At 41.0% G+C, this 430,296-nt stretch overlaps 1 protein-coding gene and 1 long non-coding RNA gene across 5 annotated transcripts; one reads left to right on the forward strand and one right to left on the reverse strand.

Moving 5' to 3' along the window:
• Positions 1-5,246: 5,246 nt before the first annotated feature.
• Positions 5,247-14,473, forward strand: LOC115652574. The gene is made up of 5 exons (XR_004000683.1): positions 5,247-5,359; positions 9,807-9,928; positions 10,756-11,882; positions 13,502-13,576; positions 14,312-14,473. It is a non-coding gene; the product is annotated as an uncharacterized LOC115652574 (long non-coding RNA).
• On the reverse strand, positions 5,371-378,075 carry BMPR1B (bone morphogenetic protein receptor type 1B). Of its 4 annotated transcripts, none has more exons than XM_030564804.1 (13): positions 377,788-378,075; positions 241,672-241,752; positions 111,370-111,552; positions 41,203-41,362; positions 23,628-23,730; positions 21,713-21,815; positions 14,388-14,484; positions 13,499-13,637; positions 8,455-8,647; positions 7,742-8,039; positions 7,302-7,477; positions 7,077-7,207; positions 5,371-6,855 (listed from the first exon to the last, which is right to left on the reverse strand). In XM_030564804.1, the coding sequence occupies exons 3-13, from the start codon at positions 111,440-111,442 to the stop codon at positions 6,730-6,732; spliced, it is 1,599 nt and encodes a 532-aa protein (XP_030420664.1). In that variant the 5' UTR covers positions 111,443-111,552; positions 241,672-241,752; positions 377,788-378,075; the 3' UTR covers positions 5,371-6,729. The 4 variants fall into 4 exon arrangements, with proteins under 4 accessions (XP_030420664.1, XP_030420667.1, XP_030420665.1 ...); XM_030564807.1 differs by lacking the exon at positions 377,788-378,075 and adding an exon at positions 377,212-377,240; XM_030564805.1 differs by lacking the exon at positions 377,788-378,075 and adding an exon at positions 290,798-290,932.
• Positions 378,076-430,296: the final 52,221 nt, after the last annotated feature.

Genomic DNA, 430,296 nt, shown 5'->3' on the forward strand with positions numbered 1-430,296 from the left:
CGGAGAGAAGTGTGGGGGCTTGACTGGGTCTCTCCAGGCAAATGGGTCCTCAGGGAGCCCAACTGGGACAGGCTCTGGCCTGACTGATAGTGCCACTCCCAAGGGGCTGGAGAGGTTCCCTGCCCTGGGACCAACCCTGGCTGTGCTGCCAGCTCAGCCTCCCAGCAGGGCTGGTGAGTGTGGCTGGGAGGCAAGACATGGGGGAGTGGGTCTCTTAGGAGTCTGGGGGGGGGGGTGTAGTGCTGTGAGGAGGCGGGGAAGATCTGTTTGTTGGGGCAGTAGGGTGAAGGGGTTCTGGTGAGGCTGCTGGGCAGTTGTGGTGGGGCTGTGGGCAGGGGTGGTGTTGGGCAGGGTGCTGTACATTTGTGGAAGAGTCGTGGGGGGGGGGGTGCTGGCCATAATGGGCCTGGGGGGGCTCTGGCCATAGGAGTCGGGGAGTGTTGGGCGGGGGGGGCGGGGGGACTGTGTGGTGCGGCATAGGCCCGCCGCCCGAGGGGAAGGAGCACACTGGCAGCACAGGGCCCGGCAGGCCACTATGTGGTTTGTAAATATTGCCCTCGCACTGGGCTGGGCAAAGCGGGACTGCACCTGCCATGCCATGCCCCATTGCCCCTGGCTGGCCCCTCACTCTGGTGACTGACCTCCCTGCTCCATTGCCTCCATGGGGTCCCACAAATACGTTTGGTGCCAGGCCCAAAAAAGGTTAATCCGGCCCTGGGTTTCAGAGCAAAGAAAGGGCCTGGGAGGTTTGATTCCCTCGGGGAACAGGATAGGGTGTGTCCTCAATGAATAACTCAGATTGTGCCAGATGGAAATAGCTCAGCACAGTCAAGTAACAGCACACGGGTCAAAGGGGCTACCATAATGCTGCTGCTATGTGTACTTCATACTCCCCCCCCCCCCCCACCCTCTGGTGCTACCATAATGCTGCTGACAATGTACACTATAAAAAGGGGAGGCTGTTACTGTAACGCTGCTGATAATGTCTATTTCATACTGGGAGCCCCCACCAGGCGCTATGGTAATGTGCACTTCATAACACCCCCCACCTCCAGGTGCTACTGTCATGTGATGCTGATAATGTGCATGTCATAGTGTCTCCTTCTTAATTTTGAGCCTCTATGTGCTACCGTAATACTGCTAATAATTTCCATGCCATAAGTGGGCCCTGATTTTGGGCTGCACTACTGTAGCCCACACAGCAATGATCCCAAGCGGGTCAGCTACGCTGCCTCCTGGCTGTGTCTGTCCTCCCCCACCCCCTTTTTAACTCTTTGTCTCTCTCTCATTGCTGCTCTCAGCTCAGCATCCTACAGTTCCAGGGGAGTAGGAGTCACATCACCAGAAGAGCACAGCCCGCCTGGATGGTATTACTGCTGGAGTCACTAGAGCAGAAAGGGTTAAAGGGATGCAATGATGTGTTGCTCTCTCAGAAAGCCCAGCAGCTGTTTGACTCTGGGCTGGATTCTGCTTTTGATTCTGTCTGTGTAACCCCGCTGACTCCACTTCAGACTGGATTTTGATCTTGATATCCCCCTACCCCGTCTCTCCCCATTGGGTCATTCTGGTTTCACCGGGGTCTAATCAGAGCACCATTGTCCACTGTATAGCCAAGTCTCTCTAATCAGGGACCAGGGGGTTTTGCTGAATTGTCACAATATGTTTGTAACCCTGTCAGTATTTCCATACTTTTGGGGACATTTTTTAATTCACAGAAATAATTCTGCATGAAGAGAGATGCTGAGACCAAGGCATATCTCCTCCCATTCAAAGCGGTATCAAATGCCAGAGGAGAGGGCTGCCCTTATGTAAGGGTAAGGGGATGGGGAGGAGCAAAGACTGGGTTTACTTCAGCAGTGCATGTACCCACCATTTAAGGCCAAAGTGCTAGAGTCTCTCTGGATTCTTTAAGAGGTGCCAGGGTCTAGTCTATCCAGGATGAGCTTTTTAAAGAAGGAACCTGCCTGTAATTAACCGCCTTTGTGGCTCGTGGGCACTGTTGATAAATTATAGCATTGCATACTTGGCTATGCTTTGGTTTGTTATGAAATACATAGGACAGCCATAATAACCAATATCAATCAGGTTTATTGCGGAAAGTCAATGATGGCATAGTAAAGGCTGAAAAGTTCAATAAGATACCGTGACAGAACGCACCCCTGTATTCACACCTGACACACAATTGTGAAAATCTTTGTACAAAAAATGCCTGCTTGAGGTAAAATGTGAAAAGTAAAACTTACTGGTCATTAATGTCACGGTAAAATGCATGTAGCAACATTACATGTAAAGTTATGAACATAAGCCAAAATCAATACTATGTGTTTACTGGACACATCTGGGTACACCTGTTCCTCAAACACAAAAGACAAGTTGACATCCTAGCCAGGTGTCATCACCTATCAAGCGGCGATTCTTTGGCAAGGAAGCAGGGCAGGAACGTGCAGATGTGATCTTAGCAAACGACAGCATGAATCCTCTCCCATGCAAGACTCTGTGTCTCCTTGCTCTCAGCTGGAAAGAGCTTTTAACTAGGGCTTCACGCTCAGGACAATGGTTTTCCAAGGGTGGCTAAACTATAAAAGGGGCAAAAACATCTCAAATGATCTCTTCTTGTCTATCTCTCTCTTTCACCTCAGAGGACAAAAGAAAACAGCTGTTGGACTTTGGGAGCAGATTGTGTCCTGGAACTTGGTCGGCAAAGCTACTGAAAACCTGCAGTAAGAATTTCACCTTGAACTATGCCTACTTTGAGTACTAGAAATTGTTATGTTTGTTTGTCTTGTAACCATTTCTGACTATAACTTGTACCTTCTTAAAATCTCTTTGTAATTAAATGAACTTGTTTTGTTCTTCAATCACAATTCATCTAGCATTGTGAATTGTGTGGTGAACTCCATGTAAGGTGTTGTAGCTCGATGCCCTCACAGAGGTGACGGACCAAATATATCTGGACAGAGCGAAACAGACTTTTCTGTGGGGAAATCCGGGACCGGGAGTGAGTCGGAGTCACCGTGCACATAGTAGTCAAAGCTGCCAGAAGCCAGAGCGGAGCCGCTGTTCACTAACAGGCCACCGGAGTCAGAATTGCTGGACCAGGGCCATGGCGATACAAAGATGCTCAGAGTGTGACTTGCAGGTCTTTTGGCTGTTTGTGAGTGGCCTTGTTCAGGAGCCACAGCAGCAAGGCATTGTGAGGCACCCCACGTCACAGAGGAGGTTGTGACATGGCCACTCACCGGTCTGGACTGCACCCAAAACGTGTCAGATAGCAGTTTCCGGGAAGCCATTTCATGAGGCATTGTTAAACTCACCATTTGCAGAGGGTTTGCTCCCAAAATGTCATGCTAGCAGCATTTGTAGGATGATTTTACAAGTTATAAAACTTTTTTCACATGTCACTAAAATCCAGTGCATCAGTTTGTCCCAGTCCTTCCACTTGTTCCAAACCTTTCATTCTCCTTCTTTTGGATACTAGCATTCCAGGTACTGGCCCCTGAAGGAACTTCTGTAACTTCTTCCAGGGCAAAATACAAATATATTTGGATTTTTGACAAATGACCTATCTGCTTATGTCAACGGTCAGCAGTACTATGGCAGAATGTAGCTTACCTCCTTTATGCAGCCTGGGCGCTCAGACTGGCCTGCCTTCTGCTTACAACCAGAGCCATCCCAGGGCCTCTGCAACCCACCTCCTGAGACCAGTGGGTTATTTGTTTGATGGGTTAACAAAGGGCTTATCACAAATCCCTGCGTTGACTCATTGCTGCCTCTTTATGAGGGGGAGGGATAGCTCAGTGATTTGAGCATTGGTCTGCTAAACCCAGGGTTGTGAGTTCAATCCTTGAGGGGGCCACTTGGGGATCTGGGGCAAAATCAGTACTTGGTCCTGCTAGTGAAGGCAGAGGGCTGGACTCAATGACCTTTCAGGGTCCCTTACAGCTCTATGAGATAGGTGTATCTCTATATATTAATATTTTAATGGCAACTGGCAAGGGGATGCAGCGTGGTTACAAAAATCTCCTGAATCTGCTATGAACATTCTGGATCTCCCAAAGAATCCCAGGTGAGGAATCATCTGAAAGCAGTGGACTTGCTAGTCATTAATAGTGTTGTCAAATGGTGTACAGATACTATGTGAGGAGTTAGGTGTGTATATATACAGAAAATGTGTTTAAACTCTGCAAAGTCTCTCTCTCTGTTGGGCTGTAAATGGAGCATTGTAAAATATCAGAATGCATGCTTGTTTAGTCAACTGTTAATAAAGAGATGTGATGTCAACAGAAAAGGAGCAAGCAGGTGAAAACAAGCTGTGGGGGATTATCTTGCCTTAGAGTAAAGACAATGAATTTCGGGAGTATACAGAAGACACCCCTTCATCCTGCAGTTTGACTTGTTTCTACTATTCTTACTACATTGCTCTTTGATAATAAATTGATTCCCATTGTCACTAATCTCAGTGCCTGTGGTCAAGTGATGGGCCTGAGTTGAATATGACAAACCCCTGTGTACAGTTTATTTGGGAAAGTGTTGAGTTGCACAGGCTGTGCACTGTGGGGGGGGGGGGTGGCGTGTACCTAGCTCTTCTGGTCCAGTAACTAGAGGGTGGTAGTGTCAGAGGGTGGCTCCATAGCAAAGACTGCCTTAAAGAGTGGACAGGGGGAAGTGAGATGCCACCTGACCAAGGGGCTCAATCAGTGTTTGTGCAGGCATTGGTCCCTAGTTAACTTAATAAGCTTTTCTCTCACACACAACCCCCTTCCATATTTGTCTCCGGTGCAATTCCCCAGAGCTAAGTGTACCCTTTTCTGCATTGTGGTGTCACATGAGAAGGGAGTTGTCATGGGTCTACTTTCAATATGGTCTGTATTATACAAGTGCATGGGTAAAGGTGGTAATAAATGTGACAGAGGGTTACTTGTTACTGGCCTAAGACCTGTGCCCCATGCATGCTTATTTCTCTGTCAGCTTTTTGGGGGATGGGTGTCTGTGCCCCTTCAGCACTTGGCTGGGCGGAGGGACGGGGTTAGTGGAGTAATAATGCACATTGAGCACGGGCAACAACAAGCTGCTCGCTGTTGTGCGGGGAGACGCCCGCTGCAGGGCCGCCCAACCCTAGTCCGCGTCCCGCACACCAATCAGGACTCGGCGCCACCTGGCGGGCTGCACAGCGCATTTGGGAACAGCGTTCCCATTGGCTGGGGACGCCACGGCGGGGCTATAAAGCCGGAAGCGGCTCACGCGCGAGAGAGCGGCGGCTGTTCCAGCATCCAGAGCAACCCAGAGGTCGGAGTAGCGTGTCCCGCCGCCTGCCCGGGCCCGGCTCCACCATCCTCCCCCGCCACGGGCAGTCGGAACGGTGAGTGTGAGGCGAAGGGGCAGGACTAGGGTGCGGCGTCCTGCCTACCTTGGGGGGGGCTTTCTGCCACCCGCTGTGCGAGCTGCAAGGGTGGACAAAAAAGCTAGAGCCTGGCGGGGCCGAGAACTTTAGGGGGACGTAGACGGAGCTATCTGACTCGGGGGCCCTCCAGCATGCATAGTGCAAGAATGAAATATATTGTAAATGATTGTTTAACGGGGGGTGGGAGGGATGCAGTCAGGGACTTGAAAGGGCGCACCTAAGAGAGAGAGCACCCCAACTGCCCCTCTCTGTGGCAGTACTTAGCAGTAGCTGGCATACTTCAGGGGCCATATTGGTTTAAGTAGCTAGCAGGGCTGGCTCAGTGATGCAACAGCTCTGGGCATCCCCCATTTAGTTCAGCTTGTGTGATTGTGTGCATAGTGTTCTCCATAAATGAGGAAAAGTGTTCTTTTGGTCCACTCTTTGCCAATACAATAAGCACTCTGAGGTGTTACTGTCGCTTTGCAGCCACACTATCCCACAGTGCACCAGAATGACTCCAATAAAGAAAAGATTCTGGACTATCATGGCAGGGGCAGAAGCTTATAGGGGCTCAAGCACTAGCAATAATGGGGGTGGCCCCTCTCCCCAGTGCTTGGTGCCAGGTTAGGGAGGGGGCAGAACCCTCACTTGACCAGGAAAATGGAGTCTCTCTCAAAATGCTGTCTGCACAGAAAATGGCCAAAACCCTGTCCCTGGGTAACTGATGGCCTGGCTGGTTCTCCTGCATGGAGAAAGGCATGGAAAATATGTCCTTCCACACTGTGGGCCTTTCTGCAGTGAGTCTGCCCAGGCCAGTCCTGGGGCAACCAGCGGTCCCCTGCACCCCCCAACTCTGCAGTCAAATGTATTGGAAACCCCCCCCCCGCCTCCCAGAGCCTAGACCCTTTGTTTTACAAAACAGGTTTATGTAAAAAAATTGGAATAATGTTTGAAGGGCGACAGAACCATTTTATTTTGGGAATGTTACAAAACCTGTAAATACAGAACAAACAGTTGTGTTAAGGCACTGGTTCCCAAAAAAGAACACAATTTCTTCAGACTCCCATCAAAACAGCATCTGTAACAATTTAAACTAAACTAATCTGAACAAGTGACTCTCTGAGAATTCTTAATATTTTTCAGTCAGCAAGGCTATTTGGGAGTGCAAATCTTTTTATTCATGAAAGAAGTTCCTTCCTTGCATAAAATTTAAAGCAGTAGGTTCTTTTAAACAATCAAAAAATAATGGGCTTTCACAGAAAGCAACATGCAGAATCTTGAAATGGTATGGTATTTTCCCCATTCAGACAGGGAGTGGATGAGCCTTCTCTCCTCTCCTCAAAGAATCAGAGTTTAATGTCCTGTGACTCTGACATTTTGGCAAGTGTTTTCTTCACTCTCAGGGCTGTCAGTCGAGAAGCAGGGTTGTGAGCCCAGCACTCTGTCATGAGTTTTCCCATTTGTCTTAGGCACTGTGGAAAGGAAATATAAGAGAGGCTCACAGCTGGGTTTATGGTTACATGGCATGCACTGCACTAAAATTCACTGGGTTTGCTACCTGCAGGTGGCTACCTGCAGGTGCAGTCCCTATCTTGGAACTGGTTATGCCAACTGCTGGGTGAAGAGTAGTGCCAAAAAAGACTGATTACACTACACCCTTCAACATGATTGATCACACCCATACTCTTCTTACCTCATCACTGCTCCATCTATTGGGGAATGAAGGGCGGAGCTTCTTGATGCACACAATCTCCCGCATGTCCTCATAGGAGGGGTCAGTGGGCACAAGATCATGGTATGGAAGCTGGTATTCTTCTACTATTCCTGAAAGAAATACATTCAGCTGTCATAAGCCTATTTCTGTGGCTCCTTTGTTGTTAAACTGAACTAAATTACCAACCATATGTTTGCCATTTACCTCCTGACACACATCTCCTTGTTACCTCCCAAAGGATGAGTCCAAAACTGTACATATCAGCCATGATGTATGACTGGAAGTGATTTCTATTCAAGCTTTCATCCAGCACTTCAGGAGGCATATAGCGCTTTGTTCCTACCCTGGTGTTTGGTGGTATGTCCACCTCATTTGTATCACTAAAAGGAAAAAAAGAGTGAAGCACTCAAATGCAGAACCAAGCTCTGTCAAGCTCAAGCCAGACAATGCATAAATAATAATTAAATATAGACACCAGTTCTAGATGTGACATAATATGTGGATTTACACATGGTAAAGCAGTGTTATTGAAGAGGGAGAGGGGAGAAGAAGGGGGGGGGGGACAAAACACAGCTATACAGAAGTCAGTATGCACACAAGCCTGGCATCAGGAAAGAATTCACACACAAAGAAATTTTACTCACCTAATAAATTTAACTGCCAAGCCCAGGTCTGCTATACAGCAGGTTCCATTCTTTTTCACTAGAATGTTCTTACTTTTCAGATCACGGTGGGCAATAGCTGGTTTGCCTTGAGTACTGAAGATCTCAGTGTGCAAGTGGCACAAACCACTAACAGAGGAATAGGTCAATTTTAGCATGGCTTTTGAATCTAAGGTAGTGGATTTCAGATAATCATACAGGGAGCCATTCTCATGATAGTCTGTGATAAGATACAGTTGGGTCCAAGACCCTGTACCTTTAATGTCCGCAGCAATGAACCCTGGGAGGAGGGAAAAATATTTTCAGATTAATATTATATTTTTGGGGGCTTTTGAACACCACACACAACTCTAAATGATCGTTCAGCTTCTTTATCCTGTCTATTGTATTCAGTTAATAAGGATATGAACCATATCTGTATCCAAGAGGGGAGGGCACTCACAACTGCTTGTGCAAGGGAAGGTTGCACTAGGAACATAATTGTCTGGGGAAAGAGCTCTGTACAAAGTGCATAACAAACAAATACCCTGAGAATGACTTCAGTGTCTTATTTTTCAGTTCTATGTGGTGTCATTTTAAAAATGTCAATGCAGTGACCTGGAGTTTTTTTTAACAAAAAAAAACAAGCAACCCAGATACCAGCCTCCCAAATCCAGTTACTTAAAGCAGTATCATCTCTATCTTTTATCACTCACCCAAAATGTTTTCATGCCTCATCAGGACAGTCTGATAGATTTCTGTCTCTCTGAACCAGCTGGCCTCCTCAGTGGTGAAGAACACTTTTACAGCTACCTTTTCTCCACGCCACTTTCCCATCCAAACTTCTCCATAGCGACCTTTGCCTATCTGTTTCACCATCTGAATCTGCTTTGCTATAGTCCTTTGGACCTGTTAAATCCCAAGAAATGCAGTTTAAGTATACTCCACAACAAAGTCAGAAGCCTAAATCCGTATTTAAATAACCAACAGAGCGGACCATTATTCTGTAGCTATCTGAGATGCTCCTGTTTTCCTCTAGGGGCCTGGCTCCCCAGGCAAGCTCCCTCTTCCACAATGCATCAGGGGGCTCCCATGATGAGTAGGCCAGTGGCGAGACCCCCGGTGCATCGTGGAAGATACAGTACAACCAGGGAGTCTAGCCCTCAGGAAAACTGAAAAATTTTGGCAAAATCAACATTTTCCAAAGGAAACTACATTTACTTTTGAAAAAACGGGGACAGAAAATTCCCAACCAGCTCTAGGAACCACCCTGATTTTCCAAAATGCTGTGTACCCAGCAGCTCTTAGACAACAGATGCTCAGCACCTTTAAGAATCAAGACAGGGGTTTTCAGAATGTCAGCCACAAGTTTTTAGTTAAAGTGCAAGAGTTTGTGCACTGACATCAAGTAGCTTCACTCTGAATAAAAGCTAGATTCAAAGCACCAGTTGACATATACCAGAAGTTTAGTGCAGCCAACAGCATTGCAGAGTAATCTCTGATGGGGATGACAGATCAGATGCAGAGTTAAGGAAGACTGACTGCTCATACACTAAACAAAAACCTGTTATGACTAAGAAGTCCACCTTGGGCAAATACAGACTAACTTACCCTTTCAGGAATGAGACATGTCTGGAGGCTATATAATCCTAAAAATTCACAGGGTAAAAGTTACAGCGTCCTGTGGCACCTTATAGACTAACAGACCATGTATAGAGCTAATCAACCTCTATTTCCCAGTCACAAGATAGTACAATAGAATATTGAAATAGCAGCTGCTTGTGCCTCAGTAAATTTTAATTGAGTCCAATGCAGCTGCATCTTCCTACATCAGGCATTAATAAGACCTTGGTCATTAGTTACAATTTTCTAGATAATTAAAAGTCTAGATTTTTGCCTTCACCCACATAAAACTCAAAACTCTCATCTGAATGCTTAATGAGTTACATTAATTCAATGTGCTCCCAAAACATTCTGATAAACAAGGCTGCTAAAAATAAATATTCAAAACTGGATAGCAAAACCATTAGGTACTCTTTTGTTTTCTTTGAAATTGATTGGAATTCAGTGGAAGCTGTCATATTCCTTATGGTTCCAGCAGCTGGCCCATTTGATAATGCAGAATAGGACTGAAACTGTTCAGCTCCAGTCTGAATGCATGTGAAAACAGGAGCATTCTAAACCTCTCAGGTAAGGTCTGTTTATGTTTAAACTATTTTAAAAAATGGAAAAAATAACCAAACCTATGTAACAACAACTCTGATTTGCATACAAATGTAAGCTGAATTTTTACAGTCTGAGTATTATCACACCATCAGATGGCGGCTTCAGTGCAGTTATTCTGACTTATACCAGTGGAAGCCAAGAACAGAAATTGAGCGTAAGTTGTTTTTAAACTGAATTATTCTCCTTTATACTTTGAAGTAATGACAGAAATAGTTCTATTACACTGGACTCTTTCTTTAACATTTTGTAATGTAATTTTAGCATTGTTGCTTTCCAATTTGCCTACTTGAAAGAATGCATCCTGAAAAATAATGGAATTACATCAAGTAACTTAATTTGTGTAAATATATGTAATGGCATCATAAAGCACATGCAATTATGATATTTAATGAGGAAAAGTTCCTTATTAAATTATATTAAGAAAATGAAAATCACATTTCTGTTACGAGTTTTCAAAAGGCAGAATACTACATGGAAGACCTTAATTGGTTTCTTCCTGCTAGAGCTGGTCAAACTATTTATTGCGTTCAATTTATTTTATTTCATGCATTTAGTTCTTTTGCTGTTCATAAATGGCTTGTGATGTTTAAAAAGATGCTTGTTATTCTAAATTGTTTGACAAACAGTGAACAGTCCATTAATTTTTCAATATTTGTATTTTTCTACACAAACAATGACATTGGTCAGCTAAGGAAATAGGGCATTTTGCTTCTCTTCTCTGACAGGATGAGCTAAACATTTACAAACCACTTCCACTGTTGCTTGAATAGAATTTTGTTTTTGTTTTGCAGCTGCTTGGAGGCCCACTGAGGTAAATAGAGCTCTGCCTGGATGCAGAGATTTGCCTGTGCAACCAAGCTTGCAGTGTAGGAACTGTTATTTACAAGTTTTTTAAATGCTTCCACAGGACTTAGAAGTTGAATGACAACCTGCAGCAAACTTTTATGCTAGAGATAACAATCTCCTAAAAAACCCACCCAACAGCTCACAGTGGTTTATACTCTATAATAGCAACATTTACACTACCTTAAATATATGGGCATGACCAAGAACCACCATATAATTATAATACAAATAAATCAGAGAGAGAAAATGAACAAGGTTGAATGTCAGAGTAACAACACTATCCTGCTAAAGGTTTCGCTTTGTTGTAACCTTTGTATCCAATATAATAAGCGAGCTACAAAAGAAAGACAATATTGTTTATCATAAGGTGGCATTTTACAAGTTCTAAAAAAAAGTATGGTTTGCATTCTCTGAAACAACTTTAAACGTTTTATATTGGAAATAAATAATAAAGAAGCTGGAAATAAACACTTTTAAAATGCAGGGTACTGTTTTTCACCACACATTGCTGTACATATTTGTTACAGGCATAGGCATCCCCTCTTGGACAGTAAGTATCAATCCATGCACGTCTAAGCTGCATATTGCTGAGGTAACTATCTGACAAACACAGCAAACGTATATTATGATGTTCATCATAGCAAAAGCTTTAAGAATGCATTGCAACTTCCATCATGGACCTGTTTTCACGGTCTTATAATTTTCTTAGAAAATCACTATTGGAGGAAAATCTGTTCATGACTTTTTAGTTAGGCAAAGGAGCAGGAGGGAGGGAGGAATATTTCCTGATTTATAAAAGAAAACACGACCTGGTCTAGGCACTACAAAGCCACCAGGTATGGCAGAACACAGTTGGGACAGAAAAGAGTACAAATGTCTCCTTTATTGAAGTACAGATAGGGCTACATGCAGGGCAAACGGAGCCCCAGCAGCTGAATTCTGTGCTCTCTCAGCAGGAGATCGTGCAGTCTGCTGGAGAGAGTGAGGCTCATGCTGCCAATGGGATCATGGTGATAGAGCTGTGGTTAACTCACCCAGCCTATGCCCAGTTTAAAAAAAAAATATTAGGGAGGTAGGTAAAAATACATTTGGAAAAACCATATTGCTCCAACCAGCTGTACTGGTTCTTTCCTTTTCTCCCTTTATTTCTGTCATGAAAAGCCTTACAAAACTAAGTGCAAAAATCTACATTAAGGCTGTGTTAAGACCATGGAGTATACAGTAATATTCTGTGTCCTGATTCGAAATGCAGCAGCCCATCTGCTTAACAATCTGGGTTGCTGTGAACACACTTACCCTGGTACTCTGCTCTCTGAATTGGATCCCCAATAAATACAGAATCCAGTTTGCAGTCTCTGTCCTGTTTCCCTGCTCCCTCCATGGAAATGCCTTTGGCTACCTGAGAGATTGCCCCTCTCATGCAATGGCCATGATCTGCCTTGAAGATCTGGATCTACACAATGGTGCTCACACCCATATCCAGTAAGAATAACTACAGACTTCACCACTTTTGGAATCAATTGCTAAGCTCATTCTTCTGCTTATCTGTCCCTCAATGGTCATGATGATATTTGGAAAACCAGCTGTTTCTCAAAACATATTTGGCTAACATTTTAATGAATATGATTTTAAACAGGACTTTGCAGCTACTAGATACAGGACCAATGTATAACTTCTCAGCTATGCATTTGAAAAATGACAAGGAAAAGGAAAAAAAAATTTAAAAGGTAGTATTTAAAATAAGTATCATGAATGGAAAAGGCATGAGCTTTACTCTAAAATACTGTATAAACCTTCTAGCCGAAACTGAGCCTTCTTTAGTACATTGGTTCTTGGGTCTCAGTCACCGTTATATTTGAGACAACTTATGAATGTTATACTCCATTCAACTATCATACCTTCAACCTACGAGACTGTTATAGCACAAAATACAGTGATTCTACGTGTAGCTTTTTAATGCTAAGTGAAGCCAAGGTGTAAAAGGATTCCATTTAAACATCCTGTCTCTAAAAATGATGTAACAGTGTTTGAAATGTAACTGTGTGTTTATAAAAAGCACCACATCTAAGATCATAGGCCGGATTCTGATCTCATCCAGATACATTCCATTGAAGTCTATGGGGTTAAGCTGAATTTACGTTGGTGTACCTGAGATCAGATTCAGATCCTGGTACATGAAATAAAGAGCTCTGATTCTGAAGTATTTTTTCTCCAACTGATATCTTTGTCATTTCTGCAGACACTGAGAACCTAATTCTTCCTTCACATACTAATGTAATTCCTATAAATCCCCTTGAATTTTTATGATGGTGTCTTTGCCTTATAGCAGGGGTAGGCAACCCTATGGCACTGTGCCGAAGGCGGCACTCAAGCTCATTTTCAGTGGCACTCACACTGCCTAGGTCCTGGCTACAGGTCCGGGGGGAATCTGCATTTTAATTTAATTTTAAATGAAGCTTCTTAAACATTTTAAAAACCTTATTTACTTTACATACAACAATAGTTTAGTTATATATTATAGACTTACTTATAGAAAGGGACCTTCTAAAAAGGTCAAAATGTACTACTGGGACCAAAACCTTAAATTAGAGTGAATAAATGAAGACTCAGCACACCACTTCTGAAAGGTTGCCAACCCCTGCCTTATAGAGTTATGTGTGAATCTAAAATATTACATTCCTTTCTTACCAGCAGAGGGAGCCCAGACCCACTTCCTGAGCTCTGAGACTGTTCAATCAAGTCTTTCAGGGATTCCCCTGGAGGAATGTAAGTCTCATCCTGTTCAAGTCCAATGCTGTAACGAGGTCTGGTTTCTTGCCTTTTATGCCTATGATTTTAGTGAAAATTAAATTAGTTGACAGTACAATGAGGAATGGATTCTATGTAGAAAACACTACTCACATTTAATTTTTAGTATGCATAAGTTCCCAGCAATTACGTGCTAGACTCATCAACGTCTGTTTTCTGATCTGTTCTCAACATTAGACTGCTTTAGGTCTACGAAAGGGACTGACTATCATCCTGCTTGGGGAATCCAGCATAATTTTGCATAGCCAAGTACCAACTTTAAACCCCTAATTGAGAGAATAGTCCTAAAAACAGTGATGCAGCAAATACCTCACCTTTTTGTTATGAATGTTGTGGGTCTTTTATGACCAAATAAAGGCATTTTTATGAATTTGTCCATGCCTTCTGATCTATCTCCCTCTTTTTGTGAATTTGTGTGCAACCTTGTGTGCACTGTGTTAATAGGCTTATGAGCTTTATTTACTTTTCTTTCATTTTCACTGTATACTACTTTGTGTTGTTTCCCACTGGAAAGCTTTTTAGGACATACTTTCTATGAAGGATGCTATACAAAAGACCAACTATATTATAGGCATTATATTGATGCCTTTGTGATTTTAACATTAGCAAAATACACAGTTTTTCCCTATAATATAAACAAAGTTTTTTTTAATTGTTCTTCAGTTCTCTCCTGTTAATTTTTTAATTTTACAGTTCATAAGCTGGGAGGGGGGGAGGAAAGTGATGTTGGGAAGAAATCTGAAGCAAAGTTTAAATACTTCCAACTTACCTGAAGTAACAGAATATGATTATAAGTACCAGGAGTATACTGCAAACTGTCACTGAGATCAGCAAGGCCTTATGGTGAATGTTTCCTTCAACAAAATCTGGTTAAAAAGAAAAAAAGCTTTATACAATGGCTGTATTTTTGTCTTAGAAGTCAACACTACTCTCTCACACCTGAGATGTCTTTCACATTAGGTTGGGTGTAAAATACATTCTGCCTTCCTGGGTTTAGTTCCACATGCAAAAAGACATACAAGAATGTATAAATATATTAAGCAACAGAATTGTTCCCTTTCTTTTCTACTGAAACATTGTGTAATGTATCACTTGATTTCAGAGCCATTTTATATGCTGCTTCTTTAGCTCTCATCGAACAGGGCAAACGCAGCACATGGAACAGCAATCGAGGGCTTGACTGATCCTGCAGCCTTTACTCAGACAAAGCACTCACTGGTAACACTAGCGCTTTTGACTGAGTTTGCAAGGGAGTATTTAGCCCTTCATGACCAATCCACTAACCCTCACCACCTCAAACCTGGAATTTATAGTCCTGTATCGTACATATCTTGTCAGCTAGGACACAGCTAGGTGCCTCTTTATCTTAATTAACTTTTATTAATTTCAGAAAACTATGAGAGTCTTAACAAAAGCAATTAATATACCCAACTGTATCTATCTTAGCAGAGAAGATATACAAGGGATGTCTAATCCCTGCTACAGCATAGTGCTAAAGTCCTTAAAGTTATATTTACATCAATTTAAGGATCTCTCTCACAGCACTCGAGCAGGGAAAATTATTTGTTTTTTATTCTTGCATTTGTGGAAAAATGTGTCATTGCAGATGAGCCATTCTTTAAAACCGCTTGAAAATGCAACATTGCCAAGCAATGTGTAAGAATTGTGATTATATAAAAATAACTGAAAAGTTCGGATTAATCCTTGCACGCTATACTCATTTTCTGCTCTAAAATTTAGCTGTCATCCCTAAATTTGTATCCTCATTCCGAACATGTGTTGGACCGTCGTGCATATTCTCATGCTGAAAACTGAAGAAATCCTGCACCATCTTCTTTTAAAACTACAGTCTCTCAAAACTATGATACATTAGCACACTCCCCACTCCCAGCCTGCAGATAAAGATGAGGTTTTCTGAAACCCTCACATCTGATTGTCTTGCATCTTCCGCACAAATGTTGAACACGCACTAAACTGTGAGAATGCTATCCTTATTGACTCATCCTGGAATAACACTATTATGTTTCAGATTTATTAGGGTAACGAGACAAGGAGGATCCCAGGGGAATCTTGGCTTACTGTCATGCACTTTTATATTAAAGATCCAGTTCCCTCTCCCATCTTTGCTTCCAACTATTTCCTTCTCTCCCCTTCCCATCATGAACAGAGATTACCTACCATTATCTGCCTTGTGAGCACATTGGTCATGTTTTAACCTGACATTACCTGCTCCTGGAGCATTAACAATGTAAACATTCAAGCCATGGCCATCGCCTTTGAAAGGAGACACTGACACAGGGCCTATCAGGAAAAAACTAGAGCGCATCATTCTCATCAGAGCGGCAAGTTTCTACCTGGACTGTCACTCTAAGTGTGCCGGGAGCTGAAACTGAGAACCCATTGGGGAGTCCAGTTCTCTCTGTGAAAGAGGTGACAGTTCAGGGGGCCAAGATTCTATTTCATGGTTTATTAGCAATCTATGTCTGCCAGTCATTTCCCTTCTAAAATGTGGTTTGTAACAGGTTAAGATGTCACTGCCTATTAGCCCAGGAGAGGCTAAACAGAGTATGCAGACTATAGGGGGACAATTCTTTATACTCTGGAGAATATGGAAATACGTTTGCAGCAAGAGGTTTCTGGTTTCATAGAACATGCTACAATAAAAACTGGGCTAGCCGTTTTGTGCTTCTTTAGCACAACGAGTGTTGAGTGCCACACATACAGGGCTCAGTTCTGATCTTGTGTACACCAGAGTAAACCAAGAAGTGACTCTATTCAGGTAAATGGAGTTACACCCATCAGAAACTGTAATGAGCTCACAGTTAAACTCCCTCTTCTTTAATATTATAAATGGATTATGTGTGTGTATAAAACTGTATACTAATAAAATGGAATAAAGAACTCTGAAGATGATTCGGCAAAGAAGAGTGGCTAGATTTCTATACACTGTGGCCAACATTTCCAAACTTGGGTACCCAAAGTCAGCCACCTAAAATCCCTATTTAGGCACTTGCATAAAAGTGCTGAGCATCCTCAACTTTTACAGAAGTTAAAAGTGCAAGTGCTCTGCAACTCTTAAGATAAGGCCCTTTATAATGGCCCCAACTTTAGAAAGTCACACTTGAAAATTCTGATTTACATTTTTCTGTGATCAAAGGCATTTGTGTGGGAGGAAAAAAAAATCCCAGAAAGCCCTTAAAGATAAAAGGGAATTTAGGTGTGAAAGACAAGTTCTGCATTTTAGCCTACAAAAGTGAGGGAGGCTGAACTAGTTACAGCGATGAAAGTTATTACCTTAGATCAGAAGGTTGTTTCTAAAACAATATTACACAAGGCTTTATTAAAGATGCACCAGGCACACAGTAGGCATGAAATTGGCCCTAAGACTAAAGGAAGGCAAAACATCTTTCTGGAGTCCTTCATGTTTACCAACATGTTATGCAAGGCAATAATGATGGCAAATGAGTGACTTATCTGCCCGGAATTCAAACATGTTTTTAAATTACTCTGCCGGGATTTTGCTTGTTTGCTCATTTGGGGGTTTTGGAAACCAGTTAATGTATGTTCATCAAAATGTAAAGAAAAAATGCTTAAAAAATCTTTATTTTTTAGCGATGTCCCACAGGGTCAATCCTGGGTCTGATACTATTCAATATTTTCATTAATGAGTTGGATAATGAAGTGGGGAGTACACTTATAACATTTGTGGAGGACACCAAGCTGGGATGGGATGTGAGCACTTTGGAGGGCACAATTAGAATTCAAAACAACCCTGACATAGTGAGGATTTAGTCTAAAAGAAATTCAATAAAGACAAGTGCAAAGTACTTCACTTAGAAAGGAAACATCTAATGCACAACTGCAAAATGGGGAATAACTGGCTATGTGGTAGTATTGCTAAAAAGAATCTGGGGTTACTGTGGATCAGAAATTAAATATGAGTCAATAATGTGATGCAGTTGTGAAAAAGCCTAATGTCATTTTGTGGTGTATATAAGACGTGGGAGGTAACTGTCCCGCTCTACTCGGCACTGGTGGGCTGCAGCTGGAGTACTGTGTCCAGTTCTGGGTGCCACACTTAAGATGCGGATGAATTGCAAAGAGTCCAGAGGAGAGCAACAAGAATGATAAATGGTTTAGAAAACCTGACCTAGGAGTGAAGGTTAAAAAAACTGGGCATATTTAACCTTGAAAAAAGAAGACTAATGGGAGATCTGATAACAGTCTTCAAATACGTTAAGGGCTCTTAAAAAGAGGATGGTGATCATTGTTCTCTGTGTCCACTGAAAGTAGGACAAGAAGTGATGAGCTTAATCTGCTGCAAGGGAGATTAAGGTTCGATATTAGGAAAACATTTATAACTATAAGGGTAGTGAAGCTCTGAAACTGCCTTTCAAAGCAAGATGTGGAATCCCCCTCACCGCAGGTTTTTAAGAACAGGTTGGACAAACACCTGCCAAGGATGATCTAGGTTTACTTGGTCCTGCCTGAGCACAGGAGGCATCTCACAAGGTCCCTTCCAGCCCTATCTTTCTACGATACAATTTAGGCTGGTGAAAGGTGCCAGACTGACTTCCCCTGGACACTGAAGTCCTCCTTTTGTCCACAGAACAGGTGCTGCATACAAAGCAGCCATGCAAACTTCTCTGTCTGCCTCAGTGCAAACCTGCTGGGGCTATTTCCTGGGAATGGCAGAGAGGCAGGTGGTTCAGTCTTCAAACTTGGCCTCTCATCTGCGATTGAAAAGGGTGCCAATTTGCACTATTTTTTGTGATCTGGGAACTGGACTTCCTAATGTTTTGTAAGTTATCAACTCAAGCCAAGCCAAGCTGTGAGGTTATGAAAATCAGCAGGATTTTATTATTTTTTTTAGAAGATTGCAGTGAGTTGTTATGTGAGGGATACCTAACAAACAAGCAATACATTACTGAAGCTCTTCTACATACTCTGGCTAAATGGGAGTTTTAGCCATTGCCCAGCATGCAAGGAGTGTACTTTATAAGAAAATACACAGTCATGTTATTTCTAGACACCACACAGGAGTGTGTTGTCTTCAGTACAGGGAGGGAGAGATGATAACAGAAGAAACAGTTTCTCTAGAAAATATCTTCAATAATACTCAAGAGCCTTCCAGACAGTTCTAGTGCTTCCCTCCAGCCCCATTTCACTTTGTCATCTACGGCACTCTGCTGAAACGTATATTTAAAACTCAGCAAAATGGGTTTCGGGTGGAGGCAGCATATCAAATGCACAGAAGATTCTCCTGCCTCCCCAGTTTCTTTCAGTTCACAGTATTCATATAATCTGGGTAAAACGGCAGTGAAATCTGAGGCTTGGAGACTTGTGTGCACACATCAGACCCCATCATCATTCCTCCAATCATTCCTGTGCCCATTCATCAGTAGCTCTACAGGCAGGGAGCCAGACATGGTGGCACCACCACTTCTGCTTATAAAGGCTTTAAATCAGTAAAGACATATTTGTTCTCATCTGCTTTCAGTCTGCACTTTCACTGGGATTTCCAGTAATATTTTTATTGTTTAAAAGAGAGGTGTCCTTTCAGACATGATTATTATTCTCATTTCCTTAATAAGGCGGCTGCATGACTAGCAAGGGGACTCCATGTTATCTCCAGGGTATTTTTATTCTGCTAGTACTGCAGGATGCATCAGAACACTGTCCAGAAATGGATTTAGCTGCTGTTGTGTTTTTCCTTCCTACTTGACACAAAGATAGTTCTCTGGCTTGATTAATTTTAATTCTTCTGTCTGATATTTTCATGTATCTGCGGCTTCATTCTGTTTGTGGTTAAAGAGCGAGTCTCTTCCAGGAAATGCTAGGTATGGAGAAACACTTTCAGAACACAAATTGCACGCATCTGTAGATGATAATTCTGTGCAACCTTTGACCTATGGCTGAAGGACCTCACCAGACCCCGGTTTCTCCTGAGATATGACCTTGGTCAAAAGTTCCTGATCAGGAGTTAACTTTTTTTGTATGTTTTAAAATACCAAACAACATACATTTTTGCATCAATTCCAGTGAAGTTTTTGTTTCAACAAATCCATTTTTAATTTTAGTTATTTATTTTAATATCACTGTTCATGTTAAATTCTGATAATAAATCTAAGAGTCACTGCACCACATTTAAAAACAATCCAAGACAGGAAGAATGGCTATTAACACAGAACTGGTCAACTGTTATATATTAATATGGCTAGTGGGAGAATTCAAAGTCTAAATTGCTGGTGAATGTTCAGATTGTGATAGAACAGTGGCAAGCTACCCTGGTTTCTGGCACCAAGAATCACAGCTGACCATACAGCTTTCAAAAAGGGGCTGACTTTGGTGCTGTTTCACAGCTACTGACCATAGAGCCACATTATCTGAAGCAGGCTCTAAAATTACAGCCACAATTTGCTATCTAGCTACTAGTGCCGGAGGAATTACGTTAAATGAACATACTGCCATTTGTCAAATAACAAATTAAACAACTAGTTTTGCAGTATTCAAGCAGCTTAAAAGCTATTCATCTAATAATGTATTCAAAAATACTCTGTCTGCTATTTGGTATTTATTCATCTAAGCTATCTGTCACCTTAGTACTTCAGTGTCCTCTGTCCCCGAAAAAAAAAGGAAAATTTGGCATTAGCAAAAGAACTTGCATTTTTGCATAAACAGTAGATAGACAGCTGACTATGCTAACTACCTGATTTTTACATTTCCATTCAGTTTAGGCTGGAATGGGAAATGTAATATAAAACCAAGGAAAGAGACAAGTTAGAACAAGGTTGCTCCATTTTGAATCTGCAGTGTTTAATTCAACCAGCGCGTGGGGGAAAAATCATGGACTTGATTTTCCTAAATAAAATTATATTATTCATATACTACACAAACATACAAACGTTCTTTCTTCTGGGATTTTCTCTGTTCAAGTCACTTTTTTTCTCTTAATAAAGACCAACAAAATGACACAGAGCTCTTATGTTGGTAGTCAGAATTTTATGAAGTTTCAGTGATCTAATGGCTCACCAGTCAATGCTGAATTATTTTACATATTAAATTTTATGGGCCCAATCCTGTAGCCCTGCTGTGCAGAATCCCAATGAAGGAAGCCCTTATTTAAGTAAGGACTGCAGGAATAGTACTTTCTATATGCATATGTGGGGGTGTGTGTGGGTAAGTAATTACATAAGTAATGTGTTTAGACTGAGATATGAAACAGGTCCTATTTACTGTTCAGTGCTATGGCCCACAGTTTGTTCTCAGCTTTAAATGGGCAACACCAAAAAAATTGGAAATTCTGTCTCCTACGACCAAATTTGATGCTGACCACACAAGTCAGACACAGCAGCTACGCCAATGACTATACATGTCGTGCTTACCCAGGAACTGCTGTATGTTAAAAATAAAAATATTTTATAACTTCCAACCAGACCTGGAAATGCATTTGTGCAGAGTGTTACTCTATTGTTTGTTCTATACCTCTGAAACACGGAGTTCACAATAACGCCCAGACCTTATTCTCTGAGGGCCAGATTACTGGCGGCTATAAATCGTCATTAGTTCCATTGGCTTCAATGGAACTATGCTGATTTATAGCATCTGAGGATCTGGTCCCAAGTGTCATTCTGAAACTGTTATGTAGTTACAAACTAAAATCTTTTGCAATGACAGAGGGCATTCATTATTGTTGTTTTATATTTGTATGGCATGAACAGCAAGAGGCCTCAGTAAGTCAACCCCACTCCCCTATCCCGTGCTAAGCACTGTACAAACAAAGTAAGAGATAATCCCTGCCCCAGCCTAACCTAGACTGTGAGCTCTTTGGAGCAGGAACTGTTATTTTACTACACACAGCACCTCGTGCAATGGGTCTCTGATCCTTGACTGATGCCTGTAGGCATGATGGGAATACAAATAGAGGTAAATACTAGCAACAACCAAGTAGATACTCTTTCCAAATATTACCAGAACAGCTACAGGACACAAAAAAATCTGGTTTTTCCATGAAGCTCATCTAATTCTCTTTTCTTTTCTAGGAAAAATACATGCATCTACTGATTTAAGGATAGATTTTCTTCCTCCTCTTACCTCTGTTTTTCAGTGGTGGCAGCGTAGGGTGAAGGTTTTCATTACAGAAATCTTCATCTGTGCAGCATGCAATAGTTCTTCTGTGATGTATTATGGGTGTATCCTGCAACAGAGAAATTCACAGAGAACTCTGTGAGCATCTTTGTTCTTTTAAACAGACACTGTTGTTTGGGTGCTGGAGAAGGAGACAGACCTGACATGGTAAACAGCATCACAACCAGTGAAGGATTTCAAATATTACTGCAATAAGGATTTGGGCCATCCTACTAAAGCCATTTAAACATCAAAGAACAAATTCATCCCTTGTGAAATTCCACTGAAGTCATTACAATTATACAAAGATGTATTTGGCCGTAACAGCGTACGGAAGAGCTGCGAGAGAACGTGTGCATTAGTGTTACATTATTCAAGCATTCCAATTGAATTCTGGGGCAGACAGATTTCATGTTTATGTACAGTGAGACTGAGGGCCTGATCCTCTGTCCCACTTTCCAGAGCAAAGCAGACAGAATTTTGCCCCAAGGCCAAGATTTCCAGAAACAGATGCCTAATGTCAGGCCTGCATTCAGCAGAGACTTTAGGATGCTTGGCATTTTGGAAAATGTGGCTGCTTATTTAGTAAGCACTTAGAAGCCTCATTTTAGACGCCTAGTTTTGAAAATCTTGGCTTTAGCGCATGATTCCTTTCATGTAGGGGAATACTCAGACAGCTTAAAGCCAGTGTAGTCAACCCCCAGCAAAATAGATTTATGAAGGGTATGAAGAGGCAGCAGGAGGGGACAGAACACAGTGCACTATACTTCGGAGATATTTACTGGAATAATGGCTCCTATGAGTTTATTACAAGCTGGTGAAAATAAGAGCAACCCTTAGCCTGCTCTAACTTGTACCAATAGCTGATTTGGCCCCTGGATAGGCCCAGATTTGGGTGTGGGAGCAGTAAGATTACTTAGGGTACATCTATACTGCAAACAAACAAAAAAATGCGGCAGCCAGTCTCAGAGCCCCGGTCAACTGACTTGGGCTCACACTACAGGACTAAAAATAGCAATGTAGATGTTCCTGCTTGGGCTGAAGCCTGGGCTCTGAAATCCAGCAAGGGGTACAGTATCAATGCCCGGACTCCAGCCCGAGCAGAAGTGTCTAACATTGCTATTCTTACCCTGTGCCCTTATTCAACACCCTGCAGCAAGAGCCCAAGTCTGTTGACCCAGGCTCTGAGAATCACTGCCATGGTTGTGGTCTTTTGTTGTTTTATTTTGCAGTGCAGATGTACTCAGAGTCATCTTCATTCCACCTGCTGTCCTTCCTCCACCGTCATGTTGAGGTTTGCACAGAACAGCTGGGGGTTTAACCCCGAGTGATTTCTCTGTGTTAAACATGCAAGCACAAAAGAGAATTGCTGTGTAGGGTGAGACATTGATTGCAGTACATGAAATGGAAACACATTTCTCTCCCTGGAACTATAATACCTTCCCCACATTTACTGACTGGATGACTGTCTACACATACAGGACTCACGTTACACATCAGTGATATGTAACAACTTCTGTGAAAACAGCAACTTTTTTACGGCACACTACTACGCAGCACACAGCAGTTTAGGAAAGGAAGTAAAGACCGTGTTACCTAATTCAAGCCGCAGGGGGAATTTAGAGAATCAGAATGTAATTACCCAAGTGGTAGTTTCACCAGGAAAGCACAGGCTAATATTAGTTAACTAACAATATTGTGTGCTTGACGAAGTAGCAAGAGTTTTGGGGAGCAGATGCCATTTCCTCAGCATACAGAGGGTACATCTCCCACATGACCAAAATCAAAGCAGCAGATGCATGCATTTATCCTGACTACACTGCAGCTGAATGAAAACTATCACAATACCTAGACCAAACCTTGATCATAACTGTTTTCTTACCCGGCATTGGAAGTCTGAGCCTTCTAAGCCTAGGCATCCTGAAGCAATTGTACGTCCTCCGGATTCATCTTCTTCTACCATGGTGAAACAGTAGCCATCAGTCCTGAAGATTGGAAAGAGCGAAGCAGAATTAGTTTTTTAAAATGAGAGATTTGCTATTAGATATGCTGTGCCCCACAAACATACAGTTGATAAATCAACACGCTTTGAACTGTAATGTAACAAAATGCGTATGACTAAACTATTACCACATATGTAAAATCTTATTTATTTACGCAGTATTATTTCAACATACAAAACAAACAAATGCTTATCCCAGGCTCTTGGCACCCACATATAGTTAAAATTAAATCCAACAAAGACAGATAGCAATCACAAACCGATAACTTTTCTTCAAACAAAAGAAGCCAGTCCACAAAGCTGACATTTTCACACAAACCTCTAACTCCCATAATTAAAAATCTTCACCCAAGGCCCATCTCCTCTGCACAAATGTTTATCCCAGTGGTTCTCAACCCAAGGCTTGCAGGCTGCTTGTGGCCCAATCAGCACACAGCTGCAGACCATGTGATGGGTTTCCAATGATGCAAAGCCTATCGTAGTAAAAGCATCAGTACTAAAGCAGGTCCACTTGTGCATGCACACACTATACAGAGATTTGCTCTGTGGTGCAGACCTGAAGAGGCCAGCGTCATTGAGATAATGACTGTGAAACACTATTAAGAGTGATTTGTGGTCCTTACTTTAACCATATTTCAAACTGCAACACTCTGTTGCGGATGAGTTCTTGAGTTATCATCAACATCCTTCATAACTGTTTACTTGGGTTATAACCCTAAAGTGATCCATAATACTTCAGTTTACAAGAACATGTACAACAGAGGACAAGTATACTAACAGATGGTTAGATGGTGCTGGTGATAAATGTCCTTCCCTAATGAAGGTCAAATGCATGAATGTTATTAGGGAAACAAAAAGAGCGCCTGCATTTGACTGAAAATCTTCTCTGCTAATTTCTCATTACTTTCTGGGGACTCACTACCAATCAAAATGAATGAAAAATGTCTTGATCGTAAGAAATAAAATGAATAATATTTATCCTCGAATGATCAAGTCATATAGCAATAAAATGTTTTATTAACCTCTTATTTTCTTTCTAATATTTATGTTTATTAGATATTTTCACAACAAAAGAACAAATGAAGAAGGACAATAAAAGGGAAACAGATAAAAGATAAAAGAAGTAACTAAATGGATTTACGAGGCTTAAATAAAGCAGAATTTCAGATAATTATTTTACTTTTACTTGAAGGACAGGAAAACATAACAAAACAAACAAATAAAAACACTAATGACAATAAATACGTTGTAGGACAAGGGGAACATTCCGTTACACACTGAATGCATAAATTCAATTTGGAAATATTAGCTGTGGCACAGAAGGACGCCAGATAGGAAAACACCAAACATTTGCTGTGGCACGTTTTTAAATTAACTGTGTGAAATCTAGTCAGCGCAAGCTTGTTTCACAGTTACTTTCAATAACAGGACAAGTTACTAACTTCTGGATCTGAAAAGTAATCAGTTGCACACTACAGATTACTTTCTCATAGAAGCGCACAATTTACTTTTATACTACTTAGATGCTGTGCATGAGAGTAAAGTAAGGAAGACAATAACCCTTTTGGGTAACAGAATGATAGGATTGCCAAGAAAAGAGACTGAAAAGAATCCATTAGAGTACAATATTATATTAGATTACATTTTATTTGTTTACATGGTGCCTTCAATTCAAAGCAATGAGTAAGAGTAACTGAGGGACACAGTAACAAAACAATAAATTGCAATCAATTGAAAAACAAAAGTCAACAACTGATGGTCTCTAATAAAGTCAATATACAAAAGGAGAAGAAAAGAATCATATTGTTAGAAGAGGTACTATTAAGAAGGGAAAGCAAAGACACGGGAGGTTTTGGCATTCTAGTCACTTTCAACAGGACACAGACCGGGGTCAGCAACCTATGGCACGCATGCCAAAGGTGACACGCGAGCTGATTTTTAATGCTGCCGGCTCCTGCCAGCTGGGGTCCTGCCACCAGTCCCACTCAGCGCCCACTGCTGGCCTGGGGAAAGGAGCCCCAGGCTGGCAGGGGGCTGAGATCCCCAGCTTGCAGGGGGCTGAGAACCCCAGCTGGCAGGAGTCAGGCTGAAACCCCAGAGCGGGACAGGCTGAGCCGCTCAGTCGCTGCTCTGGGGTTCCGGCTGCTGGCCCCTTGCCAGCCGGGGTCCCTGCCTACCGCAGCCCCACTCACTTTGCGCAGGCCCCCTTCCAGACAGGGTGCAGGCCTCCAGCTCTGCTCAGCCCTACCATCCGCCAGCTCCATTCACCTCAGCTGCCGATCTGGGGGTTCCAGTTGCTGACCCCCTGCCAGCTGGGGTCCGGATTTCCAGCCTTCCTCAGCCTGCTTTCTGGCCTGGAGTCCCTGCAGGCCACCCTGGGCTCTGCTCCTGGCCTTGGATCGCTGCTCTGCAGCCTCCCCGCTATGGCCCACTGTGCAGCATCCCCATCTTAAAATTGCTTATATCAGACCACACTGCGTTTGACCTTGTGCCTGCCTTCTATCGCCATTTTTTCCCCCATTGAGTTGAAGGGAACATTTGACAAAATGGCAGCTCCTAAGAAAGCGAAGCTAGATGTCCGATCATTTCAGCCTGCTTGGACAGACACATTTGGATTTATTGAAAAGAAGGACCGTGCTATTTGTGCTTTCTGTTATGAAAGTGTTGTTTGTCGCACATCAAGTGTTTTGACAACATTTTGAAACAAAGCACGAAAAAACCTTTCTTGATGAAGCAGACAAGACTGAATCAATCAAAAAGGCAGTCGCAGCCTATGAGAATCAAAGCAGTGTGTTTAAAAGCTTAAGTGTAAGTAAAAATCAAGCTACAGAAGAAAGTTACAAGACTGCACAGTGCATTGCAAAAAATGGAAAGCCGTTTACAGATAGGGAATATATAAAAGAAGTTTTTCTCAGCAGTTTGGAGATTTTGTTCAATGATTTGCCAAATAAAGACGCAATCATATCTAGAATAAAAGAACTGCCCATCTCTGCCAGAACAGTTGAGAGACGCATAAGTGAAATGGCAGAAAACATTAAGGAAAAGCAGATGACTGCGTTGAAAGACACAGCAGTGTTTAGTGTTGCAGTTGATGAAAGCGTGGATATAAACGACGTTCTGCATTTGGCAGTTGTTGCAAGATATTGTGCTTCCAATGAAATCCAAGAGGAACTTTGTTGCCTAAAACCCCTGCATGGCACAACAAAGGGGGAAGATATATTGGAAAGTTTTGTAGACCATTTTGAAGAACGAGGAGTTGACATCAGAATAATATTTTGTGTGACAACAGATGGTGCTCCTACCACGGTCAAAAAACAGAAGGGATTTGTAAAGTAACTTGAAGATCAAATTGGCCATCCGACAGTCAAATTTCACTGTATCATCCACCAAGAAAACCTGTGTGCTAAAATTTCTAATTCAGAGCTTAATAAGGTGATGAATACAGTGGTGCAAATTGTTAATTTCCTTGTTACTCAATTTGCTTTGACTCACAGATTCAAGCACTGCTAGAAGAGATGGACAGTGCTTATAATGACATCCCACTTCACAGCAACATTCGGAGGCTAAGTCGTGGCAAGGTTTTGGTGCGCTTTGTAAACTTTTTTGATGCAATCAAGGCCTTTTTGTCAGAAAAAGAACAAGACTACCCGAACTGGATGATGACAAATGGCTGTGTAAGCGCTCATGTTTCTAACTGACATCACTGCTCACCTAAACGAACTCAACCTCTGTCTCCAGAGTGCAGGACAAACAGTTCTGGATCTTTATGAAGCCTGGAAAGCATTTTTTGTGAAACTAGCAGTTTTTTCCAGGGATATTCAAACTTCTACTTTCTGCTACTTCCAACTCATAAAAGAGCTATCGACATCTTGCACTGTCAGTATCAATGAGAGCGGAAAGTACATGCAAGAACTGCAATCAGAATTTTCTGACAGATTTCAAGATTTCCAGTGATTTGGCCCAATGCTTTCTTTTCTAATTAAGCCTGAAAAGCTTCAAAGAAAACGACTTGGATTTGTCTGTATTTCAGTGACGGGTGTTGAAGATTTTGAAATGCAACTCATTCAGTTAAAAAGCTCAGAATTGTGGACATCAAAATTTGTGGATCTGTGGAGCGCACTTGAAGCTACCGAGAGACATCATGGGGCCTCTATTCTGACCTGCTGGACATCCCTGCCAGTGAAACTGTTTGAAGAAAATTGCATTTGCAATGCTTTCAGCATTTGGATCCACATACCTGTGTGAAGAGGTATTTTCACACACGAAATCTGTCCTCTGTCCCTTTTGGGGCTGATTAACAAGTGATCACATAGAAGCCTGTGTGCAGCTTAAAGTATCTAAATACATGCCAGACACTGGAAAACTCAGCAAGGAAAAGCAAGGGCAAGGATCACACCAAACTGATAAGATCTGCATTTTAATTTAATTTTAAATAAAGCTTCTGAAACATTTTGAAAACCTTGTTTACTTTACATATAACAGTAGTTTGGTTAAAGCAGCAAAGAATCCTGTGGCACCTTATAGACTAACAGATGTTTTGGAGCATGAGCTTTCGTGGGTGAATACCCACTTCTTCAGATGTAGTTTGGTTATATATTATAGACTTATAGAGAGACCTTCTAAAAAACGTTAAAATGTATTACCGGCACGCGAAGCCTTAAATTAGAGTGTATAAATGAAGACTCGTCACACCACTGCCGAAAGGTTGCCGACCCCTGACACAGACTCATAAATCACTTTTGAAAATGGGAGATAGGCTCCTAAGTCACTTAAGTGCTTGTGAAAATTTTACTCTGATGTAAAATGACAAAGCAAGTTAGATCATGGAAAGCAGAGAGGGAGAGAGCTCAAAAACTTTGAGGGATGGAGGAAATCATTCTTTTTGGAGACAGCAAGAGAAGAATGTTTCACAAGCTGCAGACCATGATACAATGAATGAAGAATGTGGAATGAAATTAAAAGGAGAATGTTTTATATAGGAAAAATGAGGTTTAAGAGGGAGAATTTTCAATGTAAAAGTTATTCACCCCTCGGAAAGCCTCCCAGAGATCTGGGCAAGAGAGTAGAAGAGAGAGTATCTTCTAGAACTCCTGGAAGAGCTCTACTGTGGTGGTGAGGAACAGATCCTCGCAGGTCGAATATAATGCACTCTACATAAAGAGGAGTGCCTAGCACAATTCAGCCATGTCAGAAATTAAAATCTTTCCATCATTAAAAACAATCTGAACAAGTACGTGCCACATCTATTATGCTGTAGTTCACTGCATATAAGTATGCATGTATAACACAGAATGATGAATACAGGGGGTCCCCTGTATACATTGGGGTTGTGTTCTTGAAAAGGGCGATGGATATCAAAATGACGTATACTAGGGAATTTTTCCCCATGAGAAATAATGGAATACGTGGGGGATGTGTTCACAACTTCACCACACTCGCCTATGGCAATGCCCTTTTCACGTAAACGGTGAACCTTTTCACACTGACAGGTTATACAGCACACATTTTACACACAAAAGATTGAATAAAATAATGAAGAACCCTACTAACACTGTTCAAACACATAGAACATTTTAATACAGTAAATACAGTACAGTAGTACAGTATAAAAATGTCAATTATGCTAAACTTAGGTAGAGGTGGTGGCTGGGTTTTCTTGGGCTGGCTTTTTGTTTGCAGAAGTCCTGCTTGACTCTTTGAATGATAGATCTCCCTGTAGCAAGCCACTGCATCACTGAGAGCCCTGGAGACTTTGGCAGACTGTTCATGAAAAGGATCACCATTCTATATGATTTTTGTCATCTCATCTAGCAACCCAAAGAAATCGGAGAGATTCTTTGTCCTCAGACTCCTGGCTTCCTGCCCTACGTCATCATCATCATCATCATCCTTGCTTTCTTCAGGTATCCATTGTTGGTCCAGCTGTCCAGCTCAATCAGTTCCTCACTTGTCAGTTGCTCAGCGTGAGACTCCAACAACTCCTGTACATCATCTTCCTCCACTTCCTCAAAGCCAATATCCTTCGCCAACTTGACAATTTCTTCCTCGAAAGCAGAAATGGCATCAAATCTCAAAGCTGTGGACAGCATGTGGCATTGCACAGCGCAAAACGCTGTTCATACATTGCGAAGTGACCTCTTCCCATGATGTGTCAATGTTTTCGATGCTGTTCAAGATGTTTTGGGACTTCCAAAACTCCTTTACACTGGGCTTTTCTTCATCTGCCATCTCCTTAATCAGCACGGAGAATGTCCTCTGTAGGTAATAAGCCTTGAACGTGGCCAATACACCCTGGTCCATAGGCTGCAGCAACGACGTGGGTGGCAAAAATAGGACATTGACGTTTGGGCAGAGGGCGTCATAGTCCAGTTCGTGGACACTTGCGTTATCCAGCAGAAGGCAAATTTAAAGGCCCAATTTTCCTTCTGACAGTAAGCCTTAAATTCAAGGACAGCATGGTCTACAAATGGAAAATATTGCATGTCATCCAGGCCTTTCTATTCAACTTCCAAATCACAGGGAGATGAGACTTGACGTAACCCCTCATTGTTCTTTGGTTTTCACTGTGGTAGACAAGCGAGGGCTTCAGCTTATAATCACTTTCTGCATTTCACCCCAAGCAGAAGGGTTAAGCTGTCTTTTAAGGTTTTGAATCCAGAAGCAGTCGTCTTGTCATGAGAAATGTAAGTCTTCGTCGGCATCTTCTTCCACTAAAGGCCCATCTCGTCGACATTAAAAACTTGTTTTGGAGAGCAGCTACTTTCCAAAACAATTGTGTTTAGCTGTGTAGGAAACATTTCAGCTGCTTCTTCATCCACACTAGCCACTTCTCCTGTGAGTTTTACATTATGTAGATTGGCACGCTTCTGAAATCCGTGGAATCACCTATGACTAGCATGGAAGGTCTCCTTTTCTGCTGTTGAGCTCTCTCCCTCTCTTTCCTTTAAATTATTATACAGGCTTTTGGCCTTCTCCTGAATCAAGCTTAAACTCACAGGTGTTTTCTTTTCATGGAGGTCATCCCTCCAATCAGCCAGCAAACATTCCATCTTCTCCATTGTACAGGGCGTCCTTGGACTTACGACACTCGACTTGTTGGATGCCACTTATGACGTTTTTCAATCGACTGCTCGTTTGCCCCTACGACTCTTGTTTTGCCCTTACGATGAAAGCCGGCAGGGAGAACAGCACACATCACGTGCTGAGCTTCAGCCAATCATTGATTTCAGTGTTCAAGCTTTCTGATTGGCTCCCGGCCCTGGGCTCAGTCAATCAAAAACAAACGGCAGTGCTACCCAGCAACAAGCTACCCTGGCCGTGGAAGCCAATCAGACAAGCAACTGCAAGGACTCCCCCCTCCTTCCAGCTCCATTCATTATAATGCAGCGCATCTGTGAATAGGGGCATATCCAACATGTACATCTGCTACAGAGAAATTTACAAAGAGAAGAGGAGAACATCTGTCCAAATTTCCTTGGACACTTTAAGACTGCAGACAAGACTCCAGAGAAGACTGCAGAGAAACCTGCAGCCCAGACTTCAGCGAAGCCCCCAGCCAAAGGCCCTTCAAAAAGTTCTGGAAAGTCAAAACATATGTGCTTTTATGTTTATTTTAATGCTGTTTACCAAATAAATGCACTGATGTTGCTACATTAGTCATCTATAATTCATTCAGTACAACATTCTGTATTATTGTGGTGAAAATAGTGTATCAAGTCTTGGTTCAGGAACCAATTCCCCCTCCCTTTATACCATTGATTCCTACAGGAAAAGGAGTTTTGACTTACAACGCAATTCTGAAGAACAAATTGTGTCGTAAATCTGAGGATCCCTGTACTGCTGCTCTGTTTCGTTATCTTCATTGATGACAACTTCGTAGCATTTCTAGCGCTTTCATGAATTCGATTAGCACTCTTTAAAAACTGAGTGTATCGTTGAAGCAGGCAAACTGAGAATATGAGCAACATCAGCTGCATGCTCACCTCTTACAATACACTTTATAACATCCAATTTCACTTCTAATGTTACACTCTTACATTGCCTCTTAGGCACAGGCCAACTTTTAACACTTCAAATGCGTTTTACACTCATGATGGGTACAGGACACTACTGTACTCAGGGCTGCCCCGCCTCTTCCCACCCCTGTCCATCCATGCCCTGCCTCTTCCCACCCAGTTCCGCCCTCTCCTCCAAGTGTCCCGTCCCTGCTCCATCTCCTCCCCCGCACGCCTCCTGAATGCCACCTAACAGCTGATTGCGGCAGGCAGGAGGCACTGGGAGGGATAGGGATGAGTTGATTGTCGGCCCTGTGCAAACAATGGATATGTGGATCAGGACCAATGTGAATTGGAACATGTTCCCCTATTGATAAGCGACGGATATCCCAAACAATGGATAAGGGGGAGATGTATACCGGTGACCCCTGTACATATAAAGCAGTATAAATTGAACTTCTTTTCATTCTCAATAACGTAACATTTATGGATTATTAAATAAAATTACATTCACTTAAAAATTAAAAACATTTATTGTGTAAATGTAGAATTGAATTGGATGTTGTAAAATGTAGGCTTGTAGCCATGCTTCCAGTGAGGCATCATGTTATGCTACAGTACAGAAAAGACACTAAACACATTTTGGACGTGATAATTCACAAGCAGAGATCTGGTATGTCATATTTTGGCTAGGGTGATTTTTTTACAATCAGGTCAAATATTGGTGGGGTAGGGGGGCAAAGAATAGCAGAAATGCTGACAGATCCTGAACTAGAAGGTATTGCTACAATTAATTACTATAATGACATAAGTGATCTTAACTGAGATCTTTACTAAATGTCAGAAGCGAGGCACGGGGGCCCAAGAGCTTTGCAGCTGTTCAAGTAGATGTCCTTACTGGAGAAGAGCCATTTCTCATGAAAGATGCAACACCTTAGCTACCACACTTTGATTGTTGAAAATTTCCTCCCCAGGCTTCTATGGAAGCATGACATCAATATCTGTCTTACTATTTCTCTTTCCCTCTCTTTTTTTAAAATAAACAAAAATGCTTTAAATACCCATCTACCACAGAAGGACTTTAAAAATAACAGGCATAATAAATCCTTAACCATCTTTCAATGAATATGCTAAGTAACTTGTGATGGCAAAAAAGATTTGGACAGATGAAATTATTTCCTCATTCATTTCCTACAACCTGCAGGTTGGTTAAACTCTCTAACTACTAAACCAGAAGCCTCCTACTTTTCAGTACATTACCACCACCTTACTCTGGTCTGCAATGCAGCCTGTAGGATTTTATTTTTTTAAACTTCATCTCTTGTGCACATTTCTGAATACACTGGCAGCATAAATTATATTGCCCATATGGTCTCAATCAAATCAGCAAAACAACTTCTGCATTGGTTCTTAGTAATGACGGGGAAACTTCAACTACAGTTTGTAAAGAAACCTGACCATTCAGATGCTTATGTGAAGCTCTACAGACTTTCTCTAGTTATGACACTACTTAAACTCTCAACATGCATCTACTTCCTACATTTGGTCATATCTATCATCCTAGGAATATGTTCATAAAAGCCAAGTTTAGCAGAACACTGTCGATAAACCAAAGAGCCACTGTACATTTTTTCAACACAAACTCATTTTCTGGCAAAAAATATTGTGGTATCAGTAACATGAAACGCAGTTAGAAGAACTGCATTATACTCCTGCTGAGCCAAATTCAGCCTTCAGATGTGTATGCAATGACTGAAGTCAGTGGGAACCATGCACTTACAACAAAGCACAGAATCTGGCTCATAATGGGACAAATCCTCAGCCTGTGAAAGGACCACACAAGCCTCCAGTCAGCAAAACTGATCCTGTTCTGCTGTGTGGGGCACATCCCAGATTCCAAGAAGTCACAGAGGGACATACTTCTTACGCCATCAGTGACGGCCCTCTCTACAACACTGCACAGAAAGATGTGAGGACACTCTGCAACATGGAATGGAGGATTCTCCCTACTCCCACAGAGAACCACTTTATAAAGCTCATTTACTGTGTTAAGAAAAGAGCCTATATCTACAGTTTCCAGCCTGATGGTGACTCTGACATGGCAATACTACCAACCATTGAGACATCCCTCTGTATTTTTGCTTCTGTCTCTGTCATCACACACAAAATTCACTTTAACAGGTACTTGGGTTATTTATAAAAATGAATGAACAAAATACATATAATTTATATTCTAATTTTTTGGTTGAAAAAACAAAGCAGATTAAAACAATTTTCTGTGCACATATGCAAGATCTTAGGCTGAGCCAGCTCCATTATTTTAACGTTGCAAAATGAAAAAACAAATGTAAAGTGAGTATTTTCTAATATGGAGTGTGTTCTTGGTTTAAATAAATTAAATTTATTGTGGAAATCCCTCATTTTCTAGGGCTTCCTCTCTGAAGCTCATTGTGCTAGCTGGGACAGTGAAAAGGGGTTCAACAGAGATTGGAGTATTATCAGTGATTATTTACCATAACATATATAGCAACATAAAGGTACATGGGCCTACATTTTCAAAAAGTGATTAGTGATTTTGAATGACCAACGTGAGACCTTAACAAGGCCTTAATTTCCAGAAAGTTTCAAGCACCTGCACTCTGAAAATCAGGCCCCATTAAGTGGATCGAGTTGGGCACCTGAAATCTGCTAGACACTTTGGAAAATTTAGGCCATGATGCTTTTACAAAACACAAAGTAAGTCAATTCCTATTCAAAACAGATTAAGGCAGCATGCAGAGAGAACGTGGGAGTCATGAATTGTATTAATTTTGAGAGTACAGAGGAAAACGAGGCTTACCTCAACACAATACTATATTTGGATTGGGTTCATGGATGGAGGAGAAAGATTCACGCCAAGGTCTTGTTGTAATTGAATCATTTAGCCCATGCTTCATATGGATTCCTGCTCTTCTCCCCCAAAGTATTTAAGGAGTTACACTTGACCTAGGCAGTGCTAGATTTTAAATAATGGCAGAATATTCTTTTTTTTGAATAATATGAATAAAAATAGCAGAGTGATACAGCTTCCTCCTTCAAATCATAACAAAAGTTTGCTTTTCAACCACCATTCCAGAGGATATTGGTCCATGCTGATGACAGATTCTGCTCAATAATGATCCAAAGCAGTGCAGATCGACGCATGTTCATTGTCATTGTCTGAGTCCGATGCCACCAGCAGAAGGTTGATTTTTTTTATTATTTTTTTTAGTGGTTCAGGTTCTGTAGTTTCCACACTGCAGTGTTGCTCTTTTTAGACTTCTGAAAGCATGCCCCACACCTTGTCCCTCTCAGATTTTGGAAGGCATGTATTGGAAGGCACGTTCTTAAATATTGGGTTGAGTGCTGTAGCTATCTTTAGAAATTTCACATTGGAACTCTCTTTGCTTTTTGTCAAATCTGCAGTGAAAGTGTTCTTAAAACAAACAACACGCTGGGTCATCATCCGAAATGGCTATAACATGAAATATATGGCAGAATGCGGGTAAAACAGAGCTGGGGACATACAATTCTCTCCCAAGGAGTTCAGTCACAAATTTAATTAACACATTATTTTTTTAACGAGCGTCATCAGCATGGAAGCACGTCCTCTGGAATGGTGGCCGAAGCATGAAGGGGCATACAAATGTTTGGCACATAAATGCCTTGCAATGCCAGCTACAAAAGTGCCATGAGAATGCCTGTTCTCACTTTCAGGAGACATTGTAAATAATAAGCAGGCAGCATTATATCCTGTAAATGTAAAGAAACTTGTTTGTCTTCATGACTGGATGAATAAGAAGTAGGACTGAATGGACTTGTAGGCTCTAAAGTTTTACACTGTTTTGTTTTTGAGTGCAGTTATGTAACAAAAAAATCTACATTTGTAATTTGCACTTTCTCGATAAAGCGTTTGCATTACAGTACTTGTATGAGGTGAACTGAAAAATACTATTTCTTTTATCAATTTTAGAGTGCAAATATTTGCAATAAAAATAATATAAAGTGAGCACTGTACACTTTGTATTCTGTGTTGTAATTGAAATAAATATATTTGAAAATGTAGAAAAATATCCAGAACATTTAATGAATTTCACTTGGTATTCTAGTACTTAACTGTGTGATTAAAACTGCTATTAATCATGATTTATTTCTTTGAGTTAATCGCGTGAGTTAACTGTGATTAATCGACAGCCTTACTTCTGACAAAAGGCAAAGGACCTTAATTTGGTATTTCAGCCTACTGCTGGAGTCCTCTCCCCATACATTCGAAATTAGAGATATTCACAGCTCCATAGTTTGATAACAAAATGAGAATAAAATTGCTCACATGTCCCATGCAAACATCCCCTAAGCTTGTTCTGGCAAAGCAATTCTATTCTCTATTACAGTTGATAAACCAAAGCTAAGTGTTTTATCTGCTTTAAAACACAGCTGTGTAGAAACACAATCAAAACAGACCATTAGGTAATAGCTGAGAAACCAGGCGGAACTTGCTTTGCATGGCAGTTGGATAAAAGCTATGGACACACTTTTTAAAACTGCAGGCACATGTTTGTGCACAGAAAATTGTGTATATGACCATGCACCTAATCAGTGAATGTGATTACTCTGATTGCATTGTGTACATGCCCAGTTAAGTCCAGTTTTTTTTGTGGTATGCAACTACCCCATGGGTCTGCATGACTGCAGTAACCGTGCATGCATTTTGCACATGCAAATGCATCGTTTCAATTTTTAAAATGAGGCTCAATTTGTCTTGAAACTAAGCAGCTTTGAAATTCTGTTTTGAAAACTTATTTCGAACCCCCACAGCAGAAAGAGGGTTAAAGTTTCAACAGGTTGTGAGTTAACAATCTTTACAAGTATAGACATATGAAGTTCTTACAAATACTTTCACCTCTTCCTGAGAAAGGTCCCCGTTAATCAATCAGTTTTCCAAACACCTGTGTGCTCAGCCACTGTCTCTCTCAGTTAGATTGACACTATTTGCATATCTTTTGTGATAATGTAAGGTAACAAGGATACACAATATCCATAGCCTTGAAAACCTATCAGACTCTAGAGAATTCATGCTGAAGCCCAAAGACAAACATGAAACTAAGCACCCTATTCTGTCTCTGAAATCTAGGTGCAAAACAATCATTTTCAAGACCAAATTACTAGTTAACTACATAATGTAAAGGTGACCTTTGAAAAGTTGCCAATTGCCTTATATAACTAAGTCAATATTTGCAGTTGGATAACCCCACAGTTTAGAGTAATAAAGGTATTACCTACAGTAAGTATAGGCAAGTAGGAGAGGAATACTGTAGACAATGAGCTAACCCTAGCCATTTATTTTAGTTGTCAAGTGTTTAAAAGGGCCATCATTGTTATAAATGACAGAAATCATTTTTTTAATGTTAAAATCATGCTAGCTTTAAGAGAAAATAATTAAACGTGTTCTTAACTTATCTGTAGGGCTAAAGTATTGGTCAACACATGCTGTATAAAATTGCCCATTGTTCACAGTACTATGGAATTGATAGACACTTGCTTTTGGGATGTTGACTTGAAAAGGAAGTAATGCCTATATCATGCAGTCCCTGCAAAAAGCATAAGAAATACAGTCCTGGAGGGGTTTCTAAGTGGCCACAAGATGTCCTCATTTTTATACAAACATCCAGATGGATAACAGTACAGCTGGTTGGCAGTCAGTTGTGTCCTACCACCCCAAGTAAATACCTGTCATAGTGGACCAAAATTTTCTGGCAGAGAAGCAGGTTGCTTTTTACAGAAGGAAATTCAATACTGTACCTCACTGCAGTTGCTACAGGGCTATACTCTATTATCCGAGTCTTAATTTGAATACACCTGGAAATGCTTTCTCACTGAACTTTCAGAAAAGCTGTTCCTTGACCCGTGAAAGGTCCCCTGCCTTTGGCAGTGTTTCAACAAGATGGGTCTCAAGCCTGAAATTTTACTGGGGTCTGGCCAGCTGGTCTAATGAAATTTCATTTGCATTGTTGGGTTAGGGGTGACCTAGAATACACTGCTCCAACTCTGTGCACAATGAAATCTCATAACTCGTGAGATCTAAAGGCAGCCAACAACCTAACAGACTGATAGGGTTGCTGAAAGACTGAGATGGATTTCATAAAAGATAGGAAGCCCTTTTGGTGATTAGGGGAGATAGAATGGAGATAATTAACTGAACTACTGTAAGAAGATTTTACCAGAATCAGTTCACCTATACATTGTGCAAATACAGTGGCAGGTCCTTCATTTGAACTCTGATAAAGAGAAACATCATTTATAGAGAAGTAGAATGAAAGTTCCTGATTGTTTTAAGGCATTGCAATGGGCAAACAGCAATTCAGATTACAGTGAAGGGTGAAAATTAAAGGTTCTATGGTGTGAGGGTCCCAAAGTAAAAGAGTCCCAGCTTAGCAGGGCAGGCTCGGCAAATCTCTTGAGAACTGGTTACCACACAGTCAGCTGATTGGTGACCTAGCAATCTCTCTCAGCTCTATCTCCTTCACCTGAGTATCCCTCCATCCAGATCTGAATAAGAGCTCAGTGTAGCTTGAAAGCATCTCTCTTTCACCAACAGAAGTTCGTCCAGTAGGAGATATTACCTCATCCACTTCGTCTCTCTAATATTGCTCACTCACTCCTTCCCAACTTCAGAGGCTGGGCACCCTTCTCAATACAGAGGTCCCTTTGTGTCTCTCTTCCTTAATTCTGAATTATGTACTGAAGACTTTAGAAAGAAAAAATATTAAAAAGTAACTGGACTCTACAAATATAAGGAAAATCAGTGTCACTTGGAACTCAGACATAGATTCTACAATGATGGGAGGTGTACAAATATTAAATCATCATCCTTGAAAAGAGTCCTTTTATATTATATTTGGAAAGAGGTCCCTTTGAATTATATGTTTACTTTATTGCTGATAAATCATAGGGTATCTTTAAAAAATATAGTATAAGAAATATGGTACAAAATTCCATTTTCCTGGTACTGGCTTAGCAATTCTTTCTTTTATGCCACTGCTCAGTGTGAAATTAACAAAGAGTACTGTGTTCAGATGACATATGAGAGGGCAACTGGTGGGGGAAAATGAAAGCGTTTTAGGGGTAGAAGGGTTGTGCTGGGCTGGAGGGAGAATAACGTTTTCTGAGGTAAATTCCAGTTTAAACTAAACACCTGACACCCTAATTAAAACTGGAAATAAAGCTCCAGAGAGGTGTGACTCCAATAAGGATGATTTTGCGACTGGATGTTTAACAATGTGAGAATCATGTTAACAGAACATAAATTTAACATTAATTTCCCCTCTCATTTAGGCTGAAATGACGACATATTCTGGTATTTTACTTTTTTTTAAACTGTTTATAAGTGGTTAGCTTTAGGTACACATAGCTGAAAACAGCTACAGGTTATGATTTAAAACTAAAGGGATATGTTTTAAAAGTGTGACCTGGAAGGACTCTGAATAAATCCTGGTGTTTGTGAGTGGGATTTGTGCTCATGGCTCCTGAGCACTATGTTAAAAATACATCCACGGGCTGGTCTACATTGACAACTTCCACCTGCATACCCGTGTCTCTCAGAGGTGTGAAAATATCAGACCCTGAGAGATGTAGCTATGACTACCTAACCCCTGGTGGAGGCAGTGCAAGATCAACAGAAGGAACGATTCTTCCATTGACTTAGCAACCGCCTCTCAGAGACGAGGTAGATTAACTACGGGGACAGGAGAACCCCTCCCTATTGTTGTAGTCAGGGTCTAGACTGCTGTGCTGCAACTGCAGCACTTTAAATGTAGATATTGCCATAGGCTGGTCTTCACTAGAAAATTAGGCCGGTTTAACTATGCTGCTTAGGGGTGTAATAAATTCACACCCCTGAGCAGCATTGTAAGCTGACCTAAGTCCCCACGTAGACAGCACTAGGTCAATGGAAGAATTCTTCTGTTGATCTACCTGCTGCCTCTTAGGGAAATGGGTTACCTATAGTGACAGGAGAACCCCTTCCATACACTAGGTAGTGGCTACTCTGAAATGCGACAGCGGCTTATCTGCTGCCAATGTAGTGTTTTAAGTGTAGACGAACCCTCAGAAACGTTACATTACACTGCTAACGAGTGTTAGCTTGGTGGCAGGTTCTGTTTCTAGCACATCGGGGATACTCACACCAGCCAACTGAATGTTTCCAAAGTGGACACCTTTGTATTTTCTAATCAGCTGCAACTTTTTAGCTACTGCTTTACAAGTCCTCTATTGTGAAAGCTGGCATGTGTATAAACAGTGGCTCTCCTTCGACGTGAATAGGAAATGGCTGATTCACACAGCAAAAAACCTGCAAACTGGTAGCCAAGTGTGGAGTTTTAAACCTTAAAACAAAATACCATGCAATAGCGGTTAAATGCTGCGTCATTTAGACAGAGCGCTAAGACTCGGAGGAGGAGCTGAAAAGGACAGACAAATACTACCCAAGGCTCTTATCAAAGCTTTGGCACTTTTAAATTTGACAAATCTTGAAACTGCAGGCTGTGCAGAATAGTGTTGAACTGAGAAGCAACTGTTTTTAAAACACCCCCTCCAAATCTCTATCAACATCTTGAACAACCTTGGAGATTCCTCCCATCCTGTTCTTTTATAACACTTTGCCTTGAAATGTAGTCCAGTAGTATTAAAATATCAGATTCCCTGTAACCTCCTCAGATTAAACTGCATACCCAACTGGAATGTCCAAGTCACAGTAATACACCTATGTTCCAGTTCTATAGTTATTGCATACCCAATACTCCACTGGACTTCGATGAGAGCATAAAAGCTGTAGGAACTTAACACTAAATAGCAAAATCTTCAGTATTCCACATTCCTTACAGAAGCAGAACTGAGTTCCACATATACAGGGAAAAGAGAATAACAGAGTTGAAATTCACCACACCAATCTGAGAGCAGCATTTTCCCCTCACATTGCTACAAGAAAGGCTAATCACATATACATCTCAGGCTAGATTGTGCCATTATTTAGCCACTAACCCTCCAAAGAGGCAATGCATTACACTACTCCAGGAGAAGCAGAATTTCTTTAATGCTGGTCCTTATGCACAGAGGAAGAGCAATTTGCTCCATCCATACTAAGCTATGGTTTGTACTTTTTGATAACTTTTTGTTCAACTATGTTTCATATGCAAATTATTAAGACAAGCATTGGCCTAAATTTTCAAACTTGAATGCATCAAGTTAAGCACCTAAAATCTATATTGAGGCACCTACATAAAAATGGTCTGATTTATAGAGCTCCCACCACTCCCATTTACACTGATTGTATTAAAGGTGCCTAAACAGATTGAGATGCCTAACTTGATGCACCCAAGTTTTAAAATGTTGATTATTGTACATAACCTTCCCCCCAAAATATCTGAAATACTAGTTGTCCCATCAACCTGCAGGTGCTGTCGACTGAGTCCTCTGGACAGTGGTGATTGCAGTGACACTGCAGTGGCTTCTGGGGAGGAGCAGGTGCTGTACTCTCACCATCTTCCTTTCTGTTCTCCAAGTTCAACTGTCCAGAACTCCGCAAATACGGTTTGTCTAGAACACTGGCTACAAAAGAAAGAAGAAATGTAAGTTTCCAGTTTTAAGATGACTCTAAAAATGTAATCGTGGGGTTTTATGTTTATTGTGCCTCAATGATTCCATATTAAATTTGCTAATTGTATATATTTTCTAACAGCCATCCATACAACCTCAAGTGGGGGCTGAGAATCAAACTGTTCCCCCCCGCCTCTTCTCCCCCGCTTTGGTGCATCATTGCCAATATCAGATTCTGTAAGACAAATTCCGTACTTGGTTACACCACTACCTTCAGTGGAATGGCACAGTTGTGACAGAGGGCAAGGTTTGGTCCTGTAATTTTAGTAATAGTTTATTGATGGTGAGTAGATGGAATAGAATCCAGCTCTCTCCCCCAAATTTATGTTGCCTCTTGAATTAAAAAAAAACTATTAAAAAAAACCTTATTTTTGTCACCAAAATCAAGGAAATATTACTTTAAATATACATAGTATGCTCTATTAAGTAAGGAAGTGCCAGTTTTTAATATAGTAACTATAGAGTACAAATGCACTTTAGGATGAACAATTCCAAGCCTTACAGAGGTTTTTAATCCCTTCTCAAACCAGCAAACATGAGGTGATTTAGGGCTTTGTCTTTCTGGAGGTGATGGGGGGGGCGGGTCAAAGGATTTTCTCTGTTTCAGTAATACTCACGTAGCACTTAAAACTAACAGACTTAGAATTTCAGTCTCGAGGACAAAAAAATTAGCCTGGCATTAAAACCAGCATTGGTAGTTTCTTACTTTTAATTTTCTCCCTCCTCCCCCACCTGTAATCTCTTTCAAGTGTCTTCTGGAGCCAACTCTCAACCTGTGGAGCTTAGACAGCATCTGGATAAACCCCCCACATTCTTCTCTTACTTTTTTATTTACAATCTTTAAAAACCATGTGCATACTCTTGATTCCTGGTCTGTTTCTCTTGATCCAACCAAACACTTTTTCTCATGCCTCCAGCAGGTCTGCAGGGAATGAGCATAGTTTCCTCAGCAGCGACCATTCCTTAGCACTGTGGGTAGCTGTGATGCAACTGAGGACAGGACAGGGAGACTAGCTTTTCTCCTCTGCTCCCTCCACTGCTGTGGAGTGGCTGGGCAGAAAAAACTGAGGAGGAAGCAGAGGTGGGTAGCAGAAAGCAGCTGCTCAGCACTTTAATGGCGAGAGGGGATAGGGATAGAAGAGGATGGCAGAGGCTGAAAGGGTAAAAGGCTAAAGGGATAGGAACCATAGGGCTATCCCCCTCAACCTTTTCCCCTCGTTAGGCCCAGTCTCCTCCTGGGACTGATGGGGCGCTTTCAGGTTTCAGGCTGGATCAATCTCTCTGCACCTGGATAAATTCTGCACACAGAGCTTATCTTTTCCATCTCAATGAAACCTGTCCAGATAACAGCTACGATGGCTGTACAAGCTTTAGTGTTCTCCTCATTCATTAATGGGTGATATAAATGAACAAAATCTTCAGCAAACCAGGAAAAAGGGTTCTGAACTCATAAGCTTTGATAAAAAAGTGTGACCTGATGGTGAAATGCCTGAGAACCACTGATCTAGAGAGAAAACTTAGATTTGAGGACACTATAGCCTGCCCATTCCAATTTCACCTCCATGGACTATGGCAGAAAATATTAAACTATCCTCATCGTGAAAAATATTTGAATACAACCACCAATGTAATGCATGTGAAATCTAAACAAAAGCCCACAAAATGTACATTAAAAGGCACATGAAATATACATTAATGGCCTGATCTTGGAAGGTGCTCAACAGCCTCACATCCCACTGAACCCCACGAAAGCTTTGAGTACTCGGCACTGCTGAAAGTCAAACCAAAAACTCACTGTGAAGTATCCATAACATAAAACATTTGCATTTGGTGCACAATACACCTGGCTTCCCCAGAGTCCCGTAGCTGCTTTTTAAAAAAAAAATCTTAGCAAAATCAGAAATTAAAACCAATTTACACAAGGAATTCACTGCATCTGATGTATTCTCTACTTTCCCATCACTATGATTAATATTAAGTATTTTCTTTTTAAAATAAATTATATTTGCTTTATGATCTGCCTCTATTTCTCTAAAAAGTGTTACATTTGTATTTATCATATTTAAATTCTAACCTATATGCAACAAATTAACATCAATAAATGTTCCTTTTGTGGGACACTGGAACACAGATTTTTAAAATTAGCCTGGCACTAAGTCCTCTTTCAACAAGTAGTCACAAAGCAGGTTTTCTGACTATATTATATTGTTATTTGTGGATAAAAACTCAACTTTTAAAATGTTCCAGTCAAATATTTTCAGACATCTGGCTCATGGGGCAGGGAATCTAAATAAAAATATTAAAAGTAATACTGAGTGAAAACACTAGGCTCTGATTTAATCATGACATTTTTCTGGATGTATCTACTAGCCAGCCAGAGCTTGTTATGGCAAAAATTACAAAATGGTAATATTCTAAGTCTAACACAAATAATGGATCTGGAACAATTAAATATCATAGCATGTCTCTGAAGCTATCAAATTTAGACAAGTAAATGCCTTCTTCATTATAAATGCAACCTGAGTTCTTTCCGTTTCTCACAAATATCAGAAGACAATCCACTGGGCAGAGACTGATGTGCAGACAGCAATACAGTGTGACATCAATCAATGTTGATCTAGAACAACTACTCTCAGTGAATCCAGCAACTACCGGCAACCTAATGAATTAATTTAGGTCTCAAAAAATATAACACAAGACTTCTAACTTTTCTAAATCCTGCACTTGCCCATTCACTTACTAAATTATTTTTCAATTTCATTGTCATAAAATGTCTATTTTTTTTAAAATATGAAAAATCACATAACACCTATACTGCATGCACTGCAGAATGATTACATCTGAACGACCAAAATTACAGCACTGAAATGATTGTTTTATGGGAAAGGGAAATTGTTAACTGTTAACTCACTGTACTTTACAGTCAGTCATCAGATAAAAGAATTTCCACACTTTTTTTTTTGGCAAATAATCAGCTATGACAATGTAGCTCTTAAAGGAAGCTGTAACAAAGGATACCTTAACACAGCCACAGTATTGCTGATGAGATGTTACTGGTGATGATCATATACTGAAGAAGAAAAACAGAATGACGAACAGGCTTCCATCATCCTATGCTCACTGTTGCCAAAAAACTGAAAAAAGGTACTGCACATTTTTATTAAAAAACTGAGTAAATTAAATTTGGCATGAAGAAAAATAATCTTCCCTTTAAATAATATGATGCAGTATTACGAAGACCAAAGTTGAGGTTGTAATGCATTTTACTTGATAATTTACTACATCTGATGGAATACTGATATTTTGGAATATCAGTGGAAATGTTTTATGTTTTATGACATTATCTTTTCTAGGCTTTTTTGGCTGTGCTGTTCACAAGTTCTTGCAGTCCTTACTCAGGCAAAATTCCTACTGAAGTCATCAATTTTGGATTTCTCTCTTTGCATAGATCAAATGTTATCAAAAAAAGTCATGATACAAATACTGTTTGTAGTGTTGTAGCTGTGTTGGTCCCAGGATATGAGACAGACAAGGGGGCTGAGGTAATATTTTTATTGGCCCAGCTTCTGTTGATGAAAGGGACAAGCTTTTGAGCTGCGCAGAGCTCTTCCTCAAATCTGGAGAAGGTAACCAGTGTCACAGCTAAATACAAGGTGGGACACATTGTTGGTCATAAGATATTTTTACACATGTTGTAAGAAATCACTTAAAATGAAGTGGCATTTAACACCTCTACAGTCATAGGACAAAGGAGGGTTAGTAGGCAGCAAGGTATTTTACAAATTGTCATGAGGCAGAAAACCAGCATCTCTGTGAAGTCCATGGCTTTTAAGGTACAGCAGAATTAAGAATTTTAATTCCCAGACTCAGCTTTTGAAGGTGCTCTGCAGGTTCCTCTGAGGATGAGAACTGAAAGGTCAGATATAGAATGGTTGCTTTATGAAGTGTTTGCCCATGGGTGATCAGGTGTTTTTGTCTTTTATCATTTGTCTGTGAGTTCATCTGAGAGCATAGTGATTTGTCTGGTTTCACCTATAGAGGAGTTGTTGGGGCATTTGATGCACTGGATGAGGTACACCACATGTTGTGATAGAGCTTGAAAGGCATGCTGGGTATACTGATCACTGTAGCTGTGGACATGCCTCTGTAGATTTTGCATTGTTATTCTGGAAGTGTATAGTGCTACTTTGTATTGGTATGTCCTGGGTGAGGAATTTCCATATAGGGTATCATAGAATATCAGGGTTGGACCAGACCTCAGGTGGTCATCTAGTCCAACCCCCTGCTCAAAGCAGGACCAATCCCCAGGCAGATTTTTGCCCCAGATCCCTAAATGGTCCCCCTCAAGGACTGAACTCACAGCCCTTGGTTTAGCAGGCCAATGCTCAAACCACTGAGCTATCCTCAAACAATTACAACCCATGCTTGATGGAAATCCCATCCTGAAAGAAATCTTACCAGAAGTTTGAATGCCCCTCTTCTGGCCTTCAAACAACCTCCCAACCTCATCAAGCTCATCACCAGAAGCAAGCTCCCTACAGACTAATACTTTGTGTTGTACAATGCATCAACCATAAGGACCCCCACTCCCCAGCAAGCAACATTCATAGATAAGTGGGTTAAAGAGCATGACAGGGTTTGAATGGAGGCCTTATTAATTCTGAGAGGACCAGATTGAGGTCCCATGATGAAGTAGGTAGGAAGGAAGCAGGAGGAATAGCTCAGTGGACTGAGCATTAGTCTGCTAAACCCAGGGTTGAGAGTTCAATCCTTGATCCAGGACAAAAATCTGTCTGGGAATTGGGCCTGCTTTAAGCCTAGAATTGGTCTAGATGATCTCCTGAGGTTCCTTCCAATCCTGATATTCTAAGGTTTTGATCAGACCTTCCAGAAAAACAATAGTCATAGGAAGATAGAGTGGCTGGCAGATGACATGCACTTATAGCCACTAAGTGTACCCATAGGGAACTAAAGGAAAAACCTGAAGTCCTTAAGGAAAGAAAATATTCCAAACTGGTGGGGAAGGTAGAGCCCTCTGGGTTTTCTGGAGATGCTGACACAAGACCAAGAACCTTTTGCACTTAGCTGTGTAGTCCTTTCTAGTAGGCTCCTACTATTGTTAAGAATGGCCTGAGCCAATTCTGAACATGTTCTTTCTGGATTTGATGCCTATCCAAATTCCAGGTTGTCAGGTGGGAGGGAAGCTGGATTGGGATGCATACCCTTGCCCCCGGCCTGGGTCCACAGATCCAGGAAGAACTGCATGCTGATGTATAGGCATGTTGATATCTGTAGGATGTTGGGAATCAGAATTATCTGGGTCACCTGTGAGCAATCAGGATGACCACTGCTCCATCTTGCTTGATCTTCCTCAGAATCCAAGGTAAGAGTGGAAGGGGTGGGAAGGTGTACCAACCAAGGTATTAGAAGTGTCTCGCCTCTGAAGCCCTGACCTTCAGCTTCCCTGGAATAGTAAATGAGGCATTTTTCTGTTCTCTTGAGAAACAAACAGATCCCAAGATGGTGACTCCCATTGATGAAACATGATCTGTACCATGGAATTGTGTAGTTCCCATTCATGGTCCTTGGAGATATGTCTGTGATGGGTTCAGTCACAGAGACCACCTTGGGACTGTCAGCTGACATGCTGAATTTACCTCTGAGCCCATTTTCCATGGAAGCCTGGGACTCCAGAACCCTGCCTTGTTGAACCAGACCATCACTTCTCCTAGGTCAGTCTTTGTTCCACAGATGAGTCCAGGTTTGTTGTTGTAGGGAGAATGAGGTACCATCATGATGTCATTTCTCCCTTTTATATCTTCTTCTCATTCACTGGAAAGTTCATTTGCTGTGACCTGGGTAGCACTGTGTAGTGCTATCTCTGAGAGGTTTCTATTATACACAGTTCCTGGGGTAATCCTTGTGCTTGTGTGCATTTCCTCAATAAGCCATTAACATTGTTTGGCCTTTTTACTGTTATACTTGAAAGGTTGCTTGTGGGTGTTTTCAACCTCACAATACGTTTCAGTAACACATACATGGCCAAACTTCATAACTTCACATACGATGACAGCGCATACAATCCAACGAGATATTAATGTCTAGCAGATCAAGATTTTTAGAATGATAGCTCAACAAGGCATACTTTGTGCAAAATATATCCTAATTATATGACAGTGGTGTGTATGGAGTGCCCAGGGAGGAGTAGTACCTCTGATGCGGGAGACTTGTCGTACCCCTTTGGCGGTAGTCCATCCAATTTTGTCCTCACCTGTCACTCAGCTCTCACCTGTGGCTCCAAGTAGCTGCACCATGTGCAGTGGCCACACCCTGGGCAACGGTTTCAACAGGTCAGCCAAACCAGGTGAGTGTAACTGATGGGACTCAAACCCTCAGTGAATCAGGGATATGCCTACCTGCATGCGATGTCAGCTCCGGTGGACTGGGCAAAAGAGATCAATATGATCCAACAGCCAAGAAGGTGGTTCTGCAACGCTTTGTGGAAAGCGAAGGGCTTGATGAGGCACAAAAGACGTCAAGGCCATCCACTGCAACCAAAGAAGTTACCAGTTGTGACGTTTTTTCGTACCATTGGTGTTTGGCTTCTAAGGTTGAGAGAGTGGGATTGCTCCCGTGCAACGGCTCTACCACTTAAAAAGCTTTCAAACACAGGTCCTGTGCAAAGCATCAAACATCATCATACCACCCAAGTCTTGCGGCGATGGGGGAGAGGCAAAGCGACAGGTGGAGGTTACCACTGGTAGTCGTAGTCCCAATCCTGCACACAGGCGGCCTGTGGATAGGTGGTCATCCAGCTCTGTACTTGAGGCAACAGAGTTGCCCGGCAGCATCCCAGGCGTCTGAGCAGCACTAGCAGCATTACACAGCGTGATCATCAGCATCTAGGAGAATGAAAACATACCACAGGACCTCCGCGACGCTACTATTGTCTCTCTTTTCAAGAACAAAGGCAGCAAAGCAGAATGTGGAAACTATAGAGGCATATCCCTCCTCTCCGTTGGAGGGAAGATCATCGCCCGCATCATCTTGAACCGCCTAATAGCCAGTATTTCCGAGGCAAATCTACCTGAAAGTCAATGTGGTTTCCGACCTGGCCGGAGCACAGTCAACATGGTGTTTGCTGTCAGATAAATACAAGAGAAGTGCATTGAACAGAACATGCACCTGTATGCTGTCTTCACAGATCTGACAAAGGCATTTGATACCGTCAACAGGGAAGCCCTTTGGACTATTCTAACACGACTTGGCTGTCCAAGAAAATTTGTCCAGATTATATGCCTTTTTCATGACAGCATGACAGGCGAAGTATTGTCTGATGGAGACATATCTGCCCCCTTCAACATCATCAACGGCGTGAAACAAGGATGTGTTCTCGCTTCTGTCTTATTTATCCTGTTCTTTGCATGTGTCCTCAACCATGCAATGAAAGATCTGGGTCGAGGTATATATTTGAAATACTGGCATGATGGTTCACTTTTTGACCTCTGTCACCTGAATGCAAAGACTAAGACAGTGCAGAAACTCCTTCTTGAGGCACTTTTTGCCAATGACTGTGCCCTCATGGCTCACACTGAAAATGATTTTCAGCACATTGTCAACAAGATTGCCGAGACCTCGCAACTGTTCGGACTATCAGCCTCAGAAAGACAGAAGTTCTCCATCAACCTGTACTTGGATCAAATGCTTCTGTCCCAAGTATCTCCATTGATGGCACTCAGCTTAAAGTAGTGGAGAACTTTAAATACCTGGGTAGTGTCATATCCAGTGATGGATCACTGGATAATGAGATCAATGCACGAATATCCAAAGCAAGCCAGGCACTTGGCTATCTGCATGTCAAAGTTTTAAACCACCACAACATTCGGATGTCAACAAAACTGTGTGCGTACAGAGCTGCTGTTCTTTCATCTCTTTTGTACGGGTGTGAAACATGGACACTATATAGGCGTCACATCAAGCACCTGAAGAAGTCCACATGCGTTGCCTCCGCAACATCATGAAGATCCGCTGGCAAGACAAAGTGCCCAATCTTGAGGTCCGAGCGAGAGCCTGGATGACAAGCATCGAAATGATGATCATGAAGTCACAGCTACATTGGACTGGTCAGGTCAGCCACATGGATACCAACAGAATCCCCTGCCAGCTTCTGTATGGTGAGCTCTGCCAGGGCATCCAGCATATAGGTTGTCCATGAAAACGTTACAAGGACACCATCAAAACCAATCTGCAGTATAGCAGTATCAAACCCAGGGACCTTGAGGACGCCACCAGCGACAGAACACAGTAGCGTGCAACAGTCAGAATTACCTGCATCACCTTTGAGGAAGACCACTGCCGGTGTCTACAAGAGGCACGAACGACGTCACAGGGCACCAGCAGTGCACAACCCACTGACTGCGAACCTCCCATGCACCATCTACAGCCAAATGTGCACCTCTAGAATTGGCTTGTATAGCCATCAGAGGGCACACCATGAGACCAACAATAGATGATTTGCTCAGATTTGTCATCATCGGATCAATAGGCTACCAAGAAGATATGACAATGGTGAATAAGGGGGTGCCAGGGTGTCACAGTATGCTTGTCTAGATGTCTTCTTGGGGATGGTGATGGGGAAATGAAGGGGACCATCATATACACTTGCACTCTGTGGAGGGAGCGAGATTAGCTTGTCCAGGCAACAAAGGCAGGGTCTGGTGAAAGGTGTCACATAGATACAAGATACATGCATGGCTACGTGACCTAAAAGGATGATACATGAATGGATTGATGTCTGCAGCCTCAGCTGGAGCTGAGTGACCAGATGCTTTATGGACTGGCATCTGTCTCGAGGAAGATATGATTTGGAACTGAGAGAGTCCAGCGTTGCCCCAATAATCTGTATAGTCTGCATGGGAACTAAAATGGACTTTTTTGTGTTCACACAGATTCCCAGCGAGCATGAGAGATTGAGAAGGGATGAGGTGGCTGTCAGTACCTGTTGCTGAGATTTCCCAGTCAGTAACCAGTGGTTGAGGTAGGGGAAAATTGAAGATCTGTGCAATGGAAGTGAGCTACCATGACGGACAGTACCCTTGGTGCTGTTGCAAGGCCAAAGGAGAGCACACTGTGCTGACAGTGATTCATACCTATAGTGAACCTCAGGCATCTTCTGTCTGAGGGAGGGATGTCTATGTGGAAATAGGCATCCTTCATATCAAGAGCTGTGAACTAGTAGTTTTTGTTCAGTTTTTGTTAAGTCATGGTGACCATCCTGAATCTCCATCTGTGGATAAAGACATTGAGCTGTCTGAGATCCAAGATGGGTCTCCATCTTACCTTCTTTTTGAGGATGAGGAAATATTTTGAGTGATAACCATTTCCCCAGCATTAAGGAGGCACTGGATCTGTGGCTCTCTGGTGAAGGAGGGATTCTATTTTGTGAATGTGCAATCTCTCAACACAGTGGTCCATGAAAAGGAATGGGGAATGGAGTTTTGGAAGGGGAAGGGAGAGGAACTCTATGGTCTAGCCAGTATGAACAATGTTGAGAACCCATTTGTCTATTTCAGAGTAGTAGCCATGTTAGTCTGTATCAGCAAAAGCAACGAAGAGTCCTCGTGGCTCAGTTATACTCCTAACTTAAACTGAATTGACTCATTAGTACTGACCCCCAACTTGGTAAGGCAACTCCCATCTTTTCATATGCTGTATATTTATACCTCCCTAATGTATGTTCCACTCCATGCATCTGATGAAGTGGGTTTTAGCCCACAAAAGCTTATGCCCAAATAAATTTGTTAGTCTCTCAGGTGCCACAAGGACTCCTCATTTGCCTATTACCATCTTCCAAGCTTGGGAGAAATGAGTTAGATGGGCACCAAATTGTGTATTAAAATTCTGAGTAAAGGGACATGATATCTGGAATGATTCGCAGATCTCTAAGGCCCAGTCAAAAGTGTTCGTTAGCAGGAGGCTGAGGTTGGAAAGAGGAAGATGGGGGGAATATTTACTTGCTCCACTGCACCCTCTGTCATTTCAGTGGTGGCTCATAGCCCCTCAGATGATTAAGAGTTGAAGTGCTGGTTATTGTTTATATCACTGGGGCCTGTGGAATTTCCTCCATGGTGCTTAGGTATAGATCTCCAGTGAGTGGAGGATTGTCCATGAGTCCTTCAATGAGTGTAACGAATCATTCGACTTCACACTGACTGGAGGATTTGCCCTTTGAAGAGAGCATGGTACATTGAACTTCCCTGGGGAATCCGGAGGAATGAAGCTATAACACTGTAGGCACTCCAATAGTCTTCACCATCTATCAGGTGTCTGTGTTATCTCCATCCATTGAAGGTTGGAGGGATGATCTGGCAATCAATTCACCTTCCTCAGTAAGTGCTTGGAACTGCACTCTATCCTCCTGCGGGAGATTGTCAGTGAATTCCATGAATATGAAATAATTAACAAAATCATATTTAGACATTAATACGCTGACAATTTGCTACGTGGCACTGCAGGCTGTTTGAAGTAAAAATATTCCAAACAGATCCAAATGTTTACCTTCCTTATCAGAAGGGGTGGATGTTGCTATCTTCTTTCAGTGACTGCTTGGACTATTAAGGAGTTTGGAACAAGGTGGATAAATAAATTCTGATCCTGTGGCTGGTACAAAGTCTTTATTTTCTATCCCTTTTGAAGTGGGAGTGCATGTGGCTGGAACATGTCAGACCACGTTGGAGGATGTTAAGATGGCTTCATTAATGGGGAGTGTCACCCTGACACTCCACAGAATGCTGAGGAATTTGGAGTGTCTCTTGCACTTTCTCCATGTGTCAGCGATCTTCATTAACAGGCCTTGGAATTACTTGCAAATACTTGCAGAGAAGGCAAGGCCATACAATCACTCATCAGGGGATGAGGATGACAGCCTCATCAGAACTATCTGTCTGTTCTCCTCATTCATTTGTTCCTGAGGGGGCTCAGGTTCCTCTACTCAATGGGACTGTACCAACTCAGGATAACACATCTACAGGTACCAAGGTCCCCCATAATGCTAGTCACAGAAGCTGATTAATGGCTGAGGCAGTCCCCATAGCATGGGGTACCACTGGTCCCAAGAGGGGTATGTTGTCTTATAAAAATGGGAGAGAACCCAACAGACTCTGGATGTCTATCTGGAAAACCTCCTGCCTTGGCAGAGGTAGTGATACTCTGTCACTAGTGTCAGATCCAGCCAAGGAGGAAAAAGTTGGTTCCAATTCCCTGGGCAGTGCCATTGGTACCATGAATCTTGTGATATCATGGCTAGTGGAAGATACTGGAAAGTAACTCTCTCTTTCACATGCTCCCTGGACTGGGGGTGTTATGATCTCTCTTGTGAGGGCTGGATCCAAGAGGATGGCAGACTCCAGATCTGGGAGGAGGAGGATATCCTCGGTGGCAATGTATTTCTACCCAGCCATGGCGAGGTGTGGAGGTTCTGTCCTTTCATAGCAGTGGAATTGGCTTGGTTCTAGTTCTCTATCTTGCAGTGCGCCAATCCTTATTGCCGTGCACCAATACCACTGATGTAGGAGGCACTTGCTGCTTTTCTTTTGTCGGTTCCATGGATGGTCCCACTTGTGCAGATGGTGTTGGTCTTGGAGCTCTTTTGCTTTTTGGAACTGGAAGATTGGTACCATGCCCCTTGTGTGCTCATGAGCCTTCTATTCTAGGATGCAGTGTCTCACCTGACTTTGATAGTGTCAGGGAAGAGGTCTTCTTGGAGGTGGACCAGGAGGGGGATTTCTCTCAGCTCTTATGAAAACGTTTTCTACTCTCTTAACGTTCCTATGTGGAGGACTCTTCAGATCTGCTCCTATCATCCCCTGAATCAAAAGTCACCATCTCAAAAGCATGCTTCTCAGTGCCTCTGTCCATTGCATAGAAGTGTCTGCCCAACCGACTCAGAATGGGGCACCATCCACAAGAAATCTTTGGAGCCTACAGTCATGGGCTTGGTGAGTTCTGCTAGTGAAGGATCAGTCCTTGTTGCACTGAGAGCAGATGTTAATTTCTCTGAGGGAACAGAGGCACTTTAGGTAGTTGCTGCTGACCGGGAAGGACAGGGTAGGAAAGAGAGTTCCTGAATCCCAAGATCTTGGGCACACTAATCACACTGTATTGGGTGAGAGGACAGACTTTTCAAGCCCCAAACTTATCCTGACTAGCTAAATACTAAGAAACTATCTAAAACTATCTACAAAGTAGCAAAAAAAGGGACTATTCACAATTATTTACAGTAACTCCTCGCTTAATGTTGTAGTTATGTTCTTGAAAAATGCGACTTTAAGCGAAACGATGTTAAGTGAATCCAATTTCCCCGTAAGAATTAATGTAAAATGGGGGGGCTAGGTTCCAGGGAAATTTTTTTCACCAGACAAAAAACTATATATTATATAGATATACCCACAGTATACATTTTAAACCATTTAATACTGTTCACAGCTATGATGATTGTGAAGTTTGGTTGACGTGGTGAAGTTAGAGGGTGGAAGAGGGAGGGATATTTCCCAGGGAATGCCTTGCTGCTAAATGATGAACTAGCACTCACTCGGCTGAGCCCTCAAGGGTTAACACATTGTTGTTAATGTAGCCTCTCACACAAGGCAGCACGAACATGAGGGAGGGGAGACAGCATAGCAGTCAGAGACAGACACACATTTTGTGTGTGGGAGGGAGAGAGAGAGATGCACCCTTAAGTAAGCTGACCCATTCTTAAGTGCATTGTCTTTTTAAGTGGATCAGGAAGTTGAGACAGCAGCTGCTGCCCCAAGCTCTCTCTGTCTCTCTTTGTCGGTGTCCCCTCCCTACTCTATATGGAGAAGGGGTAAGCGGGGTGCAGAAGCGGGGGGAAGGGGACACCCTGACATTAGCTTTCCCCCCTCCCCCATCGCACAGCAAGCAGGAATCTCTGGGAGCAGTTCCAACGCAGAGGGCAGGAGCAGCACATGGCAGTGGGGGGGAGGGACAGCTGAACTGCTGGCAATTGATAGCCTGCAATTGATAGCCTGCTGGGTGGCTGCATCACAACGAACTTAGGGGAGCTGATAGGAGGGCTGCCGATCCACCCTGGTTACAAGCCCCAACCAGCTAGCTGCAATGGGCTGCTCTTCCTGCAAGCAGTGGACAAAGCAGGCAGCTGCCAAACGTTATATGGGAGCATTGCGCAACTTTAAACAAGTGTGTTCCCTAATTGATCAGCAATATAACAATGAAACAACATTAACTGGGACGACTTTAAGTGAGGAATTACCATACATGTAAAATGTTGAAGAAGGTAGCAAATGCTGCAGACATGGAAAGCCACCATCTCAGACCATGGGCACTAAAAAGGAACTGGAGATACAGTTGGCCTGCAATGCCCCTTACGCCCTCAGTTTGGAGGAAGAGGGCACAGGCACAGACCTATGGACACTGCTAGCAAGACTCTTCTGATCTCAGTAGCATGGAGCGCATGTGTACCCACAATGGAATAGCTCTAGGGACCATCACTTGCAGAAGAAGCTGTAGTTATTTCTATTTTCAAGCTGCAAAACCTGATGCCTTTCCCTATGTGTTGGTAGGTCACATTGCAAATTCTGAATGCCACTATCTCCAGATTAAATAAATATCACTGCAAGCAGAGTCCTGAAAACTGTTCTGAACACCAGCAAGCGAAGAAAATATAGACAAGAAACAATGCAACCCGATGCTCTTGCTACTAAACTATGCTTTGATATTTGATCTTAAGGAAACATCAAAGATTGCAACGAGCACATCACAGCGTTTTACTGATTATCATTTCAGATGATGATATACCAATTGGCAAATGCGTTAAGACAATGACATTTGAGACTAAAAGTAATAAAGGACCTTGAACCTCCGCTCTTATTACATACAACTGATAAATCATCATAGTTCCTCTTCCCTATTCCAATTAAAAACTGATCCAGGACCATCTCACTAGTATCCAGGAGAAATACTAACTACAAAATCAAAATATCAACTGGAATTTCCCCCAAAAAAGCAGAGACTATATCTGCATATTAAAATATAATTATGACATGTACGTGCCAAACTTACAAAACACTGCGCCGATAAGTGCCACTGCCCTTTCAACTAATTTTGTTTTAGCTATTCGTGGCTAGAACTAAAACACAATATCAGTTCAGACTGCACTGCAGAGTAACAAGGCCTTTTTGAAGCAGATTTATATTTGATACATTTCTTTTTCAGTTCCATGACATGAGTTGTTTCATCTCTCCTCTCCTAAGGGCACATTTTCAAATGAATCCCAAGCCAGCTGCGAAATTCATGCATGCAGAATTTAAATACATGCTACCTAGTTGACACAAATTGTGTTCTCTGTGCAGGCAAGTGATTATACACATACACTTGACATTACAAATGTTCAGGACATTTTTGAAATTTGCCTTTCTGATTAATTTATCCTGAATTTTTCCACAACCCTCTATTCGCCAACACTCTCACTGCCCCTTCCCCTGGTGACTGAGGCTCCAGGTATGCTACAGAGCTTACGGGGACGAAGCTGCACCAATGCAGCTGTGCCTCTGTAGAGAGCTCTCCCATCAACTTAATTACTCCAGGCCGCACAAGCCGTGGTAGCTATGTTGGCAGGAGAAGCACTGTCCACACCGGCATTTAGCTCGGTTTAACTTACGTCACACTGGGGGTGGGGATGGGGGGGTATGGCTTACTCACACCCCTACCAACATAACATACTAACTTAAGCTGTAAATGTATGTAGTGTGAGTTGGGTGGTGGATCAGTTTATCTTGCCAGAAAACACCAACACAGTGTGATGAGTTATTTGATGGGAAAGTGATACCCAACGTCCAAAAATCTCATGGACTTCAGTGACGTGCTGAAATTTCCATATGTTGCTGAATTAGCTGCTCAACCATTTGCAAGAATTTTAACTTCTCTGAGGCAAATGCATCCTGCCAAGCCACCAGGCCAACTAGCAAGTTAGTATTTTAAGCAACTGAATAACTAACAGTGTAAATTAGTGTACTGTTTACCTGCCAAAATGGAGAGTGAATTGAACTGACTACAGCTCCTGTTGGGCTAACCACACACATGCTGAACAGAGATGCTGCTTTTTGACATGCAATGAAAGTCTCATTCTCTTACAATAACCATCCTCTGAACTGAATGCGTGGAAACAGCAAGCAAGGAAAAGAATCCTTAAGTAGTCAGTGAGTGCTGAGGTACAAAACATATCTCTGGCTGAAAAGATGGGTGAATTCAAGAGCAAGTGTCACTGACTTACTCCGTTTGACAGGAAGCTACTACACATCATGTTTCAACTCTGGGGAAAGCTGCTCTATTACATACCAAAATTAATTGCACACATGAAACAACTATCATCAATTTTGACCACAGACAGCAGGGGTATAATTTGCTAAAAGTATTCGAGCAGCCTAAAAGCATTTCTGTGTTTGAAAACCATAGTGCATCTGTTCAGTTTGGCTATGCTGGAGTAGAAGCATATTCACAGCCCTGCATCTTCTGACAATAACATCAAGCAATCAACTGGCCCTTCTGGCAGACTGCCATGGTTTGGGTTCTGGCTTTATTCAGTGGAAGACGCTGTATCAACTGTCTGCTTCCCAGATTTTTTTTTTAAACTAATGCAAGCAAGTCTCTTGAGGTACAGAGTATAGCAGCATTTTCACATCCTGATATGAAGAAAAAGAAAGCAAGTTATGCAGGGATTCAAAACTTCTAACCAAAAATCAGTCCAGACATGATGACACTCTATAAATCTTGATAGATGCCTACTTAACTTCGTGCAAAAGAGAATCCTAGGACTGCACAGTGAACGTCAGGTCTGAATGTTTTATGTTCATGCTGACTCTCCATTCTGCTGTATTTACATGAGCAGATCTTTCACGGACATCAATTCAATCTCTTACTTCTTTTAAAAAATTGAAACAGTCTGGTCTTTTCCACTTTGGTTTTAATCAATTTCTACTAAGAGACATACTTTGAAATGTTATGAAATAACACTCGTTATTAGTGTTCTATGCACATCTTGCGTCTTTACCCATATTGGAAGAGAGCAGAGTATCAGAGTCAAGGTGTGCATAGCACATTCAGATGAGCCTCACTATTTCATTGATTAAAACACTTAATCGAAAGCCACCAGATGTGTGTTCAACTCATCTCTGCCACTGACTCACTGGGTAACTAAGAGCACTCTGTCCCTCAGTTTCTATATCTGGAACATGGGAATAAAGAAGTCTTACTTAATCTTTGTAAAGATTTTAAGGCTTATGGATAAAAAGCAATTTGTAAATTTTGAGTAAGTTTCCTATAATTAGTACTACTACTTAAAAAAGATCATAAACACAAGTTATAAGACTGGTCTATTTTCATTATCCGGCCAAACAGAAATACAAAATAAAAACAGCTTACAGGGAGAAAAAATAAAAAAAATTGCAAAATTATCTAAAGTTTAAATAATGTATAGTATTATTATGAAACAGGTTAGGTAACTTTTAATATTTATTTTATTTTCCAGACATATCCCCTTCTCCTCACATACATTATAATGACAATGTTCCTTTAAAGCAGAAACCATTGTTCAATACACCTGTTATTATGGCTAAATATAACAATTCCAAACACTATAAAGCATCAACAAAATACCAACCACCACGGCACTGCAACAGCTAATAATTACTATTAATAAATCCTTCCATGTTAGAAAGGCTTTTAAATTTATGGAAACAGATGAATGAAAAAGCAAATTTTTGAGGAACCAAGACAAAAATATTTCATTTTTTTTGCCAACCTGAGTTCCAGTTATGTCATCTTTTAAAAATCTCTCTCACCTGGACTCTTCTGTACCACAATGTGGAAGGCATTACTTTCTGTGATTTTTACAATCCTCTTTCTTTAAACTGATCTCACTTCCTTTTCATAAATAGTGCTAATGAAAGTGTGGGTGGATAACCTTGTTACTGAATGCTTATGAATTCTTAGTGGTCTGACATATATCCTAAGATAACAGACTAAAATTCAAAATGAAAGTCATTTGAACTCTCAGAAATACTTCACCACAGAACTAACAGATTTGGATTCTGAAAAGAGTCTGCACTTAAAATATTTAAAATCTTATTGATATAATTCTCGTTAGGAAAGTTCACAGAGGAACTACAGAGAAAGTTGTAAGAATACATGTATAATAAGTACCAGTCCATCCTTTGCCCCATGGGATAGCTCTGCATCTGCATGCCACTTAAACAAAGCTGCATTCTCTAATCATGTGTTTCCATGTTTGACCTTTTGTCAAAAACCACTGAACTTTTTTCCTTCTTTCAAAAAGCAGCCAAACTCTGAAAACCTCTTTAGAATTCAGCTGAAACCATTCTTTTTTTTTTAAAGAGCTTTGTAAGAAAAAAAGCTGACCCTTTTACTTACATTCAATTTCCGTACACTTGTTATATCAATGCCAGATTCCCCCTGGATGAGAGTCATGTGAGGAGGCACAGAGCTGCTAGGGGGTTCCACTAACAAAACACAGCACCGTATGCTGGGCTAATCCTGCACCTGTGATGAGTTATTCAGCAGCTAAAAAATGAAGTCCAGAGGGTGATTGCCTAATACAGCTCAGCTGTTTTTCTCAGTACTCTCTTTGATTGTAAGCTAGCAAGCAATATTATTCCAGCCAGGCACAAAGCTATACTCAGAATACATAGCATATGACAGTAGAAAGGTGAAAGAAAAAGAAAATCCCGGAATTTAAAAAAAAAAAGGTTTCTGACCAATACAGTATTCATTACCATTTCCAGATGGTTCAAAGCTGCCTCTGATGTGTGTGTGTGAAAAGCTATACTGTAGTCCCATTCTATCTCTACAGCTGTTTGCAGTGTCTCTTTACACAGTGGTAAACTACATGTAATATAACATAATTCACTGTTCCCTCTCACACAGTATTTAACTCCACAGATTTTTCAATAAAAAGAACAACAATTGCAAGGCATCCAGATTTCTTCAACTTCTCTTTTATTTACTTTTTGATAATATTAAAAATGCAAGTTGAAAACTGAGTATGGTTTATTTAATGGTGTGGCATACAATCTGTGAAATTCCTAGAATGGGAACAGCCACAGAAAATGCCTTCAGGTTGTGAACTAAGACATACAATACATCACAATATAGTTAGCAAATGACAAAGCTACCTGCAGAAAAAAGATATAGTGAAGAGGAAAATATAGCTCCTTGCTGAAAAGTACAGACTAGTTAAAGCCAAGGAAGAAACACTAGCTTAGGAGAGGGGTTTCCCTGGCTCTGCACCTATAAATCACTGCATATAATCCTCCAACCTATAATGTACATTAATAAGTTTACAAAGTTTTATAAAAAAATTACAGCTTAATATTCTTCACAGTAAATCCTAGATATCATTTAGTTGGAAAAAAATAATTCTAATCCTAGAGCAACTATGCCTGGAAACAGATTTACACTGAAAGATCATTTATGTACTGCATCTCTTAAATCCAATAAATAGCTTGCATCACTGCAAACTCGTCTATAGCTGTATGGCTGCTTTGAGTAATCAACATTTTTCTTCATGATATTCATCTGAGAACATCTGACATTTCACCCACAGCCAATTACTTACAGCACTTTGCACGTGTTATACTCCACAAAATGACACTTTGATTTCTGCTCCTCAGTATCTAATCTAATCCCAACCTTGGAGCACAATAATTAAAACAATAAACATCTACACATCCAGAAAATGTACTGCTCCCATCAGTTACCCAGGGGAACCTTTCCATAGAAACATTTTAAGCTTATTTCCTTTATGTAATGAATGTTAGAGTTGCTAGTTTTCCCAAGAGTAAATGCATCACTCTCAACTAAAGCCCATAACTGGGAACCAAAATTTGAGGTTGAAAAACCGAGATACTTCCTCCCTCGTTGTCTTTGGCTGACCTGGATCAGGCTCTCTTTTGATGTACTTGGCAATAGCAATGCAGTATTATCAGCACTTCCATCCTCAGTCTGATTCTAATACTTGCGTAGGTTTAGCCAAAGTCACTGGTTCTGGCACAACTCTGTTCTTTCCACTGCATTTTGCAAAATGTTTCCTCATATGGTCTTGCCTTCCCATTCACTTTTTCTTTGCAATTTCTGCATCTAAGGCTCTCTTTACCATGTTCATGAACTTTCTCAACATAGCCATGAATTAGGTCAAGGGGTCTTCCACCTTTTTTCTCATGCTGAAATATTTTGCCTTGAGTTCACTGAGTTCAGTTGCAGACATTGCATTCTAGCCAGCCAGATCAAGAGAGAGAGTACTGAACTGGACAATTAATCTGGCAGCTTACCTCATACTGAAACTTAAACTTCTGAATCTGGAAATTACCCTTCTTTGTCTGCAACACAAAAATGTAATTTTCATTGATAAACAAAAGAAGGTGAATTCTCAGATTCAGAAGTTTCAGATGCATTTTGAGGTAGCCCAGTCAACAGCACACAGCTTTAGTTCAAGGCTCTTCTTTGTTTTATTTTACTTCCTTTAATTAAAATTAAACAGATAATATTGCTGCACAAATATTATGAAATTGCTAAATATTTTTCAGCAATTTTCATTAATATATTTTAATCATAACTTTATTTTTCCCCATTTCCTGGTTTACACCAGTATTTGCCAGTACCCTGTCCTAAACTAGTTTTTCCCAGGGAAATTGTCAATCTGGAAGAAAAGACAACATCCAGGTGTCTAACAAATCTAGTGTGGAGGGGCCAATCCTTCAACATGTTGAGCACCTCCTGTGAAGTTCATAGTGCTCTCAACTCCCATTTACTTGAATGAGAGCTGAGTTTACTCAGCACCTCACAGAAGCAGTCCTGCTCTAGTTAGTCATCTATTGATTTTATATAAGGCCCAAGCTTAATAATCCTTCTCAGGCCACATCCAAAACTACAGCAGTGTAATAAATAAAATCAACAGGTAAATACGGTGATATTTACTTAGCTCTCCTTAGGTTTCAGCGATCCTCCCTCTACCATCACTTTACTTATTTTGATTTCATAAAAATATGCCTGTCCAATGCTCAGGGCACATGTACACTAACAAAACCCCACAACATTTCAGAGTTATTCTCACCAGGGATGACACAATTCTCTTTTATAATAACTGTACTGAACATTAAACCTTTTTCTGAACTGAATCCAAACTTTTTAAAAAAAATCTGGGATTGAGTTAGCGAGACCCCCATAAACTTCAAAACTGGCATTAAACTACTGCACTGCAGTCTCTCATCTCAGATCTTCATGCTTAGTCACTTTCCATCCAAGTCCTTCCCCAGAGTTGCCTTTTTCTCCTTCCATCCAACTTCCTCCAAACTCCCAGCTTCAAGACTATCTACTCACCACGTAGTCCTACCTCCAGAGCTGGCCTTACCATGAGGTGCCAGACTGTCGGGGGGCACCACTAGGACCCAGAGTGTAGAAAATTGTGTCTGCTGCTGGTGCATATGTATTCTCTCTGCTCTAGATACACAGAGATGGTGGAGTGCTGTGCTGGAGGAAAGAGGGCACAAGGGACATAACTAGCAGGCAGGAGAAAAGGTGAGAGGGAATAACAGAAAGCAGCAGGAGCTTCAGGAAGAGAGAGGAAGAAGAGCCTCTTAGGTACCTCTGTAGCAGCCCCAGGAGCCTGGACTGATTGACACCAACTTCTCAGGGAGCTTCCTGTTTCCTGCTGCTTCCCTGAACCCGCTTGAGGAGAACAGGCAGTCAACTGAAGTAGTAGGAGCCAGTTAGGCCCTTAAGACACTGATATCTTCCCTCACTGAGGCCCTGCTACCAGCCTGCTTATTTGTCCCCTTCAACTGAGTGTTGAGAGCCACTATAGCTGGCACAGAACAGCAGTCATGAGTGAAAGAAGAAAAACACCCCTCTGGGGCAGCATTCAGAAAAAGAAAGCAAGCAAAGGAAGCTTTTCTATCTATGCAGGAAGGAGTTCTCCTGAAATACACAGACACAAATGTTCACAATGAGCCTTCTGGCCCCAGTGGGATGTGAGTGGTGAGAAGATGCCTGATCTTCCAGTTAGTCAACGTATAGGTGACCTGGCAGCTACTGCAGCATCCACATCTCCATCTCAAATGGATGTAACTATGCACATTCCTGAAGAAAAGTGTAGATCAGAGAAGAGTGTGGTGCAGGCACAAGAAACAGCTGCTGCTGAGTTTAGTTCCTTAAGTCTAGATGATCCAGGACTGTGGACCCACTTGAGCAGTAGCCTGAGGGACTTCCTTGTACTGCATGGGCCACAGCAAGTGAAAAACTTCATGTTCCCCAAAGACAATGAAAATAGAAGTTTTCATCCAACACATTACTGGCGTGAAATCCCCAATGGTGACAAAGTGGAGAGGCCATGGCTTATGTTCTCAAAAACCCAGAATGCTGCATACTGTTTTTGTTGCAAACTCTTCCAGTCTAATGTTCCAGCAAGATATTACTCTGTTATTCTGGACTGCACACCTGACATCAGCCATAAGGAACAAATGAATTTAATGATGCATTTTGTAACAACAACAGAACCTAGTGAAATGTCCCTGCAATGGTGACTGTCAGAGAGCATTTTCTAGAATTTATTGACATTGATGATACTATAGGAGCTGGTATAACAAATGTGCTTCTTAAAAGGCTAGAAGATACAGGAATTGCGATAGCTGGCATGAGAGGTCATGGCTACAATAATGGTGCCAACATGAGAGGAAAGAACAGAGGAGTGCAGACAGGGCTCCAAGAGTTAAACCCTCAAGCTTTTTTTGTCCTATGCAGTTCTCATTCACTGAACTTGGTCAGGAATGCAGCATCAGTTGTAGTGAGGCTGCTGAATTTTTTAATGTAATTCAAAGCATCCATGTATTTTTCTCTGCATCAACTCACTGATGGCAAATTTTGAAGCAACATCTGGGAACATCCTCTCTGACACTGAAACCACCGAGTGCCACACGATGGGAAAGTCGAGTGGGGGCGATAAAGCCCATCAAACACCAAATTGGGAAGACAGATGATGCCACAGTTGCCATTATGGAGGATAATACTATGACAGGAACTGTTCATGGGAGAACAACGGCAGAAGGAAACAGAATCACCAGAAACATACATAACTTCAAATTTCTGTGTGGCTTAGTGTTGTGGCATGCCATACTGTTTGAAATAAATGTTGTAAGCAAGAGACTCCAAGGTGTTGACCTTGATATATCTGGAGCAATGGAACAACTGGACAAAGCAAAGTCATACCTACAGTCTTACCGGTCAGATGAGGGATTTCAAAACATTCTGAAGAGTGCACAGAAGTTGGCAGAGAAACTTCACACTGAAGCTGTTTTCCCACCCATTCAAGAATACAAGTCACCGAAGAAGACGACATTTTGATTATGAGACACGGGATAATCCCATAAGAGACCCCAAACAACAATTCAGAGTTGAATTCTTTAACCAGGTGCTAGATTGTGCAATACAGTCAGTTGAAGAACATTTCATGCAGCTCAAGGAACTCAGCAGTATATTTGGGATGTTGTATGATATTCCAAAACTCCTCACGAGGGCTGGCTCTAGGTTTTTTGCTGCCTCTCCACCCTTTTTTTGGCTTTTACACATTTGCACTTTGTTTTTGTTTTGTTTTTTTGACTCTTTAATATTTTTTAAAAAATGAAAACAGAATTTGTAGTTTGAAATAAAACAATCTCCTACTAGTGTACTCATTTAATTGTAACAAAATCACAATTACGAACACTGATACTGGTAATGTTAAAAGAATGCATAATGCTATAGCAGTGTTTGGAGTTAAAAAAACATATCTTGCTATAAATTCTAATACTTTTAGAGGAGAAGTTTTAGGACTTATTATCTCAGATAAAGCGATGTCTGGTTTAGACACAAGCAGCTGCCAGCAACTCCGGACCCAGAGTAGCAGCAGCACACACAGATTCCCCCTGTCTCATCACCCCAGCTTAATGGAAATCGGGTATGCAGGTGGGGGGGAAGACACCCCACCATTAATCAGTGCCTGTCCCCTCCCCCACCTCCCCGCAGCTCAGGTCTCTCCCCCTCCCCCATACTGCTGCTCACTTGCCTGCCGTGCCGCCTCCATCAGCCAAGTGAGCCTCTCGGCAGCGGGTCAGGTGGGAATAGGGTGACCAAACATCCCAATTTTATTGGGACTGTCCTGATATTTACTTGTTTGTTCCGCATCCCAATCAATGTTCGGTCGGGACGCGAATTGTCTCGATATTTTGCCTTCCAGTGCAAGGTGGAGGGGGCTCGTGTCTCCCTGCCCCGACTCCGTCCCCTCTCTGCCCCATTGGATCCCTCCCCAAATCCCCGCCCTGACCCCACCTCTTCCCCAGGCACACTGCATTCCTCCTCCCCGCCCCCAAGGCTTGCGCGAATCAGCTGTATGGCGGCGCAAGCACTGGGAGGGAGTGGGGAGAAGCAGGATGTGGCAGCTCGCTCAAGGGAGGCGGAGGCGAGTTGTGTGGTGGGGCGGGGAGCTGCCGGTGGGAGCTCAGCCCCCACCAATTTTTCCTATGCTCCAGCGGCTTTTTTTTTGCCTCTGCTGGCACGCGGCACCCCCCACCCCCAACGTCCCAATATTACATGTATCTCATCTGGTCACCCTAGGTGGGAATGCAAACCCTCTGCACGGTTGAATGCCACCCCTGGAAATGTGCAGCCTCAAGCATGTGCTTGCTTTGCTGGTGCCTAGAGCTGGGTCCTGCTCCTTGCTATACCTGAAGAAAATCTACATCAGCAATGCAGGGCCCTAGAGACAGTGTTGACAGATGATGACATGCGCGATATTGATACAAGTGATTTAGGTGATGAACTGAAAGCTCTTTCAAGATACATTTCAGAGGATCAACTCCAAAGGCTGTTTTGGAATATCTGTGCACAAATAAGATGACCACCCTCTTTCCAAATGCTTCTGTTGCTCTGCGTATACTTCTAACACTTCCTGTAACAGTTGCCAGTGGAGAATGCAGCTTCTCCAAACTGAAGTTAATAAAAACAAATCTACGCTCCACAATGGTACAGGAGAGGCTGGTCGGCCTTGTAACCATTTCAATAGAGCATGAGCTGGTTCAGACTGTGGACCTTCAGGAAGCAGTTCAAATCTTTGCAACCAAGAAGGCACGGAAAGCACCACTTTGATTATTCAAACAGATAAAAATGCCAGTGTTTACTATGCAGACAAGAAAAGTTACATTTCCTATTCAGGCATTTGAAAGTTAAATGTTACTTACAATTTTTGAACAAGGCTTTTTAAGTTGTTAGTTCTCCTTTATTGGGGTAGGTGGCAGAGCAGTACCATGAGAGGAGAAGAACAGGAAGGCAGAATTGAGTTTCGGCCCAAGCGAGGGGACATGGGGGCATCATTTGAGCTCCCTGTCTCAGGTGCCAAAATGTTGTGGGCCAGCCTTGCCTACCTCCAACTTTTTGCCCCTTTCAGAGACAGAGCTCTCCACTTACTGTAAGCCTCTTTCCCTGGACTGGATTCCTGGTGTCTCCCCACTTTCAGTTCTCATCAACACTGGTGTACAGTGCAATTTGTGAGGTTATAAACACCAAAAGCACTCCATATGCTGAGAGAAATGAAAGTAGCAATCTTGTACGTCTGAGAAAGAAACAGACAGACACAAATATGGTGGATTCCTTGGGAACATGATGTGACAAAGACCTGAAGGTTGTTCCTGGAAGACAGTGAACCTTTGATCATGCACAGAGGAAGCTTAGGGCACAGCAGTGAATCTTACAAGAAAGAACAAAGGTGGTTATTGGGAACTGAATAGGAAAGCTTCAAAACTTAGGTTTGGATTAGCATTCAGACACTATGGGACTTATCCAAAGTGACCATTAAGGGTTTTTAGTCATTGCTAATACAGAAAAGTCCTTATAATTGCAAAGTAATGCATTGACACCAACACACTAAACTTTAAAGCTAAGGTTATCATTATTATACAAATTTCTAAGGTATTCATCATGATAATATATTTATGGTGAAAGTAATTCCATTGCATTGTAAATTTCCGGTTATATGATTTCTCACAATTTGTGACTTAAAGAATTGTATTTAGAGTTGTCTATATCACTTAAGCAACTGCAAAATAATGTACTGCAAATATATTGCTTTAAAGCATCGAACTCTGGTTTTCTCTTTAGTACAATGTATAGGACCAGTTTCTCAGCAACTTGGAACAAAAGCGTATGGGGTCAGATCCTTAAGTCCTGTCAATAGAGTTATGTTAAATTACATCAGCTGACACGACGACTCTGGATTTGAATTTGATACATTTGGGGCAGTGCAAGAAACAAAACTATTACATAGCAACATAGGCATCAAATTTGTAAGCAAACCACCCACAGGCACCGACTTTCTCATTTCCACAGAGGCGCTGGGAGGAGCTGACTGGTGGGGTCCACTGGTGGGTGCTGAGCACCCACTACTTTTTTTTCCATAGGTGCTCCAGCCCCAGAGCACCCACGGAGTCAGCGCCTATGTGTCCTTTCTCAAACTCAAATAATACATGTGTTTCCATACAAAATGCCAACACATAAATATTTTTATTCCCCATAGATGCATTTCAGTTTCCCTTTTCCGAAAAGCCTGCGTCACGCTTTATATTTTTAAGCTACTCTTTGCTCAAACCGAGTCTCCTTCTGGTACTGGTAGAGTAATCTGCCCTCCTCCATGCTGCTCATTCTTGTTCTTGGTCAGTCCATACTCCCTGAAAAGTCCTCAAAACCAATCTGGTAGGGTGCACAGTGTGCTGTCTAGATGTCCAGCATGTCCAGGAAGTGCAGAGTTACTATGGCATATCACCCTCTCCTAATATGACATTTTGACAAGACCTGAAGAAGAGCCAGGATACGGGGCACTTGAGTCCATGGTATTTTCCTCCTTCCTCTTTACTCGTCCCCAACCCATGCCATCTACTGCTCTCCTCATTTTGGGGGGCTATAACATTACTGTTTCAGTGGATGGAAATGGCGATGGCACTCCTCTCTCTCTCCTCCTCCCATCTCTCCCTGAATTCTAATTCTGGTTTTCCAACAGTAGGCAGGCAGCAATCACTAATCGGTCATGTAGTGTGCCATCTCCTGCTACTCTCCTGGCTCTGCTATGCCACTGTCAGCTGCTCAGTCTAGCTGAAGAAAGAACCAGCACCTGGAGCCATACACCAGAGAACCACTGTTAATCCACCACTGCCAATGCTGAGAGTTCAGAGGTGTAGCATCAGAAACATGGAAAAAGTTCAAAGGTGCAGGGCAATATCCATGTACGTGAACAATAATGTCACAAATAAAATTCCCCTAGGGAAAGAGGAACAAATGACACAGGACAGAAAAGCCAATAAACTAAGGGCTAGATTCACTCAGCATCTACAGAAGTGGAAACTGGAATACACCCTGCCACATAGTCACAGTGGCAGAAAATCCACCCAGAGACAAGTTGAAGAAATGTATCTTACTCAACTATCCATCCACTGGGGTCCTGCAGGTGGCCAAGCAAAGCCTTGAAAGTGATAGTGCAGGTTTGAGACTATTGAGCTAAGGAGCAGTAGTATTCATTACATCCATGTTGCCCCCACGTCGCTGACAAATCAGTAAGAATCAGCACGGACATCTGGTCTTTGACCATCACCAGGAGATTAAGATGACAATATCCAACCTAGAAAACAACAAGAAGTCCAGTGGCACCCTTAAAGACTAACAGATTTATTTGCCACCAGACTCCTCGTTGTTTTTGTGGATACAGACTAAAATGGCTACCCCGATACATATCCAACCAAGATGCAGAAAGATTTAGAACCGAAACAGTAAGTAGGAGTATCAATGGGTGAACCTGTAAATTTTTAAGGATTTAGTTTGATTAAGCATCCTAATATTTAGATGTTTTATCCAAACCTATTTAGTCAGTGAGACGGGGCTAGAAGACTCCTTAAAGATGAAATTTCCCATACTTTCTGTTTCTGGTCAGGCTCAAAAATGCCATAAAGCAAGCTCTCATTGCTATGCTTTCAAGCCTCTCTTACAGTATTTCACTCCTTCTACTTTCAGAATTAGGATGCATAGAAGTATGTAAAAGGGAAATTAAATGGCTAATGAAACTGTTTAAAACGTCATGAAAATTTGAAAGATTTGGATCAGTTCCTATTTTGTGTGTACAGCATTACAGTGCATACATCGTGTAAAGGACCTGAAATGATGCAGTACAACATGTAAATCATCCTTCTCGCTCTCATATTCATATATATGTATATGTGTATATATATATACACACACTCACTTAAAAAAAAGTATCTGTACCCATTTACTGTAGTGTCTGAGCACCTCACAATCTTTCATGTACTTAACATCACAGTACCCTTGTGAGGGAAAGCAGTACCTTTTATCTCCATTTTAAAAATGGGGAATTAAGGCAAAGAGATGCTAAGTGACTTGCCCTGTGGAGGAGCAGGGACTTGAGCCCAGGTCTCCCATGACATATGCACCAGTCATGATCTCTCCTCTACAGGTTAAAGAGGAACATCTCCTGAATTGTAAGTGGTCTCTCAATTATTTTTCTTTATACAGTGCGACATTTTGACATTTTAAAGCACTGCACTTAGTGTTATGTACACAGTGTGCTGTTCTGTATACTTGTTTTCAGTACTCCAGGCAGTATTATGTTCTGAATTGATTTGTTTTTGTTTTTTAAATACTAAGAAAAAAACATTCAAAACAGAAGTACAGGAGTCCAGGCATAAACAAACAAGGTTGATATAAATTCGATTAACATGAAAAACCTCTAATATACAGTTCACTTTGCAGGCCACCAACCAAATATCTATTTATTTCACTCTTCCAAAAAAGGGGAGTGGATGGCTGAGGAGTTTAGCAACTGAATATAGAGACTAATTTCCACTATCACTGGCTCAGAACCACCCGTGGTCAGCAACAACTGAAAGTTATCATCTGCTGGCTGTCTGATTTGCAGCCAGTGGGTAGATGCCCACCTAACGAAGTCCATCATTGCAACTGCCGATAACTGGCATCCTTGTAGACCGTGTCAGTGAGGAGCAAAGAACTGAATGGGCAAGGTGAGAGAACTACCAGGTTTCGGCTCATCAGTGAGGACTGTGTGGTTTTGCGGCAGCCTGTGTTATACATGTTCTGAGTAAGTAAACGCCTTGTTTCTAGACGTATCAATGTAACACTTCTCAGAATTACTAAATCAACTTTTTTTTTCCTCTCATGAAAGCTCCTTCACTTGGGATCCACTTCACCCTATTACACACAGAAGTTCCTTGACCACACTCTAAAATCAAGCAAAAGGTCTGGACAGGGAAAAATAAAACATCTTATGTTCATTAATATATTAAAATGTCATTAAAGAAAATCTAGCAAAAACACAGCCTCTGCCAGCATCCTAATTATTCTCTTCAAGTCCCAGTACTCAACCTAATGCATCCTTCAGGATCTTGGCCAGCGCTGTTCAGAACATTAAATATATCCCCAATTCCTGTAGAGCTTTTATGTTGCAACATGTGCAGTGACAAAAAAAACTGAATCAAGTTTAAAGGCAAATTGATGCCTTTAAGGAGAGGAATTCTGTGTGAATTCTGTTATATGGTTTGCTTCGGCTCAGCCTTGTATCCATATTCATAAGCAGAACAGTTCAATGATAGGAGGTTAGAGGTGACTGAGGACAATTTTCTGTTCCCAATTAACACCAAAGCAATGAAAGCCTTGACTACCAGGCGCCATCACATACAAACTATCCTCCCTTTGTACAGGGCCCTTGCTCTCTGTAGAGTTCAGTGTCTCCTGACTGCTCTACAGTGTAAGCAGAGGGATCATTAGTTATGACTAGGAGAGTCTAGCAGATAATGTTGACTCTTATTTCAGGAACTATTAAGCTATAAACACAGCTCTGAAAGCCATTTATCTGCATTTTAGAATAAACAGTAGAAGCTACTCAATTAAATAGATTGCAAGAAATAGGCTATGGATGCCAAAGCAAGGGACACTTAAATTTTGAAGAAGAAAATCTGTGCATTTAATAAATGCAATCTTATATCACAAAAATATTGACAAGGAAGTGCATATGCAATTAGATCTTATACCTCTTTGGGATATACGATAAAGAAATCAAAATCAAACTGGAATTATGAAATGGTTAATTCAAAGCTGCGCTCAACTGTAACATGTAGCATTCACAAGTGTTCTCCCTTTCGATCCCAGTTCCAAAATGGAAAATTCTAAAATGGAAATCCTCATAGAAAAGTACGTTTCTATATGCACATTACTACCATTTGAAAATCTGATGCTATTATAGCACTATGTGAAGGAGATAAATGTTAAAAAAGACATGCCTTCATTTGCATTTATTATTAAGAGAATTTCTGTCTACAAGCCACAGTGTATAAAATTAAGGAGCGGGAGTGACAAACAGAAATTTATCAGATGATGGTTCTTTTGCTGCATCTCTAAGAATACACATATGTTAATACTCTAAGCAGAAACATCAATGAATTATATTGACAAACAGAGTGATTTTCAGCAATGCAGCCCATATACACTCCCTCACAAAAAGCTGCGGTAAAACACCAGAATACCTAGGCACCTGATGGATGGGAAAAGCAACAACAACAAAAGATGGGTATTTTCTTCTTGTGTCACAAAAATAAAAATAAAAAACATGCTTTCTTCACACTTCCAAAAGTAAAGGGATTTTTCAAAACAGAAAAGAGAACACACAGGTGTGCGTTATGTCAATAACTGAAAGCAAGCAAGGTTAGGCTGGAATCTCATCCTGCCACTGACACATTCCTGAGGGCATTATAAACGCTCCCTGAAGGAATATTACATTAATGCTGACTAATTTTCACAAACATCACCAATCTCATTAAACTTCCTCTTTATCAGCATCATTCAAAGCTGTTTGGCTGGCAAAACTGAATTTGTACCTATGTACAAAAAATCCTTTCAAGTTCTCTCCAATGTCATTTTTTCTATTCAGTTCCACTAACAATGCACAATGGGTTTAATAAAATATATTCAGTTTCATCATACACTGTGACTAGTCTTTCAACCATGTCCCAACGACTATGCCACAGAGATTAAGAGAGATGTTATGTTCCCTTAAATAAATATGCTGTAAGAAGGCCATTCTCCAAACAGTGTTTGATATATTTTAATATGGGGAACTCATCACAGCTATCAGGCAGGCACACCTCCCAAGGGATTTAATAGAATGGTGCGCCTAAATATGGAGGGTGCTTACCTAGTACTGTAATTTTATTTGTGCTGATATTGATCCTGCTTTCTTTCCCCAAACAAATCTCCCATTTACTTTAGTGGAAAGTATATATGTACGTGTATACACACACACACAATTTTCATTTAAGCTACCTAAAAATTATGGTACATTTGCACATGGCTTGATTTGTGCACAAAATAATCTCATCTGTGCACCTTTGAAGTGGGAGAAGGTAGCATCCTGCATGCATACATGTGGAGGGCAGTGTTAATAAAATATAAGCGAATAATCAACAGTGGAGTAATTTTGGCCCCAAAGTTGGAAGGGCAAAGAGCTAGTTCCACAGATGACTGTTTCCCCCACTCTTTTCCACATGAGGCCCCCAACATCAATACAAGTCTCTCCCTGCTCCCCAGGACATTAAATACACACTCTCTCTCCCTGACACACACACACCCCTTATAAAAGAAGAAACATTTATCATGATTCTGTCTTTGTACAAAGTCCATTTTTTTAAACTTTTGACATTGATGTAGATGTAGCTCTTTCAAAATTAAATGCATATTTTCTCCCCCTTTCCATCATCGATCGTGATGCCTTCCTCCTCATTTTATAGGGTCCGACTCTAGGTATCCTCTTTGACTGCTCCCTCTCCCTTGCCCTAAACATCCAGGTATATCACGGTTTAAATTGTGCCATTTCTTTCCCCATAAATTTTCTAAGAACTGGTCTTTTTTTCCTGTCTCTGCACAACTAAACTATTGTCATCTCACATGTTTTCAACTACAACTTCCTCCTCTTTGCAATGCCCACATCACCTCACTCCATCCCATTCAAAACACGGCTGCTAAAATCATCTTTGCTTTGACCAAGCTACCCCCTCTTCAAATCCTTCCATTGTCTCCTCCTTTACCATTGCATCAAGTTCAACTTCTTGTCCTAACCATCAAGATCCTTCTTAAATCAGCCCCTCTCTCTTTATCTACTCGTCACCAACCATTTTATTCCTGCCTTCCTCTCAACGTGAACAGTGATCCAATGCCCCCCAGGGAGACCAATGAAAGAACAGGTATATCAATGTTCTTTCTTCGCCTTCCCTCATTTTCCTCCTAGCTGTGGTGATTGGTGAGAAGCAGAGCAGGAACAAGCAGAGAACCTCCAATTCTCTCCCCTGCTATACAAGGAGAAGAAGGAAGAGCTTAACAGCACTTATTCTCTCGCCCGTAGCCTAATGAGCTGTAGGTTGTGGCTACTAAAATGGGAAATGTGTATGCACATACTCATTATGTTTTCCCCAAATATACTACTGTTCTTCTTCACGCAGTGCACAGTCAACTTGTGGAACTCCTTACCTGAGGAGGTTGTGAAGGCTAGGACTATAACAGCTTTTAAAAGAGAACTGGATAAATTCATGATGGTTAAGTCCATAAACGGCTATTAGCCAGGATGGGTAAGGAATGGTGTCCCTAGCCTCTGTTTGTCAGAGGATGGAGATGGATGGCAGGAGAGAGATCACTTGATCATTGCCTGTTAGATTCACTCCCTCTGGGGCACCTGGCATTGGCCACCGTCGGTAGACAGATACTGGGCTAGATGGACCTTTGGTCTGACCCAGTATGGCCGTTCTTATGTTCTTAGGTGATGCCAAGTGAAACACACAACACAATCTTTCCTAATACATCAGTTAAAATTGCTACATATTGTATATGGAGGAAATCTTTGCTTATCATTGGCTGATAAATGTCGCGTGATAGATCAGTAAGTACTTCCTTAGGGGTAAAATATATTATGGCGATCAGAGCACTACAATGACCAGCAGAGGGGACCACCAAGGGAGTAAGGGACAGGAGGAAAAGCTCCATACCCATTGAGATCATCAGCAAACTCCACGTGGGAGCAGAATTGGGACAAATGGAGAGAATTGACTTAAAAGGTTTTCAAACTTTCTTTGCTTTTGAACATTCCCATTTTCTTTGCCACGTAGTATTTGTAACGTTGCTTTCATGAAGTCTTTTTTTTTTTAAGTTCCTTTGTTTCCTTTAAAAGGAGTAAGAAGCTGAGGTAATGGCTTTGAGCTGACAAATAGCTTGACAACTCGGATTACAGCAAACAAGCAGACCAGAGTGATTATAATAAGACAAGTGTAAGGTATACATATTCAAGGTATGGTTATTCAGAAGTAACAGCACAGTGATTCTACAAATCCTTGCACTTTGATTAGCCAATTATGACTGTTGGGAAGAATAGCAGGTTTTGTATACCGAACGGTTATTGGGAATCAACATGAGAATGATTATGCAGATGAGATACCTAGAACCAATCAGAGCATAGGGAACTGCATTATAGAGGGAGAACTATATAATTATACTTTAACAAATGCTCAGCATCCCTCCACTGTGACTGCCTGAGACAATTTATTTCAGCACAATTCAGCAGTAATGTAAAGAATCATACATTGTGATACAAATATGGGATTGTGTTTCTTAGTAAATAACTTTGTTTGCTTGTCCCTTAAATAAGATTTGTCATATATTTTTCACATTGTTCTCAGTTTTCTTGAAACACAGGGGCACTCCTTTTGGGTGGATGATCTCTGATATATTTTTAAAATTTGTTCTACTTGGAAGCATGTAGGCTACTTGTTATGTACTTCAATTGAAATTAAAAGTAATGCTGTAGTAAACTGGGCATAAAACAGTGTAACAAGCAAAGTTAATGTTGTGCACAAGTTATTGATTTTTCTCCAGCCCCTCAATGCCTGGCTTGAAAGTTTGACCCCATTGAAATCAATGCATGTTTTGCCACTGACTTCTCTTCAAGCCAGTATTTCAACCCGGGTGTAAAATTAATGACAAGTCAATCAAATATCAATTGACTTGAGGCCTTCCTTGAAGTTACAAGATAGTTACTTTCACTGATGCAAATGAAAAAAAAAATCAGCTGTATTTCCTGTATTTTCTGGCTGCTGCTTAAAAAAAACAGAAACAAAAAACCCCACACAGATGGATATTGTTCCCTGACAGCAATGTCATTTAAAATATCCAGACAACTCTAAAAATGCACTGAATAGCAAGAACCTAGGTGCTTAAACCAAATATGTGTTTCATGCTGTGATGGTGTATACTTTCTGAGAGAAAGAAAAATATTTTTGCAAGCTGTTAACTTTTCAAATTGTATAAAATAGCTTATTTTATAGCTAGGCAAAGCTGTTAAATTAGAGTAAACTTCTTCATTAGTGTAATGTAGTGTAGCTTATTATAAATACCTTAAGCATAAGTAAATGCACCAGTTGTGCAATATTTTCCATCGGAATATATAAGGAAATAGATGCCAAATATAGGGTAAAGAAATATAAGAAGTTATTTTTCTTCCTCAAAATATTAACATTGCTGAAGAACGTGTTGGTGGTCAAACCTCTGACGAACAAGAGGTTGTTTCTGTGCTGTATAGCCCTGTTATTGGTCTGATCAGCGTTTACCAGGGAGAAAAAAGAGGTGTTTGGATACACTGTAAATATGCACAGGGATTTTTTCTTAAAAAGTCTGTGCAATTCTTTTCTAATGCAATGCTTACATAGTCAAACCATGGCAGGCGCTATCCTGCCCAAGCACAGAGGGTACTGAACTTAGCAGAATCAGCATCACCATGCCCCTGGACATGGAGGGACTTTAAGGGCAAGCCCGGGTAAGCATGAAAGGCTGGGTCTGGGGAATCTGTGACTATGCAGACACACTATCTTCCTCACATATAGTTTACACTTCCATAGTGCATTCCTTCCCAAACTAGCTGCTCCATGGACTGGTGATGGCAGACGGGGATAAGTCACTCTATGGACTGGGCGAATGGGGCTGAATTCCCTTGCAAGCTTCAGAGAAACCCTGTAGAAGCCCATTTGCTTTGATACAGGATACAGTATTTAGCCCTAAATTACTAGTGGAAAAAAACAAATTCATTGTGTTTTGGAAATTACATATCAATTTAGAGTAAACTTATTTAAGGGGAAATTTTCAATGACTTAGCAGACATGGTGGGGTCCTGACCCTCAGTTTGAGAATCACTGAATTAGACAATGGCCATTTCACAAATAGTTCAAAGGCATCTGGGCAGAAACTCAAAGTAAAAGCCTTAAAATGTATTTAACATCAGAAAATATAAGAGTTGGATCTAACAATTCTCTTCTGTAAAACATAACGTTTGTCTACAGGTTACTAACTATTCCTGCTCAATGTTTATTTCTCTATAATACCCTGCTTACAGATCACTTGCACGTGATATGTAGTGTGTTTCGCAGCTAAGGTTGACACATAAAACAGATGGCAGAAGTAACAAGCATGCCAATACCATACTGAAGCAAGCGTTACTAACCTTGTCCAAATTTAAAGGGATTTGTGATTCTTTTGATCTTGTTTAAGAACAGAACTATGAGTCACTTCACACAGATGTTTCATTTTCTGATTTGTACCCAGAAAACTAAGATGGGGTATTATTTGGGGAAACTGACGGGTGCATTTACATTGATAGCTGTGTTTTGGCAGTCAGCTTGAAGACCTGATTTCTAAGGTAAAAACAATTTGATCTTCGTTGTCAATCTTATAAGCTATGGAGGCGTCAATATACTATACAGTGAGTTTACGGTACTGACCAGCAGTACAAGGCTGAACACGTAACCTCAAAAACAAAACAAAACAAAAAAACCTCACAACCAAAAGGCATCCTTTAATAATTACCTGGAAAAGTCTAAGAAACATATGTTTCAGACAAACCTATGACATTTCTTTAAGAGAAAAATACTTTATTGTAAAAGCTGCACATTTTTGTAAATTTGTATATGAAAATAAATATCAAATGAAGAAATCCTGGAAGATACATTAAAAGGAGAGTGTCAGAGATTAATCAGAATTCTAAGTACAAAGAAAGATATGTAAACATTGCCCTTTAATTACTTTCAAAAATTCATAAGCTAAATAGATGGAAAAGGAACTTTATACTAAAATAACTATTTCAGTTATGCTACATTCTGCTGTGTTAAATTCTTGCTGCAATTTTAATAGGATACAGTATTCAACTTCAGATTTGTCCTAAACTGTTGTGTTGCTGTGTGTTGTTAAATTCAGTGATTCATCCAAGAGGTGGCTGCATTTCAGGGAAGAGTAAAGTGATTACTGTTTATTTTGTAACAATCCGTCATAGGGCCTGATCCTGAAATCTTTACTTGGGTAAAAATACTGAACCTACAGGTTGCAATTCTGGCCCATTGAAGTCAATGGGAATTTTGCCACTGACTTTAACGAGGCCAGGCTTTTACAGCCCAAGTCTTTATTAAGGCAAAATTCCCAGTGACTTCAATACAACTGCACAGCTGATGTAAATCAAATGAGAAATGTACATATTGAGTTCAGTTCTCTCTTTAAGTACACGGGATGCCTGCAGGCACTCAAGGAAACTGGGATGGCACCACTGTAAACGAAGGCAGAACTGGGCTTAGTCGGTACAGTCTAAAGTCTGCTCGTTTCCCTCAGACTTTCACAGTTGTCTCTATGCAGTACATCACACCCACCTGGAATATCTTAACAGCAGCAGGGAATGGGGACAGAAGTCAAGATCTTGTGCTCTAAAACCCCAGGTTCCCACTTAAAAGAGAATCTCGGTGAGCAGGAGCAGGGCAATGGTGCTCTAGCCAGTTCATTACAGCATATTTTTCATTTGCTTTACTATTACACTACAGCGTCTTTTCACATTTGGCAGCAATAATAATAAACCAATGTTAAGGGTGCATTTTCCACCCAAGAATTAAAAGCACAATGTGGACTATTTTATTGGAATAGCTTGAGTGAGCTACCACAAACCAAAATATGGTCAAATTAAAAACAGGTTGTTCGGCCACGGTTAGAATTTTTTCCCCTCATAAATGGATAATTAAAATAAAGTTATCTGTTTAGTAAATCAGATTAGTACTCTGACTTGTCTAAATTCATCTGAAAAGAAATCTACCAACTCTTAAATAGGTGAAGTAGAGGAAAGAGCCCATTGTTTCTGCAAACATATCTTATGACTACTGTACCATGCATCACACATCTCACCTGTCACATGGAAGCAGCTGTCCACTTTTGACTTTACAAAAAAGTAGAAGGAAAGCATCTGCAGCAGGGCACAAACCAGAGGGCTTAGTTAACAAAATACAATATTTTAAAATCTATTTAGCTTGCATTCACAATCTTGATTTTGATGGACAGCAATTCATTTATCAGTCCCTCAACTTCCCTTCTCCAGCAGAGACAGAATGTCACATTAAACATTGTTTTCAGTCTCTTCACCCTTTTCCTGTGTCTCCTTCCAACTTAGCTGCTGTATAAGGGCACCAGCTTATAGGACAATCACAAGAGACTACCTGGCAGGCAGGGGACAGACCCTTTCCTGCTTCAAGTCAGCCAGATGATTTTAAAGAGGGTGACACTGGATGTCATCTCAATGAAAGGTTTCCAGAGGTCACTCAAGGAGAAGAAACGGAGGACAGTGCAGTCCAGCCATTAACCTTTGTTACTTGCTTCTCAAAACCTAGCAATTAGTGTAAGGACAGAGGATTTCATTCCACTGCACTCCCACTGTTTGCTTGTACAAAGTGCCTTATCCCATGAAAAAAAATGGTGACACAAGAAGCATTTCTTGTAAAATTCACTGGCAATCATGGGTGAACAGGTGCCCCTTATCCCCGGTATTTCTTGGGCCTTGGTTAGAGGAATCATCCATCTTCCAATCCTAGACCACGTGAAGCGGAGTTTATTAACTGATAGTATTCTAGGTAGTACTGTGGAGTCAGAGATCAACATTTCAGATTAAATCATCACAAGGAATCATTTACTTTTTTTTTTAAATGTCTATTTTCAATGGAGAGAAAAAAGTCTTACAGCCTATGCAAATCCATTATTCTTTATACCAATGTGTCACTTTGTGCCCTTGAGAATCTGAATCAGAAACAAAAGGATAATTTCCTGTTAACCTTTTTTTTAAAAGAAGCTAGTGCATTTTATCCTTGAAAATCCCTAATACCTTTCAAACACTGTTCTGACATTCATTGCCTAAAACAAATGTAATGACTGCCTCCTGGTCAGCTGCTAAACTCGATCTGCCTGTTGGTATGAGATTTACAAATGTCTTTGCTTTCAGAGCAAAAGATATTGTATAGAGCAAACTCCCTGTCTCTCCAGAAGCAACTGCCTTCCCATCGCCAAAGTTCAGAAATGTGTGTCTTGTGATGTGGCACATTTGTTTGTTTCAAGTAGCAGTGCCATGATGCAACCCAGAGTCCTAAGGAGATGTAAACTATTTACCATGTTTTAGTGTAAATTATTTTTTCAGGCAACCTTCCACAGACCCTTGTTTGTTTATAATTTAAGTATGCTTGTGCTCCTTTAGGGGCACTAATAGGAGAGGAAGTCTGAAAGTTTCTATTTGAGGAAAAGCTCTCATTTGTATTTCTAGTTTGGAAAATGTCTTGTTTAATTTAGAAATAACTTTGGAAGGTAGAAGTGCATCTAAGCAAACAGCAAGTATCTGTTTTTCTTGAAGAATTTAACATTACAAATGATAGAGTAATACTAATAAGAGGAAAGTTCAGAGCTATCATGCAACACACTAATAGTTTATATAGCAGCTTTCAGACACTATACAATACTTTTCTTTAAAATCTTCACAATTATGTACATTTTATGTGTTGTACCCATCATTCCTAAGGTGGTAGTGGCTAGTTTCCTTTTGAAATGCTTGAAACGTACCAGGTCAACCTAGTACATATCCTGATGAGTAGTATTTGTCCCAGGAAGCAAAATGAAACAATAATGTAGAAGTTAGGTATTTGCACGTATCTATGAATTTAAAAAGTTGCTCCTGTCAAATATTAGACCTTCCACAGAAACCTAAATTAAAATGTCTATCTTCAAAAAACACAAACAGTTTGGAATTAGCAGAGAGAAAATTTACAGCAATTTACTGCAGGGCCTTATCACAAAAAAAAAATCAGATTGTCATTTAAATCCCACAGATTTATGATAAAAATCCACAAAATCCACACAAATGATCAACCACCACATACTAAGTCCCCCTGGAAGTGTGTCTACTTTTTATTACACTGTCGGTATGTCAAGTATTTTAACAGTAGACACTGTAATGCTTCCAAGCATCACTGATTAGCAACCCATTTTACAGAGGTGAACTCATGAAGATGCCTATGACTTCTTTAGCGATAATATTGTATTTTAATAGAATTTACACCAAATGAATCGCTCTTCTACATAAATAAGGCTGCAATTCCACATAAATGGTTAACATGCAAGGGTGAAACAAGAATTTCAGCCACAGCTGGGTCAACCCTGTTGAACAAGAAACACTACAGAGAAAACTCAAAGTAATGCTTTTCCATGATTCCATGGAAAAATATTTGGTAAGAGAGGAGAGCTGTATTATTATAGCTTTGCTTCTGTGAGAAATGCTCTCCTTCTACCAATCAACTGAACTACTCAAAAATCTTAGTAGGGCAAGGCTGACTTTCCTTTTTTTGAATGTATTTATAAAAGGCAACAAAACTGTTTTTAAAGATAAATAGTCAATATCAAACGCAACAACCCACATTTCACCTAAGAGTCTCCTTTTTCAATCCATCTCTGCTGGCTGTTTGTGGTCTGCATCATTTCACTCAGCTTGCAAATTGACTAGTTAGCTACCCCTTTGTTTCTAAGGCAGTTTTACTTTCTGGTTCTCATTCATTACCACAATCATGGTTAGGATTGGAGTCATCACTGCTGGAGACTGTTCACAGCTGCCAAACTCTGTGCAGCTGTGTGTGACAATTAATGCGAATTATCTAATGAGCTAATATTCTTATTTAAAAATATTTCCAACAACAATAAACTTCAGTTTCAAATACAGTGTTGTGTGGATTTTGTGCTAGTGAAAGGGCAGCAATGGGGCTTGAAATCTTCTGCTAATCTACCAAGCAACAACAGGAAAAGCTTCCCATACATACTGTTCTGGCAGCATGTCTCATCCCTGATTAAGGGGGCCTTTTTCTTGGAGTAACAGGGACACAGGCAGAGTTGAGTCTCCATGGCCCATACAATACTTGCCCTCTCCGGTGAGTCTAGCAATTAGCATTGAGTGTGGTGATGTGCTAGTGATGTGCGAGCTGGAATTGAGATCCAATAAACAGACTGGGGAATGTGGGCTGCTTGTGGGACCCTCTCACATCCTGCCCCTGCTTCCATAAGCCTCCCCATTCAGACAGCCAAATTCTGCACCAGTCCCATCCTCTCTCTCTGTTAGAGGTTGTCCTCAACCTTTCCCTATTAGCATGCCGTGTCCCTCCTCCCATTAACTTTTGTGCCATCTACCCCCTCCAATCAGCTCCCCTTTCTTAACCTTTACCTAACCATATAATATTTAGCCCAATCTGGGGGGGATTTGTAAAGGGGAGCCTGTACAATTAAATGTGACATGAGATGCATGGCACTTATTAAGTCTGAATACTTAATTTAAAAACAACACTATTTTCAAAAAAAAACAACTCCATCCATAGAGTTCACACTCTTTAAAAGGTATAGACTATCAACATGCCTCCTTAGGCATCTTTTAGCCAAGCTGCTGTATATATAATTCACTCTTTTAATCTTGCTTCCTAACATTTTCATTGTTCAACAAGCTCCAGAAGGACAGACTCACCGCATCTAACTTCGTGCCCAGGCAAGAGTCTCATATATGTTGCAAGACTCAAAATGGATGTCTGTCCACACGGCTCACTTTGCAACATCTTGGCCCTTGTCTATTCCTCCAGCACTATGATTATTTTTATGCTCTTCTCTGAATTGCATGCAAAATCTCTCTCATAATGTGGTTTTCAGAGCTGAACAGAATAGTCCAATTGTGGTCATAGATGAAGTATTCTAAAAGGGACATCCTAGTTCCAGAACATGAAGCCTCCGTGTAAGCACCCTAAAATTGCACAGGCCTTTTTCACTACCCTAACATGTTTCAAATGCATATCCATATTAGGTGGTTCACTATTACTAGCAGATCTCTTTTACCACTTTCCAGGTTACTTCCTCCCTCTGAAAATTTATTTCAATTTATTTTTACTCATATTCATTAGCTTGCATTTTTCAAAACTGTATCTTTTTCTTTATTTTCTGATTTTTCTAGGTACTTTCATACTATTTTTGTCCTTGCTGATGCTCAGAATTCATTCTAATTAAGTGTCATTTCATTAACGTGATGTTTACTCCCTTTACTAGATTAGTAATGTGTTAAATGAGATTGGACTCAACATTAAATTTTGCAGTACCCTAATGCAGTGGTTCTCAACTTTTCCAGAATACTGACCCCTTTCAGGAGTCTGATTTGTCTTGCGTACGTACACCAAGTTTCACCTCACTTAAAAAACTACCTGCTTACAAAATCAGACATTAAAATATAAAAGTATCAAAGGTAATTGCTCAGTTTCTCATTTTTACCATAGAATTATAAAATAAATTGATTTGAATATATTGTATTTACATTTCAGTGTGATACTTGATCGTGTGTTTCATTGTGAGACTTATCTGAAGCCTGAGCCCAACCATCTGGGGCTGAAGCATGTAAGAGCTTCGCAGAGCCCCCTGTGGCATGGAGCACCAGGCAGTTGCACTGCCTACTACACCCTAACACCAGTTCTGTACGGGCAACTCCCCCTTAAGCCTGTTCTGCAACCCTCAGGTTGAGAAACACTGATCTAAATGAGTCGAGTACTCCCGAAAGACCTGTCTGTATCCCCAGAAGTACACACATCTCTGGTTGAGAACCACTGCCCAAATAGACACCTACCCTAATATAGTCTACTGCTGTTAATAAATACCCTTTATTTCTAGTCCCCAGCCAGCTTTCAGGCCACATGAGAGAGTTCATATTCAAGCCAATCTGAAACAATTTTTAAATCAGATTTTGTGATATAATATCAAATGCCTTATTAAGATTGACATATATTACATTACTGCATTCCTTTCATCCGCTCATTTTGGAATTCTATCAGACTTTGAAATGCCAGTAAGGTTATACCCTCTATGTCAAACATGGAATACACTAGTGTTAAATGAAGAATAAAATTCTGGAGCAAACGTGTAAACTTTAGGGCACAAACATGGAAATAATTGTTACTGGATATAGTTGCTTGCTACCATTCATATATTCCCAGATCAGAAAGGACTATTGTGATCATAGTCTGATCTTCTGTATAACAGGCAATAGAACTTCCCCAAAATAACTCGTGGAGCAGATATTTCAGAAAAACATCTAATCTTGATTTAAAAACGGTCAGTGATGGAGAATCCACCATGACTTGGTAAATTGTTCCAATGGTTATCTACCCTCAATATTAAAAATATATGCTTTATTTCCAGTCTGAATTTGTCTAGCCTTCACTTACAGATGCTGGATTGAGTTATACCTTTCTCTGTTAGACGGAAGATCCCATTATTAAATATTTGTTCCCCAACTAGGTACTTATTGACTCCTTAAGTCACTCCTTAACCTTCTTTCTGTTAAGCTAAGATTGAACTCCTTGAGTCTATTGCTATAGGGCAGGTTTTCTAATCCTTTAATCTTGAGTAACCCCAATGACGTCAATTGGGTTTCTTACAGTTGTGTGTTCTACTCACAGCAATAAGTGTTTGCTTCTAGGACTGAGCCCTTGTTGTGCAAGATTCTTGACTCATTTATATCAAATAGGTGCGGACACGGATTACACATTGGTTTATCCTGTTAGGATGAGATTTTAGGATGCAAATGGGAAGAGCAGACATACACCTCTCTGTCCAGTTAATGCCACAGTATATTATAAGTTGAGCTTGAGTGGTTAAATGGCTTAATAGAGCTCCTACAAACAATACATTTATCCATTCCAGTACAAACATTGGATCTGCTTCATATTAACTTTAATTTAACAAAAGTTGGTACCTTTAAGATTTGTATAAAATAACTGGGTTTGTGAGACATTTCTTGGCTGGTACTGCAATTTTCTACGTTTAAACTTGCTCAAACTGTAAACATTTTTGTTTTACAAACTAGTTAAGTCATCTCTCTCAATTTTATTTTTTGTAATATGGACATTGCAAAGAACAATAGCTAAGGGGCAAGAAGGATGGGCTCGGATTAAAGGATTTTATTTTATGGGAGAGAGATTAGTTGAAACTGCTTTGGTGGTAGGATTTTTTCCATGCTATAGAGGTCAGAGGTGAAATAGCTGTCAGGATTTTTTTTCTCTTTCATACCACCTTCTTTCTATGACTAGAAGCATTACCTTCATACATAAAAAGAAGAGAAGGATAACTACTTGGATTTTGGGAAGAATTCTGCTCTCAGTCACTTCCTCAAAACACAATTAGGGCATGTGCATTTGAGGGCACACAATACTGTCTTTTGTTGGGATTTTATACTATGATAAAGGCCTCAATTTTAAGACTTTAACAAGTTAAAATAAAGGATTACACTCTTTTAGGTGAAAAACCTTTGAACGGTTATGTATGTGGATAAGTTATATTTACATGAAGTGGAGTTCCAGTCTAAATATATCGATGGAAGTTGAGATCCCCAAATCAAATGCCCTTTCCTAATTTCTGGATGTTGAATGGACACTGGCAGATATGTTTGTGAACGTATAGATTTTTTCAATTGCAGAGCAACAGCAAGATCTACTATGAGAGGTGCTAAATATGCAATTTATGTCTCTGGAATTCCCTTCGGAATGGATAAAATAACACCATGGTCTTAGCAAGTATTATTGTGGTGGAAGAGCATATTAGAACCATGCTGTGTGGACAGCTTTAGACAAATAAGCTCTGTTCATTTAAAATTAGGTACAATGGGCCTGACTCTCTTCACACTAAGGCCTCTTTACATTTCTCTGGCAATAAGGCCACTTTGCAGTGCCAGAACAGCATAAAGGGCTCTTAGTATAAATGAAAACCAGGCCCAATATTGCTAAAGTCCTCACATAAACTATTTATTAGTTCTAAATTCAATATTAAGATCAGAACTTTCACTTGGGAGGGCTTTGTCTTGCTGTCCAAATAAACAAATATATTTAAATACATGTGCCTAAATCCAGACCTCCCTGAGGGACTGTGAATGGCTGTCTATGAGCAGTGTAAAGTAGTTAACTCCACAACTCCCTCTACTTTCCTCACAAATTTGGATGTTGCCGATTTAGCTGAAAGAAGAGTTTTTGCACTGCTAGAACAAGTGTTTGTGGTCATCCAACAGTCTGATACCAATGGCTAAACTTAACTGTGCATAGATTTGCTATAAGATGTTTTGTCTCATCTACCAGACAGTAAATACCCACCTTAATAATCCTCCCAACTGAATTGACAAAGAAAATAATCCTGATAAGGTCTAACATTATCTGAAGCACATTTATGTTCATGCTGGGAGGTCCAGAATCACACCAGTTAACCTATTCTTCTAAAAGCCTCAGGAAAATTAGCAGTCAAAACCCCAAAATCTACACATCCCACTCATATCAGGAAGAGGATCTTGGTAAAAGAACCTCATATTTAACTTGCCACAAAAACAAAAAAACTGCTCATTGAGATAGGCAGGCAAATAGAATGTTTAAGTCTGAATTTGAGTCTTATTAAAGTAGTATATATTTTACTCATAAAGGAACTAGAATAGGAGAATAGCCTTGAAGGAGATAACTGATTCCAGGTGGTTCTAGTTAATGCAGTGTACATCTGGCTGTTTTGTTCTTTGGAAGGGGAATGCACAAGCCCAATTAGGCAAAGCCTTCTGGGGGAAGGAGTCAACTTAGTATATAGACTAGAGGTTCCTTATACCAGAGAGAAGAGCAGGTTGTATACCTCTGCTAATTCAGCCAAGCTTGATACCTTATTTCTAATGAACTGGTGAGATGAGGGTATCAGATGCTGAAGTCTTGAGTGTCAGCAAGAGCAAGGTGTCTACCACATGTCAAAGCACCTTCCTTTCTTAGATAGTTCAGAAGCATTTCCACATTGGGGGCTGGTCCTCATGGCTGCCCTGGCCTCATTTTCTTGTTTAAGCGCAGCTCCTGTGCACACTTGAGTGAGCTACTACCTCCTATCTGACTGCAGACATTACTGAAAACACACAAAATGGCTGCTTTGTGCATCGTTTACAACTAACATGCTGTACCACCTTTTGCAGACCATCAGGAAGATCTGAGTTCTGTCCCCATTTTCCAGGAAGGAGCAACTGCCATCTTATAGCCATTCTGCTTGCAGGCTAAGACAGTCTGTCAGGTGAATTGTGCTGATAGAAAGCAGGAGCTTTTCCTCCCACTTCATGAGTCAGTTTCTTGTTCCTGATGCCCCATCCCCCCAAAAACTATTTGCTAATTTAGGAAACCATAGCGGTATTTTCCATGTAGATTAGGACTGGAACCCTTAACACTTTTCTTTCTTGGACACTAGCATGTTTAGATGCCCATATCTCCAGAAAGATTGTTCTGTCTCTTTTACCATTTTGCCAAAGCAAAACAGAGTATGAATGGAGCTGTAAGGTATGCTTCCGCAGAGGAGGAGACGACTATGGAAATTACAGAAACCCATAAAGTTGGATGCCTGTTAACTGACAGCTAGAAGCGGCGGCTCATACTCCTAACTGGTGGGCACCCTTGCTGAAACTGATATTCTCCAGGATGCTGTCTTTTTTAAATTAGGATCTTTAACAGATGAATATGGTCAAGAACAAGCACTCAAGCCAAACATAGTATTAATGTGTCACTCTGTATAATAAATACATGACTTACTGTACAAAGAAATATAGTTGAATGGCTTTGGCCTTGTCCAAGACTTATTTATTACAAGTCTAAATATAAGTCCCTGTGACAATGAATTGTGTAATGTCTACAAGACAAAAAAACGGCACACTTTGTTAGCTACAGAAAGACAGGTAGACAGACAGAAGCTTCCACTTAGTGCTTTATTGGCTGCCAGCCATTCTCTGAATGGGGGCAATTATGAAAAAAAAATGAGTACATAACTTTAATAAGGTTCACTACAGACTGCTGTCTGATAAACACAGATCTTGACAATAACCTACTCTAACCCCTTCTACTTGGAACACACGTGTTATTCCAAGAGATGTACATCATATACTTGTTGTACGTAGGAGAAGAGATTAGAGAGAATAGTGGCATGTGAAAATATGTATGATATGAACTATACACAGAATATATCATGTCTCCTAAAATATCAGAGATATCAGCCTAGGTCTTGATTCACTTGTCTGTACTGGGGATGGGATTCATAGATAAAGAAGAGCAGAGATTCCACCAAGGATGGGCAACTATAATTAGGGCCCTACCAAATTCAGTTCATTTTGGTCAATTTCACCGTCCAAATTGTAAATTTCATTATTTCAGCTATTTAAACCTGAAATTTCAGGGTGTTGCAATTGCAGGGGTCCTGACCCAAAAAGGAGTTGTGGGGGTCACAAAGGGGCTTGTGGTACTGCTACCCTTACTTCCGCGCTGCTGTTGGTGGCAGTGCTGCCTTCAGAGTTGGGCAGCTGGAGAGTTGTGGCTGTTGGCCGGGAGCCCAGTTCTGAAGGAAGAGCCTCCACCAGCAGCAGGGCAGAAGTCAGGATGGCATGGTATGGTATTGCCACCCTGACGTCTGCCCTGCTGCCTGCAGAGCTGGGCTCTCAGTCAGCAGCTGCCACTCTCTGGCTGCCCAGCTCTGAAGGCAGCAGTGAAGAAGTTAGGGTGGCATGGTATGGTATTGCCACTCTTACCTCTGCACTGTTGCTGGCAGGGTGCTGCCTTTAGAGCTGGGTACCTGGCCAACAACTGCCACTCTTCAGTCACTCAGCTCTGATGGAAGCGCAGAAGTAAGGTTGGAAATAATGCGAACCCCTCCCCCACTCTCCCGGCACCGATCTTTTGGGTCAGGACCCCCAATTCGAGAAATGTGAAATCTGGTCTCCCACCCTGTGAAATCTGTATAGTATAGGGTAAAAGCACAGAAAAGACCAGATTTAATGGTCCCGGATGCATTTTTCATGGCTGTGAATGTGGTAGGGCCCTAACTATAATTTATGGATAGGGCTTAATACGAGACCCCGAAGAAGAGACTTTTCAGGCATGTGTTTAACTAGATCAGTGTTTTTCCAAAAACTGAATGGCGAGACCCTTCAGGGTCAATGAAAACAATCCCACAGTATGTTGTCTAAGACCTATACATCTTAATGCGTGTATCTTCCACACTGATGTTGACATTTAAAGTATCACTGGCCTCTGAGTAGGAACCCACTGAAAAGAATGGAGGCAGGTCATCCCTCAGAGGTATTGTTTCAGGCTCTCCACAAACTCAGGAAAACATGCTGCTGCAGCTTACACTTGATTCACACTTTGAACATTCACAACAGCTGGAACCTTACGAAAACATGGAAGCTGATGCTCTGAAGAACTGTGATGTCTGCCCACCCCCAACTAAGCATTCATATCCCTTTCAGGAGGTATGACCCACTTTGGGAAATACTGAAATAGTGTGTCTTCTGAGCATCCTGGAAAGGTTCCTCCATGGCTCGCAAATCTAATCCTTTGATCTGTGCTTGCTGGAACTAGGCCTATAGGACAGAGCTGGGTGTGAGAGTGTCTTGTATTTCTATAACGTTAATTATATTGGCCTTTCCATATGGGTAAATATTTTCTCCACCAGCACCCTGCAGCCTGGTTTAGTTAAATTGCAGGGAGGGATGGAGATAAATAATTCTCAGGTCACTTTATTTTAGAAAGTTTCCACAATTTTGGCTGCTTTGTAAAATACTCTACTAATTCTAACATAATCATTTAAAAAGAAGGGGTTCTGCCATTTCCTATGACTGTGATACCGTTGTTGCTTGCCGTGTAAACAGATGGGTTGTTACTGCCCTTTTAACCTAGGGCTGCAGGTAACTTTCCCTAGACAATCACCAGTATCAGAAAAGATGAAAAATTGTCCCCCTTCTCTACCTTGCTTCACCCCACTTTAGTGTGGTTTGAACTTCAAACCCTACTGACAATTGGAACCATTTAAATGTTAACATATTAAGCACAGGTATTTCCTCTACTAACCTCCTTCTTTTTTAATATAAACAAAGCAATTAAATGCTGTAAACTGCATGAATACAATATTAAGGTTGCACATTTTAAAATAACAAAAAATTAACAAATCCAAAAGAAATTTCCCACAGCAACAGTTTCTGTTGCATATATTTGGTATTTCCTACCCCGGTTTCTGTGGTTAAATGTGAGCTTAATATGTTATTACTGTCTGGATCATAACACACCATACCACAAAACATAGGATATGTGGCCATGTTAATAGCGCTATCAAAACCTTTTACGTTTCCTGTCTTTGTAATTTTAAAACTATTTTGTGAGATTTTATATGAAAATCTTATGAACTCATTATATATACATATAAAATGAGTTCATAAGCACACAAAATTCCATCTATTTCACCTCCATTCCCCACTCCCCATCCCTTCAGATAGATTCACAGATTCCAAAGTTAGCAGGGACCACTGTGATCATCTAGTCTGACCTCCTGTACAACAAAGGCCATAGAACTTCTTAAAAATAATTCCGGGAGCAGATCTTGTAGAAAAACACCCCATCTTGATATGAAAATGGTCAGTGATAGAGAATCCACCAAAACCCTGGATAAATTGTTCCAACGGTTAATTACTCTCACTGTTAAAAACGTATGCTATATTTCCAGTCTTAATTTGTCTAGCTTCAGCTACTGGATCATGTTGTATCTTTCTCTGCTAGATTAAAGAGCCTAGTAATAAATATTTGTTCCCATATAGGTACTTAAGTAAAGACAGTAATCAAGTCAACTCTTAACCTTCTCTTTGTTAAGCCAAAGAGATTGAACTCCTTGAGTCTATCACTACAAGGCATGTTTTCTAATCCTTGAGTCATTCTTGTGGTTCTCCTCTGAACCCTCTCCAATTTATCAACATTCTTCTTGAATTGTAGACAACAGAAATGGACAAAGTATTCCACCAAAGGTTGCATCCAGCGTGAACACAGGTAGAATAACCTCCTTACTCTTACTAGAGATTCCCTTGCTTATGCAACCCAGGATTATTTTAGCTCTTTTGGCCACAGTGCCATACTGGGAGCTCATGTTCAGTTGACTATCCACCACAACCCCCAAATCTTTTTCAGAGGCCCTGCTTCGGAGGATGGCTATGTTCTTTTTTCCTAGATGTATACATTTACATTTAGCCATATTAAAACGCATACTATTTGCTTGTCCCAGTTTACCAAGTGATCTAGATTGCTCTGAATCAGTGACCACTCCTCTTCATTAGTGACCACTCCCACAACTGGTGTGTGAACCTCTATCAATGATTTTATGTTTTCTTCCAATTCATAGATAAAAATGTTAGATAGTGTTGGGTCAACAACCGATCCCTGTCTGACGCCACAGGAAATTCACTTGCTCTATGACTATTCCCTAGGTTGGATACAATTTTACAGCCTGTTTACATTTTGAGGCCTATTGATATGGCCCTACCAAATTCACAGTCCATTTTGGTTAATTTCACAATCATAGCATTTTAAAAATAATACATTTCATGATTTTTAGCAAGGACAAGTGCAGAGTCCTGCACTTAGGACGGAAGAATCCCATGCACTGCTACAGGCTGAGGACCAACTGGCTAAGCAGCAGTTCTGCAGAAAAGGACCTGAGGATTACAATGGATGAGAAGCTGGATATGAGTCAGCAGTGTGCTCTTGTTGCCAAGAAGGCTAACGGCATATTGGGCTGAATTAGTAGGAGCACTGGGATGTGATTATTCCCCTCTATTTGGCACTGGTGATGCCACATCTGGAGTACTTCATCCAGTGTTGGACCCCCCACTACAGAAAGGATGTGGACAAATTGGAGAAAGTCCAGCAGAGGGCAACGAAAATGATCAGGGGGCTGGGACGCATGACTAACGAGGAGAGATTGAGGGAAATGGGCTTGTTTAGTCTGCAGAAGAGAAGAGTGAGGGGGGATTTGATAGCAGCCTTCAACTATCTGAAGGAGGATTCCAAAGAGGATGGAGCTAGGCTGTTTTCAGTGGTGGCAGATGACAGAACAAGGAGCTGTGGTCTCAAGTTGCAGTGGAAGAGGTCTAGGTTGGATATTGTGAAACACTATTTCACTAGAAGGGTGGTGAAACACTGGAACGGCTTACCTAGGGAGGTGATGGAATCTCCATCCTTAGAGGTTTTTAAGGCCCGGCTTGACAGAGCCCTGGCTGGGATGATTTAATTGGTGTTGGTGCTGCTTTGAGTAAGGAGTTGGACTAGATGACCTCCTGAGGTTTCTTCCAACCCTAATCTTCTATGATTCCAGATATTTCAATCTGAAATTTCAGTGTTGTAACTCTAGGGGTCCTGACCCAAGATGAGCTTGAGAGACAGAGGTCACAAGGTTATTGTAGGGAGGTTGCAGTATTGTCACCCTTACTTCTGCGCTGTTACTGGTGGGGGCACTGCCTTCAGAGCTGGGCTCCCAGTAAGCAGCCACCATTTTCCTGCCACCCAGCTCTGAAGGCAGTGCCGCTGCCAGCAGCAGCGCAGAAGTACGGATGACATGGTATTGCCAGCCTTGCTTCTGCACTGCTGCTGGCAGAGCTGGGTCCTGAGTCAGTAACCACCACTCTCCGGCCACTCAGCTCTGAAGGCAGCAGCACATGAGTAAGGGTGGCATGGTAAGGCGCTGCTCCTGATGGGGTGTTGCCTTCAGAGTTGGGCACCTGGCCAGGAGCCACCGCTCCCTGGCCACCCAGCTCTGAAGGCAGCACAGAAGTAAGGGTGGCAGTACTGTGACCCTGGTAAAATAACCTTGTAACCACCCTGCAAACTCTTTTTGGATCAGGCCCCCCAGTTTGAGAAACACTGGTCTACCCCGTGAAATTTATATTGTATAGGATAAAATTACACAAAAGACCAGATTTCACAGTCTGTGATGTGTTTTTCACGGCTATGAATTTGGTAGGGCACTACCTATTGATGATGATATAGTATATACAGATAATGTTTATATAGGCTATGCAAAACATTGATGTACCAACTTACGTTAATGCAACGTGAAGGTTAAATTTGAGTTGCATTTTATATATAAACAGAAAAAGAGAGAAGACATGCCTTTATTTAAAGCTGCTCAAAACTTTCCATTATAATATCCTGGTATTCAGTTGCTTATAAGTTTGCCAATCTAGCCATGTAAGTAGTAGGACTAGGCTGAAATTTCCCTTGCTGAGATCTGTCTCGGGCTCTTACTCTTCTTTTTTTTCCCCTCCCCCATCTTTTTTCTTTCTTTCTTTTTTTTTTTCTTTTTTAAAATGTCAGCAAACACACATAAGGCATTTTAGAGAACAAGATTAAGGGAAAATATGCTCTTCCCATGTTCAAAAATTTTTTTAAAATTGGTGTAGATGGTGTCTTGTAAAAAGAACAGTTATGTGATCATGTAAAGATTGTATCATGAAGTATACATTCAAAGGCTGTACACAGGCAATTATAACTTTGGGATTTCCCAGCTTTTGAGTGCTTGACTTCGCAATCCTAATGTGCTTTAAATGTAATTTTCCATGTGTGTGTATATATGGCCACGCACACACAAACTCTCCCTCTATAAGATACATACAAAATTGATTTTTGGTGATAAAGACGTATTTGAATAGTTATATCTAGATCAGCTACTAGTAGTAAATATCAATATTCACAAAGAATATTTCCAAACCAGTGCAACATGGGGAACTACCAATGAAACTATGGGGACTGGTTATTATATTTTCCATTTAAAAAAAAAAGGAAAACATAAAATGATGTTCGATACAATGGGACCTCTTGAGACATCTAGATAGACTTATGTGCAGTGCTGGGGAGGAGCCGGTGGTCATGGTACATGTAGGTACCAGTGGCAAGGTAAGAGAAAAGCCCTGGAGGCCAAGTATAGGTTGTTTGGTAAGATATTAAAGTCCAGGACCTCCTGGTAGTATTCTTTGAAATGTTTCCAGTGCCACACAGAGGGCCAGTTAGACAGGCAGAACTACAAGGTCTCCATGTGTGGATGAGAAGATAAGATCAGAGGAGGGATATAGGCTGATTAGTAACTGGGAAAACGTTTGGGAAATGAGGAGCCTCTATGGGAAGGATGGGCTCCACCTAAACCAAAACAGAACCAGATTGCTGACATCTAAAATTTAAAAGGTTGTAGAGGAGTTTTTAAAGTAAGGTGACAAAGGAACGAAAGGAGCACCCTAAGACGACAGGGCTATTGCAGATAAGCCAAATGAATTCTTTGTATTGGTCACTGCAGAGGACCTGAGGGAGATTCCCACATCTGAGCCTTTCTTTTTAAGTGACAAATCCGAGAAATGGTCCCAGATTGAGGTGTCAACAGAGGAGATTTGGGGACAAAGTGATAAATAAACAGTAATATCTCACCAGGAGCAGATGGTATTCACCCAAGAAGTAAAACGAATAAAAGTAAAATGATGGCAAATAATGGAATTTACAACATTTTTTTTTACCTAATAAATGTACTTGTGAGTGCTAACTGAGTGCCTCATATTGGATTGCCACCCTTGGCTGTTATAGCTGTGTACTTTAATTCAGTGGCTCTCAATCTTTGCAGACTACTGAGTTGTCTTGCACATCCTCAAGTTTTAACTAACTTAAAAACGACTTGCTTATAAAATCTGGCAAAAAACAGAAAACTGAAAAATGGCTTACTTTCTCATTTTTACCATAAAATTATAAAATCAATTGGAATATAAACATTGTACTTACATTTCAGTGTATAGTACATAGAGCAGTATAAACAAGTCATTGTCAGTGTGAAATTTTAGTTTCTACTGACTTCACTGGTGCTTTTCATGTTGCCTGTTGTAAAACTAGGCAAATATCTAGATGAGTTGATGTACTCCCTGGAAGACCTCTATGTACTCCCAGGGGTACATGTACCTCTGGTTGAGAACCACTGCTCTAATTTTCATTGCTTCTTTTATATTTATACATTTTTGGCTGTCTTTATACTAGTAGAGTAACCTCCTATGCTATGTACTGAATTGAATTGTTGATTATTTGGGGGTGAAGGTGGAGGTTACTTTCTTTGAAGTACTATTTTATGCTGTCACACCCAACAGTGGTCAAGCTGTGTGCAGGAAAACATAAGTCTGCGCAAGATGAGTTGGGTGGGGTGGGGAGTAGGAATGGGAATAGAGTCAAGTCACATAGAGTTAAGTAACTGATATTCCTTCATTACCAGTTACAAAGATGTTACACTCAGGTGAAGTAAATCTAAATAAGCAAAAAAAAAATTTTTATTTTTTTTTATTTTTTTGCCTGAGAGAGTTCAAGGAATCAGAAGCCATGTGTTTTGAGCTTTGCAGAAATGTCTTGCATTTCTTTTTGGCATGTCTCTAAAGGGTTTTCAGTGACAATTCCAAACAGTAAGCTCCTGGTAATCTGTTGGAAGGTCTGACAGGAAGGACACTGCAATTCAACCTTACACTTTGGGAAAAACACACAGGTGTTTTGTCGGAACACTTAGCCTAAAACCTGCATTATGATTATGCTGTTTTTGGAATCTTTCTGGAGAAAGAGATCTGACAACAGTCCTGGGCTTTGTTTAGAGAGTCTAATCCACATTCCCCTGGCTGCTGACAGGAAGAGACCATGTTTTGCTTAACTCCAAATTCCTTTCACAGAATCAGAGACAAGAGGGTAGGGAACAGCAGACGGAGATTTTCCCTTATCTAGCACAGTTAAAAACATTGTACAGATAGGAGATGTGTTTAATCCTGATTTCCCATTCTCCCTGACACCAAAAAAATAGCTTTGTTTCTGTTCTACAACATACATCAAAGTCAGAAATCTCTAATAAAACAAATGAGAGTCATTACTGAGGTCTTATAGGCATAGAAAAAAACATTCAACTGACAGCCTGACCATATGAGATATTCAGCATCCTCAACTCTCACTGACATAAATAGGAGTTTGAAAGCACTCCGCACCTTGGAAGACTGGGCCCTTTACCACACACTGGAGTTTACACATCACAAATCATTTTCATGTAGTGTTCTGAGGTTTATTTTGAACCTCTGCAAAAACCTGGCATTATTCATTTAGGGCCAAACTCAAATCTTAGCTGTGCAGTACACACATTTCTATGTAGCTCAAATTACTACTACTGTACTGACACTCAGCAGATGCTAACAGATTTTTCAAGGTACATGACAAAGGGAGATTTCTTAATTAATTAATTTATTTAAGATAAGCCATCAGTTCTAAGTATACTGCTATTAAATACACTTTAAGTATTTTAGGCAGGGCTAGTATGTTGTTTTGTCCATGTTAAAATATTCTGGCAACCATTTCTTTAAAAAATTACCCATTCATCTATAATTTGGTCCATTTGTGTGTATGCATTATAATACAGTCTTCAATTACATGATCACAAATTATTTTTCCACAAGTCCCCTGCCTCATTCAGTGCACAGGATGGACCTGCTGTCAGGATGAATCAGGGTGTTGTAGTAAAGGAGGTTACCTGCCTCATTTGTTGCGAGAGAAGGAAAGCGTGTAGTGAATGAGGCAGGGGAATACAGGAAAAGAAGGGAGGGTCTCATGGTTAAGGCAGCTTTATACGACCCTGGAGAACTGGATTCTACCCTTACCTCTGCCTCAGAGTTCATGTGTGATTCTAGTAAAATTATATAAACTTTTCACAGGTGGTCACTAATTGCGTGTCGCTCAATTTCTTTATGCCCAGACAGCACACACTGATTTGTAGGAGTTTTGAGTGCTCACAGCTGCAACTGAAGTCTTGGGAGCTGTGCTCTGAATATTATTAAGAACTTTATAATACGAAGTACTCTAAAAAATCAGGTCCTAGGGTGCCTCAAAGTAGGCACCCAAAAATAGTCAATACTTTTTACTTTTATCTCTCTGTGCCTCTGAAAAATGGGTATAATACCACCTCCTCACCTCACAGGGATGTGGTGAAGATCAATTAATGTTTATGACGCACTCAGGTATTACAGTGCCATAGAAACACCCCTGAGGAAATTAACTATTCTGTCTTCAGAGCACGGTTTGAAAAGTGGGGAGAAAATAAGGTGAAGGGCCACATACTGAACAACAAGGGGGAAACAAAATATTGAACAACTGCTCACTAAGTGAATACCATCCATTTTGTGCACTGAATGAGGCAAGAGTAACATGAAAAAATAATCTGGGATCATGTAAGACTCCATCATAATGCATACACATAAGGGGGGCGAATTAAGGTTGCATACATATTTCCTAACTTTTGAGTGTTTGACTTTTTGTCCTGAATCGTGTTCTTTTAACATAGTTTGTGTGCATGTACTACTAAATAGTTACTTAGAATTCAGCTTACCTAGGGCTGTGGCAGATTCTCTATCACTCTAGTGTTTAAATTGTCTTTCTAAAAGATATGCTCTATTCCACTACAAGATATTGGGCTTGATACAGGAATCACTTGGTGAAATTCTATGGCCTATCTTACGAAGGAGGTTCAGCCTAGATTATTGTGATTATTCTCTCTGGCCTATAAATCTAGTCTGGATGATTTATGTTATTGTAGACACTTTTCTCTTCCGTATCTCTCTCACTGCTCTTCAGATGGCAACCAGAAGGCTGTTGTCCTCATCTTCCAAATGTGGGTCAGTTCATAGCTAGGCATGGGTGGGAGGGACTCATGGTGGCAGAATGGGGAACAACACCTCCCATAGTCCCTAGGGAGAGACTGATTTGATTTTAGAGTGAGCTGCCATATTGACCTTGCAAGAAGAGAGAAACGAGCATCTAATAGGAAACAAGCTGGTAGAAAGAGACTGAAGTCTGCCCTCAATGGGCTGCCACCGAGTTGCAAAATACCCTAACAAGCAGGTTGGTCCAATTAGCTTAATGAGAGATGTGGAAAAGAACAGCCCAGTAACTGGGCTATTTATTTAGATATAGCCCTTGTCACTATAGTATGTGAGTGCCACACAGTTAGTTAATCTCACAATAATCCTATGAGGTCAGGATGTCTTATCTCCATGTTCTAAATGGGAACCTGAAGCACAGAGAGACAGACTTTCATAAAGAAATGCAGGAAGTCGGTGGCAGAGCTGCGGATTGAACCTAGGGCCCCAACTCCCACTCTAATGACTTAACCACAAGAGCATCCTTCCAAGGTCACTAGAGGAGCTAGAGCAGAAATTCATGCATTCAGGAAGTGAGGCAGTACGAAGATTTATTTCCATGGATAAAGGCCGTTCTCTATTAATACAGAGAAGGGCAACAATAAACAGGCAAGTAAAATTTGAAAAGCGTTAGCATTGGCTGACTTACAACATTTGATTCTTGATTGAAAATGGCTGCACTTACAGGCATGACATTTCCTTTCCCCACTTTTTATCTCTTTTTTTAATGCTGTCTCATATACCAAAAGCAATAACACACTTAAAACTACAGGAGCATAAAAAATTTTAAGCCTGATATACAATAAGAAAAAAAAAACTTGTCACTTTAGCTAACAGCTTCATAATGACAAATTGCTATAAAGCATTCATACTACATCTTTAATTAGCTCCTAAAACCATGAAGTATCAAACACAAGACTTAAAGCTACACCACAGAATCAGAGAGAATGCACTCCCACAGCTGTTCAAATCCAAAGCTGGGACTTTCTCTCCTATTAGAAGTAATGTATAGTTTGGAGAGGCAGTGAAAACTGTACACCATCTACGGTAATCTACTCACTAAAGCCACTTGCCAAATGTTCATAAACATGCCTACAGCAAGTGCACGATGCTGCTCTGAAACCCACCTGTCTAAATCTGTGGGATCCAAATACAATTTACCAAAATAAATGGATAAAACATATGAAATATCTGTTGGCACTCTATAAAGAAAAGGTACAACTTAGAGTGTACTTTTAGCATTAAGAAATAAAATATAAAGGTGCCAGGGCTCCTTCTCAGCAAATTCTGCTGTTCAGGGTTTTAGAGCTGCAGATGACATTCCTTGCTTGCACTCTAAATAGTTGAGAGAATTTACAAATTAATCACTTTCATTCTTATAATATTTGTGGGAAAAAAGGTTACTTCTCAATTTAAACAAATTTGTTGTAGCAACAGTATTTTGTCTTTCCCATACCCACCAACAGTGCCTGTCGTCGTCCCTATAGTATCTAAAATAATAAGCAGAGTTATTTTTGGCACAAAAGGAACTACATGGTATTTTACTTCATTTTAACTGTGTTCTTGCTAGTAGAATAATGGTTCAGTATTTGTACAAGATTCAAGTAAAGTACTTTAACTAGCAACCTGTTTAGGGCTGTAAAGAGAATTAATTAAAACAGAATTATTCAAAGACATTGGCTGTGCACTTTATAAGTTACCACAACCCTGTGGCACTGTGTTTTATTATTGATGGGTTTTAGTTTGTTGATCTCTGGTGGTGATACTTGGTTATCTATACAGAACATTTAAGCAAATACAAATGCAGTACACAGCTACACAGCAAAGAACAGTCTAGCTTTTTTGTTTTCTAAGGGAGCTTTTTGAGTAATCCATGAAAAAGCCACAAAACCATATTTTAAAACCTAAAATGGCACCATCAAGTTAAAAATCAGGGGCCAGATCCTCAGCTGGTGGAATTTAATGCAGTTCTATTGAATTCAGAGAGGTATATCGATTTATATCAACAAGGTTATGGCCCTATATGTTTAAAAACTAATGATGGGATTTTCAAAAGCACACAGCATTGGCCTAACTTTATCCCCCTGAAGCAATGGGAGTATTACCATTGGATTCAATAGGATCAGTGATAGACAATCCTGAGTGCTTTTGAAAATCATGTACTAAGGGTTTGCCTACATGGAAAAACTGAATGGCAGAAACACATTGGTATAATTATGTTGTAGACAAGCCCATTCCTGACATAGGTCACAAACAAGACTTTACAATATTAACATAGAATCATAGAACATCAATTCTAGGAATCAATTCTGAAGCACTTAGAGAAGAGGAAAGTGATCAGGAACAGTCAGCATGGATTCACCAAGGGCAAGTCATGCCTGACTAACCTAATTGCCTTCTATGAGGAGATAACTGGGTCTGTGGATGAGAGGAAAGTAGTGGATGTGTTATTTCTTGACTTTGGCAAAGCTTTTGATACGGTCTCCCACAGTATTCTTGCCAGCAAGTTAAAGAAGTATGGGCTGGATGAATGGACTATAAGGTGGATAGAAATCTGGCTAGATTGTCGGGCTTAACGGGTAGTGATCAATGGCTCCATGTCTAGTTGGCAGCACGTTTCAAGTGGAGTGCCCCAAGGGTCAGTCCTGGGGCCGGTTTTGTTCAATATCTTCATTAATGATCTGGAGGATGGCGTGGACTGCACTCAGCAAGTTTGCAGATGACACTAAACTGGGAAGAGTGGTAGATACCCTGGAGGGTAGGGATAGGATACAGAGGGACCTAGACAAATTAGAGGACTGGGCCAAAAGAAACCTGAGGAGGTTCAACAAGGACAAGTGCAGAGTCCTGCATTTAGGACGGAAGAATCCCAATCTGTTACAGACTAGGGACCGAATGGCTAGGAAGCAGTTCTGCAGAAAAGGACCTAGGGGTTACAGTGGACGAGAAGCTGGATATGAGTCAACAGTGGGCCCTTGTTGCCAAGAAGGCTAACGGCATTTTGGGCTGTATAAGTAAGGGCATTTTCAGCAGATCGAGAGACGTGATCATTCTCTTCTATTCGACATTGGTGAGGCCTCAACTGGAGTACTGTGTCCAGTTTTGGGCCCTACACTACAAGAAGGATGTGGAAAAATTGGAAAGAGTCCAGCAAAGGGCAACAAAAATGATTAGGGGTCTAGAGCACATGACTAATGAGGAGAGGTTGAGGGAACTGGGATTGTTTAGTCTGCAGAAGAGAAGAATGAGGGGTGATTTGACAGCTGCTTTTAACTATCTGAAAGGGGGTTCCAAAGAGGATGGATCTAGACTGTTCTCAGTGGTACCTGATGACAGAACAAGGAGCCATGGTCTCAAGTTGCAGTGGGGGAGGTTTAGGTTGGATATTAGGAAAAACTTTTTCATTAGGAGGGTTGGTGAAGTACTGGAATTGGTTACCTAGGGAGGTGGTGGAATCTCCTTCCTTAGAGGTTTTTAAGGTCAGTCTTGACAAAGCCCTGGCTGGGATTATTTAGTTGGGAATTGGTCCTGCTTTGAGCAGGAGGTTGGACTGGATGACCTCCTGGGGTCTCTTCCAAACCTGATATTCTATGATTCTAACAAAAATATTTTCACTGTTATAATTTACTCTTCACTATTTATGTTGTTTGTTTATCTTTACATTTCTCAACTCTAGACCAATAAAAATAGACTACTCACTTTCAACTTTTGTTTATAGCCAGCTTCCAGTCAATTACACATGCCTGTATGCCTATGTTCATGAATTGGTAGGAAATGTATGGGGTGTTCTTTCACTTTTTTTTTTAAGAAACATGTTCCCATTGGAATTCTCGCCTCCCTCAAGTCATAAAATGTTTCAATGATTTGGGATTGTTTTAGGATTATTAAATTTACAAAATCTAGCATTTAGGCCCAATTGGATGTGATAGTATCTCTAATTTTCCCCAAATGTATTATAAATTAAAAGATATTATACCCTCTGACCAATCCAAATGCATCACTGACCTTCAAAACATATATAAAAATCACCTAGACAAAGAATGCAAAATCAGAAATAGAAAAGATCTACAGTGTAAGGTCATTAAGTCCACCCTCCTGGTGTTCAATTGCATAAAACTAAACTTTTATACTTTCATTCCATTTAACCCCCCCTCCCAACGAGGGATTTGTCTGTGAGGGGAGAGTTTTCAAAAGAGACAGAATGACTAGATGCAGAAGTCTCATTGTCACTCCATGCATTCACACTACTGAAGTCATTTGAAAATTCCACCCTAAAACGTTAAGCATTACCGAGGGATAGATACAGCTGAATGAAGTGTGAACCATTTTTATTCTTTAATTAACAGTAAAACATTATCAACATTGCTAAGCCCCAGTGTTCAAAAATCATGAATCCATTCTGTTCCCCATCCCCTCAGAGTGGACCAGAAAATCATGCAATTGTAGAAAATATATATTGCCAAGTAGGGGGAGGGATTGACTTCTAGTTTTGGGTCCTTCAAAGAACACTTGGTTCACATTTTCAAGCATTTCTCATCATTAGAGCAGAACACTTTTTTTTTTAAATGAAAGATGTGGTTCTCAGGTAACGATAGAACTCCAGGATTTATGAAAAACAAAATATTGTGAAAACTGGAAACACTATAAACTGGCTGGTTATAGATTCCCCTCTGTGCGATCTGCAGAAGATAATGATTTGTTACAGCCCCTCAGCTACAGAGCCTTGCCTTTTTAGATTAAGCTGCAATAGTTCATGCTTTTCACTCTGAAGGTCCCCAGTTCCACCCATGTTGTGCTGGGCAAGATGGTAGCTGCCACGACTGCATTATTCTCATTTGCGGGAGAAAACTGATATGAAGGTGATGGCTGCCTTTTTGTACTCCCTCCTACCTTTTGACCACAAGAAATGTTAACACCTTCTGATATATTAGAACAGCTAGAATAAGCAACAAAATGAAAAAGCCCTATAGGAACTACTGCAGACTGTTCCCTCCCTACCCCCTAATTTTTACAGCAAGTGCTGCTTCTCGGTGCATACATTTGGTAATATAAATATGAAACAATAAGCAACCAAGGACATAGAAATAATGCAAATACTATTTATGTGGCTATTTAGGATTGAATTCTCAAACAAACACGAAGAACATCCATTTAACAAATAGCAGAACTTGCAAATATACAGAGATTCCAGTCAACTGCTTTGAAAGTTGACTCTGGAGAAAACGCTGACCCACCTTGAAACAAAAACTCATTCAAAAATTAATGTCATTAATGAACATTTTAAAAGTAGGGCAATACTTTTGCTACATTTCTGAGTCCTTGAATATTTCAAATGGGTAATTTTCAATGGGTGGACTTAACCATTCAATGTACGTCAAAATCTGCTTTATTGACAATTTTTTTAAAAAGGGGAAGAAGGTAATTTGTTAAATAATACTGAGATTTCATCTCTCACCTAATCACACAGGAAACAGTAGTATAATATGATACTGATATAAACAATGTGCATTCTGACTTAAAACCAAAATGCAGAAGTATTTGGGTTCAGCGTCCAGCAGCTAACTTACACTATGGTGGACAAAACCAGGGGAAATGCTAAAAAAAAATCTCTGTATCCCGGGATATGGGGTTAATTCAGTCTAGCAAAATAGCAAACTCTGTGACCTTAGGAGCACCCTGTTGAGTCAATCTGATGCCAGATGGTGCTACTCTGTATGATGATGCTGTGTAACTACTGCTGGGTCATATTAGCAGGTAGTTGTTAACTTAAACCATGTTATAGGGAGGGTAGGAGTATCCACCTGAGCAGAGAGAACGATGAAGAAATCAAGCAGAAGCCAAAACTGGGGAGAAATTTAAGGTTATGTTTATTTTTCCTTTTTACTTTAATTTCCAATAAAGCCAAACCCAGAAAAGGGGTAATTTTGGACTATATATAGTTTGTGCATATTCTGCTCAGAGCACGGTGGGATCTACACCTGATTACACCCAGTATCTTTATTTCTTTAGATAATGTATTTAATTATAATACAGAAGTAGCTTCATTTTTTAATATTGCATAGAAAATAGAATCAGATTGTTAATGCATTTCGGAAAATGTAGGTTTTGTTAAATCATGGCCACTTCTGCACAAAGTTAGCTAACATGAAAGGTGAACGAGGCATTGCACACATCTCCCTTTCTGGTTACGGTCCAGGCGAAGGCTAGTCCAAATGAGTTACTAAAAATTCCTCACAGTTTAATTCACTATACACCATTTTCTTCTATGAGCCCCACAGACAGCCATTATGATATTGGACCAACATTACTGCTGCTTTTACTTGTCAGGAGGAGAGCCCAAAAAGCAGCTATGTACTGCCCATATTGCCCAGGCACAGTACAACATTCTCCATTACAAGCCTGAATTTCATCAACCCAGTAAGAGAGAGAGACTGAGATACTTGTTCCTGAACTTAAGCCTTTTATGCTGCACCTTCCAATACTACTGCAAAGCTACCAAACCAACCAACTACAATTCTGCTGTTGGCAAGAAATACAAATTTGCTAGAAATCCCTTGCAAATGAAACCCAGCTGAAGTCTGGGTTTAAGCAGAATACCAGATGTCCCCTACACTGTGTGGCTTTGATAGGTTAAATTGAGCATAAGAAAGAGATGAAATATTTATGAAAATTAAATTTGTAGGATGCATATCAGTAAGCCTGAGAAACACTTTTTCGAATGACAACAGGAAACCACATTTTTCACCCAAACAGGTTAGGTTATAGCACTAGTATTCACATGAGTCTCTGAAATGCTTATGTTTCATGCAAGCTGCTTAGCTTTTATTCAAACCATGCATTCCAGGAACAACTAATTCTAGTATATCAAGGATTTCTAAACTACATGCATAAAGGAAATTTTATCCATTACTCCTCCTCCCCACCCCTTTTTTTTGCACAAAAATTTAGCATTTTTGGAGACTGGCACACAGTCAAAATCACGTAAGGTATTACTCATGCTGTGATACTGTACATTTGATATCCAGTATCTATGAAATGAAAAAAATGAACTACTGTACATTTAAGGGAACATCATTAGTTAAGCAGCTAATCTGCTCAAAATTCATACACTTGACTTTCAGATGCTCTCTTCTTCAAATGTCATACAATTTTCATTAAGCGACTTCCTAAAAATACCCATGAAACTAAAAGAGAATTTTGGGAATGGGTACAATGACAAAAATATAACATTAATTTAAATAAAATCTGGGACTAAGTGGCTTAGAGGATTGATAATTGCATATAGACCTTTTTAACTTTAGAGCACCTTTTCAAGATCAGTAATTTACTACCCAATTGCTTAATGATGGCCTATTTGAGATGACCATGGTGGCATCAGTCAATTTCCCAATAGAATATGTTCACATCAAAGGCCAACAAAACAACTGGCAGTTCTACACGGTCTAAGTCCTGCCTATCTCAGCACACCCTCTCTACCTATGCTAAGTGTTGTCAGTAAAGATGAACAACAGCTCATCAATTAATGGCCCAGATTCGAACTCTTTCGGGCATTCTTGCTAGAAGGTCTTCAGCGATGCAATTCACTTCCCCTACTATTGGACTAACAGCTCAGAATTGTTGACCTTCGTTGTAGCTGGTTAGTTCTTCACTCAGATACACAGTATGTGCTTGAGTTCTGGCTTAACTGAATTAAATATCCACAAAGATTAACTCCCCAAGCATAATATCAGCTGATGTTATCTGTGTGGAGTTAATTTTTGTGGCTATTTAGCAATCTGTTATTCTAAGAAATTTGCTTGGTATAAATGTCCAGGTGCTTAGAGAATGGACAATGGGTGCAGTTTTATTAATAAAAGAAATAAGATATGAAATTAAGCAAAAACCAAGGATTGAAAGGGGGAATGTACACAGAACTCACTTCTAAGTGGTCCTTTATATTTAAAGGCACACTAAGCGGGCAGTGTGGGTAAATGTGCACTGACACTGCTAATATTATACCTATTTTGTGGATTAAAAGAGGGTCGCAGTTTCCAGAGTTGTCAATCCAGTACTTTTCACACAAAAATTAACAGGCCCCTGACCACAGTGAACTAGAAATACATAAAAATCAAACCTTTCCCACTGAAATTGTAACAACATGTGTACTGTGAAAACTCCTTCCATTGATTTTACTGTGTATCTGGTCATTAGGTCAACCTGGCCAATGGAACAAATACACAGTTCTCTCCCCAAAGACGTCAAATATTTATATCAAGAAACAGCAGGCAACATACTCTGTATTTTCCCAATCTGTTTCACAAGAAAGGTACAAATTGTTTAATTCTCTTTTGATGTAATGTTTATGTAGTAAGAACAGGATGCATTTATTCTGCAACACCAATAGGGTGTCAGGATCCAGTACAGGAAGACTAATATGCATTCATACTGCACATTTTCCATTCTATTTGCATTAACATTTTGTGGTTGAGGAAACAGTGCAATAAATTGCTGATACATCATCAGGGCTATTCTCATGATATCAAACTAGCTCCACAGTCCTACTAATATGCCACACAGCAATCAAAATGATGCTTTGTAGTATGCAACACTGAAGAAGCCAGCAAGCAAACTCATTTGGTTTCTTTCCCCAAAGACAGGATGCTCTTGATAAGCAGCTTCAAAATAAAAACACAATAAAAAAGGTCTTACAATAGAATATCCAAATACTGTGGTTAGAAATGAGCACCAAATAATAGGCATTACATTCATCAGCTTAATTAATGTATTTCATACTAGGTATATCAAATTATTTAGTCTTAATATCAAAATTTGCAAGTTCAAATAATGTGAATATTTTCATTGTAAAAATGAAAAAAAAAAATCCCACATGTATGCCTTTGTATCATCTGCAGTGAACTGTTTTCAGGATAACACCTATATTTAATATAATGAAGAAAGCAAAAAAGAAAGAGTTGAGATGCAAAAATTTTGCCCTTTCCCTCCTAGGTGAAGTGCAGTGGAGATCAGATTTCGAGCATCTGTGATGCTCACCACAAGTTGCTTTTACTGCCGATTAATAGCTGGAGATTAATAGCTGGGAATGCCACATAATAGCTGTAGTATAAAACTCTTAAACACACAACCATGCTTATGTATTTAACAGCTGTGTCAGCCTTAACTGTTGAAACTTCCAGTATATTTTGCCATATGGTAACCAGGATCATTTTACACTTTAAAATTATTACTTTAAATGCATGTCATATAAATATACTGCATATCTACTTCTAAAGCAATATATTCTAGGGACCAATTATCCTCATGTTCCTTGATTCATCCGTCAGCTTTCAGGTTACTGAACAAAGTTGACTTGTGTATCATGACTAAGAGTTTCTGGGTTTTCAGCTGGGGAGTTTTAAAATACACTGGCTATGAGCACTCATTACAGTTTAGGAGGAGGAGGTCTGGAACTTTGCCAGACAACAGCTAGGCTAGCAGGTGAACATGAGTTTTTTGGATCAGACTGAAGTATGGTACTCCCTGCTAAACCCCTCGGGCAGTGAACTGCATGACAAGTAATTATACCAAGGAATTTTGTTGCATCAGGTTTATATATTCACCAGATTGCTATTGTAATTAACAACTGATTCCTTACTCAAAATCTCTGTTGCATTAACAAACATGCAGTAGAGAACTTTCAGTCCTAAAGGTGGTCCCCTTCAGACCACAGGGATACGTCTACCAGCAGGGAGCAATGCAGGGGTAAAGCTTGGACTGCCAGTGCCTACAACATACTTGTCTCCTGGACTTTAATCCCACACTTTTCACAAACACGACATTCACTTTAATTTATTTTTAAAAGCAACCCCCGCCAATTTCTCCATGGCTTCCAGATAATGATTCAGGACCAGAGTGGTGTATATCCTGCATGCCCATGCAGTGAAGTAAGGCACTCCTTTATGACTACCACCATCACAGGTATCAGCATGGATGAAAACAGCCTTTGCTGAGCCACAATTCTCTCCACACTCCACCTAAGCGGGCATGGGAGCGGTTAGAACCTGGGCTCCACTCCCACAGAGTGCTGGGGGCGGGGAAGGTGTGGTACACTGTGCCAGGTACCAGAGTGATGCAAGGTACATCATCCTCTGGACCAGGGAGAAAACCACAAGGCGGCCTGCAACTTCTCAGTCACAATCAGCTTTTTGGTCTGTTCCTGGGTCACTTCAATTATGCATTGCCTCCCGTACGTGGGGTTTGTGACAAAGTGACTCTTTAGCCCATAACATATCTTTATAACTCAGTCTGCTCTGCAGTTATTTCTTACCACAGCATTTTTCTTTCTATAATAATGAGCGGGGCATTGTTGGAGTTATTGGGTGGCCTGCACTCTTCCTAAAAGACTAAGATGTTTCAAGGAGAAGACTTATCATCATTTTTCCTTTTACAGCACAACCCTTTACTTCCCTTCATACAGCTCAGTCAGCATTTTCTCTTCTTGGTGTCCAATTAGACCAGCTGTGCACTCATTTTACATTCTTGAATTTTCAACCACCAAATGCATTTTCTAAGCCTCTCTCTGAAAAGTGAAAAATTCTTGCCAAAGCAGACTCCTGAGGTTTGAACGTTATCTCAAATATTTCTATGAAAGATTTCTCTGACAAATTTAAATTGTAAGTAGCACACAGTACAAATTCCAGAAAATAAGTTTGGCAATTTGAGTTGATGAGCCGCTTTGCCCTCCAATCCAAGATGGCCTTTTGTCCCTCTATAGCAAACTAAGTAACTAACTAAGTAAGCAAGCAAGCAAGCCCAATGGGACAAAGTCTGCTATTAGATTCATGGCACAACTGACTCTGAAATTAGCAAAAGTGGGCAAAATTTGGCCCCAAATCAGAGTAGCTTCCTAATATTGACATCTATTAGAGTACCAAATAATCTTCCAAGGGAAGCAGTGTGAAAGTATCATCTCCTGAGATGTTTTGAATTAGATTGGACCAAACCTCGGGGAAATATCTGACAGGGAAGAACTCTGCACCATCTAGATGCAGAACTGTTTTTGACTTAGGCTACGTGTATGCTGCAAATGGAGGTGTGGCTGCAGCTCACACAAGCATACTCTCATGCTAGTGTTATTTAGCTAGCGCAGCTAAAAATGCCAGTGAAGAAATGGCAGCACAGGCTTCTGCACAGGCTCTGCAAGTCGAATCAGAACCCTGGGTACATACTCATGTTACCAGTCCATGCCAGGATCCATGCAGCCAGGTCTTTACTAATATTGTTAGCCCACCAGGTAAATTAAAGCTAGTGATGCCTATGAGAGCTGCAATCACCCATCCATCTGAAATGTAGAGCTACTTTTAGATTGTTCTGTGATTGTATAGTGCCAAGCACAACAGGTCCCTGATGCAAGACAGGAGCTACTGCAATATAAAATAAAAGAATAATTTTTATTGTAGATGCTCTACTTCTATACACTTCTTTAAAGTATATTTCCCCATAAACAATCCTGAGGTTGTATTTTTCACAACTTCAGTTGTCAACTAGCGTGTCATCTTTTCAATTTATTAAAGATCTGGGGACAGATCCCAGCCCACAGAACAGACCCTTTTCATTGCTGCAGTAGTCTCTGCTTCCATATTTAAAGGCAGAGGGCAAATTTTCACTCCTGGGAGCCTGAAATTAAACTCTTAAATCCATATTGAGACATCTAAATAGAAATCAGCTGATTTTCAAAGAGGAAAAACAGCACTCATTGACTATGTGGAATATGTGGATACTCAAGCATAGTTGAAAATAAGATCACTTGTCCAGGTGATTACATTTCTATTAAGGAGCCTAACTTACAGGCACCCAGGTACGAATATTTTGGGCACAGACAGTACAATATTTAAATAATAAAAAGATGCCGCAATACAGTCTAAACCTTGGTTGCACAACTGTACAAGTAATAAAGAGTAGAGGAAGGCATTGCAACACACAAGAAGAACAGGTCCCAGCCCATCACAATATGCAAGAATGTGCCAGCACCTATGCTATATGAAGGAGAGTATGCACCAAGGTCTAACTGAGGCATGGCTTGTTGGATCATTAAATAGGTTCATGGTTAAAAGTTGAGTAGGTGAGTGAACTTGCTGTAATGAGCATGAGCACTGACTGATAAAGATACCTGAGGGCATGCTGCTCTTGCTCAGAGGAAAGGTAACAGCCAACAGTCCTCCAAAAAACAACCTGGCCTGAGACAGCAAGATGTCCCAAGCTAAGCATGCTGCTGGTTACTAGTCACTACAAACATTGTGTAGGCATCACCAGTCGAGAAGGATTTGACTCTTATCTAGCAAGATGTGGAGACAATGTTCCAAATGTAACACATGAATTCCTAAATAGTTGTGTTTGTGATATGGTATGAGGCGGTCTTCTGCCAACACATCAAATCATAGGACTGCAAGGAACCTCGAGAGGTCTACTAGTCCAGTCCCCTGCACTCATGGCAGGATTAAATATTATCTAGACCATCCACAACAGGTGTTTGTATAACCTGCCTTAAAAATCTCCAATGATGGAGATTCCACAACATCCATAGGCAATTTAATCCAGTGCTTAACCACCCTGACAGTTAGGAAGATATTTTCTCATGTCCAAGCTAAACCACCCTTGCTGAAATTTAAGTCCATTGTAATGATGCTGTCGATAAAATGAAAAGTTCTAGCTTTTTATTTTCTTTTTGATTCATTTTTATCCATTTGAAATGCTCTAATAAGACAAGCAAACTCGGACTCTTATGGCTGAAAAATGGTGTGCATATCTTTCACCAATCCACTGCAAGTTTCCTCTATTAATCTGTCCATGCCCCTACAGGTGCCTGTATCTCAGAATATGCGTCTTCCTTGAGGGTCTACCAAACCATTAAGATTCTGTATGTCTTTTATAAAAAGGCCAAGGATCTGGCCCTGAAATATGGTCCATGTATCCAAAAACTATTAGAGGTTGCTTCAGCAAAGTCAAATGCTTTTTTTTTTTTGGACAAAACTCATACTTTTTGGGTAACCCAAGAACCCTTTCTTTTCCCAAGAGTTCATCAGAGATAAAGAATAAGGGCAGTATGCATTTGTATCCCCAACCTTTAAAAGTAATTGAGGAAAAATAAAATATCAGAAACAAGCTCACTCAGGTTCCATATCAGGCTGAACAGTTTTAACACAGTACTTTTAACCAAGATACATAACTGGATTTTGAAGATTCACCTTAACTTTGCAAGATTTACTCAATTACTACACACAGTTTGAAGAAGTAAGATGGCTTCTATGCTTCATAAATAGCTTCCCCAATATAAACTGGAGATAGGTCCAAATCACTAAGTTAAGATCCATATTTCAAGACAGTTGTCAATAGGGAAGGCGGGATCTTGAGCTGAACTTCACCATAGTTCTGGGTGTTGGGATCCAAAGTTTTATTTTGGCTCAGTGCACAGAGCAGACTCAGGAAGTTAATTTTCTCCTACCTATACTATCTTCCTACCACACATTAAATCTTTGAGAGCAAATTGACTATACAAAGGTACTACTGCTGTTTCTTCTGGCTATTAGATTTAACTGTATCATGTTCTATTAGGGAGTCAGAGTAAGATTCCCTAAAGCAGCAAAAAAAAAGAAATCCCCCAAAACAAACCACATGTCCAGTACTGAAGGATTGTAGGTGAGTCATAGAAAGTTTAAATGTTTAATAAACAGAAATGACTAATATATGGGGAGAGAGAAAAACCTTCCTTGTTGTGAATATTTATTTTTCTTTTTAGATGTGATAGTCCGCTTGCTAGCTAACTGCCACACGGTGAAAACAATCAACCAAAGGAAAAGGACCAAGACTATTTCATAAAATTATTTGCTATCTTTTCTGAAAGCATACTACTTCAAAAAAAAAGTCTTTGAAAGATGGCACAAAATTTATAAGGAACAACAGTATGCGTATAAAGCAAATTACTTTAAGCACATTTATCTGCTATTAAAAAACATGTTCTCAATTATTGCACTTGCTTTCATACAGTGGTATTGTAAACACGTGAATTTCATGTAGCTCCCTTATCACACTCTGGACAAGGTATAATGCTACTGTGTCTCTGCTGTCAGTCATTCACAATTCTTCCTTATTACAACCTCTGCTTATTGCTCTTTCTGACTGGTAAATACTGCACTATTATATTTAGCCATATTCTTCATTTTTGCCTTTTAAAAGTAAAGTATAAAATCTATCAGTCCATATTACTGAACAAGCAAAATATGTTTCCTAATTCTTGTTTATTGATAAATCCTTAAAATGAGTGAAGTTAAGGAACAACCTCTTAACATTATGAAATGTTCAAAGATAAAATGATATAACTATAATTAGTAATCTTTACCTATTTCAATTTAACGCATTTGTTACAAAAAATCTTTGTTTCTGCCTGGGCAACACAGTTCTCAAATATTGCATCAAAACTCTAATAGAAAACATCACTTGGAGCTGATATGTACTGCATCCCTAAACACGTTGGTTGATTCTACAAACTGTGTCTATTGAGAGCATCAATTGCAAATTCAGGTCTAAATCAGATTAGAAAGTAATTTAGACAATTGCAGTCTCAATAAAAAAACTTCTATTGTATCACTCTGTAACGACTGTATCTCTCTGTAACTACCCTTTGAAATTCTGTTTCCAATTCAGACATACTACTTACATATGCCATACAGGCAGTCAAAATACTGTGCTTTCACAGACTGCACTGTGGTTTGGAAATTCTTAAGCTGCGATTCTCCATGCTAAACTTTTCCCTTCATAATAAAATTGAACAGTTAGCTGTTATCTTTCAGCTCACCACTCTGTCATAATTACATTGCCGAACACTTTTTCTTCTTACCCTTGGTGTGCATGGAGAGTAGCATGATCAAGGAAATGTGAAGCTGCCAGTTTGATTCTTCCAGCCAACCCATTGCTGCAGGAGAGTAGTGATTATGATTTGCCTGTGTTCTTCTGTTTCTTTTGCTTCTTATTTTACTGTGCTTCGCCTCTGTCAGATCCTCCGACAAGTCTGCCAGCAAGCCTGAGAGGATAATGTGAAAGACAAGCCTGTTACAAACTGGTTCTGTCACCACATAGACCTCAACTGATCACCTCGTGGGGAGGACAACAAAAGGGCAGCAAGGATCCCAAGCTGGAGTGGATTCCTGAGACAGGAGCATGGATTGACTGCCCACACAGGGATTTGTGTAAACTTGGAAGCTGCTGCCGGAGTCTAACTCCCTCTTTACTTTACACATACAAAAAACAAAGCCCTGAAAATTCATATGAAGTTTGTATTGCATTTTTCAACGAGATGTAAGCAAACCCCTCTTGTCAACTACTTATAAATTGTTTGTTTTATAAACTGAGCACTGCCTTTGGCTTTTGTTTTTGAAGTCACACCAGTGTTTTCCTATGCATTTCCAATATTAAGGGAGAAATAAGGATTGCTCTGAAGCAATAACAGAAGACAGCTAAGAGAGATAAGAAATATAGAATATCTGTGTCTGCACACTGTGTCATTCAAAAAGAAGTTTTATTACCCCACCCCCATGAACAGTGATTTATTGGAAAATTGCAATAAACAGATTTTTTTAAAGGTCAGTGGATTTCTCATGTAACTGGACTCCTTTAAATTTATATAAATCACATGAAACTACTGTAAGTATATTAATGAATTAGAAATGAATACAGATTTCATTAAAACTCTCAACTGTGTGCCATTGGTCACAGTTGCAATACACTTTTTTTGTATTCTACTAGAGGCTACTCTATGTGTCAGAGTTCTAAATTACTGCTTTCTCCATTTTTATACAGATAAATATTTGTTTGTTTATTTATTTATACACAACTGAAGTCCTGGAGACAGATCCTTCACTAATAAATTGATATAGCTCCAACTGACAGATTACACCCGCTAACGATCTGCTGCCTGCTTTTGGTAAATGGAAACAGGAAGCAGATGTACAAACAATATTACGGTATCAATATTAAAAGTTTGCGATCTTCACTTCTGAATAAAATTCAATAAAAACACTAAGTCCTGAAAAGGGAATGTAACAGGACCTCACTAATCCACATAGAACAAAATTAATTGATGGTCTCTCACCATCTCTGAGCAAAGATTTAATAGCTGAATACTCTAGTGAGGGCTCACACTGGTCATATATATTTACAAATATACTACAGAATTGTACAATTACTAGCATATATTGATGTATTATCATTAATAATTAAAATACAGTATAATTGTCTAAATAAATGAGCAAAGTACATCTTATGATGCATTAGTCTTGCTTTTTTATAGTCTTTGTTCCCTTAGGACCTGATACTGCCCCATTGAAATCAATGGGAGGTTTCCGATTGATCTCGAAGGGCTAGATCCTGTCACTCATACTTGAATAGAACCTTAACTCCTCAAGTTATCCATTACAGCTCTTCAAATAAGGGACCATCTTTTGGTTATATTTTTGTACATCACCTCGCAAAATGGAACCCAGATCTGTGACTAAGTACTACCACTATACAAATAAAAAATCAACAAACAACAGTGCAATAAATGCTACTCAGCATGATTAAGACTAATCTGGCCCACTGCTAGCAGAAAAGACCTTTGCTGGCCAAGTGAAAAAATCGAGTAATAATACTGTCTGCCTCCCAGACTTCAGCGTGAATTAGTGAGATTCTACTGCATTGCATTTACTTTTTTTTTCTTTATTTTTTTTTTAATTCTTTAGTGACTAACTACATTGTACCAAATACACTAACAGGCCATTCTGGCCATTCTCATCATTTTCCTTCATATAGAATTGGAAAGTACAGAAATAAAGAAACATGTACGTTCCCAGCCTCATCACTGTCTGTTCTGAGATTTGCTGTACATTTTATATCGTTTTTCATGGGAAAAACATGATCCTATCTATCTCCTACTTTATTTTTAATGTGTGTGTTTTGCTTCAAAGGCATCTTTAAAGTTTCTCTCCAGAGTTCACATATAAAGCACCAGTGAAGCTTGGAATAATGGTTCATCAACTACTGACTTTTAATCTTGTGTCTTTTACAAACAAACAAACAAACTCACTCACTCATGAACATACCATAATCCTTTACCAAAAGTTACAGAACAGTCCAGTCAAAACAGTGAGCGCCCGGATGAAACGGGAGATCCAAGTTCAAGATTTCAACTGGTACACTACCTCATAAAGGGAGTGACTCGAGCTGTTCTGCATCAACCTCTTGGGCGAGAAGTGTTGAGGAGCTGCAGAGGGGTGTTGAACATGGGTATTGGGAGGGGAGGGGAGGGGAGGTTGGTTAATAGCACAGTCACCGTGATATAAGTTTTTGTGAGTGAAGAGGACGTCAAGAAGGGAGGAGGGAAATGGAGGATGGGAACTATGACTACACTGTCATTAGCAATAAATGCTCCAAATGCAGCCATGTCAGTCTTAGAAGTATAGCTGTGAATTTGAAAGACAGCTATCAAACGGGGACAAGCTAATCTGAATACTTTAGAAATCCAAGGAGGACACATTTTGCCCCCAACCCCACTAACATCAAAAGGAGTTCCACATGCAGACTAAAGGAAGCATGTCCCTAAGATCAACGTTTAAGTCATGCTGGCATCCAGGTATAGATATCAACTCCCAGGGCTGCACTAGGAGAGGATTCTTGGACTCCCAAGCTAGGGTTGAAGCAATCTTAGATGAAACAGCCAGGCTGAGCCACAGATGGGGTTGCAGTGGCCAGCTGAGTCCTACTGGAAACCTGTTGGGATGGGCTCGAGGTAGCTGGACTGCCTGACTGAGCAACAAGATCAAAGATGGAGAAATAAGAAAAATACAGAAGTTCAGAGAGGTGGAGGGCTATGATGAAAAGCCTGCCTGGGAGACCCCCCAAAATTCTGATGTCTCCAAGCACCATTAAGCACTAATCAACTCTTGGCAATCCCCTTTCGATATAATTAAAAATCATAGAGGTTTTAGTTTATCATCAGGGAAAGATGGATTCTTTTTGTGGCTAAAACACAGGGTGGGGAGCCAGTAGATCTCTCTGTCTAAATTAGGCATTGCTAGAGAATCCATCATGTGAGTTATATTCCTGACTCTGCTACTGACTTACCCTGTGGCCATAAGTATCTAGGTAAGTGGCTCCAATCTGTGAAATATGAATAATATCATACAGTACAGAGGGAAGTTATGATAGTTGAGCTGTGGAACACAGATGGGGGGAGGTCTCTGTTGGATGTTTGCTCTTTCAGAATATTGGCTATTAGCAGTAGTTCAGGAAGCTGTTTGTTTAATTGTATATTTTTAATGAGTGTCAAGGATGCTCTTTTGGTAGTAGAGTGCAAATCAAAATCAATACAGTAATAAATTACAATAATTACAGGATTTATAGACAGACTCTAGGGTTTATAGACTCATAGACTCAAAGACTCTAGGACTGGAAGGGACCTCGAGAGGTCATTGAGTCCAGTCCCCTGCCCTCATGGCAGGACCAAATACTGTCTAGACCATCCCTAATAGACATTTATCTAACCTACTCTTAAATATCTCCAGAGATGGAGATTCCACAGCTTCCCTAGGCAATCTATTCCAGTGTTTAACTACCCTGACAGTTAGGAACTTTTTCCTAATGTCCAACCTAAATCTCCCTTGCTGCAGTTTAAGCCCATTGCTTCTTGTTCTATCATTGGAGGTTAAGGTGAACAAGTTTTCTTCCTCCTCCTGATAACACCCTTTTAGATACCTGAAAACTGCTATCATGTCCCCTCTCAGTCTTCTCTTTTCCAAACTAAACAAACTCAATTCCTTCAGCCTTCCTTCATAGGTCCATGTTCTCAAGACCTTTAATCATTCTTTTTGCTCTTCTCTGGACCCTCTCCAATTTCTCCACATCTTTCTTGAAATGCGGTGCCCAGAACTGGACACAATACTCCAGTTGAGGCCTAACCAGCGCAGAGTAAAGCAGAAGAATGACTTCTCGTGTCTTGTTTATGGATCTTCCATTCAGTACCAGAGATTTAACTGGCATTACACACTTACCCATTGTACAACATACAAGCAAGAAAAAGCCCTGCAAAATGCTGTGTGGGTGGGGTCATTATATATCCAAGAATGGAAAGAAACTTTTTAAGAAACACAAATGTGGAAAAAATCTCAATTATTTCCACAGCTTGGAGAATGACATCATTGTTTCCATAGTTGTTAATGTTATCAATGGTCTAACTCTAGATTTTATTTCTTTACTGCTAATTATTCTATTATGTATACATTTTCTTATTTTTAAAAAGCTCTTTACCCATAAAGTAAAATTCCTTTCTAAGTGAAACCACCAACCAAATGTGTCACAGTTGCAACATTTCACTGAAAGAGACAGGAAAACAGTTTTTCCCCTTCCCAGCTTAAGAAAACAACCAAGGAACTAAACTAGAGTAACCAAGCAACATCCACATAACTAGACAGAAACCAATCCCTACATTAAACTTGGGTTCTTGTTGTTTTGTTTCTTTTAGACAAAGACTGGCAGTGAATTTTTGAAAATAATTTTATTTCATTATTTATATTGAGGTACCCCCTAGAAACTCCAGTCATGGACCAGGATCCCATTGTGCTAGGCTCTGTCCAAGCACAGAACAAGAAGATGATCCAAGCTCCAAAATAGCTTACAACCTAAGTAATGGGCCCCCGTCTGCTATGTTAAAATTCTACCAGAACAGCATAAACAGACTTGAAAAATACTTTAAGACGTCAACTATTTACAGTGTATTAGCAGTGGAGCTCAGAGGCCCTGGTGACAGGTGTCGTGTAGGTATCTAGCCAGTTAACTACACAGGTGCTAGCAGTGGACAGAATTTTCATCATAATTTGAAGAAAAAGAAAAAAAAGGGTAACTGAGCAGAATTTGTTTTGTCAGATGATGTGTTTAACTCCTGAGCAATCTTAACATTTTTATTTTATTTTATTTTTTAAAATTCAAATAACAAAAGTTATGAAGCATTAAACAATTTCTGAAGGGATCTGGAGAGTTTAAAAAAATCCCACAATAGAAGTGAGTTTGACATGTTTCTCCAAGTTTCTTTTCTTCCCACTCCATTCCCAACTTGCAGCATTCCACATCATTAGACATCAGCAACTCAAAGAAGAGAAGCTCATTTCAGCCACTCAGTGAAAAGACTATCACTTTGTTACAAATAAACAATCCCCATCCCCCTACTTATTTGAATGAGCGGTATAGTATTCTGAGCACGTATTCCTTTGGCTTTCAGAGCTCTGCCAAGGTTCCCCCTCCTTCCCCCACCCCTGCCCCCCTGTACAGAAAGAGGTAGAAGGGGAGAAGGGAGAAAATCCCATAACTTGTCCAAAGCATGCAGAGGATGATTTGTGTTCTCACTTACAGAGTATGACTGTCACTGATGATCTGCTTTCAGGCCTAGATTACATGTGATAAGGGCTGACCTTATTTGAGTATTCACACATTATGCACTCATGGAGAGCAAGCTGGACACAAAAGTCCCTCACATGTTCTGGGCATCAATCAAGCTCACAGCATGGAAGCTGCCAAACTTTTCTTCCATTTAACTCAGGAGAGGAAAGGCTAGTTCAAGACAGACTTAATAAAGTTTAAAGCTGTGCCACAGTATATTTGGGGTCCATTGTCTTCTAAAAGTGAGCTTTTCGACAAATTCTCAGCAGTCACCACTGACAACAACTTGTCTTTAACAATTTTTTTTTTGAGCGGGAGGGGAGAGAGAAGACGGGACAAACGCAGAGCCAGATTCTTAAAAAACCTCTTATTTCCAGCTGTTTACAAGCAACTAAATTATTGCTTAATATATGAATATATTTTTCATTACCTAGGATTTTCATCCCATATTTGTAACCTTTTCCTGAAAACTAGTGCATGCTTCAGGGAAAGACTGTACCATGATCATAGCCAATTTTAACACTAAAACCTTTTATTGCAGGAAGATTGACACCTAACTCAACAAATTCTCTATTTGCACTAGGACTACAAAAATGTTTTATCAACCCTCATTTTGAGTACTCACATTCAGCTTAAAACCAACGATACACAAACAGTAGGCAATAGGGTGCACATGGCAGAAGGAAATGTGCGTGTATTTATAGAATGCACACATCAGCAGGGCTCAAAGTGAGTCTAAATAGGCCAGAAAGCCATTCCAGTACTTCTATCATGGCCACAATCAGTTCTATAGAATTTAAGCTTTCACTTAAAAAAAACAACAACAACAACTAAGCCTCTTGGCCCCTATGCACGGTTCATTTCCAGAGTTCACAGGCAACCTGAAATAATAGCTTAATGAGAATATGTGAACTGCTCTGCCCATTACATACTGTTAACTGTGGAGTCTAATTATGATAATGGGTCAATATTGTTTTCTCTTCCTTTGCAAATCATTTTAACAATAACCTACATCTAATGGGCTTTTCTGGCATGGCTGGAAATAATGTAAATTAGAAATGAAGAAACTTATCCCCTAGAGTTACTGTTGGATTGTTCCATACAGTATATTTTCCCATGCTTTCTCCAGTCTATTTTAGATGTCCTGCATTATGCAGCCTCCACTACTTCCCTTGGGAGACTCGTCCACAGCCTGACAGATCTCATGAGGCGGTTTTTCTGCCTTTTCCAGGTTAATCTTTTCTTAATTAAATCCCATTACCTCCCAGTTATACAAAGTAAGAATGGTACGAGGAGGGAACCATGGGGGGTGGGGCGAGAGCAAGCCATCAAAAGAAGTCAATAGACCACTATGGTATACACTTCAAAAAGTGCACCGAGGGAAGTAGCTATCAGGTACAAGGATACACAGTAGCCTCCAAAGAAGACAGAGAATGAAAAAAAGAGGACAGCCTCCAACTAGAGGAGGAGCAGGAAGGTAAATGAGGAGCAAATAGATATCAAGATAGAGTTCCAACAGACTACTTCAAGGGACCAACACAGCCACAACTACACTGCAAACATATATTTTATATAAGATATAGGATAATAAAGTCATAAATATAAATGTCATAGCATCTAAGGGCTTTAGTGCTGTACATGGCATGATGCAGTTGAGTTACCGGAACTAATCATTCACAGTAAGATAACATCATAGTTTTACTTACACACACACACACACACACACACACACACACACACACACACACACTCTCTCTCTCTCTCTCTCTCTCTCTCTCTCTCTGTTTTGACCCCAAACTTGTGAGAATGGGACACTTTTTGTTCCGAAATCTTCACTTATGAACAATACAGAGAACTTCCTATCACATGCATGAGAACAATTTTGTAAGTAGGTATAATTTATTCAATTGTAGCAAGGCATGAAACAAAAGAAGGTTCAATTATAGGTCTGACATGGAGTTGTACATAGTCCTGTACTCTGTAAACTTGCAGTTAAACCATTTTCAGCATTAATTTAACTGCTGACATCCACTGTCAGCAACAGATACAGGTTTAAAGCAGGAGATGGTAGGGTAGCAATGCTAATGAAAGATTAAGAATTCAGTCCAAGTGTTCTGCCTTGATTAAAGTATTCTTTTGAAAGCATTAGCTGTATGACATTTGGATCACGAGAATCTAGAAAGGTTAGATCTAGAAAGGGTACATCTACACTGGACTAAAAGACCTGAGACATGGCTGCAGCTGGCCTGAGTCAACTGGCTCAGGCTTGGGCTGCAAGGCTAAAAACTGCTGCGGAGACCATTGGGCTCAGGGACCCTCCCCCTTCAGAAGGTCCCAGATCTCAGGCTCTAGCCCAAGCCTGAATGTCTACACTGCAATTTTAAAGCCCCATAGTCTGAGCCCCATGAGCCTGAGTCAGCTGACCTGGGCTAGAGGCAGGTGTTTAATTGCCCTGAAGCCCAAAGTTTCTGTTTCTTTTCCCCCCTGGTGCGGAACTAATATATCAAAGATCATTTGAAATATCAGTTTGCAATTATATTTGTAATGACAGTGCCACCCCCGTCTACCCAGCATTACAAATTCATTTGTCAGTTTCCAAGACATGACTGTTTTATAGAATGAAAACAAATTTTTTAGACAAGGCTGAACCACAATCTAAACTTGCACGGGAAGAATTTATCTTCAACTTTGTAAAGCTAAAGCTCTTCACTAGGCTCATTGTATTTCAACAAGAAACCAACATCGTAAAAAAGTGCCTGTTTAGAAAAGTTGAAGGAGCTCAGAAATGTGTATTCCCAGCATTTTGTACTAGTTCCCAAAACCATCTAGCACATGTTTAGTCACTGAGGCCTGGAACCTGCAATGGGATTTGCCTGCACAGAGCTCAGGGTGGGATTTGGACCTATGTTCATAATTGTTCTGACCAGAATTTATAAAAAAAATTATTAAATTTCCATATGAACTTTGACTCATGAAAGTTGCTAAACTGACTGAGTTATGCCAATGTGCTTCCACACACATCATAAGGAGTCGTTATTTAGGGGAAAATGGTTTTTTCAGTCTCCTTCCTCATTCGCTTCTTGGCTGAGAGTGGCTGAAACAGATTAAAACAGGAGGGATTGCTCTCATGCTCCAGCCAAGGAGGAGGAAGAGCTATTGTGGAGTGTTGTTTGCTCAAGCCAAGGAGAGGAGGAGTATACCCAGCTCTAGTTGTTCTTCCCCACCTACTGCGTAGTTTAGCCGCTGCTGTTGAGACTGCCAATAAGAGTACAAGTTGTGGTGATTTTTCCAATGAGATTCACTGGAATCTGAGCTGAGACCAAGAAAAGCCAAACTTCAGTCGTTTCCAACCTGATTTGGTCACCAGTTCAAATCCACCTCGGGTTGGTAGCCAATTTGGTTCCTGTTTCTTGACTGGATGAGCACAGCCAATATGGTCATAAGGATGTAGCCAAAGACTTTCTGACTCATATTCTCAGAGGATATTACTGCATTTTGGGTGCTATCTCTGAACTAACTGGAAAAAACGGTGGGTGGCAGAAGCAAGAAGTTTCTCTATTTCTCCGCAATGCAGCATCTCATGTTAACTTCTGAAAAAATCACTTAATGTGCTTTGCCTTGCACCTCATTTCCCTATCTGTAAAATGGGGCTAATGCCTTCCGACCTCATGGGGATGTTTTGGGGCAAAAATCCAATAAGAACTGTGAGGAACTCAGATACTACAATTATAAGGGCCATATAAGTATTTAGAAAGATTGGAATTTAGGAACAGACAGACATACTGGATCAGAGCAACTGCGCCTGGCTCCAACAAAAGATATTTCCTTTTATTAATCTTAAATGTGTTCCTTTTTCATTTTAGTCAGCTGTCTCTTGTTCCTGTACACCATGAAATGTTAAACAGGTGAATCCAGTTTACCTTCTTTCTATATGCATAAAATTGTTGTTTACCTTATCATGACTCTTCTTATTCATTTCATCTCTAAACAGTCACAGTATTTTAAATCCTCCGTCACAGAAAATCTCTCCATATCTCATTTCAGTCACATATCTCCTCTTTGTATTTCTTTTTTGGAATAGAGTGACCAGAAAAGAACACAGTGTTCCAAGAGAGGGTGACCATTGATCTATGCAATGGCATTTAGATATTTGCAATATCTATCTCATAGTTTATACAGACTAACATTTTGTTTGTCTTTTGATTATGCTGCGCATAGAACTTTCCATGATGACACCAAAGTATTTTCTTAATATGTTTACATTTAATGTAAAACTTAGGAACATGAATGAGTATTTAATATTATTCTTCCAACCTGGTATTTGTCAAGGAAGAGTTTCATTTCTCTGAAGTTCGGTATCTAAAGTTCTAAAATAACGTTAATAACTTTGGTCATCTGCAGATTTTTCCACCTCTCTTTTCCAACTCTCTTTTCACCCCATTTTCCAGACCGTTAATAAATATATCAGATACCACCAGTTCCAAAAGTTGCTTATGACCCCCCTTCCTGAATAAATATCCACAATTTGTAAGGGGCAGTATTCCTACAGTGTGCATACCCTCTCCTGAACACACCAAAGAGGAAGGTAGTATCTTAGAGTATTTTGTATCTTAGAACTTAGAGTATTTTGAGGACCTCCCTCCCCACGACTAAACTGTCATCTTGAGCATGACAGTTTAGTCATGCTCAAGATGGTTTTCTGCATACACGTATGTGTGGTTGGCATATATTAATGCTGAGGTTTGCACCCTAATCACCTGCATTGTTAGCTGTAGAACATCTGACTGGACATGAGCAAGAAGGACTGAGACTCATGCTGAGGAGCTATAATTCTTAGTTGTTCAGAGCCTGCTCATGCTGAGCGAAAGCAGCCCTAAAATGTGAGAACTTGGACCCCTCTTGCTTTCGTGCAGCAAGAAGATTTGGCAGCTGCTCTCTACACCTCCCTCCCTCCCTCCCTCTTGCATTTCTCACCACCTGGGTGCCTCAATTTAGTCCTCTGTCCTGGCCAGAAGAGAAGGTAGAAGCTCTAGGGCACAGAACCCAGTATAGTTCTCTGCCACATTTGGAGGTGTAACCAGAATGCACATGTCTCTGGGAACTTTCAACCCTGCCTGACTCTGTGCACATGGTACTCTAACCTACTGATAGCTGCTGTACAACTTTGGCTTGCAAGATCCATCTAAATGTTGACATTTGAAATATTGTGCCAATTCCGTATAAGTTTTGGTGCCCTTGAAACTTTTGGAGAAATGGCATTTAGTGGGTGTGAACAATATGCAGAGATACACTAGCACAAGGTTTTGGAAAATAATTTCACCACTTGTAGCAAGTCCTATTATTTGGTGGGAGGGAAGGGGAAAATTTACAATATTTGATATAGTATGTTCCCATATTTAATGAGATCCTTTCATCCCAATTTACATTTCAGTGTTCGATTTATTATTCCATGTAATACAGCAAGCTGAGCATATCCAGTCAGTCGTATATGACACCTTTACTCACAATACACTTATAATTAAATTTCAGTACCTGTATATTTACAATGCTAGGAAAGCTTTATTTTAAAGTACCTGAATAAGAGCTCTGTGAAGCTTGCAAGCTGTTGGTCCAAAAAAGATATTATCTCACCCACCTTGTGTCTATCGCTAAAGTAGTTCTGGAACACAATTTCCTTACATACCTCTGCTGCTTTCTGGTTAACATTTTCCCACTTTAAATAATTTTTCCAAGCGTGCACAATAGTTCAGTTACTCCATTTGCAACCAAAATTACTTTATGGCCTGAGTTATGCAAAAAATTAGACTAGTGGACCTAAATAAATATTTCTGCTATGTTTTCAGATATTATTCACATAGTTAGACAACTTTTTGTCCTCTGTTAAAAACACTTTTGTATTATAATTGGTGATGGGACAAACTCAAAACTTCAAATCAAACCTCAATCTGATCTGGACCGTAACACCAACTCTTTGGCCCAACTCTAATTAGTACATTCAACTTCAAAGCAAACAAACCTACGTACTATCTGCTGGTCTAGGGGATGTAGAAATAAGAACCTCAATTGCACATGGACAGAGAAAGTAATAGCTCAAATATCAGATAAAAATTATTTGAGTTCTATTGCATGACAATATTCACTACACTTAGTGTAGTTCTGGTAGATTAAAATGAATTTTAACAAAAAAATTTGACTGTCTCTTTAAAAAAATAGACAGTTTCTTTATTTCCTCAAATTCCTTCACCTGTCCCCAGTTACACACACAGCTGCTTGGGGGGTTTGAGACTTTTTGTGAAGTAACAGTTCATGATAATCTCATTAAATCCTTTCTAACACTTTCCAGTTCATACAGGATTTCCTCAGCCTGGGCAACTGCAGCATGGATTGGTTGTTTAAACAATCTCGCTGCAAAAGAAAGTAAAACAAAACCCGACTTGCAGAACAAACCATGGCAATGACTGACACAGTGCAGAGAAAACAGAGTTCAGTTGAATGTGTGAAACTAAAACAAACACTGAGATGCAGAAACTCTCTTCAGTGGCCCAGTTATAATACAGCATTAAAAACTTAATCCCTGATATCACCTGTGTGTGAAACAAACCAAGCAATAACCATAGATTCCTTTATCTGTGAATAGTTTTGTTTTAAAAGAGAAAAAACTTGACTTGTTAATTTATGAAGGACCCATCTCAAAGTAGCAATGGGGGACACTGTACAGGAAAAAAACCTACAACTGTACTCTTTGATCACAGAAACAGGCCATATATATTACACTGGGTAAGAGAGAAACATGTTTTGAAGAGAAAGAGATGGTGAAACCAGAGAGGTTACAACGGTCAGAGACATGACCTGAATAGATATGCCCTGCATCAACCTTGAAGACAGTCTCAAAGGAATTCCTGCAGATATTTTCAAGGAGCAAAGTCCACAGACAGGATCTCTGGGCCCCGGAAAGCCTTTTCTGTCACATAATCAAAATGAGACAGGGAGAACAAGAATGGCCAGGATGCTGTCAATTGCACCAAAGGGACAATTTGTCCAACAGACAATTTTCAGAATCCATTAGAAAATATTTTATAGGTACTACTACTACTGCCGTTGGACACAATGACCATCCCATTGTAGCACAATCTCACCCATCTAACAGTTTTATGAATGTGGCATGCTTCATTTAGATGTACTTTCATGTTAAACACACATTTCCTTCTTTAATTGCCAAGAAATATTATTTTCTGCTTGTCTATCTAGACTTATCCAAAAGAACTATGCAAATTGTATAATTTCAAGTTTAAAATATATAAAGATGAGGGAGGGCTGGAGCGCTCAGGGACCTAGTCACAAGATACAGAACTTCTGAATGGCTCAAATCCAGCACAGGTCAGAACTGAGCGACAGTTATTTCTCTCTAATAGCATTTTAACAGCTGTACAAAATCAGCGGGTGGTCTCAGTCTAGTTTTTAGCGGACACTTTCCACATCAACAGTAACTGGCACCATAGCTGGCTGCCTCAGTGAAGACAACAGGATTGATGGGGCATGTCACAGGACTGGATCACAATGATAAAGCCATGCGCAGGAGCTTTTCTGAGGCGTTCCGTTCATAAATGCAGGAGGTTCATGTTTAGGGATGTCAATCCAGCACCTTTCATCAGCTCTGTATGCAGTTTCTAAAAGTTACAAAGTTTGCCTTTTGGAGGAGTATTCAGTTAGAAAACACATCCGTGGAAGCTGTTCAAAATTGAGACTGGCAACTAACTTCCTCTTCCCTTACTTGATGATGTGGGTAAGTCATCCTTATAGCCCTACCTGCAAAGAAACACACACCTATGGCTTAATCTGTTTATTCACCATTCAAAAGAATCTTGCTGACTGAGACGTCACAGATGCTATGTGGCAAAGAAGAGCCCTTTCCTTGCCTCCTACATAGTTACGATACCTAATGTAAGATAGACTTGGAACCAAACCTCAGTCATTGAAATTCTGAAAATCTTCCTTCCCACTTCCTCTATCACAGGCCAGCAGTTTACCACAGTGATTTACAAGGATGAGGCTGGAGAAGAGGTTACTAGATTGAGTGTCAAAGCTAAAAACATTATAATGTCCTTATGAGGCTGCTGATATGAATGGTCTGTTGGCTAAACATTCCTCTCCAGCTTCAACTCAGACAAAACTAGTTGTACAAATCTCTAAGCATGGTGCAATAAAAATGTGTCTTCATCCAATGGGAGAGGTGCATTCTGCCCTCGAACAGAAGTAAACTGCAGTGAGTCCATGACATAGACCTCCAAACTCACCCCAACCCAAATACCTAACTATGCATCAAGAGCAGCCCCACCCATTTATCTCATAAAATCACATTGCCTAGAAACATTCTATTCATTGATATGCTGGAGGAGGCCCCCAGGAGCTCCTTGCTAAAATTCCACCACTAAATATACAGAATGGTGGAATTATTTCCCTACCTCCAGTAAATTCAACCCATCTCCAGCTACTGCAAAATCTTCCAAGATAGACAGGGTGTATGCTTGTGCTGCATAAAGCATACTTCTGAAGAATAATATACATAAATCCTGCTTGGCTTGGATGATTCATCAACATATCTTATGGCTAGATCTTTAGCTGATGTAAACCAAAGTAGCTCCATGGACTGTCTATGGGCCTTTCATCTCCATTGAATTGTGATAGTTGTCTTACTGTTTCCACCCCTCCAATGAGACTAGAAACTCACAATTCTAAAACAGCCAAACCACTCGGACAACAACAACATTACTTTTATTCTATCCTTTTGTCCCTTTGGTAATAAGGGACCTGATTCTACAAGAATCAAAGTACTGCATGTTCTCAACTCCTACTGGCTTTAGTTTAAGGTAATGAGCACCTCATGAGAGTAGATCCAACGTTTCTGTTTTCCACTTTCGTTTTGACTAGTGTGGGTGAGACAATGTATGTGTGTGAGAATGTATGTGTTTAAATGTTCCAACCCAGTACCTTGGATGCAAGTACAATGAAAAGAAATACACTAATCTAAGCATTTGCAAATATTTAGATGTAAAACAAGGAGTAAGCATAAGACACTAGAAGACACCAGATTACTTTAAACGTGCAGCTGGAGAGTGTCACTGTGACATAAGATTATCAGAGTAAAATTAAACCTGCAATTATATAATATGAAATAAATAGCACTGCAAATAAGAGGAAACATGTTTCCATAAGAATATGAGTGGTATCCAAGTAACAATTCCACAATAATATATTTTCAATTACAGAATTACAGTACACCATTCTTATTTTTCTCTCTAAGGCTATGTGAAATTAATTATTGTACAGGCAGCTGAATATTATTAACTTAAAGATTCTGTTCTTTGTCTTCATAGTAATTAAGAAACATTGGGAAGATCAAACCCTGATTGTATTACAAAAGTATCTACAAACCAAATTTCAAAAATTGAGTTTGTCTTGTTGCCCTTTTATTTGGCTGTGTAACCTGAAGTTGTTTCATGATACAGCAATATTGTTAACTACAATTGCCAGACTGGCCCAGGTGCAGTAGAGAGTATTACTAGCAGAGATGTAAAAATTCTTCCTAATTATCCTGTTCCATAACCATAACAGGCTACTTTGTTATAAAAATGATAAAATTAACAAGATTTAGAAGGTAAGCGAAGATATATCAGGCTTGGGTGCCTGCATTAGGCACCTATATCCATATTTTTGGAGCCCGAGTAAGAGGTTAGAGGTGAGATTATATGCTGCACCTCTAAGCCACATAGCCCACAATTCACAGTCCAAAGGGAGGAAGGGGGCCTACGTTGGTTTTAAGTCACTTTGCCTCCTGCCAACTGTAGTCCCTCATATAACAGACAGTCCTAAGCTAAGTTTCCTCTGAGCTACATAGCAGGCTATCAAGGGCTGCGCCTCTCCCCCAGCCCCACTGCTGGAATGCTGCTGAGGCAAGAGAGGGCTGGGGGGGAGTCCTCACTCCTCGCCGCAACCCCGGGGCAGCTTGCACTCCAAACCCCTCATCCCCGGCCCCACCCAGAGCCCCCCCAGCCAGAGCCCTCATCCCTTAGATCCAAACCCTCTGCTCTAGCCCTGAGCCCCCTCACGCACCCCAAACCCTTCATCCCCAACCTCACACCCCCAGCCAGAGCCCGCACTCCAACCCTCTGCCCCAGCCCTGCCACATCACCTCCATACTGGTGCACAGAACAAAATTCATTCCGCACATGGATGCAAAAATTAGAGGAAATATTAGTCCTAAGGTTTGTCTAAATTGTGCCTGTCTGCCCCCAGCAGCCCATGGGCTGCAGCACTTCAGCACTATACGCTGTGGCCCTGCTCTTTTTGCATCCTTCCCACATCAGCCCACCCTCAGGAAGAGCTGTGTTCTACCGTTCCTCTGATGGTAGAATCTTCCAGCCAGATTCTCGGGTTTTAAGAACTTCTTTAAGCCACTCTAGCGTTTTTACTCAGGGTTTTTAAAGATGGCATCAAACATGCTGAGAAATCATCATTTCCACAAACTTCAATGGTTGGTACAGGTGCTGAATTCCTCTGAAAATCAGGCCCTTTTTATGTAGGTGCTTAAATATGAATTTAGGTGCTTGAGTTAGGTGCAAAAGTGTGAAAATTTGGGCTCCCAGCTTTTTATGAAATTCTACAGAAGACCTACAACTACAGTCAGCAGTGACAATGCATGAAAACACAAAGAAATTAGAAAATAGGTTTTCTTATTTGCTAAATTTCCATCGCTATAACCATGTTTATGTAACATTTGATCAGTTCAAAGATGAACATTTAATACGAAACATGCCTTGATATGTAAACCTGCCCTGAAAGAGAGCCAGCAGCATTATATTGGTGAATTCCTCACGAACGCTCATGAATTGCTTAACCGTAAGGTAAAAACAAAATCCTCAATTTGAGATAAAGATTTATTTTCAAATTTAATAATAAATATATAAGTAAATAAAAATAAAGCAAGAACCAAAGAATTGTTCCTGTTCTATAGTACTGAAGAGTTATTTCTGAAATTAGAAAACTATCGATATATGCAAACGTATTACATGATGAACCGTAATTTTTGCTTTCCATGAAAGCTATCTGCTCTACGTATGTATATGGTTTAAAGGACATTCCCGGGATTGTGTCAAGTCAAAGGCATCCCTACTAGAGTTACAGAAATACAAGCGCTCATCACTCTGGCAGGAGACGGCTCTAAAATGTGACTCCGAAGACACGTACAGCACAAACCTAAGGACCACAGGAGTTCTGTTGACATGTAAAATGTTTATCAGTTGTTTTTCATCAAAGGGCAGGGACAGTCTTTTTGTTCTGTATTTGTACAGCACTGAGCACAATGGGGTTCTGTGCTTTGACTAGGGCTACTAGGAGCTACAGTAATACAAATAATAAACAAACAAAAGAGCTCCAGCAGGACTGTCATTGACAAAATTATCAATTAGAAATTCTTAGAGTAAACACAAGAGGGTTTCTGCTCCCCTTTGCTGCAAAGTGGCATCATCAGCAGCAGCATTCTCTTCCCCTTTCACAGCTGTGTGTGTGAATGTTACATGGCCAGAAAAATTTTATTCACAATGGGTTTCATCCTTTAATGCGAGTTCTGTCATTGACTACAATGGAAGCAGAATTGGGCCCAGTTTGACTTAAGTACTCTGTTCCATTTTCATTCTCTGATCAAACCCAACCAAAAATACTTGATGGAAAAAAGGAACCTAGGATTAGAATGATAATGCGTAATGCCTAATAAGAGAGAAGAATAAATTCGTAGCCTGTCTGCCAGCCCTTTATTTCAACAGTCCCTACTCTACTGTATGAGCAAATTCAGATTGCAATTATTTTTCCTAGGGTGCAATTAAATGTTGCAACCAATGTTAAGAATAAACACAATTCCAGTAACAGCCAACACTCAGATGATCAGTTCAGGTTCAATGGCTCAGTGCACATGAATATCCATCAATACCACCAACAGCCCTAGCAGTATAATGAACCTTGCAGCAACTCAGGCAGGCAAGCTATGCAATACATGGACATAATGTCTCTAACTTACAGCAAGTCACATCTAACAAGCAATTCAGAGCAACTCTTACAGCTCATATAGGCACATATTTAAGAACTATTTACAAAATTAGCCCCATTCTGTCTTTAAAATGTTTAGATTTGCTTCATTATAAGCATTTTGAAAACAATTCTGGACACATTGTAAAAATCAATATGTACCGTATGTGATATTCAGCTCAACTGAAATGCCATGATAATTAGCAACTTATTCTTACATCAGTTAATTCAAGTGTGAACAATACAAATGAAACACACTTCCCCTTTTAAACAAATGCTTAATATTTTATTATCTTTAGAGATGTTTACTTATTTTTTTAAACTTTCAACCACTGTTGATAGTGCTATAGATTCCTCCCTCAATAGCATCATTTTGGGCACTTCTTGAAGTGCACTCCCTGTTCCCAGCTCTAGAACCAGATATTTGTTAAAGGGACGCTCTCAATTTGAAATCTGGTGATTTTTTTAAAAATAGGTACAATAAGTTTTATATACTACCCTGGCCCTGATTCTCCATGCCAAAATTAATGGTTTTACAATTTCATATTCCTGTTTTTACAGGTGTTTTTCTTTTCCCCATGTCTCTGTGAAAGACACACAGACAACAGAAGAAACCAGCTATATGGCCTAGCAGATAAAGCATTACATTGGGGCTCAGGGGTTCTATTCCAGGCTCTGCTGAGGGCCTGGTGGATGATCTTGGGCAAATCACTTCCTCTGCTCTGTGCCTCAGCTTCCTCATATGTAAAACAGAGATAAACTATACCCCAAAGTGGGACAATTTTATCTCTCGTTTGAAAAAATTATATCATTTAAATTAGTTAATTGTACATATAAATAGGTGGAGCTGGTAGAGCCATCACTATTTAAGATTACCTGATACTTCCCATTATAAGGCTCTGTTTTCAGTTGCTTATAACTTTGCCAAATTGTAACCACTCAGGCTGAAATTTCTCATGCTGAGTGTCTGCCTCAGAATGAATCCTTCAGCACAGTTTCTGTTCAAATGGGTCAGTTGCTCCAGGGAACGAGATTAAGTGAAAAATAAGTTGTTTCCCCACTGCTAATACACTCCTAGAACTTTTCACTGAGAAGCGCATGCACAGCAAAGCTCTGCAGCAAGGGTTAGAAATTTGGCAGGGAGGTTACTGTGCTGTCAGGGATGTGCCTTTTGCCATCCCCACTGAAAATTTACCCAAATTATAAGCCTTCAAAATTTTTTTTCTCAGTTTGCACATGCTCACTAACAGCATGTTAGAGTTTGGTGGCTAAATTCTCCAGCAATTCCATCTACACAAAACATGCTCCTATCTGGAGCTATGGGATCTCAACAGGACTTACCCTGTAATTGTTCCTCCCTGCTGCCAGAGGCCATGAGATATTGGGTACTGGAACTGAGAGAGACACTCTCCTGTGCTCTGAAAATCTGAATGCCCCCTGTACTGGCACTCAGGCAACACAGAGAAGCAGGAGGCTGCTTGATTGGAATGCGGAAGGTAAGCAGCATGGAGGCAGTGGGGGACAGGTTTGCAGGAGCTGGATTGTGGAACAGAATGAAGTGGGGAAAGCAGGAGCAGATGGGGGCAGTACAGGAGGGAGGATGGATAGGAGCAGAGTGGGAGGAACAGGAGTAGGGTGAATTGATTAGAATAGGGGTGGGGACAGGAGCCAAAAAAGTTGGATAGGAGCAGAGCAGGTCATGTACAAGGGCTGGGCAAGATCAGAAAGGCCTGTAACCACTGAGCCCACACCACTCCAAAACCTGAAATTGAATCCAGGAGTCCTGCATCTCCATTGTCCTCTGCTGTCAGAAAATACCTATGAACACCTGCTGTCATAAAACACAAATTGAAAAAATGTCTCTCCTTCCCCTCTAGTGCCTGTTCCACACAGAGGACAACAGCCTACTATTTCTATCAGTTACCCTGTTAGCTCAAGTGGTTGATGTCTGTGCTATAGATCTAAACGTCTGAACCCTATTGATAACCCAAGTTAAGGGACACAATATGCTTCCCCACAATACAAATCCTGTTGTTTTAGGTTTAGGAAACTGCATAAAAAATAACCTTGGTTAAAAGAAAGTTAAGGTTGCAAAGTCAAGATTTCAAAAGTTAGGAAATGTCTGTCCATATATACAGGTACAGCCTGATGTGAATGAAAACAAATGCACTACTTAAAAAAAATCAATGAAAATACCAGCTGAGCTTTAACTCTGGCGTCAAAAACGTTCTGCTGTCATGATACAAAACCACAGCAATATACTTTGATGCAAGTATTTATGGCAACATGTAAACAAATAAGAAAAAAGTGAAAAGATAAAGCATTTCTTAAATTTAAAGAAACTACACAGGAATATTAAGGAATGATGGCTCTTTATGGCTACGTAGAAAGTCTGTGGACCGCCAGAGATATGTAGTCACAAAGTCTACTCCAGATTCACAGAGAGCTCTCTATTCCCAAGGAAGGAGATTCCAGGACAACTGGTCACCAGCTTCCCACAAGCAGAATTAGATTCCTACCAGCCCAACTACCATCCGTAACAGGACTATTGACAAGGAATTCAGTGAGCATCTCCCTTCCCTCTGCATCACATAAGATCCTGATGTGGAGACAGTGCTTCTATGCTTGACTGATTCAGAGGACGCTTTTTAAAATAAGGTTTTTCTTTTCACTCCTCACATTAACTCAACCATTCTTCTCAGTAGGTTTGGAAGGCTGCAGATGCATTTGGCTGTCTAAGGCTATAACAGAAAGTCATATAGACTCTTGGATAATTTTATAACTCCAGGAAATACTAATCAATGTAAACACCTCACATCTACATTCTGATTCAACACTGTACCATTATATTTACATCTTTAACAAGATTTGACTTTCTTTTCATAGATTCATAGACTTCAGGACTGGAAGGGACCTCGAGAGGTCATCGAGTCCAGTCCCTGCCCTCATGGCAGGACCAAATATTGTCTAGACCATCCCTAATAGACATTTATCTAACCTACTCTTAAATATCTCCAGAGATGGAGATTCCACAACTTCCCTAGGCAATCTATTCCAGTGTTTAACTACCCTGACAGTAAGGAACTTTTTCCTAATGTCCAACCTAAATCTCCCTTGCTGCAGTTTAAGCCCATTGCTTCTTGTTCTATCATTGGAGGCTAAGGTGAACAAGTTTTCTCCCTCCTCCTGATGACACCCTTTTAGATACCTGAAAACTGCTATCATGTCCCCTCTCAGTCTTCTCTTTTCCAAACTAAACAAACCCAATTCCTTCAGCTTTCCTTCATAGGTCAATTAATATAGGGTATTAATAATGGATTAATATAGGTCTCAAATGTCTAAGGCTGGTTTTGGCAGTCCATTAAACATACTCAACACATCACCTCTGACTTTCAGAACACTTACTGTTCAAAATGATTTATTGGCATCACTACTTCCTTCTTCAGAATCATATAAGATACAGCATATACAAACAAGATTCAGCGTTCTCATCTGTCTTTCTATACAAGCTAAATCTGGCATATCTTCCTGCATGTGTATCAAACCTTGAAATCATCTGGCTTTTCCAAAAAAAAGTTTACAAAACAAACAACAAGAAAACAGATGCACCGAACACATGGTCAAAACTATTATTTCCCTCACTGCCTTTTTTTTTTTGCTCCTGTTTTTTCTTCCTTTAGTAATCTTAATAATTAAAGAACAAATTCATTTGTTAGGCCATTTGTATTAATAATGGACCCGTTAGGTTCTCATGGCAAAAGCAATGAGTGCTGAACAAAGTAAAGAAAAGTTAGACATTTTTATGGCTGACCTTCCTCAGCTCTCGTCCACTCATGCCCCTTATCTACCTACGCTACATTGATCTTCACAGTATTAAGTTATGTTTTAAAACAGGCCAGGTATAAGAAAAATGAGAAGAAAAAGCTGATTAAATTTCTAAAACAGAGCAGAAGCACATGGCTCTTTAGAATGTTGGTCTCCAACAGTTGTCCTGCAAAGTCATGGGGATGACAAGTAGCAATGGCTTACAGAATACTAGAAACACCTTTAGAGACTCCTGAGATCAAGTAATTTAAATTCATGCAATTAGAAGATCCCTCTCTTAGGGAGATGCTTAGACACTCTGGGAAGCAGCGTGGCCTTGTGGATAGAAACTCAGAACTGGATTATATTCCCAGTGCTACCACTAGCCTAATGGGTGACCTTGGACAAATCACTTCAACTCTTTCCATCTCAGTTTCCCTATCCATAAAGTGGGGATAGCAATACTTTCTTTCTAAAGTGCTTGAGATCTACAACTGGGAAACACTAAATAAGAACTAGTTGCTATTGTTCTCAGTAAATGCAATCATCTGACAGCAATGGTGTGCAAAAGGCTTTCCCTTTCTTTCAACAGTGTGACTTGCTTTTCCATTTTAGTCAGTGCTCTTCTAGCTAATGAAACAAAGCAGCCTTTTATTAAGCCATATGGTCCTTAGTACCTGAAGAAGAATCATTTAGTGTTTATTTGTAGAAATTTGATTAGAAAATGTACTCTACCTACTAAGCTTGCCGAGATTGTGAATACCTTCTCACTGGAGAAGGTAAAGTTACCTTTCACTAGAGCAGTATAACACTGCTCTTCATCTGCCTCATTCATCGGTGCTTATTTTAACAAAGTTTATCTCCATTCAACATCTGACTGCTCCATTTTTGTTTCACTGAAATCAGCGAGCCGTCCTTTAAAATTCAATCATAGAGGCAGTTGTAAATACAGACTCACAACTTTAAGTACTCTCTTTTGTCTTCAACGACTCTCCATTAACTGCTAATTTGAAAACACACGCTTGGCATAAAGAATTCTCATATAACATCTTTTAAGAAGGTATCAAATAGGCCAATTTTCCTTTTAGTAAAAAGAATTTAAATTAAAAAAAAAAGGTAGCTGATCTTCAAGATCAGTGCTCTACTAACCAAAACATCGCTGTGGTATCTGAGCCCCTTCACTCCAGTAAAGAATCCCTACAACCAGAAAGTAAAGATTTCTAGGCACACAGTATTCTGAGTTTAAATTATAGCAAATTAGTCAAAGTCTCTTAAAGAGCCTCAACTGCATGTAATTACTCTAGAATATAATTAGCACTGATACAGTGCAAGCCTGCAAACATACCTAAGCTCTTGAAAAAAAATAGGACATTGTTCTACACATGAATACACATACATAACCTGGTCATACTGCATTAGTTTCATGAAAGGAAAATATGTTTTCTCATCTGACATACACTTTTTGGGAGTTACATGAACACAGTTAGTGTGTAGAGTTACTTGAATTAATAACTCTGACACATAACTCCTCAGTTCCTACTCTCTTCAACCCCCACCCGCCCATTATCCCAAATGAGTAGCTGGTCCCCTCTCGTTTATGTATAATTCCAGCGGGAGGATGGGGTGGAGTGATTTCAAAAAGGGGAATTATAAATACATCATTTATACATTAGATCTGAGTATTCATTAGAAGAATTAGCATAGACAGAAATAACTTGCACACTAACAAAAAACGTGCATGTTGTTTGCCTAGCTCTTCCACTAGACTATTTGAGCCAGTAGTATATACAGTGGTATAATCCCAAGACACAAAGCACCCTTGAATCACCTTACCATGATAATGAAACAATTTTTTATCATCTATGAAAAATTATAACTAAGTGCATGTGTGCTTATTATCTTTATTCTAAACATAATTTGCTTAAAATATTTGCTCAAGTGAACCTCCTGACTTTGTTACTAAACATGTTCCTATACAGTAAAACTGAAATAACTATAAAAATCAAATTTACTTGTCCATTATGCTGTTGATTTAGGCCTCCATTCTACAAAACTTTATGCACTGTGAATAGTCCCACCAACGTAAAGTTAAACATGTATAAATCTTTTAAGGATTGGGACAGAGGAATTATTTATTTAAAACACCTTTCACTCAGCTTTGTCATGGGACAATGAAATAAGACCAGTCAGTTTCACTTTCTGGTTCTTGTTCAATAACACAATTTGGTTTGCCATTTTACCAACTCGAAAAGTGTTCAGAAATTATGAGACAGGTCCCCAAAAATCATGAGATTGGCTTAAAGATTATGATTTAAACCCAATAATTTCTAGATACTTTTTTATTTGCTTTCTGGGTTTTGAGCCTGTTGGGTTCATGTTTTCAAGCATTTCCCCATGTCATTGGAAAAGAGCTAGGAACTTCCTTTTGTTGTTTATATGAAAGCACAGAGTTCCATGTGATCACCTTACTGCCGGAGCTGGGGCTTTTCAGAAAAACACCAATATCATGAGACATGATACAATTGCAAGAGGGAACAACTCTTTGTTTGGGCTCACACCAGCATGGGGGAATATTTAGATGCTGCCCGTTTACCCCCCCTGCCCTGCCACCCAAGAAAATATTTAATTTACATTTCGAAACATTTTAAGAAAACATTTCTGTTCCAAATAGGCTTTCAAAAACCCTTTTGTACGAAATATAAATTTGGACTTTATTTTCCTATCGTGACTACTACTGATATAGAGAGACTGGTGTGTTTTTTGTCCTCGGCCATCGTAGCCTGAGGCACCTGTACGTTATAGCCAGAGAACAGGAACACTCCCTTCCATCTGTACCACTGACAATCATGCCATAGGAAAATTAGTTGAATATGTGCATTCAGCCGACGGGAAAGGGTAAAATTTAACGGGGATGGGGAAGCCATGGGGTCCTAGAGAATCTATGAAAAGATGAAACCTAGGCCACTTGACATCTGTTGGAAGAGGCAGCAAGAGACATTACCTTTTCAAATTTTCATTGGGTGACCAGTGTCTGTGAAAGCAGCAAGAGAAAGTGTGCGTTACAGTACCATTGCACACTGGATCCATTAGTTTCTGAACAGAGCACAGATTCACAGTATCATTTATTTACTTTACTCTGGAAATACCACCCACTGCTTACTGACAATTAAGGCCTTACCAAAACAGGGGTTGTTTTTCACGCACAGCTCCAACATACCATTAGTACAAGCGTATGAAGATAAACTAGGGTAACGTACAACTGCATTCCATAGTGGCTAGTAATAGCAACCATCAAAGATGAAACGTCAGACCATTGCAGAAGTTTAGTTCCAATTCGAATTAGTGCAAGATATGAGAGACAGTGTATACAAGCCAAACTCTAACGTTTACTTTCATATCTTTGTAATATGTTTGTAAAACAAACTGTGCATTTTGTTCTAGCTTCAGCAACTTTGTGTTCTCTGGCCCGGAATGCCAAGTTTAGCTAGACAAAATACTAGCAAGAGTCCCCACAGAAGCAAGACACCTTTTGAACCCCTTACGGAAATTCTAAGGTAAAGACTGTGATCTTAAAAACACCAGTAAACATTTACATTTTACAAATGGGACTTTCATACATTAATAAACTTTTGGCAAGAAAAAGTTACCACAAAAATTTACTTTGCTGTGTGCTGTTATTGAAGGTATTCCTCTACTCTTAGCATCAAATCAGAACGCCTCCTGTTTTATCCTATAGTGAAGTCAAAACTAACGACTATGACACATCGTCTAATACTATGGAAATTACTGTGACCTCACAAATCCTGCATTAATGTTGAAATGCAGACCTTGTATTAGTAGTTACACTACTCTTGACACCACACAATTTTAAGCAGCAGCAGCATCACACATAAAAGAAGTACAGGGGAGCAATCTCTTATTTAAGTAAATACAGGTTTTGTAATTGTAACAGGCACTGGCATGCTTTAAGAAACCCATCTAGAAAAAAAATAGAAGTAACCAATGTAAGATGCATCTATTTCAGCATAGATTTAAAGTTTTAGCTGGCTATATTTGAAAGTCCCTTTTTATAGGGCAATTGGAAAGAAATTTAGTTGTTAAAAAATAATAATTGACCTATCTAAAACTGTCCCATACCAGCAGTGTTTTGCACATGAAAGGGGCTTGGAATTTTGTTTGTTTTTCAGTTTTAAGTAACTCTTTTCCTGTAGCATCAAAATTTGAACAACATGAAAGCAGTTTCATGGGCAAATAAAAGCAAACCCATGTGCACATTCTGAAACCCCCTCCCCCATGGCACATATGGACTGGATCTCTCAGTAATTATAGTCTTTTCAACTCCAAATTTCAAGTTTCAGTGAAGATTTTTGTTTTAGAAACTCAGAATCAAATTCAAACCTTAAAAGTCAGCACCATGCTAAAATAGAAGGATGGGAAGTTTATCTCTAACTATAAGTCTACTTTTATACAGGATAATTATGTCTAGTTTGTGCTTAAATGAAACCCGCAAATTCTTGAGTAAATTATCTCTGTTTATTTCTAACCCCCATCTAAAGCCTTCCTCTCAGAGAAAACATTACAGTACTTCTTTTCAACCGTTAAGTACTTTGCTTTTAAACGAAATCAAGTTAATTTTCAATGCCACTTGATTCTTTTTAAAAAGGGGACAAAAGTTGTAATTTACTCATTTAAGAATCTGCTGAAGAACTGTCTATTTAAAAAAAGAGACATTCCTCAGATAAATGGCATACATTTTTGGGGGTGTTTTAATGATGCAGGACATTTGCACAGAGGTGCTAAACTGGCAACAGTAATGAATCATGATGTGGTGACAGTACAATTGCGGAACTGTCCCTGACTAGGGAACTCCAACTGGAACAAAACAAAAACAAAACAAAAAACTGTCAAAAGTTCATGCAGCCCTATTACACATTCATTTTAATTAAACAAAGAGATTACACAGATGCTGCTGACAAGAATTATCAAGAGTGAATGGAGCCACCTGCCCCTGACAACCCCATTAATTAGTACAGAATCTGAGGTGCCAATTAACACAAAGAAACAAGGAGGGATCAGAAAATAGCATGCCAGGCTAACTTGTGAATTAACTCTTTCAGGTAGGCTCCACAACTTCATACACAGCCCTGATGCATTTGCTAGGGTATTTTAAAAGCCTTTCACATAAAACTCAGAAATTAAGTTTTGCATGCTTAGTGTGATTTTCTGAAGGATGATGACACTGCCCTACAGCCAAAATGCTTCTGAAATAAATGTAGTCCAACTTTACTAATTCTGGGTCACTGAGAACAAAAATGATGCTTAAAATTGTTGATTGGCTCTAGTTTTCAAGATATGCTATTGGGTCAGTATATACGACCCTTGACTTGGGAATGGCGGAGGATAAGTGAGTTATAAAGGGAAGGGATCTCAATTTAAACCAGAAATGACTAAAATACATCTTTGACCGGATCTATGAATAAATCTATGACTGGGTTTGGACAGTACTTGCTTTTTAGGCAAAACAACGAACGATGCAATCTGAAGCTGGTATTGCGTCATACATGATATGAGTTGCATCATGTTATTCCTAGACGTCATGGATGATGCAATCATAACGAAGCTTACATCACTCTGCTGAACAAATTGCCCTATATCAGCTCTAGAAATCATACAGTGTCGTGCTCTCTTATTTGTCAGTGTTTGATTTTGCAAAGGGACACATTTCTGTTTAGCCAAAGTGAGCAGAGATGCCTCGTACTTGTGTGAACAGTGCAGATAACTTCTGCTATGTTTGTGGGGAAGTGACTTTTGCATCACAAAAGCGCAGTATAACCACTATGGTTAAGAAAGCCTATCACCTTTATTTTGGCTGCAAAACTGGAGATCAGGACAAGAGGTGGGCCCCACACATATGCTGCAACACTTGTGCAACAAATCTTCGCCAGTGGTTGAAGAGGAAAAGGAAATCTATGCCTTTTGCAGTGCCAATGATTTGGAGAAAGCCAACAGATCATTCCAGCAATTGTTACTTCTGCATGGTGCCTCCAGTTGGGAAAGGTGTGTCAAAGAAGAAAAAGTGGACTGTGCATTATCCAAACATTCCATCAGCTATACGCCCAGTACCCCATGGAGAAGGACTGCCCGTTCCTGATGCACCATAATCATTCTCACTTTAGTCAGACGAGGAAGAGGAAGAGGATGAAACTTCTGGTCCTGAACCATCAATGTCACAGGACCCACATTTTCTCCCAACCTCCTCCTCTGAACCACACCTCATAACACAAGGTGAACTGAATGACCTTGTCAGGGATTTGGAACTACCCAAGAGTAAGGCAGCTGTTTGGTTCCAGACTACAGCAGTGGAATCTCCTGGCAGGCTATCAGGGCAAATGGAGCCCATCAATGCTTGCAGACTAGTGCTGGACAGTGACAAGAGATGCTCCATTTAATGAATACAAGAGATAAGCCAAGAAGCGCCGAGTAGACACTGAATAGGACTAAACTATGTACATAATTGTTTTTTGCCTTTTGTTTCATAATAAATTTTATTTATATAACCCTTTTGCTGATGTTTAAAGTGCTACATAAAAAGGATAGGTGAAATATTATCATGTAAAGCAACCATAAACACATGAAAAGATCTAGGTTTACAATTCATGATTAAAATTCTACTATCTATACAATATACATAGACATAAAATGTAAAAACTTAAATATCTTAGAAACAGTAGCCCATCAGTTGTTTTAATTGTCATATTTGAATTCAGCACATCAAAATACATAATAAATATCACATTTTATCTCTGAAGCAGACGACTTCTCAAAAATTGTAGACCAGTGTGACTGCTGCTGGCTTTTTAAAATGTCTCATGCAATGCTATGTGGTTTAAAAAAATGTATGACGCTCACAAGTTTAACACAATATTTCTAGTGCTTAGGTTTACATGAGATATTATAAAAAGTTAGTTAAGTGGAAGGATGAGGAATCAAGGGAATTCAGATTTATTCCTTGCTGTGCCATACACTATGTGTAATCTTCAGCAAATCACTGAGGGCTGATCCAATTCCCAACTGAAGTTAATAGGAAGACTTTCATTGAGTTCACTGGGAGCTGAATCAGGCCCCTAACCTCTCTCTGTTTTAGTATCCCCCAATGTAAGGTAAGGATAATGGGCTTGATTCAAGTCTTTTTGGTGGATCCTAGGTGGCAGGCCTCCAGCCGTGAAAACTCCACTTGAAGGGAGAAAAAGAAAAGGAGTGCAAGTTGCCTGAAAATCCACTCTGTCAGGGGGCCCAGTGTCTGGCAGAACATCCCAACGCGTTTACTCCTGAGGGCATTCTGCACCAAAAAATTAAAAATTCTGTGCACATTTTAAAATTCTGAAAAATTATCCAAATTTTATTGGAGGCTTCAGCATGGCAGTGGGGAGCACACGTCACTGGTTGCACAGAGGTGGGAGATCACTGTGAAGCTGCCCTCTCCCCCCTTCCCCAGGACATGAACTCAGCAGCGAGACTGCACCCAACCCTGATAAACGCAAGGACTAAGACGGCCACAGAAACACCCCGTGGCCCTGCCCTTCTGTGTGGACAGACTCAGCAAGGCAGGATCCAAGTGTAGAGGGGCCCAGTGTGGGGGATCCAGGTGTGGGTTTAGGGAGTTCTGAGTGGGGCAATCTGGGTCTGGGCAGCTCAGTGGGGAGTGCAGGGGGAATCTGGATGCACAGGGGTTTGTTGGGGTTCTGGGTGCAATGGTAATGGGACTCTGCAGGGGGGTGAAGGTGATTGGAGCTCAGCAGGGGGGTCTGGATATGGGTGGATAGAGCTTGGCAGAGGGGTCTAGGTGTGGGGTGCTTAGTGGGGGGGGGTCCAGATGCTAAGGGTGTGGGGCTCAGTAGGGTGGGGATCTGGGTGCAGGTGGCTCATTGGGGTGATTCAGATGCAGGGAGAGTGGGGCTCCCTGAGGGGGAGTTCTGAGTATGTGTAGGGGTGAGGCTCAGTGGGAGAGTTTGGTATGAGGGGGTCTGGATGCATGGGAGCTGGGCAGATGGGTGTGCAGCTCCCTGTACAGGGATCCCTCCCCATGCTGCTGAGGGGTGATCGGTACAGGAAGCGTGGGACAGGGATTTTGCAGAGCTTCTTGCAGCTAAGGGAGAAATCTGGGGGTGGGTTTGACCCATCCCTGGATGCCATGCAGGGGAAGAGGAAGTCCTGTCCTCCCCAGCCCAGCCAGCACTAGCAGCTGACCTGGTGCAGGGTAGGAGCCACCAGCCGGGTCTTCCTCTCCGCTGGCTGCCCTGGGCTCTGGAAACATACTGCTGGGAAGGGTTGCATGACTGCTCTTGTGGCTTCCCTTTGCTTCCCCCTCAGAAAGTCACTTTTCTGCAGAGAAGCAAAGAAATCTTCAGGGGACATATATTCTGTGCATGTGCAGTGGCGCAGAATTCCCCCAGAAGTAAGCATTGTCAAGCCTGACAAGGGAGGGGAAGGGCATTTGAGAGCCACAATGGTTCACTGCATTGCCTTAGCAGTTTGCTTCACGGCTCGCAGGGAGCTTTGGTGGTGCCACTGGGAAAAAGCAGCAGTACTGTTTCTTGACATTTTCTAGGGATGTATCCGTATCCTCCTATCCCTTCAGCAGAGCTGCCCTGCTGGTGCAGGAGAGTCAAAACTGCATCTCCTCTATGCCCCTGGGGAGAATCAAGCACACAGGGTGTTGCACAGCTTAATTCACTACCGTTTTAAAATGTGCTTTTTACCTTTTGGATGGAAGAGGCTACGTAATCACTACACATTTTTGTTACTATTACTATAGTGTTCGTTTATTGACTAAACAGTAAAACATTAACCTCTTTGGGGGAAATGATTAGTATGCTTTTCACAACCACCCAGTCAAAATAAAAGCTCACCACACAGTTTCCTGAAGGTCATTCAGCATATGTGAAACGAAAAAGTAACTGCTTGCTTACATTTGCCCAGTTAAGATCTGCATTAATGCTGCCTTTGCCAACGTCAGTAGTTATTGCCCTAAAGGGTGGTTTATTTCACAGAATGTTAATTCCCCATATGTACAGTCGCTCCACGATTACATTCATAGCAGTCAGAGGTGTGACATGGAACGAAAAAATTACCACTACTTATTTCTGTTAAAATATATAAAGAACTTGGGCCAATTCTAGACTGATATACATTCAATGTCACTGATTTGTCTTTACAAGAGTAACTCCAGATTTACATTGCTGTTACTGGAAGTAGAATTTGGTCCTTAATCTTGTCCAGTTCCTTTTCTGTAAATGTTGAAAAAAATGTGCTTTGCATGACAATACAGTAACATTTTAAATGAAATGGCAGTTAGGTAAAAGCTCCCTTGATTGAATAAGCATTATTTGCACTTTTGACATTTCCATTACCATTTTCAATAGCATACAACTGTGCAGATGTCAGAAGCAAGCACAGGAAAGCCTTCAAGCAGAAACCAAGAACTTCACTCTGGAACTGTAGGTTTAGATTCATAAGAACAATGCAATTACATGAGTCAATTACATTTCAATTTCTGTTTCAAGCACTGCTGTGAAAATACAGAACAAATCCTCAGAGGTTTCATTGAGTGCAAAGTCCAACAGGACAATTTTAAAAAGTGTATTTACCTGTAATTACAAAATGCTCTGTCTAGGAGGCAACATTCAGCTGTTTTTATTGTTTGACAATCAGAAAGGTAGAGAGAGGTTCATCTCTAGGCTAGAGGACTTCTCTCTTTTGTACAAATCTCAGAGAAAGGAAGTGAATGAGAGGGGAAAACATTTGCATTTAATTCACTACACCAAATAGCTGGCAACATGCTAGGAGCAGTACTTGAAAGTGCTGAAATAACTAGGTACAACAGTTAACTGGTCAGACCTCCTGTCATAAACAGATAATTAACGGTTAATGTCTCTTTTACCTGTAAAGGGTTAACAAACAGGGAACCAAACACCTGACCAGGGGACCAATCAGGAGACAAGATACTTTCAAATCTCGGTGGAAGGAAGCCTTTGTTTGTGTTTTTTGGGTTTGTCTTTGCTCTCTCTGGGATCTGAGAGTGACTGGACGTACTATAGGCTCTAATTTTCTATTCAAGTAGTAAGTGCAAGTAGAAAGGCGGTTTAGTCTTTTTAATTGGTTTTCTTTATTTGCAAATGTGTATCTGGCTGGTAGAGGTCTAATGTGTATGTATTTGGCTGGAAGTATTTTAAATTGTATTTCTGCTGGAGGAGGTTTTTTTCTCCATTTTCTAGAAGCTGACAGACCCTGTAATATTCCATCTTGAATTTACAGTGATTTTCTTTATTCTTTTTTTCTTTTATTAAAAGTTTTGCTTTTAAAACCTGTCTGATTTTTCCCCCCCTTGTTGAGGCTCAAGGGAATTGAGTCTGTGCTTAACAGGGAGGGAGAAGGGTCGATTCCCTTTGTTTTAGATTCACGGAGCTTGAATCTGTATATCTCTCCAAGAGCCCAGGGAGGGAACACCTGGAGGGGAGGAGAAGGGGAGGGAAATGGTTTATTCCCCTGTGTTGTAAGACTCAAGGAATTTGGGTCTTGGGGTCCCCAGGGAAGGTTTTGGGGGGACCAGAGTGTATCAGGCACTGGAATTCCTGATTGGTGGCAGCTTATCAGATCTAAGCAGGTAATTAAGCTTAGAGGAATTCATGCTAGTACCCCAACTTTTGGACTCTAAGGTTCAGATTGGGGAAAGATACTATGACACCTCCACATACCTGTGAGCTGTGAAAAGGCCAGCATAGCTCATTATTACACATCAGGATTGAGTTCATCTCATCAAATGGGTCTTTGAGTGTATTGTGAAGTAATTTACAAACTGAAAAAATTATTACTATTTTCCACATCATTTATTTCAACAGTAGCTATGTGATGTCAATAGTTTTAAACATTTAATTAGCCACACCACTTGTTTTATGCTCTACTAATTACATAAAATTGTGCCCAATAATTTTCTTCCCATTCAAACAAACTTTAAGCAGCTGTTAAAACTCTAATTGGGCAAATACTTCCACACGGTGCATTTGATTTGATGCCAAGTACGTTTTGCCCCCAATGGTGAGCAGAGTTTTCCAATATTCATAATGGAATTGTAAACACGTCAATCTGTACACTACAGTTGAGCCAAGGAATGAATTCAAAACATTTATTTTGGCTGTTGCCTTTAAAATCCAACATAATGTGTAAAATGCAACAGTTTAGAAAAATGTTTAATTATATTAGGCTTTTAATTTTTCCTGCTCCAATTTCTACTCCTCCCTGAAAGGACTTTAATGTGATATAGAGGTTGTGTGTGTTCAAGGCATTATTCTGAGCATTTAGACTCAAAGACTTTAAGGACATAAGGGACCATCACAATCATCTAGTCTCACCTCCTGCACATGGCAGCCTACACAATCCTGATCCTGCAATAGGCCCATAAACTCTTGCTGAGTTACTGAAGTACTCAAATCTTGATTTAAAGACTTCAAGTTATAGAGAATAAGACAGTTATCTTTCCATAACTCGTATTCTTCGAGATGTGTTGCTCATGTTCATTCCACATTAGGTGTGTGTGTTCACCACATGCACCACTGCAAGTTTTTCCCTCAGCAGTATCTGTGGGGGAGTGACTCTTGTGTTCTCTGGAGTGGGGACCATATGGTGCAGTATAAGAGGCGCCACCAGCTACCCTCACCCTCAGTTCCTTCTTGCCAAAAACTCCAACAGTGGGGAAGGAGGGCGGGTCGTGGAGTGGACATGAGCAACACATCTCGAAGAACACCAGTTATGGAACAGGTAACTGTCTTTTCTTCTTCGAATGCTTGCTCGTGTCCATTCCACGACCCGCCCCTCCTTCCCCACTGTTGGAGTTTCTTGTGGAGTTGGGTAGGACTGCACAGATGCACAGATTGTAATAGAACTCTGCCGAACTCAGCGTTGTCTCTGGCCTGCTGAGCGATGGCATAACGAGACCTAAACGTGTGGACTGAGGACCACGTCGCAGCTCTACATATGTCCTGAATCAGGGCGTGTGCCAGGAAGGCTGCTGAACACACCTGCACTCTGGTTGATGAAGAGCTGGGTCAATTTACGGAAAGGCTTAGTACGCTCCAAATAAAAAGCCACGGCCCTCTGGAGGTCCAGCGCGTGCAGACGCCTCTCCCTCAGCAGTCTTGTGTGGCTTGGGAAAGAACACAGGCAGGAATACATCCTGGGTCAAGGAAGGAAGATACCACCTTTGGTAGGAAGGCTTGGTCGGGCTGCAGCTGGACTCTGTCCTTATAAAACACTAACTTTACAAGAACTCTAGTTCATATGAATGAAGCCTAAGCAACGCAAGTAAGAGCAGCAAACATTCCATGCACCGCCATTGGCTGCAAGAAGGAACTGAGAGTGGAGGGCACCGGCAGCAACCCCTGTACCGTGCCATGCGGGCGCCACTCCAGAGGGCACCTGAGCAGCTCCCTTCTGAATACTGCTGAGGGAAAAACTTCCGACACCGGTGCATGTGGAGAGCGCATACACATAATGTGGAATGGACAGGAGCAAGCACTCAAAGAACTACCATTTACTCTAGTTCAAACCAGCAAGGGACCCAGGCCATGCTACAGAGGAAGGTGAACAGTTCCAAGGGTGTCTGCCGATCTAACCAGGGGGGAAATTCCTTCACAACCCCACGTATGGGTCAACACAATTTACATAATCAGATATTCACTACAATGGATAAAGGGAGATAGGTGTACACTACGAAATATTTCCCCAAGTTTACCTGTGTGACTCATCAGGTGTCTAGGACTACCAGTGATATTCTGTCTGTTTAATGTTTCAAATGCTCAGCTGTTTACAAATACATGTATTACAGTGTGGACTCTAAACTTAAGCAACAGTGGTATGTATGTGCAGATGGGAGGCAAGGGGAGAGAGGACTGTGGGACACCTTTTTCTACTCTCTGATCAAAATGCATTCCAGGGATTTCTATGTTTCACAGGTTATTTTAATCTCTCAATGACACAATTTTTTTTACCATATTCTTAGAAATCCACAAATAACCCCCACTGACTTGAGACAGAGTTGAACTGAGGTAAAAATTAGACTTCATGAATCAGTTTAATCTAGTATAACTTCACCGACTGCAGTGGAATTATACCAGAGATGCATTTGGTCCCCGAGTCACTATCCATAAGTGTACAACTGAGGGCCAAATGCTGCAGTCCAGGTGAGGAATGGATCCTGGTAATGCACAGGAAAGAAGGGTTGCACGCTAAATCCTGCTCATTTTTCTGATGTGAGAAGTCCCAGGATTTGGCCTCTATCTCAAAAAAAAAAAAAAAGAGAAAAAAATCTCCCCTGAACTATAATTTTTTATTGATTATATGAGCTTCAAATTGAGAATTTCTGTCAGGATTCTTAACAGAAAAAATGATTTTTTGTGATATTATTCTCTGTAATGACCCTACATAAATTATTCATCTTAAACTGAAAACGGAAGTGCCCTGATAGAATTGGCTTCTGAGACTGAGACTGTCAGTTTTCTAATCAAAATCAATTCCTCTATGGGATTATTATTAAGGCTATGATTTAGTCACGGGTATTTTTAGTAGAAGTCACAGACAGGTCATGGGCAAAAAACAAAAATTCACGGACCCTGACCCATCCATGATTTATACTAAAAATACCTGTGCTTAAATCTTGGGGATAATGATGCTGGGGGGCATGAGGGTGGCAACTGTTGGGAGGGGCTGGGGGGAGGATGTCATACCTATAAAAGGAAGGGTAACAACCCTCCTGTATACAATACTAGCCTCCTGGCCAGAGGCACCAAAATCCTTTTACCTGTAAAGGGTTAAGAAGCTCAGGTAACCTAGCTGACACCTGACCCAAAGGACTAATAAGGGGACAAGATAATTTCAAATCTTTGGGGGGGGGAAGGCTTTTGTTTGTGCTCTTTGTTTTGGTGGTGTTTGCTCTTGAGACTAAGAGGGACCGGACATCAATCCATGTTCTCCAAATCTTTCTGAATAAGTCTCTTATATTTCAAACTTGTAAGTAACAGCCAGGTAAGGCATGTTAGTTTGTATTTGTTTTCTCTCCCTTGTGAATTTTACCTTTGCTAGAGGGAAGTTTAACCCTGTTTTGTTGTAACTTTAAATTAAGGCTAGGGGGCGTTCCTCTGGGCTCTTTGAATCTGATTACCCTGTAAAGTTATTTTCCATCCTGATTTTACACAGATGATTTTTACATTTTCTTTTTAATAAAATCCTTCTTTTAAGAACCGGACTGAATTTTCCACTGTGCAAAGACCCAGGGGGTTGGGTCTTTGATCACTTTGTAACCAATTGGTTAGGATATTATTCTTAAGCCTCCCCAGGAAAGGGGGTGTAAGGGCTTGGGGGAGATATTTTGTGGGAAGAGGAACTCCAATGGTCCTTTCCCTGTTTCTTGCTTAATCACTTGGTGGTGGCAGCATACCAGGTTTTAACCTAAGCTGGCAGAAATAAGCTTAAGGGGCTTTCATGCAGGTCCCCACATCTGTACCCTAGAGTTCAGAGTGGGGAAAGAACCTTGACAGAGACACTATGGAGGGGGTGCCCGGTGCCAGTGGACCCCACCCCGCGACCACTGCTGGGGGCTGCCGGAGAAGCAGCTGGTGTGGCTGTCCTCAGGGCCACTCCAGCAGTGGTCCATGCAGCTGTCTTGGGGGACACCTGAGCAGCTGGCCCTGGAGCCAGCTGCTTGGGTGGCCCTGGGATCAGCTACATTGGCCCCTGCAGAAGTCATGGAGATCGCAGAAAGTCACGGAATCTGTGACTTCTGCAACCCCCGTGACAGACAGAGAGCCCTAGTTTTTATTTATCTAGCACCAACGGTATACTTGGTACTACACGAGCAGTGTTTTATCACATTTTTAATTTAATATCAAATCCACTGTATTTTTAGCACAATAAAACTTTTAGCAGTACAATAAAACTTTCAGCAGCATCAGTGGCGTAGTCAACGGTATAATGTGCCTTTAAACTGTAATACATTTGCTTATTCTCAAAACTATTTTCATTAATTAATTTGATCAATTATAGTAAAAAGAATAATTTCCTTTGATTATCCTAGGTCCATTTTTATATAACCACAAGCTTCTAATTAATCTGCACACTCTGACATGTGAATGTCAGCCAAAAAGAGCATGATTTCTCTCACATTTCTTGTAATATCAATGAGAAACCTACATGAAGGTCTTTACTTAAAAGCACAGACACTGCACTGAACATAATTACAGATTTGCTTCAGAGACCAGATATCCACTGACCATGGAGCGAAACTGAAACAGCAATAACAAGTTCACAAAGGCCTCTAAGTTACTACTTTCATTTGTGTGATGGATCATTTACAATACCTTGTTCGTGAAGGCAACCAATCAAGCAATTTTACACTACGATCTATCTGAAGGATGAATACTCCTGTGAGAAACTTTCCATAGAATCTCTACAGTGGACAGGATTTATGTCTGAGCTCCCTTATCAATGGACTGATTTTCACCCACAAACCCCTTTGAGGTCAGTGAGAATCACAGATACTCAGTACTTATAAAAAGTGACCGGATTTTCAAAGGCGCTGAATGCCTGCAGTTCCCATCAACTTCAGTGGTAGAGTTAGTGGATGGAAAGCAGGCCTAATGAAAAAGAAATGCACATGCAATATATGTACCAAGGACTTAGGTTCAAAGAAATTTGCCACAATATATAGGTTCAGGGCTTTTTTATTATTATTATTCTGTGTTTTGTTTTATCCTTCGGTTTGGGACAATATTAGTTTCTCACGTCCTGGGAAGTAAAGGGTTGAAATGTTTTTATTCGATGCCTGGGCAACCTTAATATTTCTGCATTTCTGAACTTCTAAGTATTTGGCTTGATGACATTAATGTTCTTTTAATATAGAGTGTTTAATAGTATATAGCAAAAATAGTATCTAGAAAATGTAATTAAATACAGAAAATAAAAGATAATAACCACATTTTTAAAACTGCAGTTTATACAAACATTGTATTATTTTTGATAAGCCTAAACTTACACACTGATTTGTGTATTTCATTTTATCTGCTCACACAATTAAAAGCAAAACATGATTCTATTAAACAAAAAAACAAAAACAAACCAAAAAACCAACACAAGACAAGAGCGTGGCTTAAATATGCAGTGTGAAGAGGTATTCAAACGTAAAAGAGCAAATGCAATTCAGTCTGCAAGGACTCAATTCAATAAAATTATGTCCTGCTTCTCTTTTGTGAAAAATCTTTGCAAGGCTACAGAGTCCATGGAAAAAATTAACTAATGGTGATCTTCCTTGACTTTGTACTGTGAATGCCTGGACTTTTTTTTTTTATGCATGAAATCCTGCTTTTTTGCATTCTGGTCTGTGCCATAATGCAGCTTGAGCAGAAATAACAGAACAATCTGTGGTCTGACTCGATTATTAAAAGAGAACATTAGTAAGCAATGATTAGCATACATTGCGGCCTTGACGCAGTGACAGCCAATCATAACTAATATGCAAGAGCGTCAGTCCCCCTATATAGTTACTTTTATTGTCCTCATCCTAATGGTGTAAGAAGGCCTGGTGTGTATGTCACAAATCTCACATCCATTCATCTAAAGGAAGGGGGAGATGGAGGAGAAATAATTGGAGAATTGACAGGAAGAATTTCACAAAGCATGTCAAACAAAGGGTAAAAGAAGTATGAAAAATGAACCCTGGAATATGCAGCATTTAGCAAAGGCACATCCAAACCAAATGCAAAAGCAAAACATACCACTCATAGTAGCACATCTATGTACTAGTGATTTCCTTTGCCTGTATAAAAAAGCTTTGAAATTTCAAATACGTTAAGGTGCTTCCTGTTAATAATGATAAGAACTACTACTGATATAAACTATAAAAGAGATTAGATTGTAGACATAGTGCTCATTGATGTAGACAGCCACACACATACAAACAGACCTCCCTTCACTTCTTATATACCAGTATGTTCTTTCAGCTTTCCCGTTGCATGGGTCCTTCACATTCACAGGAGCCAGGCACACATCCTCCACTGTGTGTTCCAGCTGCAGTTTGGCTATATATCTGTTTTCTGGGAATGTGAGTTGTCATAAACAGATAGCTAAGGGTTAATGTCTCTTTCACCTGAAGCACCTGACCAGAGGACCAATCAGGAAACCGGATTTTTTCAACTTTGAGTGGAGGGAATTTTGTGTCTGAGTCTTTGTCTGCTGTCTGCCTGCTTTCTCTGAGCTTTGGAGAAGTAGTTCTGTTTTCTAATCTTCTATTTCTAAGTGTATGGACAAAGAGATCAGATAGTAAGTTATATGGGTTCTTTTCTTTGGTATTTGCATGAATATAAGTGCTGGAGTGCTTTGATTTGTATTCTTTTTGAATAAGGCTGTTTATTCAATATTCTTTTAAGCAATTGACCCTGTATTGTGTCACCTTAATACAGAGAGACCATTTGTATGTATTTTCTTTCTTTTTATATAAAGCTTTCTTTTAAGACCTGTTGGAGTTTTTCTTTACTTCAGGGAAATTGAGTCTGTACTCACCAGGGAATTGGTGGGAGGAAGAAATCAGGGGGGAGATCTGTGTGTGTTGAATTTGCTAGCCTGATTTTGCATTCCCTCTGGGTGAAGAGGAAAATACTTTTTGTTTCCAGGACTGGGAACAGAGAGGGGGAGTCACTCTGTGTAGTTTCACAGAGCTTGTGTCTGTGTATCTCTCCAGGAACACCTGGAGGGGGGAAGGGAAAAAGGATTATTTCCCTTTGTTGTGAGACTCAAGGGATTTGGGTCTTGGGGTCCCCAGGGAAGGTTTTTCAGGGGGACTAGAGTGCCCCAAAACACTCTAATTTTTTGGGTGGTGGCAGCAAGTACCAGGTCCAAGCTGGTAGCTAAGCTTGGAGGTTTTCATGCTAACCCCCATATTTTGGACGCTAAGGTCCAAATCTGGGACTAAGGTTATGACATGAGTACAGTACACAGCCATTTACAATTTGTCTCTTGATGTCTGTATTCTAAAACTGACTTATTAATTCCTAGACAGATAATATCTTTTATTGGACCAACTAACTTCTCCGGGTGAGAGATAAGCTTTCCAGCTTACACAGAGCTCTTCTTCAGGGCTGGGAAACTTAATCAGAGTGTCACAGGTAAATACAAGATGGAACAGATTATTTAGCGTAAACAGTTGACATATTTCAAGGGACCATTCAAGGTGAACTGCCCTGTTAACCCCTACAGTCATAGAGAGGAAAGGAAATGTGTGGAAGAGAGCAGACAGAGGATGGTTGGGTTAGTGGATTATAGATCGTTGTAATAAACCATAAATTCAATGTCTCAATTCAGTCCATGACTTTTAGTGTTTACCAAAGTTATGAATTTAAGCTCCCAGGCTTGTCTTTTGAAAGTGTTGTACAGGTTTTCTTTGAGGATGAGGACTGATAGGTCAGATATAAACTGATTGCTTTGTGGAAAGTATTCACCCACAGATGATGTGGTGTTTTTGTCTTTTATCATTTCCATGTGTGACTTCATTCCAGAGCGTAGTGATTGTCTGATTTCACCCACACAGTTGCTGTTGAGGCATTAAACACACTGGCTGAGGTATGCCACATGTTGAGATAGGCATTTGTAGGACTCATGAATCTTGAAAGGTGTGTTGTGGAGGGTGTTAATCATTGTAGCAATGTGAAAGATATTACCTCACCCACCTTCTCTTTCTAATATCGTGGCACTGACATGGTTATAACAACACTGCATTCTTAATTCTTCTCATTTACTTCACACAACTTTTGTCTACAGCATTTCCCTCTCCTCAACCGAACACCTATCACTCTATGCAGGATGTTCAGTAGAAGCTAGAGGCCACATAGGCATTCTCCCTTTTTAGGTTTCTCTACTTCTTCCATATTTACTTTAGGAAAATTCCCCTATCAGCCACATTAATATTCTTATAAACGTGTTTTTAGGAAGTGCACAAGCCTCAGTAATTTCAATAGGATGACTCCCTACTTTTTTGGGAGTTATAAGGACAATGACCCAAATCCTATAAATTATTTAAAAATATTTTTCTCATAGAAATTTAACTGTGCTGCTTTTTTCCGCAGTAGCAGAGACAGCATCTTATTATAAACAGTTATATTTTTGCCCACATTAAAAATTCTGCATTTAAAATATACTAAATGAGGGACAGATGTTTAAAACAGAGGTCCTACAATGAAGTACTAAATATTGTTGGCATAGCAAACTCTTTGGTACAGTTTAGTCTGTTTTTGCAATAGGTATGTTTTCACAGCTGTAAGAGCACTAAAAATTACTCTCTCTGCTCCAATATTAATATAAAATCAATGAAAATATAAGCCAGACTGCTGAGTGGATTACACTATTGTTCACATACCATACTATTAAAATCATTCGCTTTTAAAAATTAATTCTAAGCAAGTCATTAAGCAGTTAAATGCTTTAAGGTTGTTCAAGAGGAACACTGTCACTAAAATAGCCTATATATTTCCATCATAAACATTACAATGCAACTCTTTGTTGAAACAAAATTGTGTCCCACTTCTAACAAACTAAACTAACTACAACTAGTTTTGAGCTGCTGCTAAATTTAGATACTCCTCCCTCCAAAGTTTGTATAAAAAAACTACGTGATGGGAAAAGTCAAGCTCTTTTCCACAAGTGCCACAAGCTCAGTAGTAGAGCCGGGAGAAAATTTTCAGTCAAAACTTTTCTTTCTGTGAAAAATGCAGATTCAGCAATGCTGAAAAGTTTTGTGAATTCATGCAAGTTTCACCTAATTGTTTCAGCCAGAAAAAAATTTAGAAATTCCCCAAAAATCAAAACTTTTCATGGACATTTTCTAAACAAAGTATTTTGATTCTTGGTTCAAAACAACTTTTTATTCTGGAGTTTCCTTCAATTTTATTAAACAACAATAAAAAACATGAACAATACTTGAAATTGAAACAACACTTGTTTTGTTTGATGTACAATTAGATCTTTTCAACTTTTCAATTAGCAAAAAATTTCATTTTCAGTTTGAACCAAAAGTGTTTTCCCCATTAATGTTTTAGAAACTACCAGCGAATTGAAAAATTCATTATTGTCCCAGCCCTACTCTGTAACTCCACTGGGTTGTTCTGCTATAGGTTCTGATATGACGTGAAAGTGCAGATTCTGTGGCAACTGGAAGAGTGCCCCACAGATGTCCCTCACCTCCCAGATCTGCTCCTGACAGAGAAGGGAGCACAGAGAGTGGATCATCATAATCCACTTCCTTTTCCGCTCTTCACTGTATTAAGAATTTTGTGACTGACCCGAATTCTGAGGTTCAGACCCACAGAACTAACAAGTCATATGAGCTATTGGCCAAATTCTGTCCCAGCTTACACTCCTTCCGCAAGTTGATTTATTTCAATGAGGTTGGAAAGGGCTAGCTGAGGGAAACATGGAGAGACCTCACAATTTTTCTCCAGAGTTTTAGCTTTCATTTTATTTTTATTTAAGTTTCCAGTGGCTATGGTTGTGAAAACAACTTAAAAACATGACCATGATGTACTCAAGACAGGAATGTTTACTTGAGTTTGCAAAGAGCCTGAAACAATATCTCTGAGATGTCAACTGTCCCATTTTGTTTCCAGGGGTGCTGCTAACTCATATGCTGATGACAGTTAACATTGACATTTAAAAGTATTTCACGGTAAGAAGAGAGAGGAAGTCTCACGTTATGAAAATCTATACCAGTGTACATACAATGTAGGGTGCAAGGGACTGGCCTGAGGTTGTAATGGAGGTGGAGAAGATATATAAATTAGTATATTTAGAGGTTCAAGGGGGCAGGGGTCATGATTTAAGGGTATCTAAGCCTTTGAAGGTGGGAAATGCTGTCATAAGGGCAGCAGAACTGAAACAGAGTGCAGGGAGCCTGTGCAAGAGAAAGTAGATGGAGGGAATCCAAGAAAGGGCTCTGAACCATGTGCGGGGATTCAGTTTGTCCTAAGGTGAGGGGAGAATCTGAACACAGGAATTTTCTAGTACGAGCTATAAGGGTTCTGGGGGGCCACTCACCACAGAAACTACTGCAACCCTGAGGCTGTGTTGCTGCTACTCCATGGCCTGACTGAAGCATTCCCCAAATCCTTACATAGATCATTTACTCAGACTGTGCATAGGGAAGATTACTTGTCTTTGAAAAGCATGCGCATGGCTAAATTTTTATATGCGCTCTCCTGAAATGTAGAATGCTGCAACCATTCAGTGGCATTTAACAAGAAAAGGAGAGAGACACTCTTTATGTATTTTTATTACTTTATGCATGTAATATAGGTATAACCCTGCAGATATAATTCCAAGTAAAATATTCATTTTCATTATCTACAAAGTATTTTCTTTTTCAGCCTCAAGTCAGACTTGTGGGTCAGTGAGTGAACCCAGGTTTTTTTAAGTTGAGATCTTATTAGTTGAACAGTCAGTTCTTCCTTTAAAGGAGGCATCACATTAAAAGGTTGACATTTGCTAAACACAGAGAATACCTGCAGTAGAATGGAAATACTGAAGACCCTGAACCTGTATTTGATTCTGCACAGATGCACCCCTGCCTTTACACAGATTCCCATGGAGGCAGGACTGCCACTCACAGAAACCCATTGACTTCAAGGAGCTCTGTAGAGGGATATGCACACATGCATTCAGTGGAGGTGAGTAAGAGGTGTCATCATTTTCATAGAAACTAGAAAAACACAATTCACTTAAATAACAAAGAACCCCTTTCTTCTTTTGACTATAGAAAAAAATAGGAACCACCATAAATGAAAAAATAAAAAATTGGAAATATTTTCTGAGTAGAAAATAGGCAAAATTCATTGAATTAATTATTCATTGAAATTATTCACTTGGCTTCAATTACAATCTAACCATCTCTATCCACCATCTACATTAAATTATAATAAATTTGTCTATTAGTTGCGCCAGTGAATACTGTAACTTGGCTTGGTGCCTGCTGATTCACTATAATATTTGTATTCCGAAAACAAAAGCCTGCTACCGTGTAATCTTTTACACCTGTAACTAGATGGTGCCCGATTTTAGAAAATTTCTCTCTCTCTCCTAGATTTGAGAGAGAGAAAGAATTTATTTATGGCGCTAGAAGAGATTTAGAACACCAGAGAAAAGGTTTCACATATCAAAATTTGCCTTAAACAAAAATATGATCTTGCAACTTTCCTGAGTAGTTTAGTATATGTTCTTTACTAAATATCCACATGCAATACTGCAAATGTATAAACATCTTCCTTTAAGTTCCAGATTTCTTTACTGAACATATACTTTATTATTGCTTTAAATGAAAAAGTTTATTGTACTTTAGCACAAGACGTCCTTGGCATACAAATGATACAGAGCTGTACCTTGGAAAATTAGATAACAAAAAGACTAAAAGGAAGGTTGGTTTTAATTTGGTAATGTATAAAAACAAGAGTGGTTCCTATAGCAACACAAGACTGATTACTTGATAGGAATCTCATAATTTACAGGTGTGATAATACACTGTAAAAGATGCTCTGATGGCATTGAAAGAAAAAAGCATGGGTGGAAAGGTAAGACAGCATTTCCAAAACTTTTGAAAGCCAAGCCTCTGCCTGCCTTTCATGTTCTGCTAAATTAACATAATTGTACACCACTACAACCTCATCATGTGGTGTTAAATGGCTACCTCTTAATTTATCTTCCACACCCCATGCCACCCCAGGAGGCGTCTGTCACACTTTGGGAAAAGCTACTTTACATCTTTATAATATGATATTTCCACTCCTTTCTTAAATGCTTTGAGTCTCCAAACAGTTAACAACACTGACATTTACAGTATCATCACTGCAATCTGAGTTAGCTAGCATCCACAAAAATGAATACGACAATTCATGTCTCAGAGTTACTATTTCAGGCTTTCTGCAAATGCAGGCAGATATTGCTGCATCTAGTATACTAGGGTCATGTTTTGACGTTTTCTTTACAAATATGATCGAAACTTTTTTTAAAAAAGCAAAGCTGATATTCTGGTAAAACAAGGAAGAGCTAGACAAGCAACAAAATAAGAACATTCCAGGGATAAATGTAAACAAGCCAAGACAACTGGGAAAGCAGAAGCAGTAAAAGCATTACGCAAAGCAGTGGAGAAATCACAAAGATTGGAAAAGCAAAATTTCTGGAAAGAAGATATGTCCTATTGTTATGGAGCCTCAAGAAAACGAAGTATGAAAATGATATACAAACATGTTCAATTGTACGGAAGCACAGTCAGGTCAATGATACAAGCAGTGAGAAAGGGTACTGTTAAACAGGAAACAAATCCTGACAATATACCAGATGAGCTGCTGAAAGCTGGCAAGACAAGTACTATCAAAACATTAGGAAAATATATATAAGAAGGCATGGGAGCCAGAGGTGGTACCAAATGACTAGCTAAAGGCAATAGTTGTACCAATCCTAAAGAACGGAGATAAAACAGTTACCCACCTTTTAGTAACTGTTGTTCTTCGAGATATGTTGTTCATGTCCATTCAAAGTAGGTGTGCGAGCGCCGCGTGCATGCCAGCCAGAAGATTTTCCCCTAGCAGCATCCCCAAGGGGCCCACCGACCCGCCACCCCCTCAGTTCCTTCTTGCCGGCACTCCGACAGAGGGGCAGGAGGGTGGGTGTTGGAATGGACATGAACAACACATCTCAAAGAACAACAGTTACTTAAAGGTGGGTGACCATTTTTCCTTCTTCGAGTGGTGGTTCATGTCCATTCAAAGCAGGTGACTCACAAGCCTAACCAGAGTCGGAGACCACTGCTGACGGGAGTACTGCACGACCGAAGGCTGCATCATCCCTAGCCTGGTGCGTGATGGCATACTGAGATGAAAACGTGTGGATGGAGGACCACGCAGCCGCTCTACAAATCTCCTGAGTTGGAACCTGAGCCAGGAATGCCATCGAGGAGGCCTGAGCCCTAGTGGAGTAGGCTGTGACTGGAGGAACAGGGGTCTTCGCCACATGGTAGCATTCTCGGATGCAGGTCGCGATCCACAAAGAGATTTGCTGAGAGGAGACCGGGAGCCCCTTCATCCTCTATGCCACTGCGACGAAGAGCTGGGTTGAGCGTCTGAACGGCTTAGTACACTCTATGTAAAAAGCCAAAGCCCTGCGGACATCCAGGGAGTGTAGCCTCCGCTCCTCGCTGGAGGCGTGTGATTTCGGGTAAAACACTGGGAAAAAGATATCTTGGCCCATGTGGAACTATGAAACAACCTTGGGTAGGAAAGCCGGATGAGGTCTAAGTTGGACCTTGTCCTTGTAGAAGACTGTGTACGGGTGCTCAGATGTTAACGCTTGAAGCTCCGACACCCGTCGGGCGGAGGTGATGGCCACCAGGAAGGCGGTCTTGTATGACAGATACAGCAGGGAGCACGAGGCCAGAGGCTCAAAGGGAGGCCCCGAGAGGACAGAGAGGACCAGATTCAGGTCCCAAGCAGGGGTTGGCTGACACACATACAGGAAGAGCCTGTCCATACCCTTGACGAAAGGCCCAACCAGTGGGTTCGCAAACACTGAGGTACCCCTCTCTCCCGGATGAAAGGCGGCTATGGCTGCCAAGTGTACGCGAATGGAGGAAAGGGAGAGGCCCAGTTGTCTTAGGTGAAGCAAATAGTCAAGGACAGCAGGAATTGGAACCTCCAGCAGGTCATGACCCTACTGACTCGACCAGATGGAGAAGCGCTTCCATTTAGCCAGGTAGTTGGCCCTAGCTGACGGTTTCCTGCTACCCAGCAGCACCTGCCTGACCTGCTGGGAACACTGCAACTCCACTGGGTTCAGCCTCGGAGCATCCAGGCTGTGAGGTGAAGTGACTCGAGGTTCGGATGGCAGAGGGAGCTCCGGTTCTGCGTGATCAGGACCAGAGTAGGGGCGGTGTCAGGGGCGCCTGAACGGACATGTGCAGGAGTGAAGAGTACCAATGCTGGCACGGCCACACCGGAGCTATCAGGATTACCCTGGCGCGATCCCTGCGAATCTTTAAAAGCAGCCTGTGTATCAGGGGGATCGGAGGAAAGGCATAGAGCAGGCCCTCCTCCCATGGCTGAAGGAAGGCGTCCGACAGAGCCCCCGACTGCAGCCCAGAAGGGAGCAAAACCGTCGGCACTTCCTATTTTCCCTTGAGGCAAACAGGTCTAACCAGGGAAAGCCCCAGAGCTGGAAAATTGAGCGCACCACGTCCCATCGGAGGGACCACTTGTGACCCTGGAATGAGTGGCTGAGGGTGTCCGCCAAACCGTTCTGCTCCCCCGAAAGATAGAACGCTGTCAGGTGAGTGGCATTGTGGACGCAGAAATCCCACAGCGTGAGGGCTTCCCTGCAGAGGGGAGAGAAGCGTGCATCCCCGTTTGTTGATATAAAAGACTGCTGCCGTGTTGTCTGAAAGGACTGAAACACACCTGCCGGCCAGGTGGGACCACAAGGTCAGACACGCCAGGCGGACCGCTCTCAGCTCCCTAACATTGATATGCAACTCGAGGTCCTCCAGCGACCACAAGTCCTGCATCCTGAGGCGTCCCGGGTGCGCTCCCCAACCTCGATCCAAGGCGTCTGTCACCAGGGAGAGGAAGGGCTTTGGAGCAAAGGGAACACCCATGCAGATTTTTCACAGGTCGAGCCATCACCATAGCGAGCTCAGTACCAAGCGGGTAACGGACACCACTGAGTCCAGGGGGTCCCTGACCGGGCGATAAACCGTCACCAACCAGGACTGGAGCGGGCGAAGCCGGAGTCTGGCGTGGACCACCACATAGGTGCATGCCGCCATGTGGCCCAACAGCCGGAGGCAAACCCGTGCCATGGTAACCGGGGTGCGGTGCAGTCTGAGGATGAGCTCGGAAATTGAACGGAACCTGGACTCCGGCAGATACGCTTTGGCGTGTGTGGAGTCCAGAACCACTCCTATGAACTCTATGCACTGCGTTGGAGACAGGGTGGATTTGTCATCGTTCAAGAGGAGGCCCAGATCGAGAAAGGTCCGCCTGATGAACAGCACCTGGGTCTCTACCTGCTCCTTGGAGCAGCCCTTTATGAGCCAGTCGACTAGGTAGGGGAATACCTGGATGTCACGCCTGCGCAGGAAGGCCGCCATGACTGCAATGCACTTTGTGAGGACCCTGGGAGCAGCTGACAGGCCAAACGGGAGCATCGTGAACTGCAGATGGACGCTGGCCACGACGAACCTGAGGTAACGGCGGTGCCGCGGAATTATGGCGATGTGGAAATAGATGTCCTTTAAGTCGAGGGCAGCATACCAATCTCCTGGATCCAGGGAGAGGATGATCGAGGACAGGGAGACCATGCGGAACTTGAGTTCTCTCACAAACTTGTTCAGCCGCCGCAAGTCTAGGATGGGTCTCGGGCCCCCTTTTGCCTTCAGTACGAGGAAATACCGGGAGTAGAAGCCTTTGCCCCTGAGCTCCCACGGGACTTCCTCCACCGCCCCTGCCTTTGTGAGGGACTTCACTTCCTGAACCAGAAGTTGCTCATGAGAAGTGTCCTTGAAAAGGGACGAGGAGGGAGGTTGGTGGGGCGAGAGGGAGGAAAACTGGATAGAATATCCCCTCTCTACCATGCGGAGCACCCATTTGTCCGACGTAATCTGGGACCTGGCCCGGTAGAAGTGGGATAGACGTGACCCAATGGTAGGGGTGGGAGGATCCAGAGTCTCGACTGGTAGGTCGCCCTCGACCATACCATCAAATAGGGGGCCTAGGCCCAGATGGTGGTCTCAATTGGTCAGATGCCTGGCTGGAGGAGTGACACTGATGACGCCTCCTGCCATTTCTATCCCACCTGTGCCCCAGCTCCTGGTGAGCCTCTGGCTGGTATGGGCGAGGGGCCGCCTGAGACCTAAATTATCTGCGCTGAGTCGCAGGGGTATGCGAGCCCATCGAGCGAAGCGTGGCCCTCGAGTCCTTTAAACTATGGAGACGTTTGTCCGTTTTCTCAGAAAACAACACCTGCCCTTCGAAGGGAAGGTCTTCAATCATCTGCTGGACCTCATAGGGCAGGACCGAGACCTGGAGCCAGGTGCCCCGCCGCATGACCAGGCCCGTGGCCAGGGTGCACGAGGCTGAGTCCGCCGCATCTAAGGCAGCCTGGAGGGAGGCTTGAGAGATTAGTTTGCCCTCCTCCACTAGTGCCAAAAACTCTGATCTCAAATCCTGGGGAAGAAGCTCCGCAAACTTCGACATGGCCGAACACATGTTATGGCCATATCGGCTTACTATTGCCTGTTGATTGGCAATGCAGAGTTGGACTCCCCCCGTGGAGTACACCTTTCTACCAAAGAGCTCAAGTCTTTTTGCGTCCCTGCTCTTTGGTGTTGACCCCTGAAACCTTTGACGCTCCCGCTAGTTAGCCGCATCTACTACCAGGGAGTCCGAGGGAGGGTGGGTGTACAGGTGTTCGTGCCCTTTAGAGGGGATGAAGTAGCACTGCTCCATCCTCTTGGCAGTAGGGGCCAATGAGGCTGGTGTTTGCCATAGGGTTGCGGGACATATCCGCTATCGTCTTTATCAGCGGGAGGGCCACTCTGGATGGCCCTGAGAGGGCCAGGAGGTCCACTACAGGGTCCGTATCCACCTCGATCTCCTCCGCTTGGATTGCGAGGCTTTGAGCTGCTCGCTGAAGCAACTGTTGGAGAATTTGAGTGTCCTCTAGGGCCAGGGTCGGAGCCGCAGCCGTGCCCGAGATCACCTCGTCTGGGCAGGACAACGAAGAGATTACATAGAGCGGCCCTTCCTCCGGGGCATGCGGCCCCTCGGGGTCCTGAGGCACATGGTATTGAGGCTGTGGTGCCAGTTCAGAGTTCAAACGCGGCACCGTGGCCAGTACCGGGGTTGCCAGTGAGCGACTTGGCGTATCATGCAGTGCCGGCGGAGCCCGAACTAAAGCCGCTGCCAGTGCCACTGCCCGGTTAGGGGGTGCTGAACTTGACAATGGCACACCCCTGCCCAGCGACGGTGCCGGTGGGGGAGGCAGCTGCGCCGGGGCCACCAACGTCGAGGACACCGAAGCCGATAGTGACTGACGGCCAAACGCCTGGCTTACAGACTGATGGTAGGCCCAGAGAGTCCAAAATGGCCACTGTGAGGGCGGCTGCCATTGTTGCTGCCACTGCAGGTAACGTTGATGGCTCACCCCCAACACCGATCTCCTGCTCCGCGACCTGCTGGAGCGATAGGAGTCCGCCTCTGAGTCTGAGGTCTCTGAGTATGAAGACCTGGGGGAAGCAGTGCCCGGTGCCGATGGTGAGCAGTGCTGAGGCGACGGGGAGCCTCTCCTCTGGTCCAGTGCCGCCTTCGCAGCTCATTGCAGGGAGGGAGGCGATAGCATGGCCGGCTTGCTTCTAGATTATATTGGTGGGCGGACCACAGTAGGCAACTCCCTACGATGTGGGGAGGCCGGTGCTGGGAGACCCATCAGGTCTCAGGCCGCCTCAAATGCCTCCGGCGTCAACGGGGGGCATATGTCTCCACTGAGGCCCGGAGAATTAGGCTGGTCCGGACTCGACAGCCTTCTCTGCAGTGCGGGACTCGACGGAACCACCAGGGGCTGTAGCCCAGCCTGTCTGCTTAGCCCTACGGGCGGAGTCGGCCTCAGGTCCTGGTGGGGAGACTGATCCCTCACCGGCTTCTTTCTCTTGGCGGGCATCGGCGAAGGTGAGCAGTGCTGCACTGAGGCCAACTTCCTATGACCCGACTCCACCTGGTGCCGGGTCTTGGAGGACCTGGGCTGGGCCCTAAGTCCTGATGCCGGTGCCAGGGCACTCCGCACCAAAGACGACGTGCTGGGGCCCGCCTCGGCCGGCTCTGGGTCCGAGGGTGGTCGCAGGGTTGCCTCCATCAGGAGGACTCTAAGTCTTTGAGCCCTGTCCTTAAGAGTTGGAGGGTGGAAGCCTCTACAGATAGAGCACCGGTCCTTTTTGTGGCTCTCTCCGAGGCACCTCAAGCATACAGAGTGCGGGTCACTCTTGGGCATGAATTTCCCACAGTCCTCGCAGAGTTTGAACCTGGGGGACCCGGGCATGCCCCAGCAGGTGACGAAGACTGTGGGGGGGAGGACCCCCCCCAACTACAAAAACTATATACAAAGATCTATCTAACTAACTATAATATAACTGAATACACGAACTAAACGGTATGGATAAGACACTACCAGATTGCTATGCAAGAGAAGTTCCAGCTAGCCGTCACTGGCGGTAAGAAGGAACTGAGGGAGTGGAAGGTCAGTGGGCCCCTTTATAGGGCGCCTTGGTGGTGCCACTCCAGGGGGCGCCCGGGCCAACCCTACGGATGCTGCTAGGGGAAAATCTTCCGGCTGGTGTGCACGCGGTACGCGCGCACCTACTTTGAATGGACATGAACAGCCACTCGAAGAAGAACCTGCTAATCCAAATAATTATAGCGGCATAAGCTTATTACCAGCACCAGGAAAAGTCATGATGAAAGTAACTTGTCACTAGATTAAGGCCAGCTTTAGAGGAAGTAGTAGGTGAGGAACAGTGTGGCTTCAGACCAGACCAACTTTGCACTAATCATGCTCCAACAGGGGACATAAAAAAAATGTGAGAATAGGGATTGAAGACATTTGCTGTTTTCATTGAGTTCACAAAGGCATTTGGTTCAGTTTGGAGGGATGAATTATGGAAGTAGTAAAATCATATAGAATTCCAGATAGTATAACCACAATTATAAAATTATGTATAAACTCTCCTGTAGCCCTGTAAGAACTGGTGGAAAATTAAGCAACTAGTTGAAATTAAGGTTTGGTGTAAGACAAAGGGCAATGGAACCACTGTCACTTTTCATCATGTTTTTAAATTGGACAGTAAGAAAAGACGATTACTCACCTTTGTAACTGTTGTTCTTCGAGATGTGTTGCTCATATCCATTCCAATTAGGTGTGCGCGCGCCGCGTGCACGTTCGGAGACTTTTTTACCCTAGCAACACTCAGTGGGCCGGCAGGTCGCCCCCTGGAGTGGCGCCGGTATGGCGCCTGATATATACCCCTGCCGGCCCATCCGCTCCTCAGTTCCTTCTTGCCGGCTACTCCGACAGTGGGGAAGGAGGGCGGGTGTGGAATGGATATGAGCAACACATCTCGAAGAACAACAGTTACAAAAGAGAGTAATCGTCTTTTCTTCTTCGAGTGCTTGCTCATATCCATTCCAATTAGGTGATTCCCAAGCCTTACCTAGGCGGTGGGGTCGGAGCGAGACGTTGCGGAATGTAAAACCCCTGCGCCGAAGGCAGCATCATCTCTAGCCTGTTGGACCAGTGCATAGTGTGATGCAAAGGTGTGGACAGAAGACCAGGTGGCCACGCGGCAGATTTCCTGTATGGGAACATGGGCCAAAAACGTGGCAGATGATGCTTGAGCCCAAGTAGAATGGGCGGTAAGAAGACCCGTCGGAACATGGGCCAAGTCGTAGCATGTCCGAATGCAGGATGTCACCCAAGATGCAATACGCTGGGAGGAGATTGCCATGCCCTTCATGCGTTCTGCCACTGCCACAAATAATTGAGGTGAGCAGCGGAAGGGCTTGGTCCTCTCAATGTAAAAGGTGAGAGCTCTTCGGACATCTAAAGAATGGAGCTGTTGCTCTCGTCTCGAGGAATGCAGCTTTGGGCAAAAGACTGGGAGGAAGATGTCCTGGTTAACATGAAAGGTGGAGACGACCTTAGGGAGGAATGTCGGGTGTGGTCGCAACTGTACCTTGTCCTTATGGAACACAGTATATGGAGGGTCCACAGTCAGTGCCCGAAGCTCCGAGACTTGTCTAGCCGAGGTGATAGCGACTAGGAAAGCCACTTTCCAAGACAGGTACAGCAGCAAGCATGTGGCTAAAGCTTCGAAAGGGGGCCCCATGAGCCTGGTTAAGACAAGGTTCAGGCCCCAGGTAGGAGTAGGCCGTTTGACCTGTGGGTATAGTCACTCCAAGCCCTTGAGGAATCCTGACATCATAGGGTGGGAAAAAACTGACTTGCCAGCCTCGCCCGGATGGAAGGTGGATATAGCTGCCAGATGTACTCGTAGAGAGGAGATCGCCAATCCCTGCTGTTTGAGAGACCACACGTAGTCCAGAATAGGGGGGACTAATACGGAAAGTGGAGAATGGCCGTGCTGGTTGCACCAGTGGCAGAAGCGCTTCCATTTTGCAAGGTAGGTCGAGCGCGTGGAAGGCTTCCTGCTACCCAGCAACACTTGCTGTACTGCAGCAGAACAGCGCAACTCCAACTGGCTTAACCAGCCAGGAGCCATGCAGTCAGATGGAGGGACTGCAGGTCCGGATGGTGCATCCTGCCGAAGTTTTGTGTGATCAGATCCGGCCATAGAGGCAGGGGAATTGGGTCTGCCAGCGACAGGTCGAGCAGCATGGTGTACCAGGGCTGCCTCGGCCAAGCCGGAGCGATCAGGATGAGGCAGGCTCTGTCTCTTCGGAGTTTGATCAGGACTCGGTGGACGAGAGGGAAGAGTGGAAAGGCGTAACAGAGACGTCCCGTCCACAGAATCAGGAACGCGTCCGACAGGGAGCCCGGGGAGCGACCCTGTAGAGAGCAGAACACCTGGCATTTCCTGTTCATTCTGGATGCAAACAGGTCTATGTGGGGAAATCCTCACCTCCGGAAAATCGAATAAAGGACGTCCGGACGGATGGACCATTCGTGGGATAGAAAGGATCTGCTCAGGTGATCCGCGAGGGCGTTCCATACTCCCAGGAGAAAGGAGGCCACTAGATGTATGGAGTGGGCTATACAAAAGTCCCACAGGCGTATTGCTTCCTGACACAGCGGGGAGGACCGGGTCCTGCCCTGCTTGTTGATGTAATACATGGCCGTTGTGTTGTCTGTGAACACCGCAACACAACGGCCATGTAAATGGCACTGAAACACTTAGCATGCCAATCAGACCACTCACAGCTCGCGCACATTGATGTGGAGCATCAGTTCCCGTGGTGACCAGAGGCCTTGTGTGCGCAGGAGCCCCAGGTGGGCACCCCAGCCCAGCGAGGACGCGTCCATTGTCAGGGACAAGGAGGGCTGGGGGGGTGAAACGGCAGGCCCGCACACACTTGGGATGACGTCGTCCACCAGCCGAGGGAGCCTAGAACATCCGGTGGGATCGTCAGGATTGTGTCTATGGCATCCTTGCCTGGCCGACAGACTGACGCGAGCCAGGTCTGCAGCGGGTGCATGCGCAGTCTTGCATGCCTCGTGACGAAGGTGCATGCCGCCATGTGCCCCAGGAGAGTGAGGCAAGTACGAGCAGAAGTGGTCGGAAAGGTTTGCAGACTTTTGACCAGACTATGGCTTGGAACCGGTGCAGGGGTAAACAGGCTGTCACAAGGTTGGAGTCCAGCATTGCCCCGATAAACTCTATCCTCTGTGTAGGCACCAGAGTGGACTTGTCTGAGTTGATGGTCAAGCCTAGACTCACAAACAGCTCCCTGATGATGGCGACGTGGCCGAGCACCTGCACCTCCGAAGTGCCTCGGATAAGCCAGTCGTCAAGGTAAGGGAAGACGTGTATTCGACGACGGCGCAGGGAAGCAGCGACGACCGCCATACATTTGGTGAAGACCCGAGGGGCCGAGGAGAGACCAAAGGGAAGGACAGTAAACTGGTAGTGATCCTGATGTACCACAAAGCGCAGATACCTCCTGTGCGGAGGATAAATTGCAATGTGGAAATATGCGTCCTTCATGTCGAGAGCAGCGTACCAATCTCCGGGATCCAGGGAAGGAATGATGGTTCCTAAGGATACCATGTGGAACTTGAACTTTTTGATGAATTTGTTCAGTCCTCGCAGGTCCAGGATGGGTCGGAGGCCCCCTTTTGACTTGGGGATTAAGAAATACTAGGAATAAAACCCTTTGCCCTGTAACTCCTCCAGCACCTCCTCTATAGCTCCGATGAATAGGAGCTTGCGAACCTCCTGGATGATAAGTTGCTCGTGAGAGGGGTCCCTGAAGAGGGACGAGGAGGGAGGGTGGGAGGAGGGTGGAGAAATAAACTGAAGATGGTATCCAAACTGCACCGTGCCTAGGACCCAACGGTCCGAGGTCAGCTGGGACCACGCTGGAAGGAATGGGTAGAGGCGGTTGAAAAAATGAAGAGGATCCAGGGAGGGGACTGGTATCAGGCGCATCCTCAAAAGTTTGCTTTAGGTCCCTGCAGTGGTTTGGCGGACCCAGAATTGTTACCCCCTTGAGGTCCTGACTGACGTCTGCGGTTCAGGCGGCCTCGTCGCCGGGCAAGATCCTGTCTTGCTCGAGGTGGGGGGTAAGGGCGCTGGGGTTGTGGACGGAAGGACCGTCTCTGAGTCTGGGGTGTGTGCATTCCCAGTGAACACATGATAACCCGGTTGTCCTTCAGACTCTGTAGTCTGGGATCTGTCTTTTGTGAGAAAAGACCCTGCCCATCGAATGGCAGGTCTTGGATTGTATACTGTAACTCGGGCGGTAGGCCGGAAGCTTGCAGCCACGATATGCGACGCATGGCTACACCAGATGCAAGCGTTCTGGCTGCCGAATCTGCGGCATCTAAGGATGCTTGCAGTGTGGTCCTGGCGACCCTCTTTCCCTCCTCTAGGAGAGCTGAAAACTCCTGGCGTGAGTCCTGGGGAACTAATTCAGTGAACTTGCCGACAGCCTCCCAGGTGTCGTAGCTGTATCGGCTCAAGAGGGCCTGCTGGTTCACCACACGGAGCTGAAGGCCTCCCGCAGAGTAAATTTTGCGGCCCAGCAAGTCCATGCATCTGGTTTCTCTGGATTTTGGTGTAGGAGCTTGCTGGCCGTGCCGCTCCCGTTCGTTGACTGATTGTACCACCAACGAGCAGGGGGCGGGGTGCACGTAGAGGTACACCTTGGATGGCACCATGTATTTTCGTTCCACTCCTCGGGCTGTGGGTGGGATGGAGGCCGGGGACTGCCATATGGTGTCTGCCTTGGTTTGGATGGATTTGATGAAGGGGAGGGCCACCCTGGTCGGTGCTTCTGCGGATAGTATGCTGACCACCGGGTCCTCCACTTCAGGAACTTCCTCTACAGGAAGATTTATATTCTGGGCAACGTGCCGCAGAAGGTCCTGATGTGCCCGAAGATCAATTGGCGGGGGCCCCGATGATGATGTGCCCACTACCGCCTCATCTGGGGAAGAGGAGGAAGACAACCCAGGGATGAGTGGTTCTTGTACGGAAGCCTCGTCCTGAGGGACCTCCGTCTCTGGGACATCCTGCTGTGCAAGGGGATGCGCAGGGTCTTCCTCCGTATCAGAGGGGGGAGGCCGGCTGACTGTGGCCTCTGGTGCACGGTGCTCCGAATGGCTGGAGCGTGCTGGCCCCATTGGCTTGCCCTGGGCTTGGTGGTAGGCCCAAGGCATCCAAAAAGACCATTGCGGTGGTCCATGGTCCGGGTGGGCATGTGCATCAGAACCCCCGTAGGAGGCGCTGTCCGTGTGTGGGGAGGCGGACGGGTGACGTGATGGCCACGGAGGAGCTGATGTTGACTGGGCCAGGCCTCTGCACCCACAGAGTTCGCCTCTACGCGGTGCCGGTGAGTGGTATCGGGAGCCGTGGCGGTATCTCGATCGGGACCGGGACCTGCTACCAGCTCGGTGCCGGGAGGTCGACCGGTGCCGTGTGTCGTCGTGCTGGGATCGGCTGCGGTAAGAACGTCGGTGCCGCGATCTGGACTGGTGCCAAGAGTAGCACGACAGCGACCGGGATCTCGAGCGGTGCCGCGAGTACGACCGGTGTCGTGGGGAATGGTACCGGGACTGTGAGCGGCCCCGGGATCTTGAGCGATGATGAGGTCGAGAGTGGTCTCTAGATCTGGAGCAGGACCAACGGTGCTCAGTGGTGCCCGGTGAAAGTGGCCGCACCATGGTGGGCTTGCCCAGCGACTGAATAACCCACACCGGCGGTGCCGGCGGTTGGGGCAATTCGGGCTCTGTAAGAGCGATGAGGTCGCGCGCCACAGAGAAGGTCTCCGGTGTGGAGGGCGCGACGAGCTCAACCACAGCGCATGCTGGGGAGCTGAGAGGCACCGGACTCAATGGCTCCTGAGAAGCTGGAATCGACTGTGTGGAGATACTCGGTGCCGCGGCAGATGACGGTGCCTGGCGGTCCGGCTTGGAAGTACACTCCGACTGCGGCGTAGTTGTAGGTGCCGCAGGAGCCTTGTGCTTCTTACTTCTCGGGGAGAGGGAGCGGTGCCGGCTGGAGTGTTGGGCCGGGGAAGGGTGGGGGAGCGAAGCCCTTGTAGGTGCCAGGCGGTCCGGAGCGGAAGAGACGCTTGGTCCCGGTGCCGGAGTCGGTGCCGAGGATGGAGGAGTCAAAGCTGCCTCCATCAAGAGCTGTTTTAAGCGACTGTCCTTTTCCTTCTTTGTCCGGGGTTTAAACGCCTTGCAGATCCGGCACTTGTCCGCAAGGTGGGACTCGCCTAGGCACCTCAGACAGGAAACCCGGAGAACTGGGCATTGGCCCCGGTACCGGGGGAGGAGAAGGGGCGAACCCCCGATCCTCTTTAACTATATACAGAACTATATACACGATACTATACAGGAGAATGAAACGCTAGGGAGGTGGAGAACAGCTAGCCGTGCTCCACTGTTCCAACGACCGACACGGGCGGTAAGAAGGAACTGAGGAGCAGATGGGCCGGCAGGGGTATATATCAGGCGCCATACCGGTGCCACTCCAGGGGGCGACCTGCCAGCCCACCGAGTGTTGCTAGAGTAAAAAAGTCTCCGACGAACATGCACGCGGCGCGCGCACACCTAATTGGAATGGATATGAGCAAGCACTTGAAGAAGAATAGTAGATGATCTGGAGGGTGTGACACTGGGTGATCTAGAGTTAAGCTCTTTCTCTTATGCAGATGACATCATACACCTGGCAGACGTGTTTAAATCAATGATGATATTCTTTGTTATGCTGGAAAATTGGTGCAGTCTATTTGGATTTACAATAAATGTCAAGACGACAAAATTGTTGCTTATTGGAAAAGGGACAATAAATCAAGTGTTGAAATGCAACAGCGGTGAAATGGTAGAAGAAGTAAAATTTGATATGTACCTAGGAAGCTTGATCAGAGCTCTACCAAGGATGAGATTAAAAGGAGATGTGCCTTAGCTACACGTGCTGCACAGAAGTTAATGAAATTATGGACAGATAAAACCATTATGTATGGTACCAAAGTGAAAGTGCATCAAACTAGTGTACTAATAATATTGCTGTATGGTATGGAAGCAGCTGCATTAAATGAAACAGACATCAGAAGGCTGGACGCAGTAGAGATTAAAGTTCTTTGGATAAGGGCAAGTATAAAGTGGAATAATTTTAAGACAAATGAAACTGGAAAAAGAGTAGGAGGTGTAGTCAGGGTATGGGATTAGCTGCAGTGGAGAAGATTATGATGGAGGGGACACTGACAAACAGATGACAGATGCCAACGAAAATAATGCAAACACAAACCGAATCCAATCAGACCTAGAGGCTGACCACTGACTAGATGGTGGGATATTATACACAGGGACATAATCAGGCTGGACTTTAGGGAGGAACAAGCCATGGATAGGAACAAATGGCAACCTGGTACTGTTCCCCATGTCTTTAAAGATGCTTTGGAATGAGAAGAAAAGGAGACCCCGGAGAACACCCGAAGAGTCCCTCTGAGCTTATCTGCACCTCCCAACTATTCCTTTGCATTACACCATGAGGAGTGGCATCTAGGCAAGTGGGATCTAGGCTTTGAAAATGCTGTGTAAGCAGAGAGAAGGGATTTGGCAGCAAGGCTCCTCATCCAAGGATTCTGAAGAGAGAGAAGCATGAATTTGTGGAGGAGGGAACAAGACCTTCTGGGTAGCTAATTACATAGATCCATATTATATACCATTTTAAAATACTCATTCTGCCCTCGGATGTGTACATGAACCTGCCCCACTTGCTTTGACTTCAACAGAAATTGCACATGAACATCTGATGGAAGAATCTGGTATGGAAATTCTTACAGGGCCTCAAACCCACTACCAGTATGCCACTAAAAATAAAGCTTTAAGAGCTTTGATAACAGCCCTGAGATTATTCCTGCTTCCAAGATTCAATACAGCACGGGCCCAAGTATCTCGAAGAGCTCCAAAAAGTATTTGTCTATCGGGGGCAACATCAAATAAAATATTAAGATAAAAATAATCACATCACATACTCAAATACAAAACACATTCATTTTACTCTTACATGTTTAAAGTAATGATCTAGGTCCTGGACCATGTCAGAGATGCGGTTTCAGAATGGGATAAACCAGTGCAATCAGAGGGGATGGATCAGGGCCAATATAAGGAACATAGGAGTAAAAACTTCAGTAAAAATCTGCACACACCTCAAGGATCTGAAAACACAACAGATTTCTTCAGTTTGGTTCTTGTAGTTACCCAGATATCATCAGAATCTCATGTCTCTCATGTATCTCAGATTAACAAGAGGAGACTAGCTAAGGTGCACTTTCTTATTTATATAGAAAACTAAACAGAAGTACACTGAGTTTGATTTTTCTTTTTCTGACATGGACAAGGTCTATCTAGTTAAAAGTGCTTCTATAATCCTGAGAAAGATTTACCATATCTTCCATGTACACTTCTACTGCTGACCTCTACCACTATTAAAGAGTGCTCAGATATTTCAAAAGTTATATGCTTAGCTAGTTACCAGACACAGTATTATGTAGATAAGGCTGAAATATTTCTGTTCCTAGCCTATCACAAACCAACTACAGAACCTAAAATTTAAAACAAATTATCTTTAGCAACCATGTATTTTACAATAAGTGTATGCTCCTTGATCACAACTGATTGCACTATGTTCTAATTAATTTTTGTAGAATAACTTTGTTATTGTGTCTAAATAGATTTTCTACACAAGATTAGTCACGCAAACTTTACCCTTTGTATTTTCATCTGATACCCAAGTTAAAAATTTACATCGTTCTAATATTTATGGAACAGCATTCTGTATATATGCCATTTAACCTGCTGGTAGCAAAGCCTTGCATTTCTTTGCTTTCTTTATCCCAATAGGCACATAATGAAAGAATGTGCATCAATATAGCTTTCAGTTAATGACTTGTCTCCTGACCAACAAGACAGGATACAGCTACCTCCTCCACCTAAACATTCCAAAACATGCAAGGGCAATTATGTCATATACATCAGAGGGCTGGTAGCTCTTTTATTGTAAAGTTGGTGTTGGAATGATCCATTATATAAAAAGGGACACCTCTCTTTTGCCCATTTAGCTACATCTCCCTTCCCTGGATAGCTCTCTCTGACCTCAAAATGTTTTCTATTTCATTCAACCACTGCCTGAGACATTACCTGCCTATAAACCTAAAACTTAGCCTTCTAGATAGATGTTCAAAGGTCCATGTTGCTTCCCCAGACATCTTGTATACTTGCACCATGGAGTCTGGGGTCTCTAATGCTTTGCATCAGACCTAAGAAAAGAAAATAACAGGAGACAAACAGTGGGATGGGCATAAGAATGGTCATACTGGGTCAGAACAATGGTCCATCTAGCCCAGTATCCTGTCTTCCGACAATGAACAGCGCCAGATGCTTCAGAGGGAATGAACAGAACAGGACAATTATAGAGTGATCCATCTCCTGTTGTCTAGTCCCAGCTTCTGGCAGTCAGAGACTTAAGAACACCCAGAGCATGGAGTTGCATTCCTGACCATCTTGGCTAATAGCCACTGATAGAGCTATCCTCCATGAACTTACTTAATTCTTTTTTGAACCCAGTTATAATTTTGGCCTTCACAATATTCCCTGGCAACGAGTTTTATAGGTTGACTATGAAGAAGTCCTTCCTTTTGTTTGTTTTAAACCTGCTGCTTATTAATTTCATTGGGTGCCCCCTGGTTCTTGTGTTATGTGAAGGGTTACATTACACTTCCCTGTTCACTTTCTCCACACCAGCCATGATTTTAGAGACCTTTATCATACCCGCTCCCTTTAGTTGTCTCTTTTCCAAGCTGAAAAGTAATAGTCTTCTTAAACTTCCTCATATGGAAGCTGTTCCATACCCCTAAACATTTTTGTTGCTTTTCTTTATGCTTTTTTCAACTGTAATATATCTTTTTTGAGGCAGCGTTACCAGAACTGCACACAATATTCAAGGTGTGGGCGTACCTGGATTTATATAGTGGCATTAGCATATTCTCTGTTATTATCTATCCATTTCCTAATGATTCCCAACATTCTGTTCATTTTTTTGACGCTGCACACTGAGAATATGTTTTCACAGAACTACCTGCATTAACTCCAAGATCTCTGTATTGAGTCATGAGAGCTAATTTAGACCCCATCATTTTGTATGTATAGTTGGAATCATGGTTTCCAAAACGCTTTGTTTTGCATTTTTCAACATTAAATTTCATCTGCCATTTTGTTGCTCTTTGTTTTGTGAGATCACTTTGTAACTTCACAGTTTGCTTTGGATTTCACTTTCTTGAGTAATTTTGTATCATCTGCAAACTTTGCCACCTGTTTACCCCTTTTTCCAGATCATTTATGAATATGTTGGCCAGCACTGGCCCCCCATTACAGATCCCTGGGGGACACCACTATTTACGTATCTCTATTATGAAAACTGATAATTTATTTCTACCTTTGTTTCCTATCCCTTAACTAGTTACGGATCCATGAGAGGACCTTCCCCTTTATCCCATGACTGCTAACTTTGCTTAAGAGCCTTTTGTGAGGGACCTTGTCAAAGGCTTTCTGAAAATCTAAGTACACTATATCCACCGGATCTCCCTTGTCCACATGCTTGTTGACCGTCTCCAAGAATTCTAGCAGATTGGTGAGGCATGATTTCCCTTTACAAAAACTATAATGACTCTTCCTCAACAAATCGTATTAATCAATCTGTCTGATAATTCTGTTCTTTACTATACTTTCAACCAACTTGGTTGATATTGCAAGTTAGACTTACTCGCCTGTAATTGCTAGGATCGCCTTTGGAGCTTTTTTTTTTTTTTAACAAAAAAAATGAGGTTACATTAGCTATCATCCAGCCATCTAGTACAGAGACTGATTTAAGTGATAGATTACACACCATAATGGTAGTTCTGTAATTTCATATTTGAGTTCCCTCAGAACTCATGGGTGAATACCATCTAGTCCTGATGACTTCTTGTTTAATTTACCAATTTATTCAGATATGTCACTTAAATAGAATGGCACAGGTGTGGGAATCTCCCTCACATCCTCTGCAGTGAAGCCCAATGCAAATAATTCATTTAGCTGCTCAACAATGCCCCTGTCTTCCATGAGTGCTCCTTTAGCTCCTTGGTTATCAAGTAGCCCCACTGATTGTTTGGTAGACTTCCTGCTTCTGATATATTAGCTTTTGTATCTTTTGTTAGCTGCTCTTCCAATTCTTTTTTTTTGGCCTTCCTAATTATACTTTTACACAGAAATAAAAAAAAGTGGGGAATAAATACTAAGGAATCTGGAGATCAAGAGGCAATTTCCCACTGGTCCATAAATATACTTCAATGGAAGGGTCTTTTGCACTCAGTTTTTTTCAAGTGAAGTCCTTTCTGACCACTTTTGGTGCTGTCCAGATGCCAGTTAATGAATCTAACTGAAGAGCATGCAGGATACTAGTAGTTTGCTGCTCAGAATTCCCTCCTTGATTACACAGCTTATATAGAAAACTATGGCCTGGTCTACACTACGTGTTTAAACCGATTTTAGCAGCGTTAAACCGATTTAATGGCGCACCCGTCCACACTACGAGGCCCTTTATAGCGATATAAAGGTCTCTTTAAATCGGTTTCTGTACTCCTCCCCAACGAGAGGAGTAGCTCTACAATCAGTATTACCATATCGGATTAGGGTTAGTGTGGCCGCAAATCGACGGTATTGGCCTCCGGGCGGTATCCCACAGTGCACCATTGTGACCGCTCTGGACAGCAATCTGAACTCAGATGCACTGGCCAGGTTGACAGGAAAAGCCCCGCGAACTTTTGAATTTCATTTCCTGTTTGCCCAGCGTGGAGCTCTCATCAGCATGGGTGGCGATGCAGTCCCAAATCCAAAAAGAGCTCCAGCATGGACCGTACGGGAGATACTGGATCTGACAAATCTGTTCTATCAGAGCTCCATTACAAAAGACGAAATGCCAAAGCGTTTGAAAAAAATCTCCAGGCTACACAATGCTACACAGAAAGCCAAAGAATCAAATGGACGCGCATGGAGGGAGGGAGGGCGTACTGGGGACTCCAGCTATCCCACTGTCCACAGCAGTCTCCGAAAACTATTTGCATTCTTGGTTGAGTTCCCAGTGCCTGTAGGTTCAAACCCATTGTCCGGCGTGGTTCAGGGTACAGCTCATCAATTTACTCCCTCCCCCCACCATGTGAAAGAAAAGGGAAAGAAATCCTTTCTTGACTTTTTTTCAATGTCACCCTATGTCTACTGAATGCTGCTGGTAGACGCGATGCTGCAGCGGTGAAGAGCAGTATCCGCTCCTCTCCTCTCCGTGGTGGCAGACGGTACAATATGACTGATATCCGTCATCACCATCAGCCCATGAGTGCTCCTGGCTTGCCTCAGGTGAGGTCGGCCGGGGTACCTGGGTAAAAATAGGAACGATTCCTGGTCATTCCCAGTAGATGGTACAGACCAGCTGGTAACTGTCCTCATCATAGCAACTAGGGGCTGAGCTCCATCAGCCCCCCTACTTTCCTGTGTAAAGAAAAGATTCTGTACTGCCTGGACGATCATAGCACCGGCATGCTGGGCTCCTCTCTTCCGCACCGCTTAAAGTCCTGCCTGGACTGGCATAGCACAGGGAGGCTGCCTCCCCCTCATTTTATCTCACTAACAAGTCACTGTTTCTTATTCCTGCATTCTTTATAACTTCATCACACAAATGATGTGACCCTGCCACGGTAGCCCAGGAGGGTTGGGGGAGGAGGGAAGCAACTGGTGGGGTTGTTGCAGGGGCACCCCCCGTGAATGGCATGTAGCTCATCATTTCTGCGGGATCAGACACGAATCAGCTGTGCTCTCTGATACACTGGTTCTCTAGCACACTGCCCCATATTCTAGGCAGGTCTGACTCTATTTTTAGAAACCATAAAGGAGGGATTGACTCGGGGAGTCATTCCCAGTTTTGCCTTTGTGCCCCCGGCCGACCTCAGCCAGGGGCACCCATGATAGCAGCAGACAGTACAGAAGGACAGATGACCGTCTCTGCTATCATGCAAAAGCAAACAAATGCTGCTGTGTAGTGCTGGAGTATCGCCTTTGTTAGCGGCATCCAGTACACATACGGTGACAGTAAAAAAAAAGCTGAACGGGCTCCATGGTTGCCAGGGCAATCCAGGGAAAAAGGGAGTGAAATGATTGTCTGCTGTTTTCCCGGAGGAAGGAATGAGTGACGACATTTACCTAGAACCACCCGTGACAATGATTTTTGCCCCATCAGGCACTGGGATCTCAACCCAGAATTCCAAGGGGTGGGGGAGACTGCGGGAACTATGGGATAGCTACAGAATAGCTACCCACAGTGCAATGCTCCGGAAATCGAAGCTAGCCTCGGACCATGGATGCACACTGCCGAATGAATGTGCTTAGTGTGGCCGCGTGCACTTGACTTTATACAATCTGATTTATAAAACCAGTTTATGTAAAATCGGAATAATCCCGTAGTGTAGACGTACCCTATGTCTAAGGCTGCTTGGAAACTACTAGCACATAATGGTTGCTGTATTTGCCTTCAACAAACGAACTACTCATGTCTACCTCATTACTCTGTAAAGTGCTTTAAGATACCAGTACTTAAAAGTATAAAAGCCATAGCACATTTTCTTAACAATTTTTGGTATATCTGCTTACAGAAATAATGAAACACACCTTAAACAAAATGAAATAAGCATAAAAGCTAAATTCTATTGTATTCTCAATAAGAGAGGAAACAGAACATTTAACTTTAATGCCAGGGAACACCATTTCACATGAGCAAATAGAAGTAATTACATAAATTCTTCTTGTACCTCGTGATCTAGAAAAGTCAGAAAAAGCACTTCATGTTTTTTGGGGGAGGCAAGGGAGTGTTGCATGCTGTGTGAAAGGACTCCATGGATTCTACAAGTCTGACACTTGGCTACTAAAGGCCAGTGACTCAAAGAGTAAGTGAGGATGCATGAAAAAATCAGCAATAAACTTTTTATTTTAGACTGAGGCCATAAGGGACCTTGTATGTTAAAATCTCAAATATTAAAATCAACTTTGTACTGCACACAGGAAACATTTGCAGTGGGAACCAAATGGAGGTAATGTGGCCCAGCTGGTTGGAACAGGTACAAAAAAGCTTAGACAGCTGTGTATCATACAAATTGAAGCCGCAAGAGGATTATACCTGGAACCCTCCAGAATAAAACAGGGCTGTAAGCTAGTATAAAAAGAGTAAATGGTATCAATGAAAATCTCTCAGCATCTGAAATGTTAAGAAAAAGGAAAATAATTTGACTTACTTATACATTCTGAAGTGTTCATGCTGTAAATACATCACAGTTGGGAATATCTAAGTATAACAGCACATATACTAATATTTTTAATCTTGATTTAGGCAAGACCTGAACAAAATAGACATGGTTCTCCTCTCACATCAGTTTTCCGTTGGCATAGCCCCATTGAGTACACTTTAATTTACTTTGGATTAACACAGGTGTGGAGAAAGCGTCAGGCTCAATTTCCCTCCTGCCCACCTGCATTATTCTGTAGCAGTAAAGTTGGTAAGAGATTTACAAATACATTTAGTGCCTCAAAAAATCACACGACAAATAGTCAATCTTCCTATAATTTAAGTGTGGATAAGTGCACCCAGATAAAAAGGTTTTGCTCTGCATAAGATACAAGGACAAATATGTTTAAGTGTCAGCATTTTAATATTGTTTGGGTCTCTGTAATCCAACTTTTTAAAATATAGTATCCATAAGCAAAAACAAAAAACAAATAAACCTACAAATGAAAGGTATATCTGTGATGCAAAAAACACTAAGTTCTCTTGACAGAAAATACATGCTTAATGTAGTGTGAGTGTGCATAAGTCATTGAAGTTTAGAGGTGGTAGCAATTAAGCTAATCTTAATAAATTCCAGAAAATACATTATTCCCTGGAAGTTCTAGCACTGGACATGTAAGGTTACTAACTTAAGCTGCGATTCTGCAAAGATTTATGTGCATGCTTACCTTTACACGCTGTGAGTAGCCCCGCCTACTTTAATGGGACAGCTCACAGTGGGTAAAGTAAAGAATATACACACACCTCTCTGCAGAATATGGACTTTAGGATGTTGTCCAGCAACACACATGACACCATGAGAGTGTATTAGTATCCTGGACCTTGCAAGTTATTTCAGGACCCTTCAACATTCTGCAAAAATATTGGGGAGTGGTTAATCATTTCAGATAAAGCTACTCCCCTTTTGGATTCTGTTTTCGTTTAGAAGGAGTCAAACTAGGAGAAAACTACTCTTGTATATCCTATCCTTGACAGTCATCATCAAAGATCAGAGTGGATCTCGAACATAAAAGCATAGACATCCCATGCATTTCACAAGCATGGGTTTCAGCCATCCAGCTTACTTTACAAGGGCTAATGGACCAGAAATTAATTAAATAATTATGAACACAAACAGACCCAAGTAATGGAAAATTCTTTAACCTCTTCAACTCTGACTTGTCATTAAAAAAATGTATGGTCAGACACATCATCCTAAATATAGCTGATACCAGAACACAACTTACAAAGACTGCAGTTATACTTTTCTCATTCTTTCCACTTTGGGTTTATTAGACATTTGTTTGGGTATATTGCCTTGTGTGTTAATTTTTAAAATTTTGTTAAGGTGACCTGAAGCTTTTGGGACATGTGGCATGCGCACACACACACACACATTATGAAAGAGTAAAATGCCATTTGCAAACCATATGGAAATTTCACAGAGCTAGCTGCAGATGTGAAAGGAAACAGACTAGGGAGCAAACAAAACATTCAAAGACTGGTTGCTGAAACAACACAGCTTTAAGACTATAATAGAAACAGACCAATAACACTTCTATGTCAAAAGTGGCAAAGAGTCCTGTGGCACCTTATAGACTAACAGACGTTTTGGTGATAAGCTTTTGTGGGTGAATACTCACTTCATCGGATGCTTATGCGCCAAAACGTCTATTAGTCTATAAGGTGCCACAGGACTCTCTGATGCTTTTTACAGAACCAGACTAATATGGCTACCCCTCTGACACCTTTATGCCAATATCACTGTATGAGCAAAGACAGAAGAAATACAGTGAAACTCAGGAAAAGCTGATTTTTGGGAATACTGGTGTCTTAAAAAATTCTCCCTATTAAACAACATCAATTTACAATCAAGAAGATCCCCACATAAGTAAAATATAGCAAATACAAGACAACAAAAAGTGTGACTTGCATCACCTCCTAAGTTGACACACTACCTAATACAGAGACTTATTAGACATGATAAGCTATTATTTGACCAACAAAAAAGGAAGATATACTACTTCTAAGCGGAATAGTTTCAGAAACTTGAGGTATCGTAATTAAAATGTATCTGCAAGTTGGGTGTATATTTTGTTAGGCATAATACTAGCTTGCCATCACACAGCAGGTAATTATCTGCACATCACAAAAAGAAAACCTGCTCATAAGAGAGATCTCTTCTGGAACTATGCTGCTGCTGCTCTGAGGATGAATTGACATTTTAACAATTTCCAGAGGTAGGATACAAACAGGCATTCAGGAGTGATGTCATAACACAGTTATTTAGGGTACTAACAAGTTTAGGCTGGAACTCTCTGTTTTTTTTAACAGCACCATGTGCATCAAGGTCACAACATAAAACAGCAATTGTAGTGTCTGATATTTATCAGGACATGAGAAACTAGATTATGGGCTGCAGTGGATATTTTGGATCAAATCTTCATCAAAGTAAAACAAAAACATTAGATGACATAAACGAGGGTCTGAATTTCCAGAAGGGATCAGCATTCACAAGTGGGCCAGATTTTCAAAAGAAACAATCTAGCTAATTCTTCCTTTAGGTACCTAAATGGGAGATGAGCTCTTTCAAAAATCTGGCTCCAAGGTGGGGAGGTGATAAATACTGAGCTGGTTGGGGTTTGGAAATCTTCAAAGAAACAGTCCAGGATCGGAGAAAGAGCGGAAAAAATAACCCTTCACCCCAAATAGCCTGGTCTTTAGGGCACTTACTTGGGATGTGGGACACCCAGATTAAAAACCCTGACCTGAACCAGGCAGAGTGGGATCTTAAATCTGGGCTTCCCACATCCTAGGTCAATGCTCTAACTGCCAGGCTATTGGATAAACTGGGTGAGGTCTCTCATTTTTCATCAAAAAACTGCGCAAGGTCTCTGTTTCCTCCCCGGTTTAGCAGAATGAAAAAAAACATTTCCTGCCTAGCTCTAGTGAGCATCTTTGAAAATCCAGATCCACTTGACTTATCAAGTCTTTTCTACCTCAGTTTTGGTTTCTATTATTCTGCTTTCCAGCACTCCTACATGGAGAGCTCTCTAGATCCTGTGTAAGTATTTGCCAAAGATCCATACACAGGATGAGGTGTTCAAATTTCTCTGAGTGCCACTGGGCAAACTTGTGAATCCTACCCTATTTTCTAAATCATGGGAAAACTATTTTCTCCCAAAATGTATGATGGGATAAAAGGTACATTGTGCATACTTACAAACATACTCTTTTTAAAAAAAATAAAAATTCAACACCTCAGCTGGCCCCATGGCATTGGAGGCAGTATGAGCAGGAATCCTATATTTCAAAAATATTCCTGATACACACTTTGCCTCAAGCAAGTGCCCAGAGTGGAAAGTGCTTGGCTTGATGTTCAGAAAGGAATGCACACACTGCACTCCTCTGCCAATTTTTGGATAATACTGATGGCAGCTTCTGAAGCTCAAACCATCCATCTGACCTCTCCAGAGAAAGGCAATGTGGGTAAGAGCAGCTTAAAAGAACTTGTATTGTACAGAGAGAAATGGTGGTTCTGAATTAGAAGGTAATAAACTATGCCTAGCTACCGTGAGGCAAATGAATGAGGAAATAGAAGGGTGTTAATAGGACACAACATAGAGCAATTATGTGTGTAAATAACATTTTACTGAAGTTCAGTGCCACAACCCAAGTCTGCACATTGTTTCTGATGTTAAACAGCCTGAAAGAGACGACTGACATCTACTTTAATGGGAGAATGGGTCTAAGTAAAACCCATGTGAAATGGAAATCAAAAACATCTGTTAAAGACAAAAATGGTTTGTTGGTTGATGTCAACCATGGGAAAGCCTCCAGAATATCAGTTCTGTGCTCACCAGTAGGTGTTGCTGCAATTATGTGGACCAATCAGAGGTGACATTTCCAAAAGCATGAAAAATGAAGGACCAATAAGCCAACTGAAACATAAGTATTTCTTATAAACTCTTTTTATTCTCTACAGCAAACAACCCCCTTGTCCAACAATATTTCTGAATCATGACGGATCAGATTCTACCAGTTTTACTTGCATTGAATATCATCTTTCTCCTTGAGCAGTGCCAGTAAAATCAGTGGGATCGTTCATGGAATAAAAGACTACTCAGTATGTGCAAAGGGGGAGAATCTCACTCTGACAGAGACAGATCAGTCAGCTACATTATAGTAGTATACCAGGTTTTCCAGTTATGGCCTCTAAGGCTGAACCAATATGATTACTTGAATTTATGCCCCTTATTGTTAATAAATACGATGTTTGTTAAATGCTGAAGTTCACATTTGGCGTATGACATCCGAACACATTTTTCACCCTCTCCTCCACTTTTCTGCTGAAAACACAATAATTCTTTGCATATCACCAAATCTAGCCTCTGGTCTAAAGGTTTATATAAAACTGGTGCGAGGTCCCCCACAGCTTATCTTTATAAGCTTTATTCTCCTTCTCTGAATACTTGACCATATTTACTGTACATACTTTACCTTCCACAGGCCAAGGTTATCACCTATGTCCAAAGCCACAAATACTGAGAGAGTTAGAAGCTTTTCTCAAAATCAGGTTTCTTTTATGATATGTTGTGCTTGCCCTGTAGGCTACCAGATGGTTTCAAAACAGACTTCTGATTCATTCTCTCCACCAGGTCAAAACAAATAATGATTTTTTTAAGCAATTCAGTTTTTTTAATTAGTTGGCACTTTAGACAAAAATAGGCCTATTTGTAAAAATCAGCCATTGTATTTTTATATTTTTAGTATAAAAAAATAAATAAAAATTGAGCCAGTAGGAAGTGCACAAGCTTCACTCCTTCATCCTAACAGAACTGTACTGATAAACAGCAGTCCCAATCTGCTATTTTAGTGCTTTGTCCTGTCCCACTGAAACTTTATCACTGACTTCAAAGGGCTCAAAATCAAGTCCTTAGTCCACTGCAGAGACTTCCAACAGTTAACATGTATGATAGATTATGTGGCAAATCAGGACTGGATTAAGGACACAAAACTTATTTTCTTTTGAGCTAAGGACCTCCAGAGGGAAAGTCTCTGCTTACTTGGACTTTCACACACATCTTCTCAAAGACATTTTTAATAAAAGCACAGTAAAGATGTGATCTAGAAGTCTGGGCAAAGGACTATGAGCCAACCACTCCTTACAGACACACTTCAAGAGTAATTCACTGTAGTTGCATCACAATGTCAGTGTAATTACACTGTGATAATGCTTTTTGATAACTAATTTCCACTAACTGATATGATTAGAACTTAAAGTTCATTACATGACTAAAGCACATATTCTGCTCTCAGTTGACACTACCTCCCCTTTGTGAACTTGGCCAACTCACTTAACCCTGGCTAACTGTATTTTCTAATGTCTAAAATGGAGATACTACTATTTCCCTATATCACAGGAGCATTAGCTAAAGTTTGCAAGGTGCTTTAAAGACAAGTGCTAGATATTAAATCACTTAAAACAATTATGGGGATGAGGAAAGTAAAGATATCGTGTCACACCAAATTTCCAGAAAGCACCACCAAAGAAACAAGACCTAAAAGTGCAATTTTACTCTGAAATGTGGGTTGGTATAAAAATGACATAATGAACTTCAACATCTGTCTTTCCATGAGTCTAGTGTAAATTTTCTCTGTTTACATGTGAAAAGGTTGTTGTTCTCTTGCCGCTCTAGAAACTCAACCTGAAATCAAACTGTGCTCTTTCTAGCTAACAATTACAGTTTAGTTAAGAATTGTGCTGATGATCTACAAACCAGAATAGAAGCCAGGCCACTTTCTTATAGCACTACAAGAGCCAACAGGAATAACAAGTCATCAACATTTATTTTTGAACTAAATAAGCAGATGTGTGTTGGAATGTAGAGTAGAGATCTGTGGAGGGGGGAAAAAGGTTACTTACCTGTAACTGAGGTTCTTTGGGACAGATTCTGTGTATTCACATTCTTGGGATGTGTGCCAATCGATGCTGTTGAGTGTTGCAGCCTTCTAGCATAATGGGATGCTAAACTGTATTCTACTGTTCAGCCAGGAGGTAGCACTATGAGTAACATACCTTATTTACATTAACCTCACCCATACCTGGCAGAACATTAGAGGATCTTATAGTGAACACATCTGGTGCATATCTCTGGAAGCTCTGTGGCCAGTCTATATCTGGCATAGAAGCCTGATCTGCCAACAGCAATCCAGCAACCTACCATATACAAGTAGCACATGACCAAGTAGTACAAGTGTTTATTCAAGGGCACACATACTTCTCCACGCCCCTCCCCTTAGTATTTGAGCATGTGCTGAGAATGGGACTATAAAAGGGGACACAGCAGCAGCTGCCACCTCAGTTCTTCTCTTACAAGGCTGTTGGACCCAAGGATTTGGCTGCTGATCTCATCTATTTAATGTTCTCTAACAACTCATTTTTAACTAAACAGTCCATCCCCCTCAAAGGAAAGGTCTTTGATCTTTGACCTTGTTTCTTAAGGAGGAGAAGAGAAGTGTAGCCATGCATGTCTTCAAATCTTTATTGCTGCAACTACTGATCTTGACAATGCACCCAACACATTGAAAGACAGTCTTAATGCATGTGTTGCACCATTTTGACCCTTTTGAAGAAGGGCATTCATCAGTCTGCAGTGTCCCTCAGGAAGATTCTTTGTAGAGAGAGAGATCTTGTCCCACAGGTGAAACTGGTACATAAACAAGACAGAAGGCTAGTTAGCTATCCTTATGTTTAGAGATGCTGAAGAGAGTACCTTTCTTCCCAATCTATTTTTTTACCCTCTCTGTCACCAGAAGTAGAATGTAAATATTCCATTCTTGATCACTGCACTGCTGCAGCTCTCATCACAGAGTTAGGGGGAGGATTCATATAGCAATAAGAAAACCCTTCATACGGGATCTGATACAACCTATCAGCTTTTTTATCAGTTGGTTGACTAGAAAATGGAATATTCCATACTGATTTTGCTGTCTGCCAGAGACTTTCCAAAAGGGGCAGACACCTTGTCTGTAGAAGTATTCCCCAGCATATCAAAAACACGATGAGGAGTTTCCTGAAGTGAATCAGAAGGTAATTTCATTGTAGACACCATTCTGCTTACTAATTCCTGGAATTGCATAGCTTCCTCGGATGGTGAGGGAAATGAGGCTACTTCAACATTATCCTCGGGGAGGATGTGTCTGTAGGTTCTAAGACTTGATGCACAATATTAACTTCTAAAGACACCTCAGCTTCTTCTTCCTCATCATACAAATTGTCATGGATTATAGTAGGGGACCTATCTCTTGGTCTCAGATCCCCTAAAGTCCTCAGTTCATATGCCTTGGATCCGCTGATGCATTTTTGCCATGATGTGGAACCAAGATCATAGCTGTTAAGGGAGGCTGAAATAGAAACTCTGGAGGTGGCCAATATGGCCGAGGCATCGAATAAGGTATTTGACACTCATGTCAATTTGTCCAGTCCTGTACCATCTCATAGTCAGGAAGAACAGCCTCTGCAGCATGAAAACAGACTTGAGGATGAGTCTCCGAGTAAACTGTTGTATCCAGTTCCTCTTCTGAATGGAGATCATAGTTCATATCTGACAAGAAACCAATTGGTAATACCACAGAAGTAGTAACAAGGGTGAGATAGTCTTCCTAGGTGAACATGAAGATGGTTCTGGGAGGTTGCAGTAACATCACAGAAGATCCACATGGTGAGGAATCAGCTTTGTGTTTTTTGTGAGAGTGAGAGCATTGTGTCAGATCCTTATCTAACCCTCTCTTTTTCTGCTGGTGAAGTGCAGACAGGATCAGAGCAGTGCAGTTTTGCAAGTATCTGTGCAGAAACCACTTCAGAAGATATCAGTGCTGATGCAATACAGGGGGAACTGTCAATTTCTCCAATACCTACTTAACAGAGCGACCTCGGTCTCTCATCTGTCTCAGAGCCTCATACTCATGAACTGAAGGATGTGATGAGACCCCAGACCAGAAGATAATGCCAGGCCCTGAAAGATACTTGGTCTTGGCCTTCTTATTCCTTGGAATTGAAGATCCTGGTTCCATACAGGCTTCAGCTGTAGAACTCCTATTGTCTAAGCCAGTTTCAGCCACCATCAATACCCATTTTGGATGTGGGTCTGAGGTTTTTGCGGCTGACTGGTCAGTCCTTTTGACATCGAGCTCAGTGCCAAAAACAATGACTTAGATGTAGAGGGTTTCTTGGAACCAGAAAGTCCTGGAGCTGATCCAGGCCTCTTATTTCCATGATCCGGAAACTCAGAGCCCTCGAATTCAGAGGTTTTAGCCAAGAAGGCTTCCTGGAGTCTGTTTTGCCTCTTCTTTCTGGCTCAGGATGTAAATATCTTACAGACAGTACACTGAGAAGGACAGTGACATTCTCCTAAGCACTTTAGGCATCGAACATGGGTGTTAGATGCTGGAAAAACTGCAGGATACGATCCACATCGCTTAAATTCATGTTTCTTGTTCTTCAGAACTGCCATAAACTAACTGTAACACGAAGGCTACCCCAATTGTGAAAACTGTAACTATTTACAGAAAAGCAAGACATTAATCTAATTTGCTAAGAATCCTGAATCCTGAAGAAGGCTTACTCTCTCCGTGGCAGCAGTTGGAAGGAACAGCGGCAGAAACCACTGCTGCACCTGTTATAGCTCTACTCTTAGAACATGCTTGAATGCAGAGGGGAGGGACACGGAAGGGGCACGTGACTGCTCCAATACGCACTGGTCCCCGCATATTGCAAGAGTGGAAATATGTAGAGGACATGCAACGATAGATAACACTTTTACATAGCCCCTTTTCTGAAAAAAATTACACCTTAACATGAGTTTCCATATTCCACAATAATGGAACTAGTTTAGTACCAGAACAACTACTGCAACTCCAAAAAAAGGTCCCTTTTCTTTCAGCACACAATATGATCTGAAATTTCCCTTCCTAAAAACTTCTAAGAGTGACTGCAGAAAACCTACGCCTGTCAAGAGACAAAAAGCACTCAGGTGGTATATCATCACTGGAAGTGGGCTAGGGAGAGCTAATAACTAACACCAGCTCACATTAGATATTTACAGTACCCCACCATGACATAAAAATTGTTTTTGCTTTAAGTATGTAGGAACAATAGCAAGGAACTTTCACACACCTCTCTGCCTCCTCACAATATATAACTCTAGGTGTTTAGAGACACAATAACATCCCTCCAACACTGCTGCTCAGGCCCATACGGCTACCCTGTCAATCCTCTTTATTTCCCCTCTTTTCCCTATACCACAACTGCATTATATTCAGCAAAAAGGACAGTGGAGCAAAAGCAGCATGGCAGAGTGGTCCCGAAGACATACACCAGGGAAGTACATGGACTCTATGAACAGTGCTGAAATTAACACTATGTTGGTGGCCAGTGTTAGAAAGTACTTTGGGGCACAATACCCCTGAAGCATTTACAATGGAGGTAATCCTGCCAGTTTAGTACAATATCAGAGCGCTGCCAGACAGGGATCTATGTTAGCTCCATCCCTGAACCAGCAGTGGCTCACTGCACAGGCAGTGGAGGGAGGGAGGAATAGAGTTGAACATTTTGCAACACTTGAGTGACCCTAGTGGTACAAGTCACTTGGAGGTGCTGTGACTAAATTAAATCAGAATTAAGTTTCTACTTAAATAGTAAGCAGAATTAGGGCACAATCATTTGAGGAAAAGGGGAGGAATTAAACAAGCACATCTCCATGCTTATTACTTTTGGATAAATGATGGAGTTAAGCAGGTGAAAGGGAAAATTAGAGTCAAAGAGGCAGCAGAACACACAGTCTGTCTCTATTAAGAGATCAGGATTCCTGAACAAAGGTGTTCTAGTTCCTTCTTAGTATAACAACATACAGGTGGTAATATTATTCTTTTGTTACACTCTAACCTATTAATTTGTCAAGTGAAGGGCACAGTTTAATATTTCGACCTCAACACACATCTGAAACACAAAAGGCCTAGCAACAGCCCTCTAATTGATTCTCAGCGCCGTGTCTCAAGCTGCAAAGATAAGCAACAGGAATGACAAGCAATGCTTCTGACAGCAATATAGTTTCTAACTTTTCACTGACCACTAGAGGGTGCATACAGAATTAGTTTACTCCTGAGCTGAAAGGCTGACTGGTACAATATGGTTATAACAGAGGGTCAAATCACTATCCATGACCCCAAGTTCTAGCTTTTAAATTGTAGATATTTTAGCTAACGATGAGGAGAAAAAATATTTCCAAAATAAAACTATGCCATTAATTAGCAAGAGAAAGGGTTACACACCCAAAAATTCCTGGTTCTACATTAATGATTAGCTAACAAAACTAACCTCTCAGTTTGTAATTTGATTCACTCCAAAAGAAAAAATATTCCAAGATCCTTGAAAGATTTTTAGTAGAACTGTGTGTCCTAGGTCACTCTGCTTTCCCCAGCTTTCCCTTCTGATTGTCAAGCTCAATTTGCTGGCAGAGTTCTGACAATAAACATAGAAATATATTTCAAGGCTAGTAGACAAAACTGCTACTGGATGTAAAAGACAGATCATTGTAGTGATGAAGTTAAGGAGATGTGATGATGGAAAATAAAAATCATTTTTGCACAGAGAATTGCATAGCTTTATTCAATTATTGCCAGTCATTTATTGTACTTTGGCAATTAATACTGAACGTGTATCTACAATTTTTAAATGTGATGAAACAAAATGTGGCTGGGAAACAGAGGGATATTATTTATAGCTGTCTGGGAGAAAAGAATGGTTTGCCAAACAGCACATGTACTGATATGTAATTTTCCAAGTCAAAGCTCTGGGACAATGTGCTTGTTAATTAAAAATCATACTTTACACTTGAGCTTTCTGAGGTGGGATGATATACAGTAAATAAACTATAATTCATTGATTTATTTCAAGTTCTACTAATGCAGTATGTCCTGCTCCAGTGCTCTGGCACACAGAGCAAAGTCCAAGCAAAGGCTATGCTGACCTTAAGAGAAAGATTTTAAACATATGGCCTGTGGGGCCAAGAAGCATATTCTAGACCACTAAGGATTAAGAAAAATCAGTATATTTTGTCCCCTGCTGAGAGGGAATGTTTCTAGAGTGCCAACTCAAGATGGTAGGCAGCAGGCCTTTCATCATCATATATATGGTTTAGAAAACAGGCTCACTCTTCCTCCAGGCAGTTCATTTCTAAAGTGCCATATGTGTTCAGGTTACAGAGTAACTCTTCACCTTCCTGTCTGCTCAAATCCAGAAATCAGCTGATAAGAGGTATACCATCTCCAACTCAAGAGCAGCTGAGAGGATCCAGTCACTTCCCCAAACATGTCCTTCTGTGAATTCAAGCAAGTTATTTGTATTCTTGCTCGTTCAGGAGACAGATCAGAACTTAAATCCACATCAGATTTCCACTGTTGCCTTGGGCTAGCAGTATTATTAGCACTGGTGTGGCACAGTCTCAGACTTTTGACAAATGTGATCTTCAACAGAGGGATGTTATTTTAGAAAAATTCAGGGTGGATTGCAGTAATCCTGCTGGACTCTGATTGGCTGCTTCCATGCAGCCTCTCTAGGCAGGCCTGAAAGACCCATTTTCATTACTACTTTCTTGGGAGGGGGTTTAGTTGGACCTCAAGGGCCTCCAGCAGGGGGCCATGAATGGCCTGGTACACACAGTCACTCCAAAAATAAACCAGAATCATCAACAAAATAAAACTTTGCATTGTTCTACAGTAGCATGAAAGTCTGAGATAATCATATTGATTGGACTACTTGATGTTAATGGTAAAGCCTGAATAAAATGCAATGGGATGTTTGACACTGCATACATGATTTCTAAACCAGTAAGCATTAATGATTGAGCACATGTAATTCTTTGCATCCTTGATCTGATCTAAATGAGCATTACTTCAATCACTGGATAAGCAAACAAGGCTTAGTCACATAAGACTGGACTTCCTACATGAAAGAAAAAAAGATTAAGATCAATGATCAAGGAAACTTGGTGCCCACAAATATTACTTTCTGCAAACACACAGTCTATTAAATGTGCACTTGATGCATGCTGAGTAGTCTTATTCAGACATTAAGGCCTTTTGTGGTATCTATATGTTAAGTTGCTGTTAAAAACCGAAGTTTCTATTTGTATGTATATTAGAAGGAAAGTACTCTGATTAGAGAGACTTTATAGTGACGTCTAAATGCAAGTCTGACTGCCAAATACCTTTATTTTTCCCATTTAAAAAAATTTCCATTGTTAATTGAGGTTGCAGTAATCCATAATGCCACGTTGCATGTATGTACCACAGCAGAGGATACTTGCAAAAGATGGCTAACAACCCAGAACAATTACACCCAGTCAAAGCAGGGCTCTGTGTTCCTGGAAGGAAGAGGAGCTCTGCAAGAGAAGACCACTTCTGGGCCATATGGCCAGCTGGGTGAAACAGAGGGAACACATGCAAAAGGAGGAGGAATGGCTGAACCACTGTCTTGGAGGCTGCCACATGCAGCTCATATGCCACATAGGAACAGAACACCAAGTCAGTCCACAAGGTAAATTCCTCTTCCCCTGATATGCAGTACCACGAGCTCATTTTTCTGTGCTTCACCCTGCTGGTCACACAGTCCTCTATTGTGACAATGCTCCCAAAGTCATAGGTAGGCAAATAGAGGAGACAGAAAGAGGCAGGTGGATAGACATTTCTCTGGAGCTAGGAAGCACTCAGATTTATGTGGCATTTTGGAAAAAGGGTAAATTACATGGCCATTTGTTCAGCTGCATTATGGATCACCTAGGGACCTGCCTAAGGCTAAATTTCAGGTCCAATGATGTAGACTGAACTGAAGATAGAGAAGATAGAACACATACTATGACTATTGAAATAAATCGCTCAGACCATTACAAAAGAAAAGAAATCTGAAGAGAGAACACCTGACAGTCCCTTTCTACAGATACTATTGAACTCACATAGTGTGAGCTTCCACTCAGCCTCTAGCAACTGATCTTATTTCAAAGTTCCTCGTTCTTCCAAGAATGGGGAATTAGCGAGGAAGGAAGGAAGGAAGAGCAGAATTTATACACAATGCACACACTATAATTAGACAAATCCTCATTTAGTTCATTGTCACAGCTTCAGGAAAGGACATCGAGGTTAGAGAAATAAAATCGATAACCAAAATATTCTTTGCCTTAATTACCTGCCTCAGCTCTATTCCACACCTACATCTTGAGGGTTTTCCCCAACTGAGTACTCACAGCAATAATAGAGAAGTCTTCCCTATACTGCCTTTGATCTTTACAGCAGTACTTCTCCTGTCTACAAAAGATGCACAAGAACTCACAATAAATAGCAAGTCCTTGTAAAACTGGAGATGCCAGAAATGGACATAAGCACTCAAAATAAAAAAATCTAAACATCCTACATTCTAGCCAGAAGGGCTCACATATATTATTTGCTCAGAACACCTCGTAGAGGCTCCAAACAGTTCCAATATAAAACAATAAAAATATAATGCATATATCTATAACTATATGCATGCACACGTACACACATTCTCTGACTGTATTCCCCTCTTCCTCCCTTCATACGTTACTTTTGTAAAACTAAGTTCTTCGATGTAGGGACCGCATCTTGTTTTGTGTTTCAACTCTGCCTAGCATACTGAGGGTGCTAATGGAATACAATACTACAACCTTGTGGACTGAATCCCAATCCCAGGATATGATTGGAAAAAGAGAGTCATGTTTTGCTTGTACAATTTTATGCTAATTAAAACAAAGCACAAAACTATGAGCAATCACAGTTAATTACTGTGAGGCTCTGCATTTAGCAGTAACTTGCAGTGAGGTAAATAACCAAAAGGATAACCTCTGACACCAAAAGCAGCCTTAGCAAAACAAGCACAAGAAACTTCTCAGCAGAAAATAGTAAAACTGTTGAAACATGTCACTTAACATTTCATGTCACAGCTGCAGACAGACCTAAATACACAGCCAGGAACCAAAGGTAAAGTTCTAGTGGGAATTCGTGAGAGGAAAGTATTTTTCTGCTAGGTACCCACGGCCTGCACATATAGAAGTTTCGATGGAGCTGCCATTCCTTCCTGATCAGCTAGTTATACGGAATGATAGTGGACTGCACAAATGGAACATGAAGGTAAGTGAAACAAATTTATAGAACAAAACACCTATATTTTACAAAATCCTGGCCTACACAAGTGATTTAAAGGTACATAGGTTGCTTGAGCTCCCACATGATCAAGCCAGAGACCAGGCTGGCCTGACATTCAAGAGGAAACAAAGATAATCCAGATCCACGCCCAAGCATTATAGATCTGTAAAGAAGCATGGCAACTCCCCGTGCTGCCAACTGCCAAGATGACAGCTCTAGCACTGAAGTATCTCATACACAGCACTAGCATGGGAGACAGGACAAGAACCTGGTGGTCTTTTTCCTTAAAGCTAACAAAGAAGTTCAGGATTTTGTTTTGGAGGTGTTTTACTCAGTCCCACGTCTCCCCTGATTCCTAGAGACTGGTGCAGGGCCCACCATTACAAAAAACAGATTCCTTTCCCTTCTCATTACTCCCATCAGTTTGGTGAAATCATGGGAGGAACGTTTTAATCCTGATTGGCCCCATCCCTTACATCTGTTTCAGGAAGCAGCCCCTTCAAGAGTCCTCCCAGGGTACAGGAATCAGGCAGGCAAGAATCAATCTGTTTTATTTCATCACGTCATCATTCCTACAGTTAGTCAGCATGAAGTTTGTGATTCTCCCTGCCCTAATCCCAGAAAGAAAGTCAGATTTAGGTGATTGCATACAGACAAAATGGGCTTTACTTGATTGGTCCTGCCTATCTGAAAGAGAGTCTCTCCCTCCATCTCATGACAGCAATATTCCAGTGAAACCATTGACCAGGAGGCTAACTTGTTCCTCCCCCTGAAGTTAAAGCATCTACACATAGGCTTATGAAACTTAGAAGGGGGGAATTACAATAAAAAAGCAACCTATAAAGGTTTACATCTCATACATAATTTGTATAGTTGGTTATACCGATATCGACATGAACACAAGATGTAAAATATATCAAACTTGAGAACAGTTCAACTTCTGGTGTGCTGATATCACTGCCCAACATACTGACCAATGTCGTCCCACAGTTTCCTGGTACTGCCCGATCTATCTGTACCCAACTGCTGTGTGGATTGTAAGATCTTTGAAGGCAGCAGCCTCCTTTTTGTTCCATGTTTCTACAACACTTACTACTATGGAGTCCTGGTCCATGCTGGGGCTCATAGGCACTCCAATGATACAAATAATAATTAATAATACAATTCAAATGAGAGTGTTTTAGGAATGCGATATTAGCAGTTTTTGACATAAGTCTGCTGTGTTTGATTGCCCAAAATACATCTTATAAGCCACTTAAGTGCACAAGGCAAGCAAAATCAGGCTTTGTGCAACATCACAAGAACAAATCTATTTTCAGATGTTGGTGTTACTAGGTCTATAGAAATATGGGAACCTACTCGTTCATGACTTGTGAAAGTCTGAGGCTGCCAAGCCTGGTCCACTGGCAGAGTTCAGACTCTCACAACAGCTACATGCTTTCTCACCCCCAAGTCAGCTGCCTCTCAGCTATGTTGCTGGAAACAGAGGGGACATCCACATCACCTTTAAGTGGTTAAATACATAAATATATTTTAAGAGGTGATATTGTGCTGGTTGTATTTTTATAAACCTCAAAAACTGATGCAGCACCACTGTGTTTTATTAAGTTCAGCAGCTACCCAGCAGACTATTACACATTTATTTGTAATGCCCATCTTCTGCTATAACTTTCATAATGAGAGGTGTTTATTTCTGCCCACCTACAGATCAGTTCTGTTATCGTTAATTGTCTTTGTACTCTAAGTATATTTCCTTCTTCTTTGCTGGATTTTCCAATACAACCTCCCAATATTTCTAGTATCTGTGATGTCAACAAGTGTTCCAACACATACAGAATGTTTGGGCAGGGGCACATCTTGTATACATAAATGCATGATTATTAACTATGCATCTTTTATCTGAAAGTCCCCATTCTCCATCTGGAGTTCTTGAAAATCACTGTGGTTCATAGCTAACTGAAAATGTCAGTGAGATTTTAATTATCTTTCCTTTCTAATTTCCCCTCCCCGTGACACCCTATACCTCAAAGTAGCCCTTTGTAGTCCCCATATCAATCATTCATAAATGGTTGTGATATTTCATACAAAGCATGCCATGTAAGATATATGAAAGGTGATGATCTGCTGAAACCCATTGTTCTGTCAAAATATGTATAGCGTTAGCATGTATGAAGTTATGAGATTTTGCTATATACAGGTAGTTGTTATTGAAATATGTTGTAAGGTTGGAAGTCATCCACTGTTAGTTCTCCAGGGACAACACAGGAGGTGACTGACACTGGGGCAGGCATTGAAAGGTCATCATGACCATTAACCAGCAGGGGAGTTGTAAACAAGGGATTTGTAATTCTGTAAAAGAGTTGCACAAGCATCACACAATGGGGCACTGCTCAATTCTGTGTCTCAGCAAAGCCCACCAGGACATGTCTGGGCTAATATTTTCCATTTTCCAGGCACATGGACTGAGGGTATAAAACAAGGGACAGTGGCATCATGCAGCTACCTGTCTCCTCCCTGACCTACGCTGGAAGCAACAAGAAAACTGGGAGAAAAAAGACTTGAACTGAGGAGACTGGTCCCAGGCTTAAAGGGGAAGCCTGTGTATTAATAACTGTAACCTACCTGCAACATCCAGTGGGATTAAAAAACTGCTTGATCTAAATAGTACCTAGTCAAATAAGGTTTAAGATTTAGACTGTGCGCTTACCTTTTATTTTCTTTGGTAACTATCTCTGACCTTTTGCGCCTCCCACTCATAATCACTTAAAATCTATCTTTCAGTAGTTAATAAACCTGTTTTATAGTTTACCGAAAACAGTGTGTTTTGGTTGAAGTGCTTGGGAAATATTTCAGCTCAGATGACAAAGGCTAGTGTGTGTCCTCTCCACATAGAGGGAGGAGTGGACTGGGTAATAAACGTACACTGGTCAGGCTTCTGACCAGGGCAAAATGGTTTATTCTGGGGGTGCAATGCTGGGGACTTGGGAGATTTGCTGGTGCCTTTCTCTGTGTGATTCAAGAGTGGCTCAGGGAGCACTGATGCAATTTAGCTGGGTGTGTGATTCCACATGCTGTTGTACTGAATGACAACAGCATCTGGAGGGGTTTGCTGGTTGTCACTAGCAAAGCACTGAGAGAGACAGCCCAGTCTGGAAAGTAAAGAGGGAACAATGGTACCCCAGTTCCAGGTTGTACCCTGGGAACCCATCACATCTCCTCAAACCAACTTAGTTTTACATCACAATAAAAAATATAAGGCAACATTAGAGGCTAAATATCCAAATGGTCCAAAGAAACCAAATTCAGCCTCATGGCTGCTACACTTCATCTTTAACTCACTTTGTTGTCCTTAGCAGTCTCAACACAGTGGATGGTAGATGGTGTTACATACCCTTTGTGTTGCAGAGTGTTAACAGGTCATGCTACAGCTATAGTGTGAGCCTTAACCCTGCAGTTCCTTGTATTTGTTAGTTTGTGTTTCAACCTTAACATTATTTTAATATATTTTTGTTTTTAACATATATTAACAGTGTATTGTCTAAAAGCCCTCTAGAGTTGCAAGTTACTCTCCCAAACAGTCCTCCAAAATCTTAAACCAGAGCTAATACCTATATTTTCTTAACTTAAAGAAATAATTTCAGGGCTGTCAACTGATAAATTTCGTTCAGGAAAATGCTGTGTTCTTTATGCAACAAATTAATCTTCACTGAACGATGAATGCTAAACATAAATGTCTAATGCACAGATTTTACCTGTGTCAGGAAAGAGGTTTAGAAGAATTATCCGCTTTTTAGGTAACCCGGATTTTCAAATTACACCCTGGAATATGCAAACAAAGAAGACTAATGAACTCAGCAGCCCATATGTTTGGTGGAGGTTGCTGAAAAGTTATGGCATGTAATGGAAACAGACTCATTTTTCAAATGTTGTATGTTACTTGGGGGGAGAGGGGGAGAATCTTTCTTCCACCTTGGTTATAACAGTTTGTTATGAAAACTCATTTCCTTTCTATTATCAGATAACATTCTATAAAGGGTGTCTTCTATATCACTTTGTAAGAATCATCCGAGCACCAGGGAGAGTTTCTCTCTCTCCTTCTAACCTAATATATTGCTTTACATGAAATGTTTGAACATTGCTATTACCTACTATGCTACTCCTCTTGCATAGCCATCACAGCAGTGACTCTTCAGCTTAGACAGCAGTTCACTCAGTAGAGTTTACCCAACATTTTTATTTAGCTTTCTGCTATTAAAAAGAACACAGCATACACAGAATGACATAAGAACAGCTTATGGTGCAAATGCAAGCATCCAGATACTACAAGCAATAGATGCTTTAAAAACAGCAATTAATAAATTACTAATAAATTGCGTTCTCACTCCCAAGTTATGACTTTCTGCTGCGAGGTGAGTGTTCCCACACCAACACTAATTACCCTTTTCAAGTACATTACTAAATAAGAATCAACATGACATTCCCTAGTAACTATACACAAAATAACCACACTCTCAAAAACATCCTTAAACATCAGGCACTACCACTTACTAGCTAGAACATGTATCCCAGGTCTTGCAAATTGATGCAGTGCCCTCAAAGGGCAGCACACAGGCAAGGACACAAAGTAAATGTGACACCGAACTAGCTAATTACTTACCTTCAAGCTTCTTGTTTTAATTCTGTTTCCTCCCAGTCAGAGCTTGGAGCAAGACTATTAGGACTTGCCAAGAGGAGATTAAACCTGACAGTGAAAAAAAAAGCCCAAACTTTGTTTAAAGGCAAAAATCTGAAATAAAATTGCCTTCAGTTCAGACAGTGATTTCTCTCTCTCACTCCCCCTCTCTCAAGGGCTGCTACGTAGTGGTCTATAAATATTGGCCCCAACACTTGCTCAATGCTTTACTTGCTCATGGCACAGGTCTGTGTTACTGTACACCGTGGTATTACTCGGATGAAGTTCTCAGCTGCTCAGACAAAGCCATGGATTGGCTCTCTATCCTGCAACACTCTGTCTGCCTGGAAATACCATTTTGCTGCCAGCTTTACAGATGCTGTGAGCCTTTCCTGGAGGCCCAAATCAGGCACAGAAGGGTACTTATGAACGTTGTCTGAAGAAATATAGCTTTCTGCAAGCAGGTGGAAAAAAGGGAGGGGAAAGAGGGAGGAACTACCTTTGTTTTGGCCAAACAGCTTAATCTCAAACCCCCTTAACAGTGCTTTATAACTAAATATTCTCAGCTAGGATCATAAAATTACTGCATAATGAGGATGTCAAAAATTTCTGGAAAAGTATTTTCTTTAAAACTAACTTCTTGAATAAAAATAATAATGTGTTTTTCATAGACTTAAATGTGTGCAGACATTTCATAATTGGCAGTAAAGCACCAAAAGAACACTGAGTATATTTTCAGTGTGACGGAAATATACATTTTATGAAAATATTTGCCAGCCCAGGTCAGATGCTTAGTATCCAAGACTCAGAGTGATGTTAATATACAGCATGAATGAATTAACAAAAAAGACCAACAAAGATACTGACCCTAGAGCTGGGTGAAGAATGGCACTTTCATTCCAAGGAGGATTTCAAAATCTGGTTTCATTCTGATTAGAAATGAAAACAAACACTACTAAATTCTCTGTGAAATGCATTCACCTCTCTCTATCCAGCTCTACTGGAAGCCTCAGACTTCCAGGCAGACTGCCCTAGAGTGAAGGACCCTGGAAGCCCCAACTTCGAAGCAACTCATCTGGCAGGCTGTTCCAGACTCAAGGAGACTGGACACCAGGGCAGCCAAGAAGCTGGGATCCTGGAAACCAGGACTCCCAGGGCTTCCAAGCTCCTGGTCCCCTGTCACTTGCTAGGTGGGCTGCCAAGGAACTGAGTGGATGATCTGGCAAGAAACCAGGTAGGTTCTGAAACCTAGTTTTTATTGAAATGTCATTGAAATCAAAAAAGTCCTGCAGAACTTTTTGATTTTGATGGTCTGGAAAACAATTCCAATGAAAAAATGTTTTGACTACAGGTTTCCAACCAGCTTTAGTATATACTTACGGGTATCATAAAAAAAAAAAGTCTAGTCAACATCAATCATGCACATTGGTTTACTTTACTGCCATATTCTTTATAACTTCATACAAGGCCACGATTCCTTTTGCAGTGCTGTGCAGGGAGTGTGGAAGATTCAAGGAGTCCCTTAAGGTTCAGCATGCACCATTTCCTGAGCACTGGAGATGAGCTATACTGCACACCCCAAAAGGTACAAGGACCTAGAAGGCAGGGGACAAGGCTAGGAAACTACCGCTGCACATCTGGGAGGATGTGAAGGTGCTATATCTTAAGGGCACAGCAGCCTACTCCAGTACCTCCAGAGGCATTATGCCTGCCTTTACCACATGCAGATACATTTCCAACCACTACAGGTTGCCTGCTACACGTCTGACCATGCACCCCAGTACACCTCCAGTGGTATGAAGCCATAACTTGGCGTTTCAAATGGGAAATACCACAGTAAGTCTGAGTAGCATTTGTGGTGGTGGATTGATTTGCATTATAAATATACTCCCCACAATGAATGGTCACCACTTTTCCATGACACACACATGGCTTTATTAAGACATTCCCCTCAACCTTTTTTATTAACCCAAAAGTTTCAGCTAAAGTCAATGGGAGTTTTAGGAAGTAAAACCTAACACAACAGACCCAATCAGATTGGGTCCTCTAGGTAGTAATAGACTATAAATAACAATAGTCCGCAGGATTTTGGTTCACCTTGCAATCATGATGTTTGACATAACTTATGAGCATGGAGTTTTCAGCAACCCACACCTTCATCCCACATTCACTTTCCTTTTTTTAAGATGCTGCTCATAAGGTTGATTTTTGTGTGTGCCTTCATTCTTTTATTACTACATAGGCATGAAAAATTAGGCTTCTCATTGGTCACTTGCTGATACGGTATAGATACTGCTTCTGTTCATTAGAAAACCTTATTTTAGAAAGCGCTTCACTGATACTACCACACCATTTTCCTTTTAAAAAAAAGTGAATTGTGCTTCTATGAGTAATCACTAACCCTTGGTGAGCTGCCAGATGGAAGCTCTTCAAACTAATTTGCTCGTTATAAGTTTCTAGAAGAACTGCACAGAGCACAAATGCATTTAACTGAATGTGCCAGTATGATTATGTCATAGCATCAACCTTTAAGAAGCCACAAACAACTCCCAGGCTAACCAGAAAAACAAACAATGGCTTAATAAAATCAAGCAAGCTGCTTAACTACTAAGCACAGCTTGCCATGCAGTGTAAGATGGAAAACATATTCTTGAACATCTATAGCTTTAGGATCTTCTTGACCATCTATAGTTTTAGAATGACATATTTTGTTAGTGACTGACACAAGAGAAGTCAGCATTCACACAACATAAAGCACCAAAGACATCCATCCTTCTCTACCATTGGAAACCAAAACGCAGAGCTATTAACCATTAACACGCCATTTAACAGATAAAACTGAGATATAGGAATAAAAATTAAGAGCAGGAAACCATAAAAGTAATGGAAATAAATTGTTAGAAAAAGCTTAATTTTCAATCAAACCTGTATTAGCACTTCCCATTCTGAAAGTTCCTAAAACAGTTCATGAACTGCACAGAAGTAGCACCACTGCTGTTCACCCACTGCTGAAGGCCAGCTGCAAAGTAGACAACAAGGGTATAGAAATCTGCACAACGACATAGAGAGTGTGGTGTGTCAGGGTGTGGTGTGGCCTTAGATGTCATTTTAGCCCAGGGTACTGGGGCAAACTCCTAATTCTTTTACTAAAATGCAGTGGGATCTTTGAAATCCATGCAAACATATAAAACCTCTGTAAGGTCCCATTAGTGCTTAGAAGGCACTGACTGATTAGTCTTTGCTTCCAAGCACGCTTCATTCAACTGCCAAGAATAAGGCCTTGCCCAAGCCATGGTCCATTCCCAACCAGTTCGTGGAGGAGTTAATCACTGAGCTTGAGAAGCAAGGTTTTATTTACTTAACCCACCCAATCCAGCACTCAAGCAGCTGGTTATTCTGATCCTTGTCAGAGAATTATGGCACAGAAAATTTGAGTACCATGCCCCCCAGAGGAATGAGGAGTTGTTCTTCTACCACTCTTGTAAGGCATCATTTTCTTATTTAACTAAAGCAGAAACAAATCCTCTACTGGCTTTTCAGTTAGACACAGTTGCTGCTGTGTTCAAGTCTCATATCTACATGTATACACACTCACTTGGGTACCACAGGAAGGCTTCTTAGAGCTACTGAATGCCTCCAACCAAATCTTTATAGACAGGAGAAGTTTGGGCCAGTTATAGGATAATAATGAGGGCAAGAAAACACACTGGAGGAAGCCTCAATAAACTGACAGAGCTATGATTTCGATTCCTTCATACATCAACTGCCACTTACGCCTGAAGTCATAACCACATTACCGCACAGTGTTGAGCATGTGCACAAGTCATTGCCCAATCAGGGCCCATAGTTTGTAAAAGTAGTGAACTGTAGTAATCAGGGATGTTGGAAAAGAAAAGTGAAGGTTGCATTATCACCTTTTACTTCAATTTCAGAAGCTCAAATAAGTCTTCGTGATTTAAAAATGTATTAATCTTTGGGATAATGCTACTTTAGTTGAAGATCTCTAAATGTAATCATGTGACCCAGCACCAAAATTCTACCACTCTTAACAGTTGGACTGACAAGATTGACTTAAAAGGTGATCAATAGTTTCAGCACTTGAAGAAAGAAATGAATGACAATGACATAAATTAATAACTTAAAATCATATAGGATTGCACATAATGAGGACAGCATGTGGATATAAGCACATATGCAAAATTCTCAGTTATCCATTCCTTTTTCTAGGTCTGGTAGCCTTTTATGGGCTTCTACAATGTGGAAACAAGATTCTTTCTAAAAATCTTTTTTTTTTAATATACATCATGGTCCTTGTTGCTAGTGTTAAGTAACATTTTAAAAGGAAAAACTAGTGGTATATAGACTTCAGCTTATTTGTGGGGGGGAGAGAGGAATGATTTGCATAATTAAGAAAAGCAATACAAGGAAAAATAGTTTCCAGAAATACTATAAAACTAGAACACTGTAACAGATAATAAGAACAGGATTTAGCCAACAAGCCTGGGTTTGGCAAATGAAAACTAGTTAACGTTGAAAAATTTCAAATATTCTATATATTTTTGAAACATCTTATTCCATTTTCATTTATTACCTTTGTTAGGATACTGTAAATCCATGCTAAAAATTCTAATATATTGAAAAAAAGTTCATAATTTGGCAACAACAAAAGCACCCATAATATCTCTTGGAAACTGTCTTTACAAACTCTACTTCCATACTGAAATTAAATCACCCCTAAGTTAAATACCCCTTTACATAGGTGCATCTTCCTTTCAGAGTGCAAACTGTTAGCTGGGTCTTCTCATTCTCTGTAATGAAGTAAGAAAGTTGAGACTATAGTTTTACCTGTGTTTCATGAAGAGTCCCACCCCCCAAAAAGATTCCTCTCAAACAGAAAGACTATTCTAACAGAGATTATGGGCCCGATCCTGCAAAATACTTGGATTCATTTGGAGATATCTAATTTATAGACAGCTACAGCCATGTGAAGAACTATCGTGCTACCTTTCAATATCTCATTGTAATATGACAATTTAACAAATACAAGGTGATCTTGTTTGTGTTACACCTTGAATTCACTTCTGTTCCCTGTTTTTTACATTTGTAGAAGCCAAAATGCCTGCAGTTACAAAAAATTTAGGGTACCCCACAGAAACCTCATAGGACTGGGGCTTACCTGTAACAGTCAGTAGCCACATTTTTTGGTTTTAAACCAGGAGCTAACCAAAGATGTTTGTGTACAATTTGGTCATTAAGCAGGATGTGTTGTACAAGAGATCTAATGTTCCCTTACAACTATAAATCCAAGATAGCAATCTTCCACGAGTCATTTTGCTGTTTTCTCTGATTAATACATGTTGTAGAACCTACACTGGAAATTCCAGGGAAGTTTCTTGAACAGGCGATTGGAGCAAAATGACCAGCCACTATGATATTCCATCTTGCTACCTTGCAATAGGCCAAGAAAAATAAGAAAATAAGTGCCCTTCAGTTTTTTTGCAATGTAGCAGAAAACTTAGGAGAACGTGTTTTAACCACACAAGCACATCTGTCATCTAGAATGGATGCATGTTCCAATGCAGAGGATGTGTAACTGTAGTTAGTCTTTGAGCTCTTATAGTCTTCATCACGGCCTATCCTTGTGCACATATTACATGGTCAGAAAGAAGTGAAACAACTACATAAGATATTCAGGGAACATAAGCACAGTTGTGTGTGTGAGGTTTAGGGAATTTAAGGACAAAACCCAAGAATTGGTTGCCAAAAGGATCTAAAACAACAACTACAAACAGTCAATGCTTTCATTGTTTCAGCAGCACAGTGCAAGTGATCATTCAGTATGATGAATCATGTACCATCTCCAGAAAGTAGTTCTGTCAATGATCCATTCTTGTCAAATTACTATTTTTTATTTTTCCAACTTGTTGACCCATGACCAAAGAAGTTTGATTCTGAAGATTAGGTTTAGTGTCAGTGGGTGCTAGTGTCTCTCAACAGTCACTGGGATGCTAAACACCTAGGAAGAAACAGACGTGAAAGAAGCTCATGAAAGTCACAGTCAGGTTGTCTGGTAATCATGGGCCTAATCCTGCAGGCCTTCCTTAAAGAAAATATGCACTGGACCCAGTGGCAGTTTGCCTTGAATGAGGCCTACAGAAGGAAGGATTCAGCTGCTACAACTAATAAACTGTCTTCCTAGGGTTGCCAATCCTCCTGGTTTCACCGGGAGTCTCCTGAAATCATGCTTTATCTCCTGGAGGCTACCGCAGCCAAACCAGGAGATTTTAGGCATTAAAGGCCCGGCACAGCAACAGGGCTAAGGAAGGCTCCCTGCCTGCTGGGGCTCCACACCGCTTCCAGAAGTGGCCAACACATCCCTGCAGCCCCCAGGGAGAGGGCAAGGGGGCTCTGTGTGCTGCCCCCTCCCCAAGTGCCGACTCTGCATCTCCCATTGACCAGGAACTGCAGCCAGTCTAGAAGCTATTGCCAGAGGGACGTGCCGATCACTTTCAGGAGCTGCCTGAAGTAAGCGCTGCCCCCTCACTCCCTTCGCACCTTAACCCCCTGCCCCAGCCCAGAGCCCACACCCTCCTCACACCCAAATTCCTTCCCAGAGCCAGCACCCCCTTCTGCACTCCAACTCCTGCCCAACGCTCAGCCCAGAGCCCTCTCCCACACCCAAAGTCCCTCCCAGAGCCTGAACCCCCTCCCGCACCCCAACTCCTCTTCCCCAGAATCAGCCCACAGCCCGCACCTCTCCCACACCCAAACTCCCTCCCATAGCCTGAACCACCTCCCCGCACTCCAACCCCGTACCCCAGACTCAGCCCAGAGTCACCTCCCACACTCCAAACCCTTTGGCCCCACACCTCCTCCCGCACCTCAACCCCCGTCCCAGACCGGTGAATGTGAGAGAGGGTAGGAGAGAGCAAGCGATGGAGGGAGGGGTGCTGGAGTGTGCGGGGCCGTGGCCTCGGAGAAGGGGCAGGGCCAAGGTGTTTGGATTTGTGCCATTAGACAGTTGGCAACCCTATGTCTTCCCCTCACAGAGGACTTTAATTTTAAAGTTTTAAATAATTTTAATAGTACAATATTTTTTTTCCTGAAAACAAACACACACACACACACACACACACACACACACACACACACACACACACACACACACACACGATGATTTTGTGTTATTTTCATGTCAGCAAGGAAGGGTGGAGAGAATTGTGACACAAAAGAACAGAAAGTCATAGAAAAAAACGTGGAGGATTAAATGGGGGGGAGGAATTAAAAATGGAAAAAAGAGGGATAAAGCAAAATAAGTTCAGTAAAATATAACTTTATTCATTTCTATATTTTATTCAATTTACTGATAAAAATGAAGGCACCTAAAGAAGATGGAGGGCCAACCTATCATAAACACTTGTCACAGTACAGAAGTAAAAAACCCCATAATTATCAACCAACATGTCCTGAAATCATAGACAGGGATAGAAATACTTTAGAAAATGCTTCTCAATCCAAAACAAGCACCAACCCCTACACTGCCCCAAAATACCAATCTCTAAACCTCTTGAAGAGCCTGCAAGAGCTTACACCAGATCATCAGAGACGGTATTAGTAAAGAAGTGGGGGGGGGGGTTTCAAACAACCAGGACTCAAGCCATTTAGGGCTTGATAGATTAAAGGGAAAGAGGGTCGCAGTATGCATTCTAATGCATTGTTTTACCAATATACACATGGCACATTTTGACTTTTGCATGTTCCCACGCACTCCTGTCTCTTGTATATGTACACTGGTGCAGGTATCCTTCCAGAATCTAGCCCCAAAATTTGTATGGGTCTACAAACAATTCCTAGCATACATATAAACCTAGAAATAATGAAAGCAAATGATATTACAGTTGTTTAAAGGAAAGTTTTGAAACTGGGTAAGCCAAAAGAAATCTCGGATGATGTCATTTCTTCACTTCAACAACCAGTAAAATTTATGGAAATTACAGCAAGGATTTTCTCATATAGTATATTAATTGTCCATAAATTAGGCAAATTAATTTCTACTTCATGGATGCTTTCCACTTTACGAAAAATTAAAAAAATAAAGCAATTTTGGTGACCTCACACTGAAAAAAACTACTTCGCTTCACCCCTTGCCTCCCATTTCTTTATGACCGGATAGATCAAGAATTAACATTTCTTCAATCAAAAAGGGAAGTGAATATGACAGTGGTGAACCAGTGAAGTATAATTTCTGACAACACTGCTAAACAGGATTTAGAAAGAGGAGCTGCTAAGGACAATTCCAAAAGTACTTTATGATTGTCGTTCTCATTATCACAGTTGAGTAACAGCAAATATATCACAAGATCAAGAAAATATAGTTTGCTTCCAGGGTCTCCAAAAGACAAAAGTACTTTTGCTACAATTTTTAGTAAGGCAATACTGATAAAAATTCCTTTGTTAAGACAGTTAACTATCAACAGCCTCAAATCTGATCAAAGTCAATGGGAGCTGCCTTTGACTTTTGAAGGAAGCACAAATGGGTTCCAAATATTTCTTTTGTGGAATTAATATTTCCTATATCTTTAATATTTATATATATTTGAAACAAAAAAAACTTAATCTACAGCTAAGTTTAAATGAATCTAACACTTTGGGGGTGGGGGAGAACATATAAACTTGTAATTCTAAAAAGCCTAGAAACTCCAAGTTTATGTTTAGCTTCAACTGGAAAAAAAATTCTCAAATATTCAAGAAGCATTCAAATGCACAATTTAGGTTACACAGCTAGCCTTAACTCTGCCCCTTAGTGCCAATCTGAGAATTACTATACACTCAGAATTGTCTGAGATTTTGAAATGAAGCCTTCTAGGAACGCAGCTCTGGGCACAGGAAAGTTACAGGTCAGAACATTCTTTAAGAACCTGTTCTGACTTCTACTGAAATAAATGGGAGCCGACACTTAGACACAAATATAATGAATCTTAGCAGATAATTAAGTAGGTTGAATTCTGCATTTTAAGTGGTTAACAGAGAGGAAGGCATGACACTAAATGTTCACCTGCATTGAAGTGGGAATGTTAGAAATGTTACTGGGTACCACAAGCAATGAAAGATTTTGGAGTAACTTTTATGGAGTTTGTAACTTTCCATAGACTCACAAATTTTAAGGCAAGATGGGACAATTATGAGCATCTCGGTTTGTGACCTCTTCTTTAGTAGAGGTCACAGAATTTAGCCAAGTGATTCCTGTAGATAGCTCCTTAACCTGAGTTTGAACTCAATCACATATTTTAGAAACTCCTCCAACTTCGCTTTAAAGATTCTGAGTGCACAGAACTCGCAGCCCTGCAGGGAGGTAGGATAAGGTGACTAAGATACTTTTGTACCCTTCCAATCCTGGCCTACTCCACAGCCCCCAGTATAATTCAGACAGACCTAAGAGCCTAAATTCTGACAGGCTCACAGGGCTGTCCTATGGGCCAACAGTAGTGCCTGAAATCTCCACAGTACTATGTGCTGCAGACCCAACCCCATCATGCCTTTTCTTCTCCAGGACTTGCAAAGAGGCTCTTGAAAGGCAGCTTCATGGCCATCTTCCAAAGCACCTGTACTGGAGAATTTCCCCTGGGCTGGAGACAGGTTTTTAGAGCCTATTTACATGACTCCAGACCTTTCATACAGCACAAAGGGGTTAGAGCAAATGTGAGGATCTTGCCCTCCAGGTAATGGCGAATGTACAATATCATCTGATAACCTGTTCCAAAGGTTAATGAACTTTTCCGTTTGAACTTTACTGACTTCAGATTCTATTCCCTGGCTTTTCTTATGACGGTCTTCTCTGGCTACAACCACTCTGATATGAGTTACCACTTGCAATATAAATGGCATCACTGCTATTGCATAAACCTTATCCGCTGAAGTAACTACTTACTTCATGTAAACACAGGAACAGTTCTAAGCAGGCATTCAGACAGAGCTAGATGGTGGGGGAAAAAACCCATGCAACGCATATACAAAAAAGGTTTTTAAATAAAAAGCAGATCTGGACAAATCTAATGGAAATGTCATTAGTATTACCTTCCTCCTTGGTTTTGTTGAATTGTTTTTTTTATTTATTAAAATAAGGTGCTAACCATGTGTTTCCCAAAACAAAGAAAAATCCAAACATAAGTTGTGCATATTTTCAGATGATCTCCAATTCTGAGAGTCATAACTGAACCCAATAAAGACAAGAATATCTTGGTTTATCCCTTACCTCAATCCTGCACCACTTCTTTACTTCACTGAGTTTTAGCACTCAACATTACATTTTTATCTGTCATTAAAGATGCAGATACTAAAATCTCATTTGTTTCATTATGATAGAGTCCCAAAAGCTTGTTAGCACCATTATTTTCTACTTAATTCAAAAAAAGATATTGCCCACAACTACTTGTTCGGTGTCTCTTTTTGTCAGAAGTTATTTTTCATTCTAAAATCACACCGCTGGTTACTCAGGATTTTCTTTTAAACAACAGGAGCATTATCAGCTTGATCCTGCATCAATGAAATCAATAGGGGTTTTGCCATTGTTTAGAATGGGAGCAGGACTAAGCCATATATTACTCACTTCAGTTACCAACCTTATTAAGCCCCATAATAATCATTCACGATAAGACCATTTTATAACACTAAATATGCTTGATTTTAATGGAGTAGGGTGCAAAAGGAACATCTCAATACGCAACTCTTTCCAGGAAATATGAAAGTCGAAAGGAGAAACATACTCAGTATATTCAAGGCATTTATTTGGCCTCCGGTGTAATAAGTTTTTGTGAACTGTGAGAAAAGAAGCCAGAACATACCTGAACTTTTATAGCCTGAGGTCAAGCATAAAGAATAGTTCTTAACACAGCTCATAATAACAGGGCCAGCTCTTTACACTTTTCAAAAACCATTTCCTTATCTCTTAAAACTGGTTACTAGCAGGTCAATGGCTTAATGATAGTTTAATGTAATAATGTTTTCTCATTTACTTACTCTGCTTAACACTCTTTGACAGATATACATAAAAATCAAGTTAGTCAAAACATACAGTACTGAACTTTCTTTTAATCCAAAATTAATTTAGTTGCTTAATAAAAGATGTGTTCTGAATAATTCAAAAATAATATCCCAACCACAACACTGTACTTCCTAACACAGAGGCTAAAAACAGCACCAGAAAGTAAGACTCAACTGTAGCAAAATAGACAGCACTTCGTTAGCTTGGAAGCAATCGTGAAAATGAACATCTTCTCACTTGCTGTAAAATGCAAAGTCTTTAAATAATTTCAATATCGTATGCACAGTAACCAGCTACCTTCTCTACTTTTCCTTTGGTGTTCCTCCAACTGCATCTTTTGGTCTCTGATACTGTCTGTCAATATTAGAAGCTACTTACATTTTGACAAGCAACATTAAGTTTCAAACCGTAATGTAGAAGGCAGCGAGCTCACACAGTGGAGAACAGATAAGGGTAGTTCTCCCCCCGTTAACAAATCAAACCCTCAGTGCCGGATTTTATAGGAATGACTTAGTTTCAGTTATTTATTTACTGAAAGCGCTGCAGAGTTAACATTATACACGCTACTATTTACTAATGAGCTCTTCTAATAAAAATGAGTTTCAGGATGCCATGGCACCAAGCACTGAAATGAAAGCCAACAGCTCCGCTAGATGATTTTAGGTTTTTAGAGTTGAATTTATCAGACACAAGTGTCACTGTCTCCTAACTTCCTGTACAAGTTTAAAAGTCATTACCATATAAACTGGGGAAAGGTGAGGAGAGAAATGGGCCTTGAAGAAATGTATATGCACAAGATATGTAATTGGCACAGCTAATAATTTACACACCATATGCATATACCATACACCCTCTGAGCACACTGTGTGTACTGTAGCTATACACTAGAAAAGCAGCAGGCAGAAGGAGAAGCTCGATTAGAGTACAGTGAAGTCTATATATTCATGTCTCAATACTGGTGACATCATAGCAGAATTTTCAGAAACCTTCTCCACCCATCACTAGCTTCACAGACTCAGCAGCTGACTTCCCAGTGAACTGCTGCACACTACGTATCCACCTCCTTGCTGTCTGCATCCTACTATGATGACCTGCCACCATTCCTTCCATGGTCATTTTTTCAAAGCTATCTCTAAGCCTGTGACCAAAGTACGTATGTTTGCATCTGTTGATTTCCGAGAACAGAGTCCATTTCTCTCCAAGAATATTTCTAACATAAGCATTCATCTTCTTTTATGTCCAGGAGATACACAAGAATCTTTCCCAGCACCACATCTAAAAAGCTTCTATTTTCTATTTGTCAGAAGTATTAGTTTCCTTGATTACGGCACCTCACAAAATCCAAGGAAAGGCTGCTATGCAACGACATTTCTGGTGCATCTGTACACATCCTCCCCAATCCACCAACGGAAAACAGCTGTCTCGTTCCCATATTAAGGATGATAAAATAATCTAGGCACACAAATAAACTTCTGACCTATGGACTCACCTATACCTCAAGACACCTGGTTACAATACAGATAAACTTTTTGTGTGTGGGCAGGATGAAACCCACGTCCAAGATTTCAGTCAATGTAGAAGAAATGGCTAGATTCAACCCACGCAACAAAATTTAACTCTGTTGTAACTAAGTGGGTTAAAATTCAGAATAAATTATTCCAGACAATACAGAGTATCTACTGTCTCCAATGCATAGTAAAGACATTTACTCTGATCAATCAAAACCTAAGAGATGGGTTTTAAGTGAGATTAACAGAACTGTATGATCCACTTTTGTTCAATACATGTTTTCTAACAGCATTAACCATTGTTAAGGGAATGCTATTATTTCCTTCAGTTGACTGGTCCATTTGAACACAACACCACTGCCATTTACGAGATACACATCTACCCCCATATAATGTGGTCCTCGGGAGCCAAAAAATCTCACCACCTTATAGGTGAGACCGCGTTATATCGGGTTTGGTCCGCCATGCCGGACTGGACCGGCTTCCCCGGCAGCGATTTAAAGGGCACAGTGCTCCAGCCGCTGCAGGGAGCCCCAGGCCCTTTAAATCACCACTGAAGCTCTGGCAGTGGGGCTCAGGCGGTGATTTAAAGGGCCTGTGGCTCCATACAAATTCAGATATAACGCGGTAAAGCAGTGGGACTCGGGTGGTGCTTTAAAGGGCCTGGGACTTCCCGCTGCTTTACTGCATTATTTTGAAAGGGTCAGCATGTTCTCCATTAAATCCTTGCTCTCCTGAGGCACCTTCTTACAACTATGCTGATTATAAATTTAATTAGGTGTTTTGTTTGTACTGTGTACCCAGCTCTACTTGGAAAAGAGGTTCTGAAAGGAAGATGGTCTCACACCATTGTCAGTACATTAGATTTTACACACCTCAAAGAATGTACATCTGTTCAAATGAAAAAGGAAAGAGCAAGAATATTTGTCTCCTTAACCTTTCAGGATGTCTATTTTTGACACTCTGAACTAGGTGTTACCTGCTGCAGGAAGGTTTACAGTGTTTCATGCATTCTTACATCAAGGCTCAATCTTAGAACTTTAACTCATACAAGTAATCTCATTGCATTTCAACAATAGTAGACACAACAACATCTTCAGATGGAAATGTAATATTCAGGGTCAAAGGATTCTTGCAAACTTTGCATATAATATTTGCAATCTTTTACTTGCAGAGTTAATGTCAATAGAAAGACACATTTCATTTATAAAATTGTTAAGATGTTCTCTCTCTCTGAATATTTTCCTGATTACGAAGCAGATAAGTATCCCCTTCTCCATAGCAAACTATTTTGAATTAAGATTTAAAATATGTAGTGTGACTTATGCATATTGCATTATCAGTCTCCAACAGAGATGAATTGTTCAACTTATCATTTACTGTTTGTACTGCAGTGGCACCTGCAGGTCCCAAACAGGACTGGGGTCCCATTGTGCTAGACACAAAGGAAGACAGTCCCTGCCCCCAAAGAGTTTATAATCTGAGACAAGATATGACAAGTGACTGCAATAAAGAATGAACAGTGGAAGAAAACTAGAGTAACAAAAAGAAGAGCACATGGTTACAAGAGTAAGCTATTGCACCACTTGAGAGCACCATAAAAGTAGCAATTGTTGATGGATATATGCCCAAACCTTCATTAGTTGGCTGGCTTTTGTAGGCTTTACAACAGAGTTTGGACAGGAGGAGGGATGTGAACATAGTGCCCTTATACTGTGGTTCAGGAAGTGTTCCATGCACAAAGTACAGCACTGAAGAAAGAGCTGAGAAAGTTGTGGAAGAAGCTAACAGAGAGACAAGGCTGACCTCTTCGATGTCAAATGAAAACTTTAAAAGTTTGTGTATAGTATGTATCTGCCTCAAAGGCTAAGGGCCCAATCCCACAAAGCAGTGGGTCAACTCCCAGTTAGAAACTCTAGAAGTTTGGCCAAAATGATCAAGATATGGGATGGTGACACATTCCTCACAGACTAATGAACATGTGTAAAATATGTATGTTGTACGAACTCACTCTATGAACATGACTGCAGAGAACTGTGACTTTTAGATAAAATAGTTTACATGGGAATGGGTGGAGAGAGAATACTGAATATACAGTGGGCCCTGCTAGAGGACCATTATTAAATGTTTTCTACCATGCTCCAGTTTATGGGCATGTGATTGCTCTTTCAGCAAACAGTGGCTTACCTTTGACTCTAAGGTTCTTTGTTTCCAAGTAATAAATACTTTGGGCTCCTGGGACTAGACAGGAAGATCATACATGACTCCAAAAAGCCTTGACTGTTGACAGATTATTGTAAGTGCTTATTCATTAATAGCTGAAGTAGTGTTGACTGAACACTTAATAAATAGGTCATTTGTTCTTTTCAACTGGAGCGATACTGTAACATAACTACTGAAGAAACAAAAACATTTTAAAAATAAATACACCAGAGGAAATAATCTCTGGAATGTATTTTCAGTTTTCCATTCATCCTAGCTGGATTAATAAATAGTCCACTAAGTGAAACTGGGTTATTATTAAATTAAGTGCCCGCAGGACATGCATAATCACAAGTGATCTGAATGTCTACATAAAATGAGGCTTGGATATATTATATGTATCTGGTACAGTGTTATGGGTAATGTGGCATATGGATTTATACTCCAATGGGATAAATATCAACAGTGTCCTCCTCCTAGGGAACACATCCAGCATGCAGACTGTGTCAGGATGATTGAATTTTATACTCCCAACTCCTGAACTTGATGAGGTTCAGTATTGCAGCACCTCGACTACCACCTTTCCTTTTATTATGCTGCTCATCTGATGGGGCCTATGTACAGTGGAGGTCTCCCTGGTCCAGATCAGAACAAGGCCTCAGCCTTCTCCACAAGATGTTTTATTAATCTAAGATCAAGAGCTTTACAAGTTCAAGGCAGAAAAGAGCAACAGGTGCTGCACTTTGCAGCAATATGCGTCTTTCCCAAACAGCAGAGACAGCTTTCATGATCATAGCTCACAGAGAAGGAGCAAGGTCAGGAGACAATGTTCTTGAACCCTGGGACTTTGGGCATTGTTCCAGGCTATAGTGAGGGAGTCCCTGGTATGGGAAAAACTAACTATACTTACTATACCCAAAACTCTAAAAATGCTAATATAAACTATTTACAAATGTATTTACTGAGTAGAAGGATAAAAGCTGGAGAAATCTAGGGACACAGATTCTGACTCAGGCCATGCAGCCATAAGAAGGAAGTGGAGAGGTGCTGGCCTGTGCTGCTTCTTATGCCCTTGGTCTGGAGCATGATGTGAACTACTGTACATGCGTGGGTCAATGGACCCAGCTTGTTTGAATTTTCAGACTCAAGTGCATGGCACATATGCACACCCACATGTGGAATACACGTAGGGATCAGTACTCCATGAAGAACAGATAGTTTTATTGTGTTTTCATTTGTTTGGGGGGCGGGCATGGAAGGGAAACCACAGAAAAGAGGAAGAAGTATGGTCCAGTGGTTAGGATTCTAGCCTGGAATTTGGGAGACTTGGGTTTCAATTTGTTTATTCCACCCTAGATTTCCTGTTTGACTTTGTGCAAGACACTTAGGATATGTCTGCACTGCAACGATGGGATGTGATTGCAATACGTAGAAATGCTGGAGCTAGCTTTAATCTAGCTCGCTCAGCTACCAGCAGCAGCATAGATTTCAGCGTAGAGGCTAGTCACCAGAGTCCCAGGCAGGCTTGCACCCATGCTGAGCTCCAATCACACCCTGTGATTGAAGTGCAGACATAACCTTGGTCTGTTGGTGTCTCAGTTCCCATCTGTACAATGAGGACAATACTCTAGTATTTCTCTACCTCACAGAGCTATTGCGAGGGTAAATACTTTGAAGATTGTGTGGTGCTGCACTACTATGGTAATGGGAGCCATATAAGTACATAAGAGAGATGCACAGGATGGAAGTTCCTCCAAAACAAATAACAGAAATAACACTAGTGATCCATACTACTATAGTATTTGCTAACATACAGTATACGTGTATCACCAGACACATAGGGCTTTTCTACAGGGTTTACGCTTGTTCAAGTCAAGTTAATCTGTTTCTGAAACACTCGTGTACACACAATGCACTGCATCACAGTGCATTAACTCTGCACTTACCGCAAACTCTGGAGTCCTCTTGCAAAGTGGACTAAGTTTGCTGTGAATTAAATTAGTTTGGTTTGTTTGTGTTCACTCAACAGCAGCACATGACTGTTTGCATGCTTCCAACTGCCATCCCATACTGCTTTGAGGTCAATCATTACTGACATGTCTACCTATTGTTCTCCCTTGCTTTGGTGTCAAGTTCCCAGTATGACCCTCTCCCCCATATAAAAGTGGTACAAGGCGAGATTTTGCCATGAGCTCCTCAAGAGCACCAGCATTCTTGTGAGTCTGCCATCATTCTCCACAAACCCCACAAGGTGCTTCCTGCTGCTGGCTGGAGCTGCACTGAGAGCCTGGATCCCCACTGCCATCTAAGAAGATAGAACGGTGCAGGGAGCTCTTGTGGTCAGCCATCGTAATAAAGACCTGCTTGTGGACACTGCAACACAGATGTCTGCAAGTGATCATGACTGGGACGCCGACCAGTGTCTGACAAAGAGCAAGCAGTTCAAGAGAGTCTACATTAAAATGAGGAATGCAAGGGAAACATCAGGCCATGTGACCTGTCCATTTTATGAAGAACTGGACAGTATTTTAAACAACCATATGGCCAACCAACCCAGTTTGTAAATCCTGCTGCCAACTCTCTTCCCTTCCCCCCTACACCCACTTAAGACCACCAGCAACACTCATTGGAGAATAAATGGGAAAAGGCTAGAGAAGAGCTGTTCCCTGAGAGCCAGGACCTGCTTGGGACTCCGGACTCTGACGCAAACCTAGCTGAAAGCCAACTGATTCCTGCCTTGCAACAACACAGCCTAACTCCTGTCCTGCACCGGCCAAGTCCAAATCTGAGCCAGCAACTCAGGCCAGGATCAAGGAGGAAGATTCTCTGGAGGGAACTTCAGCATATTAGTACCTATCTTTACAATTAATTATTATTATTGGATCAACTATGCTAGCTTCTGTTCTGAGTGCCCCATGGCCACAGCCATTTTAAGCAGATGTGAGCTAGGAGCCTTTCCAAGTCTCCAGCCTCCACCTCCCTTCCTCCTGCTGCTATTTTGAGCCCTCCAACACCCCTGACAAGTTTGAGTCATGCCACTCCACCCCAGAAGCCCCATGACAAGATGGGAAGAGCGAAGGCATATACTTGCCTCTAACTTTAATCACCTCTTAACTGTCCTGCCTTACACTGCACTCAGGGTTTTGACTATGCTGTTGGTTTTCAAAATGTTTTTTCCACAGCTGGTGGTTGGTAGCTTCAAACAGTTTAAAATTTATCTATTAGAACTCATCACGGCATTGAAGCTAGAAATTCCTTTATTTAAAGATGAAATAATGTTTTTTTAAAAGGTACACAGGCAAGGTCACACGTTCAAACATCCATAGACTATAGCACACAGTTCACAATGAACCCCTAAACCTCCAGCCACACATTTTCAGGAATGCAACTCAGAATAAGAATAGGCTTCCCTAACAATATTTCCCTGGGTATTTTGGTTTTCTATGGGACTCTTTATTGCGTGCTTGAGCCACCAAGCAAGGGTCAGTACTTCAGCCACCCCTCATTAAGGGTTTCTCCATTAGTCTCTCAAATATTGGGCACAATACAACATGCAGCTATAACAGTTGCATATTTTTTCTGCTGCTTCCAACCTACTCCACAAACAGCAGCATCTATCTCCATTTCAAATGGCCAAATGTACACTCCACTAGCATTGTGAGTTGGTAGTTAAAAAGTTTCTTCTTTCCATCCAACTAGCCTGCAAATGGCTTAGTAACTAGGGAAGCAGGGAATAAACTGGGTCTCCCACAAAAACTGGAGAAATCCCCCCACGATTAATGTACATACCAGGGGGCACACAGTCCTTTCTCCATTACTTCAAATATAGCTGCGCTCTGAACAATCCTAGCATTGTGGACCCTTCCTAACCATCCTGTACTGATGTTTATTAGTCTGCCACAGTGGTTAACCAGCCTTTGAAACATGGAGGAATACTCCTTTTTGTTTATAAATTCTGTACCCTAGTGTAGGGGGAAATGATAGACACATGGGTTTTATGAATTGCCCCAATACAGTTTGGGAAACCCATGCATGCAAAGCCATCAGTAATTTCCTGAAGATAACCCATCTTTATAACCCAGTGCAATAGTACCTTTCCCAAGGCATAACACATCTGCATGGCAATGACCCCAAAAGTTGATCTCCGCACACCAGACTGGTTGGCCACAGACTAGCAGCATTCTGCTAGCTTCTAGATGGCAGTGGCAACCCACTTCTCCATGGGGATGGGGAACCACATGTAGGCACGCTGCCGCTGCAGCTCAAGGGTCAGAGTAGTAGAGATCTCAAAAAAGATAGCTCTTCCCATCCTGAAATTCTAGGACTAGCCACTGCTAGTCAGCCCAGGTCCAAAGAATGATCCTTTCCCACTGATCCATAGTGGACTCCTGAGCCCAGAAATAGCACTGCATGATGCATAGCTGATCCAGGAATTGGTCCTCTAGTACCAACTGCTCATTGTCCTCTTCTTCATCATCCTTATCCCACTTCCACTGCCACATCACATGGTTGGTGGTTGACCAGTAATGTCAGGAACTCAGTTTGCTCCAAGCTTGGTCACTGTCATATGCAGAACTGCCTCCTCCCCACAATCTTTGACAGAATTCCTAAAGCCATCACATGGAAGACTGATTTGAATCCCTGAATCTAGCAACTAGAGTGATTCTGAGAGGTGTGGATTGCTTAGTAAACTGAGTGCAAGCAAACAATGAGTTTTTAATACAGCTAAATGTAAATGTATACATCTCTATCATTGGCAGTGGCCATTTTTCAGTCAAGACTGGATGTTTTTTCTAAAAGATCTGCATTGGGAACTATTTTGACGAAGTTCTATGGTCTGCATTATACAGGAGATCAGGCCAGATTATCACAATGGTACCTTCTGGTGTTGGAATGTATGAATCTAAAAGATTAGTACTGTATTAATTATCAGAGGGATAGCCATGTTTGCTGCTTTTACAGATCCAGACTAAGAGTCTTGTGGCACCTTACAGACTAACAGACGTTTTGGAGCATGAGCTTTCGTAGGTGAATACTCACTTCGTTGGATGTATTCATTCACAAAAGCTCATGCTCCAAAACGTTTGTTAGTCTATAAGGTGCCACAAGACTCTTTGCTGCTTTTACTGTATTAATGAAAACCTATCAATCTTACACTGACAAAGTGCTTTTCATTCTGAAAGGTCCTATATTTGCACACTACACACAGGAACCATTTCACTCACCTCTGAAATACAGGCACATGTAGGGTGAAGCATGGCAGCTATTTAACAGTGCACTGCAATGAGGTGCATAGCAATTTAGGAAAAGACAGCATCCATCTACAGAAGTAGTAGCTAGATATAAACTGGAGGATAAATTGTAGACATTCTTTGTAATTTTCTTCTTTCCTCCCTATGCTTAATTTCTCCAACACCTGCCTTCTTAGCGATTCTTCAACCTCTTTCACAAAAGCTTTAGTTTTCTCCCTGAATACCTTTTACAAGTAAAAAGCCCGATGGGTCTTCTTTCTTCCTTTCATTTTGCTATATAACTGTCCATCCCTGTTTGTCAGAACCACAGGAATTGAAATAACTAACATAGCTGCCACGCAACAATACCTATTTCCTTACTGCTTTGTATGAGAGTTTCACCACAGCCTAAGTGATGAGCACTAACATTGGCTAACTAAATGATAGAAACCAAGCATTTGAATACTTCCATTTATTTATATTTTGCTATTAAACACATCCTTCATCTCCTTATTGTATATTATACTATGGAAATATACTTCCAGTTATATTATACTGTAATCAAGCCAAAAAAGCAGTATAACTTTTAGTTATACTTATTTTAAAGAGATTATTTTTTTACAACTTTACTGTAAGGTAGCAAATTGGTTTAGAACCCAGATATTTTTTCAATAGTAAAAGAGCACTGCAAACTGTGTGTGTGACTGATGTCACATATCTAAAAGATACTCAGACCTCCCACAGGTAGCTCATTTTATTTCTGACATCTAACTTTCCCAAAGAGCTGCTTGCCTGCCCTCCCAGCTGGATGAATACTGCTGGATAGCTACAGGGCTCATGGCTGAGGGAAAAACAGAAGTAATGATATGCCGTTAATGGGGTACATTTGAAGCAGACTAAACATTTGGTTTAGAGTCAAATTCCTTCCAAAACACACATTGCCAGCATATGTCCCGCCAGTCAGAAGACAGGTTCATTGGAGGGGACGAATAAAATAAAGCCCTAATTAACAGTCCACTTTCTGGAAAAGGCAAATTCACTCCATAAGGTACAGCAGTTTCTTAAATACATTTAATTGATTGATTTCTTGGTGCAATGCTATAATAATTAGTTTTGAAATGGTTTTAGTTGTTCTAAGCCTCATATCACTCAAATGTACATGTATGGCCAGGCACAACCCAGAAAGAACAGTTACAGACCCAGAAAATACTCTGCCTTGTTTCTCTAGATATACTCTACCTGCTTGTCTTCCTATTTGCCATTCTTAGAATTCCACAAGCTAACAATAATAGTAATAAACTGAAGAGTGATTGAGCGACCTGAGTTTAGGACTAAGAGCCTTCGGGACAGATTCTATACTTGTTCATATCAGCAGAAATTCAGAACAACGCAGATGCTGAAGACACCTGTAAGGTTACTCTGTAAAGCAGAATCTGGCATACAAGCTCCCATGTTCTAGTCTTAACCCTCACACTGACTCCTCCTTGCAGCCGTGGGCAAGTCGCTCTGTATCTCAGTTTCCCCATGTGTAACATGTGGATAATGCTCACAGGGAGGATTCAATTAAAGATGAAAAAGCAGCATCCAAGAGGTTTCAAATCCAGTGTCATCCACCTCCATTACAATACTACTCTGTCAGCCTGACTCATATTTCTATATGGTTTGAGAGCAAGGTGCTCCCATACAGAACACTAGTTTCTAAATTAGAGATCACTATTATTTTACGAATCCAGTAAGCCAAAGCAATTAATGTATTCAGTCACACAGCCGGGCAAAATGTTGGCTCCGCTATACATCCTACTGGATGCTGATCACAATACAATAAACTTTAATATCATTTTTATTACTCTTCAAAGGTCATAACAAAAGATTTGTAAACAGGGACACATGCATAAGATACTGATTCATTAAAGTCTATGAGTATTGTTGATTTTTTTTTAAATAATATTTAGGGACAATTTGAACCCTCTACTTAGCGGGTTAGCAAATCTGAAGATGATTCGTATAAAGGAGCTCCTTACAATTCAGAAAGAGAACTCTGTAGATTAGTCCAGTGAATCGTTCAGCTAATCTCAGTAATAGATACAGTAGCAGTCTTTGTAGATGAAACACAATGAAACCAAGCTGTATTTGCTCATTGATTCCCTTTTTCAACTTTGCTACTTGCACAGAGAACTGTCTCCCACATTAACCACATATAACACATCTAAGCCCTGGTACAGAGTCATTTTCCAACAAACACATTTATTAATCAACTATAAATCTTATTCAAAAAAGAGACAGAAAGACCTAGTGGCTTTGGTGTTTTTCAGCCCTTTTCTGGCTATTGATTAGCTCTTTGGCAAATCTGTGTTGAAATCTAGGAGTAGGGAGAAGGGAACTAATGAATCGGCCAAAAATAAACATAAGAACTCAAGAATATATTTGATCAAATCCACATACCATAGAGGCCAGGCAGTGTACTAAAAAGGGAGAAGTAAGAAAAAAAATATTAGGAAATGCAGTAAAAAGATTTAAAGTGTGACCAGCAATTCATTGATCAAGGACCATAATTTGCTCCAAGGCAAGAAGGGTTGTTTCCACAATTATTCACAGCCTTGGAGTCCTTACGGATCTTTTTCTGTCGCTCTTCACAACAAGTCCTTTGGAAAGTGCTAATATTTAATGATAAAGAGCCCATGTACCACAGTGCAAAGTTATTTAAAATGAAACTTCAAAGGCTGAGAAACCACTGGTCATTTCCTTTAAAAAACAACCTTTTGTTGAAAACTTTCCTGCTCTACGCCTAAATTGCTACCAAATCTTTGATCCGATGACTAGTAGTTGAAAAGAAAACAAAAAAAGGAAAGTATGTTCAGAACTCTGTTCGACACAGTGGCAAACTGATTTTATGACTTCACAGTGAGGGCACACAATGTGTGGCCAGAAAGCCAATTATGGTCCACGGGGTTATAAAATGAAGTCTTCAGCCATCTCTCTCCTTTTAACTGTGTGACTAATTAAAAGCTGATTAACTGCACGTTATTGCTTGTTAACACAAGTCAGCAAATTCTATTCAGCTATCAAGGAAGCCAGCAGCTTAGGAAAGTACGCTTGTGTGGTTTTCTTATGATTTAAAAAAACCCTGTAAATGTAAAGGGAAATGAGGGGCTTGATCCAGCAAGTCCTTTATGTGTGGGATTCCCAGTGATATCAATGGAACTCCTGTGCTTTGAAGGTTTGCAGGTTCAGACCCTCGGAAATCTGACATTACAGTATTCGGTGTCACTAGGCTGAACACCGTGACCAGTAGGCTTCCTTTATGTTTTCCTAACTGAATGTTGTATGACTTGCTTCTCAGGAGTGGGTTAAAAAAAAGTCTCATCACTGTCCAGAGACCAGTGCTTGGTAAAATTTCCCTGACACTGAAAGCATTTGAACTGCCCTCTGAAAACATTTCTGGCAGGTCAAAATAAATTGGACATTAAAAAGAGTGGGTGCTATTAAAATAGCTCTTTCCAGTTTTTGTTCTACCACTGAATGTTAACTGCATAAGATCTCTCAGAAGTTACACTCTCTCTCTCTCTCTCTCTCTCTGCAGGAGGGTGCAATTTACAATTTGTGTCAGAGTATTTGTGTCCAAGCGTGAACCTCACGCTTGGAGAAGAAAAGTGGTGTTTCCCTACAATTAGTAAATACAAAAAAAAAAAAAAAAAACAGGAATTTTCCTTTTAGATACTCCTTTAATTACATTACTTTCCCCATCTTTTAGTTTCTTCTTCTAATGAAAAGACTACTAGAACTCTGCACGAATATTGTGCTTTGTATTTTCCAAGAAGTGTATAAACATTACCCTTTATACTTAAACAATCACTGATTTGGACCAATTTACTGCTAATACTGTCCAGCTTAAAAACCATAAAAAACAAATACAACTTCAGCCCCATTCAAAGTCTCCACCCCCAAAACTAACCATTCCCTGTAAACATGCTGAAAACTGGAAGGAGAAATTGGATTTTTTTTCTGTGGTAGTTTAATCTTCATTGAAAGAAACCACAATAAGGCCAATGCTAAAGAAGCAGAACTTGAGTAAACATGCTTTGAAAGGTAAGACTTAGCCCAGCTGCAGTATCTGGAGAAAAACAAATCCTGTTTTTCTTGCTGATGTGTAAGACATCAGCTTTTAAGAACAGAACAGGAGATTTTTAAATTGAGTCACACTTATTCTAAAGACCTTCTTAAGTTTATAGAAGAGTCTTCTGCAACTGAAAGCTGAGACAAAGCAAAAAATCACTTTAGTCATAGTACTTAGAAATAGAACAGATCTATTATGCCATCAAGCCTACCCCCTGTAAGGACAAAATACAGAAGCCAGATAGGGACATATCAGATATCAATTTTACCTGGGCCAGAAGACTTCAAAATGCAAAGAAAAGTTCATTGCATAAACATCATGGGACTACCTAAGACAACAGTAACATTTTATATGATAGTGAGAGTGACTACACAACTTTCAGTCATATTCTTGAAGTTAAGTCAACTAGATCTAAATTAGATCTTTGCCAGATGACACTATCACATCTAATACATACCATTCTCTCATCTGCAATGAACTAGTTTTTTATTTGTTTGAGAAAGCTACACACTCCCTCTTCCGTGAAAAAAATGATCTTTAGAACATGCTGATTGTGCTGGGGCGCTGTAACTGGGAGAATGAACCAACTAGATCTCTTAATTTCACTTAATCCTATCCCCCCCGTAAAGTCACAATTCAAATCATGGCACTGCTGCAGACTAGGTATTTTTCATTATTTTTATCTCTTCGCTTTTCTTTTTTTCAGTGTTGCAAAGACAGAGAGATTGAGTTTCTTGCATGCAAACTGTGGCTGTTTTATAGACCTGATCAAGCTGAAGGATCTCAGTACCTCAAGGATCAGACGCCATCACTGCTACATACCATTGCTCATTTTTTACCTAAGTGGATAGGCAAATTTCGGGGCTCTGGGGATGGTCCAGATGGAAGTAGAAATTGATGGAGTCTGGTATTTTCTTAGATGCAATCTTATTTCTTTGCAAGGAATGTATAAAGTTTACTCCTGCGGGAATTCTGTGCTACTGTGTGTGTGCATAATTAATGAGGCACACATTTTTTAATTTTTTTGCACAGAAAAAAGCTTCTGCCGAAATATTGCTGCAGTTCCACCTTCTTCCCCACCAGAGGGTGCTGTGGCGATAGAACACAGCAGCACTCCCAGCCAGCTAGGGAAGAGAAAGAGTCTGTCTTCTTTGCAGCATCTGTTAGGCCAGCTCATGAGACAGGGGCTATAGGGAAACAGACAGCATGGGGTGCTGGGGGGGTCAGACAGGAGCTCATAAGGGTTAGCAGGGGAGGACAGACTGCAGCAGGGGCTGAATGGGACTGGATGCACAGGGCCACCGGGGGTACGGAGGTGCAAGGCCATATGGTAATGGGGGGAGGAGGTGCAGAGCTACACAGGGACAGAGGGTGGCTGAGTGGGGGAACATAGACACATGGGGATGCGGGAGGGGTACAGAACCACATAGGGATGGGGGAGGGGTGCAAGTACAAGTGGGGGAGCAGGAACACATGGCGACAGCGGCAGATGTGCCTGACTGAATGGGAGAGGCTAGGGGTCAGCCAAGGTCTGCATGGGGGAAGCTCCCTACCAATCCATCCCTGCCCCTCAAAAATACGTGTTCCATACTTTTCCCACCCATACCAAACAACTCTTCAAGTTCACACCCAGGCTCCTTCCCACCAATTTACTTCCCTCTCCTTCAGCTCTTCTGAAGGGTCTGGGAAATACGGTTCTCTATTGTAGTGTTAATGAATTATTATTCAGAGTTCTATATTAATGTGCCTAGTAAGGAATATATTTGCCAAAAGACATTTCCCCAATCTTTTTTATTGTCTGTATTATTACAGACATACTTGCTGACAGGTATTTTGAAATAAACAACCAAAAATAATTGAAATTGATGTGATTTATTGTGTTATTTTGATAAATAACATAGGCAGAATTTTGCAGAATTTCAAAATACTATGCACAAAATTATTAACTTTTTCATGCAGAAAATTCCCACAGAAATATATGTCCTGCTTTTGTGAACACAGAAGAACCCAAGAACAAAAGGAGGAGTTTCTTAGCTTTAGCCCCAAATCTTGTTAGACAACACCAGACCCAAAATTTCGCTCTCTCACTCTTTCCAGGGTTACACTGTGCTCACAGGCTACTGCATGACTTTCTTTCTTTGTGTGTGCCTCTCTGTTTTTATCTGTACTCACTTGGTATGTGTTCTCTCTCTGTCCCTGGCCCCCATTCATAATACCCAGTGGAATCCCCTTGCCACATAGTGCTAGGTTCTGGGCAGACACTAATAGGCCTTGTTTTTTTAGGTGTAGCCCCTTACCTGCCTCTAATAACAATCTTAAGTGAAGGGTGCATTCACACATTAGTCTGAAGCAGTTTAAAAGTTAACCCATAACAAGGTTTCGCCCAGCTCATAACAATACCTCAACCTATGCAGGGAGACTCCAATTTAAAATTCACCCTGCTCTGGGGCATCAAATCTATTGAATGTGATAAAGAAGCAGACGTTATTCCAATTCCTTAATAAGAGAAATAAATATCTATATAAATATGAAAATATTGTTACCATACTCCACAATCCATTAGAGACTTCACTATTGATTTTACATGGAAGGCACGCAGATACTAAAGTGACAGGCAGAAGTATAAAACCCTAACACAATAACACAATACATCATATTTCCAAAAATAACATCACCATTAAATCTACCCAAGTCCAAAAGAAGTTTGTTTATAATCTCTGTGTAGACTGAAAAGCCTGGCAGTGACAAATATCTGCTATATTAGAGGAAAACTTAAAAGTGAACTGTGCTGTACATGAGGAAGGAAAAGAAGATTCCATCCTGAGCTCTGAAAGTTGTGATCTTATTGCCTGAAGTGTGAGATTTGATTAGCTGGATCCTACTATGCACGATGATGATTGGGCCCAGTCCTGCAGCCCATACTCAGGGAAAACTTGAAACTAAAGGAAGTTTTGCCTGAATATGGAATTAATGGATTCAGTGCATTATCCAGCTGTTTTGAAAATCCAGACACAATATTTTATTCAATTACTGGTTATCACAATGATTTCCACAGGTTGACTACCTGCTGTGTAGAAAGACGCCACAAAGATACAACATTCTAAATGCACATAGAAGCTAAGCTTGCAGCATTTTTTAACCCTTCTTTACTATCCAAGGTTATATATTACACCAATAATGCCCAAAGGAAACACATAGGAAAACTCCCAGTGTAAAACTCCACTTATTTATTTTTTTTCAAAATCAGACTGGGCCTGGGTTGGCCTGTCAAATACAGCAGAGTAAATCAGAAGTACCTCTGCAGAAGTTCATGCAACTACTCCGGGTTATGTGAGAAGAGAATTAGACCTGTTGGATCTTGAGTTGTCTAGATTGGGGGAATACACTCACAATCTGTCATTTTGTTCATCCTCTCCAAGCCAATCAGACAAAAAAATGAGGTTGATTAGCCTAGGAGAGCTCCCTTCTTCCCTCCAGCTAGAATATAAGGGACCTCCCCCAGCAGTTTCACTCAAGACTATTTTTCATAGGTAGCCATTAATGGGGAGATGGTCCTTCCCATCTATGTCCACAGCAATCAAGTTCATAGCACAGAAGTAAGGAAGAAAGGGGAACATTTAGCTGTTGATGAGCACATGAACAATTGCAGCAACACTGGTCCCTCCTTTAATCTGCACTGAGGATTGCCCCTCATCTATTACCTCAAAGGATCTGAGGCCAAGAGATGCGAAGCTGGGAAAGCAGGCATGTCCCTCTTTGCTGTGGAAACTGGCAGCAGGGTCCTGCGTCTCACCCTAGGATGACAACTACAGATGTGGAGAGTCGACTGGAGGAGATGAGTATGGTAGGCCTTCTGCATGCATGTCCATTTGCAGACATGTGCATGGTCTGAGAGAGGGGAAAGACGGGCTTTTTCATAAGTTTGGGGGGAAAAACAACCCAATGTTTACTCAAAGTCCAGACATTTTGAGGTCCTGGATTAAGGCATTCATGTTAAAAATAACTAAAACTCACCAAAAGATTCACCGATGGTGAGTTCCAGCAGACTCTAGATCACTAATTTATCTGCAGAAATTATCCCTGAAGGGGAATAAGTATAAATAGCATCAAGTTATAGAGAAAGGATTGTGCAGAGGATGCTCACTACAATGTAAGGTAGTACTGAATTTACAACAATGGATAGAAAAATTAAAAGCCATTTGGTGCTAAATCATCCATCTAGAAAAACCAACACATAATACTTCCATTGCATTTACTGAAGAGAACACACTCACAATGTTTAACTTCTGTTATAAGAACATTCAAGGAAGCCGATTTCTAATAAAAGGTGTCATTACACTGCAGATGGCAGGCTTACTTTGCCCTTCAAGTTAATGCCTTTTCCACTTCCCAAGTAGCATTTTATAGTTAGCACTAAAAACAAGAAACTCAAGAGTAAAAGTTATTTGCATTAATTAAAAGCACATTATAGTACTTACTATGACAAGACACTTAATCTTTAACTTATTATGTCTTCAAACTGGGAAGATCTTGAACATAGATGATCACTTAGCCAATCAAGTGGCAGAGCGGGCAACACAATCCAGATTTCTGAACTCCCAGATTTCAATGCCCCTGCACAGTGGTTCTTAAGATCTTTATGTCTAGGGTCCTCTGTACCATTATTCCCTCTCACAAAACCACCTCACCCCAATTTCTGCACCCACTTCTCCCAGAACATGGGCAGTGATGATCTCAGTGCAGCACTGGAATCCCATGAAAATGGACACTGCCATTTTTCTCACTGGAAGGACAACAGGAGGACTGAAACTGGAACAAGAGAGCCTTTTGCTCATTCCACAAGGAGTGGAAGGGACAGAGCTGCAGTTTATCCCTCTCAGCACAATGCCCATAGCCAAGTTTACAGGCTCTCTGGGCTATCCTGAGCTCAGGCCTAGAAGGACCCTCATAGGTGTGGTGTTGCAGAACCCTGAGTGCTTGGGATTACCTATGGGATTACTTTGATACTCCAGTTCTCATAGGGGCTAACCCAATGGTCTCTGTAAGGGAAGGAGTCCTCAGTACAGTTCAACAGCAATTCTTCTTCTCCAGGAAACTTATGAACTCTGAATGGAGTCTTATCCCATTCTCCTTAGCCAGAAGAATGGTTGCAGTAATACAGGATCTTGAAGCCAGCGGCATAATAGGAAAAATCTTCAAGGATCCATAAAGAAGTAACAGGATTTCCACTCCCCGCCCCCCAACCCTAATTAAACATTTATCTTCTGGTAAATAGTCAGTCTCACAAAATAAATATAGTGATTTTTCTAGCTTCACATGCATGAGGCTGTGATACTGCACCCCATATTCTTCCTAGTTGGATGATTATGATATAATTATACATACTTATGATGCATTTTCTACAAGATGGGTCATGTGAGGTACCACTGGGAAAGTTATGATTTGCTGAATATGATTATCTTATTTGTATGTATTTATAATTTCTTTCTATATCTGAAGTTATGAATATTGACTATGTATCTGTATTTCACGTGTAGGCATACCTGGGTAACACCCACTAGGCAAAATGGTTCCAGTCTAGATAGCCAGCTCTGAAGGGCCTACTGAAGGTAATGGGCCATTAGGAAAAACAATAGGCCTTAGGAGAAGCTTATCCCCACCTGGTGAGCCTTCCTGAGAATGCTCCAGACATCCTGTAAGTAACAGCTGCTATGACTCAGCAAGGTATGAAAGGGCATGTGACCAGGACACATGACTCTGGACTCTCCATTTTGGGACGTCTGTATTTTTCCACAGACTGGGAACCAATTTGAAAGAAAGGGTTCCTGCCATAGCTAAAGCTATATAAGGCAGGGAGTGACATCATCTGTTGTTCTTCATTCTCCACACAAGAGTACTCCTGAAAATACCTGAGGGACAAAGACTGAAGTGGTAGAAGTGCTGGACCCAGGCTAAAGACATTTCTAGCCTGTGTACGGAAACAGGGGGAACCCAAGCTGTAAAGCAAAGGCAGCTTGTGCCTTAAGATTCTGCAAGCCTGCTTGTACCAGGGGCTATTGCATTTCCTCTCCACAGTGAGGGGTTGGCGAACTGGATAATATATTCCTACCAGCCAAGGTTTTGACTAGGGTAGGAGGGTACAGCCCTGGGGTCCTAGACTGGAAAGCTGGTGGTTATTTCGGCTGTAGCCTCCTTTTGTTGGTTCATGCAGTGGCTAGTCAGCCTGCATGTAACTGCAGCTGGGTGTGTCTCTAACTGTGTGAATGCTGGTGGAAGTGCAGGACTGGGAGCAGGTCTGTGGCTTGTCACAGCAGCACAGTGAGAGGGAGCCCAGGCTGGTGAGTCAGAGGGCTCAGTGGTACCCCAATTCCAGGTGGCACCATCACAGAGGATACCACTCACTTCAATTTATGTAGGACCAGATTCTGCCACCCTTACTCCATGGGTAGAAACTTTGAAGCCAGCATTTGGACTCCTGAGATGTCGCATCTGTGGGCCATATTCAGTAACTTAACTCATCACCATTTGCTACTCATGGAGCCCGGTATTTCTCAGTGTGAGTAAAAATGGCAGAATCTGGCCCATAATTTTATGTGTCAGTCTTTGCTTAGAAGAAACTCGAGACTAGCCTTAGAAGAATGTTGGAGTGTTATAAGTCAGGATTGGGATGCATTATTTGGCAGAACTCTGTGACACTAAATTTGCACAGAATAGATCTACCTGGTTCTGGCCAGTGCTATCAGTCCTTGAATGCCACACTTAATATTTATTTTAATTAAAAATTGGGGTTAAGTTTTAAAAAGTTTCATCAGAGATCTTGTAAAGTCAAGACTCTCCTCATGATGCTTACTTGTTAAAACATTCCCTTTGTTTTAACTCTTAAAAGCCTATTTAATTAATGTAATTTCTCCATCAAAAGTATCTAAGCCCCAACCCTTTAAATTTTTTTCATCAGATAGTCTCTTTAATACAATTTTCTAAAACCAAGTCAAGAAGCAGGAGGCACATTCTGCCTTTATATGCATTCATGTGGCTCCCCCTGATGGCAATGGAAGCCACATGTGAGCATCAGAATCTGTCCTTATAAAACGCCAGAGAAAACCCGGGAAGGCAGTCAGGAGGAAAAGATGGTGGTAGACAGCTAATATGCTGGTGAACAGTAACTTAAATAAAGATTTCACTTTAATCCTGACTGATTGTTTCCTTCTGCCAATGTACTGCACATGAATTAAATTCAAGGGACCAGCTTCTGATTTCCATGCAAAACATCATCATGTGCAAAACATTATTTCATTATATTAATCAAAAGTCCGCAAGTCAATATGGCACATTCAGAAGTGAATTGGGGCAAATTCCTGTCTTTCAGCCCTCTCTAGATGTGACTTACAATAACTCAAAGTCCCTTACATGTCCACTCATTGATGTGTAACTCTCACGTCACCTTAAAGGTGGACCCTATATGCATTCACTTTTTTTTTTAAATCAGACATAACTGGATGACAGACCTTTTCCCCCAAGTGCACTTCTGGCTGAGTCTTGTTATTTCGTCCTGCATCTACACAGATCACACAATTTTTCTCCTCTTTGCCTATTTGCAACTCTAATGGGGTTCTATCCAATCCCAGCTGTTATTTTGCTCTTCAGTCTTGCTCCTTCATTTTCTTTATCTCTTGGCCTCACATGATGCTTCTTCATGGTACTCGTACAACCTCACTTGCACTGCCCTTGCTTCTTTCCACTTCAGCTCCCAAATGCTCTGCGCAACTCCTCTAAACTTCTGCCTCAGTGCCCCCGCTTTAACCAGAGCTTAGAAATTCATTCACTGACTCACTCATGGCAAGAAGGAAGCTTTCCAGAGCATGGGCCATAAACCTCTGCAGAATCTAAGCTTCCTTTTGGTTGCAAAAACAACTTTCCAAACATGACTAGAGAATAAACAGTACAGTGCAAGTTTCCCAAGTCTTCGGACAACTCCAGTGCCTCTTCAGCCATGCATAGTTGTGCCGAACTGCAGCAGGACACTGCTGCTATAAAGAATCTCGTGGGAAGCAGTGAACCCATAAGTATCAGGTCAATTTCACTCTGCTGCTGCTTGGCAAAACTATTCATTAAGCAGAAATCCTCAAAAATTGAAATTGTAGGAAGGTAGAATAATGAAGACACCATACCCATCCACCTTTGCAGCAGTCAAAATACTCAAGGTTGGGAAAATAGAGAGAGCCCACTTCTTCTTCGTTCTATTGCCCAAAGTGGTTTCAAATGTATTATTCACTTGCTAGCCAGAGGCTGATATGAAAGACTGAGCCCCTCTTGCTCCCAGCATGGCCCAGGGACAGCATGTCAATGGAAATCCTAGCATTTCCCTCGCAGGCTATGACAGTGGTAGGCTTTTTATCTGGGTGTTAGCCTGTGGATAGTTTCCCTCTCCCATCTTTTGTGTTGGTATTTACCAAGTAGACGTAGTCCTCTGGTCACTAGTTGTCAGGTAAAACTTCCAAACCCTATGTGGAGGAGTGGGATAGGCTAGAAAAGAGAAGTACAGTACTGAGAGAGAGAGAAGTTTGGGTGATAAGGAGAAGAAAGGAGAGACAGAAAATGCAGGAGAGGAGCTAAGAACCCAGTGTTGGGACAAGTATTCAAGGAGATTGAGAGTGAGAGAAGAAAAAGGAAACCAACCCTGACAATGCCACCGTAAAAGATTTATAGGAAAGAAAAAGTAGAGTAAAGCCTGGAAGTACGAGCAAGTATGTTTAAAATAAGGGAGTCAATATATTATACAAAAGTGTGCGAAACAGAATGCTGACAGACATTATGTCACAGATACAGTGGACAGCATGCCATTTTTTATTCTTACATTTCAAAGGGAGTGGGTTCTGGGCGGATGGCAGTGCACGTATTTTTTCAACCTGGCTATTTGGCATCGGGTATATTTTTTAAGCCATGGCTTGAACTTCACAGAGTTTCCCGGCTCCAGCTCCTCAGACATGAGAGCTCAATCTCACCTCATTCTGCAATATGCTGAGGGAACTGTTTGTTCTCTTGCTCCAACAGCATAAAAGGCTGAACTATTCAAGACTCTACCGTAGCCCTAACTGCACTCTACAGCTATAATCTAGTGCAATAGCCTGGCACTAACATACAGAACTAAAAACAGAGAGGAAATCAAAAGGAAAAGAATGAGACCCAGCAGCTGGCTCACTATTGGATTTCATTGCTTTAAAACTACTTGTTTCTCCACAAGGCCTAATGGATCCAAGTTTCAGCATACACCTGGTCTGGGCAGTGGCAGAAGGAAATAATCCTACTGCACATGGTAACTCACCACCACATTAAAACAAACAAGGGGCAAGTGCAGTTAAAGAATTTCAGATGGTTTGGTGGTGCTGCCATCTCCTCTCTGCCATCACCCTGTACAAAGCCGAATAGATTTTGCACTGCGGTGATAGAAAGGAAGCCATTGTACCACGGCTACTGCTATAGCATGCATAAGTGGCAATCTGAAAATGCATTAGGCCTATGGAGCCACAGTTCACTTCCCACATCCTTGCAAGAGTCCCTCAAACATACTGCTTGCATGTGGTACATCCAAGTTGTCCCTTGTGTGGCCTCTTCACAACTTGTCCACCCCTGCATCAGAACCACTGCCATTTCACTGAATTTAGGACCTTCAAGGCTCACAGTGGGAACTAAGAACAACATCTAGCTCTTAACAGGCAGTAAATGAAAGCTGTGTATTCCCTACATAAGTCCGTCGCTCCCTGTGGCAGAGGGACTTTTGTTTTGCTCATTGCTTGATAACCAACCTGCACAAAAAAAATCTTTTAATCTCTGAAAGTCAGTCAATAAACTGTTTTTCTTCAGTCTGTAGTAATAAAACTATACAATACTAAAACAATTTTCCACATTTGACTCCAAGATATTTGGCTCTCTGGCTAGAAACATTACTTCTTTTGTTTTTAAGTTACAGCAGACCCCTTCCAACCTAATTTACCTCAGGATGCCAAATATTTTTGTCTTCTGTTCTTCACTATTACAAATGTTTCTAAAAACTACATAAGAGAGCTGAACGAACACTGGAACAGGGCCTCCATTTGAGTTAGGCACATCACATATCGGATACATCAGAAAAATAAAGAGATGTCCAGAGAACAATTTTCCTTGACTAGTGCCTCTCAATACACAAAAATAAGATTAGCATTAAGAGGAGGTATGCTCCTAATTCTCTCAAGCAGTGAAAGGAGAACAGATCCCATGGAGAACAAAACTTATCTTCCATGAAAAGATAAATTTAAAACTAATTAAGGAGTTGAGAGAACTGTCAAAGACAGTCAGCATTTTAGGTAAGCTATACTGTAGGATCTCCCACTCAGTCATCCTGGCCTTGGAAGTAGCCCACCTCCACAGAACAAAGAAGCCAATTCAACTCTGCCTTCCTGCAACAGCCACCAACAAGATGTTGCAATAGTGATTTGCCCTATAGACTTCTCTTCATTAGCAACTGGACTAAAAGCCGTCCATTTGTTTGACATAGCAGAGGCTACTGGTATTAACGTCAGCAGCTCATAATAAATTGTACTCACTACTAACCAGAGCCATCTTGAAGTAGAGGTAAATAGCTTCCACTATAATTTATCTGAGCCATGAGTATCCCTTCCAAACCTCACATCATTAGGAAGCAGGACCCGCAAATAAATTAATTATATAAAATATTAAATATTTAAAGGTATCATGAGATTGAATTTGTGTTAAACGTATAATTCAGATGAGAGTTGATTTAGGAGGCTGTGGATGTGGTTAGAGTTTTTGTTACTATACCATGTGCTAGGTCGATATGTCAAAAGCTACCTACCCTTTTATACCATACTGGTCCCTGTGCTACAAATTCTAAAGAGTAGCATTAGCTTCTGATATGTACTGGCTCATGTTCTGCACCCACTCCCTTCCCACCCCCAATAACTTAAGGTTCCTCAGGTGTAAATCAGCACAGAACGTTGGCTTACAGTGTTTAATCAGATGTTACAATTCCATGCAGTAGAGGATGGAGGTGTGCCTTTTCAAATTTTGCCTATGGATCTGAAGTGCAACATAGAGGAGATCAGCCACTCATTCTTTTCCAATAGTAATTCCTTGTTAGTTGAACGTGAAGGATGAATACTTGATATGTCACAAAAGAGATCAATTATTTCTTTTAGGGAGGACCACATGTACATCAGCACACCCATAAATCATGCATAGGCATGGGAACATTCATATGGATGGTGGTACTTCACCGAGTTTGTCTTTGCAACACTAGCACCATTCACCATCTTTCACTTTACCTATTGTAATCTAAAAGGTAGCAATCTGCAATGCATACCAAATAGGATGGATAGTTGATGCAGAATTCGACCTTTTTCACATCAGGGGAGGGGGAGAGGGAGAGAAAGGGAAGAGGAAGAAAGAAGAGGAGAGGGACAGGGACTGGAGAATTGGAATCCAGTGTTAGCTATCAAGTATTCAACACTGAATATTATGGGCAATACTGTTGTTTTAAGCCACTACAACTGGCAGTGGGATGGGGTCCACGGAGGATGGTCTCCACAGAGCTGTCCAGCAAAATGAATTCAGGAATGTGGCCTTCAGTGGCCCCTATATTTTTCTCTCTCTTTCTAGAGGGCACTACCATGTTTTTTTTAAGCACAGCATGCCCTTTCTCCTTCACCTCTCTCAGTTAGTCAGCACAGCGGGGGGGATAAAGAGGGACCACAGGACCGTGACTGTATCCTTGCCCCCTATATCCATTCCTTTGCTCTTTCGGGGAGTCTAGTACCATTGTCAGCACCAGGCTACCCCACCACTCCTTGCACCCTAGAAGCAGAAGGACCTTATCTATGCCTGGATGATGCACAGCTGCACCAGTATGGGGAGAAAGTACTTTTGTATCCTCTCTCTCCTCCCTCACTCCCCACTTTTTTGGGAGGGGGGGAGGGCGGGGAGAACCTATACAGGACTGGAAACAATCTACTGCTAAACTGTAACTATATGGTTCCTCATCTTTTGAGCCCCAAATGGAAGTGACCTGTAGAAAGGGTGGGGGGACATGACAACAGACTGTCTGGCTTTGCCCATAGAATTAAAATCCATTTCTAGGGAGCAATTTGGTTTCAGGAATTTTTCTAATGATGTCTCGTTACCTCTCCCTCCCAAACCCCACACCCTATTAGAAAAAAGTTATATGCATGCCAGCCTAAATAATATTCCTGCATTTAGGGAAGAAATGTGTCAACACATTAGCTTAAGGAGATCCTTGTTAATTCCCATCATGAAACTTCTGAAAGAGAAACCTAACGTGTTGCAAAATGGTTCCAAGCAGCATGAGTTTGCAGTGTGATCGTTTCCCATTGGCATATTTAAGCTCAGACTGTCGGTTTGTCTTTTCAAAACAGTATTGGAAAATCATGTAATCAGAAAGCACAGTCATGGTTCATAGCACACACTGCCTCCTGGGGCACAGGGAAAGCTTCCACTTGCTCACAAAAAATGGCCAGTGAAAGGTACTTGTGGGGAGGCAAGTACCATCTAGTACAAGCCTAGAGCAGTACTTTCTTTGGTATTTATATGGCCCCTTGTATTGTGGTATCTGAGAACCTCAAAATCTTAAATGTATTTATTTGTACAACACCACTGTGAGATAGTATTTGCCTATTATCCCCATTTTACAGATGGGGAAGTGAGGCCTCAAGAGACTTAGTGACTTGCCAAAAGTCACACGGGAAGTCTTGCGGTGGAGCTGGGAATTGAACCTAAGTCATATTCCCTTCACATTTGCACTCTGGGGAGCAAAAAATGCCCACAAATGTCTGGGTGTTATAGCGAGGTGGTTACCCCATTCGTGCCCTGAAGGGCTTAAAACAGCCCTGGGAGAGGGCTGTGGCAGGGAAAGCCACTACTAGGCTGATTGGGGAAGCAGCCACAGCTGGGCCACGCCTCAATCAGACCTCAGCTGGCCCTATATAAGAGGCTGGGAGCCAGGAGCTCAACAGTCTCTCTCTGCGTTCAGAGAGAGAAGGGCCTGGCTGCAGGGAGGTTAACCAGGTATCTGGAGTGGAGTAGGGCTGGAAAAGGACAAGGGAGCCGGGGAGCTCCGGCCTAGGGAAGCCCCAGGCTGCAGGCCTGGTAAGGCCTATTAGGTACTGGCTTGCAGGGGCAGCCCACAGGTAGCCAGAAGCAGCAGATCCAAACCCCTTTGCCTGTGATGAGTGGCTTATGCTGCAGTCTGCCCCAGTGAACAGGGGCTAGATGGAGACTGGGCAGTAGCCAAGACTGAGGCGAAGTGGGGATAGTGGGTGGGGGTTCTCCTGGGAGGGGGAGACCCAGAACTGTGAGGGGTTACTGCCAGGGGGCAGCACCCCAGACAACAGGGCACCGGGTCTGGGAGGGACACGGGAGCCAAGCGGTAGCGGGACACCGGCCTGCAGAGGGCACTCCGTCATAAACAGATAGTTAAGGGTTAATGTCTCTTTTACCTGTAAAGGGTTAACAAACAGGGAACGAAACACATGACCAGGGGACCAATCAGGAGACAAGATACTTTCAAATCTCGGTGGAGGGAAGCCTTTGTTTGTGTTTTTTGGGTTTTGCTTTGTTCTCTCTGGGTCCTGGAAGGGACTAGACGGGCAACCAGTTTTTTTGCCAATCTCCCTGCTACAGTCTTTTATAGTGAGTAATTTAGTAAGAAAGGCGGTTATAGTCTTTTGATTGTTTCTGTATTTGCAAATGTGTGGTTTGCTGGAAGTATTTGCAATTGTATTTTGCTGGGGGGGAGGCTTCTTTCTAGTTTCTATAAGCTGACAGACCCTGTAACTTTGCTTTAAGACCTGTCTGATTTTCTTCTCCTAGTTAAAGCTCAAAGGAACTGAGTCTGTGTACACCAGGGAATTGGTGGGGAGAAGGGAAAGAGAGCACGGGGGAGAAAGGAAAATTGAATTTCCTCTTTGTTTTAGATTCACGGAGTTTGAATCTGGATTGCCTCTGGGTGAAGGGAAAAGAGGAGGGGGGAAGGTATCATTCCTCTCTGTGTGGTGATTCAAGGAGTTTGAATCACGGTGATCTCCTAGTGTACCCAGGGCGGAAAGGAGCTGGGAGGAAGAAAGGAGGGGGGAGGGAAATGGTTTATTCCCCTTTGTTGTGAGACTCAAGGAATTTGGATCTTGGGGTCCCCAGGGAAGGTTTTGGGGGAGACCAAAGTTTATCATGGCACTCTACTCTAAGTCCTGATTGGTGGCAGCACTACAGGATCTAAGCTGGTAATTAAGCTTAGGGGAATTCATATTTTGGACGCTAAGGTTCAGAATTGGGAATTATACTATGACACGCTCCAATGGCTGGAGAGCTAATTCACGGAGAGGACCAGCAGGAGGCGCCGCAGGGGTGAGTCCTGCATGTTTACAGTGTTCATTCATCGCCAGGCACAGATGGGCCCAGAATGCTTCTCCCCTAAATACTAAATCAGTTATTTGTAAACACACTTTAAAAAAAAGTTCTCATTAATTAATTTTCATTGTATTACATCAGCATCATGTTGCTGAAAGATTCTAAAATCTCAGTGACTAACCTAAGGATCAACTAGAGGATAAAATGGAAGAAATGAGGTTAAATTAATTCTGAACTACAGTTTAAAAAAACCTACTTATTTCCATTATTTCCATAGGTACATAGGTACTTTCTAGAGTTAGGAAACCACACAGCTTTGCAGAAACATTTGATCCTTAGCTATTCCAGACCCAAGCAGAGGTTCCCAATCATGTCAAGGTGCACAAGAGTTGTGAGGTGGACCACTGTCCACTAGGAAACAGCATGAGACTACCAGAACCATTTTCATTGGTAGTTTCTACCTTCTCAAAATTGCTTAACTCAACTTTATTTCAAACGCATAAGTTATTCCCCACCCTAGATAGAATAACTCACTTTTCATCACCTCCTTTGATCTGGAATCAACCAGGTGACTAGATAGTAACATACTGAATATCTGCTATGGTAAATGAACCAAGGGAAAACAACAGTACTCAAGAACATTAGAGTGACTTGGGAAAATACACAGATGATTTTGTTTGTTTGATTAAAGAAATATTTTGGAAGCTTCTGACAAATATATGAAAGTCATTTACCTGTAATGGGAGGGTCTTCAAGAGGTGCGATCCCTATCTATATTCCCCTGTTGGAGTCCATGGGATTTGTATGTATGGTGCCCTGAAATCATGTGAGAGTCTCACTGGCCTCTTCCGCAAGGCAACAACAACCGATTCCCCCAGTGTATACAAAGGAGGAAGACATCGAGCCAGATCCACTGTTACTGGCGGTACTGACAGGTGTATATCATCATCCTCATCTGATGGAGCAATCGCCCGATCCCTTCATGATGACCACAGGCAACACAAAGAACTTTTGCAGAGGGTGGTAACTGAACTTCAGATCCCACTTCAGGAAGTTTATGACACACAGTAAAAGCTCTTTGATAACCTACAGACAACTGAACCCATGGGTTAGCTCACCCAGTAAATGGAACCAGCCAGAGTGGTATGGCACACACCTGTATCATGCAGCTCCCTGAAGAGCTGAGAGACAATACTTTCTCCCTATAAAAGGGGCAGAATTTTCTATGAGCACTTGATTGGGCCCTCAGCTATCAGCACTTCCTCATCACTCCAACCTGAGCTCCAGGGAGAGCACTGAGCAAGGCATCACCTCTCAACCTGCTGGATACCATATTCTGATATAGGCTATTATAGGAATAAATTCTGTGTGTCTATAGTACGGCATATAAAAACTATAACTCTTTGCCAAGAGCTATGTGAAATTACATATATTCTTCGAAATATTAAAAAAATTGCATATTTCTTATGCCAGTATTAGAAGAGGTGAAACTCCCATGGAGCTAAACTGTGATAAAAATGGTGCAACAGAGTGATCAAGCAGTCCACGTTCTCCTATTACATGATTCCCCCAACTACATGGAGAGGCAGAATGGAGATTATTCTTTCCAACTGGGTTGCTGAATCTGCAATTCTGTTTTACAACCATGAGAGCCCCATCCCACACTTTTCTTGTGTGAACTCCAAAAGTCACATAGAAATAAAGGAAGTAAGTTTCCGTGGATTGGGCTAGACAGCTTTAAGGGACTGGCTATCTACAGAAGATCTGAACAACAACATTGCAAAAACCACAGTAAAATACTTCAAGTGACTTGCTATCTGTGACAAAAGTCTGACAACAATATTGTTTTCATCTTCTTAAATCATGCACAGTTTAGTTTAGGAGGGAGACAAGGGAACAGGACCAGCCTTTAGTCAAAATGCGACAACAGACTCTGCAGTTCTGTAAGTTATCCCCTACTGCATTATGAAATGCTTCAAACATAGGGACCTGTTTCATTACTGGCCTGTTAACAGCTCCACAGCTCTGAGTTTGGCTGCATTCACTTTGTTTTGCATCAAGCTGGCCTATCGCCGTCATTTGTGAAATGCTGCTATAGTTTGTAACTTAAAACACAGAAAAATAAAGTACACAGCAGCTGTTCATATTTTCAAGGAAGTCTGTGTTAATGATGTCATGGAAACAGGCTGGAATCTAGTAAAACGTGTCAGACAGGCAAGCCATTCAAGCCCTTTAAACAATATGTGTACACATGTTGCGCCATGTACATTACATTGCGGTATAAAAAGGCAAAGATTGGAGAGCATTATAATATTATTGAGGACAGGCAATTAGGGTCTTTTCATAAATTTACTTTAATAAACTCAGTTTACTACTGGAACTACCCAATAAAGCAACATACAAAAACTACAGTAATAGCTCCATATCGAGCAAGCCCAATTTGACCCATCAAACAGTTTAAAACTATTTTTAAGCCACTAGCTAGCTGGGACTATAAGGGAATTCAAAACATCTCCCCAAAAAGATTCTGTACATAGAAGTAAAAGTAAGAAATTAAACACAAAGCATCAACTTGTACATTCTTTAAGAGGGAAGAAGGGTGGTGGCTCAAATTCTGCCTTTACACATATCAGTGCAGCTCTCACTGCAGTTAATGGGAACCCAACATGTGCATCCAATTTGACCCATTCTTGGCAATCAGACTTTCTGCAACCACATGTGCTCGGCTAGTCTATCTCTTGCAGCAGCCTGTTTGTACAATACTTTCTGAGCTCAAGCAGTTACATGGACTCATACAGGGTCTGCTCACCCCCTACTCATCATCTAAGAGAGGAGCATTAAAGAGGGGAGGATCTGCAGTGGGATATGGAGTTGTCAGAGGCAAACAGGAGATACTGCCCATGTTCTACAGTCATTAGGAAGCCTACAGTAGTATTTATTTTGTTCTTATAATGGTCCTTACAGATTTTCTTCTGCTGGGAATCTGAAGATGTTTACATGACATTAATGTGGTGCTAGGCAGGATAACTGGGCTTTTCTGATAAGATGAAATCTTCTGTTTCTAAATTTGCTGAGAGAATTTAAACATTCAAGCTGACTCTTTGGCATATTCAGCAGCTAGATAAGTAAAACAAGGCTGGACCTGTTTAATGCTTGTAGCCACAATATAAATACATAGACCTAAAGGAACCACATTCTGCTATGTATGGGCTCAAGATACACAGGATACGTATCTTGGAATACACTCAGTAGCTGGAATATAAAATGAATTAAAATGTGATATAAATGAGGGATGAGCTCAAACATAAATCCTATACCCGACATCCTTAAATTTTTTGTTGTTGTTGGGGAAGGAAGGTCAAGAACCGAAACCTGGAACCAGATCTCAATTCCTGACTGACCCAAATTTCTATAATAGGCTGAGCCAAAACCTCAAATCCAAACTCCCTTTCAACTTTGGGGGATTCAAACGCAGATACAAATTCTGGAACACAGACTCCTCTCTCGTGGGGAAAAAAAACCCTCACGCAAACAAAGACACACAAAAACCAGGCAAATGTTCTAAATGGCTTGTTGGGATTCTTCCAATCCCAGTTATGATACTTGGAAAGTAAGTCTGAGCCAGCTGCTGTAAAGCTTCTCTTCACAGTGCTATGTTGTCTGCAATTGCAATCAGCAGCCACAGTTTACACAGACATCTACCGGACTAGTGAGGGGTTACTCATATGTCTGAGTGTCTGCAAAACTGAACCCCAAATGAGGGAAGTCTTCAAAGAATGCAAAATTTTTGATACTACTGGTTATGATTTACGCTTTTGTAATACAGACTAGTTTAGAAATGGCCAGATACAATTGTGTAAATATGGAATAACTTCATTGACTTCAAAGGAATTAACTAAATTTTACACCAGTATACATGAGATTGAAATTGGCCCTTTGATTTATAGACAAGCACATTTATATCTTATGTAATTTGTACAATACGATGGAAAAGATGTTCAAGAACAGTAACTCAACAAAAATGTCTCAATAATGCTACCTAGCTGAGTAACACAAGCCTGCTGAGTGACACTTTGCATTTATTTGGGTGGCAGTTTTCCTAACCTGTCTGTCAATGAATTGGCTTGTTACTACCATTCTACTTTTACGATTCTTGCTGAGTTCTTCCCTGTTCTCTTGTAGGACTTCATGTAGATCATGTAGGACTTCATGTAGATCATGCTATGTGCACTAAAACATTGCATAATCAAATACCCGATGAACCGCATTCAAAAGAACTGCATTACATCATGGCTCCTCCAAGCATTTGATATATAATCTGTGTGTTGCAAACATTGCAGAATACAGTTCAAGCTGTGAGTGGAAGGGATGAATGTGTAAATATGGTGGAGGAATGAGTGGGCAAGACCAAACAGCTATGGCTCTGCTCAGAGCTTCCTACTTATCCTTTAGCGACATCTTACATCTAGCTCACCATCACGGAGACTATAAATCTAATAAATATTAAGGGCCTGATTCTGCAAATCAAAGTGAACATAAACCCAGCAGAAACAGCCCTTGTAGGATGTCTCTTGCATAGGGGGAGCCCAGATTTGCTGAGCCAATATAAGAGCAGCTATACTGAAATCACATTTGCTACCAGTACAATGATTACAGCCGTTACATTTCTACGCTCCAGCAGGCCCTGGGTAGCCAGCATAACAGAACTACCAGAGGACTGGACCAGCGCCCATCAGCTCTCAGATAGGGCCTAAAGGCTGCTTAAAGACAACTTTGCACCCACTGAACTAAACCAGCTGCACACAAACTGGGTGCCAGGGTCTGGCCCCATATATCTATACCAGGCAATCTGCAAGGGAAATATAAAACTCTTTCCTAATTAATAAAATATATAATGACTTAGACCCTGATCATACAAATACTACTGATAGCTAAAAGTGGGAACTGGAGCTACTATCACTTTGCTTGAGAAAATTTAACCCTTTAATGGATCTCACTTTTACTTGACAGTCAGCTTGCTCCTTATGGTCTCAATCCTGCTCCCGTACTAATGTTGATGGCAAAACTCCCATTGATGTTGATGGCAAAACTCAGTGGTGCAGGATCAGACCCCATTTCCCTTAAGTTCACAGACCTAATAGGCTAGACTACATTGGTATGGGTATAACCCGGGGAGACTGGAGACTTATGTTGGTAGGGTGGCTCTTGCAATGCTTGTGGATGGAAAACGACCAAGGGAGAGGATATAAATAGACCTCAGAGAGCTCAAGCTACATAACGCCTGGCATATAATCATGAGTTTTGGAAGAAGACTATAAAAGTGGCAAGAAAGATGACAATACTTCGTAGCTCTGATCCTGCAATCAGCACCATGCCGGCAAACCCTTGTGCCCATCTAGCGTTTACTGTAGGACTGGGACCAGTAATACCACTTTGTAATATCCTAATAGAGTTGCTTTCCTTTATTAATATTTATACACTTCAAATACTTGTAGACTGTTAACATGGTTGTTCCTTGAGTAAACAAACTGTAAAAAAAAATTAACTAATACAAAAGCTACATAAAAATAAATGCTTCTTTAGATTAAAAACAGAGCTGTAAATCTGAGGAAGTTTCCTCCTAAGTATTTCATGGTAAGTCAAATTTCAAAAATATCTACTATTTGTGCTGTGTGAATTTCAGAGACACCACCATATTGCTTATTGTCCGGTGACCACTCCCTTTCTCTTCCTCATTTGTTACTCATTCTGTGCACATAGGTGTCAGATGGGTCCCTTCATACATTACATTTGGCAACAACAATGATACTAATACACTGACAGAGAGAAAGCTAGGAACGAGTAATATAGCCAAGTTGCCTGTCACTTTACCAGAACCCAGCAAAACACAGTGGGACTCATTCTCCAGTGTCTGCATCTTGTGTATTCATTTACACCTATGTAAAATGCTACCGAATCAGAACTCTCCACCCAAATTGGTAATAACATTTCACACTCACTTGGTGCAGATGTAAATGAATATATAAAGAGGAAAGCAGTAGAGAACCAGGCCCAACATTTGCTATCAGTTTTGTGGCATCCAGGACTGTCTATAAGTAGAAAACTTTTCAAATGAGTTTGGGTTCTTAAGCTGCAGATTCAAAATCAACAGCATTTTAATTTGTTTTATAGTTTATGTCAAAATGAAATATTTCAAAACTTTGCCTTTAGAGGGTGTGAAACTCGGGGGGGGCGGGGAGTTTTCCTAGCAGAGATGTAAAGATAATGAAATTTGGAAACAGAAGAGAAAATAAATTACTATTTTAATGATCTCAAAAATGTCTTTTACATTAGATTTCTATACGAACAGTGTGTAAAGCTGAAAAGCATCCTCTTAAAACAACGCTGTCTGTACATATTTTATTTACTCACAGTCTAAGATTCTCAACGCAGTAACTGCCCTACATCTTCAAACAGTTTCAAGCACTGCATCGACTTTTAAATAACAACATGCCTATTTTTATAAGAGAATGTTACAGTTTTTTTTTTAAACTTAATAGACATCCAATTTTTCCTTTTCAAAACCTGGGCCTAGGTAACAAAGCACCAGAGTCCTATAAACTTTCTAACACCAAACACAAATTAAGCAGTGAAATTGCTCTAGGAATAGTTCCAAGAATGTAAGAATCTCAACATAATTTCTATATCTTAGACTTTGACTTTTCATCACACTCAAATAACATAAAATATCATACTGTCAAGAATTATTACTTCACTATGGAAGATTTTCAGTTATTTCTCTAGTTTCAAGAAACTCATGGCCCTTTGCATATAGATCTCATATTAGATGACAGAGGTTCCATTGATAGAGTAGCTCAGAAACTGCTGATTTGCCTGAGATGCTAGACCCTAGGGTTCATATCTCATAAACTATCACAGCACATACTGTAAACTATTGTGAAATATGTCACTCCACATGCTGTTTGCTACGGAAGTGTACGCTAGTAATCGGTATTGTGCCTGTCTGCACAGAAAAACGTCAGTATTGCTGGTGAAAAAAAAATCAGACTCAGTTTTACTTTCTGTGCCAGCTGTCATTACAGGAGTTTATAACAGCACCAACACACCAAAAAGCTCAGAATCCTTCCTCCTTTGCACAACTCAGGTTTTTAACTGTTTAAACAAAGAACTGCTGTTTTTTCCAGTACAGAGCTACTGCCAGTTTATCTCATGGGAAAGATCAAAGAATGACAACCTAGTTCTGTACAAATGCTATTATTCAGCAATACTCCCAAAGGGAAGGAAGAATGTTTCCTGAACACAAATTGTAGATCCACCAATTCTTGTCTGAAAATCTAAAATGGGCAAAGATAGCCAGATTAAGTCAAGCCTGGTGCTACTGGTGCTCTCTGTGCTAACTGCAGAGCCACTGATAGTTACTGAGTACTGATATTTACACTTTGAAGATTTAAAAGTGTAATTTCTCAGTTGGTTCCTGTTATTATATCTGAACGCAACATCCTACCCTTCATGTTTTGGGTGGCAGCCCACATATACGAATAGAAACCACCTTTCCCCAATCAAAATACATTTTCATTCCATTACAAAGTGACATATTTTCAATTATTCTTCTTTACTTTTTCTTACTACAGCTCATGAATTCCCATTCTTCTTCTGTGTCTGCTTCATGCTGGTGCTTAATAATAATAGTTATGTCCCTAATATAAATGAAATGACTGATTCAATTAAATGGATATAGCCCTTACCTGCAGAATTCCCAATGTTCAAGAAATCTTCTTGCCACGTTTGTGCTTTAAACAAAACAAGCGCAATCCCCGCTGGGTGACCTACAATAGAGCAGAAAGATATATCAAGACAACATAATATGGTACATTTAACATCAGCATCAAATTACACTTTAATGAGAAAATTAACAGTTAAACTTTCAGCCATTATCTTGCCGTAGCATGCCTTTTATGGATACTTGGGCCAAACAGTAAATGTTTGGCAGGAATCACGCAACATGAAATGCACATATTAATAAGAGGTACCTTTCCCCTCCTTCAACATATACGCTCAGACACGGAGATGTTTTGATTGCCCTTCATTCTCTACTTGTATGGCTCATGTTGCAGTTATATAAATTAAACAATTAAACTCATGCTGACACTAAACCATAGCATTTTTACAACTAAACAACACAGTCAATAAAACTAGTCACTTGAGTAAGAACTGTGGAATTGAGAGCAAAAGCATTTTAAGCTGCTGTCAACTTTTGAGTCTTGCAGGAAAAATAAAAAATCCTTCTTGCTTTAAACTTTTATCTGATTTACATTTTACTGAACACTGAAACCTAAATATTGTGACTGAAGCCTAAATATTTCACAATCTGAAACACAGCAAAACAAAATAATATTAGTGTCAAATTTATTAATACACAAAAGCTAATAATAACACTGCAATCAACAGACTTTCAAATTCAAGTACCAGGTAGTGATTTAACTATGCAATCCCCTATTAAGATTGGAAGCTGTGAGTTTAATCCTTCACTTGTCATGCTGGACATATTCCTAGATGTTTCAGCCAGTTTCCTTGACTGCTATTTAAAATATATATTTAGTACTGCTCTTGTATAAAATAAATTTTGATAGATGTTCAATGATAATTTACCATTACTTAATGGACATTTTAGCTGACTTGATTACTATGGAGTCATGAGAGACTTGACTGAGACTCTTACATTGTGATGATGGTTTTGTTTTAGTACTGCTCTTACCAGACAAGCGGGATCACCAATTCTGCTCCATTTTTTCTTTAAACGTGCATGTTCCAAACACAAGAAAGTAGCACACACAATACTTAGGGCCTAATGATACCTTGTAGCAGGGTGGTTACCCCACTCCTGCCCTGAAGGGCTTAAAACAGCCCTGGGGGAAAGTTGTGGCTGGGAGCTGCTAAGCTGGGCCACAACTGGCCTGTATAAAGAGGCTGGGAGCCAGGAGCTCAGCAGTCTCCCTCTGCCTGTAGAGGGAGACGGGCTTGGCTGCAGGGAGCTAGAGACAGGGTACCTGAGTGGAGCAGGGCTGGGGAAAGGCAGAGGAGCTGGGGAGCTCCAGCCTGGAAAGCCCCAGGCTGTGGCCTAGCAGAAGACCAACAGGTACTGGGGGTTGCAGAGGGCAGTCCAGGGGTAGGCAAAAGCAGCAGGTCCAAACCCAGCCTTGCCAGTGATGAGTAGGCTGATACTGCAGTTTGCCCCTGGGTGTGGGGGCTAGACAATGATTGGCAATAGCCTTATACTGAGGTGAAATGGGGATAGTGGGTGGGGGGTTTCCCAGGGAGGGAAGACCTGAGAGAAAGGGGTTACTGCCAGGTGGCAGCACCCCAGACAACAGGGCACTGGGTCCAGAAGACAGGCAGATCACTGGCCTGCAGAGGGCGCTCTGGAGCTGGAACGAGCTAATTTCCAGAAGTCACCAGCAGGAGGCGCCACAGGAGTGAGTCCACACCTCTATATACCTGCTCTGGAGTGCTGGGAGAGAAACCCGAGAGCCCAGTTCCACACCTAATAAACTCACACTAGGTGCATCTACAATGAGGCCTCTTACACCATCAGAGAGCTCAGTTCTTCCACCTATTAGTGTTGAGTAGAAGCTTAGAGCTTGATCCTGTAAAAACTTCTTCATGTGCCCAACTTTAGCCATGTAAGTAGTCCCATTGAAGAAATCATGTGAGAGTGTTTGCAAAATAAAGGCCTTAGTCTGTAAGTAGTCCCCTGAAGATTCATTCGATAATTAAACAATAAGCTAGTAACAATTTTAATGATAGTGAGGCTAGTGGCCCACTGTAATACAGGTGAAATCAATAAGGTATTTATGGGAGTACACATCTACTCAAGGGAGAGAGTGGAACAACTGGGCCCAGAGTATGGGGGCTCGAAGAGGGCAGGAGCTGCTTGAAGCACAACATATTTACTTCCTACTTGGGAGAGGGGGTTGGAGGACAGATGGGGTAATCAAAGTGGCTTTGAACAATAAGATCCAAAACCAAATTAATTAAAAAATGTAGATGCAAAATTAAAAAAGTTTCAGTTATAACAAAATATGGCAGCAGACAACCTATATGGGGTTCAAAGTGAGTGATGATCTAACACTGCCCCATGAGTCAGGAAGAAGTATAGATGTAACTGCAATACAAATGTCAAAGAAAAGAGTCATCTGTCTAAGATGACACTTCTTTCCTGCAGTATGGTTGTATGTTAGGTGAAGCACAATTTTAATGGCTTATCTCAGTGCAGAGCAGCAATCACAATGGAAGGTCAAAGTTAATAGTCCACCATTTCTTTTCTCCAAGACCCACAATTTTTGTTGGCCTGTTGAGTCTAGCAGTGGTATGACTACAATCAGTGATGAAAGTGTCCTATTTGCAGATAGAGGGCTGCTAAACGCCTAAAACAAATTCAACTCTTATTCAAGAAAGTAATATTTACAATACAGTAACATAAGAACAAAGCAGTCAATATTGATTTCTGAAGATGAATCTTTACAACAGGGGTGGGCAAACTTTGTGGCCCAAGGGCCACATCTGGGTATGGAAATTGTATGATGGGTCATGAATGCTCATGAAACTGGGGGTTGGGCTCTGGGGAGGGGCCAGAAATGAGGAGTTCAGGATATGGGAGGAGGCTCTGGGCTGGGGCAGAGGGTTGGAGTGCAGGAGAGAGGATGAGGGCTCCAGCTGGGGGTGCAGGCTCTGGGATGCAGGAGGAGGCTGGGACCGAGGGCTTCGGAGGGCAGGATGAGGATTAGGGCTGGGGCAGAGGGTTGGGGAGCGGGAAGGGGTGAGGGGTGCAGGCTCTGGGTGGCGCTTATCTCAAGCAGCTACTGGACGCACCAGCATGTCCCTCCTCTGGCTCCTACATGGAGGTGTGGCTCCATCTGCAGGCGCGGCCCCTGCAGCTCCCATTGGCCATGGTTGGCAGTCAATGGGAGCTGTGGGAGCCACGCAGAGCCACAGCACGTGCAGAACAGGACAAGACCCCGACCCTACTCCTTGGCTAGAGCACTGGAGCGGGGTAAGCCCCAGAACCCGCTCCCTGGCAGGAGCTCGAGGGCCTGATTAAAACGTCTGAAGGGCTAGATGCTGCCCCCAGGCCATAGTTTGCCCACCTCTACTTTACAAAATAGTTGTCTAGTACCCTAGACACTTTTGCCACTATAGTATTGTCAGTTAGCAGGGTGATTTTTTTCAATTTCTATACAGGTAAAAGCCCTATTGTAGACACAGTTATACAGACCTAAAAAGTACTTTTGGCAGTACAGCTTATTTTGCTCAGGGAACTGAAATAAACTACACTGGCAATAGCACTTTTTGGCAAGATGAATCTATACTAGGAAGGTTTGCCAGGTTAGCTATACCAACAAATCTTTTCTAGCGTAGATCTGGCTTACGTCCACTAAACAATTAATGTATTTTCTCTTTTCCTTCCCATTTCCTTTATTTTCATAAGTCAATAGTACTGTACACCCTAAGTAATTCCCAGCCCTGCCGTTCATGAGACAAATTAATTAGGCTGTTAAAACATCAGTTATATCTTGGCATTACAATTCAGGTTAGCACCTTCAGCAACCAAGTTCTAACTATAATTATGCTGGCATTTTCTCCTGGAAATTATGGAAAATAATTACTACAAAGCTCCAGTCGAGCTGAAGGCAGAAATAACTTCTCAGATCAAAATCAAGCAGGATCCCACCTCCAGTCAGTTATCTTTACCCTCGTCACCAGATGACCTCAGAAGAAATAGGAATAAAAAGATAAAAAGACTTAAACAAGGCAACGAAAGGTAATTATTCACCCTTAACGTGCTTTAAGAAGAAATACGCACTCCTATAAATCTGGATTTATAGTTACACCTCTACCTCGATATAACGCTGTCCTCAGGAGCAAAAAATCTTACCGTGTTATAGGTGAAACCACATTATATTGAACTTGCTTCGATCTTCTGGAGCGCGCAGCCTTGCTCCCCCTCCCCCCAGGAGCACTGCTTTACTGTGTTATATACGAATTCATGTTATATTGGGTCACGTTATATCGGTGTAGAGGTGTATTTGCTGGGTAAGATGTGATAGATTTATACAAATATGTATAAATGTCCACTACAAAAAGTATACAACTTTGAGAAATCACATTACTATGTCCACATCAATTAGCTACTCTAGGGTGGACCGAAAGCACATTTTAAGAAAAAAAAATAGTGATCTCTATATTTAATAAAGCACAATCCTAGAATGTTAACTATTTTGTTATATACTATCTACATTTTCTTCAGAAAGATATTTGGCTTCATTTTCAGTGAGTGGCAGATTGTTATATTGTAATATTTTAAAAGTAGAAGGAGACTTCTCAAGACCATGAATAAGGCTGTTTTCCAACTAGCTTTTTGCTTTTGACTTAACTTATTGGGCTAAATTTTGGAAGGAGACATAAACCTCCCTGTACATTTGCATAAGCTATTTTGCATACACAATCATCCATACACACAAGAGATATGATATCGGCACACAAACACTATACTGAGAAGTCATGAATGACTATGCATACAAAATGGTGAGAAGAAATATGTGGGTGAAGAGCACTGATGCTGAAGATGTTAATTTCTAACATCTAAATTTAAACAGAGTAAAGGTCAATTTTTATATTTGTGGCTTTTTTAACCTTAAGAACAAAGAAAAATTAATGGTAAACACAGCATCATTTCTTTAAAAAAGGAGGCCCATCATGGGGCATACAGTGGTGAAGATAGGTTCATTCTATTTCATTCAGCATTGGGGAAAGATGTGGGATTGGCAGCCCCACAGACTACAGTCCTATATTTTTTCCAAGGACAAGTACAACAGAGGCAGTGTACCTCAACACTGCTCACATCTGGGGGTGAGGATCCCGTTCTTTCCCCATGCCTTTTTAATTCTCAGCATGACTGCAGAGCCTGCTAATAATGGTGAAAATCACAGTATGATGTATGTGCTTCTTGAAATGCGGACCCTATCTAAAATGAATTTAAACAAGGTACTCAAATTACATTACAATGTAACTTTTTCACACTTGCATTCAAGCATTCAAAATGGCAGCTAGAAGTATACCCACTACCATTTTTAAATGACATTCCTACAACTCTGAGGCATAAAATCCTAAACTGACCACAACAGAATAGGCTATTTTGCCAACTCAGTGGCTCAAGAGATTAGTAATGGGATTCAGAGGCGTTCTACTCTATGTCACCACTTGAAATCCAAGCCAGGTTCATAGTGACTTACAGGCATAACCATCTAATGGCTATTTGTTGACATATGTGAAATGAATTGGTGGTTTCAGTTCAGTTCTTAGTGAAGAGTATCCGCATCACAGAACCGACTATCCCAAATGGCACTATCTTGGTAGCAAATGGGGCCAGGATTACATGGGAATTTACAATTAAACCATTCACCAAGTCTCATTTCCAGAGATGGTATTTCCTGGTCTGCATTCAGGTGCATTAACAACTCAGTATGGGGAAGTTGGGAGAAAGGAGTTCTAATTCTGATTAGTTTTCTCACTTTCAAACACTTTCTTTCGACATTAAACTCATGCATTAAACATGTTCCTGCTCAGAATACTGTAAAGGTGCAGATAAAAGGAAACCAGGCCTAAAAACAGGTGAGAGTTTCAATTTGTTGACACTGTTAGCACCAAGCTTTACTTGCTTGAGTTTAATATATATAATGGGGGAATAAATTGTGACTATTCATGAACATTTTTAAATGCTTTGCCCATGCTCACATCTCTTCTGTGTTTGCTTCTGCTAATATTCATATTGTTGACTTTTACTAACAAATGTTCAAGGAAGGCAAATTTCAAAGCTGCTTATCCAAGAATATATACAAAAATATTTTTTTAAAATTCATATTGGAAGTTGTGCACTCAGCAAACCAAAAAGAATAAGTCATATGACTTCAGACCATTCACTACCAAACAAAACATCAAAAAACAAAATTGAGAAACTGCAATCTGATTAAGGCTATTCTGCAGCCAGCCAAAGAAGCTAACTTCAGACAAACTGTGAATTATTCACTTGGAACCAGTCTCTTTGCTCTTGTTTGTTAAAATCATTGTTGTCATAATGCTGTGTTTACTAGACTGCACTACAGTTTTAACGTGGGTCAAATCTGCATGTAAGCAAGTGAAATTTTGATACTCGATAATTATTTGTATTTAGTGGCAGTTAAAGGCCTCAACTTCAGAGACTGGGGTCCCACTGTGCTAGGTACTTGTACATACACATAATAAGAAATAGGCCCTAACCCGAAAAATTTACACTCTAAATAGACAATACAAACAAAGGATGGGAGAACAGAAGTAGTACAATACCCTATTTTATTTTAGAAATGGGGAACTGAGACAGAGGGACATTAAGTGCCTTGCCTAAGGTCACTCACACAGGAAATCTGTATACCCCAGAATTGAACCCAGTTTCTTTAAGTCCCTGTGTAGTGCCTCAACAACAAAGCACTGAAACCATCATCTCAGCGAAGCAGGGATGCTCTAGGAGCTACCTTTTCTATAAGGATACAACATTGCGCCACTGCTTTGAGTAGCATTTGGTCATTGACTAAGTTAGCCAGTCAGAAGCTGTATCAATATCTCATTCGCATCCAGAATACACGTGCAGATCTGAAGTAAAGTTTGCTAGCTCCATATGTTGTGGTTTGAGGATCCCTCTTATGTCTTAGCACTCAAGTAGGAGCTAACAGCCTTGTTTCCTTTAGTGTCATATGTGTATCAAAATCTTCATAAAAGACACATTTAAGAACAAATTTATTAATTCTATTTGGAAACAGTAGGCTGGCTTTTTTTTTTTGGCATGAACTACTAAACTTTAAATCTACAAAATCTCGAAGGAGACAAGTTTTCTAGTCCCTGATGCCAGTTCTCAACTATCCGTGGTTCTTTTTACCCAGCAACATCAAGAAAGTGCAAGTGTCATTACATGTATCCTGTGACTACACCTCAATGATAATAAAGTTATAGTATTCATGTTACCTTTTGCCAAAATACACTATAAGATAACTATAGTTATTTCCTATTCTAGGCATAGGGGAAATTAGGGCATCGCAGATAACATTCTGTGTTAACTGTTGGCTTAGGCTGCTTTTAACAATAGAAAGCCCTCTTCTAGTGTTTGAGGGAAAGTGTGGGAACGTATAGTATATTTATAAACACAGACAACAGATTGCACATTTTCCCACTAGCAGAAGTACTGTTCACAAATCAAAGGAGTTTCTCAGCCTGAAGTGTCAAATTTCCTTCTACGTGACATCGCCAGCCAAATACGACCAAGTAGTTTTATTTATATGATGACTAAGAAGTAACATTTTCAAGTTCCCTAACTAAAGAAATATGTGAAGGGAGAACAAAGTTCTCCTGACCCTAGCTTGGCATACTGACAGTACAAGAATAGGTACTAACAGAAAAGCCAGGAGAGTTAGAAATCAGACTGGGAGCTGGTCTCCCTTTAAGCTTTCTATACTTCAATAAAAATAAAATGCAATTGTTTTGTTATCAAGAAAAGTTCATTGACACAGATTCTGATCTCACACTGATTTTATCCCACCATAACCGAATCACCTCTACTAGGAGTTGCAGCAGTCCTCTTGTTGTTGTTTTTTTTGCTGTGAGCAAAGATTCAAACCTCTACTCTTATCTTTGTCTGCATATTGCATATAAAAAAAAACGCAAGAAATCAGATGTAATAGTGCTTGCATCAATTGATGTCAATTATAAATGCATTACTTTATATGAGTTCTTTAATAACTAATAATTAACAATACTACTACTTAGCTCTTACACTGTGCTTTTCATCAGTAGATCTCAAAACACTTTACAAATGGTCATTACTATTAACCCCATTTTACAGATTGGGAAACCAAGGCACAAAGAGGCAAAGTGACTTGCCCAAGGTCACCCAGTAGACCAGCTTCAGAGTGAGGAACAGAACCCATATCTCCTGAATCTCAGTCCAGTGCTCAACAAACTCTTCTCCTGATTTGATTTGCAGCTGCTTGTATGTAGGTAAAAAAGGACCAAGACAGAAGACAGTGAGAGCTGCAGAAAAGCCAAGAGACAGCAAGAGATGCACTTGAAGTGTGGCCCTGAGTGAAAGCTGAGAGAGAGACAGAGAGCTTTTTGGGTAGAGTACTGGCTGGAAAGACAGGCTTGGAATTGTGAGCAAGGAAATTGATTCCTGTTTGATGCTACTCTCATCAGCAGAACAGGACTTTGTGTATATTCTTTGTACACAGAAGTGTATCAGATAAACACTGGACTATATTATCAACTACTTCTAATAGAAACAACCTCCAAGGCCCCATATATTGGCTAATCACAAAGACCAACCACTGGTGAGCAGCTACTGACACAAAGAGTCCCATTCATTTCACCTCAGTTGTGTGTATGAGAAACTGCTCACCAATGGCAGCAAGGAGTTCAGAATCCAGCCCATAAATTAGTGTATGCAAATGGAGTAAGTATGTGATGGACCTGAGCCTAAATGATGCACAGCTTTGATTTCTTTAATCAATTTTAACACATGAATCAATCCCACATAGAATTAGAATCTTCCATTTTAGGTTATTAATTTAAAATTTTCCTCATAGATCTCAGGGCATCTGAGTAGTTACAAAACCAAGTGCCCTGCCCCTCTACAACTCCTGGAAAGAATGTTGTATCAGAAACTCCAGGTGGAGTTTACTTACATTTTCCCCTGCTGTTTTCCCATGGAAGTGTGCCACAAAGCCCTAACTGTTCAGCAAGGATTCCACTAGGTGAATATTACACCAGGGCATGTTTTGAGAATTTTTTTAAATTGTTTGTGTGGTTTTTATAGATGAATATAAAATACATATTGGAAATTGGTACATATAATAATCATTGCATCATATCAAAAGTCAACTAAAATTACATAAGAAAACAAAAAAGGAAAGAGAAAAAATATCAATTTAAAAATGCCCTATAATGTTTAGACCATTAGAAGGAATACCATTTACCTTGGGAGACAGTTACTCTTCAATTATATTTATATAAACAGTAATACAACTCAACAGTGCAATAAGTTTTCCTTACATCCTTGTTTCAGATAGTCAACAAAGACTCTACTGTCAAACGCTGCAGAATGATCTGGGCTGCTAAACCTGAACAAGTTTGACAGACAGCTCCAGCAATGGTCTAAAAGAACAAATTCTAGTTCTCTTGCTCCAAAGATTTAAAAAAAAAACACAACAGCTTTGTAAAGTTATCACTAAAGCTACTCCAATTTGTAATCTGCACTCCATAATTTTGGTCACTTGAACATGACATCCACTACATGGCATCTTATGCTGCTATGGACCTCACTGTAAGACTTGTTATGCCTCATCCAGTAGGCTGTGTGTTACTTCTAACCCAGAGAGAACTAGGCCGCTCGTCAATTTGTATTCTGGTCAAGGTACAGTCAAGGTCCAGAAACCAGAGAAAATACTAAAAATATATAACAACAATGATGATAAGTAAATAAAAAGATGTTGGGGTCCGGTCAAAAGCTTCTTGCGGTCCGGATTTGGCCCACGGTCTGCCTATTCACTATCCCTGAGCTAAACTCACAAAATGCTGTCAGGTATCACTTTCTATCTCAAAAGCATCCTGTTCCCAACCCCAGGGGACAGAGAAGTTGAGTATGCGAGGAAGAAGCTTTGCCAGTACCAAAAGCTACAACTCAGTGCTCAGACATAAAGTGGGAAGTGGAGAGAAGGCTGCTTTCTACTCATGTCCAGCTACAGAGCTTTTAAGTTGTTGCTGTTACTTCAGCTTTTTAAACATAATGAAGCAAGTGTTCTGAGCGCACTATTTCAGAACTAAATGTTCAGGGACACTGATGAGTTCTCTTAAATCTGTAAGATTGCATTACAAAATATTTAGGTTCATGCAGTTTTATCCACTTCAGGAACAATAATATATATTGAAGGGTTTGGAAGCAACAGGACCTATCTTAATGAAGCAGTATTTGAAATTTCAGTTTCTGTTTTAGGGGCCAAATCTATAAATCTTTATTCAGGCAAAACTTCCATTTAAAACAGTAAAATGCAGATAGCTTTCAGATTTTAGCATCAGATTATTCCCAGTTTTTCTTTGCACATGTTTTTAGAATAAGAATGTATGAAGCTCTGTAATGCTTCATGTTTTATTCAGCAAGTAGGCTATATTTAATTTAACCAGACAAAACATATATTTCATCATTTTAATTGGAAAATCCCTCACTCAGACACCACTAGAAAAGGACTACCCAACCAGGGGGCTCACAGGCTGCAGGGAGCCCATAAATCTGTTACCATGGGGGACCTGGCATTGTATTCAAAGCCATTTTTAAGAGTCAGAATGGTAGGCTGTGTGGGGAGCCCCATAAAACTCTTTAATAGAAACAGTGCACCTCTACTGGGGCAAAAAGTTTGCGAAGCATGCCAACAGAATATATAATATAGTTTGCCAACAACACACAAAAACCAGCTCAAGAAAACAGAATTGCTAGTAGCTCTAAAACAAGTCAAATCGTTTTGTGTATTGCCATATTTGGTAAAAGAATTAAATTTTAAGCAGTCACAACTCAAACAATGACATATCTTGTCAATAGAAGAATTTCCTCCCCCATCCCATTTCTTCCGCTAGAGCAGAGAAGGCAACGTAAGTATAACTTTAAAAGATATCATCACCACTCTCTTGTCTCCTCTGATGTTCCTTTCACTTTTAAAGTATGTATTTTCAAAAGACCTCTTTCGAGTACTAAAAGGCATTGCTACTGAAAGTGCAACAGGCTGGCAGGCAGCAGCAGGTGTATGGAGCAGTGGCATATAAAAACACATCAGTAAGAGATTAGTCTAGGATGAATTTCCTAGACTATATGCAAGAGAGGCAAAACAAATCTAATAGGGAAGCAATGACTATCCCTAGGTACTCAACGTCTCATCCCTCTCTTAATAAATTACTCTTGAAGGAAAAAAATCAAATATAATTAGCAATAAGGAAACCCAGACCAGACAATGGATTTGATTACATTTTCCGTTCTCTGTTCCATTAATTTCTAATGTAAGCACCTTTTTCTCATAAGCAAAAGCTATATAACTTTCTATTAACTATTATCTATAATGTAGTAGCATTTACAGTCTCGTAGATAATTTCGAAACACAGGGGAAGACATAGTCCCTGGTTCACAATATAATTAGGGATGAAACCAATGACCCAACTGTTGATTCACAGCTTTAATTTGCATGGCTGTATAACAAGCAATAAATACAAGGTCAATATTCAGCTAAATGACACTTTTTCAATTATAAGTTACGCCATTTTAGTACTATAGGTCATTTTTTATAACTGAAAATAATATCAAACCTGGAGGACCAGGAAGCATATTTTAAAGTCACTTTAGTATCTATTTACAGCAACTATACTTATCTCTACTTTAAAAGCCAAGAAATAATATGGTCACTAGGGAATCACCTGGTTCAAAATCAGACACAATATGGATCCACAAAAGAAGGAAGTTATTACATTCACCTTTCCTTGTTGTTTGCTATATGTCAATCCCAATGCATCCCCTAGTTTTCTATTACACAGAAACAAAAATTGCCTTTTCACACAGAAACAAAAGTTGTGTTTTTATAAAATGGTTAATCACTTCTTTATGATTGAGTAGACAGTTTATATTTTCAGCAAAGGAAAAAAACTTCTTCTAATCAGACCCTTTTCCCTACTGAAAGTCTGCAACTCCACAGCAAAAGTAACTAGTACCCACTACTGCTATAATTCACTGAAAAATGCTACATTAATCCCCCAAGAGCCACATTACTTTAAATCCCAAGTTAACTCTAGCCAGAACTGCAGTTTACAAGTTATACTGAAACAATATGAGATTACCCTATTAACGTTGTATATACTGTACTATATTACATTCTAAGTCACTAAAGGCCAAATAGTGGTTCTGCTTTCCAGGATATTGGGACTTATTAGATACCGTCCATCAAGAAATCATGCTTGTCGTGGTACTGGAATTAGTAAAAAACCATCACTGTAACTTTATGGTGATGACTGAAAGATGATTGAGATCTACTGCCTATAATTTCAGGGACACCCAGGGAGAGAGAACCATTAACATGGAAATGAAGAACACTTGCAATCTGACCAAGATGTAGGCAAGATCAAAAGAGCATCTGAATTTCCTGGTTTGGGGAAAGGAAATTAGTAAAATAATTCCATGTCTCAAAAAGAAGGCATACGATTATCAGTATGCACTATAATGGTTACTGCATTGAGACAAGACAGAGATAAATTTGTTTCCTAAAACAGGACACCTGAACAAATGATTTTATCCTGACATGAACACAAACTAAGAACTCCAGATTTTACATGCTAACATACCCTACTTCAAAGACTTCCTTAAAACACATCAGGAGCAGGAAGTCCAAAGGGGGGGGGGTTTCTGACACCAAGCAGATTTCGTGCCAAGGAACACAGGATTCACAAGCTATGGTGCTGGAAGGACAAAAAGGCTATGAGATAATAACAAACAGTAAGAAAAAAATAATGTTCACATTTTTGGCTTTTATAATTTCTCATTTTTGTAAGAACGGAGCCTTATCTAGCTAAACTGTTATCTAGTGCAAGACAGGATAGATTTTATACCATTTTCCATTTGATTTCCTATCACACTGTCATACCCCTCACCAACTGTTTTAATTGTTTAGAGATATTTGGGTCTGATATCATTTTTGCGTAATTCCAGGAAGTCCCTTCTTGGAAAGAAGGAAAATGAACTCATGACCTCTGACAGAAGGGGCACTCAGTCAAAGGACTAAGGACTTGTCTTCACTGCAGAGTTAACTCAAGATCCATCCACACACAAAAACCCATGTGGTAATTTTAACTCAAGTTGGCTGGCCCATCACAGTGTACACGCTAAAGCTTGAGGTAGCACAACTCATCAGCCGCAAACACAATCACTCTGCACAGCGTAAGTGTTATTTTGCAGTGTTGCTGCTCTCACTCGAGCTCGGTTTACTTGAGATGATTTTGCTTGAGAGACGATAACTTAACTCTGCAGTGAAAACAAAGCCAAAGGCAAAAACGGTTTGTGCCCCAAAGGCACTGCCAAAATGTTTGCTACCATCGGTGAGGTACATAAGGAAATTTGGTGACTGGAAGAAGCACAGAGGACTGAAGCTGACAAAAACATAGACTTAGCAACAAGCTACCATGTAAAATTATTCATATGCCTATTGTGGCCAAGTTAGCAATGCTGTGGGAACTGTAACTCCCTATATGCACTCACTGCTGTCATGTAGAATAGTGCATGCTTGCACAGATAATCAGATGTTAAATTACATCAACAGTGCTAATCTTTGAAAACAGAATATTAATAAGATTAAGAGTTTAAAACATTTGTATATTACAATTAATGGGTCAAATTCAGTGGTCACAAATAGAGGTGTACGTCAGACACTAGGAAAAAGCGTTCTTTATCGGGTTTACAGATAACAGTGTAATTTAAACATAGACTTAACATTCATAGCTGCTGCTTAACATCTGGAGGAATGTTTGTTTTAAAAACCAACATTATAAGGGAGCATTGCACAACTTTAAACAAGCATGTTCTCTAATTGATCGGCAACGTAACAATGAAACAAAGTTAACCAGGACAACTTTAAGTGAGGAGTTACTGTACAACTTTGCCACCTAATTTATGACCAGTCTGCAATCAATATACTATTTATCAGCACACCACTGTTTAATCATCACTGGATTTGGACTTTGGTATTGAGAACAGATCATATTGTGGGGGGAAAAAACTGCTGCTTAACATCTGGAGGAATGCCTGTTTTAAAAAAGATTAGTCATATTATAGCCTCTGGTAACGCTGCATGTTGCTAATGTTTAATTTTTAGTCCCATAAGTTACTTGGCCCTGCTGACACCTGGTTAAATGATTCACATGGTCAGAATCTCAAAATCTCTGGTTATAACCTGTTTAGGAAGGATAACGTGGTTAAGAGGTTGGGGTGGCTCTCTTCATTAAAAACACTTTCACCTGTTAGAGTTATTAGTAACTCTGAACCACAGAATCTTGTGTACATGTATCTATGGAACAATGTACTAACTAACAAAGCTGAGGAGGTAGTACTGGTGAGTGTCTGCAAAAGACCACCAAATCAAAACAGTTTGAATTACTTCTTACACACCTACCTGTAATGTGTAAAAAAAAAAAAAAAAAAAGGTATCAATTTGGGAGGCTTCAATTTGGGTAATTACAAGTCATTTACCCTGACAACTCTCCCAGATAAAATAATGGAAAAGCCAATATGGGATTCAATTAATAAACAAATCAAAGAATCGAAATATAATTAATGCCAGTCAACATGGTGGTATGGAAAACAGGTCTTGTCAAGCAAACCTCATGTCATTCTATTACGAGCTTACAAGTTTGGATGACAAAGATAACTGCATAGATGTAATACACTTTTGTAAGGTGCTTGATTTAGTACTCATGACATTCTGATTAAAATAGCACTAGACAATATCAATAAAGCACACATTAAATGGATTAAGAACTGGCTAAGTGACAGATGTCAAGAAGTAGTTATTACCAAATGCTGGTGTTTCTCATGGAGCTCCACAGAGTTCAATATTGGGCTCAATGCTAATTAACATTTTCATTAATCGTCAGGAAGTAAATATAAAATCACTGCTGATATTTGTGAATGACAAAAAGATTGGAGGAGTAGTAAGTAATGAGGAGGACAAGACAGTCTTACAGAGCAATCCAGATTGAATGAGCCCAGCTTACCAAATTAACAATACAGCCAAATGAAAAGTTAGACATTTAGGGACAAGGCATGTTTTATCCATATATACAGAACTGGGGACTATATCTTGGTAAGTGGTGACTCTGAAAAAGATGCAGGCGTCATAGCAGACAAGCAACTCCACATGAGCTCCCAGTGCAATGCTGTAACTAAAAGGGCTAACACAATCCTTGAGTAAATAAACTGAAGAGTAGGATTAAGAAGGTGATAAAGGAGACCTCTGTCTATGGCTATGGTGAGACTTATTTCAGAACTCTGCATTCAGTGCTGATGTCCATGTTTTAAAAAATATGTTGAAAAAGTAGCAAGGGTGCAGAAAAGAAAAGTACAACAAAAAAGATCTGAGGGCTGGAGAAAATACTTTACAGGGAGAAACTGAGAGAAGTCAATCTGTTTAGTTTATCAAAAAGACAAATTAGAGTTGACTTGATTACACAACTTATGTACTTTCACATGGAGAAGACAGCAGGTATTAGAAAGTTCTTTAATTAGGTGAGACAAGAATAAGACCACTTGGCTGGAAGCTGAAGCCAGGCAAATGAGAAATAAGGCACTTTTTTCAATAGTGAGGGTGACTAACGACTGGAACAAACTACAAAGGTAAGTGGCTGATTCTCCATCTCTTAACGTCTTCAGAGACTGGGTACCTTTCTGAAATACATGCTAAAGCTAAATACAAGTTATGCTTTAGCCAAATACAAGTTACTAGGCTTAGTGGTGGGGTAACTGGGTGAGATTTAAAAGCCTGGGCAATTCATGAGGTGAGATTATATCTCATTAGATCCTTTCTGCCCTCTAAGTTCTACAAATCTATAAAAGATGATGTAAAAGAAACTGTTATAAGTTAAAGATGTTGGGATTCAGTGCTGATAGCAGCATATTCACTTTTATACAAAAATGTTAATAAAAAGTAAAAAGAGGTAGAGAAAAATAAAAGCAAACAATCCTTCACCTTCCCATGTTAAATTATCTTGAACTGTTATGGACAGGTTGAATTGCTGTTTTCATCCTATCAGTAATGAAGTATAATATTATGTACAGTACAACATGAAACCGATAAAATTATCTTTCTTAAATAAGTTAGCACTGGTACTGATCGTCTGATATAAAGCCAGAGAACAACAACAACAAAACAAACCAACCCTGAGACACTAAAAAATTTCATTAAAGAAAAATTAAAATAAGTGCAATTGCTCTTAGGCAAGATATAATGTAATCATATGTTAAACAAGTGCCAGTATGTCCCAAGTAAATTGGATCACCTTTGCAAGTAATTTAAACTGTGGAAGTAAAGTTAACTTATCTCCTGAGGTACTCAATGGTTGGGAATACAGCTAGGAAAGGCGTATCAAGGAAGACTGGGTTAGAGGATAAGGATGAAGACTCAAGCGGAGAAGGTCACCAAAAAAGAGGAAGGCCAGTTAGCAGGATATGCTGGGAGGAATGGCAGGACTGAGAACAGATTGGTCAGAAACAGAACCCACAAGATTTTATGAACAGCAGCACAGGGAATGAATCGTGGGAATGGTCTGAGAGGGAAAGGGAAAGCATCAGGAACAGAACTGTTTTTTCCCACCTGAACTAATGAACATGGGTTCACAACCCCATGAAGATTGAGAAGGGTTACAGTCAAATGAATTGGCTTCATAAATAAAAAAACATTCTAACCTTATCACAAATCCATAGGTTTGTTGAGCTAGCATTGCCTATTGTGTATGATTACGTATGTCCATATACAGGTATGTCCATATTAATATGATTATGTATGTCCATATACAGGTATGTCTACACAACAGAAGCTGGGCACAGGCTAGCCTACCTGAGCTAGTTTGACTCCAGCCCCCATGGGTAACAATAGCGGTAATGACAGCACAGCCCAGGCTTCAGAGTGGGCTAGTGAGTGAAGTATGTACCCAGGATGCATGCCAGGCTTGTTGAAGCCTGTGCTTTGGTTCCTTCGCTATTGTTACCCACACTTGGTGGATTCAATCAAGCTCAGATTGGCTAGCCTGTGCCCAGCTTTTGCTGTATAGAATAAGTACATCTGTCAGCCACGATCTGAACAGAGCAGATCTCTCTGTTGCACTGCTTCCACAGGATTACCATCTGCACCAGGACATTTTTCTCTCTCATGCAATAGCAAAATATATTCCAGTGTAAGACTAATACACTTTCCACTACCTGATGGCATTAATAACACATGGGTGCTGCCAAAAATACTGGGTATGCTGCTCTGGGCAGCTCCTTCCGCTGTGAGCAGCAAGGTAAGCGGGATGGGGGAGGCTGCGAGCTCCAGAGGGCACAGTGGCATCCTTACACGCTGCCCTGAAAAGCACGGTAAGGGGGGCCAGGCTGGGGCTGGGAGGAGGGGTTGGATAAGGGGGAGGTTCTGGGGAGGCGGTCAGGGGATGGGGAATGGGGGGATTGGGTAGGCGTGGGACTTCTGGGGGTCTGTCAGGGTGGTGGTGGATGGGGTCGGGGCAGTCAGGGGACAGGGAGCAGGGGGAGTTGGGTAGGGGGTGGGATCCTGGGGGGCAGTTAGGGTGGGGGAGGGTCCAGAAGGGGGTGGTCAGGGGAGAAGGAGCGGGGGGGTTGATGGGTTGCGGGTTCTGAGGGGGGAAGGCAGGGGCAGGATGTGGGTGGCGGGCAGATGGGGGGAGGGCAGGCGGTTTTGGGAGGCACAGGCCCTCGATACAATTTTGCAACCTCAGTGTGCAGGGCCAGCTTTAGGAAGTGCGGGGCCCGATTTTGACGGGGACCCGCCAGAGATGACTAAAAAAAAAACACTTAAAAAACCACCTGGGGCTTATACTCACTGGGTGACGCTCCAAGTGTTTGGCGACACTTCAGCAGTGGGTCCTTCAGTGCTGCCGAAGCGCCGCCGAAGACCTGGTAGGGAATTGGTTGTTTTGATTTTGGCAGCTCATCACTGGGTGCACACACATAATATATTATTCCCACAGACACAGACACACAAAACAGGAATCAGAGAACTCTACAGAAATAAAATAAACCCAGATAAGTCTGGATGCCATGTGATATAACAGGGCTGAAAAAAAACAACCATATTTGCCCAAGTGTTTTTCTTTTAAGGAAACATGTCATTTCCGTGGATGATTGGCCACTGCCTCTATCCACCTTTCAGGTTATCTAGTATGAGCATTTATTTTTGCTGGGAACTCAACACATTGCCTTTGCTTCCTGATCCAAACTGTAGTGTTGTCTTTCAGATCAGACGTAAACCCAAGGACTTTGACCATGTGGCCATTAAATATAATGTAGTACATCTCTCAAGAGAAGGGATGCTAGCGCCAATGCTTTGGCCAGGTTTCCGCATACCTATCTTCTAGACTTTAGATTGAATAAATTATTCTTCACTTCCTGAATTTAATTACTACCTGCTATTATTATTTTATATAGATTCCCATGCAAGTCTTTGGGTCTGTTCATAAAGAAATATCAACGAATTTGTTTCTTAATAAGCAAACTTCAAAGACTCTTGTATGAAGAGTCCCAAAAATGTGCAACAATAAATTCAAGCCATGAATGATCACAGCACTTTGGCCACGACCAGTATCGCAGCAATGTACCCAGCAGGTAAATATTGCCTTGCTAGGGGAGGATCAACCTGATCAAGGGCCAATGGCAAATCAACAGTGCACCAAACACGTCAATATAATTTTTATAGCCCTATAAAGAATGCAGAACAAGTCTGAACTATGCAGAAAACTAGTCTGGATCCTGACTGAATAGTCATGACGGTGCAGGGTTGTCTGATCTCAGCAACATGTCTACTGATAGCATACACCTTAGCTATGAGACGTCCACAGATCTCAATCCATATTAATAAACGTGCTGTGTCCCATACCCCACAACACCATTCCTGAAAAAGATGCTCTTAGACAGAACCATCCTTTGGGTCATCCAGCATGCTTTGTATTGTGTCAATCTACTTACATTGTAAACAAGTAGAAGCAGCACTTAGTTTTACCAAACTTAACTTTGGGGTCAGATTTGACCTGACACTGTCCATTTAAAGCAGCGTATGCATAGTAAAGCATGTCACTAGTAAATAATCTCTACAGAGTGTGTCTGTTTCAAAATACCATTTGATTTTGCGCTTTTAGAGTAAATCACATCAAACAGCAGCTGTATAGAATTTATATGTGTTCACAGATATTAATGTTCTCCCTGACCAGTTTCCAAAACTAAGAGGGTAGTTTTATCACATACTATGAAACGGATATTACAGAATTCAGTAAATTTGTTGAAAAATCTGGATTATTTCATGCTATTACTGTGTTCTCGTGTTTCAGCAAGATACAAAGAATTAATTTTTAATTCTATCTTTTGAATGAAATATGTTTGAGAAGAATTCTCTAGCAGATGAAAGATCTCCCAGTTTATATTTCATACTGTTTTATATAGATGAATACATGTTCCTCCTGCTGTGAGCATACCCATATATGTTGACTTAGCAAAATTTATCATTTTACATGCATGAATTATGATGTTTGCAACAACATAAATGGCTCCCACTGCAAAAGCTGCCACATTTGGTGAAATATGAAGGCAGGTGCTTTTTATATGAAAATAAAATATTATGGAACACTTAAAACAATGAGAATACTACAAATATTTCAAGTTAAAAATCAAAAGTGTCTAAAGGCCATTTACATGCAACAGAACAGTCTCCAATGACATTTTTTCCCATTATTTGATATTACGTATTTTGGTTTTGAGAAAAGTGAAGTACATAAAATTCTGAATAACTTAGATTCGATTCCCAAGAAGAAACAATACAATCCTTTCATTATACATTTTATAAAAGAATGTATTTCACAGCTCGCTTTTATGACTGGTGTCCTCAAGTAGAAAGTTAAGTCTATGAAAAAAATACAGTCTGTGAGTACTTGCACAAACTCTTGTCTGTTTACCTGCAAATGATAAAAACCTTAACAGCTTTTACAGTCCAAAGCTCATATAAACATTTATGACATAATCCCACAAGGTGCTAACTGATTTAAGGTCCATGGACTTCAAGGGGATTTGTGGGTGCTTAGTGCCTCACAAGAGGTGCTCAACATTTGGCAGGCTCGGACCCCTATAAGAGCATGCCTGGATTTTTTCTTTAATACATTTCCATCTGGATTAAATACAACAGCAGTGGCAGACAGAAAACAAGAATAAATGTGTTTAATTTCAAGTAATGCAATACATTTAATTTAAGGCTTCTGGGCCAAATCACTGTGGTCTCCTGTGTTTGAATAAGGAGGTGGGGAAGAGAACAAAGAGGCTCCTCCCCAGCACAACCATGGCTGCAAAGTCCAGGGGAATACAAAGGTTGCACAACAATGCAGGAGTGAAGGCTGGCATTAAGAAAGCACCAACTCTCTCCTTCTGACACTACACTACATTACCTCCGCTCCTAGCTACACAATATGCTCATAATCACCTGACTTTTAATATCACATTTTACAACAATCAAAATGTTTGTCTCTTTAATACTCCTCCCCACCCTGCCTCCGCCAACCAACAGGCCTCAATTCCCACGAAAACCTTTACTAAAAAACAGATGCTGGATATTTTGCAGTATATATGCCACTATTTTTGTTAACATATTCACAATCAATGTAAGTAAAAAGACAGATGAAGACTAAAATCTCACAACCAACAGGGGAGGGGGAAACTTTTTTACCTCACTCATTGGTTTAGCCTCTTAGTTATTCCTATCACTAGGAATAAAATAATGCCCTCAAATCTTGGAATGTTAATGTTTCCATTAGAACGGGCTAGCTCATTCAGATGTACAGTATTTCTGTGTTCGGTTGCAGGTGCCCTTTAAATGATCCCTTTATTACATGGCTGAATTTTTCAAACATGACTACCCACCTTATAGGAATGAATGTCTTGCTTCTGTTACAGCATTTGTTACAGCCTGAGGGCCCCTTGGGAAACTAAAGAAAATGTCCCTGATACCAGAGGTCACAGTAGTACTACAGTTGACATCTTTCACCTCACATGTCAAATGCTCCAATAAGCAACACACTTCCCAATTAAATAACTACTGACAAAAAGATCTGAAGTTATCTGTAGGCCTCCATGTAACTGATTACATGGTAGTATAAGCAAGCGGGTCACTCAGAGGTCAAATTCTAACTTACATTCCTTTACTAATTAAAATAAAAAACAATACACAATTTGTGGATGGAAACTGATAACTAAAGCCTCAGAAAATATTCTGGTTGCTTTAAATTAAAATAAGGGTTCTCCAACTCCAACTCTAGCCTGCAACAAAAGCTGCTGTACTGCCAGCCATACTAATTAGAAGTACTTAAAAGCATTCCCACTATCAGCTTTCAGAACTGAGCCTTTTAGATGAGAGATCTCATCTCAAAATTCTATCAATAAAATCAGCAAACATGATAATGTACTAAAAATAAGACTGATGAAAGACTTTCTGCTTAACTAGTGTTCAATGTACTGTAAGTGCTATGCCAACAGGTAACGCTGTAAGCCATGAACTCATGAAACTGGAACCCAAGTGCACAAAGCCAAAGGGAGTTTTGAACTGCCATTTGCTGATTGATGCCAACTCAATTCCCTTTCAGAGAATAAATTACTTGACTTGAGAAAAGCCATTTATACCATAGTACTTTCTAGTTTACAAGTGATAAGCATTTGGAGTGACTTAGGCACTTAGTAGCCTCTCTTTCACTGACCTTCATTGCTCCTAAAAAAATAATAATAATAGGAGATGTACCTATCTCCTAGAACTGGAAGGGACTTTGAAAGGTCATTGAGTCCAGCCCCCTGCCTTCACTAGCAGGACCACGTACTGATTTTTGCCCCAGATCCCTAAGTGACCCCCTCAAGGACTGAACTCACAACCCTGGGTTTAGCAGGCCAATGCTCAAGCCACTGAGCTATCCCTCCCCTCTAAATACCTATGTCACTTTTGAAAATGAGACTCAGACTTCCAGGTGGATGATTGGGAAAATTTTACAGCAAGCTAGGCCAGCAATTCTCAAACTTTGTCAGATACTCATACCTTTATCAAACATTTCTTCTGAATCATTCTCTCAGCTCATAGTGAATGTTTTCCTAAATCCAGGTAACACTGATTTATGTGTTACTGAGTTATCAACGAGTGAAAAACGTTCATTTTCCATGTGTATTGACCAGACATTTTGTAATTAGACAAGTTGCCACACAAGATATTTTAAATTTGGCTCATTAGATATCATTGGGTACAGCTACACTGCAAAAAACCCACCCATGACAGTGAGTCTCAGAAATTCCAGCTCACACTATGGCACTGAAAATGGCAGTGTAGACACTCTCATTCAGGCATTGAAACCCAGGAGAAAGGTGGGCGTAGAACCCAAGCTCCATTCCAAGCAGGAACATCTACGCCAGTGGTTCCCAGACTTGTTCCGACACTTGTTCAGGGAAAGCCCCTGGCGGGCCGTGCCGGTTTGTTTACCTGCCGTGTCCGCAGATTCGGCCAATCGCGGCTCCCACTGGCCACAGTTCGCTGCTCCAGGCCAATGGGAGCTGCTGGAAGCAGCGGCCAGTACGTCCCTTGGCCCACATTGCTTCCAGCAGCTCCCATTGGCCTGGAGTGGTGAACTGCCAATCAGCCAAACCTGCGGACACGGCAGGTAAATAAACCATCCTGGCCCGCCAGGGGCTTTCCCTGCACAAGTGGCAGAACAAGTTTGGGAACCACTGATCTACGCTCTGTAGCACAAACCTGAGTCTATAGACTTGCGCTCTGAGATTCACAGCCATCGGATTTTTTCTTTTTTTTTTTCAGTGTAGTTGTATTCATGGAGACTTAAAAATCAAATGAAATTTAAGGAAAATCAGTCCACATGTTTTTAACATTACCAATGTTTAAATTGAGAAATTTTTTGATAGCTGTGGCCAAATTCTCTCACACTCTCTGTGGGGATTCTGTAAATTAACCCCAAAAAAGTGTCAAAGTCAGCTTAAAGAGGCAGTTCCATCGGGGACCTTGAACAGGGTCTGGTTTTCTCCCATGAGTAGACAGACAGCAGTTTGTTGTTATACTGAGGTAGGAAGTTCCTGAGAAAATGCAAGAGCTACCCTGTTTTGGGGTTTGCTTTGTTTTGGTCTGTAGATCTGTGCTTCTTAAGTTTAATGATTGTAATGCTACATGGAAGGAATGCCTCTACACACAGTACCACTTTATATTATTTCAGTTAAACCAGAGCTATTGAAATAAACTGAAAAATCCAGAGTGAGTGTGTGTTTGTTTAATCTGTGAACTATTTCTTCAGCCATTTAAAATCTAATCTGGCCAGAGTTTGTATTTCTTTCAAGGTGGACAAAGACAGCAGGCTAGCCAGTTTCACATCTGTTTATAAGGTCAGTTTCTACTCAATTTCACTTTCAATTTCTCATGCACTAGCACAATGCAGCAACGTTTACAAGGTGAACACTGCAGATAGATGAAAATCTAAAAATATATCCAGGCCAATATGAATACATTTTGTGTGCAAGATTTATGAGATACTGACATACGTTGGGCCATGCAAAAATGAGACCACATTTTTACAGCAATACTAATGTTCTAGAAGTATGTTTCAGACAAAGACTTTTGGGAATGGGCGCAAGCGGAAAAGCCAAGCCAAGACAAAGTGAAACACAAAGGCTAGTTAGGAGGTGGGATGATGATTGGGTCCTTCACCATAATGGGGGTCTTTCCCCTTTTGTGGGTAAACTGCTGGTCAGTCAGAAAAGCCATATCTAATAATGTTTCAGGGTAAATCAAGGTTTGAGAACCTTATGTTTGGAAACAAGACCCCAGTCCAGCAAAGCTAAGGACAAACAAAAAGTTACTGTTCCAATCTTATTGCAATAAATTTCTGATAATCTTCTCAGTAAAGTGCTTTTATGCCTGTACATTTCTCCCAAGCTTCCAGTCCATTCAGAATCCAGCATGCAACTTGTATATACTGATACCAAGGAGCCAGAACTGAGACAGAGCAGATGCATTTTCTATGAAAATACTATCTTGCAATTTCCTAATACACCACCACTTTCCCCAGTAAAAGCCAGTATCTGTAATGAGAGACATCACAATGACATATATGAATCTGTGTCAATGCCTCATACAGCAATAGTACAGTAAGACTGTGATATTGAGAGTCTGTGCCTCTACAGGCCCAGCTTTCCAGACAGTCAGCTAGCTGGTACCAGCCTAAGGTTCAGAATAAAGCAGACCTCTTGCAAACACTTTCCGCACTGTGTGCTCATTGAACACAAGGACTACTATTCTCCCTCTTTCACTCTGATCAGAAACACATTACTACCTCAAAATATTTGTTAGCTGTCTCCACAATGATACCTATTGACCCTATTATGAAAGTGTCTCTTGAACACCAGGCAAAAGCCTGAAGCTGAGAATGGGAGCGGCACTAGACCAGTACCAAGAAGACAACTGAAGTTTCACCTACGGGAAGATCTCTTACACAGTGCATAAGATGGAACAGAGGAAGAACTACAATTGCCAACAGAATTAAAAGGGTACATTAGGTCAAATTTAGATGAACCTGGGGAAAACATTTTTAAAATGAAAGGTACATTCAGTAAAGATATGGCTTTTTATGGTTAAGTCAACAGAAATTATAGATGGATATTTGTGTGTTATTAAGGGATTATTTTATTTTCCTGGTCCATAATACTCCTGTGTACCTAATTTACATGGATTTTGTCTCCTCAGACGAACATCACTTCATAAAAGTCAGCTTTAAATAGCAGCTTAAAATGTGCAGTCTACTAATAACCACTAAAATTGGTTTATTATTACTTCTCCCTTCCCAGAAAAGTGAACAAAGGAACGTAACATTTCATTATATTTAATATTTTCTTTTCCTGACAAATACTTCAGAGCTATACCATAGTCAAAACTGTGGCTGTTGAAAATATTAATATTAAAATTTGGACATACAGGACCCATTTAGGGATGAAAATACATCCAGTTGTCATGCCACTTGGCTCAACCCCACAGGAGCTGATTTTTTTAAGGTTTCCCCAATGCAGAATCTGCAAGTATTTTTTCCTGAATCATCCCTTAAATTATATTTCCATCTTTTAAACAAGTATCATATATGTAACTGTGATTTTAAGAACTGCTGTATTGCAATAATGCAACTCTTTGGGTACATTATTGTACTATTAGTTTAAGTACCATACCTGAGAAGAAATAATAAACCTGTCTGCAGTGAATGTGAATCAGTTGTTTAGGCAACAGAGTAGTCTGTTTAGTAATGAAAACAGAGGTTGTCCCTGGAGAAAGATTTGAGTGGTGGGGGTCAAAGAGGGAGAACTGGAGCTAACGCGTACCATAAAAGAGACAGATGCCCATTTGCTGACTCAAGAGAAGTTCTGACAAGCACTGACTACAGGAGAAACACACACTTCTTTAGATAATTTTTCAAAAGGAATTCAGAAGTGACATGGAGCTAAAATGGAAAACAAATTTTTCTGCACCAAAGAAATCCTATTGGTATCTGCATTTAGGGTTTCTTTTGGATTTTTTAAGTGAACAGAGGAAGTAGAAAACCCGGGAAATGGATTATTTATTTTTCAGTGATGCTTTTTTCCTAGCATTCCATTGCATACACATGGAGGGTGGTTTTTAGATTATGGGGAAAACAAACAAAGCAAATATACTTTCCTTGAAATGTAATCCAGAAGTGCTAGGTATTAAGCTGCAGTGGAAAATCAAATTAAATTCTGCAACGACTATGAGGCCATACAATAGGTTTCACAAACTCTCAAAGGTTTCATACAATTCCTGACAACCTCCCATTTCTGCAAGTTCCCAATTAGTTATTTTTAATGCTTTCTTCCCAAATATTCATGCAAACTCCATTCTGTCTTAACAATTTTGCAAACCATACAGTAATAGCAATTTTGCTTTAGCTATCATTTCAATCTCATTTCATTACTGAGAAGAAAGTGACTGTTCTATACTCTGGCTATTGCTTCTCAGAACAGGTGTCTGCTCACTGCACTGTTAGCAACTATTGACTGGTGGCAGGTGACATTACCAAAGTCTTATCTACAGCTGCCTTTCAAACTAACAAGGAAAGAGCACCTATTTTTAAAAAACAATAACTGAAAATGGGAACTTTCACATTTACAACATGTCAATGTTTATTTCTTAGCTCAATAAAAAGGATCAAATTTACCACCTGTCATAACTCTCCTACTCAGATCTGAACCTTAGAGTTCAGAACATGGGAAGCTAGCATGAAACCTCCAAACTTAATACCAGCTTGGATCTGATATCGCTGCCACCAGCCAGAAAAATTCCAGTATCTGGCTCACTCTGGTCTCCCCAAAACCTTCCCTGGGGAACCCCAAGACTCAGATGCCCTGAGTCTCACCACAAAGGGAAATAACCCACTTCCCTTCCCCCTCTTTACCTCCTCCCAGATTTCCCCGCCCTGGGGACCCTAGGATACTCCCTGCTTCCAGTCCTTGAAACACAAGTACCGAGAGATCAAATCTCTCTCTCCCCTCACCCAGAGGGTATGCAAAGTCAGGCTTAGTAAATCTAACACAAAGAGATTTTCCCTTTCTTCCACCAATTCCCTGGTGAGCTGCAGACTCAATCCCCTTGAGCCCCTACTAAAAAAAAAATCCAACAGGTCTTAAAAAGAAAGCTTTATATAAAAAGAAAGAAGACGACATAAAATTGGTCTCTGTATCAAGGTGACAATATACAGGGTCAATTGCTTAAAAGGAATAAACAGCCTTATCCAAAAAGAATATAATTTAAAACATTCCAGCAACTACACACATGTAAATACAAAAAAACAATATAAACCTATTGTCTTACTATCCTTGTACTTACAACTTGGAAACAGAAGATTAGAAAGCCTGGAGATTCCTGTGGTCACTTTCAGAGCCCAGAAAGAGAACAGACCAAGAACAAAGGACTCACACCCAAGACTTCCCTCCACCCAGATTTGAAAAAGTCTTGTTTCCTGATTGGTCCTCTGGTCAGGTGTTGTTTGTTACCCCTTTCCAGGTGAAAGAGACATTAACCTTTAGCTATCTGTTTATGACACGCCCCCCAAATCGCAGACAGTGGGGAACGTCACTGGCAGTGATTTCTTCCTAGAACTTTAGAATAAACAGATTAATACAACACATGCACCTTTACATATACTACTAAGTATGTAACTAACAGACTTTTACATTTTAAGAACACTTTTTAATTACTGGATTCTGGGAAACTTTCACAAGAGAGTGCATCAGCTACTTTGTTAGAAGCTCCTGAAATGTGCTGAATTTCAAAATCAAAATCTTGGAGAGCTAAACTCCAACAAAGAAGTTTCTTGTTGTTCCCCTTGGCAGTATGAAGCCACTGTAGCGCAGCATGGTCAGTTTGTAGCTGGAACCGCCATCCCCAAACATATGGGCGTAGCTTTTCCACGGCGTACACAAGGCATAGCATTCCTTTTCACTGACTGACCAGTGACTTTCCCTCTCAGACAGTTTCTTGCTGAGAAACACGACAGGATGGAAGTTGTGATCCGTTGCTTCCTGCATGAGAACTGCTCTTATACCACACTCAGATGCATCTGTGGTGACTAGGAATGGCTTGTCAAAGTCCGGGGCCCTGAGCACAGGGTCAGACATGAGCGTCGCCTTAAGTTGGGTAAAGGCCTTTTGACACTCATCAGTCCACTTAACTGCATTTGGCTGGGTCTTTTTGGTCAGGTCGGTCAGTGGGGCAGCAATTTGGCTGTGGTGTGGTACAAATCGCCTGTAATACCCAGCCAAGCCTAAGAAGGATTGGACCTGTTTCTTTGACTTTGGGACAGGCCACTTTTGGATAGCATCCACTTTGGCCTGAAGGGGGTTTATGGTTCCTCGACCCACCTGGTATCCCAGGTAAGTTACTCTGTTTTGGCCTATTTGACACTTTTTGGCCTTAACAGTTAGTTCGGCCTGCCTGATGTGCTCAAAGACCTTTTCCAGGAGTTTTAGGTGTTCGGGCCAGGAGTCAGAAAAAATGGCCACATCATTGAGGTAGGCAACTGCATATTCTCCCAGTCCTGCTAGTAGACCATCTACCAGCTTCTGGAAGGTGGCGGGTGCATTTCGCAGCCCGAAAGGAAGGACATTAAATTCATACACCCCCGCATGGGTGATGAATGCTGACCTCTCTTTGGCAAGTTCATCTAGCGGTACTTGCCAGTACCTCTTGGTTAAATCTACTGTAGAGATGAACTGGGCACGTCCCAACTTCTCCAATAGCTCATCGGTGCGTGGCATTGGATAGTTGTCCGGACGAGTTACCACATTTAGCTTACGGTAGTCCACGCAAAAGCGTATTTCCCCATCTGGTTTGGGTACCAAAACCACTGGAGATGCCCATGCACTGGTAGATGAGCGGATTATACCCATCTGTAGCATGTTCTGGATCTCCCGTTCTCTAGCAGCTTGGGCGTGAGGAGACACCCAGTAGGGTGGGGTTCTAATTGGGTGAGCATTACCTGTGTCAATGGAGTGGTATGCCCTTTCAGTCCGTCCTAGGGTGGCTGAGAACAATGGGGCGAAGCTAGTGCACAGCTCCTTGATTTGTTGCCGCTGCAGACGTTCCAGGGTTGTGGAGAGGTTCATCTCTTCCACGCCACCGTCTTTTTTCCCTTCATAGTAGACGCCTTCAGGCCACTCAGCATCATCTCCCTGGACTGTAAACTGACAAACTTGTGAGTATCTGGAATAGAAAGGCTTGAGAGAACTAACATGGTACACTCTGGGTTTTAGAGAGGAATTGGGAAATGCTATGAGGTAGTTAATGGCTCCCAGGCGCTCTTGGACCGTGAATGGCCCTTCCCATGATGTTTTCATCTTATGGGCCTGTTGCGCTTTCAAGACCATAACTTGGTCTACTACCTTGAAGGAACGTTCTCTGGTATGTTTGTCATACCAGGCCTTTTGCTCTTCCTGAGCATTTTTTAGGTTTTCTTTAGCAAGCGCTAAAGAGTGTCGGAGGGTGTTTTGTAGGTTGCTTACAAAGTCCAGAATATTAGTCCCTGGAGAAGGTGTAAACTCCTCCCATTGCTGCTTCACCAACTGTAATGGCCCCTTAACCTCGTGACCATACACAAGTTCAAATGGTGAAAACCCTAAACTGGGATGTGATACAGCCCTGTAGGCAAACAGCAACTGCTGCAACACTAGGTCCCAATTATTAGAGTGTTCATTGATGAATTTACGTATCATGGCCCCCAAAGTTCCATTAAACCTTTCGACCAGGCCATTGGTTTGATGGTGGTACGGGGTGGCAACCAAGTGGTTCACCTCATGAGTTTTCCATAGTTCTTTCATGGTCCCTGCCAGGAAATTAGATCCTGAATCTGTAAGGATGTCGGAGGGCCAACCTAACCTGGCAAAAATGTCAGTTAGGGCCTGGCACACAGCCTTAGCCCTGGTGTTGCCTAGAGCTACTGCTTCCGGCCATGGGTAGCAAAGTCCACGAAAGTCAGTACGTACTGCTTTCCTCTGGGTGTTTTTTTTGGGAAATATCCAGAATATCCAGAATATCCACAGCTACTCGCTGAAATGGGACCTCAACTATGGGGACTGGCTGGAGAGGGGCCTTGACCTGGTCTTCGGGCTTTCCCACCCTTTGGCATACCTCACAAGACTGGACATACTTGGCAACGTCCTTGCCCATCCCCTCCCAGTGGAAGGACTTCCCCAACCGGTCCTTGGTTCTGTTCACCCCAGCATGGCCACTGGGATGACCATGGGCTAAGCTTAAGAGCTTTTCCCTGTACTTAGTTGGAACCACCAACTGTTTTTGTGGATGCCAGTCTTCCTGGTGTCCTCCAGAAAGAGTCTCCTTGTATAAAAGTCCTTGGTCTATCACAAACCGTGATCGGTGAGCAGAGCTGAGAGGCGGTGGGGTGCTCCGTGCCGCCGCCCAAGCTTTTTGAAGGCTGTCGCCTGCTTCCTGCTCAGTCTGGAACTGTTCCCTTGAGGCTGGGGACACCAGTTCTTTCTCAGACCGTGGAGTTGGGCTTGGTCCCTCTGGAAGCGATGTGGGTGATGGGGTTGTTTCCGTTGCTGGTGAACCGCTCTCCGGTGGTGCACCTAGGGGTATTTCAGGCTCTGGCTGAGCCTCGTCAGTATGGTGTCTGTTGCTTCTGCCAGTTCTGGCTCACTGGCGCCTTCTGGTGGTGAGGTTGAAGATGTGGTTGCGATTACTGGCGCTGGTGCTGGTTTTGGGGGCTGTTCCAGTTCCGGGCCTGGGACTGGAGGTGCTGTGGCTGTTTCCGTTGTTGGCAGGGAATCCGGGTCCACTATCTCTTTCTGGGTCTCTGGTAGCACAGACGGGTTTCCTGTGGACGGTTCAGGAACAGGAATGGGTCTGGAAGCTTGCCTGGTTTGGCTATGTGTAACCATTCCCACTCTCTTGGCCCGTTTCATCTGGTTGGCCAAATCTTCCCCCAGTAGCATGGGGATGTAATAATTGTCATAGACTGCAAAAGTCCACCTTCCTGACCAGCCTTTGTACTGGACAGGCAGTTCTGCTGTAGGCAAGTCTACAGCTTGGGACATGAAGGGGTAAATTGTCACTTGGGCCTTTGAGTTGATGAATTTGGGGTCTACGAAGGATTGGTGGATAGCTGACACTTGTGCCCCCGTGTCTCTCCACGCAGTAACCTTCTTTCCGCCCACTCTCAAAATTTCCCTTTGCTCCAAGGGTATTTGAGAGGCATCTGGGCCTGGGGATCTTTGGTGTGAGGGTGGTGTAATGAACTGCACTCGGTTGGGGTTCTTTGGGCAGTTGGCCTTTACATGTCCCAGTTCATTACACTTAAAGCATCTTCCAGCTGACTGGTCACTGGGTCGAGGTGAGTTACTGGAGACTGGTGAGGTGGAAGAATAGGGTGTCTGTGGTTGTAGGAGGGGTCTTGGGTTGCCCTCGGTTGTAGGGTTTATTGTCGGTGTGCCCCCTGGAGTATTCATTCCCCTTGACAGTAGCTTTCTTGCTTTCTGCCACTTCCATCCATCTGGCTCCAGTCTCCCCCGCCTCGATGAGATTTTTGGGTTTTCCATCTTGTGTGTACCTTGTTATGTCCTCAGGAACACCATCCAAGAACTGCTCCATTTGTATGAGGAGGTGCAGTTCGTCCAAGGATTTAACATTATTTCCTGATATTCAGGCCTCATAATTTTTCCCAACGTAGTAGGCGTGTCTGGGAAATGACACATCTGGTTTCCACTTTTGGGTTCTGAAACGCCGACGGGCATGATCCGGGGTTATCCCCATTCTGAATCTGGCCTTGGTTTGAAACAGTTTATAATCGTTCACTCTGTCCTTTGGCATTTCAGCCGCCACCTCTGCTAAGGGTCCACTGAGCTGTGACCTCAGCTCTACCATGTATTGGTCTTCAGGGATGCTGTATCCAAGACAGGCCCTTTCAAAATTTTCTAGGAAGTCCTCAGGGTCATCACCTGCCGTATAGGAGGGAAATTTCTTCTGATGTGGAACAATCATTGGCGCAGGGTTGTTAGGATTGGCTGTGTTCTGTTGCCTAGCCTGTTCTAATTCCATGGCCTGTCGGTGGGTCTCCCTCTGGAGTTCTATCTGTCTTCTGTAGGCTGCATCTTCTTCTTCTTGTTTTCTTTTGTGGGCTGCCTCTTTGATGTTTTCTTCCCTTTCTTTCAGCTCCACCTCTTTTTTCTTTTTTCCATTTGTCGCCTGTGGTCTGCTTCTTTGATTTGTCTCTCTGCCCCCATTTTTGCCTTGGAAGTCATGGTTCCTGTTTTCTTGTGTTGGGATGCCCTCCGGTGTTTATTGTGTGAACTGCTGCTCTCCGTTGTCTCCTAGGGTCTGCCTAGCAACAGTGCCCTTTTTTTTTCTTCCTCTAGCTAATCTTTTAAATGTAAAGTAAACCAGAAAAAACACTTTATTTGCATGTGTATTGTGCTGGGTACTTGACTCTCAATTGGAGTGCTATAGTTTAACAAAAGATCCTTAATAGTTCCTTGCTTAATATGCAAGCCAAACTGCAACCAGAGAACAAAAAAAAATTCTCTCTGGCTCTGTTTAAAACCACCCTTTCTCTCTGCATAAAAGCCCTAGCAGAGAAAAAGAAAATAATATTCCTACTGGCTTCTGGATTCTTGTCTATCCCACTGCTACCACCATGTCATAACTCTCCTACTCAGATCTGAACCTTAGAGCATGAAACCTCCAAACTTAATACCAACTTGGATCTGATATCGCTGCCACCAGCCAGAAAAATTCCAGTATCTGGCTCACTCTGGTCTCCCCAAAACCTTCCCTGGGGAACCCCAAGACTCTGATGCCCTGAGTCTCACCACAAAGGGAAATAACCCACTTCCCTTCCCCCTCTTTACCTCCTCCCAGATTTCCCCGCCCTGGGGACCCTAGGATACTCCCTGCTTCCAGTCCTTGAAACACAAGTACCAAGAGATCAAATCTCTCTCTCCCCTCACACAGAGGGTATGCAAAGTCAGGCTTAGTAAATCTAACACAAAGAGATTTTCCCTTTCCCCCCTGTCTTCTTCCTCCCACCAATTCCCTGGTGAGCTGCAGACTCAATCCCCTTGAGCCCCTACTAAAAAAAAAAATCCAACAGGTCTTAAAAAGAAAGCTTTATATAAAAAGAAAGAAGAAGACACAAAAAATTGGTCTCTGTATCAAGGTGACAATATACAGGGTCAATTGCTTAAAAGAAAAAATGAATAAACAGCCTTATCCAAAAAGAATACAATTTAAAACATTCCAGCAACTACACACATGTAAATACAAAAATACAATATAAACCTATTGTCTCACTATCCTTGTACTTACAACTTGGAAACAGAAAATTAGAAAGCCTGGAGATTCCTGTGGTCACTCTCAGAGCCCAGAAAGAGAACAGACCAAGAACAAAGGACTCACACCCAAGACTTCCCTCCACCCAGATTTGAAAAAGTCTTGTTTCCTGATTGGTCCTCTGGTCAGGTGTTGTTTGTTACCCCTTTCCAGGTGAAAGAGACATTAACCCTTAGCTATCTGTTTATGACACCACCACACAGATTATAAACCAATGACATTTCATGATGCATTTCAACCTTAAATAAAGTATGGGAGGAAAAAAAAATTCACATCTCCCAGGCTGTATGGTTTCCAGGACATTTATCAAAATGAATAGCAAATATCAGTTTTTCTGGGAAATCCTGTTGAATAAACACAATTGCACACAACATGGAGCATCATTTTCCATATCATTAAATTGATTATCTTTTAGCTGAAATTGTTTTAAAGTTTTTCCCTAACTTTACTCCCAAAGGCCTGGATAGCACACATGCAACATAAGCTGAAGCTTCGGCACTGTTGATAATAATCATAATTGGACACTTTTGGGTTTTACAACTGAGGGAATTACAGAAATGATCCAACCATATGCCTGAGTACAAAACTCAATGACTCCACCTCAGCCCAGCCCTAAAACCAACAAATGCTGCAGGGGAACCTGTGTGTGTTCCTGGTGCTCTGGTAAGTAAGGAAGGCCTCAGCCCTCAGTTCCTCCTGCACACGGGCTGCTATGCTCTTCACTCGCTGCCCCTCCTCTTCTGTAAAAGCAAGAGGGCTCCAGCTCAGGGCTCCCTGTACCGCCTTCATCTTAAAAGAACAGTGACTCAAAGACAGGAAACAGCAGTGTCTCCAGCTTCATCATTCTCCCTCCCATTCTGAAAATCAACTCTTGGCACCACTCCTCACTTTCCCTCCTGTTAAAGCAGCATGGACGTAGGCTGCTAAGCTCCCTGCCTTCTTTTTCCCTGAAGGGGGACATGACCACAGGTCTTGAAGTTTTACCAAAACTGGTTTAAAACCTCAGTTTGACTAAAACCTGCCAGTTCAGCGAGGCAGTCCCTCCAAAGGAGGACAATGCTGGGCTTTCTGGTCTCTCTGAAGGCCAGTCCTACAGTTGTTCCTTGTGGGCTGACTCTTGTACCCTTACAGAGCCCCACTGCTGTCAATGGGGTTCCTCATGGATAGGGCCCTACCAAATTCAAGGCCTTGAAAAACACATCACGGACCGTGAAACCTGGTCTCCTCTGGTGAAATCTGGTGGTCTTTGTGCTTTTACCCTATACTATGTATGATCTGGAGAAAGGGGTAAAAAATGAAGTGGCAAAGTTTGCAGACGATACTCAACTGCACAAGTTAAGACCAAAGCAGACTGTGAAAAACTTCAAAAAGATCTCACCAAACTAAGAGACTGGACAACAAAATGGCAAACGAAATTTAATGTGGATAAATGTCAAGTAATACACATTGGGAAAAATAACCCCAACTATACATACAATATGATGGAGGTTGATTTAGCTGCAACTAATCAGGAAAAACATCTTCGAGTCATCATGGATAGTTCTCTGAAGACATCCACACAGTGTGCAGCGGCAGTCAAAAAAGCAAACAGGATGTTAGGAATCATTAAAAAGGGAGTAGAGAATAAGACAGAGAATATCATATTGCCCTTATATAAATCCATGGTACATCCACATCTTGAATACCGCACATAGATGTGGTCTCCTCGTTTCAAAAAAGACATACTGGCATTAGAAAAGGTTCAGAGAAGGGCAACTAAAATGATTAGGGGTTTGGAACGGATCACATATGCGGAGAGATTAAAGAGGCTAGGACTTTTCAGCCTGGAAAAAAGAGGAGACTAAGGGGGGATACGATGGAGGTACAGTATATAAAATCATGAGTGATGTGGAAAAAGTTAATAAGAAAGTTAATTACTTGTTCCCATAATATAAGAACTGGGGGCCACCAAATGAAATTAATGGGCAGCTGGTTTAAAACAAATAAAAGGAAGTAGTTCTTCACACAGCTCACAGTCAACTTGTGGAACTCCTTGCCCGAGGAGACTGTGAAGGCTAGGACTATAACAGGGTTTAAAAGAGAACTGGATAAATTCATGGAGGTTAAGTCCATTAATGGGTAAGGAATGGTGTCCCTACCCTCTGTTTGTCAGAGGGTGGTGATGGACAGCAGGATCACTTGATCATTACCTTTTAGGTTCACTCCCTCTAGGGCACCTGGCATTGGCCACTGTCGGTAGACAGGATACTGGGCTGGATGGACCTTTTGCCTGAACCAGTACGGCCATTCTTATGTTCTTATATGTACATACTACCCTATGTACAGTATAGGGTAGATACACACGAAAGACTATATTTCACAGAGGAGATCAGCGCTTCTCAAATTGGGGGTCTTGACCCAAAGAGAGTTGCAGGGGAGATCATATGGTTATTTTAAGGGGGGGTCATGGTATTGTCACCCTTATTTCTGCACTGCACCAGCAGCACACAAGTAAGGACGGCAGTACCATACCAGACCATGCCATCCTTACTTCTGCACTGCTGCTGGTGGCGGCTCTGCCTTCAGAGCTGGGCTTCCAGTTAGCAACTGCCGCTCTCCAGCTGCCCAGCTCTGAAGGCAGCGCTGCCACCAGCAGCAGCACAGAAGTAAGGGTACAAGTACCACAACAGCCACTACAATAATCTTGTGACCACCATACAACTCCTTTTTGAGTCATGATCCCTACAGTTACAACACTGTGAAATTTCAGATTTAAATAGCTTATTTTAAAAATCCTGTGAGTATGAAATTGACCAAAATGGACCGTGAATTTGGTAGGGCTCTACTCATGGACACAGCAGTCTCCCCATGCAAAACAATCTGCAAGACCAGGGTCTAATATCCATAGGAAGCGAACTTTTTATGCAGTCCACAAGAAGGGTTATTAGTTGTCATAAACAGATAGCTAAGGGTTAATGTCTCTTTCACTTGGAAAGAAATAACCTGAAACACCTGACCAGAGGACCAATCAGGAAACAAGACTTTTTCAAATCTGGGTGGAGGTAAGTTTGTGTGTGAGTCCTTTGTTCTTGTCTTGTGCCTGTCTCTCTCTCTCTCTCGGCTATAAGAGGATTTCTGTCTCTTGCTTTCTAATCTTCTGTTTCCAAGTTGTAAGTACAAATATAGTAAGGCAGTGAGGTTTATATTGTTTTCTTTTGTATTTACATGTGTGTAGTTGCTGGAGTGTTTTGAATTGTGTTCTTTTTGAATAAGGCTGTTTATTCATATTTCTTTTAAGCAATTGACCCTGTATTTGTCACCTTAATACAGAGAGACCATTTTTATGTATTTTTCTTTCTTTTTACATAAAGCTTTCTTTTTAAGACCTGTTGGAGTTTTTCTTTAGTGGGGAACTCCAAGGAACTGAGTCTGTGCTCACCAGGGAACTGGTGGAAGGAAGAAGTCAGGGGGAAATCTGTGTGTGTTAGATTTACTAGCCTGACTTTGCATTCCCTCTGGGTGAAGGAGGGGGGTGGGGGAGAGATTGGCTCTCTCTCCTTGTGTTTCCAGGACTGGAAATAGAGAGGGTGGAGTCCCTCTGTTTAGATTCACGGAGCTTGCTTCTGTGTAACTCTCCAGGAACCCAGGGAGGGAACACCTGGAAGAGAGAAGGGAAGGGAAATGGTTTATTCCCCTTTGTTGTGAGACTCAAGGAATTTGGGTCTTGGGGTCCCCAGGGAAGGTTTTTTGGGGGACCAGAGTGCCCCAAAACACTCTAATTTTTTGGGTGGTGGCAGCTTTACCAGGTCCAAGCTGGTAACTAAGCTTGGAGGTTTTCATGCTAACCCCCATATTTTGGATGCTAAGGTCCAAATCTGGGAATAGGTTATGACATTAGTGCTACTGTGAGAGTTTTCCCTCCCTTCCCAAATTAGATTAAACCAATTTCCCAGTCTACATGCTCAAGCTAGGATTGCATGGAGACAGGAGAATGGATGTTAGAGAATTTTTCTAACTATGCTGGTCACCAATTTTATAAGGTACATAATATTTAATGGTATGAGCATTCTGCAGTTTGATCCTGCAGAACGCTGAGGTCTGTGGGAATAAAAAGTGCTCAGTACCTCATAGGATTGAACTCTGTAATAGCTGCAGAGCCTAGCGACAACAACTGTGTTAAAGAATAACATCAGCTTTAACTCTAAATGTCTTTTCTCTGCTGTTGAAGGCAGAATCTTGATATTATTTTAAACACAGTTATTTTGTAGTCAACATAGTTGAAACTCAGTGTATTTCTGACTTTTAAAAATACTATTTTAGAGATGAGCAAAAGCATGAATTTTATCTTTTGACTTTCTATCACAAACAAGTACCTATCATTCAGATTAAACATAGGCACTGTTATTCCAATTTACTACTGTTATCCCAGCTATTTCCCTCCCCTGCCCCCGAACCACTGCCTCTCCACCCCCCTTTAATGGCTGCAGGGTAAAAATACACCTTCAAGCAGACTGACGTAAAACTGTACACAAAGCAAGCAGTGAATAGAGTTGCGGGCCTGATCTACTACACTGTAGTGTCTTTCTAAAACTGTGCATATAGCTCAGCATGGAATGTTATGATTGGATATGCTACAGGTTTCCAAATAAAAATCTTTGTTTTCATTCCAGTCTGTTTATATAAAGGTTCTGAAGATTACAACTGGCAGGTTATTTCTAACCCCCATTTTCTCTTTCCCTTCCACAACCCATATCCCTCCCAAGCCAGCCCACACTCTGAGCCTGGAAAGTAACAACCTGTCATTCTCCAGAGCTGTTACAGTAAAATATCTGGCAATAAATCACCAGTACTGTACATGCAAAGTCATAACTGTGAATCATAACTGGAGCAGGCAGGAAGGAATGGTTAATTGTATGTAAGTCCTATCACAACTGGGCATGGCAAATTTAGTTACTGCATCATCATTCGGCATTCAGGAGAAATTGGCCTGATTAACTTTAGCTTCAGTAATATTTGTAATAAATTAGCCAGTGATTGCCTGCCTGAATCTAATACAGGTCACTGAATGGCACCCAAATTTTCTTACAAAACAATCTGTGAAGTATAAACTGACAGTTTCTTGTATTGTTATACATCATCACTTATGTCACACCACATATATCGGGAGACACAAAACACAATTCAGGAAGGATAAAGAATTAAAATTTCATCTATGGTCTTTGGAGCTGGGAATGTCTTTTTGTACAGTACCATGAAGCAGGACAGTAGGGTCCTAGTCCATGGCTAGGACTCCTAGGTGCTACAATAACCAACGAGAGTCAAAATTTTTGTATCTACTCCCAAGATTTTCAATGCAGCGCTAATAACATATTCCTAAATGATGTGAAATGTAAGATATTTTGGGACCAATCTTGGAACTAACATGAGTAAGGGATGCAGGATCAGGTACAAACGAATAACTTAGAGCTGAACTGAACCCTGACTCCCACACCACAGCAAGAGAAGAAAACTCTCTATTAAACCCTGAGCTAGGATAGCATGTAGAATGCACACAAAGTGAGTCCAGTCACTGGAAAGGGAGTAGGCTACCCGACAGAGTCCAGTGGGTTCTGGCTAACAGGTGGCAGATACAACATGAACCAGAGAAGTTGTTTTGTGAAGGGCAATCAGTAATGAGTCTTTAGTAGCTGTTATGTTCATGGCATACAAACAAGAATGTAGATAAAAAATATAAAACTCTTTCTGGAAGGTAGCAAAGTAACATTACTTTTATTCTTAGAATCCAGAACACTTAATAACCAAAAAGAAAGACACACAGAACAGGCTGCTCTGCAAAGCAGAGAGGAACAACTCATTCACTCACTCCACCTTGTTCTAGGCTGGCTTTTTCCAAACTAACTGTCTCTCCCAAATTAGATCTCATGCTTCACTACAGAGCACTCCAGCCTGTAAGCAAGACCAGGAAACATCCCTTACCCATTCTTTAAGCAATAGCTTGCAATTCCAATGCAGTTCTCAATACACCACAGTAACATTTGTAAAAATATATTTAAAAAGTTAAATAAATAAATATGGCACCGCATGGAATGTAAATTATATACATTTGACTTCTTAAGGCCTGATTCAGTGCCCAATGAAGTCAACAGGAGTCTATTAATTTTATGGGCTCTGAATCAGGCCCTAGGGCATTAAATGTTTTAAAAAGCAGCAGGGGTTGTTGGCAGGGTATTTACTATGAGTGGCCCTCAGATCTGGAAGGCACTTCCCATCCTGTGGTACAGGAGAACCAAGATATCCAACCTGCAAAGCTCATCTGTATGTTTGGGCTTTAGACAAGAGGCTGGATTGAGAAATGTGGAGTGTGTGTATAGGTATGTGTATGGGGTGATTATTACTTTTGGGATTAACATTATTCTTAATCTGGGTTTCTTTTCATTCATTATATATTTCTGGATTTTTAAAATCAATTTTGTATATTTTACATAGTAGCAAAGTGCCTAGAGTTGTTAAGAGAGCACACTTTAAAGAAGTGCAACTATAAAAGATAAATACTTTAAAAAGTCTTTTACAATGCTTTTAGGGATATTTTCTATGCAGTGTTTTATAAACTAATTACTTCCCATTTCCATCTACAGCACATTTTTCTGTTTTCACTTTAAGACACTTATTTTCTTTTCCCCCCCTCTTTTGAATGAAGATGAAATCAACATGACTACTTTTGATTATTACTTCAGTATATTTCGAAGGTTTGATGCAACAAGCCTTACATAACTGTGCAGTTGGAAGGAATGGAGTAAGCAGCTTCCCACCTTTGTACAGCCAGGGTAATGACCAATCAGAATTGCAGTCCTGCAGCCCTAGAACAAGGTCACAGTGACCCCTTGCCCCCTCTCGGTCCCTTGCAATCCCATCATGAAGAGTATCCCTTTTGGCTGCTATGGCACACTTGTGCAGGGTATCATTTTAATTAAATTTAACTTGCTGAGAACCCATATTCATACAGGCCTTGAAGATTCAGAGAAGAAATCACCCTGAGATGCTGAATAAGCCTTTTCCCCTATAAGGGCGTGTCTACATTGGGACTAGAAGGAAAACTAATACAAATTAACTAAAAGTGTCCATTTGAAGTGGCCTTAATTTATGTTATCTTAATTCAGGAGAATTTAACTAAAACGAATTAAGGCTACTTTAATTCTGAATGAGTGCGTCCACATAAGGCTTTAATGCAGTTTACCACAGTTTAAATTCACATTTAGTTCATTTGAATTAATTTTCCTGCATGTACCTGTGTAGACAAGCCCTAACTTGTCCAAAATAAAATGAATTGCTGCAGGAGAGTTAAACCTGTTTTCTTATAGAAGTCAGTCAATATATTGTTTTCCTCTTCCCCCTTAATGAGGCTTTCCTTTGTCCAAGACTAATAGAGACGTCATTAACCATTTGTGACCTATCTGAATTTCTGATCACCATACCCTGCACACATGTAAAATTAAGAATTTGTCCCAGATACAACTTTTAACACATGCAATATCAAAAGATGTAACAAGTCATACGTTTTCATTTGACTACTTAAAACTAATGTTCCCCAGAAGTTGCTTATAGCAGAAAATAATGTAAATAGAAATGTTACCTGAACATTTTATTTGAAATTGCCAATTCATTAGTAAAGTGCTGAAGATCCAAGTCTGCAATTTACATTAACAGTTAATTCTTCAATTCATAATTCACATATTTCTTAATCCAAACAGAAATACTTTTACCTCTGTTTTAAATCCACAGACCTTAGGGCTGAAAGTGTCCAGGTGTGCCATCTGTATTTGTATCCTATGCAAGTATTTATATTGTAAACTTTTCAAGGCAGGGGCCTAGTACGCATATTTGACTGTAAAATGCCATGTACAGACTTAGACCTGGTCTGTACTGGTCCACACCCCTGAGTGCTGTAGCTATGCTGACCTAGCCCACTGGTAGAAGCAGCAAGGTCAATGGAAGAAGGATTCCGTCAACATAGCTACCATTGCTCAGAGAAGGGGTGGTCCTGGAACAATGGTAAATCTGCTTCCACCACTGTATGCTGCATCTACATTAGGTTATGCCAACAGAGCTATGGTGTCATAGTTACGCTGCTATAGTCCCCATAGTATAGACTAGGCCTTGGTACAACCTAACTAACTAGTAGTAATAGTAATAATAAAGCACTGGAAAAGCTTAAAAAGCTCAACCGTGTAGCACTTCTCAACAATATCAACATACAAAAGTAAAGCTATTTTGCAAACCACTAGAAGTGGAACTTCTGTACTTTTGTCCAAGAGCCAACAGCTATCTATTGTACACATTGTAATGCTTTATATACAATCTTCATTTTCAACCTTATGAGTTTCTTGGCAAGGAGTTCTTTGAGGATTTCTTGAACAATTCCAGTTTATTTTAATGAAAAGGAAAGAGAATCTCTCAAATTTTATACTTCTTAGGTCTCCTAGATAAGCTTATTATAGCTCTCCTGACAGCTAGTCGATAACACTCCTGCAAAAAAAATTTTTTTGGCTTGGATTACAGCGTTTCCTTTATGTGCCTATTAGGATCATGAACTGAGAAGGAAAGTTTTTTGCTAAGTGGAAAACTCTAAAATTGGAGAAGGTACTCTAATATAAAAATCCAGCTTCACGAATCTTTTGATACTTCTTATGCTGGGGGACAGGCAGATGGGTGATTCTGGCCATGCAGCTATCACAAAATGATTCAAGCTTGCTAGTTAAACTTCCTTTCTCTTGGATACCACATTGCCTTCTGCTGATTCAGTAAGCCTGCTGCACACAAATCTATATATGCTCAAGCGATGTTTTACTGCTCATGTCAGGACGCACTGGGTTTCACAAGTACTTCATTTGAGCTTTGACCCACTAACTGTTGATGTGAAGCATTCTTATCAAATGGTCTTACTGCTCCAAAGGACAGGCAGATGTTTTTAGGATTAAGAACACAATACAGGCCTTTAACCAGTTCACAGGCAAAATCTAGGGATAGGAGAAATCCATTCGGAAGTGGTGTGCATACAGTAAGAAGCTGTCATAGAGTACCAACAGAAAACAGTCCAGAAAATAAGACTTGCGTCTTGTCTATCCATGCAGCAGCACACGGGGTACATGTAGCTACACACTAAAGTGAAAAGCAGACTGCAGCCATACTGCGATATGTAACTACACATGTCAGTGAAAGGCTCTGCCAGGGGAGAGGAAGCACAGAAAGGCTCTGCCAGCAGTGACCTGCTGGAGCCTTTCCCTACTGCCAGAGCCTTTCACTGTGGTGGGGAAAAGACTCTAGCAGTGAGGAGGCTGTGGGACACACTACTAAAAACTCAAGTGCAGATGTGGGAGACACTACTTGGGCACGTAGAGAGTTGTGTACGATCTATACTCCATGGTTCTGGCATGTTTATACTCTACTTGCCTGAGCAGTGCACATCTTCTACACTGTTTTTGATATTCATGCTAGCTGGGCATGCAGGGGCTGTACTCTACACACCACTGCAAATGTAAACATACCGTTAGTGCCAAAAAATTGCGAGGGAATTTATGGGTATTCCTTACCAAAGTAACAAACAAACATACAAACCCAAAAAACACATATGAGAAGAATGTTAATGTGAAGCACTCAAGAGTCCGGAAATAAAGTTAAGGTTCCCCACACAGCTTTTGTTCAGATGAAGGTTGTCTTTAAATTACACCAAAAAGACGAATGCAATACATGTGCACAAGAGCGCAGAGTTAAAGCTGTACATAAAACCTGTATTTTGTTATTTTCTCACCTTCCCTTTTCATTCTTAACACCTTTTCAACGTAGGTGCTTCATGGAATTTCCTACACTTTTAAAAAGAAAATTAACTAAATGAAATGAAAGTGCTCTGTTAGGAGCAATACAGGCAATGCATAAGAAAGAGTCCTTGCTTCATTCCAGGCACACCTTTCTGTATCATATACAACACGGATCCCTTGACCCCTGCCTTCTTCCACACTCACCTATACTTATTTTCTGAAGGAGATAGGGCTCTGTCTAGGACTTCTTTACTAAGCAAGCATAAGGAGGTCAAGATGCTTACACTACACATGCCAATAGAATGTTGGCAGGCTGTTGACAGACCACATTAAAGGAATTCAGTGCACACGCCCAAAGTCCTTTTCACAAACTCATATAATTTTCACAAATTGCAACCAGACCAATGAGCCACACACACCTGTGACTTAGGGATTATCTCCCTGCCAATTCAGAAGTATAAATCAAACCTCTGAAGCACTACAGTCATTGAAAAAATAGGCTGCAATACAGTTATTCTCATAGGAAACATATTTTTTCACTCTTTGTTCTTAAAAACAACCCCAAAGCAACACACACACACACACACACACACACACACACACACACACACACACACACACACACACTTGAAATGCTTTTGCTCAAATTTACCAAAACACTAATTCTTGGGCTGAAATTAAAATTGCCAGATTTCAGCCCAAAAAAGGTAGAAAATCAAAAAAAATCATAAGAAGAAGCTGATAATTGCTACAATGGGAATGCATTTGTAACTATAAGCATCAATCCAATTTCAACAAAATAACTAAACTAAAACAACAAAAGGAAAATTAAGTGCATCATGCAGAAACACAAACCTCCAAATATCCCAACAGACACAACAATGACTTCACCACCTAAATATTTAGCTGCCATCGTTATCATGCTAGAGTTGTTCCCAGGGGATTGGGGTTTCCTCAAGATCTCTTCCATTCAGTTCCCCAAGAAGTCAGTTCAGCTTCAGTCTCTTCACTCAGGTTCCTTTATTTGGCAAACATGTATGCCTGCCTAAAGGATAGCAGAGTGCTAGCAAAAAATGAGCATAAAGCCTCTGCCATCTTTTGATGTTGACTGTCTGACTGGTTGTTTGCAGTGTTGTTGTAACCATGTTGGTCCCAGAATATTAGAGTTAAAAGATGTGTGAGGTAAGATCTTTTATTGGAGCTACCTCTGTTGGTGAGGGGGAGACAAGCTTTCAAGTTTCACAGAGCTCTTCTTCAGGTCTGGGAAATGTGCTTAAAGGATTTATGATCATTTTTTGCTAGCACTCTGCGATCCTTTAGGCAGGCATAGACAATCTAAGCCAACTGCAATACCTTACTCACCTAATTTTACTAGCCATGAGATTCATGGACTGAACTGTAAGATCTCCCCAACCAAACCCCCTAATATACACACGGCATCTCTGAGAAAAACTTACCAAAACTCAACAAGACACAATTCTGGACACAGGTTTGCCCCTATAAAATGGTGTGAACCTGATCTGTCTTGTTCATGCAGAAAACTGGTCTCCCACTCCTTTCAAGCCTCATGGCCTGAAGTAACACCCCCAACTTAATGTGAATGCCTGATGGTTTTAAAATTAATGAGTTATAAGAATGAATTGATACAGTGGGCAAATGTAAAAAGTGCATTCCAGTTTCAGCGGTCTTACCAGTTCTAGTGATATTCCTTATACTTAGATAGGGAATACTTTGCTTTTTAAGCGTACCCACTGTATTTAACTGTCAAGCAACCCATCATGCCAAAATGAAAGTGACAATTATGTAACCGAAATCACATTCAATAGCCTTATCTGACATTCGTAATATGCTTAGCCTGCTCTTTTTGTATATAAAACCAAGTTGAGGGTTAACAACAACAACAAAAAATTAAACATATGACCACACCATTCAACAATTATGCAGAAAATGGCATAGTATTTTGTGGGAGGGATATTCACCAATATTTGCAGCCACATTAACAATGAATAACTATTTTTACTGGAGCTTCACATGCAAGTTCTCCATAATATACTTATCTTGTCTTCTTAATGGTTGTCCTTTTTTCCTATGGATCTGTGTGTGTAAAAGGGAAACTTTGATGTGCCAGTTTACCCATATGCAAAATTACTATAATATTTACCAGCATCACAGAAGTGCCAGGTTTAGTGGAAAGTGCTTTGAGATCCTGAGATGAAAGACTCAATATAAGAGCTGAAAATATTATATTTTATGTGGTTTGCTGGCTGGGTGACCTGCACAGTATTCTATTCTATAGACTTCAGAATTGTGTGGTTATGTACTTAGGCACTGATGCTGAAATCCAGTGCACACAGGTTGAACTGTGCCTGAGTGGATCTCCAATGAAACCACTGGTCTCCACACTAACACAGTGCACCACAAATTCAAGACTGGGGCTTTATGTAGAGCAGTACATATCGTTAATACATAAAAGACCAGAGGCTAGACCCCCTCAGCTGGTACAAATTGTGCACATGGAGCTATGACAAGTTACAGTAGGTAAGGATCTGCCCTCAGAAATCTGAAGCGCTGTAAAAAGGTAATGGGACTTTGTGCTTTAGAGAATCCCCTCCTATGATTCATTCTATGTTACTTTAATAGATATCATTTTTTTCTGGTCACTAATGATGTTTGAAGTAAAGTCATTATCCAACCATTTTTGCTTCTTTTTTTCTTCCTTTTTAAAGCTGATGCTGCCAATTCAATACCAAAACCCACTTATGAAAGACTCATTGCAAAGGCTAGTCTAATTGTTGTGGAGAAAAATGGTAAAAGAGAAGATATATGTGTTAATGTCAAAGAAAAGATTATCTGGGCCTAATACACTGAAAAAATTGTTAAAGAATAGTTTAGCCATATACCAAGATCAGTGAAACCTAGGGTGATTTGAACATGCAGTATGTGTCAGATGCTCACCTGAAAGCTACTTGAGGCTTTCTTTAACTTACACTGTGCATCCCAGACCAAGCCTTTTGGGAAAGAAGTATACAGGTAGCATGCTTATTTGCTGTTCTCTCCTTCATTTGCACACTTTACTTTGCGTGCCTGTCAACTTTCCCAACAAGCACCACACAGTACAGCCAGGGTGGGAAATACCAGCAGTGAGTTACTGAAATGTGAGAGCCGCATTACCGCAGTTTATGGATCAGCCTGAACTACGGCAGATTACCTTTCTCGGTGTTTAACATACTATAACAAGAGTAGGTAGTAGCCACATTGATAGCATGTGGTTTAAGGTTTGACAAACTGCCTATGACATCTAAGTATAAAACTAACAATTTACTGTGCTGCTGTTGTTATATACTCAAAACTATGTATTATGAAAATGAGTACCTCAGGCATTTCTAGTTAAACAAATATGTATCTTTTTTACCTGGAAATGGACACTTTTCAAAAAATTATAGAATCATAGACTTTAAGGTCAGAAGGGACCATTATGATCATCTACTCCAGGGGTAGGCAACCTATGGCAAGCGTGCCAAAGGCAGCACACAAGCTGATTTTCAGTGGCACTCACACTGCCCAGGTCCTGGCCACCGGTCCGGGGGGCTCTGCATTTTAATTTAATTTTAAATGAAGCTTCTTAAACATTTTCTAAACCTTATTTAATCTACATACAACGATAGTTTAGTAATATGTTATAGACTTATAGAAAAAGACCTTAAATACGTTAAAATGTATTACTGGCACACGAAACCTTAACTTTGAGTGAATAAATGAAGACTCGTCACACCACTTCTGAAAGGTTGCCAATCCCTTATCTAGTCTGACCTAAGGTAGACAATTGATAATATTGCAAATCAGTTTCCATTCTATCTTTTCCCCCCCAAACACAGACTTTTTGCAAAGTTAGTCCTTTTGCGATTAAACTTTCCACATCTGATCTCAGCAAAAACATTAGTATATCTAGAAAATTTCAGAATCCCTTTTGAGCCATTTTTTAATTATGTGAATTAGAAAAAAATATATACACTTCTCAGGATTATACACTTTATATAATTTACAAACATCTGTTTCTGAAATCACGTATATCTTAATGATTGAAAATACCAGACTGAGAATGCCTAGTATAAAATTTTGGCAGTTTAAAGTGCAAGTTTCCAGATAAAGACATTCCGCTTTTCTCTGCGGCATGGGGTGTGCCCCTTCGGGCACTAGGCAAAATCAGTTATTTTCAAGAAAGTGCAGGGACTGCTCCCCTTGTGCACTCAATGGAACAGTAGGTATCAAGATTATGCTCCCCCGCACTCAAAAAATTCACTGCATGGAGCAGGTAAGCTTGCACCAGGGAAACTTGTTTACACCATCAACCAGGATAGTGCAGCCTCAACCCACTCTATCCTGTCCACCAGGGAACTCAGCTGTCAATGGAGTTTGAATCTGTGACCTTCAGAGAACACCCACCACTGGAAGGGAATCAGAAACCCACATGCTATCAGGGAAGATTATTCAACAACTGGGGAATCTTGCCTGTCTGACTCAGCCATGTACCCAGAACTCTCACTCCTCTTGCCAGTAGCACAATGCTAAGTAATACAAGGAAGAATCGTCATGAAAAATATCATGAAGGTGACAAGATACATTTGATTGGATTTAACCATCCTAGGCTCGCAAGCTGCCGAACAGATCCACAAATTTTAAGAAAGGAACTACCCTTCTTTTGAAAATGGACCAAAAAAGATGCAGTCATTAGGCACAACAAAACTGAGTTGAAGATAGATCATGTGCATCATTTGAATTTTTCTGTGGGCTTACGCCTCAATCCTAATATTGTTTAAATCTAAATACCTACAAACAGTACTGTACATCCTGTACAGGAAGGAGGATGGTTTAGGTTTTTGTCCCACCTCTTAGTGCCATGGGGGAGATTTTCAGAAGTGCCTAATGGATTTAGGAGCATGTGTTCTGTCAGTGGGACACAATGCTTTATGAGAATCTCGGTGATTCTATAATTCTGTATTACTTTAACATACATCATTCTCTTTTGGTTGCTGTTTCAAACATTAACATGAAAGCTAATGCGTTTTTTTAAAGCTGATGCTTCCAGTTCAATATTAAAAGCATGTCATTACAGATTTATTGGTAGCAAGTCAATAGGGCACTTCTTTGCTTCCTCATCACAATTCTGACCACACCTTCTCCATCACATTGGTTTAAACATGAATTATAGTTCAGCAAACAATCTGTAAATCAGTCTAACTTCTGTGTATATCTTCTGCTGCCCTGAATGAGCATCCCCGGGGGTTTTAAAAGATTTTGGCCCCACTGCACTCTAAATTTTCTATCAATTTTCCTTCCCTTCTCTGAAATACCTCTGACTTTTGGTGTCACACATGGAGATCATCTGATGGCTTTGAGAGTCACACACTAACCTCAAGAGGCGAACACAGTATTAATCCTATTAGACAGCAAAGGTCAAAAGGTATTTTTAAAAAACTACAAGTACTATGAAAATATGAAAAAAGAGCAAGAGATGGTAGAAAGGACAAATGAAGCTGGCCTGCTGTTTTGCTTAAGAATTACCATGGAATAGTCCTATTTAGCGCACACACAAATAATCAACTCCAGAAAATAAGCATAGAAGGCATATATACAACTATATCAAGTTCAATGAACTCTGAAATCCCAGCGACTAACATTCCTCCCATTAATATTTTGTCAATAATATTAAATATTCCCATATACCTTAACAAATGCTATTAGTTTCACCTTTGATATTTTTGAAGCTTTGTTTTCAGGTCTGAATTTTCAGCTTAAATATTTGAAATTTTCAGTATCTAGCAAAGTGTCTTTCAACTCTTATCTGTCTCACTTCACATGCATGTTTCACAAACATTGAGAACAGCTCCTCAACATTTAGTTAGAGGACTTGAACTGTTACAACTATATAGTGATTACTCTTTCAGATGGTTATGAAATAAAAATCCAAAAAGGAAACCATCATTTATCTTAACCGAGTTAAACAACAGAAAACATAACACTTGTTTGGAAGCTCATTAACAATGAGCACAGACATAGAGACATTCTGACACAAAACCTCTTTCAGAAGTCAGAAATAGAACACTTTCTGCATTTGTCACCTTTCAGGTCCGAGTTTCCAGCACGCTTCTTGTTATACGCAATTAGCTCCATGCCAAGATTTGGTACATTTCATAATAAATCCCTTGGCCACATTTGCTGCAGGCTTGGCAGCTGTGGAAAGGCTCTATTCATTAAGGCAGAAACCAAGCCACAGAACTTACCACACAGCACAGCTCACTCGTAGAATTCCAGCAGGCAACAAATTTCAACAGCCATCACTCCCTCCTTTCTTGCTTGAAAAAGCCTGACATATGACTGTGATTAAGTAGGATATGAAAAAGCTCCAATAACTTTTCTCTTTTTCATCCCTCGCCTCCCCCTTTCCACCTCTCTCCCTCTCAAACACCCAAAAAATTCCCCTCCTCTCACAGCACTACATATTAGGTAGAACCGGGGGGGGGGTATTGCCTGCATTTAAAACAGTAACCATCTGTTTCTTTCAGGAAGGCTGTCTCCCCTTCTCGGGTTTCTTCAGTTTTGGAACACTAACATCATGGCACAATGTAAAGCTTGCTCTAGGCTGGGAAAGTTCTCTATGAGGCAAACAAGAACAGCAGCAGCAACCACTGGCCATGAGGCCATATGTTCAGAGACAAAGCAAGCAGAAAAATCTTACATTTTTCCAGCTGCTACTCTTCAGCATTCCAACGGCTATCGTCACAAAAGCCAGGCAAGGAGCAGTAGTACACGCAAGTGTGTTTCATAGTTTTGTTGAAGAGTGTGGGGGAAAACAACCATTACCTAGACTTTATGTCTACACTTCATCCCACCTCCCAAAGTCATTTTCTTGCAGCCTGTGCTGGGAAAATCCAATTCTGGTGCTGAAGAATTGAACAGCTTGTAACCTATGTAAAGAACTCTGATCATATTGTGTACATATATTTGAGATGTCTGGTAGAGTTGGTTAAGAGTCTGTAGGGCCTCTGTTATAACGGAGGATGGGCAACATTTTCAGAAAAACTGGCTCTAATCTCATCTTTCTCTGAACAGACCCCTACCCTTTAAGGTTTGAATTGTTCAGTTAAGGAGACTGGATTACTATAATGAACTCTATACAAGTGTACATCAGAAACACATCCAGAAACTTAAGCTGCTGCAGAACACAGCAGCCCACTTGTTAAGTGGTGTCCTCTCAGTAGCAGCTCAGGTGACCAGACAGCAAGTGTGAAAAATCAGGGCTGGGGTGGGGGGTAAAAGGAGCCTATATAAGAAAAAGATCACAAAATAGGGACATCTGGTCACCCTAGTGGCAGCATGTGTTACCTATGCTCCATGAGGTTCACTGACTGACTATTGTTTTTCAGGTGGAGTTTAACCTACAAAGCCCTAACTGTCTAAGGAATTGAAGATTCATTACTGTTAAACCACATCAGCATGTCTGAGTCATCAGAGTTCCTCTTTAGTATAAAGGAAATGTGGCAGAAGGAGATAGGGTCTGGGACAGATAGGATCAAGCAAGAAATTCTAGATGAAACTAAGGTAGGGGAGAGAGCTATGCCAGCAGTCTCTCTTCGTGGGGTCCTCTTCTGACTCTACACCAAGCTTTCAGCTGGAATTGGTGGGTAAGCCAGCTTACATTTGCCCATTGCTGTTTTCTTGTTATAAAACTCTTCTGACTGCTGCATAGTCTTTGTCTACACATAGACATTCCAAATTTGTCCAATTTCCTAATTTGTTCTTGTAGCCAGGATCAAACTTGGGTTTTCACAAATATCCCTATTCATTTACACTTGCAGCATGAGGCACATTTTTCAAGGCAATTGCTGAAGTGACCAAAGTATTCTGGTTATCTGCAATAAAATATTCAGTTAGTAAAAAACGTCCCTTTGAAACCAAGTAAAATGTAGCAGTCAGGAAGTCTTTTGCCATGTAACAACAATTTCACTAAACTTAGAATGATAATAATAATAGCAGATATTCAGATATACTAGTAGATGCTATTCTTTGTATTAGCTACCTAAAAACACAGCACATGGATACTTTACTTCCTCATCCAACTTTAGACAGTGGTAACCATATTGGTATTCCCCAACTATGCTGTAGAGCAAAGCTGAGCAGGGAAGCACAACATTCTGGGCTTAGTTTGCCACTGCCTGGCCCCTTGTATGCATTTTGATTTGGTACTGTTTTACTGCCCACTTTGCACACTGTTCGCAGGTATAAATGACTACACAAAAAAGGCAATGGAGAATAGATAGTGTAGGAGTGAGCTGCTTAGCAGAACAAAGCCACTCAAGAAACATACAATAACTACACATTCTCAGTTTTCTCAAATGATCTTTTCTATAAGCTTGTATTTCAAACAGTCTTTACATTATTTATTTCTTGTATAATTGGAAAAGAAAGAAGCTGTTGGTTTTACTTGGACGTGCTGATTTCAATCCCGGTCACGATAAAATAGTTGAAGCTCGGCTCTGTGAGGTTCTGCTTTTAGCTATTCACAAAGGTCCTTCTAGGATCTTAGGACACCCCCTGCCTCCATTCTTCACACACGAGCCCAACTCCCTTAAAAGTCTCCCATAAGGATGATCTTTTTATGTTTCCTGTGATGTCCCCAGAGGCTGCAACAAATAAGAAGTGAAACTGGAAAATTCACACCCCAGCAGTGACACAATCATTCCTAGTGACACTTCCTGAAATGGTGGGGGGAGTCAAAGGCCTCTAAGAAAAGTGAGAAATGAAGCCTTCGGTCGTGTGACTGGAACTGAAAGGAGGACTGTGATAAGGAGAAAGTGAGGCTGAGGATAAGTTAACCACAGGAACAATTTACCAAGGGATGTAATAAATTCATAATCATTCTGAGTCTTTACATCATGACCAGATGTCTAAGAGTTATGCTGTAGTTCAATAAATTGCTGGGCAAAATGCAGGAATATTTGGGTTAAATCTGTGGCTTGAGTTAATAGATAGGGGTCTCAGACATGCTGCCCGCGGGCCACATGCAGCCCGGGGAGTTCTTTCCTGCAGCCCGCCATAGGTGCCGACTCCACAAGCAGCCAACCTCCCCTCACTCCCGCCCCCTACCAGTGTACCGCATCCCCACTCCTCCACCTACCTCCCAGTGCTTCCCGCCGCCAAACAGCTGTTTGGTGGCACTCAGGGCTTTCCAAGAGGGAAGAGGGAGGAGCAGGGACACAGCATGCTCATGGGAGGAGGTGGAGAAGAGGCAGGGCCAGGGTGGGGATTTGGGGAAGTGGATGGAAAAGAGGCAGGGCAGGGAAGACATCATAACCCACCTCTGGCCCTGCTGCTGCCAGCTCCCACACATGTGCACTGGGGAGGAGGACAGGCAGGCACGCGGGATCTCAGAGCTTCTATTTAAGGCAGTGTTTACAGTCACTCTCACTTTGGGGGTGGGGATGTCTGTTGTGCGCATTTCAATGAGCCGTTTCCACAGTTCTATGACGTGTACCTGAGTCCAACTGCCCAAGCTTGACAAACAGCCATGCAGCTCCTTGCTCCCAGCCAAGCCCTTGAGCCTGCTCTTCTTGCACCCTCAATCCTCCCCTCCAGTTGTACCTCAACTCACATCAACCCTTGGCCAGCCCCTTCTCCACTTTTCAAATCTCCCCTCCCTCAAGGGAGGGCCAAACACACCCGCCATTGACATCCGTCCCCACTGATCCCATACGCAGTGTGAAACACTGGGGGAGAAGAGAGCCAGGAAAGCAGCAGCAGCTAGTCACTGGGAAAAGCCCTTTTCCTTTAACACTGGGAGGGACGGAAAGGCCAAGCCTGTTCCCCGCACCTCTCACCCTTAGCAATGACTGTGTGGGAAAGAAATCCCTGACCCTCCTAGGGAACATGGACGCTTCAACACAGGTGCTGGCTGCTGAGTAAATTCGCTCAGTAGAGGCCTGCAATCCCAGCATGCTCTACTCCACCTTGCACCAAGCCGCTGCCTTAGAGACGGAGCAAGGCATGCTGAGGGAAGAATGTTTGTTAAAAGCAGCAACGTATTTTGCATGAATAGTTACTTTAAAAAGTTCCTGTAATTAGTGTAGATCATCATCAGTGTTACTGACCACATAAAGAATAGTTACAGGTGTTTATATTTTATTAGCCACCCCCAGTTCACATTACAGTTTTAAAAAAACAAATACATTGACTTTTAATAGCATACTGTATTACTCTTTCATTTTTACTATATCACTCTTCATTTTTTTCATTTTGACTATACTTTTGTATCTTTCTATGAAAAGGTTTCAGTGATGCGGCCCTCGGGCCAATGTCCTAGTCCTCATGTGGCCCTTTGGGAACACTCCACAGGGAAAGAACAGAAGACCCAGGAGTTCCATGATCATGGTCAACAGTATGAAAATCTGCTGATGGGTATACCCAGGGTGAATTGATTTAAATAAATTGACTTAAATCACCAATTTTAATCAGGTTAGCAAGCAGGAAACCTTCATTTAAACAACAGTTTAATCATTTGCATTTGTACTTTTTAGTTATTTTACTAAAGAAAGTTTCATTCTCATGGGTGGCTCACTCTCCTCTCCATCAAGCTAGCATAAGAGAAAGCAACTGATGAAATTAAGATGTCTTTCTCTATTTCTATGTTCTTTTCCTACAAAAACTTTGATACATTGCAGAGGTTCTGTGTGATGTTCTACAGCTGGGTGATACAAGCTGTCCTAAACAAACTGAAACACTAAAGTGACTTTACAGCCTTCATCTTCTTCTATACAATCAGTGATACTTTTGTTAGTTGATGTAATGTTTATTTTTTCCATCAGACAAGCTAGCCTGTACACTGAGAGAGCCTATTTGGGATCACATCATAAACAGATTCTTCACATACCTCTTATGTAATCAGACTCATGTTCATGGACGATGATCAGTGGTGCACTGAAGGACTATTTCGTGAAAGCCTCCACTAGTGACAGCTACAAGAAAAAAAGGGTCCATAGATAGAAAAACAAAAATCTTTGCTCAAAATTTAATGATCTGAGGGTCTGACACTCTAGTCCTTACTTGAGCAACACACCCCATTAACATCATATGCTGTACCAATGTACCAGCAAGCTTGGATAATGACAGAAAGAGTGCTGCTTCATTAAGAGCTGCTGTTTCAGACCGTGAATAAGAAACACTTTGGAATTCTTGAGACTAACACAGTATGACCTGTGATAAGCAAAATTATTTAAAGTAAATATATTTATTGATGTAGATATTTTGGATTGCAGCTTATAAAACTGAGGCATCTAAATACTGCTTCTTTTTCACCCCCAACTAATCCTGACCCTGAAAAGTGTGCTAGAGAAAGAAAACTATTTTCACCCAACATCACTTCATCTCTTCCTTTCCTAAATGAACCTTTGTCAAATCTACTTCCCACGAACACATATCTTTTCTTTAAATCCACTTCTTTTTAATATTCTATTCTGGAACATAGTTACTTTTGACAAGCTTCATCAACACCACATCTATCTCAACACCCCACAAGTGGTGAGTAAAACAGAGAAGAAATACAATTGAAAAGTGAGAAACAGATTAAATGAAAGTGACGGAGAAAACTTTTAACCCTTTGTTGCCAGGATTTCCTGATGTGAAATATTAATGCATCACGCATCCACTGGAATTCCCACCAGCCCTGAGAAATCAAGGTCTGATTCACCTTCCATAGTGCTGAAGATGTTCGGTATCTTACAGATCTCGGCCAGTACCTCATAATATTGAGTGTTCAGTTACTACGACATTCTGTCGATTCACGCCTGGTCTACACTACGCGTTTAAACCAATTTTAGTAGCGTTAAACCGATTTAACCCTGCACCCGTCCACACAACGAGGCCCTTTATAGCGATATAAAGAGCTCTTTAAACCGGTTTCTGTATTCCTCCCCGACGAGAGGAGTAGCGCTGAAATCGGTATTGCCCTGTCGGATTAGGGTTACTGTGGCTGCAAATCAAAGGTATTGGCCTCTGGGCAGTATCCCACAGTGCACCACTGTGACTGCTCTGGAAAGCAATCTGAACTCGGATGCACTGACCAGGTAGACAGGAAAAGCCCCACGAACTTCTGAATTTCATTTCCTGTTTGGCGAGCGTGGAGAGCTCACCAGCACAGGTGACCACGCAGAGCTCATCAGCACAGGTAACAATGCAATATCCTGAGAATCGAAAAAGAGCTCCAGCATGGACCGCACGGGAGGTACTGGATCTGATTGCTATATGGGGAGAGGATTCCGTGCTAACAGAACTCCGTTCCAAAAGACGAATGAAAAAAATATTTGAAAAAATTTCCAAAGCCATGATGGAGAAAGGCCACACCAGGGACTCAGTGCAGTGCCGTGTGAAAGTTAAGGAGCTCAGACAAGCCTACCAGAAAACCAAAGAAGCAAACGGAAGGTCCGGGCCAGTGCCAAAAACATGTCGCTTCTACGCTGAGCTGCATGCAATTCTAGGGGGGTCTGCCATCAGTTCCCCATCCCTGTCCGTGGATTCCGAGGTGGGGGTGGTGATCTCAGCCATGGCTGAGGATTCTGCGGACGGGGAAGATGAGGAGGAGGAAGAGGAGGACAAGCTTGCAGAGAGCACACAGCACTCCGTTCTCCTCAACAGCCAGGAGCTTTTTCTCACCCAGACAGAATTACCCTCCAATGAAGCGACCACTGGTGAGTGTACCTTTGTAAATATAAAACATGGTTTAAAAGCAAGCATTTTTTAATGATTAATTTGCCCTGAGGACTTGGGATGCATTCGCTGCCAGTACAGTTATTGGAAAAGTCTGTTAACATGTCTGGGGATGGAGCGGAAATCCTCCAGGGACATCTCCATGAAGCTCTCCTGGAGGTACTCCAAAAGCCTTTGCAGAAGGTTTCTGGGCAGGGCAGCCTTATTCCGTCCTCCATGGTAGGACATTTGACTACGCCATGCATGTAGCAAGTAATCTGGGATCATTGCATGACAAAGCCTAGCTGCGTATGGTCCCGGTGATTGCTGGCATTCAAGCAACATCAGTTCTTTATCTCGCTGTGTTATCCTCAGGAGAGTGATATCGTTCATGGTAACCTGGCTGAAATTCAGGAATTTAATTAAGGGGACAGAGATGGCCAATCCTACTGGTCTGTCTGCCTGTTGCTTAAAAGAAATCCTTCCATGCAGGTAGCCAAGCGAGGGGGGGGGGGAATGACACTGAGCTTTTTTGCGTTTAGCTAGCAGCCACGCGGTGGGGGAAGAAGGGGGGTGTTTAGCAGTGATCTTCCATGACACCTGCCACACGGTGGCGGGAGGGGTAAAGCGATCATCCCAGAGAATTGGATGGGGGGGCGGTTTCTGCTGCTGCATGTTAACAGGAAAGAAGCACACTGAACGGGATTTGCTTGGTATTTGGGAAAGGAGGGCACTGTGTATATGAAGTCGGCAGAAGTTGAAAGACAATGGCTTACCATGGACGCACGCAAGCTGAATCCTGCTGCCCGGACCAGCGTCTGTGAGATCTCTAACACCAGAGCCGCAGGCACTCAATATTAAGATGCAAAATGCGACCTTGTAGTGAAATCACATGTGCTATGTAAAGTGAATAGTGTTGTTCACCATGAAAGAGTATAAGCACTGTTCTGTAAAATGTATCTTTTTAAATACTTCTCTCCCTTTTTTTCCTCCCTCATGCAGCTGCAAATTTTTCAAGCCTCCCTACTCCATCCCGAAGGCTATCTCAGATAAGCCGATGGAAAAAAAAGATGCGAGACGAAATGTTCTTGGAAATCATGGAAGTGACCCACAATGAAAGAGCTCATCTGAATGAGTGGAAGGACGTGGTATCAAATTACAGGAAAGATGCCAGTGAACGTGAGGACAGGAGGGACCAATGTGAGGATAGGAGGGACGCTCGAGATGAGAGGTGGTGGCAGGAAGATCAGAGGTGTAGGCAGGAAGATCAGCAGTGGCAGGATGCAACGTTGGGGCTGCTGCATGATCAAACTGACATCCTCCGACGTCTGATGGAGCTTCAGGAACAGCAGCAGGGTCACAGAGTGCCGCTGCAGTCCCTGTGTAACCACCTTCACTCCTCACCATGTTCCATATCTTCCTCACCCAGGCGTGCAAGAAAGCGTGGGGGAAGGCTTTGTGCACTCGCCCACTCCACCCCCGTGGGCAGCCCAACCAAAAGACTGTCATTACTTTGAAATTTTTTTAGTGGCCTTTTCCTTCCCTCCTATCCTCCTCCCAAACCACACCCGGGCTACCTTGTCAGTTCTCTCTCTGTTTTTATAATGACTTAATAAAGAATACATGCTTTTTAAATGATAGTGACTTTATTTCCTTAAGCAAGCTGTAATCGAAGGGAGAGGGTGGGTTGCTTACAGCGAATGAGTCAATCGGGGGGGGGGGTCATCAAGGGGGAACAAACACAGCAGTCACACCGTACCCCGGCACGTGATGAAACTCGTTTTCAAAGCTTCTCTAATGCACACCGCTTCCTGGTGTGCTCTTCTAATTGCCCTGGTGTCTGGTTGCGTGTAATCAGCGGCCAGGTGATTTGACTCAGTCTCCCACCCCGCCATAAAGGTCTCCCCCTTACTATCACAGAGATTGTGGAGCACACAGCAAGCAGCAATAACAATGGGGATGTTGGTTTGGCTGAGGTCTGAGCGAATCAGTAATGTGCACCAGCGCGCCTTTAAAAGGCCAAATGCACATTCTACCACCATTCTGCACTTGCTCAGCCTGTAGCTGAACAACTCCTGACTGCTGTCCAGGCTGCCTGTGTACGGCTTCACGAGCCATGGCATCAAGGGGTAGGCTGGGTCCCCCAGGATAACTACAGGCATTTCAACATCCCCAACTGTTATTTTCTAGTCTGGGAAGTAATTCCCTTGTTGCAGCCGTTAAAACAGAGTAGTGCTCCTGAAGACGCGAGCGTCATGAACCCTTCCTGGCCATCCCACATGGATATTGGTGAAACGTCCAACAGTGTTTGCAGCACCATTGAAAAGTACCCCTTGAGGTTTACGTACTGGGTGCCCTGGTGCTCCGGTGCCAAGATAGGGATATGGGTTCCATCTATCGCCCCACCACAGTTTGGGAATCCCATTGCAGCAAAGCCATCTATTATGACCTGCACGTTTCCCAGAGCCACAACCTTTCGTAGCAGCAGCTTAATGATTGCTTTGGCTACTTGCATCACAGCAGCCCCCACAGTAGATTTTCCCACTCCAAACTGATTCTCGACTGACCGGTAGCTGTCTGGCATTGCAAGCTTCCAGAGGACTACTGCCACTCACTTCTCAACTGTGAGGGCTGCTCTCATCTTGGTATTCTGGCGCTTCAGGGCAGGGGAAAGCAAGTCACAAAGTTCCATGAAAGTGCCCTTACGCATGCGAAAGTTTTGCAGCCAATGCAAATTGTCCCAAACCTGCAAAACTATGTCTGTGCTTGTTTCCCGGGCCCAAAATCAGCGTTCAATGGCTAGAATGTGCCCCATTACCAGCAGTATCTCCAAAGCGCAGGGGCCCGCGGTTTGAGAGAATTCTGTGTCCATGTCCTCATCACCCTTGTCGCCACGCTGCCGTAGCCGCCTCCTCCTCGCCTGGCTTTGCAGGTCCTGGTTAAGCACAGACTGCACGAGAATGCGCGAGGTGTTTACAACGTCCACGATTGCGGTCTTGATCTGAGCAGGGTCCATGCTTACTGTGCTATGGCGTTTGCACAGTTCACCCAGGAAAACAGGCATGAAACGGTTGTCTGCTGCTTTCACGGAGGGAGGGGTGAGGCTGTACCAGAACCATCCGCGACAATGTTTTTTGCCCCATCAGGCACTGGGATCTCAACCCAGAATTCCAATGGGCGGGGGAGACTGCGGGAACTATGGGTAGCTACGGGATAGCTACCCACAGTGCAACGCTCCGGAAATCGACACTAGCCTCGGTACATGGACGCACACTGCTGAATTAATGTGCTTAGTGTGGACGCGTGCACTCAACTTTATACAATCTGTTTTACAAAACCGGTTTATGTAAAATCAGAATAATCTCATAGTGTAGACGTACCCTTAGTCTCTCAATTTAAACAGGTTTAGATGGTGAAACAAGGTAACAGTCAATTTTATGAAGGTTCACTGAAGTCAATGAGAATTAAGGATGCCACAGATCATGCCTTTAAGCCTTGATTCAAAACCCACTGAAGTCATACACTGAATGCAGTGATCAGACCCGTAACCTTATCTGAAGATCCATTCACCTTTCCTATATGCTGTTATACAGCTGGCATATTCAGGCCAACTTTATTATGTCACCTTGTAATCTACTGTGCTCAGATTAATTGGACTGAACACTGGAGTCCTGATAACGAATGTTCATCCTGCTTTGTGCAATGCACTCACAGGTGGTGCAGATCGCTATCATTTTAAACAAGGTTTCCAAGTGTAATTTTGGCAGCTAAACAGGAGCATATATCACAATTGAAGTAGCACATAATGATTTTAGATTTTTTTTTTAAACTTTGGGAATCAGATCTGAAAGTCCTCAAAAAAGTTTGCTGCTCACCTATCTCAGCTGACATTTAACTACATACATACTAATAGGGAAAGCTGAATAGAAAGGACATTAAATAGAGAGAGACAAGGTGGGGAAGGTAGTATCTTTAACTGGACCAACTTCTGTTGGTAAAAGAAAAGCTTTCAGACCACCTGAAGATTTTCAGAAGACCGGAAGAAGAGCTCTGTGTGGCTCAAAAGCTTGTCTCTCTCACCAACAGAAGCTGGTCCAATAAAAGATATTACCTCACTCACCTTGTCTAATATCCCAAGACTAACATGGCTACAAATACAGTGCAAAATAAATATATAGTAATCAGAGTCTTAAATGAAAGCAATTTTCTTACCTGTAGTAATGTATTTTTCATTAATTTCTTTTATTACTGCAACAGCAATCAGTGGTGTTAAATGGAACTGGAAAGAAAATCCCTTAAAGCGAACTTAGTGGACCTCATAAGAGACTCTTTAAAATCTTATAAGCAGTTTATATGTGGATTTTAAACACTTATTTCAAAACCCAGGGTGTTTTTGGAACAATTTTCCAAATCTCCATATTTGCCAGCTCTAATTTCTTAAAGAATAAAAATACTGTTTCATCACAAGGACATGGTGGTATACAGGCCAGAGCTCAAAAATGCCTTAGGATTGTCTAGGAACTGTTGTAATATTGGACGTTATCCTGTTTATAATCCATCATTCCTCCCAATCAGAGGGTATCCCTGAGTGCTGCAACCCTTTGCCTAGGAACCTTGAACACAACTCTGTGCATTGTTTACAACTGTGAAAATGTTTTGCATCCCCAAGAAACTGAAGCATGTTGTTATGTGCTGCAGGGACCCAAATGCCAAAACCTGAAAACCACATGAAATAAAAAGGGAAAAAATGGTTGTTTATAAACCTGAGATTTCCCCACCTGGTCTCACATATGCTAAAATATGTATCGTTCTCCTCCTCTTCTTTAGTAGATAGGGATAACTTCTAATTTTATTTTCTCAGTTACATCACCCATCAAGGGAAGTACTGCTTTACTCAAGACTTATAAAACAATATTTAAGAGCAATGACTCTCAAAAATAACAAAAAACCCTTTGTAATTTTTCAAGAACTCTAATGGTATATTATGTTGTGCTTGTTTTTCCCCCTCAGATATGTTTAATTAAGTAAATGTTTTCTCTAAATTATACTGGCCTGGAGTGTATCGTAGTTTGATGTTGTGTTAATGTTTTTAACTAGTTGAGTATGTTGGAAGAGACCATAACATTTTCAGCTCAAGGAATATGTCTAATATTGGAAACGCTTGAATGGAACATATTTTGTTGACTGGATAAAAAAAATGACACATAGTTAAGAACTTCTTTAAGAGTTCTATTATAGTATGTCACACAGGCTTTTAAGATAAGTTGGGTCATGTAACTTCAGTGCCTACACCTTTGGATGTTCCAATTGCAATATACCAGCCCACATATATCAGTACAGCTGCCATACACAACTCTCAGTCTCCTAAACACCAACAGCCTGAATGTCCCCTCACACTGGTGCAAAATCAGGAGTAATTTCAGTTAAGTCAATGAAAGTACCTTATGATAAGCCCAGTAAATGAAGGGGATTATAAAGCCCCATCTCTGTAAAGCAGACTTCCAAAATATGTAGCAAATGCCCAAGATCACTAGTTGCAGCCTGTTGCATGTTTTAAAGATATTAGTTTCCAGAGACATTTCTTGCTGTACTTAAAATGCGGAATATTGCTAAAGTTGGCAACAGCCCTGGAATGAGAATGAATAAGTACTCCCAATATAATACTGAAAACAGATATTTTTCAAGTACTTCAGTGCAATGCATTTTACACTGCCTGTTAATTTGTGTTTATCTACTTATCAGGGTATGTCTACATCTACAATTTTGCAGCGCTGGTTGTTACAGCTGTATTAGTACAGCTGTATAGGGCCAGCGCTGCAGAGTGGCACACTTACAGCAACCAGCGCTGCAAGTGGTGTTAGATGTGGCCACACTGCAGCGCTGTTGGGCGGCTTCAAGGGGGGTTCGGGGAACGCGAGAGCAAACCGGGGAAGGAGACCAGCTTCGCTGCGGTTTGCTCTCGTGTTCCCCGAACCCCCCTGCAAACCGCAGGGGAGGAGACCTGCTTGCACGGGGGTTTGGGGAACGCGAGAGCAAACCGCAGGGAAGGAGACCTGCTTGCACGGGGGTTTGGGGAACGCGAGAGCAAACCGGGGAAGGAGACCAGCTTCCCCGCGGTTTGCTCTCGCGTTCCCCGAACCCCCCTGCAAACCGCAGGGAAGGAGACCTGCTTGCTTGGGGATTCGGGGAACGCGAGAGCAAACCGCAGGGAAGGAGACCTGCTTGCACGGGGGTTCGGGGAACGCGAGAGCAAACCGCAGGGAAGGAGACCTGCTTGCTCGGGGGTTCGGGGAACAGGAGAGCAAACCGGGGAAGGAGACCTGCTTGATTACCAGAGGCTTCCTCAGGTATGCTGGGATACCTGCTTATTCCACGGAGGTCAAGAAAAGCGCTGGTAAGTGTCTACACTTGATTACCAGTGCTGGATCACCAGCGCTGGATCCTCTACACCCGAGACAAAACGGGAGTACGGCCAGCGCTGCAAACAGGGAGTTGCAGCGCTGGTGATGCCCTGCAGATGTGTACACCTCCTAAGTTGCAGCGCTGTAACCCCCTCACCAGCGCTGCAACTTTGTGATGTAGACAAGCCCTCAGAGTTGGTCAAAAAAATTTCAGTCAGAAAAAAACCCAATGAAGTTGTGTTTGTAGGAAGAGATCTTACTTACACATAATTATTAAATACAAAGCTGTATTTTTGTCTGTGTACTGCCTACATCATTAAAATGTTAGTAGTCTCATAAAAGACAGTTACAGATACTATGATATGCTAATACTTTCAAGCAGAAAGCCGGTATTATTTACCTTTCTGTAAATTGAAAAATCAAGTATTATGTTTATTGTTATAGCCTGGAGTCAAAAATTTATGTATTGTCTAACACTAATTTTCACATTTCTAGCTTTGTGTTAGAGAATGCACAGAAACTAAAGATTTGCAAAACTTTATGTGCATCTTGCTATATTTTTTAATAGTTGTTTGATTTGTTTTTTAAATCTGTAACATTTTGCATTTTTTTTGAAATTTGAAACTTCCAAGTGACATGATGGCTTCTGTTTATGGGTATTGTAATACATCAAATTGCTATTAGATTTGCTATTTGTTTGGGAATGATTACAACAAAGCTGTAATTTATTTAAATACTAGTTACAGCTGAAAAGCCACTAAAATCCATATGATAAGAAACATATATTACATCTGCTTTCCATAACAAAAACTCAACATTGGATAAAGATTAAACATTTGTTCCTATTTATCTAACTCAGTGCTCCCAATACTCAAGCCCAACTTCTGAGTTTGACTGCTTATTACAAAACAATAATATTTCTTAGCGGCATAAAACTTGATATTGAGATAAGATTGCAAAATCCATGCTCCAGTGAAGTATGTCTAAAATAAAAGTAAAGAAAATAAAGTACTAACGCCAAACTTTAAAAAAATGCAAAGAAAGAAAACAAGAACTAGAAAAGTGGTTAAAACTTTACAACTACATTTTCTGTGAAATGGTGAACACAAAGTAACTCAAACAATTTGATGTGTGATTAAAAAAAACAACTTAGTGTTAATAGGGTTACCAACCTTCCAGGATTGCCCTGGAGTCTCCAGGAATTAAAGACTGATCTTTAATTAAAGATTATGTCATGTGATGAAACCTCCAGGATTATGCCCACCAAGCAAAATTGGCAATCCTAAATATTAACCTTGTCTAACCAAAGGATCCTCTCTAAAGTCAGAAAACTGACTCAGTAGGTATATATCACTTTGTACATGTTGCCGCAGAAATTAAAGGCAGAACCTTTTAGTAACTGAGATTGCAATAAATGCACACACCACACCACAATCACTCACCACAGCAAGAAAAACAGCAGGAAACATCACTACAGTTTGTCTTCACAAAGTAATCTGTACTAATATAAAATTTCTCTGTTTGTTACAGAGTATGTTCTAAAGCCGGCTTCAGTCATTAGGTGTCTTTCCATTGACTTCACCCTCTCCTTCATGAAGTCTTCAGGTTTTGGGGGACCATTTAATACAGCAATCAATTTAAAAAAAAACTTATAAAAATGTACATATGTGCAGATATCAATTAAATACAGAGTGAGTAACAAATGCTACTTTAGCCAAGTTAGAAGCAGCTCTACAAGGCTAACCCAAACGAGATTGGGATAATGACCTGACAACTAGGCATCTTTATGGAATGCACCTGTGCAGAAGGTCAATGCGCCATGGCCTATGCACCAAATAAGTCCCACTGAAGTCCTCAAAAGGGGGCTTCTCCTCAAGCCCATAAATTTACACTAGCTAAAGCTGTGCTTTTCAATGAAGCTGTAACAGTGGTATGTTTTGTGAAACCTGTGATCAGATAATCTTAATAAAGTTGGCTAGAGAACTCACTAAAAAGCCTGAATATAATCAGTTATTACTTAAGCCCTGAGAATTTGTATTTCCTTTCTATTTATAATCCTAATTTAGACTCCACTTTTCCATTCCAATAACTGACATTCTGCAATGCTCATACCTACTTTTATACTAGAGATTGTAAGAAAATTTTCTTGTCATATTACGGGCAAGAAACAGCCTGAAAATATCACCCACAACCACTTACTACATGTTTTTTAAGATTCATGCTGTATAACTACCGGCCCATTTCGTTGATTTGTTTTAAGAGTATAGGCCAAACTTTTCAAAGGGGCCTAACCAGCGTCAAAGTGTCCAATTCCCATTAGCTTTCAATGGGAGGTAGATACCCAGCTCCTTTAGGCCCCTTTGAAGTCACAGTAATAATCATTGTAATTTTAATCTGTGATAGTAACATAGGCAGCATTTCAAGCCTAATTTTAGAAGAGGAAAAAGGAAAAAAGATCAGTAAAGACTAGTAGCCTCACACAATTTGACACAGAAAGGAAAAATAAAATATCGTCATCTAACTAATAAAACATTCTTATAGCAGCTGGATTTTGTGCTTCAGAAAATAAAAGCAAATACTGCACAGAAAAGAAGAACAAATATGCAGTTTTAAATCAGAATCTGCATAGTTGGCTACAGAAAATAAACTCTGTGAGGATCCTATTTTTGCAAGCTGATGCCTGTCACAAGAGAAAAAAGTTATTTTTGTAATAAGGTAAATACAACTCTATTTGATAAACACCTTTGAACTATTTAAGAAACAAGGTATGCTACAACTTACTTTTGAATGCCAATTACATCCACAATAAAACTTAGCCTTTTCCATATTAAAAAAATCTAATGTATTAAGTAAATATTAACTGTTCAATAAATGTTTACACCTCTCAGAAAGCACAATATTTTGAGTGCTATTAGACACTAGCAGTTGCATGGTTACTATTCTTTCCCCAAAATAGCAATAAGCGTCAGGTGTATTTTATAAAAGCTAAGTTGTTACCGGTCATTTAAGTTTTGTCACTATCAAAAATAAATTCCTTCTGAAGGTATGCCAAAATGACTTAAAGAACACTGGTAGTAGTCATGCGGCACCCTGGCTATTTTATAATGAATTCACTCATTACAATGCAAGCCTGATCATTCTCAAGAGTCCTTCCTAGGTTGGTACGATAACCCATTCTGGATTTTTTTAAATCCATCTGCGTGTACACAGAATGTGTTGACCATATTTCTTTTGAACTCTGCCAACGATCTCCTAATCACACTCACAAATGTTTCTGATATTTTACATCAAGAAGAACCAAATGATCCATCCCCCTTTCCACCTCTTTTAGAAATAAACGCCAACCAATATTAAAATTTAAAATAAAATAAATAAATAAATAAATATCAACCTTATATCAGGATTAGCCTCCTTGACCACCATCATAACGGTAACTAGTATCCTAAAAGGGACATGACTTTGTTCTTGAGTCATTACTTTTGAATAATTATTTTGTTCCTGGAATTTAAACTATAGTCAACAGAAATATACACACAAACATATAATTGCTTACCCTTAATTTTAAAGAGGGCCATGGCCACAAAGAAAGATACAGAGAGATTAAATTACTCAGAACACTTTGAATGACTTTTAAACAGATGTAGCTACATTTCAAACATCTGTGTTTCACATAGGCATTAAGCCCCTGTTGCACAAACTACTTGTTGTTTCTCAACACTTATTTGAATAATTGTGTCCCCACAAACTAAACATGTTTGAGACTAAATTATTTATATGTCTTCTGGGAATAATTATAAAATTAGCTCATTTTAATTAGTACTTGTGGATTTAAAATATAACAAAATACCATAGTGAGTCTCCAGGTGAAATAAAAATCCGAAATATCAACCATGGGTTGGTTCATGTATGTGAGACTTTGATTTTTCTCAGTCCAACAATATGATCTCTAAGGAAGGCTTAGTCCTTGACTTGTGTCTCATAATTCTGTAAACAAGTATTCCCATTTTTCAGTCTCCTGAGATTCCTTTATTTATTCATCACAGCAACAGACTACATATTATTTAAATAATTACATGAAAGAAGTATGAACCAGTAATAATCAGAATGTAAAATCTTGAAACGCAGGCCATGTCTTAATTTCATAAATTAAAATATTCCATTCATAACACATGGTTACACATAAGCAACACCACACACCCAAGAATGTTGTTTATCTTGGATACCACAATGCTTTAGGGTTGCCAGTATTTAAATGTCCCAGTTCAAGAAAGCACTTACGCACGTACTTAGGTACATACCTATTCAGGACAGCATGCACTTAACTTTAAAAGCATGTGCTTCAGTCCCACTGATTTCAATTAATCAAATTCTAAATTATGTCCTTCAAGAAGAAAAATCATCACACTGTCACAATGCTTATGTTGTAGCATCTTGATGTGGCATATCAGTTATTTGTGGGTCAGGAAGTTATATTTTGAGGTACAGTAAGTTCCACTGAATGCCAATGACAAGGTATCCCAATATAAAAGAATATTTGAGAAAGGCAGTATTATCATACGAACATGCCAAAGTTCAGTAAATATAGTCTCAATCAACGTAAGTCTTATTTCTCTTCTCTCTCTTATTCAAGACCTTCCACACATACTTTTCAGTAGCTAACTCGCATTTTTCCAGCATTTTCCTGATATTTCATTATCTTCTTCCATCCTCTCCTCCTCAACCTCCGTCTTCCCTCCCCCCCCACCCGCCACACTGATTATCACCACTGTGTTTAGGAGCCAGATCTGCACATGGTGTTCTATACAAATTTACAGTATTTAAGTCCACTTGAATTTGGCCTCTGGGTGGAAGCATGAAAAAAAAATTCACTTGCCTGCAAGTAGCAAACAAAAATATTGATGAAAATCTGCCCTTTTCAGAAAGAGAGATTAAATTTTATTATAACAATAATTTGATAAATTGAGCTCACTTAATTTGCAGCTACACCATCTCCAGCTAAAGTCTCCTTCCAAACTCCTCCCCCCAGACTGTACCATTTCTTACATACAATGTAATACAAAACTTTATTTGAGGTGAATGGTTTTTACTTCATTTTGGTACTTAGTATTACAGTATTGCTAGTCTGAATTTAATTTACTATCCATATATATGATATGTCATACGCACTTCCAAAGTTATTCATGTGTAAGATAGGTGGAAATAAATGACTTTTTTTTTTTTTTTTAGTATACACGGTTTTCTTTTTAAATGCAAAATACTGTCTTACATATACATACAGTAGGTAAGTATTTCAAGCTGCACTAAAAACAACAACTAATAATAACAACAATAATGAAAGAAAGCGTACATAGTCTATTAACAAAATTGGGTTTTTATAATATTTAACGCTGCTGCCAAGGGCACAATAATTGAAGTTTGGATTTCATGCTCTTGTGACAACTGAATGAACTTATGTGAAACAAATAACTATGACTGATTAAACCCAGGAGTATTCAACTGTTTTCTTTTTTACAGGTAGCCAAATACTGGTGCTGCTCTTCATTACTCATCTGCAGAGTGATTCATGCTAAATTTATGTTTTACAGATTTATTTTCTCTTTTTTCCACCTCACACATACCAGGAGTCTTAGAAGAATCTCAATTATATTAATATTTATATAACTATATTACAATAGGTCTGTGATGAAATATATAGGAAACTTGATATAAAACAACATGGGATATGTCTACAAACTTGCCAACCCTCCAGGATTGCCCTAGACTCTCCAGGAATTAAAGATTTATCTTTAATTAAAGATAATGTCGTGATGAAACCTCCAGGAATTCGTCCAACCAAAGTTGGCATCCATAGCTGAGAGTGGGCCACCTATCCCAGGTAGACAGACCAGCACTAGCAGGGCTCAAGCTAGCGGGCTAAAAATAGCACTGTGGGCATCCCAGCTTGGGCTAGAGCTCAGGGTCTCGAGCCCTGGGGGGCGGTCAGGTAGACTTGAGAGCCGGAGGCACAAAATCCACTCTGCTATTTTTAGCCTGCTAACTTGAGTCCTGCTAGTGTGAGTCTGTCTACCCAGGGTGGGAGGCTTGCTCCCAGTTGCAGTGTATATACTTCCATGGGGCTTTGCAAGGGTTTAATAGAATAGTTGTTCATCTGTTAGACCTAATAGTTACATGGGGATCTTTTTACTAGCAATAAACAAATACATTCTTCCCTCTCCAACTGTTCCTGTGTTTCCTTCACTGGGGACGTTTTAACACAAGAAAATATTGATTCTCATGTTGTATTATAATCCATCCTGATAGGCATTTTATCGATTCTCTTAAAACTAAGACCTTTCGTTAATAGAGTCATTTTAAAATACAGGATTATTTTCTCTTTTTAAATTTGGATTGTTTGTGTGCCACATGAGTGGGATCAAGGAGCAAGACTTGCCCTTAACTGTCTAAAAATGTCCTGCATGCATAACAAGTTCCTGTACTCCACGACATTTTAAGAGATGTGTTTGGGGCAAAAAGTCCTCTCCACAGCACTAATCTTCAACTGGCATATGATTGTTTGTTACCAAATGCCACTGGTATTAAGTTACAGCAGTCAGAGATACTCCATCTCAAATGAGAGCCAGCACAGATTAGCCCACAGGATCAGAGTCATAATCAGCATAAAGGATATGTTTGGAGAGGAAGAAGGGACCTCTGCTCCACTCTACTAATCCTCATTGTACCCTCTCACTCCCCCAAATCCACATCTTTCCATTCAATTAGAATAATAAATTATTATTAAGCCCCAATCATGTGTTCTACACTACAGATGACATGAATATAGAGACTGTCCCTGCCCCAAAGAGTTTTTGATTTAAAAGACTGTCATAGAAGAGAGAGTTAACACTGGCTGATCACAAGTAGGAGTTAAATTAAGTCAGAGCAGAATGTTGCTTTTGCGCTGAAAGTCTGTGGGTGTTTCTCCATCATTTAATGAAATCAAGGATGAGTTAATTTTTAGGAGCAATCTTTTTTGGGGTGATGGTGAGTTTTTTGGGTTTTTTTAAATGATGACTTTTATGGGAAATTTCCCCAATCCTGCAGCTGCTGCCACTGCCATTGTAAAACTTATCCTTACCAGAAAGGATAAAATGTGCTACTTAGATGCTTGTGTTAACTCCCCTCTTTCAGTCAGCTGACAGACATTAAAGTCAGTGGAGTTATGCCAATTTATCCCAGGTTAGGATTCAGGGTATATAAGGATATCCATGTGATACAATAATGATCTAAGGTTCTGTAATGTAAGAAGTGCCAATGATGATTATGTTACTTTACATTTGAGACAAATATAATCAACAAAAGAATAACTGACTAGTTTGAGTCTTTATTGACAGCACACTACTCTAGAGATTATAAAAGAACAATACTATGAATAATGCAGGAAACAAATTTATACAATCCCTATTCAAAAGGCAATGGACAACTAGAGTTGAAGATTGTTTAGTCAGCATCTTCTTGTAGAGACAGCAAACACAAAAAATCAGAACATATAACTCTGGATGTTTTGTTTTTTTATTAGCAAAGGAAATGATACTATCTCCATAGTACTGGAATGCAATTTAGTGATAATGACACTATTATTCTTTACTGGTCTATTTGAAGTATTATCTAACTTCCCCATAAGTGTCTTGCTCCTTCTACAATTATCCATTAAATTGTTTCCTCTAAAGATGTTCTTAATTTGCTGATAGAAATGGTGGACATAAAACCAAGTTTAACTATGTAAAGTGTATTTATGGTTTCAATTTTTCTCTATTTAACCTCTTTATTAAAAAAACAAAGAAGAAGCCAAGATATGCTTAGTGGTAAATGCTGTCCCTAACGCATAAGAACTGCTCTCCCTGTGCATCCCGTGGGGTGCATGACACTCCAAAAGGGAAAAGAAGAAAGTAGGAGCATTGCTTTACACCCAACAGAGCAAACTGGATGCGCAAGGGAGAGTAAGCTGCACCCTTTGAAGTGTTACTTCCACGGTACATCTGGAAAAGATCAGATCCACAATGCCCCCAATGGAGGCCTGTGCATTAAAAGGTGTAATTGAGTCCTGCACTGGTATGACACACATTAGACACATACAAATAATTTAGTACACTAGATACTAAATACAGTTAGTATATTAAGTATCAGAATTTTAGATGTGTAATTTTAGTATATTGGTGTAAATGAGAACTTCGCTGCAGTAAACAATCACATCATATACTCTAGCAAGTACACACTGTGAGCTCAATTAAATCCTGACTCAGGCAAAATTCCCATGTAGAGTAACATGAATTCCGCTGGAATGAGACTAAATTTGGGCAATATTAGTTAATTTACAGATTACTACTGGTACCTTTTCATCAAGGTAACACAACAACTCTCTCCCCTGCACTAACCTAACACTTAAATGTATGACCTTACAGTCAGTAGGTTACAATGCTAAAGACTGAAAAACCATGTTATTGCTATAGCAGGATTTCCCTCCTCCTCCTCAATTCACTATACTTAATTGACATTTTACTAGATAGGAATTTAACTGTGAGCATTTGCGGCTATATTTAAATCAGACTAAGTAGATTGTTGATGCAATTGTACTGGTATGCAGCTACCTTAAACCATTACAGCTTAATCCCCTTTTCTACAGGAATAAAATTTACCAGGCACTTTATACAAATACAACTCCATTCACACTAGGAGTACTGTACAGCTTTAAATACAATGGTATATTTAAAGTGGTACAATTTGTATGTGTAGGAAGTCCTAAACCTCTAAAGGCATGCACGTACACACATACTTTGTGACTAAGTTCTGCGTTGCTTTGCAGTAGTGTGTTTCATGTTGTTTTATGTAGTATACGAGAGAACTTTTTAAAAGTATGACTAGGCTTTCTTATCTTATCAGCTAATCTAAATGTTAATATAAAAGCAGAGTATTCACAGTGCAGTACAACCAAGGGGATGCTAATGCAAGTCTAATACGGATGTTCAGTTGTGTCCTACAAGCAGTCTTCAAACAAGGCCAAGGGGAAATAAGGAAAGACAATGGAGTTACAAGAATTTTTAAATCAAAGTCTTCTGTTATCAGTGTGGTCATTGTGAGGTACAGTCACAAATTGTAATATTTTAGGGCTACATAGTGCCTTGTGGCACAGTCCTAAGCAGGGATGCAGTGTAGGCTGTACTACTCCAGGAGTAGCCCTGGAGGCACTGTGGCTAAAACACACCCTTCTGCAGCACAACTCCCATTCATCCCAGGGAGGAAAGAGGTAGGAGTTTCCGGCTGTTGTAGGCCAGCAGCAAATTACAATAGCTTAACACTGGATGAACTGACAGCCAAGGTTCCACCCATTCTGTACCACTCTCCACCAACCTGCTTCCAGGGTCTGGAGGAGGCTACCAAATGCACAGTAACAGTTTGCTCCTGTGCAGTCCCAAGGTAGCAAATAACAGGAATGTAAGAGAGGGGGCAACTCTCCCTTGACAACCATGGGCAGGTATGCAGTCAGAGTCACAACGCAGTCCTTAGAGAACTTGTATAAAAGTTACATGCTATCGTCCATGAATGCACCAAACGACAAAGGACTGGTACATGTTTCTGCGCGGGGTTTTTTTTTAAGAAGTGTATATAGGATATGAAATTCTAACTCAAGAGCTCTTACAGTCTGTTCAAATGTTTGATGAAAAGAATCACAGCTGAACAAGCCAATATTTAAAATTCAATGGAGTATAGAAAATGCCAGAAGTTACTAATCATATAACAAATTGATATCCACTTTGTCATGTTGATCTACACCTCCTTTCTTATCTCCAGGGGTTTTACTGATACCTGTGGTAGAAGTACACATTCCATTCATTATACAAATTATGTTATCACATACTTCACTTTAACTTACTGCTAAAGCACAAAGTTAAAAAACCTCACATCACATCCTCCACTGAGAAACTTACTATGAACTCCACCCTATGAACAAAGAAAAATTTGAAAAGTGATTGACAATGTGCTGAAAGTAGTTTAATTATATTACTACCGTTAAAAAAAGACTCCATACCAGGGTGTCACGCATATGGCTCACTGACCAGATGCGGCCTACAGAACAGTTTCATCTGGATTCCCATGAATCTTTGGGCTTGTCTGCACAACTCTGGAGTCTGCACTACAAGTGTGTTGGGCTCTAGCTCCCCTGCTAGCCTGCACTGATGTAGCCACTGTCTGAAACAAGACCATATCATTGTGCTCTAAGGAACATTTAGTGTATGCCAGCAGGGTCCACACCGGGGAATAAGGGTGAGTCCACACTGGAACACTACATATCGCAAGGTATGTCATCAGGCTCACCATATTAAAATTGTTTGACACCCCCTCACCTCCATCCTGTATTGTCTTCTTGTAAACATGTAAAACTATAACATCACCTGCAGGAGATTCTAAGGATTATGCATGGCTAGCTACAATAGAACTTCAGAGTTACGAACAGACCAGTCAACCACACACCTCATTTGGAACCAGAAGTATACAATCAAGCAGCAAGAGAGAGGGGGAAAGAAAAGCAAATAAGTACAGTACTGTGTTAAACATAAACTACTAAAAAAAGGCAAAGGAAATGCAGCATTTTTCTTCTGCATAATAAAGTTTCAAAGTATTAAGTCAATGTTCAGATGTAAATTTTTGAAAGAACAGCCATAACATTTCAGAGTTACGAACAAGCTCCATTCCTGAGGTGTTAGTAACTCTGAGGTTCTACTGTAAGTAGTCATTACAGTATTTCAAATGTGACACTTGAGGACTAGCGTTTGATAAAATGAAGCACAGGCATGGCAAAATATTTAGCAATACTCTATCAATTATGAGTGGAAAAAGATTTACATTTTGCAATTTATGCTTATCTCATCTTTCAAGAGAACTTGCAGAATGCATGCACTGCAACTCATCCGGTATTCTCTAAATGGATGAGTGTTACCTTCTTGCCTCAGCCCCCACAGGTACAGAGCAAACCAGCATAGATGTCATTACATTAATTTCTATAGCACTGACAATTCACAAGGTTTACAAACCAAAGCCTTCTCTGGCTCCCATGATGGCAGAACTGCACAGACCTGACAGGGAGCTGAATCAGAAATGTATAGCAGCAGAGGTTGTCAGTCCCAAAAAGCTGTTTGGTCATTATGTGCACGCTTCTTAAGCTACAATTTGGTTCAAAATCTGTCTAGAGGGATACACTACTTCCTCTCCAACTAATCACCAATAAAACAGATGTTGCTTCAAGATAATCGTCTCACAAGAGAATTATGACAGAACATTACCAGTGCTTAATTTGTAATGAAAGAGGTGCCAGGGTTCACACAATTTTTTTTTACTTTCAAAGCTGACACAGCAAGCCCAGAGGTGCTGGGGCTATGAACTGCCAAGTCAAGAGGCGCCAAGGCTTAGCCCTGGCAAATTCTGGCACAAATTAAGCACTGATTATTACTAGAACTACTGTTGGCATTAGAGTAGAGCCAAGAGGCCCTAATCAGATCATGGCCCCAAACACACAGTACATTGTATGAGGCAATTAGTGCCCCCAAGAACGTACAAAGCACAAGGCGGTTAGTGCAACAAAGAGCATGCAGTTTACATTAAGATTGGATGTGACATGGAAGTGTAACAAAATGGAGGGAGTTGCAGAAGGTAGCCAAAGGTAACAATGTAGTTACAGAGGCTCAATAAATCCAATTCAAAATGAAAGGTAGTGTAAACAAAACAGGAGATATTAATATCAATAGTCCCTGCTGGCTACCAGCCTAGCCATTATCAGTTGGCAGTTTACCATAGACCTCCTGACAGAAGTAGGTCTTGAGAAAGGATCTGAAGAAGGATAGAGAAGTGGCTTTACAGATGCATTTGTGGACTAGTTTCCCCTTGTGTGTGGAGTCGTGAAAGAAAATGTGAAGTGGGAAAAATGAACAAATAAGTAATTTAGACTAGCATCATTGGTGAAGTTGAGTCAATGGCAAGACTAAAAAGGGGACGACATAGTCAGCATCACAGGCCAGAAATATGTTAGCAGCAGCATTTTGAGAAAGCATCTGAAATTGGTAATGTGGATGTGTGGAAGGTCAAAAAGGAGAAGAAATTTCTGCACAAGAAAAAGCCAATATCTCGAAAATGTTACAGAGAAAGCAGAAGCAAGATCTGGATATGGCTTTGGATGCATGGGCTAAAGTGACGGCAAACTTGAAGAGAAAACCCAGATTTACAGGCCTGAGTGGATGATGACGTTGTCTACAGTAACAGAGAGAAGGGATAGGGAGAATAGGACAAAGAGGTCAGTTTTGGCCCTGCTAAATGTAGATTTCTGCAAGGTATATCAGAAGCAGGATGAGTTGCAGGAGTGAATGGAGAGAGTCAGAGCAGGAGAGGAGAGGAGAGATTTGAGAGGCATCAACATAAAGGCATGGGAACAATGAGATCACCTAAAGAAACACAGCAGAGAGATAGTAGGATGAAGCCAAGGATGGAGCCCTGCAGGTGCCACAAGGCAAGTGAAAGAGGGGAGGAGGATTCACTAAACAGAATTCTGAAGAACAGACACTGAAGTAGGAAGGAAACAAGGAAAAGAGGGACTCAAGAAATTCATAGAAAAATACTTTAAGAATTAGGAGGAAAGTCAACAGTATGAAAAGCTGCAGAGAGATCAAGGAAGATGAGAATGGAGAAGTGTCCTGAGAATGGAGTAAAGTCTGTAAAAAGGCTCCTGGAGACCTCAGCAAGAGCAGTGTCAGAGGACTGGAGAGAAAGTGAGTGAAAAACAGTTTGAAGAGTATCAAGGACAAAGTTGGAGAAGGATGGATCAACCAATTGGTTTATAAATGCCAGGAGGGAGATGGAGTGGTAATTTCAGTGGGAGGGCAGGATGAAGGGAGGAGGGATTTTGGATGGAGAAACCAAACCATGCTTGTATTTTGAGAAGAAGCATCTTGATGAGAGAATGGGGGTACAGAGAAAAAGGATTAGAATATGGCAGAAATAGAGGTCATGAGGGGCAGTAAAACCAAGGCTTTTACTTCTTTTGATTCATATAACTATTTCCTGAATCACTACAGTATTGCCTTAGAGGCTGACATCACTCATTTAGCCTCTCTAAACCCTTTCACAATGCCCACCGCTTATCTTATCTGAAGTAGTGCTACACATATCAACATACAGTCAAAGCCTGGGGATTGGTTCTCCCTCATTTCCGCCCCAAACATCAACAAAATATTTATCATCTCCTTCATAGTACTGGAACAGCCAGCGCTACCACAAAGGACATGGAAAGAAGTGGCTTTCTGATAATCACTTGATTCAAACAGCATGTCCTTGGTTTTAAAACTGCATGTTTTGAAGTCTGACTTTATCAGTTGGGCACCCAGTAGCTGTTCTATTACACTTTTCAGAAGAAGAAATTAACTTTGTCAGAGTTGGGGGCTGGGAGAGCAAAGGCTAAAAATCTAGCTAACATCTGTGGTCATAAAATATCTGACACCATCATCATCTTTATACAGAACTTCTGAAGTGTTGCAACTGGTTTGTAGCCAATACAGCTAATCCACAGTGCTCCATGACTAGTTTCCATACCCTGCTTTATGTAATTTAAAGAAAAACACCACCCATTTGGTTCATGACTGCTATCTGAAAATTAAATGAAAAACCCTTCTTTTCATTACGTGTAAAGAATAAACTGCTGAAATTAGTTTTAAAGGTTTTTGTTTTTTTTAATTAATGCAGTCACCCACTGATGGCAAGTGTATCTTGCTAGAAAGTGACCTCATTTTGTGATTGTGGCAGTCTGGTAGGCCTGTATTTGAGGCTGTAAAACAGCTTCCAGCGTCTGCTAACAATCAGAAGAATAACTAATGACCCACATTTTCAAAAGTTACTAGAAGTTTTGAGCGCCTTCATGTTGGGGGTGTTGAACCTAACTAAATGGCCTGATTTTCAGAGCAGTGTTCAAAACTTTCTGGGGGGGGAAAAAAAACACAAAAAAAAACCACCCACAATTTTTAGATGCTTCAAGTTGGGCACCAGCATCCCTAGCACCTTATGAAAATTTAGGCCAAACGTGCTGAAACATCTAGGTTTATTATTATTAAACTGCCACAGTTTTTACAGTTGTATTTACATTTAGTCACTCTGTGAATATTTTACATCCTAAGTGTGTTAGCCGGTTTTAAAACAAATTTGTAACACACACCTTAAAAAGGAACCTTCAGCAGCACCAACTAAGCCTTCTATGCTGGAAAAGCTCCATTAATATCTCCTTTGCAGCTTCTCACAAACTCTTTCCAAGTATCACTTAGTGTCCCCCAATACTGAGCTTGAAAAGCCATGTGTATCTTGCAGCATGATCTAAACCAGGGGTAGGCAACCTGCGGCACGTGTGCTGCTTTTCAGTGGCACTCACACTGCTCAGGTCCTGGCCACCGGTCCGGGGGGCTTTGCATTTTAATTTAATTTTAAATGAAGCTTGTTAAACATTTAAAAAAACCTTATTTACTTTACATACAACAATAGTTTAGTTATGTATTACAGACATAGAAAGAGACCTTCTAAAAACATTACAGTGTATTACTGGCACGTGAAACCTTAAATTAGAGTGAATAAATGAAGACTCGGCACACCACTTCTGAAAGGTTGCTGACCCCTGATCTAAACAGTGTCAAATCCAGGCTCTGGTGAACCAAGGCATGAAATGAATTTCATACTTTCTTGAGAACACTTGGCTGAGTCCCCCATGATTATACCAAGGACCACTCACACAATCATCTCAACAGAGAGGATCCAATTCATTTAGGGCTATGACTCTATGAGTTACAAGTTAAGAAGAAGGTAAATGAAGGTGCAAAAAACCTTTAGGACAAAACAATACTTTGCAAGAGTATAATAAAAACAATATATGGTAGATTAGAGTTTTCAGTTTGTAGAGGAAACTACTGCTCCTTGGGCTGAATAGTAACCTCCAATGCACAGTAAAGACCTCAATTCCAACCAGTATAACATGCATACCCTGGGGCAAACATACCTTTTAATGGAAAACTTGCAATACCATGGGGTAGAGGAACAGCAGTAGTCCCAAAAATCCCAGATCCAACAGTTACTGCTGCATTCTGACCTCAGCCAGGAGTGGGCAGCAGTTACTCAGAGACAGAAGGTGCAAACTTCAAGTTACACAGAGCCTGCTCCCAATTCTACAGATATTTGCAGTGAAGGTCTGTAAACAGCCACTCCACACTGTTTCCCAGCCTCCCTGCTCCCTCCTACCAGCACAGCTCACCAAGCAGCCATGGATCTCCCTGCTTGCATGTGTTCTTGCACAGCACACCACTCTCCTCCCCCTCCCTCTCCCTCGCCCCAGAAAAGAAGGCAGAAGACATGGAGCTGAAGTTATTGTTGACATGAGCCGTGTAATTTCCATAGACTTCTCTGGAGGAATTTAAACTGAGCTACCTAGGAGGCATGATGCCTGGAGAGCGACATGTTACTCGTACACAATGTGGCTCCACGGGCTCACGAGTAGGAGCGAACTTGCAGCACAAATTACAATGCCCCTCCCCCGCTTCCACTGTTTCTGGGGTCTTCCTGCACCTTCCTTGCTCTCCCCTCGGCAGTGCAGAATTCAGCAACTGGCACGATGCATGTATACATTAGAAGAGAACAAATACAATGGACACACTGTTATGGAGGGGAGGAGGTTTCAAGATTTAAGAAATGATATTACAACACATAAGTGGTGGGACTAAGCAGACTATGAGTGAGCTCTGAAGTCACCTGTAATGAGTACAAATAAATCCACTGTGAACACTCAGTCTATTGTATGTTTCTTTAAACAACAAGAGTTTAGCTATTTATCTTCAAACAAATATAGCTGAAAGTTGTTTTCCACCTTAAAAAAATACAAACCTTGGCAGCAGAGTATTGGGAATGAAAAACTATAAATTGTTCTTTTTGATACAGGTTGGTGATTTTAAAGAGTTTTGAAATAAAAGGTTTTATATGAAGCAAGGTTTCAGACACACTATTTCATCTCTTTCAAAGTCAATATGATCAAAATGGATTCCTCAGGCAGAATTTATCCATAATATATTAGCATAAAATTATGTGAACGATTATGTACATACTGCAAAAATCAAGACAGATAAGAGCAGGGCTTTATTGTGTAATCTTTCTTTCCCCTGCTACCAGGTATTCCAGATAAGGGCTTTCAAAATAGGTAGCTTCTAAAGAATTTATACACTTTATTTTTTGTGTAGTCCCCCATTATTGTCCCTATCACACCTATGTAGGGAAATCTGTCAGGAACCTGCATTTTTGATTTTGTAAGATTCTTGTTGTCAGGTGCCTCATGTAAGTATCTAGGTCAAGATGCATACATTTCACCCTGGATTTCACAAATGGATCAGGTGGATGCTTAAGGAACACTCCTTCCCTCCCTCTACTCCCCAAAAGCCAAACAACTCAGAGAAGAAGCCATGTTTCTATGCACAGAAAGGGCAGCACAAATGTACATTGTGCTTTACTGATCACTTTATTTTAGTAGACTGTTGTCGGGTTCTAGCAGCCACATTTCAGACCAATATCAGCAGGACATAACGTACAGAGAAGGCTGTGTCTGGCCACAGTGGAAGAAGCTAAAGAGGTCACTGGCTATAAGAACTTGAGCTAAATTCAGTCACTATTTATTGTAAATTGCATATAAACACTCACGTTCTGACCCAATTTATCATTCCCCTAAATCTCCCCAAAGAACAGAGACAGACACTTAAAATTTAACACTGGCTGACAAAGTCTAGGACTTAGAGTAAACTGACACAGGTACACCAAAAAGTTGGAAAAAAATCATTAAAATGTTCTGTTTCAAAAGATAAGGAAGCTAATTTCTGCCACAGGTTAATATTTATTGTGTATTTAATTTTGCAGTGCAGTTGAATAGTATTTTCATGATTTTCTTACTCCATTTTTCACGTCTTCCAAAAAGATTCCATCTATTTAAAAAGTATGCATTGCAAGGCAGACTACAGGACCAAAGACTCTTCAGCCAATAACAGAAAGTTGGCCGTTTCCCCTTCATGCCCTTTACCTGGCCTTCAAGGCAAATGCTGAGAAAGGGGCACAGCTTGGAATCATTACAGAGATAGCTTTAAAATAATTAAATACGTTATTTGGAATCAGTAGTACTTAGTCTATTGAGAAAATGAATAGAATCCATTAGAAAACTTCCTGAAGTGAAGCAAATTACAGAAAAGTACTACAACATGAGGAAGATGAAATTTCATTTGATGTCTCTTTTGCAAGGCAAAGAGACTTTGTCCTTATTGAGAAGATTTGTAAGAAAAAATAACTATATGTATACAAATACTTAGCATGTGGATTTCTGTGGGGTCACATTATCTTTCAGAAAAGCGTAACTCACTTTTTAAACAGCAGTTTGGATACTGGTTCTTTCTAGGATACAAAGCTATGATGATTTGAATACATTGTGAATGGTCAGCATGTGTGTGTTCTCCCTAGAGAAAGGAAAAAAATATATTCTGAGTAAGGAACTGAAGCAGATGAGTGCTTCTAATTAAGGACCAACAAGCTGCTTCAGTTAAAGAATTTCAGCTGAAACTGAATCAATGCCTTCATTCCAGTGAGATTAACTATTCTCACAGAAAGGACAATGGGATCTCACCCTGCTATGGTGTAACCTGGGACACACATGCCAGTGTGCCTTTTTAAGTTTTAAAGTGGCAGAATCAGGCCCATTGAGAGAAATTTGGGTCCCTTGTACATATTGCTCACTGAGGCCCTCCCCTGCCATTTCACGTTATTTACACAGTTGTTAGATGGGGGGGGGGGGGAACCCTTGAGTTCTGGACCCCAGAATAACTCCCCCCACACCCTTCACTCCCAAGGCAGATCAGGGAGTCCCAGGATTATGTGTTGCTGGAATATGTAGGTTCTAAAATTAACATCTGATTTTAGGAGAGGAGGGAAGTACTTTTGTGGGTGAAGCCTTCCCCTGCCCTTCTCTCTCTCTTTCTCACTCACACTATTTTTTCTGTATGTATTACTCTACTCCATTCAGGCACTCACAAACTGAGCCTTTTCTGATCTCAATTTAATTTAATTTCCCCCTCACTGGATTAGAGTGATAAGTACCAATTTTAAAACATCCAGTACGAAATATGAACCTTTTGTTTTCAACTGAAATCAACTGAAAAGAAAAGTTCAGACTGCTTTGTGGACCAATAAAATACAATAATCTCTAATACAAGAGAAGAAAGAGACTAAACTCTTCCCTACCAAGGCAATCTAAAAAGCCTCCATAGAGAAAAAAGTAAAAGTATATTCCAAATATTGTAACAATCAACACCACTTGGCTCTTTATTAATATTTATTGTGACTATTCCAGTAGCACCCAGAGGCCTCAGTCAAGATTGGGATCCCACTGTGCAAGATGCTACATAAACACAGGAAAACACTTTGTCCTTTCCCTGCCCTCAACAGCTTGCAACCTCATTTGAAACAACCTACAGGTGACTGTGACAAACACTAGAAGTGAAAGGGAGAAGGAAGCAATTCTGCAAGGCTGCTATAATTCATAATAGCCCCCAGGGCTACTCTATCTTACTCCATGCTAGCCTCCAGAGCAGCCAAGCATCAGGAAGGAAACACTTTCCTTGCCTGTGCTTACATGCTACAGGAGGCTTAGCACAGAATCTGGCCGATTTAGAAGGTTTTCATGGACAATATACATTGCAGCTGTTGTTTAGTCAGGAGTAATGGGTATGAATCAAGGCTTGCTGAAGTCAATCAGACTTTTTCCACTAACTTCAATGGAGAAAGTTAGTTGTCTATTGTAAAAGGAAGTAATTTGTGGATTGAACCCTACTGTTAGACAAACATACCTCTCCTCCTACCATTAAAGGTTTATTTAGGGGTTTGATAGTTCCTAAATTTTAAGGGCTCCAGACAAAATAATGATAATTACAAGTCAATTAAAATATATTGAAATTGTTTATAGATTGAGAAGGTTCAGAATCAAATGTTATCCCGATAAAGTTTTTCATGAGCATGAACAGTGTATAATATTTCAGCTAAACAATCTCAATACACATGTGCAGGTCTTGCTCATCAGACAAAGGTTACAAAAAATGACCTATGCAAAACTTCCTGCCTCCTGATGTTTTTCTGCCAGTCTCCATTCCAAGGGTTTTCCATATAATTGGAATTCTGCCCATGATCTCCATATCCCCGAAGAAATACCCTTTCCAGATGAGTTCCCCAGAACAGAGCTGTGTTTCTTAGAAGGCAAAGGGATATTTATAAAGAGTACAACATCCTGAAGGGTGTACCAATTGGCTAATATATAATTATTCTATAATCTGACATGAAAGTCTGGTAGCAATTTACAAACATTATAACGAGGCACCGATGTTCAAACTATAAGGCTGTTGGATGCTACAGGGTGAACATTTAATACTTTCAAATGAAGAGGATTCTCGTTGTTAGATTTCGTCTTCATTTTGTCTCAGTTCAGAATTTTTTAAATAAAATCTACGTTAATTTACAACCTTTGAAGCTTTATCCAAGCTTTTTTTAAATGTGACATTCTAATGCCCTCTAACAAACATGCAGAATGGTCCAATAATAGAGAAGTTTCTTTTCTAGATGTTTTATTATATTTGTTGATGTTAATGATTTGCTAGTTTTATTTCCTTTCAAATACAACCTACTTGTTTCTCAAAGTTCTTCAGAAAAAGCACTCAAATGACCTCAGGCATTTGTATCAAAATGCATTTTTCAGACTAAGATGAAAGGAAAGATAATTTAGTATATTATTTACCAATTGAAGGGTCAAACCTCAAAACATGCAGCTGTGCCCATAAGCTCACATCCATCCCCTTATAGCCCAACCACACAGATACACACCTTTCAGCAAAGTAACGCCCCTCTGAATGAAAAATGCTGTTTAGTTTTGTTCAGGTTCCAATTTTACTGACTTCTCAAATCACCTAATCTATGCTTTGTATAAATAGAACTGCATTCCACAGGATTTCTTAAAATTAAGTTTTGTAATATTAAACTCAAATTATAAACAAAACACAAGGATATGCAAAAGGATATGACTTTGTGCCCTCAGGTTTCACAGCCATAAATCCTGTTACTGCAGATGGGTTCTAATCAAGCATGTATATCAAGAAAAGACTTTTTCAAAACTATGTAAGGTAACTATAATTGAAATGAAAGTGTTGTATCTGAAAAGTTGATTAACACAAATTAATAAACCTCTACCCTGATATAACGCTGTCCTCAGGAGCCAAAAAATCTTACCCCATTATTGGTGAAACCACGTTATATCAAACTTGCTTTGATTCACCAGAGCGCACAGCCCCGCCCCCCTGGAGGGCTGCTTTACCATGTTATATCTGAATTCGTGTTATACTGGGTCACGTTATATTGGGGTAGAGGTATATTAGAAAACTACCTTTTAAGGGGAGATTGTCAAAGGGATGAGTGGGTGTCGGAGGAAATGGATTTAAATCACCATTTTTAATCATGATTTTAATCAGCAAGTAGGAAATCTTGATTTAAATCATCTTATTTTGCATTTGTACTTTTTAGTTATTTTCCTAAAGAAAGGTTCTCTCTCATTCAGTGGAAACCATCAACAGACATTAATATGGAACCAAATACAGCCTTTGCCTAAATTTAGTACTTCTTTTTATTAACTCAAAGGATATTCTATATCTATAAACATGTATTTAATATCAATACTTACATAATTAAATAATATACTTCAGTGCAGCACATGACATGGTGACATATTTATACAGCTCAAGTTGACTTCAAAAGTTAGAGATATTTTCCCCCTGATTCTGTATGTAACTGAAAAAGTCACATCATTAAAACTCACTAAAATTTGAGGCATTTTCATTTATGCAATATACTATATTTGTTTACACGATTTTAATAAGTTACAGTAAGTTTAGGTATTAAAAGTTTTCATAATTTCAAATTTAATTTTAAAGCAGGTTTATTTTAAAAAAGAAAAATGTAACGTATTTTTTTTTAAAAATCATAGAATTAGAAGAGACAGCAAGGGCCATCTAGCCTACCCCCCTGCCAGGATGCAGGATTTGTTGTGTCTAAACCACTCAAGACAGATGGCTACCCTGTCTCCTTTTGAAAACCTCCAGTGAAGGAGCTTCCAAATCACTGGATGTGTATCCACATTAATGGGAATTAGGCACCCATCTGTCGCTCACTTTCAATAAGAGTTGGGCGACTAATGCCCCTTTGTGTTTTTGACATTTTTTTTTCTTTAGTGTGAAAGCTGGAAACAGTTTAAGATATTGACACAAATGCTGGCTCTATTTCTTTTGTGGTGCCCTGGCACCAATGCCAGCTGGTGGATTTAAAGCCTGAGTCAGGGGTGCGCACACAGAATTTGGGCCCATAAGGGTTGTCAAATGTCATGGGGGACAGAATTCTGATCTCTTAATTCCAAGTCCTTTGTCTTAACCACCAAAGCCTTGTAGGTCCTATGTCTAGGGTATGGCAAAGTTTCGAGTGTGGTCGCAGTGCCAGCGCTGGGAGAGAGCTCTCCCAGCGCTGCACATACTCCACATCCTCTACGGGTGTAGCTTGCAGCGCTGGGAGCCACGCTGTGGCACTGTTTACACTAAGGCTTTACAGTGCTGTATCTTGCAGCGCTCAGGGGGGTGTTTTTTTCACACCCCTGAGTGAGAAAGTTGCAGCGCTGTAAAGCGCCAGTGCAGTCATGGCCTAGGTGACAGGAAACACAATTGGAATTGGGAGTCCCACGCTGACTCAATGTGTGAGAGAGACTAGGTAAGTCACTCAGCTTCCTCCTGCCTCAATTTTCCCAATTTTACTATATCTGCCTTACTGGGATACTGTGAAGCTTTGTCAGCTACTTAATGATCTTAAAGCTTTTTGAGATCTTTTAGACAGAAGGTGTGCTATAAACTTCATGTATTTTTAAACAAGAGTGTGTCCTTTTCTAGATGGAAGAGATTAAAAACTAATAAAAAGTTACATGCTACTGAAAAATCAGTAGTGAATATATTTAGTTGGCATTTGCTAAGATTTTAACAAAGTCCAGTGAAGGTCTGCACCTTTGTAATTTCACTGCACACGCGCTCTTAGAAGCTGATGCGGCAAATGCTGCTTTTGGTAAAAGTAGCATGAGAAAGATTGTAAATGACTCACTGAAAGTAACACAGCAGAAACTACTTTAACATCTGCAATACTAAAAATAATTCCACGGCCTATGAGAAGAACCCACCTGCTTACCTGCATGTTAGGCTCTCATTACAATTTTAGCTGAATTCTGAAGGTTTTCTTCAAATTCTAAGCTTTCATTAAAGAAGTGAGGAGTCTATCTTTTTTTCTGAGAATGTGGGCAATCATTCAATATTTCTTCTTCATAGATCAAATCTGTTAATTTCTCTGTCAAATTCAGCTAACAATAAAATGTGCCACTACTAGAAGGTAATGGATTAAGCATATGTTAACTATACTGTGCCAGGGCAATGTTAAGAAAACAAAAGCAAAACCAGAAACATTTGGAGCCTGTTGAGCTTTAAACTTTTTTCTTTAATTACCTTACATTTCACCATTCATGTTGTCTTATTAATTTTTGCATTTCACTCAACTTGGACAATAAAAATAAAATAGTGAGTTTCAATTTTGTTTATTTTGTAGCCACTTTGAGCGTCCAGCTCTCATGGTCTCACACAATACTCTAATGTCTGGGTGAAAATGCTGCAGGGCAATGTCTAAAAAAATAAACTGATTTCATGGAATACCATAGAAACAGTTCTATTACCATTATTTCTGAAAATAAATTTTAAAAATCCCAGGTACTACCCTTTTTGTTTTGCTTTAAATAGAACCAACTTTTGGGACTAAACTTCCTGGCAGCATCTCTTTAATACATATCCTTATTGGACAGTTTACATAATATAGCAACCTATAAACATCATTTCTTTCTGAAAGGCAAACTTCAGTAAGTGAGAATTATAAATGAAAAAATGATGATATTAAATTTTGTCTGTGTTCGAGTGTCTAGAGAAATCATATACATTAAACACAAGGTAACAGTAGCTTAAACTAATTCCATTAATGTCTATGAATAAGCTTTTCATTTGGCTATTTTCACATCCTGTAATTATTGCAGAGGAAACACAGGTTAAGGGTTCAACTAGCGCTTAAAATGTGAAATTACATCTACTAGACTTACCCTAAGGGTAAAAACTTCATGACCGAAAATGCAAGGAACCAAATTCCTCTTACACATGCTGTAGAGTCTAATGTTTCAATGGATATTTTGATTATTATTAATATTCAATAATCTGTCATCCTCAAACAAAAGCTGCAGAAGTTAAACCCACATGTCAAGACTTTGGACAGGCTAACAATGTTATTTATCTGTAATAAATTATTAAAGCAGTATCATGAATATATTTACTCAAATCCATTCAGAGACAACATCTTGAAAATATATCAATGCCTATAAATTCCTCCATGTGTAGTACTTGAAATAACATTTAAAAACAGCAAATGGGTGGGTAGGTATTTTGAAAAATTCTAAGTTTGTGTCAGGGTTCTACCTCTGATTTCAAGTAAATTGTAATTGTACTAAGATCACAACTTTTCTTCAGCTTACCCCCAGAAAATCCAGTAAAAGTTTCAGTTTTCCAACATCACATTTAACAAAAACTAACGAAGAAAGAAACAAAATAATTAACACCACAGGGATTCCACTTACATGGAATGGCACAGTAACAGGTAAGCATCATGCACGTAACCAGACTATCCACTAATTTCAAATTGAAGTCAGACAGTTTTGCAGTAGGCTTTGGTTTATAGCAATAAGCTCAGCAACTGGTATCTCTGTTTATCAAATGTCCACCATAGTGTCACATAACACCAGTTCTCTGAGTTTTATGTACATATTCATCTGCAGACAGTTCACAGAGGAAGATAGCTCACAGGCTATATGCCACAATTTGGTACACGTTTAGCTAAATTATGCACTTAGGAAATATGCACTTCCACAGGGATCACATAAAATCCAATGGATATCGTTTGGAACCAAGTGAGTGCTATGCAATAAATAGAATTTGAATGTAAACTGAGTGGTTTTCTGGCTATACCAAAAGGAGGACAGGAGACATCTGATATGGGGTTAATTAGGCCGCAACTTTATTATTAAATGTCTGGTACTAGCCGGCAGATAACAGTGTACAGTCCAGGTAACCCCATGTTTTTCTGTAATTATCCAGGGGCCTTCAACCAGTTCCCCCTCTTTTTCCATCCAAGTCCCTCCAACAAATCCATTGCCGGGACCTTATCATCCACCCCGCCTCATAGGAGGGTTAAGGTGGGCTATAAGAATGGGGGTTGGCTCACTGCCATACCACTCATACAAGTCCCCAACCATTTGTTCCTTTAATGAACACCTCTTTTTAAGTCCTTTTCCAAGCCATTTATCCAGTCACTGTATACCTTTCCTTTGGAGTACCTGCACTGGACGTCCACCCTACACTAACAAGTTGCAACATATGGCCTACTACCCATCATGCCATGCATGAACAGAGCCCTTCCTGAAACCCATTGTGGGGAAGGCGAAAAAAAACCCAACTGCACACAAGCCAATATGGGGGTAAGGGAAAAATTCCTTCCCAGGTCCCCTAAAAAAGGGGCGGCTAACATAATGCCCACAGCAGGTGTTGACCAAACCTGGTATTTTACCACCTAAAGGGCAGGGAGGGTGGGTCCTGCTTCAGCCTGCTCCGTGTAAAAGGGAAGCTTCAAGTGCAGAGCTGCCCCTTTTATACCCTGCATCCCTAGGGGATGAGTCAAGGACCATGTTGACCCTTTTGTGCAGCAGTTTTCATCTCCAGCCATAAAGCATTGTTCCCTTCATTTGGCTGTCCAAATCAAGTCTAATATCATGGTCTCATATAATAAAAGCCTAATCCTGCAATTCTTACGCAGACAAATTCCCATCAAATATAGAGTGCATTGTATTAATTGCCAGCCGACTCATTTTTTTTTTATTTTTTTTTATTTTTTGGTTAAATTTCAACTTCAAGTCAAGATAATTTATAATAGCTGGGTTACAAAAGACATGAGTAAAGGGTTGCTTGTTTGCTTTCCTTAGCTCTGATTTTGCTTGATTAAAGGCATATAGAACTCCCATTGAACTGATGCTCAATATCAGGAATTTTTTTCCTGAGCAAGGCTTGCGGGAGTCTATTCAAAGGATGTACACAGAAATACAACTTCACTTCTCACTGCAAAAGGTTCACCTGAGAGAACTTACTAAACAAGTTCCAAGATTTTTTTCAAAAAATGATACATAACATAACAAAAACCAGTTAAAAGAACATTAAGGTTACAAAATAAAACACTCAAAAATTAGTAAATGCCAGAATTAAAACTGTATATGCAGCCTGAATTCAGACATAGATAGATAGATAGACAGACAGACAGACAGACAGATAGATAGATGATACTCTTGCACAGTATTACATGGGAAATCTTTAGCAGAGCCAGGAAAAGTACATGGAACAGAAGCCAGTTCTCCTATGTCCAAGTTCCATTCCTTAAACAAGCCCCCTTTTCTTCTTCCAGTCCTCTGTTTTAGTCCCCGTCTAGCCTGTGTACTGAATGAGGCTTGTATCCTGTTCAACAGATAGTATATGATCATGTTATCTCAAGACTATGATAAGCCCTACAGAAGGCAACTGAATTAAGGCTGCATAACATTTCGATTTGGCCTATTAGGAGAATTTCAGACTCCAAACTTAGATGATCATGGGTACGGTTCAAATGTTTTAGTTAAGCTCAGTTTCTAATTTATTTACTGTTAAAGCATTCAGTTTACATATAGAAAAATAATGCCTGAATATAAAACCAGCTACTGGGCTCTATTTCACTACTGCAATCTTTTAAAAGTAAACTGTACATGAAATATCTTCCAAGGACAGTTGATAGAATTTATCTTCTTTTAAGGAAAATGCATCTTGAAACCTAAAAAGGTTGACAGAGGCCTGATGTTTCACAAGTTTCTACAAGTTTTAACCACTTCTCCAAATTTTCTCTTGTCTTGGCAATTTTTCTTCCAAGTTGCATTAGCATCTCACTAATCATCAATGATACCTAATGGACCCTTTAAGGCATTTGCCAAGAAAGGCAAGACCTAACTTATATGCAACATCAAATAATGCAACAATGTACTATGCTTCAAACATTACTACTAAACGTTCAAGCTGAGAAACAGTGAAACAGTCAATATCCTTAAGGGATTTGTCAAGCTGTGTAGGAACTTAGGTTGCTCAAAGTCTCAGTTCTAAGAATGATCCCTCACTCATTATTCTTTACATTGATGATTCTTGAGGAAAAATAGACATAGCAAATTGTTCCTTTAAAAATTATGATGTCAGGAAATGTTGTCCATCAGCTCATAAAGCAGCAGATATCTTCAAGGTCTCCTTGACCTTTGTAGCATTATGGGACAATCTTTACACAAGGACAAACTGTTCTCAAACAATTCCTCCAATGTACAAGGCACTGATCTTTCCGTCAACACTTGGCATGCAGGTCTTCTTGTTCTACTTCTTTTTTCCTGAATAAACTATTTATTATGGACAGAATCCCAGGGCAGTGAGGCAGCACAGGATCCTGTTCCAAACTTGAGCCTGGCTTTTTGGATCCCCCTTTCAAAACTTTAATGTCAGCATAACTGGGAATGTATAGTAACTTTTGCACCTGTGATCCTCTTGTTTTGGCAGTAAAACTGATCTTCATTTGTGACACAGGTATCTTCATATTGCCTTCTGCAGAGTCATGTCCTACTGACTGACAATATGAGTTCCACCAGCAGCAAAAGCAAGTGTAAGCAAAACTGTTGTTTAGACAGAAGGGAACACAATGTTGGAGGAGATCTCTTCCTCTCACCTCTATTTTAATACCAGTGATTTTCTGTGCATTACACATGAATGGAAGCAAATTATTGTTACTGAATACTTTGAAAAATCCACAGTTAGCATTAGAATGATGGGTTTTCCCTTCCAAGTCAGAAAAGAGGAATTCTTTGGCCATATTGGAAAGCTGCAGAGGGTCAGCCAAAGTCCAGCTAGTTGTTGTCAACTACTAAAGCATATTAAATTATATTCTTGCCAAAAGACCATATAATTAACACACCTCTCCTTCTGAAGGCAAGATGTATACAAAGGAAAAGATGTGTATACAGAATCAGAGCTGGACCTACAAATGCCCAACATATGATCTTATACAGAATGCAAAATGGTTTACCAGAAATAAATGGCCTTAAATTAAAAAAGGAGAAGAAAATGAAAAAGTTTTCCTGTTTACAAACTGTACATAATCAAAATATTGTTTGGTAGATTTATTTGAAGTAGGGGTCGGGGGTGGAAGATGTTGCCACAGCATATTAAGGTCTCAAATGAAGCTCATTAGAAACTATTGGAAAATATACATTAAAGTTTAAAAACAAATCTACAACACTGCTATCAAAACGTAATGGTCCAGCTTGTTAAAAAAAATTGTTGAAAAGCAGGGGAAAAAGATCAGCAAATACTTTCACAAAACGTTTTCCATTCTTCAACCAGCTCTAATTAAATTAATAGCTACTTACCAAAAAGAAACCCTTTATGCTATTCTGGGGCACCAAATAAGGCCCTGATCCTGCAAGCACTTAAGCCCATACATAACTTTAATTGTGTGTCCCTCCACTAAAGTCAATGGGAATACTTACATGAAGGAAGCTATATGCCAGCTTAAGCATTTGCAGAATTGGAGCCAAAAGCAGTAACCAAAAATCTACCATATGTTATTTCTGACACAGTGTAAATCAAGACCTCCAGTTGGAGTTTACTGCCTGTTTGTAACTTATAGTGCACTAACTAGCTCAGAATTTGCCTATTTGAAAGTTTCCTACCCCATGTGACTGCCAGAGTTGCAATGAGCAGAGATTCTTAAATTGGAGTTCCCTTGGTTAATACAAGAGGGAGCTGATCGCAAGGTATTCTTCATGACAGAGAAGAGTTCTCCTTTGGTTTTATAGATACTACTTACCATGACTTTCTTTTGTTATATGGAAGAACAAAGTTCCATGATATACCTTGGGTGGGGGTTGTTTTGTTTTTCTAAAACATGGCACATCTGGAAGGTGGAACAAGTCAGAGATTGTATTCATATATTCATGTATTTATATACTGCCATAAATTGTTGTGACACGTCACAGAACTTTGAAATCATGAACTACAGGAATGTCACCAAATTATTAATATATTTCCAGTAGCTCCAATAGTCATTATCCTCCAGTACATGGTTGTAACCCAGGAATCTCCTGGTGACAACTGCCAGAGAGCACAGGGGATGCATAGAGTTTTACAGGAATCCCTTGGATCAAATATCTGCATAATAGCTCACTGAAGCATGGCATGTGAGACTTACTGAGAGCCAGTAGCCCACAGGTCATCACAATCATTGCAAAATGTATGTACAGATAATATTTAAGGAATTATTCACCTATACTGAAAATTATGTTCTTAATGTCTTTGAATTAAAGCAGGTCACCAAAAGATGATGTACATTGGAGATGTACCTTTCAAACAGGCGGTAATTGATACTTATCTCCCTGTCTGGCCATTGCATGACTCACACTGTATCCCTATTTGGATGCTGAGCCAGCTGCCAATTGAAAGATTGCAAAATCTACAAGAGAGGAAATCTACAAGAAGAAACAGCGCAGGGCAAAGGGTGTCCTTTTTATGAACAAAGGCAAAGGATTGGTCTGGTATAACTTGGAGTGCAAAGAAACGCACTGAATCCTTCACTCAGTAGGCAAACTAATAACATGCATGTCAGCCAGCCTGGCTGTCAAGTGCTGCAGGGATTTTGGGTGGGCCATACTCTGCTAGACAGGAGAGTACCTTGTAAATTAAATCTAGGCTCTAGAATGCGTGTTATGATTTTATTATGTGCTTAATCATTTGTTTCCAATATTTCTACTTCTTGAATCTCTATGCTTTGTGAAAGAAACCTGAAACTGATTTCACTATAAACGCATCTACTGTATGTTAAGTGAAGTGGTGATCCAAGGTGGAATGGATAAGCTGGGCCATCCTGTTTCTTTGGAGGCAGTGAATCTGTGACTGCTTTGAGTGTCCAGTGGACTAAGGGCTCGCCACTCCAGGGAGATGCTCAGAGGGCTCATGTGTGCTAATCACTAATGCGCAGAGTGACAGTGAGGCCTGTGAGGCCTAGCGAGGGGTGCTTGTGTTGCCAGTGCCAGTGGGGTTGTGGAGCTGGCCCTTGGCAGGCAAAGACAAGGTTTCCTCACACTACGGGCAGGTGGGAGCAAGGTGCCTCACAACTTCGGGTACCCCCAGGAAACCTCAGAGTGGTTCTCTTCATTTACATGCAACACTCAAGCTGAATAAGGAACATATAATACATGTCTCCTGTCATTTGTACAAGCGGTGTATAAAAGAAAGAAAATAAATATCGGCAAGTGAAATATACAAATGTTATCCTAATTCCAACTACTGTAATTAGGAAAAAAGAAACACTTTGTTCAGTACTTACATGCAGATGTTTGCGCCTTTAGTAACTTGAATTTTTTTTTTTTTTACAATTAGTCTTCACAACAGGTCTTCTCCAAGATACTTTAATTTCACTGGGATTCCACAGGAAAGCACAGACCACCCTCTCTGATCTGAAGGAAAAACCCAACTCTACTGAGCTGTAGTCCGCCTCCAAATGAATAACAGGTTATCTTTGTCGTAAGCCCTCTTCCCTACTCTAGAACTCTACAATACAGTGTTGTGTGCCCAGTTACTGTAGCAACTGCTGGTGTAAGTTCTAGAATATCTTTGGGCTGTGGAAACTAGTTAAGTATTAGTGTTTTGGAAATGCATACCTTAAGCAGGAAAAATAGAAACCTGTTAAACCTGTTCAAGCTAATTTTACCTTAAATCCCCTATCACAAATAAAGAATTGCTGGCAGCATATTTAATTTCTTACAGCATAGATTTTTTAATGAAAAAATACAAAACCTGTATTTCTTTAGATCTGTTCTGTACCACTTACAAAAATAAAAATAGATTTCACAAATTAATTGAGCAAGATTTGTAAGCTAATATTTATGAACAAAAAGAAGTATCTGAAATCTTCTCATATTTCATTTTTCAGAGGAGAACTGTGATGGAAGGCATTTCCTGTAATTTTGTGTATGGCACAATATGCAAGACTACACTATAAAGGGTTTGATTCACATAAAACATTGCATCTACATCCTCTCCATCATACACATACTCACAGCTTAAAAACACATGGGATATGGAGATACAAACCATTATCTACTTCTCCACTCTATTTACACTAGTTTTACTCTAGTATGATTCTATTATAATACTGGTGTGTAAAAGAGTTGAGAATCAAGCCACATACATCTCTTCCTCAGAATATATTTTATGTCATCGCCAACATTACATTAACAATGCTATAGCTAAGATTGAAAAGCATTTTTCAAACAAACAAACAAAAACCATACTTTACTAAGTCATAACTATGGCAAACTATTCTTGTCACACTGAAATTTCCCATGTTTGAGAACAAATTTTGTCTCTTTGATTTTGGCTAAGATTCACAAAACATGAACTGGCCATTTCAGTTTTACCTAAACATGGACTAACTTTGCTTTATTTTTAAATTTCTTCTCAGTGTCTAAAATGAAATCAATATTCCCCACACACACAATGGTGTGACTCTATGTAAGTGATATAAATAGTAACCTCTTTTTTCATGAAGCTAGAATTTGCTTGCCCTTACAGAGCTGTGCAATGGAGGGTGGAAGGAACCTTCCTTCCCATCCAGACTGCATAAGGCAAAACTGCAGCCCTTGTAAAGCATGACTGGCTCAATGAAGGAATAAGCAGCATCCCCCTAAGAATATGTCCACACTGCATCGGTGAGCAAGCCTCCCAGCCCAGAACAACATAGTTGTGGTAGCAGGTCTTGTGCAAGCATGCTAAAAATAGCTGTGTAGACATTCCTTTGATATTCTGACATGGGCTGCAACTCAAGCTCTCCACACGCGTGCACATAGCTTGGGAGCCCAAACTCCACTCAGAGTCACAACGTCAAAGCAACACAGATATTTCTAGTACACTAGCAGAAGCCACTAGCTGTGGATCCAGTTGGAAGGCTCCCTCTCAGAGGCAGTGTAGACACATCCTAAGAGGTGTAGCAGTTGGCCTGCCACACCTACACTCTGGGAAGTGCCAAAGGAATGTCTGAACCAAGTTAAGACTCAGTTAGCTCAGGACCCTCTTTCCTCTCCCCCACACACTGGCCATGGTCAGGGAGATTATTGGAGTGAGAAAGCCCCAAGTTCATCTCAAGATAACTGGGGAACAGAAGAGTCTTAGGGAAAGATATGTGCTTGCTGAACTTCCACAGGACATCAGACTGAGACCAGATCACACCTACTGTAATATCCATTTCAAGAGTAACCTATTTAAACTCGTGGTCCCTCAAACAGTCAAATCATATGACACTGTGGCACAGCAAGCACAAAACAATACGACAGAATAAACTACAAGCACTTCATAACTGTCAAGTAACCTATGCTTAATTATTTGGACAAATTTGCTATAAATGGTTATATTAAAACTGTCCAATTTGGCTAATACAATATCTATTATGTTTTCAACTCTAAGCCATCTAAGCACCACATGTTTTCAACCATCTAAGCACTAAAAGCCCCCTAAATGCAAAGCAATGGCAAACACGTAACATTACAGAAATAATATTGTACACTGTATGTCGATAATCAAATATTCCACAATTAAAATCTCCTTGGCAAGAATATTTGTAGGACATGGACAGAATGGGATCAGATTTGGGAATAATGTAATGGTCCCTTTTCACTCGGGTTCTGCTCACAGTTCCAGTGTTCTGAACATATTACCTAAAATGATCAGCAGTGATACAGTTACCAGTGTTGACATTTATATGTGTGTTATTAGGCTTCAGTAGCTATTCTCCACATAGATGAACTGAGACAGATTTTGTCTATTTAAACGCTCATTAAGATAACACTATCTTGGTTTATATTTTGAAGATTTTCTTCAGAATAATAAAGGCTAGACTTTTTTTTAAGTAAAGGTTAAATTCTGCAAGAACTTTTGGTGCCCCCAGGAAACGATGGCACAGTATACTTTGGAGTACCAGTCAGTTCAACCTTCACAACAGAGCATTAATATTACAGTTTTTCCCTCTCTTAAGGACATTTATTTCCCTTGTTGTGCATATTACATGATACACTACTTCTTCTGTATCTTTTCAACTTATGAAAAGACAATGCTAAACAATAAATATCAGTGGGCCCAATTCGCCTTCCTGTCCTCATGTTGAGTAGCACCTCACTCTGCAAGCTGTGAAAGGATCTGACCCTATATTATCTGCTTCCTCTAGGAGTACATCTGATAGAGAAAAGTTCCTAAACTATTTGTTGATACATCCATTTCCTAAAACAGATTTAGCATTTTCCTAAAACAGAGACTTCTGATAGATGAGTTGTTCCTTATCCATCTGCTTCCATTTGTTTTTATTTATGTGACCAAACTTTCCAGATGTTATATAATTCATCGTTAGTCCCATGGGATGATACACTATGTCATCATAAGCTCTTGATAACCATCACATTTAAACACTTAAAATAATTATTTTAATGAGGAATGTGCTAATTCCCTAGTTTTTTATAGAGAATTTCAAAAATAGTGTGCATCAACTCCTTGATGCACTGGGGGACAACATGTGGTGAACTTAGCAGGAAATAAAACTAGAGATACTCTGGCCTGCAGTGCGCCTTTTATGTATATTGAAAGAAGGAGGAAGAAAGAACAGAACAATTGCCCGACATGCAGGTGTGCTAACAAACTCATACTGGGACAGAAAAAAACATCTGTAGCATCACTTCCACCTCTACTTCTTACCCCAGCATTCTTTGAGATGCAACTGTTATTCTGGACAGAACTGCATTCAATCAACCTTGTCTATTTTACGAACTAATCTATAATGGGTATCTATACAGGCTGGCAGAACTTTCCTGCTGCCTCATCATTGCCAGCCGGTGTAGCTACACCAGTCCCAAAGCTGCTTTAACTCACTCTAGGATGGGAGACAGGCAGAGAATCAGGGAACAGTAACCAGCTCCCTGCTGGCCCATAAATTCTAACTATAGAATTCTCATTATTGAGAGCAACTGTAATGACAATAAAATATGCCAGTCATAACAGAACTTTTTAAGAGCATGGGGTTAGGACATGTCCACCAGTTCCTTCTTGACAAAGTCATGAGCCAACATACTCTGTGTCTATGTAGTTCTCCATAAATATAATTTCTACATAGCTGTATTTCCCTCACAAAATGGAGGAGAATGTGAATATTTGCGGGGATGCTATAAATTCTATGCAAAAATTTAATTTTTTCCCACAGTCAGAAACTGAGACGCTGTTGTTATATCTCCGACTTGCTATTTTATCAACTTCTGTATATTTCTGCTCAAAATCTATTTCCACTTCTGGCAGTAACACTTCCTTTCTAATAACTATTTTACAAACTAACTGGAGAACTGAGGAGTTCATAATATCACAAAGTTCATAAAATTTAACATCTCGAATTTGCAGAAAGGTATGGTGCAAAAATTGCAATATGATTCAATGCATCTTTTTTTCTTGTTCCTAAAACTAATGCATTCAAGGCATTAAAATGTGAAACAATATGAATGTGTTATTCAACAACATTTTCACTATGTGATTCTTCCCCCAACCCAGACAGGAAAAATGGTTCCTGTAGCTGGTTATTCATAAAACTGGTGTTCACAAAATATGAAATTTTACAGTAGAACAGTACTCTCATATTTTGTTTTGTTTTTTAATATAAAAACTTTCAAAAACTCCCATTTCTCCAGGTCAGAGATTTTTAGTCTGTCTGCTACAGATATCATGGATTTTGTGCAAAATTATATCATCTGAAATCAAAAGCAATCTGTGATTTTCCCCTGCTAGTCTATATACTTGAAGGTCTGGATTATTATAGAGCATCCATGCCAGCGGTTTTCATAATACATTAAATAAGAAGGGTAAAAGATACAGTCTATTAAGGACCATGAAGTGGTGCTTATGGCACTGACCAAAGCTGATGTTCACAGTGATCCACATAGGGAATTGATCCAGTACAGGAAAGTCCATTAAACCTTGGACTGAGAATAAACAAAGTAGTATTACTCAGATGGAGAGTGAAAGTTCAAATTAATCCTGCCACCTGCCATTTTTCCTGTAATGGGAAATGTTGAGAATTAATATCCAAAGCCAACACCGAACATAGAGTTTTTATCCATAGGGATAAAATTTCACCCTCCTAAAACAACCTTTCAGTAAACTTCTTGTAGTTGGAATGATTTAATACAATAATTTCTGCCAAAATTACAGGAAGAATTACTCATACATTTAATAGGAATTACGTATATTTTCTCTTAATAGGTACACCTTTTAAAGCAGAGGTGAAACTCAATAAACTAGGAGCTACCTTGGTCTCTACAAAGAAGGGTCAAAACATTGTTAATTTGCCAGGAGCCTTTAGTCTGCATATAACCAGCATGCAAATTTCCCTTAAAATATAGTTATTTTAGTTCCAGTAAGAAGTCCATTATGCACTGCCCTGGAAAGTGGAATCACCTATTCATCCAAGAACATAGGGCCAGATTGTGCCCACCTTATCCATATATGGAAATGGACCTCCATGAAGCAGAGGTCCCTGTTGTCACACAAGTCCACAAACACATATGTACAAGCTGGATTTGTGTCACAAGAAGATACAAATACTATAATATTTTCCCCAAAAAATCAGTTAGCGGGCCAGCTGCACTTCTGTTCCCTTTCTGGCCTCTCTGAGTGCACCTCTCCAGCGCCGCTCCTCACTCCACCCCCCACCCCCCCGAAGTCAGGAATTGCATTTCTTCCATTCTTAGTCCAGGCCTTGTGCTACAGCATCTTGTGCTTTAACCACGCTTATCCAGCAGGTCCGACTGGGCTTAGCACCTTCAGTTCTTCCCTTCAGAGTCTGTGACCAGTAGTGAATACAGTGGCCAGTTTTCTAAAAACCAAAGTATTATGCATTTTAAGTCAGAACAAAGCATTTAGAGAAAAAAATTACAACATCCACAGTCCACTCATGTCTATCTTAGGTAAAGCCCTCCCCTTCTCTCCCCTCCCCCGCCATGATGATGGCCTACACAGACCTACCTTCTTCAGACACCACAACAAGTTTCTGTGTCAGTTTGGTTTCCCCAAATAGCTCCTCAGTAACTAACTCCCCTCTGGGAAGTGAGGGGTTCCTTTACAATCCAGTCAGAATCCGTTTCTTATAGTCAGTTCCTGGGCTTTTGCCATTGTGGACAAATGCAGTCATGTAGGCGCAGCAGGAGGTTGAGCCAGAATCCTCTGTACCAATGGCTCTCCCATTGTCCCACAACAACTCTCAGCTTTTACCCAGTAGTATGGCTTATCTTGAGCCACTGTTTCTTTTTCTTACAACCTCCTGTTAAACTAAACCAATATATTCCGACAGTTGGCATCCCAATAACCAGTTCAACATACAGTATTCAGAAACTATTACAGAGCAGCTCCACCCTTATCACAGTATGCTCCCTTTAGTTTGATTGAAGCCATACAGACTTGTGGGCCTGACTCTCCTTTGTGTAAGTGAGATATTGACAAACTCCAGCTGAGAAAGAGGCTGGTGTACATTTAGGACATGATTCTTAGCTGGTATAAATTAATATTACACCATTAAAATCAATTTACCCCCAGCTACCAGTCTTGCCCTCAGTGTTCATTTGAGTCCATTCAATGGGAGGTTTTCCTGCTCTTAAGTACTCCTCGATAAAACTGACATGGGCAGAATACAACTGTCATCATTACTATACCACCTACCTCTTCTAGAGAAGACAATATTTGTGGTCAGTTTGGAAACACATTTTACAAATCTTGTAATCAAGACTCACCAGGGGCATCTTACCAGAAACACAGCTACAAGGGCTTGAGAGGCAGTAAGAGGATTTCTTCCATACTGTCATAGCACAAAGAGTTCTGTTAAAATAGCTACATGCCGGTGACTTTTCCACCTCCTCTGTAATAAGATGACTAAGATCTTCAGGTCAACACATTGGCACACTGTTACTTGGCAAGGCCTTCCCACATTAGCAGAGAGGAGCAGCCACAGCTGAACCAGCTGTGCAGTGACGTGGCAGCAAGCTTCCTCACTGGCTCCCAACCAAATTAATCATGTGTGATCTGGGCATAACAGGAAAGGTCACATGTTGCACAATCAGCAAACGGGACAATCAGTTGAGAGCAAAGAATGTTGGCATATGCAGCCGCATATTTTCACAGTCTGCCCTTACATACATAAGGTACAGAAGAGCGGCTCTGATGGGGTTGGTCACAGAGACCCGCTTGGGACTGTTAGCCGATGTGCTGAGACCACCTCTGAGCCCATTTTCTCTGCCAGGTTGGGCCTCCAGAACCCTGCCTTGTTGAGCCAGACATGCCAGTCTGCTCCAACACAGACCGAGGGTCTGAACCACATGCCCCAAAGCTGCAGACTTAACTAAAAACAGCTTACGAAGTACTTCTGTCTCTAGTACCCAGACACTCAATTCCCAATGGGATCCAAACCCAAAATAAATCCGTTTTACTCTGTATAAAGCTTATAAAGGGTAAACTCATAAAGTGTCTGCCCCTCTATAACACTGAGAGATATGCACAGCTGTTTGCTCTCCCAGGTATTAATTACTTACTCTGGGTTAATTAATAAGCAAAAGTGATTTTATTAAATATAAAAAGTAGCGTTTAAGTGGTTCCAAGTAATAATTGACAGAACAAAGTAAGTTACCAAGCAAAAAAGAGCAAAACATGCAAGTCTAGGCCTAATACAGTAAGAAACTGATTACAGATGAAATCTTATCCCCAGAGATGTTCCAATAAACTTCTTTCACTGACTGGATCCTTCCTAGTCTGGGTCCAACAATCACTCACAACCCCGTAGTTACTGTCCTTTGTTCCAGTTTCTTTCAGGCATCTCTTTGGGGTGGAGGGGCTATCTCTTGATCCAGCTGAAGACAAAATGGAGAATCTTCCAGGGCCTTTTATATTCTCTCTCTTGTGGGCAGAAACCCCTTTGTTCTTCTGTTCAAAGTCACAGCAACAAGATGGAGTTTGTAGCCACCAGGCAAGTCACATATCCATGAGTGAGTCAGCTTTTTGCAGGCCAACACCATTGTTTACATGTTAGTTTGAACGTTCCCAGGAAAACTCAAATGTGGAATGGAATCTCCCAAAGTCCACTATCAATTAAGTGTTTCTTGACTGGGCACTTACTAAGAATAATCCTTTCTCAAGAAGCTGACCAAATGCTTCACCGAAGCTACTTAGAATCAAACACATTGAGATACAAGTAAATAGCCAAAAATTATAACTTCAAATACAAAAATGATACACACATACAGACAGCATAATCATAACCAGCAAACTACAACCTTTCCATAGACAGCCCACTTGACCTCCTCTGTACAAGACCTGGTGTAACCATAGGACCCCGGTCGCAACAATGATCTATACAGTCACAGTTCATGTCAATAATGTCATAGTGGCCTTTTTATTTTTTCACTTATTTTTGTCTCAGAGGGCTGCGGTTTGAATGGCCCTGCAATGCAATGACTACGGTATATTAAGTACCTGTAACTCACCTACACAGGAGGCCAGCCATAATCTGGTCCCTAGCTTTGAGAAATGGAAAGATTGCCAGCAACACCCACTGCCCAAACAGAATGTTTCTGGACAGGATGATGCTTGACAGTAGCACTTCATGCCTGAACACTGGAGACAACTCTGTGGCAGAGCTCTGGATAAACTGTTAAGAGGTATAACCAGGGATGCCCCACTCCATATACATCCAAACCTCACACCCCTTATAGTACTGGGCTTTCTCCCACTCCCAGTCCTGCTAGAGTTATCACTGGGATCTGACCAAGCAATGCTAACAGCAGAACCTCCCACAGTAAGTGCCATTACCAGCAGCATCAAATCATCATGAAACACTCCCACTGAGTCATTGGTTTTCTGATAGGCAAGATGAAAATGGGTATATACAGCATGCTAGACCCTCCCACAACGCACACAATGTAAAGGCATGAGCAGTAGAATACAGTTAAAAGCGGTCTTTTTAACAACGATTCTTTAACTACTTGGCAGAAAAGGTAGATTTTCATAAATATTTTGAAAAGGAATAAGGTGTAAAGTAATTGGCTCCTACATAAAGGGTGATGACACACAAAAAAAAGATATGAAACCTGTACTGGATAGAGAAAAAGGAAGTGGTCAAGAGAGGGATATGAGAAGAATCTAGGAAGTTGGAAGGGTCAGAGGAAGAGATGACAGATTGAAGTTACAAGGTGCTTTTGAATGAGAAACTTGATTTTACAAAAAAGGAAGGGAAGCCAGAGATTGTAGGAGGAGGTAAACAGTAGGAAGGGAAGATGATTTTGGCAGCAGCATTTTGGATGGACCTGAGTAGAGAGATATGAGAGAAATAACTTCACAGATTACCTTGCATCTAGAGGCTTCAAGTTTCACAACTCAATATTAAATAAATGTTAGTTAGTAACAGATTAAATCTCCCTAATAGAAAATGGAAAAGGAGAAATACCACCTTGTCTGCCAAATGATTACTCACCCATAGGTTTAAAATTTCTGGGAAGTACACATTATTTTTTACTGTGAGTTGTCTTCTGTTTTTTATAGCTCCTTTGGTAAAGTTAATAGTCAAATGAATAATACAGACTTTTCAAGAACCTGCACCAGGTCTTTTCCAAGATTTCTGAGGAATGCCAATAACCAAATGCATGTTTTTAATTTAGTAGGTTAAAACACAATTATTATGCTGTTTTCTCTGAGATTCTGCACATCAGTAAATTTAAATTTTAGAAGACAAATAATGGTGCATGCAACTTATCACAAGAGAAAGAACAAAAGAAAGCCCTGAAAGATTTCTGTAAACACAGAATTATGAAGTATTAACTACTACAGCCAAGTTTTTCAAATTTGGATGCCTCAATTTAGGTTCTTAAATGTACGTTTAAGCACCTAACTATAAACAGCCTGATTTTCAGGCGTGCCTAGCAGCTCTGCAACTCTATTTATGCGTTCCCAATTCCGCACTTGGTTGATCAAGTAAGTAACCATATGAGGCACCAAAGGGCTGACACATGCCCCCTGTTGTACAGTTTTCACCAACAAAGCAGCACTCAAGAATGGTATTTGAGAAGTAAGGTCCACCAAGCCCTTCTTGCCAGCCAGTGTGTTTCCCTCTCTTTCCAAGAAAGCTGACATTATACTTACACCATTTCATATAGTTGCTCAAAATAGAACACTAGCAAATGGCAAACACCACAATACATGTACAGAAATGCTCCAGAGTTAAATTATAATATGTAAATTAAGTCTCCTGGAGTTTCATTTTCTCCTTTCTCTCAGACAGGAAGCAGAGTTCTGTTCCTGCGAGTGTGATTAAAAAATTACAAAAGGAATAACATGAAAGGATAGGCAAAAACTAGTTTCTATTTGCCTTAAGAAAAACGCAGCCAAAAATCACAGTAATATAAATCTATGCATCACTCCCCTTTACTTATTGCTTCTGTAATTTAAACTAGTGAAAACAAAAATGATACTCTGCTCATGCATGAGAGCGCCTAATACATATTTTACTCAGCTACACTAGCATGGCGGTCTACCACAAATCATGACTCCAATTCAGTTTGCAGATTGGCTCTTCCATCCTACATATTTGCTGCCTGCATAGTTTTGAGGATTGTCCACAAATTAAGTCACAATTGAATTTACACCATAGAAATGCAAGCCAAAGAAAGACATGAAGTAACTATGCAGGTGCAGAGTGGTTTTTGTTTTGTTTTGTTTGTCTGGGAAATGCTAAGTGACTCCTGGACTGGATTACAACTATAGTACCAGGAAGTGTCAGTGCTTGAAGACTGACAAACATTCATCAGAAATACAGAATAGCTTTGTGGAACACTTAAAGTGCTCTGAAGACCATAGCAGTCTGTGAATCTACATAAGAATTACTGCCATAATGAGTAAACATCTAAATATGTTCCGGGGGGAATATTTTGATTGCTTAACATTTTCCATTATCAATTAATCTTGTGACCTTTACTGGAGAAACTCCAATAACTTCATTGTTTGCAGCAGGCCTTTGAAATTCAACAGGCAGAAAGCCCCTGGGCAAGACAAGTGCCTTTTCTTTGTACCATGAAATGACCACCCTGCTGAACCTGAATGGAAACTTGATATAAATTGCCATTTCCTTTCTCATGTTGGCATTTCTCAGGAAAATTTCAGCAGCATGCCAAAATAATAACTGATTACGAACATTCTAAAGAGCCAGACCTATACGGCTGCCAAAGAGGCAGCTTGCACATAATGGACTGGAAACACCTGGGAGCTGCCAGAGATGTTATGACACTGATGGTGGGGAAGAAAGCAGTGTCATGATGAGACAGGACAGGACTCTCCCACTCTGGCATATGAATCTAGCAGCCCCTCCACCCAAAGCATCACTCAGTGCAGGAACTCCAGTAGAGAAGGGAAAGCTGGACCAGTCTCCTTACATAACTCCTTTGGACCTAGAACATGGCCCAAACAACCCATGTCTCACTTCAGGGACATGACAGAGACAGAAGGCCTCCACATCTTGGGGTGGGGTATAGGAAAGACAACAAAGCTCATTCCAACCACCTCCTGGACCCAATGCCATCCCATCCCTCCTCTGGATAACAGCCCTCTCAGGTTGCTAGCTAATGTAGTTAGTCCTGTATCTAAAATGGTAGCATTCTGTGTGGCAATGCTCTCCAATAATGCTCTGGTGGGGCTGTTTAAGTTAATACTTCTACATTTTCACTCTTGTCATAAGGAATATCTTCTTTACCCATGTTTTTAGCATACTGTGATTATAGTACCAAGTAAGATGGAGATTGTTGAGGAGGAGCAGGAGGAGGTGGTGGTGGTGGTGAAGAAGATTAACTTTTCCAACCCAATTATCAGACTGAAGATGATGTCTGGAAAATTCAGATAAGCATCTACATCTCTAGATGTTTATTCGGACTAAATTTCTGAACCTTTACATCTTCTCTCACCACAACTCCATGTGTGTATGGATTCCTCACTGTGTTGTTATAATGATTCACAAGGTGAGCAAATGGAAATCTATACCAAGGACAGTATTTCATAGTTAGGTTTATAAGTATATTTATAATTCTATTGTGTGAGCAGTTCAAGACAAGAGCAGGAGAAGGGATTTGCATGCATGTACAATGCAAGATTTTGATGCAGTGAGTGAGCTGTCTGTGTGATTAGAAGAACTTTTCCTGAAAACTACGAATTCTATTACATGGAACTGATGAGTTAGAATGGTGCAATGAACAATACAAAAAGAACAACAGAAGGACATTGGGATAATCGTGCCATTCCTTGAGAGAAAGACAAACTGATCCTGTGACAAGTTAATCCCCTGACTTGACAAAAAGAGAAATACAAATCTAGTGAGGACAGTGCAATGTGACTATGAAAACCAGCAATATTAAATGAGTTTTCTGAGAGCAAGTCACCTCCTCACAAATGAGAAAAAAATCAAGTGGGGAAATAGCTATGATAAAATGACACATTTTTTCTTGAGAACAGTGTTCGTTCAGTTTGCATTAAGTCTAACCATATGAACGAGCTTCAAAGTGATATCGGAAACTTATTATGTAAGAATTGTTGTGATTTACTTGTCAGAAAATATGTCAGCTACCTAGTGAACTTACATTTATTTTATGGTTGTTATTCAGATACTTTCATTTTATCTTTATATTAGGGAGTGAGTGAATTGATGTGGGAATAAACAACATATTGTGTTGCTGTCAGTCTTGGTAACTGTTTCATTTGGAAGTAGTACTATAATTATGCCTGGTAAAAATTTTGCCAATAGTGGGGGTAGTTATTTTTAGCATGCAGTATTTAGCTAAAAATATTTACAATAGAATAATGAATGAGTGCAAAACACTGTGAAATACTTCCAGGTATGTAAAGGTTTATGATCATTTTCACTTACAAAAGAAAAATAAACCTTGTTATCTTATCTCAAAGAGAGAATTTACTCTAATCATAAAAGCTTTATAAAGCTATTCATGGGGTAATATTTTCAGGCAGCCTCTGGAAGCGTACCTACATCTCTTTGAGCATGCAGACATATACATTAGGTACATAAATAGCAACTGGCACACATCATTTAACATTTGCTTGGCCAATTATATGCTTATGCTCCCCTGCACGTAGCTAAGCATATGCAACCAAGTTCACCAGCAAATTTTGCCCTAGGGAGAGATTTTATAAATCCACCAAATCAATGTAATAATAGTAATACAAGGTCTATTTTTCAAACTTGTGCCGCCAAAGTTAGGCACCTAGCTCCATATTTACACAGCCAATCATGAGTTAAATAGGTAAATAAACATAAACACCTAACTTTCGGGACCAGAAATTATTAGGCCCATAATAAATAATAGATTTCTTTCATACTGTACCTTAAAATGCTTAGTGGACAGCACTTTACAAATATTAATTAACCCATCTTTACAAGATCCCCCAGGGATTTGTATGTTTTACCAACCCTATTTCACAAATGGGTAAAGTAAGGTGCTTCTACTGTGGTACCTACTAATAATGGCATGGGTGACATAGATAACCAGAGACAGTCAATATATGTGAACAAACATTAATTGTGTTATTAAATATCACATCATAATTAGTACCTTGTACTCACTTCTACCTTTCATCTGTTTGTTTGCTTTGCTTTTTTTAGATTGTGGGCTCTTCATGGCAGGTGCAGCACCGAGCACATGGTGGGCACTACTGGAAACAAGTAGGAGCAATAGTTTGACTTCAGTGGGACCAAAGTCAGGCTGATACAGAACATTTTCAAAATGCCACCCCAAGCGAACTGCCCGTGGTCACAGACACAAGGTGTCAGAGTAAAATCGACATGGAACCATTAAATTATTCCACTATATCAATGTTATAGTAGGACATCAGGTATTTTAACAAACTCTGTTGTTGGGCTTTTTAAATGAAATATTAGAATGGATCTATTCCTCACTGCATAAATGTTGAGTATAATTCCCATTCATTTCCATGAGATTAATAGGAATGCCTGAAGAGAAAAATAAACTCTTTGCAGCCTAATCTAGACAAAATGAGCTTACAAGGCTGCAGGGACACAGACCCTGCAGAGACTACTCACTTTCTGATTAGGCATTTCATGACTGCCTCCCTCCCAAAGATAAAGATATCAACCTGATAATCAGATAAACTATTCTAGATTTGGGGATATTAACCCGGGTGCTCAATTAACATGGTCAATGATTCCTCCAAACTTTCTAGCATAGAAGTGGGTTCTTTCAAGTAACTGGGGAAGTAGAAGTGGAGGAGGATTTCAAATGCTCATCTATCTCTCTCAGAGGTATTGAGCTCACCCTGATTAACAAAGAAGAAAGAACCAGAATATTGCTGACACAAGGAGAGGCTGAAAAAACATAAAAATCAGATTCAAACTTCAAAGTTTGGGAGTGTTTGGATCCTGGATGTTGGGTCAGGCCCACCTCCAACTATTTTGTTTTAAAATATACCCCCAAAACTAAAGAGAGGGGATTGGGATGTCAGAAAAGAGGGATAAGGTACCAGAAGGAAGAAAAATAACTGGTAAAAAAAATGACCTCTCTCTGTCACTGTATGATTGGCAGATGTGCTTTTTGAAGGAATCAACATTCTGAGAAAGGGTTGGAGGATTATTTTAGACTCTTGACTAACGAGCCAGAAGAGAGTTTTCTTTTAGCCTTTTTCAGCCAACTAGCAGCTGCTGATCTGTCTTCCTTGAAGGAGAGAGTGTTTTCAATGTGGTATATGGGATAAGAATTGGAGCAGGATTTAACTGTTGGGTAAACTGGTTCTTGGACCCTCCCTGCCCTGGGAGGATCTTGACTACTGGTACAGCCATGGAATTGGATTGCACTTGGGAAAGTTAAAAGGATCCAGGAATAATGCCAGATTACCTGCCAAAAGTTGCTAAGAATCATGATGACATAACTTCAAGTATAAACCTAGATATTTCCACTATATGATTTGGGGGCGGGGGGCAGGAAAATTAGGCTACTTACTGCTCCTCCTAGCAACAAAGGTGCCTTCTATGGTGAGGGACAAGGAACCAAGCTCTTTGGCTCCTCAACAGTAGGATCTGAGGGTACCTTTGAAGAGCCATGGCTTCGACATAGGAAGAGTGATGAGGGACACACCTCATGTTGAACCAGGAAAGGAAAGAATTAATCATCTGCCCTATATACAGAAGGCTAAATTCTCTGTTGTGATCAACCAAGCTGAACTCACTGCAGGAATAGAGGGTGGGACAAAGATGACCTTTGGTACAAGTTTGTGTTACCTCAGGTTGTGCAAGCTTATGCTCACCTTCAGTGTCTCCCAGAGGCCCTTCTATAGCTGAGACTAGCTGGAGTACATCATGATCCAGCTGCCTCCTATAAGTTCTCAAATCTGCCTCTAGCACACCTGCTACGCAACAGGCTGAGACACACACAACACACAGCTGCTCCACCAGCTCTATCCACCCAGGGAACTACCATGCAAGGATTATTCCCAGAGCAGTGTAGAGGAGCCACAACACAATTAAGAATCCAGCTCAGGGTCTGAAATTGGCCCCCCTCAGCAACAGTTGTCTGAAGTGTGAAGACTATTATGAGGGCCCTCCAGTTATAGTAAATGTTCAGGAGGTAACTGAACATAAAGGAGTAGAGCCAGACCTTAGAAAGCTGGCCGCTATGTCAAGGATAGGACACTACTTCCAGATTCAGAGGGAAATGGATTCACAAGAGCAGAGAACTTCAGCTAGTCAGTGAAACAAAGGCTTCCCTGCAGAAGAGAAGGTTCACATTACATACTGTGTGCCAAGATTTAAAAAAATGGTAATCCAAAAGTTAGATTCTTAAATCCGTACTTAGGCAGCTAAATAAATGACCCGATTACCAGTTAGAACTGCTAGGAGCTCAGAACATTTGAAAACCTGGCCACACATTTAGGCACCTAAAAATCTTTGTCTGTTTGACCATTCGATGGTAATGGAAAACCTGAAGATAGACATTGTGGGGGGTAGGGTTCTGTGAGCCAGTCTTCAGGCAGTTTGACCACTGGGTGAATAGAAGACACTGATTATGGCTCCCTAAGAAGGAGGAAGGACTAGCTATCAGCTAGGTGGTTTCAGGGAATGACCCCAGTAAACACTTGATTTGATCCTTGGTTAAACAGGGCTCTAAGAACAATGTGCTGCACACTAATGATTGATTGATTTTTCATCTCTTCACTTTCGTGTTTTGTTTTCCCTATAGGAAGTATAGGAAATACTGAGGTGCAGCTATCTAAGTGATCTGAAACAAAACTGGCAAGTTTGTGAAGGGTGACCAGTGTACAATAGATTTAATTTCACTGTTATATCTCCACAATTTCTTAGGCTATGTTGGTCCCATGAGGTCTAGCCCCTGGCATAGATGCAGCCTACACCAACAGACAATTTTCTGCGGGTGTTAAGAACACTACCTCTCCAAACATTAGCTATGTCAACAGAAACCCTCTTCTGTGGACATCAGTGCATCTACACCAGGGGCTTTGTCAGCATAGCTATGTTGACTCAGGGGTGTTGATTTTTCACACCTCTAACCAAGGCAGCTATATCAATATAACTTTTAAATGTAGACCAAGCCTTAGTGGTCTGCCGTCTACTACTACCTGTATGTCCATAGTATTTTTCTGCTAAATAATAACTGCAAAGCACTGTATCACTGCGTTCACTGTACTCTCTGTATCCTATAAAATCTATGAAGTCCCCTTCATTTGAAAATTGAGTATACTTTATATCTTTTCCCATCCTTGCAGCACAACTATTCCATTTCTAACTACACACATTTGAGTCACCTTTTTCTGTGATTCAAAATGCTGAGTAATTAAAAGATAGTAATTTTCAACATTACATTTCTCTTTCATTTTGGAAGCAAGCAAGTGTATAAACAAGCAAGTCAGTCTTTTGGTCAGGCTAAAGAATAAGTAATTTTAGGACACTACAATCATATTTCTGTGTGAAAATATTTTACCAATTGTTAGTACATGTAACACCTAACATTACCATTAGCAAGTTTCCTCTGTTTTTGTGAGCCTTTCATACAGCAACAGAAGTGAGGGTTGTTTTTTTTTTAAACACGATTGTAAAGCCACAAATATTCGCAGAGGGATTCAGAAGCTGGTGCCATACCTGAAGCTATTGCACTTTTAACTCACTTTTTAAAAACTGACTAGACAGGAAGTTGACAGTGTCCCTCCAAATAGTTACAACTTAAGATATGATATAAAGACTTCAGGCAGATTCTATTTCTACAACTCCCGGTGAAAAGACTCAAAATGGATTCAACTAAATATTTAGAAAATTCGGCTGGAGGCAGATTTTTAAAGGTATTTACACACAGACAGGTGCTTTTGAAAATTTCACAAGCTGCATCCTTAGGTACCTAAGTACCTTTGAAAATCTGGCACTTGGTCTAATTCCCAGGGAAATCAATGGAATGTGGATTGGGCCCTAATTATGTCCATCTTTTCTGCTGCATAAAATGCTGGCGAAGCATGTTAAGCTCATATTAAACTGAACACAAAATAGAAGGAAATTTCTTTAAAGGCTAACAGTATATAAAGGTTAACAGTACATTAAACAAAAGAGCTACTTAAAATCTATTAAAAACCTCAGTGAACAATTGTTTTTTTCATTCAATCTATATATCAAATTAACAAAAAATCCTGAAAGTCAGCCTCTTCTCCCTCATTACCTCCATACCACAGGGATGGTAGCTACATTACGTTGTGGGGGGAAATGCCATTCTGAAGTACATAATGTACACACACTTCTGAAATGCATCGATCTTTGGCACCGTATACCTATTAAGTGTCTTCACTGCTTCTGCTTGTAATGAGTTCTGGGATGACAGTATGTAAACATAAATATCAGTGGTACTATACCTTCAGATTGCAGGAAGCTGATCTTGGGAGTCCCAAATGACTGGATTAATTTTGTCTGCAGCCAAGTACAACAACATTTTAGAGTCTCATTCTTCAAAGGAGAAAATTTTAATTGCATCTAACAAGAAGGTTCACTACTTAGGCACATGTGTTAGAAAATAGTTCCCACATCACTTAAACCCTAATACTAAGAACAATTACAAAGAAACCTGTTTAGACCCATCGTGTAACGATGCAGTACACAATAAAATATATCTTCTCTACATAGAAAAAATGCAGTGCCTTCAAGAATTTATAAAAATGAAACTATGGTGCAAAATACATTAATCACTTACTCAGACATCTTTATGTTTTGCACGATTAAGGACAGATTGTGACACCTTTACTCACATTGATTAGTGCTTTTTTTCCACACTAGGGCTATTTGTGAAGCAAAGAGCTACACAACACGAAGAAGGGTATTAGAATCTGACCCTTAATATATTTCACCAAATATACAGCTAGAGGGAGAGAACTAAGAAAACTTAGAGGTGGGGAAGGAACAAGAAGAGGAAAAACAAAGTAAATAAAAATAAACAAACAGAAAAATATCCCCGTGCGTCCCACCAAACAGTCTTTTGTGTCCCTCCACATCCAACCTCTATGACAGGTGTCCCAGTTTTTACTTTAAGACTCAGTAAAATGCAAGATTTCACTAAGCTACACACACAATGAATGTATTCAGCTGTATCTGATAGAGGTTTTTAAAATTTATTTGTTAAATACACTTTTAAAAAACCTCCTGTGTGATACTAATGATTTTAGAAAGAGGTATGGTATCTGTTAAAAGGCAAAAACCTGCTCAGGATTCCAGGTACGGATGTACCTCTGGATAATATTTAAGGGTTATAAATTATAGACCTAATTCTCTAGTCATTGCACTGAATCGCTCTCAGAACACAAAGGAAGCAGAAAGGAGCTGGATCTCACCTGCTGGAGATTTCTTCTGTTAGGAGGGGTCCCCAGCTGACATAGGCTGACTACTACATCACTAACTCTACAGTCCTAACATAAAGGATATGTTGGAACAAGGCTGGAGCATGCTGTGCTCCATCTATCCTTAGATGATGGAGGGACAATGGCTGGTGCAGAACTGATTCCAGAATCAGGGAGCTACCTTGTAACTAGCTCCCTTTTGCTTCCCTCCACTTTCCCTAACCTACACTCAGCAAAAACTAGGCCCAGCTGGATATCTGGCCCTGTGTGTTTTGGAAACTAGCCCATGTGGCATGAATTTCCAATGCGAGCCAAAAGTGTGTTCTATCAAAGCAGGAGCAAACACACCACACACACCGCAACAATGTAGGTACTACTTTTGATCAGGAAAAATGTCCTGAGGCTGGAGGAAGCAGCCCTGAAAATGTGTAGGAGACAACTGGAACCTCTAATAGTCCCATTCTTATTTTCAGATAATGGAAGGGAAGGAGGAGAAAGCGATTGTTACAATAGTTCTACTTAGCATCACTATATTTGTTTGCTATGGCATTTCGTCTAACACTGTGCCATTTTCCTAACAGACTGAAATGTGTTTGTCATTGTAATGGAGTAGGAGAATGCAGTGTGATAGGACAGTTTGAGAAACAGATAGTCTGCACCAGAACATGCACGGTTTGTTCATCTGAGAATTGCTGGAAAGCTTAACTTGAAAACCTCTGTGACTTACTGGACCCATGATACACATTTGGCAATTCCTGCAGTACTGCACAGCACTAGCCTTCTGTTGTTTCCACTGGAATTCACACACAGACCAATTAACCTTATAGAGAAAAAAGAACCGACGACAGAAATTTTCTGAGCTGGCTCTGGACTGAGGGCACTGGCCTTACAACATAAATCAAATCTTTGGTTTGCAGTGCCTCTCTCCTTGTCAAAGCCACAGTCTACCAGCTGCCTCATTCCCATTCCCCACACTGCCACTCTCACTGACAAGCAACTGTCACTATAAAAGTTCTCACGTAGTGGGCTGCAGCCGCTAAATCTGCCAAGTGCCGATCAGTAAGTAAAAACATATGTGAAGAGTGATGTTGGGTTTGTCTGTCACTGAAAGACTAAAGCAGCAGCATAGTATGTGAGGAGCTGCCGCATAGCAATGCCAATAGCAGTCTGTGACACAGAGAGGACCAAAAAAGTATTTTTTCCTTTCTCTCATCAATTTCTTTACCCTTATGTGGAGCATTTTGTTTCTAATCATGGTCACTTTAGGAATGGAGAAATGCCACAGCAGTATGGCCTCATTGGTGCTAAGGGTGAATATTTATCACATCTGCTTAATTTGGTGCACCCCTCCACAAATATCTGCAAACTCTAGCCCAGGGCACAATCTGACCAAATATCTCCTCAGCCCATCTCCTTCTTAAAAACAAACAACTATCAAAAATTTGGCCAGGAGTTACATATCCAGGAACCTGCTTAAGTCCATTATGGTAACCCAGGGAATGGAATAGTAAATATATTTAAATCTCTCCTTTTCCAAATCAATGTCAATGTTCAGAATTAGCAACAAGAAGTAACGAAAGAGTAAAACTTTTGCATATGATGGGTCCCAATTTCTGCTCTTAGTTACAACAATATACAAATGGAATAACTTCACAGAAGACCATGAGTGAACTCCCGGCCCCACTGAAGACAATGGGTGTTTTGCCATTGACTTCAGGACTAGGATATCACCCAGTATGAGGACAACGTAAGTAAGTTCAGAATTAGGCCTAGTGCTTTCATATACTATATACCCCTGAGCACATCTGGGCAAAGAGTTATTTTAGGATCATATTCTTTCCTCCAATTCAGCTCTCTCTGTCTCTTTTTCTGAATACTTCCTGAATTAAAAATTCTTCGTATCAAGTTAATCTTAAAATAGTGGGTTTCAGAGGTGGTCAAAAACCACCGATAAATGGACTTTTCTAAACCCAAAACTTCAAATTTTGTTATATATCTACATAAATTGAACACATTTTGCAAAATTCCAACCCAATAGGAACATAAGCATGTTTAGGGGAAAATAATACCATCAAGCATGGGGGGAGAGGTGGAGGTGTGGGCTACAGGAGGCTTGTCGTCACCATGCTACTGCTGCACAGGACTGAAGACTGCTTTAAAATGTGGGCTGAGGGCTTCTTATTCTTCATCTAAGATGCATAACCCCTCTAATGAGTCTTGTAACACAGTGACTGCTGGGTGGGGAGGGGTACACTGATAGTTACATCTGGCAGAATCATCTGCCTTCTACAAATTGCACACCAAAAGCAAGCATGTCACATATAGGAACCATATAATGGCCCAATGAGATAAAGTGAGAAAAATCAAACAATACATTCCTGAGTTAAGTATTTTTCTGAAGCATTCAAGAGAATTTTACTACAATTTCTTACCAAACCTCTTTTCCCATGAGTTTCAAGTTCATAATTTCTCTTTTTATTTAAAATTAACCAGAAATAATCATACTCAAGTATATGGGCTGGACATATTAGCTAATAATTATATACCACAATTAAAAATTGAAATGTTTGTAGGATGCTTGTATTTTGTTGTATGAGATACCATTTCACATAGTATTACATCTTTGACTGCTTGCAAACATTCAGAATTAAGTACATGAATACATTCACTAGTTTTGAAACGGAAATTGTTCTCAAACTCTAAATCTGAATGGCAAAAAAAATTTAATTTACTACATTCCCCATTCTCTGTACCAATAATAATAAATGGGCAGGGAACTTGAGTACTGAAAAAGTTATCTGAAAAAGGGGATAGTAAATGAGATATTACAATTTTGTTCTTTACAGTGTTCAAAGAATCCTTTAATAACTGGAAGAGAGGGTTAGGAGAGGGTTTGTTTGTTATATTCTTATTTCTTCCCTTATTTTTTACTTTTATCAATATTTGGCTGATGAAGTCCAATCTCCCCAGATTTTGCTGGAGAACTCAGAAATGTAGATTGCAGGTTTTTGCTGGCCCTTCACTGAAAAAGTGGGAAGATGAACTCTCTCACAGGTATTTTCTCCACAGTGTTTCTGAGGACACCCTTAAAAGTGTGGCAGTTCTGTTCAGGCTCACTTATGATCCTATACTCACAGATTGCCAAGCCTCCACCACCATCACTGCACTTTCAGAAACAGAAACTTTCTGAGGAAGTGATTTTTAATGTCACTGATTTGCTCTTAGAAAACAAACTTTTTGAAAACACAATGGGCAGATTTGTTTGTTTCAAACAAAACTGACTGCTCTTTAATTGACTGCTGTGGTGGCAACACTGAGCAATGCAACTCACTCCCAACAACTGGGGGAACTGAATGTGTTATGGTCACAGTGTTAATAATTTGCTGATAGCCTGAGGAGTGACAAGGGCATGAATATTGTTTTAAACACAGCATTCAAGAAGCAAACAGCATACAAATTTTGGGACTGCTGAACAGAATTACAGTCTAAAAGGTTCATTGGTGGGATTTTGTATTTGTTTTTAATCATATAAACAACAAGAACACACTGACAATATAAATGTCTTCAGTGTGTCGCGGTAGATTAAAAGAAGTTCTTAGATGAAGACTTAAAACAACAAAATCCAGATACACTTTCACCTCAGACATTCTTAAAATCTTTTCCTTTTATAGATATTTTTCTCAGCATAATAGAAAACCCCTGCAGAAAGATCATACAGCTGGATAACCTAAATAGCGGTACACCTTCTAAAGAAGTAATTAAGCACCTTTCAGGGCAATATGGGACCACTTATGGCCACACCAACATTAAACAACATTTACCAAGTATAACAGTCAATTTTCCTTTTGATACTCACACGTTACTTCCATTAGTATCAATATACATCATGCACAGGTTCTTGAAAGCAGAGACTCTGTATTTAGCAGCTGCAAAACAGAGTTTTCGACTGGGAATTGACATCTAAATTATATGGGAAGCATTTAAGAAAATCATTGAGCAGCATGATCATTCAACAAACTCTCTGAGCCTAGAACTTGAACAGTACTGTACTCAAAGTAATCTGCAAAGTTAAAAAGACTAAGAGTTAACATAAACCTCTTTGTTTTAATAGCAAACAAAGCTATAAAATTGCAATAAAAATCAGCCAATATGAAATTCCAAAGAACTTTACTAACCCTAGTACAATAAAAATTCAAAATTCACACCTCTGATGTCTGAAAGTTCTTGTAAACCTCCTTGTGTCACTGAAGCACTGGCCCACACAAAACAGGAAGGCACCTTCTGCAGAAGAATGAAATTTAAACAGAGCTCCCAGAGCCATTATTAAGTTTTATGGGAGAAGAGTGAAACATATTCCCATCCTAGAAATATTTGGATACACGACTACAGTATTTAAGCATTGGAATGTAGTCAGGAAGTGCGTGAGATTTCTTTTGGCAATACCAAATCTCTCTAATATCTCTGATTATACATTCAAGTTTATTCCAGAGTTATAAACACCATGGCTGATCAATCCTATATAAAGCATCTTTTTTAAGATAGCATCTCACCAAATTCAGGCAAAAGAGCCCTGACCATCCCTGAGCAGTACCAGCTGAACATCTTCATACAGAATGGCATGAAAAATTGGAAGGAATTCAGAGAATAACTACCAAAATGATTAAAGGAATGAAGGAATAATTTAGATTAATAGCTAAATATGTACAGCTTGAGTAAGAGATAACTACTGGTATCAACAACTGTCTTCAAGTATCTGCAAGAATCAAGAAAGAGAAGATTTTTAAGATGTGTACCAGAGTAAACTGTCAAGGGGAACAGGAAGGTGCCTCAGGGAAAATAATCCCATGTTTTTCAGAAAGCTCAACTTATTCTCCACAATTACTGTTAGGGTGTTAAGGGAGAGGAGGAGGAAAAAAATCAGGGCTTTCTCATTAACCCAGAGGTTATCTGACATTTCTGTTGAGTATGAACTGGAAAGTTTGCTTCCACCTCACCGGTGAAAAAAAGTGAAGAAAGAGGGGAACTCTGACTACCTTTTAGCAAGGCAGACTGGGAATGGGAGGAATCTAGAGCTCTATTTAATACAGGCTCTTCTGTCTCACAATCAATGTAAAACCAAGGGGATGTTTCCCAAACAAAATTATAGCCAACTGGAAACAAACAGGTAGAGGCTTTCCTATTTGAAAAACACTACTTTTTTTTAAATGTGAAGTGATCAAACTGTAACCGATTCCCACGGCAACTATGGGGGATTGGGCTGTATGCAACTTTGCATCTTTGTTGGTATAGCAAACACTTATTCCCTTTCCACCTTCCTTCCTATCACCACCTCTGTGCATCCAGATTCATTGGTGTGGCCGGGTATAGAGTGACACAACTAGGAGTAGTGCAACTAATGAAAAGTAAATCTAACCTAACCACTAGTGTATTCAGTTCAGTTCTATGGAAGTCACTGCCCAAGACAAATTATGCAAGCCACATAGTTTCAGACCTTTTTTTAAACCAACCCGAACAAGGTATCAGGAAAAACACAATACGGGTAATTTTTACAGTATCAGAGAAGCGGATTAGATGATGTACAGCAATGTGAGATTATACCATGCACCATAAGCAGTTTTGATTATTCTGATGTTTATTCATCAACTGAAGACACTGTCTCTCCTGAAGAATCTAAATCTTAGTCACCATCTGAGTCTATCGGCAGATTTCTGGGAAATCAAGGTCTTCAGAGAACTGGCACAAGATGCAATGACCTTCTAGCTTGTGAGGTCATAACTTATTTTGGCAGAATTCCTTTTGACTGAAAAAAAATATCAGCTGCCGTCTCCATTCAGAGACCTTCTTCCAATTCTTTGGCACAGATTTCTAAAACTCTAGTTACTATTGACTTAAGTGGGAGCAGGTCTTAAATCTGAACAAATAAATTTAAATCTCCAAAGCTTCTCTAATGTTGTCTGCAGTGGATAAATGTTGTAATCTAAAAGAGATCCAGTGTGTCCTCACAGCATCCTCTGCTCCCCGGGGTCCAACCATCTGCCCACTCTTACTGTACATCCCTTCAGACCATAAGGTGGTGATATAACCTATACCTCTCTGCATCAGTATAGGTGAATCAGGGACAAGGACAACCATGAGGCAAATGCCTCTCCTACTCACTATGAGGAGCGACTGTGGTGGATCATGGGAGAAGTAGCCTAGCATACAGAGCAGGATGGGAGCATGAGACATCTAAACTACAACTCCCACAATGAGCCATCATGGCAGCATTTCTGAATTGAAATATTTAGGATTTCACCCAAAAATATTGGTAAAGTTTTTGCCAGAAAGCAATTTTTTTTCTGTAGAAAACTGACAAAACAATGTCTCCACCTTCCTCACCATCCCCTCCAAAGTTTTAATAGGAGTGGGGAAAAGCACATTTTCTGACCAGCTTTATTACCAATGTCCTTAACATTAATTAAAAAAATAACATGCTAAGCTAAGCTTAAGAAGATCAAAAAAGTGAGAACCCAAATTCTGCTCACATCCATGGACTTCAGTGAATTTGCACAGATGTAGCTGACAGCAGAACGTAAAAGTCATTTTGGAAGATTTTTCTCCAGAGTCTAGAACAGATTTAAATTGTGTACATAGTTTAATTTTTTTGTTTCTTTCTCACTTGCAAGTGAATTTAAAGTTGCCACTGTCAGCTTGTTACATTGTATAAGAATGTCTTTACTTATACTACAAACATCTTAAATCACTGAAAGTGAAAGAAATTTAAAAAAACTTGTCACTATCTGTGCTCTTTGTTTACTTTTTTGCATTTCTCCCAGCTTGCATAGTGTCATTTCACTTTTAGGTTCTTAGTGTTGCAATGTTTGGGTTTCAAGGACTACTGTTAAATATTTAAAACAACGGCTTTTACTGTTTGTTTCTCTTTTAAGTTGTGGAACCATTTCTATTATTCCTAGGCTTTATACAAACCAGTTTTTGAAATCCTTAAATTCTGGGTCATATTTAAGTTGACAGTGTCTCTTTAATGTCACAAGCTGACTTAAGGCAACTGTAGCGAAGGTCTAAGACATGATAGCCTCCCCCGTGCAACTCTGCCAGTGCACCTCAATCAAACCCATAATATCCCTGCCATTCTGGTCCGGGTCTCTCGTGCAAACTGTCCGCACAAAATGCTGTCCAAATGTGGGTACTGTTATACTCCTTTTACAGATGAGGAAACTGAGAACAGACAGTTTAGTGGCCTAACTTTTCAAATATGCTGGGCATCCACCGCTCCCGAAGATCCATCCAAATCTATGATACCTTTGAAATCAGGCCAAAGTCAGTGGTAGAGTGAACAGAACCTGGGAGTCCTGATTCCCAGGCCTACAGATCACACGATATAGGAAATATTAGTACTTAGATTTATCTTTCAATATAACTCAACGATTTATACCAGCTCATCATGTATACTGAACTAGAAAAGTGTTCAGTGTTCTTGGCTATGCCTACATTTTGCTCTTAAGTTATCATATGATAAATCCATGCAGCTACCCCTATTTTATTCTTTGAGGGTTTGATGCATTTGTGTAAGATTACTTGAGACCTCAATAAACAAAGTAGGCTGTGGTGTTGGGCTTTGTAATTGTCACTCAGCAGCCAAAAATGTTAAAAACACAGACAGATCAAGGATATTTCCAGCTCAAGGCAGAAATGAAAAGAACTGTCAATACAGCAATTTGGACATTCCATATAACTCAGATATACAAACAGCTTTGGTTTCATTTAAAAAAAATATCATCTATTTGCAAGTGTTATGGCACAAACATCGGATAAGGAAATTGATGCATTTAAACTTTGACACCTCTTGAATTTTCTGATATTGTCAAGCAGTGTTGCTCTCTATTTTAATAGAGTGTACTCTAGCATAGAACAGCACGTTATGTTTTATAATTGTTCTTACAGATCCAACATAAAATGATTTACGTCCATTGCAGTGAAAACCAAGGGCTTGACCCCTATCACATGCTAAGCATTTCCTACCAAAGTGGTATTGAAGCCAGCCAGTCAAGAGGAACTTTACACAGAAATTGGTACCAGTTTCTAACTGCAGCAACATTTGCAACAGATGTTTATCCAGTTACAAATCCAAACTGGATGTCGGTTTACACCATTCAATAAAATTTTAATTATGGTTCTGCAAGAGTGTAAACCGATCATGTCATGCAACTGAACACTTGTTGTTAAAGTTAACATCTCTATGGCTTGAACTAGACCTAGTGTTAACCTACCTCCCAAGACAAAAATGAGGCAAAAGTAAATGCAAAACCACCACATTAAAATTTTAAGAAGATGACTAGGAGCAAATCTGCATAAATCAACATTCTACAATCCTGTTTTTGGAGACACACAATGCTTTTCCCCTGGCATTGTGATACAAACATCTTTAATGTAATCCTTACCTGAAGGCAATAGAGAAGGGAAAGGACAAATAACATACCGGATTTGGAGACATAAGCTCTCCCCCCTTGGGATAGACATATGGAAGGGGTCTAACAATATCAGTATGTTCAGAAATAGCCTTATATCATACTCTTCATTCTGTACAGTAGGTTATCTGATTGAAAGGGCAATAACCAAGACCAGAAAACTGTGTGCGGTCAGAAAGAATGTAGGGGAAAATGGATCAAAATCCCGCAGAAAATAATTACTTCACACATGCATGTGTCGCTGCCCGGCAATATATTCCTCCCACCATCAATACAGTTTTACCAATGGATGTAAGGATTTGCCTATCTGATACGTTCTGCAGGATGTATATAGCGAACTAGTGGTGCTTCGAGTGGTATTAACTTGTGAGAGAAAAAACATCCTCTCATTTCTAGATATGGATGGCTTCAAATCTATGACCCTGTAGATCTAGCAGCTCCTACGATTTAACTGTGCAACACACAATTTGAGGATGCTTGGAAATGTACTGATTGGATTATGCTGCTTAGACAAGATTGAGCTGTTCTGGGGGGCTTCCCACGTAATCCCACCCACCTTTTCCCTCTGTGGATAACATTTGATGGTATGGCCTCCCACAGATAATATGCAGTTACATAATCCATGTAAGCAGTTGCTAAATCGCTGTGTGATAAATTCTAATGTCCATAGAAAAGTTGCCACAAATTATCCTGCTTATTGGCTCTTGTTGCTCTTTTTACGTCTTTACATCCCCTCTGAATACATAACTGGATAAATATTTGTTAGAAAGAGGGTGTTCTTGCAATTAAACATTTATTTTCTAAGCTCATCAGCTGGTGCAAATTAATGTAGCTCCACTAATTTCACTGGAGCAGTGCTGATTGAACATCAGCTGGGGTAATGGCCAAAGTTCCTCTTTCAACTTCATGGGTTTTATTCTGTCTCCTTGGCATTGTTTTCCCCTCTATATATTATATAAGTCTATATATTATAGCTTTGTTTCCAGTTGTGAAGGCGGGTAAGCATATCCTTCCCAGTACTATACGGAATACAAGCACCATTCCTTGAATTATCTAAAAGGTGCTTCAAATCATTAAGACAGGATCCGCGAAGTGAAAGATAAATCTCCTTTCCCAAGTTTTCTTCAGCCTAACCAAACAATATGTTTTCTCTGCACTCCTGTCAAATGACTAAATACTTTGGACTTTTAGTGGCTTCCATGCAACAAGCTCAAAGTATTTCACACACTTTAATTAAGCCCAGTAGCAGCCAGGCAAAGAAGGTAAGAAAGATTAACTGCCTCATTTTCAGAGGTTCTCAGTATTAATATTGCTCACTGAAGTACATGGGGGCTGTGGGTTCTTATACCCCCCTCCAAAAAGAAGTGGGGGGGGCGACATTTACCCCAGTCACACAGAGGCCAGGCCTTCATCAGAAACTTTTGCAGCACAGCAATATCAGTTAGGGGTGTGATTTTTCTGCAACATTTCTATGCCAACAAAAGTGGAGATGCAATTATACAGCATTGGCTGTTCTAGCTTATTTTGTTCACCAAAGCAGTACAAGCTACACCAGCAAAAGTACTTTTTTTTTGCCAATATACACTAAGAGGCTTTTGCCAATATTGTTATAATGGTATAGCTATACCCATAAATCTTCTAAGTTTATACTACGTCAGAAAGTCACTAGCAGAGCTAGAAATAGAAACAAGTACTTCTGTGTGCCCTACCTATTCATTGTATTGCTTCCCCCCCCCCACAAATCCATCTATATACCATATCTTACCACTTCTGGAACAATGCACATTGCTACTGCCTTGGCCTCACTACTGATGAAATCCTTACACAAAATACAAAGCAAAAGGAGGTGAAGGTGCGTAACAACTCCTTCAAGCCTGCCATGTCCTAGCACTTCAGTCTCTGCAGAATGTTACTTACCCATCACCTTTCACATACAAAGAAGCACAATAACATCACTACTCATCTTCAGACAACTCTGAGGATTAATTTAATACTACCCTTTCTGGCCCCAGTCCTGCAAACCTTACATGAGTTTGATTTTACAACCAAGAGTAGCCTCATTGAAATCAATTAAACTATTCACAAACATGCTTACATCTACTACCACAAGTGGTTTTATTATTTCATTGAGACAATTCATGGTAGTAAAGTCAAACATACATGTACAGCTTGGTAGGACCAGGCCTTTGTTTGTAAATTCTCCTTGGACCTTCCCTACCTTATCTCACTGAGACTGTCTCCAGACACTGTCAATACAAAGGTTTTCCCCCAGAATACTAGAGCTGCTGAGGGAAGCGCCTTTTTTCATCATTCTATCCATTTGACTTTTTACATCTGACCTCATATCTCATTATTATTATTCATTATTTATATTACTGCACTATGAACCCCAGTAATGGACCAGTTTGTACAAACACAGAACAAAAAAATGGTCCATGACCCAAAGAGTTTATAATGTATCTTGACTTAATTCTTCTGCAATAGTTAGTGTTATGCTCAAAAATATGTTCAAAAATTATAAAATATCCTTAACATCACTGTCTTCTGTCAATCATAAGATATACAGTCTGCTCTCTTGTTCTTAGCTCTGTACAGTTTTGGAGCATAGCTTGACAAAACTATAAGAAAGGCCCCAATTTTACAATCTGGTCTGCACTGGCAGACACATGCAGAGCTCCACTGACTTCAATGGGGATTGGTGTGAGTGATAAGAGCCCAGAGGAACAGATCCAATTGCAGAGTCAAGGCCTGAAGTTGTACAGTGCTGTCTATATTAATTTAATTTGCAATAAGAGGAATGGAAATGGCAAAACCAAAAAGGGTTGTATAAACATGTTTGAATGCTACTAGGGGCAAAAATGAGATTGGGATAAATATTTCAAATACACGCACCATATCTGAAAGCACAAGGGCAGCATGAAAACAGTAGATTAGACAGATGCTTATGATAAGCCTCCTTTTTTACATACCATTCCAAGTCATGTTGCATGAACTGTCAGGATGTATTAGAAAATTTCAGGTGGACACAAAGGATGAAATCCCATCCTTTCTGCAGAGGGTCAGCAAAATGACTGTACATGGCTTAAATTCTCAAAATAAGTAACAAACAGTACTGCCAACCTCAAATGTTCAATAACCATGAATCAGGCCTCCAAAAATCATGAGGTTGCTTTACATTGCCTGAGATTTAAATAATAGTAATATACATGGGGTTCTTTTTATTTGCCTTCAGGTTTCCAAGCCTTTAAGGCGCACAGAGATAACCTTTTCAAGCTTTTCTCCACAGCCATTTTTTTCAACAAAAGTTCTGACTCTCACATACTCACAGACCTCCCAAAGGAACTTAAGAAAAATATTATATTTTACACCACATGGCAATACTTAAGAGCTGGTGCTCTACCACTCAGTGAATTTCACCCCAAATTGTATAGCCATGACAATGCCCTAGTTTGCCTTTAAGAAAAGAATGACTATTCTTTCCTAACAGTATTGAATAAAATTAAATAAATGTTTAAAACGTTCATTCTCTTCCAACGTAGATGGTCAAAATGTTGATTTGTGTAGATTTTTTAAGTCAGCAACTTGATGTCAATGGTGACAATTACCCTAGCAGACTAATAACTGCGCACTTCCCATTGCTAACATTAAGTCTATATTATTTTCTGAAAATTCCTTTAAAGTAATCAGATTAATTTGCTTTGATCACCTTCTATTTTATTATTTGTAAGTATTACTTTTTTTTTAAATATAATGTTCATCTTGCTGGAGACAGAGAAAACAAATTGGAAATTAATGATGGCGTCCATCCAATAGTTCAGGAATTTTCTGTCTTGTGCTTATTTGTGGAGGGAGAGTGGGGAAAAAGACACATCTCAAGGGTCCTAAGTGTGAGAGGACTCAGAGAAAAATCATTAGCAGGTAAGTTAAAATGTATTTATTTTCTTAGTGATTTTCTTCTAATACTCAACATAGATCTGCTTGCTGCTTTGCCTGCTGTTTGGATAAGATCCTCTGCCACTGCTGTAAAATCTAAATAGTAGGGCTGTCAAGCGATTAAATAAATTAATTGCACTGTTAATAATAGAATACTATTTATTTAAATATTTTTGGATGTTTTCTACATTTTCAAATGTATTGATTTCAATTACAACGCAGAATACAAAGTGTACAGTGCTCACTTTATATTTATTTTTATTACAAATATTTGCGCTGTAAAAACAAAAGAAATAGTATTTTTCAATTCACCTCATACAAGTACTGTGATGAAATCTCTACTGTGAAAGTTGAACTTACAAATGTAGAATTATGTACCAACAAATAACTGCATTCAGAAGCAAATCAATGTAAAACTGAAGAGCCTACAAGTCCACTCAGCCCTACTTCTTGTTCAGCCAATCACTAAGATAAACAAGTTTATTTACATTTGCAGGAGATAATGCTGCCCGCTTCTTGTGTACAATGTCATCTCAAGGTGAGAATAGGTGTTCACATGGCACTGTTGTAGCCGACATCAAAAGATATTTACATGACAGATGCGCTAAAGATTCATATGTCCCTTCATGCTTCAGGCACCATTCCAGAGGACATGCATCCATGCTGATGATGGGTTCTGCTCAATAACGATCCAAAGCAGTGCAGACTGACATATGTTCACTTTCATCATCTGAGTCAAATGCCACCAGCAGAAGGTTGATTTTCTTTTTTGTGGTTCAGGTTCTGTAGTGTCTGCATTGGAGTGCTGCTCTTTTAAGACTTCTGAAAGCACGCTCCACACCCCATCCCTCTCAGATTTTGGAAGGCACTTCAGATTCTTAAACCTCAGGTCGAGTGCTGTAGCTAGCTTTAGAAATCTCACATTGGAACCTTCTTTGCGTTCTGTCAAATTTGCAGTTAAAGTGTTCTTAAAAAGAACACGTGCTGGGTCATCATCCGAGACTGCTATAACATGAAATATATGGCAGATTGCGGGTAAAACACAGCAGGAGTCACACCATTCTCTCCCAAGGAGTTCAGTCACAAATTTAATTACCACATTTTTTTTAAATGAGCATCGTCAGCATGGAAGCATGTCTTCTGCAAAGGTGGCTGAAGCATAAAGGGGCATATGAATCTTTAGCATATCTGGCACATAAATACCTTGCAATACCAGCTACAAAAGTGCCATGCAAAAGCCTGTTCTCACTTTTGGGTGACACTGTAAATAAGAACAGGCAACATTATCTCTCGTAAATGTAAACAAACTTGTTTGTCCTGCACTTGGCTGAACAAGAAGTAGGACTGAGTGGACTTGTAGCCTCTAAAGTTTTACATTGTTTTAGTTTTGAATGCAGTTATGTAACAAACAAAAAAATCTTTCAGGGACCCCCAACCTCCTGACTCAGCCCCAGGCCTTGCCCCCACTCCACCCCTTCCCCCAAGGCCCCAGCCCCCCCCACTCCATCCCCCCCCACACACACTCTCACTAGGAAGGCACAGAGGTTTGGGGTGCAGGCTCTGGAAGGGAGTTTGGGTGCAGACTTTGGGCTGGAACAGTGGTGCGTGCTGTGGGAAGGCGTTTGGGTGTGGGGTGTAGGCTCTGGGTTGGGACAGGGGGTTGGGGTGCAAGAAGGGGTGAGGGGTGCAGGCTCCGACTGGGTGGCGCTTACCCTGGGCAGCTCCAGAAAGCAATTGGCACCTCTCTCTGGCAGTGGCTCCTAGACGGGGGAGTCAGGGGATCTCCACACACTGCCCCTGCAGCTCCTATTGGCTGAAGTTCTCACCCAATGGAAGTTGCACAGTTGGCACCCCCGGCCGGGGGCCACAGGGAGATGCTGGCTGCTTCCAGGAGCAGAATGGGGCCAGGCAGGCAAGGAGCCTGCCTTAGCCTTGCTGCACCGTCAGACTTTTAGCACCTAAAATCTCCTGGTTTGGCTTCAGTAGCCTCCAGGGATAGAAGGACCAAGGGAGAGTTCATCAACAGGGCTCACAGACACCTGAAGTACCCTCGGGGACTCCAGTTTGAGAAATGCTGCTATACAGAATAACTATGAATGTGCACACTATGCATAAGAATTCATCAGGTTTAGGCATCACTCTTCATCCAAGGATCTCAAAATGCTTTACAAAAGGTGTATGTCAAATTTGCAGTCCCAATCTTGTGCTGACCCATTGAAGCGAATGAGACGTCACACGTGCTTAAGGGTTGTCCTGCAGGGATCCCCCATTCAGAATTGGCCCCTAAAGACCTGCCTCTAGACAAAGCAAATAAAGTGGGGTTTGTATGTGCTTAATAAGATTCCTCCAGGCTGCAAATGCCTGCACAAAATGACAGTTATTATAACAGAAGACAAATGCCCTTTTTAAAAAAACGTATACATTCAACCTTGGCACCCAATACAGATAGATAATTAACCTAATCTCAATTATAATATCCTGCCTTCAAAATACATCTTGCATAGAAGCAAGATTAATTGCATTTGTCCTGTCCAAATCTTTCTCACGTGCATACGCACACAATCTATGAGCACAATACGCTTTGAAGCAATTTAGCTAGGGAAGATGTAGCTTATAAAAATGTTTATGCTCTCTGTCTGGAAAAGGGGGATGCGCATGCCTGTGTGTGAGGGAAAGAGATCCTCTCTTGGTGGGGAAAAGAGGAGTCTTGAATCCAAAGCTTTGCAGGCACATAAAGGAAGGACTGATTTTTAAATATCTGATGACAAATAATTTTTTATTTGTGTGCTTAAAAGTTATGTAAACACCAACAGGCCAAATCTTGTCTACCTTTCTCGTACTAACAATACAGCTGGGCTTCTAATGTGGGTAAGGGAAACACAATTTAGCCCAAATTCTGTTTGTAAGCTGGGGTCTTAAAACCTTTACAAGAAAATAAGTGTTTTATAGTTAAACTTAGGCCTGGTCTACACTACGCGTTTAAACCGATTTTAGCAGCGTTAAACCGATTTAACGCTGTACCCGTCCACACTACGAGGCCCTTTATATCGATATAAAGGGCTCTTTAAATCGGTTTCTGTACTCCTCCCCAACGAGAGGAATAGCGCTAAAATCGGTATTACCATATCGGATTAGGGTTAGTGTGGCCGCAAATCAACGGTATTGGCTTCCGGGCGGTATCCAACAGTGCACCACTGTGACCACTCTGGACAGCAATCTCAGCTCAGATGCAGTGGCCAGGTAAACAGGAAAAGCCCCACGAAATTTTGATTTTCATTTCCTGTTTGCCCAGCGTGGAGCTCTGATCAGCACAGGTGGCAATGCAGTCCCAAATCCAAAAAGAGCTCCAGCATGGACCGTACGGGCGATACTGAATCTGATCGCTGTATGGGGAAACAAATCTGTTCTATCAGAGCTCCATTACAGAAGACGAAATGCCAAAGCGTTGGAAAAAAAAAATCTACAGGCTACACAGTGCTGCATGACAAGCGTAACGGGAAGCCAGAGACTCAAACAGACGCTCATGGGGAGGGTGGGGGTACTGAGGACTCCAGCTATCCCACAGTCCACAGCAGTCTCTGAAAAGTATTTGCATTCTTGGCTGAGCTCCCAATGCCTGTAGGGTCAAACACATTGTCCGGCGTGGTTCAGGGAATAGCTCGTCAATTTACTCCCTCCCCTCCACGTGAAAGAAAAGGGAAAGAAATTGTTTCTTGACTTTTTTCAATGTCACCCTATGTCTACTGAATGCTGCTGGTAGACGCGATGCTGCAGCAGTGAAGAGCAGTATCCGCTCCTCTCCCCTCCCTGGTGGCAGGCGGTACATGCTTGATAACTGCTGAATACCCCTGGCTGGCCTCAGGGGCGCCTGGGTAAAAATAGGAACGATTCCTGGTCATTCCTAGTAGATGGTATAGAACGGCTGGTAACCGTCTTCATCATAGCCACGGAGGGCTGAGCTCCATCAGCCCCCTCCCTTTCTGGTGTAAATAAAATATTCTGTACTGACTGGACTATCATAGAAGCAGGATGCTGGGCTCCTCTCCCCTGCACCGCTTAATGTCCTGCCTGCACTGTCATAGCACGGGGAGGCTGCCTCCCCCTCATTTTATCTCACTAACAAGTCACTGTTTCTTATTCCTGCATTCTTTATAACTTCATCACACAAATGGGGGGACACTGCCACGGTAGGCCAGGAGGATTGGGGGAGGAGGGAAGCAACTGGTGGGGTTGTTGCAGGGGCACCCCCCATGAATGGCATGTAGCTCATCATTTCTGCGGGATCTGACACGGAGCAGCTGTACTCTCTGATACACTGCTTCTCTAGTACACTTGCCCCAAATTCTAGGCAGGACTGACTCTATTTTTAGAAACCATAAAGGAGGGATTGACTCGGGGAGTCATTCCCAGTTTTGCTTTTGCACCCCCGGCCGACCTCAGCCAGGGGCACCCATGATAGCAGCAGACAGCACAGAAGGGCAGATAACCGTCATCTCATTGCCAAATTACCCTGGCAGCAGACGTTACAGAACGACTGATAGCCATCTCTGCTATCATGCAAAAGCAAATGAATGCTGCTGTGTAGTGCTGGAGTATTGCCTCCGTCCACAGCATCCAGTACACATACGGTGACTGTAAAAAAAAAAAGCTGAACGGGCTCCATGGTTGCCATGCTATGGCGTCTGCCAGGACAATCCAGGGAAAAAGGGCGCGAAATGATTGTCTGCCGTTGCTTTCCCAGAGGAAGAAATGATTGACGACATTTACCCAGAACCACCCACGACAATTATTTTTGCCCCATCAGCCACTGGGCTCTCAACCCAGAATTCTAAGGGGCGGGGGAGACTGCGGGAACTCTGTGATAGCTATTGAATAGCTACCCACAGTGCAACGCTCCGGAAATCGACGCTAGCCTCGGACCATGGACGCACACCGCTGAATTAATGTGCTTAGTGTGGCCGCGTGCACTCGACTTTATACAATCTGTTTTATAAAACCGGTTTATGTACAATCGGAATTATCCCGTAGTTTAGACGTACACTTAAAGGAACTGCCACATAAAGCAAAACATTTAAATGGATACTTCTATCCTGCAAAATCTTCTACAATTGAAACAAAATTACTCTACTAACATATATATTAATCCGGAGCAATTTTTAACAGTACAATCTGCCTATTCCATTGATCAAATGGGCTGTCCATCAAGTGATTAACAATTCTCTTGACCATTGACAGTCTCTCCTATATAGTTTTTCAAACATTTCCATCTGCAGCATCTGAACAATTTAGACCCAATCCTCTGCCATATTTGTGCAAAAGTAATAGAAGGTAAAGCAGATAAAGTAAATGACTGACATATTGAAAATGGGATATCCATCAAAACAGCTATTTACAGTAGGCAAATTAATCACAACAGTTAGGACCAATTAGTCCTCTCTCCTTGTGATCTTTAATTGATCTGGAGTCTCTTAATCTGGAAAGAGGGAAATTAAATTAATCCTAATAAAAGCCCTAATCCTGCAAATATATACATACAGGAAGCTATGCACATGCAAGAGTGCTGGTAGCTTCAAGGAATAAAATTAAAAAGGCTCTTTTCTACTGTGACTGTTTTTACAAATATATGTTATTAGGCTCACTTTTTTTGACTTGGCTTTTATGTTTGAAATATTCTCTGTCACCTACAAAATTTTGTTTGTTTGTTTGTTTTTTAGAAAAGTGTCAAAAAATACACGGATTTATAATCTAATTCATAGAAAAAATAAATTAAAATATATTTTGATTAATATTTATAAGGATTTAACTCAGTATCTTTGAAATATGAGCGAAACACTTTACACATTGAAATACACAGCCTCTGGTTTTATGTTGTGCAAATTTAGAATATTATTTAATCACTGACAGGTCTCTAAATACTGTATTTCCACTTAAGCAAAAGAAACATTGTGCTGATTTTAAATTTTTATTAAAAAAATAACTTTAAGGGCAATGAAGTTCAAAGTTCAATTCATATAAAGAGTTATGAATTTGTAAAGCCATACAATAGTTAATTTATTATTAAAGAAGCTGCCTTACTGTGCATTTTGTTTTGATACATGAGAGAGAATGTACCTAAGTTTTATTTATACATTTTTCCATAAACAGAGCACCTGTTACAATGATTTTCTCTGTATGATATTAGGTTGATACAAAAATACAAAATGTCAAATACTAACTGCATAGAACTCATGCATAGGACTGAAAAAATTAATCAAAAGAAAAATGAAGATTATCAAAGAAACTCATGATTTTCCTATTATTTAGTTGTCATTGCTACAAAAAGAGGGCCTATATTAAAAGATGGCACTCCAAGAACTAGATATGGAAGGAAATGCAAGTCTCCTTGTAAAATTATAAATAAATTGGTTCAATATATGAGGACATGACAAAAATAAAAGAAGTACTTCTTTTCTGTTCAAGCCTTCATCTGCAAGGTCACCATTCTGCAAGGAAATCGTCAGCTGAGCTGGCATTTCCAAGTGATGCTTGGATACAGATTTAAACAAAACAAAACCTGGTAACTTAGATATAAAAATAAAATACCATCTAATTTATATGTAGCATATCATAGCTACTCCCTGCTAGTCACTGTCTCACACAGTACAGAGACAAGTTTTCACTACTGTTAGCACTTAACTATTTCATGGCTGTTAGAAGTTAACTGGCATGTGTTCCGCTGTTCTGTGTACCTATCATTTGTCACTAACACCATGGAGTTCTTGGCAACAACAAAATTATCAGCTACAGTAGAGTCTGGATGCACAAATATTATTAGCAGTACTTATGTAAGTGGCAAAGAAAACTTTGTGATTGTCAGGCTTTTGACTTTTAAACTCAACAAATTTGATCTGAAGTCTTACAGAAAGAATAATATGCAACCTCACGTTGTCATTTTTACCTGCACTTTCTTGACTATAACCACAATTTCCTGCTCATTTTACTCATGGGAGAAGACCCACTGGCTTCAGTGGGACTACTCATGTGAGAAGGGAGAACAGGATTTGAACCTTTCAAGCTCTTTCAAATTAAGGTGAAAAATCCAAAGTAAACCAAATACAGAATTTCACTTCTCTTTACTGTTTCAGAATAACAAGGTGTAAACTCAACAAGTGAGAAGGCCATCTTCATAACCTCAATTGCTAAAGTCTTCATTTAAAACAAAAACAAAAACAAAACAAAAAGGTTAAACTAAGCAAAAGTTCCTAAGAAACAATCCTGTGGGGACACAAACTGTTATTTCCTGTGGGCCTGATTCTGATCTCAATTTTTAAAGTGGGGATGTTTCTCCATTTAATTTCAATTGAGGTACAATTCCATTTACACTGTGGACATAAGATCAGAATTGTGCCATCTGACACTATTCATCAAGAGGTGTAACAACATCACAGTAGCATAAAAATGATCTTGAGTAGTTTATCTAGTCATCTGAGCCCCCCTAGGATGTTGAAAAGTACTAAGGAAAAACTGCTTTGGAAAAGTTAAAATAATGAACTACACATTTAAAAGCTTGGTATTTAATGTCCATGACAGACATCTGCAAGGTGATAATGTTACCCCAAATTTAGGTGTGTCTGATGCTCCGTAATCTGACAGCCTCCTTAACCCTTTTCTTATAAGAAAGACAATCAATAATTCCTTTGCAGAGGGATTCAGATATTCTGCCAGATTCAATGGCGCAAGTTCTCCACACAGCCCAGTGGGTGACAGGAGATACATCGTGTCCGATAACGCCCATCAGAAAGAGATCAGAAACAGAGATGTCAGACTCCCTGCGTTCATCACCAGTGTAGAAGCAACTGGTAAGAATTAAAGCCTTTGCTAGAGAAGCAAAAGCTACAGTTTTACTTGCAGCGCAAATGCAGACAGAACACAGAATGATCTCTCTGTACTTATTATTAATCATCACATTTATTATGGTAGTGCCTAAGGGCCAGTCAAGAATGGGGTGCCATTGTGCCAGGTGTTGTACAAACACAGAGTAATAGATAGTTCCTACTCCAAAGAGCTTACAGTCTAAATAGACAAGGGGTGGGCAAAGGAGAACCCACAGGGAACAATATATTAGCAAATGTTATTGTGTGTTTAGTTAGGAGAGGATAAGTGAAATAGAAATTCATTGAAAAATTAATGATGAGTACACACACACTTGCACATTTTTGGAGCTAAAAGCAGAATCAAAAGACAGAGTTACTATTTACCTGTTACAAAGGGAGAGTAAATTGCTGGACTAGTGGAAGAAAATATTGGAGTCCAAGCTAATGCGTCATCGACATTAGTCCAACATGGTAGAAGAATGTGCAGCACAAAATAACAAAGTCGACATACTAGAGCTACTTACAAAAAAGAAAAGATCACATACACAAAAATTAAAAGTGGCTTGAGCAGATCATAAGGAATAATTAACAATCCCATATGAAGCCACTATTTCTTGACAAATTACATTAAATGCTCATTTTATATAGAGGAAATGCAGCTCAGCATTTGAACACAGGAATGAGCAGAAGAAAAGATACACCAAGGTTTTATTATATTTTCAAAAATATTTTGGTTACTTTAACAGTGTTGTCTTATTAAAAAATCCTAGAGCCCACCCTATGTTAGCTAGAGTATGTACGTCTCTTGCCTCTCACATGCATCAGAAGAATTGGGATGGTGGATATAAAGCGCTGTATTATTTATAAGGGAGATTTGAAAGCTCTCTGGGAACTGGGCACCAAACTCCCCTTTGTCCCTTTGAAACTCTTACCCTGTATCTTTTGTTATATTTCTCCTCTTTAAGCCACACTGGAACAGAGATTGCTTGAATGAAGACTAGGTGCTTCTTGTCAGGGCTAAGCATGCTTTGGAACTTGTACCAAGATAGTTTGCATACGAATAGACTAGAACTGATAGCTGTATAAAGAGTTTTCCAGTCACCTCCTTCAGAGTTTTGCCCATCAAGGCCAAATATTTATATTATGTCAGACAATGCAACAACAGTAGTTTATCTATACAAAAAAAGAGCTATTCTATGATGCGTCCGTGTGTTTCAGATCTAGTTTAAGAAGCGTTATCAGAATCACTTATTTCTATCAGCAGTTCATATTATGGCCAAAGATAACCCCATGCCACATACATAAAGCTACAGGAGGAGGAATGTTTCTGGACATGTGGTAAAACAAGCTTTTTTACATTTGCTGCCAGGTATGAAATATAGCCCAAATCCTGTGAATGCTTAGTCATGTAACCTTCCTCAGTTGAGTAGTTTCTCTGAGCTCAAGGGATCTAGTCACACATATGAAGTTACTAACCTATGTAAATCTCTGCAGGATTAGGTCCTGTGTTTAGCCTCAGATATTTGAATCCTGAGTATGAAGAGAAATGCATTGCCCCTAAACTTAGGGAAGCAACATTACATATACACATCTTTCTTTTATTTTCCCTCATTTCAGATAAGCTCCTTGATTAGCTGGCCCTTAACTCCTTAAGTGGAATAATGATAGCAATGTATTATCCAAGTGGCCTAGTGCAATATTCTGCCCTTGGAGCTACCTGAATATTGACAGAAAATACCTTTCAGAAGTTTAATTGAGGTCTTCAGAAGCATTCAAGGATTAATTAAATTTGAAATCACATACTGCAAAATGTTTTTATTACTATTTGTATTGTAGCAGTGGTTAGAGATGCCATCTCCACTGGACTAAGTACTGCGTAGACACACAATAAAAAGAATGTCTCAGCCCCAAAGAGCTTACAATCTAAGAGATATGTATCTATTTTAGGAAGTACGGAGTCATTGGTTCTGTTAGGAAATGAAGGTGACTACAAACACGTATGAAAAAAGTAATCTTATTTCTCATTAGTAGGAACTCACATATACCACCTGAAAAAGTGCTTTCTTCTAACTCTCACTGTTTCCACACACCTGGGAATGGATGTGATCACTTACATATTGTTCTTTGCATTTTCTAGGAAATAATGCATAGAAAACAAATCCAGAAACAAACAGGCTAGAAAGCTCTGGCTTTGTGAACTGTTCTTCCTGAATCTGTCACTTAATGTTACCATCAAGTAATATTTCTCTTGTAAGAGAATGTCAAGACCCGAGGGCTCAACCAGGAAAAATAATGAGAATTCTGGCCTCCATCCAGCAAGGGACTTAAGCACATGCTTAACTTTAAATTATATAAGTAGACCCACTAACTCCAAGTGGACTACTCGCACACTTGAAGTTCAGCACATTGTTAAGTGCTTTGCTGGCTCAGGGCCACAGCCTCAACACACTGTAGGACTGAGCCATATTCCATAGCTGTTCCACACAAAGCAATCATATTACACACAAAGTGGGGATCTGAATATGGTGGAAGTACCTACAAAAATCAGACTTGGAAATCCTGATTCTTCTTTCACATAGGTGTAAATCAGGAGTAGCTCAGCTGAAGTCAATGAAGTTACAATGATGTAGGAAGAAGGTCAAATCCCACAATTTATTATTCTGTATTCCTTCTTTTAAAATAATTGCAAGGTCTTTTTAATAACAAACACAAAATTTAAATATGGTGACCCATATAACTTAAATACACCAAGTAATCTAACACTGAATATACTGCATTCTAATGATTAAAAAAAAAAAAAAGCAGCTCTGGGTGAAACTCACCCCTGTGCAGATGGACTATGCACCAGGACTGAAGAGGAACACAAGTGCTGGCCCTCTGCATGTGTGAATTTTGGTTTTTATTAGCATTAATGTAATCAGCACTAAGTCAAATTAATTTGAAAGTATAACACCTCTGTGCATTCTTTGACTTTTCCACAAGCCATATCTAGTTTAGTGTCGTTTTAATTACTGAAAAAAATACATTAACTTTAAAAGTTGTTCAATATGATTATTTGTCAGAAAATAACACTGTGTACAGCAGGCAGCTATTTGTTCTGAATATACAGTTTTAATTATTTACTTTTTCCTGTAACAAGTGAAATCCCCTCATCAGGCTCTTTGGTCAGTTAGCAATGAGTTGTGTAAGTGCTGTTTTCAAAGCAGAACTTCAGAAAATTGAGCACTGTAAGGCAGTATTTTAAGTGGGACAAAACCTATTTTTAAACAACTAGGGAAGCATTCTTGAGAGAGAGATTACTTTTTTCATAAATTCACAGCATTCTCCATTATCTTCCACAATAAAACAAACTTTATCTTGACAGACATTTTGATTTAAAAGCACATTTCAGTGTCATTAAAAATTCATCAACAGCTTTTGACACATGAGTAATGAGATCATATCAAACTGTAACATGTGACCACAAGAAAAGGATCCAATGACTTACTAAACAGCCTCTCAAATTAGACAAATAACATGCTGTCTCAAATTTTCTTGCATTAAGTTAAATTTAAAACTAAAAAAAAAAAAGAGCCCTACTTGCATGATTATAAAAATATGTCTGAAGTCATTGTAAATTAAATGTATTGTGTAATTTTAAGTATGCTTTACATGCAAAACTTCACTACAGTAATGGCAGACTTACAGAATAGAAGGCAATTATTTTGCATGATTTTACAATGACTTACCAAATGACATTAAAGCACTTGAAGTCAAAATGCCATATTCTCAACAAACATCTCTATGGCAAATGTTAGAAGGCATCTGCTATGTATAATAACAAATCTTTGAATATTATTTTTATAGTTATAACACAGTTATTTGACCACTGAAAATGTTTAAAAAGTCTTTACACCTATACTTTGGTTTATGGTTACTCAAAGGTCACTAGATGAGACTTCCACCGCTTTTTCCAACTAATGAAAAGGATTAAAAATTTCACCACTGTAGTTGCAAAATTAAGAAATTGGATGTATATTTGGTGAGTATAGATGTAGGAATCCCATTAATATCCATCTGCTGATTTAAGATTTCATTGGTATTTCCACAGAAACGGCCTAAAATAACTTCAACTTTTTTTCGCCAATATCCTGCCCTTTAACAGCCACCTTTGCATTGTTGAATCCAATTACCTCTCTTCAGCTGATTCTTCTTCACTAACATAACAGATGTTTCTGCAATTGTAATATGTTTATTTTTAGGTGGTTTTGGATAGTTTAAAGACTTTTCTCTCTGTGTTCCTTCACAGGCACCTCTGAGTGCACAGTGAGTCATTCATTTTTCACCTTAATAATAATGCCCCTCCAAGAGCAGTCCAGCTCATGGTGTCAAAGGTGAAGCTCTCCCTGCGAAATCCCTAGGAGTTGCCAAAAATCATGACCACTGGTCTGATTTAGTCAGAGAGGCAGCTCAAGGCAGGTTGGAAAACACAGACTATGCTCCAGTACTTATTGAAAACACTGTACTCAGTTCTTCTGATCCAAACAGATAGGGGCTAGGCAGGAAGAAGACGCACAGGGGTAATTAATTTCTGCAGTCGTTCAGGTCCATTCTGTGGCATGGTTGAAGTGCAATTATGAAGCTATCAAATACAGTCAACTTAATAGTGCTATGAAAAAACGATTACACTGGCTATAGGGGTGGGGGGAACGGCACAGCAACCTGTCTCCACGCCTTGGCGTCCTCTGCCAAGGGGCTGGGTTGGCAAGTACCAAATAACAACCTAGTAGCTGATTTGATCTCAGAAACACAGAGACATCAACCGAAACCCCTTTGCACTTTTGCCCGCAACACTTCCACATGCGAGCCACCGTTGCAGTTACTTAAACGCCCCCAACCCGCCAACATTTCCCAACCCGGGGGACCTAGAGGTGGGCCCCTAAATCCGTATGGGGCTAGTAGCAATGGTCTGGTTTGCAGCGCTACCGAGCACCCCCCGCTCCCACGGCAATGAAACTGGGGCGGCCCAGCGGCACCTACGAAAAGCGGGGCGCGTCTCCCTCGGGTGTCTGGATGCGCAGTAGGAGCCTATGCAGTGAAGCACTTGGGCTGGAAAACTTCGGCCACAGTCAGTAACAGCCCCCCTCCCCCCCGTGGCCTGATCACCCGCTCTCGGCTCACTGAACAGCCCCCACCCAGGCACTCACGGGGGCGGGGAGAGACTCTTCACATGGCCCCCGTCCTCTGTCACCTGGTCCCGCTGCTGCTGCAGCCGCTCGCCGGCTGCCTCCCCTCCCAGCCTCAGCCCCAGCCCCTCGCCCGACCGCCAGGAGCCGCCGCTGCCTTGCCTGAGCGGCAGGGCGCCTCCGCCAGGGTCCCGGCTGCAGCATCCCAGCGCCGCTTCGCCTCCGGGCGCGGGGGGCGGTTGCCAGGGCACAGGTACCGCACATAAACCCCAGCCGGCTCCGGGGCAAGCAGTCCGCACCTCCCCCAGCGCAGCCCCCCGCGCGGGCCTTTTGCACTCCCACCCCGGCTCCCCGGAGCTCGCTAGCCCCAGAGCGCGCCCCGCGGGGAGCCGGGCCAGAGCTGCCACCGGCGCGGAGCTCCCTTACCGGCTGCCAGGCCGCCTCCGCCGCTTCGTCCGCGGGCCCCGGGCCGGAGAGCAGACGCCGCTCAGTGCCGCTGCTGCTCCCCTTGCACCTCCAGCCTGCACGCCACAAAGTTGGGTCAGCCGCGGCTGGTGTTTCTCCCCCTCCCCGGGGTCTCAGGCTCTGCAGATTCTTTTTTCACTTGCCCTCTCCAGCTCCCACTAGTGATTGCACGGCCCGAGCGCCCGCCAACTCTTTAGCAAAAGCGGGACTAGGCTTCCACCCTGCCAGCAGCCAGCGCTGAACTTCTGGCCCGGGAGAGGGCTGCTGCCAAGCCCATGCTCGGCTGCGTCCCCACAGCCCAGCTCTTTGGTGGCGGTGCTGCTGCCGCCAGAGGGGAGAGTCATTGATTGGTGGTTGCACCCATGAGCCTTCTAGTCTGTCTCTCTAGCTGAGGGGTTTTGCAAGTACCTTTTCTTCAGTATATGGGCACAAGCACAAAAAACTAGAAAGTGCTGTAGCCCTGTTAGTCTGTATCCACAAAAAACGAGGAGTCCGGTGGCACCTTAAAGACTAACAGATTTATTTGGGCATATGCTTTCCTGGATTAAAAAAACCCACGTCTTCAGATGCAAGCAATGTCACTGGAGCACTAACTGCCCACCCTGCCACGTACTGACGATAAATGAGTAGCCAAACACCACGCCATATCCCCCAGGTCATTCCCAATCGGCAGCAAATCCCACTGACAAGGCTAAGAGTTTTGAGAGAAGTGGAACAATTTACAGCCAGGATCAGATTAGCAACCAAACTATTTATGGTAAAATGGACAACATGGGGTTAATTATAATGTTAAAATAAAATAATGTTTATAACAATATGTGAATTTTCCATAAATCATAACCTATTCTGTCTCCTACCTGCTGTGTTCCCTTATTAGCACTTGTATCATGGTAGCACCCAGAAGCCAGAACCCCAGTGTCAGGGCTGCATGGGAGTTTTGGGGGGCCTGGGGCAAAAGCTGAAACTTAGCCTTCTCCCCAACCCTTCCAAAAAAATTACTTTGGACACAAAAGAATTTAACAAAAGGGGAGGGGATGGGTAGTGGGAGAAGGCCCCAGCCTGTAGGGTGCTGCTGTCACTGTGGGATTTGGAGGGCTCTGCCCTGCTTGGGGCCAGGGAAGTGTACCCAGACCTACTTCTCCCTGAGCCCCGACCTCTCTTTTACTTACAGGCTCTTGGCCTAGTGGGTTGCCTTGGGTTCACCCCAACAATGCCAGCGACAGCAATAGTGGGATCTGGGCCTGTTGAAGGGGGGAGCCAAAAACTGATTGGCATTGTGACTCCATGTGCCAGGTCACAATGTGAATCACTAAAATTTTCCCTCCTCCTTCATTTTGGGGGCCCTCTCAAACAGGAGTTTGAGCAAACTGACCCCTTTCCCCTCCTACTGGTCAGCCTATCATGGTAGCCACTGTACAGACAAAGAAATGGTCCTTGCCCCCACGAGCTTACAATATAAGTAATCTTTTATTACTGTTAATAACTCATACTCTTAACAATTCTATTTATCATGTCGAAAGCTAGTAACTAACCATGCCAAGAGCCTTATACCACACCCTGAAATTAGTCTTTGACTGACCACAAGGGAGAGAATTCCAAAAGCAAGAACTGAGATGGTCTGACATACAGGGAGGAATTAATCATAATAGAAAATTATTTCCTTTTAAAATCACATGTGCAGTTGTATTTCCTTTCTTCCTCCCCAGCCTCATTGGAATTCATTTATTTTTCATCTGGCGAAAACATTTCATTGATGGGAGAGGTGGGGAACAGACTACCTCAAGTTTTTGGGAAATTCATATACAGGAATGGGCAAACCAGTTACAAAAGCAAGAAGATCCTCCTCCACCTCACCGCTCACCCATTTCTAGGACTTAACCTTTCTTTACATTCCTGGCATGTTGGGCTAAATCTTGTTTGTTTTCTCCTTTTCATGCATCTTTTTATTTCTAGGCCCTGGCTGGAACTAGCGTCAGCAGTCCTGAAATACTGTGGTAAAAAGCAAAAATGCTGGCAATCTTGCAAGAAAGCCTGCTCATGCTCCACTTTTGGGAACTCCATGTTCATAAGTTACAGTTAAGAGGGGGAAGGATAGCTCAGTGGTTTGAGCATTGGCCTGCTAAACCCAGGGTTGCAAGTTCAGTCCTTGAGGGGACTACTTAGGGTTCTGGGGCAAAAATCAGTACTTGGTCCTGCTAGTGAAGGCAGGGGGCTAGATTCAATGACCTTTCAAGGTCCCTTCTCCTTCTAGGAGATAAGATATCTCCATTAATTTATTTTTATTTTATTTATTTTACTCCTAGACAGCTCAAATTCCACACATTTTGGCCAGTTTCTTAGTCATGGTCCACCGTAATACTGCTGGATCCCATATTGTGAACCTGCATTTCCCACCTTAGCAGAGGAACTTCAGCTCCATCTCTTCTGGTGTTCTCTTCTGTTCTTCCCTCTGCCCAGATGCTACAGAAAAAGAAATGACTAAGAGGAAAGGAGAAAATACGCCATTATCGGAAATGCATGAGCAGCTCTCCCAAACAAAAAGGCAAGGGAGACCAGGAGAAGGCAGAGAAAGAGGAGATGGGACAGAGGGAAGGGAAGAGATGAGAAAAATAGAGGACAGAGGTGGGCTGCCTGGAGAGGGAAAAAGATGTAGGAAGACATGGGAAGGTCAGGTAAAGACAAAGGATGAAATGAATGGAAGGGGAGGGTGAATGATGTCCAAAATTATGCAGGCCTTTTCCCAAATTGTAGCACAGGGAAAAGGAGAGCACCTTCCTCAACCTGGCAGATAATTAAATGTCTGTAGGACAACTGGAACTCGTAAAGAACAAGGATTTGCCCTGAAATAGGGATGGATGCAGCCACAAGAGTGCAAGGAACATTTATAATTTTTTCCCCTGGAAAATGCAAGACTGATCTCCATAGGGGTGGAGCCCAAGAGGCTTGCCCTTCGGAGCTGCTATGAGCTAGCAGCCACAGAAACTATTAATTACTGAACTGAGCTACAAGAAAGAAGGATGATGGTCTTTCTCTTCTCATTAGCATCTCTGACTAGTCTTTTTTGAGGGAATCACTTCAGACACCAGTCACTGGCTCCCAATTATATCAGATTTCATTATAACAGTTTTATAAAACACTCAAAATATGTAGCTCCTAGTAAAGGAGGTGTAGTATATTTGACAAGACACTGTTTGGGGCTGTCAGTGGCACCAGCAGTAGATAAGTAATTGTCTAAATCTTCTGTCACTGCTATGGTAAACAGACAAAACCACAAGCGTTCTGGCAAAGTTCAAGCCTTCTGGCGAAGTTTGCAGCATGCTTTCACTTCCGTGACCTCAGAGCACTGAACACCACAGTGATCCTCCTTCAGTTCATTAAGATATTGTGTGTGTCAGTACAGGAAAGTTTTCAGTAATCACATGTGAATAAACATTCAAGGAGAGGCAAAAATATTCCCTTTCCGTCTGTGCTTAGAAGACAACATAATCCTTAATCTTCTAGAAGCTAATACTGTGCATCTTTCCACACCAACACTATTAGCATTCTGTCATCTGAAGAGCTAAGTGATGCTGAGATTTCTGTTTTGCTTTCACTCAAACAACCTGATCAAATCTATTTGTTATACGATAACCTGACTTCATAATGGCAAGTCAGTCTGCAGAGCCAATTTATTAATTTATTCCCAGTTGCTGACTGGAGATGTTACTTTATTCTACTCCACTAAAGTAGTAGACATTTTAAGGGTCCTTCTATGCAGCAAAATGTACTTTGTCATGAAACCAGATAACATCATTTGGTCTTTCCCAAGTATATAAAATATGCTACAAAAACTGTTACATGGTCATCCTATGGTCCCATAACATGTTTTTCCCCATCTTAAGATGACAATACCAAACTGTGTTCTCTATGACGTATATTATAATGCAGTTCCCCAAAAACAAGACCCTTTTCTGTTTAGAGCAGCCCTTAGTTCATAACGAATAGAAAATAAAGAAGCTACATCAGCCAGTTAGAAAAAGCTTCTGCTTTTTAAGTAGGGAAATGACAGTTACCATATGCACGTTGTCAAATATCATTATTTTATTTAGCAGAGATACTGATCATCCACTTACTTAATATATCTTACAATCTCCTCAGTAAATCTCTCAATAAAACACAATTAATGTCCAAGAATCTGGGCCAGATTCAGTCCCGATGTAATCTGGCACAACTCCGTGAAATCAAAGGCTACATTTGGTAGCATGTGCATTAGTTACGGCTGAGGACATAATTTTTACTGTTACATTTTCTGTGCAAACTCTGCAGTATCAGAATCAAACTCATTGCCGCGGAAGCCATTTTCCCATACTATGCCATATAATCATAGAACTGAAAGGGACCTCAAGAGGTCATCTAGTCCAGTCCCCTGCACTTGCGGCAGGACTAATTATCTAGAACATTCCTGACAGGTGTTTGCCTAACCTACTCTTAAAAATCTCCAATGATGGAGATTCCATAACTTCCCTAGGCAATTTATTCTGGTGCTTAGCCACCCTAACAGGAAGTTTTTCCTAATATCCAACCTAAACCTCCTTTGCTGCAATTTAAGCCCACTGGTTCTTGTCCTATCCTCAGAGGTTAAGAAAAAAAAATTTTTCTTCCTCCTCCTTTTAACAGCCGTTTACATACACTTCTACCCCGATATAACATGACCCTATATAACACGAATTTGGATATAACGCAGCAAAGCAGTGCTCCAGGTGGGTCGGGGCTACGCACTCCGGTGGATCAAAGCAAGTTTGATATAACACAGTTTCACCTATAACGCAGTAAGATTTTTTGGCTCTTGAGGACAGCGTTATATCAGGGTAGAGGTATACTTGAAAACTTATGTCCCCTCTCAGTCTTCTCTTTTCCTGAGTAAACAAACCCAATTTTTTCAATATTCCCTCATAGCTCATGTTTTGTAGACCTTTAATCATTTTTGTTGCTCTTCTCTGGATTCTCTCCAATTTGTCCACATGCTTCCTGAAATGTGGTGCCCAGAACTGGATACAATACTCCAGTTGAGGCCTAATCAGAGCAGAGTAGAGCAGAAGAATTACTTTTCGTGTTTTGCTTACAACACTCCTGCTAATACATCCCAGAATGATGTTCACTTTTTTTTTGCAACAGCAGCATTACACTGTTGACTCATGTTTAGCTTGGGTCCCCTATGACTCCCAGATCCCCTTCTGCAATACTCCTTCCTAGGCAGTAATTTCCCATTTTGTATGTATGCAACTGATTGTTCATTCCTAAGTGGAGTACTTTGCATTTCTCCTTATTGAATTTCATATGATTTACTCAGACCAGTTCTCCAGTTTGTCCAGATCATTTTGAATTTTAATCCTATCCTCCAAAGCACTTGCAACCCCTCCCTGCCTGGTTTCATCTCCAAACTTTATAAGTGTACTCTGTATGCCAGTATCTGAATCATTGATGAACAGAACGGGACCCAGAACTTAAACCAGCAGGACCCCACTCATTATGCCCTTCCAGCATGACTGTGAACCACTGATGATTACTCTCTGGGAACCAGGGGCGGCTCTAGACATTTCGCCGCCCCAAGCACGGTGGCATGCCGCTAGGGGCGCTCTGCCGGTCGCCGGGAGGGCGGCTGGCAGCTCCAGTAGGCCTCCCACTGGCGTGCCTGCAGAGGGTCTGCTGGTCATGCGGTCCGCAGGTCCCGTGGCTTTGGTGGACCGCTCGCAGGCATGCCTGCGGGAGGCCCACTGGAGCCGCCTGCCACCCTCACGGCGACCGGCAGAGCGCCCCCTGCGGCATGCCGCCCCAAGCACTCGCTTGGCGTGCTGGGGTCTGGAGCTGCCCCTGCTGGGAATGGTTTTTCTACCAGTTTTGCACCCACCTTATCATAGCTCCACCTAGGTTGCATTTCCCTAGTTTGTTTATAAGAAAGTCATGCAGGACAGTATCAAAAGCTTTACTAAAATCAAGATATACCACATAGAATCATAGACTTTAAGGTCAGAAGGGACAATTATGATCATCTAGTCTGACCTCCTGCACAGTGCAGGCCACAGAATCTCACCCACCCAACTCCTGAATCAAACCTGTGTCTGAGCCACTGAAGTCCTCAAATCATCATTTAAAGACTTCAAGGTGCAGAGAATCTTCCAGCAAATGACCCATGTCTCAAGCTGCAGAGGAAGGCAATCCCCCCCCCCCCATCTACCACTTCCCCTCATACACAAGGCTTGTTACCCTGTCAAAGAAAACTATCAGGTTGGTTTGACATGATTTGTTTTTGACAAATCCATGCTGGCTGTTACTTATACTACAGCTCATATATATGTGTACATGTCTAAGCATATATGTTATTATATATTTATTTTATATAGTATTATATACGTCAAAACACTAATAATGCATCTTGATAAGGGGAGAGGAACAAGAAGAGAGGGAATTCTTCACTTTCTATCTCACAATCCTCATGCTATCTCATATAATGAAAGTCAGACAGAACATAAAAAGCACTATATTAAAAAGAATTATTTAAGTCAGAGGTTCTCAAACTGAGGTCCAGGAACTCACTTCCCTCCTGAGGAGAGCAGCTGGCTGGCTGCCTCAGCCTCTTCCACCAGCAAGAGGAGTCAGAAGGCAGTCATGACATCTTCTGAATGTTTTAATCCATTTGGGGCCTTAGACTGTAAAGTTCTGGTATTTTCAATTTCAGTGGAAATTGAAATCACTCTGAATTGGGCCCTATCAATCCTTTATCACATAAAACAATTTAATAAAAGCAAATTATGACAGTCTCCAGGACAATAGTAAAGAAAATAATGTCCTTGGGTAAAAATAGTTCCTTCAATTGTCTATGACTGCAGGCAACATGCCAAAGATTTAAGGCCCATCCCACAATTACATATGCACGTGAGTTATCTTGCTGATATGAGCAGCCCATTTGAGTTCAGTCAGATTAATCACATGAGTAAAATTACTTATATCCCTAAATGCTCAATGGTTTGGGCTCTTAGAAACTGTGGTTTTGGTTTTTTACTTTGGGGGCAATATTTTATTTCTTTGCCCTCCGGGTAGCTCACTATTTATGTAGACAAATCCTTGTTTCAGTTGGAAGAAACAGCTGAGACAGCAAACTTTAACAATTTCATATTCTGAACTCTAATTAGTTTAATGTAATATTGTTTGTTCAGGAGTGCTGGTTCTTTAGTCAAATTTCAATGTAATCTTAACATAATCCCTATTTTTTCCTTTCACATTTCATACTTCTCTGAAACATTTTTGAAATGTTTTGATCTACTGTATAAACACTTAATAGTGGCTTGTTTTGTGCTATCATATTTTCTTTGATTGTTCATTTGTAATTTGACCTGACAGGTGGTATTTTAATTGAAAATAAGGATATCATCATTATTCTATATATTAACAAATATATGTGCTATATAGTATAATTTACAGTATCTAATATATAGAAGTGTTTTCTTCTTCCTCCTGGCTCCTTAATTTAAGATTGATCTCGGAAATGTGATTATTGTATTATTTCTCACCTATTACTTTCTGGACATCATCTATTAAATATTTTTCCTTCTGCTTGAACTGCTCTACTATTGGACTGTTATTTAATAACACAAATGGAATTCTCTCTCATGTTTAAATCCCTTGAGAAGTAGTCTGCTTCCTAGAGAACATTAATTGCTGAGTTAATACAATAAAAATAACAATGGTTCCTAAATTCACCATATATTCACTATGGGTGAAATTCAGCAGAGGGCCAGCCTCAGGCCTATGTATCAACAAGTGCTGCTAAAGTCTTCAAAATAGGCAGATACCCTGACCCTAAACAGGTATTCTGAAGACCCTGGAACAAGACTGCTTGAATGGTGCTCTTCTCAGGCCAAGGAAGCAACATAGGTAGGGAGCACACAGACAAAAGCTGGCTTGAGGAACCAGAGAACCTTGTAGACAGACTGCTTTGTCCCTAACAAACTGATAAGCCCATATATCTTCCCTTCATTTTGATTTCCTCTCATCAAAGTGAGCCTGCCTCACTTTAGCAGTGGATTCTATCTGGAGAAACAGGATTGGCCTTTACGCTGTGAACTAGCCAGAGCAGAGAAGATGCTACTGAATGAAAGAACAGCAGCCTATTTTACCTTGACTGACTATTTCCTTAATTTTTCAGTGGCCGATGCCCCAAGCCTGGATCACACTCATACAGTTTGTTTTTCTTATATCTAGAATGGAATAAGAAAAATGCAAGAATAAGTATAATATAAAGCCATATTCATTGTTATAAAATAATCCTTTCATTTATTCTCTGTTGTACGTTACAGGGGAAAAAAAGTAAGCAAAGAGAAACAAGCCATGCAAAATAAAGGAAAGATGACATGCAAGGGAGAACCACCACAGAGCCAAGGAATTGTCATCAAACACAATGACATCAGCCTATTAGTGTCTCCAGCACTATTTCACCAGATCTCCCCGTACACTTTAGTGTTTCATAGCTATCTGTCAGTCAAACAACTCTAAAAGTAACAGCCAAATGTTGTCATATTTATGAGTTATTTCCTTCCTTTATAGGCTTCTCTTTCAAGAGCTGCCATGTCACAGAACCAGTGGACCATTTTTCTCTTCTGGGAGATGTAGCAGATTACCAGCGTTGTACCATCATCTATTTTGCTTCCAAAGAAATGCATAAGAGTCAGCCTTCTTATGAATCCATGAGTAAGAGTTTTGTGTCAGGTGAGCACTGACATAAAAAAATTCTGTTTGAAACAATAGAGAATTCCCTACTATTAAGTTAATTCTTAAATGTTCTGTTCGCAAATCATTCCTAATTTTTGAACTGTTTCAGAAAGTACATAAGAAGAACCCACCATATCCCCTATCTCTCCAGCACTTCTCTATCCTTGTGGCCAGATTTCAGATCATTAAGTACTCAGCAGGCTCCCCATTTTTTTCTGTGGGAGTTGGTCGGCGCTGAGGATTTTTGAAAATTTGACTACTTTATTTGGACCAAATCCTGCCATTATGCTTTCTATTTTAAACAAACCTCAAACAGGGAAGATACTCAGATACTATGGTGATGGTTGGCAGTATAAAATCCTAAAACAGACAGACAATAACAGAAACATTAATGATAGACAGCAGTTGTTATTAGCATTTGTATTTCTTTGTTATTTGTATTTCTATAATACCTAGAGGCTCCATTGTTCTGGATACTGCAAAACGTATAGTAAAAGACAGCTCCTGACCCAAAGAGCTTGCAATATATTGTCCCAATCCTGCAAACATGTACGTAGGTACTGAACTTCATGCACCGTGGGTAGTACTATAGATGTTAATGGGATTATTTACAGTGCATAAATTTAAGTACCTATATAAATCTTTGCAGCATCAGGGATTAATTACAGGAGTCAGTTGATGAAGTACAGTGCCCTCTTCAAGCACATCTTTGTGACTAATGATTTTTACACATTTCAAATTTTCTACCCTGGTAAGTAGTCTCTGTAGAATTACACGAGGCGTGAAAATGCATTGGGATATGCTATCAGTAGTGCAATACCCAGAAACAGCAGGCAAGTTTGTTTTGTTTTTATTGCCAGACTTTGCATTTAACAACTACAGCATTTCTGTAAGAAATGCATTTTATGTCCAGACTTTGTGTACTTTTAAAAAAAAATTATCTGATGTTCCAATCTCATTTTCTTCCCTTACTTTATTTAGCAGCTTAATGGCCCCAGAAAATACATTTTCCCCTCCTGAGTATGTAACAGTGAGGATAGCCAAGAAAGCAACTGAGGATCCATCCTTTTCCATTAGAAAGGCATTCTTATTCAAAGCAATTTCCGTCTTTCTGGTCTAGGTGACTAGGCTAATATGTTTTGGCATGAAAATGGCTTTTAGTTGATACAATTGAATTGTGCCATTTAAAAGTAAGTGAAAGCTCTATACCATTTCTTTGTCTAGAAGGCCATCTGTACATCCCTCAAAACAAACAAACATACTCATTTATTTTCTTTCTGAATCACACTTTGTCTCCTCTCCAGAAAGTAAGCTGTCTCTTCTCCTTTAATCTAAGAAAACATGTATTCCTCCTCCTATCCATCTGTCACATAGGGATTTATAAGATTTGTCACAATACACTATAGGCTTTTTCCCTTCAGTCTTCCTGTTAAAACCTATATGTTTTCATAAAATACACATCAGGACTATGAGCCTGATTCTGTTCCCACTTAAATCAGTTGTACACTGGTTTAGTTCCGCTAATTTCAACAGAATCACTCCTGATTTACAACAGTATAACTGAGTTTAGAGTCAAGCCCTCTTTATTTCTAACTAACAGTGTGATTTCTTCTCATTGTCTGTGAATTTACTTTATCATCTGGACTTCATCAGGAACAACTATAAATCCCCTGATGCAAGCTTCCAGTAATTAGAGCTAAGAAGCTTGTTGTTCAAGTCTTTGCCAAGGAAGACTGAATATTTATCACCTTGATAGTAAGTACAGTAGTTGTGGGTCCTGCCTACAAAGTTCAGATCTGGAATCTGATCTAATGCTGAATTTCTCCAAAGACTGGGGACTGCTCAGTGTTCTAGAGTAGTTCGTTATTTATAGAGCCATGAGTGAGTTGTGCAGTTTGAGAAAGGTAAGAGCTAGATCCAGAGCTCATTGTATTCAAATCTGGTGCTCCAACCTTTCACTATCTTGTCTGGGACTAAAATATGACCAGAGTTTTACCCAGTTACTTTCAAACACTTAGCTACTACAACTCAGTGGCTGAAAGATTTGTGAGCTTTTCTGACCGGAGCAGAGTTCATCAGGCCCTAGGTGAAGATATTGCAACACACTATGAGGCCATGAAGTTAGCTAGTGAGGACTGGTTATAAGTCTTGGAGAAGATGGACCAGCAGAAGTTTTGAGATAAACCCTTTTTCTTGTTGGTCTGGCTACATGCTTTGGCCTAGTGTCAGACAGGCTGGGTGACTTGCTGAGTCCCCCCAAGACACAGACAGTAGGGGGATCAATGGATATGATGATACAGGAACAGTACTTGGAAAGTTTTCTTGGAGGTCAATCAGTGAGACAGGAAGGCAGAAAGCGTGCCAGTGAAGCATGTACTTCATAAAGCATGAGAGACGTAGATTGGACCATGAGACCCAGGGATGTAGTTAAGAAACTGGGTGCAGGGAATCTAAGTGATAGATCAGGGATTTAGAAAAAATTTGTTATTTATAATAAACATATATTAATTTATGTAATATCTTGCATCGAGAAGATTGCATTATGAAAATAAACCATCTACCACTGCAACAGCCATCTCTATTGTGGAATATAGAGGAAAGAATATTTTTCTTTTTATCCTTTTTTATTCCTGAACCTTTTCCTATTTTACTATTAAAACAATAACAGTAAATAATAACAGCAGCTTGAGGGCCCTCCTTTTCTATTTCTCCAGCCATCATAAAAGATAAGAAAAAAAAGTTCATTTTACTTCTCATTCCAAACAAAATAAAACAAAAGAGCTACTATATCAAAGAGTGATGCTTCCTGCCAGTTATGGTGGTGGTTTTATAGCATTGAAGGCCCATTTACATCCTATTTGGAGGACTCAAGGTGGATTTGAGTAGTACAAAGGCCTTGCATGAGCTCTCTGCAAAGGGGTGCATATTTCATTCAGTGTGAGCAGCACCTTTCACTCCTGGTAAAACTCAGTAGCTGAAAATGTTAAAATAACCAGAACTCCCCTATTGATCTAGCTGTGTCCTTCACTGAGATGCACAAGCTTCAAGTTCACTTCTGAAAACTGGCATAGTTATGATGAAGCTATAAAACACCAAGAAAAAGTGACTTCTTTCCCCTCACTGCACACCCACAAATGTTGCCAGTTTTGCTTTATGCACAGAACACTTATTGGAAAGCAGTTTCCAATGTTCCACCCATCTCTATTTGTAATGTGTAAATCTGGTTATAATCCAGAGATGAATCTGCACAGCATAAACTCAATGTCAGATTTATTTCATTTTTGTACAATTTGAAAAAGACCAAATAATCATTTGGCAAAATTATTACATGCCTTTCATTGTGTGACCTTTCTATTTCCACAGCAGCATAATTTATAGTAATTATGTCACAGGAACACTGCTAAGATTCCTGTCAAAGGTGTTGACACATCCTTGAGAATGCATCTATAGACATGGTCGTATTTATCCAAAACTCATTCTTTTTCTCTCTTTACCCTTTTCTCTCTGGGTTAATAAAAGCTGCACTGCTTTGTGGTCTGAAATACCTCTCGGAATAATGGCAACACACAGAATTCTATTCTCGCTTAATATAATGATCATATGTGAATATCAGAGCCATAAAACTTAAGCAAGTAGCTGCTATTCTATTTCAGTGTATCATCAGGATGCTGTCAGCTATGGTCAAATACTTAACTCATATAAATTTGTGACTTTTTACATTCTTTTTGAATGAGGTGGTGTGCCATTGGGATAGCTACTTTTCTTTTCCAATTGTTATTTGCCAAACAAGGGCATTCACTGAGCTTTTGATTCTAGACATATTATTTAACCAAATGTTTATGTGACACCTGGAAAATCATTCTCTTTTTTAAAATTTTGTGGTGGAAAAGCAATTACACTTTAAACAATGTTTCAGAGTCACTTCCGAAGAATTCTCTGGAAGCGAACCTGAGCTTTCTTTGCTGTTCACCACCTGTTTCACCCACCACCAGATATATAAGTTTTTTTAAAGAGTTTAGTGAATAACTAAATATGACAACATGCTATACATTCCCAGACTATTCAACTTCCAATCACTGAAAAGAGATTAGAATGTGGTTAATAGCACATTTATATGTAACTTATAGATCAAATATGGCCCAAATGTTATGTTTTTCCTACACTAAGAGCAAAAATACACCCCGCAGTGTGCGCTAGTGTGGCAGAGATCAACTTCATCTTTTACTGTGGTGCCACTGTAAGTCCCAGCATGCAAAGCGCCATCTTTATTCAAACAACCTTCCATTCAAAGATGGCACTTTGCATGCGGGGACTTGTAGTATCTATAGGCTGCACCTTTGTCTTTTTATTCATATGAAAGAAGAGAGTGGCTGTAATCTGTTTTATATAAATACAGACTCAAGTCACAACATATGGATACAGATATTAATACTGCAAACGGTGGGGATTTTCTGATAGAGGATTTTGTTTTGGCCAGAGACAAGAGGGACTAATGGTGAAATTCTGATGCTGATTTGGATTCTGACCTACTGCCTTCCTAAATTCAGCAGTGTTGAAATCTAGGATTATTTTTTGTTGTTGTTGCTGTTAAAGTACCAACTCTAATTTTACACAAATTAATTTAATTCCTCAGGCTTCTGACTGTTAGCCAAGGTAGCCATCAGTTGCTGGGTAGTCAGTCAAAGCAAAAAACTAGAGGTAAGAAACTTTCATTAGGGAAGTTTGGGAGAATGTACCTTGTGTATCCTTTATTTATAAGAAGGGATTTTAGAATTAAATTCTGCCAGGTTGTATATGGAAAGAGGGCAATACCATCTGTCAAACAAACTGGTAATAAATACATTTGGCAGAATGCCTTATATTTTTTCCAAACACACACACACACACACACACACACACACACACACACACACACACACACACACACACACACACACACACACACACACACACACACTCTTGGGATAACCCAGCTCTCCTTCCTCCCTGTTTGGCAAACTGAGCCTTACCAGACAGGAGAATCACAAGTATGAGCAGCAGGATAAGCTAGCGTCTGGCTGAGGAATTTATGAGGCACCTGGCCTTTCCTGCCAATGGGTGGAGAAGCACCAGCATCTGATGGGGTAGAAGAGGTGTTGCAATTGGGAGTCCCCTTTTCTCTAAAGCAAGGTCTATAGCGTCCACCCACCATATTGGTTCCTCCTCCCCTTACATGGGAGAGAAGACAAAGTAGAAACCCCACTGCATCTCTCTACCCTCCGTAAGCAGAGAAAGCGAAAATCCCCACCATCTTCCTCTCTCACCTAGGGGAAAAAAGACATAATAATACACAAGAGATTTGATTTTCCATAACATCTCTCCATTGAAATATCTTCTAAGATTCAGGAAATTGCAACAACTTTTTCAGGGAGAAGGACTCTCTGATCTCTTACTTGTATTTCTTTTGACATTAACAGAGATTCTCCAACCTGGATATTAGAGCAGAAAACATGACTACCCAGCTCCACAGTCATGTACACTTTTGTTTGGTTGGCAAGGAGCCTCCTTGGGAACATGAACTCCCTTTAGATACACTTCTTCTCTTGACCCCATTGTTTTCCCCTTGCTGCAGCCCAGCAGAACGAAAGGATGTAGTGTTGCAGCACCATATGGCAGCAAGATCTATGAAGACAGCCACCAAAACTGGTGTGAGAGCAGAATCAATCCCTTTTTTAAAAAAATACAAGAAAGCATAAATTCTATACAACAAAAATGCCAAAAAATTGAGAGGATAGGTGCCTCCCATCATGCCCTATGGGCACAACATCCTGGCTCCACTGTGGAAAACTTAGGTGAACTTGGTCAATGCCATTGCCTCCAAATATGTTTGAAATGTAACCTAGTGACTGCTAGATAATACTATCTCCCTTTTTCTATCTTTTCAAGAAAAATGGATTCTAAACATTGCAACTATCAAGGAATCAATCTCTGAATGTTCAGAAAAGTCTAATTTCAGAAAAAAAAAAAAAAAAAAGAGGCCTCAGATAAGATCCCATAATGTGCTGTGGGATGGAAGTCTCAATTTAAAAGCCGATGGACACATTATACTGGAGCAGTGGAAAGAACAGAGTGTACTATGGAGACTGGCATACATATGCTTGATTATTTTACAAAAGACATAAGACAGATTCCAAATGTTAAGTTATAGCAGGTGCAGGATTCATGGCCAATTTCTGTGGTCTATCAAATCTCTTTTGCAGGGAGTGAGGGGGAGGTATGATTTGATCAAGGTCAAATGCTCTTGCAGTACATTTCAAAAGTAGCTGTCTAATGTTCTAGTTCTTGGATACATCATGAATAAACAAATTACCATCAGGATCAGTTGGTTTCTGAAAATAACTTTACACTATGTGAGTGGCAATTAGCAGATATAAAACCATATGCCCATTAGAAAGTACTATTAATAATAATGGGCACCACAGCAGAGTTGCGAACTTTCATGCGGTAAATAAGCACCCAAACTTTCACAATAAGCCAAAAATCAAGCTAATCCCATTCCAAAAAAGGCCCAAACAAGCCAATCCCTAAGAACCCCAACACTCTATGTGACTAGATCCCCCCGGCATGTAGTCTGGGACTGTGGTGGGCCCACTGGGCACCCCTGATTGAAAACTCTCTCCTATAGAAGTTGTAGTTCTGTCCTCTATATGCGGCTCACTCAGGCTCCTCCCTGAGTCTTCAGTGCTTGCTGGCTCTATGGAGTGAGGTAGCAACAATAACAAGGATGCCCAAAACTCAGTGGAGTTCAAATTTTACAAGTTTTAAAATCTGGCCACGGGGGTATAATATTGTTGCCAGCCGTAGTTCTGCTAGTAAATGGTGTTATTTTAAGTAAATGCATTTTCTGATCCAGGGTGGTTCTATATGGAAATGGCCATGGTATTTGTCAGAGAAGGTCATAAATGAGTCATTGTGCACTTAAGATGTTTCCTGTTAATGGGCTTGCTAAGGACTAATACACTGAAGCATCTATGAATTAATCCAGGTCCATGTACATGAGAGGCATTAACCTATTGAAATGCTATTTAATTAACTAATATTTCTGTTTGCTCCAAAACAGCTTAGATGGCAGAAATAGTATCAAAAGAAGCAGTGGATGGGAAATAACATATACTGGATCTGATGAGCTGCAGATTCATTACCTTTCTACTTCACCCCTAGGTGTGACTCTGAGGGTCTAGATCAGAAGCAGGAAAGGTCAGGAGGGCAGACCAACAGGCCAGACAAGCTTGGTAGGAACTGTTTGAAAGGGTCTGTCCTGAAAGGAAAGGATGTCTTGAGATCTTGCCGGGAACTAGACCAAGTGAGCAACTCTCCCATTTCTTCTTTAACCTTAAAAACTAAGGCCCAGAATATCAGAAGGTCTGAAGAGGAGGGGTCAATACTGAGATCTCCCTAAGAGTGTACAGATGACACAATGCATCCATGGGTGAGACAAATAATTTTTTTGGGACACCATACTCAGATACTAGGGTGATTGGCTATATAGAGAAACTATATAAAATGTTATGTAGATAGACGCAGATAAACTGTAGGCCCTTTTGGGACGGGAGCAGCTCACATCTTGGAGAGGAGCTGCAGCTGTATGTTGGGTATGCACAGCAGAGAAGCAATGTGCCAGCCATCGTGTAGATGTGGTGCAAGTGAACAGATTGAATTTGGGCAGGGGAAATAGAAGTAGGGCTGCTGTCTTAAAAGAAGGGATGATGTGTTGTGAGATTACATTAGGAAACAGTTGGGTGTATGATCGTTTGGACACATGGGTGCTGTGACTGGGCTCCACTCACCGCGCTGGTGCCTCCTGCTGGTCATCGTGGAAGCTAGCTCTGCAAGTCAGTACATCCAGTCCCAGTGATGCCTCGTCCACTGTCACTTCTGGACCTACATCACTCCAAGGACTGTAGTGTTCCTTTCATAACACAGCCCTCTGGATGTGCCATGATCTGTACCCCGCCCGTTTCGGGGGTGAGTATTGCAGTCTAACTGTCCTGTCACTTCCCCAGTGGCAACTGTAACCAATTGTCCAAGCACTTCCCTGTGGCCCCAGCACCCTCTTCACCCTTGCCTCAGAGCCTCAGCCTGCAAAACCCAGCAGCCAGCCAGCAGCTCTTCTCTAGTTCCCCTGGTCCCTGCTAGCACTGCTTTGTCCAGGTTACTAGCTTTCATCTGCCTGCCAGGCACCCAGTCCTCTCTCCTTGAGCTCCAGGGAGCAACTGACCCTGCTCTGCCCTGCGGCTCTTATATGTGCCAGTTGAGCCCTGATTGGCTGTTCCTCACAGCTCCTCTCCTATTGGCTGCTTCCTGCACAGCCTCCCGAGGCCCCTATTAACCTCTTGAATGCCGTGTGGGGTGGACACCCCATCAAAGGCACACATTGGGTGGATCTGGTCATCCCAGTATAATTTTTTTAAATCCAGCCATGAACTTTAATATTTTTTAATAAAGGTTCTAATTGAGTTATTTATGTGAACAGTGACAACAATCTGCTCTTCCATTCTGATTTTCTGCCTCTTAAAAGTTGTCTGGTAAGTTTCACATTTCAGAAGCTTTTGATATACTGAGGACTTTGTACCCATTTTCCAGCAAAGGTGCAACAGCACCAGTTCTAGCATCAGCATAAATGCTAGTATGGATGGCCTCAACTTTCTCTACCCCTGTGTCATGAAAACCTGCCCTGAGTAGGGCCAGATTTTCAATATTAGGGAAAGTAATTATTTGTATTTCCCTAAATTATACTTGCAAATACCCACTGCACAAGTGCAAAGCATCTAGTAAAGTGTGATACAAATTCAGTGGACCACTCGTAGGCAAGCATAAGTCTAATTTAATCATAGCAGATGTTCATGATATAGTGGTAAAAACACTCGATTCCGGTCTATGCTAGTACTTACGCTATTGCTAGCAAAGGTACGGTTGTACTGATGTTGGAAAATATGTACAACATTTTCTAGTGTAGAAAGAGTCTGTGTAGCCAAGACACACTGTCATGCAATCACATACACTAAGGTATTTTCTAAGCTTAAATCCCACTAAATGACACCTTTTTCAGGACTAGTGTGTGAGAGGACAATCAGGAACACTACAGTCTTGCCAAGTTGTGCTCATTTGGAGGAAGACGCCTTGTGTTGGAATAAGATTTAGGCCATTTTCAAATGCTCTTCTGATGAGGGATATGGGGATATGTTTCAATGAGATATTTAAAACCTTGTTCAGTTTTTAGAAAATCTCCCTCAAATGGTCACAGCTTGAGAGCACTGAATCTATTTGGGACCAAAAGAAGCAGCTCGGGGAGAAGGTTGTGATCAGCTAATTCATATAACATATTGCAACAAATCTGTGATATATATATAAACATGACAGTCAATACCTCTAGCAGGCTAGATAGAATTCACACATCCAGGAGTCAGGACAGAACTCAAGATTTTTTTCTGCAAAAAACATAGGCCTCTGTAACAGGAGATAAATAAGAACTTCCATTAGCTGTATTAAGGCTAATATTCTCTATGGTCCAGCTATTGAATCAACATCTTCATGCACAAGTCTGACCTATATCTAGCTGAGAGAGTGTGTGTGTGTGTATATATATATATATATATATTATATATATACACACACACAAAAACACACAGAGCACATTAAAATAATTTCAATTCTGATTCTGCTAATTGTCCTACTCCACTAATTGTTCTAATTTCCCTAGCTGGGCTTTCGAAACCTCAACCTTTGCCTTTTGTTACCCTATCAATAGCTCTCCTACCTAACTGCAGTTTCAGATCCATTTTATGCATCTTGCTAATTGAACATCAGGACCTATGTTGTTTCTTAAACTTTTCTCCAACTTGAATCTGGTTGACTCCTTCTGCACTAACAAAATGTCAGCAATTTTGGTTGCCCTGAATTGTTCTACCATCCTTAATACAGATCTTTCTGAAAATTATAAACAAAAGCACTTTAGGAACAATGAAAAATATTACATGCACATTTTTTAAATGACAAGGAGTCCGGTGACACTTTAAAGACTAATGGATTTATTTGGGCATAAGCTTTCATGGGTAAAAAAACTTCACTTCTTCAGATGCATCTTCAGACTCTGGAGTCTTTAAGGTACCCCCGGACTCCTTGTTGTTTTTGTGGACACAGTCTAACATGGCTACCCCCGATACTTGATTTTTAAAATGGTTTCCATTATAATAATTTTTTTCAGCCAAAAACTGTGCATTCATTAAAGTGGCCTTTTTGATGATGACGTATACAAGAAATCCTTTGGTAAGGAACATCCTTCTGGAAAAATTCTATAGAATGCAATGAAAAGAATACTTTTATAGATTTTTGGATGATCCTATTGAAGTTAATAAAGAATTATTAACCTGCTACAGAATTGTTAGGATGGGTTAAAACAACCAACCTATAGAAAGGCTCTCATTTGCTGTCAAATTCTATAGGTTTTTAGAACATCTTTTAACAGAAACCTGTTCACTTTCTGTAGATCTCTGTTGGTTTTATCCCTGTCATAATTCCTATTACATGCTGTCATACTTTTCCAAAAGTGAAGTGACAGTCAGAAAGGGTGCTTGGAGCCTCTTCTGTCGACTGCATCCAGTCTCCTGGGTAAATAAAACAATGGTCTAATATGGACAAAGAAATAGCCCTTACCTTCAATTAAGGGACATAGCATTACCTAGTGGACATGGCACTGGACTAGAAGAGTCAGAAGACATGGGTTCATTCCTGGCTTTGCCACTGACCTGCTACGTGGTCTGGGGCAAATAATTTCCATTCTCAATGCCTCTGTTTCCCCTCCCATTCTGTGTATGTCTTGTCTAGTCTAGTTAGATTGTAAGCACTTTGGGGGGCAGGGAATGTGTCTGAATGTTTTTGTACAGCACCTAGCACAACAGAGCCATGATCTCGGCTGGGTACTTCAAGAGTACTATAATAAACAACAACTAGTTCTTTGGCTGATGTGATAGCCTAGGTCTCTAAGATTACTGGCTCAGGATCAGTGTTTGGAGAAGATTAGATGAACATAGGAGGGTGAGGGTCAGCAACTCTGGTGGCACTACATTATTATAGGTGTTGCCATGTAGTGAAGTAATCTTGCATTTTCTACTTGTATGATGGGAAATGTGATGGGGCACGTCATGAAGAAAACAAAAGAGGAACTGAAATAAACGTATCTGAAAGAAGCCTAGGTTCTCAGACAGAATCATGGCCAGCCATACAAAAATATGTGTCTATGCCTGCACAATGCGAAGCTCTGTATAGGAACCCCCATACCACCCACACACCCCTGAGTGGGGTGCCATGATGGGGGAGAGAGGTGAGAGGAACATTGTTTCCCTGGATTCTGCCTGGCGGGGGCGGGGGGGAGGTGACAAGGTTTCCCTTTTCCCCTGGACAAGGAGGAAGCTGAAAGAAGCAGTCTCTCAGTTTCTCACACTCCAAGCCATCTGGAGGGGAGTGGGAACCAGAAAGGGGACAGATCTTTCTGCAGGGAAAAAAAAAAAGGCAGAGGAAGATTCACATGTTGGGCAAATCTTTTCCCATTAGTCACTGTCGCTGTTCTGCCTACTGGAAGAAATGCTTGGAGACTCATACACTCCCCTGCTAGGCACCAGCTACTCCCAGTTGTGATTCTCTTGCCTGGTAAGTCCTCATTTCGTCAGCCACTGAAGAAGGAGGAAGAGGGATAATGCCCTTTGCTTTAACCTCTCTGACTGTCTCTACGGGTATGCCAATAGTGCAAGGGAGGGTGTGATGGGCTGGACAGGAGGGAATACGCATATCCATTCTAGCTTTAATCTACCTAGCACAGGTAACAATAGCCATGTAGATATGGTGACATGGGCTTCAGCACAGGCTAGCAACCTAAGTACAAGTCTGCCGGGGAGCCTGGATGTGTGATTGTGTTACTAACCTGTACCATCACATCTTCACTGCTATTGTTACCCATGCTTGTTAGATTAAAGTTAGCACAGGATATGCCCACCTGTGCTTCAAACATACCTTCGCTTGCAGCATAGACATCAATTATAAGCTCTTTGGGGTAGCAACTGTGTTGTGTAAAGTGCCTAGCACACTGTAGGCATTATGTAGATCATAAGAGGAAGTCTCTCTACTTGTCTGTCCATCTTTAGACTGTGAGCCCCTGGAAACAGGGTCTGTCCTTTCCTGAATCTGTGGAAAGCACCATCACAAATAAGCAAACAACAATGACAATGATGAGAATAGTAATATCCCACTTTTGTATTCCAGAGTCTACTTATCCTCCATTAGAATGGCACCTTTGATTTGATTCTGTAACGAAAATGTGCATATTTACCTAGGGATATCAATTCATTAACATTAAATTATGTATCCTTGGAATAGTATAACCCTCCCTCCTGCCCTAGTCAGCACCGTGCTCTGCTCGGACTTCTGTTCACAGCACACAATGGGGCAGATGTAAGCTACTCTTCCCTGGCCCAGTGAGATCCCTTGTCCCCAAGTAGCAGCCACCCCGAAGGAGGTCAGGCATTGTTTCCGCCACTTCCTTCCAATGGGTTCGCTGCTAAGAGTAAGGTGCAGCTTTCATTCTTGCCATCAGCCCAACAGGAGCTCTACCAGTGGGAGCTTCTGAAAAGGGTCTCTGGAAAAGTCTGGCCACATCCCCTCCTAGTGCCTTATCCTCTCCCAGCAGAAAGGAGGTAGCAGCTAATTTGGGCCACTGGAACATCCTCCCCTAGCGGAATTCCACTGCTGGGGGGCTGCCCCAGGTTTCATTTCAGAACACACCATAATAAACCCCAGGGGAATCTGACTCAAAGGTTGCTCACAACTCTTTATGGTTGCTACAACTCCAACTGAGCAGCATTATTTTTTTCTGGAATATAAAACATGCATTTAGTTCAAGGATTCCTCAATATTCTCTTCACCTTTCTCCAGCTGGCAAAAATCTGAGAATTTTTCTTCTTTTAATACATATAGTGTATATAATCTGAGAAATTTTCTTTTTTTAAATGTATATTTTTTTCTATCTATAGTTATAGGTCATGATTACAGTACGTATGCCTTGTCATTTAGTCTTTACATATAGGACGCCTCCCTCAGGCTTGTGCTGCCTTGCTCTACAAAGCCATGGGAACTGTTGGCACTCAGTTTTTTGTTTTCACAGCTTGCAGTAGCACCTGTTCCAAAGGCAATTGGAAAAGCTTGTCCATATCCAGATTCTTAATTTCCAGCCCACAAGCAACATTTGAGGGCTTAGGGCACAGTACCATATTTCACTTTGTAAGAACTGAAGGTTTTATGTGAATTTGTACTATTCAACCCTCATGCAGACTTTCCAGATTCAGCCGAAACCCCGGAAGGGGGCAGGCTCTTCTGGCGTTTATCAGATGGTCTGGGGCATCTCAGACCTCCTCTGATATTGAATCATGCCAAACTTGTGACAGTATTTATGGTGCAGGCAGTTCTTTTCTAAATGGAGAAACTGTGAAAGATGTGCAAACTGAGCTGCACAATCATCTGTCCAAAATGATAGAAGTGCAGAATTGCAATTTAAGAACTCATAGACTCATAGGTCAGAAGGGACCAATCTGATCATCTAGTCTGACCTCCTGCACAAGGCAGGCCACAGAACCCCACCCATCCAATTTTATAACAACCCCTATCCCAGGACCGAGTTATTGAAATCCTCAAAATTGGTTTGAAGACCTCAAGCTGCAGAGAAACCACCAGCAAGTGACCCGTGCCCCACGCTGCAGGGGAAGGCGAAAAACCTCCAGGGCCCCTGCCAATCCGCCCTGGAGGAAAATTCCTTCCCGACCCCAAATATGGCGATCAGCTAAACCCTGAGCATGTGGGCAAGAGTCACCAGCCAGCACCCAAGAAGGAATTCTCTGCAGTAACTCAGTTCCCATTCCATCCAACATCTCCCCGCAGACCATTGAGCAGACCTATCTGGTGGTAATCCAAGATCAATTGCCCAAAATAACAATCCTATCATAACATCCCCTCCATATACTTATCAAGCTTTGTCTTAAAGCCAGGAAAGTCTTTTGCCCCCACTACTTCCCTCGGAAGGCTGTTCCAGAACTTCACTCCCCTAATGGTTAGAAACCTTCGTCTAATTTCAAGTCTAAACTTCCTAATATCCAGTTTATACCCATTCGTCCTCGTTCCTAGATTAGTACTAAACTTAAATAATTCCTCTCCCTCCCTAACGTTAACCCCCCTGATATATTTATATAGAGCAAGCATATCCCCCCGCAGCCTTCTTTTGGCCAGGCTAAACAAGCCAAGCTCTTTGAGTCTCCTTTCATAAGGCAGTTTTTCCATTCCTCGGATCATCCTTGTAGCCCGTCTCTGAACCTGTTCCAGTTTGAATTCATCCTTCTTGAACATGGGACACCAGAACTGCACACAGTATTCCAGATGGGGTCTCACCAACGCCTTGTATAACGGTACTAACACTTCCTTATCCTTGCAGGAAATACCCCACCTGATACATCCCAAAATTGCATTTGCTTTTTTAACAGCCGTATCACATTGGCGACTGATAGTCATCCTGCTATCAACCAGTACCCCAAGGTCCTTCTCCTCCTCTGTCGCTTCCAACTGATGCGCCCCCAACATATATCCAAAATTCTTATTATTAATTCCTAAATGCATAACCTTGCACTTTTCACTATTGTATTTCATCCTATTTCTATTACTCCAGTTTACAAGGTGGTTCAGATCTTCCTGAATAGTATCCCTGTCCTTCTCCGTGTTAGCAATACCCCCCAGCTTCATGTCATCCGCAAACTTTATTAGCACATTCCCGCTCTTTGTGCCAAGGTCAGTAATAAAAAGGTTAAATAAGATCGGTCCCAAAACCGATCCTTGAGGGACTCCACTAGTGACCTCCTTCCAGCCTGACAATTCACCTTTCAATACGACCCTCTGGAGTCTCCCCTTTAACCAGTTCCTTATCCACCTTACAACTTTCATATTCATTCCCATCTTTTCCAATTTGACTAACAGTTCCCCGTGCGGAACTGTGTCGAACGCCTTACTGAAATCTAGGTAAATTATATCTACCGCATTTCCTTTATCTAAGTAATCCGTCATCTTCTCAAAGAAGGAGATCAGATTGGTTTGACACGATCTAACTTTACTAAATCCGTGTTGCAATTCGTCCCAATTACCATTGACCTCTATGTCCTTAACTACTTTCTCCCTTAAAATTTTTTCCAAGACCTTGCATACTACAGACGTCAAGCTAACAGGCCTATAATTACCCGGATCACTTTTATTCCCTTTCTTAAAAATAGGAACTACATTAGCAATCCTCCAGTCATACGGCACAACCCCCGAGTTTATCGATTGCTTAAAAATTCTCGCTAACGGGCTCGCAATTTCACGCGCCAGTTCCTTTAATATCCTCGGATGGAGATTGTCCGGGCCCTCCGACTTCGTCCCATCGAGCTGTTCAAGTACGGCCTCTACCTCAGTTGCGGTAATATCCACTTCCATATCCACATTCCCATTTATCATCCCTCCATCATCGCAAGGTTCCTCACTAGTCTTATTAAAAACTGAAGCAAAGTACTTGTTTAGATGTTGGGCCATGCCTAGGTTATCCTTAACCTCCATTCCATCCTCAGTGTATAGCGGCCCCACTTCTTCTTTCTTTGTTTTCTTCTTATTTATGTGGCTGTAGAACCTTTTACTATTGGTTTTGATTCCCTTTGGAAGGTCCAGTTCAATGCGGCTTTTAGCCTTCCTCACTTTATCCCTACATGTTCTGACCTCACCAAGGTAGCTTTCCTTACTGATCCTGCCTTTCTTCCACTCCCTGTAAGCTTTCTGCTTTTGTCTAATCCCCTCTCTGAGTTGCTTGCTCATCCAGTTTGGCCTACAACTCCTGCCCATGGTTTTTTTCCCCTTTCTCGGGATGCAGGCTTCCGACAGTCTCTGCAGCTGCGACTTAAAGTAATTCCAGGCCTCCTCCGCATTTAAATCCACTAATTCCTCCGTCCAATCCACTTCCCTAACTAATTTCCTTAACTCTTTAAAATTAGCCCTCGAGAAGTCAAAAACCCTAATCCCAGATCTACATTTGTTTATCCTTCCATCTAGTTTGAACTGAATCAGCTCATGATCACTCGAACCAAGGTTGTCCCCTACCACCATTTCTTCTATGAGGTCCTCACTGCTCACCAACACCAAATCTAAAATGGCATCTCCTCTCGTAGGTACCTCAACTGACTCATCTTAGAGGCCCAGGAATGAATTAGTATGGAAAAAAGGTATCCTTTCACTATGAGTTGATGCCTCACAATCAATACTGAGTCTCAGTGCTGAAAGATGCCTGTACAGCTGCTTCCTGTATGTTGCCATTTCTGCAGCAAAATGTGGGACTTCATGCTCCAAAGATCTCAATCTGGCATATTCCACCAGCACTAAATTCTTTTAAAATTAGGACAAGACTGATTCCTGGTGGAGGGTGATCTGCCCAGGTGTTGTCTTTTACACATAAAACACACAAACAAATAAATACAGCATGAGTTAAGAGTGAAGCATCAGCCCTTCCTTGAAAATGACTGGCATCTGGCATTTTGTTTCACCACAACCTCTGCATTGTATATATTTGTCTTCCTTGCCTTTTTCCTATGCGTTAAGTGTATGAAGCACCAATTATGTCACCTAACTGTAAGTTGATGACCATGTGTTAAAAAATCATAAACTAGGACATTTTATAGTGGTAACATTTTTAAAGGCATGAAATAGTCCTTCAAAAGATAAAAGTAGATTTTTCTTAGAATGTGTTCTGATATTGCCAGCTTCTTCTGGCTCCAAAGTGACACCTGCATATTACTTAAGAGTGGAGGATTTTTTCCAGTAACTGAGTTCTGAACGTGTATCATGAAACACTGAACAAATATGGTTAACATGCACTTTTGACCAGAACAACTTTGATAGTAGCTAAACTGCACTCAGACTTTTCTCTTCAATTCAAATGCTGCTTATCACCGTGTGCATTCATTCCATAGATTGTTTCTTCCTGATAAGAGAGAACATCGTCCGTTTTATAAAAATGTATCTGCAACAAACAGAGTAGTTATTTAAAAATTATGTTGATGGAATAAAAAACTAGAGCATTTCTGTGGTTCAAAAATTAGTTGCTCAGATCCCAGGACATCGAATAAAGTCTCTCCCAGAAAAGCTGGGATGCATGGTCATTTTACCCAGTTGCTTTTTCAACTATCCAGATTCAAATATTTTTAAAGGAACAGATTTCCTTTATCTATCATGAGTTACATGATGCATTGTGCATTACAATTACATCATGTATTACAATTATCGTCTTGAAATCAACTCAGCTAGCTGGAGGGGCTGAAGGCATATATGCCTTGACATCAAACCAATAAGCTACAGTTGCAGTCAGTGATGTCGCAAAGACCAGACCAGCAAGTCTACAACAGCCGAGCCAGTGAGTTCACAAAACTCCATGTAGTGACCTCACAAAGGTCTGTCTCTCAACATAGAAGCAGCAAATTGACACAATACCAGCAGCGCTGAAACCAGGATGTTAACCCCTGCTTGAACTGCAGGACTGATAGAAAAGGAGTGTTAGGTCTGAGGTGGGGCAGAGATTAATCATCATCTCCCCCCATGCCAATCTCAACCAGCTCTGTGTAGCCGTCCATGGTAAATTAATACAGCTATTCCATAGATATAATGCTCTCAACAATGAGAGTCCCCTTAAGGGAAGGGTATAAGGGTAGCTGTAATATATAAGCCCTAGTACTTTGGCTTCAATGCAGTCACACTGGCAGAAAGTAGCACAGGGTATTTCACCAGATTCCAAAATTGGCAGGGAGGTGTTGATGCCTCAGTTCATATTGGCCTAGGTTTCTGGTGATTCTGGGGAGATTTATGAAATTTGGTGGCTGAATTTCCTGTTTCAGCATTGTTGCCTCCTTCAGTGGAAGAATACACTGGAAACTCCATGAAGAGAGTTTCTCTTTGTTTCCTGTCCCTGCAGGATTATTAAGGTACAGGTACACACTCCATCATGGACTGAAATAAAAATATTTTAATGGTTAGAACAGAAGTCCTCACCTGCGTCTGAGTGACTGAAACATAGGGTACTAAACCTTGAGAGATGTAAACTTACCTTAAAGGGCTGATTACTAACCCATTAGTGCCTATGCAGAGACTGACACACATTGTACGATGGTTGCTTTGTTTGCTGTCTTTTACATACAATAGAAAACAGAAGTCAGTATGTGAAAATGTCGCTGTACATTGCCTGTCTTGCTTAGTTTTGCCAGTAACTAACACTTACCTGGAAGATGATGTTGAAAGGGTTCAAGTGTTCATTGGTGATCTTAGTACAGCATCTATGAAACAGTTCAAAGCACTTTCTGCAACATGTTGTGTATGAGATGTCCCAATTGCAGGATGACCAAAAGAGTGCAAATCCGGTTGTCTTCTCCTCCTTTTCCATTTCTGATCAATTAGCTCTGTGTGGTTTATACCATGTGCAATATATATTCCTTGATTTCCCCCCCATGACTTTTCACCCAGATTTCTTCAGTTTGCTCATGAAACCCAGGATTACAGGAGTTGTCTGAAGCAGAGGCTTCTGGTAGCCAGAGGGAGGAATCTCAAACTGAGAAAGTTATAAAATCCTGTGACTTTTATGAAATGCATGACAAATCAGATAAGACATACATGCCACTGTGACATCCAGTTCTCATAATACTAGTACTGCTCAGAAAAAAAATGGTGAGCAGTATATTAGGACCTTTTGTAAAAGCATTAGCATTACAGTACTTAATTACTTCAGCTGGGTGGCTAGAAGAAGCCATGACTTTCCAGGTGATTTCCATAGTAGTCATCCACTCAACATTTTTAGTATGAAAGAAATTCAAAAGCACTAGTAATTTAAAATGGACCTCATATCTGCAGAATATGAAGAATTTCTGAAGAGGAGAAATGTTAAGTACAGATGTTCTTCTATGTATTGTCCCCAAGAAATGATTAAATATAAAGTGATTAAATGATTAAAAATAAAGTTTTGAAAAACTTCTTACCAACTGCTGATGTAGAAGAAAAACCTGCCGATAATCTGCCACAGATTTCTTACAGAACTGCCAACTGACCCTAGATATATCAGTGTCTTCTGAAGAACTGTTGCATAGGAGGCATAGGCAGACAAGGTTACAAGCTAATTTATACCTGCCCGTGCATAGGTACACTGGTGGGAAGACAAGATGCAGAGAGCTTTCCCTGTCAGCATGCCTATACAAGCAGCTGTGTTATGTTGCCCTTTTTGGATCATCAGTGGCAAGTGAACATGTGCAAAGCACAGACCTCTACCACTTGAACTAAATTAATTTGCTGGGGGCTGTCATGTGTGGATTAGCCCACACAGGAGACACAGCATATTTTGCAAGTTTCTCTGCAAGCTTATTCCACATTTCTGTAACTGCCCTTTGGTTATGTCATCAGTGGGAATGGAAACCAAGAGTTCTAGCTTTAAAGCTCAACCTCTAACACTTGACCTAGAGGATCAAGTCCAATAGGTGGGGATCAGAAGCAGGTGACTATCCTTTGTCGATTAGTCACAGGGGGGACATGCAAAATATTTTACCAGTACGTCAGATAGCCATAGTTGGTGCAAGGGGCTACTACTGGCAATAGCTATTTCTGGCTGCAGAGAGGATATGTTTGGGGTATGCGTGGCTCCTGCATGATAGATGTTTGTGCTGGGAGGAGTGCTTGCTATGCCATTTTTAAGGTGTAGAGAAATTATATTTGTTTTTCAACTGCATAATACCTCTGACACCACTGCTTCAACAGAGCACCATCTCTAACATGCTTCATCCTCATAAGAGATAAAATAGAGCCTTCAATATTACTGTTCTTCAAAAACCAGGATCTGATAAAACACATGAAGCTGGGACTGGGCAACAGGGACGGATCACTTGATGATTACCTGGTCTGTTCATTCCATTTGGGGCACTTAGCATTGGCCACCGTCAGAAGACAGGATACTGGGCTAAACAGAACTTTGATCTGATTTGATGTTCTTATGTACAATTCAGGAAAAGAATATGCATACAAGTTTTACAAATGCACAGCGTAAGTAAATGGTAAAAATATGGATGCAAAGAAATTCATAGGATCTGATTGTTGGATTAGATTAATTTTAGGGGTCAGATATGTTGTTTTACATTCAAACAACATCCAAAGATTGCCTTCAGAAACTATATTTTCCCAATAAACTGCTGCATGTAAGACTTTTTTTTTTTAACTGAATTGCTTTGAAAAGTAATTACAGCCTATGTGGAGCAGCTGTTTTTCAGAGTTTAATATCCTGTCTATTTACATTTTTTACAAGATACCAAAGGTAATTAGAACTGCACTATTCATTAATTCAATGCCAAATCTGGGGCTTGATCTTGCAGTTTTTATTCAGGCAAAATTCCTATTACAGTTAAGAAAAGAATTACATTAGTAAAAACTGCAAGATCAGCCCCTTAATTGTTCAAGTAAAATGTGCTTTTCCATCATACTTGTAAAAGGGCACAGAAAGTGTCTGAAAACAGATCCTGTGTAAATTAAAAGTAACCAAGCCAAATTTATTTTAAACTTAATAAAAGAAAATAATTTGCATCTAAGATGAGAGTATGCATAAGGAGATTCACCTGGGAATGAAATTTCACATCCAGACCATAAATCCCTAAAAATAGGGACATATAATGGAAGTACTAACATGCCCTTAACTCTAGTGGTATGACAGTGCCAACGTAATGAAATCCAACACCACAAGGTTACAACTATATAGCAAAAGTATCAAAAAATAAACAAATAAGAACATGTTGAGAAATTACACAGAAACCCTATTAAACATTTTAAAGGGTAATAAAAATGCCTTAGACCCATTAAAAGTTCTCTGCTGACTATAAGAACCAATGCCAAACAGTGTCAAAGCTTTTACAATGAAAAAGAAATTTTAGAAATCCAAGAACTACAGTACAGGTTCCTGTTCAGAAATTAAACAAATGTACTGGACAAAGACCAAGATACACACACATGCCCCAGTACACCACCCACCCGTGTGTGTGTAGGTGATACCCATGTGATAATTCGACAGGAATATGATACTCTGCCCTTACCTGCTCTCTGCCCACTAATCCACCTCCCTGGGATTTATTCTAAATTTCAAAGTGTCTGAGCAGATTCAGATTCCATTAAAAAAAAACAACTTAACCTGCTATAAAAAAAATGTTTCTTTCCCCCTCTAAATATGGGGAACATTACCTCCACACTATCTAAGCCAGTGTCTGTCCTAAGACAGTAACAGTTTTGCTAGAGGTTACTTGTTTTAAATACACATCTTGTAGATCCACAGGGCTAGTAATGGAAGTTTCATAGCCCTGGAAAGGCAATATTCTCAGCCTGACAGTTGGGGACATAGCATTGCTTCTAATGTTGGAAGGTCCAAAGATATCAGACTTAAAACCAAGACATTTTTATTCAGTTATTTTCAGTCAGTTTTAGAGGAACTGTACATTTATCTATTCATCTGTCTTGGAGTGCATTTTTCTCTTCCTCTGAACCCTGTACAACTGGATTTCAGGGGCGAGATCCTCACCTCATTGAAGTCAATGACAAAACACCCATTGACTTCTATGGTGCCAGGATTTCACCCATGGTAACTGAAACACCTAAACTTTTCAGGAGCAGGGATACAAGGAATAGTCCAAAACCTCATGTCAAATCCCTAATTCTAAATCTAACTCTAGCCCTAACCCTAATTTTAAACCTAACACTATATTTAACTCGAGGCCTAACTATAAATCTAACCCAAAAGCAAGCCTGAATGCTATCACTACATCTATCCTTAATTCTAACTCAAAATCCAATCCTAAAATTGTCTAACCCTAACATCTTACTATCACCCTAGCACTGACTTCTGCTTCAACCCTAATTTTACCATTACCAACTATTCCAGCCAAGATTTTGGTGATTTTCAGTCACAGAAACATTTGCTAAACTTTTTCTCTTACCTCTCACTATCGAACACTATTGCTTTTTAAGAGAAGATGAAGTAGCTTGAAATGTTTTCATGGAAAACCCAAAAATGTTAACATGGACCTCTGCACTGAGGCTAGGGTAAATTATGTGTTTGCATGGAGGTGAGACTATGACTTCTTCCCTATACTTCCTATAAGCAACTTTGGCTAAGGGAAATAATATTTTACTGAGTATTTTGAAACATTGTGAACAGTGCCATAGAACATTCAATTTGACCTCTAGCATTGATTTTCCTTTAATAAGTTATAGTATCAGCATCTTGCTCAGGAGTGAAAGTAACTTAAAGGACTTGCCGGTACTCTGGAATCCTGAGGAGGGGTGTGGCCTCCACCAGAAGAGGCGGAGCCTTTAAAGCCCCAGGCCCTTTAAATCAGATTTAAAGGGATGGGGGCTAGGGCTGTGGTAACAGCAGCTGGGAGCCTCAAGCCCTTTATATCACTCCCTGAGCTCGCAGCTGCAGAGGTGGCTGGGAGCCGTGGGGTTCAGGAGCAATTTAAATGGGGGGATTAAAAGGGCCTGGAGCTCTACCTGCTGCTACCGCAGCAGAGCCTCAGGTCCTTTAAATTGCCGACAGAGCCCCAGGGCTCCGGATGCGGCTACCCTTCAGTTCCCTTTAAATCTTCTCCAGAGCCCTGCTGCCGAAGCCCTGGGCTAGCGGTGGCAGGCCTCCGGTGGCTATTTAAAGAGCCCAGGGTGGTAGAGGCAGCGGGAGCCACGAACCCTTTCAATAGCCACCAGAGCCCTGCCGCCACTACTCCAGGGCTCCAGCAGGCTCCGGGGGCTATTTAAAGGGCCCTGTCCCTTTAAATTGTCCCTGGAGCCTTGGGATAGCAGCAGTGGGGCTTCAGCGGTGATTTAAAGGACCCGGGGCAGTTGCAGCAGCAGGAGCCCTGGGCCCTTTAAATTGCCAGCCAAGCCCCGCAGCGGCTACCCCAGGGCTCTGGCAGCAATTTAAAGGATCCTGGGCTCCAGCCCTTTAAATTGCTGCCTCAGGAAGCCGGTCCACCCCGGTATGGCGCACCAGTTCTTGCCGGCAGGAATGGCAGGTTTGTAGAAATTTTGGTGGTGCCCAGAACCTGCTTCTGCCCCCCCTAAACTCCACTCCCCACCTGCCCAAGACTCTGGGAGGAGTTTGGGTGGGGGAGGAGGTCTGGGGTGCAGGCCCTGGGCTCAGGCAGGGGACTGGGGTGCAGGAGGGATGCAAGGTGCAGGCTCTGGGAAGGAGTTTGGGGATGAGAGGGAGTTGGAGGGAGGGGCTGCAAGTTCTGGGAAGGAGTTTGGGGATAAAAGGGGGTGTGGAGGGAGGGGATGCAGGGGTGAGGGCTGTGGGGTGGATTTGGGATGCGGCTGGGGATGAGGTGTTTGGGGTGTAGGAGGGGACTCAGGGCTGAGGCAGAGAGTTAGGGTGCAGAGGTATGAGGGCTCTGGCTGGGACTAGAGATGAGAGGTTTGGGGTGTTGGAGAGGCTCAGGGCTAGGACAGATGATTGGGGTATGGGGGGATGAGGGCTCTGGCTGGGCTTGTGGGCTTTGGGGTGGGGCAGGGCTGGAGATGTGTTTGGGGTGCAGGCAGGCTCCCCTGGGACTGGAGCCAAAGAGGAGGACTCCCCCCAGCCCTCTCCCTGCTGGCAGCAGTGAGCTCTGGAGTAGGGACCCCCTTCTCCCCCCTCAGCAGCACACTCACCTCCCCACTGTCACTGCACGTGCTCCTAGGGTCCCTCTCAGGTCCAGGAAACCCCCTCCCCTCCCCTGTGATGGGTGCCATGCCGGGGGTGGGTCTGCCATCACATATGCACCTCCTCACCTGCTGCTGCCCCTCACTGTAGCCTCACCGGGGCTGCCCCTTGCCCAGAGTGGGGCAAGAGCAGTGACTGTGCGCAGGGGGGCAGCTTACCGGTGGAGGGTCCCACTGGAAAATGAAAGGGCAGCCTGCCCTAGCAGTAGTTTAGGGGGGCACTAGGAGCCTGCTGCGGCAGTTAATGCAGGCAGGCAGCATGGAGCTGCAGGGGACGGGGAGAGACAAACGCTCTGCTCCCGGACCCAGGGAGGTGCATGGGGGCAGCAAAGGGGGGCCGTGGCACACTCAGGGGAGGCACGGGGGGACGCAACATGGCCCTGAGCATTCATGGAGCTGGGCTCCCGGACCCTCAATTTTGCTGGAGCCGGGAGGTGGAGTCAGAAAGGGAGAGAATGCTCTATTTCCTTGCTGGCAGCTACTGCACTTTTTCTCCGTACTCGCTTACTCTCACCTCTGATCTTGCTTCAATAATAATGCCCCATGAAGTCACTGATGGGAAAAATTATGTAGTGGATTTTAAACTACACAGAATTAATCTTGCTGGTCAAATCAAGGATTAAAATAAAGTAAGATGGAACTGGCAGTTTGTAATTAGTATAAGTCCTTAGCTGAATCAATGTGATGGTCCTAGTACTACTCCAAGTCTGTCACTAGTCCATATCATTAAAATGTTACCTAAGAAAAATAAATATAAATCTCACTGACACTTACATTTTGCACTTATTCTATGTGATAGAGCCCCAATGTTTACCCTGTTCTGTTCTAGTAATAGTATAATTCTACCATAATGCTTAATTGGTATATTATGTTACCTAACACTGTTTTTCAGCTTATTCAAAATTAGACACATTGTGCTGTCTATAACACCAGAGTCCTCAATGTTTATCCTACACAGAGCATTACTAGCAAGACACATTGTCTACATTGGTGTGTTACCTCGTGTGTCAAGCAGCCAATTATTAAATGCTTTTATTTTTTTGTCCTTTATTTAACTTCTATGTTTCACATAGAAGTCTATTATTAATGAAAGGAAGGTAGTTTGATACAACATTTCCAGCAATATTTCCTGGAAAAGTCTATATAAATCCGCATGACACCAGCTATACTATTGTTTTGCATAGAAAAAACACAAATCTATCCAGTTTTGCTAGAACCGTAGGCGATTATAAGCTTTCAGTTTTTACAGACTGAAAAAGTGTGTTAGACTTGATTATAGACAAACAAAATACAAGCAAATTGTATAGAAGGAAAATCAGGACTTCAGTTTGCACAAAGAAAATAAAAACTTGCGTACATCTTTTTAACAGCCCATGACTGCTGTAATTTCCATTGTTCACAGGGTACGTCTACACTACAGGATTATTCCGATTTTACATAAACCGGTTGTGTAAAACAGATTGTATAAAGTTGAGTGCACGTGGCCACACAAAGCACAATAATTCAGTGCTGTGCGTCCATGTACCGAGACTAGCGTCGATTTCTGGAGCGTTGCACTGTGGGTAGCTATCCCGTAGCTATCCCATAGTTCCTGCAGTCACCCCCGCCCATTGGAATTCTGGGTTGAGATCCCAATGCATGATGGTGCAAAAACAGTGTCACGGGTGATTCTGGGTAAATGTCATCACTCATTCCTTCCTCCGTGAAAGCAACGGCAGACAATCATTTCACGCCCTTTTTCCCTGGATTGCCCTGGCAGACGCCATAGCATGGCAACCATGGAGCCCGTTTTTCCTTTTGTCACTGTCAGTTACTGTATGTGTACTGTATGCTGCTGACAGAGGTGGTACTGCAGCCCTACACAGCAGCATTCATTTACCTTTGCAAGGTAGCAGAGACGGTTATCAGTCGTTCTGTACCGTCTGCTGTGGCATTGTAAATTGGCTATGAGATTATGGTTATCAGTCATTCTGTACCGTCTGCTGTTGTCATGGGTGCTCCTGGCTGACCTTCGCTGAGGTCGGCCGGGGGCACAAATACAAAAATGGGAATGACCCTCCAGGTCATTCCCTCCTTTATGTTGTATCTAAAAATAGAGTCAGTCCTGCTTAGACTATGGGGCAAGTGTACTAGAGAACCAGTGTATCAGGGAACCAGAGAGCACAGCCGCTCCATGTCAGATCCCACAGAAATGATAAGCTGCATGCCATTCTAGGGGGTGTCCCTGCAACAACCCCACCCATTGCTTCCGTCCTCCCCTAACCTTCCTGGGCTACCATGGCAGTGTCCCCCCATTTGTGTGATGAAGTAATAAAGTATCTAGGAATAAGAAACACTGAGTTTTTAGTGAGATAAAATGAGGGGGAGGCAGCCTCCAGCTGCTATGATAGTCCAGGCAGGACATTAAATGGTGAGGGGGAGAGGAGCCCAGGCAGTACAGAATCTTTTCTTTAGACATGGCGGGGGGGGGGAGGCTGATGGAACTCAGCCCTCAGTTGCTATGATGAGGACGGTTACCAGCCGTTCTGTACCATCTACTGGGAATGACCAGAATCATTCCTATTTTTACCTAAGTGCCCCCGGTCGACCTCACCTGAGGCCAGCCAGGAGCACTCACAGGATGATGAGGACCGCTATCAGTCCTTTTGTTTGGTACCGTCTGCCACCGGGCAGGGGAGGGGAGAGGATGCTGCTATTCATTGCCACAGCACCGCATCTACTAGCAGCATGCAGTAGACATAGGGTGACATATAAAAAAGTCAAGAAACTATTTTTTTCCCTTTTCTTTCAAGGGGGGTGGTAAATTGATGACACATACCCTGAAACACCCCGGACAATGTGTTTGACCCTACAGGCATTGGGAGCTCAGCCAAGAATGCAAATGCTTTTCGGAGACTGCGGGGACTGTGGGATAGCTGGAGTCCTCAGTATCCCCTCCCTCCCTGCATGAGCGTCCATTTGATTCTTTGGCTTTCCGTTACGCTTGTCACACAGCACTGTGCTGTGGACTCAGTATCATAGCCTGGAGATTTTTTCAAATGCTTTGGCATTTCGTCTTCTGTAACGGAGCTCTGATAGAACAGGTTTGTCTCCCCATATAGTGATCAGATCCAGTATCTTCTGTACAGTCCATGCTGGAGCTCTTTTTGGATTTGGGACTGCATCAACCACCCGTGCTGATCAGAGCTCCACGCTGTGCAAACAGGAAATTAAATTCAAAAGTTTGCGGGGCTTTTCCTGTCTACCTGGTCAGTGCATCCGAGTTCGGACTTCTGTCCAGAGCGGTCACAATGGTGCACTGTGGGATACCGCCTGGAGGCCAATACCGTCGATTTGCGGCCACACTAACCCTAATCCAATATGGTAATACTGATTTCAGCGCTACTCCTCTCGTCGGGGAGGAGTACAGAAACTGGTTTAAAGAGCTCTTTATATCGATATAAAGGGCCTCGTTGCGTGGACGGGTGCAGCGTTAAATCGGTTTAACACTGTTAAAATCGGTTTAAACGTGTAGTGTAGACCAGGCCACAGAGTAAATCTATGGCTACATGACCCAAAAGCTGCAGGGGAAGAGGATGAGTTTTGCCTATAAGCTAAGATGTACAGCAATCCAGCATGTTCCCTCCAAGTCAGGAAAAAAGGTGAAAAACATTTCCTGTCTCATGCCTTTGACTTCTGCTTGAATTAGTGTGTAATTATTTCACTGGTCAAAAACGTAGTTCTAAAACAAAGCGCTTGAGTTGAGTGGCCTTAGTCAATCAATTTTACTGGCCTATAGCACTAATGCAGCTCACATACTCATATTTCAGGATCTCCAGTCCATTAGTTTTGAACTCATTTTTTTGTACTTTAGTAGATATAGTCAAATCTGATATCTACATTTTTCAATAGTGCTTTCATTTTTCACAGAAATCTTTGTAGTGTATGTTACCCTAAATCATTGGACATAGTTCAGGGTAAGGCCCCAAAGCAGAGGTATGAGTCTGTTCCTGGGGCTCTGCTGTAGTTCTTACTCAAAGATCCTTCCAGTTGGCAATTTTTATTTTTTGGCATCATTAGAAACCTGGAAAGGTGCCCTGAGAAATGAAGCCCAGGCACACTGACTTCACAAATCTTTATAATACATTTTTAACCTAAAAACTGCTATTCCTCCCTCCCCCCCCACACACCCGCACACATACTTAAATGTTAATAGTGGAATTTTACTTTATTATTATTATTATTAAACATACAGTTAACTCTAAAAAGCCAAGTGGATTTCAGTAAAACTTGCTGAGGAGGTCTGCTTTTGAGCTGAAACAAAGCACAAGAATTTTGTTTTTTTAAACAGAAAAGTGATTTTTACAGAAAAGTGATTGAAAATTGGTATTTAGAATGAAAGCACGATTTTACTCTTACCTACAGTGTCACTTTGCTTGGGTAATCAATGGCATTTTTCAAATAGAGAACTTTTTTTCATTAATTGGTCGTGTTACATAGAAACTCTGGTGAAATCCAATTTGATTTCCATCCTGTGTGCAAAAGAAGTCACCGCAGTACTCATATCAGTGCAAGAATGTTTGTAGGCATCTAGCTGGTGCCTCCTTTTGCACATGTCTGATCACTTCAAGGGCACATTTGTTGGCAAAACTCTTTCATGCTGCATGCAAATGCAATCCCTTCAAGTCGCTAATGAGCATCTCTTGGGACAAGCAACAAGTGTTGAAATGTGTTTGACAGAGCTCATTGTTGTCGAATCATTGCCTCTGTATTCTTTACAGCCCCAGAGCTATAACTTCTTTTGTGCGGGCAAGGCACTGCATCTATAGATGTAACAAGTGGAGTGGCAGAAAGACTATACTACAGGTAGAAACAGATATAAAGAGCAAAAACATGCAGTAATCCGTGGTAGGTGTGGAGAGCTGAAACAATATTTCCGAGAAACTCATTACCTCTCATTTGTAACAGTATGTATTCCAAGAACATCCCAGATATAGTATCCATTGGATACAAAGAATGAATCAGGCTATGAGCAACAGCTGAATTAATCTTTTCTGCCCTTTGGGGCAAATCCCATCTCATGTGCAGATGCAGAAAGTCCTCATGTAGGAGAACTGAAATCACTGTGCTGTGCTAGGGGCACATGGTGCAGAAAGTGAATGCAGGGTGTACACATCTCACATATGCCTTTTTATAGCTATATGGATGGGTGGATCAGGGAAGCAGTCGGGCATAAGGAATGGTGTGGTAATGTTAATTATTTGTGAACTACTGTAACAATTTTAATGGCACCAGCTATACAGCTCTGGTATTTTCATAGTTCATAATCTTTATACGGCTTGGGGATCTACTGGAAATATTATCCATAGGATTCAAGGTTGATCCCTTTCACCCAGGCTGGGAGTGATGAAGAGGTTGAACATTCAGTACATGAAGGACTGGACTCACACCCCTTTAGAACTTCTGGTTGAGTAGCAACTGTCTCAAATGACAAGCACATCCAGTGTCCATACATGGAAAGTACAAATATCCCAGCAGAGATATTCTGAGGGTAACTGGTTGGTACGGAAAGCAAATAGACACAGGAAGACTGGAGAACGCCTCTCCCATCCCCAACACAGCCATATATATTTAAGTTATAACATCACTTTTATCAATTATTTAAACACAATTAAATTTCTGGGGTAGGAACTGTCTCTTCATCTCGATATCACCCAGCAAGATGGACACCCAGAAACTTTTGGGCTATACTATAAAGATTGATGATAATAAACATAAATAATCCTTACTTTGTTTGAGATTCACACAGTACCACATAACAGACAACAAGCAAGGCAGAAATAATTTTACCTAGTTGTTAGGAGACATGTTCAGAGCTTGAGATTTTGTTTCATTAGCATTTGACAAATAAATATCAAAGTCCTTGTCCTTTCTCATTTATTATCCACCTAAACCCAAACTGAGTGTTTTTTAAGAACATAGCACTTAGAAGCATTTTTACATTAGCCATCTCAGTAATATCTAATAAAAGACCACGCAGATGGACAAATTATTGTGTCAATACCTGAGGGAAAGCACCCTTAATGTCAGACCGCTTGGGTAAACTCACTCTACCTACATTTGTAATTCTGGGAGAATATAGAAAATAGAATTGTATACAGCCTTTCCCCCTTATCCTACCCTACAAGGCCCATTGCTACAGAGGGCTCACTCATGGAATGGGACGGCCCTGCAGCATCCCTTCCTCAGTTTCCCCTCTAATGTGGGTGTCCTTGGCCTTCTCCACATGGGTTCATGTGGTAGGGTGACCAGACAGCAAGTGTGAAAAATCAGGACAGGGGGTCAGGGGGTAATAGGAGCCCATATTTAAAAAAGCCCCAAATATCAGGACTGTCCCTATAAAATTGGAACATCTCGTGGTGATGTGTTTTGGCTCTCTGGCCAAGTCACTAAACAAATTTAACCTCTTCTGGGATAACAGAAGTCCAACTAGAAGTCCAAACTAACAAAAGGTTCTTCTACCCCTCTTGGGCTACTCTTCAGCCTGCCTTCTGGATTCAGTTCTTGGCCCATATAGACTATTGTCAATTCCTTTCCTGCTCTGTTAAAGATCAACATCCATGCTACTTACCTTGGAGTCTCACTCACAGTAGCTCCCTGCTCCTGCGCCCTGCAGAGTTCCTCCTTGCTCTTTTAGCTGAGCACAACCTCCCACAGCTTTCTCCACGGAGGCCCCTTTTGCTAGCAGGTCCCTTCTGAGGGTACTCTGGCAGCTTCTCCCAGGCACCTCCATGCTTCCTGCAGACTCTAGCTCTCAGTGCACCCCACAGGAGCCTAACCTGCTTTCTGTAGCTCCTTACCTCTGAGTTTTCACAGCTGTTCTCATGAAGCCCAAGTACTCATTCGGCTGTCACCTGACCCCATTAATTCCACCCTTTCAGGCTGCGAGAAATCAAAATGTGGCACAGCTGGGGCTGGCCCTATTTCCCCTTAAAGGGGCCAGCCTCACCCTGAGACACCTACTATATTTTGTCCAGTAACGACAATGTAATATTTATTAAGTGGTTGCCTTTCAAAAAAAATGTCAATGGCCTTTGTAACTAATGATGTTATCTTAATATTTCCCAGGTACATTAAGTATAAGGGCAGTAGGCTGGAATCATATCTCATTATCTAAAGCAAGAATGGAAAGATTTTAAGAAAACTAATGGGAGCCCTGTAATGGTTCCATCTTTAGCAGGGGGCCACGTACTTCATTCATAAACTCTACCTAGTGGGAAGAAAGCAGGAAATGCTGAGAGACAGATGAGAGAGTGTCAATCTAGGGCTGGCAGCCAGACCCTTGTGTTAATGTTCCTGTGAACATACTCAGGGCAGCCTGAACCCATGGGGCCTACTAAGGGATGAGAGGTCCCAAACAACGCGACTGGTTCAAATTAACCTGGCAAACACGAATTGTGAACTTCAGAGGATTGTCCCGGGGTTCGGTAAAGAATGTCCAAGGGACCTACTAAATGGTGAATTATCTGAGGTGTTGCTAGGAGCTCATCCATAGATCACATCACCATGTAAATAAAAGTTATTACTGAAGTACTTTCTGTGCTACAGCTGTAGAGTCCTGTTTCTTAGCAAATTTCCAAACATGTCCATGTCCTATTGTATAGTTTACCCTCAAGATAGCAAGAAAACTATCTCAGTCTCTGGGATATCCTCTTCATTAGAGTTATGCTCTACTTGACTTCATTTCTTTTAAAGCCTTTTCTTTCTTACTGCGCCTTTGTGTATTGGGGGCATCCGAGATTCAGTTGTTAAACTACAGGATACTGATTTCTTACATGCAGTATAATTCTCAGAATGGTATTTAAAATTTATAGCTAACTCTCCCACATGAAGGTGGTTTGGCAGCTGCAATTCCTTCTCCCTCCCACCCCCCATTTAAATGACTGTTTGGCATTATCTGTAACTGGGTTGATCTACTTTGATATTTTGTTTGAAATATTTCCAGAAATAACTCAAGACATTGCTTGTGACTCAGCCATGGCTCTATATAATCCAAAACATTTCTGCGGTAAATAGACTGATGACCAGAGTTGGTAACACTGTGCATAAAAATCCCTGCAACACAAGTACTGACAATGTGACAAAACACAATACATGATCTGTTTCCTCTGGGTTTTGCAGTGTGTTGGAAGTTCCTTTGGAAAATGGCATCAGTTTCCTTACAAAAGTAAAACTGTACCACTGTATGTCAGCAATGTGAACATATAATTTATCAGACATACATGCCATGCAGGACATGGAAACTCTTATTTCAGTTCAAACCAGCCTTATTTTTGTTTAGTTTAAGTTGATTAGGAATTGGTTTAAACTAAACTGAAATAAGATACTCTTAAACCACGATAAATATGTCTACAAGAGTTTGCACCAGTTAAACTAAACCAGTTTAGAAACCAATTTAAATTGACCCTTTGCAATTTTCTCATGTAGACAAGGCCATATAAGGTGGTGATATCCAGTTGATTAATTGCTAAACAATGCATCTTTCACCACTTAACCTGTTTCCGTTCCAGTATCTTCCCTGGAGTTACTTCTAATATTTCAACCCCCCGAGGAGATTCAAATAATGATTTTTTATCCTTCCAACACCCAACCTGCTAAATATTTCCCTCTCTATTCCCAAATGTGGATTTACACCCATCTGAGGCCCATATTCAGTTCTGGGCCAGTGACATGTTGATTATTTAACATCTTAAGGCTCTACAGAAACAGCAACTTGGTATCTCACTGGACAGGGGATATTTCCAGCTTCTCAACAGGCTCTGGAAAGTGCTGAGACAACAGGCTTTCAATGGTTCTTGGACACTTACCCATGTGAGTAATCCCATTGGCTTCAGTGATACAACTCATGTCATCAAAGGCTCATCACCTTGAACAAGGATTCCACAATCTTGCCCATAAAGAACTTATGACTAATTTTGCAACTAAAGCTCTGTCCCAAGTGATAGATGTGAAAAGTTTGAAGTGTGTAAGTGTTGTACAGATCTGGAACAAAAAAAAAAAGTAGACCAGCCATGCTGAATTTTAAAACAGAGAGATTTGTAAATACTAGGAGGATAAAAATGATATACTACAAGTATTACACATAACATTCATCTGGGTCATGATGGTTAAAGTGCAAACCAGCAAAGCATTTGTCTTCAGGAGGACTACTAATAAGTTTTAAATGTGCTTTGCTGGATCGGGGCCTAAATGTAGCATGGTGACCAACACTTCTGCCAATTCTCATCTCCTGCTAGTTCCTTTGGCCTCCCTCCTTGTGTTCATCTATCACAATCTAATGACCACACAGATCACTGGGAAAGGACACCTGGGTCCATGCCCCTTGACTGAGACTGGTAAAGGCATGTCAGTTGCAGAAACTCTTTACCCTTCGGTACCTCTTTCTGTAAGGTTCCCTTTTCTTTGACATCTGCATAAAATTATCTATTCACTAGTAATTGTAATAAAAACAAGACTGATTAAAACCAGAGGGAGAATGAATTTGAAACAAAAGCAAATGGTTTGCTTAATGCCTCTAGATTTACTCTTCCTGTAAGAGAAACTAGCTAAGGCCTCTCAGCTTAGCCATGGGGGAAGGGAGGGGGGGCGGGGAGAAGGAATAGCTTACATCTGTTGAAAGCACTTTCTCCTCTGGTCAGACTGTCAACATCAGTTGCTGTTTATGGACCATCAGCTTTTCCTGGCCTCTGGATCCATTTTCCAAGTTAGGTCAGCTTGCATGTCCAGACACACCTCTTCTTGCTCTCCATGTGTCTCTCAGGCATTAGAGTCCATTAGTGTGTTAGGATGAGGTTTCATCAATACTAACCAAAACAGTGTTTGATTAGACATTCCATTTAAGAGGAAGGACACACGAGTACTGTCTCCTAATTGCTCCTAGAAGTTTCTCCCAGGCCAGCCTCCCTGATGCCAAGGTTGATATAATCAGGGGTGGCTCCGGGTCCCAGCATGCAAAGCGCGTCCTTGGGGCAGCAAGCCGCAGGGGGCACTCTGCCAATGCTGCGAGGGCGGCAGGCAGGCTTCCCTCGGTGGCTTGCCTGCAGAGGGTCTGCTGGTCCCGCGACTTCGGCGGACCTCCCGCAGATACTCCAGCAGGAGGTCCGCCAAAGCCACGGGACCAGAGGACCGTCCGCAGGCAAGCCGTGGAAGGCAGCCTGCCTGCTGTGCTTGGGGCGGCAAAATTCCTAGAGCCGCCCCGGATATAATCAGAAGTCCCAGTGATTTCTGTTTCTTTAGATTAAGTACGGTGATCTGCACTACTGCTCTTTTCAACAGGATTTTGCTCATACACTTCTGTAGAATACACTCCAACTCCATTGAACATAGAAATGGCTTAGATATGATCCTTTTTCTTTTGTTAATGTCTTATAAAATTTTTGACAGACATCCATCACCTGTATATTTGATTAGGTAATCTGTCCATTTTCATGGAAAATAAGGAGATACAAAATTCTGTTTTAAGCAAAAACTTCAGTGAGCCTGTAACAATGGATCAGTTACAATGCCTTAATTTCATATAAGATTGCACATAATCACATTATATGTTCCCTGTGATTTCCATGTTAAACGTTGTTTTATGATATTTACCCGTGACTGCTTCACCTGCACTCTGCCCACTAATCCATTTCCCCTGGGACTTACTCTGACATTTTAGACTTTTGAGCAGCTTGGGACAGATTCAGTGCTTTTATATACATACCATGCCATCATATAGTCTTTGCTTTACAGATTATGTTCCATTATATTTTAAAAGGACATTAAAAGAATATTTGTAAGACTGCAAAATCAAGGATTCAAAAATTAGGAAACTGGCAGCATTAATGTGGCCTCTCCCTGTGTGTACACTTTATTCTACAGTCTTTAATTACATGATCACATAGTATTTTTTCCACAGGAATCCAGCATCATTCAGTGCCTGAGATAGATAGTGCTCACTGAATGAAGCCTCAATTGCTGTAAAAGTTGGGAGGTGACTAGCAAATGAGGCAGGAGATTGCAGGAAGTGAAGACATGGCCTTGCAGTTCATGCAATGAATTGGGACATAGGAGAAGAATCACTCAGGAGAGTTACATGTTCACAATTCTCTTCTCAGGAAAGGAGTTTTTTAAGCCTTTTATATTTAGGTACATTATCCTATACATTATAAACAATTGAAAACAGGGTTTTATAATGGGAAAGTGTCAAGCTACCTGAGCTACTGACAGCACTAAGCTTTTCCTGCAATAAATGTTTATTTTGTCAACTAGTCATCACCCTGGAAACTTTTCTATTAGGTAAATTGTTGGAATAAGGAGGATTCATTTTAAGCTATTGGATTTTAAAACGTGCTTCAGGTTTAAGGGATCAGATTCATTATGAGCAATCATGTCAAGACACTGTTCACTAGATGGTATAATAGCCAATAAAGAATTGCTAGATTAATTTCCCCATATGCATTGTATCTCCCCAAACTCAGGGAGAGCTTTACATACTAAATAATGTATTTCTTAGCAACAGATTATTTGGAATAGGTGTTGAAATGCTTTGTGATGCAGTTATATATATATTCTCTAAGAAACCATTGCATTAATGAAAATAAAGAACATATTCCCAGAAGAGACATGCCCTCTGGCACAATGTATTCCATTATTTACACTACCTGAGGCATCAAGTATGAGATTCATTAGCACTGAATGAGTTTCCATGCAACAAAGACAGTGATTTTGAAACTGAGGTACAGAGGAGAGAAGCTCTAGGATTATGATGATGGATGATTTATCACAGAGGGCATTACTCCAGAGCTCTCTGATTATGATCTCTCACTCTTCTCCTTTCCACAGGGAATGTATACATCTCTCCTATTCAAAATGCACATTTCATTCAGAAGGCCTCAAATTGCTTTAGAAATTATTAATACTATACACAAATCGCTTACTACCTTCAAAGAAATGTCTCTCCCAACCTCTCTTAGTGGTGTGCGTGTGTGTGTGAGAAGTTTGATTGAACCAGGAGGAGAAAGACAACCCCTGTGATCATGAGAGGACGGGCAAGGGGGAGAGGGGAAGGAGGCGGCGGCTTGGCTGCTCTGCAGCCTTTCCACCTCAGTGTGCCCAGAATGCTTGTGGAAATCATGCCTGGGTGGGATAAAGGGAAGAGGAGACAATTCTCTGCCTCTACCTGTGCCCATTGGTGGGGGAGGGGGAGAAGAGGAAGAAGCTAATTGTCTTTTGCCCCTCCCCTTCCCTATAATAAATCCCTCCAGCCATGCAGCATCCATTTTGGTGTAGTTACTGTCCTGCCCTCCAAGGGGGATATGGTTTAAGTGAGTTTCCAAGATGCTTTGGGTCTGACTGAGCATCAGTTTTTGGGATAAGGGAGGAATTTTCCCCTTGCAGCAAGAATGACAAGGTGTCCAGGGTATTTTTTCCACTTACTTTACAGCATCCTGGAGGCCCAGTTTTAGGATAATCAGGACTAAGGACAGAATTTGAAAGCGGGAAGAAGGTGGTCATTTCATCATAACTTGCCTCCAGTATTCAGCATTGGGTGAGAAACTCGAAGGGGCCAGCTCCTAGAGTTCAACATGAATCCTTGGAGATAACTACTCCTCTAAGTTCCTTGTGCAGCAGCTGCCCAGCAGGCTAGCAATTGCAGCTATCCCTCTGTGTGTGTGTGTGTGTGTGTGTGTGTGTGTGTGTGTGTGTGTGTGTGTGTGTGTGTGTGTGTGTGTGTGTAAGGGAAGGAAGAGGGGGGCTAATGTCAAGGCTCAGGACTGAGGGAGCTTGCAGCAGCTGTGGTCTCAGCAAGCTGATCTAATAAACAAGGCAGTGTACTTAAAGGGGAAATGCGCATATCTCCCTCATTCCTGCTGCCTTGCACAGTGAAAGAGTTAACCCTTGAGGGCTCAGCCAATTGCTAGTTCGTCATTTAACAGTAAGGGAAATATCCCACCCTCTGACTCCTCCACATCAACCAAGCTTCACAATCATCACTGTGTACCAGTATTAAACTGTTTATTTAAAATTTATATTCTGTGTGTATGTGTGTGTATATATAATATAGTCTTGTCTGGTGAAAAAAAATTCCCTGGAACCTAACCCTCTTGTTTACATTAATTCTTATGGGGAAACTGGATTCGCTTAACGACACATTTTTCAGGAACATAACTACAACATTAAGTGAGGAGTTACTATATTTTTTTCACTGGCAGGATTACAAATTAATAAATTTGTGGCCTTCCGATTTAAAATTAATCTCTTCTGTGTTTCACTCTCCATCATGTCCTGATCAATGCATCAACCTCTGGGGTGAGACTTAGCTGCCATCTAGCAGCACACAGCATTTTGACACAACAGTTTTGGACAGAAAGTTAATACTGTACTCCAGCTGAAAATCAGAGGCAATTTCGATAGACAAAATGCAGTTGTTTGTGTTTTCTACTCCCTGTGCTACAAAGCTGTAAATATTACTGTGGCTGGTAGCACTTCAGAGAACAGAGAACTATTCCAGATGGATAAGAATTCCAAAACAAATGCAGCATTATAACAAAATGACAATGCATGCATCAAACTGGAGAGTAGGTCTACGGACCTTGAGGCAATTATTCATCTCTGGCTGTCAAGAAGGAGCATATGAAATTTATGCAATAGGGTAGTGCTGGATGAAGTACGTAACCCACATACGAGTACAAGCTGTGGATTTGTTTAACACTTAGCCATGGCAACAAGCTTTTAGAAATTTATCAACTCCCAAAGCAGATATATCACACTCCTACTAGACTATGCTATGTTGTTCAAGAGTTTGCTGTGCCATTGTATTGCATTTTAAAAACATTACAGCTTTAGTTCTTTAGCACAGCATACAAATAAAACAGCCCCAAATATCTGAATATGACAACAGGTAAAAATCTCAAATTAAAAATGATGGGTGAGATTTTCTCCCTCATTAGAACCCCTGTATTCTGCTGTGGTGTTCTAAAGGACCCTAGCAGCTGAGGGAGTATTTCCCCAGTGCAGGTACTGTTTATAACAATCACAAGCTGCTCTACATAGGTCTCCTTGCAAGCCCTAGCACAGCAGTTACACCAAGGGCAGGAAGGAGTGTGTTGGGGATGCATAACACTATGGGGATTCTGGGAAGCACTGCTATTTGTAAGCAGCGCGGGATGGGCGGGTGTAACTTAGATTTGATGCCTGGAATCGCCCAGAATCAGGAGGGCACAAAAATGAAAAAAAGCTATTTCTGCCCTTCCCTTCTCAGGTCTGCGAGTTCTGGGCCACACCTCCAATAGCAAAATATTGCTGACTCACAAGCATGTAGACGATCTATTAGCTATATGTTTGTATGTATGACAAACTTTGGGGACACAAAGTTCCAGTCCATCAGCACTGATTACATCTCATCTGATTTCAGCCCTCTCTTCCTTTTCTTCTATTGATATGGTTACTGATTCCATGCTTCACTCTCTTCCATCCTTTACTTTTTTGCCTCTACTTTCCAAACCAAGGCCCAGCCATCCTCAACATCTGCTTCCTCCTCCATCCCTGCTCTCATGCCACAAAACATCTCTGGTGGAAATCCTGAGACTGGGCTGACTTCCTCCACCACAAATTTGTTCTCTCCTCCTCCAGTTCTGCCACCCTTCTAGCTAAACAATGTTGCTTCTCCAACTGAACTGAATCCCAGGCCCAGAATCTCAGCCCCCTTTTCACCACCTTTGGTTCACTCCTCAAACCCTGCCTCCATTTCTGTATCTGCACATTATCTTGCAATTTCTTTCAAAATAAATTTGACAAAATACACCATGACCTTCCCCCTTGGCTTCCCTTATCACAGACACAGAAGTTTCTTGCCTGCTGTCCTCTCTAACTCCTCCACTTGCCTCAGTGACCCCATCCCATCCCCTGATCAGCCTTGTTCCCAGTCATATCCTCAAGCTTTCACTCTCCTCTGGCTTTTTTTCCCCCATCAGATTACCAGCATGCTTTAGTCCCTCCCATCTTAAAAAAAACAAGATCCCTTGACCCCATTTACCTCTCTAACTACTGCTCCATCTCCCTTTCATCTCTAGGCTCATTAAACAAGCTGTTCACACTTGCTGTCTAGAACTCCCCTTCCTTCAGTTCCATCCTGGACCCTCCTCTCCAATACTGCTTCCAACTCTTATGTCCCACTGAAACCATTGTCACCAAAGTCTCTAATAATATTTTCCTAGCCAAAGGTCAGAACCAGTACATCCTTCTCCTCCTTCACCTGTCAGGATCCTTTAACAGTTTACCATGCTGCTGTTCTTGAAATGTTACCTTCTTGACTTCTGTGACACTATCTTCTCCTGGCTCTTCTCCTACCTCTCCAATCACTCTGTGACATTGCACTCCACATGCTTTATGAAAATATGAATATGATGTAACTGGAATATGCTTTACGTGAAAGGTCTCTTGTAGGGTATCATTTCAAAGCTTATAATCTATTCAGTGTGTTCATCCTATTTGTTTTCATATATTATTTGTATGTCTGGAGTTAGGAGAATAAGATATAAACTTTTGTTACTGATGTAAACATACTAAGTGGAAGCCATTAAGGGTGCTTCGGAATCAATGAACTGTAAATGGCTGTTTACTTGCAAACAGTCCTGTGTACATGTGGGCCAGCCCAGGAAGAATGGAGGCTGGGGTCTCTCAGTGACATGTGACCATGTCACATGATGTGGGAATCTGTAGTTCTGCCAGCTGTCACAGAGTAGCTCCTACACCACCAAAACCAGGTCTGCAGCTGAGCAGGTCAGAGAAATCTTCTTTCCCTAGCAGGTCAGACCCATCCACTCCTGTGCCAAGTGAATCTTGGCAAAAAAGAATCCATTCCATAATGCTTAAATAAATCCATGCCTTCATTTCAAGTCACTCCCTTTGTTGCTTGCATTTCCTTATGACATTTCAATAGGCAGCCAGGCTTTAGAGCATTTTTGACAATAAGACAGGCAGTGATTTGGGGTAGGGGGAAAAAGGAAATAAGAGCAGTGGCTAGTGCATTAGTCTTTTAGCCGGGAAAACCAAAACTGAAGGCCTGATCCAAAGTCCATTTAAATCAATGAGAATCTTTCCACTGACTTCAGTAGGATTTTTACTAGATCCCACCTGAGTTTAATAAAAAGGGGATGTGAGTTTGTCAGTGTCTCAATATTATGCTAAGGCACATTTGTCCATCTCAGAAAGCAATGCATAATTTGTCACAAATTGGATTCGTTTCTGGACGGTGTCAGGGATGGAGTAGCAAGAATATAGTTATAGTAACAATGGAACAGTTGTATGAGGAAGGTTGCGAAGCACCAACTTGTGCTCCATTTTTCATACCCTCCACAGGAATCATTCACACTGATGATGTAAGATGGAAGATATTGGTGGGAGACTTGTTGCCATATTGATCGATGGATTCATTGAGAGAATAGTTCCACACATTCCTGGGACTCAGCAGTGATTTGCCTTTAAATTCCATAAACTCAAATGACTAAAAATATCTTGAACAATACAAAATTTTTGCACCAGTTCTAGGGGCAGGATCATTGGACACAAGTGACTGGGGCTGTAGAGTGAAAGGAAATCCAGTGGAAAGACTCCCATTTACTTCCTTAAGAGCTGGCTTGGGCCCTGCATTGAGAAGCAATATACATCAGGAGAGTAGGGTGAAATTTGAAGATTTGGTAGATCTGGCTTTTGTTTAGCCTTAGTATACTCTTGGGTGGTAATGACTATGGGAGAGATCTGTGTGGAGAAACCAGACATATAACCCTTTCTAAACAATCTAATTGTGTGGTGTCTTGCGTACAAGCAAAACCCCCCAACTGCCTTAAAAAAGAGTTACTGCCATAAAAAAAATAGCGAAAAATCAATATTTACCCCAGTCACCACACAGTTGTATCTGAACTAGTGTAGCTATTTCCAGTCCTAAATACAGGGAAATTTACTCTGTGGCCGAGAGCAAACCCTGCTTTCTTAATGGCCATCCCTTTGTTTGATTTACAAAGTTTTCTCTTCTGCAAGATTGGTAAATTCTGGACACTATAGAAGCTGCCCTCTTAATTGATTGTAACAGTTTTCAAATTGTTTGGGCTGACTTGTTATAAAACCTCTATATTTCAAAACTTTTAAAAAAACAAATGTAATTGAATCCAGCCTTTACATTTCTAAGTAACACACCCTGTCCCAATATATCAACTCATTACAGTACACGACACTATAATGTATAAAGATATAAAAGCCAAAAAATTTCATAACCTATAGCATATGCCCATATATATTTTATAATACAGATTGTATAATGTAAAAAAGAGTTAATACCCTGAGCGCAGGAAACAGGTGTGATTGCTAATGGTGGTTATGGGCTTTTATCACAATTTAACCCTGCCTGTAATTTCTGGGCACAAGATGCAGCATGCATGGAATTAATTTCACTATCGTATAAGCAGCAGTATTCCAAAGAGTAACATATCCATATCCTACCCACACACTAATACATTATATATAGACAGTATACAATTATCTATAGAATACATTACATAGCATAATTTGTGTGCGTGCACGCATTTGAAAAGTTGTGTTGCTTGCTATTATACCCATTTTCCCCCAAAGTATGCCTTTGTAGGTTTAATGGTGGTGACTCTAGAGCATATGGTACCAGAGCACTCTCCAGTCAGGGAGCTAGTTTCTTTACGGTATAATACAAGCCACAATCGTAACTATCATTAAGCAGAAAAATATGAATTACAAAATGCAATCGCTTACTAGAGTCTCATAATATTCTGGAAAGTGAAGCCATTGATATGGGTCCCCATCAAGGGCTCTGCAGGTTTTGCAATATTAAGCAGCCTCAGACAAAAGCACATGATGTTACCCGTCTTTGGTGAGTATCCCTGGGGTATAGTCAAGAAATACAGCTGAATCAGCAACTGATGAATTCTAGTACCAATGCACACAAAGGGCCTTCAGTAAAAGCAGAAAAATAGCACATGAGCTAGAAATTAGGGAAAGCATCAGTAATGTAAGGATGCTTGTGATTTGCAGACAGATTGCAATTTGACTTGCATCAGTCTACTGCCATTCACCTTGGAGGAGTTGCTTCTGATTTAGAGAAGCATGCCTGTGGCTTCTGGAGAGGGAATTTTGCATAGTTCTGTCCCCAAATACAAGTGGTCAGAGCTACCAAATAATTCTCTATTGACTGGCGGAGGGTCACGGCCTGAGAAAACACACACAGCATATATACAGCACTTGGATTGTTCAAACCCCTTTCTAAATTTCAACTAATTTGCACAAACTCCCGTGTAAAATAGGTAAAGCTTACACAAATAGGAAACGTCAGCATTTACCCTAGAGCAATATCTGAGACATTGCAGTATTGACCCATTTAGAATATAACGGATCTCTCACATATACGGTGACTGGGAGGACAGATTAAACTTTTTGAAAATGATAACCACCGTAAATAAATGGCAAAACAGCAAGGGAAAGTGTCTTTTCTAAGGCAAAAGCTAGGATTAGAACTCAGGCACTTCCGGCTTCAAAATTTGTGCTCTAGCTTCTAGATCAACCTGCTTCTCAGGCAGCGATGGGTGCAATATAAGAACCAAGAAAGACTAACAGGCCCTCTAACAGTAAAGCACCATTCCTTAGAACTCCAGTTTGTTCTTTACATCTAGTAAGAGAGAGCTTAACTATTGCAGCATGTTTTCTGATCAACATCACTCACATGCTGGACTTCTGCATCATTTGTGGAACTGTTTGCCCGTGTACAACTTGAAAACTGTCAGCGAATTTCAAATAATGCTTAAAAACCAATTTCATTTGCAGACATCTAAACAGTTTCTCTCCACCTACTCTCAAAGGTGTACAGTTGATGAATTTACATATATTAGCAGAGGTTTTGAAAAGAAACAACCAGCCGAGTCTGAGTGTGCGATGAAGTAAGTGAATAAAGTCAAAGTCAGATTATAAATACTGAAAATTATCTTTTGTACATAGGTTAATTTTAATTAATACTTGATCACCTGTTTGATTTTCACAGACTATTGACTCAACTACATGATAAAACATAAATGCAACTTACCTGGTTGTGAATACGATACTCAAGTTAAATATCACTGAATCAGTATCCCCAAAACAGCTACACTAGCTATATTAAATATCAGTTATGTACAAGCTTTTCTCACAATTAACCTAAGCTGTCTGCTCATTTATATTATTTTAGAGCTTGCCTACAGACAAAAAAAAAAAATCAAAGCTTCAGGAGATGAAATATGTATGAAAAATCTTGTATCTTTTAAATGACCCTGGAAGGAGCTTTAAGTGTCATGGTGCTCAGTTGTTTGTATTTTGTCACCTAGCTTAAAAGGATTTCATTTCATTAAGCAAATTCATTTTGTTAGTGAACATCTTGTTAAAGACAATGGGCCAGATCCTCAGCAAGTATAAACTGGCATCTCTCCATTTACTTAAATGGGAATATGCAGATTTACATCAGTTGAAGATCCACGCAAAAGGGCCTACTTCCGATCACACTTAATGGGTACAAACGCGAATAAAACTAGTGTGGCTACAATGGAGTTACTTGTAATTTATATAGGTGATTTGCTTCACTGGGCTTGCACAAAAATTGTGCCATTAATAAATCTGACCCAATACATAGTTTTGCTGACCTGTTGCCTGATATACTTCAAGAGGACACAGGACTTCACATGGGAGGTAAGGTAATGTCCATTTGTATTCAAAGAGCTGAATCAAATAATGGAAACTTCAAGGCAGGAAAAACATGACATTCTGATGAATGACTCACCAAAGCTCAGTTCAGATATATATTTACCAAAG

The sequence above is a fragment of the Gopherus evgoodei genome, chromosome 5 (assembly GCF_007399415.2).
Source record: "Gopherus evgoodei ecotype Sinaloan lineage chromosome 5, rGopEvg1_v1.p, whole genome shotgun sequence".
NCBI classification, from domain to species: domain Eukaryota; kingdom Metazoa; phylum Chordata; order Testudines; family Testudinidae; genus Gopherus; species Gopherus evgoodei.

Coding starts and splice junctions, on each gene's coding strand:
- BMPR1B (XM_030564804.1), bottom strand. CDS start 111,442: ATGGGTTGGCTGGAAGAATCAAACTGGCAGCTTCACATTTCCTTGATC. Junction 23,731..41,202: donor TCAGTCGACAGCACCTGCAG/GTTGATGGGACA, acceptor TCCAATCTTCAG/GACTGATGGCTACTGTTTCA. Junction 8,648..13,498: donor GGTCTGGGCTCCCTCTGCTG/GTAAGAAAGGAA, acceptor GGGATTTAACAG/GTCCAAAGGACTATAGCAAA.